At 58.4% G+C, this 486,478-nt stretch overlaps 39 protein-coding genes and 3 long non-coding RNA genes across 72 annotated transcripts; 21 read left to right on the top strand and 21 right to left on the bottom strand.

The window, feature by feature from the left end:
* Window positions 1–3,887: 3,887 nt before the first annotated feature.
* On the bottom strand, window positions 3,888–11,652 carry INSYN1 (inhibitory synaptic factor 1). The gene is made up of 3 exons (XM_084532202.1): window positions 11,495–11,652; window positions 10,574–11,274; window positions 3,888–4,594 (listed from the first exon to the last, which is right to left on the bottom strand). The coding sequence occupies exons 2-3, from the start codon at window positions 10,760–10,762 to the stop codon at window positions 3,920–3,922; spliced, it is 864 nt and encodes a 287-aa protein (XP_084388328.1). The 5' UTR covers window positions 10,763–11,274; window positions 11,495–11,652; the 3' UTR covers window positions 3,888–3,919.
* LOC311442696 lies at window positions 11,449–32,012 on the top strand. 2 transcript variants are annotated; one of them, XR_014696801.1, is made up of 4 exons: window positions 11,449–11,504; window positions 11,663–11,714; window positions 28,072–28,168; window positions 30,036–32,012. It is a non-coding gene; the product is annotated as an uncharacterized lncRNA (long non-coding RNA). The 2 variants fall into 2 exon arrangements; XR_014696802.1 differs by lacking the exons at window positions 11,449–11,504; window positions 11,663–11,714; window positions 28,072–28,168 and adding an exon at window positions 29,274–29,364.
* A 7,819-nt stretch (window positions 32,013–39,831) lies between these two features.
* Window positions 39,832–56,914, top strand: LOC311442671 (uncharacterized protein; the record flags this gene model as incomplete). Its single annotated transcript, XM_084532174.1, has 6 exons — window positions 39,832–39,892; window positions 43,412–43,481; window positions 49,553–49,643; window positions 55,295–55,380; window positions 56,249–56,487; window positions 56,845–56,914. The coding sequence occupies exons 1-6, from the start codon at window positions 39,879–39,881 to the stop codon at window positions 56,912–56,914; spliced, it is 570 nt and encodes a 189-aa protein (XP_084388300.1). The 5' UTR covers window positions 39,832–39,878.
* Window positions 56,915–60,885: 3,971 nt separating this feature from the next.
* Window positions 60,886–67,929, top strand: LOXL1 (lysyl oxidase like 1; the record flags this gene model as incomplete). Its single annotated transcript, XM_084532198.1, has 6 exons — window positions 60,886–61,999; window positions 66,302–66,410; window positions 66,893–67,030; window positions 67,352–67,508; window positions 67,603–67,698; window positions 67,810–67,929. The coding sequence occupies 6 exons, from the start codon at window positions 60,886–60,888 to the stop codon at window positions 67,927–67,929; spliced, it is 1,734 nt and encodes a 577-aa protein (XP_084388324.1).
* Window positions 67,930–70,833: 2,904 nt separating this feature from the next.
* Window positions 70,834–75,646, bottom strand: LOC311442686 (uncharacterized protein). Its single transcript, XM_084532197.1, has 13 exons — window positions 75,611–75,646; window positions 74,046–75,366; window positions 73,883–73,941; window positions 73,623–73,771; window positions 73,185–73,279; window positions 72,972–73,030; window positions 72,709–72,845; window positions 72,510–72,634; window positions 72,251–72,309; window positions 71,844–71,998; window positions 71,662–71,768; window positions 71,277–71,399; window positions 70,834–71,041 (listed from the first exon to the last, which is right to left on the bottom strand). Exons 2-13 carry the CDS (start codon window positions 75,351–75,353, stop codon window positions 70,994–70,996), a joined length of 2,424 nt encoding a protein of 807 aa, XP_084388323.1. The 5' UTR covers window positions 75,354–75,366; window positions 75,611–75,646; the 3' UTR covers window positions 70,834–70,993.
* Window positions 75,647–75,861: 215 nt separating this feature from the next.
* LOC311442685 (uncharacterized protein C15orf39 homolog) lies at window positions 75,862–82,231 on the bottom strand. Its single transcript, XM_084532196.1, has 3 exons — window positions 82,100–82,231; window positions 76,741–80,182; window positions 75,862–76,400 (listed from the first exon to the last, which is right to left on the bottom strand). The coding sequence occupies exon 2, from the start codon at window positions 80,120–80,122 to the stop codon at window positions 77,441–77,443; it is 2,682 nt and encodes an 893-aa protein (XP_084388322.1). The 5' UTR covers window positions 80,123–80,182; window positions 82,100–82,231; the 3' UTR covers window positions 75,862–76,400; window positions 76,741–77,440.
* Window positions 82,232–93,554: 11,323 nt separating this feature from the next.
* PPCDC (phosphopantothenoylcysteine decarboxylase) lies at window positions 93,555–110,162 on the bottom strand. 9 transcript variants are annotated; one of them, XM_084532209.1, is made up of 7 exons: window positions 109,976–110,162; window positions 109,324–109,461; window positions 107,989–108,155; window positions 103,689–103,784; window positions 101,159–101,287; window positions 98,956–99,124; window positions 93,555–94,740 (listed from the first exon to the last, which is right to left on the bottom strand). In XM_084532209.1, exons 2-7 carry the CDS (start codon window positions 109,394–109,396, stop codon window positions 94,655–94,657), a joined length of 720 nt encoding a protein of 239 aa, XP_084388335.1. In that variant the 5' UTR covers window positions 109,397–109,461; window positions 109,976–110,162; the 3' UTR covers window positions 93,555–94,654. The 9 variants fall into 9 exon arrangements, with proteins under 9 accessions (XP_084388335.1, XP_084388338.1, XP_084388337.1 ...); XM_084532212.1 differs by having other exon boundaries at window positions 109,169–109,461; window positions 109,976–110,149; XM_084532211.1 differs by having other exon boundaries at window positions 109,169–109,461; window positions 109,635–110,149.
* A 643-nt stretch (window positions 110,163–110,805) lies between these two features.
* Window positions 110,806–115,387, bottom strand: SCAMP5 (secretory carrier membrane protein 5). The gene is made up of 7 exons (XM_084532218.1): window positions 115,308–115,387; window positions 114,680–114,753; window positions 114,467–114,595; window positions 113,581–113,737; window positions 113,235–113,336; window positions 112,955–113,072; window positions 110,806–112,876 (listed from the first exon to the last, which is right to left on the bottom strand). Exons 2-7 carry the CDS (start codon window positions 114,684–114,686, stop codon window positions 112,682–112,684), a joined length of 708 nt encoding a protein of 235 aa, XP_084388344.1. The 5' UTR covers window positions 114,687–114,753; window positions 115,308–115,387; the 3' UTR covers window positions 110,806–112,681.
* A 2,149-nt stretch (window positions 115,388–117,536) lies between these two features.
* On the top strand, window positions 117,537–119,853 carry RPP25 (ribonuclease P/MRP subunit p25). Its single transcript, XM_084532844.1, has one exon. It carries the CDS (start codon window positions 117,742–117,744, stop codon window positions 118,369–118,371), a length of 630 nt encoding a protein of 209 aa, XP_084388970.1. The 5' UTR covers window positions 117,537–117,741; the 3' UTR covers window positions 118,372–119,853.
* Window positions 119,854–121,626: 1,773 nt separating this feature from the next.
* COX5A (cytochrome c oxidase subunit 5A) lies at window positions 121,627–126,840 on the top strand. The gene is made up of 5 exons (XM_084532221.1): window positions 121,627–121,794; window positions 124,054–124,170; window positions 125,037–125,158; window positions 125,459–125,581; window positions 126,700–126,840. Exons 1-4 carry the CDS (start codon window positions 121,701–121,703, stop codon window positions 125,570–125,572), a joined length of 447 nt encoding a protein of 148 aa, XP_084388347.1. The 5' UTR covers window positions 121,627–121,700; the 3' UTR covers window positions 125,573–125,581; window positions 126,700–126,840.
* FAM219B (family with sequence similarity 219 member B) lies at window positions 126,619–131,347 on the top strand (the record flags this gene model as incomplete). Its single annotated transcript, XM_084532176.1, has 7 exons — window positions 126,619–126,647; window positions 126,825–127,029; window positions 129,378–129,483; window positions 129,571–129,652; window positions 130,312–130,389; window positions 130,695–130,743; window positions 130,847–131,347. 7 exons carry the CDS (start codon window positions 126,619–126,621, stop codon window positions 130,997–130,999), a joined length of 702 nt encoding a protein of 233 aa, XP_084388302.1. The 3' UTR covers window positions 131,000–131,347.
* A 114-nt stretch (window positions 131,348–131,461) lies between these two features.
* Window positions 131,462–135,038, bottom strand: MPI (mannose phosphate isomerase). The gene is made up of 8 exons (XM_084532219.1): window positions 134,729–135,038; window positions 134,450–134,577; window positions 134,088–134,288; window positions 133,840–133,981; window positions 133,543–133,728; window positions 132,729–132,902; window positions 132,438–132,646; window positions 131,462–132,074 (listed from the first exon to the last, which is right to left on the bottom strand). Exons 1-8 carry the CDS (start codon window positions 134,742–134,744, stop codon window positions 131,856–131,858), a joined length of 1,275 nt encoding a protein of 424 aa, XP_084388345.1. The 5' UTR covers window positions 134,745–135,038; the 3' UTR covers window positions 131,462–131,855.
* Window positions 135,039–135,174: 136 nt separating this feature from the next.
* On the top strand, window positions 135,175–140,796 carry SCAMP2 (secretory carrier membrane protein 2). Its single transcript, XM_084532220.1, has 9 exons — window positions 135,175–135,328; window positions 136,015–136,095; window positions 136,666–136,755; window positions 136,893–137,010; window positions 137,427–137,555; window positions 138,083–138,242; window positions 138,539–138,640; window positions 139,232–139,349; window positions 139,477–140,796. The coding sequence occupies exons 1-9, from the start codon at window positions 135,272–135,274 to the stop codon at window positions 139,621–139,623; spliced, it is 1,002 nt and encodes a 333-aa protein (XP_084388346.1). The 5' UTR covers window positions 135,175–135,271; the 3' UTR covers window positions 139,624–140,796.
* Window positions 140,797–141,018: 222 nt separating this feature from the next.
* Window positions 141,019–144,613, top strand: ULK3 (unc-51 like kinase 3). Of its 3 annotated transcripts, none has more exons than XM_084531586.1 (16): window positions 141,019–141,153; window positions 141,255–141,395; window positions 141,513–141,633; window positions 141,746–141,850; window positions 141,936–142,079; window positions 142,319–142,401; window positions 142,491–142,646; window positions 142,737–142,842; window positions 143,016–143,056; window positions 143,147–143,249; window positions 143,357–143,421; window positions 143,534–143,612; window positions 143,681–143,721; window positions 143,803–143,850; window positions 143,929–143,983; window positions 144,070–144,613. In XM_084531586.1, exons 1-16 carry the CDS (start codon window positions 141,052–141,054, stop codon window positions 144,084–144,086), a joined length of 1,407 nt encoding a protein of 468 aa, XP_084387712.1. In that variant the 5' UTR covers window positions 141,019–141,051; the 3' UTR covers window positions 144,087–144,613. The 3 variants fall into 3 exon arrangements, with proteins under 3 accessions (XP_084387712.1, XP_084387713.1, XP_084387714.1); XM_084531587.1 differs by having other exon boundaries at window positions 143,684–143,721; XM_084531588.1 differs by having other exon boundaries at window positions 141,025–141,153; window positions 141,258–141,395.
* A 373-nt stretch (window positions 144,614–144,986) lies between these two features.
* CPLX3 (complexin 3) lies at window positions 144,987–147,647 on the bottom strand. Its single transcript, XM_084532662.1, has 4 exons — window positions 147,620–147,647; window positions 146,835–146,997; window positions 146,442–146,529; window positions 144,987–145,618 (listed from the first exon to the last, which is right to left on the bottom strand). The coding sequence occupies exons 2-4, from the start codon at window positions 146,993–146,995 to the stop codon at window positions 145,394–145,396; spliced, it is 474 nt and encodes a 157-aa protein (XP_084388788.1). The 5' UTR covers window positions 146,996–146,997; window positions 147,620–147,647; the 3' UTR covers window positions 144,987–145,393.
* Window positions 147,648–153,545: 5,898 nt separating this feature from the next.
* CSK (C-terminal Src kinase) lies at window positions 153,546–162,803 on the bottom strand. 2 transcript variants are annotated; one of them, XM_084532223.1, is made up of 13 exons: window positions 162,429–162,803; window positions 158,152–158,229; window positions 157,939–158,052; window positions 157,490–157,602; window positions 157,166–157,385; window positions 156,674–156,767; window positions 156,510–156,575; window positions 156,280–156,379; window positions 156,097–156,187; window positions 155,795–155,868; window positions 154,867–155,062; window positions 154,698–154,784; window positions 153,546–154,591 (listed from the first exon to the last, which is right to left on the bottom strand). In XM_084532223.1, the coding sequence occupies exons 2-13, from the start codon at window positions 158,164–158,166 to the stop codon at window positions 154,409–154,411; spliced, it is 1,353 nt and encodes a 450-aa protein (XP_084388349.1). In that variant the 5' UTR covers window positions 158,167–158,229; window positions 162,429–162,803; the 3' UTR covers window positions 153,546–154,408. The 2 variants fall into 2 exon arrangements, with proteins under 2 accessions (XP_084388349.1, XP_084388348.1); XM_084532222.1 differs by lacking the exon at window positions 162,429–162,803 and adding an exon at window positions 161,371–161,392.
* A 4,563-nt stretch (window positions 162,804–167,366) lies between these two features.
* LOC311442782 (cytochrome P450 1A5-like) lies at window positions 167,367–171,100 on the bottom strand. Its single transcript, XM_084532391.1, has 7 exons — window positions 170,960–171,100; window positions 169,954–170,811; window positions 169,266–169,389; window positions 168,622–168,711; window positions 168,412–168,535; window positions 168,086–168,172; window positions 167,367–167,926 (listed from the first exon to the last, which is right to left on the bottom strand). The coding sequence occupies exons 2-7, from the start codon at window positions 170,809–170,811 to the stop codon at window positions 167,620–167,622; spliced, it is 1,590 nt and encodes a 529-aa protein (XP_084388517.1). The 5' UTR covers window positions 170,960–171,100; the 3' UTR covers window positions 167,367–167,619.
* A 1,973-nt stretch (window positions 171,101–173,073) lies between these two features.
* On the top strand, window positions 173,074–176,793 carry LOC311442683 (cytochrome P450 1A4-like). The gene is made up of 7 exons (XM_084532189.1): window positions 173,074–173,112; window positions 173,263–174,128; window positions 174,576–174,705; window positions 174,910–174,999; window positions 175,078–175,201; window positions 175,322–175,408; window positions 175,943–176,793. The coding sequence occupies exons 2-7, from the start codon at window positions 173,271–173,273 to the stop codon at window positions 176,247–176,249; spliced, it is 1,596 nt and encodes a 531-aa protein (XP_084388315.1). The 5' UTR covers window positions 173,074–173,112; window positions 173,263–173,270; the 3' UTR covers window positions 176,250–176,793.
* A 2,400-nt stretch (window positions 176,794–179,193) lies between these two features.
* On the top strand, window positions 179,194–203,740 carry EDC3 (enhancer of mRNA decapping 3). The gene is made up of 7 exons (XM_084532230.1): window positions 179,194–179,308; window positions 181,138–181,319; window positions 182,732–183,045; window positions 189,602–189,937; window positions 197,552–197,705; window positions 199,164–199,381; window positions 200,481–203,740. Exons 2-7 carry the CDS (start codon window positions 181,156–181,158, stop codon window positions 200,813–200,815), a joined length of 1,521 nt encoding a protein of 506 aa, XP_084388356.1. The 5' UTR covers window positions 179,194–179,308; window positions 181,138–181,155; the 3' UTR covers window positions 200,816–203,740.
* Window positions 185,134–188,265, bottom strand: LOC311442856. The gene is made up of 3 exons (XR_014696911.1): window positions 188,113–188,265; window positions 185,418–185,538; window positions 185,134–185,151 (listed from the first exon to the last, which is right to left on the bottom strand). It is a non-coding gene; the product is annotated as an uncharacterized lncRNA (long non-coding RNA).
* Window positions 203,741–203,970: 230 nt separating the features above from the next.
* CLK3 (CDC like kinase 3) lies at window positions 203,971–212,511 on the bottom strand. The gene is made up of 13 exons (XM_084532231.1): window positions 212,420–212,511; window positions 211,220–211,368; window positions 209,864–210,059; window positions 207,840–207,933; window positions 207,505–207,571; window positions 206,825–206,941; window positions 206,381–206,547; window positions 205,902–205,996; window positions 205,415–205,544; window positions 205,244–205,326; window positions 204,917–204,996; window positions 204,565–204,655; window positions 203,971–204,359 (listed from the first exon to the last, which is right to left on the bottom strand). The coding sequence occupies exons 2-13, from the start codon at window positions 211,366–211,368 to the stop codon at window positions 204,174–204,176; spliced, it is 1,455 nt and encodes a 484-aa protein (XP_084388357.1). The 5' UTR covers window positions 212,420–212,511; the 3' UTR covers window positions 203,971–204,173.
* A 393-nt stretch (window positions 212,512–212,904) lies between these two features.
* On the bottom strand, window positions 212,905–244,577 carry ARID3B (AT-rich interaction domain 3B). Of its 2 annotated transcripts, none has more exons than XM_084532228.1 (9): window positions 244,433–244,577; window positions 242,179–242,845; window positions 234,175–234,246; window positions 232,611–232,683; window positions 221,198–221,381; window positions 219,828–220,087; window positions 219,348–219,605; window positions 216,973–217,071; window positions 212,905–216,126 (listed from the first exon to the last, which is right to left on the bottom strand). In XM_084532228.1, the coding sequence occupies exons 2-9, from the start codon at window positions 242,755–242,757 to the stop codon at window positions 215,969–215,971; spliced, it is 1,683 nt and encodes a 560-aa protein (XP_084388354.1). In that variant the 5' UTR covers window positions 242,758–242,845; window positions 244,433–244,577; the 3' UTR covers window positions 212,905–215,968. The 2 variants fall into 2 exon arrangements, with proteins under 2 accessions (XP_084388354.1, XP_084388353.1); XM_084532227.1 differs by having other exon boundaries at window positions 216,973–217,074.
* Window positions 244,578–244,725: 148 nt separating this feature from the next.
* LOC311442708 (actin, cytoplasmic type 5) lies at window positions 244,726–247,088 on the top strand. Its single transcript, XM_084532233.1, has 2 exons — window positions 244,726–244,776; window positions 245,505–247,088. The coding sequence occupies exon 2, from the start codon at window positions 245,516–245,518 to the stop codon at window positions 246,644–246,646; it is 1,131 nt and encodes a 376-aa protein (XP_084388359.1). The 5' UTR covers window positions 244,726–244,776; window positions 245,505–245,515; the 3' UTR covers window positions 246,647–247,088.
* Window positions 247,089–247,980: 892 nt separating this feature from the next.
* UBL7 (ubiquitin like 7) lies at window positions 247,981–252,404 on the top strand. The gene is made up of 10 exons (XM_084532232.1): window positions 247,981–248,335; window positions 248,713–248,832; window positions 249,235–249,317; window positions 249,435–249,519; window positions 249,910–249,967; window positions 250,172–250,305; window positions 250,681–250,730; window positions 251,126–251,293; window positions 251,445–251,567; window positions 251,875–252,404. Exons 1-10 carry the CDS (start codon window positions 248,152–248,154, stop codon window positions 252,010–252,012), a joined length of 1,143 nt encoding a protein of 380 aa, XP_084388358.1. The 5' UTR covers window positions 247,981–248,151; the 3' UTR covers window positions 252,013–252,404.
* A 138-nt stretch (window positions 252,405–252,542) lies between these two features.
* Window positions 252,543–286,335, top strand: SEMA7A (semaphorin 7A (JohnMiltonHagen blood group)). 3 transcript variants are annotated; one of them, XM_084532226.1, is made up of 17 exons: window positions 252,543–255,353; window positions 256,344–256,386; window positions 257,484–257,604; window positions 259,032–259,122; window positions 275,961–276,094; window positions 276,784–276,834; window positions 277,106–277,201; window positions 277,326–277,410; window positions 277,664–277,774; window positions 278,855–278,994; window positions 279,320–279,498; window positions 279,683–279,791; window positions 280,458–280,656; window positions 282,195–282,310; window positions 282,898–283,049; window positions 283,590–283,657; window positions 284,373–286,335. In XM_084532226.1, exons 4-17 carry the CDS (start codon window positions 259,107–259,109, stop codon window positions 284,720–284,722), a joined length of 1,806 nt encoding a protein of 601 aa, XP_084388352.1. In that variant the 5' UTR covers window positions 252,543–255,353; window positions 256,344–256,386; window positions 257,484–257,604; window positions 259,032–259,106; the 3' UTR covers window positions 284,723–286,335. The 3 variants fall into 3 exon arrangements, with proteins under 3 accessions (XP_084388352.1, XP_084388350.1, XP_084388351.1); XM_084532224.1 differs by lacking the exons at window positions 252,543–255,353; window positions 256,344–256,386; window positions 257,484–257,604 and adding an exon at window positions 263,354–263,796; XM_084532225.1 differs by lacking the exons at window positions 252,543–255,353; window positions 256,344–256,386; window positions 257,484–257,604; window positions 259,032–259,122 and adding an exon at window positions 263,379–263,796 and having other exon boundaries at window positions 284,376–286,335.
* A 3,684-nt stretch (window positions 286,336–290,019) lies between these two features.
* On the top strand, window positions 290,020–293,350 carry CYP11A1 (cytochrome P450 family 11 subfamily A member 1). The gene is made up of 9 exons (XM_084532229.1): window positions 290,020–290,311; window positions 290,486–290,641; window positions 290,799–290,998; window positions 291,283–291,486; window positions 291,607–291,767; window positions 291,839–292,005; window positions 292,176–292,254; window positions 292,429–292,620; window positions 293,054–293,350. Exons 1-9 carry the CDS (start codon window positions 290,037–290,039, stop codon window positions 293,174–293,176), a joined length of 1,557 nt encoding a protein of 518 aa, XP_084388355.1. The 5' UTR covers window positions 290,020–290,036; the 3' UTR covers window positions 293,177–293,350.
* Window positions 292,687–293,066, bottom strand: LOC311442709. Of its 2 annotated transcripts, none has more exons than XR_014696804.1 (2): window positions 292,956–293,066; window positions 292,687–292,894 (listed from the first exon to the last, which is right to left on the bottom strand). It is a non-coding gene; the product is annotated as an uncharacterized lncRNA (long non-coding RNA). The 2 variants fall into 2 exon arrangements; XR_014696805.1 differs by having other exon boundaries at window positions 292,935–293,046.
* On the bottom strand, window positions 293,332–316,634 carry CCDC33 (coiled-coil domain containing 33). Its single transcript, XM_084532177.1, has 15 exons — window positions 316,517–316,634; window positions 316,131–316,448; window positions 315,633–316,057; window positions 314,722–314,895; window positions 302,774–302,933; window positions 302,562–302,581; window positions 296,574–296,818; window positions 296,425–296,458; window positions 294,899–295,094; window positions 294,705–294,793; window positions 294,455–294,586; window positions 294,219–294,282; window positions 293,878–294,074; window positions 293,689–293,805; window positions 293,332–293,458 (listed from the first exon to the last, which is right to left on the bottom strand). Exons 2-15 carry the CDS (start codon window positions 316,429–316,431, stop codon window positions 293,396–293,398), a joined length of 2,217 nt encoding a protein of 738 aa, XP_084388303.1. The 5' UTR covers window positions 316,432–316,448; window positions 316,517–316,634; the 3' UTR covers window positions 293,332–293,395.
* Window positions 316,635–319,334: 2,700 nt separating this feature from the next.
* Window positions 319,335–331,155, top strand: STRA6 (signaling receptor and transporter of retinol STRA6). 3 transcript variants are annotated; one of them, XM_084532806.1, is made up of 18 exons: window positions 319,335–319,421; window positions 322,666–322,797; window positions 324,066–324,144; window positions 324,256–324,341; window positions 324,475–324,614; window positions 324,706–324,872; window positions 324,989–325,114; window positions 325,613–325,680; window positions 325,862–325,938; window positions 326,339–326,400; window positions 326,629–326,809; window positions 327,526–327,601; window positions 327,687–327,820; window positions 328,724–328,841; window positions 328,993–329,094; window positions 329,591–329,754; window positions 329,934–330,071; window positions 330,149–331,155. In XM_084532806.1, exons 2-18 carry the CDS (start codon window positions 322,679–322,681, stop codon window positions 330,325–330,327), a joined length of 2,016 nt encoding a protein of 671 aa, XP_084388932.1. In that variant the 5' UTR covers window positions 319,335–319,421; window positions 322,666–322,678; the 3' UTR covers window positions 330,328–331,155. The 3 variants fall into 3 exon arrangements, with proteins under 3 accessions (XP_084388932.1, XP_084388934.1, XP_084388933.1); XM_084532807.1 differs by lacking the exon at window positions 319,335–319,421 and adding an exon at window positions 322,499–322,536; XM_084532808.1 differs by lacking the exon at window positions 329,934–330,071.
* A 1,067-nt stretch (window positions 331,156–332,222) lies between these two features.
* ISLR (immunoglobulin superfamily containing leucine rich repeat) lies at window positions 332,223–336,393 on the bottom strand. Of its 4 annotated transcripts, none has more exons than XM_084532334.1 (2): window positions 336,200–336,393; window positions 332,223–334,618 (listed from the first exon to the last, which is right to left on the bottom strand). In XM_084532334.1, exon 2 carries the CDS (start codon window positions 334,608–334,610, stop codon window positions 333,360–333,362), a length of 1,251 nt encoding a protein of 416 aa, XP_084388460.1. In that variant the 5' UTR covers window positions 334,611–334,618; window positions 336,200–336,393; the 3' UTR covers window positions 332,223–333,359. The 4 variants fall into 4 exon arrangements, with proteins under 4 accessions (XP_084388460.1, XP_084388458.1, XP_084388457.1 ...); XM_084532332.1 differs by lacking the exon at window positions 336,200–336,393 and adding an exon at window positions 335,779–335,834; XM_084532331.1 differs by lacking the exon at window positions 336,200–336,393 and adding an exon at window positions 335,633–335,704.
* Window positions 336,394–337,769: 1,376 nt separating this feature from the next.
* Window positions 337,770–341,568, bottom strand: LOC311442755 (immunoglobulin superfamily containing leucine-rich repeat protein 2-like). Its single transcript, XM_084532330.1, has 2 exons — window positions 341,268–341,568; window positions 337,770–340,848 (listed from the first exon to the last, which is right to left on the bottom strand). Exon 2 carries the CDS (start codon window positions 340,840–340,842, stop codon window positions 338,749–338,751), a length of 2,094 nt encoding a protein of 697 aa, XP_084388456.1. The 5' UTR covers window positions 340,843–340,848; window positions 341,268–341,568; the 3' UTR covers window positions 337,770–338,748.
* A 5,038-nt stretch (window positions 341,569–346,606) lies between these two features.
* On the bottom strand, window positions 346,607–351,633 carry PML (PML nuclear body scaffold). Of its 3 annotated transcripts, none has more exons than XM_084532235.1 (8): window positions 351,516–351,633; window positions 350,734–350,854; window positions 349,768–350,314; window positions 348,796–349,376; window positions 348,573–348,625; window positions 348,150–348,221; window positions 347,832–348,051; window positions 346,607–347,543 (listed from the first exon to the last, which is right to left on the bottom strand). In XM_084532235.1, exons 2-8 carry the CDS (start codon window positions 350,777–350,779, stop codon window positions 347,461–347,463), a joined length of 1,602 nt encoding a protein of 533 aa, XP_084388361.1. In that variant the 5' UTR covers window positions 350,780–350,854; window positions 351,516–351,633; the 3' UTR covers window positions 346,607–347,460. The 3 variants fall into 3 exon arrangements, with proteins under 3 accessions (XP_084388361.1, XP_084388360.1, XP_084388362.1); XM_084532234.1 differs by lacking the exon at window positions 351,516–351,633 and adding an exon at window positions 351,117–351,257; XM_084532236.1 differs by lacking the exons at window positions 350,734–350,854; window positions 351,516–351,633 and adding an exon at window positions 351,117–351,212.
* Window positions 351,634–351,788: 155 nt separating this feature from the next.
* STOML1 (stomatin like 1) lies at window positions 351,789–355,820 on the top strand. 2 transcript variants are annotated; one of them, XM_084532237.1, is made up of 7 exons: window positions 351,789–351,949; window positions 352,130–352,236; window positions 352,339–352,488; window positions 352,885–353,088; window positions 353,576–353,795; window positions 354,395–354,598; window positions 355,131–355,820. In XM_084532237.1, the coding sequence occupies exons 1-7, from the start codon at window positions 351,802–351,804 to the stop codon at window positions 355,331–355,333; spliced, it is 1,236 nt and encodes a 411-aa protein (XP_084388363.1). In that variant the 5' UTR covers window positions 351,789–351,801; the 3' UTR covers window positions 355,334–355,820. The 2 variants fall into 2 exon arrangements, with proteins under 2 accessions (XP_084388363.1, XP_084388364.1); XM_084532238.1 differs by having other exon boundaries at window positions 354,398–354,598.
* Window positions 355,821–356,572: 752 nt separating this feature from the next.
* On the top strand, window positions 356,573–364,213 carry LOC311442712 (protein PML-like). 4 transcript variants are annotated; one of them, XM_084532239.1, is made up of 8 exons: window positions 356,573–356,716; window positions 357,266–357,765; window positions 358,135–358,715; window positions 360,944–360,981; window positions 361,917–362,148; window positions 362,284–362,345; window positions 362,784–362,922; window positions 363,177–364,213. In XM_084532239.1, exons 1-8 carry the CDS (start codon window positions 356,699–356,701, stop codon window positions 363,935–363,937), a joined length of 2,331 nt encoding a protein of 776 aa, XP_084388365.1. In that variant the 5' UTR covers window positions 356,573–356,698; the 3' UTR covers window positions 363,938–364,213. The 4 variants fall into 4 exon arrangements, with proteins under 4 accessions (XP_084388365.1, XP_084388367.1, XP_084388366.1 ...); XM_084532241.1 differs by having other exon boundaries at window positions 362,287–362,345; XM_084532240.1 differs by having other exon boundaries at window positions 357,269–357,765.
* Window positions 364,214–365,239: 1,026 nt separating this feature from the next.
* On the top strand, window positions 365,240–373,562 carry LOC311442675 (uncharacterized protein). The gene is made up of 18 exons (XM_084532178.1): window positions 365,240–365,642; window positions 366,433–366,551; window positions 366,627–366,730; window positions 366,958–367,135; window positions 367,222–367,342; window positions 367,483–367,574; window positions 367,671–367,813; window positions 367,946–368,035; window positions 368,119–368,231; window positions 371,087–371,476; window positions 371,733–371,851; window positions 371,928–372,031; window positions 372,214–372,391; window positions 372,462–372,582; window positions 372,692–372,783; window positions 373,048–373,184; window positions 373,254–373,343; window positions 373,417–373,562. The coding sequence occupies exons 1-18, from the start codon at window positions 365,259–365,261 to the stop codon at window positions 373,545–373,547; spliced, it is 2,706 nt and encodes a 901-aa protein (XP_084388304.1). The 5' UTR covers window positions 365,240–365,258; the 3' UTR covers window positions 373,548–373,562.
* Window positions 373,563–377,452: 3,890 nt separating this feature from the next.
* On the top strand, window positions 377,453–379,411 carry COMMD4 (COMM domain containing 4). Its single transcript, XM_084532704.1, has 8 exons — window positions 377,453–377,791; window positions 377,902–377,973; window positions 378,064–378,129; window positions 378,302–378,341; window positions 378,439–378,558; window positions 378,812–378,892; window positions 379,053–379,220; window positions 379,308–379,411. The coding sequence occupies exons 1-8, from the start codon at window positions 377,789–377,791 to the stop codon at window positions 379,346–379,348; spliced, it is 591 nt and encodes a 196-aa protein (XP_084388830.1). The 5' UTR covers window positions 377,453–377,788; the 3' UTR covers window positions 379,349–379,411.
* Window positions 379,412–379,727: 316 nt separating this feature from the next.
* On the top strand, window positions 379,728–384,213 carry NEIL1 (nei like DNA glycosylase 1). 2 transcript variants are annotated; one of them, XM_084532703.1, is made up of 9 exons: window positions 379,731–380,251; window positions 380,920–381,039; window positions 381,189–381,267; window positions 382,328–382,427; window positions 382,552–382,676; window positions 382,871–382,898; window positions 383,231–383,292; window positions 383,488–383,707; window positions 383,851–384,213. In XM_084532703.1, exons 1-9 carry the CDS (start codon window positions 379,833–379,835, stop codon window positions 383,868–383,870), a joined length of 1,173 nt encoding a protein of 390 aa, XP_084388829.1. In that variant the 5' UTR covers window positions 379,731–379,832; the 3' UTR covers window positions 383,871–384,213. The 2 variants fall into 2 exon arrangements, 1 of the variants encoding a protein (XP_084388829.1); XR_014696957.1 differs by lacking the exon at window positions 382,871–382,898 and having other exon boundaries at window positions 379,728–380,251.
* Window positions 384,214–384,407: 194 nt separating this feature from the next.
* MAN2C1 (mannosidase alpha class 2C member 1) lies at window positions 384,408–395,420 on the bottom strand. Its single transcript, XM_084532697.1, has 26 exons — window positions 395,149–395,420; window positions 394,928–395,053; window positions 394,622–394,745; window positions 393,811–393,881; window positions 393,433–393,610; window positions 392,799–392,988; window positions 392,364–392,470; window positions 392,047–392,157; window positions 391,748–391,840; window positions 391,343–391,459; window positions 390,756–390,851; window positions 390,306–390,451; window positions 389,738–389,861; window positions 389,128–389,249; window positions 388,551–388,636; window positions 387,846–388,016; window positions 387,672–387,754; window positions 387,497–387,591; window positions 387,278–387,382; window positions 386,928–387,084; window positions 386,450–386,593; window positions 386,225–386,334; window positions 385,544–385,623; window positions 385,312–385,457; window positions 385,010–385,113; window positions 384,408–384,938 (listed from the first exon to the last, which is right to left on the bottom strand). Exons 1-26 carry the CDS (start codon window positions 395,247–395,249, stop codon window positions 384,821–384,823), a joined length of 3,105 nt encoding a protein of 1,034 aa, XP_084388823.1. The 5' UTR covers window positions 395,250–395,420; the 3' UTR covers window positions 384,408–384,820.
* Window positions 395,421–396,931: 1,511 nt separating this feature from the next.
* Window positions 396,932–424,345, bottom strand: SIN3A (SIN3 transcription regulator family member A). 2 transcript variants are annotated; one of them, XM_084532696.1, is made up of 21 exons: window positions 424,313–424,345; window positions 420,307–420,527; window positions 418,811–418,987; window positions 417,552–417,658; window positions 416,784–417,066; window positions 414,623–414,874; window positions 414,160–414,312; window positions 413,682–413,840; window positions 412,660–412,749; window positions 411,206–411,324; window positions 409,290–409,500; window positions 407,388–407,504; window positions 406,431–406,669; window positions 405,221–405,404; window positions 404,220–404,793; window positions 403,631–403,800; window positions 402,100–402,273; window positions 401,071–401,163; window positions 400,652–400,746; window positions 399,953–400,160; window positions 396,932–397,904 (listed from the first exon to the last, which is right to left on the bottom strand). In XM_084532696.1, exons 2-21 carry the CDS (start codon window positions 420,493–420,495, stop codon window positions 397,674–397,676), a joined length of 3,825 nt encoding a protein of 1,274 aa, XP_084388822.1. In that variant the 5' UTR covers window positions 420,496–420,527; window positions 424,313–424,345; the 3' UTR covers window positions 396,932–397,673. The 2 variants fall into 2 exon arrangements, with proteins under 2 accessions (XP_084388822.1, XP_084388821.1); XM_084532695.1 differs by lacking the exon at window positions 424,313–424,345 and adding an exon at window positions 423,373–423,507.
* A 438-nt stretch (window positions 424,346–424,783) lies between these two features.
* On the bottom strand, window positions 424,784–443,256 carry PTPN9 (protein tyrosine phosphatase non-receptor type 9). 2 transcript variants are annotated; one of them, XM_084532699.1, is made up of 19 exons: window positions 443,032–443,256; window positions 442,645–442,792; window positions 441,864–441,968; window positions 441,499–441,595; window positions 440,821–440,918; window positions 440,480–440,557; window positions 439,137–439,217; window positions 430,918–431,061; window positions 430,495–430,584; window positions 430,285–430,409; window positions 429,548–429,653; window positions 429,006–429,116; window positions 428,104–428,432; window positions 427,847–427,940; window positions 427,595–427,664; window positions 427,377–427,455; window positions 426,933–427,083; window positions 426,639–426,846; window positions 424,784–426,556 (listed from the first exon to the last, which is right to left on the bottom strand). In XM_084532699.1, exons 1-19 carry the CDS (start codon window positions 443,169–443,171, stop codon window positions 426,354–426,356), a joined length of 2,457 nt encoding a protein of 818 aa, XP_084388825.1. In that variant the 5' UTR covers window positions 443,172–443,256; the 3' UTR covers window positions 424,784–426,353. The 2 variants fall into 2 exon arrangements, with proteins under 2 accessions (XP_084388825.1, XP_084388824.1); XM_084532698.1 differs by lacking the exons at window positions 439,137–439,217; window positions 440,480–440,557; window positions 440,821–440,918; ... (2 more) ...; window positions 442,645–442,792; window positions 443,032–443,256 and adding an exon at window positions 432,495–434,366.
* A 555-nt stretch (window positions 443,257–443,811) lies between these two features.
* Window positions 443,812–447,759, top strand: SNX33 (sorting nexin 33). Its single transcript, XM_084532702.1, has 2 exons — window positions 443,812–445,600; window positions 447,157–447,759. Exons 1-2 carry the CDS (start codon window positions 444,163–444,165, stop codon window positions 447,408–447,410), a joined length of 1,692 nt encoding a protein of 563 aa, XP_084388828.1. The 5' UTR covers window positions 443,812–444,162; the 3' UTR covers window positions 447,411–447,759.
* Window positions 447,760–451,124: 3,365 nt separating this feature from the next.
* CSPG4 (chondroitin sulfate proteoglycan 4) lies at window positions 451,125–470,792 on the bottom strand. The gene is made up of 10 exons (XM_084532694.1): window positions 470,633–470,792; window positions 461,877–462,040; window positions 457,527–461,096; window positions 456,832–457,311; window positions 456,418–456,594; window positions 454,560–454,758; window positions 454,310–454,441; window positions 454,064–454,218; window positions 453,608–453,791; window positions 451,125–453,213 (listed from the first exon to the last, which is right to left on the bottom strand). Exons 1-10 carry the CDS (start codon window positions 470,718–470,720, stop codon window positions 451,322–451,324), a joined length of 7,041 nt encoding a protein of 2,346 aa, XP_084388820.1. The 5' UTR covers window positions 470,721–470,792; the 3' UTR covers window positions 451,125–451,321.
* Between the last annotated feature and the right edge of the window lie 15,686 nt (window positions 470,793–486,478).

Genomic DNA, 486,478 nt, shown 5'->3' on the forward strand with positions numbered 1-486,478 from the left:
GGACTTTGGCTGTGGACTTGGCTGAACACAAAATCCCTCCTGGCTCAGGTGGCCTTGGGGACACGGCCCCACTTGTCCCCAGGGCTGTGACATCAAAGACAACAGCTTTCATTTTCCCCGATCATCATTATTATTATTTTTCCTTCCAAGAGCCACAACATTTTAATTATTTATTTGGAGCGTGATTAATGTTTTGTCTGACGCTGTTCTGCCAGGGGAGCCCCGGTACATTTTGGCTTAGTGAGAGCTAATTAAGAAGTCCCATCAAGCATGTCATCCCTTGTCTTACAAGCACCTCCAGGGCTGCTCTGGCACTGCTGCCTTTTTGCAGGCCTGGCCAGGTCCTGTGGCCACCATCAGAGCCCTGGGGGGACAGATGGGTCCTGGGGCTCTGCTGAGGGGTCACCAGTAGCTGCTGTCCCCATTTGGGGTATGTTTGTAAAGGGGAATTGGTGCTTTGAGCAATTTGTTCCCAAGGGTGAGTGCAAGAGCCTTGTGTGGGTGCTGGAACTTCATCCAAGCAGCCCCCATCCCGCAGTGGGGACAAGACCCAAAGAGCTGCAGCTACCTATGGGACATGGGGTCTTAGTGACGTTTTTGGCCTCAAATCCTCTATTTCCAGCTGTGTTTGGGGAGGATGCTTTGTGGCATCCGCATGTCCACAATGGGTTATGCAAGGGAAGATGGCAACCACGGCGGTGACATGACACGGGGCCACCAGGGGCACCATCAGCATGGTCCCCGTGCCCTGGCAGGGTGCAGGAGGAAGGGATGACGAGGACGGGGATGGTGGCACATGCACTTGCGTGTGCGTGGGCACCCACTGCCACCCAGTGGTGGGAGAGCACCCAGCCACCATGCAGCAAGAGGCAATTCCTACCACGATAAATAGACGTGTGTTCCCCTTTGGGATACCAAGAGCTGCGTCCAGGTCAAGCCCAGCCACGGCCACCAGAGGACCAGACCTGAATCCTCTTGATCCCAGCCCAGGAAGGATAACGGGCCATGTCTACCTCCACATCCACGTCCCATTGACACTGGCCATGCCCCGTTGATCCTACCCATTTATTCCCACTGAGACTTGGACCTGCTTCATCCTCACCACCTTGCTCGATGCTCTGGGCTTCCTATTGCCACCAGCTGCCCCCCTCGTCCCTTCCTGGGGGTGGTGGGCTGTCTCCTTCCCACCTCCCCAACCCCACCTTCCCTTCTCCCAGGCGAGCAGGCTCTTGAGAGCCAAGCTTGGCTCTCTCATCTCCCTCCCATGGCACCAGGAGGGCTCGGCGATAACAACCCAGGGAGAGAGATAGGAACGATCTGAGGGACGTGGAAGCTGTTGTGAGCAATGCATTTTCCTGCTGCAGGCGTTCTGCAAGGAGATAACCTCTGCCAGGCGGTTATCCAGCTCCAGAGCACGCAGTGGAAGCGTTGCTGGAGATAAGCAGAGCCGGGGAGGATGCGACCCCCCGCTCGCTGCATTGCAGAGCGAAATCAGGCTGGGGAGGACACAGCCATGCTTTTGGGGATGCTCCCGCCCCGCAGCATCCTTTTATTCTCCCCCATTGCGCAGAGTGCCACAGGGCTGGATGGGTGAGGATGAGGAGGGAAGAGCCTCAGCATCCCGAGGTGGAAACAGCTCCCGGCTAGCCCTGCAATCCCAAAGTAGAGCCTGAAGGCGAGCTGACTGCGTGGTTATAAAGAAGAAGCATTGCACGAGGTGCTGGTACATTACTTGCAGTAATTCAGCTGTGGAACAGCAAGGAACAAATAAGACAAGATGCTGTACATTAGCAGAGGCAGGAGGCATAGCCTCTCCCTTGGAAAAACAAAGCATTTGTCTTCCAGCCACAGCCAGCACCCGGCCCCAAGCGATGCGTGGTCCCCAGGGGCCACCGAGGCAAAGAGGGGCCACCAAGGCCGGGGGCCCACGGGCTCCCCCAGCACGAAGGGCTCCTGGGCTTTTACAGGAGATGGAGCAGCCGAGAGCCTCGCAGGGTGTTTGGGATGCAGGCGTTGTCACAGCTCCTGGGGAGCCTGGCTTCATTTGGCTTTTATTTTCCCTGACCTCCTCCCCAGGTAACCCATTTCTGTGCGTTTTCCCCCCAGGATGGCAGAAGCGAGGAACTCGCTTTGCTCACCGGCCCCAACCGGAGGCAGCTGATTCGCATGCAAAGCCGAAATTCTGCTTTAAAACCCATCAAACCGTGCCAAACGCCAGCACGGTACCCGCCGGCGGGCGAGGAAAGGGCAAGAATTAGCAAAGCTGTCGCATCTCATCCCCGGGGCGCGGAGCAGCCGGAGCCGCCGTTCCGGGTCGTGTCCTCGTTTTATTTGCTGATTGTTTCTTTATTGCTTCTGGAGGAAACACGAGCCCTTTGCCCCTTTCTCCGCCGGCTCTCGTGAGATGCTGGGCGCTGTTTGGGGCTTTCCCGATGTTTTTGGGGAGCTGAGAAAGGGATGGGAACAGAGAACGGGGAGGGATGCCCCCATCCTGGCCTTCTCTGGGTGTTTGGGGCTGGTTTGGAGTAATTTTGAGCAGTTGTTGGTGTGGGCAGATGGATGTTAACAGTTAACATTCTATTAATAATAACCCCCATCCTCTCTAACTCTATTAATAATAACCCAAATCCTCCTCTTGAATTTCACCCCCAAACCCACCCAAGCAGGTTTTCCTGCTAAATAATGCCAGCAAAACCCCTCTGTGCTTGTTTCTGGGCATGCAGAGGAGCACGAGGACGTCGCCTGCAGCTTGGGCTGCTCTGATTTTTTTCCCCTGTGCCCCTCCTTGCATCTTTCTCCAGAAGTTATTAAGGAACAAAACTGCCTCTATTAATCACACCTATCCAATGGGGCCTGGCTGTATAAACAGCTCGTAAAAATAAATAACCAGCTGTTGACACGCAGAGTAATGGAGGGAGCAAAGAGGAGTTGTCCCGTCCCATGTCTCCCCGTGGTGGTGGCTGTCCCTTCTCTGGCATGTGGGACAGGGATATCCCAAACCCTGATGTCCCTACTTGTGAAAATAAAATTGTCTTGGGGTCCCAGCCCTGGGGTCACGGGGAGATGCAGAGGAAGCTGATGCTGATGCAGCTGCAGTGGAGAAAAAGTCCTAAAAACTGACACAAAATGCCTAAAAGCCCTTTAAAAAAAAAGGATTTTAACTCCTTTTTCCAGCTAATGGGGGTAGATTCCCATCAGTGGGCAGGTTCTGGGTTGTTAGCATCATAACTTATAAAAGTTGCTGATAAAATATTATCAGAAATACAGCCTCGCCTTGCACCGCATCCCCAGGTGATGCCAGGAGGGTCTCCAAAACCCATCGTTGTCATTCCTGGGGTTAATTCCCCTAAAAACTGTCTGTGGGTTCTCATTTTTTTTGTTTATTTTTTCCTGTCCCATTTTCCCTGCTGATAAAAGGGAAGAGCATCAAGCTATGATTTTGGGTGAATATAGAGCACTTTTTGAGAAAACCTGCGACCAGATTGCACCAGCTCCTTGTACTTCCTAGCAAGTGCCTATGGTAAATGGGGATAAAACACCCCAGGGAGGGATCTTTGCCCTTCCCAGCCCTGCCACCAACCCCTCCAGTGCGCCCACGTCCCCAGGAGAGGCTTCCCTCTCTGGGCACATATATACATAGGATATATATATGTTATGGCTGGCATTTCTCCATGACGAACAGTTTATTGAGCTGCATCTTCCGTCCACAAAACAGTTTAAAATTCCCTGAGCCTCGAACACGACGGGTAGGTAGTTGGACGTTTGCCTTCTCTGCCACCTTTTCATCTCGATTTTATTCGTAGTAGCGATGTATTTAAATATATATTTATATATATATATATATATTTCTGACCCTTCCCAGGCTCCCCACCCACCCCACCCAACCCTCGGCCGCCCCCAACCCGCTCGGGAGCCGGCGTCAGTTTTTCCTTTTGCTTTTCTGCCTGATGTAGGGCAGCACCGTCTGGGTGCTTTTGTCGGCCACAGTCTGCGTGCTGCTGTTCCTCGTCGGCCGCCGGGCTGCCGCCGTCCCCCCGCCGCCACCCCCAGGGGGATGCTTCGAGGTCGCCTTGCGGCCGGGCTCCTCGCCGCAATCCTCGCCCGGGGAGCCTTCATCGGCGCCGTCCCCGTCGTCTTCGTCGTCGTCGTCGCAGCACAGCGCGTGGTACAGCACCTTGTCGCTGAAGCGGACCCGCTCCCGCGTGCCGGCCGGCCGCTGCTGGGGACCCCTGTGGTGGGCACCGAACGCCTCCTCGCTGGAGGAGTCCGGGGTCCCCCCCCGGGGCCCGTTGGCGATGGGGACGCCGCCGTTCATCAGCCGGTAGTCGGGCTGGCGGCACGGCGGCGGCTGCTGCTGCGGCCGGGGGGGCTCGGGCCCGTCCCCTTGGTCGGAGGGGGTGGAGGCGTCGAGGAAGGAGCAGAACTCCCAGCTGTCAGAGAGGATGTCGGCGGCGGCGAAGTCGAGGGGTCCCAGCTCGAAGGCGGCGCCCCCTTTCTCGCTGCTGGAGGTGCTGCTGGCCGTCGCCGTCGTCCAGTCGTCCGGCTCCAGCTCGAACTCGAAGTCGGACGTCAGACGGTCGATCTGGCTCACCACCTGCGGACGGACAGACGGACAGGTGAAGCCCACCCAACCGCACGGCGTTTTCGGGGCACGTGGCACCCCTTAGTCCCTCACACCCGGCCGTGTGGAGCTGTCAGTGAGCACCACCTCCTTTGTCCCTCCCCAGATTTCAGCTCCACAGGTGGGGAAACTGAGGCAGGGCTGTCCCCAGGTCGTGTGATGGATGCTCCCAGGCTTGTTCCTGAATCCACCATCCCTTCCAAGGAGTTTATTATGCCAAGGACCAGCTGGACCGTGGTGGCTTGGGGACAGGGGGGTGTCCCCAACATGCTGCAGGGGACAGACCCTACACGGTGCCGCTGTGGTAAAAGGGCTGGCACCCAAGCATGTCCCTTTCCATGTCATTTCCATGGCTATTTATCAGGATTGCTCTGCTCTCCCCTTCCTTTTCCTTCCCCTGCCCTTCCACATGTCCTTTCTTCGTGGAAAGAAACCATGAGCTTCCCAGAACAAGGATGGGAAGGCAAATAAACGAGCAGCTTCCTGGCACCTTGCAGTCCACGCTGAAACCAAAAATCCACACACCACCAAAAACACACCACAAACCACCAAAAATCTGCTCTGTCTCCACCAGCATCACACCCAGCGCACCTCCTCATCCACCAGGAATAATTAATTGCAATGCTAAACCATCCCCCCATCATTTCTGATCTTGAAGGTCTTTTCAAAGCTCGAGGATTCTGTGATTCTGTGATTTTGCTGCCGTTACCCTGTTTTTTTGAGCACTTTTGGAGGAAAGTGAGTCCTCAGGCTTAGACCCCCCCATCCCATCTTCACTGCAGAGGCTTCCCCCTGACCTTCACCCCATGCCCTTGCTCTGTGCATCCTCACCCCTGTGCTAGATGCCAGCATGCAGCAGTTTAAGGAAAACCCTATAAAATACCATAAATGCACCGTAAACCAGCACCCGGGGCCGTTCTGGAGGACAAAATGCAGCCTGGTGTCCCCAGGGATTTGGCTCAGGGTGACCAGGCTGGATCGGGAAGCCCATGGGAATGGTGAGACCCTGCCTGAGGTCCGACCAGGAAGATGCAGCCTGGGGGCATGTTGGATGTGGTGGCAATGAAATGGCCCCGATTGGCCCCACCTGGACCCCCCATCCCGCCCTGCTCATGGCCCAGGAGCCCACACCAGCTCAATGTGGAGCTGTGCAGGTCCTCACCCTATATGCTGTGGGTACATTGCCTTCTGGATGAACCCCTTGTAGGTTACCCCCCACCCTGCTTCCAAGTTAGACCCCGGCCCTATGTCACAGCCTTGTCCCCCAGAGGGTTTTTGGATCCCCTGAGCGGGGCAGAGCCAAGCGGAGCGCATCCGATCCCCACCAGCAGAAAGCAAGGGGTTTCCCCAGGCTTTCAGCCCTTGCCCAAGACCCCAGACCTCTTTTCTTGCCTCCTTGACCATGCTTTGGCTCTGGAGGATGCTGAGAGCAGGCTGGGACCCCTGGCTGGAGCTGCAGCAGCAAGAAACTGCTTGGATGGATGAGAAAAGGGGATCGCTGCTGTCCCCAAAGTGCCACCAGCTTGCTTTTTATTTCCTTTTTCTTTTTCTTATTTGGGTGAGAAAGGGTGAAAAAAAAGCCTCTGTGACCTCTTCCTTCTCAGTGATGACAAAGAAGAAGGAAAAAGGGCAGGAAAAGAGCTGTCCCTGGGAAACACCCGGCTATTATTATTTTTTAATAAGGCAGAAAATGATCTCACCGAAACCCTTGGCTAAAATGAGATCATCACCTCCGTTTTCCTGGAGGCTGCGAGCACGGCACCAGCTCCAGGGCGAGCGCATCCTCCCCAGCCCAGGGGGTCCCAGCTCCTCCTCATCCTCACCCATCCCCAGGACCCTCGGGGGGCTGCTGGCACCTGGGTGCTGGGAGGAGCCGCGTCCCCGCCACCCCCCCGGGTCCTCGGGGGGATTAGTGTCACACCAGCCACGCTCACTCTATTTTTAGTGGCGCCCTTCCCTGCACTTTCTATTTTAAATGGGCGGTGGGGGGGTGTTAACTACCTCCGTGCAGCTCGCTACCTGCTGAGGATTTAAATGTAAAGCAGGATTTGGTCTTTTCTCCCGCCCCTTCTGCTACATCTGGCTGCCAAAGCCTTTTAGCAGGGTGAGCTGGGATGGGAACCATGGGGAGGGAGGGATGGACCAGATCCCATTGCTCTGCATCAGGTTGTTTTTTTTGGGGAGACCCCCGTGATGGGTGGCCCTGGGGGCCGCAGGTGGCTGAGGGGGTCAGGGTGTCCCCAGTGTGAGCCACAGGGGTGCCAAGAGGGGTACCCTCCTCCTCCCTCACCTGTAGGTCTCACTTTGTGGCAAAAAGCAGTCTTTTTCTTATTTTTTTTTCAGCTAAAATGGATGGAGCTCATCTCCACCCCAAATACCAGGCTTCCACCCCCCCAAAAAAAAGAATCCTCAGCAGCCTGCGTGTTCCCAAACACGACACTTGGGCTAAACATCCACAAGCAAATAAATGGGACAGAGCCAGCCTGCAGGACCAGCGTGGGACCAGCCGCCACCAGGCACCCAACTGGGAGCACTGGTGCTCCCCCCCACCTCCGGGGGCTCGTGTGTGGTCCCTGCACCCAAGGACAGCGCCAGGAGCTCTTCAGCTAAAATCCTGCGTGCCCCCGGCCGGGTGTTCCCCTCCCCAGCTGGATACCTGCCGAGGCAGATGTTGCACATCTGGAGCGCCATTGTTTTGCTTCCTTTTAAATAGTTTGGGTAATCAGCTCGGCTGCAAATCACGCCCTGGCTCGGCGGCTGGCGTTTCGTTTCGGCATTTTGGCCGTGCTGCTTCTCATTCAGGAGGGAATTTCTCGGCGAAGGTGCTGGGGAGGCGGCGGACGGGGCGGGAGGATGAGAGGGGACTTCAAAGGCTCGGTGGGAAGGAGCGGCGCGGTGATGGGTAACGCATCTCCAGGAGAGGGTGGACGGGAGCAGGGCCGGGAGATGCTCGGGATCAAAGTGATCCAGCGGCCCCTGCCTCGCAGCCTTTGAAGCGGAGCGGCGGTGGGATCAAAGCGGGGGGCGGTGGGGAGTTTAGGGTTGGCTTTGGGTCTGGCTGCGTGGCTGTGTCCCCCCTCGCCTCCCTTCCCACTTTTCCGGCCCCAAGCATCAACTCCCAGGGCAAGCCGTGGGGTTTGCTCCCTGTTCCCAAAGCTGTGCCACTGCTCCAAAGCATCCCTGAGGACTTTTACACCATTGCTTTGAAAAGCAATCCCTCTGCCAGGAAAAGGAGCAGTCCCAAAGCCTCCAGCAGCCCCCACGACCCCGCAGCCTGACTTGCCTAGGGATGGGACCTTCCTGCATCTCCCCAAACACTTCTCAGCAAGGGGAAGGTAAATATTGAACAGCAAATAAATGATTAATTGGAGCTTGCTTGCAAGCAAGCGAGGAGGAGCTGGGTTAGGGGGGCCTCTCCCCAAGCTGACATGTATGAACGAGCGAGCCCTGTTGTCTGGTCCAGCGGCCGGAGCATCGCTGGGCCATTTGCTGCATCATCAGCTGCTAAATAGTTCAAAATCATCAACGTGTCGCTAGAATAACGAGCCGCCTTCTCGCCGTGAACTTCCCAAAGCATTGCCAGCTAATCACCTATTGATTACAACATTATGAAGGTATTTGTTAGCGGAAGGATTGCGCTGCAGGTCTTCCTCCCGCAGAGGGAATGCCAGGGGACGTCCTGGTGTCACCTGCTGCTGTGCTGGCACCCGCTGCTGCACCCAGAGGGGAGCGTGGGGGTGACGGGGCACTCGCCATGGGATTTTGGGGCTTGGGGATGGAGAATGTGGGAACTGGGGATGCAGGTAGAGAGGATGAAGGATATGGGTACCAGAGATGGAGGATTTGGGTACAAGAGGTGGGATGAAGGATGCGGGTACCAGGGATGAAGGATATGGATACCAGGGATGGGATGGAGGATGCAGGTACTGGGGATGAAGGATTTGGGTATCAGGAATGAAGGATTTGGGTACCAGGGGTGGAGGATGCGGGTACCAGGGATGGGATGGAGGATGAGGGTACCAAGGGTGGAGGATTTGGGTACCAGGGATGGAGGGTGTGGGTACCAGGGACAGGATGGAGGATTTGGGTACCAGGGGTGGAGGATGCGGATCCTGCTCAGCGGAAGCACCTTCGGTCCCGGCCTCCTGCGTGATTTTTACTTCCAGCGTGCGATTTCAGGCAGAGATTTAATAATCATTTTCCCCGCACATAATACAGCCCTGTCGTGGAGTGCTGGGGAATAATTATATACACAAAAGGGAAGAGGGAGGGAGGGAGAGTGGGAGCACAGAGGCTGGTAAAACAGCATCCTGGGTACAACGGACATCTGGAACGACAGCCTTCAGGTGGGGAACGCTTGGGGGAGCGAGGGGTGAGCAGGGCTGGGGACAGATCTGCCCCATTCTTCACAGAGCACGTCCAGCCCTGTGCCCCAACCACCCGGCAAAGCCCCGCGAGGAGGGGATGGATGCACGGGGAGGAGAGGGTGGGGGTCTCCAAAGCCCCATGGCTCTCCATAGACCTGGTGGTTTGTTGTGCACCCCCGGGGACTCATGGTGTGTCCCCTGCCCTCATTGTCCCAATCTCCTCGGGCTCCTCCTGGCCCTGGCTCATCACTTTGTTGGGTTTCTCAAGGCAACGCCTGCCTGGCCCTGGGGGAACGGGGAACACCAGAGCTCTGCTGGGCGAGCCACGGTGTGCTTTAGCTCCAGCTCATATTGAGTTTTACACCGCTTTTTAGGCACTCAAGCCCTTGCTGTAGGGTCGCGTGGTTCTGCTGGAAGACTTGTTGAGAAGGGTCAATGTTTAAGACCTCTTTGTGGAGAGGATTTTGGGGCCACCAACCTGGCCACATTGCCCCGTGCTGCAAAGGGCCCTCCTGTGGGAGGTCACCTGTGCCTCGGGACATGCTGGCTCCCCCCTAGAGTCACCCCTCAGCCACGACATTTCTCCCCAGAGCCTCTTCCCCTCTTCCCTTCCCCTTCCCCTCTTCCACATGCTGGTCCAGCCTGGCTTGGGCAGCTTCCCGAGGATGCTGCTGAGATACTGGGGGTCTTCCAGCCCCAAGAGGAAGATAAGGACCAAAGAGTTAAGCTCTGGAGCGCTCAGGAAGGATGCTTGGATGCTTGTGGTGGTCTCTCCTGGCCCTAAATCCATGAGCTTTGCAAAAGGGGCACTGAAGTGGCCATGAATTGCCATCAGCCTCCTTTCGAAGGCCTCTTTAAGCTCCTGGAGGAGTGTGAAGTGAGCTCAGGCTAAATGGAAAATAGCTCTGCCTCCTGATTATTATTATTATTACTATTTTTAATCCGTCAGGGATTTGTCAAAAGGGGTTTGGGGCTACCCCGCGGGAGCTGCAGGAACCAGGGGCCTTTCTTTGCTCTGCACGCTGCCTGCTGAAGGGACGAGGGCCCCGATGGGGTGGTGTGGTGGGATGTGGTGTCCCCTGGGGGACAGCCTCCCCTAAAACCCCACAAACCAAATAGAGCAGCCCCAGAAAGGACAGCGGGGCTTTCAGGGGATGCTTTGGGCTGGGAGGCGTCACGTCCCCGAGCATGGCCCATGGGGACATGTCTCTCCCCCATCTCCAGAAACATCCCAACCACGCCAAGAGCACAACTGCCCCATCCCAAAAGCAAGCTGCCCTGCCATGCTCGAGGCCACCACGCAACGAGCAGCCACAGAGACATCCCTGGCTCCCAGCCACGTCCCCGCCACCCAGAGCAGAATCAAACCCCCCAAACCGCTGCCGTGCCTCTGGGCGCGCAGCGAGCCTCAGCATCAAGGTCAAGAGCAATTTTACCAAATCCAGCCTAGTTCCCCCCATTTCTTTGGAGGTGAGGCTGGTAGGGGCAGGGTGCTCGTGCTTCAGGCTGGGCCGGGGAGGGGGGGACAGCGGGGGGCTCCCGGTGCCTGCTCCCACCCCGGGTCCTCTCCCCGTCGCTCTCCTACCTCCCGGAGCTCCTTGGCGACCTCCTTGAGCTCCTGCAAGATGCCTTCCAGCTGCCCGATGACCATTTTCATCCGGCTGCGGATCCTCTCCCTCTCGCCGTCGCTTTTGCCGCTGCTACAGTTGCTGCTGCTGCTGCTGCTGCCGGGGGGGTCACTGGGCTGCCTGTCCCGGCAGCTCCGCGAGTCCATCCTTCCCTACCGGCCTCGGCTCCCGGCCCCAAGGGCTCTGTCCATCCTGCTCCCCCCTAACCCGGTGGCCTGGCGTCCTCGCAGCCCCTCTCGGCCGGGGAGCTTTCACCATCTTAACGCCCCGAAGGAGTCCCTGCTCGCCTCCCCGCCCCGCCACCGAGGCTGTTTTTGGGGGGCTCCGGGCCGCAGCGGGGAGCGCCGGGGCTGCCGGAGGCTGCTCCAGGATCGGGGCGCACCATGCGGGGCCGGGCGGGGTGCCGGGGGGGCTCAGCCAGCGGCCCCGGGGAGGCACGGGGGGACCATGGAGGAGGAGGAAGAGTCCCTTGGATGTCCCAGGAAGCGAAAATCCAGCGGCTGGCGCTTTTCCTGCTCGCCGGGGCCGGGGAGGGCGATGCGGGGCTGGGTGCCCCCCCAGGAGCGATGCTGACCCCCGCGCTGGGCCCTCGCTGGCTCCTCGGTAGGGCGGTGGGGGGGGGCTCCGGGCCGGGTCCGCGTGTCCCCGGGGTCCCCTCCTGCAGGGACAGACGGACGGACAGACAGACAGCGGGAGGGAGCCAGCCCTTGCGGAGACAGAAAGCTTGGCGGGGGGCGGGAGGGAAGGGGGGGGGGGGGGCTCTGCACAACACCACCACCACCCCCTCCTCCCTCCCCCCTCGCTTTGAGACCTGCAGGCTGGGGTCCGGATGGACAGACGGACGGACAGACGGACGGACGGACAGCCCGGGAACTTACCGGCACGGCGGTGAGAGGGCGGCCAGGTCCAGATTGCCCTTTCCCCACTCCTGGCTCCGGTCCAAGCTCTTCCTTCTCCTTTTATTATTATTATTATTAATAATATTATTTTTGTCTTCCTTCCTCCCCCTCCTCCTCCTCCTCTTCCTCCTCTTCCTTCTCCCTCAGGGTTTCTGCGTGGGGTCCTGGGGCCACCTTCCCTCGGCTGCTGTCGGAAGGGGTGAGATGTTACCTGCAGGGCTGGGGGGGGGGGAACACGTCCCTTGGGACCCCTCTGCTTTAAGGGGGGGCAGCCAGAGCCCCTTTTCCCCCAGAGGGTCCAAGCCTCATCTGAAGAATGCGGGGGCACCCCCTTTGCCCCCAAATGCCCCCCACCCTTCCCTCGGGAGGTGGAGAAAGGCAGCGAAGGTGGAGGCGGAGTGGCGGGGAGGGGGGGGGGGCACCCCGTCAGCCTGGGGGGTGCGAGCAGGGTGGGGAGCGACGTGATTGCATCCTCCCAAGCCGGTACCCGCATCCTCCAGCCATGGTACCCGCATCCCTGCTACCAGCATCCGTGGCACCCGCATCCTCCAGCCCTGGTACTCGCAGCCCTGGTACCCAAATCCCTGCTCCTCGCATCCTCCATCCCCGGTCCCCTCATCCTCCATCCTCTCATCCTCCATCCCCTCATTCTCCATCCCCTCATCTTTCATCCCCTCATCCTCCATCCCCTCATCCTCCCTCCTCTCATCCTCCCTCCCCGCATCCTCCATCCCCGTTCCCCCCGGGACCGACCGGCGGCGGCGGTGCCGGTTCAGGGCCGGCCGCCCCCTGGGCTCCGGGGGGGCGGAGGGGGGCGGGCGGCTCCCGGCGCCCCGGGCAGAGCCATGGGGCGGGGGGGGAGCGGCGGTGGGCGCCCGGCCCCGGCCCCGGCCGCAGCCTCCCCGCGGCTCCCGGCTCGGCTCGCCCCGGCGGCTGCTGTGTCAGAGAAAGGGGCCGAGCCTCGGCGGGCGGGGGGGGCTTAAAGGAGCCGGGGAAGCCTTTAAAATGAGGGGAGGGGGGAAACTGAGGCACGGCCGGGGGGGTGTTTGCTGCTTGTGCCCAGCCCGGGTGAGTCGGAGGGGGTTTAGGGTGGGAAAAGTGCCCCACTGCACTCCGTGTCTTGGGGACAGTGTTGGTAGAAATGTATAAAAAATAAAAAAAATGCATGTTCTCGGTGGGAAAGTGTCATCCCAGTGATGGGCTTGGTGGGGTGTGTGTGGGGGCTCATCCATCACCAAGCTCTGCGGGCCCGGCTCCAGCCAAACCCGATCTCTGGGTGGTGCTTTGGGTGCTCTCCTGATGCCCAGGGCAGGTTGGGGTCAGGGTCCAACCCCCCTGAGCTGAAGCCGTGGTTGTCCAGCTGTCTGTCCATCCATCCTGCCTCGAAAGCCGCAGTCAGAGCGCCGGTGAGGCCGAAGGCTCCTGCGTGGTGCCACCATCGTGGTTGCCACCGTCACACTGCTGGCAGGTGCCCCTCGCTGACGTCTGGCTTCCCCGCCGTGACTCACCGGCACAGATGTAATTTCTAATTAAACGGTGCTGCTTCTCAGGGCCGCTCCTTTCCGTCTCTTCTGCATTTTGATTGGAGTGTCGGTCGGTTTTCCACCGGTTTGCCAATTCCCCCTCTTCCTCAAGATCAGCCCGGAGAGATGGGGGATGCAGAAATGCGTGCCGGCAGCGCCGAGCCGGGGAAAGCCTCGGGTCCCAGCCGCTGGGGGAAAACCTGTGGAGAATCTGTTAAGAAACACCAAAAGAGAACAAAAATAATCCCCTAAGAAGCCTCCGCTCCCGGCAATGCTTCAAAAGCTGCTTCTTGCTCTGTCTCCATCACACCTCCCCAGCATCTGGGCCGGCAGGACCTGTTCTGCTGCATCCCTGGGACAAATCCCATCGGATGCTCGCACTGACATGGACTTCATCCTTGTGCCAAAAAACATGGCTTGAAAACTCCTTTCTGCACCAAAACATGTTTGGGAAGCTTAGCACAGGCACTGGGGAGAGCACTGAGCCCCTGGGGTGAAGTCCCAATCCTTGCCCTAGGTGATAATGAGGTTGGGAGGGATTCTGGGGGGAGATGCCCATGGATGATCAAACTACCGTTGTTTTTGAGAAGTGCTGGGTTTACAGACTTGCTCACTTCAGGTGCTGGAAACATGCTCGGGCCACGTGTTGAAGCTGGGCCTGTGCAATTTGGGGTCAACTTCTCTTCTAGCAGGTAAAAATTATTTTCATAAAAAAGGAACATCAGCATGAGCGGTACCCCTAAGATGGATCGCTTGGTTGGGAATGGGACGTGGGAGCATTCCCAGATGCTTTGGAAATGGGAAACTGAGCTAAAGGCCCTATTGCAGTGACTTTTGTATCCCAATGGAAAAAGTATATCCCATCACACAGAGCTGGAAATTCAACATATATTGGACTTGTGTAGGAGGTGGAGCAAGGAGCCAACTGGTGGCCCAAATTAACCCCAAACCGAGGGCTAGGCTCAGCCCAGATGCAGCTCACCTGGGAAGGATGCTATAAAAAGCTTCAAGGCACCCTAACACTTCCCTAAAAGGGGTCTGAGCAAGAGGATTTGAGATTTGGGGCTTTATATTTTAGCAAGGGGTGTTTGTCTTTTTGCAAGCTGCGGTGCTGCTGAGTGGTGGAGTAACCCCAGAAAAGGGATCTCTCCTATGGGACCTGAGCTTTGGGGATTTCTGGCCTCATTTGCAAGTGTGCGGGGCTTGTATTGGAAGATGCAGTGGAGTAGGCAGGGAGCAAAAAGGGCAAATTTCAGTGCTCTTAATGTTTTTTTGCTTCGTTAGCAAAATGGCTGTTAATCACCCCAGCAAGAATAGTGGAGCCTGCTAGGGGCTGGAGCTGATGGATGCCCACCAGTGGTGGAAAGATGAGAAAAATACAAAAATTCCCACTTTTGGCTCTGGTAGAGTGATAGAGATGTTTGTTTGGGAGAAACAGGCTCTGGTGCTGTGTGTGGGGCTGAAAACCCTGGGTGCTGCAGAGCTGCACCACTGCCCTGTCCCTCAGTTTCCCTTGGGTTTTCCCTCAGTTTCCCTTGGGTTTCTGGGTTTTGGTGCCCTGGGAGAGCAGGGGAGGTGCTGGGAAGCTGGTGAGCAGCAGGCTGTGGGTCTGGGTGAATAAAAGGCCTTTTTATATGTTATTATTATATGCATTATGTAGTCAGAGCTCGGCCTCCAAGAGCACCTGTGGGGGTCAGGCACTAAGGTAACTGTTCTGCCATCCTTAGCTACATGCGGCTGTATTTTTTGGGGTGGGTGTTTGTTTGCTGCCACACTTTAATTAAGTGGAAATCTTTATTGATGATGATGAATTTAAAAATTTATATTTGGTCAGAGCAGCTGGTTTTGGGACTGGGGGCTTTCTGGGGCTGTGGCAAAACTTGGTCTTAGAGGAACACTAGAAGTGGTCGAGGGCTGTTGGCAAAGTGGATTTTTCCACCAGCTATTCCAAACCTGCCCAAATAAATACTGAAAACAAAACTAAACCTTTTCCCCAAGCATTGGGATCGGGTTTTCCAGCTTCCCTTGCACTTTCCTTTTCCTTCGAGGGATGCAGCATCAGCAGTGATGCTCTCTGAACAAAATGCTGATTTGCACCAAACCGTGTCTTTTTTCCCCTTCCCTTTGCTTGACATCTCCTGCCAGGACAGCCGTGCTGGAGCAGGGCTGTGCTGGGAGGTGTCCTTGGAGCAGTGGGCTCGGTCCTGTCCTCGGAGGGACCTCTGCGAGGAGAATGCCAAGCAGATGGGCTCGACCTCTGCCAAGGGGACCTTGGGCTAATCTCATTGCTGTGGGTTGCTTGCAGGATTAGGCTGGCTCCTTGGGCTTCATTTACATTTTTAAAAGCTTTGTCGTGACCTTAGCCGTGTTTCTGGCTCTTGTCCTTTCTCTGTGGGCACCAGCTCTGCTTCAAGACGCTCCAGTGTGGCTGGGCTGGGGAGAGGGCTATAAATAGGAAGAACAAAATGAGTGGGGTTAGGGATGTGCTGGCTGTGTTTGGAGACCCTGGGTGACTTGGTTTTGTCTTTCTGGGGGGTTTGCAAGAGCAGTTCCAGCATCCCATGGGGCCATGGCTGGGATGGCTTTGAGCTAAGGGTTTCTTGATGCTCGCCGATAGCTTCCCCCCAGGTTGCATTTGTTTCCTTGCTTGTTGAATAGAGAAGCACAAATAAGTGCAAATCCCCAGGGTGTGGGAAGTGTCTCACTTAAGGTTAAAAAAAAAAAAAAAAAACACACACACACCACACTTTTCTTCCCTTCTAACTCCTTGTAGTATGGCAAGAAACGGGAATCACCTCCCATTGAAATTCTGTGCACTTGAGTGGTTTCTCTCCAAAATGAAACTGCTCCCCCGGGGCAGCCTCTGCAACATGCCACTAGCATTTGCTTTCCTGACCTGGCTTTTAAAAGCAATTACGTGATGAAAAGGGCAGTTCTCAGCCTACGCCTTCTCCTTGGTAATGTTGGAAATATTAAGGATAAAATTGGTTCCTGCTCCTTCCCACCCGCCAGTGTCCATCCCCGTGGTGTCTGAGCCACCCCTTGGCTCCTGAGCAGAGCGCAGCGATCCTCTGGTTAGCCAAAACAGAAATTTCTATCAAAGCTGGTTTCAAACTGGATTTTTCCTTTTATTTAACAGGAATGGAAAAGCAAAATTGCAGGGAGTTTCCGAATGCAAATCTCCTTTCAGTGGCGGTGGCTTGTTGAAATGTTGCAGTGAAACAGCGCTGGCATCCTCCAGGCACAAAGAGCTCTTTGAAACTTGGACAAAAGCATGGAAATTTGGGGGTTGCCAAGCATTCTGTGGTTTTTTGGGCTGATTTTTTTTTCCTGGAAAACTTTGCCTGTCTCTGCTCCAGGGTCCTGCTTAGCAGGGCAGGTGAAAAAAATCCTTTAAGCTTGGTAATCACAGAAGATGTATCTGAGGGTTTTATACCTTGGGGCTGTCTGGGGCCAGTGCTGGGATGTAGAAAAAACATTAGGAACCCCGAATGTTTCTGCTGTTCATTTATTTTGGAGGGGTAGATGGATTCAATCTGCTTTGTGCCTGCAGGCTTCCCAGCGCAGCCTTATATGAGACAACAGAGAAGCTTCCCTGCCACATGGCAGGGATGGCTTTAAAAGCCAGGAATAGCTTTAAAAAGCTCAACCCCACCATTTTTCCTCCTCCCCATGCTGCCAACCTATTCCACGGCATCCCTGGCTGGGGCTGGGGGGGATTTGGTGCGGGTTCCTCGCGGAGAGGCTGAGATTTCTGCAGCGTTGGGTTTCCATGACGACCTCCGCGCAGCATCCTTGGGAGCCAGCACCCCGAGATGCACCTACCTGGGAAATCGGGGGTAAAAATAATAATTAAAAAATATATATATAATGAAAAAATAGCGGAGGGTTTGCTGAGTCACTGCTGGCTTGTATTTATAGGCACTGGCAAACCTCGCTTTGGGATGCTAATAATATATTTTGTTAATCACAAGGACTGTGGCGGAGAGCTGCTCGCCTTCCAATTCCCTGCTGTGGCGGGGCTGGGTTTTGTTAAATAAACAGCCCGTGGATGTGGTGGTTTTTTTTGGGGGGGAAATGAAGTCAAGAATTGCCCCCCACATCTTCTGCGGGGTGGTGGGGAGGAGGATGGGGCTGTCCCCAGGCTGCAGGGTCGTGTACCTCGATTGAGGCGTTGGGTTTGCAGGGGCCTCTGAACCACATGGTGAGAGCTCAGTGGGGACCACAAATACATCCAGGGTGGAAAACCTGCCTTAATGAAGCCAAAATTTGCTCTGGACTTTATCCCTTCAAAGCTAACAAAGGGCTCCTCGCGTGGATTGTCCCATCCCTTGGGTCACCCCGCGGTGTTGTCCCTGATGCCAGCTTTGCTGAACCCGCTGGGAGGTGGCCACCGTGGGAGGGGAGTTCAAATTCCAGCATTAATTCTTTGCAGCAGCTTTTAAGGCACTTTTGCACAAAACATCCTCCAGATGAATATTTTAAATGGACTCTAGCAAGATGCTAATGGGTTTTTCACAGTTGATGATATTAAGGCCGTGTTCCTTCAAACCTTATGGAGCTGACTTTGGAGAGCTCGTGTTTTGCTTTTTTTATTTTTTTTTTTCCTTCTTGCTGCTTTCTTGTAATTCCTCCTCTGGCTACTGCCATGAGCTGTTTGCTTTCCTCCTGGCTAAGGTGGGCATCAGAAGGCTCTGATCCCATCTCATGCCTTGCAGCAGTGGTTTTGGGGTCCTTTCCCTGTCCTTTGCAGGGAAGGGGGCCTTTTCCTTTCATCACCTTGGAATTGCTCCTGCTTTGGCCACACCAGCCTGCTTGCTGCAAGATGGGCTGCTTCTCCTGGGCCAGCCAATCTCTTCCTCCAAGCCCTGTTCTCATTGCAGTGGATGGGATGTAAAATGGGGGGTGGCTTTCCAGGTGTAAAATAGGGCCCCTGCAGTTGTGTTTTTGCTGCACTCGCAAGGTTCAAAGGCACCCAGCACAAGCTCCAGCCCAGGTCTCTTTCTCTGGAGCCTGCTGGGACAGCTTGGACAAAATGCATCTGGCTGCCTCTGAGCTATGGGGAAAATAGGTGTAAATGTAACTTTTTTTTTTTTTTTTTTTTTCCCTGAAATATTCTGTAAGGGCTCTATGTGGATAGGATGTAATGAGAAAGTGCTTATAGCCCCATGCTCGGCTCCTCCAGGCGTGCTTAGAGAAGATCCATCCCTCCTCATGAGCTGCCATGCGCTCGAGGAAAACGTGAAATGTTTGTCTAATCCTTCCCAAGTTAGGAAGATTTAAATTTTCTGGAAGCCTTCTTAGCTTTGTAGATGACTGTGAGATGTCCGTGCCGTGCCTGAAACTTCAGAAGGCATCGCTTTAGTTACGTGAGTTCAAACTTTCCCACTCAAATGTGTTTGCTACAAGGCTTGGATTACCCGCCGCTATCTGCCTTGCTCTCCCTCTCTTTGCTAAGAGCCAAGTGCTTAAGTATAGAAGCAACTGCAATATATATTTTTCTTCCCTTAAAACTTGCAGGGAAAAATAGCCTGGTGTGTTTAAACAGCTTTGCAGGCGTGTGGGCAGGCGCGCGGGAGGGTGCTGTGTGTTTGGGTGAGCCGGGGACGCGGCACTGGAGCGTGTCTGAGCTCTCACTCATGGCACAGCCACACGTGTGTGCGTGCTGCCTTTGGCTGGGGCTGAGCTGCACGGGATGCAAGTGCCTCCTGTGCTGGTACAGGGTCTGTGCCCCGGGGTGGTGGTGCAGGTGCACGTGGAGGGTGCTCTTCCCCCAGTACCCACCTCAGTTTTGCACAGCTAAAGGTTGCACCCTGCTCACCAGGGTGCAAGTCCCACCCTTAAAAAGGGGATATCCTGGTCTCCCTCTGTCTAAAATGGTCGAAACTATTTGGTACTGGGGTGCATCCCCAGCTGGGAGGAGGACTGGAGCTGTTCGTGCCCAGCGGTGAGCTCGGGCTGAGGGATTGCACCACGAAAGCCAATCTGATTTTCTTTTTCTCCTCTTATCTCCTGCTCCCTCTCTGCTGTTACAGAAATTCAGGTGTTGTAAGAAATTGTTTGTGCTCCTGATATAATGCTGCTGGGGAGGGATTACCTGAAATCAGCATCAGTCCTGGAACAAGACTGTCCAGAGATGCTAAATCTGTCACTTTCTTAATGCTGGGTGAATTTTCCAGCCTGGGACAGGCTTTTCCAGCAAATGGACAGCTCTCCTGGGCTTCGAGATGACACCTTTCTTCCTCTGTGAAGCTGAGAGTGACTCAACGTTATTCTTAACTGATGTTAGAAGTCGCTTTTAAGCAGTGTAAGACTTAATCCTAGCAGTGTGAGTTTAGGCAGGCGTGGAGCAGCCTATTTTCTGTGCTTTGTTTTTTTTTTCTCTGTATATACCAGTCCCTCTGTGTCTGCCTTGCATCTCCTTTAGCTCTTTCTTTGCCTTTTCTTTGCTTTACAGTGTGGCTTTCATCATTTCCCTGACCCATGAAGCTTTTTCCCTGCGCTGTACCCTGACGCATGCATCTGCTGCAGGGGCAAAAAGGAGAAAACCTCATATTTTTTTGGGGGTGCAGAAGCTCATTTCCAAAATTTTGGGGGGATGCTGAGGTTTGGCATTGTGGGGTGTTCGGCCACTTGGTTTCCTTGTTTGCAAGGGGAGTAAAATCCACTGCAACACAAACTGTGCCCAAATAAATGCTGTTTCAGGGGAAATAATCTTCTTGTAAACTAGCAAAAACAGCCAGTTGCCCCAAAAAAAGTATTTCTCTGTAAGAACAGGATCATCGAGGCTGGAAAAGACTTTCAAGATTATCGAGTCCATACAGCCAGGAGGATTTGAGCCGGCTTTTTTTTATCAGGGCAAGTTAAATTCTTTGGAAAAATGTCACCTTATGTGACTTTGCGACGTCTGGCCAGGCTGCCGGTGCCAGGGACCAAAGCCAGCCCCGTGGGCGCCTGCTGGGAAATGTCACCGGGGTGTGGTGACCTTGGCTGGTGGCAGCATGGGGCAAAGGCTGGGATGCAAGCACAAAAAAAATAAAAAAGAAAAACTTGATGCAAAAATATCTTTTGGTTTCCTTTTGTCCCAAGGTGCAGGGAAAGCAGGTGGGGTGGAGGGGGGGGATGGGGAAAATGTGGGTTTGTCAAAAATCCAGATGTCCCAGGGGAAGGTGCTTCTGGCCAGGGCTGGGGAGGCTTTAGGTGGTGATTTTGGTTTGTTCCCCTCAGTGAAATTAAAAAGGGATTAATGAGAGCCCAAAGGGTGCTGTGCGATGTGTGGTGGTGCTGGTGAGCAGCAGCTGATGGTCCCCAGGGGGCCAGCACCAGGATGGAAGAACCAAGCTGGGCTTTGTGGGTCACCCCAGAGTGAGATCTTGGCACTTGTGGTCACTTTCCACAACCCCATAAGAACGTGGGGCAGCCCATTAAGACCTCAGGGTGTCTCTAAAGAGACTGAAACGAGTTTTTTTTGTTTTTACAGCTGTTGGGTTATCTGAGCACGGGTCAATTTTTGAGGCTTCAGATGGAGATGTCTTATTGCTCCCCTCTGCCCAAGCACGGCAGCCCTTTTTAATGGGAACATGCAGCAAAATGAGCCGGTAAAGCTCTCGGTGCGGCGGGGCTTTTGATCAGGGAAGCATTAATTATGCTCGAGAGCAAAGGAGAGAGACTAATGAAGGGGAGATCAAAGGCAGCAGTGAGCACGCTGAGCTCAAAACCACGGCTCTTCCTGGGGGTGCTCTGCTGGGAGTCACCCCAACACCAACCCCAAGCTTCCTTATCCTCCTCTGGACCACACGTGCTTCCAAGGAGGATCTGTTGGGTGGGCCCCCATCACCAGGACACAACCCTCGGTTGCTGGCCAGGCTCCTCATTAAGATCAGAGAAGGGGGTTATGAATTATTTAGCTGGGAAAGCACATGGGGCTTTGCAGTGCTCTGCTCACACAGGCTCCAAGGATGTGCAGCCCGTGGGCATCGGGAGATGCCCGGGGACAAGGGGACCCCAGGGACAGAGCTAGTTAAATTTAAGGACAATATTGGCACAAGAATAAATGGTAACTAAGCCCCAGAGCAAGCAGAGGCCTGGTGTATCAGCAGAGCCACCAAAATGATCGGGAGATGCTTCCTGGGTCAGCTTCTCGCTGCCAGCAGGCTGAGCCCTGGGCTCTCCGCAGACACCGGGCATCACCACTGCTAGGTGTCTGCTGCCCCCCTGCCCTTTGGGTCTCTCAGGCTTGAAACCACCTTTTCCACCTCTTCTTGTCCCCCCTTTGCCTTCTGCTTTCCCCTCTCTGCCTTCCACCCATCCCAATGCCCCCATCACACAGCGCCAACCAGCTTTGCCCTCAGCTGGAAGTTTTTCTCTCTACGTGGCTTGTCTCAGGCAGGCAGGGCTCAGGAGTTGTCAGTGCCCCACATTGTTTTAATAACAGTGAGGGGTGCTGATCGGCAAATGCTGTTTCGGGACGCGCAGAATCAGCGGCCCTGCTGTCAGGGAAGGGCTGGGTGGTGGCTGACGGGTCTGGAAGCGTGAGCTGGGCACGAGGATCCACTGCGAAAGCAAAGCAGCTCTGAGTTTTTCTTCTCCCGTGAAAACTTTGTCATTCCTCTGTGCCCCAGGCTTGTATCGGAGACAGAAATGAGTTCCCATACTTTGCTGGAAAAACAGGCTTTTTTTTTTTTTTTTCAGGACCTGGTTAACACATGCCTGGGCTCTTTTCACCGGGTAGTCCCAATGGGATGGCATTTATTTGGGTCCTTCTGTGTGCCTCCCCTTAACCCATGGGGCAAAGGGCTGACCTGATCCTGTGCCCCACAGGGCTGAGGAGGATGGGCTTGCCTTCAGGTGGTCTACTGCTGTTGTTGCTGCTGGGGAGCTTCACCCTGCAAAGCCCTGGGTGGGTTGGTCTCCTCCACCCTTTGTTGAAATGTTGGATTGCTTGTGTCCTGCCTTGTCTTAGTCCATCCATGTTTCATTTTCCAGCCTTTTTTTTCCATGAATGGTGTGAAAGTGTCGCCCTGGCAGCTGAGAACCATCACACCCTCACCTGGTGCTCCTGGGCAGAGGAGCTGGATTTGGGGCTAAACCCACCGAGGGCTCTGACGATGCGCTGGAGGTCCACCACGTATTAGGGGGCAGCAGAAGGGATTTGGGGCTTGGATGCTGGGGAGAAGCTGTGACCAGGAGCACCTTTCCCATCCTCTAGACACCTCTCTGACTCCCTGCTGGGATTGCAGAGCAATCCCCAAACTCAGGGGTTGCACAGCAGTAAGCCGTGAGCATGGAGGAGAGGAGCAGGGGTTTTCTTCTTACCACTGATGGTTTCTAACCCTTCCCTTTGCTTCCCCAGGCTTTAACACTGCTTAAGCAGGAGCAGCAGCACTCAGCTGGGAGCTGCCTTTGGCCTGGCACAGCTGCGTGTGGAGCACAGCACATATGCACAAAATAAAGCAAATACTTGGCTTTTAGGGCTGCATTTGCTTTCATAATCTTCCTCATAGCAGCTCCCTTTGCCATGCCCTGGAGCTGGCAGCCAGCTCTGGACCTGCTGGACTCATTTCTACCCAGCTACTGCTTGTCTTGATGCTTCATACGCTGATGTGTCTGCTTCTGTGTTGAATTGGGCTGAAACTGACCCAAAACGAGAAGCAGCCTGATCTCAGTGAATTGCTTGGCTGTGTGATGATGCTTCAGCCTCGTGCTGTGAACCCCAGCTGAGCAGGAGCAGCTTTCCAGCCAAAGTCAGGGCTGTGCTTTTTGGCCAGGGATGGCAAAGCTGTGGTCAGCACCGAAGCTGTGCAAAGGGGAGTGGGTGAGGAGTCTCCTGTGCAAGACTTCTGGCTGGCACAGCTTGTTTTAAACAAGTTTTGTGGGTGCTGAGTGTTACTGACACCATACCAGGGTGCTGAGCTGTCCTGGGTGAGCTCTGCTCACCTTCATCAGCTTTGGGATTTGTGCCATAACTGCCATGAATAATCCTTTGTTCACTTATAAATGACTTATTGGGATGAATCTGCCACCTATGCCCTGCTTTGGACAGCCTGGGTTCAGCTGGGCCCACAGTGATTTTCTCCTTTAAGCTCTGTGATTTTGGGGTTTGTGCTGGTTTTCTGCTTGGGGAGCTTCATCCTCCAGAGCCTTGGATGCATTGGATCTCCTGCACCTCTTGAGTGGACCATAAGGCATGATGTGCTTCATCAGGTGCTAAACCTCAGGTTCAGAGAGACCACAATTACTTTTTTTCATGCTATTACATAGCCAGCACTGGGGAGAAGTGTTTTGGAAATGTAATTTCTGCATTAGCTCTGGGGCCTACTTGTGGGCTTGCTGTGGATGATCCTGTGGCCCTCCAAGTCCTAATTTACAAGTGTCTCTACGTCCAATTTAGATCTTCACCCAGCTAAATGAGATCTGTCCCCCCTGCATTTATTAGCATGATCCAGGGTGCCTCAGCTCACCGTCCAGCCCAGTGGCTGTCAGCACAGCAAGCCTAATCGATCCTTCTCTTTCGCTGCTGCTTTCAATTTTGTGCCTTGACTTTGAGTAGAAATGCTTTCTTTGTGCCTGGGCTTCCAGACCCGTATGTTTGGAGCGAGCAGCCCTGTGATTTTTGCTTCAATAACCAGCCGAGACAAGAGGGGAGAGTCGGGTCAGGACGGAGCCGTCATCGAGCTGCACGGAGCTGCTGAGCACCTCGGGGTTTAATGAGATTTGTGCAAGATGCCGGCAGGAAAATGCTGCTGGAGGTCAGGTAAAACCTCGCTGGAGAGCCCTTAGTATTGCTGGAGGGATGCGAGATGGAGCAGAGGTGTCCTCACGGTGAGCAGCAACTCTTCCCGGGGGGGTTTTATCCTCCGATCCCATCCCCTGCACGTGGTCCTCACGCTCACCTCTCTCACCCGCTATTAATGACATTTCACAAGGTGATGCTCCGCGCGTGCTGATTAAACAGGATATTGAAGATGAAGATAAAATGTCCTGGAAGGAGGCTGCCGCTCTCTGTTTGGGAAAAATAGCTTTATTTTGCCACAAAAATGATCTGGGAATGGCAAACTGTGGGAGAAACCTGCTGTGATGTGCCTGGCCTTTGCCAAAGAGACAAGGGATGAAGGGGTCATATGCCACCCACCCCTGCTCCTTTCATGAGGACCCCCTGCTTGTGCCAGGGCCTGTTGGATCTGTAGAGACTTCAAGTTTGTCCAAAATTGACCAATTTTAACAAAAGCTACAGTTGTGCAAGCATCCTTTGCTCCCCCTTGCTCCATTTCCAGGGACGAGCTTAGGGCAAATGGCTCTTCTCCAGTTTTGGAATCGGCCCCAAATGCTCATAGCTGAGCAAACCATGCATGAAACCATTTCTCTGGGAAGAAAAACAATTATTTTCCCACCCGAAATACATATCTGTGGATAATGTTAATTGCACGGCTCTGGATAATGCTAATTGCACTCGACCTCTGTGGAAGACATATGTAGATAATAATACCTCGGTCTTCAAACATCTTCTCCAGAAACCTCATGAATATGAGTGAAATGCCTCAATTTTGTCCCTTTAAGCCTCCCTGCTTCATCACGAGGCTGACGAGCGCGGCGGGGGCTGGAGGAGCTGGGCGATGTAGGTCATGCCCCAGTTTTTCTCTGCTGAGCAGCTGTGGGACCTTCCTCCTTCCAACCCCATCCATGCCCAGCCCCAGGCTTGGATGGTCTCTTGGAGCTTCCAGAAGGGATATTTTTCCCCATACCTTGTTGGCCTTGATTTCCCCAGGGGACATCCCTTGGGGGACCCAGGCAGGTCCCTTCCTGCCAGCACTGGAGGGGAATGTATGGCTTGTATATGGTATCTGGCTGCCTCCGACCCGTAAATATAGCTCCAGCGAGAGCATGTCTGCATGTGTGTGACAGTCTGTGCAGCCAGGCTCTATTTTTAGGAGCGCTGGCAAAGGACACACACACACGCACACGGTTCTAATCACAGCTTCTCCCAGGCAAATGTTCTTTCTCTGGTTTTCGAGCCATGCTTATCAATTTCCTCTGCATTGTTTCCTTCCCTTCAGCCGTGCCGTCACAACCCGCAGCCAGCAGGAGGGAGAAAAAGGGGTGTGACGGGGAGGAAAGTTGGCAGCAAGGCACCTGGGTGGGATGTGGGGGCTGTTCCCAGGTGGGGGGATGTGCCCCCGGCTCCGTGGATGTGTGTGTTGGGTGGCCGTGGGCTGGGGGCTCACCTGGAGGAGCTGGGCTGGAAGGTGAGCAATGCCTCCAGCATGCCCGATTGTCCTCTGTGAGGTAGTGGAGGAGTTTATTAAAATTTTCAAGATATTTATCTTTTTTTATTCTTTTTCTTGGTGTGGCTGTCCAGGGAGGGACATCAGAAATGAGTGGTCAATGGTGTGTGTCCAAGTTTTCTTGTGCTCTGTTGGAGAACCCCAAAATTTCACTTCTTAAAAACCCACCTTTCCCTGTCCGTGTTGCTCACTGCTCCTCTTGGAGCAAACATTCCTGATTGAACATTTCCAATAGGAAATATTCCTAAATTAATTCACCCCCATGGCTGGCGAAGTCGCAGGCAGTTGCATTGTGATGACCTCCAACAGTAAGTCGTTGGATGGGGACGCCCGTGCCAGCCCAGAAGCATAAATATTTCCGTAAGCCGTGCACCTTTGCCAGGAAAAGTGTATTTTTCCTCCAGCTGATTTGCAGGCAGTGGCGAGACGAGTTTCCCAGGGTCTCTCCCAGCTTCATTAAGCGGTCAGAAGCAATTAATTTAACCCTTCTCTTCTCCCTGTTGTAAGGACAGGGATTATTAATTGCCCATGGAGGTGGCAAAGATGGATGAGGAGAGTTAAGGCTGGCCGTGAGCTTTCAGTGCAATTTCTGCTTTCTTCAGATAATGAAACTAAAACATTTTGATCACCCCAAATTGAGTAAAAACCCTGGCTCTGAAAAGCCTCAGTGTTTGAACTAAAATGCTCCTTGTCCAGCACGAACAGAGCAAGTAAAAATTCATCATGGGCTAAGCAGGACTGCGACACAGAGCGGGACCAAAACTTCTCAGTGCTGGCTGAAAAATGGACTTTATTTTTATTTCAGTGGCATTTTTGGGATTAAAGATATTATGAAGCAGAACTGTGTTGTCTTAAAATTTTCAGTGAAAGACTATTGAAGCCATCCTACCAGGCATTTGGCGCTATTTGCTTTAACAGGCCTTTAACTTCTGAGCTTCGAATTAAGGCTTGAAGCTGACAGACATTACAATTAAAATACATTACAAAATTTGGAGTAAAATAGCATTTTTAAAGAAAGGATAAACAGGGTGTTTGTCAGGTATTGGGGGCACTAATTTTTATTTTTTTCTAGGGAGAAGGGAGGTGAGGGGCTGGCTCGCCCAAGGCTCTGCAGTGATGCTGCACCAGCATGGAAAAAACACTTCTAATTCCAGGCTTGAAAAGGGGGAAAAAAAAAAAAAGAAAAAAAAAAAAAAAAAAAAAGAAAAACAACAACAAAAAGAAGCATTATGGGAGATTTGGGGAAGAAAATGGCTCTCGGCTGTGGTGCCACCGGAAGGCCCTGTCCCTGCCTGCCCTCCGCTCCTCCAGCTGATGGCAAAGCCTGGAAGAAAATATATTTTTTTAATGGGCTATTTGCTTTCCTTCACCATTCCCCATAAACACGGCTTTTTGTCTCATAGCGAAGATGCACTCTTGCTTTTATAAGCCGTCTTAAGCACCACTTCTTACATCAATGGCTTTAAATGAAAAAAGAAAGCGCTTTTGAATACAAATGTGGCATTTACTTCCTTAATGCCTCTCTTGCGCTAAGCTACCTTCAAACCCATCAGAGACACTTTAATATATTGAACAGAACTCCCCTCATTTTGATGCTAATGCAGCATTTCATGCAGATAATGTGCTTGAATCATGCACTGAAATACATTAAAGGTGAAATCCAGAGCCTGGAAAACCCTCTGGTGTCTCAGTGCTCCCCTCCTTCCCCCGACCTGCATCCACTTTTGGGGTCTAGCCAAGCCTCTCGGTAGGTCCAAGGCCAAGCTTGTCCTACATGACTTTGTTGGTACCTTCTAATCAATCAAAAACCCCAAATCACCTGTTTTGTTTTTTTTCATGCCGTTGCTCTGCAATGGGCTGTTCACTGGTGGGACTCCTTGCTGGGAGGTCCTAAGGCAGCATCATGTGGATGCAGCCTTCATCATTGCTGTGCCAGGACACACTAAAAGCCAGAAATGAATTTTTTCAACCCAAGGAGAGCATTTCTATGCTCTTGTTGTGCTACTTATAACCCTAAACACCTCTTGTCCTCCTTCAGAGGCAGGTATTGATGACCCCACCTGGATGCATTATCACGTTCCTCTTCTCCTAATGCGTGATAGCAGGGACCAGGTGGTAGGAGAGTGGCTGCCTCTTCCATTTGTTGTTCTAATAACTAATTTGTTGTTCTAAAACTAATAATTAAGCTCTGAATCTGGGTCATTAGGAATCGAATCCCCTTGAAATAAAAGCATAAAGCTTCCATTTTGGGTCAGTGGGTGTCGGAGGACTTGACAAGAAGCACCTTGTTAGAAAGGGATTAATTTATTCATGGAAACCTTGCTTTGTTTTGAAGAAATCAAAGCAAGCCATGTCAAAGTTTGGCAATTCTTTCAACTGTGCTTTTCTGTGACTGCAGTGGTGTGGCTGGGGGTTGGAAAAAAAAAAAAAAAAAAAGAAAGAAAAAAGAAAGATTTCTGCTAAAACTGCTGTTATCTGTGTCTGCAGCTCCATGGAGCAACCTCCTTGTCCTGGGTAGGATGCACCAAACTCAGCTCACTTATACCATTACTGGGGTGAGGGCGTTGGGCTCACCCCTGAAGTCTTCAGGGTCTTTTTTTCTCCTTTGTAATTAATGCTGCCACCTCTCTGGTATGAGTTGCGCTGTGGTCTTCTGCTAGCACGGTGTGCGAGTTAAGCTGTCTGGGTATGTTCCTGAAGAATTAAAGATATTACTATTATTGTTTCCCCCTCTCTCTTTACTCACTTACAGGAATCTCACAGAATGGAAGTAACGGATAAGAAACAAAAGCTCAGACCTAATTAATGTCACCGTGCCCTTCCTGGGTGGCTACGTGTGGCTTTTCCTGGTAAGGCTCAGCGCAGCGGCGCGTGGGGCAGCACCGAGCATGGGAAGGGAAAAGCTGCAGATGGGAAACGTGTCTCACCTGTAAAACAGTTAAACCTAATTTCCTCTCCCTCTCCAGCCTCAGAAAAACCCAAACCACAAGAAAATTGGGCTGTAACGCTCTTGGCTCGATGCACCTCTGGTTTGTTTGGAGCAGGAGTGATGTTTTTCTGAGCCAGGTGCTTTATTCTCCTTGCTCTGCCACCTTGCAACGATGTCCCCACATCAAATATTTTACATAAAGCCCTGAAAATATTTCCAAAAAATATGCTCCCTGGGCAAGTGTCTCTGGTGGGAGCAGCCTAGGAGGGCAGGGGAGCCCCATATCTGGACCCAGCCTGCTCAGTTATCACGGCGTGGTCCCACAGCTGGAAAGCTGCTTGCTGAACACACGTGGGCAGGTGGAGGAGGCTTGCTCTGCTCTGGCTAATTGGGTTCATTTCTCTTAATTAACGCTCCTCACTAATGAGCAGCCATCCCTTCAGCAAAGCCCAAGGAGGGGCTGATAAACAGGCAAGGAGGGCTGTTAACTGGATTACGTGCCCCATGGAGCAGGTTGGCTTCTTCCCGTTGGAAAGGAGAGGAAAACGTTGATGCAGAGAGCTTTATCCCTGCTTTTTTTTTCCATTTCCAGGGAGAGGAGTAGTCCCCATCCCATTACCCCATGGGTACTATCATATGCCCATCATGTTGTCCTTCAGGTGATGCCCTGTGTGCAGATGTGCCTGTGTTACCACTGACATCTCAAATTTTGCTCTCCACCACCCCAACTTGGAGCATCCTTTGAGGGTTTTCCAACCATGGGACAATGTCAGCTGGGATCACTGAGCCTTTTGGCACCAGGACAGCTGCCTCAGGACCAGGACACCTTCCCCTGGTACATCACAGGGACCTGGGCTCCCCAGCCAGGCGCCCTCCATCTCTGGGATGTGCCGAGCCCATCTGCCCTGTGCAGATCCTGCGCTCATCACAGCCTCTCCTCACCCCCATCTGCACCACCAGCTGAGCTTATTTCCCCAATTAAACACAACCAGCCCTTGATGAAAAGAAGGAGGGAGGCAGCAAGGAGGGATTTTTATTGGGAAGTCATTTCTTCCTTAATTGAATCACTCCCGTTAAGAGTGGCAAGGAGAAGAGAAACAAAAAGGCGAACAGGAGGTAAAGGCGTTTAATTCGCTCCTGCTTGAGAGCAGCTAATATTAATAAACTTCTGGATGGAGGGATTTGCAAGGGCTTGTTTGAGGGATTAACTCCAAAATGGTGATTAGATTTCCCAGAGTGAACACGCTGATAAACAAGTGAAATGGGGGGACCTGATGTTGTTCCCCCAGGCCATCAGAGCTGCTCTAGGGCATGGGACTTCCATCTTTATCCCAAAATCAAGCAGAGATGATATTCTTGGCCCTTCCTAAGAAGGTTTCAGCTTTGCTTACCATATAGACCCTTCAAACTTGGGGTTGGGTAGAGGTGGGACCATTATAGTGACCACGTGCGCTAAGGAGCAGGATTAGGAAGGCGCTGACCCCAAATCTGTGGGGTGGTCCCACAGTGGGGATGGATGCTCCAACAAACCTGACTGTGGCTGTGTGTGAGGCTTCTTCCATGAGTGCAACGTGGGGGCAATGATGTTACAGGGGAGGAGGGGGGAGCTGGGTCAGCCCCAGCCCCTAGGGAGGAACTTCTGAGACCTTTCGTCTTGCCCTTTTGCTTGCTTTTTGATGAAATGTTTTGTTTTGGGAATCATGACACATTGATCAATTTGAAAAGCAGCTGGTTTGACTTTTGCCTTTTAAAGGTTTTTTCCTTTTTTTTTTTTTTTTTTTTTTCAGTGCAAGCATGGACCTAAACAGAGGATGCAAAGCCCAAAATAGCACGTTCCACACCGGGGCAAGGAAACACACATTGTCCTGAGGCAAAGAAGATCTCTCTGCTTCTACTTAACCCATTTTTTTTTTCTTCATAATTTTTCTGAAGCTTCCCGTGAAAGTTTCTGGCTTGGATCAGCCCATATATCTATCTATTTTTTTCCTGGTGTTTTTGTTTTGCTCCCTGGGAGAAATATCCATTGTTACTTGCTCCTTGAGTGTGGCTAGACCCAGACCTTCACTGGTGCCTTCTCTTCTTCTCGTAGAGCCCAGCCGAAGAATTTCAGTACCACGGGGCTGATTTGGTCAGGCATCTGCATCCCACCATCTGCTTGTCCCCTTAAATGGGCTATTTAAGAGGGGAAGAAAACAAACAAACAAACAAAACAAAACAAAACAAAAAAAGAAAAACATTTATTGGGTTGCCTTTGGCCTTCAGGCACCAAATCTAATCTGCTTCTGATGGATATAATCAGATAAGGAATGCCGTGTGTAGGAGCTCTCCTTTGGTGCCTTCCTGTCCCTGTCTCCTGCTCCCAGCAGCCTGAGCTCGCATATCCAGCCCAGGGTTATGAAAAAGGAAATAAACGGGGGAAAAAAAGAAGTAAAAGCAGAAGAGGAAAAAACAAACAAACAAAAAACTGTTGAGAGCTGGAGGTGCAGGGGATGATGGGGAGGTGAAGGAGGAGATGGGATTTAGTCCTTGCTCTGCCCTGGAGGTTTGGAGCATCGCTGGTATCATTTCCAGACCTTCCCACCAGCCCATCCCCATTCTGGGATGGGAAGCATCCCCAGCTCCTGTGAACGTCCCCGCAACTGTGCCCTCCTCTTGTGCCCAAGGTGTCCCCATTTCAAATGGAAACAAAAAACTGAGTTTCTCTTGTTTTTCCATCTCCTGTAAATTTTTGAGTTTGGGATCTTGTAGGGTTTTGGGTCAGTGAGACAATCCTGTTGGAACAAAATGTTGCACCTTGTTTGGGTACAACCTTGTTAAAACACAATGTTTGGGGGGCAAGGGGATGTGACACCTGTGGCCCCAAGGAAGAGCCAGCCTGCAAGGTCATCACTTTGTATCTCTGCACGCTGAAGACAAGCTCTGTCTGATCCTCAACGTTGCCTGACCCCACAACCCCAAAATGCTTGGGCAAATGCCTTTTAATTGCTAAATGCTCACTTCTCTGCTAATTAACATCCTCACAGGCATTTAGGAATTGATGCTCTTTGTTCATAATTACCAGTAAAAGGTGAATCCCAGCTCCTGAAAGCAAAGTAATTTTCACCTAGGGGTAAAACCTATTTCCTTTCCTTTTTTAATGTCGGTGGGCAGAAAGCACGGATGTTTTATGGACGCAGCTCATGCAGCAGGTGGGGAAACTGAGGCACGAGGCCACGAGATTCAGAGCAGAAATAGAAGCCCTGCTTCCACCCTGACGATCAATATTCCTCATGAAAACCTTGGTGGCAGAGCTGGTGAGCTTTTTCCCTCTGTCAAATTGGTGCCATCACCTCCCATCAGTACAGTGCCATCAGCTCCTTGTGTGGGCTGACCACATCCCACGAGGGACAGGAGATAGGAGAGGGCGTAACTCAACGGTGCTCTCCCAATTGATCTTCAAAAGCACTTTGAAGTTGGGGAAATCAGTGGGGTTTTTATGTTATGTTTTTCTCTTCTTTACCTTTTTTTTTTTTTCCTTGGGTACTAAACTTCCGAACTTTGGTTTTTAATGAGGAAGGAGCTCCGCGGCTCGCATCAAACGATGCTGGCCAGCGGGGCTCTGGAGCAACAGCTGCACAAACGAGCAGGAAGGTTGAAAAGCATGAAAAGAAAGGGAAGAAATTCCTCCGGGTGAGCATGGAGATGCCTTGGGGAAACTCCTGGTGAAACCTTTCCCTTCCTGCATGAGACGTCCTGTCGGGTAGGGGTGCTCCTGGGGAGAAGACACTTGGCCAAAGACAACCTAGCAAAGTGGTGTTGGTTCAGAAACTATACAAAATATTTAAAATGTTTTCTTTTTTTTTTTTTTTTTAAAAAAATCTAGATTTATATTTTGAAATAGCAATGCTGCTAATCAGGAATTTTACTTGGATATAGTTGATGGTAAGCTTCACTGCACCTCCTGCCACGTGTCCTCACCCCGTGGTGACATCCTCAGGATGCTGTGGGGACTTTCCACATCACCAGACCTGGCCAGGGGAAAGAAGGAGCTGCCAGGTCTTATGCCCACTTGGGAGGCTCCTGGTGCTTTTCCATGGCCTTCAAGAAGGAGGATGTCACCTCCCACAGCCCCAACCTTGTTCCCAACACATGTCCACCGGCCTGAGTTCAGGCGACTGTTTCTCTGCAGGTGTTTTGCCGGAGGGAAGGACAGACGGAAGGCTCCCTTGTGCTGTTCGTCCCTTCCTTGCTCCTTAGTTTAATTTTAGCTGTTTCTTTCACCGGGGGCTGAGATACGCCGCTGGTTTGTTTTCCCCTGCAAAAGCACCCAGACAAATATAGACAAGGATCCATTTAAATTACAGGCAGGACAAAACATAGGAGGCTGCTCCTATTTAATAATAGCCACTGTACGGATATTGCTCTCAGGGCTTTGTCATGCAACAGCTTGTTTTATTAAACCCTTCACGCCCTGTGCCAGCTTTATTCAGCTGAGTGGTGCCAGCTTGACAGTCGTCTTGGAGACAAGCATCCTCTTGGGGTCCATGTTTGCGGGGTCAAGCGCTGCTTTTACAGCAGCCACCATCCCCTGGACCACTGCGGCTAAAACCTAATCTGCTTTTGGTCACAGGTTTTGGGCTGGAGCCCCTTGGTTGGCCACCAAGCGTTTTCCAAGCCCATATCCTCCACTGGGACTTTGTGCAGAAAACCAGGTCCAACCTCTGCTGAACCCTTCCCAAAACATAAATCCACCTGCCAACCTTCATGGAGGTTCATGTTTTTCCACCTAGTTGCTTATTCAAGGTGAAGTGCCAATCTCTGGTCACTCCCCAGCTGGGCTGAAGGTGTTCTTCTGGCCAATTTTAATCAAATCTGGGAGAGTTGTTGGTCTGTTTGTCTTGGTGGGACATTCACTGGTTAAAACCATCCTGGAGCTCTGCAGGACCCTCGGTGTGAGCCCTCTCCACATGCCAGCACATCAGAAGGTACCAAAAATGATGCTTTTGAGCCTTTTGGTATAAAAGGCTTGGATGTGGAGCTGTGGGGGGCATGTTGGGTTGGCTGCTGAGCACCCCTGAGTCTCTGCTTTCTTCTGGATGTCCAAGTGGGGCTGGGTGGGCTGCAGAGTGTTCCTAAAGCTTTCCCAAACCAGGGATGCACTGCGTTCTGCTCTCCCTGGGGATCAGGAGAGGAGAATCAGGGAGCGCGTGCACAAGCAGATGTTGGTTTTGCTGGGTGGAAAAAAAGAAAAAAAGGAAAAAGAGAAAAAAAAATCAGTTTTGTTCTGAGCTGAGGTAGGAGAACACTACCACCACCACGTCTTCATCTCGGCGCTTTCTGAGCAAAAACAGCTTTTCATTTGAGAGACTTCAAGGTGTTTTGGAGAAGTCAAAGCACTGCCCGTTCCAGCGTCCTGCTTGGAGCTGTGTCCTTCATCTCAAACAGGCCTTGATCAGAAAACAGATCTGGTTGTGTGCACGTGGGAGTGCTGCTGGGGGATGAAACCCACCTGCACGGAGGTAGCTTAGGGCTTGCTCAAGGGGCAGGGCAGCCAAAATCTTGCTGCCACCCATAAGAGGCTGAATTTTGAGATATTTCCTTGCTATTTACCTGTTCTCTTTGGTCCCCTTCATTTATCCAATTCATCATCATTCAAGAAGTGAGCCCTGTGCCTCAGTTTCCCTAAGGTGCCTGTTGTGATGCCTGCAGGATGCCGGGGCCATATACATATCTCTAATAAGTAGTGCTGAGAAAAAAAAGCATTTAATTTCCCATCCCATGATCAGATTTGACTGCGACATATTTCTCATCTTTATTTCCCCCCCAGATTGCTCCCAGCACCAGCTGGGCTGGGAGCCGCTCTTGCCCCACACCTCTGATATCAAACAGGATTTTTCCCACTGTGGGGAAATCCCCAAACACACCAAAACGCTCGCTTACACAGGAGGGCAAAAAGAGTTGCAAGAAACAAACAGAGCCCAGGTGATTTATTCCATGGATTTCACGCCACACAAAGCACCTGGAAAATAGCTGTGTGGGCTTTCCATATGGGTTGCTATTATTTTCCAGGGTACAGAAAACAGATTGTTGGAAGAACTCCCTGTTCTGTGGCTTGTGCTATTTTTTTTTAATTTTTTTTTTTTTTTTTTAAAGCAGAGCAGCAGTCAGTGCTGTTTCCTCTCTGCTGAACGTTGTTTAGCGATTGCTCCTGGTGCAACTCGAAGCAGGAAAAAGCTCAGGGCTTTTAATTAAAAGCTGCAATCTGCTCTTTCCTCTTGGTGCAAAGTCTCACCTACAACATGGGAACTGCAAAACGATAATACCAATAGCACTCTTCCTCCGTGGGGAAGGACTGAGTTTAAACCATGGGGTTGCCACAAACAGAGGTATTGGGGATCTCAGTCTGGGGATCTCAGAGATGGTTTGAGGAAGCCTTTGGGCACTTTGCTGATTTTTTCAATTCTTTTGGGTGTTATCTCATAAGTTTTAACCCCGGTGTTTGGTCCAATAAATATATAAATAAATAAAAACCACCCCGGTTTTGTTACATACACGCTGTTTTCTCATGTCTGGCTGCCCCACCGGCTGTTTGGCAGCATCCATGCATGGCTAAAGAGGCCGGCTTGCTTCTAAGCACGTCGCCGCGCGTCTCCATCTCCCCGGCTCCCAGCCGCGGGGACAGGGGGAGGCTTTCACGGGAGGGAAACCCACCGTGACGCTGCTATGGGCTCCGATATCTGCCGGGGATGCTCTCAATTAGCTCCTGCTTGATAATCGATGATTTTTTATTCTTTTTTTTTTATATATATATTTGCATTTTTCACTCGGCTGGCTCCTATATTTGGCGCTTGGGAGCGTGTCTGTCTGTGCCTGCCGTCCCTCCATCTGCGCGTCTGGCTCACCAGGGTGGCACCGTGCTTCCCCCAGCAAGAAAAAGCTTTGGGAAATCCTATGGGGTTTTATTCCCCCCTCCACTGACGGTGGAGAGGGAAAAAAAACTTGTAACCCGTACTAACAAGAAGATGCTAATACTGATAACGCTCATTTGTGTGAGCTGCAGTGCTGCGTTTCCATCCCTGTCCTTGGTAAAATGGTAAATGTCCAGGGAGATAAGAGCCAGAAGCTTGGAGCCACCCCTTGAGCCTCCTGAAAAGGTCTGGTGCTACTCTGTGGAAAGAGTTTTGGCTTTGGGGGTGGTTTTGCGCCTCCTTGGGTCCCATTCTGGGGCTTTGCCCAGCAAAGCAGGGGGTGTGTGAAACAGGGGCAGAGCATGGGCATGAGAACAAGGAGGGATGCAGCATATTAAAACGCCAGCCTCCTTCAACTTATTTTTCCCTAAAATCCTTCCCTAATTTTCCCTAAAATTTTCCCTAAAATTTATTTTCCCTGAAAATATCCTGGCAGGATCACAGTAGGAGGGTTGGAGAGGCGAGGGGAGTGCTGCATCCGTCCCACCTCAGCCTTCATCCCTGGACCCCAAAAGATGCTTGGAGCCCCTGGGCCAGGTTTGGCCTGGATCCAAGGTGCCTCAGGGGGGATTTTTGGTGTCCCCCATCCCTTCTGCACGTGACGTTGAATAGCAAAAATAGTTTTGCAGGAGGGGGTGAGCTGATCCATGCATGGCGCAGCATCCTATGCGAAGCGCCCGTGCCAAAATCCGACAGAGGAAGAAGCCCAGGGTGAATTTTGGGGCGGTGGAGCAGGACACGGGCTCCGAGCTATATTTGGGTCCCCAAGCGGTGGAAGCGGGTGGCCGTGGGCTCACGGGGTGGGGGGGGGCTGGCAGCCGCGGCTCCCAGCCCTCAGATGGCGCATTGAAATTCAAATCGCGCCTCTCCACCGCTGAATCTCTTTGTTGCTTCTTCAAATGACTAATTGCCACTTTTTTTTTTTTTTTTTTTTTTTTTTTAATAAGGCAGCATCACGGGGAGGTGCGGGAGTTTTTGTAATAATAATCGTAAAGGGGAGGGGGGAAAGAAGGGGGTGGGGAAAAAGAAAGAGAAGTGCCAGGGATAGTAAATCTCTTCCTCCTTTCCACATACCAGCTGCCGTGCTGCTCTACCGCGGCGGCCAAGACACTTCATCATCCTTGGGGGTTTGCTGGGAGCAGCATATCGCTTGGGTAGACAGGGCGAATCCTGCTACGTTTGCTTTTTATTTGCTTTTTTTATTTATTTTTTTTTAAAGCTCTAAATAGCTGGGGACAGCCCTTTCCCAGTTGCTCTCTGTAGGGGACTCGCGTGTTAAATCAAACACGGTGACATCCCCGTTTGTCCCCCAGCGGGGTGGCCCACGTCCCTGCCCACCACCATGATGCTCCAGGGGTTTAGGGTGTTGCTGCTTGCTCTGACAACCCTTTCCCTTCATGTTGCTTCTTGGCTGTCCCTGAGATGGGAAGAATGGGATGGGTTTGTTGCAGCTGCAAGGATCTCTGGTGGTGCAGGGATGGGGGAGCCCCAGCTCGGGCTCTTGTCTCTTCCCTTTCCAGCCCAGGATGGTGGGGAAGAGGTGGCCAAGAAGGTATCAAGGACAATAAGTGTGATTTCTTCTGCAATCCTGGCTCCCCCTAAATAGGGGAAGGGAGCAGCAGCGCTGCTGGATGAGCTCTATCCCCACGCAAAGAGCCGGGTGCTGATTTTGCCCCACGCAGCATCCTTCCAAGCCGGGGTCGGCCACATCCGTGGCATGGAAAGACTTCTTCTGGCTTTATTTATCTCAGCGCATCTCTTGCTGCTAACTGCTGCCAGCCTGGTGCCAGCTGGCCTGTTTATGATGCCAATAAAAGTCAAACAGAGAGATAAAATTGCACCTGTCATAATTGGGCTTGATTTAGAAGCGGTTGGAGTGAGCTGGAGGGCTCAGGGACGCACCGTTGCTTTGCGATGTCCCTTCCCTGTGTTTTTCCTCCTGGACCTTGAAATGATGCTGGCGATGCCAGCCCCAAAACTGTGGCCATAAGGACGCACGTGAATGATGCTACTGGGCCAGCTTTTGATGGATTCACCTCTTGTTTCCCTCCTTGCCCTGGCCACAAGAAGTGTAGAAATTTTTGGTGCACATTTTGGGATGTTTTTCTGGGTTGCAGGAGCACAGACACTTGTGAGAATAATGAGGCTCCGCGGTGTTTTTAATAGATCAGGTTTTCTCCTCTGCTCCCTGGTTGCCTTTCTCCCTGCTAATTCTCCCATTATCCTCCCTTAATGAACGACTGCTGGCAAATAAAGCCCTGGGCATGCAAAGGATACTCCTGTGGCCCCGAAGCTGTCCTGCAGCTGGTGGGGAGGAGAAGGCAGAGGGATGCTGGAGCCCAGCCTGCCCAGGAGCCCCACCGAGCAGGAGCTGCTTCTTGCTCACTGCCCTTTTCCGAGCTTTAGTCCTATTTTTGGCTGATGCTTCTGCTTGGCTTTTGTTGAAAGAGTGGCAGCCACGGGCTGGTACTCAGCTCCTGATGCTCTAGGTTATCCAGACCTCGTGCTATTTAATCTCCTTTCCCAATCCAATGAATATTAATGGAAAAAGTGGTACCTGGGGTATGAACCCCAGTAGGAACACCCACAACAGCACAGGGATCCAAAATCTTGAGGTCTGTCCTCGATTTGAGGTTTATTTCTCCCATCAGATTGACTCCCCAAGGCAGCATTCCTTTCTCTCCACCTGCTCTCTTTCCCCCTTGCTGCCAAATGAGCACAAAACCAAGGCTGTAGGAGCTCCCTGGTAATCCTAAGAGCTCCCAGCCTGGGTCTGTAAGGAAAATGCCCTGAACTGATGCTCTGGGAGTCTTCCCAAGCATCCCGAGCTGCTTGGGCATCCAAATGCCGGTGTCCTAAAGGGTTCCTCCATCAGGACTCCGACTTTATCCTCCCATCACATATTTCTGCATCATGTCCTGCCTTGCTTTCTGCCCTTGCTGCTGTGGTGGGAGAGCATCATGACCCGTGCTGGCCCAGCCCCTGCCTGATCGGAGACGGCTGTGGGCACGAGGCATTTGATCCTGAGCGATGAAAGCAGGAGGTGCAACGGCAGCAATATCTCTCCTCTCACCCCCCCAGCGCTTTCATATCCTGCTGTAATAATGCACAGGACGAGAGCAGAGATGGGAGCGGTGATGGGAGGGAGCATTGGCAGTGCTCCCTTTGTCTGCTGGTCCTGCTCTATGCCCGTTTTGGTGAAATATCTCATTCTGGAAGCATCACGGCTGAAATTAAGCCGTGTGTGGTTTAGATGTAAATCTGCTGAGGGGTTCTTGCAAAACAGCATCATGTAGGGTACCCCTGAAAGAAGCCCCAAACCCCAACATCTCCCCTTAGGGAACTTCCCCTGTCCCATGGGGAGAGGTGACCTGAGCATCCCTGCAGGCTCTCCTACCACCAGGACCCGACCTTGCCCAAGCGACGCTTAATTAACCACTAACGAGCATCTGAAGCATCTGTAGGATGTTCCTGGCATTTTCCCAGGATGGTTCCCTGCAGCCGGGCTTCAGCCTGGAGAAATCCGTAAGTGACAGGCAGCGAAAGCACGGCTGCATCCAGCAACCGGGTGACTCCAGCAAATAATTGTCCAAAGATTAGCGCCGCGTAATGGGGCCACAACAGCAGACACCGCACATCATTAGAGCTTACCAGGGAGTGTGGGAAGGGAGTCAACAGACCTAGGGCAAATAAACAACGAGCAAAATACACAGCAGATGTCGCGTGCTAGTTGGGCACGGATTGACTTAAGGGCTGTGTGTCAACAGCAGCGAAGCAAGGCACCCTTCCGATGATGAAAACCCCATAAAACAGCTCAATTCCTGAAAATTGCCCCTTTTTCCAAGCAGAAATGGATGGGCTGGCTGTTAGCTGTAAGCTGTGTGTTGTCAGCTGGAACTGCTCTGATTTCTGTCTGGGAGTGATGGGGGAACCCAGGCGTGGTGAAGCTGGCACTGCGATCGTAAAGAACAAACCCATCCAAGTATTAGGTGCTAACATAACTTTTTGGCAAAAAAAAAAAAAAGGCTTTGTATTTTTGCTATTTTAATTTATCCTGGTGCTTCATTAATGCAGAGCCTGGACAAGTGGTATTTTTTTGTTTGTTTGTTTTTTGTTTGTTTGTTTAGAATATTGTGTTTGTTTTACTGCTGCTCCTCCTCTGCACCCCATCCCAGCTGAGGATGCTCCAGGATGAGTTTGGCAAGACAAAGCAAAGCCTCCAGCCCCTGACACCCCAGTGATGGAGGTTTCTGGGCTGGAGCCCTACATAAATATCATTTACAGTGAGGCAGAGTGTAAATAGACGGTGTGAGCCCTGTGCTGGGTGTGCGTTGCTGCAGCTGGGGGATGTTCGCAGGCTGCGCTCCTGCTCTGCAGACACATATATAGGATGTTGTCAACTTTCAGCAATTTATTCCACCTATGCTTTTTTTATTTGTCACTATGGTAACTACAAAGTAAAGATCAAAGCAGCGTGCCATCAGCAGGAAAAGGTATTATTTTTTCCCTTTTTTTGCAGAAATAACTTAAGCATGCTTTTATTTCCTTCCTATTCAGGGGAATTGGTTGCTGCTGGTCGGTTCCGGCAGCTTTTTGGCAACAAAGTTTGGGTCTCCAATTGAGAAATTGTCCTGGAAGAGTTTGCAGCTCAGATAAGCTGAATTTCCTTCAGTTTGAAGATAAATGCAAAGTGAAGGGTGGGTGACCATTGGTTTTGGGGTGCTACAGTGGGTCCTGAGGCAGGAGGAGCTCGGTGGAGCAGCCTGGTCCTTATAATATGAAAAGGGAATAATCCCTCAAATGCTGGTATTGCTCCTAGCTGTGCCCTGGGTATGAGTTTGGGGTCCCCATCCATGCCAAACGGGGATGGGTTTGGGGTCACCACTCATGGATTGAGGTTGAGAGTTTATAAATAGATTAAAAGAAGCCAGAAACCACCCAAATCTTGAACTTTGCTTCATTTTTCTTGCTTCTCCTTACTTGTCACGGAAGCTGGGTGCGAGCCCTGAACGTGAAGGGAAGGACTCTGCTCTTCAGATATAGCTACAGGGTCTTCTCCAAGGGTGTTCAGGATCCAGAAGTCACCCTGCTCTGATTACACCCTTAATTATTTTAATTAATAATAATTACACTCTTCCCTGATAGATGCAGAAATAGAAAGGCAGGTGCAAAAAAGGACGAGGTGCTCAGTGGGATGCTGGTGCAATGGGCTCTGTCCAGCCATCACCACCCACCTGGAGCTGAATTTCTTGTTAGATTTTCTGCTTATTGGTAAATGGAGGGGAGAAAAAATGTTTTTTATACATATGAGTGTATTCAGAAGTACAAAATTCAGGGGTTCTGCTTCATGTGTTTGCAATGCAAGCAGTAACATCTTCTTCTATGGGCTATAAAGCAGCTTTTAAGTGTTTGGGAATCAAATGTGTTTGTTGTTCCCACAGATGAGACAAAACAGATTATCGTGCAGCCAATTAGTATGCATATGCTTAAAAAAAAAAAAAAAAAAAAAAAAAGTGAATGTTTTTGGCTGTCTGGAACAGTCTTGTTGGGCTTTTGAGGACAACCAGTGGACATTGGGTTTTGAAAGGGAATTTAATCTATTTAGGGGTGGGATTATGTGATGTGTTTGCTTGCAGGTGGCGTGGCACAGTGGTCTCAGACTTGCTTTGTCCTTCTCTTTACCTTGCAGCAGCCAAGGTTGCTTGTGCAAGCTTTGCATTACATTGAAGATGGCTTCAGGTTTGTCCTGCAAAACCTCGTTTAGCAATGTAGAGTTAAATTTAGGCTTTTAAGAGAAATTGAAATGTTAAATGTTAAAAAGTTTAAAAAGTTAATAAGTTAAATGTTGCATGAGTGGGAGGTAGCTCCAAGGTCTCTGCCCCAGCCTCCATGAGCTCCTAGCAGCAGATGATGCTTTTGGCCAGCACGTGGACAACCAAAAGACAAATTCCCTCTTGCTGTGGTGTTTCTGGGCAGTTATTAGTTGCTTTATTTCATCCTTCATTAACTGGAGATGCCTTTATTGCTACGACCAAATGCTTTCTAGTGAGAAAGGGCTCTGGGTCTTTGGGCATGAGGTGCCAAGAGCGTGGTGGGAGCATCCCCACCAAGTCCCCACTGTGGGATTGACTTTGTGCTATGAGCCTCACCAGTCATTGCTGGGGGAAGAAGAGGCAGGGCTGTGCACCAGCCCTGTGTCTATACACCTATAGGCACCTCGTGTAGGGATGTATTTCCTCGGGGGTGGTGGGGCTGGGGAGCATGGAAATGCAGCAACAACAAAACATTTTTTCTTCCTCCTTTCTCCTCTCTGTGTTGAGGAGTGGTTGTTTGAAGAGTGAGCAGCAGCGCAGTGAAATCCCCAGTGGGATGTTCGTGGTGCACATGCTCCAGCCCCAAGCGAGCTGGTGGCCCAAGGGAAAGGGAGCTTGTTATTTCACAGCTTCTTACACAGCAGAAGAAAGGAAAACAACATCTGCCAGCCCATCAGCTGCTGGTGTGAAAGGAGATCTTGGAGGTTTTCCATGCCCAGGTGCCCCCTGAGACACGCTGAAGGCAGGACATTGCTCTGAGCACCACCAATTCAGTCCTGAATTCCACAATACCCACTACAGTTGGGATTTCTCCCAAGCTCAGAGAGCAGATTAGTCATCTCCACCACTCATTATTTTTGGAAGTGGAAATCTCTCCCCAGCTGACGCTTTTTGTAGCCTCCTCCATGAGAATGATGCTGGATTAACCCCACGGGAGCCCACCTGCATGGAATGGTCAGAGACAGCTATGAAGGACCCCAGGGCCAAGAGGGGTTTGTCTTGCAGTAGGACTAAAACACCCTTAAGAAAACATAGTTTAAATATAAATACAATGCTGGGCTGGAGGATGGGGGTGGTGATGGCTTTAGAGCTAGGACCAGAAGCCAGGGGTGGAACCCCCATGAGATGCTGCTCCAGGGCTTGTCCCAGCTTCCTAGACGCCACCTGGGGATGCTCCTGGCAGCATTTCAGCTCACTGTGAGCACTGTGACAGCTTCTACAAGGGGTGGTTGTACTGGTAGCACCCAGCTTGCTGCCTCCACCATGGGCATCCCCTTGAGGTGACTTTGCTTTGCTGGCTCCACAGCAGGCACCCCGTCCTGGGGCAGGAGCTGAGCTTCTCCAGCACTCCTCAGTGATCTGGGACTCAAGCAGAGCTGGACAAAGAAATGTTTGTGTCCAGATGTGTTTTGGAAGGAAAGCAAACAAAAAAATACTCATTTATTTGAAGCTCTTTCAGAAGCAGGATGCACAGATGCACGGGTTGGGTTGCTCCCACCCAGCCCTGATTGTCCTGCAGAAGCTGTCAAGATCCATCGAAAGCCAGCAACTATATAAAAGCTTCAGATCTCCATGGTTTTATTGACATGCATCCCCTGGCTGTTTTTTTGTTTGTTTGTTTGTTTGTTTGTTTGTTTGTTTGTTTTTGACTGTTTTTTTTGGCAGGCTTTATGGCCAGACTTCATTTTTTTGTTAGGAGGAACAGCTGGCTGGTGTTTGCACATGTGATCTCCAGGGTGCCCAAGTCTCCAGGGCTGCTCGGAGGAATATTTCTTGTGAAATAGCCAATCTGCTAGGAGCCATGTTCTGCTGATGCTCTGTGCAAGGAAACAGGGGGACCATCGGCTGTGCTGACCGGCGTGGTTACTAGAATGTGGTTATGTTCCTCTTGTCTGGCTGTCCTGGATGTGCATTTTAGGTTTGCAAGTAAAAAGATCAGGATATATTTGGGAAATAAAGCTCCATGATTTGTTTTGTGATTTCCCCCCTCCCCCCTTTCCCTCACTACGGTCTATTTACCTAAGTAAATTTTTATCTATAATGACCTAAGTCATTTTTATCTATTCATCTATTTGCATCACATTTATCTGTCCAGGATATCTTTCAATATATATTTATGTCTGTTCCTTTCTGCATTATCTCTCTTGCCCTTCTGTACCAACCATCAATCTAACTATAAAATCTCTCCTTTCTGTTGTCTTTGAATAAATTTTGGCTTTTGAACTTCCTCTTTCACTTTATATCCGCTGCATGCTGCAACTTTTTCTAAGCTTGGCCGCAGCTCCTCTTGCACAGAATATTTAAGAAAATGTGCCATTAGCGAGGGGTTTGTGCTTCTAAAAATCCACAACCTGGGGACGTGACTTCAGGAAATGTGTTTGTGTTCCCCTTTCTTCTTCACAGCAGCTGCGTCTTCACTGTGGCCATTTCTTCCATCACAGAGCTCCTGTGGGACATCTCTCAGGAAAACAAGGTAAACTCACTGAAATTATTTCCCAAACATAAGTTATTAGCATGAATTTCTCATCAAAAAACAATAACGGGGGATTTATCTTCTTTTTTTTTTGTTTTGTTTTGATGGAAGCCTGGATGCATCAGAGAGCTGGCAACACACATCCACCAGATAATTAGATTGAAAGAAAACCACCCTTCTGAAGACAATGAGATGATAAAAGAGATCAAGGTCCCTGGGAAAACTTAATCCTTCCCTGTTTTCCATTACTTCTCAGGTTATTTCACTCCGTTATTAAGAAATTTGATATGCTGATGAGTAGAAGAGAAAGCTTCTGGAATCGGGGAAAAAAAGTTGGGTTGTTTGAGGACAAGCTATTAACAACTCAGCAGCTGTACAAAGTCCAAAAGTAGAGAGTCCCCCATGAACTAGCACGGGACCCAGGCTGGCTGAACCTTTTTCTGTCCCTGGAGATATCCTACAGCCACTCTCATTACTGGCTGATAAAATTTGGTGTCCCTTGGCTGCCTGGGCCAGTATTCCTGGCCCCTGCCTGGAGAAATGTAATAACTGATTTGTTTAGATGCAGCTGGAGGCAAATGAGAAAACCTGGCCACCTCCAGCACTAAAAAATGCCTCTCTCAAAAAACCTGGGAAATAACAACGAAAAGGAATTGGATGCTTGCAGTTGTCTTTTTTTTTTTGGGTGGGGCGGGGGGGGGGGGGGTGCATGTACTAAATACTAATTGTTTTGTTTCTGAGTGAGGAAGGAAGGTTTGGAAACATGGGGTTGCACTTCCAGGTCTGGAGGCACTGAGGATGGGGTGAAGATCTCCTGTGAGGTAGAGTAATGGGGTCTGGGACACATCCTTTTTGAAGATGTGCTATGTTGTGGTTCCTGGCATCCTGCAGCAGCTAAGGAGGAGAGATATCCAAGCAGATATTTTAAATAAAGAGCATTTTAATCTCTTCATGGCTGTGGGCACAGTGAAAGCACAGAGCTTTGCTGTGGCTGGCAGGAGCCTGTATTTATCTTGTCACCCTCGCCCAGGGTCCCCGGCTGAGTGCTGGCACCACGGTGGGGCTTTCCTCCTTGCCTTGCTCTCTCCTCGACATCAAAACTTGTTTGTAGGCTTTTCCCTTCCAGGGAGTTTGATGGATGAAAATGCAGCGCATTAGCTTGATGCAATAGGAGGTGTTTGGAGACTGCTTTCGTCTCTGGTTGTATCAATAATTAATATGTTGATCCAGAGCAATATTATAAACAGGGTAAATGCTGTCTCTCTCTCTCTCTTTCTCTCTCTTTTTTTTTTTTTTTTTTTTTTTTTTTTTTTTTTTTTAAACAGGAAAAGGAAAAAGAGCAGCTGCTGGTGTTACCACTCAGTGGGGACTTCTTTATCTTCCTGGAGGTCACCATATGGGGACAGCAACATGGGCACACACCTCACTGCAAGCAACATTTGTCCATCACCTTCTCACTGACCTTTTCAATTTCTTATTCATTTTTCAATCTGAATCCCTTCAAGACACCTGTTTGGATTTAGAAATCACACCAAGGCACAATGTGTCCATCAGAAGTGAGGCTGAGGCATCCCTTGCAGCAAGTTTCCAATCTCTGCACGGGCAGCACATGAAGGACACCCTTCCAGAAGCATTTCGTGCCCTATCTCTTTATTGCTGTCTTCAAATATTGATGTTGGAATAGTTTTGAAGGTTGCTTCATCACTGGCTTTGGGTTTATTCTGGAGAACACCACTGCTAACATGATTCACCTGGGGCCAACGATACCTGTGGCATTTGGACTTCTTAAACACGCAGATAGGGCTCGTCTGCAAAGTCGCCTCCGTCTTTCATGATGGTCCTTGAGGTCCCACAGCCCAAATTAAAATATCATCTGCTCTAACTCCAGCACCTCCTAATCCCTCAAATATCTGCCAAATTGCTCTTTGAAATACCTTGGGAGCAGAACTAATTCCGGATGGCATTAGCTTAAATTTGCAATGTCCAGCTGGTGTATTAAAAGCCGCTAGCTTTGAGCCCCATTCATCTAATTTCACTGGCTTTAATAGATGTCTTGCCTTCATGCTGAGAATATTTCTGCTTCTGAGAACATTGCTAACTTTTCATTAAGGGTTTCCAGTGGATAATGTCTCCATTTGAAAGGCTTTATTTAAACCGTATAAATCAATCAGCATCTATGATTTATTTGGCTTTTTGATTCGTACCCTTCTCGGTTAATACACCACATTTAACCCAGTCTGCTCGTCAATGCAGCCTCGGGGGATGAAAGACAACTGCAGGATGAGTTGTTCAGTCCCGATGCAGAAGGTAATCCCAGTGCTAGCTGGGAAAACAAACTTGTAATCCCACCAGTTTTGGGTCAGCTTCCCTGCCCAGAAGCAGTTTTGTCAGAATGTAGACCAGTGTTTTTGTTTTTGTTTTGTTTTGTTTTCACTATTTCCACCTCATTTTGAAGTGAAAGGGACTACAAACGTTCAAGTAAAATCCCCTGGAGGACAAGCAGTCTGAGGAGCAATCCCTTGTCTTCAGCCCAAACTTCCCCCAAGGGACACCTTGCTCCAAATTTTGGGACCTTTACGGTTTGAGCCCCAAAGCTCAAAAGCCCTCAAATCTTTAGGGTTTGAGCCATCCAAGTCTGCCTCCTTATCAAACCCTCTGTGTGAGGTGGGTCTGACCTCACATGTATCCAGCATGCTGGGGCTAAAATGAGCTAACAGGAGGGGAGGAAGCTCAAAAAACAAGAGAGAGAGAAAAAAAAAAAAAATGGAGAAAAAGTCCTGGAGGATCTCTAACCTGATGTGTGTAAAAGAGGAGCTGAGCTGCCATCCACACGCAGCTCTCCTTTGGCTCCATGGGCGAGGGGGAGAGGAAAAGGAGCTGGGCTGGAAGCACGGAGGCTGCCAGACAGGGAAGCAAGCTGCTGGGAAGGAAAGCAGGGGGAGATGCTCACAGATCACGAGCGCCTTTGCAGCGTGCGAAGGAGAGGAAAATGCTCCCGGGCAAGGCAGGACTTCAAAATTGGGTTTTAGCCGAGTGGAGGGGAGAGAGCAGAGCAACTGCACTGGGCATCCTGATTTTAATTTTAATCCCATTCCTCCACTGCCGCATCCTCACCCTGCCCACAGACCCCCCTGCCTCAGTGTGCACGATGTCCAGGGCAGATGCTGCTGCTGCTGCTTTCCTTCATTATTTGCTTTTGTGCTCAGGCAGAGATCTCTGCTTCCCCTGGGGCAGGATATTAACTGGGTTTGATTTCAAGGAACAAATCCCCCCCGTCCTTCGGGTTCGGCTCTTGTACTCGGGCCAGATGATTTCCAGGCTGGCTTCCAGCAGGAAGGGTTGGAGGCCACACGGCAGCTGCTCAGACGGTGGGGCTGGAGCTGCCAGCAATTCTCTGCCATGACCAAAATGATCTTTAATAAATGCATCGGGGATTTCTCAGGCTTTTCCTTTCCCCCTTTCCCTCCGTGCCCTTGGAGCTTGAGCAAACCGTGACACGGTGGGGACAGCGTGGTGGCCAGAGGCGAGCTGTGCTGTGCCTGCACGGGATGGATGAATTTAATGGATTTATTTCCTTCTCTTCTCTCTGGCCCCTTCGCTGCTGTGTCACTGCTGCTTGTGCTTTTCTGGTGCGTGGCTGAGCCAGTTCAACTCACCAAGCTGGCAGAAAATAACTCCTCCCTGCGCTCGGGTGGCTCTGGGGACAGGGAGTCCCTGCAGAGGCAGGGCTTCTCTGGGCATCCTCTTCCAGATTTAATTCGGGATGCGCAGGAAATCTCCCAAAGGAAAACGTTACCAGGAGAGCCTCTGTGTTGTTGCTGCTGCAGGAGATTTCTTGCAAAACGTGCAGTTTTATTTAACTGCAAAATTTGCTAGAAGCATACTAATACCAAAAATAAAAAATAAAAAATTCCCGCTACCATTACAGCAGAAGTGTTATAATGAATCTTTTCAATCTCATTTCATTGTGATCATCAAAACTTTTCATTTAGATGTTATCACTCTGCATTCATCCTGACTTCTCTGCTGTCTCACTTACATATAGGCTTGCATTATATCTTACATTACCCTGCTTAAACATTAGCCAAATGGCATGTTGTACTTATCGAAGGGAAACAACCCGGCAGGGTGGGACTGAAGCATTTGGGTTTTGCATCGAAGCCTTCCCTAAACTTCTCCTCCCTGGAGACATTGCACAATTTTGTCTTCATGGTCCAGGTTGCAATAAAACCCACCAAACATTTGGGATTTCCTACGGGACATAAAAGTGGGGCTAAACTGTGAGATGTGCTTTATTTTGGGGTAGAGGATGCCTTCTCCAGAGAGCTGTTTTGGCAGCAACATGTTGTTCATTCACTCTTAGACCTAAAGAAGGCAATTTAGCACCACACATCGTGTTTTGTAAGCTTCCTTTCTCTGATTCAAGGAGCCTGTTTGGTGTCTCAGGGTCCCTCCCAGCACCACAGCAGCAATTATTTCAAGCTGAGCTTACTCCAATTAATTAGATAGGAAGGGGTGGAGAGAAGGAGGCGTGGGGGCAGCAGGGGCAATGCCAGCAGCAGGGAGGTTCCCACCTGTGGCAGGAGGTTTCACCGTGCTGCTCCATCCTGGGACGATGCCATGAGTTACCCAGGGATAACCCAGCAGGGACGGGTTTCTGGTCCCTGCCTCCCCACCTGCCCCGTCTCAGGGAGAAAAGAGGGGAAAAAAAGAGGAAAAAAGAGGAGCACCTTTCCCCTGGACCTGGGTGCTGCTGTGGGGTGGCCAGGAGATGCCTGAAGTCTGTGCCTGGCTTGTTTTGTCCATCAGGAGCTTCTTTTGAGGGCGTTTTCCTAAAAAAAAAAAAAAAAAAAAGAAAGAAAAAGAAAAATAATAAAAAAAAGCATAAGCCCTCCCAAATCGCTCTGCTAAACCACCTTGTGCACCACCCTGCTGTACACATCTGTGGGAATTAAATGGGTGAGGGATCCTAGATGGGGGCAAAGTGGATGGTGGCAGGATTTGGGGCTCATCCCCGATGTAATGCTGCAGGGGGCTCAATGAGAGCAGTGTCCCCATCACGGTGCTGTGATCTGGAGATACCAGGGCCAGTGATGTATTTTTTGGATGACTCCCCCACCCAGCTGGCTGACCAAAATCACTGAAAATGCATCTGCTCATCGAACCAGGCTTCACTGCACCCAAGGGGAAACCCAAATCTGCTGCCCTGTGGGACACGCTCACAGATGGGAGCTGCCAGAGAGCTCAGCTGGCGTTGGCAGCATTTTTGGGTGAAAACTCCTATTTCCCTTTTTTTTCCAGTACTTCCCACAGTGCCAAGTGATTAGGCATTATGGAAGGGAAAAGGAGCACAAAGCACAAGGGAAACCTGGAGATGTTTAAAGCCCGTCTGGATGCCTACCTGGGCAACCTGCTCTAGGGAACCTGCTTTGGCAAGGAGGTTGGACCCAATGATTTCTTGAGGTCCCTTCCAACCTCTACAATTCTGTGATTCTGTGATTGAGCATGTTAAATGCTTAAGGAGATGCTCCCTGTGCCAAAGGGCTGCACCAGGGGCCACCTTGGTGTGGCGGGATGGGGATCTGATGGCTCTTTTTCCTATGGGGTTTGGTTACAAGGCTTGAGTCTGCACCCACTCAGCTTGGCAATAAACCTTCTTTTCTTTTTCAGAATGAGAGAATAACACCAGTCCAGCAGTAAATAAAGGTTACGATACCCAATATAAACATTCATTGGCATCCTACGCCCACATGTCTGCATGTTGCCTGGTTACAAGTATAAAAGGCTAGTGGCTTATTTATCTAGGAAATCTGTCCTGGGTATAACCTCATGTCTGCATTTAAACCAGAGTAATTCACTCGGAGCAAACAACAGTATAGGTGATCTCAGCATGGTCTGCCTCTTTGGCCCCCATAATTTTCCAGCTCACCCCAAATAAACCTGATTTTAAATGACTGAAGCCTCCAAAGGGACAATGCCGGTGGGTAACCTGCCAATGATTTAATTACAATGGGTGGCTATTTTTTTGCTCATAAACCACGCTGAGGGCAGTTGTTCTTGTCTTTTCCTAGACCCTGGCTGCATTTCTGGACTGGAGCATCCTCTCCCAGCCCCGCTGCTGCCCGCGGTGCCAGCTGGGCTGTCTGCTGGCGGCGATGCGAGGTGAGGCAATGGATTTGAAAAGCCTCTTGTATCTCTGATTCCCCTTTTCCACCCAGTCCTGCTGTTTGTTGGTCCGTGTCTGTGTCTGACTGCATTTTGGTCCATGTGAAACGTGGTGGCCCTCCTCCAGGTCTGCTTGCTTCCCACATTACCTCTGGGCAAGACCCAGCACTGGTCCCTTTTCCCTGTAGTTATCTCCTTGGGGATGCCCAACACAATATCCAGCCTGTCTGTAGGGCCAAAGAGACTTTTTGCCAATGGATGGGGAGCCTAATTCACAACAAACACTAAGATGAGCTTACCTATTTCCCAATAAAAATCCCAATTCTATATTTGCCAGTAAAAACTGGGAACATTTCCCAATGAAACCCAAGCCTGGGCTCTGTAAGAGGTACCGGTGTGCAGCCTCAAGTAATTCAGGGTACTGTGTTTATGTTGGGATTTGAGGGATGTTGAAAGAATCGATCTAAAGTGTTTCCAGGCAGGTGAGGACCCCTGAACTTTGCAGGGTTAACATTAATTTGCTTTTTACTGCCCTGACATAAACAGTCAATATTACCTTGACTTTGTCCAAAAAGCCAATTGGCGCAGTTGTTCATTAGGAAATGGCTCGATAAAAGTGCTTTTTGAACAATTTATTGACCCTATAAAAAAGGAAGTAATACCATGAGCAGATGGAGCAATACCAAAAATGACGTCCCACCTATAAAAGCGTCACACTGCCTCCCTTGGCCAGGAGAGGTGCTGAGCGCTGGTGGAGGTGTGGTGCTGGCTCAGGTTGGGAGCCAAAACGCTGCTGGCTCAGCACCCCAGCACGTGTGCCAGCTGCTCCAAGGTGTGAAATGGGGCATTTGGACCATCTGGTGGGCGGAGGGAGCAGCACTGGGTGCTTCGTGTCTCCTTCAGCCCCTCGGGCTCAGCAGTCCCAGGCTTTCCCATCCCTCATCCAAAGAACACCTCCTCACACCCAATATCCATTTTTAGTCTCTTGTTTCATGGCTTTTGTCAGTTTGTCCCCTTGTCAAGTTAAACACGAGCTGCATGGGTGTTTATCAGACAAGCAGGGCTTTTGTCTGCTCGGAAAACCCCAACGTTGGGAACCTTAAGCCAGAAAAAGCCCTGGCATCAGTCACATCGGATGTGTCAGCGCCTGGCTGGAAAAGCTGCATCTATTTTCACGTGCGTTCAGGAGAGAAAACAGCTATGGCTTGATTGTCCATTCTCTCGGCTCTGCTCCTCTCCTGTTTCAATGAGCTGTGCAAGCACTCGTGGATAAATCTTTGATTTCAAGGAGGCAAGGTCATGCTCCATTTCGTAGCGTGCCGGGAGTAAAACATCGCCCGGGGCACACGTACGCGAACGCGATCACCTAAATTTCCTAGCTGATGTGGTTTGGGAGGGTTGCTTTTATTTCATTTGCTTTATTTTCCTGGCTTGAATGAAGCCAGTGTGGGAGGGAGGAATTTTCTCTGGGCGACTGCTCGGGAAGAGCAGAAACCCTACCTGCCTGCAGCCCTTCTTACCCCAAACCCGGAGCATCCATTAGTGGCCCCCTCTCTGCCTTTGGGGATCTTTGCAGAGAGGATTAAAATGTTCTGAGCTGTCAGCATGTAACAGAAGTGGCTTCAGCGTGCTTCATTTAAACTTGGCTGCTCTTCTCCTCCCTGAGAGGTGCGTCCCTGCCACCTGGTCCGTGCTGGAGTCACGTCTCCTGCTTGCTTCTCCTCACCATCACTGTTGGAGACCTGGCAGGTGAGGTGGGTCTCCATGTCTCCATCCTACCCCTTCCTGGGGGCCTTGGGCACCGAAGCAAGGAGTTAAAACATGTTGTTTCACCCTGATGGGGAGCGTTAATTGATAAGGGAGACGTGTTTGGGTGGTGGCTGCCCGTAGGATTGCTTCCTTCGGCAGTTTCCCATTAATAAGTCGTAGCGAATGTTCTCTGGCACATCAGCCTCAAACAGATAGCTTGTCAGCTGGGAGCTGAGCCCTCCATAGATCTCCTTGATGGAACAGTTTTTAAGAGCAAAACTGGGAGCAGGGAGGGAGCATTTGCAGCCCTCCATCCATAAAAGATGGATGGGTCATGGGAAGATGCTATCGGAGAGGCTAAAAAGGTATTTGGGCAAAGGGGGGCTTCTCCATCCCCACGTCCTTCCCTGCCTCTCAAAGCATCCTGCCTTCAGCCTCTTTTAAACCCATATTGCTTAGCTTTATTGAAAAACTCACCTCCTTTTTTCCCTCTCTCATTTTCACGGGTCCAACCTTGACTCACACGAGCAGGAGACAAGAACTCGGAATTCCCCCATGAATTTTGCATGGAGGTTTTTCTCTGGCTTTTTCGTGGTTTTGGGGAGCCGGGGGACAGGAGAGCGTGACAGCTGAGCTGAGCTCACTGCGGAGAGCACTCACAGGTTGCCTGGTGATCCAAGACGTGCGATTTTAACAAGTCAGGCTCCCGGATCACAGGCCTGAAAGACTGGTCCCAGGTGGGCGTGAGGTGCTTAAAGATGTGGAAATAACCAAAACCTCACCTTCAGAGGCTTCAGCCAGACATAGCATGTTGTCTGCACCTTCCTCGTGGCTCCCAAGTGCTGCATTGAGACATCAGAGCTCCCCGGGGGACAATTTAGGGGGAGTCGAGGGAGATCAGAGGGGTGGAACAGAAGATCAGTATGGGGAAAGCTTAAATACCTGCTGCTCATCAGTACAGGGGAGGGATGATGGATGGGGCTGTGACAGAGGTCCGTAAAAGCCTGGGCAGCAGGGAGTGATTTTTCTTCCTTGCCTCGTGAGAACCAGGAGCCAGGAGATGAGAGAAGCTTTAAAACAAAGACAAGGCTTGTTTGCACAGCCATAATTCAGCTCCGTTGTGCTAGTGGTGTGCAGAATTAGACAAAAGGAGGAAGAAGCTTAACCAACAGTAAAATGTCCCCGAATCAGCCCTTTTCCCCAAGCACCCAGGGAGTGCCAGTCTCTTCTGAATGCTGAGGATGGGGCGTCCCAGCTCCACCCGTGGGGTGCCCCTGGGTGGTGGGAGAGCCGGTTGGGGTTGCTGGCAGCTTTTTTTTTGTCCCCTTTTGCCATCCCACAGTCCCATGCCAGGTGAGGCTTCCACATCACTTCCAGAGGTCTGGGGAATTGAGGCACATCCTTGCATAACAGGCAGTGTCACCTCTCTGGGTAGTCTTGGGGTGCCCGGCTGTGATGGATACGGGGGGGAGTGGCGTGGTGAGCTCTGGAGCCTCTCCTTCCTACGTTAAGTAACTGGAAAATGGAAATTATATTTCACTGAACATTCATTTGGGAGTGGTGCTGTCTCTGAGGTGTCAGCCTCTGTGTCCAGGAGCTCACGGAGGTGTCACAGAGTCCTTCCGTGCCCCCAAGTCCTGCTCCAGTCCCAGATCCCCCTTTCCCTTCCCTTTCCAGATCCCCATCTGCTCGGAAATGCTGGGTGCATCAGGTGTGTGGCTCTCTCTTCCCGAGGCTTCACTCTGCTGAAGGATCTGGGGGGCTGAACCGCTGCTTCCAATGCTCCCCAATTAGACCCCTAACGAGGAGGCAGTGGCACCTCCCAGCTCCTTCTGCAGGCTGGTTTCCCCAGTGGGAAAACTGGGGGAAAAAAAATGGGAAACATCCCCTGTCCATCCCAGAGGCTGGTTTTGTGCTGGGACACTTCCCCCCCCACACACACACACATCTCTGAAATGATGATCAAGACCAAGATTTATACTTTTAATTAAGATTGAGAGGCTGGAACCCCAGGGTGCGCCAGCCTCAGGAAGAAGGACAATTATGAAGCAATTACACAGCCTTGTAATCACATTATGCACGGGATATAGGCTGAGATCTACCAAAGCCAGCATAAATAGGTCATCAGCAAGCCCAGGAGATGACAAACCCCAAAAAGTCCTCAAGGTGCTGCTGTCCAAAGCCTTTTGGGGTTGGGGATGGAGGACCTGAAGCTCTCAGACCCCATCGGATGCTCAGGAGCTGGCTTTGGTGCTTTGTAGGGACTGAGCGTCTCGGGGGCAAAACCTTCTAGGAAAACCCTCCCAGGCAGGAATTCAGTAGGAAAAGTTGGCTCAGGGCTCAGTTTTCGCACTGAAGGAGGTGGGCTGTGGGGTCCGTAGGAGCTGACACCTCTGAGACTTTGCTCCCCCCTTATTTTTCTGGGGAAAAAACAAAAAAAAAGTTCTTGGTGGAATGCCATCCCTCTGCTCTACGCTTATCCTCATTTGGCATCTCTTGCTTGCTGCCTTTTTCCCTTATTCTTTTCTCACAGTTTACAAATTAGTCAGCTTTGCCCGGTGAGGAAGAATTGATTTTATGGTGAAACACTCTTTTTTTTTTTTTTCTCCCCTCTAAAAACAGCTTTTCCTTCCCATGAAAGCAGCCGGGCGAGCTCCGAGACGAGCCCAGACACCCTGTCACACTTGCAGGGAGCTGCGAAAACAGTCTGCTTCCCCCTTGTTGGCTGGGGAGGGAGGAATGTCCCTGCCTGGCCCTAAAAACGGTGCTTGGGAAGCACCTGGGGGGGCCAGGGCTTGCTGCTGGGGACACAGGGGCTGTGCCAGGCTGGGGACGAGGTGACCTGGGGCCATGGGTGTCCTCCCACCTGGGGACCAAAGGGACAAGATGCAAGGTCCCTGAGTGCCTACATCCCCCCAGCTGCTCCAATTTGTGGCAGTTTAATCCCTCTTTCCTCATCCTGAGCTGGTTTTCTCCCTCTTTTCTCATCCACAGCTGGTTTTCTTCCTCCTTTTTCATCCAGAGCTGCCACGTTGTTCGCACTCTACCTGCTACAGCATCGCCTGGAGCCCACAGCGTTGCAGCGATGGGTCGAGTGACCCAGAGTGAGGGAATTATATATAGAAAGGCAGGAGATAGAGATGTCATTAGAGAGAAGCTGGGAGTCGGGAGAGCACCTCCAGGCCTTTTTTTTTTTTTTTTTTTTTTTTTTTTTGTGGATGAAAGGAGCTTACTTCAGTGAATAGCATGATTATATTCAGATTCCCATTTAGGCTGCTCCAAGTTGTACAACAAAAGGAATATTAAATGATACTGCAAAATTTATGTTACAAATCAATGTAACCTGCATAAATCAGCCCAGCCCAGGCAGGAAGGTAGGGCTTGCTTTTCTCGAAGTGGCTGCTTTAGAAATGAGGTGCTGCCTTGGAAATGAAAGGGGCTGCGTCCAGCTGGAGAAGACCTTAGAAGAACACCATGCCTTCAGCCAGCTGCATCTCCTTACTCCCTTATTCTTTTCCAGGACACAAAATGATCTGGTTAGAGGAGCTTTTAGGAGTTTACGCATGTTTTTCAGAGCTAAAACTCTTTGTACATGGAAAATGCCCCCTCTCTTCTGGCTTTAACTGCTTTTCACCTCCCATCCCACCAGAGCTGGGCCCGGCCAGCAGAGATGTCCCAGTTTCCCCAGCTCTGCTCAGCACAAGGCAGCAGATCTGTGCTGTGCTGGAGCTCAACTTCTCCAAAAAGTGGACTTTTAAAAGTATGTTTTGCAGCCTGAACAAGAACAGACCCACAAAACCCAACCTGGCAACACAATCCCTGCCCTGCCACTCACAAATCCCCCTTTCTGCCCTTAAAATCTTTGTCTCTGACTATGGTTTGCTTTTCTCACCTTTCAGAAGCGGAAGGTGGGGAAGTGACTCGCTGCCCCCTGGTTCTGCCTCTCCTTCCAGTGAATGTCCAAATCCTTGGATGTCTTCTGGAGGTGAGTGTTCGTGAACATCCCTGCCACCACCCCGAGCACCCTGCATCCCTTCTGGTCGGTCCCTTGCCCTGCCAGCAGATCCTTGCAGCTCCTGCCCCAGCCCCACTCCCTGCTGAGCTGCTCAGCTTCTCCTGGGGACCTCGCCCATGCTGGCAGGCAGACCCAAAAACCTGCCAATATGTTCAAGGTCCTGCTAAGTTTTGGAGTGGCCCCTGGATATTAATACAGGGTGAGAGCGCATTGTCCCCTTGCCACAAAACCCCCTGGGTTTTGCTACTAAGAGCAAGGAAGAGCTGGCCGAGGGCAGAGTTCAGGCTGTTTTGCTGTTGTTTTATCAGCCTAGGACATCGTGTGTGGCACGGCTTGGTGACAGATGATGGATGTCCCTCTCCATCTTAAGGCACACATTTGTCCCATTCTATCCTTGGGAACTCAGCCTTGCTTTCCTAAATATAATTGCTCCAGAGGAGCCACTCTGTCCTGAGCATCCCCTTCCCATTCTTTCTCCCAGCCCAGGCCTGAATGTGGTTTCCCTTTATTCCTGAGCAAACCCAGAGGACAAAAAAGCCCCGGCACCCTTTTTGTGCCCTAACTTGCCCAAATCCCTTCTCCCTTGAAAGCAGCTGCATTTTTCGGTGGTGCCTTGGAGGTACCCGCCGGGCTCCTGACTTAGGCACAGCCGACCGAGGGATTGTTCTGAAAGGGATTTGTTAGTATTAATTACGCCGCGTCCCTGCTGAGATTTTTAACAAGATTATGCTTCCCGAGCACCGCTGCTCTGCTTCCCCTCCTACTCCTTCCTTTCCATTTCAAAGCACGGTGCGTGCAGCGGGGCTTGTTATTTTATTTTTCTGTTGTTCCCCCGCAGGATGCTGGTGAGGGGGGAGCATGCAGGAGCCTCCCCAGCTGCTCGGGGTCCCCGTGCAATGCTGAGAAGGGGCAGGCGAGCCTCAGCTTGGGACCTCAGCATATCCAGGAGCCACACGTTTGTCCCACCCCATCCTCCTGCCTCCCTTTCAACCCCCAAAACCTGCAGATCCAGAGGCAGACGTGGCTTTTAGCAAAACGAAGCCGGATTTGCGCTTGCACCAGAAATTCCCTGACCTCGTGGGTTTATTTTCCCTGTAGGATTAGCGAGGTTAAGTCAACGAGGGCGATCCGATTTGGGCTTGATGCTATTCTTGGCGGGGTTTAGGTGCCGTGGCACGGGCGGGTGTGTGGATTCCTGGCGTGAGGCAGCTTTTGTGGGATCAGGGGCAGCACAGCGATAATCAGCCTTGTGCCAGCTGGGAGCTAACCCCTGGAAATGGTTTAAGGAGGCCTCTTTGTAGGGTGCCATTGCTTTGGGGGGGGTTGCAGCTTTTTTGGGGTCCCTGTCTTGCTCCCAGTGAAGGGGATGTGATTGTGCATGAAGCACCAGCTTGCTGTGAGGAAGCATTTTTCTCTCTCCCCGCTATAAAACAGAGATGGACATCACCTCAGGGTGCTGCTGGAAGGTGATGGAGGTTTTAGGGCCAACCAGTCGTGTGGATAAAGGTGCTCCATGTCCTCCTCTCCGAGGAGAGCATCCTTGGTCCTCCTGTGCTTTGACGGGGGGGTCAGAAAAGGTGAGGACTTGGGGAGGTGAAAAATGAGGCCCAGAGTTGGACCACAGCTCGGCATCACGGTGGTTTCAGTAGGAGGGATGGAAGCCCTGGGAGATGCCCCTGGGACGATGCAATCCCATTGAGATGGCCCCAAACCCAGGCACGGCTGGGACAAGCACCCGCATTCTCCCCAGCCCCTGCTTCCAAGGCCAACTGGAAGCACTGGGAGCTACTGGGAGGCTTTCAGAAGGGCTCGGAGGTTCCACGCTTGGATTTGTTGTGTGCTCACCCCCCAGAAGACACGGGAAGAAAACACGACCCCTCTCCAACCACCGCTGGCCATCTTCTAGCCACCAGTTTTCCAATTCCTCCTCGATTTTTCCTGCCTTCCCGAATTTTTCCTCCTCTTTTCACCCCAGCGATCATGGGGCCAGCCACCTCCCTTTCCGACGGGTGTCTGTTTATTTTGACCCGAGCAAAAAGGCTCCTTTTAAGAGTAAGTGCTGAGGTCCTCCCGCCGCATTATGTAGCATAAAGCACAGCACCGCTCAGCCAATTACCCTAATGCTGCTTATTTGCTCTTGTTACAGCGAGTAATTGCTCACCCAGAAGCTATTAAATTAGATAAGAGCAGAACAAACAAAACTATTCATTTTATTCACCGTATATTTATACACCTACCACTCCGGAGCAAGCAGCCGCCACGCTCGGGCGCTGTGAGTTTTCCTTGCTAGGGAGGCGAGGGCGAGATGCTCGGCACTGCCTGGGGGGGTTGGGGCTTTCCTCCTGCATTGTCTGGGGGAAAAGTGGGGGCGTGGAGGGGTTGGGTTGTCCTCCTCCAGCCTGCTGCCTTCGGGGCTTCCCACCGTGGGGAAACTGAGGCACGGGGTCAGGATCGCGCCCTGATTGTGGAATAAATCAGAGTTGGAGGGGGGGGGGCAAGTGCTTTTAATTCCCACTGGTGCTCTTCCTCCCCCAGCCCCTATTTAAGCTGGATACCGGGCAGGGTGACCCAGCTCTTAGGGGTGAGCAGGCACTGGTGGCACCACGGGGGATACTGGGGATACTGGGGTGCCCCCAGTTTCCAGCTGGGGGGAGGAGGAGCAGGGTTATTGCCCGAGACGTGCTGTGCCCAGCCCTGGTTCCTGCACCCCATATGTGCTGGGACAGCGAGCTCCACGCCGAGGCTGCCACCTGCCCCCGAACCTCGCATTAAAACTCAGTGTTTTTGGGAGAAAACACCATTTTCTGATTAAACAGATGTCCCTTTTTGTCCGGTTTCACCCATGGCTGGAAGGTGGCGGGATGGTTATTGGGGTGGGCTTGGTCCCTCGGTGGGCTTTGCTCACAGCCGGGTGGTCTCGGTCTCAAAGGGCAGCAGAAATTTAAGTGAGTTAAATTAATTTTTTTCTTAATTAAAAATTAAGAAGTGACGTGCTCATGGCAAACACCGAGCTAAGTGGTGCTGGGAGCTGTGGGGAGGTGGGGAGGAGTCAGTTTGTTATTTGGGGGTACCTAAAGGGGGTGAGAGAGGGTTTCTCATGGGAAGATGTGATGCTTGGGATGCTGCTCCCTGCTGCAAGCCCCCAGAATAAAAACACAACCCAAAATATAATTCCCAAGGGCTACTTTGTTCGGATTTCTTGGACAATTTCTGCGTTTCATTGCTCCCTTTGAAGCCAAAGCTCCCGGTCCTGCTGCCCCATCGGTGGGCGAGATGACCCCAGGTGTCCCCCAGCACCGCTCCGTCCCCCCCACTGCCCCGAGGGCCATCCATCCCCTCCTGGCAGGGACCACCGGGGATATGGGATTTGGGGACTTGTCACCCCAGGGGGTGGCTTCCCATGGGGTTTCAGTGGGGCGCCAGGAGGTGGCTGTCCCCAGCGCTGCCACCCAAGCGTGGGCTGCTGGCACCATCTAGTGGGTGCTGCCCCCTCGCCCCGCTGCCGTGTGCCACCCCCTAGTTTTTGGGACAGATGTGGGGCCACCCCCTGAGCCCTCAGGGGACGTCGAGCCCCCTCGGGGACATGGGGTGGGACCCTGTGGTCCTGGAGAAGGGGGACGGGGACCAGAGTCCCCACTGCCGCAGCGATGTCCTAAGGGTTTGGGGGGTTTGAGGAGGGGGCAGCGAGAACCCAAAAGTGGGGCAGGGGGATATTGGGGTGCTGGGGGACAGCCAAGGGGGGGTAACCCGCATGTCCCTGTCCCCAAGCAGGGCTGGGAGGCCGGGCCAGGCTTTTCCTTCCTGGAGAGCGCCGCTGCCTATTGCATCAACTCCGGCATTTCCAGTCCCTGCGGGAGAAGGGAGGAGCGCGGCAGGGAAAAGGGAAAAGAAAAGAAATGGGGGGGACATGGGGCCGGGGAGGGGGTCTGGGGGTCGCTTCGGTCCCTCCAGCACTGGGGTAGCCCCTCCTTGGGTGGCTGTCCCCATCCGTCCCCGTGCTGGCCTCGGCTCCCGGGTTGTGGGCACGGAAAGGGGGGGAAAAAGGGAAAAAGGAAAAAAATCTCCACGTGGAAACGCACGGCCCTACAGCCGGGACATAAAGCAGCAGGGAAACCAGCCGGGATCCCGCCTCGGTTTCCCCAAGCAGGGGTGAGGCAAGAATCCAGGAAAGTCTCCAAAATGCCACAGTTGGGGAATTCTGGGGGAAAAGTTCCCCTTTTTGGTGCAGCTGGAAGCCGAGAGCCCAAAGCTCGGGGTCTGCCCTTCACCCCGGCATCAGGCCTGCGGTTGGGTCCCTGCAGAAAATGGGGTCGTGTTATATCCCCCACCCCTCTTTTGGGGCCGTTTTGTGGTGTTTTTGTATAACGCTGATGTCCGGGGGAGGTTTTTACCCAAAATATCCGGAGGGTGATAGAAACAAAACCACACTGTTTTTGTTTGCTGTTGTTTTGATCCTGATTGGAAACAATCCCGAAATTCTGGGATTATTTGGGGGGGTTATAGGTTGGGAGGGGTTATAGACTGGGGAGGGGGTGCTTGGGGGTATTTTGGTGGGAGATGTTTGGGGGGGTAATGGGGCATTTGGGAGAGGGGATTTGGAGGGAGGTGTTTGGGGAGTATTTTGGGGGGTATTTGAGGGGATATTTGGGAGGGGTGTTTGGGTGGGAGGATGTTTTGGGGGGTGTTTGGGGGAGGTATTTAAGGGGAGACATTTTGGGGGGTATTTTTGGAGGTGTGTTTGGGGGGTTGATATGTGGGAAGGGGCTATTTGGGGAGGGAATGGGGGGGCAATTGGGAAGGGGCATCTCGAGGGGGGGAATTGGGAGGGAGCATTTGGGGGAGGTGGTTTGGAAGGAGATATTTGGGGGTTTTTTTGAGGGGGTTATTTGGGAGGGGGTGTTTGGGAGGGGGAATTTTGGAGGGAGATATTTGGGAGGAGGTAGTGGGGGGGCGTTTTGAGGGGAGGCGTTTGGAGGGAGACCTTTTGGGGGAGGTACTTGGGGGAGGATATTTTGGAGGGTGGTACTTGGGGGAGGACGTCTTGGGGGAGGTATTTGGGGGAGGATGTCTTGGGGGAGGTATTTGGGGGAGGACATTTTGGAGGAGTTATTCGGGGAGGTACTCGGGGGGGGAGGGGGGGGACTATTTAGGGGAGGACTTTTTTTTGGGGGGGTGGAAAAGGCTAATTGAAGGGGGCATGCCTCTGCCCCCAGACCCTTCCTGAAGCCCCCTCTCCCCACAGCCGAGCCGATCGCAGCTCCCAGCTCGGAGGGGGCTGCTCGGGGGCCCCCCCACTCCCCAAATCCCCCCTCCCCGGCGGCGGGGCGGGGGCGGAGGAGGCGCCTGGCAGCCGGCGGCCGCCCCCCCAGCTCCGGCTGCCCCGCAGCGAGCCGAGCCGAGCCGAGCCGAGCCGGGCCGGGCGGGGATGGGCAGGAGCAGCCGCCCGGGGGCCGGGGGCCGGTAGCGGGGGAGGCGATGGGGGGCCGGGGGGTTTGGTGGGGGCTTTGGGCAGCGCTGGGCTGCGGCTTGTGGCTGCTGGCCGGGGGGCAGGATGCCGTCGGGAGGGCCGGGGAGCCCTGGAGGCAGCTGATCCGCTGGGAGAACAACGGGCGGGTGTACAGCCTGCTCAACACCGGCGCCGAGTACGTGCCTCCGGGGGGAGAGAGGCCCGGGGGGGCCCGGCTGCTGCTGGCCGACGAAGCTCCCGGCCGAGGGGGTCGGAGGCAGGCGCCTCCACCGCCCCGCTTGGGCTCCGAGACGGTGCGGGGCCACACTCGGCACCCCTTCGGCTTCGGGCAGGTGCCCGACAACTGGAGGGACGGGCCGGTGGGCGACAGCGTGGGCTCGCCGCGCTTGAGGCCGGCAGGACGCCAGCGCCAGCCTTCCTCCTCCTCCTCCTCCTCGTCCTCTTCCTCCTCCTCGTCCTCGTCCTCCTCGTCCTTCGCCTACGCGGCCTTCGGGCAGCCGCTGTACCCCCAGCCGCCCTTCCCGCAGCCCCCCTTTGAGCCCTACGAGGCGGCCCCACGGGCATCCTACGACGAGGCGTACGCCTACTACCGCGCCACGGGTGCCGGCGGGGCGGCCGTGGCCTCGGCGGCGGCGGGGGCCAGCGTGGTGTACCCCTTCCAGCCCCGAGCACGCTACGAGGACTACGGGGAGGAGCAGAGCCCCTACCGAGCTCAGGGCTACTACCCCGAGCGGCCCTATGCCCCTCAACCGGCCGACGGCTTGGACCGGAGGTACTCCCACAGCTTGTACCACGACGCCGGGGCCGGCGCGGAGCAGGGCGGCGCGGACTCCTTCGGCCTCGACCAACGCGGCGTGGCCTCCACGGATAACCTCCAAGCGCCCGTCGGCTCGCCGCAGGCGGGCGGGATGGCGTACGGGAGCCAGTACCAGCCCCACGAGCCGCAGCCGCCTTTCGGGGTGGTGATGGAGCCCTACGGGGCCCCCCGCCCTGAGCCCTACGTGCCCTCTCGCCCCGAGCCCTACGTGCCCGCCCGCAGCCCCGAGGTGCCGCAAGCCGTCCCCGACAGCCAGGCGCGGCTCAGCGTGGGGAGCGTCTACAGGCCCAGCCAAGGAGGACGGGGTGAGTTTTGGGGGGTCCTGAGGTGGGACGGTGCCCCCGGTGCCCCCTCGCCCTTGGGGATGGTGGCCCTGAGCTCGTGGCATCGGGGTCTGGTGGTGGGTGCAACCCAGGGGATGCTGACACGGGGGTTGAGGGGCTGGGGATGCTGGAATGTGGTTTGGGGAGGGTGTTTTGGGGTGGGGTGGGGGTGATGTGAAGGGACAGGGGCAGGTCCCGCTGGGGGCCAGCTGTGTCCTGGGTCCTCCTGCAAGCGTGGGGTGGTTGTGTGTTGTGGGATTGGAGATGTGACACTTGTGGGGTGGTTGTGTGCCTTGTCCCGGGTCATCCTGCATCACGGTTGTGTGCCGTGAGATAGCGACGTGATGTGGTTGTGGGGTGGTTGTGTGCCATGTCCCAGGCCCTTCTGTATCCATGGGGTGGATATGTGCCATGGGATTGCTCGCATGATGCACTTGTGGGGTGGTTCTGTGCCATGTCCCAGTTCCTCCTGCATCCGTGGGGTGGATGTGTGCCATGGGATGAGGACGCACAGTGTTTATGGGGTGGGTTTGTGCTGTGTCCCCGCTCATCCTGCCTCCATGGGGTGGCTGCATGCTGTGTGCTCTGTGTGTGGCTTTGTACTGCCTCCCTTGGGACCCCGATGCCCCCACCTGGCTCCATCATCCCCGTCCCTCGAGGGAGGCACCCAGCAGAGGTCACAGCAGGGCTGCCGTGGCTCCGTGCCCTACTGACCCGACATCGGTGCAATCCTGTGGCTTTTGGCTGAGGGTTGCTGAAATTTGAGGCAGGGCTGGAGGGCGCGAGGAGCAGCAGCCTGGGGGATCTGATCCCTGCCTGTCCCTTGGGAAACCCTCCTCGGCTGGAGCCTCCGACCCGGCTGACCCCACAACCCATCCGGCCCCGTCCCTGCTTTCTGGGAAAAGCCCCACAGCCCGGCCCCGTTGCGTGCAAGCGAGGGAGCACAGCGCGAGCAGCCAGCCCGGGTCAGCGGGAGGTCTCACAGGAGAAGTGTGGGAAAGTGATTTTGGGATGGAGTTTGTGCAGAGGGGACCTCTGCCCCCCAGTGCTGGAGGCCGGGGCATGATGGGGATGGTGTCAGGGTCAAAATGGTGTTGGGGCCCTCGGGGTGACTTAGCTGTGCCATGGAGGGACAGCAGGGCCACCCCTCGGGGTCACCTTGTCACCTGCAGAGCCACCCTGGGCAGGTTCCTTAATTGGGAAGGAGGCTTTTGGCAGCGGAGCCAAACATTAATTACGCCCCTAATCTCTTCAAACACGCGTAATCCCGCCCGGCTCCGTGAGGAATGCGCGGCATTCGCCGCCGGCTGGGCTGCCTGGGGGGGTTAATTAAGCAATTAGATCACCCCCGGCTTCCACCTGGTGGGTTGTAAGGGCGTGCGTGAGCCTCCAGCCATCCAAACGTGAGCTTCCATCCAACCAACTGTGAACCTCCAGCCGTCCATCCAAAGTGAGCCTCCAGCCATCCAAAAGTCAGCCTCCAGCCATCCAAAGTGAGCCTCCAGCCACCCAGGACCATGTCCTGGAGCTCCATGGCTCAGGTACTGGTGCCGTGGCAGGGCGCTGTTGGTGCTCTCCCACCCCATGCTCCTGGCTGCAGCCTCCCCGCTCCCCAGGGACCCACCTCCACCTCCACCTCCCCTCCGAGCCTCGATGAGGCCTCCCCCAGTGGGTCCCTTGGCCTGTCCCCTACCTGGTACCGGTTCCTCCCACTCCGGGAGAAAGCGAGGCCGTGCCAGGGCTGGAAAATTCCCACATTGGTCCGAGGGCATGCAAGGCCTCCCGCCTCCTGGAGCTCGTCCCCCTTCAGGACCCCGTTTTGGGCAGGAGGTGTAGAACAAAGCGCCAATTTTATGGGTTTGACCTCACCTCCTCCTGGCCCAGCACCGAGGGCTGGGGAAGTGGAGGCCAGCGGTGTCTGCGTCTATCCGTGTCAGCCTGCAGTACTAAGCACATGTGAACTTTCTAAAATAAAAACAACCCCAACCCTTCTCCTTTTCCTCCTCCTTTTTTCTCCTCCTTCTCCTCCTCCTCCTCCTCCTCCTCCTCCTTTTTTCTCCTGATTCACTACAACACTTTTTTTTTTTTCACTGAAAAAAGCACGTTTGCTTTTTGCCTCTTCCTTAACGCCGTGATTTTTCTACCTGTGGGAAACAATCGAGCCCGAGAAGCAGCCGTCTCTGGGCGAAGCCGAATATTGCAGAGCAGTGAGTCAGCTCCTGCGAAGCTCAAGTTGGCCAAGACATCTGGCTGTCTTTTCAGACAGAAAAGAGGGAAAAATCCCGTTTTCGGTTGATTTTTTTTTTTTTTGCACCGCCTCTTGCTTTTCAGCTTGCTGCTCTGTGTTGATGTTATTTCTTCTTTTTCCTTGAAGGCAGGGTTGGGCTTGGGATGGGAGCTCCTCGCTGAGGATGCTCAGGTCGGGATGTGGCGAGCACCGTGTGGTTTGGGCAGCGGGTCCTGCCTCCACGTGGCTCAGGTGGGCTTTATTTTCCCTGGATCACCGTGTGCGTGCGTGGGTCACTTAAAAACAGCAGGACCTGGCACATTTCTCCCTGCTTCCCTCCGAACTACAAAAAAAAACATCCCCAAGCCGCCACCGTCTCGATAATCCTGCCCATCGCAGCCTCGCTGCGTCCATTTTACAGATGGGCAAACCGAGGTGATGTCGCAGTGGTTTTCGGGGTCCTTCATCCTTTGGGTCGCCTCTCCCAGGTCAGTACCTGCCTCGCCCCTCGCAGGGGGTGCAGGGGGAAGGAGCCAGCCCTGCTCCCTGCATTTGGGCTTGTAAAAGCATTTTTTTTTCGGCTCAGCCCCTCACACCTGCACAAACAGCGTGGCGGGGAGCAGGCTGGCTCGCTGTTATTGTGATTTTCACGGTGCATGAGAAGGAAATCTTCTCTGGCAGCTCCCTGGGCAGGCTGAGAGGCAAGGGGGCGGAGGAGGAAAAACAAACATTTTCTTGCTGTGGTTGTCCCTTTTTTTGGAGGCAGCGGTGGGGGGCTGCCAGGTCCGGGCTTGCAGGAGGTGGAAAAGAGCTCGGTCAGCGGAAAGGAGGAGGATTTGGCACGGGGGGGCTCGGCGTGGAGGGTGGCAGGGGCACCTTCGCACGGTGGCCCATCCGAGCTGAAATGCGGGCTGGGAAGGCGACCCTACAAAAACAGCGGGGCCGGGTGGGGTGAGCATCGCGTGGGGGGGCAACGTCCCCGTTGGTGAAGGAGTCGGGTTTCTCCGGGAGCGTCCAAGAATTTATTATAAACACCAGGGCCGAGGAAGTGTTGTTTTGTGGACGAGGACAAACTCTTCTCCCCACATCTCACCAGCAGGACGGGCACTAAATTCAGGTGCTCACCCCAAAACGCGGCTCGGTGGGGACCTCGTTCTGTGTCTGCTGTGTTGTTTTATGGGATTTTAAGGGGGAAAAGTCCCTGCAGCCCTCTTGCCTTCCCCCTCGCCCCGCAGACCCCCCTGGGCATTACATCAGCAGTGATGACCAAGCAGCGGGGCAGGAAACGAGCTCCAATCGAGTGACGTGATCCCTCGGGGGAGGCCCGGCCGGGAAACAAGGAGGCATTGTTCTTCTTGCCCGTGGAACAAAATAATAAAATAAAACAAAACAAAATAAAATAAAGGGGAAGGCAGGAGGAAAAAATGCAACATGCTGGAAACATCCTTGGTGCAACGGGGGGAGCTGGACTGGCTCTTGTGCTGGGGATGGGGATGGGGATGGGGTTGGGAGTGGGGAAGGGGATGGATATGAAGATGGGAATGATGAGGATGGGATTGGGATGGGGATGGAGATGGGAATGGGGAAGGGGATGGATATGAAGATGGGAATGAAGAGGATGGGATTGGGATGGAGATGGGAATGGTGAGGATGAGATTGAGATGGGGATGGAGATGAAGATGGGAATGGTGAGGGTGAGGATGGGATTGAGATGAGGATGGAGATGGAGACGTGAATAGTGAGGATGAGGATGGAGGGGAGGATGATGAGGATGATGAGGATGGAGGATGAGGATGAGCTGGCCAGCTCACAGGAGGCCAAGCAGAGGTGCAACACCCTTGGGCACAGAGCACAGGACAGGGCTTTGCTTTGCACAAGGTTGCAATGAGGGAAACTGAGGCACAGCATGCCCGGAGACCATCAACCCCCCCAGTCCTTGCACTTTATCCCCTTGCTGGCCATATGGCGACCCTTTGGGGCCAGCACGCTGGTGGAGCTGTTGGGACCTGTGGGTGTTTTGGGTGTGCACCACACAGGAGGCCGTGTGTCCCCCGCAGGTCTCCCCGACTTGGTGCCCGACCCCAACTACGTGCAGGCATCCACCTATGTGCAGCGGGCACACCTCTACTCGCTGCGCTGCGCCGCCGAGGAGAAGTGCCTGGCCAGGTAGGTTGGGGGTCCTGGGGGTGACGGAGTGGAGAGGGAGAGGGGGGTCACGGGTTGGAAATGGTGTGAAGTGGGGGAGGGAGGAGGAGGAGGGAGGGAGGAGAAGGAAGGAGGGTGAAGGAGGAGGATGGGGTGAAGAATGGAAGATGAAGGATGGAGGGTGAAGGATGGAGAGTGGAGGATGCAGAAGGGTGGAGGATGAAGGAAGGAGGGTAGAGAATGGAGGATAAAAGAGGAAGATGGAGCATGGAGGATAGAGGATGAAGGATGAAGGAGGGAAAGGGAAGACAAAGGAGGAAGGACAGAGGGTGAAGGATGGAAGATGAAGTTCGGAGGGTGAAGGATAGAGGATGGAGGAGAAGGACAGAGGATGAAAGAGGAAGATGGAGCGTGGAGGACAGAGGAAGAAGAATGGTGGATGAAGGGTGTAGGAGAGGGAAGGGGAAGGGCATGGCCCCACCGCCAACTTCCACTTTCCCCAGCACCGCCTACACGGCCGAGGCCACCGACTACGACGTGCGGGTGCTCCTGCGGTTCCCACAGCGGGTGAAGAACCAGGGCACGGCCGATTTCCTGCCCAGCCGCCCCCGGCACAGCTGGGAGTGGCACAGCTGCCACCAGTGAGTTGGGGACACCCGCGTGGCCCCCCTGCTTCTGTACCCCCTCTCCTTCCCCCATGGTTTTGTGGCTCATTTCACCTGCTTGCAGCCCCGAGATCTTTTTTTTATTTTTTTTTTTTTGGGGGGGGGGGTTCACCTGGCTTTGCCTCCTTGCTCCAGAAGTCCCCATGGTTGTGTCACCCTTTGGCCACGGGCTGGTGTAAGCATGGGGTCACTGCGGAGCCCCTCACACCCCCAAAACTCACACCTGGGGTGGGGACAGGGCAATTTGGGGGGGATTTTCGGGGGGGTACGGCCACACTTACAGCCTCCCGCCCCCAGGCACTACCACAGCATGGACGAGTTCAGCCACTACGACCTGCTGGATGCCACCACGGGCAGGAAGGTGGCCGAGGGCCACAAGGCCAGCTTCTGCCTGGAGGACACCACCTGCGATTTCGGCAACCTGAAGCGCTACGCCTGCACCTCCCACACCCAGGTTGGGCTCGGGATGCTCCTCGACCGGTCGGGGTCCTCGGGGCTGGTCCCCAAACCCATCTCCCTACCCCTCAAACTCATTTCTCTCCCCGCAGGGCTTGAGCCCAGGGTGCTACGACACCTACAACGCCGACATCGACTGCCAGTGGATCGATATCACGGACGTGCAGCCAGGGAATTACGTCCTAAAGGTGATGCTTTTACTTTTTAGGAGCAAAAATTGTCAATGTGTGGGCTCATTTCTTGGGGTTCTTCTTCCCCTTTTGCTCATTTTTGCACGGTGTTTTTCCACCACCGCTTAGGTCCAAGTGAACCCCAAATACATCGTCCTGGAGTCGGACTTCACCAACAACGTGGTGCGCTGCAACATCCACTACACCGGCCGCTACGTCGCCACGACAAACTGCAAGATCTCCCAGTAAGGAGCTGCCTGTCTGTCTGTCCGTCAGCCCGTCCATCTGTCCCACCAGGCTCTGTCCATCCCTGGGGACGGACGAGTCAGGAGGTGGAGGGTTAATTGTTGTCATGACTTTGGGATGGGTTTGGCAAAGGGTTGGGTTGCGGGTCAGTGCTTTCCTCCGTCACCCTGCTTGGGTGTTTATATTGAATTTTCCCCATTTTCGTGTTATTTAGGAGCAGGAACAGCTGCAATATGCATTTTTCCAAAGGAATCCCTTCACCTTTTTCAGCCCCAAATCGTTGTCTTTCTCCCTGCAGATCTTGAGCCGAGGGGGCTTGAAGGACGGCACCTGCCCCAGCCCCACCACCAGCAGCTCCTCAAGCCCAAAACCACCCCAGAAAACTCACCCCAGCTGTTCCACATGACACGAGGGAAGCGAGAGAGACTCTCTGAAATATTTTGATACTTAACTTCTCCTTAACCTGCGTCGTTTTTCCATTTTCTGATGGAAGCTGATGACAAGTTTTAGCTGGAATAAAGGGAGAGATGCTACCAGGCCGGTAGATCTCACATTTAGCAACAGCGAGCTGGGTCGTTGAACCCTTTCTGCCTTTTTTTGGGGGGTCTCCAGCAACACCACGCTCCCCGTAGGATGAAAGCAGCAAAGATTTGGAGGTGCTTCCCCTGAAATTCGGGCTGCCCACGCAGCCCTCGGGACAACGGGATGCCTGGTTTTTTATTATTATTTTCACCAGCTGTAAAAAAAAAAAAAGCAAAAAAAAACTCACACCAAAAAAAAAAAAAAAGATGGAACCCATTAAAAACCCGTTGCTTTGGGCTTTTTTATTATTATTATTTTTAATCTCTTTCAAGCAGCAGAGCTGAGCTGGGGAGGGTGGTTTGGGCAGGGGGTGCCTTTGAGTGGGTGGGGTGGGCGAGGGGTCCCTTGGGTGTGGGGTCCTGGGGCCAAGGGGGCCCTGCCCTGCCCTGTCCCGTGTTGCCAGGAGCTGGTGGGTGCTGAACGTGCCCAGCAGTGCCTGCAGTGGGGCCACTGCTCCCCACTGGGTCCATCCCCATGCCCCTTTCCCATCCCCGCATCCCGTTCTCACCCCCCCAGTGCCATGTCCTCACCCCCCATTACGTTTTCAGCACCTTTTGTTCCCAGATGTTTAATTTCAGCTCCAGCACTGGGTTTCCAGCCCTACCCCAGCTCCAGGCACTGCACACACCTGATGCTCCGGCTCCTTTCAGCGCTGCCTCCTTACAGCTCGTGCCCTGCAGCTCAGCTCCACGGGGGCTGCTCCAGGTAAGAGGTGCTCCAGCTTCGTGCAGCTCCAGCTGGGCAACGTTTTCATCTCACCCTGCTCCCCAGGATTTATCTACACCCAGATCTTCATTTTCAGCTCAAGCCCTGCAGTTGAACTCCAGGTCTACGTTTTCAATTCAGGCCCTGAGTTTCCAGCTCCAGGCCTTCATTCAGCCCCAGCCTTGCATCTCAGCACACACCAGGTAGGAACTGCTTCAGCTCCTTGTGGTTTTGCCCACCATGCCCTAGGATCCACCTCCAGCTCTGTATTTTCAGCTCATGGCATTTGTTTTCACCTTGTGCTAGCATGCATACACTGCTCCATAACTAGTTTTGGCTGGGTTTCACTACCACCGTGACCATTTTGGCTTAAGCCCCGTGTTTTACCCTGGATCTTTGTTTGCAGCTCATGCCCTGCTGCCAGCTCCAGGTCCCAGGGGTCTGCTCCAGAGGTAAGCAGGTAGGAGATGCTCAGGCTTCTCCCAGCTCCAGCCACCTGATGCTGTTTTGCCTTGTGTTTCACCACCAGCAGGCTGTTTTCAGCTCCTATCCCTGTGTTCCACCCCTGGATCTCTATTCTCAGTGCATCACCTGTGTCTTCAGCTCAGGCCAGTGTATAAATAGTGTCTGATACTTATTTAAATGGGAATTTTGTTCCTTATGCACTGCATTTTACTACCAGGCTGCTGTTTTCAGTTCATGCTTTAGCTTATGCCTGGTGTTTCCACCTTGGGTCTTTATTCTGTTTGTGACCTGTGGTTTCATCTTGTGCTATTGTACGAATATATAAGCCTGTGCCCCGTGTTTCCTCCCTCCAGATCTTCATTTTCAGCTTGTGGCCTGCGTTTCAGCTCCAGCTCTCTATCTGGGCATCAGGAGAGAGGCTCAGCCTCCAACCAGCTGCTGTGAGCAGGTTCTGACAAGGCCATAAACCAATCACTGCTATAACTTGGGTATCAATGTTAATCACCACAGCTGTATACATAAGTATTGCCTGGTTAATTAATTAGGAGCTGCTTTAGCTGTGCACAAGCACTGAATAAAGAATTGAACTAGGAAGTACACTTTGGCTCCCAGGGGGATTGGGTTTTAGTTTTAAAAACTGGTGAAAATAACATTAATAAATGAGATGCCCACACAGCCCTACTTTCTGGGGATCAGGCAGACCAAATTTCAGGAGAACACTTCCAACACTTCCACATCTTTATGGTTTTTATCCTATTGGGAGTGTGGTAGTGCCAGAGACCCCCCCAAAAAAAAAAGAGGGAAAGGGTCTAACAACCCAGCTCTAGTGCTAAACAGGAGACCTTTGGGCCCTGGGGCATCCCTCCCTTTATTCCAGCTAAAGCTCAGCCTCAGCTTCTATGAAAAAAAGGGAAAAACAGCACAGGTTAGAGAGAAGTTAAATATGAGAATATTTCAGAGTTGCTCTTGCTTAGTCTTGGCCCCTCAAGTCCCCAGGGGTAGCAGCAGCAGAGGCAGTGATTGCTGAGCTCTGGAGGTTTGGGGTCATGGTTTGGGCTTCCCAAGCCCTACTTAGCTCTTAAGGCTGGGTGAAGGGCAAGCCCCACAAACCCCGAATCCCACCCAGGAAAGGCAGAAAGAGAGGAGAGGCAGGTGTGGGGTTCTACAAACAGTTTATTAAAGCTTATTTTGTACAAAAAGTTATACCAGAGCATGCGTCCTTCTCAGGGGGCAGCTGGCATCCCGCGGGGAAGGGGGAGCAGGGACAGTGCTGCAGCATCCCTCCTCGCCTCGTTCAGCCCAGCAGCTCCTTCCCTCATGATGCTGAGTCCGTCTGCCAGCACGCAGAAGCCTCCTCTGTGTCCTGAGGGCAAGAGGTGGCTGTGTCCCCCTCCAGGACCTGTAGCAGGGACCCCCTCCCCTTCCTCCAGCCCCAAGGGGGGCTCAGAGCCCCTCCAGATCCCAGCATCACACAGGAGCATCCCCAGCCCAGCCACCAAGACCCCTGAAGTGACTTCAGAGCCCCCGCAGCTACCTGCCTCCAGCTCCCACCAGAAACCACCCCCAGGGACCACCACCCCCCCATAAAGGCCACTCACCTGCTCAGAGGCCACCCAGAACCCTTGGTTCTCCATCTCCAGGGTCTGCGTCCCCACTTCGGGGTCTCTCCTGTCCCACAGGACGGCCACATCGCTCCAGCTGCCCCTCCTGGTCCTCAGGACCTGGGGAGGGGAGCACCAGGCTGCAGCCAGGCCCTGCTCACACTGCAGCCTCCCCCCCCCAAGGATTTTTGGGGTTATTTTGGAGCACCCCAACCCTTGTGCAGGGCTGAGACAGCCGTGACACCTCCGGACCCCTCCCCAGTCCCTCTTTTATCCAGGTGAAGCACCGCAGCCCTCATGCCCACCACCCTCCGAGCTGCCACCTGAGCTCCATGACCCCGCTGAGGGGACAGACGGACGGACAGACGGACAGCACCCTTACCACCAGCAAGATGATGGGCACGGTAACGATGATGAGGACGCACACAACCATGATGGCCACCACAGACTCAGGAAAGCCAGGAGCAGGAGGAGGCTCCAGGGTGTCCTCTGGAGCAGAGCCAGCGGTCAGTGCCCTCCTGGGGGTCATGGAGCCCCCCAGCTCCCACCCCAAAGGGAGCTTACCTCCGACAGCAATGGAATAGGGGTCCACGTGGAAGGCAGAGCCAGCCAAGGCTTCATCTGGCCCCACGGCGAGAGCAAGCGCCTCCAGGACCTCCAGGCTGGTGGGAGCAGGGGGCTGGAAGAGCACGTCCCCATGGCACAGCAGGGAGCCAGGCCTGGGGGGAAGGTTGGGGAGAGCTCCTGCACCAGTCTGTCCCAGCAGGGCCCCATGAGGAGGTGTTGGGATTTCCTTCCCAGCCCCCAGAGACATCCCTTTGGTCCCAAAGACTTAAGATGCCAGCCCCCTAAAACACCAGCCCCTGCCACAAACCCTTCTGGGCTCAAATGCTCAGAGCCCAGGGATGATGTCTGAGACCCCCCCCAGACCCCTAACCCCCCTGCCCGGGCAGTCCCACACTCCCACTCACAGAAATCCTCTTATCACCGCCTGCAGGAAGCTCCTGTGCCCCTGTAGGGCTCTCGCCACCTGGAAGAGAGGATTTGCTCAGCAGTGCCCAGGGGTTTTTATTTCCACCACCCATGGAGGAGACCTCCACCAGCACAGCCTCAGAGCCATCACCCAACAGGGTCCCAGGGGGCTGCTGTGGGCACCCCAACACAGACCCTATTCCTCCAGGGTCCTCAGCCCCTAGGAGACCCCCAACCCCTTCCCCCAGCTGTTCCTACCACTTCTCCCAGGTCTCTGGCGAGCCCCCGGTGCTCCTCAGCAAGCGGGTCCAGGAGGCGCTCACTGAAACGCCTGTTGGTGATGAGGAAGGAGATGGGGTACACCTGCAGGGGCAGCCTGGCTCCTGTAGGGACAGGACACAGGTTTTGGTTTGCAGACACAGCCACGAGCCCCATAACCCGCAGGGACCACCCTTACCCTGCACCGAGAGGGAGCTGAGATCCACGGAGCTGCTGGCCAGCACCCTCAGGGCTTGTAGCACTGCTGCGATGTCGGCGTGGACAGCAGTGTCCAGGTAGAGGTCCCCAGTGACCTCCAGGTCCCCCCCGAGGGGTCTGAGGAGGGAGAAGGGCTCTAAGCAAGGCAGGAGCATCCTCCTGCTGGCAGCCCCCAGCAGCTCGTGGCTTCAGAGCCATGAAAATGGGGCTCAGCAGGGAGATTTGGAGAGGGGCTGCCCGTACCTGAGGTGGCTGACGGTGAAGTTCCTCACGGGGTAGAGGGCACTGAGAGCCCGAATTACCTGCAAGAGGAGGAGGCAGGAGCTCATCCCTCACCGGCAGCTCACCCTCAGACCCCAAGGGACCAGGAGCAGCTCCCTCAATGTACTCCCTCCTCCTGGCCCCGCTGCATCCATCCCAGGGCACCAGCCCCAACGCCCCCAAGGCTCACCATACCTCGCTCACCAGGGGCTCTACCCCATCCTGGCGGAGCTGGAGGGCAGTGAGAGAGATGGGCAGCTTCTCCGGGTCCAGGTTCTCCAAGCTGAAGCCTGGAAGGGGTGAGAAAACCTCTGTCTGTGCCTGTTCCCCCAGCTGCGTGCCCAGCCCTGAGCCCACGCTGGGGGGCAGAGGCACTCAGTGAAGGGCAGGAGCTCTCCTGTCCATGGTGGAAGGGCTCAGGCTGCACCCAAGGCAGCTCAAGGAGGGGAAACCCAGGAGTTTTGGCACCAGCACTGGGCCACGAGGGTCTCCAGCACCCTTAGCACTACATGGTTTTGTGTGGATCAGGAGCAGAGAGGTTACACGAGGGCTAAACCGAGGAGGTTTGGGCTTGGGTCAGTGCACAGGGGAAGTTTGGGGGTGGCTGCCCTGCTGCAGACCCTCCTGGCTTACCTCCAGACCTGACAGAGCGGGGCTCCAGCCACCAGCTGAAGGCATCCCCTGCTCTGCTCGCCTCCGTGAGCAGCGTGCGGATGAGGTGGGAGCTGCTGGGGGCATCCCCCTGGAACAAAACCTCCCCACGCACCAGCACCGAGCCGTTCCTGGAGGGCAGGAGAGGAGCCGCTGGGGCTGACCCACAACTGGGGGCCAGCAGCACGCCTGGGGGGCTCTGTTCCCTCTGGGGCAGCCCCACACGGGCACTTTGCACCCACCTGAACTCGAGGATGTTGGCCTGGAGGAAGCTCTCGTAGGAGGACAGCGCCTGGCCCAGCTGGAAGAGAAGCACGCGGGGATGGGGAGCTCCTGCACGCCACAACCAGCATACCCAGGGCTCCCCGCCCAAAGACCCCCCCGGGGGGCTCTGCTGGCACTCACCATCAGCCTCACTTCGTCCTCCAGCTGCCTGTAGCTCCCTGAGGCCCTGCGGCTCAGAGCCTCGGTGTAGGCGATGCCCAGGAGCCTGAAGCTCAGGGGCAGGCTGTGCACAGGAGGCTGCACCGAGCCGGGAGCGCTCCTCGATGCTGTTTCTGCAGGGAGGGTTCCTCCTGCTGCCACCCAGCTGGTGGCCGTGGGGACATCAGAGGGGTGCCAGGAGGTGACAGAAGGACTGGATGCAGGAGGAGCATCAGGTGTGACTGCTGGTGCTGCTGGGGTCTGTGAGCTCGGGGCAGGGGAAGCCGGTGGGTGGGATGGGGATGGAGAGCTGGTGGTGCTGGGGGGGTGCCTGGGAGCAAGGGGGCTGGAGCTGGGAGGTGGCACAGAGCTCAGAGTGGGGTCTGGAGGCCAGGAGTCCCCTGTAGCTGCTCCATCCTCATGGGGGGCTTCGGTGGCACCAGGGGCTGCCGAGCTGACCCCAGCCTCAGCAGGACCTGAGGAGCTGGGGACCCATGTCCATGTGGGGACAGGAGAGGCTTCGGAGGGTGGTGGCAGAGTGGGGTGGGTGGACAGTGGGGAGGGATCAATTTGTTCCTCAGAGGGGAGAGCAGGTCCCCCGAACCCATCCGAAGGGACCAGCACCTGCGGGTGGCTGACACCACGGGACGTGGCACTGGGAGATGCCGAGGCAGTGCCCAAGGACCAGAGCACCACTGGTGTGACAGCAGGGACAGAAAGCAGAGCAGTGGATGTCCCCTCCGACAGCAGGGCTGGGGATGGCCCCGCAGGGGGCTGCAGGTGAGCAGCAGCAGGGTCCTCACCCACACCACCTATAGGGTGGCAGGGGACAGGGCTCACGGCTTGCTCCTGCCCTCCAGGAACTCCACGCTGGACATCAGAGAAGCCTCTGGACACGGTCACACTGCTGTCCCCCAGCATCACAGCTCCAGTTGGTGTCCCCAGGGCCAGTCCCACAGCTCCCATGCCATGACTGGAGTTTTCTTCACCGCAGAAGCAGCCCAAGGTGCCCTCAGATGCAGGTGGCTCCATGGTGGGGTGGCTGCGTGGGTCCCCGTGTCCCCTCTGGGACAAGCGGCCAGGGGACAGAGCCACCAGGGAGCCCAGGCCATGGGGCAGGACGGTGATGGACAGACAGACGGCCAGCAGCAGGACAGCCCTGCACCGCAGCCCACCACCAGCAGCAGGACACGGGGCTGGGGCCACGTTCCCCTTGCTGCAGGGCATCAGGGACGTGTCACCTGCAGGACGTGGTGGGGCCACCCCACAGCTCCACCAGGGAGAGCCCATGGGGACGGTGTGGCTGTAAGGGGTGCAAAAGGAACCTTAGGGGGGCACCCCAAATTGTCCCCAGGGCAGACCCCAAATCAGGGTCAGCCCCTTACCAAAGCCCCTCTCACACAGCTTCACCCACCCTTACTTCTTCTCCAGCCTCCCTCCTCACCCCACACAGGAGACAAAACCCCAAACACCCCCAAAACCCCCACAGCAAGACCCAAAACTCCCAAACAGCCCCTCAGAAGAGGGTCCACAAACCCAACTCCTACCTCACAGCACCCACCAGGAGGAGGAAGCACCAAGCCCCCACCCAGGCCCTGAGCTTTTATCTCATGTCCCAGCTCAGCTCCAGCTGGTCCCAATTAGCACAGGTGCCCCCCAGCTCCTCATTAAGCCCTTGGCACAGCAGAGGGGCTGTGGGGACTGATCCTACAAGAAACAAACAATGGGGTTTGGGCTGCCTGGGAGATCATTTGGGTCCTCCCCATCCCAGCCACCAAGCAGAGACGGGATCGCAGTGTTGGAAAATGAGCCGAGCCCTTTAATGAGGTGAGGCACCTCCGGGAAGTCTTACAAAACCTTAAATAAAGCAGAGATTCCTTGATCCCTAAAACCAAACTGCTGGCTTGTCAGCAAACGCTGCTTTCCACATTGCCCTATTTGGCTAAGTAAAAGTCATGGGTTTTGTGGTTTGTTTGTTTGTTTGTTTTTTTTCCCCATTTTTTCCCCATTTTCTTAGTTTAAAATAAATATTCCTGTAGTGAAAAAATAATAATAATTAATAAACAATAATCCTCATTTTAACTCGTTCTTCCCCTGCTGGAAACACCTGAGCACGGAGGTTGTAAGGCCCTGGGGCTGGGCATAAGGCTGGCTGCGTGTCCGGGGGATCGGGGGGTCCCTGGGATGCCCCCAGCATTTTTGGGAGTGTTTTTGGCATTAAAAGTCTCCCAAATCTTCCTCGCAGCTTCTCTCCATCCATCCGGGGCTGAAGCTCACACTCCGACAGCTTGGATCCCTGCACCTTGGTCCAGCGCGGTCAGTGGGTGAAGCCGAATTCTGAAATAAAAAGACAAATATAAATTACTATTTTTTTTAGAAGTTATAATACAAATTACTATTATTATATATATATTTTTAGGAGTTATAACATGAAGGTGTCTCCTTGCGAAGGCAATTCCCCTGTAATTTTTACAAAATCAAGAAAAATTGCATTTCCCCTAGCCTTACCGATGCCCTCAGTCTCTCCCTCAGGTCATGGGGGACAGCGGGGTCCCCACCATCCCAACCCCCTCAAGCAGCCCCTCTTGTGGCCCTCCTGGTCCACCCTGAGCATGAAAAACCCCCACAAATGCCCCCAAAGATGACAAATCCCTACAAATACCCACAAAAGACTCACCTACTGGCCAGCCTCCGGCCTCCACCCCGTACGACACAAGGCTCTCGGTGCCGGCCTCCAGCTGCAGCACGAGGACACGAGGGGTGGCGGTGGGATTGTCCCCATCCAGAGACACCCGGAAGGAGCTCGGCTTCCTCGGGAGAAGCTTTGGGGTTCCTCATCTCTGCATGGTCCATGCCACGTGGAGGCAGATTTTGGGAAGCCGGGTGGCCGAGCGCTCGGAGAGCCAACGAGGAGCAGTGGGGAAGGGGCTGGGAGAAGGAAGGTGGTGGTGGGCATGTGTCACCACCCAGTCCCTGTGCAGGATGCTCTTGGGGTTTTTGGGGGGCTTTTTGGTGGAATATCCTTGGCTTTTGGTGGGACATCCTTGATTTTTGGTGCAATATCCTTGTTCTTTGTTGGGACATCCTTGTATTTTTTGGTGGGACATCCTTGGTTTCGGTGGGACACCCTTATTTTTTGGTGGGGTGTCCTTAGTTTTCGGTGGCACATCCTTGGTTTTGGTGGAATAGCCTTGGTTTTGGTGGGACATCCTTGTGTTTTGGTGGGGCATCCTTAGTTTTTGGCAGGACATTTTGACTTTTGGTGGGATGTCCTTGATTTTTGATGGGACATCCTTACTTTTCAGTGGTGCATCCTTGGTTTTTGGTGGGACATCCTTCCACGAGCCCCTTAGGGAAGAGCTTGGGGTGCCACCAAGCTACCTACCGAGCTGCTGCCTGATGGAGTGGTGCCACAGGAGGTTCAGCAGGTCCGGGTAGATGTCGGGGAGCTGCTTGAGAGCCAGGAGCTTCAGCATGCGCGAGGTGCAGCTCTTGAGCTCCAGGTCCCTCAGCAGCTTCTCCTCCGAGAGCGTGGTGGGACGCAGCTCCACCTTGTGCTCCTGCAGCACTTGGTCAACGGAGGCACCGGGCAGCTTGGGGAAGAGCTTCTCCTTCACCACGTGGATGGGGATGAAGATGGCACCCGCCCGCACCACGTGGGGAAAGGGGCACTTGCGAGTGAACATGAAGGTCTCCAGCTGGGACAGCAGCTTGCTGAGCAGCGCAGCCACGTCCTGGAAAGCCAGCCAGATCTCCTTGCCCCTGGGGGGTTTGGGGGGCTCAGGGAGCCTGACCCCATTCTTGGGTTTGGGGGGAGACCTGGGCATCTCCGCCAGCGCCTCCTCCGGCTCCGTCCTCCTCAGCCACTCCTGCAGCAGCTCCGGGGAGGACCCGGCCACCGAGCAGGCGAGGACATCACAGAGGGCGGCGTGCAGGGCAGCAAAGCACGGGTTGCCCAAGCCCTGCCGGGCCGGGGCATCGCAGCAGACGGGCAGGGGGGCTCCGTCCTCCCCCAGCACAGGGGGAGCTTGGGGCACGAGCATGTCCGTCAGCGTCAGGCGGCGGTGGCAGGTCCCCTGCGGGGCCGAGGTGCTGGGTGGTGGGGAGCCAGGGGGGCTGCGAGGCACGGGGCTGGGCTGGGGGGCACGGGGCGGCCCCCAGGACCTGAGGATCTTGTATTTCTTGGACATGAAGGCGGCCGAGCTCTGGAAGTGGCTCCTGTCCCCAGAGACGGCCTCCACCAGCTGGGGTGGCACCGGGGGCTTGGTGTCCTCCCCCACCTCCTCCACCTTCCCCAGCGGCCTCTCTTTGTCCTCCTGGGGCTGCCTGGTGTCCGGGTGGGTGTCCCCTGTTGTCACCAGGCTCTTCTTCAAGCTCAGGTCCAGCGCCACCTCACCACCCTGGAGCCCCTCGTGGCTTTTGGCCGCCGGCTCTGGGGACACGGCCTTTGCCTTGGGCCCCTCGGGGGGCACCTTTTGGTCAGCACCCTCCCCTTCGCTGGGCGTCACCGACACCTTGACAGCACCAGAGTCCCAAATGCCAGCTGCGTTTTGGGGCGAGGTGTCCCCCTGGGTGTGCTCCTTGGGGACGGGGACGTCAGCGGAGGCCTCGGTCCCCTCCAGGTACTCCCGGTAAGGCGCCAGGCTGAAGACGTTGTTGATCACCGGCATCGGTGGTGAGGCGGGGGACATCTCCCCGGACATCTCCCCACTTTTGAGGTCCCTCAGCCTCTCCCGGGGACAGGCGGCCCCAGCAGGCTCCTGGGTTGCGTCCCCAGCCCTACAAGCATCCCGGACCCTACAAGTGTCCCCGACCCTACAAGCGTCCCCAGTGCCTGGGTGGTGCTGGGAGGTAATGGGGCTGCTTTTGGCCACCACGTCCATCCCGTAGCCGGCGTCTCCCTTGGGGAATGTCCCCGCGAGTCCCTCGGGCATCTTCTGCGGGGCACGGACAGGGTGGAAGGCGCTGCCGGGCCTCGCCGCCGGCCTCCCTCCATGGGGCTCCACTGCTCGCCCGGCCCCATGGTGCTCCGTGACACCGAACAAAGCCGCCTCCATGGGGCTGAAGGCAAAACTGGGGCTCGGATGCAGGAACCCGGTGGGCAGCGGGGGCTCGGCAGCCCTCGGCAGCCCCGCTGCCTTTGGTGAGGGCAGAGCGCCGGGCCCAGCTGGCCTCGGCACAAAGGCATCCAAGGGGCCAGGGAAGTAGGTCCTGGGGGTTTGGGGTTTGAGGTAAGCACCGGGAAAAGGGGCAGGCTCCCCGCTGGCCGCGAAGCCGAGGGCTTTGTAGGAGGAGAGGGAGCCCGGAGGCTGGTCTGCACGTGGGGGCTGCGGGTAGGGAGGCTGCGGGAAGGGAGGCTGCGGGTAGGGAGGCTGCGGGTAGCACGCCGGGGGATGCTCCCGGTGCACCGGGCTGCCAGCGGGGGCACGGAGCTTTGGCCAGGGGTCCTGGATCCGGCCGGGGAGCTCAGGGGCCTTGGCCAGGTCGTGCGAGGCAGAGGGGCCTCGGTATTTCTCAAAGGCAGCGTAATAGGGGGAGAAGGCAACCGGGGAGGCCGGGGGCAGCGGCAGGAGGCTGGGCTCAGGGTGGGGACCCCTGCGGGAGGGCTCGCCGTGGGGGGACGCAGCCCCCGGTGCCCTCTGCAGGGTGCTGTCCCCCCCTCCGGAGCCCAACGGGGTGAAGCACAGCGGGGCCGCGTACACCGGCTTGGGGACGGCCACCGGCTTCTTCATCGGGAAGGGGTGGCCCTGGTGGCCGGGCCACTTGTCCCGCGCCATCAGCAGGTCCCACACCAAGGCGTCCGCGCCCTGCTCAGCACCCAGCCTGCCCGGCGGGGGGCTACGGGGCCGGTGGAGGAGGCAGTGCAGGAGTGGGCCCTCGGCGCGCGGGCAGGAGAAGTAGGAGCCCTTGTAGCTGAGGTGGTGTTCGGAGCCGGCCGTGGGCACGGGGCTGGGTTTGCAGAGCACGGGGGGGAAGCCCGGGCCGGGCTCGGCATCCACCCGAGGCAGCTTGTTGAAGACGACGGCGTCCAGAGGCTCCGGGGGACGTTTCGCGGCCATCTATACGTCACGGCCGGCAGCAGGACTGGGGCGTGCGGTGGGCGAGGTCAGCTGGCCTTCCTGCAGGGGCAGAGAGAGCACGGGTCACCCACGGCCACCTCATCCTTCCCCTGAGTTACCAGGACCCCAAGGGACCCCCGTGGTCTCTCCTGGGCCGGGGTGGGCCCCGCAGCAGCAGGCAGCGCGTGCCAGCAGGTGGAGCTGGCAGACCGTCACAGCACTGCCCGGCCTTCCTCATCCTCACCCCAGCACCACCAGCAGCCCCCGAGACACCTCCAGCACCCCCTGAGACCCCTCCAGCATCCCTTTCTGCCCCCCAGAGCACCGCTGGGCACCCCCAGCACCTTCCGAGTCCTGTGAGCATCCCCCACGCCACCCCACACATCCCCAGCTTTACTCAACATCCCTAAAACCCCCCGGAGGGACGAACAGCGGTGGGGTCTGGTGCCCCTTCTCCACCCCCTGTTTATTTTCTCTTTCTGTGGCCAGAGTTAGCAGAGAAACAGAGAAGGAAACGGAGGAAGAGAGCGTGGAGATAAGATAAAAGCCTCGTCCACAAAAGGGGAAATGGCTCAGATAGCTGGGCGAGCTTGCTGGGGTAGATAAAGGGCGCCGAGCGCGGCGGTTTTGCTCTGCTACAAGGGTCTGTCCCCGCTCTGCACGCGGCGGGGAGGAAACGCGTTTCCCCGCTGACATCCCTCGGTCACCACGGGACATTTGGGGTGGGAGGTTTTCGGGAGGAGAAACACAAAAAGGCAGCAGGAAGCGGCCAGGCGGGCGGCTGCCCACGCGCCCCACGGGGAGGACACGGAGCTGGAGATGCCCCCTCCATGCGCAGCGACAGGGCTGGCGGTTGGGACGGTGCTTGGGGTGGACACCGGGCTCAGGAGGAAGCAGGAATTTCACAATTTATGGTGTTCCCACGCTTCGTTTTCCCCTTTCCCCGAAACATGCCCATCTACAGACACCCATTGTGCAACCGACCCCACATCAGGGGGACGCCCCCGCTCTCAGCTGGAGCACGGGGACAGACCCCCAGCACCGCTCCCAAAATCCAACCTCATCCGGGTGTTCAGGCAGGCAAAACACCGTGGATTTAAGGGATATAAACACAGAGGCTCCTTTCTGCCTCCCCCTACGTGAGGCCTGGGAGCAGCCTCCCCTGGGGAGGACCCAGGTAGCGCCAAGGCAGCCTCGATTCCCCCGGCACCGCTTTGGGGCTCTGCTGCCACGTGCTCCGTCCCCGTGTCCCCACGTCCCCTCGCGGGTGGCGGAGGTGACGCCTGGCGGTGCTGGCTGCTGGCAGAGGGGCTTCCCGTGAGCTTCCGTCCGGCTGCGATAGCGGCTCTGGGACCTCGTGTCCCCGCCGAGGAGGAGGAGGAGGAGGAGGTCACCTTCCCGACGTCTCCACCAGCTCCGGATGCGATCGGTGGCCAGGGCGTTTGGGGGAGCGGCCGGGAGGCCACGCACGCCTGCTCCCAGCGTGTCCCCAGAGGAATCCGTGGCTCCCGAGTTTCCCCCGGCTGGGAGGAACCCGTTGGGATTTGTCACCGGCGCCCAGATTTTTGGGGAGCCGGTCCCCAAGCTCGCGCGCGCACCTGCGGGCACGTGTGCGGCACGGCCCCGCTGCGGGGTCACCGCTCCCCAAAGCACCCCAGCGATGTTTCACGGAGCGGGGGGGCGGATTTGAAGAAAGCTGCAGCAGCAGCAGCAGCAGCCGCGCACGGTGCAGGAACCACATGCTCTAAAACCGGCCATAAATGGGGAAAAACCCGAAACCGAAGCTGGAACCCAGCACCGGCGCGCCCGACCCGCGGCGGGGCGCGGAAACCCTCTCCAAAAGGGGGCGCGGGGGGGGCCGCTCCGGCCTATTTTTGCCTCGCTCCCCCCAAAAGCTGCCACCGAAGGGGAGCCGGGAGCGAGCCCCGCGGCCGGCTGGAGGCCGGGCAGGAGGAGGCTGAGGCTCCCCGCACTCACCTCGCGGCGCTGCCTCCCCGGGAGCATCTTACGGAGCCGGGCCGGGGGGGTCGGCGGCGGGGGGGGGCCGGCGGCTGCTTCTGCCCCGCTCGGGCGGCTGCTTGCATTGTGCGGAGGAAGTGGGAGGAGGAGGGCGAGGAGGAGGAGGAGGAGGAGGAGGAGGAGGAGGAGGAGGAGGCTGGGTGCTCGCGGGGGCCGGCCGGAGGAGGGGATGAGGCCGGGCCGGCCTCCCCCACACGTGCACTGAGCTCGTCGGGGCTCTGCCACCACCACCACCACCACCCCCAGTCCCCCAGTTTCACGGGGAGGGATGGGAGGAGGCCGCCGAGCCTCCACTCGCAGCCCTCACCCGCAGCCTCCCTGCCCCAAACAGCCCCCGAGCGATGCCGAACCCCCAGGACCACTGAAACCCAGCGACACCGGTGCTGGGAGAGGAAGGGAGGCACACACAGCCCCTTGGCGAGGCACTAGCAGAGGCTCGGCAGCCTCCCCCAGCCTCTAAAATTGGGGGTCTGGGGCCTCGGTCCAGCAGCGGGCGCAGAACGGTGCCCGGCGGCAAGTCTCAGTGATGGAGGACCTCGTGGAGCAAAGCCAGGTGCCCAAATTGTTGGGCTCCTGACCATTATTTCACCCTGACGGCTTGTTTAATTTGCAGCAGCTCCGGGGAGGCAGCGGTGGAAGGGAGCCAAGTCTTAGGAAACCCTTAGCAGACCTTTTTATTTGGATTTATGGCCAAAAAGAAATGGTTGGCATTAATTTTTCCCATCTAGGGCAGGACAGCAGCTCACCTTCTTGGTGTGACAGATAACCCTTTGCACCTTTGTGCCACTCTTCCTCCTCCTCTTCCTCGCCAGTACCCTCCCCTTGGCATCATCCAAGCCTCAAAACTCTAAGAATTTAAGGAAACTTGCTCTGGACCAATTTATTTTAAGGGATGGGTGTCCAGTATTTCTACACCTACCTGCTGAACTCTGAAAAGCAAATCTCCCCCAAATCTTCCTTTATCGCCCCCAGACTTCATAGTTTTTGGTCTGCTAGGTCAATTGGTTTTACCCCGTAATTTCTGTAATACCGTTTTCCTGCTAAAAAGACATGTCAATGCTGGGACGTGTGGCAAGAGGCTCTCAGGGCAGCCTCCTCTCATTTCCAGGGGGTGTTTTGTTAAAAATGAATTCTAAAACACATTATTTTGCCATATAACTCCCCTCTCGACATGCCTCAGGGTCTTCCATTTTCCCTGCAGCATTTATTTTATTATTATTTATTTATTTTTCTCTACCCATTCCCTAAGCACATACCTGCCTTGTGGTTTGGGTTGGTTTTTCTGGTTTTGTGTTTCTTGGTTTGCTTTTTTTTTTTTTTTTTTCTCTCTCTCTTTTTTTTGCTGCAGATTTCCTTCTCTAGAGCTTCCTGTGTGATTCATCTTTTCACGCGCAGCACCAACCGAAATTTGGGCTGCTGGTGCACCAAAGCGGCGTGCTTACAGTAGATAGGAACTTTAAATATATTTGAATATATAGAATAGGACACGGGCAGTTTGGGGGAAATGGTCTTTGGGGGGTGATGCTGAGCTCGGGTACTGCCCGTGACGCTCGGCCATGGGGTGGGTGATGGGGGCTGAGCACCCATGGGTGCGCCGCTGCCAGCCCCCCCCCCAGCAGCCCAGGAGCAGATCTGCCTGCCCCAGCCCGATTTCGGCCGCGTGTGGTTTTCAAGTTGTCTCTTTGAGGCTTCGCAGCCCCGGCAGTGCCGGCAGCTATCTCTGGGTTCATCTCTTGGGCAACTTTTATCTGCGGTTCGCTGCCTTTGGGCCCCGGCGGCGCTCAGGAAACGTGTTGGCTCCAGATTGGGCTCGTTTCTCCCAGCTGTGGCCAGGATGGGACCCCAGGGACCAAGGAGCAGGGCTGCAAGCCCTGGGGTGACAGGCAGCTGGGATGTCCCTTGGATGCCCCAAAAACTACAGCATCGTGGCACAAGTTGGCACCCAGGGGGACCAGCAGGGACTGATCCTGAACTTTTCTGTCCCTACCAGTGGGGACAGCCCAGTCACCTCCCCAAGGAGGTTTTGCAGCCCCACAGCTATGCACACAGGGATCCTCACTCCTAAAATAAAAAACCAAACCAACGTCCTCTGTGGCTCTGTAGATGGAGCCTTCATCACTTGGCGTTGGGGGCAGCTTCTGACTGGAGCCTCCCGTATCGACATGCTCATAGGGTCTTGGTTCCTCAAGGACCCAGGGAAATCTGGGGACAATTTCTCCAATTTCTGCCCCGCACCCAACTGAACCAACCCAAGGATATCCCCATCCCTCCTGTCCCACCCCTCCGCTCCCACCCATGAGGTGGCTTTAACCCCATCCCAGGGCCTCCAGGCTTGTTAGCAGCTCTCACCCTGGAGACACCCCTGGAGGTAGCCGTGTCCTCCATGAAGCCCTAATTATGGAGCTAATTGGAGCCAGAGAGCTGTGCAGCTGCTCTTAATTCACACTTTGCCCGTTCCCCATGGAGCGAGCCGGGTCTTGCATCATGCAAGCGGGATGGAGAGAATCGGAGCTGCTGCCTCCTGAGGACACGAAGCCCTCAATGAACTCCTCAGGGCCCCATTATTTTGGGGCCAGGAGAGGTTTCCAAGGTCCCAAGGGCCCAATGGGGCAGCTGGTGGTCGCTTTGGGGCATGGCTGGTGGTGGCCACCTCTGGACGAGGCACCGCCGAGCTTCTCCCTTTACACTCCCACTACCCACGGCCACCCCAGGAAGGACGAGACCCAGTAAGACCTCACTGTGGATGCAGATATCATTATCTCCGGGTAATTATCTGCAAATAACGAGATATCCCCCCGGCAACAACAGAGCAGGCACAGACGCCCGAGGGATGCCAAACATGACCATGAGGAGCTCAATTTTGTCTTCACTATTTTTTTTTTTCCGTGGTGATGAGAAGTTTGGAGGCCCAGATCCCGTGTCCCCCTGCTCAGCTTTTCCTCCAAAATCTCACTGTGACACCAAGCACCAGCACCAGGGGTGGACAACCCTCTGTCCACGCAGTTCTGCTGTCTGCTGCGAGGGACAAATGGCTGGTAAGGGGTGAAGCGAGTGGTGGCTTGATTTCTCTGTGGGATTCAGAGGACATGGGGCAGAATACGGCCCCTGGAGCAGCTCCTGGGGCTGAGCACGGCCACCTCAGGCCTGCCTGCCCCATCTCCTCCTTCTTGCCCAGCTGTTCCTGCCTTTGTCCTTCCACCACCTGTAACCTGTGAGATCAGGGAGAGCATCCCCAGGGAACCGATCCGGACAAAAGAGCCAAAATGAGGGGGGAAAATTGTAATAAAGGGACTTATTTCCAGCCATAGAGATGGGTGTGGCCCCAGGGTGGTCATGTTTTAGCTAGCCAGTGCCTGGGGCTGGCCCCGTGCAGGGGCTCGGGGGGTCTCCTGGGTGGGATGTTCCTGGGGGGCTGCACAAAGGAGCCAGGAGGAGATGTCAGGGGAGTTTGCCAGGAGCAGGACCTGCCCCATCCAGGCTGGGCTCCTTGGTGGCTTTCCCTCCTGGGATTTTCTCCTCCCAGCGGCATGGAGCAGCACCTCCTTTGGGTCGCTTTCAGCCTGCCGGCTGCCAGCTCGGTTCGACGGCCCCAGATCTGGCAAAAGGAGAGGCAGGGAGCAGCCACCCCCTATTTACCCTCCCAGGACTCGCCCCTACCCACCCCCGTTGTCTCTTTGCACAGAAGCCTTTCCCCCTCCTTGCGTTACGTTCCTCCAGGGATGGAGACCAAACCACCCGGGGCAATAAACAGATTGTTATTAGCATAGGGTTAAAGGGTTTGGGGTCCTGGGCCGTGTACAGGGGATGAACCTGAAGCCGTTCCTCGCCTTGGGACCCCGCCAAGCTGCCTTGGCCAAGTGTCTCCTTTTCTTCTTTCTTCCCTTCCAGGCTTTTTCCGTGCCTGGGTGTGTTTCCACGCCACCAAGCCGGATGGAAAATTACTGCTCTGCCCTGGCAGGGCCAAGACAAGGCAGAGTTCCCTGCTGGAAACCCCCCTGTGGTCCCACCCCAGCAGCGTGTGGTCACCGCACCCCTCAGGGCCAAGCCTGGTGACACCCACAGCTGTCCCCAAGACTCGGGGACACGCCACAGCCTCGGCCTTGAGCAATCTTCTGGCCCCACAGCCCGGGGAAATGGGGCAGGGCGGAAAGCCCCAGCACCATGGCCCTGCACCCCCGTGCGTGGGGCGGCATGGAGGGACCCCTCAAGGCTCTCCATGGTGGAAGATGCGCCTCAGCCCAAAAAGATGAGGCAGGAAAACCCTTTCTCTGACCATGGGGCAGTCTTTGGTCATGCAAAGCCAACTGGAACATCTTCCACGGGGCACGAGCTCCCCAGACCCGGGAGCTGGCATTGCCAGCCAGAAAGGCCAAGCCCGGGTGTCTGATGCCCATAAAAAGAGCACATCTGCTTGGCAGGCACTGAAAACCCATCAATCACCTCCAAATCTCCTTCTGCCCACGCAGCAATTTTCGGTGCCTGGAAGGAAAAAAAAATAAAAAAAAAGAAACAAGTGAAATTCTTGGTCGTGCCCAACACAATGTTTCAGATTTGGGCCCAACATTTGAGCTGTGGGACCTCCTCTGGCATGATGCTTTGGGGTCGGAGCTCTTCTCCCCTATTCCCCTGTCCCTGAGGTGGTGGCTTTGGGTCTCGCCTGCCAGTTTTCTCCACCAGGAAACCCAAAGGAAGGATGTCTAGAAAATTGGTGGTGGTGGGATCCCATAGACATGGCCACGCTGCTTCTTCCCCTCTTTTGGTGATCTGTTCCCCTTTGGGGGGATCTCAGCTTTCAGGGAGTGCTTTTTTTTCTTTCTCTCTCTTTTTTTTTTTTAATACTGTGGTTGGTGACTATGGAAAGGCAATGAGTTCCCCATGGGGAGGCTTCACCCACCCATGTCCAACCTCGTAGGCGAGCGCCCAGCAAGCAGCAAAGCCTGCGGGGGCTCCATCCCTGGCAGCCCTGGGCTGCAACTGCTGGGGCACGCCAGCAACACGGCTCCCAAGCGTGCCTTTGACGTAAAAACCAGGTGAAAAGCCTTGGAGAGATAAGGCAGAAGCCACTGAAGGGAAAACAGGGCTCCCGCGGGGCACCACACTGCCAACCGGGGCAGGGTCGGCCACGGACCAGATGCTGGCAAAACCCGAGCACGTACCTACAGGGATGCAGGCTCAGGGCCGGATGGAAAAATCAATAGGGTTACGAGGGAGGAAGGAATAAAAATAAGAAAAAAAAATCAAAAAACCACACACCAAAACCTTGCTTTTGGAGGCAGGTGCCAGGAGATGTAAGGAGCCTGGTGCGCATCGGGCCCAAGGATGTGCAAGGCTCAAGAGACACGTCCCGCCGTCTAACGAGGCTGCCTAATTTGCATTTTTGTTTTTTTCCATGGAGGGGGGCAGCCCAAACCCACAAACTTTGTCCCCGAGCAGGTAATTAATGGGCCAGGCTTGGTTTGCTCCACTTTGGGAAGCCCGGCGCAAGGCGCGGCGGGCCCCGGGTTTTCCAGATCTCTCACCAGCGGCCGCTGCCGTGGGTAAATCCCAGCCCCAGGCTCCCCGGTGGCACAAAAAGCAGCACCTCGCCCATCTCCGGCAGCTCTCCAGGAGGCGATTCCCACCCCGGGTGTCCCCGTGATGATGATGGTGGTGATGAAGGCTGACGGTGGCCGTGCCACCTCCGATTCCCCCCAAGGCAGCCTGATCCAGCCCCAGCCCTGACCAACCCCATCCCATGGCTCAAGCTGAGCCCGCGGCACGAAGCAAGAGGGATTTCAATTGTTTCGTTTTGCCTCAACATGAAACTCCACCATGCTGAGCCAGGAAGCTTCCTGATGTATATTTTTTCCCCCAACAGCCTGCAGCAAGAGGGGAAAATTCCCCAGAGCCTTCATCCCTCGTCGTACCCGAGGGCAGCAGCATCTCGGAGGCTTCCTGGTCGGCCGGTCCGACCTCCTGCCTGCTCCAAGCATCTCCTGCTCCTTCCTCAAGCAGGTCAACGGGTGGCCTGGGGCTGGCACGGAGATGCAGCACGCAATGTCCTCTGTGGCCACGTGGACCAGAGGTTGGTGACACCAAGCACGGGATGCTCATAGGGTGGCACCCGGCCTTTGGCATGGCGCAGTGCCCGTCGTCTTCCTCCCCCTGCAAATAAAATACAAAGTGTGGGCGATGTAAGGAGCTTCACCTCCAAGCCAGGAGGGGGAAAAAGGAAGGGTAAGGCAAGGATCTGCTCCCAGGCGTGGCTGTGGAGAGAGGAAGAGGAGAAGGGAGACCCTCGTGGTCAGCGAGGCGGGCAGGGCAGGCGGCTCTCCTGTCCCTGGTTGAGCAACCCGCCCCCGTCCCCAGCTGTTTGCAGAGAGAAAAGGTTGAGAAATGGATTGGTTGCGCAAAGCAGGCGTTAACACGTCTGCAGCCCCAAAAACAACAGAAAGGAGCCCACGTTCCTGCAGAGACACCCATCCGCTCCTCCCAAAATCCCCGCCGATGTCAGCTCCGGGAGCGTGGGCTCCGGAGGAGGACCAGGAACATCCCTGCCCTCCTCGCCTCTGGGCAGGGGCACTGAGCCCGGGCAAGGATCCCTTGGCTCCCAACCATGCTGGAAAGAAAAGGACTATAAGAACACGAGGGTGTTTTGCACCATTCTCCATGAGGATGCTCAGGAGAGGGGTGTCCCAAAGCCCAAGTTTTGGGGTCTCCATCGCCACCGCCTCCGTGGCAGGAGCCGAAATCCAGCCCCAGCACATCCCAGCTTTGCAGGAGCCGAGCGAGCCAGCAAAGCAAACACTGGCAGAGAGCTCCCGAGCCGTGTAAACAAACAACCAATTAAAAGATGAAATAAATCCCCCGGGTACGTAACCTTTCTATTTAAGCACCGGCCAGGGCTGGAGGAGCTCCAGCACATCCGACCCAGCGCTGTCTGTGATCTCCCTGCCCAGCCCCGCGAGCCCGGGGCTCCTCTGGGATGAAAGCGGGCGGCTTTCAGGGAGCGGCTTCACCTTTCTGGCATTTCTTTCCCCCTGAGTTACACCTTTTTTTTTTTTTTTTTTTCTTTTGGTTTAATTCAGAGGGAAGCCCTCAGCCCCTTTCCACAGCCCAGAGGGGCAGCAGGGATGCTTTTAAAGGCGAGGGAGGGAAAGCAGCAGGGAGCCGGTGCTAAAAGCCCCGCACCTGCAAGGATTTCACCACCTGAGCACAGCACCAGGGCCCAGAGCTCCTCTGGGCAGCCATGGGGGCAAAAAACGAGGCTGGAGGCAGGAGGAGGCGCTGGGACAGGGAAGTGAAAGAGGCAGAGATAGCGCTGCCACCCTTCCCACCGCCGCCTGCAGTAATCACAGCCGCTCTCACTTCTCCCTCGCTGCCCCCACGGTTCCTCCGCAGGCGGGTTTTGGTTCCTCTCCGCTCCCCCGCCACCTTCCCTGTTTCGAGGCCGAGCCTTCAAACCGCTTCAGCTTTTATTTCCAGTTTCTAAACCGCAGGGATGCCGCCGGTTCCCATGGCCCGTGCTGCTCCCTGCCCGGTCCCGGCACCCGCGTCCCCTCCGGGAGCTGGGGGCAAGGCAGGGATGGAGATGGCCCAGCCCAGAAGGGTGCCCTGGGGGGAAGGATGGGGATGCTTTGGGCTCAGGATGGGGGTGCTTTGGGAGAAGAATGCATTTTTAAGGAGGACAAAGCTGGGATGTTAATAAGTCGGTGACTTATGCAGACAAGCACATCACCTCCCCCCCTCCCTCCAGCCCCAGGGCATGGATGGGAGCAATTCCTGGCTGCCCTGTGCCCGCAGCCCCCAGCACATGCTGGTAAGCCCAACCATTTTATTTTATTTTATTTTGTTTTTGAGAATCACTGCAACACAACTGGCATCGGAACGAAGCGTGGGCTCTGTTCTGCTTTTGTTAATTTTAGTGCCGACGCATGCAAACGACGGCGGAGAGTCAATATTGACTTTCCACTGAAGCAAGCGCCCGGGTTCATTGACTGCAGGGGTGAAGGCGCTCCAGCAGCTGCACGGGGCTGACGCTCACAGCCCGTGGAGCACCCCAGGAGCCTGGCCACCGAGTGCCACCCGTGCAAAAAGGCTGCTGCTTGCAGCGCTGCGCACGCGGGGTGCAGAGACCCCGGAGCTCAGTCACAGCGGGGAAAATCCCAGCCCCAAGGTGGCTTCCCCGGAGGGAAAGGAGCTGCAGGTGGGAAGCCCCTGAGCAGGGCTGGCAGGGAAGGGCAGGAGAAGGGGCTTCCCGGGGGACACAGCGAGCCCCCGGCTTCATCTGCTGCCCTCTCTGCTTTCAGAGCAAGAGCTGGCAGCCAAAACCTCGCCGCCTTTATAAAGGGGCCGCGCTTGCCAAGGGCCAGGTCAAGGGGCAGGCGCAGCAGGGTCACTGCTCACAAGAGCAGCAGGCGGGGGCCAGGGCTTTCCCTGCTGCCCCCACCTCGGCTTGGCCCTACAGGCTCCTGGCCACCACCACAGGAGCTCCGTGCCCCCGGCCATGTGTCCCCGGGGCACATGGCACCACACGGCATGGCCGGGGCACCCAGGGCACAAGCACTGTGCTGAAGGCTCACGGCTGTCAGGGGCTGGGGTTGCCCCCAGGTCCCTGCTGGGGGCTTTACCAGCAGCCCGGGGGCTCTGCCAGCCACAGAGCAGCTCTGTCCCGGCCGCATTCCTCGGCGTTGACGTGGTTTTCTTTCTTCCCCCAACCTTATCGCGCTCCAGTTTGTGCGTTGTGTTTCTCCAGAGCTGCAAAGCAGCCCGGGGAGCTGTGCAAAGCGAGCTGACTGCATGCCTGGGGGCTGCTGCTGCTCCTCAGGCAGCTCTGAGGCTTCCTGCGGGTTTTCTGCTGGCCGAGCAGAGGTCACCCAGCCCAAACCCTTTGCAAAGCATGAAAAAAAAATGGAGCATTTCCCTAAAACGAGCACGTAAAATCATCAGTCGGTGTCAAATCATCTGGAAAGGATACAAAACAACATCCCACTGATGCAAGGGAAAAGCAGGGTGAGACCAGGCAGGGAGCAGACTGCCTGCTCTCAGTATTTCTCTGTCCCCTCCGTGCAGCTCGGAGCATCTTCTGCCTTCGCTAAGGACCCCGGAGTACCTGCAGAGCAGGGCAGGACCTCTGTGTCTGGCCCGCCTGCACTCCAGCCCCTGCATGACTCCAGACAAGCACAGAAACACTGAGCAGCACGGCCCTGGGGAATTCAAGCTTCTAATTAAGCTCAATTATTCCTGGAAACATTTTTTTTTTTTTTTTTTCGGCTCTCTGCTGAGGCAGCTGGCCAGGGCAAGAGCGCTGCACCTGCAGGTTTTAATTGCGAGGCTGTCATCGTGGAGCAGGGCTATCGGCGCGCCTGGTGCCAAGGAGTCTGCCCAGCCTCACGTCCCTATCGCAGCACACGGGCGGCTTTCTCATCTCTCCCCACCCGAGAGGCCAAAACACTGCTGGAGGCGTTAAGCAAAGCCAGCGGGGCGTAGGACAAGGGCTGGAGGAGGCAGGAGAACATCGCCCCTGCGGCTAGAGCTGTAGCAGCAAGGGTAAGCGACTTGAGGCAGCATGAAGTAGTTGTCGTGCGTCCCACACACGGCAAAATTCGTGCCCTGTCCTCCCTCTGCATGGGACAGGACAGGACCACGCCGTTCCCATCCACCCGGGTGCACCGACCCGAAGCGAGGCGTGCTCCAAAAGGCAGCCTGCCTGCCGCTCGGGGTCAAACCACGGCGGAGATGGGCAGCCCTCGGGGCTTTGTCTCCCCGTCCCCGAGGTGCCACATCCCTCTCCAGCTCCCAAATCTCCCCCCCGGCCCTGGCCCCGCTGCGGTCGGCGCTGAGCTGTGCCGGAAGGCACAGGGCTTCCTGCCGCCCCGCGCTTTCGAAGACACGAGCTCGCCGCGGCCCCGCTCGCTGCAGGCGGCGTCGGACCCGGAGCCTGCACGGCACAGGGACACGGCGAGGGATGTGAAGCAGAGGGAGCTCAGAGCTGTGAAAGGAACGAAGAAACACGGGGGTTTCAGCTCGATAGTCTTTTAATTATTATGATTGTTGTTGTTTTTAAGCAATCTGCCTGATGGGTCACGTTCCTCTGCTCTGCTGAAGGCTCCCAGGACTGAGGTTTGGGCCGCTGCTGACGCACCTCCCAGATCAAGCAGCAGAGGAGGTGCCCGAAGCACGGTGCCAGGAGCCAGGCTATCTGGCCACAAAGCAGCACCAGCACCGCTTCGCTCCTTCTGCTGCTTTTGCAGGGAGGAAAAACTCCCGATCCAGCCTTTTTTCGCCCCGAGGCTGCTGGCACATACCTTGCCATGGGTGGGGACAGCGGTGGCTGCGCCATGGGTGGAAGCAGCGTTGCTTCAGCCCTCCGCCTCCAAAGGGGAACTGAACTGTTTCTGATGTCTGCCCCGGAGCAGAGGCGGTTTGGCAGCCTTTAGCCCTCCCTGCAACGCTATCACGACCTGCCTCCCCCCAGAAGCACCAGCAGTTGCAGAGGATCACGCAGTGGTGAAATTCCAGCTGTTCCTGCAGCCCAGAGGACACAGCCCGGGCACGGTGTCCTTCCCTGTGCATTATTCAGGCAGCCGCCCTGAAGCCTTCCGTCATCCCCTCGGGCTGTGCTCAGACACACCTTTTCACTGCTGCTTTACGCATTTGCAGGACAAAGAAGTAACTCTCTGTGTTCAAGGCTCTCCCGTTTCTTTGCAAGCCACAATTTAAGCCTCTGGGTGAGCCCCAGCGGCAACACTGTCTCCTTATCAGCTTCTTTCTCCCCCTGCAAATCCACAACTGGTGGGTGCTGTGATCACAAGCCCCAGATCTGCGTGCTACCAGCACAAACTGGGTCTAAAAAGGGCAAATTAGGTTATCCCATTTCTGCTGACTTACCAGCATTCATGCTGTGTAGCATATTCTTTATTACATATTCTTTACAGGGGGAGAATGCCTGGAGCAGCAAACCAGCTCCCTAACAGCTGAACGTTTGTACCAAGGACGTGGTGTTTTGACACCGTGTGAGGAACACCGGGGGGTGGCTGCGTTGCCAAACCACAGAGGAGCAGGGAGGATAAGCAACGCTAACTCTGTGACATCCCCACGGCAGAGCCAGAGGACAGCCCGCAGTGTCCAGCGTCAGCTGCAAGCACCAGAACACGCTGCTCTGTGAGGAGGAGGCAGAGACCTCATGGAAATCAAGAAGCTCCAAGCAAAAACCTGCAACGTGTTGGCGGCTTTCGCCATCCCCACATGAGCAAACTGCCCCAGACAGCACCCGTGCGGTCTGGCACAACCCCTGGGAGGCAAAAGCTGGGACCTGTGGCACTGCCACGGCCCTTCTCACGAGCCAGCAGCTCTGCTCACACCAGGCTCCTTCTGCCTTTGTTCCTAGAAGCTCGGACGCCCCGGCTCCTGGTCAGTGGACGAGACAAAACGGGAAAGTTCAGCGGTTTTTATTTGTGGGGAATAGATAAGGAGGGCAAACAGACCCCGATAACCCCTTCCCTCGTGCGCAGCAGTTTGAAGGTTGCCCCCCCAGGCAGGATGCACATTCTGTACCGAAGGCCTTAAATTTGGCTGGGCCTAGTTAAAAATAAACTCTGGCTCAGCAGTACCGAGCCGCTGCGACGTGTTCACCGGCGCCGTTCCCCCCAGGGGCAGGACCACGTTTCCGAGGAAAGGCTGCACTGGGGGAGCCCTGGCTGCTCGGGTCTGCGGGGTCACAGGATTTCCCAATTTCCCCACGCCAGCCTGTTAATGTTCAAGCCAGGGAGCGCTGTCAGAGGTAAGGCGTGACTCCCCTCCCTTGGGAAACACTTCCTGCCTGCAGCACGCAGGGGGGCAGGTGCCAGGCTGGCTCGCCCTCTGATTTCTGCATCCCGAGCTGGTCGGCAGACACAAAAGGGCAAAGGCTGATTTGAGGACTAGGGAGCTCCTCTCCATCATTTTTTTTTCCCCGTCTGTGATAAAAAACAGCACATGTAGGCAACCATGTTAGGCACGGACACCCCCAAAGCAGCTACAAGAGGCAATTCCTCGGGGGCAGAATGAAAAGCTCCCTGGTATTAAGCTCCCGGAGGGGGAATGCTTTTTGGACAGTGACTCCTGCTGGAAAGGTGAAGGCAGCACAGCCACAGACCACACTGGAGAGCGGGCACGTCCCCATACCCAGCTTCCCACCACCAGGCCTGGCACATCGCCCCCCTCCTCTCCAGCTGTCCCAGGGACACACGGGCAGCTCCTTCTGAGCCTCCTCAGAAAGGATCACACGAGAAACACGAGGCCGCGGGGCCTGGGGGAACGTTACTCCCTCGCTGCGAGATACCACAAGTTTTCCCACACGAAAGCAGCGTGAGCTCGGCCTTGGTTTCTCAAAGTCTGCAGCGAGGCACCAGACGTCGGTTTGGCACCAGCTGGGAGCCAACTGCTGCGCCCCTTCGGTTGGGGAGCCCGCTGCAGGGCCGCGCGCCATCTCGGCTGGGTTTCCTGTTGGCTTTATCTTCAGGTCCCCAGGAAGGCAATCGACAGGGCGAGCAGTCAGCTCTGCACCGGCAGGTCCCGCTCCGCGACGACCCTCCGCACGCTCTCGGCGATGGTCCACACCTCTGCCATGGCACCGCGACCTGCAGGGCAGGGCCAGACACACACAGGGTGAAGCCCACGGACAGAGCACGAGGACACACTGCCCCCGCCCCACCTCTGCTCCCCTCCGCACTCGGCAGCCCTGAGGCAACGCAGAGCACACCTCGAGGCCGGGGCAAAGCTTGCTCGGTAGCCCCGTGTGTTTCCTCATGACTCACCCCACAGAAAGCAGCTGTGGGGGCTGCAGGATGGGCTGGGGCCTGCCGGCTGGGCAGGGGTTTTGCGGCAGGGAGGAATGCCATCGGGGAGGAGCCGTCAGGCTGACTGCGCCTGGCTCCTACCTCACAAGTCTAAGCAGGAGCATGAGCTCCTCAGACAGTGAATGGAGGGAGGCAGGAAACCTCAAAAGGCAATTCATGTGACCTTAATGAGTACCTCATGTTCTGAATCATCTCCAAGGACAACTGCGCCTAACCCTCGCGCGGGGAGCTGCTCTCTCCGCTCACACTACCCCAGGAGTAAGCGTGCAAAAAGAGACCAAAAAAAGCACGTGGGTAACAGAACACCCTGCCTCCCCTCCCTCCTCCAGTGCAAACGCTGTGTGTGCTCGGTATTGTTTTGAAATGGTCTGTGACTATTTAAAAAAAGCTTGATTTCATACCATTCCTGTGACTCCACAGTTCGCCCCACATTACAGAGAGCTGCCCTGGATCTGCACTAGCTTGATTCTTGGGAGTAATTCTTGGAGAAGAGCGAGCGCTGAACAGAACAAAATGTAAAAGCTTTTCCTTTTGGGCTGGTTAGCTGCCAGATGAACATCTAATCTACACTGCGCTGTTGCTTCCTTCTGAAAGACTTTTTTTTTTTAAAGCTTAGAATGAAAGCTTTAATGCCAGAGATCCCTAAATCATCTCATCCAACCTCATGCGCTCGCAGAGCTCAGTCTGTTCACTCCTGTCATTTGCTTGAGGCAAGCGCAGGGATACCTCCCCACCAGCACGTGTCTCCATTCAAAAGATGGGAGTTTCTGTTGGTCCTTTGTTCTGCTGGCTAATTGCTCTAATTATTTATAACATGAGCTTTATTTGCTATTAGAAATTAGTTCGGGGAGGTTTTATTCCCCTTTTTTTTTTTTTTCTGGTCCATTTACACAGTGGGGTTAGTGAGTGTACAGATGAGCAGCGCCCAACAGCAGGCTCCAAAGGACAGTAACAACTTGAGGAAAGATGGAGGGGAAGGGGAAAGGCCGTTCAGAACGGCAGAGAGAAGCGCTCTCTGTGGGCAGATCACAGCCTGACTCTAACTTCACCCTCAGTTTTCCAGTAGGGGCCTTGTCTGGGACAGAAGGCGTAACTGGATAGAACTGTGAAGGCTGGGGGTGAAGAGCAATACTTCTGGAAGGGCAAGAAAACTGAGTTTCCCTAAGAAACACTCAGTAAGATCCAATCTCCACTCCCCCTTTTCCAGACCTCTAAATCCCAGGAGGCCTGAAGCACCCTACGGACAAGATGCAGGCAGATTTGGGTGCTTCGCGCCTCTTAATCTCGAGAGGAGCTGTGTCTGACAAGCCCTGCTAAACAAAAGACATTCCCTGACTGCCGCCTCACGGCTTGGCAGAGCTACACCCTTCAAGGCCCGCCTTTGTCCTCCATGACCCACTTCCTCCACGTCTTTGGCAATTCACAGCTGGATCTTTAGGTTTAGCTGAGAAAAAATCTTGCTAAACTGCCTGTCTTACAGCACAGATCGTGCCTACAGGTAAAATTCTTCCAGCGTGCCAAGCTCTAGAAACCCGGCCAAGGATGATGAAGATATTAGCAGATTGGAAGTGTTTTGCAACAGTAAATTGCTGCAGGCCCACAGGCTGCAAAGCTTTCCTCCTTATATCACAGCACACAGCCATCATCAAGGCCAACAGCCAGCAGGTTGCATTTAGCTACCCAGTTAAGGGAGCATTTTAATTGTCAACTCGATTTCATTTGTTATTTTAACTCGTTTTTAGCCAGGCCTTACACCCAAAGCCACTCACTCACCAAGAAGTATCAGGTAGAGGTTGTAATACAGAAACTTGGTGGCAGCCAGGGTCTGGCCCACTTCAGGTGAGACCAGTCACACGAGCGGAGGAAGGCGAACCTCTCACCAGCAAGTCAAACCACAATGTCAACAGACAAAACTGGTGCAAACTGAATCTCTTTTCTTCTGCACCAGATGTGAGCTCTGCTGCCTGCTGTTTGGGTGAAAGCTGGGCAAACCCCTTTGTGGATAAAACCCACAAGACAGAAATTAGCTTGGAAGAAGAGGCTGTAGGGTAAAAGGCCTGAAAAAAGAAGGGGGAGAAAAAAAGTCAGCGGTGGAGACAACTTTGGGTCTTCAGAGAGCTGGAGTGCATTGCTGCTTCACCATAGTTTTCTTACACATTGCCAGGAAAACCCTGGCATGTGCCAACAGGAAAATCTTGCTGCAAATTGACTCAGAAGCACAAGCAGAGCAGAGTCAGATGTGGCTCCTGCTGCCCCAACTGACCTTACCACCCCTCTCCCATGAGCTCCTTCAGGAGTTTGTTCTCACAGCAGCCAGGTTTGCACGGAACGTGAAGCAGCTCCCAAACACCTTCTGGTGTGGTGAGGTAACTCCTGCTCAACGCTGCTCTGCTCTGCCACTCCGAGCTACAAACCGCAGCAGTTCACGTGCTGCTTCTCATGTGGCTCGCACATCCCTGCCGCAGGGGTGGCAGCCCCAGGAAAGGAACAGGGCAGAGCAGCAGAAGGTGGAAACCGCGTTTGCCGTCCAGCTCTAATCCATGCGGGTCCCCTCACACGGCCCTTCTGCACCCCACAGCCCCACCTGTGGAAGGGGGACGCCTCTTTCTGCTTCAGGTGCGTGGCCCCACACAAAAAGCACGTTACCCGTTGGGGAGCAAACATCCGAGTGCCACGGGGACAGAGGTCCCACACAAGTGCTAACAGAGATGAAGGCAAAGCTCCGAGGGACCAAGAGGCTGTGGCAGATGGCCTTTCCACTTCTGCCAAAACGTCTGCGTGGAATGACCTCTTCTGGGCGTTTTCCCTTAACATGATTACAAGTACGCAAGAAATTTGATGTAATCAGGTCTAAAACCCCAGCGGAAACATCACTGTCCAAGACAGTTTAGCTGATGCCTGAGTTACTTGACTACGCTTACCTAACTGTAAATATTTCTTAGTCTTCAGCTCAAGAAAGCTTTCTCTAGAAGCATTGCACCTAACGACTCACACACTAAGAAAGCCAGCCCTAGAATTTAACCGTTAAGAAGATTTTAATATCCTGTCTTCACTGCAGGCTGCCTTTTGAGGCATCCAACAGAGTGGTTAGGATCTTGGTATAATTGGGATTGTAAAATGAAAGGATGAGTGCGTTGCTGTGCAGGCACATTTGCTATTACAGCTGGAACTGGGTGACATTTCACAATTTTTCCAAAAGAAATCTCAATGAAAGAAGAGAATCCATTCATCCAAGTTGCTTGTAAAAAAAAAAAAAAAAAAAAAAAAAAAGCTTCTCAAAACCTCCCAGAAGTCAGAACATCTTCATTTAAACCAGTCTGTAAAACACAGGCGAGACCATTTTACTTGGCAGCGTAAGTTAAGACTCGAAACAGAGTGTGACAACGTTTCCTACCCCCTTCTTTCACTTCACACAAGCCCAATGTCAAAACCCCAAACCAAAACAAGATTGGAAAGCTGATCTAGCTGAAAAGTAACCCAGGCAACAAACAACAACACATGGTAAATGCACGTCCAGCTACACCCTCAGCCACATCTGCAAAGCGCTTATCCTCAGTGGCTGCTCTGAGGGATAAGATATTATCCCCCTGGCAGAGACGAGGAACCGTGGGCTGTTCTCATCATGTCTCAGTCTCAGCAGAGGGCAAGGCTGGGACACCCCAATCCCAGGCTGATAGTGCTCACCACAGAGCCTTCCTGCTGTCTGATCTGCTCTCTCCGAGGATGGGCTTTTCTTTTAAATGTCTATCTAAGAGCTCGTCTGAAAGCCTGGCTTGGGTGGTCTCATGAGACTGCTGGAAGATTAATCAAGAATAGTAGGTGCCAGCTAGCACAGGGCAATGTTTTGCCTTGTTCATACAAACCTTGGCAACGAGCACCTGCTCTCTGCAGTCCAACACCTTGCAGGTCACAGGGCGAAAGAACGGGGCACCTCTGCTCAGGATATTAGGGGCACTCGGGCAGCAAAACAGTCAGATGACACACAACAGAACTGACCTTCGTCTCCACACACGAGTTTCTTCACCACACAGGGGATCTCCGTGTAGCCAAAGGCCTTCAGCTGCTCCACCTGCTGAGCCGTGATGGGATGTTCCCACATGGCTGTGTTCATAGCTGGGCAGAAGAGCAGAGGTTTGCGCAGGTCCCAGGCACGGATGACACAAGTCTGCAAAAGAAGCCAAGAGGTTGGGCTCGGAGTTGTTTTCTTCCCTCATTCTGTCTCACCTCTTTGCTGCACAGAAGCGCTTTCCCAGCCCGGCTATCACGAGAGGGCCAAACGCATCCATCTGTCAGCGCAGCTGGACTAACCCGTGAGCAGGTCCACGGGGCTGCTACTAATTTGTGTTACATTCCAGCAGAGCTCCCCTCTGACAGGCGAGGAGGACAAGGGAGGCTACAAAGAGAAGAGATTCCATCCTACGCCGGATCAGAGCCAAGCAAGACATCCCAGTCGCTGGAGCAAACCACGCTGGAACGTGATGCATGCAGCCAGCCCTTGTGGGAGACCAAGAGAAGCTGAGGGGTGGCCACAGATCGTATCAGCTACAGAGAAATCCCCAGGCAACGCTTCAGATAAGCCAGCTGTGGAGCTGAACAGAAAGAGCTGGCAAGTCAATCTTCTCAAGCAGCACGCCAACTGGATCCCCAACGGCTGACAAGGGAAGCGCTGCCGCTTCCAGCATTCACAAGGAGGATTACACGAAGCTATCTGCGCTGCTGCAGAAGATGCTGGTAGATTACAAACCACCCAGCAGCTCCTGCGTGCTGCAGAGGCTCACATCTGAGGCCGCAATAACATACAGCTTCCAGATAAGCTCCTATCACCTCATCTCCTTCGAAAGATAAGCAGTGGTTGCTCTTAAACAGTGCAGTGCCCTTCAGTGTCCCTAGCCCTGCCAGCTCAGGGATGCAGAGGGAGCCTCCCAGGCAGCTCACACTGCTGCAGGGGCTCTGCTGGGTTCACAGCACTTCGGAGCAGGCTGCCCATCCTTTTTCATGCCCTGTGATCTGAACCCTTTGTGGCACAGGGGAAGTCTGCCAGAATCTGTTCTAACTTGCTAACCAACGCCTCTAGCACTTGCTTGTCTTTACCGGAGCCACCTCTTCCCTTCCCAAAACCATCCAGGACTGGCAGAGGTTCGTGAAGCCGTGTCCCTAACACCCTTCCTGAGCTCTTCCTCTGTTGGCTGCGGTACAAAGGGGGCTCAGCAGGACAAGATGTTGCTTGTCCCTCTTTCAGCTCTTTCTGGCTTCCCCGGATCTCCAGATGCTGCAAGGGCTGTAGCTCTGGGTGTACTGTGCTCATTTGTAGGCACTCTTTCTTACCTAGACAGCTAAGCTAGTCACATACTGCTCCCCAGCCAGAGCTGATGTGCAGCCCTCCATTCTTAAATCTATGGATTTAGGAACAAGGTACCTAAGGGGTGATGCAGCATTTGCACTTCTGCAGCTTCCTGGCAGATCTTCCAGGTGCTTTATACATATAACCTTTCCTGATGATGGCTCAACACAAGGCACTGAAGCTACACAAAAGTTCCTGCTCACTGAACTGAGAAGCATGCTCTCTTTTAATACAGTTTCTGATCAGTCTTTGAGCCAGAGCACCTTTAGTTCCAGAAAAACAAGCCTGAACAAGCAAAAAATGAAATAAAATACCATAGCTGAAACTGGAAGGTACATAAGTGTGCACATGTTTGTATTTCTGTGCTATGCAGTTAGGTGAGGGAGGAGGTGAAGTAGCAGGAAGTAAACAGTTTTATCTGATCTCACAGGTGTCTTTCCAGCTTACATCTAAAAAATGCAGAGAGGAACTCAAGAGTCAGAGAGAGAGAGAGAGAGAGAGAGAGACCGTGATAGAGAGAAAACATGATAGAGAGAGGGTGGAGGTAGAAGGAGAGAAGGATCATCCACTAGAAAAAGCAGGACAGGCACAAAAGAGGGACTGGGAAATAATGGAAGACACCGAGATAGCCCAGGAATGGAAAGGAATACAGGTCAGGGAAGGAAATAACAAGTGTTTGAAAAGGATCGGGGGAAGCACGTTGGCAGAAGAGAGACAAGCATACGAACTGGCAGCAGAACATGCAAATCTTGACGCTGCTGAAGCACAAGAGTTTCCATGAAAGAAAGGTCAGACAGACCAGCGCTGGGAGGGGAGGGAACTGAGGGGCTGCTCTCGGGCAGAGCTGCAGCTACTCACCAGCAGGTTGTCACAGATCCCGGTGGCGAGCTTTGCCAGGGTGTTGGCATCAAGAGGGGCCACCAGCATGAGGTCGGCCCACCGTCTGAGCTCGATGTGCAGGACGGGGTCCGAGCGGCCCTTCCACAGCTGGGGAGGAGACAAGATGCAGTTACTGAACCCTCAAAACAAACAGTGGGCACTGCACCGAGCCCACGGCAGTGGCTGCAGCCTCAGCTTCGCTATCCTCACGTCCAGCAACATCTGACTGCATGGGGGGACTGGGGACTGCAGCCACAGCGCTCCCGTTTCTGACTTCCCACCTCCTCCAGCGAAGGCTGCAGGGCAGCGGCGTTTGGGAAGCACAGCTAATGGGCAGTTTCCCCACGCAGCCAGCAATTTATGCATCCAACAACCTGGCCAGCTCCCAGCAAAAAGCTTTCTCCATCCACATCCCCCAGCTTTGCAGATACCCAGCATAAAAGCTCCCTCAAGATGTAGTGCGTCTGAGAAGCCCGCTGCATCCTATCAGCCAACCAAACCCAGACAGGACCCAACCAGGGGGAATCTCTGCTGGGGAAGCTGCGTGCTGTAGATGCCTCACCCCTTTTTACTGTCTTCTAGGCACTCTGAAGCCATCCACTGGCTTTTAAAGAGGTTCAGACCCCTAACTGACCCCCTTCCCAGTTAGGAAACACACTCAGAGCAAAGTAAAGCCACACAACTGAGCGGGGAGCAGCCTCTAGGAGGGATTAGGTTTGGCCAGCCAGGCACTGCCACCCTCGTGGCTCCCCACAGGCACTTCTATCCTCAGTTAAGCCCAGGGGGGTCCCTGCTCTGTTTAAGAGCACATACAACTGGGACAGCATCAAGAGAAGCAGCAAGCAGCACCGGGTGCTTCATCCCCAGAGAGCGCACAGCCCCACCAGGTGTGTCAGGGCCATGACCTATTCCTTCTCTGAGTCACTGGAAACCACAACAAAAAGGCAGCATCCGGAAAGTTGGTGCTCCCTGACACCTTTCCCAGCTCTTCCACTCACTTTTATTTTTTCTACAAGTGCTGCAGGTTGTAGTTTTATTTTCAGAATAGAGCATCTCCCAGACATGCTGAGCAGGCTTATTTGCTACCCTGGTGTCAGCAGGGCATGCTATAAAGGCTCCAGGTCTCCTTTCCAGTGTGCCAAAGGCCCACGGAGCCTGACTTGCACCTCCACGGCCACACAGGGCTCCTCCTGAACAGCTTTGCCTGGAGCTGCAGCATCCTGGCACCCAACAGACCTCTGCTGATCTTCTAGACCAGCCGGAGAGCTTCCTGGCCATTGCTCCCCTCCACATGAAAGCAACGCTTGCGTGCGAGTGCATCTGCAAGAGAACTGCTAAAGGGGAGATCAGCTCGCGCTCACATCAGTGCTGCAAAGCTGAGAGAAAACATACAGAAAAACAAATGTCGACGTTTATACATCTCTCCATCCCAGAATCTCTCAAAGCACATCAATAAAACCATGTTCAAGAGAAGATAATTCTATGGAGAAGAGACAAAAAGATGCCACTGGCCACTGTTATTAGTGGATCCTGCAGGGCATGCTCATCCATAACAGGTTTGAGGGGAAAAAAATTGTGAAAAAGGTCAAGTTGACAGCATGTTGCTAAAATTTGAGGGACGATGGACTGATCCCTTCCACGTACACACATCAACATGGATGCCTTTTGAGCTACACACACTGCTGCCAGCAAGAGAACATCTCTTACAGCCAGCTGCCCACCACAGGGGCAAGAGGAGGACACTGCAGCAGGCCCTGCTGGCATGAAACTCCCCAAGAGAGGCGGCCCCGCAGGCGGCTCAGACGCAGCACACGCCAGCTTTGGGGCTCTCCCGAGGCACAGGCAGATCTGGAGGACGCAGAGCAAGAAGCTGCAGCACGCAGGCAGCGGTGGCTGAGGTTACCCAGCCGGACAGCGAGCTGAGCTCTGAAGCAGCCTGGGTAGTTTTGTGATTGTCAGTGGTGCTGGCAGATTTAGCATAGGCAGCGAGAAGGAGAATTCAGCTGCTGCCTTCCTGACGAGTATGAGTCATGGCAAGCAGCTGACACCCTCACCACCACTTTGCAGTGGCTTTCTTGACATTTCCTGATGCTCCTCGCAGCGCTGCAGAGAGCTGCTAAGCCCAGGGTGGTGAGAGACCACTTCTACCCACAGTGCCTGCTGCAAGCCTGCTAGGGCGGTACCAAACCCTCTGATGCAGCCACGGCCGCCTCGCTCACCTCTCCGAAAGCCCTGCCCCAGAGCATGCAGCGCGCCAACAAAGAGGTGAGCCTCGGCCAAGAATGTAAGGAATGTGGTCCCTCATGAAGAGAGGCTTCGATTTGCTGTTCAGCACTTGAACAACGGAGTGAAACCTCTGCGAGCCCTGCCTGCTGCTGAAGCAGGACCCGTTGGTCAAAGCAGGAAGCAGAAGGCCCAAGTGCATGATGAAACAACTCGAATCACAAGACACGAGGCTGGAAGGGCCAGGAGAGGAGCCCTTGCCCTCTCCAGAGGTAGCACTACTCACCTGCCATTCGTCTTCATCGCTATAGAGGGGGACAGGAATCTCCCGGGGGTTGTAGAAGTGCTTTGCCCTCTCAGTCGTGACCACCTTCACCTCCACCTAGGCAGAAAGCAAAAAGACAGACCAACAGTTACGCCCTGAGGCCAATCCTGCACAGGAGGGCTCGAGCAGCAAAGATTGAGAAAGATTTGTGGGTCCGCAGAGGACGTTCCCCTGCTGCGTGCACGTGCTTTAACCGCACCTACCCCGAGCCGAAAGGTCAGGCTGCTGGAGGTGCTGACGGGGGCCGAAGCCTCGTTTCATCGCCACCCAGCAGGTGATTAGTCACCGCCTGCCAAACTCGTTCACACGGCCAGTTCACGGCCGGGACAGCAGCAAGCGCGGAACCGAGAGGCAGAACTTCAAAGGGACGGCACGGAGCAGCAAAGCGCAGCGCCACAAAGGTGCCCTTTAATCAGGAAACGCCCGCCGAAGGGAGCAGCAGAGCATCCTGCCTCGGTGGATTCCCTCAGCCACCGCAGAACGGGGTGGCGTGCCCGCACGGCCCTGCGGGATCGCTCTTCCCACACTCGGAGCCAAGAGGAAGCACGGTGCTGAGCTGCCATGAGTCCTGGCAGCTGGGACCCGGCAGCACCAGGGCAGAGCAAGCCCATCCCTGTGGAACAAGGCTCCACAAGAAGCAGCGGCTCAAAGCTCCTCTTGTTTCCCGGGGCGTTTGTGAAGCAGCAGGATGTCGGCTCACCTGTGCCCACCGTGCCTGTTACGAAAGTGATGAAGTCCTGTCTGCCAGGCAGAGCCTTTGCCTTGGAAGAACAAGCATGATTTCTTGGTCTTTGTTACATTTTTCCCTTCAATTCCTCTCTCTGCCTCAATTTCTTCCACCCCTGCCCCTCTCTCTCGACAAGGGAGGCACCACCAAAGGCGGGGAGGTAGCTACAGACTACCAGGCACTATTTCTACAACCACGTTAACCCCCCTTGCTCCAGCCAAGGCAGCAAGCTGGGGCAGTGCCTTGCAGCTGCTGCGCCAATCAAGGAAAGATGCTGGAAACAGTAAAAGCTCTGCGCAGGTACGGTCACAGCACAGGGCTCCTGCAGCTCGCACAAGGAAAAGGAGACTGCATAAAGTGCTTGGGGGTTCTCTCCCAGCTCTTAGCCAAACCTGCCTGCCTTATGGGAAGCCAGCCGAGCCTTCAGGTCCATGGCATGCACTGGGGAAGTCCCAGCATGTCCCTTGGCTGTCTGACACACACAGTTAGGAGGTGCCAAGGTGCCTATGACAGGAGATCCTTTTATTTCCTCCTGCAGGAATCTTAGCAGGTGGAAAAAGTGGAATTTGCCCCAGTTTCTGCACGTCCCACGACCAATTCTGTGCCTCTGACAGGTGCCACAAGTGGCTGCTGATGCACCTCACACCACCGATAACCATAAGGAAATAATTCTTTTCCTCGTTATCACCCCGTTCTGACTGTGGTCTGCACCTCGAGACAGCTCATGGCACCACCCACGCCGTGGTTCAGTTACACCAGCAGCTCCCAGCTCCTGTGAGGTGCCTGCTCCTTTTTGGGCAGTCCTAGCTCAGAACCACAGCTGCATTTCTGGGGCTTTCGAGTGTGAAGATCACGTTCACAGCAATCAACCACGTCACATCTGTATTAGCCTCACCTTGCAGAAAGCTGTTTGGAGCCAAGCAGCGATGCCACCGAAGGTGCTAACGCTGCTTTCTGCCATCCCCTGGCCCTCGAGGAGGTGTTAACCTCGCAGGCTGCAAGATACTATTTATTTGGTGATTTTAAAGAGTTTAAAGGGGTTTGTCTGCACTCTGAAATGATACCAGTAGGCTGCATCTGTGCTAAAAGTTCTCACCAGCAACATTTGTTAGTGCTATTCCTATTTACAGAGAGCCATAGCAATACAAGGATTTGTATCTACCCCATGACATATTTTGTACCTTGCTGCTTCAGTTGTGCCAGTATCCAAAATGTTCTAATCTAGACCAGAAACACCTGGTCAAAAGACTAACGGATGCAAAAAAAAATCCACTTTACTTTTCTTAATTTTTTTAAAGACAGTTTCATAACCATCTCTGGTCTTAAAATAAATAAATAAATAAAAACCTACTTCTTCAAAGCTGAAGCCCAGGACCAGGAAATGGCTGGCTATCAAGAACTGCGTCCAACCCACTACAAGGCAGAGCACAGCAGGGGGCTGTTCGAGGACTCTGCGTGGTGGTAACTCCACCACTCCCCCAGGAAAGCTGCTCTAGCAGTTTAATTATCCTCTCTGATCGAGGTTTTCAGCTGGGGTGGGCTCCTGGATCCCTCGTTCTCTGCAAGTGTTTCAAGTCCCTCCAGCTATGTTGGAAAGAGATCAGTGCTCTCAAGATTGTTTTAGCCTACATAGTTTTTCCTTCTATTTACCTGGCACACCCTCTGTTTGACTGTGGATATCCCTCTGCTTAAGCTCTAAATCTCTCTGGCCCCACTCACAAACTTGCGCAACGTGCTTCAAACCTCCAAGGCCAGATGACATCCAGAAGCTTCAGTAACAATAGCTGTCACCCGAAAGAAGTTTGCTTTCTCCTTTCTTATTAACTAACTGATATCCCATCGATGTGATTCTTTGGCTTTGTTTTCCTGCCAGGCCACCACCCAGATTACTAGGGATCAGGCTGAGACAACGTGTGTGAGTCCAGCACAGCCACAAGTTCCCCAGGCATCCTGACAACGTGCCACGTGCTATCTCCTCACAAAAAAAATAAAAAAATAAAAAAGAGGCAAGGGTAAAAAGCTGTAAAGCATAAGCTGGTGCCCTACGGATTCCCTAGATCTTCAGAGAGCTTAAAAGACAGTAAGACGTAGCCGTGTCAATTATCACCCTCAAGGACACGTTAAAGCTTAATGGGTGCAAAATTGTGCCACCAAGTTGTTGGCTGAGAATCATTTTAGCAGAAACAACAATTTTAAACTGCTCCCATTTCAAACTTCTGGCTGCATCTCTGCTGGTACCAAAGCCTTCCTCCGCCTCTGCCCTGCTTCCCAAAGTTCTGCTCTGTCAGTTAATGCAGCAGGCCTTAAACCTGACGGAGAAATTACGCTGACTTCACCCACCAGGCTTTAGATCAGGCAGCAAAATCACATCAAAACTGAGTAAACAAATAAATTTAACTAACAAAACTGTTATGAGAAGCTCCTGGACAGGCTGAATACTCATTCATCTTTTATTTTTTTTATGCAACACAGCCTAAAACCAGCGGCCACAAGGCCTGCAACAGATGTCACAGAGCACAGAATTTAGGACCAGCCATCTGTGGCTGTTAATTATGCATCAAAAGCCAACAGAGAAGCAATGCCCTCGATTCCTACAACACACCATTTGCATTCTTCCTGCCACCTCCAAAGGGTGTCCCCAGCACCAGTAGCAAGGGAAAAGAGACCACAGCGAAGTGGATCCAAGGCAAGAGGACCAGAGGACGCGTGCCCTGCATCCCTTGCTAAGAGGACGACGGCTGGAGCTGGGTCTGGGCTGGTCACCCACTTCCTCAGCACCATTTGGCTTCACCCCCCTGCTCCAAGCTAGGACCTTTGGCCTCAGTAATTATTTCAGGTCAAAATCATTTCGAAAGGACATTCAGCAGGTACTGTAACCAAGAGCCGTGGATATTTAAGTGCGCACTCTTGCTCCTGCTTCTCTTTCATTCTGCTGCTCCAAAACAGACGCTTCGCTTCTTAAAAGCTCCAGGCTTCTACAGTTTCCCCTACCTTCACTCTAAAGCAAAAGTTACCACACTTCCTTCCCTGACTCTAGTCACTAGTGGCCTCTGCTGGACACCTCTCTTACTCCTGACAACAAACTCGACTTAAAAAATAAATAAAAATGCTCAGACACACGTACTGGCTCGGATCTCCTGTTTCTACTAGATCTGGTTGCCCTTTGCTGATCAGACGGCAGCGTCCCTCTTTGTAAAACCCACGTCTCAGCTACCAAAAATTGCAGGGTCCTAATTAAAAATGTTAACCTCCAAAAAGCATCCACCTGTGTCTGCAGCCAGGGCTGCCCAGGGAAGTATCTAGGAATAGTTGCTGCCCTTTAAACCTAATTTCAAGCTAAAGCTTAAGTATAGAGAAGTAAGAAGTGATATTAAAAGAAATACTGATTTTTAAAAGCAGGAGGAACCTGTCCCAAGTTTCAGACTAAAGGGCTCAAGGCCAGATGGAACTCTTCACTTCAGCAGAAGCCATCCAGTCTCTCCTGGAAACCAAAAAACCAGGATAGCACCAGCTCTACCGATAAGATTTACTCACCCCAGGGATTTTCAGCAATTCAGAGATGAGGAGAGGCAGCTTCAGGGCAGCCACACTGCCAGTCACACCCACCAGGACACGGAATTTTTTCTCTGGCACAGACGAACCCGTTTCTGCAGCTGCCTTTGGTTCTAGAGGTGAGAAGGGCTCCATGGTCCAGTCAAACTCTAGGAGCACAGAAACATAAAAGAATTTTAGCACTGAGACCTGCACAGCAGGTACTCCTGAAGTACTCCCAAAGACACAGGTCTAAGCGTGGGCTATGCAGGACCCAGAGCAACTCGGTCTGATGCTGAGCATTCAGGCCCTGATCCACAAAGCTTTTACGTACTGGCACCCCTTTAAGCACAGGAGTAGCCGGACTCCTCCCATTTTCCTTACGTACAGGTTCTCTGGGATAACAGTAAACAGAATGCCAGAAATTACACAAGCTCAACTGCTGTTGGTAAAGCCAACAGCCCCCAGAACAGAAATATGCCCTCGTGTGGTGGACACGGTACAGATTGCAGGCAAGACATGCAGCCCAGCTGAGTTGTGCTCCCTTCACGCTCTGTGGAGAAGAATAAACGCAGGGAGACATTTCAGAAAGTAAAAATTCGGGGGGGGGGGGGGGGGGGGGAGGGGGCTCAGGCAAGCATTAGAGCTGTACTACCCATCATATTAATGCATATTTACAGTAGCACTAGGAATTACTCTGTGTAGATCGGGCAAAAAAAGACCCAAACTGTGAATAAAACATAAACCAAACCAGCCACCACGTGCAAACGCTGTAGGAATGCGAAAGCCAGAACCGCTCACTCATCCACCACTGCCAGCCAAGGCTACCTACAGGCCTAGAGGTTGTTTTTGAAGGCATGTGTGGCAAGCAGAGATGATTCAGGATGCTCTTCTGCCATCTCTGAGTGTTCTGCCACGCTGATAAGTCACTAACGATAAAATCACTCACAAGTATTCTGTCAAAGAAAAGCATTCTTCTACAGAATCCATATGAATGTCTCTAATAAGTCTTGAAACTAAGAGCGAACTCTCTTACATAAAACATCTGAAAACTGTACGTTAGTGAAGGCATCACAGCGGGATTCAGTCAAACTAACCTCATTACTCAGAGGAAGTTACCTGGAAGCATTTTGGGTAAAAGAGAGGAAGGAAAAAATCTTAACACCAGCTTTATTTTACGCACCAGCTTGGATGTTGGAGTGAGGCAGCTGGGTTCCCTGGAGAGAATTTACCTCTTGGTCATTCCCAGAGCTCACTCAGATCCAAGTTTAGTTTAGGATCCTTCACAGGGCGATTCAGATCACGCTTGGGCAACAGCTACACAGGAGCCTGAGCCACCGAGAGGCACAAGCACCAGGATCCTCGCTAATTGCCTCAGCCTCTCAGCTGAGGCACAAAGGGAGCTGCACATCCTTTCTCCACAGTCCACTGGGAATTCATACGTTGTGCTTGGGCCCCTGGGGTTTGTCAATATAGCTGAAAAAAAAAAAAAAAAAAAAAAAGGGCAAATAAACAAAGAGCTAGGACAGGAGCACAATTTCAGCTTGACCTTCCAGGCGCTGCCTACCACAAGAAATTACAGAACGGGACGCTCAGTGTACGTAGCAGCTAGGGTGGTCTGATACCACAGCGACACTTCATGTGCTTACCTAACAAAAATTAAAGCTATCGCAAGCTGCCCAGAGACGAAAACTCTTATTAAGTAACGATTAATTCACCGAAGCACCCCCAAGCTGAGCTGTAGGACACAGGACATGACGGCTGCTGGCGCTGGAGGCACCGCTCCCTCCTCTCCCCCTCACAGCCCGGGGGGAGCTAAGCGCGAAGGGCGCACAGAGCAGGCGGCCCCTCAGCGACGTTACCGGCTCCTTAGCTCTGAGAACCGCTCCTAACGGCTGCCGAGGCCGAAAACGGCCGGGAGGAGCCCGGCAGCCTACAGGACACAAACGGGGAGCCCGGGGAAAGAGCTCGGGGCCTGGCTGCGGCCTACCTGCGGCCCGGCCCCGCTCCCCGCCCTAGCAACGGGGGCACAACCCGGAAGAGCGCGGGGCACGCTGGGAAATGTAGTCCCGCGGCGCCGCCATGAGGCCCAGCCCGGCGCTCAGCGGGCTCCCAAAAACACAGATTTACCCCCAACAGAGCCTCAGGGCCCCGTGGGGCAACGCCGCACCCCGCTCTGGTCACCCGCACCACGCACACCCCGCTTTCTCCCAGCCCTGGGCGCTATAAGCGTGCATTATTTTCTGGTGGCAGCGCGCAGCCCAGCCCCCGGGGGGTTGTTGTGTCCCTGTCCTGCTGCAGCTGAGGGCTGGCCAGCTGCATTTCCCCACCCCAACACCCTGAGCTATAGGGTGAGCATCGTCCCGTCAGCCCCAGCAGGAGCGCTGGCTCGTGGTGGTGCTTGATGCATGTCCCAGGCAAAGGAGTCGCTGCTAAGGGGTAAAAATTGGCTGCTAGGGGTTAAAATCAAAAGCAGACAGGGAGAAAGTGAGAGCAAGGGCACACGGACAGAGCCCTAGGGTGCAGGGTTACTCCTGGCACCCCACAGGCAGAGCAGAGCTGGGTTAGCGCACAGCCTCCCCCGAATTTCCCCTGGTGCAGCTGCCAAGTCCCAGCTTGTGGCCACCCCTCTTGTTATTAAATAATCAGTGCAGAAGGGGAGACAAGCCACGGCTCATAACCCAATTAACACAGCTGCTAATTAAAAATAACCACCCCGTGAGCCGGTGTGGTGCCACGGCCAGCTTCCAGCAGGGCAAGGCGCGTGTGGGGCCAGTGAGGGGCCCGGCTTGCACAGAGGAGACACACGGGAGAGGAGGGTGAGGTGCTGAAGCAGTGCCTGTTAGTTACAGCGCGGTACAGGTTATCATTTCTGCGGCTCGATATAAACGCGAGAGGTGAAATCACTTCGTTATTTTGCAGACATGGATGACAGAGCACATGATTTGGCATAGTAAGTTTTAGGCTAGCTAGAAATGAATTGCACAATATTTAAACCTGATTAAGTACATAATAGGCTCAGCAACGGATTACTTTTCTCCTTACAGTTTATACATATATATACACGCATACACAGACAGGCATTTTTATCATTAGCTGCATTTTAGTCTTGTCAAGAGACAACTACCTACTGCCAAATGACTGAAGTGATACTCTTAAAAAGGAAACTATTCTTGGTGTGCTTTGCTGGGAAAAAAATAAGAGAGAAATTCCAGTTTGGTGCCAGCCCCGTGGGCAGGTCTCGCATCCGGGCACTGCCAAACTGCTGGGGGGCAGGCAGGGGCACAGCACCTGCAGTGCCAGCATCACTGGGGCACCTGTGGGGCAGGAGGGGTTGGAGCCAGAGGGCTGCATTCCCTTTTGGGTTGCTTTTCTAGGACTTGAAGGAAAAAAATAATGGTTGTTTAAAGTGCATTTAGAGTCTGAAAAGCATCTCTGAGAAGGAGCTTTCCCTCCTCCTGCCTCACAATGTCCATTTGCTCCCATTTACAAACCAGCCCTGAGCCCTGCTGCCTCCCTGCAAGCCCGACCTTCCCAAACTGGGCAGGATTTGGGGGCTGGTGGACCAGGAGGACTCATTCTCACAAAGCATCCTACTAAAGCCAGGCAGCCAAGTTTCACTGCACTGCTTAGGAGTGCGAGCAAGGAGTCACTCCCACCAGCCCAGAGATTCCCTAAAGAGCTGCGAGCCAACAGGGAGTATTATTATTATTTACAGCATCGGCGGGGCTGGTTGTATGTGGGGTGGCAAGATTGCACCAAAAATAGGTCCCACGAGAGACACTCTGCCAGGTTTTGCCAGTTTTAGTTCTGAAATAGAAGCCTTTAGAAAACAGGACCAGGACACGGGACCGGGCTGGTCTCAGCCCCCAGAGAAAACCTGTCCTTGCTCCCCAACACGCACGCACCCATGCACACAGCAGCTCTCACCTGCAGCCACGCCAAAATAATACTGCTCTTCCACAGCAAAATGTAAACTACACAGGTACAACACCACGCACTGAGAGAAGGTGGATGGAGATCCTGAGCCAGGGATTGGATTAGGAATCTCTTGGCTTCCAGCATGTCAACAGCAGGGCTGAAGGGTTCTCTCTCTCCTGATTTAAAAATCAGCTAAAACTTTTTTTTTCTTCTTTTTTTTTTAATGGCTAAATCAGCCACCTGCTAGTTAAAAAGCAGAAGAAAAGAATTCCCAGGATTGCTTGCCCTTGCTGAGACACTGGCAAATGGCTGGATTCTACCAAGTGAAAGGAAACTCACACGTCAGAAACCTGTAGTTCAGCTCTTATTTAGGAGGGAGATGGGTGCTGGTCACTATTTTGTGATCTTTCCCTTTTGGGGGGGGCTTTTGGCTGATGTAGTTCTAACACACACCTATCACCACAGTAATTAAAAAGTTACCACCGTGCACTACTTCACAGGGAAAAGAAGACACAGGAATGTACACGTACTATCACGTACAGCAAGAGTCCTGCAGGGCAGCTCACAGCCTCTTCAGAATGAGGAATAAAAGAGAAATAAAAGAGGAGCTTGAGGTGATGAGGGGGAAAAGGGGAAAAAAAAAGTAGGTTCTGTTACAGAGAACAGGGAAAGATGATGGTTCGCTCTGGCTTTCTGCAACAGCTGCAGGAACTCGACTCAGCCTTCCTCCTCCTTCCCCCCCAGTGCTTTCCTCCCGCAGACGGAGCCCCGCGGCTCACATCTCGTTGGAGTAGGTGTAGTTGGGGGTGGCCGAGTACTGCGTCTCGTGCTGCATCATGGCCCCCTGCGCCGCCCCCATCGCCGCGCTCTGCGCTGCCTGCTGCACGTGCGGGTTCTTCCAGGCGCCCGTGGTCCACTCCTCCTGCGCTTTGCTGAAGCTCCCGCCGCTCCCCCGGTAAAACTTGTGCACCTGGAGCCGAGAAGAGGTTGGAAAGAGGGGAAAAAAACACATGGCCAGCACCCTGCTGCCACCACCCCGCCGTCATACCATAGTGAGGGCGATGAAGGAGAAGACCGCCATCCCCGTGAACAGGATGGTGGGGATCAGCATCACCACGGCCGACCCCACGTTGGTCCCGAAGAAGGAGATCGCCGCAATCCAGCCGCTGCAAGGAGATGGAAGCCGCCACGCTCAGCACCCCCAAGGGGAGAAGCTGCCCACAATGTTAAGACCCTGAGAGGCAGCTTCCCCCTTTTTTCTCCACCCCACCACGCACAAACACCTCCCCTGGGTGCCCAAGCACCCGTGGGAGAAGCGAGGTCCTTACCAGACGCCCCAGCCAGGGATCCCCACGGCCTGGATGATGCTGATCACCAGCTGGGCCATGAAGGTGAAGAAGAAGGCCATGAAGCTGAAGGAGCTGTCTGTCCTGCAAGAGAGGGCTCCGTCAGCTCCTGAGCCTCCTTCCCCGCTGCTCTGCCTACACGGGGCACCCCCAAACAGCCCCAAACAGCCTCATGGTAAAGGTTAGGAAGTACAGCTAGAAGGCTGGCCAGGAAGAGCAGAAATTCCCCAAATATTCAGGCAGTGCCTCAAGCTAAGCACCACGTGGAAGTTTCCAAAAAACAAAAAACACAAACCTTGAGAAGCCAGGCTCAGGTGTGACCACTTACTTGAAAGCTTTGTAAATAGGTCTAAACCAGCAGACATAGGAGCAGGGCGTAAAGAGAATGAGCCAGAGAATTGCCAGTCCCAAATTAACAGCTCCGCCGCCTCCAATCAGCCATGCGAGGCAGCCAACGAGATTCACCGCCAAGGTGATGCTGTTCACTGCAAACACACACACACACACGCAGAGGGAGCAGAGTAGCGTGCACGAGGAGGGCGGCGTGATCCCGAAACCCTACGGCAGCTCCAACCCCCCAGAGCCCCCCGAGGGGACTCATCCTGCCCGCGTTTATGGGCGAGATGGAGGAAAGTGCTCTGGAGACAGAGCTGGCTGGACACACAGCTCCAAAAGCCAGCAGGCGTGAGCTGGGGGGATTTAACACCCCAAAACAGCTTCCCCAAGGAAGCACAACTACTTTTCTTCCCTCCTCCTTTTTGTGGAAAGGTTACAAGAGCCCTCCTGGCATGCAGGGGGATGTTAGAGAGACCGGGGCGAGCTGAAGGGGTTAGAGAAGAGCAGTGGCTCTCAGCACTGAGCACGGCACACGCATGCAGAGAGAAAGAGGCAAGGCTCTCAGAGGAATCCAGCCCACACATCTGGCTTCACGCTGGACGTGGGCATGAGGGTCAGGGCTTCTGGGAGCCCACAAAGGGGTCGCCAGGAGCTTGGGGCCGTGGAGAAAGCCCCTAGCTGCAAAGGAAACCCAAAAGGCTTCGCTAGCAGCAAATCCTCCACCACGATGGTGGGAAATCCAGGGGATGCTGCACCCCTGCCCCATCCCTAAAGGCTTTGGGCAGGAGACACAAAGGCCCAGGGGGCAGGAGGGAGAGCAATATCCTTGTTTTGGGGCCGGGGACCCGCAGCCCGCACGGAGGACAGCCCGCACTCACGCATCCAGAGGTAGTAGAGCCGCTTGGCCATGGTGCGGTGCTGCGGTGGGATCTCCGCGTCGAAGTCCTGGTAGAAACATGGCTTCAGGGGGATGAACTTGGGCAGCGGGGGGAAGTTGTTGGCTTTCTCTGAAAAGAAAAAAAAAACAAAAAATGAGTCAAGAAGGGGCAGAGAGCAGGAATTACCCCAAGTCCCTGCGGAAACCCCCCTACCTGCCATGCTGGCACGCTCTCAGCTGAGAGAACTCCACAGGGAAGCTGGAGAAGAGCTGGGAGCTGTGTGAAAGCTGGAGGAAAGAGAAAAATGAGGGAAAAATAAAGCGGGGTGTGGAGAAAGGCAAAAGAGGACACGGCCCTGCCCGTGGTAGGGGCTGGAACCAGAGGGTCCCCGAGCTCCCTGCCCACAGCCTCATCTCCGGGATAAACCCTGCTCCCTCCGCCCACGCCGACACCCTAATTAACCCCTCATTAATCCTAATTAACCCCTCATTAACGAGGATTTGGACCCGGGGGGGGGGCAACCCACCGGAGGGGGCACCCACGGCGGGGGGAACCCACGGAGGAGGGGGGGTGAGCACAGGACACCCACGCGTGTCCCCCAGACGGGCTGGGGTGGGCCCAGCACCCCCCACACCCCCTCAGCCCCCTCCCCACCCCCGTCATATCGCGACAGTCGCGAGCGGGCCCCCCACGCGCGTCGCCGGCGGGCTCCCCACGCGTGTCGCGACCCCGCGGGCTCCCCCCGGGCTCGCTGGCTGGGGCTACGTGGTAAAAAAAAAATAAAAAAAAAACAAAAACGAGGCCCCGGGCGGGCCCCCCCGTGGCCGTGGCCGCCCCTCACCGTCCCCACGGGCCCGTCGCGGGTGGCGGCGGCCGCCCGGCGCCGCTCCTGCCGCAGCGGCCGCGCTCTCGCGAGATTTCGCCGCCCCACGCACGGCGCCGCCCGCAAGTCTCGCGAGAGCTCGGGAGCTGTCCAGGGTCCCGCTGCCGCCCGGCGGGCCCTGAGAGGAGGGGGCGCGGGGGGGGGGGGCTGTGGGGTCAGGGGGTGCTGTGGGGTTGAACGCAAAAAGTACCGAGAAACACCAAAAAATGTTGAAAACGCCAAAAGACACGGGTGTCCTCTGTCCCCTGGGGGGGGGGGGGGGTGGTGGGAAGAGTCAGGGGACGGCCCGGGGGGGGAGGTGGGTGGTGGGGTCTCCTGCCAACGGGGTGCTGCAGCGAGACAGCGCTTTTGGGGCATTTCTGTAGGGAAATGGTGCTTCTGGTGCCTTCAGGGCATGGGCACAGCATTAGGGTGACGTGGTTGTGCGTCAGTGCTGTTAGCAGGGCGCTGGGAATAGCTCTGGTTCCCCTTGCTCATAAGGGATGGCTGGGCAGCCAGGGGGAAGGGCACAGCCAGCACCCCCAAAACATTGGGGCCAGCCAGAGGGGACAGCCAGCAGCCCAGGCCCAGCAGCACACCCCCACCAAACACAGCATTCATCCCCAAAAACCCCTAAAAGCCAGGTCCAGCAAGAGCTGAGCAGCTCCCGGATCAATCCACGGGCTGAGCTCCCATCCAGGAGGCCCCAGTACCCCCAGAGCTGGCGCCCCACAAACCCCAAACTGTGGGGAAAGCCCCGGGCTGAGCTTAAACAGAGCTCCTGGACCTGTTGGTTGGGGTCCCGGGGGTTTCTTGGTGCCCTGGGGGTGTAATTCCTGTTCTGCCCCATCGTGCTGCAGCTCGGTGGAGGGGCTCACCCCACAGCAGGGGTCCCTGGGTGCGGGGTCAGGGTTTGGGGTCAGAGCGGAGCTGTGCTCCCGAGACCTGAGCCGCCCCGATGTGACACACAGATGGGCACCGACTGTCCCCGTATCACCTGCTCCAACTTTCCGAGCTGCTCCCGCATTCAGCGGCTGAAAGAAAATATAGCCGGGGCAGGCGGAGGGCAGGGCTCGGGTTTCTGCAGCCTCTGCCATCGGCCTCTTCTCCATCTTAACCAATTCCCTGTTTTTTTTACTCAATTCTTTCCCCACCCCCCAGTCCTGCTCCCATTCCTCTCCCACCCCGCTGCTCCCCAGCGTGGAATAACTGCGCTGCTGTCCCCCAGCAGACGCGCTGGCAGGGTAATGAATGGCTTCGGATGGTAATTAGCGGTGGAGCTGCTAATAACGCAGCTCATTTCCATTTGAAGCGTTGCGGAGCGCTGCGAAAAAATGGACTGCGGATGGCAGGACCTGGCCCCAGCCCACAGCTTTCCTTCCAGCCACGTGCACGGCTGCTGAAATCCTTCCTATTTATTTTCCTGGGGTGGGGAGGTAGCATCTTTTGGGGTGTTTTCCCCCAGCAGCTTTAATCCACCCCGGCCAGGCTGAAGGGAGATCTGACATGAGGGTCCCCTTGTCGTTGTGGCCCTGCCTCAGTTTCCCCTCTTGGTGCCAGCTGCTTTCAGGGGAGGATTCTCTCCTTCTCTCTGTCCCCACGGGGCTCCCAGCCCTTTACACTATGGGGTGCCCCATTTGACACCATGAGGTGTCCCCCTGTGCATCTGCAGCCCCTTTTGGCCCCCCGAGGCTGGTGGCCAGGACCAGGGGACGTCGCAGCAGTGGTGCCCCCTCCTACCTGCTTTAGGGGCAGCAGGGATAGGACTTTCAGACCCGTTTATTTATTTATGGCTTTTGCAAGCCCTGCTCGGGGTGAAAACAATCCCGGGTCCTCCGGAGGGCGATAAGATTTGGCCGCAAGGCAATACTTGGGCATCTCTTTCCACTGTGCAATGATCCCTGGGCAGCGAGGTGGAGGCCGGGGGGGACAGGGGACAGGCAAGAGGTGACAGGGGACAACTGCTGACATTATCGGGCAGCTCTCGGTGCCCTTGAGGGAAGGGACCAGGTTCTCTTTAAGGGGGCAGGACTCCGGGAGCATCGCGAAGCCAGGAGAGAGCTTCTCCCTCTGCCTTCGCAGGGATGGAGGCAGCGGCTGGGTGCTGGCACGGGAGGCTGAGCGAGGGGAGGAGGAGGAGGAGGAGGAGGAGGAGGGGAGGGAGAGGGGGAGGATCTGCTAATTACACCGAGCTGCTCTGGGGGCTGCTGAAGTCCACAATGAAGCAAAGAGCGGCAGAAGCCAGCGCCGCAGCGGGAGCGGAGGAGCCCAAGCATCACCGAGAGCCGCAGCCGGTGGGGACAAGCAGGGGCGGCTGGGGGGTCCCGCAGCCACGCAGCCCCCTGGGGACACCCCCAGGCTAAGGCCAGCAGTGGGCTAGGTGCCCGCTGTGCCCACCGGGAAGGGCCGAGCGATGTCAGCCCAAGGAGGGGCGGCCAAGCCCCCAGCCCCAGCCGGGATGGAGAACTTCCGAAAGGTCAGGACGTCGGAGGAGGAGAGCCCCCTGCCCTTCCCCGACCTGCCCCCCGGCGTGGTGGAGATGAAGGTGAAGGAGGGCAGCAAGATCAGGAACCTGATGAGCTTCGCCATGGCCCAGATGGAGCTGAAGGGCAGCCGGCAGATCGTCTTCAGCGGCTGCGGCCGGGCGGTCACCAAGACCATCACCTGCGTGGAGATCATGAAGCGCAAGCTGGGGGGGCTCCACCAGGTCACCAAGGTGCGCTACAAAACCTTGCTGGAGGTCTGGGAGAACCAGGACCCGCCGCCCGGCAGCGCGGCGCAGAACCTGACCGTCCACAAGAACGTGCCCTCCATCTGCATCCTGCTCTCCCGCGACCCCCTGGACCCCAACCAGACGGGCTACCAGCCCCCCGAGCCCAGCCAGCCGGGAGAAGACCCCTCGAGCTCCTCCGCCAAGGGGCAGAAGCGGCCCCTGCCACCTCCCTGCGAGGAGCTGCTGCCCAAAAAGGTGCAGGGAGCCAGCCCCGGCAGCAGCCTGTGGGGCTCGGGGGACAGGGACAGCCAGCTGGAGGGCCACCACTGACCTGCCACCTCCTGCTTACAGGGGGGTTCAGGGGGTGCACCTGGGGGGCTGCTGATCCTGCTGTCCCCAGGGCGGTGGCAATGCCACAAACCACCCTGTCCCCCCTCCCGGTTCCCCGTTTTGGTGACTGCAGGCAAGGAGGCAAGGATGGGGGCTGCCTGCAGGAAAACCTCCCCTCTCCAAACTTTTCCTCTGCCTGGCACCGCGTGCGGGGATGCGGAGCTGCTCACGCCCCCCTGCTAAATAACCCCCTGCCGAAAAGGGCTGCGGACCCCCGGGACTCCCACGGAGCCGGAGCATCCTTTGCTTTTTGCCCAGCCCGGGAAAAGCGGCACTGCTCCACACCGAGAGGCCATCAGGAGAGGCAGCTTTGCCCACAGCCCCCTGGAGTGACACCTTCATTACGAAAACCGCTTCGATTGCGCCCGGAGAGGAGCTGTCAGGTTTATTAATGCTGGGCTCCGCGCCTCGTGGCTCCTGCAATTCATCCCGAATAACACACAAACAAGCGGGTAGGTCGCTTTCTGCCTCTCCTGCCCCTCTGCTTGTCTTCCCTTCCCCTCCAACGTGGCACCGTTTCTATTTTGTGCTTCTCTCTGAAATACCTGAAGCTGATCCATCCCCTCCCAGCACCGCTGCAGCCCGAGAGCCAAGGAAATGAGCCCTGGAGCACTGCTTTTTTTGTTTGTTTGTTATATTTTAATAGCAGCCCCCAAAGAGAAGAAAATGAAATAATCCTTCTCGTATCAGATATTCGGGTCTTCACTCTCCCGGAGCTGTTTGCAGGATCCAGAGCCACGGTGAAAGCCTGATGTCGAGGGACTGGGGCGATGGGGAGCATCGGGCAGCTCATCTCCTGCTGCGTGCTGGACGGACACCGGGACAAGGGGGAGCTTGTGCCTTTGTAGGTTTGGCTGCAGAGCCCTTGCCGAGGGCTGGCTCACGGAGAAAGCCCTTCAGAGCGACCCCCCTGCTTTTTCTAGGGGTAAAAGGAAACTAATCGAGAATAAAAGCTCGTTAGAAATAGCTGGGATATGCCTGTGGGAAAATGGGGGGATCAATTTTGCGACCGCCCATGGCACAGATGGGTGCGGGGAGGGTGGGACTGCCAAGCCAGAATGGGGGGGATCCTGGCCAAACCGTGTCCCCAGGGGACGAGGGATCGGGGCCAGCCTCTCCTGCATGCCCTGGCAGCCACTTGGCCCCCGCCTGCACAGCAGAGCCTGGCAAAGCCTCCCCCAGAGCCCCCATCTGGAAAATCGCTTTGCTTGGCTGGGAGAGGGATTGGAAGGAGAGCAGGGGAGTGAGGAAGAGGAGGAGGAGGAAGCAGGGGGCTGTTTTGTTTGGCAATGACCTTGTTATCTCCCTCAGCAGGCAGCTGCTCCTCCGGGCCAGAGGCTCCCGCTTATCTGCCCTGCTGCAGATTGATTCCTTTCACGGATCTGCCACGGTGTAATTGAACATTAATTACCAATTGTTTCATTTTTTGTCTGTGTTTTTTGTTCGTTTGTTTGTTTTTCCATGCAGGGAGATGGGAGGTGTACGGGGGTGGGGGGACATGAGAAGTGGAGGAGGCTGAACAGACCCCATAGCATCTCCCACCAGTTTCCACCCTAAATGAGGCTAAAGAAGGACTTCCTACTATGCATAAAGAGATGGGGAATCCTGGACATCACAGAGGGTGATGTTCCCCCAAAGCCTCGACCTTGCCCTCACTGATCACAGCCAAGGATTTCTGGTCTCCTAACATGCTGGCCGGCAATGGCAGGACTTTGGGGGCAGATTTATTTAACCTTACCAATGCGATGGCTTCCCCATCAAACCAAGGAGAGGGGCTGGGAAAGCTTTCCTATCAGATGAGCAGAGCCTGTGTCAGTGGGAGATGGAAATAAACCAAGTGCAATTCACCCAGAGCATCCCCAACTGCTTTGTGGCCTGCGTCCTTTGGTATCCAGCTGAGATTCTCTAAGTTCTCAGCATTTTTGCCCCTCGTCACCCTCCAGTGCCACCGCACTGCTTAGTAAACACTGATCGAAGCACAAATGAGGCTGAGAACTAGGAGTCCTTCATCCTGCTGCCATCTCACGTTGCTCCCAGGAAAGAGAGGAGCAAGGAGAGAGGGAAAAAGAAGTCAATTGTTTCACCTTATTATTTCGTTAATGTTCAAAATTATTTTTAATTGATTTTGCACGCAGGCAATTTGCAATCCTGGAGGCAACAGGAGCCTGGGGATTTCAAACGCCTCATGTTGCTGGCTGCGTACCAAGGATTTCCTGCATGAGGAAATAGTTAAAAAAAAAAAAAAAGACTAACTCGAAATATGAAGCATTTATAAATAGCAGGATGGCATCTGGCTCAACGGGGTCCTGAGGGAACATTGTGAGTGAAAACAGTGCGGGGATTGTGTGCTGCGGAGACACAGCCCCAGGTGCCCACAAAGAGTAATTTTGGGGTCATTTTGCAAGCCTGGTGGCTTCAGGGGCAGCGGTAGGGACAGCCCCATGGCAGCAGGGACACAACATGGCTCTGAGATATGCCAAGAAGTGCTGCTGCGGGTGGGAGCCGAGGCAGCAGCGTGGCCCGGCAGCCAGACTGCGTGCTGGGGTGCCTCGGGCACAGTGCTTGAGGGAAGGGATCATCCTGCCCTGCTGGGGCCGCCTCACCCCGAGCACCTCGTGCAGTTTGGGCACCGGGTGTAAGGACATGAAACTACCAGAGCGTCTGAGGGAGGGCTATGAAGATGGTGAAGGGTCTATAGGGGAGGATGTGCAAGGAGTGGCTGAGGTTCCATGGTTTGCTCACCCCAAAGAGGGGAGCGGAGGGGCAGGCGATGAGCTCTGCTCTCTGGGGACAGCGACAGGCCCCGAGGGGACAGCACAGAGCTGGGACAGGGGAGGCTCGGGGTGGGCGTGAGGGCAAAATTCTGCACCCAGAGGTGGGACGGGGACGTGGGCACGGCACACTGGGGACTGTTTGCAGACAGAAGCGCTTCTGAGACACAAGCTTTAACTTTTGGGTGGCGCATGGAGCCAGGAGCCGGCCTCCACAACCCTTCCCACTCAGGACACAGCACACTATTATCCTATACCCTAGCAGGACCCGCTCCCCACCACAAAATGGCGGCGAGCCCCCCCCTTCTCCCTCCCTCCCCCCTCCCCTCTCCCTCCCCCCTCCCCTCTCCCTCCAGCCACGTGACCGCGCGCGGCGTCCCCGCGGCATTTTGTCCCCGCGCAGCCTCCGTCCTCCCCCCCCCCCTTCCCACCGCTTCCCGCCCGCCCTCCATTTCCTCCTCCGAGCGCCCCGGTGCCGCCGGTGCCGCCGCCGCCGCCATGCTGCCCGCCGCCGCCCGCCTCCTCCTCCGCCGCCCCGCCGCCGCCCTCGGGCTCCGCGCCGCCGCCCTCCGCCGCCCCCTCGGCCCCGCGGGTGAGCCCTGGGCCCGCCGCCGCCGCGTCCTTGCCGTGACCCCGGGGCTAGGCCGCGAATGAGGCCCGGTACCGGGAGGGGGGGGGAACGGGAGGGGTTTGAGGGGTTTGGGGGGGGGGTCTGGGGGTGCCCCCGGGCTCGGGGCTGTGGGGTTGGGGAGGTCGGAGGGCAGCGGGGGGGGTGGGTGGGGTGTGGGGTTTTGTGCTGCCTGCTGGGCTCCGGGGGTGGATTTGGGGTTTTGGGGGAAATTCGGGGGGTTTTGGGGGCGTTGGGGGTTGGTTGGCTCGTGGGGTGAAATGGGGTGGAATGGGCATGGGGGTGTGTGTGTGTGGCCCCGTCCTGATCCTCGTGCGGGGTGCTCTGCCTGTCAGCCCCCCCCCATCGGTCTGGGGGGGCTGGGGGTTCTGTAAGCTCAGCTGTCAAATTCTGGGGGGGAAAAAAAACAAAACAAAGCAGGATTTGGGTTGTGTAGTGCTCAATTCTGACAGCAAGCATGAGCTTTAGAGAGAAAAAGGTTGGAAAGGAACACAGCTGTAATTGAAAAATACCCCCTGGAAATCCCAAATTCAGGAATCTTTGTGTTATTATTTTCCCCTTTTTGGAAAACAAACAAACAAACAAAAAAAACCAACAGTCTAACCGTGTCTGTTAAATTGTCCTTTTGCTTAAGACTGAGGTTTGCAGTCAGCACCCCAGAGCTGTGAGCCAGGCAGTCACTGTTACCAGGCATATCCAAGGCTACGTGTGGGTCGCACAGGGAAATGCCGTCAGGCAGTAGTGATGAAGCTCTGGGGTCCTGCTTTTGGGGCTTTTGGGGCTCCTGCAGTAGGGCGATGCCGGCCAGAAGGGGGAGGCCGCTGTCCCAGGGAGCGCTTGGAGCGGTGTCATTGGGGAAGGTCAGCGGGAAGGGGCGAGCGAGGGCGTCAGAGCTCGGCGGCTTCTGCCTGCTTCCTGATAAAACCACCGAAAATGCTTTGGGGCAGGTGTAAACCGGGATTGCGACTCAAAGATTGGGCTGTGATAAATTCGGCTCAAAATCTGGGTTGTGTTCCGGCTGGGCCCTCACTCAATGAGGCTAAAAATACTCCTCGATAGCCCTACAGCTCCTGTTGTGTGTGTTGTAAATTAAAGCACTGCTTTGGGGGATCCTCCAAAAGGAAAAACGCCTGTGGGAAAGGAGGAAAAGTGCAGCCCAGCCCCATCAGCCATGCAAACAATGCAGGCACCGGCACGTGGGGGTTTTTGCTTGATTTTAAAGAACCCTCCTGGCTGGTCAGGGTGAATAGTTCACGCCGGGTTAGGAAAGAGAAAGTGAGCAGCTGTCTGCAGCTTCCTCAGAAGTGGATCTTGGAGCCCTCAAGGTCACAGCCGAGCTCTGCAAACATGGGCAGAGAGAGGCTCCTGGAGGGGCAGAGCAGCTTGCGAAGTACCTGGCTCTGCTTCTAGCCCGGCTGTGGTTCCTCCTGACAAACTGCTGCGACCTTTGTGCCGGAAAAGAACAGAGCAGCCACAAAAAAAAAAAAGGCAGCCAAACTTGGCAGTATTTTTTTCTTCTTCAGGAGCCTGTTGGGAGAAATAACTCTCCAAGGGCTTAGATTGGCGTGCTCATTTTGATTATTTCCCAAAAATGACACTAAAAAACCCTTTATCAGCTCGGAGCTTGTGGTGGAATCACCGACCTGTTAGGAAGGAGGCGCCCAGCAGGGTGGGTGTGTGAGCAGAGAAATCCTCTGGCTGACAGAATGAGCTACCGAGCAACTGCAGGAGTCGGCTGCAGGGGGAAGATGCTGCAGAATAAATCGGGGCGTTCATCGCAGTTGGATAACGTTGTAACTCCTCGGCTGTAGGCTCTTATTTTGGGGGGGGGAAGGCTGCTGAAAAGCTCATTAACCTAAATCACTGAGCTCTGGAAAGAGAGAAAATTCCTCTGCCTTATGGAAACGGGTCCCAGAAGGCATCTGTAGAGGGCTGGCTGCACAGAATTGTTTTTCACTTGCGTTTTCCCTCTCCTTTTAAATAATCCTGCTCCGGCTGCAGGCTCCGGGAGTGCTGTGGAAGTCTGTGCTGGAGGGCAGGGCGCTGTGCCACGAGGCAAACAGCGCTTAGTTAACGAGCTGCGCCCGCCTGGTGCTCAGTACTGGTCCAAATCCAACGCCGCGAGTGAGACGCGTGCTTTTATAGCTGCTGTTCCCTCGGTCAGGGCTAAAGTGCACCGCTCCTGTGTGGGCTCACAGCCTCCTCCTCTCTCCCTGCATCCAGCCGTGCTGCACGCCCGCTGCTACTCCCATGGGTCGCAGGAGTCGGACGAGGAGTTCGACGCTCGCTGGGTGACGTATTTCAACAAGCCAGATATCGACGCCTGGGAGCTAAGGAAAGGTATGTGGAAGGAAAAGGGAGGGGTAACCTGCAGAAAATGCAGTTTTGTTTGGGATCTGGAGCCGTGAGGGCTTGCTGAGCTTGCTGCGGTGGGTGATGACACCTCACTAATACAACAAGGATGTTGGAAGGAACTACAGCATGGAAAATGAGGAGAAAGAGGGTATAAAGCAGTAGGAACACAAGTTTTTTTTAATTCTAGTGCCCCAGAACACGTATTCTCAAAGACCAAGAGAGAGAAGGAGAGAAACACTGGCTCTGAGGAAAGTTTCTGAGCTCAGCTGCTGCCTGATGGGAGACCACACACATTTTTTTTTGGGCTTTGAGCAAGTGGCTTGGCCATAACTTGCTGCAGACTGTTTGGTTGTCTCCACATGTTGCTTGCTGTGCAGCTGCCAGCTGCTATTAACCTATCCTAATTAGGGCTTAAAATAACCGCCAGAGGGATTGTTCCCGTGTGATGTGGATGACCAGGGTTGGGTCCTTCCCCTTGGAGGGAGAGGAAGGGAACAGGCTGCCTGCATTGCGCTAGGAGGAACAAAGTTTTTTGGATTTCTTTATGGTTCTGTAGCAGGCTCCCCACATACGCCGCTTTGGGGAGCGTGGATGTTACTGGCCCACTGGGATTTCACAAAATTAACTTAAAAGCTGGTTATAGGCGTAGCAGTGAGCGACAGTGAGAGGGAGAAGAGCAAAAGAACGCCCTTGGGGTGTGGATGTGTGTTCAAAATAGCAGTGAAAGTGCCAGTCGGATGCTCCTGGTGGTGTTAATTATTACTTCTGTCACGAGCTGCAGCAAAACAATGCTTAGCAGGCTCCTTTTGGTAGCCTGGGCCGAGCTACTCAATGTTTCCCTGTGCTCACAGGTATAAACACGCTGGTGGGCTACGACCTGGTTCCGGAACCAAAAATCATCGATGCAGCTCTGCGGGCGTGCAGACGGTTAAACGACTTCGCCAGCGCGGTCCGCATCCTGGAGGTCGTGAAGGTGAGCGGGGTGCGGGGTGCAGCTGCTGCTTTCTGTGGGGTTTCTCTAGGTTTCCTCTCGGGGCTGCTTCCATCCCAGGGAGCAGGTTGGAAATGACACGCAGGGTGCCCCTCAGCTAGGCGTTAGCTGGTGTTACACAGGGCGTGGTGTCACTGTTAATGCTCTGAAAATCCCCCAGACAGGAGCTTGGTGTTGCTTTGGGGTGTTTTGCAGCCGTGTGGGATCGCTGGGGCACTTTGGTGCTGGATTTGTAGGGTGCTGGACTTTGCTCTCTGACTAACGCCCTTCCTTTTCTTGTAGGACAAGGCAGGACCGCACAAGGAAATCTATCCGTACGTTATCCAGGAACTTAGACCAACTTTGAGTGAACTAGGAATCTCCACTCCAGAGGAACTGGGCCTGGACAAAGCATAAACCATGTTGGTAAGGGGTGCTCTCGCTTCCCAGGCTCCTGGCCTGGGACTCCTGTACCCTAAAACTCCTCTGGCAAAGCCGGAGTGCTCCTCACAGCCTTCCACAAACCCAGTGTGGCAAGGAAGCTCCGGCTCCTGTTGAGGTTTTTGATAGGAAGACATCACCTTAGTGACACTGAAACCTGTCTGAAAAACATTTGGCCTTGGGACATGAGGGGGATGTTCGCAGTTCCCTAGCTGTAACTGGGAAATTTGAGCATTGAAGGAAGAATGGGGTTTTATTGTGAAAATTTATCATGGTTTAAGTGGCCAGACCCACACAGAGCAGTTCCTGCGGGACTGTGCAGCCCTGGGGTGTCCTTTTCCTGAGAAGTTTTTTTAGCAAATGGAAGGATTATTTCATCTGGAAGTGCTCAAGCTTTCATTTTATTGTAGCCAATTTAGAAAATGGGGAGGTGCTCGTTTCTCTCTCATGCTAGCAAATGAGCCCCACTATTGACGGTCACCTAACAACACTGAAGTTCCTTTACCTTGTAGTTAAAATAACATAATTTCTGCTAATTTGCAGGACCCCGTGCTTACAGAGCAAACAGATGAGCTGTGGCACAGCCAGAGTTTAACTGACGTGTGTGCGGGATGCCCACGGATAACGTCAGGAGCAGTGTGTGGCGCTTGGTCCCGATGGCGCTGGCCTCGAGTTCTGGGAGGCCGCTTGTTTTATCACCTTAAAAAGCAGAATTCTGAGCACTGCATAACCTGGGGAAGGATGTAACAAAGGGTTAGGTCTGCGGCATCAGTGCCGGGGTTACAGAGGAGCTGTAGGGATCCTTAACGAGGACCCATCGTTAGGTTTAGCTGAGGCTGTGTGTGTGGCAACCCTGACAGAAATAAAGCCCAAAACAAAACTTCTCATGGAGCTTGAGTTATGTGAAGGCAGCCTCTTAATCCAGGAGACTACCCGTGTCATAGACTGTCATTTTTTTGTCATATTCTGGATTTTTTCCACATTTTTTTAACGTGACCCTTAGGGCCGGGCTCTGCGTCACGATGGCGGGCAGGGAGGTGTTTGGGAGCTGGTGAGGTAACAGGCTGCTTTCTGACGACTTTTCTGCCTTTTTTCCGTTGCAGGTGCGTTCTTTGAGCGTTCTCCTGACGCGGCCTGAGCGCGGGCGGCCGCCGCGGGGCCGCGGTGTTGTGGTTTCACCGAGCTTCAGCGCGCCGCCATGCTGCGGGGCGGGGCGGGCCTAATAAAGGGAAGCTTGGCCTGACCGCTGTGCTGTGGTTATTTGTTACGGGGAGCAGGAACCCTCCTGCGCTAGCTCTGTCCGCGGGGCTGAGGAATTTGGGCAAAAAACAGGCAAAATAGAAACAAAAAAATTAGAAATCAGCCGGCCCCGGAACCTTTGCGCCCCGGAACCTTTGAGCGGGGACGCGGCGGCCACCCGGAGCCTGCCGGAGGTGCGCAGGCCCCGCCCCCGCCCCCGCCCGGCGGCGCAGCCAATGGGAGGCGGCGGGGGCGGGGCCTCGCGGCCATGGCGACGGGCGGCGGCGGCGGGCCCGGGGCTGCGGGCCGGGAGGGGGCGGGGCGGGGCCGGGCGGTGAGGGGGGGGCGAGGGGGGTGGGGGGGGGGTTGGGGCTGTGTGGGGTTAGAGGGGTTATGTGGGATTGTAGGGGGCTGTGTGGGGTTAGAGGGGGTTAGGTGGGGCTGTGGGGCGTTGCGTAGGGCTATGGGGGATTGTAGGGGGCTGTATGGGGTTCTGTGGGGCTGTACGGGGCGGTACAGGGTTATATGGGGCTGTGGGGGGCTATGTGGGGGGATATATGGGGCTGTATGGGGTTCTGTGGGGCTGTATGGGGCGGTACAGGGTTCTATGGGATTGTAGGGGGCTGTGTGGGGGGATATATGGGGCTGTATGGGGTTCTATGGGATTGTAGGGGGGATATATGGGGCTGTATGGGGTTCTATGGGATTGTAGGGGGCTGTGTGGGGGATATATGGGGCTGTATGGGGCGGTACAGGGTTCTATGGGATTGTAGGGGGCTATGGGGGATATATGGAGCTGTATGGGGTTATATGGGATTGTAGGGAGCCGTGTGGGGGGATATATGGGGTTATATGGGGCTGTATGGGGTTGAATGGGGCTGTACAGGCTTGTGTGGGGTTATATGGGGCTGTGTGGGGTTCTATGGGATTGTAGGGGGGATATATGGGGCTGTATGGGGTTCTATGGGATTGTAGGGGGGATATATGGGGCTGTATGGGGTTCTATGGGGCGGTACAGGGTTCTATGGGATTGTAGGGGACTGTGTGGGGGATATATGAGGCTGTATGGGGTTATATGGGGCGGTACAGGGTTCTATGGGATTGTAGGGGGCTATGTGGGGCCGTGTGGGGGGATATATGGGGCTGTATGGGGTTCTATGGGATTGTAGGGGGGATATATGGGGCTGTATGGGGTTCTATGGGATTGTAGGGGGGATATATGGGGCTGTATGGGGTTCTATGGGATTGTAGGGGGGATATATGGGGCTGTATGGGGTTCTATGGGATTGTAGGGGGCTGTGTGGGGGATATATGGGGCTGTATGGGGCGGTACAGGGTTCTATGGGATTGTAGGGGGCTATGGGGGATATATGGAGCTGTATGGGGTTATATGGGATTGTAGGGAGCCGTGTGGGGGGATATATGGGGTTATATGGGGCTGTATGGGGTTGAATGGGGCTGTACAGGCTTGTGTGGGGTTATATGGGGCTGTGTGGGGTTATATGGGGCTGTATGGGGTTGAATGGGGCTGTACAGGCTTGTGTTGGGTTATATGGGGCTGTATGGGGTTCTATGGGATTGTAGGGGGGATATATGGGGCTGTATGGGGTTCTATGGGATTGTAGGGGACTGTGTGGGGGATATATGAGGCTGTATGGGGTTATATGGGGTGGTACAGGATTATATGGGATTGTAGGGGGCTATGTGGGGCCGTGTGGGGGGATATATGGGACTGTATGGGGTTATATGGGATTGTAGGGGGCTGTGTGTGGGGATATATGGGGCTGTATGGGGTTCTATGGGATTGTAGGGGGCTGTGGGGGATATATGGGGCTGTATGGGGCGGTACAGGGTTATATGAGATTGTAGGGGGCTATGGGGGATATATGGAGCTGTATGGGGTTATATGGGATTGTAGGGAGCCGTGTGGGGGGATATATGGGGCTGTGTGGGGCAGTACAGGGTTATATGGGGTTGTATATGGCTGTGTGGGGCTATAGGGAGCTGTGGGGCTGTATGGGACTGTGTGGCTTATACGAGGTGCCATGTGTGAGGATATAGGGGTTTGCATGGGGCTATATGGGGCTGTAGGGGCTTGTGTGGGTCTGTATAGGGCTGTATGGGGTTATATAGGGCTTATGTGGGGCTGAATGGGCATTTCCTGGGCTGTGGGGTTATATGGGGCTGGGGGTTCATGTATGGGGTTCTATGGGGCTGTGTGTGTGTATGGGGCTGTATGGGTTCGTGCGGGGCTGTGTGCACGGGGAGCAGTCTGGGACTGGGCTGTATTTATGGGGCAATGCGGGGCTTTGTGCTCGAGGGGCGGTGTAGGGCCTGAGCCCTATGGGGCTGCGTGCCCGCGGTCATACAGGGCTGCACGGGGCCGGGCAGGGGCTGCTCAGGGCAGAGGCCATACAGAGGCCGAGCGAGCACATGGGGGGGCCATACAACACATACAGGGCGCTATAGGGACCACACAGCACACACAGGGCGCTTTATAGGGTCAGGGCTGCCCCCCAACTCTTCCCCTTTTCCTTTCCAGCCACCCCGAGGCGAGAGCAGGCGGCCGAGCGCTCGGGGCAGCGCCGGGGCGGAGAGGAGGGGACCCTACCTGCTCTGCCGGGCCCCCCCCGGCCACCCCAAGCTCCGTAAGTGGCCTTAGGGGCACCCCGAGCCGGCCCTAAAACCCCAACGGGGCCGCGGGGGGCTTGGGGGTCTCACCCCGCTGCTTGCAGAGCGGCCGCGGGAGCCGGCGAAGGCGGCGCCGCGATGGCACGGGCTGCTGGGGGGGGGCCCGGCACGGGCAGCGCCTAAAAGGTGGGAGCTCACATCCTGATTTTAGGGTTTTTGAACCCAAACTGGGGAGTGTAAGCTGGGTGGGAAGGGCTTGGGGTGAACTGGGAATGGGGGAGGGATGGGGGATGGGGATACTGGGAGGATGAGGAGGATACTGGGGGGATGGGGATACTGGGAGGGCTGGGAGGACAAGGATACTGGGAGGATGAGGAGGATACTGGGAGGACGAGGATGGGGATACTGGGAGGATGGGGATGGGGACACTGGGAGGGCTGGGGGGATGGGGATACTGGGAGGACAAGGATACTGGGAGAATGAGGAGGATACTGGGAGGATGGGGATACTGGGAGGATGAGGACGAGGATACTGGGAAGATGGGGATGGGGATACTGGGAAGATGAGGAGGATACTGGGAGGATGGGGTTGCTGGGAGGATGAGGATGGGGATACTGGGGGGATTAAGATACTGGGATGATGAGGATACTGGGAGGGGAAGGAGGATACTGGGAGGGGGAGGATGAGGGTGCTGAGAAGCTGAGGATGGGATACTGGGAGGACGGTGATGAGGATACTGGGGATACTGGGAGGAAGACGCCGAGGCTGGCTGAGGCCATGGGGGCGCACAGGTTCCCCGTCCCTTTCCCCCCGCGGCCCCACTGTCACCCCGTGTCCCCCAGCAGGCCCGCCAGGTCCCGGGGGGGCTACGTGGCGCTCAGCCAGGTGGCGGAGGACGGGCGGCTGTCCCCCAGCTCGGGCAGGTGAGCGCCCTGCACCCCGCTGTGGGGCACGGGGAGGGCGGGCTGGGGGGGATCGGGGCGAGGAGCACCCTACAGCCCCTCCAAACCTCGCTTCAAAAGCCCCCAAACCCCATTTTGGCCGTCGATTTGACCAAATCGATGAGATTTGGAGAGTTTGGAGGAGGCTCCTGCTGGGCTGGGCAGGCAGCAGCGAGGTGCCCGCGTGCCCTAAAGGCAGCAGCCGCCCTGCCCTCAAATCCTTTGGGGTTTCCGAGCAGCCCCATGCCCGTGGTGCTTACCCTGCCCCTTTTTTTTCCTCCTCGCAGCGACGGGGAACTGGAATCCAGGGGCTCCTCCGGCTACTCCTCCGCCGAGGCAAGTGCAGGTTTGCAAAGCTCCCATCCTGGGGGCTTGGCAGGGCCACTGTGGGGGATTTGCCACCTCGGGGAGGGGGTCCCAGCCCCATTTCCCCCCGCAGGTGAACCAGGAGCTGAGCCGGCAGCTGCTGCGGGACGGCTACCACCTGGACGAGGTCCCCGATGACGAGGACCTGGACCTGATTCCCCCAAAACCCGCCGCCGCCCCCTGCCCCTGGTGCTTTGGGGACTCCCTCTGCTGCGTGCTGCAATAGGGCACGGCACCCCACAGCCCTCGGGGCGCCCGGGGGCACCCCAAAAGCCTCCGTGTCACACGGGGCAGCTCCCTGCTGTGAGCCCCACTGCTGCTCAGGACGGGACCGACGGCCTCCCCATTATGATTTCTCCCCCCCTTGGGGCCATTCCGGTCTCACCAGCTGCCTTAAATCAGGGTCCTGCTGCCCTAAATCAGGGTCCTGCTGCCCTAAATCGGGGTCATGCTGCCCTACAGGGACGGCGGGCACGCAGGGAGGAACCTTATTTAAACACTGCACCCGGAGAGAGAGGCTCTCCCGTTTGGTGTCCTGGCGAGGGAAGCGCTCAATAAAAGGATCTTGCTACTCCAGGCGTCTCCCCGCTCCCATTTCCTTTCCCCACAGGTGGGGAAAATCCAATGGGGAACCCGATTTGGGGCCGGGGGAGGCAGCAGGGACCCCCCCCAGCCCCTCACGCAGCGCTGAGGACAAAGTCACCGCTTTATTGGTAGCACCAGGACCCCACAAACCCCCAGCCCAGCACCCCGTAAGCCCCCCGTGGGACACCCAGCACCACCTGAGGCCGACCCGACGCCTCCTTCCCCCCGGGGGGAGCCTCACGGGGCCAGCAGCAGTCCCGAGGGGAACCCCAAAACCCCGCAGCAGCCCCACACCGCCGCAGGGCGTTAGCAGCACTGATGAGGGCTGTGGAGACGCGAGCCCTCTGCCCAAAAAGTCACCTCGGGAGGCGCGGGGCGGGCGCCCAGCTGCTTTTTTTTCACAGAATCGGGGACGAGCGGCTTTGGGATCGCCGTGTGGGGTGGCTGCCGAGCGCCGGGCCGGGGCTGCTTTGGTTTTTGAGGGCGTTGGGGTGGGCTCAGAGGAGGCAGCAGGCTCGGAAGAGCAGCATCCCGTCGGGCGAGGCGAGGCGCAGGGAGAGGCTCTCGTTGGCGGAGACGAAGAGGACGGAGCCGCGGCGCAGGGACATTTCGGAGGCGGCCGCCGTGGAGGTGGCCACGGCCGTGCCCCGCAGCACCAGCAGGATGCTGGCCGAGTCCAGGGCTGAGACGAGGTACAGCTTGATGGACGACGGGATCTGCAACGGGAGCACCACCCTCATTTCTCTTCCTCCTCCCCTTGCCCGGGACTTCTTGAGGAGCCGAGCAAGGAGGGCTCGGGGTGGAGAGGAGCTGGCGGTGGCACAGCGTCCCCAGCACCCTCCTCCCTGTGCCACCAGCAAACCACGAGGCCAAACTGGGAGGCGGCCCCATCCCCGGGGGTGTTTATGGCCAGGCCGGGTGGGGTTTGCGCCCCTCGAGCCCAGGCTGCCCAAACTGTGTGGGCTGTAGGGTCCCTTCCCACCTGACCCGCTCCACGCCCTACAAAGGACACCCGGGACGCGGCATCCCCGAGCCCAGACGGGTGCTCACGGCCCCAAAAGCACCCCAAGCGGCCTCACCTCGATCCTCATCAGCGTGAAGTCGGGCACGGGGGGGTCGTAGAGGAAAACGCTGGGGTCCAGTGGGCTCTGCACGGCCGGGAAGATCTTGGAGCTGCTGGGGGCCGGCGTGTAGTTGAGCATCTCGCACAGGGTGAGCACGTCGATGAATTTGGGGGTGAGGCCGGCGCGCACCGTGTTGTCCGAGCACGCCATGCACTCCACGCAGTCTGCGGGGACAGGGCCGTCAGCGCCCCCCGCCCCGAGCCGTGCCCCCCTCCCGGCCCCACCCCGAGCCGAGCCCCCCCTCACCTCCCTGCAGGTAGGCGTGGGGCTCGTTGGCCGCCAGGAACAGGGCCTCGCCGGGCTCCAGCCGCACCAGGTTGAGGAAGTAGACGGCGAAGCAGCCGATGTCCCCCGGGAACTGGGCGTGCAGGCGCAGCAGCAGGTCCCCGTTGCTCCCCGACGTGTCCTGCCCATCGGCCGCTGCAGGGGGGGGGTTGTGGGGCTGGGTGGGGGCTCGGCCCGGCCTCCCCACCCTGATCTCCCCATTCTGGCCTTCCCATCCCGGTCTCCCCATCCCAGAGTCCCCATCCTAGTCTCCCCACCCTAATCTCCCCATTCTGGCCTTCCCATCCTGGCCTCCCTACCCTGATCTCCCCATCCCGGTCTCCCCATCTCAGCCTCCCCATTCTGGTCTCCCCATTCTGGCCTTCCCATCCTGGTTTCCCCATCCCAGTCTCCCCATCCTGGTGTCCCTGTCCCAGTCTCCCTGTCCCAACCTCCCCATCCTGGCCTCCTCATCCCGGTCTCCCCATCCTGATCTGCCTGTCCCAGCCTCCCCATCCCAACCTCCCCACCCTGATCTCCCCATTCTAGGCTTCCCATCCCAGTCTCCCCATCCTGGTCGCCCTGTCCTGGCCTCCCCAACCCGGCCTCCCCACTCTGATCTCCCCATTCTGGCTTTCCCATCCTGGTGTCCCTGTCCCAGTCTCCCCATCCCAACCTCCCCACCCTGATCCCCCCATTCTGCCCTCCCCATCCCAGCCCCCAGTGTGGGGCTTTCCCCCTTTCCCAGCCTCCCCTCCCTGCCTGAACGACCCCCAGGAGGTTTTTCCTCCGCCACCTTCTCGGGAAATCCTCTGCACCAGGGTGTTGAGCTGGTCGACGAAGGCTTTCTTCTCGCTCTTCATCAGCCGGGTGAAGCAGACCCGCAGGGCGGCCGAGACCCCGCGGGGGTCGTGGCTGGCGCTGCTCTGCTCCAGCTGCTCCGCCGCCACCTCACCCACCAGCGCCCGCAGCTCGGGGACGGCTGCCCCAAAAGGATGGGGACGGGGCCATCAGTGGGGCCACGGGGGACAGGCTCCGGGCTCCGTCCCTTTTTTTTCCTCCCCCCCATATCCCCTCCTTCCCAAAAGCTCACCCCGCAGGAAGGCGGAGATCTCCTCGACGGGTCGGAAGCCGCACAAGCCCTCGAAGGGGGTGAGCGCGATGGCCATCTCGGGCTTGTGGTTGGCGTCGGGGTAGTGCTGGGGGAACTGGGCGTGCAGCTTGGCCGCCAGCTCCTGCCGAGGGGACAGCGCTGGGGGGCGACGTCCCATAGGGTGGGCACGCGGGGAGCGCCCCCCAAAACCCCACAACCCCATCCCGGCGCCGCCGCGCCGTGCCTACCTTATTGGGGTGCGCCTGGATGGAGAGGGCGCTGCGCACCGACAGCACCTTGAAGAGGAAGGGCAGGCGGCCCTGGAAGGCGTCCTTCACCTTGGCGCCCAGGCAGGCGGGGTTGGCCGAGATCCAGCGCCCCAGCGTCTTCTGCGGGATGCGGTTGTCCCGGATGGCCGCGTCGCCTTTGGGGTGGGCGCCCATCCACAGCTGGGGGGGGGGTTAATGGGATTTGGTGGGGGTTAATGGGATTTGGGGGGGTTAATGGGATTTGGGGGGGTTAATGGGATTTGGGCTGAGTCACCCCGCTGCGGGGTGACCCCGGACGGACGGACGGACGGATGGACAGGTGGAGGGACGGACGGACTCACCTCGGCGTAGGGCAGCTCGGGGTCGATGTGCGCTGTGGGGTCGTCGCTGGCCACCAGCTGGGCCACCTCGCTCTGCAGCCCCAGCTTGCCCCACGAGTAGTTCTGCACCACGCAGGCCAGCGGGAACACTGCGGGACGGCGGCGAGGGGACACCCGTCAGCGGCCGGCCGGCCCCAAACCGACCCCAAACCCGACCCCAACCCTGACCCCAAACCTGACCCCAAACCCGACCCCAACCCTGACCCCGGGGGTCTCCCCGGGGGTGCCCCCGTCTCTCACCGCGGATCTCCGCCATGGCCGTGCCGCCCGGTGCCGCTGCCGGGCGCCTCCCCCCGCCGGGCGGGGCAGCGCCCTACACCCGCCCTATAGCGGCCATAGGGGGCGCGCCGCGGGGGGGCCGGGCGGGGGCTGCGAGCGGGCTGCGGGGCCGGGGGGCGCTGCGGGAGCGCCTCTGGGGGCTGCTCTGGGGGGTGCCGGCCCGTGGGGCGCTCTATGGGGCGCTATAGGGCGCTGTGGGGCGCTATAGGGCCCTATAGGGCGCGCTATGGGGCGCGGCTCCCTTTAGGACCCAGCGCGCCCCAGCTCTGCCAGGCCCCGCCCCCCGCCGCCAGACCACGCCCCCTCCCCGGCGCGCGAAGCCCCGCCCCCGCCCCGCCGTTGTGACGTCACGCCAGGGCAGGGCGCCGCCCCGCCCCGCGCAGGGAGGCGGTCACGTGGGCGGGGAGAGCGGCGCATGCGCCTTGGCGCTCCCGGAAGTGTCGGCGCGGCGGCGGCGGCGGCCGGGGCGGGAGCGCGGAGCGGAGCGGGGCGGGGAGCGCCGCCATGGCGGGCTTCGACACCAACCCGTTCGCGGACCCGGTGGACGTGAACCCCTTCCAGGTGCGCGCCGCGCCCCCTTTTCCCCCCCGCTCCCCGTTCCCCCCCCTCCCATCCCCGCGCCGCCGGGCCGCGGCGCTGAGTGGCAGCCCGCCGGCCAATAGCCGCGCCGCTCCGGCGCGCCGCAGCCAATCAGCGCGCGGGGGCGGGACCCGGAGGGGGGGGTGTGCGCCGCCGGCAGGGTCCGGCGCCCCCCGGGGTCCGGCGCCGTTTGGGTCCCCCCGGGAGCCGCAGCCCGGCCGCTGAGTTCCGGGGCCGCCGCTGCCCCTTGGGGGGCGGGGGTGCGTTTTGGGGGAAAAAAGCGCGAGTTTGGGGCTGCGGGGGGCGGCTCTGGGTGGGCTGCCCGGTTTTAGAAGCGGGGCGGGGCGGTGGGGCGCTCTGCCTCATTAGCAGCGGGGCTAATTGAGGTCCTGCCCTGCAGCCCACCCCACCCCGGGGGGGCTCCCAAAATCCCCGGGATTTGACCCAAAACGGCGCTCCCGGACCCTGCAGCCACGGGGGCGTCCAGGGAGCCTCCTGCCCAGCGCCAGGCCGTTTGGCGGGGCTGCTGCCAGCAAGAAATGGGATAACCCGGCCGGTAGCAGTGACCACGTGGCTGAATTTGGGTTAAAAAAGGGGCCGGGGGGGGCCGGGGGGGGCTGTGAGCCGGTGCCCGCTGCTGATTGTTGTCTCCTTGTTCTGTTCCTCAGGACCCCTCGGTGACGCAGCTCACCAGCACGAGCCAGAGCGGCCTGGATGAATTCAACCCCTTCTCGGAGAGCTCCCAGCTGGTGCGTGTGCCCCCACCGGGCGTCACGGCGGTGCCTGGGGGGCTTTAGGGCACCCTAAAGCGGGGCAGTGTAACGGGGATAAAAGCGAGGCACCGCGGCTGCCTTCCCCGCGGGCACTGCGAGCCCCCAGATGGAGCTCGGGGCTTGTGTGCAGCAGTTCCCCAGGGGCTGGCTCCCGAAAAAGCCAGGTGTGGTGTGAGGGGAAGGGGTCTGGTGGCAGGGCACGCCGTGTTTGTCTGCTCCGAGGGCCGGGAGCCGGGCTGAAACTGCTCATGGATCGCTGCGAGAACTGCAGCCTCGCTTCCTGGCTGCTGGCACGTGTGCTGTGGGGAAAAGGAGAAGAGGAAACAGGGATAAAAATATTTCTTGCGGCTTAAACAGCCGATGGGGATCCCTCCGGGGTTCTCTTGTGCCTGCAGCCCTTGGGCACCGCTTCCCCAGGCATTTGGGAGCAAGCGTGTTCCCGAGAGCACACCGGTGCCCCCAGCTCCTCGTGGCAGTGCTAAAACTCGAGAATCCTCCCCCAAAAGAAGCAGCCCATCAGTCACCGTGTTCCTTTATCCCTCACAGACAAATGCAGCACGGACGACGCCAGCCACGCAGCCCGCCGGCCCCTCGCAGCCTGCCGTCCTGCAGACCTCGGTGGAGCCCACCCCGCAGGTGAGGCACAGCCCCGGGGAGCCCCAGCCAGCTCCTGCTGACTTCTGGGGGGGGGCAGCAGGGGACGGGGGGCTCCTGCTGCACCCACCTGGGCTGGGGAAGGGCTTCTCCACCTTTCTCTCCCCCTCCTCTTTCAGGCTGTGGCCGCGGCGGCGCAGGCCGGGCTGCTGCAGCAGCAGGCAGAGCTCGAGAGGAAGGCGGCCGAGCTGGAGAAGAAGGAGAGGGAGCTGCAGAGCAACGCTGCCAGCATTAATCGTGAGTGGGAGCACAACCAAGGGTGCCTGGGCTGCTCCCTGTGGCAGCACGGCCGCTGGCAGGGGCGGCTTTGCCCTGTCCTGAGGTGTTCTCCTCCTGCCTCGTGCCCCTGGGGCTGTACCTGTCCCCCCACAGCCCACATCGGGGCTGCCCCCGAGGGCTGGGCAGGAAAGGGGCTCAGAGGGGAGCTGCTGGGGGCCGGCCCTGGCTTTTTTTTGGTGAGGTTTTTTGAGGGAAAAATAGAGTTTTGCTCTGGCTGACTGCGATTTCAAGCGGTGGTGGTGGCTGTGGGGGTTTATCACAGGGAGCTCTGCTCCAGCCTCTCCCGAGGCTCCCACAGGAGCCCTCGTGGCTCCTGGCAGGCTGATGAAGCCCCGGCTGTGTGCAGAGCTCTCCTCTGTCCTTCCCTCCTGCAGCGAGGCAGAACAACTGGCCGCCCCTTCCCAGGAGGTGCCCCATCAAGCCCTGCTTCTACCAGGATTTCTCCGCAGACATCCCGGCCGACTACCAGCGGATATGCAAGATGCTGTATTACCTGTGGATGCGTGAGTAATGCCCTCGGCCTCCATAAAAGCTGGCTCTGAGAAGTTCCTGGATCGAATGCTGCCCTTTGTCCCACAGCGAGGGCCGTGGGTGGTGTCGGCCAGGGCCAAGCGGTGCCTCCCTTCCTTGATTTTTTTTTTTTTTTTTAAATGGAGGGGGGTGTAAAGGGCTGAGGGTTTTTGCTTTGGGAATGGCTCATTCACGATGGAGTTTTGGGGAGTTTTGGTCGTTGTTTGAAGGAGGCTGGATGGCCTGAGGCTCTGAGAAGTGCACCTAGGGAGCAGGTGCAGGGCACTCTGAGCTGCGTCCCTCAGCCCTGAAAGGATTTGAGCCGTGTTTGCAAGCAGCAGGGCCGGGTGAGGCCCTCAGGTTAAGCCCAATTGTCCTTCCCGTGGAAGAAAGGCAATCAGATGGCCCCGAAACTGTCACATCTGCAGAGCTTTGTGTCTCAGCGAGGGCCGGGAGGTGCTCGGAGGGCTCTGGGAGATGCCTGAGGGCTTTACAGCTGCTTCTCCTCTCCGTCCCGCAGTGCACTCGGTCACCCTGCTCCTCAACCTGCTCGCCTGCCTGGCGTGGTTCACGGTCCAGACGGAAAGAGGCGTAGACTTCGGTCTCTCCATCCTGTGGTTCGTTTTATTCACTCCTTGTGCCTTCCTCTGCTGGTACCGACCGATCTACAAGGCTTTCAGGCAAGTGCCGTTCCCCTCCGTAACGGGCACGTGGCTCCTGCTGGGGGGAGCTGGGGTTTGTCTGCTCCAGCAGCGTGCTGCCTGGGGGATTTTTCCATCCCTTCGCATCACCGAGTAGATCAAACCCACTCGTTCCTGAGCCCATCTGAAAAAAATCTGATGGAACATGCTCGCCGTGCTCCCTTTTTCGTTGGGAAACCCGAGCCTGGCCACCGGAGTGCGTTTCCTCCTCTCAGAGCAGGGAATCCATCAGGTCAGGTCCCCAGTTTTCACTCCCACTGCCGTCTCTCCTGCAGGTCTGACAGCTCCTTCAGCTTCTTCGTCTTCTTTTTCATCTTCTTCTGCCAAATCGCCATCTACATCATCCAGGCTGTCGGCATTCCTGGCTGGGGAGACAGGTGAGGCTCCTGCACGAGCTGCTGGGGCTGCCAGGAGCTCGGGGCCGTGGCTGCTCTCTTTTTTCCCCTCCTGGTGCAGCCTTCAGGAGCTGCGTGCCGTGGAAGCTGCCTCTATTTTTGCCCGCTGCCTGCAGAGCAGCTCCCAGGCAGAGCTGTCCTGGCGCTCCCTGCCCACACAGCGGCGTTTTGGGTCAGAGCTCCGCTCCCTCGGGCCAGGCAGCGTGGTTATTTCTGGCCGTGGCGCCCGGCATGGCCTCTCTGCTGCTTTTTAACACGCTGGGAGCTGCACAGAGTGTGGGGCGAGCCCAGCTGTCCCCTTGGGTCCCCTCTCTCCTGCACGTGGCTGAGCAGCCGGAGGGGTTCCTTGCTCTGGAGGCACCTTGGTGGCTTTGCCCCATCACTCCCGAGTCCTCCCTGCCCCACAGCCAGTTCCCGGGGAGCTTTTTCTGTCACCTCTCGACGCACCAGCCCCTCTTTCCCCTGCTCGGCTGAGTTTGGAGGTGTTTGGGGGAGCTGCCTGCTTCCTGGCAGCACCGGGGGGGCTCTTGGGGCCGGGGGGGGCCGTGCTCACCCCTCTGCTCTCCCTCGCAGCGGCTGGATCGCGGCGCTGTCCGAGCTGCACGGGAACCTGGCCGTGGCCATCATCATGATGGTGGTGGCGGCGTTCTTCACGCTCTGCGCCGTCCTCTCGCTCTTCCTCCTCAAGCAGGTGAGTTCCTCGCAGGACTCAGGACCCTTGTGGGGCGTCCCTGCGTGGGATTGTGATGCCAGAGGGGGGTGGCGAGGCCGGGGGGCGTCCCGCAGGCTGATATTTTCCCCCCTGCTCCCTTCCCCAGGTGCACTCCCTGTATCGCCGCACGGGAGCCAGCTTCCAAAGGGCGCAGGAGGAGTTTTCCCAAGGCATCCTCACCAACAGGAGCTTCCAGAACGCGGCGGCCGGGGCGGCCTCCTCGGCCGCACACGGAGCTTTCCGGGGGAATTAGCCCCTCGGGGGGGCTGCCCCCGCCTCGCCTCCCCTCCCGCCATCGCCCCCACCTCCCTTTTCTAACGACGCACTTTCCGTGGGCACCACACGAGCTCTGAGACGCCGACTCCAGCTGAGGAGAGGGCTGGTTTAGCTTCAGCTGGCCCAGGTTGATCACGGTTTCTTTTCCCTGGCCCGCTCGGGGGGGGCAGAGGAGGCGGCTCAGCCAGGCGTTCGTCTCCTCCTGCCCCCCCCGGCTAAGGCAGGGGGGCGAGGAGAAGCAGGATTTTTGATTTTACTTTCTCTCTTCTATCAGCCTTTGCTCTGAACAACTTGATTATCTGCTGGTTTTGTTTTTTTGGGGGGGGTTTGTAACTCGCATGTAGCCTGTCGTTGATTTTTAAGGGCGGAAGCTGCCCCGCTGGGCTGCCACAGCCCCACGCTGCGCCCCCACCGCCCGCGGGCACCAGCAGGAACCTGGGGGCTGTGGGGTCGGGGAGGGGGGGAATTTCCCCTCCTTGTCCCCCCATTGCTGCCTCCTGCCAGCCCCGAGGCGTGGACGGATCCCCCTGCAGGGCCAGCTCCCATTTTATTTAATTTTAACGGGGGAAGAACTGGTTTCGTGCCTGGTTTTAGGGGAATGGCAGGACCCCTCCTGCCGGGTGGGTCCTGGGGCCATGCTCCCCCCCCAGCCCCTTTCCACCTGTCCCCAGGTGTTGTAGGGATTTGGGGCTTCCCCTTCCGAGCTCCTCCTTGCCCCCAAATTCTCCAAAATCTGCAGCTTTGAGCTGGAAGCTGCTGGTTGGGATGCGGGAGGTGTGGGTGCGCTGGTGGGTTTGGGGGGGGTTCTGTAAAAACAAGGGGGTGGGCAGCCACGTGGTGAGTGCTTTTTTGGGGGAAAAAAGGGAAGAGCAGGGGGTGCTGGAGAGCCTTGGGGGTTTGATTTCTGCCGTGATGTTGGGGACGGGGAATTCTCCCTGCTGGGAAACTGCTCCCCCTGCTCCCTGGGGGGCTTGGGTTTGTTTCTCCTGGGTAATAAAACCTGATTTTTTTTTTGTAAAAGAAAAAAAAAAAAAAAAAAGTGAACAGCCAGCCCCTTTCTGGTGTACTTTCCCCTTTTTCCTTGTCTGATCTTTCCCCGTTTAAAAAAAAAAAAAAAAAAATCAATAAAGGATGCGTCCCGTGAAACGATCGCGCTTTGAGGAAGAGAAATAATTAAAAAGTGCTTAAAAAAAATAAAAAAGGGGTTAAAAATTTTAAAAAAGGAAAGGAAAGGTTTAAAAAAAAAGAAAAAAAGTGCTTCCACTAAATAAATAAATAAAGAGGGGAGCGGCCGAGCCCGCCCCTTCCTGCCGGGGGCGGCGGCGCCGAGGCGGAGCCGGAACCGGGAGGCGACGGGGACCGGGGGGGGGACACCGGGGGGGGCCCCTGGGGGTCCCGGGTTGGCATGGCCAGGGCCGGCTGTGCCCCTCCGCGCCTCGACGGCTTCGTGCTCACCGAGCGCCTGGGCACCGGCACCTACGCCACGGTGTACAAGGCGTATGGCAAGGTGCGGGGACCCTGGGGTGCTGGGTGGGATACGGGGGGGGGACACCCAACAAGGGGGGGGTCCCCAAGGGGTCAGGGCTCCAGGGTGGCTTCTCCGGGCAGAAGGACACGCGCGAGGTGGTGGCCGTCAAGTGCGTGAGCAAGAGGAGCCTCAACCGGGCGTCGGTGGAGAACCTGCTGACCGAGATCGAGATCCTGAAAACCATCCGGCACCCGCACGTCGTGGAGCTCAAGGACTTCCAGGTGGGGCTGGGGGCGCACCCGGGGGCTCCGCGGGGTCTCGGGGTCCACGCCGTGATCCCCACGGTGCTGGACGCGGCCGGGGTGGCCTCCGGTGAGCCCCCAGTTGCTGTGGTGCAGTGGGACAGCGAGCACATCTACCTGATCATGGAGTTCTGCGCCGGGGGGGACCTGTCCCGCTTCATCCGCACGCGGCGCCTGCTGCCCGAGAAGGTGGCACGCGTCTTCCTCCAGCAGCTGGGTGAGGGCCTCCTCCTCTTCCTCCTCCTCCTCCTCCTCCTCCTCCTCCTCGGGGAGGCGCAGGGCTCTGGGGGCTTTTGGGGACCCGCTGCCCCCCTCGCCCCCCCCTCCAGCCTGCGCCCTCAAGTTCCTCCACGACCACAACATCTCCCACCTGGACCTCAAGCCGCAGAACATCCTGCTGAGCGCCCCGGATAACCCCCAGCTGAAGCTGGCAGGTGGGTCCCCAGGCCCATCTATTCCCCCCAGGGGGGCACACACACCGGGTGCCCCCTCCCCACGCTCTCTCCCCCCCCCCCGCAGATTTTGGCTTCGCGCAGTACATGTCGCCCTGGGACGAGCAGCACGTGCTGCGGGGCTCCCCGCTCTACATGGCCCCCGAGATGGTGTGCCGCCAGCAGTACGACGCCCGCGTGGACCTCTGGTCGGTGGGCGTCATCCTCTACGGTGTGTGTCCCCCCCCAGAACCCCCCGGGGGCTTGGTGTCCCCGTCCCCAAATCGGGGGGCACCCCCGCGGTGACATCCAGCACCCTGCGGGGTCGGCACCCGTGCGCCCTCGGCTCGGTGGCCCCTTGCTGGGACCTGGAGGGGGTGGATTTAGGGTTTATGATTTCGGGTTTAGGGTTTAGGATTTCGGGTTTAGGGTTTAGGATTTAGGGTTTAGGGAGTCCCCCCCTCCTCACAGAGGCGCTTTTCGGGCGCCCCCCCTTCGCCTCGCGGTCGTTCGCCGAGCTGGAGGAGAAGATCCGCAGCGACCGAGCCATCGAGGTGAGCTGCGGGGTGGCACGGCCACCAACCCGGGGGGGGTGGCAGATCAGCCTCACCCCCCCCCCCCACCTTATTACCCCCCTCTCCAGCTGCCCAGCCGGCCCCCGCTGTCCCCGGACTGCCGGGACCTCCTGCAACGCCTCCTGGAGAGGGACCCCCGGCGGCGCATCTCCTTCCAGGACTTCTTCGCCCACCCCTTCGTGGACATGGAGCACGCGCCCGGCCCCGAGAGCTTCCCCAAGGCGGTGAGCGGGGCCGGCTCCGGGGATGGGGGGGGGGCAGCAGTGGGGTGAGGTGGGACCGAGCCCCCGAGAACCCCTCTGCCCCCTCCCCAGAGCGAGCTGGTGGTGGAGGCGGTGAGGAAGGACCAGGAGGGGGATGCGAGCGCCGCGCTCGCGCTCTACTGCAAAGCCCTGGAGTATTTCGTGCCTGCCCTGCGCTGTGAGTGCCCCGGGGGGCTGCGGGGGGGCCGTGGAGGAGCAGGGGGGGCTTCAGTCCAGGCAGAGGGGACGTGGAAGGGGCTGGAGCTCGCCCGGTTTGGGTGCAGGAGCAGTCCCGCTGGTGCTTGGCACCCCCCGGCCCTCGGGGACCCCTGAGCCCTTCTCTGCCCCCAGATGAAAGCGACCCCCGGCGTAAAGAGGCCATCCGGGCAAAGGTGAGCGTGGGGAGCCTGGGGGGCACCCCATCCCATCACCCGTCACCCCAAAGCCCCGGGGGGGCTGCTTCACCCCGTCCCCCCCCCCAGGTGGGGCAGTACATCTCGCGGGCGGAGGAGCTGAAGGCGCTGGTCACCTCTGACAGCAAGAACCTCCTGCAGCAGGGCAGCCCGGCCAGGGAGGTCCTCAAAGGTGGCGTTTTTTTTTTTGGGGGGGGGAAACATCACTGGGAACCAGCCCCCAGGGGGGTCTGGCAGCGAGGAGGAGGGCTGAGGGCACCCCGAAATGTCTCCCCGCAGAGATGGCCAAGGACAAGCCGCGGCTCTGTGCCGCGCTGGAGGTGGCGGCAGCGGCCATGGCCAGGGTGAGTCCCGGATTTTGGGGTGCCGGCACCCCTGGGGCAGCGGGGGGGGGCTGATCCCGGGGAGAGAAGGAGCTCCCGGAGCATCCCTGGAGGTGCTGGGGGTCCCTTGCAGGAGGAGGAGGGCCGAGACGACGGCGACGCCTTGGAGCTCTACCAGCAGAGCCTGGGCGAGCTGCTGCTGCTGCTGGCCGGTGAGTGCCGGGGGGCACCGGGGGGGCTGCACCCTGCACCCCGCTGACGCCCCCTCTGCCCTCTCCAGCAGAGCCTGCGGGGAGGAGGCGGGAGCTGCTCCACGCCGAGGTGAGCCCCCAAAGCTGCCCCTAAATCCCGCTTGCCCCCCTGGGTGCTGCCCTGACGGGCTCCCCTCTGTCCACCCACCAGGTGCAGACCCTGATGGCCCGAGCCGAGTACCTGAAGGAGCAAATCAAGGTACGGCCACCCCGGGGGGGGGTCCGGGGGGCTACAGGGGGGGGTCTGGGGCTGGCACGAGCTCCTCTGCCCGTACAGGTGCAGGAGGCGCAGTCCATGGGCAAGGAGGCGCTGGCGGAGTCCGTCCGGAGCTGTGAGTCCCCAAACCCTGCGGGCACGCTGGGGGCCGTGTCCGCAGCCCCCCGAGTGACCCCGTGTCCCCCTCTGTGTCCCCCCCAGCCTGCACGGTGCAGTGACAGCGGGGACATGGCCCGGCGGTGGTGGCAGGAGGCATCCCTGCCGCGACCGTCTGCTCCCTGCCCGGCCCTGCCCTGCCCGCGGCGGGCGGCTTATTCCACCCCAGTTCCTCCGCACGTCTGGGCGCCCGCTGCTGCTGCGTGCAGGCTCTTGTGTGCACAGCCCGGAAAAAATAATAATAATAAAAAAAAAAGGCACACACACACACAAAAAAAACCATCCTATCTGCGCTGGAGGCGGCGGCACGGGCACCGAGCGCGCTGCTCGCCCGTGCCACGAGCTTCAGGGAAACGCCAGCGCAGAGCCCGGCCCCACGCAGACCCCGGGGGCAGGATCCGGCCCCACGTGTGCTGTGCCCCGTGGGGATGCCCCAAAACCTCGTCCCTTTGGGGCTGTCCCCAGCTGGAGCGGCTCTGTGGCCGCGGGGGGGTCCTGCCCTGCGGGGAGGGGGCCCCGTCTCCAAAGCTGCTGCATTTCAAGGGAATGTAATTTATTGCCTCGAATAAATGCTTTGTTTTTTTTGGGGGGGGGTCTCCAAGTGGCTTATTCCGTGCCGCCGCTTTTGGTGGGGTCGAAGCTGGGGTCGACCTCTCTCTCCGAGGCCGTTCTGTGGGGTTTCTTTTTTCGTTACCCTTGGGAGCAGCGAGTGCATCCCCGGGCTGTAAAGAGCTGCCAAGCCTGCCGCCCCCCCGCGCTGCCATCCATCACGTTCGCCTTCACGCTCTGCCGAAGACGCGGCCGGATCCGGAGCCCCGTCCCCCTCGGCAGGACACGGTCCGCAGCGGGGTCACCCCAAATCTCTGTGGGGCTGGGGGGAGCTGGGCTTTTTGCGCCCCCTCCCAGGTTTTAAGGTGCTGCCCCCCAAGCCCTTGACTCGTCCCACAGCAGCGAGCAGTGCACAGGGAGCTCCCGGCTTTATTCCGGCGGTGCCGCGGCACGGGGACAGCACGGTAGGGGCGGACACTCGGCGGGGCACGGCGCACGATCACATCACGACGGGCACGGAGGCGAGGTTCCCTACACGCAGCTCGCTTTCCCCCCCCCCTTCTCCAGCAGGTCCCAGCATCGGGGACGGAGGGCGCGAGGCCACCCCTTGGCTGCGTCCTCACCGAAACCTCCTCCTTCCCCCCCAAAAACACAACCACAGCACGCACGGGGACACCGGCATGGACGGAGCAGGGGGGGCTGGGGCAGGGGCTCGGGGCTCAGGGGTTCAGACCCGGCTCACGCAGGGGGTGGCGGTGCCGGGGGGGTCCCCGTGGGGACCCCTCGCTGCGAGGGAGAGGGGACGGAGCCGGCGGCCGGGTCACATCACGGCGCATTTCTCGGCCGACTGCTTCAGGTCCTCCAGCGTGGCCGAGGCTTTGTCCTTCAAGGAGTCCAGGTCCAGGTTCTGGATGTTGCTGAGCTGGCCGATGACGGAGTTCTTCTCCTCCTCCTCCTCGTTGTCCTGCTCGATCATCTTGGCCAGCTCCTTGGGCAGCTCCACGTCGCCGCCCACCAGCTGGATCTGGTTGTCGTCCGTCTCGTTCTGGAACAAGAAAAGTCGGGGCGAGGTGGTGGTGGTGGTGGTGGTGGTGGGGACGGGACGTCTCGAGCGTGGGGAGGCAGCAGAAGGATGGGGGCACGGAGCCGAACGAATCCCCGCTCCCCCCCGGGAGAAAATCTCCATCTCTCCTTGCCTGCCTCGCTTCGCTTTGGCAGGAGAAAAATCCCCTGGCTGCTTATTCCCCGGCGCTGCAACGGGTGTAAGAATAAGCGGGGCGCTTTGTGCCAGCGATACCCAAAAAAATGAACCTCTTTTGGCCGAGCTGGCCTTCCCTGCCTAAAATTATCCCGGCTCCATTCAGAGCGTTCCCACCGAGGGGTTCGGGAAGGATCGGGCTGGGCGCAGGGCGCTGGTGGCAGGTCCAAGAGCAGCTGAATGGGCGCTGATTGAATTGTTGGGAGTGAATCGCTGGCGGGGCGGAAGGGCCAAAATAGGAACCCAGCTCGTGGAAGCGAGGGGGTGCCAAAGAAGCCAGGAGCTGGCTCATCCAGCCGGGGGGGCGCAGCGCCGGCTCTGTGCAGGGCTGGGAGCCTGGCACGAGGGCGGCTCTGCCTGGCAGGGCTGGGGGCAAAAAGGAGGAATTGGGGGGCTGGGGGTGCACAGGGGGGGTCCTGCCCTCGGGGTCTGGGGGCTGGTGGTGCGAGGGTGGCTGTAGGGCCAAAGGGAGGGATGTTTTTTTAGGGGAACGGGCTTTAGGCTTTGGGATTTGCAGCCGATGCCCCCCCTGGGTGGTGCCCTCGGTGTGCCCCATCCCGGCCCCGCAGTTTGGGGGGGTCCCTGCGCCTGCCCCCCCCCGCGGCCGTACCTTGGGGAGCCGGTACTTGTCTCGGAAGTGGGACCTGAAGGTGGCCCTCTCCGCCTTGCGCTGGGCAAACTGGGCATCTCTCTCCATCCTGCGAACCGCACGGCGCAGTTACCCCCAGCCGGCGCCCCCATCACCTCAATAACCCCCCCTCCCCAAACCCAGGTACCCCCCATCCTCTCCGCAAAGCCCCGGTCCCCCCGCTTTCCTCCCCCCCCCACCACGGCGCAGCCAGAAAGGAGAAAAAAAATCCCTGAGGAAGCGGATTAAGGGATTAGGGGGGTTCATTAGGCAGCCTCCTGGCTCTGCAGCCCCACCAGTGGCTCCCCCCAGGCACGGGGAGCTCCGGGCCCCCCGTCCTGTCCGTGTGTTGTCCCCCCCCCCCCAGGCACTCACTTCTCCTCCACCAGCTGCCGCTGATACTCCTCGTACTCCTCGCGGGTCATGCCCTGAGCCTCTGCCGGGGACTTTTCGCCCTCGCTCTTCTCCTCGCCGCCCAGGCCACCCGTCAGGTTCTTCAGCTGCCCCCCCACCATGCTCTTCACCATGAACGCCATGGCTGCGGGACCGGGGGGGGGCGAGGAGAGGGGGTACGGGGGTGATGGGGAGCTCAGGGAATCGGGAGATGGGGGTGTGGGGGTAGCGGGGAGAAGGGATGCTGAGGGATCGGGGGGGTGGGATGCTCAGGGGGTCGGGAGATGGGGGTAGCGGGGAGGTGGGGGGCTCGGGGAGCCGGGAGATGCAGGTACTGGGGATACTGGAGAGATGCTGGGGGAACTGGGAGATGCTGGTGCGAGGGAGATGGGGAGCTCGGGGAGCCGGGAGATGAAGGTAAAAGGCTGACTGGGGAGGTGGGATGCTCAGAAAATGAGGAGATGGGGGTAGTGGGGGTACCGGGGGGGTGGGGAGCTCAGGGAACGGGGAGGTGGGATGCTCAGGGGGTCGGGAGATGAGGTTATTGGGGAGACGGGGAGCTCAGGGAACCGGGAGGAGCGGGTACCAGGGGTACCGGGGAGGTGGGATGCTCAGGGAACGGGGGGGGGGATGCGGGAACCGCGAGCGGCGGGGAGGTCGGGGGCTCGGGGAACTCTCGGGGGTCCCGGAGAGCCGGGAGCCGGGGTGCCGAGCTGGAGGGGAGCCCGAGGGAGAGCAGCTCCGGGGTGCCCGGAGAGCCGGCTTACCGCCGCCAGCAGCGAGGTACCGGGGGGCCGGGGGGGGGCCGGCGCTCGGCGGGGCCGCTCCGCTGCGCTCCTCCCCGGGGCTGCCCGGGGAGCGGCGCCGAGGCTCGAGCGGCTCCGGTGTGAGCGCGGCGGGGGCGGCGCCGCCTCCCCCCGGCCCCCTCCCCGACCCCCCCGGCCGAGAGGCGGAGCCGCCGCCCCCCCCGGCCCCCGGTGGAGGAACGAGGAGAGGGGGGGGGCTCCGGGAAACTTCGCCTCGGGAAGGAGCCCCCCGAGCAGCCGGCCCGGGGGTGGATGGAAACTGCTCGTTCCCCCCCCCCGGCACGCTCCCCCCCCGAGAATGTGCTTTTTTGATTCTTTTTTTCTTTATTTCCCCCGTTCCCGGAGGATTTAGCACCCCGCGGAAGGCAGGCGCAGCACGCACGAGTTGCAACTGTTGTTCGCTCCTCGCCGGGAGGATCTGGCGCGCCCCGCAGCTTGCTATTAACGATGTTAATTAATTCTAATAAAAGCTGCTGCTCCCTGCCAGCGCTGCCGTGTGCCAGAGCCTGGCGTCCGTCGGTCACAGCGCAGGGGGCTGAGGAAGGCGCAGGCACCCAGGGGGTTGGGAAATGCCCTCTGCCACCCGGCTCTCATCCCATCCTATCCCAATCCCTATCCCCAACCCCATCCCATCCCCATCCCATCCCCATCTCCATCCCTGTACCTATTCCATCCCTTCCTATCCCAATCCTATCCCAATCCCATCCCAATCCCATCCCATCCCACCCCATCCCCATCCCATCCCATCCCATCCCATCCCATCCCATCCCATCCCATCCCATCCCATCCCATCCCATCCCATCCCATCCCATCCCATCCCATCCCCATCCCCATCCCCATCCCATCCCCATCCCCATCCCCATCCCCATCCTATCCTATCCTATCCTATCCCCATCCCATCCCCATCCCCATCCCATCCCATCCCATCCCATCCCATCCCATCCCATCCCATCCCATCCCATCCCATCCCATCCCATCCCCATCCCCATCCCCATCTCCATCCTATCCCCATCCCCATCCCAATCCCATCCCATCCCCATTTCCCCCCTGGCTGCAGCCCCCCCCAGGCCTGGGGGGGTCGAGCAGTTTCAGGCTCGGCGACGCGCCTCCCTTCCAGATGGCCAGCCTGGCTTCGCGTCCTTTTCTCCCTCTTTTCTTCTCCTCTGGTGAAAATACGAGCGCATATCCCAGCTCTCAATCCCGGCTTGGGGGAAATCATTTCATTTCGGAAACATAAAGACAATCTCCGCAGATTAAAATGATGGAACAGCTGTGAAGAGATAGAATAAAGCGAACGGCGAGGGGGGGATGCGGCCCATGTCCTCCCTTCCCCCCTCGCCCAAGGTAACACCGGGCAAAACTTGGTCTTAGAAGGAAAAAAATAAATAAATTACGGTGTGTGTCCCCCCCAGCTCCATGGTGTCTGGCTGGGGCTGTGCTCAGCTGAAGGTGCAAATTGCTTCTCGCCGCCGCCGGGGACACCCGAGGCAGCGCTTGGCACGAGCCTGCTGTCACCCACAGCACCCCGCCGAGCTGGCAGCGGGACAGCCCCAAAATCACCATTTTTTCCCTTTTCCCCCCAATCTGCAAGGGCAGCCCACGGAAAAAGCCAGCACAGAGCTTTCACACCCGGCTCCGAGGCTCCGAGTGCGCCGTGGAGCTCTGCTCGCAAACCTGCCAAGTTTGGGTAAAACTGGGGGAAAAACGGGGTGAGACGAAGGGTTTTGGCCTCGGGGATGTGCCCCGGTGAATTGGGGCACCTCGACCTGCCGGGAACGGGGGGTGCACGGCCCCGAGCACCCGGCTGAGGGCTGGAACAGCGCCCGCAGCGCGCGTCGGGAGGCAGCGTGAGCTAACAGCAAGAGACTCGGAGTCAGGACCGATTTTTGCAGCTGGGTTGGATGGGTCAGCTGCCGCGTAGCCTCCCTGTCTGCGGAGGGGAGAGGAAACAGCTCGTGACGAGCCGAGCCGAGCCGCCCGGGCGAAGCAGCGAGGTGAAAAGGAGCGCGTGGGCCCCGGCTGCCGGGGGGCTCCCCGGGGACCCTCCTCGGCGGCGTTTCGGGGGGAGGCGAGGGCAGGGGGAGGCGCAGGGGGGCGCAGAGCCCCCGTGGTGCTCGTGGTGCAGCCGCTGGTGCTCAGCAGGAGCTGGAGGTGCCCCGGGGAGCAGAGCCATGAGGTTGCCCTTTGCGGCTCGCCGTGGCCCCAATGCGCCCGTGGCACTTGTGGGCAGGGAGCAAAAGGGCGAGGAAGGGGCATTTCCCCCGAACAACCCCGGGGAAATGACCTCCGGGAGGGCTCCTCTTGGGTGTCCCGCCTGGAGGTGGCACTGAGGGGACAGCGGGGGTCCCGGTGGGGGCTGCCATCCCCCTGCACCCCCTGCTCCCTCTCCCCGAAACGTGTTCCAGCCCGAATGAGTCATCCTTCCTCCCGGGGCTCTAACCTGCCGTAATGAGATGCAAATCCTTGCATGACCTATTATATTAGCTTATGCTATATCACACATCCCTGGGGATTAGGGGGGGGGGGAGACGAGACGCCCCCCCCTCCCCATGGCAGCCAGCCACAAGCACGCGGGTGGGAGCTGAGGCTCGCTGCCCGCCGCTGACACCTGATGTGAGCGGGGTGCTGGGGTTCCCCCTGCCCTAAAAGCCACACGGGGGGGGTGCTCTCAGCTCTGCTTTCCAGGTAAGGAGGGAACCAGCCCCCGCGCCCCACCTGCAGGCTCTCCCCTTGGCCTGGATTTTGGGGGGACCCTGGAGAAGACCAGGAGCTGCCGGGGATCCCTGGAACGGGCGGCTCTTGGGGTGGTGTAGGGGAGTTTGGGGACCTTCCTGCCCCTTTCACCATGCCCCTGCTGATGTTAGAGGGGCGACCTGGCTTCACGTCTCCGCCTGGAGGTGTTGGCCCCCCAAGAGGACACTTATACGGCACTGCCCCTCCAAAAGGTCCCCAGAAGGCCGAGCCTGACTCCGTGCTGCTCTCTGCAAACCCCGTTCACACCCTTAAAGCCCGTCAGGTCCGAGCACGAGGAGGTGGGCTTGGTCCTGGCCAGGGTTGTGAGCGTGGTGGGGGGACGGAGAGGAGGCGTCACCTCTAAATAGAGCAGGAGAAGTCACGCCAGCACCTCCCTGCTGGCTGCCACTTGGTGTGACGGGCACGGGGACAGCAGTGGTGCGCACCAAGGCCGGGCTTTGGAGAGCTGCTGGGAATAAAAAGGTTGTGGTGGCAGCGGGAAGGAGGTCGGTGGGGAGATGGAGGGGTTGGTGAGAGATACCCAGGGGTGATGGAGGGATTTTGGTGGGAGGTGTCGAGGGATGGCCATGGGGACGGTGCCAGGGGTGCCAACGGGCTTGGGCAGGAAACCCCACGGGACTTTGGAGGGGTGATGGAGGGGTCCCCATGGGGACGAGGCTCCCCGGCGGGCAGGGGTTGCCTCCAGGCAGGCAGCGAGGTCAGCGGTGAGCACGGTGCCACAGCCAAACGCAGAGCCTTCCTCCCAGGCTGCCTTAAGGCCGTTAAGGGGAGATGAACGGCCCGCACGTGGCACGCGAGGCATTGGGCTGCCCGGGTGGACGTGGAGCCACGGCTGCCTTCTGCGAGCAGGGAAAGAGCCACCCTGATGGAAAACCTGCACCAGGCCTTCGGGAAAGCTGCTGTCACTGCCTGGGTAAGGAGAAATCTGACGGAAGGAGGTATTAGTGCCGTTATTATTATTCAGTATCAGCCCTTAATGAGATGCATGGGGGCAGGGAGAGTCGGCGCACAGCTCGTTGCCGCTCGTTTGGTGAGATGGAGCCTCCCAGCCGACCTTTTCTGCTCTGTGCCGGGTGGCACTGACCCTGGGCTACGCGGCACATGTCACACCACGCAATGAATTACTGCATTTATTTATTTGCTTCCTTATTTACTTATTTATTTATTTATTTACTTACCTATTTATTTACTCATCTACTTATTTACTTATTTATATACCTATTTATTTACATACCTATTTATTTACTCACTTATTTTCTTATCTCTTTATTTACTTATTTACTCATTTATTTACTTATTTAGTTATTCACTTATTCAGTTGTTTACGTATCTATTTATTTACTCGTTTATGCATTCATTTAGCTTGTGTTTAATTGGATCACGAGCTCTCGGGCGCGCACAGCAGCCCCCCTCCGGGATGCAGTGCTTGTGGCGGTGGATGGAGCCACAGGGGAAGGAGCCACGAGGTCTCCCTCAAGGTACTGCCCGTCTATCGAGCCCAAATACCTTCATATTTCATAAGGACCAGCCCGTGCGCTGCAGCTCCCCCTGCTCCGTGTGCACACATATGTGAGGGGGCACCTGCGCGGTGACACAAATGCGCCCGGACAGACACACGGCGCCGTGGAGCCAGGCACATGGGGACACCACGTGCCGCCGTGCTGCTGGTGGTGCTCAGCCAGCCCCGAGCAAAGGCACGCACATGCACACACACACACAAATTTTCCCCCGGGGATCTTTGCCGAGCTCGCCCCCGGGTCCTGGAGAGCTGGGGAGAAGGAGCAGGGCGAGAGGCGCCCCGCAGCAGGGATGCCTCCGTGCACCCCGATAAAAATATCCCTCGTGCTCAGGTCAATGCGCAGGATGTGCAGATGCTGCCGGGGCTGCGAGGGGTTTGGAGCCTGCCCAGCAAGGAGGCAGCAGCAGCAGGAGCCGTAATTAGGGCTGGGGATTTGCCCTGAGCAGCGCTGAGCCCGCCCAGGCGCGTTGCTCCCCGCTTTTTGGGGCGGACGCGCCGTGCAACCCCTGCAATTAATGTCAGGGTGCCTCTGGGCCAAAAAAAGGGGGAAATAAGGGAAATGGGGAGCGGCGAGCAATGGTTACAGTCAGGACCAAGGGTCTGGTTGCCTTTGAAGCGATTCTCTTTTTTTTTTTCTTTCTTTTTTTTTTTTTTTTCTGTTTTGCTGAGAAGAGGGGGAGGAAGGCTCTGCGCATGGCTGGCTGCCCTGGCTCGGGGGCTCGCGGGCGAGGGTGAGAGCAGAGGGTGAAGAGGAGGGGGAAGAGGAAGAGCCTCACCCGAGGCCACAGCGAGGGGAAGGGGGCAGAGGGCACGCATGGGGCACGCAGAGCATCCGAGGGGCTGATGCACCCGGGGCTGGCTGTGCAGCAACCCCCTTCTTCCCCACCCCAAAGGCTGCCCCTGGGGATGCTGAGCCCCCCGCCCCTGCTCCAGCGTGGGCTGGATGCCCAGGGCAGGCAGGCTGCTCTCCAGGCTGGCTGATGGAAAAGCCCCAAAACACCTCGGGGGAGACATCAGCAGCTGGGACACGGGCTGCTCTCCGCACCCCACCACCTGGCAGGCTCTGGGGGGGGGAAACTACAGCAGGGAAGGGCTGGAGAGAGGGAAAATGGAGCTCCCAGCAGGCCAGATGTTGGGATTTCCCACCTCTTCCTGGCTTTGGGCACGGGGCTGAGGCCATCGGGCAGCAGGAATGGGAGGCAGGGGGACAGGGGACAGCGGGTTTGTCCCCCTTGCTGCGTGCCCCCACGGCATGAGGACGCATCCCGCTCTCTCAGGAGCTGCCTTCTCGCCGGCCGTGGATGACTTTAATCTTCATAAGCCCCCAAAGTAAAGCTGCTTATAGGCGCTGGGAAGAGCCGTGGGTGAAGCCAGGAGAAATGAAACCCTACAAAACCCCGGCCCCATCACATTCCCCCTCGGTGCACCCGGGTACCCCGGCGCTCCCCAAACCCGGGCATCACCACAGCGCCCACCCCGCTCCCCAGGCTGCAGCCCCACAGCGGGGGCACCGTGTGTGTCCCCAAATCCTGCCGGGAACCCCATTTGGGGTCGTACCCAGGACCCCGAGGCTGAGGGGGGTGTCTGGAGACAGAGGGTCGGGCAGGCGGGCCGTGCCGCGTCCGTATGGAATGGTTTTTATTACAGTTTTAATCTCACAGTCGGTAGCATTACATGAGAATAAAGCACTGGACAGGACTGGAAAAAAGGCCTCTGGAGACAGCATGCAAACATTGCAACGAGTTTAAAGCAAAACAACCCAAAAAAGCATCGGGGGGGGGACGCCACCGCGCTCTCCTGGCTGGGCGGCGAGTCCGGCGTCTCCCCGTGAACCATCACTTCTGTCGTCGGGGTTTCCTTTCCTTCGCGCGTGTCCGTTTCATTGGCTTATTTATTTTATTATTATTCTTCTTTATTAACCTTCTCCTCTCGTTCTCAATCTCTCTCCCTTTTTTTTTTTTTTTTTTTTTTTTTTTTCTTCTTTTTAATTACATTAAAAAATAAGATTCGTACTTTAGTAAAACACCCAGCGCTCAGCCGGGCGCCCTGCTTGAAATAATAAAAAAAAACAAAACGAAAAACAAACAAACAAAAAAAAACAGACAACCAAAAAAAAAATAATAAAACAACCCCCCAAAACTGAGACCAAACGAACAAAAAAAATAAAAAATAAAAACCACCCCAAAATCCAAAGAAAAAAAAAGCCTGGGAGACCAAAAATGAACCTGACGGGGGGGAAAAAAAAAAGGGGGGGGGATTTGGAAGTTTGGAAGCGACCGGGAGGCTGGTGCGAGGAGGAAAAACAGGAGGGGGGGACACCAGGCACCCCCGGGCCCCCCTCCCGGCCGCTCCTGCCGCCGTGTGGGTGCCCCCGAAGCCCCCCGGGGTGGGCTGGGGGAGCCGGGGCCGCCCGGCCGGCGGGGGCTCGCCCCCTGGCGCTGCTGGGGGGGGGTGGGGGCCGCCCCCAGAGCCCCCCCTCACAGGTAGAGCTCCTTCTCTTTGATATGCACTAGCTGTTCGCGGAGCTGGTGGAAGGACGGCCGGTGGCCGGGGTCCAGGGTCCAGCACTTCTTCATCACCTCGTAGACGATGGCGGGGCAGCCGTCGGGGGCGTCCATCTTGTAGCCCTTCTCCACGCGGGGCACCACGTCCTTCAGGGGCTGTGGGGACACGGGGGGGACAAGGGGGGGCTCAGGGTGCTGCCCCGACCCCAAAAACAGGGGGAGGAGGAGCTGGGGGGCTGCTCCCCGAAAATCGGGCACTTACGATTCGCGGATAAGGCACTCGCCCGAAGGAGTAGATTTCCCAGAGGAGGATCCCGAAGCTCCACACGTCCGACTTGGTGGAGAATTTCTGGGGAGAAAGGGGGTGGGAGAGGCCCCGTCAGCGGGCAGGGGGGTGTGGGGTGGGGGTGCGGTGCCGTCCCCTCTCCCACCTTTTCTCGAAGCGCCTCGGGCGCCGTCCACTTCACCGGCAGCTTCCCCGTGTCCTGCGTGGACGACGCCTCCTTGGTGAGCCCGAAGTCGCTGACCTTGGCGATGTTGTCCTCCGACACCAGCACGTTCCTCGCCGCCAGGTCCCGGTGCACGAAGTTGTTGGCCTCCAGGTACTCCATGGCCTCGCACACGTCTCTGGCGGGGCCGGGGGAGGGCGTCGGGAGGAGGGACGCGGCCCCAAAAAGGACGCTCTCCCCTCGTCCCTCTTCCCAGCAGTGCGCCCGGGGTGTGGGGTGGGATGGGCAGGAGGAGCCCCGTGGCCCTGTGTCTGTGTTCCCATGTCCCTGTGTCCCCACAGCCCCATGTCTGATGTCCTCGTGTCCCCACGTTACTGTGTCCCCGTATCTGTAGGTCCCCATGTCCCCGTGTCTCCATATCCCTATGTCCCTATGTCTCCGTGTCCCCACAATCCCCATGTCCCCATATCCATACATCTCCACGTCCCTGTGTCCCCATATTTGTATGTCCCCATATCCCCATGTCCCATATCATGTCCCCGTGTCCCCATATCTGTGTGGGGACTCATGTCCCTGTGTCCCCATATCCATATGACCCCATGTACTCACATCTGTATGTCCCCATGTCCCTGTGTCCCCATATCCATATGTCCCCATGTCTCCGTGTCCCCACATCCCCACGTCCCCACGTCCCCTTATCTGTATGTCCCCATATCCCTATGTCTGATGTCCTCGTGTTCCCATGTCTATACATCCCCGTGTCCCCATATCCGTACATCCCCATGTCCCTGTGTCCCCATATCCCCATACTCCCACGTCCCCATATCCCCACGTCCCCATATCCATACATCCCCATGTCCCTGCGTCCCCACGTCCCCCCCCAGCCCCCTGCACCCCCCCTTGCACTCACAAGGAGAACTTGAGCAGGCACTCTGCGCCCAGCACCGACCTCCCGCGTGACCGCAGGTAATCCACTAGGCTGCCCTGGAGGGACAGAGAAGCGACAGTGCCACCCCCCACCCCAAAACGCCCCCCCACCACCCCAAAACAAGCCCCTGGGGATAGGGGCAGGACAGCAGAGCCGGGACACAGCCCTGGAGCTCCTGGGGATGGGGACAGCCCCAGAGCGAGGAGCAGGAGGGTGAAGGAGCAGGGTGGGAGCGTGGGGCTGGGCTCTGTCCCCCCCGGAACCCCCCCGGGGCCCGGCCTCACCTTGGCCATGTACTCGGTGACGATGTAGAGGCCGCTCTTCTCCTCCACGATCACCCCCAGCAGCTGCACCAGGTTGCTGTGGCGGAGCTGCCTGCGTGGGGCAGGGGGGCTCAGGGCAGGGCCGCCCCAAGCCCCGTGTGTCCCCCCCTGGTGTCCCCGTGTCCCCCCCCCAGCCGTACTCACGTCATCACCGACGCCTCCGCCAGGAACGCCTGCGCCGTGGCGTCGTTTTTAATGCACTTGACGGCCACCTTGTTCCCCCGGTAATCGCCCAGCATCACGTCTGCAGGGCGGGAGGGATGAGCATGGGGGGAAAGGGGACAAGCCGTGTGTCCCCCCCCTCCAGCCCCAGCACCCAGACCCCAAAGCATCGCCCCCGTGTGGGGCTGCATCGAGGACAGGGGGCTGCTCACCTCCAAACTCCCCTTTGCCGATGATCTGCAGCAGCTTGAGGTCCTTCATGTTGAGGGCCCAACCACCTTTTTTTTTTGGGGGGGGAAGGAAATTCCTTAATATCCTTTTTTTGGGGGTGTGCAGGGACGGGGACGGGAGCAGGGGAGGGGGCACAGCCACTCACTGCGGGAGAACTCGTCCTGTGCTGCCACCGTGCCCTCCATCACCTTGGGCTTGATGAGGCGTGTGCACAGCCCGTCCGCGTCCGTGGTGTAATGCTGGGGGGGGGACACCGGGCTGTCACCGCGGGGACGTGGCGAGGGGCTGGGGGGGCACTAACGGGGCCGTGCCGGGCTCTGAGGTCCCACCAGGTGGCAGCACGAGGCCGTGAATGGGACCAGCGGGGGCTTGGGGGGGGTCAGTCCCAAAGCAACCCCCTTGGGGTCCCACTTGGGCTCAGGGTGGGGTGTCCCCATCCCTCCTCCTGCCCCCATCTCCCCCCTTAGCCAGTCCCGACGCACCCCATGGGTCCCACTGGGGCTTTGGGAGGGTGTCCCCATCCCTCCTCCTTCCCCCATCTCCCCCCTTAGCCAGTCCCGACTCACCCCACGGGGTCCCACAGGCTTTTGGGGCACGGCCCCACAGCCCCTCCAAGCCGCGCGCCCCCCCCGCTCACCTCCACCAGCTGCATGAGGTTCTCGAAGTAGACCTCCTCGTCGATGCTGAGCTTGCTGGAGGAGTAGATGATGCGGTAGTGCTCCACCTTGCCCTCACAGCTGACGCACAGCGTGTAGTCCCCCGGGTAGTTGGTGCTCTCCCGCACCAGGAACAGCCCCGTCTCGGGGGGGTACAGCAGCCGCTCCGCCTGCTCCCGCGTGATCTTCCCGTGAAACCACCTGCATCGGGACCGGGACAGGCGGGTCGAGGGGTATTCGGGGTATTCGGGATGCCCCCCCCCCGGGCAGCCCCTTTTTTTGCCCCGTTCTTTGTGGGTACTCACGGCATGAGGCTGAGCTTGATGCCGGCCTTCACTCCCTCCCGCTTCTGCACGTAGTTGGCGGGGATGATGCCCTCCTGCCCCACCTTGTTCTTCGCCTTGTACCAGTTGGGGTCCTGCGGGGACAGCGCTGGGGTCACGGCGAGCCCGCGGCCCCTCCGGGGGGGTCACCCTGCCGGTCATCAGCAGCACCCAGCCCCGAATTTCTCTCCATCCTCCCCCACCGAGCCGCCCGAGCCGCTTCCCTTCCGGGGCAGCGTTAACTAACGAGGCCGTGAGTTAATTAACCCAACGCCTGGCCCCGTTCCCAGCCCGTGGGGACAGCGGAGCCACGCGGGGACGCCCAGGCGGGATCCCAACCACAGGCTCCCCGCCCGCGGCACCCGGACACGGGCACGGAGGGGACCCTGCACGACCCCCCCAGGGGGGTTGGGGTCCTGGGGGGGCTTTACCTTGGTGACCGCGACGATGGTGAGGACGTCCCCCTTGCTGAAGGGCAGGTCCTGCTCGGCGGTGCCGTGGAAGTTGTACTTGGCGATGCACTCCGTACCGGACGGCCACACGGCCTGGGGGGGGGGCAAACGGGGTGGGTGTGAGCCCCCTGTTTGGGGGGCGCCCCCCACCCCAAGCCGCAGGGGTGCTGCTCGGCCCTGCGTGGTGCTCACCTGCATCCCTGACATCTTCTCAGGGGGGTCGGGGGCGCGAATCTCACGGGAGGGACACGTCACTCGGTACCATGAGACCTGCGGGGGGAAAGGGGCCGCTGAGAAGCCCTGCGGGGTTGGGTTGGGAATCTCCGCTCCCAGAAGGGGTTTTTGGAGCAGCTTCTGCCCCAAAAAAACCCCAAACCCAACCCCAAAATGCGAAGGAGCAGAAAGCCACGGGAGATGGAGCACAGAGCATCCCTGCAGGACGCTGCGGGGAGAGGAGAGTCCCGTGAGGAGCAGCCCCAGGATAAATCAGAGAGCATCGCACAGCGCCGTTGCTAAAAGGTTTGAGGAAAAAAGAATCAAATCCCATTTCCCGCAGGGTAAAACCCGTCGGCGCCCCGGGCGTGGGTGCAGCCTTGTCCCCCGCGGGGTCCCGGGCCGGGCCGCATCCTGCCCCGCGCGTGGGAGGGGAACAAGCCCGGCTTTATCCTCGCCGGCCGGCGGATGAAGTCAGCGGCCCCAGAATCAAACGGGGCCTTTTTGGGCTGAAACTCGGGGGCCTCTCCCTGGGAGGGGACGGTCACAGCGGCCGGGAGGGTCCCCCGAGCCGTATGGGGTCCTCGGTGGGGGATTCCCCCACATGTCACCGAGCCGGCAGCACCAAAATAACCCCGTGCCGATTCAGCGCCGCGAGCGGCCACCGCTCCCAGCAGCCACCAGCAGCTAAAAATATTTCGGGAAGGAGGAACCGAAAGCGGGGGCAAGGCCCGCGGAGCCGTGAGGAGGAAGAAGATAAGGGGCAGAGCAGCGGGGAGGAAGAGCTGGGGTGCGGACGTGGCCCCATCCGCCACCGCCCTCGCCACGTTTTCGGGGGGTCCGGAGAGGCGCTGAGCACCGTGCCCACCGTGGGAAGGGATTTGGGGTCACCGTGCCCATCACCGTGGCACCGGGCCCCGCACGGCGTGTAGGTTTTCCTCCCGGCCACGCTGCCAGTTTTGGGGCCGTCCCAGCGGCCTGGTGCTGGGTGCACAGAAGCGTCCCGAGATCGAGCTCTTGGGCTGCGTCATTTCCTCGCCACCCCCCCCGAAACCCCCCCGCGCGCTGCTGTTCCTCATCCTGCTGCCCCGAGCCTGCGCCGTGGCGGCCGAGAGCGAGCTCCTGGGGATGCTGCCAAGGGGGAGGTCACCCCTGGGACCCCCCCGTGCGCCCCGTCCCATCCGTCCCACTGCTGGGGGGTGCTGCAGGAGCTGGGGGGGCATCGCGGGGAGCGCTGCGCCCCACAACAGCCCCGCCTTCGCCCGCCATCCACACCCTCGTGCTTCTGCACCTGCTTGAGCTCGGTTTTCGGGCTGATTTTTGGTTAAACCCCGAGGCGGGACGTTTCGGGAAAGGGGCCGGGCACCAACAGTGCGAAACGCAACGCGACAACAGCGGGGAGGGAACCGCCGAGCACACGGCGGGCTGCTGCTCAAGCCCCCTTTACACAAAGCTGCCTTTTTTCGCCCCATTTGCTGCAATTTCAGCTTTTTTTTTTTTTGCCCTCTGCCGAGGAGGAACCACCACTTCCACCGCCCTCGTTCCACTCGCCCTGAAACGACCTCACCAGCAGGAGCCGGACCCAGTCCCCTCTTTGGGGACTTTGGGGTGGGGACGTGTCCGGCCGCACGGGGCTGCACGCCGCAGGGCAGGCCCGATTCCCACGGGAGCCCTGCAGCCGTGCATGGCCGCAGAAGGAATTTCCCATTTCTGGCTTTTTCACCCCCGTTCTCCAGCTGTTGCTCAAGAGCATCCCCCGAGCGTGGTCAGCTGTCCCCAGCGGCTCGCCGCGCGGTGAGCATAACGGAACCGAAGGGAAGAAGGGGGCAGGAAGGAGGCTTTGGCTCAGATTTGGCTCCAGCTGCACAGTACTGCCCCGTGGGAAATGGTTTGGGGGGTTCCCTGCACGGCTCCGGGTGCTTCACGTCCCGGGGATGTGATTTGGTCCCGGCGAGGCTCCTGGTACCCGGCTGCGGATGCTTCTGCAGAGCCCTCGATGCACGTCCCTCGTGTCCCCGCAGGCTGTGAGCACCCATGGGTGCCACCCGAGACGCAGCCAGGGCACCCGAGGAGGTGCCAGGAGCGGGGAGCGGGATCACCCCGACCCCTGCCTTCCTCTTCCACGTCCCAGCGCTCGCCGTCTTCCTCCCTTCCAACCTTCTTAAGCAGCAGGTTCGTTTTTTATCAGCACCCCATTCCTGCTTCAAAGCCAAGGCTGGAGACTTCGTGACACGCACGTGCCCCGAGCGAGGAGCTATGGGGCCGCTCCCAGCCGGCCCCAAAACACCCTGATGCCTCCGTGGGATGGCGAGCAGCTCCAGGTCGGAGCAGGGTTCCTCGGGAACCAGACTTTGTGGCCGGAAGCCTCCTCATGCTGCTGTCTGTTGGAGAAGTCAAGCTTCTTTTTGAGGTGTCATGACGCAAACGGCGCCCGGGGTGCTGGGCTCTGCTCCTCGTTTTTGGGGGATTTGGGGAGCCTGGTTGCCCCATCCCGGATCTGGGCACACCGAGCTGCCCCCTGCCCTGGGCTTGAGCATCCTCGGCGCTGCTTGGCACAAAAAGCTCAGTCTGGGGTTCTTCAGCACCCTGATAATCCAACGGGCTCTCGGCGGCGGCACGAGGCAGGGAAATCTCCGTCCTCACCAAGCACCGGCACTTCTCCTCTCCTTGGGGACGCAGAATGCTCCTCAACTGCTAGGTCTCCCCGCAGGAGCCACACGGGGCTGAAGCCACTGCACCTCCGAGGATCCAAGCACTGCTCCGGCAGCAGGGAGATGCAAAAAGGTGAAAAGCCAGGAAAAAATCCTCCCAGCTGGGGCTTTGTGCTAGGAGAGCTGCTCGCCTCCGCGCGCGATGCTCCTTCCCGCAGCGCCGGAGGAAGCTGCCTTTCCCACAGCCCCGTGACCTCCCGGAGGAGCTGCTGCCGGCCTGTCCCTGTGCTGCGGGGCCGGGACGAGGCCGTTTGGCAGAAAGCTGCAGCGTGGATGTTAAAGGAAGAGTCGCTCGCACGGGGAAGGCTTCCCCGCGCATCCACCCTGCTCGGCAAAATCCCTCCAGCCTCCAGCGCAACGCCTCCCCGCGCTCGACCCGGGCCTCTTCAAACTTCAAAAAAAACACCAGCAGCCCAAAAACAGACAACATCCTCACTCTCTCCAAGAGATCTTATCGACTGTTATTACAAGTAACACCTACGATTACCATAATCGAAAGAAAAACGTTCCTCCTTTATCTCATCAGCGACTTGGCTGCGCTCTTGCAGACGGTTTCGCTGCTCCAACTGCCTGGGCACCGAGCGGCGGGCCCCGAGAGAGGAAAGGGGGTGTTGTTCCTTTTCTATTGCTTTTTTTAAAAGAGAAGAAAAAAAAAAATGAGAGAGAGAGAGAGACACGGTGTTGCTGTCAAACCACAAAAGGCGCCTGGGGGATAGTCAGGGGCAGGTGGAGGCCCTGCGAGCGCTTGAGATGCTGCTCCGAGCCTCCACGGCACGGCGGGGGCTTTCCTGCTCCTTTTCTCCTGCAAAACCGGAGTGGTGCGATCGGATCCAATCATCCCAGAAATTCCTGGTGCCGGGTGGCGGTGGGGGACAGCGGGATGGACGGCACGGGAGGGCGTCCCGCGGGGTTTATCGCGACGCCGCTCGCTGTCGCGAGGCTTCGCGCTGCGTCGCTGCCATCCTTCCACCACCCGAGCCTCTTCTGCTCCCCGTCCTCAAACTCCATCCTCGGCGGGGCGGGATCCTCGGGGACCTCCTCCATCCGTGGAGCCTTGGGGATGCTCTCCGGGATCCGCACCCGTGGGTGCCTGTGCGTCTCCAGCGGGGTCGAAGCGAGGCCGGTGCTGTCCGGACAGAGGCTGGCAGCCTCCTCCTCTGCCTCCTCGGCCCCTGCTGCTCTCGGCGAGCACACCACAGACCGCAGCCGACCCTCCAGCACCTCTCCAAGCCTTCGCACCTGCGGCGCAACACCGGGCACCCACCGTGGCCACCACCGAGCGCCTCCCCAGCACCCCACCGAGCAGACCCTCAGCCTCCTGCCTGCCCCCCTGACCCCCCCTGTGCTCGCAGCCCCCCTCGGCTCCCCGGGGGCCATCCCTCAGCCCCCCCCCGGTCCCCTCCGGTCCCCCCCGGTCCCTCCCGGCCCCTCCCCGCCGCCGCCTGCGGTGATGCCGGGGTGGCCGTGGGGGGGTCGCACGGTGCCCAGCCCACCCCCAGCCCCTCTCCCAGCCCCGGGGGGGGGCTCCCCGCAGCCGGTACTCACCTCCCCGCGGAGGCCCCGAGGGAGGGGTCGAGGCCGGGCAGGGGGCCGGGGCCGGGCAGGGGCTCAGCCCGCCGCCGGGTACTCCATGCGGTGCCGCCGGGGGCCTCCGGGCTCGGGGGAGGGGGGCGGAAGGGGCGGAGGAAGGCGAGCGGCAGCCCGGCGGCTCCCAGCCCCGCCGAGCCCGGCGGGGAGACGACGGGGACGGGGAGGCCGGGACGGGCCGGGACGAGGCGCGCCCCGCTCCGGGGAGGGGGCTCCGGGGGAACCGGGAGGGCTCCGGGGGGCGCCCACGGGGACCGGGAGCCGCGCTCGGGGCCGCGGGGGGGTCCGGCCCGCTCCGGCCCGGGCCTGGCGGGGAGGAAGCGGCGGCCGGAATCGGGGAGCCCGGAGCACGGCGCCTGCGCCGCGCCCGGGGCCGGCCTCCGCCGCCGAGGCCCCGCCGCGCCCCCTGCCGGGCACCGGCACCGCCAGCGCCGGGCCCCGGGGCGGGAGCCCCCGCTGGGAGCCGTGAGGCAGCGCCCCGGGGCTCCTCAGGCTGCCCTCGGTCCCCTCCCGCATCGCCTTGGTGCCCTTCTTACACCGCCTTGGTTCCCTTCACCACCTTCATCGCCTTCATCGCCTTCATCACCTTCATCACCCTGACTCCCCTCATCACCCCCATGCCCTTCTTCGTCACCCCCATTCCCTTCTTCCTCACTGTTATCCCCTTCTCACGTCGCCTTCATCCCCTTCATCACCCTCACTGCCCTCTTACATCTCCTTTGCTCCCTTCTTACGTTGCCTTTCATCCCTCCTCCCCTCACCTCTCCTGTCTTACATTATCTTTACTCCCTTCTCACACATCTTTACTCCCTGCTTACATCGCCTTTGGCCCCTTCTCCATCACCATTGATCCCCTCTTACACTGCCTTTACTCCCTTCTTACATCACCTTTGGTCCCTTCTTCATCACTTTTGGCCCTTTGGCTCCCTTCTCACCCCATCCTCACCCCTCCATCCACCATCTGTGCTCCCCCATACACCATCCCCTGTACTCGGCTCTGGTGAGGCCGCCCCTCGAGTGCTGGGTTCAGTTTTGGGCCCCTGGCTACAAGGACATCGAGGTCTCGGAGTGTGTCCAGAACTGGTGCAGGGCCTGGAGCACAAGGCCTGTGAGGGGCGGCTGAGGGAGCTGAGGGGTTTGGGCTGGGGAAGAGGAGGCTCAGGAGAGCTTTATTGCTCCCTAAAGGAGGCTGTGGGGAGCTGGGGCCGGCCTCTTCTCACAGAGAACCGACATTAAGACCATAGGGGACGGCCTGGATGCGTGCACACGTGGGGGGTGAGAGCAGCCCTGCAGAAAAAGGTTTTGGGGTTCTGCTCGGTGTCAGGCTGGATCCCAGTCAGTGGTGTGCTCTGGCTGCCAAAATCCCAGCCATGCCCTGGGGCTGCGACAGGACCCGAGGGAACGGCACGGAGCAGTGGCAGGGCAGCTTCTGAAAGAAAACAAACCAAAAAGGAAAAAAAAAAAAAAATCAAAGAAAATGGGCCGATTCGCAAGAAAAGATGCTTGTCACTTCCTGCCCCGTGCGGCGAGGCGCCACAGCCATGTAGGGCCAAGCAGGAAGCCTGGGCATGGCGCTCACAGCCCCCTGGGACCCCCCAAATCCCAGCTCTCGTGTCCTCACTGGGGTGGGCACTGGGCTCAGGTGACCCCTGAGGGGGCAGGAGGGGACAGTGGGGACACGCTGGCTCTGGGGACACGGTGCTGGTAGCTCTGCCTGCAGACCAAGGATGATGCCACCGTGCCGTGGGGGATCCCCGTGGATTTTCCTGCGCCGAGCACGATGTCCCCAGGGATGCTGAGCGGGTGCAGGACGGGTCCTGCTCCCCTGCATCGCCTTTTTGCTGCCGGTTCCTGCCCAGCCGCTGAGCAGAGCGGTGCTGGGAGGAAATGAAAGCGGCTGGTGTGGCTGCCTGCACCAGAAAGGCAGCTGCGGATGCAGGCACAGACCCGTGCGGGATCCTCTGCACCCTGCCCAGGGCAGAAGCGCTGCAAGAGGAGCAAGAAACTCACCTGCAGGCTGAGAAAAAAGACACAAAATCCCCAAAGGAAAGCAAGCCCGGCTGGTCCTGCAGCACCCAGAGCTCCAGGGGCGGTGGGGATGTGGGATCCAGACCCTGCCGGGTTCCTCCTCCCCAAATGAGCATCCCCCTAAAAAATAAAACCTCGGGGAGGCAAGGCGCCCCGTGCGCACCAGAGCTGCTGTGACAGATCCACACGAGGGCGTTCACGTCCCAAAGCCAGCGCAGAGGGGACAGAAGTGCTCCGGGAGGGGACGAAAAAGCTTCGGGAGCGATTTAGGATCCCGCACCGCCCTGCCTGGTGCTGTGCCCTGCTGGCATTCAGTCCTGTCCATCGGGGGGCTTCTCCCCCGCTGCTGGCCCCCAAATCCCTCTTTGGGATCTTGCCCTCATTTCAAAGCCTCCCCTCGTGCCCAGGAGGGTTTTAATTAAAGGAGAAAGGGTTGGGGACCCTGTCCCCCAGCCCCTGAGCTGGTTTTGGGGACCTGCGGCATCCCTGTCCCACACCTTTCTCCCCTCCTTTCCTCCCCTCGTGGCTGGGGGCTTTGCCGTGGGGGTTCCCCCCGTGTCGGATTTGGGGTGCGGGGTAGGGGAGGAGAGGCAGGATGGGGGACAGTCCCCGCAGCCCCCCTGTCTCGGGCAGATCTGTGCCATCAGGGGACTGCCACCAGCCTCGGGGACAGGCAGCCAAAGGGAGGTAGCACAAAGGTGGGTGACAGCTGGGGAACGCGCTTAAAGCCCCAGCCAGGTTTCAGCACCATCCCCAACTACTCAGAAGCTGTGGTTTTATTCCCCCTTGGCAGAAATTTGCAAGTTTGGCCGTTTCTTACAGGCACCCAGGAGCTAATCCCCATGGGGAGGTGGTTGCTGCTAACAGCTCCCCTGGGAATGAGCAAACAGCCGAGGGAACGAAGGAGCCAGCTGCAAGAAGATTGGAAATAGGTTGGAAATACGGGATGGGCTTTAACAAGGAGGGTCACTGAGTGTGGGAGCAAGCCCTCCGTCCCCTTCCTCTCCCCCTAAAGCAGGACCTGCAGTTTCCCACTGCAATTTAGCTTCTCCAAGAGTTTCCATCCCCGCTGGAGGTGTCCCTGTGGCTTCCAGGGACCTCCACCGTGGCAGGGGGGAGCGGAGCTGCCATCACTCAGCCTGCTGACTCACTTTAAAACCTCCCATAAAAGCAAGTGATAAAAGCTGCCCCGGCTTATCGCGGTTCCGGTTCCCATAAAGAAATCACAGCACTTGCAGGCTACCTGGGGAGTAAGCGGAGGCTTTAATTGAGGAAGATCATTAGGGAAGAGACGGAGATAGGGGATGTGTGCAATCGGGGCCGTCGTGGCAGTGATCAATGGATCTGCTTATCGGGAGCTGGCGGGGAAGGGGAGAAAGGGGAGCGTGTGTGGGTGCAGCACGGGGCACCTTGTGGGATGGGAGCTGCCACAAACGTGCAAGGAGATGTGTGCATGCTCCCGGCCAAAATGGGGGCTCTGGGGGCTCCCCGTGCCCCTTGGTGTCCCGTGTGGGATGCTGCCATCAAAGGGAGAAAGATGGAGCCCCATAAAACTGTGCATTTCACCTCCATCAGCATGAAGAGGAGGGCTGGGTGGGAAGGCTTCCCAGTTTTCTCCCCTCCAACCCTATCCCTTCCTTCACCATCCTGGCATGGGGGTAACTTTTCTGCTTTTTCTCATTTTTCTCCTTTTTTCCCTCCTTTTTTTTTTTTTTTTTTCCCTGATCTCCTGTGCCAGGCTCTGCAGTCTGTCAGCGGTGACCCTGGGGGAGGCAATCAGAGGAGACCTTCCACCAACAAGGGGCTGTTTCACTCAGTAACGTTAATATTAATCTGCTTATCTGCCCCGGGGCTGTAAACCACTCATCTCCAAAGGGAAAAAAAACCTACCCCTCTGTTCTTTATTTCTCTCTACTGATTGCGGGCCTTATCAGCAGCCACCGCTGGGACTCAGGGCAGTGGAGTCACGCGATGGCTCCAGCCACCGGGGCTCTGGTCCTGCACCAGCACCGGAGTCATGGGTCCAAGTCCACGGGAAGCTCCCCACCCCATGGCGTGACACGCGGCCGGGGTGGCCCTGGTGGTCTTGCAAAGCACCAGGCTGAACACCGAGACGCCCAGCCCCATGTCCATGCTGGATTCGGGATGTCCCATGAGTCTATCGCCTTTACCTACACCCCTGTGGGATGTAGGGGCTGTGCAATTTGGCCAACAGATCTCATGCCTTGTCCTAAACCATCCTTCCACACTTTGCCTGAGCTCAGCCCCGTCCCTCCAGCTGTGGTTTGGATCTCGTGGAAGCACAGAGAGACAAAGAGCTACTCCCTTGCTTGTTTAACGGGTCCGAACACCTCCCTGCTCTTGCTGGAATCTCCCCCGAGCTCTTGGGCAATCGGCTTCCCCATTTCCTTCCCTTTTGTTTTTTCTCCCTTCTTGGAAGTTTTTGTGCAATGCAGGGTTGTGTGCGTGCAATTGCTGGGGCCTGGCATTCGGACCTGGAGGGAACTCTCATCGGCTGGGGTTTGGCATCCTGGCCCATGGGAACAGCTTCAAGAGCTGTGTGTTGCACTCATTCTTGTTCCCATATGGCTGCCTGTTGGCCTTGGTGGGCCTTCTCCTCCAAAATGCTGGTCCCTGAAGAGCTCCTCCAGCCCAGCTCACCTTAACAACCCCTCTCGTTTTACTGAAAAATGAATCTGAGCAGCAGCAGAACCCCTGATATGCGAGGTTTTCTAGCAGATTCTCAAAGAGGCACTAAAGTGCCTTGAGTTAAAGACAAACCTCCCCTGAACGGGGTCTTGGAGTGACACGACAACTCAGTTGGGCAATTAAAAACACACTGTCGACACAAGGAAACAAGTTCAGAGGACTTGGAGAAGTATTAGTGTTTTTCTAAGACGTTCTCCCAAAATCTCCAAGAGGAGCTTTGTGGTGCTAAGCCTAGACGCGATGGAATATCCAACAGCAGAAACGCCAGGAAATGAAAAGGGAGGAAAACAGTGGAAGGCAAACAAGATAAAAGGGGTGCTTCAATGGCTTCAGGTTATTGAGTGGCCCTGCAAGGTTGTGCCAGCCCCGGGGCTGGTACGAGGGCACCCACGGCTGGGGATGAGCCCGCTGCTCAGCTCAGGCTCGCCATGGGGAAGCGCTGCTTGACCTGGAAGTGCTCGCATCGCTTGTGCTTGAGGGACAGTCCGTAGCGCGGCGTCATGTCCACCTTCCTGCCGTCACGGACACTGAACTCCAGCTGCTGCAGCAAGGTGGTCAGGAAGAGGAAGACCTGCCTCCTGGCGATGAACTCCCCGATGCACCTCCTCTTCCCCAGGCCGAAGATCAGCACCTTCTCCCCGTCCTCTTTGTTCACCTCGGTCCCTTCGGCGTTGAGGAAACGCTCCGGGTTGAAAACGTGTGGGTCCTTCCAAAGTTTCCTGGGGTGGAGAAGGTCAGGTGCTGAGATGGAGTCTCCCAGCCATGTATGCAGGGGGGCTCTCCTGGGAGCCAGTTAGGATGTCCCTGGGTTTAGTAGATCCCTTACCCACCCCTTTTTCCCTTAAAGCAGGAGGTTTTCTGCCTCTGCAAGTACTCACTCGTCGTGGTTCACCTGCCACTGGTTGACGAACACGCAACGGCCGTTTGGGATGTAGTACCCATTCAGCACTGTGTCCTTGGTCGTGCTGGGGGGAGAAGAGAGGGCTGTGAGGTTTTGGAAAGCAAAAAGGCTCTTCCACATCCTCACGGACTCAATGTTTGCCCACGCTGCCCTGCACGGGAGCAGTGAGCTCCCTGTGTCCATGATGAAGCCATTATTGTACTAATTGATAGAATTTTCCCTGCTCTGCTGCTGGGCAGGCTGCACCACGGGGCCTCAGGTCCTCCCCCCGGTAAGCCCAGCCTGTCCCCACGCAGCACCTACCTGTGTGGGATGGTGAAGGGCAGGAAGGAAGAGTGCCTGAACATCTCCAGGATGAAGGCTTCCGTGTAGGGCAGCGTGCCTTGGTCCAACAGCCGCGGCCTCCTCTCCCGGCCGATGGTCTGATCTGTGGGAGGAGAGGAGGAGAAGCTGCTTGGGGCCAGCCCTCGCCTCACAGGTCCCAGCCCCAAAGAATCGGGCTTGTCAGCTCACCCAGTTCGGCCTGGATCCTCTTCTGGATGTTGGGGTACGTCACCAGGTACATGAGGCACCAGGACAGGGAGTTTGTCACGCTTTCAAAGCCTGGGTGGAGAGGGGAGATCGTGCAGACCCCATGAGTGTCATGCACAACACGGGTTATGCATGACCCCATACGTGCTATGCTCGCTGCCAGACCGACACGTGGATGGCTAAGAAGGGAGAGGACATCCCAGGCATGCCGTAGGGCTTGGGTTTGTATCCTGTTGGAGGAAAGGAAGCTTTGCTAAAAGGTTCAGTTCTCATTTGTCCAGGATCGCCCTGGGGTCATGCCAGGTTTGTGTAAGATTTCATCTTCTTTGGAAGCGGGGGAGTTTCCACAGAGCTACTTAAGGGTGAATCAGGCAGCAGACATCTCCCTCAACCAGGAAAAGCCACCCTGACCAAGCTACCAACTGTGCCCCTGGCTTGTTCCTGAAGCTTCCTTCCAGACCTAATATCCCACATGGTCTCTGGGGGTGTCCTAAGAAGGTCCAGAGCAGGGAGGTGGGTGCTTGGACCCAAAGTGGCCACCTGGTGCTGGACAATTGGGGTCAGAGCTGTAAGGGGAGGAGCCCGAGGTGACCTGCCATAGCTGAGGGAGCAGCAGAGCAAGATACCTGCTCCGAAGAGGTCGTTGACCAGGTTGACAATCTTCTCATTAGGGATCCGCGCGGCAGTGCTGGCTTCTTTCTTATCCAGGCACTGCTCGATGAGGGAGTCGGTGATGTCTCGGATGTTGTCCTGAGGAAGAGAAAAGAGAAGAGAAGAGAAGAGAAGAGAAGAGAAGAGAAGAGAAGAGAAGAGAAGAGAAGAGAAGAGAAGAGAAGAGAAGAGAAGAGAAGAGAAGAGAAGAGAAGAGAAGAGAAGAGAAGAGAAGAGAAGAGAAGAGAAGAGAAGAGAAGAGAAGAGAAGAGAAGAGAAGAGAAGAGAAGAGAAGCCAGTGGCCAAGCAGAGCATTGTGTTACCAACTGGAGAACATCATCTTTCAACCCCTGTGGTGGTCCCTACTGATTTTGCAGCCAATGGAAATGAGGAGGTGGCTCTGCAGGGCACCTGTGCAAGCAGCCTTGCTGACAGATCAGAATATTGCCCAACCAACTGCTCTTAGCACACAAGGCCACCAAGGAGCATGTGTACTGGCCCGCAACACGAAGAGGTTACAGCTGGACAGGCTGTACTCCTAGATGGAGCAATATCTGCAGGAACACCGATGGCCGTGGCCACTCAGGTGCGGGAGGACAACCAAGTCCCCAACACAGAGTGGGACCCATCTCTGGGGCAGGCGGGGGTCCCCAAAGCTCTCACCTTGTCATAGGTCTCGTAGTGCTCCTTGACAATCGCCTGCAGGAAGCGCACGAACCGCTGGTTGTAATCTTTGAAGAGATCCATGGTGCGGCTGGGCAGGTAGCGCAGCAGCGGGATGAAGTCCGAGGGGTTGCCAGCAGCCACCACCTCCCCGAACTTCTCGCTGTCGTTGACCAGGCTGAGCAGCTCCTGGTCGTTGTGGTCGTAGCGCTTGCCGAAGCACATGGCGCAGATGACGTTGGCCACCGAGACCACCAGGTAGCGGCACGGGTCGAAGCTCTGCTCCTCCTCCATCACCTGCAGGAACTTGGTGACCAGGTAGGCGGCCTCCTTGGAGACGTGCTCCTCCAGGAGGCAGCTGGAGGACGACGTGGGGCTGGCGGCGATGGAGAAAGTCTTCAGGGCGTTCTGGGCCAGCTTGCGGCGCGCTTTCCATACTTCCCCCACCTCGGGGCTGAAGCCCAGGCTCTGCCCATCCGCGATGTGTCGGAAGCTGGGGAGGTCGGGGCGCCCCATGAAGTCCTCCCCTTGCCTCACCAGCGCCTGCCGCAGGGTGTCCAGCCCGCTCAGCACCAGCACGGGCTGGGTGCCGATGGCCACCTCCATCACGTCCCCGTACTTCTGGCTCAGCCGCGTCAGGGCCAGGTGCGGGTCCTTCCTCAGCTCCAGCACGTTGCCCACCACGGGGAGCCCGCGGGGACCCGGGGGGAGCTTCAGCCCCTTGGGCACGCGGCGCCGCAGGGGCTGGGCGAGCAGCAGGAGCAGGCAGAAGGCAGCGGCCACCAGCAGGACCCCGGTGGCCATGACGCTGCTGGGGCTCCCTGCCAGCCCCGTTGCAGCCTCCATCCCCGCTGCCATCTAGAAGGAGATATCGGGAAGCGAGGTGCAGGATTAGCACGGGGAACCCCAAAGAGCTCAGGGAGAGCCATAGCATGAATCCTCCCAGCCAGCTTTAAAACCTTCCACATCCGTGCTCAGAGCCACACACGCACACGCCCCCGCCTACCTGCGGGTCCTCAGGTCACAGAGGGCTGGGATCCCAGCAGAGAGAGGAGAGGGGGTCCCAAACCCCCGGATGGCTTCCTCTCCTCCTGCCTTCTGCTCCACTCAAGGCTTTAAACAAGCAGCCGGGTGCTTATCTGCTGGGTCACGGCGAGGAGGACCCACGGGACAGCTATCCATTAACAGAGGGGGCCGAGCCCCCGGAGCCAGCCCCGCAGCCCAGGGCAGACGTCCCCCAGCTCCAGCACGCCGCCGGGGAGGGGACGAGCAGGGTACTGGTGTCCCACGGTGGCAGGACCTCGCGGCCGGGGCCAGCCTCAGGTTAACGATTGGCCAGGGTTGCGTGAGAAGTCGCTGGCACGCTTCCTGACCACGGCACGCGACCGCCGCCTGGGCTCTGCCCCACGACCCTGTCCCCCCCCTCCAAAAAAAAAAAAAAAAACCCCGGTGGGGGACACGCAGGGTCCCGGCTCAGCCGGAGGGAGCGGGGCTGTTCGTTAGGTGGAGGGAATTTTTTTTTTTTTTCCTCCAAGTTTTCTTCCGTTCTTTGGAAAGCACGGGGGGAATCGTGCCCGGGTAGAAGCTGAGCTAATATTTAATAAAGGGCTTTCAACACCTGGCCCAAGCGGGATCATTAATGGCAGTGAGTAGGCTCATTAACGCTTGGCAGGGACAGTTACAAAACCCAGGCTGCTAAAATTCAGCCCAATAATTGCACACGCTGACGAGAGGCACCGTGCGGACGGCTCACGCGGGAGATGCCTCCCAGCCCTGCGTGGGGAGGACAGGACGCCTGTGGAGACACGGGGGATTCGCTCAAATACGTGGGAAACCCTAAAAAAGAAAAAAATAATAAATAAATAAAAGGTTTTGGGATGGCAAACACCCCAACAGCGTGGTGCGGGCGGTGGGCACGGGGGATGTGGGTGCTGAAAGGGCACGGCTGCAGCAGCCGTGGGCGTGCAAGGTGCGTGTGCACGGCGCTGTGCGGCAGCAGGAACCTATAGAGGTACCTATAGACAGAGAGGTGTGCTGCAGGGGGACGGGACTGCATGCCCTGCGTGTCCTGCATGTACTGCGTGCCCCGCGTGTCCCCTGTCACCGGGACGTCCCCAAGCGTGGTGGCATTGCTGAGCCCCCCCATCCCCTTCTGGGGTCCCATGGGGGGGACACAAGTGGGACCGAGCCCCGTTACCCGCTGCGGGAGGAGGGGAAGGGGACGGAGTGGAGGGGGGGGGGCGATCCTGCCCGGCGCCACCCTGACCCCGGGCCGGGCTCCTGGACGTGGGGCCACCGCCCTGGCCCTTTATAAGCCATTTCCCCCCCCCACACCCATAGCGTGACAACGAGTGACCATCCCAGGTCCGTCCCGGCCCCTTCGCACGCGATGCTGTCCCCTTGTCGTCCCCCCCCCCTCCGCCCCCCGACGTGACCCCAGCCCCCGTTGTCCCCGGGAGCCGGGGCTGGGGGGGGGGACAGAGGGCACGGCGGCTTCTCACGCGAACCTGGACAATTTTTAACCCGCAAGCCCCGGCCGTGACCCCCGCCCCCACCGCCCCCCCCCCTTCCCCACGACGTGGCCCCCCGTGGACCTGCCCCGCATCCCCCACGGGGGTCTTGGGGGGATCGGGCCGGATCCGGGACCCCCCTTTTAGGGCACGTCCAGGGTGGGGGAGCCCCGAGAGGTGCGGGACGGAGCCGGTGCGTACGCCCCCCCCCCCGCGTGTTGGTGGATCCCCGTGGGGCTGCGGCTCCTTTAAGCGGCTCCCCGGTGGCGTGCCAGGGTGCCCAAACCTCCCTCCCGCTTCGCACGCGATGTCCCCTCCTTGTCACCCCCCCCCCCCCCGGGACCTCCGTGTCCCCCCCCCCGGTGTCCCCGCAGCCCCCGGTGCCGCGCACGCCCCCGCCGCCGTGCCGCCCGCCCCGTCGGGGCGGCCCCCGGGGAGCGCTGAGGGGGGATGGAGGGGGGGGTCCCGTAAATCCCGGGGGGGCTGTTCGGGAGTTTGGCCGCTCGGCAGCTTTGATTAGGCTTCGGTCACGTGGGGGGGAGGCGGCCCGGCCAATCAGAGCGGGAGGCGATGCATATAAAGCAGGGCCGGCGGGGCGCACGGTACCTGGCGGCGGGATCGGGCCCCCGAGGGAACGCTGCGCCCCGAGGTGAGCACCGCTGGGAGAGGGACCCCCCCCCGAAAATCCCCGAAAACCCACCCTGACAGCATCCTGCTGAGAGCTAGCGCTTGTAGGGTGCAGGGGGGCTTCTGTCAGGTCCTCGCTGCCCCCTCCCCACTTGCTGCCCTTCTCCCCTAGGATCCTCGATGGCAGCAGGGATGGAGGCTGCGATGGGGCTGGTGGGGAGCGCCGGTGGTGTCTCAGCCACCGAGGTCCTGCTGGCGGCCACCGTCTTCTGCCTGCTCCTGCTGCTCACCCAGCCCCTGCGGCGCCGCGTGCCCAAGGGGCTGAAGCTCCCCCCGGGTCCCCGCGGGCTCCCCGTGGTGGGCAACGTGCTGGAGCTGAGGAAGGACCCGCACCTGGCCCTGACGCGGCTGAGCCAGAAGTACGGGGACGTGATGGAGGTGGCCATCGGCACCCAGCCCGTGCTGGTGCTGAGCGGGCTGGACACCCTGCGGCAGGCGCTGGTGAGGCAAGGGGAGGACTTCATGGGGCGCCCCGACCTCCCCAGCTTCCGACTCATCGCGAACGGGCAGAGCCTGGCCTTCAGCCCTGAGGCAGGGGATGCGTGGAAAGCGCGCCGCAAGCTGGCCCAGAACGCCCTGAAGACTTTCTCCATCGCCGCCAGCCCCACGTCGTCCTCCAGCTGCCTCCTGGAGGAGCACGTCTCCAAGGAGGCCGCCTACCTGGTCACCAAGTTCCTGCAGGTGATGGAGGAGGAGCAGAGCTTCGACCCGTGCCGCTACCTGGTGGTCTCGGTGGCCAACGTCATCTGCGCCATGTGCTTCGGCAAGCGCTACGACCACAACGACCAGGAGCTGCTCAGCCTGGTCAATGACAGCAACGAATTTGGGGAGGTGGCGGCTGCTGGCAACCCCTCGGATTTCATCCCGCTGCTGCGCTACCTGCCCAGCCGCACCATGGATCTCTTTAAGGACATCAACAGGCGCTTCGACGTGTTCATAGAGAAAATTGTCCAGGAGCATTACGCCACCTTTAACAAGGTAAGAGCTTGGATGCTGTTCTGGGGCAAAGCTTTCCCTCACTTTGCTGCTTGTTCTCTTATTGCATTCTTTTTGTCATGGTCCCGTTCATTGAAATCATTAGAAGAGGGCACAGAAGTAGAGTTTTGTGCTTAATGAAATTGAGCTTCTGAGGAAGAAGCCCAAATCCAATTCTGCTGCTTATGGGATGTGGTAGAGCCTCTTGAGCTGCTGACTTTGCTGCAGCTGGTTCCCAGTTCCCTAATGGAGCTGATCCCACCAGCTTGGCTCTGCAGCCTGTCCTCCACCAAACCCCGCTGCCCCTTGCTGGGTGCTGAACCTGGCACCCCCCTGCCTCCAGCATCCCCCTTTGTGCTCGTGAGGGAAGGAAGAGCTGGTGCCTCCTGGAGCTGGGTAACGGGGGGTTTCACCTGCCCTGCTGCCTCTGACCCCTTGGTTCTTCCCCAGGAGCACATCAGGGACATCACAGACTCGCTGATTGGGCACTGCCAGGAGAGAAAGACGGCAGGGGAGGACACCAACCTCCAGCTCTCCAACCAGAGCATCATTGCCATTGTCAACGACCTCTTTGGGGCAGGTGAGGCCATCTCTGTGGGTGCAGCCCCCTCCCCTGGCTGTGCCTGGGGCTTTGGAGCTGATGCTGGGCTCACAGGCAGTCATGGGTACAGGAGGTGGCTTTTGAAGGGAAGCTCTCCCAGGCTGTGTGTTACCATGCAGGGTGCTGGGATTTGTGAATATCCTGCCTTTCGGTAGCTAAATGCCTTTCTTTGTGTCCATCCAGGCTTTGACACCGTGACAACCGCCCTGTCCTGGTGCCTCATGTATGCTGCTTCATACCCTGACATGCAGAAGAGGATCCAGGATGAGCTGGGTGAGCTGACGAGCCCGATTCTTTGGGGCTGGGACCTGTGAGGCAAGGGCTGGCCCCAAGCAGCTTCTCCTCCCACAGATCAGACCATCGGCAGGGAGAGGAGGCCACGGCTGTCGGACCGAGGCACGCTGCCCTACACGGAAGCCTTCATCCTGGAGGTGTTCAGGCACTCTTCCTTCCTGCCCTTCACCATCCCACACAGGTAGGTGCTGACTGGGGTTTTGGAGGTCCCAGCAAACAGCACCTCCAGAACTTGTGCTTGTTTCACCACGAGGCTGTGAGTTTCCTCTGAACCTCTCCCCTCTGCCTGTATTTCTTCCAGGACGACGAAAGCCACTGCTCTGAACGGCTACTACATCCCCAAGGACACCTGCGTGTTCGTCAACCAGTGGCAGGTGAACCACGACGAGTGAGTACACCACGGCGTTCCTGTATGGGGTGCAGTCAGCTGGCTTGGGATGAAGATTGCATGGATCTGTCCTTAAAAGTCTGATCAAGTCCCAGACCGAGTACTTTGGGTCAGAAGCTTTGCTCTGCAACAGGAGCATGGTCTTTCCCCATGTCTGAGCGGCAGTTCCTTGGTTAAGGTGCTGGAAAAATCCCTCAGGTCTCCATCCTTCCTTTGTCAAAGTTCCTGCCTGATTCCTGCGCTCCCATTTCGGCTGGAGGCACAGGACCTCTCTAGATGTTACGTGCTGATTTCAGCCGTCCGTGGTATCTGCGTAGGCAAACACAATCCGGGGCTGAAGTGGAGGCTTCAATGGGCTGAGCTGATAGGGGCAGACAAGCAGCTGGCATTTCGGGTGGGGAACAGGGGCCACAGCAGGCTGCCAGCCTTTCAGGGTGGTGAAATGAGACAACATTGCAACACTCTGCACAAAGAGGGCTCTCTTTTTGCCTGCTGTCCCCAGCAGCTCGCTCAGGTCTCTCCTTTCTGCTGCAGGAAGCTCTGGCAGGACCCCTCCGCCTTCAAGCCCGAGCGGTTTCTCAACACAGCCGGGACCGAGATCAACAGGACGGAGAGCGACAAAGTGCTGACGTTTGGCCTGGGGAGGAGGCGCTGCATCGGCGAGTCCATCGGCCGCTGGGAGGTCTTCCTCTTCCTCACCACCCTGCTGCAGCAGCTGGAGTTCAGCCTGGCCCCCGGCGAGGCGGTGGACCTCACCCCTCAGTACGGGCTGACCATGAAGTACAAGAAGTGCGAGCGCTTCCAGATAAAGAGGCGCCTGCCCTCCAACGGCTCGCTGTGAGGCAGCGAAAAATAAAGGCGATAAATGACTTTTTGGGTCGGGCGCCTCCGCTCGTGCTCCCGGCGTGGAGCTGCTCCTGGTACCACCTTGCTTCACCACAGGCATCCTTGTGCTCAGGCTGAAGAGGAATTTGCACAACGAATCCCTGAGGGTTTGCACCCTGGAGGTGCCCTGAGGACTGGAAATGTGTGATTTAGGTCATGCTGCTCACAGGTCATGGTGTTAGCTGCCCCCAAAGGAGAAGCCTCCTGGGCAGTACCAAATGAACAAGAGCCAGGGATGCAAAGCGATGAGAGGCACAGTAAAATGCTTCTGGACTATGTATTTGCTGCTTCAACTAGTATTTTTCTAACAATAGATTGGTATATTCTGCCTAATAAGAAGAGGAGCAGATCGAGGGCTGCAGGAGATGCATGGAGCAAGTCTTCCTGGCACACGGAGCAGGAATTTGTGCTGCTTTCTGGGGGCTGCATGGAGATGCATCCATCTGCAGAGAGAAATGGCACAGGATTTCTAACCCAATAAATGCTTTTATGAAAATTTCTTCCTCCTTGCTGCTTCTATTCCTCTAGGGGGGTGGATGGGGTGACACAAATCACATCTGTCCTTAAAGATCTAACAGGGCTGTATTGGATTCTTCTGGGGGGAGCTAATTGGGATGCTCACATGAAGGAGAGCTTCCCTGTCCTTGGGGGTACGTGATCCAGGTGAGAAAAGACCTTTGAGGTCATCAAGTCCAACCACCAACCTGACCTGGGTCCTGTCACCAAGCCCTGCCCCTCAGTGCCACATCTGAAGAATGAGGTCCCCTCCTGGTGTGTACAGGGAGGACCAGGGTATTGACAGCAGTGTGTTTCCCTAAAAACCCTCTGCAGTGATCTTCTCCACCCCATAAAGCAGCAAAGGGACCGTGGGTGCTCCTGGTGCCCCCCAGCTGCTCTGAGCTTCTTGGGTGCCTCTTAAAGCGGTGATAAACTCACAGCGGTCACACAAACAATGAGCAGCTTCGTGTGTTTCAGGGATTCTTGTAAATTTTTTAAAAAGTGATCACAGTTGGCATGTGAAGAACTGAATCCAGACCCTGTGTGGGAAGAAAATACTGAACAAAGCAAAAAAAAAATCATGTTTGCCTCACTGCATCCTCTGAGACAAGCCTTCCTCCTGCTGTGACCTGTCTTGTGGAGATCATGGGGGTGAGGTGGAGCTGTCACGGAGATGGAAGAGGTGTCATGCAGGTGTTATAGAAATGGTGGAGGTCTCATGGAGTTGGTGGAGGTGTCATGGAGGTGCTATGGAGATGGTGGAAGCGTCATGGGGATGCTGTGGAGGTGGTGGAGGTGCCATGGAGGTATTATGGGATGGGGGAGGTAGCATGGAGGTATTTTGACACCGTTTCCCACAGCATTCTCCTCAAGAAACTGGCTGCTCTTGGCTTGGACTGGTGTATGCTTCGTTAGGTTAGAAACTGGCTGGATAGCCAGGCCCAAAGAGTCGTGGTGAATGGAGTCAAACCCAGCTGGAGGCCAGTCACTAGTGGTGTTCCCCAGGGCTTGGTGCTGGGGCCGGTCCTCTTTAATATCTTCATCGATGATGTGGACGAGGGCATTGAGGGCACCCTCAGTAAGTTCGCAGATGACACCAAGTTAGGTGCGTGTGTCGATCTGCTCGAGGGTAGGAAGGCTCTGCAGGAGGATCTGGATAGGCTGCACCGATGGGCTGAGGTCAACTGCATGAAGTTCAACAAGGCCAAGTGCCGGGTCCTGCACCTGGGGCGCAACAACCCCAAGCAGAGCTACAGGCTGGGAGAGGAATGGTTGGAAAGCTGCCAGGCAGAGAAGGACCTGGGAGTGATGGTGGACAGTCGGCTGAATATGAGCCAGCAGTGTGCTCAGGTGGCCAAGAAGGCCAACGGCATCTGGGCTTGTATAAGAAGCAGTGTGGCCAGCAGGGCTAGGGAGGTGATCGTCCCCCTGTACTCAGCTCTGGTGAGGCCGCACCTCGAGTACTGTGTTCAGTTTTGGGCCCCTCGCTACAAGAAGGACATCGAGGTGCTTGAGCGGGTGCAGAGAAGGGCGACGAAGCTGGTGAGGGGCCTGGAGAACAAGTCCTACGAGGAGCGGCTGAGGGAGCTGGGCTTGTTCAGCCTGGAGAAGAGGAGGCTCAGGGGTGACCTTATTGCTCTTTACAGATACCTTAAAGGAGGCTGTAGAGAGGTGGGGGTTGGCCTGTTCTCCCACGTGCCTGGTGACAGGACGAGGGGGAATGGGCTTAAGTTGAGCCAGGGGAGTTTTAGGTTAGATGTTAGGAAGAACTTCTTCACTGAAAGGGTTGTGAGACATTGGAACAGGCTGCCCAGGGAAGTGGTGGAGTCACCATCCCTGGAGGTCTTCAAAAGACGTTTAGATGTGGAGCTTAGGGATATGGCTTAGTGGAGGACTTGTTAGTATTAGGTCAGAGGTTGGACTCGATGATCTTGAGGTCTGTTCCAACCTAGAGATTCTGTGATTCTGTGATTCTGTATTATAGGATGGTGGAGGTGCCATGGGGGTGTCACACAGGTATTATGGGATGGCAGTGGCACCATGGAGGTGCCATGGGGGTGTCACACAGGTATTATGGGATGGTGGGGGTGCTTTGGGGGTGTCACACAGATATTATGGGATGGTGGGGGTGCTATGGAGGTGTCACACAGGTATTATGGGATGGCGGGGGTGCCATGGGGGTGTCACACAGGTATTATGGGATGGTGTAGGTGCCATGGAGGCGCCCCTGAGGTACCGCCGAGGCACCTGGAGGTGTGACGTAGCAGCCCCATCCCGCCCCGCCCCGCCCCACCCTGCGCATGCGCCCCTCAGCGCTCGGCGCTGCACCTTGTGCCCGCCGCCCGCGCACTCCGCCCCCTTCCCCGGCGGTGCGCATGCGCCACGCTCTATTCCTCCACGCCTCTCTATGATCTCCCGCCGGCGGCTAGAGCGGCGCGGCGCGGCGGGGCAGGAAGTGACGCAGCGGGCGGGCGGCGCGGAGGCGGAGGGGCGGCGGGCGGCGAGCGGCGGCCGCAGGTGAGGCGGGGCCGGGCCGGGCCGGGGGGGCCGGGAGGGGACCGGGGAGGGGCCGGGCCTGGCACGGAGCCGCCGGGACGCGAGGCCGCGGCGCCGGGACCCGCGCGGGGCCGCTCCGGTGGCGGCCGGGGCCTGAGGGGAGCGGCCGGGGGGGGCCGCGGCCTGGTCCCGGGCCTGGTCCCGGCCTCCCTCGGGCCCCGGCTAGGCCCCTCGCGGCCCGGGCCCGCCCCCTGCGGCTCCCCCAGCCCCTGCGGCCGCCCCTCGGGCCCGTCGGGTCTCGGCCCGCTGCAACCCCGTGCGGAGCCAGCGCTGTGAGGGGCTCGGTTCTGGGGGGTGCGGGGCGGTGACGGGCTGCTGGGGCAGCCTGCGGGGGTTGTGAGACCCTCCCGAAGCACGGGCGTCGCCAACAGCCGCTTGAAAGGGGTTGGGGGGATGCAAGGGGCGTGCGGACAGTAACTCGCGATGTAAAGGTGTTGGGGGGGAGGTTTGGCTTCGCAGGAGGGGTGAACAAACGAACGTTTTCCTATTTCCCACCCGTGCCCGAGTAAATCATCCGCTGCCTGCGTGGCTCCTTCTTTCTCCAAGTGACCAAGCACACGAGCGAGGTGCTGTGAGGCAGTTCCCTTCCTTTGGGTTTGTTTGCAAGCACACAGAGGGAGCTGTTTGTGTATTTGTAAAGGGCCGGGGCCTTCTTTAAAGGGTTCCTCTTGAAGTGGTCCTGTTCTCTGAAAGCTTTGCCTCCTTTTCAAAGAGATGCAAAAGGTGGGAAAGTGAATGAGGTTTTAGCCGTGCTGCAGGTTCTCCAAAATGCATTATCGACGTTCTGCAAGTACTTCTTGTCGGCCATCATCTGGGAGTCCAGGTGGTGTTGTCGTGGGTAAATATAAACACACAGAAATGGGCAAGGGCTGGTCCTGAGGAACACGTGGCTTGGTGACCAGATCCCTGTTGGTTTCTTCTTGAAGCCTTCCTGAAGTCTCCTGAAAGCTGGGGGAAGGGAGCTTTTATTGTTCCTGGTGGCATGCATGTGTCCTAGCTCTCTCTATGTGTTTTTTCTTGCATCTTTATTTTCCGTAAAGCTCAGGACAGAAAGGGCCTGAAGAGACCTGAAATGTTGCCCACAGAAGCGTGCTTTACGTGCTGATTGTCCCAGGTCACGTCCCAGCCTTCCTACCCCTGTGTGCCCCATAACTGAGTGAATTCCCAGCGTGTTCCCTCTTCCCGAGGGTGACGGCACAAGAGGCAGATAACGTGCAGTGGCTGTTCTCTCTCATGAGCCTGTCAGCTCTCCTGTGGTGCCAGCGAGGCTGTCACCTTCCCAGAGCTGTGTCCTTCCTGGAGCTCGGTGCGGGTGCTGGAAAGTAGCATGGCTTTGTTTGGCCATCACATTGTGACAGCAATGCTAATCCTGGCCCTGGACAGCATGAAGACTGCTGTGCTGAGCTCCAGCATTGTTTTCTTACCCCCTCTGCACTGTCTGTGCTCCTTAAGGTGTTGGTTTTAATTTGGAGGTGCTGAGGTCAATGCCCTCGCTGCCAAGCGCTCACAAAAGCTGTTCTGCTCCGCTGTGTGCACATCAAAGCTTTACAGAGGGAAGGGAAAATTCCCTGGTTGAAGCTCCAGAGAAAACATACCCAGGCAAAGCTCAGTGCTCTGTTTGGAAGCTGTTAGCCTTGAAATCCGCTACTGAACTATTTCTTCAGTCATGCAAACAGCGGCAGGGCTTCCAAACGTGCAGGCAGAGCCCTGCGCAGGGCTTTAACGTGTTGCTGAGGGAACAACGGGTTGTTGTTCCCTCACCTTACGGCCAGGCCTGTGCCTCTTTGCAGGATTCGAGTCCCGGGATCATGGCTACGGACTGGCTGGGGAGCATCGTGTCCATCAACTGCGGAGAGAGCCTGGGCGTCTACCAGGGGCGAGTGTCTGCCGTGGACCAGGTCAGCCAGACCATCTCCCTGACCCGGCCCTTCCACAATGGGGTCAAGTGCCTCGTGCCAGAAGTCACCTTCAGGTTAGTGGTGGTATTTCTCCTGCGTTTTCCAGTCTGGGTGGATATTTTGGGTCGTTTTTCCCCAGAAACATGCTCTTTGCCTTAAATTCACCCTCCTGCTACTGAGCAGCTTCAGGTGAGAAGCACCACAGGCGTTTCTCTCAGCTTGTGTGCAGAAGGGTGCTGTTTTTGGTCTCTGCTCTGTGAGAAGTGCTGTGAGGATCCGTGTGAGTGTGTGTGAATGTATTTGTGTGTGTGATTTCTGTGCATTCTGTGTATGTGTGCACTTCTTGGGTAGTTGAGGGATTGGCTTACTCTTCATGCTGTGCCCTCAGCAACTCATGTTATTAAAGTGTCAGGGAAAGCAGAGGGGGGAATCTCACTTAAAATGATGGCCACAACAGGTAGATTACACGCAGTGGTTAAATCCAGAGCCATCTCCTTTCTCTCCCCATGTTCTTTCCTCTGTGCAGACACAGAATGGTTTGGGACCAGGGCGCTGGGTCAGTGTGGTGCTGTCTTGGCTCTCCTGAGTCCCTTCCCACCAGCTCCTGCTAACGCTGCGCTCAAAAAAAAAAGAATAAATAAGAGTCATTTGTCACTGGACACCTTCCTGTTACCTCTGCAACTTTCATATTACGACAGCGAAGTGCCTGAGTCCCCGATTTTAAAAATAGGACCAAGTGCTGACTGCAGGGAATCCTTTTTTTCCTATAAAACTCTGATTTTTGAAGAGAGTGGGAAGGACAATTCTTTCAGGTCTCTTGCTAACTTCCAGGCTGTTAGTTTTATATCCCAGTTGGACACAAACTTTAAAAGGTTAAATTGAACACCCCAACTTCTGGTTCCTGTCTTGCAGTTGGTGCAGATGGAGGAGAGGAGGTCTTCGTGACCACTTCTTTGTTTCACTTTGGCTCGTGCTCAGTGCTGTTTTTTTTTTTTTTTTTTTTTATCCTATGTCTTGAGAAACAGCGAGCACACCCTTGTCTGAGCACGAATAGCACTCATTTAAGGAGCGCTTTATGTAGGAAGGGATTAAAAGTAGTAGCACCCTCCAGGCTGAGGTTAATTATAATAGCTAGAAACTGCTGAATTAACGCAGGCTTTCTCAAAGAGCTGTGCTGGCTGCTTCAATTTTCTGCTTGACCAATCCCTGCTTCAGCTAGGGACAGAACCTACGCCAAATCCAGGTGCAGTTTAGAAATACTCGAGATTTTATTTAAAGTTTATGTAATTTCAGGTGAATATTTCGATGCCTGGCATGTAGCCTGTGGTTGAGTATTAAAATGTTTTTTCCCTTTTGTTTTATTGACTATGACATCCAAAAACCTCTGGTTAATGTTGCACGATTTTCTTTCAAGGCTGTTTCTTTAAAAGTACCCCGAACACCAAGTTCCTGAATGTCTGTTTTTCTATTCCTTTTGTTATTTTAGGGCAGGTGACATCACTGAGCTGAAGATTCTGGAGATCCCAGGCCCGGAGGACAGCAGGCCATGCGGGGAGCTGCAGCAGACAGAACTGGGCATCCCGGGGGTCGGCTGCCAGGTGGGGCCCAGCCAGAACGGCACCGGCAAGATGTTAAAGAAGCCCATGTGCAGCAGCGCCCCGCAGAACATCCCCAGGAGGACGGACGTGAAGAGCCAGGACATCATCATCTCCCCCCAGCAGCAGTGCTCCAAGAGCTACATGGATCGCCACGTGGAAACCCTGACTCAGTCCAAAGGCTTTCGGCGCAGGCACAATTCCTGTGAGTATGTGTTCTGTGTTCTGCAGCTCTCCTCTTCGCCTGGGTCGCTGCTGCAGCGTGTGCCCCAGTTCAGCTAAAACATCTCAAACGGGTCTGGAAACTTAGGTTTGTTTCCTTTTGTACGTGCGTTGCCACCTGAAGGGCTGGATTTTACCAGTATAGATCTTCCGAGGGTCTTGCACGTGCCTGACGTTGTACAGGGAGGTGATGTAACCTCTGCCAGAACCTGGTACGAGCATACAGACAGCGGCACTAAAAGGTGCAGCACCTGCCTTACAAACAGAGGTGTGGGTACTGCACAACAAGCCCAGTACAGCGATCCAAAACGCTTTGTTGGGTGAGTGTCATCAGCTGAAGCAGGCTGTTGGGTCTGATCTGTCGTTGCTGGCTTGCTGTGGTTGTTTTTATTTTTTATGTTGTTTACAAAAGACATTCTGTTTCTGTAAGCTTGCAGCTACCTTACCGAAAGGCCAGCAGGGAACATTGTGCAGAGCTGCTTCTCTGCTGTCCCCGTTGCCGTTGCACTGCTGCTAAGAGTTCTTTGGAGGCAGATGCTCTCCACCCTTCCTTGCTGCTGTTTCCAGGTGAAACACCTTTCCTGCTGGACACAGAAGTCAGTGCTGCTCAGCTGAGTAGCGAGAGCAGGGAGCTTTAACTCAGGTGTGCAGCGAGCCTGGTTTGCAGGCTGGGAGGGCTGCAGCAGAACTCACAGTGCTGTCATTTGTCAGTAAAGGCCGGTGTTACTTAGGCTGCACGCAGGCATGGTGCTCGCTGTTTCAGAAGTGTGTCTGTCCAAACTAACCTGCAGAATCGTACAGGTAAGAGGGAACCACGTATGTGACTTCGTTTATTTGGTTCAGGAGCATTTTGGATCTGATGTTGGTTGCGGTGTGGGAATTTGACGAGCTTTCCAGGGCTAACCTGAGTTGAAACTCTTTTCCCCTCTCAAGGGCTGTTGAAGGAAAACCTCAGAACTTCGAAATGCTGCAGACTGTTCTGTGTGTCTCTTGTGAATGAGGTAGAATAAAGAGGAATGTTCACAAAAACTCTCCTGTTGCTTAACCTACTGGTGTGAGGTTAAGAGGTTGGGCTGAAAAGAAGAGGGAACCCACTACAGGAGGCGACAGGGAAAAGGTGTATGGGCACGGGGTGGAAAGGAGGCAGCTGTTCATCAGTGGGACTGCAGTTCTGCCGTGTCGCTGCTGTGTAATTCTTTACCCATCCCTGTTTCAGTCTGTTGGAGAGCAGCCCCACTTGAGCGTGCAAAGAGCAACATGCTGGTGTTTTCTTTGCTGCAGCGTTTCTCAGAGAAGTGTGGTTGACGCCTGTTTGTAAAAAAGTCAATTCTTCAACCATTTCTTTGTCAAAGTGAATTTTCAAATCTAATTAGCGGAGATCTCACCCCGCGCATTAATCTGCTTCATCAGCATCAAAGGCTGCGAAATGTAGAACTGAATAGTGCTAGTTCATACGAGTTCCTCATTCCTCTTGTGCTTCCCGATTGAAAACGGCCCAGTTGCCAGCCTGTTTTTCTCTACAAGGAACTAGAAACAACTGATGATGTTGCAAAGCTTTTCTATTTAAAGCCTGCACAACCATGACCTATCACAACAGCCCCCTACGAGTCATTACAAACGGTATTTGCTGTGCTGCGTTGGTTAAAAAAAACACAAATTAACGCGCTCTAGTGAGGATGATGTAAAGATAGGATCAGCACATCTCAAAGCGAGGCATCCGTTATTTTTATTTCTGATCATAAATCTCCAGCCAGCCCTCACGCTGTGCCAAGGCTGGCTGTGCTCGCTTTTTTTTGCCCTCGGAGCCCCCTGGGCTGCAATTACTGAAACATCAGGATACATCTAGTGTAGTTCATGACTCAAATGTTGAAGCATCAGGATATATCAAGCGTATTTCCATGATTTAATTCTTTCCCTTGCCTTTTTTTTTTGTTTTGTCTTGAAAAGAAATGAAAGCAAGGTGAGCAGGGCCAATTAAACAGCAAGATCAAAGGCTGCGCCTTATCTGGAGAACTTCCTGGGCCTCTGGAAGTCTTCCTCCCCCACCAACAGCTCTCATTTTCTGAAACAGTTGCAGCTCTTCTGATTTCTGTTAATTTAAATCAGTTTACAAGGTTGAGCAGCCTTTTGTTTTAAGTTTTCAGAAGGACAAATTCTTAAGTTTCTTATTCCCTTCTGTTTTAAAGTGATGGCCAAGCAGGGTTGGTAGGAGGAGGAAGGCCAGAAAGGTGGGGGGGGTGGGGTGAAGGCATGTTTTGAGGAAAAAACTTTTCAAACTACACTGCCAGCTACCTGGTTATCTGAAGTAACCCCTGCTTTGCTTTCTTCTTGCTGGGCAGAGCCCAGCTGGATTACCTCGTGTAGCACTGTTCAGGCAGCACCTGGTAGGTGTGGGGTGAGCAGCGAGCCTTTCAAACCCCTTCAGCACACCAACAGCTCGCAGCAGTTTTACAGAAGCCTGACAGCAGGTCAAAGCCTGTAAGAGAAAATCTGAAACAGGTTGAGCAAGGTGCGGACCGTAAATGAGGTAGAAAATTGAACCCTTGCTCTCTGCAGTGTGCGTGGAGAGCAAGGCGAGCGATGCCTGAAAGGCTCCAGCGTGGAACAGAAGAGGTGGCGGCTGCAGGGATCGAGGCAAGGCCGGGCTGTGATGTCAGCCTGACCCGAAGCTGTGCGGTGCCTGGGCTGGAAGCTAACCTCTCGATGCCCTTTAGCGTGCTAAGTCAGGGACAAAGTTCCCCCTCGGAGCACTTGTGTGACAGAAATCAATAAACAACAAATAGCAGCCCAGATTACACAACAATGGGTTGTGTGCCCTGCTGGCACGGGGCTCGTTCATGCCAGGGCTGGCGGTAAAAGCTCCTGCAGGGATCTCACAGGAAGGCAGCCAACTCGCTAGAGACTTTACATTTGCTTGTGTGCTATACGTGAGGTTTTTTTTTCCAATGAAAAAAAAATATTTGGGAAGTATTGTTTAGAGGGAGGCACTTTTCTGTGCAGTGCTGAGCTGCCAGCTTGATGGGGAGCCGTGTGCTGTTCTCCTTAGCAAGCCGTGCACAGATGGAGGAGCCGGGCTGGGAGCTCTGGGTTTCGGTAGCCCTGGAAGGCAGTGATCCTCCTGCTGGCCTTCTCTCTCATATTCTTTGAGTTTTCCCCTGCTCCACGGGGTAACGCAGCCCCTCGGGTGGGTCAGCAGGATGGTGGGGTTGGCACCCGCCGCATTAGCGAGCTGCGCGGGACAGTGCCAGCACGTCTCGATTTGATGAGGTCTGCTCTTGGCTCGCAGTCGTTGTGTCTGCAGGGAGCCCGGGAGCTTTCCAGCCATTGTTCCTGCAGCTTTCCTAACGCGCTGTTTGGTTCTGTCAGCATTGGCATGCTGCTCGCATCAGCTGCTTCTCTCCCCTGGGCCCATCGCATGGTGATGCTGCCGGCCCCACGTTTTGTTCCGCAGGTCAGCTGAGGGGAGAGCGGAGTTGTTTGCAGAAGAACCTGGCAGGCGGTGTAGAACTCTTGTTGGGGAACAGGAACGGAGTTGCCAAAACATTGGAGAGCTGCACAAGAGGCAGGCTTGTTCCCATTGTGCTCAGAGCAGGCTCCAGCTTCTTCATCTCAACTTTGAGTCCCTCGCCTGTTGCTTCGCCTGGCAGTCAGGGAAGTGTTTGGAGGGCTCGGCCAGCTGTGTAGCTCTGGGCTTTTGTTTCTCGTGCCGCTGTTAGCAGTGTTAGCTGTGTGTGGTGCTGGCCGCCAGCTCCAGCCCAAGCTGTGTGCAACTTCGGAGCACTTGGTGTGCCCCCTTTGGTTTGGGAATCAATGGGGCTACTGAAAAGCTTTCCCTTTCTCAAAGCTGTACGCGTAAAGGCCTGGTCGCAGCTTCTGGGCTGAAATCATCCTTGCCAGGAGGCCTCACCCTTTCCCTCCCCCAAGCTGTGTTGAGTTGCTAGAAATCCTTGAATTCTCTCCTTCTTGACAAAAGGTGCGTTGCAGCAGTCTGTTCTCACCCAGCTGTTTATAAAATCCCCAAAGTCCCGAGCAGCTTGAGAATCACTGCGTCTGAAAGCGAGCTGCCTGCTATAATTAGTAATAATTTCAAATAATTATAAATAGGCTCCAGAAATAGAGTTCTGACAAAGTGTGGTGACGCTGACCGCATGACGCCGCGGCGCTGGTTTCGGTTGCCCCAGCGTGCACAGCAGAAACGTTTCCGACTGGCCCTCGTGCTGAGAGCAGCAGCTTTGAAGCGGCTTTGTGCTACGGCCGGTGGGGTTCTGGCACAGGGAGGTTAGCCTAAATCCTGCAGGCTGCAGGGAAGTGGTCGCTGGAAAGGGATTTGCTTTGTTTCTTTACAGGGAAGAAGGGCTCCGCGAAGCCTTTGGAAGGTTTGGGGTCTTGTCACCCTCATTTCGAGGTGTGAAGAACTGGCTTCTGACTTGCCTGCGTTCTCAGTTGTTGCAGGACTCGTGAATTGCTGTGTGGTTGGAGACTGGAGCTGCTTGAGAGTGTTGAGGTCTGTTTTGTTCAGCTCAGGTTCTCAAGGCACTCTGCTGGCTGTTTCAGAGAGCATCCCTGCTGTGGGGGCTGGGAAAGCTTTTGGGTGAGTCACCTCAGCAGCAGAAACAAGTGACGGGCTGCCTAAAATAGGGGCAAAACTAACCAAGAGGGAAAATCCTTCCTGAGACAAAGCTTTCCTAACAGAATAAAAGCAGTGAGGTGTTCCACGCTGCACCAGGACTTTCCAGGGATAGGTTAGACGTGGTGTTAGCTTTGAGAAAGGGAAAGCTCATGGTGAGCTCTGGCAAATTTGTTTTACTGTGACAAAGTCCTCAGTAAGCACCTGAGAGACCCAGGTGAGGCCACCTTCCAGGAAGGGGTTCCCTGCTCTGGGCTGCAGAGCCTCTGCTGGGTAGGGAAAGTGGAGGGAACTGCTTTTTATGGATTCTTCTCTGGAGGATTTGGGTAGTTGTAAATGTTCTAAGCTAACTGCTGCAATTTAAGTGGTGTAATTGAGCTACTGAGTAACTTTGTGGTGGAGAAATGAGTTCTGCTCGTTAACTTGGCCAAAATCGGCACGTTGGCCTCGAACAGACCGGTTCCTGGCCTGGTTCTGAAATGGGTGAGTGCTCCTGCAGGAGCTGGGGCCAGGCTCCTCTGCTGTCCAGGCGACGTGCTCTTCTGTTGCTGGAGCACAGGACTTCACGCCTGGGAAATGGGGGAAGTGAGAGATGAGATTTGGTGGGAGAGAAAGCAGTCTGCCAAGACCAAGCTGGACCTGTCTGTGCTTTTGAGGCTAACAGGTAACTTTGTGGGACACCACGAAGCTTTGGCATATTGCAGGTCTTCTGGGGTTGGTTTCTAAATATCCTCAGATGACTTGAAGTTCTTCTTGTGCCCTTTCATTGATTGCCAATAACATGTAAAACAAAAAAAGGTGCGTTTTCAGCCAGAGCTGTGTGCAGGGTGATGGACGAGAGGCACGTGTCATCTTGGTGACTTGGTGGTGATTTGCTTGTGTGTCAGCGAACAGGTTCTGTCCGCAAGCTCATCTGTATAAATAACATTCAGGGGGGTAAAATCTCTCCTAAAACGTGAGAAATACGTTAGGGAAGCAAACACTTCTGGTGTGGTAACAGTTACTCCATCTGTTGGGCAGTGGAGGTGATAACTAATTGCTGAAATGGGCCTGAAATCTTTCCTAGTGTGGGCAGGTTTAACGATGGGTATAACTAACAGGTTAACGTCGTCTGGTCTTGACTGCATGTGGGTGACCTGCAGAATAATGTAAGAAATGAATAACGGGGTACGTCAGCCTTGTGACTGCGTTTGGGTTTGTACCAGCCCTCGGAGTGAGACTTCTTCGTCTTCATGTGAGGGAAATCCGGCTGGCATGGTAACTGATTGGAAATAATTCCCCTTAAACGTGTGATACGATGAATAAGTAGAAAAATGCAATATGGGAAAGGGAAAGGGCTTCATCTTGGCTTAGAGAAATACACACCTAGTGATGGCGAACGAGAGAGAAATACTTTCAGGGGCTTAAGTTCTCCATCAGTAGGTGGCTTACCTGTTTCAGAAGAAAACACCCACGGTAGCCTCTGAAATTTAGGGAAATTCCATGACAGTCTTGGGCCACATGCCTGCACAAACACGAGCCCAGTGCAGCAGGAATAGTGCAGCCCTAGCCCAGGGCTTGCTCAATACCTCAACACTACCATAATGCTCTCTTACGTTAAATGAGCAGAAATGTTTATTTTGCTACTGGGGTCGAGCTTGTTTTTCCTGCCCTTGCCAGAGGAAAGTCCCTGAAATCTCTTTCCCGGTGCCTCGCGTTGGGTTTTCTGTTGGTGTTACTCACGCCTAGATAAGCTAAAGACGAGGCCTGCGGGTTCTTTGGGAAGCAACAATCCCTCGAGTCAATAGACATCAAACGTGAGCTTTCCTCTTACAAAATTTCTTGAGAAAGCAAGCAAGAAACATGGCTTTGTCCACTGATTACACTTTTTTTTCCATTTGTGTATTTTCAACTTGCCTGTATTTTTGTTTAGGGTCGTCCAGCAGCCGCCACCCCAACCAGGTGACCCCGAAGAAGAGCGGCCTGAAAAACGGGCAGATGAAGAGCAAAGACGATGAGTGCTTCGGGGATGACATCGATGAAATCCCAGACACGGATTTCGATTTTGAGGGGAACCTGGCCCTTTTCGACAAGGCAGCTGTGTTTGAAGAGATTGAGACTTACGAGAGGCGGAGTGGCACCCGCTCCCGGGGCACCCCAAGCGAGAAGCCGGCTCGCTACCGGCACGACGAGAACATCCTGGAGTCGGAGCCCATCGTCTACAGACGGATTGTCGTACCCCAGAACGCGAACAAAGAGTTCTGCACTGGTATGCCAGATCCCTTACTGATAAGGATGCACACTCTGCAGCTCTGTTGGGGCACGTGTGGTGGATTGTTTTTCCCCCGGGGGTGTCTGTCAGCTTAACGGGGTACGAGCAGGGGCATCCACGTGTGTAAGGTCGGATCTGAGCCTTGCATCTCCATACAACCTTTATTTGCCATATTTCTGAGGCCAAAAATACTCAGATAGGGCAACGAGGTAAGTTGTTTGCAGGGAGGGACGAAGCTGGAGGTTGCATTAAAAAGAACAGAAACCGAAGTGGAACCACTTGAATCCGTGCTTTGATTTCAGTGGCGTGACGAGCGTGCGTGGGCTTGACTGCTGGCTGCTGGGAAGGAGGGCTCTTCTTGGGGCTCCAGCGTACGGGAGCGTGTCGTAATTCCTGCTCTTTTGGTAGAAGGCAGGGGACTTCAGGTGTTCCTGGTGCTGCTTGGGCAGCAGGTAGAGACCTCTGTGTGGTTGTAAGGAACTTTAAATGTCGTTGGTATGAAAAGAAATGGTTCTGGCTCTTCCCGTCCGTATTTCCAACCACTCGTGTACTCGTGTGGTGCCCTGCCCTCAGCTTGCATCCCTTGTAGCACTTGCAAAACATAGCAGTAAAGGAGGTTCAGCATCCCAGCAACGTTTCTTTTCCACGTCAGAATAAAATCAAATTTCAGGTCTCTTTGTAGAGAGAGACTGAAGTGCTGCACCCTGGTGGTCTGCGTGCTGGGCACGAGGGTAAGCAGGTCCTTGGTCTGTCATTCCTTCTGCTCTGTCATTCTTCTCTCAGAAACTCCAGCGGGGTGTGAAGCACTTGGTGGAAGGAAGCTGATTTACAGTGATTGGCTGCTGTGCAATTAAAAAATGTCAGTTCTTAATGGTTCTGCTGTACTGCGGTATCTTGGCTTTCCACTTGTGTCCTCTGTTGCCCTGCTGATCTGTTCTGATCCAGGTAAAAATGTCCTGGGTCAGTCTGAACTCGTCCGACTCGGTGTTCTGATTCCAGCAGCTACTTAAGGACAAGTGAAAGACGGGAGGAAGCATGTGGTGAGACTTTCCCCTGAGCGCTCTCTTTGACGACTTTAAGACTTCCTGAAGCAGAAGTGGTATTTTAGTATTAAGAGCTTTTGATGACTTTTTTTTTTTCTTCTGCTTAATTTAACCTATTCCTCTTTGAGCCTGTGCGATCTCTGTGTTGCTGCAGCATCCTGCGGCACGAAGCTCCCGCAGCTGACTGCGTACTGTGTGAATAAGTGCTTCTTCCTTTTTGTGCGAGCTTTTCTTGGTGGTAAACTGGCTACTTGTCAATTCATCTCCCAGCTGGCATGTTCCAGAGGAGCCAGGGCCTCTGTGTGGGTCTGAAACAAAAGCTACCCGAGTGTTAGCTGCCAGTTTGAGAAGTACAGCTGATGCAGGATTCTAGAAGCACGGTTCCTGGAGGAGAAGTGTTGTGCAACAACCAGTAAGCACCAGCACATAACTCAGGGGATGGAAATGGAATTGTTGGCTAATCTGTGTTGTCCTTTCCTATGGGAGCTCCTGGCTCCCTGTTTGCAGCCCGCTGAAAGGGCTGCTCTTGGCTTGTTTTGCTCTTGGCAAGCCCACCCAGGGAGGTGGCAAACCCCTCTCCTTTGTAGTTGTGGGGTCTCGCCAGGCTCATTAACTCCTGAGGGGTGCTGAGACTCCCAGATGGGTTCTAGATTGGTTTGGAGGAGAAGCTGTCGTGTTAGGGGCACTGCCAACTGCTGCTCCCTGCCTCCCATGCCCAGCAGGGCACGGCCCCAGTCCTGCGAGCGGTGCTAGAAGGGTCCCACCGCTGCGTATCGGTGTTCCCACAGAGGGCGGCTTCCTTTGTGTCAGCAGAGGAAGTTTGCTTCTGCTTCGGAAATGCTTCGGGCCGTCTAGCAAAAGCTCTTGTAAACAGCTGTAACTGGCCTGCTGCTGCCAGCCTTCAGCCTGCTGTAGCCAGAAGGACAGAGGGATGGTCAGTGTGCTTGGGCAGTCAGGGGCTGTCACTCAAAAAGCCCAGATCTCTTTGTTTAGCAGCTGGAAGGAGGATGCTGAGCTACAGGCAGGCTGCCTCTCTCAGCAACCCAGAGAGCAGCAGCTGCAGAAATGAGCTGAGAGTGCCAACAGCCCTGAATGCCGTTATTCTGGGTATATTTGTCACAGGATTTCTTCTTATTATTCTGAATTCTCTTTGTGGAGTTGTTTTTAGACTCCTATAGGGATCTCTGGAAGAAAAAAAAAAACAACAAAAAAAACACAAAACAAAACACATTTTGTTAGCTATAGGGGAAATAAGTACTTTATATTTCTTCCCTAGGCCAGTCTTGAAGATGAGTGTCTTAAAAGAGCTCCGGCCGACAGACTAATCGTTCTGTCTGCTGTAATCCCACAGAGTGATGCTGCTTGGTGACTGACAGCCAGCTAACATCCAGCTCTCGTCACCGTGGGAGAGGAGAAAGGTCTGTGGGATCCTCGCATGCTCTTGTATGCTGTGTTTCCATGGAGCTCGGAAGTAAGCAGACCCGTGCAGCAGGAAAACCAGCAGAGTGCTGGTGCCCGTCCTCCAAAAGCTGAATCTGCAGGGCTCCCAGTCTGCGTGGTGGCTGCCGGCTGAAAGAAGCCGAGCCGTGTGGGATGTAAGCAAAGCTTGACAGGCACTCGAGTCCCTCAAGATGCTTCTCTGAGAGCTAATTTTGTGGTGCCAGGCACTCAAGTGTGCGTGCTAGTATGTTCGGAAGTAGAGCAGTAAGTCGTTGGGTCTGCTGAGGCTTTTGGCTCAAATTCAGCACTGGAGGTTGGATGAAAGCAGCTTGGGTTTGTGTTTCCTTGGGTCCCTTTGCGATTTTTCTTTCTTACCCTCCCAGAAGTTATCACGGTCATCCCCGACAGCCTGCAGGTCAGTTGTCCTCGGTGACAAGAACTTGGGAAAGGCAGTTTTTCTTCCCTCCTTTGTCTGCTGTCTTTACAGTATTTTGTGCCTGAAATGATCCTGGAAATGCTGAGGGCTGCTTGGTCCTTCAGCGTATCCCCTCTTCGCAGGCCGTGTGCCGTCCTCCGTGGCATGAAACTTGTGTCTGGCCCAGACAAAACATGGTCAGACTGTACAGGGCAAGAGGGCAGCTTCCCGTGCTGCTGCCCGCTTTCCTGGCGAGGAAAGGATGAGTTGTGCAGGGAGAATGGCAAGAATGGGCACGGGAGGGCCGATGTGGATTCCTCTTTCAGCACAGCCCTGGCTTCACCAGCATGCTGGAGGCTACCTCGGTGTTCCCACGGTGTGAAACGCTTTGGGGTTTGCCCTGCTGGCTTGAGAAGGTGATGCTGGGATGGACAGGAAGAGGGGAAATAGTGCTGGGTGTCTGCCCAGGGGTCTGGAGCCATGGGGAGGGGATTATGGTGGAGAGAGTGGGAATGAAGGTGGGGATCTGCTCCCAGTGTAAATGAGAGCTGGGAGCTTGGCAGTTCTCTGGTGGTGACCGACTCGTGCCCATTCCTGGGGGCTCCACGTGTGCCTTGTTCCCTGGTATTTCACTGCTCTGTCCTCTCTGGGGCTGGGGCCTGTTGATCTGTCTCTCTGTTTACCATTAAGCTGCATTGAAAAGGGGAAGTGCAACTGTTTAACAAACATCTGCCTCCCTGGCAAGGCCGGTTGGTGATGCTTTTGTGAGGGGTGAGCTGTCTTTTCTGCTCCTGGAGCCGTCTAGCTAGAGACCTGAAACATGGGCAGGTGGGGGCCTCTCTGTCCTGCTGGGTACCAGTGCTGACACAGCTGTGTTCAGACAGTGCTTTGGGGTCAGGTCTGCCAGCAGTAGCCACAACACCAACGTTCTGTGGGGGTGTGAGCTCAGAGGAGTTCCTGGCAGGATGGAGTGCCTCGGTTCACCATCAGTGGCTCCGTAATCTCAGGCATATCGGGCTCTCCAAACTTCCCTTTTGCATTTCTCTCTTCTTCCCTCCTAACTGTGTTTAATCACTGCTAGCACATGCCACGTGCGTACCGGGGGTTCTGGTTCATGATGATTAAACTGAATCAAAATCTCCCTTTTCAACCCAGTTTGATAGGCGACATCCTCGCACCCCACAAGACCCCGTCTCCCTGCTTTCGCACAGGTGCACGCAGTGGGCTTGCGCCCGAAGCCTGGCTTGGCGAGCAGTGGATGTTGCTGAAGCAGCACCTTCAGGGGCATGCCGGGCTGAGGAGAGGATGGCCGTGTGCCAGGTGGATGAGGTATTCCTTCCTTTCCCTGCAGTGCTGCTGAGGCTTTGTGCAAAGCGGGTTTTCTTCCAGATACCGCCGGTGGTGTGGGATGTGAGCTGTTGCCATCGCAGTGCCTCTTCTGGAAAGTAAGCAGGATTTGTTTCCAGCTCAGCTGCAGGAGAAATTTGAGCTATCTGTGTGTCAAGTTCAAGCTCAAATATCAGGCCAAGAGTTGATATTTGTTTCTCTGTGCTTTCCCTACCCACACTTCAGGCCTGTCCTTCAAGAAACTCCTTTTCCACGTGGTAAGGAGATGGAGGAAGAAAATGTGTGCGTTGGGGCAGATCGGTGCAGAGGGGCCGGGCTCCGGAGCTGGGGCTGGTCCTGTCCTGCTTGGTGACAGAGGCAGCGTGGCTTTTCTTGTGCCACGTCCTCTTCTCTCAGCTTTTAGCTCTTCAGGCTGTGGATGACTGGCTCAGGGACTGCATATCGTGAATGTGGGTAGTGTTTTGGGATCTCTGAGTAGGGTGCAGGTGAAGTTAACTTCACCCAACCACGGGACAAAACAAAGCAGTTGTGGGGCAAAGCTGCTGCTCAGCCCACGTGGATTGTGCGTTGATGCTGGGAGAGGTTACGTTGGGATGGCAGCCAGAGCTTCCACAGAATGTGTCCTAATTAACAATAATGACAATTAAAAAAAATCAGTCTAGCCCTTAAGGTTGTGGGGGAGATGATTCCCGTTTGGAGCAACGTGTGGGGCAATTAGCTGTGTTTTCCCGAGACCGCAGGCAGGTGGCTCCAGCCTCGCAGCCAGCACAGGGCAGCAAACAGCCCAGGGATATCCCGTCTGCCCCAAATGCACGCAGGCTGTACCCACCTCGTGTCGCTGCTGCATGGTCCTGCGGCCACGGGGGTGGTTTTCCTCCAGCCTCTGTGCGTGTAGCGTGGCACGGGGGAGCTCGAGCAGGTGACTTGTTTGTGCTCAGGGCACAGCGTGCCCCGTAAGCCGAGTGCACTTCGTGTGTAATCAGGCCCCAGCAATACCCTGCGTGTCACAAAACTGTTCAGTCTTTATCTTTTTTTTCCCAGGCAGCTGTAAAATACATTTATTTAATATTAAAAGGCCCGAGCTAATTTATTTTATTGCCTCCATTACCAAACAATAAAGACGCGCTGTCCAACCCAAACATAATTAAAGTTGGCAGGGGTTCAGTTCTGTTGCAGCCGTGTTATTGTTTGTGGCTTTACACGTCGCCTCCTGGATTGCTTTCTGCCCGAGTTTGTTTAACTCCCTCGGCCTGGCTCCGATAAGCCCGTCTGACTGGTCGGCCCTTGCGTGAGCGCGGAGAAGGGAAGTTCTCTTGGCATCGGAGCCTGCTCTGGAGAGGGAGCAATTAGGACAAAGTGTAGCACACTAAATACAAGTCCCTCCCGTGCCAGTAAGCCCCTCTGCATTAACCCACTGGGCACTGGGTTTCCTCCGGCCGGTGGGAGCTGTGAAACCTCGTGGTGCCGGGCGAGGAGGAGCTGGAGATGGTGGCTCTGCACCAGGTAGGTAAGGACCAAAAGTTGGCTCTTCCACCGCCTCGTGCAAAGGTCGAGCAGGGAATTGGTTGAGCAGCCCCCCTCTGCGGGTCCCTCGCTTCGTGTCAGCAGAGGATGCGCCTCGCCAAGCTCGCGGGCGACACCCTGACCTCAGGTGGCTGGTTCCGAGCCCTCCCTCTGGCTTGAGAAACACAGCCCGGGGAAGGAGCAAAAATGTGAATGGGAACGAGCCCGAGCTGAGCCTTGCGTGACTCCGGAGGCTAAGAGGGTGTGTGAACGGCGGGCAGGTGCGTGACTGGTGTGACAGGCTTAGGATTATTAGTGGCTTATGACTCCAAACGTTCGGCGGCTGCTATCAGGAGCCTGAAATGACTTTGATAATGTGCATGCTTGCATGTGTGCTGCATGTAATAAAAGATTATTAGCAGAGGTAGCTTAATCGGCTGTTAGCATGCGAGGTCAAGTGTTTGAACACGTTTGGTCCCTCCGTGGCTGCGGAGCCCTCGGCTGGTGAGCTCGGAGGCGAAAGCCGGAGGGATTCAGCGGAGCAGCCAGGCTGGATGTGCTGATACCTCGCAGGAGTACCTGCCACGTGCTCCAAAAACCTCAGAGTGCACAGACCCTGCCGTTACCGCGGCGGCTCGGCTTAGTGGTTTGTGACCAGCACCCCGAGGAAGCGTGGCAGTACGAATGAGAATCCCTTGCGATTAGCAGTGCGCCTTGCCTTGCCTTTCTCATTTGAATGTGGCAACTGCTCGTTACCGCTGGTTCTCATGCTCTTTTTCTGCAAAGGAGCCCGAGCCTGTGAGTAACTGTTAGGTTTCCTCTCAGCGGATGTGCGCTGTGGCTGTTCCCCTTTGAACCCCTATCGCTGCAGAGCATTTTCACCGGCCCTTTATTATTGCTGTGACTCTGCTCAGCTCTTCTCTCTGAAACGTGAGCGAGGAAGTCTTGCAAAGAATTTCCAGCGGAGCTGAAGCTGCTTTCTGCCTTCGCTTCTGTAAACAACCGGCTCTGTAACGCGGTCCTGGGCACCAAAAATGCCAGTAAGGTCCCAGTCAGTGCTGGTTTATAGGGCGAGCAGCTGGTGATGCTCTGCCGTTTGCCTGAGCTGCAGCAGAAGTCTGAGTCCTGAACCCTTTTCCACCCCTTGTGCCTGTCCCCCTGCACCTTTCCTGCCCGTCCCATGGAGCAGGAGCTACCAGCCTGTTTCCCAGTACGTCCAGAGCCCTCGCTCAGCTGGACGCTGCTGGGGTTGCTTGTTGGGCTCAGAGCAGTGCTCGTGAGTGACCTGGGCAGGCACTCACGTTGGATTAAAGAGGTGGTGTCTGTGGCTGAAGGTATTCAGGGGTGTCTTGCTGGCTGCAGCAGCAGCAATTTTCTCACTCAACACTTAGCTTTTGCACTCTTTTCTCCATGTAATTGGAAATAGTACTCAAGGTTCCTTGTCCTCTGCTACTGAGCACGCCACCAAGCAATTGCTCTGGCTCCCCTCTGAGCAGGCTGCTTTCTTGGGGCAGGGAATCCTCTGTGTTTATTTCCAGGTGAGTTTACTGCAGGGTTGATTTGTGAAATCAATGCCAGACTGACCTGCCTGGAGAAGGAGCATGTAAAGAATTGGCCAGAAATGCAGAAGAATTGTATCCTCCTGCAGGGGCTGCTCTCAGTGCTTGAGAAAACCTCCCTTGTCTGTTTGTCTGTCTGCCTCCTCAGCCGTGTGCTGGAGCAGTTCCTGGCTCGCAGACCAGGATCCAGGATCGCTGAAGCCTTTTCCAGGTGCTGCCATATGAAATCTCACCAGGCTGCACCGTCCTGGGAAACGTCTCTGATCATGTCTTTGTCTTCCTCCCTCCCCTCTCTGAATCCTAGACTCCGGGCTGGTGGTTCCGAGCGTGTCCTACGAGCTTCACAAAAAGCTGCTGTCGGTGGCCGAGAAGCACGGGCTGACTCTGGAGCGCAGGCTGGAGATGACGGGAGTGTGCGCGAGCCAGATGGCGCTCAGCCTCCTCGGGGGGCCCAACAGGTAAAGCTCTTCCCTCGAGCTCCCCCGGGATTTGCCCTCTCTAAGCAGAGCTCGCTGCTCTGACCTTGCTCCTCCAAGTGGGGGCAACGTAAAAGAGACTCAGAGGTTACGTGGGAGGTGAGTGTGGTGTGGCTGCCACCCGTGCCTTGTGCTGGCCCTGCAGCTGGAGGCAGCTGTCTGCCGTCTGCTTCCTTGAAAGAAAAACCTCACCCAGATGCCTGCAGACCTGTGGTACCTCACACATCAGCTCATGTCCCAGGGATCACGCAAACAAGTATGAGGCTCAGGCTCCTGAACTGGGAGGAAGCCTTGCAGGTTTTTGTGTTCTCATTCCCCATTTTTTAATATTCAACCTCTCTAGGAAGGAACTGGTTGATTTTGCTATCTTGGATGGGTGATTGGATGGTTAAGGGCTTCCCTTTGTCTCCTTTGTCCTGGAAATAGAAGTCTCTTGGGCCAAAGATGAAGCAGAGCTGCTGTTTTCTCTCTCCATTTCATGAGCATTTTTTCAGGGAACTTAGTTTTGCACCAATGTAACCCACAGCTGCTGAAACCCTTTCAGAATTTCAGTGAGCTGGCCCTTTTTTGCAAACAACTCAACTTTTCCTTTGTCTAATGGCATCAACAAAACAAAAGTTGGCCAGTGAGAGCGAGCCGTTCAGCTCTTCACAATGCTGAGCTGGCTTTTAGGCGTCTGCGAACATCCTGTCCTTTTGGGGTGCCTGGTTTGGGGGCAGGCTTGGAGTGTGCTTGCTGCTCTTTGCACGAGTGATGTGCCGACTCTGAAAAAGGTCTGTTCTGGGCCTGCACTTACAGGTTTGTTGGTGTGGGCAGGCACTCACACGTCTTCTTGTGCTGCTGGTAGGTGCTCTGCATGATTTGTTCTTAAAACAGAAGGTAAACCTGAGCGGTCTGTCTCCTGGTCACGCAGTAGCACGGTACTTGCAGCCCAGGACACAAGTGCTGGATTTAAAGCAGTAAGGGCTGAGCTACCAGGCAGCACTGACCCTCTCAGATGCGAAATCTGAGTGCAGAACTGCTCAGCCCTCGTGCTGGCTTTGGAGCGCTGCCTGTTTTTCACACTGCATCGAACTACTGCAGTTCTTACAACATCCTTCAAAATCAGAGGGGCAGAAGGGGGAAAAGAAACCTCCTGAAAGTGAAAAGGCACCGATTTGAAGCTTGCTATGTGACTAGTGAAAACACATCATCAAACAGGGAACAAGCTGGCTGTGTGAGGAGCCAGGCGAGGCTGGGACTGCTCTGCTGCGGGTGCAGAGAGGTCTCGGAGGGAACCTGCAGGCAGAACAGCTCTCTGCTGTCAGCACTACAAAAGGATGTGGGTTCCTTCTTCAGAGGTGACGGAAGGCTTGTAAAGCACCTGTTGATTTGCATCTCGCAGGACGAAGGCGGGAGATCCTTGGCTTTTACTGACGTTTCCCTTCGGTCTCCCCTCAGGCTGAACCCGAAGAACGTGCACCAGCGGCCCACGGTGGCCCTGCTGTGCGGCCCCCACGTCAAGGGGGCGCAGGGCATCAGCTGCGGGCGGCACCTCTCCAATCACGACGTCCACGTCATCCTCTTCCTGCCCAACTTCGTCAAGATGCTGGAGTCCATCACCAACGAGCTGAACCTCTTCAGCAAGACACAAGGCCAGCAGGTCTCCAGCGTCAAAGGTAAGCGAGGGGCAGAGCTGCTCGTCAGCCCTGCGCCGAGCCGGTGGCACCATCTAGCGGCCCCGCAGGGCAGCAGAGCCTCGAGAGGTCCGACAGTGGAGCAGTTGTGCTGCTGCAGATGTTTCCGGTCTGAAGGAACACAAGAGCTGCTGTCTGGGGCTGAGTCAGACCAGCCATTCTCCCAGGATAAGGCTCGCCTTGTTCAGCACGTCGAAGCAGCAAGTAGATGAGCATCCAACTGCTGTTTCGCACCAAGCATGCATCCTCGCTGAGCTGTCAGGGTGCTGGTTTGGAATCCACCACACAGTGCGGCGATGCTCTGCCTTCTGTGAGCCGGCTGGCTTCTGCTTGGCGCTCCGTCAGCATTATTTTCAGACCTAGCTCTTTTAAAATTATTTCCAAACCTTGCTCTTTTAAATTTTGGGGGAGAAACAAGCCTGGGAATTAGGGCATGATTTGTGCTGCAGCAGGGTGGGGGGCTGTGCAGTGCTGGTGGAGCCGTGTGCCCGTTATAATAAAATAGTCCTTGCTCTGAGTGCTTCATGAAGAGAGTGCAGCAGGTGAGTGCAGCAAGACCAACAGGTCTCGGTGGGGCAGGCAACACCTGCAGCTCCCACTTTGCCATTCCGTAGCAAAGCTAATCAGTGTGCTCCAGAGCAATACATGTTTTTTTCCAATCATGCAGGCTAGAAAACAGCTTTTTTTTTAGTGGAGAAAGTCATCCCCTGCTTCCCTGGGCTGCCCGGGCTGGAGAAGCCGGCTCAGCAGTGCCATCTGGGGCAGGTCTGCTGAACTGCTGGCCGCTCAGTGAGGTTTTGTTTGGTATCTGGAAGGCTGTGGATGTTCTCCAGCAAGTTCAGGAGCTTTTAAATATTGATGTCGGTGTCTCCTGCAGAAGGACAGTAATAACAGCCTGGGAGGCCAGACTGCTTGCAGCAAGCCTGTGGGTGTTGGAGGCAAAAAGGAGAAGTCTCTGCTGGCAGCAGGGGAGGAAAAGGGAAGGAAAAAGGAAAGAGAAGGAAAAGAAGGGAAAGCCCCGAGCCTTGGATCGTGTTTTCAGGCTGGTCCTCGGTGCTCACAGTGCTTGTGTTTCTTTCAGATCTCCCTGATACCCCTGTTGACCTAGTGATCAACTGCCTGGATTGTCACGAAAATGCCTTTCTGAGAGATCAGCCTTGGTACAAAGCAGTCGTGGACTGGGCCAACCAGAACCGGGCACCCGTCCTCAGCATAGACCCTCCCATCAGCGAAATGGAGCAGGGCATCGATGCCAAGTGGTCGCTGGCCTTGGGGCTGCCCCTGCCGCTGGGCGAGAGGGCAGGGCGCGTGTACCTCTGTGACATTGGCATTCCCCAGAAGGTCTTTCAGGAGGTGGGGATAAACTACCACTCGCCCTTCGGCAGCAAATTCGTCATCCCCCTGCACTCCACTTAGAGCCCGTCCAGCCCCGCGGATCTGAAGGGAGAGAAGAGAGCAGGATGTCTGTCAAATAAAGCTGTCTGGTGGATCCCGGCTAGTAAACTCGTGACGCCTTAAGGATGTGAAGTTCTGGAGAGTTTTCCTTCCAGAAGAAAAGTTGTGTATTTAAAAAAAAAAAAAAAAAAAAGTCATAAAGTGAAAGCAAAAAAGAAGAAAGCAAACCTTCCTGCAGAGCTGTCTTCATTCTCTTGTGCCATTGTGTGAAGGGACACGCAGGAAGGTGGTGCCTGTCCCTGGCCAAGGCAGCCAGCGCTGCCCCAGCCTGGCCGGGGGGCTGTCGGAGGGGCTGTTTGAGAGGGTCTGCTACAAGCAGCGGGTGGCTCGGAGGCTTGAGACTGATTTCCCAGCCCTTCAAGGTGTCCTGCTGGGAACAGCAGCCCTTGGTTGTGTAGAAATAACCTTTTGTTGCAGTCGTACCGGGAGGGAGGAGTTGGTTTTGCTCGGTTCTTTTGGATCCCCCCCCCTCTGTTTTTTTGTTCACAAAGGCAGCTGCAGCTCGCTGGCTCTCCTGGCCCTCCGCTCCTCAAGGAGAGAGCTCCCTCTTCAGAAAGCTTGTGCCAGGAGCCAGAAGCTCTCAGGTAGCACATGCTCCAGGAACACCCGTGTCCTCAGCTAGGTTTTACTCCTGCCCTCTGGCTTTTTCTTTGTTTGGGGAGCGAGGTGTGGTTTGGAAAATAATTATTCTTTTTTTTTTTCTTTCTGGCACAGTGGTTGTGTGAATCGGGGGAGGCGCAGGGAAGCATCGCTCTGCCTGTTCCCTGCTGTGGGTGATGTTCGGGTGAGCTCCCTGTTCGTGCTCTCCGTGCACCCGCAGCTGGCCCTGGGGTGACACAGGAGGTGCCGTGAGCTGAGCTGCGTCTGCCTGCTCCCGGTGCCGTGGGCACAGACGGGAGGCGAAGCTCTGCCACCCTCCTGGGCCCTTTCCTCTCCCCAAAGCTTCTGCTGGTCCTGAACCTGCCCCAGAGCCTGTTCTGGCAGCTTCCAGAGCTTCAGAGGGTGCCTTTCCTCCGGGGCAGCTGGCTTCCAGCGGGGGCTGGAGCACGGGGACAGCTGCCCTGTGCGGGGGAACGGCAGCGCAGTCAGGGCTGGGCTCGTTTGGGTGGCGGGCAGCTGCAAGTCCACAGGTCGGGCACCTGCATTTATTTGCCTTTTATCTGCCTTAGAACACAGGCTGAGTGTCGGAGGAGGAAGGAGACTGCCCCGGTGGAGCAGGAATTTGCCTGGGAGTGCAGGTGTGACCCTGGGTATGGGGGGGGAGAGAGAGAGAGAGAGAGAGAGGGAGAGCTGCTTTCTAAGAGCACAGGAGCAGGAGGTGCCAAAGTGGCAGAACTTGAGCAAGGTGGGCAGGGATCTTACAGGGCTGAGGTGGAAAAGGGAAGGGTTTGGGCACTGGGAGTGAGGCCGAGCAGCAGAGGGCTGTGACTGCGGGAAGGACAAACCCCAGCACGCCCCAAGCAGGGTCTGCTGCAGCTGGGTGTGTGTAAGGCCGTGGCCCTATGGGGTTGAGCCCAGGGTGCTCAGAGAGCTGGCTGGTGTCGCTGGGAGACCTCGCCAGTATTTTTTTTCAAAGGTCTTGAGAATCTGGAGAGCTCCCAGTCGACCAGAGGCTGGCAAAGGTCAGCACTGGTGAGAAGGAAGGCCCTGGTAATTACAGGGCTGTCAGGGTCACTGCAGTCAGTGCCTGGTCACATTAGGGAAAAGGTTATTCTGGAGCTAGTGAAAAATGCTTGAAAGACAATTTTACTCCCTTTTAGGGCCAGTTCTCTGTGATGCTTTTATAAATAACCTGGGCATGCATGAAGTGCCCCATCAGCTGCAGCTTCCCCTGCCACATCTACCTCAGCAGGACCCAGGCTCTGCCCCTCTCGGTGTCCGGACCCCTGTTCCTAAAGCTTTTTCTGACAAAATGCTCAGCCGTGGGGCTGGCTGGGTGATGTACAGGTGCAAGGCTTCTCTCTACCTTTTTGTTTCCTCAGCTCATCTTTAACCAGGCGGAGGAGCAGCATCTGGGTGTAAAAGGTGGGCAGCAGCTGCAGCCTGGTGCTTTAGTACAGTGTTAGTCCTAATCCCTGCATTAATCCCTGCATTTTTCACTTTCCTTACTCAAGATGCTGGGTAGGAGACCCTGCTGCTTAAATCCCTGCTTTTCTTGGCTCCTTGGGGTTTGGCTGCTGAACTGCAGATTGTACCCGTGGGGCAGTAACAGTGTATAAAATATCCAAGGCTTAATCCCAGGGGCCTTGTCTGAAGCTGCATGAGCCAGGTACTGCCACCCGTGCAGGTTTGGTGGCTGGGCCCAGCGCTGTTCTCACTGCGGGGTGGTTTGAGGGAGCACCGGAGCCCTGTGCGTGGGCAGCCATGCAGCAGGAGGGCCCCCACCTTTAAGAAAAAAAAAAAAAGGAAGAGGTAGAAGGGGAGGGCACGAGCCCTGATGTAAGGAAAGAGCTTCTCAATCCCTACCTGGGTGGGGTGTGGGGCACAGCAGGGAGCCTTTACACTGCGCTCCCCTGCTGAAGGTGAGAGATGGGGGTGTTGGGCTGGGCTTCTTCTCAGCAGGTTACTGGAGGAAGGACGCAGGGGCCTTGCCCACACGAAATGCATCTTAGTTACAGGGGTTACTCTTCTGGAACACCCCGCAGCACCCCGAGGGGCTGGGTCCCCTGGTTCCCCCTTCCCTCACCACACTTTTTAACTCTGTTTGAGGTCGTTTCTGTCCCTGCACAGGCCCTGCCCGTGAGTGCTGCTCTGCTCAGTGCCACGTGAAGATCACTGCCCGGCCTCACCGCTCGGTGTTCCACGTGTGACCCCTGTTTGTAATGACTGACTCCTGCCTCTGCGGGGGGCTGCCCTGAAATAAAGTGCAACTATTCATGTGTGCTACTCCCGTGCAGCTCTTCATTTGTCTGACCCCACAGGCACAGCAAGCCTGCCTGCTGCTCCATGCTGCTCCGAGGCACAAGGGCAGGGACCAGGGAATTCAGTTTTTGCCCTCCCCTGAAGCAAAGTATCCTGCTGCCTCCTTTCCTGTCTATTTTTCAACAGCTCCACCTTCTGCACAGAAAAGAGAGAGCTGGGAGCAAGCGAGCCCTCCACCCTGCCTACCAGGGAAGTATGAAACAATAAGAAACACTTTATTTTAACTTTACAACATATAAATAGACAAATCTGTGCTTTCCAACGGAGCTGTTCTTCCCCTCCCCTGCCCAGGGTTCGTGTCACAGTGTCCCTCTGAACTCCGAGGGGGTGGAGCTGAGCTGCAGAGGTCAGGCTGAGCCTGTCTGTCCCAACCCGGCCCCTGCCACCTCCCCGGCTGTCATCTGCTCAGGTCCCGGCTGGCGCTGCGCCCGCACAGCATCCGCTCCTCCGCAGAGAGACCCGCAAAGAAGGGATGCAGGAGGGCTTCCGAAAACGTGATCCTCTGGGAAGGGTCGAACTCGAGCATCCTTCTCATCAAGTCAAAGAGCTGCGCGTGCTCCAGCGAGTCGTGCAGCATGTATGTCTGAAACAGAAGGGCGGGCGAGATGGGTGTAGGCTCCAGTACAACAGGGAGCACGCAGCAGCCCCCAGTTCTGTGACGTACAGCAAGGCTGTGGCTGTCACCTCACCCCCAGCAGAGATGATTCCCTTCCTGACCCCTGTGGCTCTCAGGAAGGGAGCCTCAGAGCACAGCCAGCACCCGCTCAGAGCTGCCCTCTGCCACCTACCCGCAGGGGCTTGCAGTTCTCTTGCACGTATCTCCCATCAGATGTGTTCTCGTCCCATACCAGGTTCCCGTTGTGGAAGTATTTCTGCTTCCTGGGGAGGAGGAAAGGTGCTCAGGGGGCTGCCCCAGGGAGCTCACCCCCACCACAAGGAAGAGCAGCAGCCCGTGAGACTCGACGACAATTAACAGTAAGAACAGAAGACAATTAACAGGCTCAGAACCCCAACTTCCAGCGAGTTCCCTGTGGTTATAGAGGTGGTTAGCCTGGGTGTGCAAACACAACTGGCACCCTGACTCGTTAGCCACCACAACCACTTAACCTGGGTGCTGGCGGTGCAGTTGCAGGCTCTCACCGAGTTCTGTGGATCATGTGAGAGGGAAGGGGCCCAAGGATTTTCTCCATCATGACCAGATGCTCACGGTTCTCGTGGGTCTGCGAAGGAAAAGAGCAGCAGCGCATTGCTTCAGAGCTTGGAGAGCTGCTGACAACAGCCTGTCACTTGGACAGGTAGAGAGGATGAGAGAGAGGCCAGGAGTGGTGCAGGTCCTGTCCAGCTCTGCTTCCTCTCCTGCTTTTTCTATCCTTTCATTTCCCCTCCCTGTACCTAATTGTAGCCTTTTTTTTGACAGTAAGAACTCTCAGTTTGGCCAAAGAACACGATGCCTTTTGCAAATCATACCTGGAAGAGCGTGAAGCCCCGGTAGTACTCGAACAAGATGCAGCCGGTACTCCAGACATCACAGGGCTGTGCCCAGCCCAGCTCTGCAGAGAGAACAAAGCTAGCCCCGTGCTCGCAGCAGCTCCCACCACGCCTCCTTCCAGCCGCCCCCTGCCACCCCGCGCTGCTCACCGAGAATCACTTCGGGGGGGCGGTAGTGCCGGGTGGCCACGATGGTGGTGTGGTGCTCGTGGTCGAAGGTGGCGCTTCCAAAATCAGCCACGCGGATGCTCGTGTTCCGGATGGATTTCTCCTCGCAGCTCTGCGAGCAAAGGAGAAGGCCTCGGAGCTTTTAGCAGCTGGTTCAGGCTCTGACGGGAGCCCTCTGTCCCCAGAAGCGCCCCATCCATGCTGTTAATCAGAAGGATCCCAAGTGGGAAGCTCTGAGCTGTTGACATCCCGTGGCCGTGTTAAGGGCAGCAGCTGAACTGCGGCTGGAGCCACTGAAGCAGAGCCTTAAGGCTCTTAAAAAACAGGGGGGAAAGAAGGGGCCCAGCTCCCAGGTTGTTCTTGCTGAACAGGCTTGTGAGGGATGCCCAGAAGAGGGAAGATCCACCTTCTGCAGCGAGGGGGCAGGCGGCCGTTCCTGCTTCTGTCACCTCCCTCAGCCATAACCCACCTTTTTCTCGTTGTACAGAGTGTCGAAGTCAGAGTTGACAAACAAGATGTTTTCTGGCTTGAGGTCAGTGTGAGTCAGCTGGTTGTCGTGTAGAACTGCACAGGGGGAAGAGGAGAGGGAAAAAAACACGTCAGAGCCAGGCACCGGAGCACCAGGTCCATGTACTGGACACCCTGACGCAAGCTGACTCCTTGCTTCCATCCCAGCCCATTCTGGAGAGGCAAAGCCTAGCAGTGACTATGCATTTCTGACAGAGAAGGCACAAAAGAGCTCACAAGCCTCTCCTCCTTTCCTTTCACAAGGAAAAGAAAGCAAATCCAAAGACTACTCCACAGAAATCATCGTATCTTATCTTAGAAGCTTCAGAAAAGGAAGCTAGGACATTCAGGTCCTACTAGAGGTTGAAACAACCCAAAAAAGGACACAGTGAAGAACAAGCAGCTGCTGGCAACCCCAAAGGCTGGCCCCAGGTCACTCACATCTCAAGGCGTGGCAGAGCTGGTAGGCCATGTGCCGGATCTGAGGGAGAGGGTAGGGCTGGAAGTTGTTCTCTTTCAGGAACTCAAAAGTGTTCTTGCCGAGAAGCTCGAAGGCGATGCACATGTGGCCGTGGAAGTTGAACCAGTCTGACATCAGGACGCACAAGCTAGGCAAAGAGAACGGCACGAGGATTAACCGAGTTCAGAGGCTTGACAGAAGTCATTCTCCCAGTTTTTGGTGAACAAAAGCCCTGAGCCGGCTGACCTGGAAGCACAGCAATCCCTCCACTGATGCTGCAGACAAACCTCCCGCCCACTTTGCTCACCCAGCGAGCAGCAGGTACATCCAGTCCTCAGCTCTGGGCGGCTTTGGACCTCATTCAGGCAGGCTGAACGTCTCTGAGGACGCGGCACTGGCTGCCTGGGAGCTTCGCAGCAACTCACAATTTGTTCTCCTTGTCCTTCTCCTTGATCTTCTTCAGGACGTTAATTTCCAGCCTGGCTGCTTCTCGGTACTTCCCAACATTTTTTATGATTTTCAGTGCCACCTGGGATTTGCCTCTGCGAGGGGAGAGACAAAGGAGTCAGAGAAGAAGCCGCTGTCACCGGCACACACACCCCACAGGGCACTGCAGGAGCCTGCAGGATGATGAGGAGATTCCCAAGGGTACATTCAGACCACGTCCCCACTGGCTTCCCTTAGCTCAGCCGTGCAGCGCTGCGAGCAGGTGTGTGGCAATCTAATAAATAAAAGCAGGCGGAGGAAGGAGACGGCCTCCAGCAAGCTCAGGATGAGGGAGTGGTAGTGCAGGGAAAACAAAAACGAGGTCTGGGTAGGAGATCAGCTGTTCTGCCCTTGTCCCAGCCTTGGCAAGCAATTAAATACCGCGGGGATTTGAAGTGCTCAAGCCACGTCCCAACCCGGCAGCCCTCCAGCAGGTCAGGAGAAGAGAGGAAGGGACAGGGGTCGGGTGTAACCACAGGAGAGGAGCAGAAAAAGAAGCACCCTGGCAGATTTAGAGGCCATCTCCCTGTCCGGCTGGCCTGTCCTGAAGCCCTCAGCCGCTGAGTGAGCACAGATCCTGCCACGACAGAGGGGAGACGGGGAAGGGAGGGCTGCCCACCTGGCGTGGTCGACGCACTCCACCACTTTGCCGAAAGTGCCTTCGCCGAGGCTGCCGACGATCTCGTCTAGGAGAGAGAAGAGGAGCGGGCGTGAGCCTCGGGGGCCGGGCGAGAGCCGGGGTCCTGCAAATCTCCCAGCAATAACACGTCAAAACAGAAACGTCTCTGGCTGCTACGCTCTTTAAAGCTCACGCCTCTATTGTCTGCCTCAGGCAATTTACTGGCGAGTCCGTTATAACAAACGCTAGAGACCCCTCCGGTACGGGGGGGGGAGAGATCTCGGCTAACACGGGGGGAGGAAGTAGAGGTAAAGTTTTACGCAAGGTGGCTGTACATCGCTCGTGAAGCCAATCGCCGGTCCTGCACACCAGGTGGCCTTCCTTGTCATCTTCCACGCTCCTGCTGCGCTTACTGCTCTGCTGGCTTCTCTGCACACACCGCCCCCCGGCACGGCGTGCGGCCCAGCGCGCGCAGCGGGCAGTCCCCGGTGGCAGATTGTGGTGTCAGTCAAAGGTGGAGAGGCGGCGGCGCGGCGGCGGGCGGGTTTTCCAGATGCCAGCATTTCATAAGGCACACGGCATATATAACGATAGGGATAGTGCAAGGGACACGTCAAGACACAAACCGACTTCAACACAAAAGTAATCAACAGCTACAGGCACGTAAAGAACACCCTCCGTCAGCTGCGGCGCCTGCTGCCACCAAACGCCCCCCTCTTTGCTGCAGGGCAGCAGCTGGGGGGCTCTGGGGGGTGCCCCAGGGGAGCAGCGACCTCAGCAGCACCCAAGGGTGCCCTGGGAGGTGCAGGAAGGAGGGCTCGGCCAGAGGAACGCCCTCTTCTCCGCTGGGGAACCTGAGCTGGCAGCTCGGAGGAGCCGTCCAGCAGCCGGAGCAGCAGCTCTGCCCCTCGGCTAACGGGTGCCCAGCTCCTGGTCCACTGAGAGGGGACCCGGCGCTGCTCCTCCTCCTCCTCGGGGGCAGGCTGAAGCCTGCAAGAGCCTGAGGGACGCTTCGAGTGAGTCCCCAGGGAGCATTTCGCTCCCTTTCAAGCTTCCACTAAAAGACACGAGCTCACGGTCACCCCTGCTACTGCAAAACCAGCCCGGCGGGCCCGCAAGGACCGGGGTCCACAGATTGACTGCGTGGTGTTTCCTATTTAGCCCTAAAAATGGTCACAGTCTCTACAGCGAAAGAAATGCAAACAAAGCTCTACGTTTCCACGCCTGGCTTTCTATCAGGCTTCTCTTCTGCGCCCCTCGTCCCCCACCTGGTCCAAAATAAGGAGCTGCGAGCCCCGCAAGGTGAGCTGAGCCAGAAGGAGGCGCAGGGGAGAGCTGCGAGCCCTGCAAGGAGCCCGCTCAGGCCACCCAAACCCCGCACATCGCCTCACCGCACGTGCACACGCAAACCACAGCACAGCATTTGAGCCAGAACCCTGCCTCTGAGACCTACACGAAAACATCAGTGGGGGAGGAAGGAAAGCGAGGAGAGCAGCAGGCTGACAGAGCCCCCGTGCCATGCAGGAGTCCTCGGGAACACTGCGAGGATCGGGATGTGGTCACTGTGCTGTGACAATATCTGAAGGGGAGCAGCTGACAAAACTGGCAGCGACAAGAACTTCCCCTGCTGCAGGGCAGCAGCGAGGCAGAGACGCTCGGGCCCACACCTCGCAGCGCCCCCAGGCTGCTCCAGGCCCGGGGAGAAGCCCCCCTGCCCTGCCCCGAGCGTTCCCTGGCAGTCCTCGGACCGTCTCTGGCAGGGAACGCCATGAATCCGTACAGCCGGGTGGGAAAGCTGCACAGCACCAGGCACAGAGGACACAGGTGGGTTTTTGGGAGGTGGAAGCCGAGTGCAGGGGGCCAGGACTGGCAACCACAGGGCTCACGGCTCACACACGGCTCGCTGAGGCTGACAGATGCCACGTGGGACGGGGCACAGACCACCCAGCACCCGCCAGCAGCGCTCCGAACCCTTGCTGCCTGCCAGACCCCCCCCAGCAGCACCAGCACGCGGAGGCGAGGCCCTCACCACGCGGAGACCTGCACGGGGACGGGGACACCGCAGCCTGGCTGTCCCCGTGCCACCCGTGTGCCACCCGGAGCCTTGGCTCACCCCAAAGCCATGAAGAACGCGGCTCCATTTCCCCACCTACCGCAGCTTTTGGGGGCTGGCCCACCAAAATCACCAGCCACCGCCTCTCCCAGCGCCCCAGCACACAAGTTTGGGACCGCACGCCCCCCGTAACGAGGTGTACACGAGGAGGGGGCAGAGGTACTCACCCGGAGCGCTCCGAGCTGCAAGGAGGGGAGAAGGGTTAGGGCCCCAAGCGCCCCCGCGCTCGTTCCGGCTGCTACTCACCGAGGAGGCGCTGCTACAAGACCTGGTCCTGCGCTTTCTGCAGCGGTGCTGGTGCTGCCTGGCGCGGTGCTGCTCTCGGCCCCGCGGGCGGGGCGGGCAGCAGTCGTCCCCCCAGGACGGGCTGCGCTCCTCGAACCTGCAGGCGTCGCTGCCCCGCCTGTCCCGGTACCTCCTGCGCGGCGGCGTCCTGTCCCGGCTGCGGCACAAGCGACACGTCAACGTGCGGAGCTGCACCAGGATGGCAAATCCCCCCCCGCTGCCAGCCCCCACGGGGGCTGTCTCCTCACAGCCAAGTCGCTCAGGGAAACAGCAAAGCTTTGCCAGAGGGAAAATCGCACGGTGCTCCCACCTTTCGAGGAGCCGGGGGGAAAGGAGGTGCCTGCTTCGAGCTGCCCGCCTCACGGAGCCTCCCCCTGCACCCACAGGGGCTCTCCCAGCACCGTTTCTCCCCCCCCAGGAAGGCCTCTTGGTTGTTTTTTTAAGGAGCGAGGAGCCGAGCCAGCAGCAGTGCCCAAAACATCGCCCCAGCAGGGATGGGAGCCCCCAGACACCCGGCCTTGGGTGTCCGCGTGCCTCCGGTGATGGCTCCAATGAGCCAGGAGGAGAATTCGGCCCCTGCCCTCCAGATAAACCCTGCGGCCCCCACAGCGAGCCCTGCTGCCGAAGGAGCAGCCTCCTTTACGGCAGAAAACGTCACAACGCAGAAGAAAACCACAGCACGCTGGTGCCAAACCCACAGAACGTGACCAAAGCAGCGTTTCGGGCACGTGTCCAGCCAGGCTGGACCAAGGCCTCGTCACAGCCGCCTCCCTCTGCAAAAAGCAGCTTTTGGGGTTTGTTTCCCCTCCGCTTTGGCCACGCCTGGCTTTCTTGCTGACAGCCCAACAGGACGCAGACGCGCACAGGGTGATTTCAGCTTGGGTCAGGAACCAAATCTCACCTTGCCTGCTAAATTATCCACAATGGAAAAAAAAAAAAAAACCAAACACTAAAACCCCAAGCCCACCTCTTTGAAGCCTCAGTCTGAACTTTTAAGGTAGAGAGGACTCAGAAATAACAGCCCGAAGGACTGGAGGGTACCGAGGGACCCCCAGGAGGCTCACAGCCTGAGGATGGAAGGGCAGACAGGTTCTCACCCGGCAGCTGTCTGCTTTCACCCAAATCCCACCTCCGCAATCCGTTAATTAAAAAAATGGGGAAAGCCAATTGTGGGCACAATTCCTTTGCTTCGTTAAACCAAAGCCAGACCCCGAACGATTAAGGCATCCCCTCCCAGCTGTAACTGCTCTGGGGTGAGGACGAGCGCCGAGATCCTGCCCCCCAGTCCCTGGGGGAAGCCCCCCCTGCAGCCCTCACCTTCTGGATCGCGACCTCCTGGCCGGGTCCCTGCGGGGCGGGCAGCGCAGCCTGCCCTCGGGGGCCCTGCTCCGGGACCGCCGCCGCTTCCACCGCTGGCCCCAGCAGGGCTCCTGCTCCGGGGACCGGTACCGCCTGCAGTGGTGCATCTGCGGGCACACACACAGCCTGCTCAGCTCCCGGCCCCTTACACCAGCCCCGAGCCCCCTCAGGGTGGCCCCGATACCCTCAGGGTACCCCCAGAGCCCCTTAAGCCATATCCAGACCCCTTTAGGGCGCTCAAAGGCTCCTTTAGTGCACCCCCTGACCCCCTTAGGGCGCCCAAACGTTCCTTTAGGACGCCCAAAGGCTCCCTTCAGCCATCCCCAGACCCCTTCAGGCCTCCCCCAGACTCCCCTGGGGTGCCCCTAAAACCCCTCAGGCCTCCCCCTGAGCCTCTTTAGGGTGCCCCCAGACCCAGTCAGGCCTCCCCCAGAGCCTTTTGGGGTACCTGCAGAGCTCTTAAACCTCCCCCAGACCCCTACAGGGTGCCCCATGACCCCCATAGGGTGCTCCCAGGCCCCTTTAAGACACCCAAAGCCCCTTTAGGTCACCCCCCGGACCATAAAACCACCCCAGACCCCTTCACAGTACCCCCAGACCCCCTTAGGCCCCACCAGAGCCTTCTGGGGCATCTGCAGGACCCTAAAACCACCCCCAGACCCCCTTAGGGTGCCCAGAGGCTTCTTTAGGCCACTCAAAGGCCCCCTTAAGCCACCCCCTGACCCCTCCAGGCCTCCCCCAGAGCCTTTGGGGGCACCCCCAGCCCCCCTTAGCGTGCCCCATGACCCCCTTAGGCCACCCCCAGCCCCCTTAAACTGCCCCCAGACCCCCTTAAGCCACCCCCTGACCCCTCCAAGCCTCCCTCAGAGCCTCTGGGGGCACTCCCAGACCCCCTTAGCGTGCCCCATGACCCTCTTAGGCCACCCCCAGACCCCCTTAGGCCACCCCCAGCCCCCCCACACCTCCCCCAGCCCCCTCAGGGCGCCCCCTGACCCCTTCAGGCCTCCCCCAGGGCCTTCTGAGGCGCCCCCAGACCCCTCAAACCGTCCCTGGACCCCTTTAGGGCGCCCCATGACCCCCTGAGGCTGCCCCCCGGCCCCTTTAGGACCCCTCCAGCCCCCCTGGGACCCCCCCAGGCCGCCCCCGCCCCCTGCTCACCTCCGCCGGGCCCCGCAGCGCCCCCGGGTGCGGCCCGGCCCGGCCCGGCCCCCCTCAGCCGCCCTCCGCTCACTTCCGCTTCCGGTGGGGCCGCTCTAGCCGCCCGTCTCGTTGGTCCGGAGGTTAACCCCTTGCGCGCCGCGGGGCAGGCGAAGGGCCCTGCCCAGCCCCCAACACGGGGCAGGGACCGCGGAGCCCCTCGGGCTTCGTGCCTCTGAGCTGCCCAAGGGGAGCAGCGAGGCCTTGGAAATTTGGGGCTAAAAGGGCTGGAAACCAGCTCCCGCCCGACATCAGAACCACCGCAGCTTGCTCCGAGAGTTTTAGGTTAAAAGGTTGAAGTTTAGGTTAAAGCGGCTGCAGCTGAATGGGGCTCAACCAGTGCCCTGCTCACACCCAGCCCCATGCGGGAACCGTCCCAGGGCACGAGGCACGGCCACACGGCCACCATGGTCCCCCCCCCGAGGCCCCAAATGACGCTGGCAGGGTCCCGGTGTGAAGAGGTAGAAGTTTATTGGAATATAAACATTCAGAGAACGTGTAAGATAGAAAAAACCCAACAACAACATATACAGACACTTGTTGGAAGGAGACGTTGAGGTATTTATCCACCGCCTAGGCTATCACATTTCTTTTTTTTTTAATTATTTTTTTTATTTTTTTTTTCTTAATTTTCTTTCTTTTAAATAGGTAAGAAAACGAGTAGCAAGGCTGCTGCAGCTGTTTGGTGAGCACAATCCGGTCTGACTCCGCAGAGGGACGCGGTGTGAACGCCCCCGCGTAGCCCCCCCGGCCCCTTCCCCCGGCCCCGAGCCTCTGCCCTCGCCTCCCCGCAGCAGGCTGGAGGGCGAGCAGCTTGGTTTTCATCCCCACCCGCTCCCTTAGCAGCTGGGGGCTTTTTCTTTGACTTTTTTTTTCTTCTAAATTTCTTTTTTTTTTTTTTTTTTTAATTTTTTGGCTGCTCGCTGTGAAACCTTCGCTGGTCCGGAGCTCGAAGAGAAGCAGACGCACTGCCGGGCAGGAACGGTCCCGAGCCCGCAGTGCCAAAACCCCTGAGTACTAATTACAATCCAACACGCGCTCGAGTGAAATGAATCGCAGCCGGCCTCCCCCCCGGCCCCCCGCTCCTCCACCCCCTCGCTGCTGCTGGTTTCTCTGCCCCTGTCCCCGCGGCCTGGCAGCTCAGTAGGAGACCCGGGGCTCGGCGTCGAGCCGGGCGCCGGGATCAAAGCCAGGCCAGGGGAAGGGTTCCTCTTCACAGTCTGAGTGGTCCTCGTCAGCGCGGGGCGACGGAGGACCGGGTATGGTTGCAGCTTATTTTACTGAGGTATCTGTTACGCATCCCGACTTGTTGCTTTCCCTGAATCGGATACAAAACAATCTGTTAGTCCCTGTCTATTTCCAGTCTAGTTGTGTAAAGCTTATAAACATTAATACTCTAGTAGTGTCGAAGCCGTTTAGCAGTTCAGTGATTCGAGTGCCTTTCTGTGCAAGAAAACACAATGTTAGCATGTGATACATAAGCAAAAACACCCATTACTAACCTCTGCTCCCCAGGACCAGAGAAGAAAGCATAAGGAAAAGCCAAAAGTCCCCCAGTCCCACTCTTAGGAAACAGCCCCCAAACCCACCCCCCATCTCCAAAAAAAAAAACCTAACCAAAAGAAAATTAAAAAAAAAAAAAAGGAAAAAATAAAAACAGAAACAGTCTGAATGAGTCGGAGTCTGGAAAATCCTCTGAGTGGAGACAATGAAATGCCTCGGAGGTGCGCGGCCAAGGAGCAGCTCTGCCTCCCCACTGAACGCAGGCGGAGGTGGGACATCGTGGAGCAGAACCATCCCAGGACATGCGCCTTCCTGTCGCTCCCTCCCGGTGCAGGTAACTCGAGTCACATAAACTGACAGCCAGGGAGCGGGGCCGCTGCGAGCAGGAGCTGCTGCCTGTGGTCGTGCAGCCTCGCCCAAGGGATGGGGCCACCCCTGCACCAGGGCTCTGAACAAGGAGAACCTCCCTGCTGCGCTGCGCAGCTCTGCCAAGGGCAAGCACAGATCATAAGGGATGGAGAAATCCAACAGGGCCTCTGGAGACAGCCTCCTGTCCGAGGCGAAGGATGGGTCCTCTAACTCAGCTGTCGCCCTTGCTCTCTGTTCCTACCTCTACCTGTCCTGTCGTGCGCATGTCCTGGGATGGTGGTGCTCGGCGTGTCTCCTGGCTAGCCTAAAGGATGGGGAAGCCGCTGCTCCTTCGCTCAGCTTTGTGTTTTTTTTTTTTTCTGTCTTTGGTGCTACAATTAAAAATAAAAAAAAAATTAAACACAACGTCAGCAAAACCACATATATATATATATATAAAAAATCAAGCGATAAGATATGCCAATACTTCCTGAAGAGGTTAAAAAAAAAAACAAACAACCCAAAACAAACAAACAAAAAAAAACACCCAACAACAAGTACATATCTGAGGTATTTCATCTGCTCAAAAAACCTGACTCGGGCCCGGAGGATGGAAAGGACGTCACCAGGGCAGGAGGGAGGGTGCTGGGATCTGACCTCCAGGTGGGGGAGGACGTGTGCGGGGCGGCAGGACGAGAGGGGACACAGCGAGGCCACGCCAGCAGGGGCTGAGCTCGCGGAGCCACCGGGTCTCGTGTCAAATGGGGCAGAGGATCAAACCCAAGAGAAAACAAGTTCAGGGGAAATGTCAGCGGGATGAGTTCGCCAAGGGCAGAGAGACAAGGTCGGGGGCATTTGGAACTTGGCTGAAAGCCTGAAAAAGGCAACGACAGTAGGGAACGGGCCAGCACCAGCCAGGAGAACGAAGCAGCTGAACGAGAGGGGGCTTTTCTGTGTCTGGGGGTCCTTCCCCTGTGGCCAAGACCTCCGAGAGGGGGAAAGGAGGTTCCTCAAGTCTCTCGGGACTCTGCAAGCAAGAACTGTGGGCCCGAGGGGAGGACCAGAGCACGGCAGAGCCTGAAGAAAAGCGAGGCAGCTCGCCTGCTCGGCAGCTGCAAGCCCGGCAGGAGAGGGGCAAGGCAGCCTGCCGGCCGTTCGGATTGTCAACACACGGGGTTGGTTTGTGGGAAGAGCCCGCGTGGCTGCTGGCTCAAGGAGAACCCTGCTGCCCTGCCCGGCCTTGGCCCCGGCCCCTTCCACCTGCCTTGGTGACGTCTCTGCCATCTCTGGGCCCGCCGCTCCTAGAGACGATCCCTGATTGAAAAACGCCAGGGGTGCCCCCTCTCCACGTCCCACCCCCAGCGGGAACACGGCCAACCCCGGGAGGAAAAGGAAGAGGAGGAGGAGGAGGAGGAAGAAAATGGAAGAGAAAGGGAGGAAGAAAGGGGAGAAGGGAGGAAAAGGCTGGACAAACGGACGATGAAGAACAACTCGCTGGCGCGGAAAGGTTTCAGCATCATCATCTTGCCGTCGGCCAGCCGCAAAGCAGGTTCCTTGAGATGAGGTAACGTGTGCGACTCCTGCCCGGCGCGCTCCCCGCCGCGAGCAGAGAGGGAGAGCTGCCGGGGGCCAGTGTGAGACAGCGAGCGCGGCCGGCCGTCAGAGAGACCAGCTGGTGGAGGGCTCGGCGCCGGGCGTTCCCCGCGATGAGGTAGGGCTGGCAGAGCAGTGGGAGCTGCTGCTGCTGCTGCTGCAGGAGCTCTGCGTGCTGGAGCCCGCGATGAGATGGACGACTGGCTTCTGGGCAAAGAGCACTCCTGCAAGGCACGGAGAGGGAAGGAGAAGGGTTACGGGGTGACACGGCTCAGGAGGATACGGGGGAGAGCAACCCCAAAGGGTTCACCCTAACAGAAGGGGGCCCTGTGCAAGGCCAGCAGGCTTCGAGGCAGATCAGAGCATCAGTGATGGCAAGGATACAAGAGGGGGTGCTCTGGGACCTGCTCTGTCAGCCCCTGCCGTGGGATCTTTTGCATGCAGAAGACTGGAAGATCCCAAACACCACTGGAAAGAGCAGCATCAGGTCTCCCACTGTGGGCTTTGTCATTTAAATGTGACCTGCACAAGTCAAATGGCTTGAGCTGAGTACAGCAACAACTCTTGCCTCCCTACAGCGTGTGAGGAGAAGCTGGGTTAAGCTCCTCCTGATTAGGAGAAGGGGCACATAGCTCCTTCCTGCCAACACTTAACATAGAAGTTCCCTCTCTGGAGAAGCTGGATTTCTCACCAGGTTCCCTCCTCCCTGCCACAGCAAAATGCCATGTGCGGACTGCCAGCAAAGTGCTTCCCCGGGGACAGCTCCAGAGTAGAGATCACGGCAGAAACACGAATGCCATTACAGCAACAGCTCCTTGCACAAACAGAAAATCACCGAGAACCGGCATTCAGGAGCATCTGAGACTGAAAAAATAGCAACCACCCCCAGCCCCAGGAGGAAGGAGCACTCATCTTGACCAAAAAGAAAACAAATCAGCTCCTGCTGAGCTTTCTGAGCCAGACAAGCTGTGAGCTGTGCTTTGGCAGATGACCAGCCCCCAGCAGCACGCCACCCTCCGCACAGCCCGCTCGGCATCCCCACACGTCCCCGGGGGGCGGCTCCTCCTCACCAGCATAAATCGTGCCGTTAATCTCCACCGACATGTTGATGCTCCCAATGCCGTTAGGTGACAGGTTCAGCGCTGCCGCCGCCGCCGAGTCCGGTTTATCTTCTTCCCAGGAAAGAAAAGACAAAGTTAGAGAGGAGTGACACCATCTCCTGTGCTACCCGGAGCTGATCGGGTACCTACACAGCCCTCCTTTTGGCTCTTATCTGATAAAGAAAAAAAAAAAAACACTGTCAGTCCTCTTACAAAGGTGTTTAAGTGCCCAGGCGTGAGCTGCACATGGGCTGGGATCCCACTGAAGCCCCTGACTCGGGCCAAACGAACAACCCCTCCACAGAAGCAGCTACCAGCACCCGAGACGTGTTTACCCGCCCGGATTGTGGCCAGGTTCGCAGCAGAGCTGGGGCTCAGGTTGCTGCTGCCACTCGTGGCGTGCCGAGCTCAGGCTGCAGCAGCTCCAGCGGCCGCTGGAGGGGGACTGCCTGAAGCATGACAGGCTCAAACCCAGGACGAGCACGCTCGGCTGCCCCTGGTGCGTGTGAAATCTGTTTTCTCTGTCCCTTCCACACGGACAGCCCTTTCTAAGGCATCCCGGGCAGTTCTGGAAGTGGCAGTGCCGAGCTGGGATCCATTCTGCTCTGATGCCTAAGGGGAGCTGAACATCAAACCCTCCTGGATGTTTCTGAACCCTCCAACCAAAACAGCCTGAGCGTGAGCCTGGGATTGCTCCTCACGCTCATGAATTCAGCCTTAGTTTGCACAGTGCCATGGTTACCGGCCCCCCGGTGTTGGTTTTGGGGCATTATGCTATTAAAACAGGGAGAGACGATGGAGACAGTCTGCCCAGGCTCTGGCACTGCATGCAAAGTGCGTGCTTGAAGCTCCCTTCCAGTCTGCTGGGACAGCAAGGCCGCTGTCCCTGTGAAGAATGCAAGGGGCTTTGTTAACATTTAACCCAAACGGTCCTAGCAAGCTGGAGTGAGCTCGTGCGGTGCTTTTCAAAAGTGCCTCCCAAAGCACCTCCCATAGCACAGCATTATTTTTATTTTGCAATCGGGAAATCAGAGTCTGAAAGACAGCACAGACTTGCCCAGTCCCCTGAGGAAGGTGGGAATAGCATCACTGACTCCTGCTGAGGGCTCAGTCCTCTGCCTGTTACTGATCGTGGAGACTAAAACTGATCCTAGCCTTTTGATTTGGAAGTTCAGCATGAAGCGGAAAAAAATGAAGTGAGATGAGGGAATGAACGTTACTTGAGAAAACTTGTATTCCTCTTTCCTCACTTTTTTAATGTGAAAGTGAAGGTGAGGTGGATGCGCAGCTGTCAGGACTTGCAATTTGAGGTCTCGATCCCATTTAACTGGGCGGCAGGAGCATATATCTCTCGCAAGTATCTCCATGAAGCACATCACTGCTAGCAAAAGCCTCAAGAACAACTTTTCCCCTTCTAAGCAGTGCCAAACCTGCCCGGCCTTGTGCCTACATGCAAATGGACACTTAATGGGGCTCCGAGACCTTTAATTTGAATGGATCAAAAGGTTCAGAGGAAGCAGCTGTTGGGACTGAACCTTCTGAGCCTTCGCTGTGCAGCCCTGGGACAGGTAGGGAGCCGTGGCATTTATCAGCTTTTGAAGCCACTCCGCAACAGTATTGATTCTGACAACGTGACCTTTACGGGGTGACTCCCCTTTCCCAAAGCATTTCAGGAGGGCATTTCCCTGGCCATGAATGCTGCTTCTCTCTGACCTCCTAACCCAGCCCTGCCAGGAGTTCTCTGCCTGCAGGGCTGCAGCAGATGCTGGCAGGAACCACCTGACTCGCTAAAAGCTCTGGGATGTGTAGGGCCCCCCGCAGATACACAGGGCTTTGTAGCCTCCTCAGCACACCTGCCAAGGGGATTCCTAAAAGCCGGGCATCTCTCTCCCCCAACTGCCACTTGTACAGACGGAGCTGTCACCTCCAGGATCAATTAACAGGGTTCCTGATGAGAAAAGGACGGGAATTCACTCCCTGCAGCACGACCCTGGATGAGGGCAGGGCTGGGGAAAGCACTCTGCTGGAGGGGCTGAGCACCTGGCACAGGACCAGGCTTCCCCTCCAGAAGTCATCTTAGTGACCACATAAACTTCCTGAACATGCTTAGGGCGGATCTGCATCCAGGCTGGGCTATGCATCACCCAAAAAAGAATAACAAGTGCAGCCGTAAACTCTAACAAAACATTTCTCCGATTTAGCTTGGCGGTTCCTGTGCTCCGTTTTAGGAACTTCGTGACACTGACCTCTGCCCAGCGCCCAGAGGTGGCCAAAAGGTGTTTGACACCCTGGGCTGGGAGCAGCAGCCTGCAAAGACCCTTTGTGCACCTCGAGACGCAGCTTACCCTTGCCATTGATTTTGATTTTCATGGGGATTTGCCGCGCCATGCTGAAGAGGTTGCGCTGCAGAGCCTGCTGGACGAGCCGCTGCTCCTCCTCCGTCATCCGCGAGACCTTCTTCTCCGGCGGCTCCCCGGACTCCAGCCGCTCCCTCAGCTGCTCCAGGGTGGCCGTTCTCGCTGCCACCGTCGCCTGCTGGCTCGCCAAGGTCACTGGCACAGCGATGCGATTTGGCATAGACACGGTCAAGGGCACTCCGTCGCCTGGAGAAGGACAGAGTCACTCAGTCTCTCCCGCAGCCCTTCCTAAAGCAGGCACGCAAAGGCTCGGCTGCAGGCAGAATATTCCGCGTATCCTCCCCCACCCGAGCCCCGTTACTCTCCAATCCCACACAGTTTGGGTGGGCAAAACTGCAACTCAGTGCAATAACTGCGTTTCTCTGCCCGGGACACAGCCACCCTCTCCGCCGCGGGCGCAAAGCCGACCTTTTCTGACAGCTGCTGCTGGAGACACGCGAGGATTGCTGGTCCCGCTGCCGGGCGCGACGCCGATGATCGGAAAGCGGATCTTTGGGGGAGACAGGAGGGAAGGAGGCCCCGTGGCGGTGGGCGAGTAGCTGAACAAGGAGGAGCTGTAGCTGGGCCGCCTGCCTTCCCGCCTGTTGCCGTCGATCGCAGCCTGAAGCTCGGCGGGAGAGCTGAGGGACTTCTTCTCGCACTCGTAGGCGTACAGGTACTTCATATACCTGGGAGAAGGGCGAGCAGAGAGACTCAGGCAGGTTTCTCGACAGAGCACGAAATGACAGGCTGCAGCACCCACTGTGTCACCCAGGAAGGCTTTCAGACTGAGGTCCCTGCAGATTTGGAGTCTTTGCATCTCACAACTGCTGCTGCGCTTGGTGTCGTGTTATATGGTTTGGGTGTGAGGCACAGCTCTCATGAAGAAAGCACATGGCTGCATACCACTGCAGCTAAAATTTTAACAAATAAGATCTCAAACCACAACACTTACCAGCAAGGAGGGTGACCTAGGATTTACCTTGTCCAATTTGTACTGGGCAGCACCAAACCTATCGCTTTCTCTGAATTCTGCCACACAAACTCGCAGCAAGCAGCCTGTTTGTACCAAAGGCTGGAGGAACAGCACGGAGCTTCCTTCCCCAGGACCCCACAGCTCTAAAATCTAACAGCTAACAGCTCTCTAGAGAGTTACCAGCTCTAAGAACTGAGTTTCATTTTAACTGGGGTGTGCATTCCCAGAGTCCAGCCTTGCATGCTCTAGTCACCTGAAAAAGCGCTGCTTTGCCTCATTGCTTAAACTCTGCAGTAGGTTTAATTTACCAACCTCGTCTCATCCTACTTTTTCTTCCTTTTGGCTTGCCTAATCAACGCGAGGTACTGCAGGCCAGAAAAGCAATCCTCACAGCAGGCAGGCACTAAATGCAAGTTTCCACAGCTTAGCAGTGCTGACATGAAATGATCGAGCTCATACTTGATGCCTACACATCAGCAGCCCCCCTGCCCGCTCACGGTGCCAAGGGGGACAGAGCAAGAGACCCTCCTGCCCCGAGGAGTTCAAGTCCCAGGGCACAAGGTGGTGGTGTGTAAGTGCTGGGGTTGTAGGGAGGGAAGAGGAGAGCGTTCAGGAAGGATCACTGCTCAGCAAAACAAGAGAAGGGATAGAAAGGGAAAACTGCAAGCTGTGGGTGCGAGAGGAGGGATAAATAAAGCAATTCATCAGCTCCTCCCTAGCCACAGAATAGGACTCAGTCTCATTTTTAACACCTCAGTCCCTATTTTGTGCTCCCCAGATCCTGCTCTGCTCCTATCCATGCTTTTAGGCTCTCTAGACTCACTGGGTTCGAAGCGTGAACGCGGCACTGGTGATGGAGGTGGGCAGGTTAAGGCCTTTGGTGATCTCCCGCCAGATCTTCTTGTTGATGATTTCCACCAGCCCTCCTTTCTCGGTCACCAGTTTGTAGAGCATGTAGAGGTCCAGGATCTGCTTTGCCATGATGGGGATCCGATTGATGGGAGTTCCTGCAGGGAAACAGCAGGGAAGAAAACATGGAGGGAGAGAGAAAATGAGGCCGAGAAGGCTGGCGGGCTGGGGCTATCGATCTTCCTTCTAATAGGAAAGTCAGGCAACTCTATTTGTAGCCTGACTTGAGGCCCCTCTACGGGCGAGTAAATGAGCCAGAGAAGTGTAGCTACATGGCACGTCCTTTTCATGAAAAATCCTTTCCTGTAGGCAAAAGCAATTATCAGACAAATAATAACCTGCAGCTAAGAGCAACTCCTCGAATAGGAGAGGGGAAGTGGGGACTATTCAATCCTAGGGGTGAGGGAGCAGCAGAGAGGAATCATTTTTTATGAGCTCCCAGGGCAATCTCAGATAAAATCTGGATTGCTTGTGCTCAGGAAGGGGCCGAGCAGCCCGGCGGCTCGAGCTGCTCACGCGCTGGAACTCTGCTCCCTCGCTCCCCAGGATTTGCTTGGGAAGAGCGAACAAAAAGGGGACGTGACACTCGGCAGCATCTCCCCCCTCCACGCACATTTACCTCCATCCTCCCTCACGAGCAGGCGCTCAGTTCTGGATTCTGCTCTTACAAAGCATTTCCAAAAGCTTCTGAAGCTCCCAAAAGATGCCCTGCTGCGGGTACGTGTCCCTTGGTGGGATGTCACCCGGGAGCAGTAACTTGTTGCAGGGTGGGGATGGTGCAGGTGAAAAAATGAAGGGTGTAACGGGGCATCGTCGAGCCAGGCACTGCACTGACTGCGTCCCCATCGGTTTTAACCTGATAGGGCCCTTTTGGCTGCGCCTTTCAGCCCTCCAGGGTCTGAAAAGGTCAAACCGATGAGATTTCGGCAAGGAGAGGAGAGGGAAAAAAGATGCTGATGCAGCAAGCCTTTTATTTTGCATAGGAAATACTGTCCTGGATCAAAGAGCGGTCCATCGGAGGTCAGTATCCTGTCGACCACAATGCCCAGCACCAGCCGGTGCAGGAAAGCCGGTGAAACGCCGTAATGGACAATTATGGGATACCCAACCCACAGGGGAGGCTCCTGCCACTGCTCATCAGCCAGCGAGCCGGTTAATGCCCCGGAGCAGAGCAGTTTATGGCCCTTATAAATGGGTTTTATTCTGGTTAGTGAAAAGAAGCTCAGCGAGCTCTGCAGATGTCCTCATTATACATGTAAGTGTAATTTTTTTCCCCCCCCTTCCTTTTTGAAGCCTATTACGCATTAGCTCACGGCACCAATTCCCACAGGTTAACGAGATGCCGGATAAAAGCAGCAAACTTCTTCAGCTTTGAAAGGGCAGCCTTCAATTTCCCCCAGTCACCAACCCTTAAACGTAAACAGCAACCCGGTCAGGCTCACCCCACGCGCCCCGTTACTTTCTCTCTCTCTCGTATCCTTTTTTCCTTCCCTGGCCATGAAGCTGCCATTCCCAAGCTGCCATCCACCAGCGCATCAGATCCTCTTCCTGCATTTCCCATGCGACAGCTCCCCGCGGGAGCAGAGGCTCCTGCTTGTTGGATGCCTTCTGGCTCCAGCCAGAGCCAGTCTGCCCATGTAGACACAACCCTCGCTTCACTTCGTTTCTCCCCGGCACCATTTTGTCTCGGCGCGTCGCGAGGAGGGCGAGGAGTGCGGCAGCAGCAGCGTTTCAGGCTGGGAGCGATCATGTTACCAGCCCCAAGTTATCATCCATCAGCCAAGCTGCAGCAACCAGTCACACCCAGCCTGCTCCCAGTGCATAAGCAGGGGAAGATTTGTCTCAAAGGACCCCAGACAGAGCTCGGACTTGCTCTTCCCACCCCCAGAACCTCCCTTCAGCAGCAGTTCAGCGTTTGTGCCCCAGCAGCGAGGGAAGCCAGAACATCACAACAAGGAAATCACCAAGAAAACGATTTGGGGCAAAGCCTGGGCGCTGCCGGGGCAGGATTGAGACCTTTTCCTCCAGCAACCCCACTGCTACCCACTTGTCCCAGTCCCATTTAGCGAAGGGCATGAGCTGGTCCAGGTGAAACTTCAGTCCAGCGACCAGATGGGGAGTGAAAGGGGTCATGTGTAAGGCTCCTCAACCCACTAACGTGGAAGCAAAATTAAATACCTCCTTTTTAAAATGCTCCACTTATCCTCATCAGTTTTAGCTTTCTTCTAGACCTCCCCACCTCAGCAGCTGAAAACGTAAATTTACCCAAAAGCTCCGGTGACAGACGTTACCTACACGGGTGGGAAGTAAGGGCTTCACCAGCTCCTGAGAGCCTGCTCACAGCTGGAGGGGAAGCAGCTCCCAGAGCTGACCTCACGTTACCACCCTGTTGACACCCTGCCTTCCTGCAGTTTTCTTTTAAACAGACCCCACGGCCTGAAGTGCCCCAGAATTTAATCGGCAGCTTCATAACCCAATCTAAAACCTTTTTTTTTTTTTTAATTCTCTAGTTTCTTGGAGCAGGCTGAAGAATTTTACAGCAGGGACACGACTTCCATCCTCACGCATGGGCACGCACTCGTTTTCCTTCTGGGCTTTCCCTTAGGTGGAGACCACTCCAAGGAACACCCTCGGGCACGGGACGAGCGAGCCAAGCGTGATTTGCATCCTGCACCCCGTGAATTCCCCGTATTCCTCACCGCCTTGGCCCATTTCATAGCAGCTGCCTGCGAGCAGAGCTGGGAAGCAAGGACGAGCTGCTCGTGGAGCCCCCTCCTCCCCCAGCCCAGCTCCGAGGCGATAAAGTCTTTATTGGAAACCCCCAGCGCTCCAACAGGAAGGGCTGAAAAACGAGTGCCATGGGACGGCTGGATGCTGAAGGCGAGCGGATCCTTTCACAGGCGGCTGCGAGGCTTGTCAGGGGCCGTGATGGATTACTGTCATCTGGCAGCATCAGGATTAATGATCCCGAGGTCAGAGGGGAGAATTCCAGAGGGAAAGGTCAGCAGCCGGGGGCACAGCGTAAGACTTGTTGCCTTTTGATGGCAAACTCATTTTACTGTACTTTCAAGCTTGGGTTTTGCCAGCTCACAGAAATGCTCCGCGTAGCACGGCTGCAAAGAGCCGGAAGCCTTGCTCGGCTCCAGAAGAGGCTGGGGAGGACGGGTGGCTCCTCTCCTCGGAGTTTTCCTGGGAAGCAACTCGTGGTCCTCTCAGCCAAACCCCAGCTAGGCCAGCGTGGGCATCCCTGCAGGGCAGCAGCCAGGGCGGGGGGACACCGGAGGCTGCGCCCCCTGGAAAAAGGGGTGTGTGGTTGATATGCGTGGGAGACCTCGGGAAGAGAAGCTGTAGGACAAGCATAAATGTTCCCCCTTTCTGCTGTGTTAACTGCCGGGCTCCGAGCAGGGGACGCAGCAAAGAGCCGAGAGTGGGAACACAGCCCCAGGGCAAGAGGCTGCTGACTCCAGCCAACCTGCCTCCCCCTGTGCTTACCACAGGGGCTGGGAACAGGACAAAAAGCCCCAAAACAGCACTGGAAGGAAAAGGACTCAGCCCCCAGCCCATACCATAGGGGAAGGGAAAGACAGCTGCAGCTACAATTCAGATTTCTGGCATAAAGAGGTTCCCTGGAGGAAGCCTGACTGTAGCTATAAACATCTCCGTCCTTCAAGGGAAAACAGCAGCCCCTTCTGCCAAGCTGTTTCACCCCTTTCAAAAGCTTCTTCTGTTTCAGGCAGACACAACAGAAGCCTAAAGGGCTTATATGGAGGGGCTTGAATGTCCCCTGTGTCGGAGAGGCTGACGGGGAAGCTGATGCTCGCTCTTTAAGAAGAGAGGGAGGAAGATGTGAGCCCCGGATAATCCCTGAGTGACTGTTTTGACATCTTTTGGCAACGAAGCATTATCTGAGGAAGGGGTGCTGAGCACTCAGCACACGCAGGCTCTGCTCCCCTGCTCCCCTCTGATGACAGCCAGCACCCAGTGCTGGGGCTCAGCCTCCCCTTGTGTTCGACGGGACCCTGTTTTGGACCAAAGTCTTCCTCGCCCACCCAGGCACGCTGCCCAAGGTGTTTTTTTCCGTGCTCTTCATCCTGACACAGCCAGGCTTCAGATTTATACCCAGATCTGAAGAGGCAGACTGACGTTAAACAAAGACAACTGCCCCCCTAAGACTGTAACAGGATCACGGAAGATGAGTTCCCTCCGGTTCGCAGGGATTTCCTCGGCTTTACGAGCCCTCCGTGACAGAGATCCCCTGCCAAGAGACTCACTCCTCTCCTCGGGCTGAGCAAAAACCCACTGCAGGGAGTTCCCCATCACCAAGCAGCCTAAGCCACAACTTGTCCTGCACGCAAGAGACAAAGAGCAGTTAATTATACCCAGCCCCAAGCAGTATTTTTTTCAGTTGCCTCCCAGTTTGTTGTTTTTTTTTTTTCCTACCCAATTTACTTTCAGAAGTATCCATTTTCAGGTAAAGAACAAAGCAGGCACGACTCCCAAAGGCTTACCCCACAGAATAACATTTGGAGTGTGATACAGCACATTCTGGAGTGAAAAAGTGCACGGGCAGAGAGGGGGCATTTAGGTGATACCCTGCACAAGGGAAGAGCTGCTCCTTCCCGTCTCCTGCAAGCACTCAGAAGAAACAAGAGACACCAGACGCCAAAAGGAAGAGGCTTTCCTTTTAGTCTGTGTTGATTTACAAGAATAGAATAGTTTTGAACCCAAGCTTGAAGAAATCTTGGTGTTCCTTCAGGAGACAGCACAATGACTTGGTGTGAACATCTCCCCACGCTCGAGCAGGTAAAACCCATTTCGACAGAAACCCAGCCCGCAGGGAGCATTCGGCCACCCCAGCTCCTCTGCCTGCAGGTTTTACTTCTTGCTTTGAGCCCATCCTAAGGGCTAAGTCAGCGTTCAAATAAAAGGAAAGGTAGGCACAGAAGGGAAACAAGCTCTCCTCTCCTCGGTGCCCCAGCTGATCTAATCTCTCCTCGCATTCGTGGCATCTCCACAGCGGGCATTCGCGCCTCCCAGTGGGAATGTCACCACCTGATCCGCGAGCCTGCAGACCATTAGACACTCCTCTCAAAGCGGGAGCCAGGCTGGAGGGTAATTAATCACCCTCTATTTGACAGGAGGCCCGCTTCTTATCGGCACCCCTCAAAACCCCATCAGTTTCGGCTTCCCTCGGCGGTAAGCGAGGCTGACAGCAGCCCCTTATCAGATTTCGGCTGCCGAACCGGAGGCAGCCTAACAGGCAGCCAGTAATACTGGATGAGGCTCCAGCTGCCTTAACCTCACCTCATGGGGTGCTCCTCTGTCCCCCAAAACCGAGACCCCACGGAGATGGGTGCTCTCGCACCAAGCTCGACCCCAGCCGTGCCCAATATCCTCACCCTAACAGATTTCTTCCCCCGATGTGGGACAGCCGTGGTGGGGGGGTTTCCAGGCGTACGACCTTCAAACCGAGTGGATAAACTCCTCTAGGCAGAGGTGAGTTCCAAATACAGGAGGAAATGCAGAGAAATGGGGGCAGCTGGGGAGAATAAAGGGGGTCAGGCTGCGCCAAGTTAAAACCCGGAGCATCTTCACGCCCAACTGTTCCACCTTCCATCCAGCTGGGTATCTGCGGGGTCATCTCTTCAGTGCTGAGCTACCTCCGCTGGTCAAGTGCTCGAGTTCATCAATCATTGGGAAAACACGCTGTCAGGTTTAGGGGGGGAGGCTAAAACACCCATAACAAAGCGCCCATATACAGAAGAGCTCTGGGAGTCCAGGATTTGAGACCCAGACACCAGTTTTTTGGGGAAACGTGTTACAGTTTGACATCTCAATCTTCAGGGGAAGGGAGGAACGACACCTTTGACTCCGTCACTCAACTCTGTATGCCCAGGAGTGCCTGGGATTCAGGGATCCCCCACTGGCAATCCTACAGCAAGCCTGGGATCACATTAATAAGCTACAGAAAGATTCATGCAAAGCCAATCACACCAAATTATTTTATCTATCCTGTCCAATACAGAATAAAACAGCCAAGCTGCTCAAGCATTCTTCATGGTGGTTAAACTTAAAACAAATCTGTAATCCACATAAACTCCTGATACTATTTTCCCATTCACAACCACAGTTTCCACTAAGAGTTTGAGTTTTCCATGTAGCTAAAACAATATTTAAACATTTCAGCTGCTAAAAACCCATGGATGTTCAGCACTGGAACTGAGAAGTTACTGATGCTGGGTATTTTCCCAGAAAAGATTTTGTAGATCTTTCCAAACGGAAAGCTGGGGGCCTTATCCCAATCAAGGAGAAAGTTCTCACATCTCCACGTGTGGAATGAATGCTCAGTACATTAAAAAAAAAAAAAAAGCAGGAGGAGGGGAAAATTTGCTTCAGATGGGAAAAAAACTGCTTTTTTACAACTTGGAAGTTACCCCAAATTTGGCCCAGGTAAACTCCCCCCACATAACTTCCATGTCTGGTGGAGACTTTCAGGCACCTGCAAGGCACTCCCTGCAACAGTCTTCTGGATGCTACCGAGGAATTTAAACGGGAACATCAGTTCCCCCTAAAACTCGAGGAAGTAAAGGCTTGTTAAGCAGGGCGAGGAGGCAGAGATGTAGCCGTGCACAAACGGAGGGCGTTAATGGGGACAGGAACTTTGCCTGTTTGCTTTGGAGCATCCAGACCAGAGCTCTGCTGAGGGGTGGCTCAGGCAGGAGATGCTCCAGCTGGGCTTGGTGCAGTGCCTCAAGTGAGAATTTTCCACTGCAGAACACCGGCTGCTATTTGGGGAAGCATTTGCTGCAGCTCAGCGTTAGGCAGCCGGCACAAACAGAGGATGCTGAGAATTTATGTCTATTGATGTCTCATTTACAGAGCTGCACTGCTTAATTCAGATTCAGAATATCTCCAGAGGATGAAAGGAAGAAAGCGGCAGAATTGAATCACTGGGACGGAGAGAATTCCCTGGACAAACATTTCATAAACACCACTTGGCCTAAAGATAAAAGAACCCATCAGTAAATGCTTTTGTCAATACCCTGGATTTGTTGCATTTCCACATCTAAAATGTGCAGGGCATACAACAGCAGGAAAACATTAAAACCACGCGGTCAGGCTGACAAAGCCCCTTCTATGTATATACACATAAAAAACCAGAATGGTCAAGCCATCTGGGAAAACCAAGGTCATGCAGAAACCTTGAACAAAATTAGTAGAGCTGTACAATCGGAGACGTTTTATGAGCTCCTCACAAAGGCGGTACTTAAAATGAACAAAACAGCTTCCCATGAAAGGGAGCCCTTCCTAATACGCCATAGCACGCAGTTAGATCTCTTCCCCATCAAACCTTTTCTCAAGAGGAGTTTCTTGCACGAACGCTGCTGATACCAGGGGTGGAAGTCCTGCTGCTCCAGCTCTGTCCTGGCCAGTGGAACGTGCTCAGCTCGGTGATAGCTTGGCTGCTACAAGGAAGAATCACACCACTGACAGTCCTTCACTGTTAGGGGACTAAACAGGCTAGCTGTGCTGCCCAGAGCACACTACTGGGTTAATATTGATGTTTTTCTGCTATTTGTCTTACTTACGCCTTTTATCCCACAAAGACACAGCCAAAATTTAGCTTCAGGGTATGGCCTCAGGGTAAGAAAGGTCTGAAAAGTGGAAGATGCCCTGAAGATGAAGTGCTCGTCTCGAGCACTGAGAGCTGAGCACACCAAGTCACCCAGCTGGCTGCTCGGTGTTTGTGTTATTGAACCCGCTGCTCCACAAACCACGAGCACTCCTCCGGGAGGGCTGCGATACGGAAAAAAGGAGTTTCAGAGGCACCACAAACATCTACCGTGCCAAGGAATCCACGCCCACAGCGTGAGAAGCTCATTTTGCACAGGTTCACGACACGTCCCTCGCCACAGACGTTCCCAGAGTTAATTCCTGCGTTAATGTTTTAGCCTTGGCACTCGAAAACCCTCTTTCCCCGTTCATTTCGGATACACGAGTGCTGCAAAATGATCGGCGATGCAGGAGGAGGAGCTCAGAGAGGAAAGAGCCTTTGGCTTGAGCTGAGCAAGGGAGCGGGGATGCAGCAACCCAGCGTGGTCCCCGTGGAGCTGCAGCAGGTCGGTCGTGGCGTGGGACGGGTCCCCAGGGGGCCGCACACCCAGCCCTGGTGTCCCCTCCTCGCCCCATCTGCCCCTTCAATCACCGCCAGGGTGGGGCCCATTCGCCCAACCCCACACGGGGAATAAAAAGCCCAACAAAGGAAGAGTTACAGCCTCCCTCTCATCTCCCCCTTCCATCATTATTGCCACCGAAGGGCCATTTTATCGCTTGCAGCTGTGGTCGTTCAGCGACAACCTGCTGTGCTCAGAGGCAGATGAGACCTGCACATTTGATCTGCATTAAGCCTGTTTCATGGCTTCACATTTCTAGGTACATTCCAAACGGCAGCACCAACAGCCAAATCTTTTCATCCCTCCTCTTACTCAGGAGCTCCTGAAATCTGCGTTTCTCTCTCGCATCAGGCTTTTTGGTTCAGCATCAGCTAGCAGCCCGTGCTTTCCACCAGCCCCGAGCAAGGGCCAGCGCTCCGGATGCTCCCTGATGGCAGCAAAATCCCCACCTTTCCTCCAGCAGCGTTTATTAGCGGGGCTGCCTTCCATTCCCTTCAGACACAAGGTGCAAATGAAGCAGCTCTTCACACCTAGAAGCTAAGAAGCACAGCACTTGGCTCTCAGGTGCAATGAGGCCTCAGCTTTACCCAGCTTTGGAGGACCCTTCAGAGCAAGGCAGCTGCTCAGCCTCGGTTGTTTGAGGTTGCTTTTTAGGGATGTAAAGTGAGAGGAGCAGAAGTTGAAGTCTGAATGGCACCCTGTGATCGCTTTGCTGTAGAGGCCCCCAGATTTTGGGACACACCAGAATATGGCACGCAGTGGGCAAGCCCGTCTGCTCCCTACAGAAACACAGTGCAGCTGCAGAGGGCGGTGGGGAGAGGAGACGTGGCAAATAAATGCACAATACAGCCCCTGAGAGCAGGGCAAAAGATTTACTTTGCGGTAAGGCACAGCAGCTCCCACCAGAGCCAGAAGGTGCCTCTCACTTCAACACACACCTCTCAGTTTTCCTATCAACCTAAAGCAGCTCACCTCCTTGTTCCTGTTGCTTTTGGGGGTGGCCAGAATACAAAATAAGCCCCAAACTGCCCCACTCCCTGCGATCTAGCCAGTTTCCCCAAGCAGGGCCAAACGTTTCCAGACCCTCTGGCAGAAAGCTGGCAGCTCACTCCGCCTCTCCCCCACGGGTGGTGGGGCTCTTCGATTTCATTTCCAGCCTTCTCGCGGGCAAGAAAACAAGGGAGCCTCCAGAAAACAAATACACTTGGAAATGCCCAGATGATTAAAAGCTGAACTCCTACAGCAGCCAGCTGGTGACCAGCTCAGCCCCTGCACCAGGAAGGTGTCAATTATAAATAATTAAAAGGTAATAGGAAGGAGACACTAAAGTATTAAGCAGATTTCTCCCTGGGTATCTGGAGGTTTCTATTGCTGCCAATCACACCCTTCAGATTGTCCAGGATGTCAGTCATCCCAGCCCTTGCATCAATATGTGAGCTCAGGTTAACATTTGCAAGTCAGCTAATTAAGCCTGGTTATGCCTCTGCACATGAAAGCCGAAAATATCAGCAACACCCAGCTCCAGGCTTTAACCGACTTGGAAGCGGAACCTCAAGCTCCTGGATTAAAATTCACCAGGCCAGCTGTTAGCTCCAGCCACGCCAGGGAGAAAGACATGCAGAGGAAGAAGACTTGGGATAATTGTGCCTGGATTTCCCATTTTGAATAGCTGAGCGGGTCTGGTGGTCTAGTCACGCACAGAAGGGGACGCATCCCAAAGATTCAAGGCTCAAATACCAGCTGGAAACGAGACTCCAGCTCCAATCCTGCCAGCAGGTAATCTTCAAATAGACGAGACTGATCCTGCATCTTTACACTTTATGAGATTCTCAGGGCACAGCACTGCTGGTGGCACTAGGGCTGCCCCCCTCCAATTGCACAGGAGCTGGCTCGTTTGGTCCAGCACGCTGCGTGCTGTGCCAGCAGGGAGCAAAGGGCCCCTTTTATGTCTGCTCTTCACACTTACCTTCACAACTCAGCACTTTTGGGAAACAATCAAAAGGCCCATTGCACAATTTAGTGCTTTTTGTCAGAAGAAATCTCTGTTAGACAAGTCAGACTGGCCTGGCATGCTCGGAGAGGTAAAGGAAAAGAGCACCACAAAGGATTTACCAGAAACACTCAGAGGCAGGTGACTAATCAGCTCCCTCCATGGGCACGTCCACCAAGGTCAGTGCTAACAAAGCACCCTGTAGGAAGCCCCAGATGTGAAAGCCCCTCGCTGAGCTCCTGGCAAAGCTCAGCGCTGCCCCTTCACACTGGCAGTGCCGCAGCCGTTCAGTGCCTTGACACACACACTCAGAGCCCCTGGGTGTTTCAACCAACAGAAGGTTCTGAACCATCAATAAAGCTTGAAATAAAACCACGACATGAAACAGTGCCGTTGATTGCAGCTTCACATCCTTTGTTTCATATGAAACCACACCTTTTACTTTTTTATTTTATAACACTTTGTAATGAGGGAACTCAACTTTGGTATCTAGGGGCTGGAAAGACTCAGGGTATCTCAGCCGAGCTGCTTCACACATGCAGCACCATCCCTGTAACCAGGAGAGACACAAGTTGCTGACACCGTAGGCAGGAACGTGAGAACTGTTTTGAACTGTTTGCTCCCGCACTCAGTTACACGGGGTTACTACGTGGAAAGCTGACACGCTGTGAATCTGAAGGAAAACCTGGCTTTATCTATTTTTCCAGGCCCCAGCTTGTGAACTCTGTACGGCGTGTGACGGCATTCACACTTGGCTTCCACATGCCACGGAAGCAGAACAGGAGATGTGTGATCATGCCACCTGAGCAGCTTATTCTGGAGGGGAGACCAGAAAATCCCCCACGGTACTCAGCCTCGTTTCAAAAACCCTGGGGGAACCAGGTCGCTCAGGCTCTTGGTGCATGGACACTTTCAGTACTAGGTGGGAGTGTGGGAACAGAAATACCTCCTGTGACATTAGCTTACAGGGCACAAGAGTTCTGTCCTGCTGAGCTCCTTATTTCCCAAGGTAAATATCTCGACACTTACCCTGCCCTTCCATCTGATCTGCAAGTTCAAGAGCTGGATTTGTTCTTTCAAATGCAGGGGGGAAGGAGTCAGCCTGCTGGGGCAACCCCCCGGCCCCGTTTTCCCTTCACCAGTTCCAACAAAAGCTCACTCACCCCTCTTCTGCATGAAGATGAAGAGGTCGTCCAGGAACTCCTTCCGTTCAGGGTCGCTATCCAGTTCATAAAGCTGGAAGGGGAAAATAAAAATAAAGGCACAGTCCACAAGGGAACAGATGAAGTAACAGTATTAGCCTGCTCCAGCAAATCATCTGGGGTTTGTACTGGGGGAAAGAAAGGCAAGGAGGCAAAATGAGGATGGACTTCTGAGCTCTTCAGTGGACAGTGATAGTTTGAGGACCCTCTTTATGGCTTGCTGCCTTGCTGAGCCCCTCAGGAACTTGTCCAGGGGCCGTGCAGACTGGCACCTGGAAGGGAACAGGGTTTAACTCGGGTAGTGGAAGCTCTGCTGCAGAGCAGGGTTTGAAACCAGCTGAAAGCAAAGGGGAGAGAAGCTGTATGTATGAAGACAAGCTGGGAAGAGATGAGACAACCAACAGGAACGCAACAGTGGTTAGGGCAGGTTAGTGGTCTGTACCTTTGGGGCACTGCGTGGGAAACTTCTCTGCAGCTTCTCCTAGCCTCGTAACTCCCCTCTTCAGGGATTGTCACCTAAGTGACAAACCAAGTCCCTTGGAAGGGGGAGGTGAAAGAACAGAGCTTCCCTGTAACTAATGCCTGGCAGGACAGGCTGCTCTGAAAGAAGCCAGAAAAGCCTCAATAGGAACAATCAGCCTGGAAACATTTTGTTGCTGAAATTGTTTTACCAAAAGTCTTCAAAATGCAACCAGTTCCATAGGAAGCTTATTCCAAAGGAGAGGTGCAGCACATCGCTGTTACCTGCTGATTTTCCAGAAGGGACGGGCACAAGCATCACCTCTTGCACAGAAAATGTAATTTTCACCTGTCAAGAACCCTGTGAGGCCACAATGTGACAGGGCTGCAGTCAGTCCCACCGAGATACGGGAGGATATGGAACAAGACAGAAGACAATGCTGCATGTAAAGCAGATTTTAATTCCTTCTTGCTTGCATTGAGGAAGATTCGCATACCTCCATGCAACCTTTTACTGGCTGTAGTTACTCTTGGGAAACAGATCAACAGAAAAGCAAAAGATTCACTGGGAGAAAAATGTAGTTCAGAGTGCCTACAGGTGCTGCTAACTGCTCAGTACTCATCTAGCCCAAAAGAAGAGGGGCTTTGGGGTGCTTTTCCTGGGCAGCTCTGTGCTTGCTCACACACCGAGCCCTGGGAAGAAAACACGCCGCTGTGTTTGTGAAGCAATTAGCTGCGCCCTTTCAGAAAGGCAGCTCGGTTCAAAATGAATTCCTCTAGCTGATGTGACACATTGCTGCCACTTTCAGATCTATTACCACAGTGCGAATGGGGCTCCAGAAACAAAACACTCTTCTCCCAGCCAGAGAAAGTATTGCCCAAGGTTTTAAGCGTGAGAAGGCCGGTTACAAGGCTTAGCTCCGGCTCCGTTCCACAGACCACAGGCAAACCAGCCAACTTTGAGCCCTCAAAACAGCGAGGGCTCAGTAGTCGTCTTCTGCCACAGCTCAGGGGAAGAAAACCCCAAAGCCAGTCCCTCCCCCCCAATCCCTGTGACCGCACTGACCTTGGCAAAGTCTCGTGAAATTTCTCTTCCTCGGCAGCCGTCACCTTCATCGCTCCAGGTCACGCTGCCGTTCTAGGGGGAGAGAGGAACGAGAGGCTGAAAGAGGTGCCAAGGAAAGGCTTTGGGGACAACTCCAGAAAGCTTGCAGACACACATTTATAGGCACAACACCGCGCAAAGGCAGGGAATGGCTTAGACCAAAGAAACTAGAAAGAGCTTTGACCAGCGTACGTGCTAAAAGCCCCCGCTGGAAGGTGGGGGTGCTACCCAGCTGTCCCCTGCTCACACAGAGCTCTCCTTTCTGTCCTTTTAGCCAGACGAAGGACCTGCTCCCTGCTCACCTGGAAATTCCCTTCTGCCCTCCCCTGGCTTGCCTGCAAAGCCAAAACCCGAGTATGCCAAAGGGAAAGAGGGAGATGCTACAAGGGGAACGCTCCTCTCCGCCCCAGCACCTCTACTTCTGCAAGCTGCCGAATCCGGCTGTTCCACAGAGAAATGGAAACCCAGCTCTGTTGGATAAAGATTCATTCTTCTTAGGCATTAAAAGGCTTCCTCTGGTTAGGCTTGCTGTGGTTGGTAGCTCAGCATCATCCCGCAACCAGCACCAGGGCTGGAAACCAGCAGAGGCAGCCCCTGGCTGCGTGGCAGGACTGAGAGCAGCAGACCGACCCTGCCAGCTGCCCGAGCATCTTTAAACCACAAACTTTACCTAGGATGTGCTCCAGAGCCCCGCGAGGATGGAGCGCAGCCACCTCCACCTGGCACAGCGCCTCAGCCCACCCTCTGCCCCCACAGACACGCAGCAGGCAGGAGAGAGCTGAAGCAAGCGAGAGGCCCCGGCACGAAAATGCGGGTGAATTAGAGAGGTGGTCCAATACCCGAAACCTCCGAGTCATCTGGTTGTGACACGTCCATTGAATTAGAAAGATGAATAGCTCTTGTCAAGGCCAGCCAAAGCCACATTTCCCCCTTTAAAACCACTGCAGTGAGCCGCCCTAATGCCTGCTGATTTAGTTTGAGCCAGTAATTCCTGCTGGAAAGTCAATTATCCGGCGAGTCCCATCAACTGAGAGATATTTAATGGGGGATTATTGCCACTTCTGTTATGTCAGCTGTTTATTACAGCAGATCAATTCCCAGCCCTCGCTAGGAAGAGATCTGAAGGCCGGTTTTGTTCGCAGGAGGATTCACGGGGGTGTCCTTTGCTAGCAGAGATTAAAAACATGGGTGTTTTGCTTTTTTTCTTTGCCAATTATGGTAACATCCAGCTGCTCCTAAAACCCCACTGACTTAACTCAGATCAACAAACCTGGGCGAAGAGTCAGAGCAGGAAACAAGCTCTTCAGAGGGCAGCAGTTATTTTATATCCCTGAATTTACCCAACCCAAGGCAAAATGGCTTTCAGAGGGTTGAGCTGCCTTCCTCCCAAGTTTGTGCTTGGCTATAAATCCCCAGGGCAACCCTGCTCACGGTGTTAGAGCCTAAAGAGGGTGCTCCAGAAGCCAAACAGTTATTTTCATTGGGAACTCAGGTCATGCTGAGAGCTTATTCCACTACATTTGAGGATGAGAGAAGAGAAGGGAGCTTCGAGAAGACAATTCTCCACTGCCAGCAGGTTTGAACTTGATAAAATTTTGGCACATGGGATTAGAGCCTCTTCAGGAGCTATTTTGTTGTTTTCTTTGAAGAAAAGGTGGTTAGAATAAGGCACAAGGTGAAGGGTCGATGCACAAAGTAAGCAGAACATACGTACCTCCATCGGGAGGTGTTTGGGAGCACAGATGTAGTTCTCCCCCCACTCTAGCTAGTGAAAAGGAGCTTAAAGCTGGCCGTGTTTTGCCATATGTCCAGAAAATTGGCTGTCACCTGGCGTGACATGGAGTGATCCGAGGTGAGGGACTGCAGGTGGCATCAGCAGCTGAGGACGAGCATCTTCAGTCCTCCCGCTACTTTTATTACAGGCTGGAAATGGTTCCTGGCAGTGGCAGTGGTTGGAACAGCGACCTGAGCACAACTGGAGCAGGGCAACCCACGAAGAGCCCCCTGAAGGTGCCGCGGGTGCTGCACTCGGAGCACAAAATACATTTTGCACAGCGACAGAGCCCGGAGGAAGCGTGGGTATCAAACTTCCTCTCCGTTCCTCCTAGAAAAACAAAGTTGCCCTGTGCTGAGAAGCCTTCTGCACGAGCAGCAGGAACCTGAGAAATCAATATATCCTCACAAGTCATTAAAAGACCTTTGTATAAGGCAGGCAGCAGGAGCAGGAAGGAAAAAACACCGCGCGGAGAGGCAGCTCGCTCTCTGGGGAGAGCCCTGCCTCTCCCTCCACCGCCCGGCGTCGAGGGAATTTGTGGTGCTTGACAAACAGCCGTTCCCACTGCTCCCAGTCACCACAGGAATGGGTTTACCCCGAGTTCCTTGCAGAAAAAAGGCAGGAGGAGCAGCTGGGCGCTGCTCGGGCAGGGAGCAGCCCGTGCCCAGGCGCACCTCGGGGGCCACCGGAGTGCTCCCCGCGAGGCTGCGGCCCTGCCTTCAGCAGCAATTATATCTGCGGCTATTTTAGGATTACTCCCCAACCACCTGGAATATCTTATTAGAGGGAAGCTCAGATGTCCAGAGCAATTTTGGTTTCCAATCCCGTGTTTGAAAGCCAGAGTTAACCCCTTCCTCCAACGCAGGAGTTACCCAGCAGGCGGGGAGGAGAGCGCCAAACACTCTCCTGCTTCGTCCAGTTCACCCTTTCGAGGACAAAAACCTTACAAACAAGCAGCCTGAACTCCTGCCTGCAGGACATCCCTCCCTCAGATGCTGCAACAAGACACCGTGCTCTGTAAAAGCAAAATATTAAGGGACAAAATCTGAAGGAAATACTAAGGGACAGAGCAAAATGGCTCAGCTGGTGTGGTCTACCAAGGTTTCACCAGACTACAAAACCATTCCAAAGGTAAACCCTAACCTGCTGAGCAGGAAAAAGAAAAGAAATCCTCCTGGCTTGAAACTCAGAAATCAGTCTGCGCCCCTCCACTGCAGACCTGCAGCCTAGATGTGGATTTCAGGCCAGAAAGCTGCCGAAATCTCCACGTAGAGACCTGGCAAAGTGTGGTGGTGGAGAAGCGAGCCCCTCCCTCACCCCCTGGGTTAACCGAAAGCAGCGAGTCAATGAAAAGGTACAGGGGCAGCAATTTCAGGATTATCAGGGAATCCACAGAAATTCCTTTTGTGGGTAGAGTTAAGCCTTAGGAAGTGAAACAGATGCTATTATAAAGCAAACTGTTGTAGTACAAAACACTGATAAGATCAGGACTACTGCCCTGAGCTGCAAGTTCTCAAGCGTGGAGCACCGAGTTATAATTACTGCGGACACAGCCCGCCTGGTAAAGCCCTGCTGGAATTGGAATAAACCCTTCCCACTCCGCCTAATAACAGAGCTCAATTCAGGATCTCCAGCTTCAAAGCTGGTTGCTGAAAACATTTTAGTGATGTCAGGAATGGCGGGGAGGATGGGAAAGGAAAGGGAAGAAAGGACCCGAGTTAACAGATTAATTACCCGTTTTTATAAAGTTTCTTTTGTGCTCCCTCAACCTAGCGACTGCAGCCCCGACACAATTACTTGCAAAACAGGAATCTATTTCCTCACCCGAAAGGAAAAGTCGGACTCTTTGTGAAGGGCTCCTATTCACAAACACTCGGAGTTAACCACAACCCAAGTGACAAGGAGGCGCGTTCGGCGTTAACATGGCTATGGGAAGAGAAATTCTCACCGCCACCCGAGAGGTCCTCAGATCCACCCTGAAGTGAGAAAGCAGAAGCAGAAGAATGCAACACGTTGGAGCTCTTGCCACCTACCATCTCCGCTGTCAGCTAAATATCGACAAATTGGCACCACGAAGACAAGCTGCGACTGTTCCCGAGGATAAATTTAGTGCCTGAATGAACCCAAAAATGAGCCGCATCTTCCCCAGGATATAAATGAGCTCCTTACCCCATGGCTCTACTGCCAGATACAGCCCAGCTGCTGCTACGCAGCGAAGCCCCGATGAATCCTGTGCACTTGTCCCATGAGACGAGGATCTGGGGGAATGCCCCGATTCAAGCCGTGTGTGGGCTGCAGCCTTGCCCTGGGCAGGCAGCAGCAGAGCGGGTTCGGGATGCCCCCACCTGCTGATTTAGGCAACTCTGTACCCCTGCCAGCCTCTCCCTTTTGGGTGGCATCAGCAGCAACTAACTGCAGGACTTCCAGCCAGGGAGAAGGCAGATGGGCACGTGAGACTTCTTTTCGAGGCTGCCTACAGACAGACACCTTCCCTGTTGCTTTCTGCCCGCAGGTCCCTTTTCCTTCCGAGCACAAACCGCGGGTTCTGCAGTGCAGCACTGAAAGCCAGGGACATCTTCAGTCCCTGGGAGCGTGCAACCACGCACACTCAGGGCTGGAAACCTGGCTCTTGTGGTCATTACCACAATGGTTTATTGGTTCTCCTCTCCCCCCTGTTCTTTGGTTATTTTGGTGTCTTTTCTAAGCCAAGCCCCAGCCACTGATGCTGCTCTTCAAGCTGCAGATCCATACAAACCCCAGTTCAGTTGCTACAGCAGAAGCAGGCTACCCCAGGGACAAAGACTTTGCCAAAACAAACCTACACCACGAATTAAGGAGAAGCAGCCATCGGCCACTTCAAACCCACAACCTGCTCCTGCAGAACAAAGCTGTTAATACATGAGAAACCAAATGTCGGCTGTCACCTGGCAATGGGGAACCCTCCTTCCACTACAACGTTAAAGAACGGTGACCCACGGGAATTCAAATTGAATCAGCCCTTGAACTGGGCCCTGGATCTCTGAAATAAGCAGGAGGCAAGAAACGAGCTCCCCGAGATGCAGCTTTTTTGTTCCTGGGACCTTCACCCCCCGCGGATTAATGAGTGTCTCCCGAGCAATACCTGGATACGTGCGGCACTCGAGGCACATACTTCAGGTTATGGAATCTCAGCCACTCGTGCCTAGAGCAAAAGCCAAGTAATTATTTTAAGCTGACTTCTCTTAATCAACAGCGTGACCTCTGTAAAAGTTTAGGTCAGGATTTTCAGGAGTGACTGGTGATTTCGGAGGCTCTAACATGAGACAAGCCTAGAAAAAAACAGCGCAGGAGCTAGGCTGAAATCAGATGCGTGCTTTGCTGAGACTTTACCTCGCTGCGTTTAGGAGGGCAGGAGATATCAGCTGGTGCCTCAAAACCCTGCCTTTGTTTCTACATTCCGCGAAGGAATGCACAAACTAACTGCCTGCTGGAAGAGCAGCCTCACAAAACGGCTCATGCTGCACCAGCCCGGGTGGGAAAAAGGAGTTTGGGCAGGCAGCAAAGAGACAGGAGCCGGGGTGCTGCCCCTCCTGCCTCTCCCCGGTAACCTAAACCACTGCCAAGCTGTGTGAGGGACCGCAGGACGAGAACCCACAGACCACCAGCTGCCAGTTTTCACCTGGGGAATTCAAAGCTGCTTTTTCTTCGGGGAGAGGCGGGCGGCCCCAGCGCCCTTGCGAGGAGGGACGTGGGAGCGGCGCTGGATTCGGGCAGGGGTTGTGGGCCGAGCTGAGCACACCCCCTGCTCGGCTTTCGGCCCGCCGCCGAGCAAGTCCACTCCCTCCCTCGGTGTTTTGTGCTGCCGGGATTCCCACCGCCCCTGGGTCAGAAGCTGAGCCAGCTCTTTTGTCTGCCGGCTTGTCGTACAATTATTTACTTGGCTGGCCGGCAGTGAATGGAGCCGGGCTTCGCCTCCCCGGGAGCCTCCCTCCACCTTCCTGCCACCTCCACGCCGTGTGCCTCCCGGGCAGCCGCAGCCTGACGCGTTCAAGATGTGCTCCTCTGCGAGGACGTCGCTTTTGGGGGAACGAGTCACGCTCAAGGAAGGAACAGGAGTGACTTTCTCCCCTCTGCGAGCAGCAGCCATTACGCATACCACAAATACTCCCCGGGCAGACCTAGCTGGGAGCAGCGTAAACTCGCAGGTTATTTGCCTCCAGCCTCAACGGCAGTTTAAAAAAAACACAAGGGGAGGAACCGTTTGGGAAATCAGCCGCAGAACGCAGCCCCTTCTGCATCTCACCCAGATTTTCCTGCCCCAAATCAACCGTTTCACAGGAAAACAAAAGGAAAAGCCGGGTACCTCTGAGGTACACACCTCAAATGGAACACCTGAAGCTGGGCAGCGTGCTGCAGCTCGGAGCACAGGATTTTACAGGGGCAGGTTGCAGCCGCAGGCACGTTTTGGTGCCCCTCTGCAGTCCCGGCAGCAAACTGCCCCCCTGCCTGGGTATTCCCACCTCCTCGCAGCTCCCCGGCTCCGGTCCCGCAGTTAAATTTTTACTCCCTGGTATGCAGGCTGCGCTGGTGAACGCAAACAAGCTGAGCTGCAATATTTACCCTACTCAAGGTGAATATACCTCACCTGCAGCATGAATATGAGCCTCGACAGGGCCTTTGGAGCGCGCCGCAGCACCCCAACGACCCCGCTCACCTGCGGGACTGGCACGGGGACACCTTGGGGCACAGCAGGCGCCCCTCCAGCCCAGCACTCCACCTTCAGGGCCAGGAACAGATCGACCTTGGGGCAGCACGAGAGCCTGCCCGCTTCCTGCCATCCTCTCGCACCCTTTCCCACCCCTGGAGCTGCTGCGGCGGGGCTGGTGCTCCTCCAGGACTTTGACATCCACAAGTTTCACCAGCTCCTTTCTTTACCTGTTGTACTGAAAGGGATCCATTTGACACGGCAAGGATTAGGTTTTGCTTCCCAGAGCTTTGTGCACCTCGCCTTCCCCACCACACTGGCCTGAAGTCAGAGTAGTTTAGGCTGCAGCCACCACGCAAACACTCGATGGCTGCAGAAATGCCACGGATCTGGGCCGAAGCAGCTGCCTCAGCGCCAGTTCATGGCACATCAGGTGGAAAACAGCTCGGACAGCGCTGCTCTGCCACAACACACTTGGAGCTGCCCTCCCAAGCCATTTCGTTGTGACTCACAGACTCTCTCAAGATAGGCAAGAACTGCCACGAAGCACGGTGCCATCCCTGGTGGCACCCGCCAGGCTAGGAGCACAAACAGCCGAAGCCTCGGTGTATTTTTGAGGCTGAGCCCCTGAAACCAGAGTCCTGCCCAGCATTCCCCAGCCCAAAAGAGGAAGTTTTTGTCAGCCATTACAATCCAGCAAATCCTGAAGGAGTTTCTGTAGTGATTGTGCCCCAACTGACACAGCCACCCTTCCTTTCCCTACAGCAGCTCCTCATTTGGGGCAGCTCTTCTGGAGAAGCCAGCATGGAGAAACCACAGGGCAGGAGCCTGCAGCGGGCTCTGAGCAGGCTGGGAGAAGTAGTAAGGCTTGTGGAGGTTTAACAGTTCCCCCTCAAACCACTGCCCATGAAAGTGTAAAGCAAATAATCCCGTGTGTGCGACCAGCAGCAGACTTTTCACCGTTTATCAGCTGCCGCTGCGCAGCTCGGGCCTTTTTACCCCATCGTGTTTGCAAGAGGGGAGGAGGGAAAGAAAACAGATCTGGTTTTGTCCGTACAAGGCTTCTGAGCTCAGACAAAAAACGATCTGAAAACCTAACCCCGCTCACACTCGGGCTAACACCTGTAGGAGAGGACAGCTAAAGCCCACTCTTCATTTTGTTCTTTTAATTGAAGCCACGCAGCCCCTCAGCCCCATTTCTGAACAGCTACAGATGCTGGAAACATCCCCAAAAGGCTGTGCAGGCCAGCTCTGCACCAACACAGCCCACAAGCGCTGTACTGCCCGAAACACCTGCTTATAGCAGAAAGAAATCACCGATCCTCTGGCATTGAGCTATGAAACCTGCACCTGCAAAGCGAGCTGAGCTGCAGGCCTCAGAGAAAAAACAAGGGGAACGCAGTGGGGAAGCACAGCTCTGCTCCTGCCCAGCTCCTGCCCCCTTCCCGCAGCAGCCGGGCTGCAGACACAGCCCTGGGAGGGAGGAGGGACCGAGGGCAGCACTCACCTGCTTGAGCTGCTCGTCCAACCTCCAGCGCGCGGCCGGGGAGCCGGAGTAGGGCTGCTTGGCAGTGTCTTTACCCTGTTCTTCTCTGCCCTGCTGTGCCCGCGGGTGCCCCGCGGCCGGAGGAGGGTTGGAGGTCGAGGCCACTCTTTGGTTGTGCTGGGCGGCTTTGGGAGCGTGGAAGTATTTCAGAGCGGAGCACGGCTCCTTCCCAGTCACATCGGCGCCGTCCTCCAGATCTCCGCCTTCCAACCCGCCTTCCTCCTCCTCCTCGTCTTCCTCCTCTTCCTCGTCCTCCTCCTCCTCCTCCTCTTCCGGCTCTGAATTCATGCTGCTCTCGTCGAAAGCCCGCGCGGCCCCGGCGCCGGCCGGGCCTCTGCCCAGGGAAGCCCCGCTGGAGCCGCCCGAAGGCCGGCCGGCCGTGGCTGCCAGCACTGCCTGCTGCACCGCCAGCTGCTGCGTGTAGAGCAGCTGGGCCTCCCGCAGCTGCCTCTGCTGCCGCTCCCTGGAATCCATCTGCAGAGGGCTTTGCTGCTTCTGCTGCTGCTTCTGCAGCTGCTCGACCACGGCTTCCAGCTTCATCCCGCCCGGAGCATGGCTGGGAAGAGAGGGGGGCGCCGGGGCTGCAGCGGGCAGGGTTCGAGCCCCGGCCTTGGGAGACGGGCGGAATCTGAAAGAGAGGCAAATATTTGTCCGTATGAATATAAACCGCTTTCATCTTTTCCCCAGGAAGAGGATAAATAGAGTGCAAAGCCAATACTCTTTCCTGTGCAGGAGACCGTGAAACAATCAGCTCCGTGTTTAACAGCCCCGGGCTCAAACTTGCATTCAATTTTCGGCCCGTTTAATTGTATCTGCGAGCCGAACACATTTGCTAGAACCTCAGCTTCGTGTGCCCTGCGGACAGGACAGCAGCTGAAATGCCTTTGTCCGCCGGCCCAGCCGCTCGTTTTCCCCCGCAATCCTCCCGTGCCTGCTCAGCAATCGCTCCTGAAACACTGGCTTTAGCGTTTGGGGCTCGCTCCTTCTGAAAACACTGCCTTAAAAGGAGACGGCCAGGCCCTGATCTCACCATATTTCTATTAAGAAACGTGCAAGGCTTTATCGTGGGCCGCTCCTCTCCCGGGTGTTTAATGCTTTCGTTGTTTCACCCCTTTCTTTGCGCTTCCAGCACCAAACACTATTTTTAGCTGTTGTTTTTTTTTCCCCAAGGTGAGGAAAGGCAGCCCAAAACCCCCAGCAGGGCACGGGGCAGCTCCTGCCTCTGCTCCCCCTTTGATTTTCTTGGGGAAAACGCCCTGGAAACCCCATTCTGAGCCAGCACCAGGCTTCTTTTGGGGCAAAACCCCCCAGAAAAGACACAGAGCTCCGATGGCTGCACTTCTGCTCGCCATCAGCCTCTGCCGGACTCCTCGTCCTGCTGGCAGGGAGGGCCCCGCCGAGCTTTGCAACGCAAGGAGCCGCTGAATCAGGTCTCCCCGCTGCCCCCCGGAACAAAATCCTGCCTCCTGGGGGAAACAAAGGGCGGGCGAACCTCCGGCAAGCCGAGGCACCTCCCGGCCGCCTCCCGCCCCAAGCGGGGCCGGGTCAGAGCCGGGCGGCCCCCAGCAGGCTGAACCCACAGGGACCCTCCGAAAGCCAGCACCCCGGGGGAGGCGGCTCCAGGGTGGCCTCGAGGGGAACTGAGGGGTCTCGGAAGCTCGTGTGAGGGAATAGGGAGGGAAACAGGGCAATAAAGGGGGAAATGGGGCAATAAAGGGGGAAATAAAGGGGGAAATGGGGTGATCAGCGGCCCGATCGCCTCGGGCAGCTCACGGTGAGCTCCCTGCGGGGCCACGCCGGGTTTTGGGGGACCCCCGAGAGCCCCCCGAGGAGGCGAGCTCCGAACACGGAGGCGTCGCAGCCTCACGACATGTCGCGATAGCGGGGGGGAGGGCGACGGCGAGGGGGCTGGCGGGGCAGCGAGCCCGCTGCGGGCTTCACCGCCCGGTTCAGGGCCTGGCACCGTCCCGGTGACCCCCCCGGGTTCCAAATTTGGGGTGAATTTCCACCCATTCAACCCCCCCGGCGCGTCCCAACGCCGAACAAAGCTCCAACAGCCCCCAGACCCCGCGGGCCCAGCCCCGAGCCCACCGGGGGGGGGCCTCACACCCTCCCCCGGGGCTCCCCCAACCCCGGTCCCGGCGCCTCCCCCGCCCCCCGGCGCTGCCTCCCCGCGGCCCCCAGCCTCCCCCCCGGGCTCCCCGGGCTCCGTTACCTGTGCCTCGGCCCGGCCGTGCCGCCTGCGGCCCCCCTCGCGCTGCCGCCCGGGCCCCGCCCGCCGCCGCCACCGCCCCCCCGGCCCCGGGCCCGCCCCGCCTCAGCCCCACCGGAAACGGGGCTGCGGGGGAGGGGGGGCGGTGCCCGGCCCCGGAAGCGAGGCGGGAGCTTCCGGGTGCGGCCCCGGCAACGGCGGAGCCCGGAAGGGGCGGGAGGGATGGTGAGGGAAAGGCGGTTCGGCCAATGGGATGGCGAGGATGGAGCGGCTTCCGGTTCCGGGGGAATAAAAGGAGGGGAGCGGGGCGGGGCCCGGCAGTCGGAGGCGAGGCGGCGGCGGCGCAGGTGGGGGTGGGGAGTGCGGCGGTGTGGGGGGTACCGGGGGATCCTGGGGAAATAGGGGGCAGGGGGCGGCCCTGGAGGGTTTTGGGGGATGTGGGGAGCGGAAGGGCAGCCCTGAGGGGGGTTTTTGGGGGGTAGGGTGAGGGGGGCAGCCCTCAGAGGCCTTTTTGGGGGGAGGGTTTGTGCCCCCCGGGGGTTTTGGGAGGGTGGGGGGGTGTCCTGGGGGTCTTTTTGGGGTGGGGGGAAAGAGGGGGTGTTATTGAGGGGTTTTGGGGTGGAGGGAGATGGGGTGCCCTGAGGGTTTTCTTTGTGGGGAGGAGGGTGGCCCTCAGGAGGCCTGGGGTGGGGATGGGGAGAGAAATTTTCCTTGTTTTTCTTTTTTTTTTTTTGAGGGGTGTCCTTGAGGCCCTTTTTTTGGTAAGGGAAACGGGGATGTCCCTAAGGTTTTTGGGGGGACCGGGGCAGAAGAGGGCCTCCCTGGGGAGATTTTTTTTTGGGGGGAGGGGGAGGGGGTTGGATGTTGTGGGTGGCCTGGCTCCTCGGGGTGTGCATGCTGTGGGGTTTAGGTTACCCTGCTGCCTTTCTGGCACCCCCAGGACCTGTCTTGGAGTCTCCTCAATGCCCTTCTCGCTCCCTGACCATTTCCAGTGCCCTGACCCCTCTGGTCCTTCATCACACAAGGGCAGGGCCCTTGCAGAGGTGCTCTGTGACCCCTCCTCCTTGTCCCCCAGGTGCATTCAGCATGGCAGACGAGGAGATCGCTGCCCTCGTGGTGGACAATGGCTCAGGCATGTGCAAGGCGGGCTTCGCGGGGGACGATGCTCCCCGGGCTGTGTTCCCCTCCATCGTGGGGCGCCCCCGGCACCAGGGCGTGATGGTGGGCATGGGGCAGAAGGACAGCTACGTGGGTGACGAGGCGCAGAGCAAGAGGGGCATCCTCACCCTGAAGTACCCCATCGAGCACGGCATCGTCACCAACTGGGACGACATGGAGAAGATCTGGCACCACACCTTCTACAACGAGCTGCGCGTGGCCCCGGAGGAGCACCCGGTGCTGCTCACCGAGGCGCCCCTCAACCCTAAAGCGAACCGGGAGAAGATGACCCAGATCATGTTTGAGACCTTCAACACCCCGGCCATGTACGTGGCCATCCAGGCCGTGCTGTCTCTCTACGCCTCCGGCCGCACCACCGGCATCGTGATGGACTCCGGCGATGGCGTCACCCACACCGTGCCCATCTACGAGGGCTACGCGCTGCCCCACGCCATCCTGCGCCTCGACCTGGCCGGCCGCGACCTCACGGACTACCTGATGAAGATCCTGACGGAGCGCGGCTACAGCTTCACCACCACGGCCGAGAGGGAGATTGTGCGGGACATCAAGGAGAAGCTGTGCTACGTCGCCCTGGACTTCGAGCAGGAGATGGCCACGGCCGCCTCGTCCTCCTCGCTGGAGAAGAGCTACGAGCTGCCCGATGGGCAGGTGATCACCATCGGCAACGAGCGGTTCCGCTGCCCCGAGGCCATCTTCCAGCCCTCCTTCCTGGGCATGGAGTCCTGCGGCATCCACGAGACCACCTTCAACTCCATCATGAAGTGCGACGTGGACATCCGCAAGGACCTGTACGCCAACACCGTGCTGTCGGGCGGCACCACCATGTACCCGGGCATCGCCGACAGGATGCAGAAGGAGATCACGGCCCTGGCGCCCAGCACCATGAAGATCAAAATCATCGCCCCGCCGGAGCGCAAGTACTCCGTCTGGATCGGCGGCTCCATCCTGGCCTCCCTCTCCACCTTCCAGCAGATGTGGATCAGCAAGCAGGAGTACGACGAGTCCGGCCCCTCCATCGTCCACCGCAAGTGCTTCTAGAGGGGCTGCTGGCAGCCACCCGGGGCGCCCCCACACCCCTTGCAGGGAAGAAGTTGCTGCAGGTCTTCGGGGAGCTCTCCCTTCGCTTCGGACCACTCTTGTTTGACTGTTGGTGTCCTAATCCGGTGAGGTACCGAGTAGTAACGAGCAGTGAGCGTTTTAACGGCCCTGCCATGATTCGGCCAGTTTGTGACTAGAGGTTTGGTTTTGTTTTTAGCAGAGGAAGCGCAGTGACCCCTCAGGCTGAGGTTCAGGGGCTGGCGGCTCCTCCTGGTAGCTGTGCAGAGGCTCTGAAGGTAGAGGGAGGGTTGTTCACATTTCCTGTGTAACACTAATAGGATGACACTAAAGTAGGCTCGTCACCTTTAGGTTTGTCCACCTTTAGGTTTGTCATAACTGACTTATTTGTAGGAAAACAAATAAAACATTAGTCTTAAAACTACGCGGTGGTATTTCTTGCCTTCTTTAGGGAGGGGCTGGGTCTCCTTGCTCCAGGTGCTGGGTAAGGCCAGGCTTTGCACTTGAGCTGAACCCTGCGTGTCTGCAACTCCGAAAGCAGAACTGGGAGCGCTGCTGTGCAGAGCATGCTGTGTCGCTGTCTGAGGCACGAGCCATTTAAAGAACTGTTAGGAAGGAAAACTTGCCTGGTATGTGGCTCTTGCAGCCTTTCTGGACTTTCATGGTAACTTGGCTTTTTTTAGAACATAAACAGCCCTTCCTGTCAGAAAAGCAAGCAGGCTGGCACAGGTTTTGGGGGCAGAGGAGCAGCTTCTCCTTTTTTGGGATCCCGTGAGGAGATGGAGCAGCAGATGCTCCTGAAGCTCCCTGAGCCTGGGGAACTCAGCTCCTTTTGCTGTGGGAGGGTTGAGCTGCCCTACAGAAACTGCTCAGCAAGAAGAGCCGGGGGAAGGACGGGAACATTTAATTCGGTGCTGCTGACACAGGTAGCCCGTGCACATGGGGAGGGGAGCAGCGGGGATGCCTCCCCACAGGCTCCCAGCCCCCAGGACAGCTGCCCTCCTGCCGAGCCTTGCTGGGAGCGAGGGGCTGCTCCTGCCGTGCCTCAGGCCCTGCTGCCAGCCCCCCGTTTCCATGCAGCCCCCCCTTTACCCTGCAATTCCCCCCCGCCGGGAGGCGCCGCGGGGCCACCTCCTCCCACCGCGACCCGGGCGGCAAAAGAGTTCTGTAACCCCCCCCTCCCGCTTTTAAATCCCCAGCCGGCCTCCCATTGGCTCTCCCTTCCACCTCCCCTCCAGGCTGACCAATCAGCGGAGTCTCCCTTAGCGTACTACACTTCCCAGGGCTCCCCCGCGGCGGGGCGGGAGCGGTATTTCCGTTTCCGGCGCTGTGTTGCCGGAAGAGAAGCGGCGGCGGCGTGTGAGGGGAGCTCCGGGGCCGCGCTTGGCCGGGACCCCCCGGGACCCCCCCCCAGAACCCCCCCGGGGAGCTCCGAAGCGGTTCTGGAGGCGTTCGGCGGCCTCGCTCCGCGGTTGCCGTCCCCCGGCATGGCGCTGCCCGAGTGGCACATCGCCGTGAAGCTGGCGGACCAGCCGCTGGCCCCCAAGTCCATCCTGCGCCTGCCCGAGACGGAGCTGGGCGAGTGCCCGCTGGGCGGCTGCAGCATCTCCTGCCTCAAGCAGCTCATCACCGGCCGGCTGCAGGAGTCCGTGCCCGACCCCGAGCTCATCGGTACCCGCCGGGGGGTTTGTGTGAGCGGGCAGGTTGCGTGGTGCTCCAGGGGGGTCCAGAGGCTCTGCTGCGGCTGTCTGAGCGCATTGTGGGGTCGGTGTGCTTGTTAAGGAGACTTTTGGCGTAGTTTACTGACCAGCGTGTCTGTTGGAGAGAGCTCAGCCCTTCTAAAGGAGGCAGCGAAGACGTATCTGTGAATATCAGCTGGGATTTCCTCTCGTTTTTCCTGTCATGATGAAGCAGCTCAGCGGGCAGGGTGTTATCCCCGTGGGCAGGGCAATGTCCCCGCACAGTTCTTGGTTCTTAAGGGCTCTGAGCCCTTTGTGAGCACGTTGTAGGTGTTTGTCTTGTCTTGACGTGTTTTTCTCTTCCTCTAGATCTGATCTACTGCGGCCGTAAGCTGAGGGATGACCAGACGCTTGATTTTTATGGCATCCAGTCGGGCTCCACTGTTCACGTGCTGCGCAAGTCCTGGCCCGAGCCCGACCAGAAGCCAGGTGAGGAGGAGGAGGTGTGTGAGGAAGAGCCCAGCTCCTCTTGGGGATTTGCTTTTGGGAGGCTGGTGCAGGATTTGGGGGCGGAACCGACCTGTTTGTGCACTCCACCTGTCACAGCAGCAAATGGGGTAGAGTTAGGGAATGAATCATGTCACGGGGCGAGCAAACATCGCTGCCTTACGTGGGTGTGCTCGGTTTTAGGGTGTTGCCAGAGAATCAGGAATGAAATGTCTCGTTACTCTAGGTTGAGGGGAAAACCAGGCTCGCGTGTGCCTAATTGTAGAATAAATTGTGTTAATTTAGGGCCGTTACCTTAATACGCTTCCTCCTGTGCACGTAGGAAGGTACATATCTATGTTTTTGCATGCCTGGGAGCTGGGAGTGCTGTCTTTCCTCTCTCAGAGCCCGTGGATAAGGTGGCAGCAGTTCGGGAGTTCCGGGTGCTTCACACTGCCCTGCACAGCAGCCCTGCCTACAGAGATGCGGTGAGCGAGGCTGCACAATTTGTCTGGCTGCCTTTTGTCTGTCTTCCTCGCTGAAGAAAGGCTCTGAGTGGGGCCTTGTTGCGTGCTGCTGCTGATCCCTTCTGATTTCTCTGGCAGGTCTTCAAAATGCTGGGGAACAAGGAGTCGCTGGATCAGATCATTGTGGCTACTCCTGGCCTCAGCAGTGACCCGGTTGCTTTGGGTGAGTCCAGATGTCACCCAGAGGGTCTGAAGGAAGCCAGATAAAGATGGCTTCAGTATAAAACAAACACTTTAATTTAAGCACTAAAATAAACTATTAAAGATTGTTTAATTCCTGACGTATGGGATGGGGTCGCAACTTCTTGCAGCCAGCTGGGTGCCAGGGTTGATCCTGCTGGGGAAGCCCCATCCCGGGGGTGTGGCTGTGATTCAGCCTCTCTCTAGGAAGGCACAAAAGGTTTCAGAGAACAATAATAGAGTGCTTACTGTGTTTTTTTGTGACTCACTCGCTTCCTGAAAAACAATTCGTTTGTTTTCTTCCCATGATTTAACCGGCTCCTGTGGATTTGTATCCTGTCTCCTACTGGTCACGTCTCCTGGTCCCTCCCAGGAGTGCTGCAGGACAAGGATCTCTTCTCAGTGTTTGCAGACCCCAACATGCTGGACACGTAAGCTGGCGCAGTGACTGGGCCGTGCCTTTGTTGTGCTCCTGTTTAGTACTTTTCCCACCCAAATGGGGAGCATTTTGCTTGCTGGGCAGCCACAGTCAGCATCTGAAGTGGTGTTGGCTTTATTAATTTCTTTGCTAGTATCAAGCTGCTGCTTTCTCAGCCCCCTCATGCACGTGATTTATTTTCCCCCCCTTCCTCCAGGCTAATCCCAGCTCACCCTGCCCTGGTGAACGCCATCGTGCTGGTGCTGCACTCGGTGGCAGGCAGCACCCCGCTCCCCGCCCCGGAGACGTCCTCCCGAGGCATGTCCTCCGGCTCCTACCGCGACATGCCAGGTGCGTGCAGCCTGCGGGCCTCATCTGCAGGGAAATCCCTGCTGGGGCTGACGCAGAGCCTTCCCCGGGCTGGAGGCAAAAGAAGTTTGGGCTCTTGAGCGAGGAGGAGTGTGTGTTGTGGTTTGCTGGGTTGTGTCGACAGAGGCTGATCTCAGCCAGGGCAACCTCAGAGGCTCTCCTGGCCACACAACGTGTAATCTCTGTGGGTAGCAGCGTGCTGTGGGCTCTGTTTTGCACAAATTAGGGGCTTAACCCGTGCCTTAGCTGGGGCTGAGCCTGGTTGTGTGGCCAAGGCCTCTGTGGGATTCTCATCCGGTGCCCAGTTCCTGCCAGCACCTAGTTCTCTGCATCTGGTGATTCTTCCTTCTCTTGCAGGTGGCTTTCTGTTTGAAGGTCTCTCTGATGACGAAGATGACTTTCACCAGGTAATTGGCAGGCCAGGTCAGGTGGGGCAGCTGTTTTGGGCTTGCTTTATGGGTTTAACAGGTAGCTCTTAAAGACTTTAAAGGTTTTCTCTCTTATCTCAAGAACAGCACGAGTTCCTCTGCCTCACGGGGGTGTTGTGAAGATAAATAAGATAAATGTCTTTTGTTTTTAAGCTGATGGATGAAATATTAAAAGGCTTATAGCCAGTTCAGCAGCTTTAGAATAGTTGGGTTTGGAAAAAAACACGGCTGATCACTAGGTGTGCTTCTTTTAACAAGTTCCACGTTTGAATTTTGAATACAGTAGAGAAGAGATCCCTGGGAATAAGCACACGAGCTATGGACCTTAGTGGGACATGGGCACTGACACCAGAGGTGCTTTTCTCTCCTTGCAGAGCACGAGATCGACGCCGTCCAGCAGCACTTCTGGCTCCCGCCCGGCTTCCCTCGGCTACTCGGGGGCTGCAGGGCCCCGGCCCATCACCCAGAGCGAGCTGGCGACCGCGCTGGCACTGGCCAGCACCCCGGAGAGCAGCTCCCACACGCCTACCCCTGGCACCCAGGTACAGCAGCTGGGGGTGTCCTGCACTGCAGAGATGGTTCCTGACTGAGAGCGAGCCCTGCTCAGCTCCGGGAGCCCTCTCAGTCTGGGGTCTCCTCCTGATGGGCTGGGGGAGCGCCCCCCTGACCCCTGCACACCTCATCTCCTCCTAGGGTCACTCCTCTGGGACCTCCCCGATGTCATCCAGCGTCCAGTCGGGGACACCCATCACCAACGACCTCTTCAGCCAGGCCTTGCAGCACGCCCTGCAGGCCTCGGGGCAGCCCAGCCTGCAGGTCAGTGGCTCAGCCTCTTCTTCTGGGGTCCCGTGAAAGCTCCACGTGGCGTTGGGTGCTGCGGGGTGGAGGTGGTTGTTCCAGCTGCCTTCTGTGGCAGGACAGCGAGCTGGAAGGGGAGAAGAGCTTGGAGGAGGCGCAGCAGAGCAATGTTAAAGGGCTGGGTGGGACAGGAGGCTGGGGGCTTTGGGGTATGCACTTGTGAGTCAGAGAGGTGGGAGAATCCGGCGTGGCAGTGGGGAAGGCTGTCATGTTACTGCTTGGCCTCTCGCACCTACCCTTGGCTTCTTTTGTTTCCTGTCCGTAGAGCCAGTGGCAACCCCAGCTGCAGCAGCTGCGAGACATGGGCATACACGATGATGAGCTGAGCCTCCGCGCCCTGCAGGCCACTGGAGGGGACATCCAGGCTGCCCTGGAGCTCATCTTTGCTGGCGGGGCTCCCTAGCTTTGGGCAGGACCGGTGTGTGGCACCGTGACGTTCCTCACCCTGGGACTCGGCCCCACAGCTCAGCTGGGAGCTGCTGGGGCTCGGCTCCTGTCCTCACATGTGGGCTGTGCGACCCTGGCTGAGAGCACCGAGGCTGTTTCCTTCAGCTCCACTGGTAACCTCCCTCTGGTCTCCCCCTTCTCCCCGTTCTGCTCGCCAGAGATGAGACCTCAGAGCTCTGCTCAGCACGCAGGGGCAGCTCTCGTGTGCTGGGGGATGCTCTGGTCTAGCGACACCCCCCCTCTGCCTGCTGTTTGATCCCTGCCTGCCTGGCGTGCCTCGGTCTCGTCTCGTTCTGTCCTAGTGGTTCCCCTGTGTCTGACTGCATTAAAGGGACTGTATTCACCTGCCTCGTGTTTTGGGTTGTCATCCATCCCGGGGGGGTGTGCTTGTTGCAGCCTGGCTGCAGAATGGATCTGCCTGTTGTAGGGCGGCTGTGTCGGCAGAGGGCACTCCCCTTACAGAGCAAAACGCCTCCTCAGTCCCTTAGTTCCTAAGAGAACGCTGTGCTGGGCATGAGGCTTACCTGCCGGCCCTCCTCCTGCGAATTAAGCCTGTAAAAACTAATTGTGCTACAGGCACTCTGAGAGAAGTGCCACAAAGGAGCATCGCATCTCCTTTTCGGCACAAACCTCTGTTCCCAGCTCTCTGGTGGTGGCTGGGACAGTCCTGCACGGCGCTGTGGTGCAGGAGTTCACGGCCACCAGCAGGTGACAGCAGGAACGTGACCAGCAGAGGGTTGAGGCAGGTGCTGCCTGGGAGAGGTGCGTTGTTTCTGACACCCCGGGTTACTCTGCGGGGCTGCAGCTGGTGTTTCCAAAGTGGCTTCTAATCCCTGGTGCCCCGTTCGAGGCACCCAGGACCTGCACTGCAAAGGCAATCAAACGACCTTGCCTGTAATTAGCTAATGGGAACTGAGATGCCGGAGCCAGAGGCAGACCTGGCTTGGCTCTGCTTGTACCATCAAGGTTAATAAGGCATGGAAATGGGAACTGGCCTGCCCCAAATGCTGCAATATGGCAAGAGGGAGGCTGAAAGCAGAAAACGATCCATTACCTTCCGGCCACCTGCGTGGCTCTAATTTCCAAGTGCTGTCATTGTTTGCTGATAGTGTCAGCTATCACCCAGCCATGCTGGATCGTTCTCTCCAGGACAGCTTATCGACTGATAGATGTAATCCCGGCTAGAGGATTAAACCTCCCAAGAGGGAGGGACTGGCTTTGTTTTTCAACGTGCAGGCGATAAGATCTGATGGCTATCGTAAGGTCAGGTGGCTTTCCTGCCTCGATACACCCTTCCTGGACACGGCTCTCACCACCTGCCTCGGGAACCCACTCCAGAGGACGGCCGTGACTTCACGTGGATGAGAACAGATGAACTGGTTCCCATCCCTGGTGCCTTCACGCTTTGCTTTGCTGGAATGGGTGGCATATGCCCGGCATCCTCCCGCCCTTTCCCGCTGTGAGATGAGCCCTGCTGTCGGCCCCGAATCCTCCCGAGGCGAGCTGGGGATTAGCTGTATCGCAGCTGTCGCGGCGGTGCTGGAGCTGAGTGTCCTGAACACCCCAGACCCATGCAGGAGTTGCTTTGGGACCGGGGCTGGCTTGTTTGCTAGGCTGTGCCCTGTCAGTTCTCAGCGCAGACTGGGAACAGCTCGGGGCTGTTGGTGTCCCCACTTTATTCCTTTATCTTCCCTTGCTATTATGATTTGATCTCTTTGACCAAGGCTTTGTATAAAGCAGCTTCTTTCCATTCTATGGGCTGTTCCTGCTTTCCCCCGTGTTCCCAGATAGCTGAGAATCGCCTGGAGGTTTTGCATAAAGAGGATTTCTATTTCTTTCGCGAATCATGTTACTTGGCTTGGAGCACCACATCAGACGCGTTCTCTGCCTGAAACGGCTACATAGCAGAGAACTTGGCACTGATGTCGTTCGCACCCGACTGATGCGTGTGCTGCGCTTCCCTCATCTTGCCTGTCCCTGCCTAGAATAGAAATGTTCGGCAGCCAGGCGCATTTAGAGAGGCTCTGCCTGGCCCCTGCGGGGCTGCTGATGGAGGGGGAAGGACTTTGATGCGGGAGGCTCTTGGAAGAGGCGAGCAGGAGCTGCGAGTGCCTCATCCCCAGCTCCCCGGCAGCCAGGTGAGTGCTGCCTCCTCGCCTGCTCTGATTGCTGAGCGCCTCCTGCCCCCCAGCCCCGAGCTGAAAGCTGTGCTGCGTGCAGGGGAAGCTCAGCCTCGGCCCGGGGGGAGGCTGCAGGAGGCGGCGTGAGGTCTGTCTGAGCCTGTCCCGGCCCCTCCAGCTGCTGGAGCCCTAAGCTGGGTATGAGGCAGAACTGGAAGGACTGGGAGATGCTGATTCTTGCTGAGAAAGCAGCTTGAGCGAGGCACCAACTTGCTGCAGCTCAACAGATTGTGCTCTTTACGAGCAAGTTGCAGCGAGCTGCCTCCCACCTGCCTGCTCCCTGCGGTCCTCCCTTGGGGTCCCTGCTCCTGTCCCAGCACCCGTCACAGCCTCAGCACTCAGCCTAACGGTGCAGCCGGTCCCGTTGGGGCTCAGCTTGGCCGTGTTCCCCCTCTGCTGCCCCATTTCCCCGCACCTCAGCCATCAGCCAGCGCCCGTGGCCTGAGCGTCTCAGCGGCTGTGCGGTGGGAGCAGCTGCAAGGTGTTTGCTGAAAGCATTTGGCTGACCCTGCGGGAGGGGTGGAGGTCAGGCCGCAGTTCCCCGACGTAAGTGCTTTCATTAGGGACTTTCTGCTTCTGACATCAAAGAGAAATTTTTGGTTCTGTTCCCACCTAACCTCACAGTGGAACTGCCGAGGGAAGCAGCAGCAGCGGGTGTTTTCAGCAGTAATGGCAGCAGCTGGTCCTACTCCTGGGTTCTGGTAATCTCATTATTTGTTCCACTGTCTGACCATCAATGCTGGCGTGTCACGGACACCTGCAGGGGCTGGCAGCTTGGCTGGGACGTCGGCTCTTCACCAGATGAGCCCTTCTCTTCTACTTTAGCCACCTTGATGGCTTTTTGCCCGTCCGCCTTGTTTCTTTTTGCCAAAGGCAGTCCTGGGCTGGCTGTCTCCGCGAGGAGCAGAGCGGTGCTGTGGGAGGGTGATTCTGCAGCAAGAGAGTAGAGCTGACGAAGCAGAATCTCCCAGGCTTCACATCCATGACTGCTTCTGCTGTACCCCAGCCTGTGACTGCCCACCCTCATCTTCCTGTGCTTTCACAATGACTCTGGAGCCTTCCCCTGTGTGAAAATAACCAGCGAGATCTCTACCAGGAGCAGACACTGACATTTAAGGTATTAAGTCTCTTAGGTGCGAGCATGCTTGGGTGGTTTGTTGGATCACATCTGAAACCTCCAAAATTCCGAGCTCCTCATTTCAAGCTCCTCAGCCTCAGTTTCTGGCTTCATGTGACTAGGCTGAGAAAGATTTCCCCTCACCCTCCCATATGCCTCTGTGATATTTTGGAGTGAATGTTTCTTCTGTGCTCCCCCAGCCAGCCAGGCTCAGAGTGTCCCCTGCTAGCAGGACTCATACAGGGATACGCTGCTAAAGGAGCCCGATAACCAAACCCGTGCTGAGGGAAGGCAGCCAAGCACCTTAAAACAGCATCACCAGCTCGGCCTACAAAAAAATGTGGGGTCAGATCTTGCCCAAACTGCTCCCAGAGCTCTCGTGTCCTTGGGAAACGCTGTGGTCTTAGGTTTGGGTTCACTGCTTGCCCCGGTCTCCTGACTTGGTGGTGCTGCCTGCCTGAATATCCCCGCTCGCCATGGGTGTCTGCTGAGCTGGGGAACGCCATCCTCTGCTCCCCACATCCTGATGCAGTGTGGGGTGCACACCTCGGCCCCCCTGCTCCACTCTGACACGCCATTGCTGGAGGGGACATTTCTCCAGCGCTGCTTTGCCCAGGGTGCAGCATCTTGTGCAGACTTTGCCAGGGAGGGAATAACCTTGGGCAGCCAGGCAGGAAACATCCATGTCGTGAGAGGCAGCAGCAAACTTCTGTCAAGGCCTTTGTCTCAGGGCTGGCTTTATTTGCAAAGGGCTTGGTGGTTTCCTGGCTTGTTTCGTCTTTGTTCTTCTGAGGGAATGCTGAAGAATCGGGAAATACAGAGTTGTTTTTGGTTTCTCTTCTTGTTAGCTTTGTGCTGCTTGGTGAGCTCGACAGTCTCACCGAGGAGGCCAAGACAAAGGGAAGAGGGGCGGCAGGAATTGCTGACGGCCACGAGCTATGGGACTTCCTTGGCAATAATGAAATCTTGGTTTCATTCTTCCTCACGCAGGCTTTCCGGGAAAGAGCTGGTGGGACTGCTGCGCAGGAGTCAGGTAGGAGTCAGGATGGGCGATGTGACCCAGCAGCACGTGTCCTGTGAGCAGGTGGGACTCAGCCCCTTTCAAGGCACAAGACAACGTTCTTTAGGCACGGCAGGAGGGGACCTCTGTGGCTGTAATCATCCAAGCGTCTTTTTAGGGAACTGTGCTTGGTGCAGCTCAAGTCCCCGTGATGCTTACCGGGGAACAGCACAGTAAAATGTTTGAGTGTAAAAGGCCACTGGTTCTATTTTAGCTCGGTGGAAGCAGAAGTACGCTGAAAACATCACACCATGAAACATATTTCCTAATATTTACTTCTGTAATTATAAATATTCTAATTTATGGATGGAAAAGTTTACAAATAGCCCTTGCGTGTCATGTGTGCAGTTCTAGTTCTGCTTTGGGAGGTCGATTGTAATTAGATTATGGTAAACAACAAGTGAAGTTCAAAGGGAAGAAGATAAACATTCCCTCAGCCATCCTTGGACGCCAAGGTGCTGACCGAGCTACTGGCTTTGAAATTGAAGCTTCCTGGCTCGTCTGTTTGAACTGAACCTGGAAACTTAAAAAGCAAACAAACAAAACCTTTAGCAGTACTGATAATAATCCAAAAAAGAATCCCTGTTAGGGGGAGCCCAGGGATTTGGGGGAGTGTTTCTGTCCATACGGTCTTTCTGGCTGACTTCTGGGAGTTGCAGGCTGTCAGCAAGCAGAGCAGTTGTCCTGAAGTAATTTTGAGACATCTTTTTCCTGAAGCAAACATCCTCCTGATTTAAAAGCACGATCCACTCGGTTCTGCAGGGCGCATTAGCTCAGCTATTGAGTTTGAGGAAGAAGCTGGAGAGCTATGGAATTCCTCTCCGGGGGTGATAAAAGCATCAAATGGGTTGTGCAGGAGCAGAGCCAGAATTCCCTGACTTCCAGCAATGGCCAGTAACACAAGCTGCAAAAAAAAATAACACTTGAGAGCAGAGTGAGCAAAGAAAGGCCCACCTCTAGTAGATTTTCCAGCATCCACTGGTCCCAGGCTCAGAGGCTTTTAGAGCCAGAAATGGGAGTGTAAATAATTAACAGGCCCCACTGAACTCTTCTTTTCTCTTTGAATGCAGAAGCTGGTAGCTCCCGTGTCACCCTGCACGAAGGAGTCCTGCAGTTTAGCTGCAGATTGTGTGAAGATCTGACCCAAGAGAGCACTCAGCAAGTTGAAGGAGGAGATGAGGAGCCACAAAGGTAACTGCTTGTATGGCTGACTCAAGGGGTGGTGGTGCTGTGGCAGTGCTAAAACTCTGAGGTTTGATTTCTGGCTGCCTGGAAACAGCCTGGAATTGTGGGCACCGGAGCGGCAACAGGTGATAAGGAGAGCTGGGCACTTGAGGAGAAAATTGCCATTAAATCTGTAAAGGAGATACTGTTGCTAATGACAGCGGAGCTCTGTAATCCCTCAGCAATGCTCAGCGTGCTACCTTGACATCCCGCAGAGCAGCCTTCAAACCCTTTGCTTCTGTGTTAATTGGGCTGTTTGCCTACAACCCAGTTCCAGGGAAGAGGAGGACGCTGGCCGTCCTGTCCCCGGAGGATTCCTCGTTGGGGCGCAGCTCCCTCTGATTAAATGTTTCCAGAATGCTTCCCAAAGGATCTTCGTTATGCATAATTTGATCATTGCGTGGATCCTGCCAGCTGGTGTCTGGCTGGGCACTCGGATGTCCGTTTATTCTTCCTCCACCTCATTTTCTTACTCTTCTCTTCCTTCCTTCCCAAAGGCTGTGACTTGGTCACTTGGGGCTTCCTCCAGTTGCTTTCCCAAACGAGCCGTGTGGGAACACTGTGGAGCTGTAACAGCCAGGAAGCAGATGATGGTCACGCGTCCTACGCAAGGCAGGGCAGATGGGAAGCAGGGAGACAGGGGAGCTCTTCCCTTTGACAACCTTTGACAGGTCACAGGGAAAACAAGTCAAAAAGGTCGAGCTCATGGTGAGATGCTGAGCTGTTCCCACTCTCCTGCTGGAAGAGATGGTGGATCTGGAGAGAGAAACCAGAGCATCTGTGGTGCCGAGCCTTTGTGCGACCAGACAGGCTCTGAGTTTAGAGCCAAAGACAGTGCTGAACTGCTGACTGCCTTCTGCATCGTTTGGCCCAGGGTCCTCGAGCAGAGGCCAAGATAGGAAGGAGGATCGGGGGAGGTAGAACATCTCAGACATCTCTCAGTTCCTGGCAAGACAGAAATAAGTGCTTAAACGTACTTGAACACCAGGTCCACTTAATATCCTTAAATTAGTTTTCTTTCCTGAGCAGCCTCCGCATCCTGCGTGTCTGGCCAGCTTGTCAGAGACTCTTGGTGTTTTTTTTCCCCAGCAGCGCTTTGAAGTGACTTCTTGGGGGCCAGGTGATCTGCACTGATTTCCCAAAGAAAAACAGAGACTAAAACCCCAGCCCGTGTTATGGCAGGGGCTGGGAGAGCAGTTTGTGGAGCAGGAACCTTAACTTGGGTATAACTAAGAGGACTCGGGGTCTAATAGGGCTGATAAAAGGCTCTGCTAAACTCGTGTATGGGGCGGTGGGTGCCAGACCCTTAGGACAGACCCTTTCAAAGCAGAATTGGGAACTGGAATTGCTAAGGGGTCTGTTTGCCAAGTGCTGAAACACAGCCATTCCTGCAGGAGAGCACAACGCAATGCTGCCCTGAAATCCAGGCTCTTCCAGGAAGCAGAGGAGCGCAGCGTCCAAAAAAAGAAATGCCAGGAGCTGCAGGTAAGCCAAATAGTCTGCCCTGCAGGGCCCTTGCAGGAAGACAGAGCTGGCACGCTGCGCAACGTTAATACATCAATATGCAGCTCTCGTGGTGGAATTGCAGCAGATCAATCTCACCAAAGCAACTTGTTTGTTCTTTTTGTTTTAATTCCCTTCCAAATGGGAAGGACCGTGCACTGCATCAAAGGAGGTGATTCTCCTGCTGTATTCGGCGTTGGTGCAGCCTCACCTTAAATATTGTGTGCAGTTCTGGGCTCCACGATGAAAAGGATGGAAGCATCCTTTTCAAAAGGACCGTCCTGCCAAGGTGGTCCTTGGAAGCATCCAGAGGAGGGCCACAAAACTGGTAAAAGGTGAGGTGGTGCCAGCCTTGGACAATGCCCTCACAGATCTGCTTTAATTTTGGTTAGCCTGACGTGCTCAGGCAGTTGCTCTCTGAAAGTCCCTTCCAACTGAACTGTTCAGAGTTCTATTAACTGCCTAAAACCACTTCTGAGGGGCACGCACAACCTTGGCAATCTGAGCAGGAGACGTGTTTCTTGCTGTTCTGCTTCCTGCCTCGTCAGCAGCTCGCCGAGCTGCTCGTCAACAGCACTGCTTGTTAGAGCATTGGGCATCGCGTTGTGACACATCTGCCAGACAAATAGCTGCCTTTTAGTGACAAGGCCGAGCTGTGCTTTGGGGTCACGTAGAGCTGAGTTAATTTGTGCCCGTTCCTGAGGCAGGACCCCCGCGAGCTGCTGGGTCAGTGAACAGAGTCGTGAAGCGCTGGCCTGGGATGAGGCACTGGGATTTTTTCAGCGAGGGGACCCATGCTGCAGAAGGGAGAGCACCGAAGAAGGGACAAGGCAGCTGGGTTTGTGGTGCTCTCCGAGGAGATAAGCATGAGACCGCTCTGCCGCAGGCTTCCTTTGGCAAGTGAAGGAGTAAATTTATCAGAGAAAAGCTGCCCAGGGGCACGTGGTTCCTCCACTGGCTGATTTTAAAGCCCTGAGGGTGGCACGTGGGGACTTCTCATCCCTTCGGTGACCCTTCCTAGGGTGGGGATATACCAACCGGTCCAGTCCAGCTTCAGGAGGTGGAGCAGAGCTTGCATCAAAACAGGGTGCCAGAGAGATTGAAGCGAGGGCTGCAGCTTTGGAAGGCAGTGGTTGAGGTTGCCCCGCTGGTGACCGCTGAGGCTGTGTGGAAGGAATGTGAGTTGGAGGGTGGTTTGTATGTTTTGAAATCAGAATGTGGCAGCTTACTGGTAAGCGATCCACTTTACTGCTTTTCCATCTTGATTTATGCAAGAACTACAAGTCCTGTAGGTCAGTGCCAAAAGAAACAGCGAGTGGAATTTCACTTTTTTCCTCTTCAAATTCTTCTAAGTCTACCTGCTCCCAAAGGTGAAGTGCAAGGGGTAAAACGTAGCAGCTCTGGTCTGCCAGGGCTCTGTAATGCTCATTTATAATCATGTCCTGGCCTCGTGGGGCATCAGCCCATCCAGCAGCAGGGTCTCTGTGCCAGCACGTGCAGACTAGCAGTCCTGATCTCATCCAGGGAGGGAGTGTGGAAACACCTGCGTGCATCAGCAGTGACCGTCCTGGTGAATGTCCCCAGCCCTTTGTGCCCCGTTCGGAAAGCTGCTCCTCTGGCCTTTTCTGAAGCTATCACAGCCAGAGATCGAGCTACGCCTGTTAGCTTTCTGGAAGAGAAGGCACAGCAGAGAGAAGATCTCACCTGGTTTTCACGGCGATAAGCAGCTCTACGAGCTTGGCTGCTCCTCCATCCAGCCTCAGGCACTCAGCGTTGCTCCGTGCTGCTTCGTATCTCTCTCGGGGCAGCCCTGCCTTCGGGTGGCTTATAGGTGGGTTATTTTCTCCATGCGTGGCACAGCGTGAGGCTGCTCCCTCCAGCCTCCAGATCTCATCTGTATGCTGTAACGTCCTGTGCAGGCTGGGTGTTTGTGCATGTGAGTCAGGCTCACCCCAGCTGATCGCAACTGTGCTGCTGCACCGGGGGTGCTTGCAGGGAGGAGGAGGAGGAGGAGGAGGAGGGATCCTAAAGAGAGCTGCAGCTGCTGGGGGGGAGCAATAAATCATTGGGGTGAACGCTCGCTTTTAATGGGGACTGTTGATTTAAGGAGAGATGTAATCAGCGTGTTGGGTGGGATGCTTGTGTATGCCTACGTGTTCCACTGCATTTTTTTTCCCTTTGCTGGCGAGCTGACCCATAGAGATGGCTTAGCAGCTTTGTGTTTAACGACGTGTGATCTCCTGCAACCCAAGGGCTGAGGACAAGCACCCGACTGTGCTGACGGCTGGGGCTGCCTGCTGTGCGCTGGAACTGGCCTGGCCTACCCCAAGACCTTTCTCCCGGGGATTTGTCAGCCTTCCCCTATCTCCAGGCGTGGAGCCCTGACAGTTACGATCCAGCACAGCGATCCCACGTAACAGGAGCCTGCAGCAAGCTGTCTGCTGAGTCTTCTGCTCGGCGTGGGTGCTGCAGCATCAGTCTGAATCCAGGGCCACAGCGCGGTCGTGCTCATGGGGTGGCTCAGCCGGTGGCACGGGAGATGGAGTGAACGTTTCCAAACTCGGGGGGGAGTTGGAAGCTGGATTTTATACACAGGAGCATTGTCTTTAGCTGTAGGTGGGGGGAAAAAAAAACAACAAAAAAAACCTGTAAGCTAACCATGCAGGGTACCAAGCTTTGTTAGTCAGAAGCAAGGCAAAGGGCAAAGCAAAGGATTTACAGCTCTAATAAGGCAGAAACTCGCCCAGTTCATCTCTGAGCAGAACCCCTCTGTGTCACCACGTGGTGACTTTGTTGAGAGTGGGAGTTCAACGCCAGCCTCCCGGCCCACCAGCTGTGTCGGGCCGCGAAAGACAAAGCAGATAATGTATGCGACTTTAATAGGGTAGCCTAAATTTGGGGTAGGTACAACATGCCAGCTCCCTGCGTTTATTAAGGAGCCAGCATGGGTTGTACGGCTTTGGCTGGTGGTTCATGAATGGTGCCCTGATGTTTCTTTTTCACTCCTGACTGTGTGAAAGAGCCTTAATGGATTACACATTTTTCAGCAAGCCTTCTCTGACCTTTACTGCACGAAGGCAAGTGTGAAGGGGGGTTAGCACCTCTGGGGGCCCCGGGGTGGGTAAAGAAATACCCGCTTCTGGGGCAGAGTGGGCGGTTGCTTCGATGCGAGCAGCCGTGCAGAATGGTTCAAGGCTGGGAATCACCATGTCCAAAAGCGAAAAACCAGAGATGATCTGTGTGTTATTACGCCGTAATTACCCAAGCAGATATTTGGTTAAAGAGAGCTGAAACCCCATGCTTAAGCTTGGAGGGAAATTCCTCAGGGTCCTTACAAATTCACAAGCAGCTGACTCATTAATTTTTTTTTGCTTCCTTCAGAATGCCCCCTCGCCCTGCCGCTGTTCATCTCCGTCAGGTGCGGGGCGGCCCTGGGTCTAGCTTCAATACGGACTTTGAAGAGCACAGCTGCATCTCTCAGCCCTGCGAGTTCCCCACGGGGCTCTCCTATTCTGGTCACGTCCGACCTTGCTTTCCTTGTGCGTAATTCCCTGCTCTTCTCATTAACAACCCTCGCAGCGCTCCACAAAGGCTGTCAGCCCTTGCTGGCCTCCTGATGGCGAGAGGAGGTCTGGCAGAGCACAGTGACTTCCCTCAGCCCTGCGGCAGGCTGGCCCCACGACCAGGTGTGCCTGGCATCTCCTCCTTTCGGAAAAGGGGAGCGCAACAGAAGTCGGGGCAGGGTCCTAGGGAAGGGAATATGTACTCACCGCGGCTCGTAGGAGGATTTCATACACTCAGTCACACCCACACTCTCATCCAAACATGTGTAAGCTCCGGGATGTGAGTTTGACTGGTTTAGCAAGGATCACTGACACCAAGGAACGCTGTCGTCGTGTCTGGTATTTGTGTCAGGAAGAATACCAGACTCTTGATGACAGATTTTAGGGTCATCTTGTGTGTTATTAGGACTGAGGCTTTGTTATTATCTTCTCATAGCGCTAGCAGCAAGAAGGCTGATGCGTGAGATCAGCTCTGTCCATGAGCTGTCCCTGCTGCAATGCCAGAGCAGGGCTGTGCTGGCTCCACGTGTCCCCTGAGTACAGGAGCAGCACCCTTCGTTAGCAGTGGCTGCACCCTTGGGGGCTGCTGTTGCTTCTTGTGCTTTCTCATACAGGTATTTTCATTCTTACTTCATTTATACCAACTTCAGTGTTCCTGCTATGAGCCTCTTCGCTTTCTGAGTTTACTGTGGGCCGTGTGCCAGCTGCAGCTTTTTCAAGAGGGCGATCGAAGCCGTCAGACCCCCACCTTTCCCTCCCAGAAGCGGGGCTGAAAGACAGGAGGACCAAAAACTCCAGCAGAGCCTGAAGATACCACGGGCTGAGGATCCAGCCTAAGCTGAGTTGCTTAAAAAAGAAATCGAAAGGGCTCAGCCACGCCTCCGCCTACAATTCATTGGTTCTCCTTCTCCATTGTATAAGGCAACCGATGCGGCTGTCAGCTTCACAAGCTCAGGATCTCAGCTCGCTGAAGCGCTGAAAATGGGCAGCAGGTCCCTGGTGGCCCTCCTGGCGGCCCTGTGTGCCTGCCGGCTGGGGGTGCGTGCGGCGGGGCGCTCCAAGGTGAACCCCAGGATCATCACGGCTCCCCAAGGTGAGTCCTGCCCCAGACGCAGCGCCGGCGTGCGCAGCTGCCGGCTGCTCCCCGTGCTGGTTTGTCCCCTCTTTGGAGGGCAGTCGGGCTTTTCTGCATTGCTTTTGTCTCCTCGGGGGGACTTGGGGCTCTCACTGAATCGCCCGTGATCTCTGGAGGGGCTTCTGGTGTCCTTGATAGCTTTTGGTGAATTTCTACAGCTGCCTCGCTGCCAAATCCTTTCCTTTTTGTATTCTAAAAGCGTTTTCCTACAGGCTGGATATGTTAAAGGCTGTCAAAAAGCCCACGTCCTGAAACGGGCAGAGTAAGCGTTTCCTCTAACTCACGGGGAGAAATGGAGAAGTGTATTTGCATGAAAGTTCCATTTCTAATTAATCTGGCTTGCTTAACCTGCTAGCTAGCCGCACGTGAGTTCGGTAACTAAATATTTACAGGGGGTGTCTGTTCTCAGGGGCAAATATATCCAACGGCAGTGACACAGGAGGACGGGGCTCTAATGCTAGCAGAACTGAACAAAGAGCTGCTCTGGAGGAGGGGGCTTACGCGGAGAGCGCAGCCCGAGATTCATGCGTTGAAAGGAGCAGGGTAGAGCTTGCTGGTTTTATCACGAGTCTTCCCAGCTCTTTGAGGAATACCCTCCAGGGAGGCTTTAACAAAAGACCCCGTCTTGTCCCCGGTGGTTATGGTGTTTGTCTAACCCTGGGGCTGAGCTGAGCTGCAGATCTCATGCTGCTCTGCAGTACAACAGCTCCTCTGTGCGCAGAGAACTTCAGAGGACGCGGATTTTCTGTGGTTTCTTCTGGACCATCTGTTATTCTTCTGCCGGGCTCGTTTCTGCCTGGGATGAGGGGCCAGGAGCAGAGGGAAAGGCCGGGGGTGTGCGAGCAGAGGTGGCATCTAGCTGTCAAACCTCACACTGGAAGGGAGAGCGGCTAAAGGTTGCCATTAGTAACGCCTCATTAATTTCATCCCCGGGTAAATGAAGCGGGTACAAAAGAAACTGGTACAGAAGTGGAGCCGGAGGATGGGGTCACACGTTTCTCGGCAGGAACTTCCCCTGCCCCACTTAAGGGAAGGGAAAAGTTGCGTTGCTGCTGGGTGCTGAGGTTGGAAACGCCTGTTCTGGGGTAAAAGTGGGCTTGGGGGGGGGGGGGCGGAAGCGGGCTCGAGGGGTTCCTTCCCACCTGCTCTGTGCCGCTCTTGGCGTGCACGCGTCACACGCTCATTTGGCCTTTCCGAGCATCTGTGTCAGATGGTGGCTTCCCTGACATTAAACGCAGCGAGGAGCTGGCGCCGAGGAACACCGAAGCCAATTAGCGCTGGGATGCTTCCCTCAGAAGGGATCAGCTTGTGCTTTTCTCTGTGCTTTCTTTTTTTTTTTTTTTTTTCTGTGAAAAAGCTAAAGTGGGACACGACTTCAATTAGGGAGCTCGCAGGGGCAGCTGCGCAGCACGCTTGCTGAGAGTCACTCATGGGGCTCGTGTAACGGGTCGCGTTGTGCTCGGCATCACCTCTGCCCTTTGGGGAGCAGCTCTGCCCGGGGTGAGGCTGGAGTGTGGGAGGAGAAGTGGGACAGAGGGACCATGATGGAGCCCTCTTCAACTTCCCCAGTGCTCCAAACCCGGTGAAAGGCAAGCACAACGCCTTCAGGGTGGGTGACCTGCAGGTCAGCGTGCTGGGGCTGGGGCTGGTGCCGCTGTAGGGTTTGGTTTGCAGGTCGAGCCCTGGCACCGGGTGGCGCAGGGCAGCCGTTGGGCTCCTTGTGGCTCGCCCTGGCTGTGCTGGGGCTGTGTGCTCCGAGCAGTGCAGTGCTGGCCTCGGCCCTGGGCTCTGCAGGAGCTGGCAGCTCTTTAAGTAATTAAATTTCTTACATGCCATGGCCCAGCGCTAGCACCAGGTACGGAGGACGGAGAAATTCCCTCCTGGCACTGGCCTGAGCCCAGCCCTTTCCAGGAGGGGAGGGTAAGTGTGCAGCATCCCTCCCCGGGCTGCTGCTCTGGGGGAAGAGAAGGAAAATGGCACTGGGAGAAGCTGCAGCTGCCCTTTCCTCTCTCAGCCCCTGTCCTGCTCCCCTTGTCGTCACCCTGCCGGGTCTGGGGAGATCCCCGGCCCCGCTGCAGGCAGCCCAAACCCCTCTCTGCCGTTTCACCCCGCGGTCCTTCATTGTCTGATCGCCGTGGAGGAACTAGGTGAGGTGACATTGTGTGCTGTCAGCAGAAAGAAAAGGCTGCTGGCTTCGGTGGCACAAGCCAGAGCTCCGCTCTGAAGACAAAGAAACCGAGTTGGCCTGCCTCGGGGTCGGGAACGGCCCGGCCTTAAGTGATTCTGCAGTCCTGGGGACGGGGACATGCAGCACTGGGTGCCTGGAACAAAGTGTTCTGCAGCTCTGCCTTTATCTCTCCTGGAGTGCTCTGCACATAAACCCAGCCCCGAGGCTCGGACAGGGCGCCTGCTCTGCCTTTATTCTCCACTCCTGACTCTGTAAGGCAGCGCAGGATGGGGCGAGGCAGGGGCACGTTTTCCCAACCAGCAGCGTTTAGCCCCGAAGGCGGTGGGGAAGGAGCTCTGGAGCTCTGGCAGCAGCCAGCGCAGGTGGCTGGCTCCCATATAACGCTGGTTAAGCAGTTCTTTGAAAGCACGTCTGACTCTGCAGGATTTCTTCCTCTTGGGGAGAAGGCAGAGCAAAGGGCTGAGGTCAGCTCCTGACCAGGGGTCATGTCTGAAGTGCTTCAGATCCCTTTTTCTGCTGGGGAGTTTGTCACCTTCCCCTTCGCACCTCACCCGGCACGCATGGGCAGGGGTCTGCGGTGCCACGTCCCCGATCCGCTGAGATCTGCGGGGTGGGGGCGAGTGGAGCCTTAGCAGCCTGTGCTGGTACAGAGGCAGGTGTATCAGGCGAGAACGCGGTGTGCAAGGTTACATTTCCTTCTGTTTGTCCTCCCCTTCTTTCCCTAACCAAACACCGGCCAGCTGGGCTTTGTTTGGGGAGGTGCACGCAGCTCCCACGCCGAGCTCCTGCTCACCAGCCCTGGTAGCAGAGCTGAGCAGAGCTCTCCGGGTGCCAAACCCTGCGTGGAGCGGGGAGGTGGCCCCCCAGGCTGCTGCCTGCTGACCGGAAAGTCACCGAGCATCGGGAGAGCCGAGGAGCGCAGCGAGGAGCCCGAGGGCAGGGGCAGCCAGCTCCTCTCACCGGGGGTTCGTGCGGCACGGGAATTGTTTTTAGCCACCACCACTCTTCAGCCTGCCGTGTCCTGGCTTACCCCTGCGTGCGTAGACCTGAGACAAGCTCGCGGCCTTTCCCTGGCTCCCTGCTGCAGTCACACCTTGGGGTGGGATGGAGGCTGATCGACAGACGAGGCTAACGGGGCTTTCAGGGCTGGAGGGGACTGGTTTTGAGCTGTTCCATAGCTTGCAGGAGAGAAACCGGTGTCGCAGGGCAAGAGGAAGATCATACACTTGACCCTTGGCTGCCTCAACCGAGTTGAGGAGGCTGGGGCCGGTTCAGGAGGACTCAAATTAGAGTTCCTGGAAAAACCCCACGCTGCCCCTAGTCCAGAGGCTGTGCCAAGCCTCAGCTCAGTGGGCTGGGAGGAACGCTGCCAGCAGCGAGTGCCCCTGCCTCCAGGAGCTCTTCCAGGAGCTCTTCGTGCCTCCTCGTGCCTGCAGCTAGCGAAGGAAGGTACAAGCTGATGGGGGACGGAGGTAAGAGGAGAGGTGGCAGTGCCACCACCAGCTTCTGCTCCGTGGTGCCACCGTTTTCGGAGGTGCCACGGTCCCAAGAGTGTGAAACATCTTGTAGGGTACTTCTACACCAAGCTCTCGCAGCATCAACATTTCCAGGAGAAAGCTTCTCACTTTCCCAGCAGTGCTATTTTCTGCAGCTGGCTCGTTTTCACAGGGTGGGAGATGCCGGTATCATAAAATGTTGGTTGAAAATAATTTCTTGCTCTTCTGTGCAGATTGGAAAAAAAAAAGACAAACCGAGTGAGTGAATCACAGCCACCTCCTGTTACCAGAACGTGACACAAAACCAGCAGATACGGGCAAACTAATAAAAAAAAAAAAAAAAAAAAGTTGTGGCTGCCTCACTGCAATGCTCGGGGCTGGGCCAGGGCCAGAGCCGCAGCTGTGCCAGCCCTCAGGCACGGCCAGGGGCAGAGCTGGGGAAAACGGGGCTGGTAACCCTTCACAGGTGATATAGTCCAGCTCCGTGTCCTAAGGCAGTCCGAACTAAATATAAACTTCAAGGCACGATGCTTTTTAAAGAAGCAGGAAGGCTGGGATTGGAGCTGCAAGGAGGAAATTGCGCATTGTGCAGCTCAGCTCAGCTCAGCTCCGTCCTGCTGAGCCGCAGCCTCTGGAGCGGAGCTATTCCTGGGTGCCCCAGAAATAGGACTTGTTTCTCCTGTTCCTCATCTTCCCCTTCTGCCTTGCTGTGCCAGCTCCACCCGGCGTGCCCGTGTCCGGTGTGTGCGGGGAGGCAGGAGGAATGCTGGCAGGCTCACAAACACCTCCTGCAATCTCCGAGAGTTTCAGAGCAGCTCCGGGATGGAGCAAGAGGTACTCCGTGCCCCTAATAAACCTCATCCAGCCCTTAGCAGAGCTCTGGTTCTCTACTGCTCTAACCACCCAGCCCCAAACCCGAAGCCAGTTGTCTTGGCAGCCCCCAGCAGCTCCGACTCTGCTTAGACTGGAGGGAATTGTTTGCCTGCGTTGGCCGCGGAGAGGAGCAGGTGCCACGGGCTGGAGGAGCCGTGGGAGTTTCCGTGCTGAATACGGGGATGTTTGCAGGCAGACACAACAGCCGGGGGGTTGCTCACACTGGGAAAGGGTTGGAAAGTCTGGCCAGGGCTGGGATGCCTGGCCAGCTTTTACGAGCTAGCAGTGGTTTGCTTTCCAAATCTGACTAACGCAGCCAAAAATGGACAGGGAAGAGGGGATGTGGTGTGTGCTGGGGACAGTGGGATGGGGATGCTTGAAGGTTTGCGTAGCCTTCCCAGCACGAAGCCAGAAGGGATGGGAAGCCTGCGGCAGGGATGCAATGAGCGTGGCAGGGCCCTGCTGGCTCAAGTCCCTTTGCTGCGTGTGTTATCTCATCTGCTTCGTGGAGGGAACTGGAACTAGCTCCTTGCTCCGGAGCCACGCATCTCTCCCTGCTCCGTGAAGCTGGTGCCCTGCAGGGGCTGGGGCATGCAGCAGAGGGCTGGCAGCCCAAAGGATGCTCAGATGCTGCAGGCTGTGCTGCTGTCAGCGGGGAGATGGCTGCTGGTTAAGATAATAGGGAAAGAGGCTTTTGCACGGGGGTTGTGCGCAGAGGTGCTCGCGGCGGTTTTCATCCTGGAAGGCTTTTTATGAGAAGCCGCCCTCTGGAAGTTGCTGTGCCTGCTAGGAGGGGCAGCCGCGCTCCGCAGATAGCTCTCCTGCTAAAAACATCCTTTTGTCCTGGGTTTTCCAGGGGCCGTACGACCAAACACCGTAATCACAGGCCGAGGCTCCCCCGGCTTCCAGCGGAACACGGCGCAGCTCGGGTCTGTCATTACGGAGAGCCTCTTCTGGAAAGGAACAAACCCTGGCTCTAAATTTAGCAGCCCCGGTCGGTGGGGTGCAGCCTGCAGCTCGCTCGGGGCTGGCAGGGGAAGCGTACCTGCGAGATGGCAGCCCTGGCTGCGAGCTGCCCCCTGGGGCACCCGGGAATCAGCTCTGCTCTGGGCTTGGCTTGCAGAGGCACGGTGCTGCATGATTTTGGGAGGGGGGACGTGCAGAAGGGGCCGGGGCATGTTGGTAGCGTGTTAGCCTGCCTCCTTCCTGCTGCCTGAGCGTGGAAAGCACCGCAGTGCCTGTCACACAGTCATTTTGCGTTTAATTAGGAGAAAGCTGCCTTTCCTGGAGCGCCAAACACTGGCTCGAGGCTTCAGAGGGCTGCGCGGTGCTGCCTGCGCTCGCAAAATCCCGGCTGATGGCTTTGAATTCAAGGCTCGTTTCTTCTGGCCGCAGGTTAGGGGGCTTTTCTCATTGTTGCTCGCTGAGGGGGCGTTTGGGACCGACGCCTGCTCTGGCTGCAGGTTGGCAGCCCCTCGCAGAGGAAATAAAGGCTGTGCAGCTCACAGAAAGCCTTTGGAGCAGGCGTGCCCGTGCCCAGCAGCTGCATTACCAAGCGGAGAGGTTTTTCCCTTTCTTCCTGCCCTGGCTCACCCCTGTGCTGAATAGCGCTGCCAGGCTGCTGCAGAGCTTACCAGAAAGAGTAGAAATCATTAATCTGCCCGAACGCTTCGTGCCTTTGATGCTGCTTTAAGAAAGCACGTTTGCCTGGCTTGGCTGTGCTCTCCGAGCTCGAGCCTTTCCTCCCGCGTTAGCGCAGCCCTTCTGGGCACGTCGGGCCACGCAGGGGCTGGGAGCTTGAGCAGGAACAAAGCACTCGACATATCCCCGATAACACCGGCTGAATTGTTTCCTCTGCTCCGGAGCATTTTGCTTTTCATGGCACGAACATCCTGCGATTGCAGGGGCTGCAGGAGCGGCCGGGGAGGAAGCCAAAGAGCAGGCAAGCAGCGGGGTTCGGAGGGAACCTGGCTTGGCTCGGGGCGGCCAAGTCCCTCTGCAGAGAGGAGGGAAGACGGCGGGAGGTTTCTTGGCAGGTGATTAAACGGGGCTCGCCTCCAAGCTGTCTTGGGGGCGAGACAGGCTGAGAAATAGCAAGCAGCTGAACTGCGCCGCTCGCCTGCTGCAGACTTAAAAGAAGAAAGAGGAGCGAAAGGCGTGAAGGCAGGCAGGTGTGGTTTTGAGTACCGTGGGCTTCCCAGCTGCGCGTCCCCCCTCTGTGCTTTTGCACCTCCTGTGGTGGCAGCAGCAGCTTTCTGCAAGCGCTGAGCCCTTTGTGCGTCCCCTCGATGCTCTTCTGCCTGCAGCAGGCTGCTTCTGCTGCCCGGTGCTGGGCTCCGTGCTTTTCCACGTGAAGGGATGGTCACGGGTGGAAAATAAAGACAGCAGCCCCAGCGCTCGCTCTCAGCTCAGGAGAGCTTTCGGTCCAGCTTTCAGGAACCAAACCACAACAGTTCCTGCCGGATGGAGGCCACGGGCACGTCACCATCAGGGCTTTTACAACCCAGGCTGACGAGAAAGCACGTTGCTTCCGCGGGGAGCCCATTTACGCTATCCTTTTGGACACACCCTTGTTTTCTAGGGTGCAGGAAGTGCATCCCTGGGAATGTGGCTGCAGCAAGGCAGCGTGCTGACCCCATCTGGCCAGGACCCTTCCCTGGCCCCACGTCATGGGGTCACAAAATGCCTCAGAGATGACTGATGGCCCCAGGATGGTTTGTCTGACCTGCTTTCCTGGTCCCTGCCGTTCCCAGAGCAGCTGGCCACAACCTCATGGACTCCAGCTGTACCAAAATGCTTGTGCTGGTGTTTTTTTTCCTGCCCACGGACTGGAGAGATGGGGGCAGGCTGCCCACAGCCCTGCTGTGTAAGGCTCTCGTGGTGGGCAGGCAGGCAGCAGCTGCCAGGCGTGGGGCATGAGTGGGGCTCCCCCCGTCACGGGGAGCTGTGTGGTCGCCGAGAGGGCTCGGAGGAGCAGGAAACACATGTGTCTGCATCTGTTTTTTTTTTTGTTGTTGTTGTTTAAAAAGACATTTTTAGCACACCGGCTGCCTTGTTTCCATCACTGCTGCCCCACGGCTCTGGAGTGGTTTAGCCCGTGCCATGGGAGACTTGAGGGATGAGGCAGGGAGATTCAGCACCCTAAAAACACCTCTGGGGAGAGGAGAGACCGGGAGGGGAAAGCAGGCAGCACAACCCCCTTCTGGGGTGCTCTGGAGGGAGGCGAGCTCGGAGGGGTCAGGGGTAGGAGCCTCGAGGGCTGGCTCAGTTCTGCTCCTTTCGGTCTGGTCCCTTCGAGAAGTGGCTGCTGTCACCTCCAGGCCAGGTTTTACCTGAGCAGTGTGAAGGAAGTGGTTTTACCTATTTCTCAGAACTAACCCCCCCCCCCAGGGAAAAGGTTATCGCTTTCGGCACCTTGAGCTGGCTGGGGGCGAGCTGGCGACCTCGTGATTCACAGCCCTCCAATTCCCCTGCAGCAGGTCAGAACAAAAACCCCAGGGCGCCCCTCCTGGGTTGTCTCATCTAGAGAAAAAGCATTTCTCCAAAACCAGTACTTTTTGCAGAAAAGTCCCAGAAAGAGCGCTCCCAAGGGGAAGGTGAGCCAGCTCTTGAATCACCTCCCCTGCCCAGCTGGCCGTGACGACAGGAACTGGTTTCCTTGTGTCACGATCCCATGTGATTTCACGGAGCAAGGGAAGCCTCATGGTGAAACTGGAAGCGTGGCGTGGTGTCGGGGCTGGGTGAGGAAGGCGCTGAGGCTGGGATCTCCTCCCTGCCTTTAAAGGACAGCTGCCGACAGCCCGTGCCGTGCCGTCTGTCGTGCATCCGCTGAGCCTGGGTGGCCCCGATACTCCCAAAAGAGAGGCGATAAGCGGAGCTCTCCACATTCCTGGGGTTGCTCAGCCCTGACTCACAGCGGCACAGGTGTAAGTGCCCAGCCGTGAGTCAGCACCGAGGGGAGGCTTCTCCTCCTGCCTCCCAGCCAAGCTCAGCCCGTGCGGCAAGGATGGATGACGGCGGAGACGGTGACGTGCCACGGGGAAGGTCGTATCCCCTCCCGCCAGCTCAGGAAGGAACACACAAAGCCGGGGAGGCGAGGGGGAAAGGAAGGAGCCAGCAAAGGATGGGCGCTGTGATTCAGGCAGGCCCTATGGGCAGCAGGGCAGGTGGCGGTGTCACCGGCGTCACGCCGGCAGGGTTGGGTTCATGATGGTGTTGGCACAAGTCCTAGTGCCGCTTAGCAATCGGGTTTGGAAACCTCTGTGTGCCCCGAAAGGGCTCAAATCCTCCTGTGGCTGCCTGGATGGGAGCTTTTCCAGATGGGGCTGCACAGATGCTCCCCAGTCCCCGTGGTGCAGAGCAAGGGCAGTCCCAGGGAGCAGGTGAGCTCCCTGCTCTGCCTGATTTTCCCTCTTCATTTACCCAGGCAGAGTCCCCAGCTGACAAGAGTTATCAGCAGTGAAGGATTTCTCAGGGACATTGCTCTCGGCTGCATCAGCGCCGTGCCCGAGAGGCGGAAGGTCCCCATCTCTTCTTTTTTTATCCTAATCTTTATTTCAGTTCTTCCTTTTAAAACGCTGGCGTCAGAGCGGATCCAAACAACCCCGTCCATTTTAGGGCAGCATCAGGGACTCGTCACCCTACAAGGACTCGCCTGCTGCCCGTGGCCCTGATGAGCATCGGGGGGCCGCAGAGGGGCTGGCAGGATTCCCCTTCAGCCAGGAGGACAGCGGAGCTTTGCAGCTGACTCAGCCCCCGAGCTGGGGATGGAGCTGCTCTGATGAATTTGTCTGTAACGAGCCCGCACTCCCATGCTGTTTCCCTGGCTGGAGCATCTGCAGACAGCTGCTTTGAGGAGGAGGCTGCGAGCAGCTTCTCCTGCATCCAGGGCACTGCCCAGGCTCTTGGCTCCCGGATCCGCAGCAAAGCAGAGCCCTTTGGCTGTCCTTAAAGCACTGATCCCCTGAGCCATGCCTGAGGTCAGCCTGTGCCGTCCTCGGCCCCACTAGAAGCAGAATTTATCTGTGCCACTCTGTTTAGGGTGGGCCTCCCTGCCCTTGTCTGCAGCATCTCTTGTCCTTCATCTCCTCCATTACCTCACCCTCCAGGCATCCTCCGAGATGCACTAGGCTCCCTCCCTCCCTCTCTCGTTTAATATTATTATTATTCTTCAATCTGCTCCGGCGTTCCTCATCTCGCCGGCAAAGCACAAAGCTGCTCTTTCTCCTATTCATCCCTCCGGCCCCGGGTTAGCATTTCAATTGACAATTGTGCCATTGATTTGTGTGCTGACAGTGGGGTTTGCATTAAATGCCAGGCGGAGAGACTCGACCGGGTTAGCAGGGCCCTGGAAATCTGCCCGCCCCCTGTTTTCCGAAGCTTGGGGTCGTCCCCTTCTCTGGGAATGTAGCCTGGGCACTGCGCCGTGCCCTCAGCCTTTAGATGCCCTCATCCTCATCTTCCCCATGGCTCTTGGAGCCTTTCCTACCCCAAAACCATGGCATGGGACGGCAGGGCTGCCCCCACGGACCTGCTGGATGTGAAGGGGATCGAACCCGTCGCCAAAGCCCGGCTGTTGAAGGCAGAGCAGGGGCTGAAGGCCAGCTTCACAGGCCAGCCAGCACCCTGACCCAGAGGCAGGGGCACCCTGCTCCCGCTCACGGAAACACCTTTAGAAGTCTCCCTTCCAGATCAGGGTAAATCAAAGCTGGAAACGCCTCTGGGCCCTGGCTAGCAGCGGTGTTTATCCTCAGCTCAGTGATTCAGAGCAGTCCCCGGGGAGCAGCAGGATAAATAATGTGTTGGCGCCAACCGAATTATTGTTTTGGGCTTGTTTGTTTCTGGCTGCTTGAAGAGAAGTGTGTCCTTGCTAGGAAGCAGGTTGGCACAGCTCTCGGAGCCGACCGAACGGGGCTTATGAAAGAGGAGCTGCGAGGGAAAAGCCCCAAAACGAAACCGAGGGTAGCACGATCGCAGCGCCAGGTGCGTGCAGGAGGGCGAGAAGTGGGCAATGGCCACGGATCGAGGGCTGGAGGCTTGAAAAGAAGAGCAAAAGCGTGCTGAAGTCCAGCCAAACCTGCCTGTGGTGTGTTGGCCATGGGTTGTGCTGGCTGGGGAAGCTTTCCTGCAAGCGCCCCACGCGTTAGCCAAGAGCTACAGCCCGGGGGGTGTCCCAGCCAGCCACCCCGAGGAGCTCCCCTGCACCACTGGTGTGCTGAATTGGGGGAAAAAGACCTAAATAATCAGGCATTCGGGAGGCTGAGAGACCTCTAATACTGCTGGTTTTTGTTTTTTTTTTTGTGTGTTTTTTTTTTTTTCTAACTTTGGGCTCTGTGGGGTGTTGGCAGGACCCCTGTGCAGCGCGCTCCAGGCAGGGAGGAAGCATTGGGCTGTGCGGCGATCATCCTCTGCCCCTGCCAAGTGGCCCTATAAATAGAGGGACGCGTGCCACTGATTAATTGCCTGTCTGTGCAGCCAGCCAGCTCCCGAGGCAAACGCAACCTTTGTCTGTCTGCTGGGAACAGCAGCGCTTGGCAGGAGAGGCCCTCTTCTTGGGAAAGAGGGAGAGGAGGCAGATGTGGAAAGGGAGAGCCAGTGAGGTCAGTCCTGATCCGAGGTTTTTCCCTCTTGGTGATTGCTGCGAACTGCAGCTAGGAACAGGGCAGCCTCCAGCTTGCGGCACATGCTGCCGTGGTGCTGAGCCCTGCAGGGCTGCCGCAAGCTTCAGAGGAGGCAGCACCATCCCGGAGGGGCTGCAGGACCTCTGCCTCCCACCGGGAGAGAGCAAAGAGCCCAGGGGAGGATGCTCGAGGCTGTGCTGGCTGACCGTGAGCTGCTGCAGCCTCCCACACCTGAGCTGGCGATGCAGAGGGGAGAGGAGGACGATGCAGGGAACAGGAGCTGGGAAGGCTAGAAGGTGAAAGAGGAAGGGGAGGTGGGGAGGACGAGCTGCCCTTCCTCCCAGCTGGGCTCGGGACGCTTCCCGTTTGCAGCAAGCGGTTGTGACACGGGGCCTGGCTCTTGCAGCTCACCTCCGGGGCGTGCAGCTCAGCTTTACCTGCTTCCTTCCCCTGCACCATCGGGGCTTTGACCCCGGGGGTTGTGTTCCCCGGGGGGCTGGTGGCTCCAAACCTTGTCAGTCCCACCTCAGCCTCCGGGACAGGAGCGCGTGCACGTAGCACCACTTTCACCTCGGGGCTGGGGGGCAGGAGACGCACCTGGCTGCCGGGGAGCTGGGGATGAGGCACTCGCAGCTCCTGCTCGCCTCTTCCAAGAGCCTCGCGCATCAAAGTCCTTCCCCCTCCATCAGCAGCCCCGCAGGAGCCAGGCAGAGCCTTGCTGTTGCAGAGCTGTGCTCTCCATGGGGCTGGCAGGATGAGGGCACAGCTCCGAGCCCGAGCGCTGCCTGGCGCTGTCCCAGCCGCCCCGCAGAGCCCCGTGTCCTTGTTCTTCTCCTCGCTCGCCCCAAGGACGCGGAAAGGGAGCCCAGCAGCCTGCGTTGGCTGCGGCTGCTCTGCAGCAGGCTGCGCTTGTGCTGATGAAAATCTTCTCTCTGCTCCTCCCAGGCACGAGGGAGTATGCCTTTCCGAGGAGCGAGAAGTATCCTGTCTTTTACCACGAGGAGAACACCTCGGCCATCTACGTTGGGGGAGAGGGGAGGCTTTACTACCACGACTTCGCGACCTCCGAGAGCTACATGGTAAGGGTGCTCTGCCTGCAAGCCTGGCCCCAGGGCTCCGTCACCAAGTGCTCAGCATCCTTCCTGCAGCCTTTGTGGGCAGCAAAATCAGGACTGGAAGGGTCCGGTCTGTGCCCGGCCTGCCCCACCTGCCCACACCATCGCTGCGTTCAGTGCCTGCAGCGCAGGGGAAGTGTCCTGTGCCCATCGTGGGTGGGTCCTTCCCAGGCTGTGGTCCTCCTGAGGTCTTTGCTGCTAGGATTTCTCAGGTGGGGCACCCTTTCTTTAGCATGGGAAGGGATGCTCGGACTCGTGGCACTGGGGAGGAGCTGGGTTCCCCTCCTTTGCCACTGTCACTGCCCAGGCTGCTTTTTCTCAAAAGCAGCAAGTTCTGGATCAGCTGGGCACCAAGTTGAAACAGCAGGAAAGCCCCAGGGGCAGTTAGCTTTCACATGACCCATTCTTCTCCTTCTCAAACAACCCAATTGCTGCAGTTTGTGCCCGGAAACTTCCCTTCTCATGCCCAGGAACAGCGGGGGTTCGTGTGTCCCAACCCTTGGACCCCCCAGACTGGGGGGTTTGATGGCCTTCTCACTGACATGCTGGCTTTGCTTTGTGCTGAAAGAGCAACTAACACATGAGACGCAGCCCCCGTTAGCTGTCTTGGAGAGGGAAGCAATTAAAGCTTCTTTCTTCCTCTTTTATTCCAGGAAGACTTCCCCGTGGAAAATGGAGGACAGTGCTTGAAACCTGGGAGTCCGGTAGGTCCTGCCCATGGGGGAACAGCGTGTGAGGCCTGGGGGGCTTGTGCTGCTGGGGAAGGGACTCCGTAAGCTCCTCACGTGCTTCCTCTGGCTGAAGAGCTCCAGTGGAGGGCGGGTGGGATGGTGTCGGTACCCTCCTTTGGGTTTAACACCTATGGAAAAAATATGAAGCCACATAGCAGGGTGCTTGGTAGTGCTGCAGGCTCGGAGCTGCAGGGCTGTGCTGTGCCATCAGCAGCTGCTCACGGGCCTCTTCTTTCTCCTGCAGGAGGACAACAAAAATTTCATCACCTTAGTGGCGAAGCACGGAGATGGGATGTTGGTGTGTGGGACCGGCGCCTGCGCTCCCACCTGCTGGAACTTGGTACGCTGGGGTTCCAAGCTTGCTTGGCTGGGGGAGAATACAGGCACCTGGCTCTCCTGCCCTGTCCTGGAGTGATTGTGCTTCTTATCTCACCTTATCTAAGGCCCTTTCTGTCCTTCCCCAGACGCAGAGGCAGAAGAGCTCTCCGCAGGACGGCAGAGGTCTTGCTCCTTTCACCCCTGACGCGAATTCCCTTGTCGTCGTTGACTGTAAGTCTGACTGCTCGCGTGCCGTGCAATTAGGGTGGGCTCTCCGTAGCGAAAAGGGGCACCTGGGAACCCTGAGGCTGCCCCGAGGGCTGCATTTCCCCTGCTTTTGCCTCATCGAGATGCTCGTCCTTCTGTGAGCCCCCTCAGCCCGTCTGCGTGCCCACGCGCTTCTTGGCTCTTTGCTTTCCTTTCCCAAACCCTCCTGCCCCCGCTGGAAACCAGCCTGCTGCAAACGAGCCTTCCTGTCCCGCAGATCCTGACATCTACTCCACCATCAAGAAGAGCCAGCAGAACGGCAAGATACCCCGATTCCGGCGGGTCAGGGGGGGTGGAGAGCTCTACACAAGCGACACGGTGATGCAGAGTGAGTACAGGAGCGTGGGATCCACTGCTTTGCCCTTCCCAGCAGAGAATTTGGGCTGATCGGGTCCTTTCTGGTGAGGAGGAACCCAGTGGCTGCCCCCAGCTCTGTTGCTGCCAGCTGGGGGAACTTCACCTCCTTGCTTCGGGGCCAAAGCAACTGGCACACGAGTTCCTCTTGTTCAGGGCGGGGAGATGGGGAAATGGAGAGAAGTGGGTGGCGAGTCCCGTGGCAGAGGCTGGTTGTGTAAAGGTGCCCATCAGCTGCTGGTGGAAAGAGGAAGAAGGGCTTCCAGGCGGGGCAGGGACTCTTTCCAAATCCCCAGTCGGCCGTGACTGCAGGGCAGGAGCCTGTTGGTCTGCACGTGGGGTGGGTAGGAACAGAGGGAAGGGACCCACCTCCACTTCCACGGCCTTACTGCTTCCCCCAAGCCTCCCCGGGGAACGGGAGATTGTTGAACCCCTGGCCAGACAGAAATCAAACCCAAACAACACCGGGGCAAAACAGGATTTGGGCATGCAGAGCACTGGCAGGGCAAGCCAGGCAGCAGCAAACAAACCCGCTGCACCCAGAGCCACGGGGCTGATCCCACGATGACAGAGAACTCCCTGCCGTGGGGCTTCTGGCTAACGATGCCCGGAGGGACCCTGCTGTTGCTGGGGATGCCCTTTGTGGCAGCGATGTATTAATAGGAAAAGCATCACTGGGTTTTCCACGCCGAACACAAACACCGGGGCAGCTCTCTCCACCGAGGGAGTCTTCCTGCGTGCTTATAGCTCTGCTGTGCAAAAGGGAGAAGGGGTTTGCTTTGCTGCTAAGCAGCCGAGGCCTCGCTGGGCTCTGGGGACTTGGCCTTCAAGGAAATGGATGCCTGGGGGAGGGAGGGGAAGGAGAACCTGCTGGGAAGGTGGTGTATGAAGTAGTGGGAAGGTGGTGCATGGTCTTCCATGTGCTGTGATCGGTCGTGTAGAGAAAAAGGGCTTGGGCATGCCCTTTACCCACCGGAGGCTTTCAGATGAGCTTGTGTTCCTGGAGTGTGTGTGCTCAGGACAAGGTTTTCTGACGGCTCGCTTCCCTCTTCAGACCCTCAGTTTGTCAAAGCCACCACATTAAAGCACGAAGAGAGTCACCAGGACAAGATTTACTACTTCTTCCGTGAAGACAACCCCGACAAGAGCCTCGAGGCACCCAGGAACATCTCCCGAGTGGCCCAGCTGTGTAAGGTACCGTGGGAGCAGCGTATGGCGGGGAGGTGAGAGTGTCACGGGGTGCTAAATGACCCTGCCAGCTCATCTGGTGTTACCAGCGTGTGAGTTGGCCCCACGGGCTCCCTGTACCCATGTCCTTTGGCCTCCCAATGTGCCTGTAGGGGAGACAAAGCCCTGCCCTGTCTCGCTGGGCTGTTAGAGAGGTGCACAAGCGTTGCAGTGCCCAGTGTCAGCTCTATCTCTGGAGAATCCCCCAGTTATCCACCCAAGATGCTGGACGGAGAGGGCTTTGTGCTGTTCTCTGCCAACCCCTGACTCCCTGCTCCTTCTCCCCCCACAGGAAGACAAAGGGGGAACCAGTTCGCTCTCCGCTTCCAAGTGGACCACCTTCCTGAAGGCCAGCTTGATTTGTGTCGACCCCGCCACCAAGGGCAACTTCAACTGGCTGCAAGATGTCTTCTTTGTCCCGGCGAGCAACTGGAGGGACTCCAAAGTCTACGGGCTCTTCACAAACACCTGGTGAGGGGCTTTGCAGGATGAGGGGATGCTGGAAGTCCTTGCTTTCAGCCCTGTGTTCTCTCTGGCAGGCACATGGCTGGAAAATTGTCAGAATGGACATGGGGCAGCAAAGTTTCAACACGTGCAGCCATGCCCCAGGTGATGGCCAGTGCCTCCCTGACCTTTTCTGCCTTATTGCTCCCAGGGGAAGCTCTGCTGTGTGTGTCTACTCCTTCGGGGACATTGACGATGTGTTTCGGACCTCCAAACTCAAAGGCTACAACGGTCCCAACCCAGAGATCAAGCCTGGGCAGGTGAGTGGGGGATGAAAGATGCCCACGTAATGAGGAGAGCTGCTCCCTGCTCTGCCGCTGCTGCTGCTGGAGTAGCTGGGGCAGGTGAGGGTCCCAGCCAGGCGGGCGCCAGGTTTGGACGGGCTGTAGGCACTGCGGGAAGGATCTGAGCTTTGTTGCTGGAAACACGAGGAGGCTGGATAGGGTCCAACACCTTTGTAGAAAGAAAAGGGAGAGAGGCCCTCATGTGCCATGGCAAACAGGTCTGAGTGCTTCTGCGCGAGGCTGGAGGACAATGTCCTGCATTGTGCTCGCCAACACAAGGCGTTTGTCCACCCCTATCTAGCCCAGCCCTTAATTTTTTGATACGCAGCTGACCTGGCAGGAAATAGCAGCGTGGGGAGAGGCTGCTGTGGGCTGCTGGGGGATGGCAGGGTCTGAATCCCACAAGCTGCAACTTTTGCAGCAGGGGAAGGGCTATGGGACCGCCAGGTTTGTGGCTAAGGTGTTTGCCCTGTGCTTTCCCACCTGCTTTGTGATCCCGTGCACCTGATGGGGCAGGGCAGGCAGCAGGCTCTGTGCTGGGGTGGGAGGCCCTGTGCCCTGTCCTTTTCCCTTCTGCCCCCAAATGTCACCCCCGGGGATCTGCCTGCCTCTGACGGTGCCTCTTGTTCCCTCCCGGTGCAGTGCGTTTCCTCGGGGCAGCACACCCCCAGCGAGACCTTCAAGATAGCCGACAGCCACCCGGAGGTGGAGGACCGGGTGGAGCCCCTCGCCCCCAGCAGGAGCCCCCTGTTCCACAACAAGCACCGCTACCAGAAGATCGGGGTGCACAAGGTCTCTGTGAGGGATGGACAGCAATACACCGTGCTCTATCTGGCAACAGGTACTGGGAGCCTTTGGGATCCCCTGGCTGCTTTCCCCTTGGGGCAGGGAGCCAAGGGAGCTTGAGAGCAGAATCCCAACGCCTGGGATTTACCCTGCTGGGTGGCATATAGGTCTCAGGCTGAGTGTTTTTAGGGCAGACGAGGGGTAGCAAGGCCCTCCCCAGGTGCAGTTTTTACAGTTTTACGCTGCCAAGCAGAGATCCTTTGACAAAGGGCCCCGTGCTGTCACCTCCTGTCCCTGCTCGCTCTAGTGCAGCGGTGCAGAGTTCCTGTGGCTCCGGCTGGAGGCACGGCCAGCTCATCACAGCCACCGGGGTCCCCACGGTGCTGGGCCAAGCCCGAGGTTCCCCTGCAGGCAAACAGGATGGCAGAGCAAAAGCTCCATCCTCTGTGCGAAGCTGGAGAGCTGAGTCAGGGCCGCCTGGCTTCTCAAGTGGTCTAAAAAGGTGTCTGAAAGGTCCCTAGCGCAGTGCTCCCCTCTCTTGCCCGTCTTGCTGCCCAGGCTGGCACCCTAGAGCTCGGCTCATCCCTTTTCTGCACCTGCATTCTGTTCCTTGGCGTTTCTGAGAGGACTTTCCCCAGCTTTTGTTTCCCAGTCTGTGATTAAAAAACACAGACGAGTCTCTGTAGGTGGCCTGGGTTGGGCTAGGGCCCACCCATGCTCGTATTGTTACCATGCTCCAGGCGTCAGCTCAGTGCCTGCAATGCCTTCCAGATCCCTGCAAGGGAGCTTGTTCCATGCTGCAGGGCTTGGCAGGCAGCTTCCCACCCACGCTGGGGTGGGTGTGAAGGCAAGGGCCAGCACCTGGGGCGAGAGGGGGGTCCTATTCCCTGCCTGGCCCCTCCTGGGGTCACCTCTTTCTGTTCAGTGGGGAAGGGGTCAGCTATTTGGGAAGAGAAAAGCAGGTAAAAACTAAAAGAGGGTAAGTGGTGAGGATGCCCAAGCCCTCTTCTGCCAGGATCAGTCTTCCCACACCTCTAACAGATAAACCGACTTTCTTAAATCACCAGTTTGTGAAGTCATTTCACCGGGGAGGGAAGTCGGTTTACTTAAAATCCAGAAAGGCAGAAGTCCCGGTCTCAGCTTCAGGCAAGTGGTGAGCCAGAGCAGGGCAGCGATCAGATCGGAGATAAGTGAGAGAGCAGTTGGTTTGCCTTCTCCCAGGCCATTGTGGTGCGGCTGAACACAGCCAGCATGGCCAAGTCCCAGGGGGTGACAGGGGAAATTGGTTCCTCATGGCTTTCGGCTGGGAGGATGGCAAGGCTCTGCCGTGGGAAGCACTATTGTTTGTAGGATGATTTCCCAGAAGCAGAGAAAAAAACAGCCCCTTCTGAGAAAGGTTCCAGGCTCCTCTGGGGCGCTGGCTTCAGGAATACAGCCTCGCCTGGCTCTGCAGAACGGGCCTCGTCTGCCACAGCGGGGGCTGAGGTCCCAGAGCTGGTTCCCTGCCCGCTTTCCCCCCCTGAGGCCGCAGCCCCCTCTCCTCGCCTTTCCGCTCAGCCTCCTTCACCGGGGTTCTCCCGTCTTTCTTTGCAGACAAGGGATCCATCCACAAGGTGGTGGAGCTGCCGGAGGGGGTGCAGAACATCATGGAGATCCAGGTCTTCTCCAGGAAGGAGCCCATCCAGTCCATGATCCTGGACCACGAGAGGGTGGGTCTCTGCCTGGCCAGGCTCCGGCGTTAAACATGGCAGTGGAGGCAGGCACGGACAGCTTGATGCCAGCCCCGAGACCTGGAAGCAGCCTCTGGCTGGGTTTGGGGGGGATCCTAGCAGCCAGGCTGACGTCCCCAGGGCTGGATAACCGTTCAGACCTGTGGGCAGAGGAGCTGCTCAGGCACCACCTCTTCTGGGGGCGAGGGGAGGCTGTTTGCTGCCTGGGTCAAATCCCAGCCCGGTGTTCGGCTCCCCCTGTGGTTCCCCTCTCGTTTTCTGGCCCCCCTGGCAGCCGAGCTGTCAGACAGTGCTGCTGCTCCGTCCCGGAGGCGACAACTGATGCAGCAAACTTATTTATACCTCGGGCTGCTGGGGGGAGGATGGCTGCTTGCCCTCCCACGACATGGAGCAAGCTCCGTGCGGCTGCGCTGCCTGGAGAGCGAGCAGCCCTGCTGGTGGGATCCAACCCGGTGCCACAGCGACTGAAGCTGTGGGAACATTTCCTCCGAGAGGTGCTAGACGCTCCTACGGCGGTGCCGGGGCAGGGTGCTGCCTCGCTCAGCCCCTCTGCTTCTTTCCCGCAGGCGATGCTGTACGTGGGCTCAGCGAGCAGGGTGGTGGAGGTGCCCATGGCCATGTGCGGGCTGTACCGCAACAACTGCGAGAGCTGCCTGCTGGCCAGGGACCCGTACTGCGGCTGGGCCGGCGGGCGCTGCCAGGCCGTCCATCAGAACCCGTACGTGGCTCTTGTATCTCCTTTATCTCAAGAAGTGCCTAGCCCGTTCCCCTTACTGGCCCCATTCCCCTTCCTGATCCCGTTCCCCTTCCTGCGGCTGGTTTTGGGGCCGTTTTGCCATCAGAGGCAGGTCCCGTCGTGTCCCGGCAGTACCAGCACACACCTCTGATCTGGCCCTCCTGCACCACCCCTGCTCCGTGGGAGGAGGTGTCAGTGGGTTCCCTACAACCCGAGCACCCGGCTCCTCTCCTGCTGCTCGAAATGCACGCGGCTCCATCGCACCACAGGTTCTGCCCCGTTACGCTCGCCCTCAGAGATGAAAATTAAGATTGTGGTGGTCGGTGGTGGTGAGGTGAGGCTGCTGGGTCTCATGTTTGTCATCCACCAACCTCCTGAGCACAGGGGTGGTGTTTTTCCCCACCCAGCTCGGTGTTTAAACTTTCTGACCCACCACGTGCCTTAAGGGCCATCCCTTCCGTAGCCCCAGAGCGCGGCTTCCCTGCTGTTACTGCGTTGTTAACGCTTGTTCCTCTCTGCCAGGGAGGTGCACCAGAACCTGGACCTGAACCCGTGGCAAGGAAAGTGCCAGAAGGGCGAAGTTATGGAAGGTATGTAAAAGGTTTGTCCATGGTGTGTCTGAGACAGGCTGACTGGTTCCCAAATGTTTGTACGGGTTGGACAGGCTGTTACAGCCCACTGCTGGTGAGCTCATGGTGACTGCACCGCAGCCGGGACACCGAGCGTGTCTCAGCTTGGAGCTAACCACTGGGTGATGTGTTTGTTAGCTAAAAACCAAACAAACAGTGTGGGTCAGGCCTTCAGGATTCAATCCCACGAGCTTGAAGCCTCTGGTGGCCAAGCTTGGGCCCTCAGGCTGAGGCTGAGACAGGCACGACCTAAATGACCCTACCCAGCCTGCAACTGCAGGGAGCAGCAGACGTGATGAAACATTTAACCTCCTACCCTAAAGCGAGCAGTCTGGCTGCTGTGCAAACATAGCAAGCTCACAAACAGCCCTTCGTGTCCAAGGAGCTGTCAGCACATCTGGAGACATCTACACTGCCATAAACCATCTTGCTTGGCCTCATTTCTCCTCTGTGGCAAGGCTTGGCGCTGCCGTGGGGGGAGGTCTCGTGAGCTCACGCTCTGGGGGTGCTGATGCCCAGGGAGAAGAGTCCCGAGGACTTCAGGTGTGGTTCACGCCCTGCTGTTATCATTAATTGGCCATGTAACGTGTCCCCATTGACCCACATGTTCTTCCCTCCGGACTTGTGTGGTTCCCGGAGGCGCCGGTCTCATCAAACCCTTCTCCCTCTCTTCCAGCAGACACCTACCAGAACATCACCGTCGTCCCTTTCTCTCGCTACTACCTCAACTGCCCCGTGGAGTCCCACTACGCCACCTACAACTGGTACCACAACAACAGCCTCATCAAGACCTGCAACAACACCCACCCCCAGATGGACTGCTTCTACTTCATCCAGAACGTGAGCCACGCTCACTACGGCCACTACCTCTGCGAATCGGAGGAGGACGGCTTCAAGCAGGCGCTGGTGCGGGAGCGCCTGGTGAACCAGCTCCGCTTCATGTCGCAGAAGGGCCGCGCCACCACCACGCTTGGCTCCTGGCTGCAGCTGCTCCTGGCGGCGCTGCTGGTGGAGCTCTTGCACTGACCAGGACGGGGAAGGGTTCCCACCTTCCCGGCTGCTGCTGCTCTCCCCGCACTTCCCGTCCTGCCCCGAGGCGAGGTCCCGTTCTCGTAGGCGCTCCTCGGACGTGAATCTTTGTCCCCAGGGGGGCCCTGCCGCTGCGGGCAGCAGCCCCTCATCTTCGGCCTTGATGGAAGAGAGAGTGGGAGGAAGAGGCAGCTACAGGGCCAGGCGGAGCAGGGGATGGGGGGGGGGAAGGGAAGGGGCACCCAGTCGCACGGGGGACGCTCGCTGTGCCAGAAGCGTGAGCGGGGTGGCTTCAGCCTGCCCCCGAGCGCATCCTGAGCGTGCACTGGGCGCAGACTTTGTTCAGGGGACTATGCAGATGTGCATGCACTGATCCTCAGGGCGCGACGGCTCCTCTCTTCGGGAACCTGCATGTGATGAAGAGGAGGAGTCAGCCCTTGGCCTTTCGGACTGTTTGATCTGTGCTTCCCTCCAAGTGGGGACTAATGCCTCCAGGTTTTTCGCGGCTAACGCCTGCCCGAGCTGGCAAGCAGCTGGATTTGCTCCCAGTGACACTCGCCAGTCCCCTCCTGCTCTGGAAGGGTTTTGTCCTTTCTCTGGCAGGCGGCTGTGCCCTGGGGGGCCATCGGGGCTCGCACTGGGAACCTGCGCGGAAGGGCAGGCACGGAGTCAGCGTTTTGCATGGAAAAGGCTTGGAGGATGACTAGCTTTGGGGTGTGGGGAAGGGACAGACCAAAGGGTCCTCGCTTTCCCGGAGCCTGAAAGGAGAGGTGGAAGCGGAGCCCCAGCCAAACCCGGGAGGCCCTGGGAAGACATTTAAACGCACAACTCTGCCGCAGGCAGCTAAGGGCATTGAGCTAAGCAGCAGGCAGCCCTGCTCCCGGAGCTCCCTCCTCGCCAGGGACTGGGCTCCCTCAGGGAAAGAGGAGCCAGGCTGCAGATCTCAGGGCGCTGCAGGCAGGCAGGGGGGCTGCAGCCATTTCCACCCGCCGGGAGCTGCATGAGGAGCCAGGGGAGGGTGGGAGATCCCTTCCCCTGGGCTCTGAGGCCTCTGAGCAAGACTAAACTGTGAAAAACGGGATGCTCTCCCTGCGCCCGCGCGCACGGGGTGATCCCGCACCTTGTCCGAGCCTTCCCCAGCCCTCTTGAGTTCTGAAAACCCCCGGCCTCGGGCTGTGCAAGGCAGGGGCATCGTGTCCAATGCTTCTGCTGCCTCCTCAGAGGCTCTGGGTGGGAAGAGCACTGGGCGGGCTGTGCCCAGCCGAGCCCTGGGGTTTTTTGGCAAGGGGGAGAGATGCCACGAGCGTCTCATGACTATGGACAACAGGCCAGAGCTTCCTACTGCACTACATTTCCACGAAACCTCCCCGAGTCTAGGGCAGAGCTTCTTACATCTCTTCTCAAAGCACTTTAACTTTGTGAACTAACAAATATCTATTTATTATCGATGACTCATTACCATACTTCTATAGTTTTTTTAAAAGAGAAAGTGGGTTCGAGTTAGAGAAAAGAGGAAGAAAAAAAAAAAAAAGAACAGCTACCAAAAAACCCTTTCAGACCTGTCGACCAAAGTGAGAATGAGATCAGTGAAATAAAGAATGGAAAAAAAGCGTGTGGGTGCCGTGCTTCTTGCTGGGAATTGAGGGGTGCTCGGTGCTGGGGTCCCCCCCCCGTCCCCACACCGCTTCCCACCGGGGGTTCACGCAGAGAGCGTCCTCTCCACGGCACTTTGAACCCTCCAGGTTTCCTGTTGATATTTCGTGTGCTGCTTTTTTTGTGGCCCTTCCTGTTCCCGATGGGTCAGACCTCGCTGCCCTCCCCTCCCCTCTGGCAGGGTGTTCGCCCCCCGTGTGAACGCCCCGCTCCTCTCCGGCTTTCGCATTTGCGCGGGGGAATCGCAGGCACGAGAAGGAAGCGGGCGCTGAGCTCTCCCCGTGGGGGCTGTGAGGATAAAAATACCCAGTGCTCGTGGGCGCCGAGCCGTGCCGCTGCCTTCAGCTGGCGGCTGGGGCGGGAGCGCCTGGCTTTGACTTGGAAATTTTATTTTTCCTGGTCAAAGAGCCACAGCCGCCTGCTTTCGGGGCTTCAAAGGGTCACAGAATTATTTTAGAGCCGTGCCTGGCTGCATTTCCTCGTGGTGCTCAGCCCCGAGCCCCTTCCTGCAGGTGGCGGTGGAAAACGTTTGGGAATTATCTGGGTTTGCGGGAGCTCCTCTTGCGCCTCCCTCCCTGGCTGCTCGGAGTTGTAAATCAGGGGGAGATTCAGCTGCTGAGACCCAGCCGGGTTTGGCAGCCGAACGTGAAAGACTCCCCTGCCCTATTTCTTCCTGAGCGTGGGGTTTGGCAGCGAACTTGGCGGCGGTGCCGTATGCGGTGCCTTGACGTAGAGACGGAGAAAGGAGCCCGAGAGGCGGCGTTTGCAGCCGGAGCTAAAACGAGAAGTGTGAAGGCAGAAGGAAGGCAGGATGGCCGAGAACAGGGACGTGGGGCTGTGGGAACGCAGCTCGGGCTCTCTGGGCTCCACCATCCTGCCCCTTCCCCAGCCCACCCCTTTCCCAGTGTTAACGGGACAAAAGAGAGTGCCGTTTGTTATTTTTACTTAGAATATAGCGTCAAGTGTTTTTATTCTTAGTTGTTTCCCCCCCCCAACCGCCGGCTGTTTCCGACGGATACAATGAGCTGAAAACCATGGGGCTGCTGAGCAAACACGCGTGCGTGGTCACGGCGGCCTTCGGGGCTGCTGGAGGGAAAAGGCAGGCGTGGAAAGGGGAAAAACCAGGAGCTCGGCACCTCGCCCCGACAATGGCCCCATTGTTCCAGCAGCTATTTTTGGGGAGGCTTCTTTGAATGCGGGTGGGCGTGCGCAGGAAGGCCAGGTACGGCGCGGGCTCTGCAGCTCCCCACCAGCTTCCTCTCGGGCTAGAAAAGGAGGGGATGAATGCAACGAGTGGGTGCCGTCAGCCTGGAACAAAAGGCTTGTAGGGTTTTGCCTTGCCCGGGCTTTGTGGGGCTGCCGGAGGGAGCCGGCGCCTGCTGCGGTGTCGGCATCCGGAGGCTGCGGGGATTATTTGTGCCGCTGACCTTGCGTGCAGCCTTGGAGGCTGCTCTGCACGGAGGGTTTGCCGGAGAGGACAATAGACCCAGGAAATCCTGCAGATGCAAGGATTTGGGAGAAACCTTCCCATTTCTGCCCCTGATCGCTCGCCCTGTGCGTGCGCACGGCCAGGAGCGCACGGTGTGACCCACAGGGTCTGCACCCAGAGCGTGCCCTTCGCAGCCGAAAGCTTTCTCTTTCTAAACAAAGCAGGCTGAAAATCACCTCCTCCAGCCCCTAATTGAAGCTCTGGGGTTTTCTGGGCAGGAGTTTTGCTGGTGAAACTTTCCCAACCACTAAACAAAGCTGAAATGAATGGACTTGTCACCGGCTCGGCTCGGGGGAAGACCGCACAGAGAAATCACTGCAGGAAGAAAAAACCCGCTGGAAAACACACGGGAAATGCGGTCTCCATCCCCACATGTGGCTATGGGCTGGGAGTTTGGTGTAGGGAAGCAATTTAGCTGGCCATACACCTTTCCTGTGATAAATCATGGCATTCCCAGCACTGGGCACTCCGGGCTTACGGGCAGTGACGGGGATTTTCTAGGCAGGCCGGGCTTCCTGGGCTGTGCAGGGGCGAGGGAGGGTTTCGCCCCCCTAACCCCAAAACCCAGGTGGTTTTCAGCACCTCCTGCTGCTCAAGGTGTGATTTCGGGTAGTGGGTGCAAAGGGCTGGCTGTCAGCTCGCTTGGGAGAGGATGGAGCGAGGAAAGCCCCACAGGGGAAGAGTGACAGTGTGACGCCCACGTTGGGCTGAACGCAGCCCCCGGGGGAGGCACGGGGACAAAACCCCACTGCAGGCACCCTCCTTGACGTGGGGCAGGCACCAAAGAGCGGGGCCCTGTGACGTTCAGCAGCCCCATGAGCAAACGCGGTCACAGCCACGTCCCCGCTTTTTCCGAGTACCTCTCCAAAACCATTTCCTGCCCCCCATTTGGTTGGGGACCCCCAACCGCAGCAGTTCCTGGGCCCGGAAACACCAACCTTATATGTATATATATATATATTTATATTTATTTTATTTTTTTTCCAGGAGTTTCATCCCCAGCAGCACTCAGGGATGAACTCCCTGAAAAAGGCACCCCCGAATTTTGGAGATGTGCTGGAGAGGCGCGGGATCCCAGTGGGGAACGTGACCCCTTGGGGACATGGGGACCACCTTGGAGCTCCTGCCAGGGGTCCTCCAGCAAAACTGAGCCAAATTGCCCAAATTCTCCCAAACGGCCTGTCCCGGAGGACGAGCTGCGGGGACGGGCGGGCTGGTGGCAGTGGATGGGGCAGGCGCGCCACCAGGTGCCCGTCGCGGGGCTCGCAGCCAGCTCAGCCTCGGATACTCCCTGGGAAAGTTTGCTCCCTAAATAATACAAAAAGGGGTTGCTCCTCGAAGAAAAAAAAATAAAATATTAAAATTAAACTAAGGGCTTGCTACTAAAAATAAAGGGGGTTTGCTCCCACGGTGCCCGGGGAGCCCTTCGTGCCCCCCAGCCTGCGGTTCCCCGGGGGCTGTGGCACCGTTAATCCAGCTCGGAGGGGCTGGAGCTCATCCCGTGGGCAGCTTTGGTTGAGACCTCGGGAACTTTCTCACTTCAGGAGTTCCTGTAGTTGCACAAGGCTTTAGGGCTTGGCCGTGCCCTCAGCGTGAATCCTGGATTCCTGAGGGGGCCGTGGAGTGGGGCTGGTGCCCACGCAAGCAGCTGAAGGCTGCCGGATGATTTCCTTCATGCTGCCTGCAAGCTGCCTGCCTGCTCCCAGCCCTGGTCACCTCCAGCACCCCAAGGATCCCTCAGGATTCCCCCTTTGAGCTTCCCCCAAGGAACACCTCAAGGGGATGCCCATGATTGCGCACTCCAAGCTCCAGCAGCACCTACAGCAATTTTATCATTTATTTTGCAGGGGAAACCAAACCAAACCAAACCAAACCAACCAACACTTTGATGCCGGGGAGCTCACTTTAATTTCAGAATAGTTTGCAGTAGGGTTGCAGGGGCCACCAGCCAGCACTCCCTGCATTGCTCTGGGGAGCTTTGCAGCACCTCCAGGGCAGGACCGTGCTCCCCAGGTGCTGCCCCCAAAGCAAGCCCCCACCATCCCGGCCCTTTTGGGGCATCTCGCCAGCTCCCGGCCCCGTGACGCAGCAGGAGGCGTCTCCTCGCCTTGAGCCTCAGCTGGGTGGGATAAGAGCGAGGTCACCCTCGCCACCCCCTCGCCTGCTCCCATGCTCGCCCGGGCTGTACCCAAACCGGGCGGCTTGCGGCCCCGCAGCCACCCCGGGGGCTGCCGCCGGGCTGGGGGGGTCCCCATCCCCGGGGGGGTCCCTGTCCCATCGCACGGCCCCCCAGCCCCTGCCCTGGCGGCTCGTCCCTTCGAGCAGGTGCCGGGGGAGCGGCGGGGCGGCTGGCTCAACCTCTACCACTTCTGGCAGGAGGGCGGCTTGCACAACGTGCACAACATCATGGCACGCAAGTTCCAGCGCTTCGGGCCCATCTACAGGTGAGGATCCCGCCCCGATCCCGCTGCTCCAGGCCGGGACAGGAGGGTGTTAATGGGGTGCATTCACCCTGACGCTATGGGGATGGGCAGGAGTGGGGCGTTCACCCAGGGAAGGGCTTTGGGTGGTTTTGGGGTGAAACCCTGCTGTCTCCTTACCCCCCCCTGTGGTGGCAGGGAGAAGCTGGGTGTCTACGAGAGCATCAACATCATCAGCCCCCGGGACGCGGCCACGCTCTTCAGGTCGGAGGGGATGATGCCCGAGCGCTTCAGCGTGCCCCCCTGGGTGGCTTACCGCGACTACCGCAACAAGCCCTACGGCGTGCTCCTCAAGTGAGCCCCCAAAACCATGCCCCGGGGTCCCACCACCCCCCGAGCCATCCCTGGAGCTCGAGGTGGCGGGGAGCTGCCGCAGCAGGAGGGAGCTGGGGGTGTCGGATGGGGGCTCTCCCCTGCCCAGTGCCGCTTGTGACCCCACCGTGTCCCGCAGGACGGGGGAGGCTTGGCGCTCGGACCGCCTGACCCTGAACAAGGAGGTGCTGTCGCCGCGGGTGGTGGAGGGCTTCGTGCCCCTGCTGAGCCAGGTGGGCGAAGACTTCGTCCGGCGGGCACGGGCACAGGTCCAGAAGAGCGGCCGGGAGCGCTGGACGGCCGACTTCAGCCACGAGCTCTTCCGCTTCGCTCTGGAGTGTGAGCCCCCCCCAGATCTCTCCAAAACGCACAGGGGATGGGTGGTGCAATGTGTCCTGCCCTGCTGTATCCTCAGAGCACTTCTTCCCCAAAGAATTACATTCTTAGGGCTGGCCTCTTTCCCGCTCGGCAGCAAACCAGCAGGCAGCAGCATTTTACCAGCACCCACACTGCCGGGGTCCCCATAGCCACGGGGAGGCTGCGTTTGGCCACAGCGGAGGGTGGAGGGGCTGCGTTTGGGTCTCCCCCCGTGCTGGGTGGGCTCACGGGTGCCGTGCTTGCAGCCGTGTGCCACGTGCTGTACGGGGAGCGGCTGGGGCTGCTGCAGGACTTCGTGGACCCCGAGGCGCAGCGCTTCATCGACGCCGTGACGCTGATGTTCCACACCACCTCGCCCATGCTCTACCTGCCGCCCGCCCTGCTCCGCGGCCTCAACGCCAGGACGTGGCGGGACCACGTCCACGCCTGGGATGCCATCTTCACCCAGGGTGAGCTCTCCTCCTCCCCGGCGGCTCCCGAAGCCACCGGCACAGGGCAGGGACGTCCTCAGGTGCCACCTCTGGTGGTGGCTCCGGCACCACCCAGCACCATGCCCCTCTTTGTCCCAGCCGACAAATGCATCCAAAACGTCTACCGGGATCTGCGGCTGCAGCGCAAGGGCAGCAGGGAGTACGGGGGCATCCTCTCCAGCCTCCTCCTGCAGGACAAGCTGCCCCTGGACGACATCAAGGCCAGCGTCACCGAGATGATGGCGGGCGGCGTGGACACGGTCAGGGGCAGGGCGCGGGGTGGCGGGGACGGGGCGGCGGCGGTGCTGAGCCCCGCTGTGCCCCACTGCAGACCTCGGTGACGCTGCAGTGGGCCATGTTCGAGCTGGCGCGGTCCCCGGGCACCCAGGAGCAGCTGCGGGCGGAGGTGCTGGCCGCCAAGCACCAGGCGGCGGGGGACAGGGTGAAGATGCTGAAGAGCACCCCGCTGCTCAAGGCGGCCATCAAGGAGACGCTCAGGTAGCCACGGGGCACGGGGATGCAGCCAGCCCCTTCTCCTCCCCAAATCTCTGGGGGAAGCCAGGGTGATGCTGGCGGGACGGGCATCCCATAGGGTGCTATGCACAGAGGAGGGAGGCAGCTGTCCCCGAAAGCAGGTGTGTGTCCCCCCCCTTTTTCCTGTCCCGCAGGCTGCACCCCGTGGCGGTGACGCTGCAGCGGTACACGGTGCAGGAGGTCGTCCTGCAGGACTACCGCATCCCCCCCAAGGTGAGTCCTTGGCCATGGGGTGGGAAGGGGAATGGGACCAAAATGAAGCTTTCCTCCCCCCATCTGCTCATCCCCGAGCTCCGAGCACAGCTGGGAGCCCGCTGTGGGGTGCAGAAGGGGCACAGGGTTGGGTTTAGCGTGGGCAGCTCCCCATGGGGCTGCTCCTTCCCCCAGACGCTGGTGCAGGTCGGTCTCTACGCCATGGGCCGGGACCCCGAGGTCTTCCCCAAGCCAGAGCAGTTCAGCCCCGAGCGCTGGCTGCTGCCGGGCTCCAAGCACTTCAAGGGGCTGAGCTTCGGGTTCGGGCCAAGGCAGTGCCTGGGGCGCCGCATCGCCGAGCTGGAGATGCAGCTCTTCCTCATGCACGTGAGCCTCGGGGCTGGGGGCGGTTTTGGAGGGTGTAGAATCATAAAATCTACATTGGGAAACAACTTTCCATCTAGGTTGGAAAAGTCTTTCCATCTAGGTGGGAAAAGACCTTCAAGATTCCCCCAAAATCACCAAGTCCAACCATTAACAATAAGTCCCATCACTAAACCTCGTCCCTTAGTGCCAAACCCCATCCCATAGTGCCCCAACCCATCCCTTAGTGCCCCAACTCCATCCCTTAGGGCCAAACCCCATCCCCTAGTGCCAAACCCTGTCACTTAGTGCCAAACCCCATCCCTTAGTGCCCCAACCCCGTCCCTTACTGCCCCAACCCTGCCCCTTAGTTTCTCCCTGTAGGGGACCGGGCAGGATGCTCTGGGCATCCCCGTCCCCGCCGCCTCCCTCCTTCTCTTCCTTCCTCCCACCCCAGATCCTGGAGAACTTCAAGATCGAGACCAAGCGGGCGGTGGAAGTCGGGACCAAGTTCGACCTCATCCTCCTGCCCGACAAACCCATCTACCTGACGCTCCGGCCCCTGCAGCGCCCGGTGTGAGCGGGGCACCTGGTGGCCCCTCTCCGGTCCCAGCCTGGGGACGCCTCCAGCACCTCCAGCCCTGGCTCCAGCCCCACGGGACAAGGGGGGAAAGCTGCCCCCCTCCCCGTTTTGCTTTGCCTCCCTTTTGCTCTGTAATTTCTAAAAGCAGCAGCTCTTTGCCATGAGCATGAATTTCGCATCTCCGAGTGTCTCCGGCGTCCTGCCCCCGAGGACCCCCTAGGGCAGGGGGTCCAGGGTCCGGGGTCTCCGTGGGGGGAAGGTGGAGCCTGGGGGGTGTTTCTGGTGGGAGAAGCGAACACATCTTGGGGGTCTGCCACCCCCCTGGGGTGCTTTAGGGAGAGGGGTGCAGCCGTGACGGGGAGGGCAGCAATACGGGGGTGCTGGTGACCCTTGGGGCCACGCTCCCACCTCCCTCCTGCCCCAATCCTTCAGGGAAACCGAGGCATCCCCCCCAGTGTGGGGCTGGGTGGTGAGCCCCACGGGTGCCCCTGTGTCCCCAGGGTGCTCACCGAGGTGGGGATGTGGGGAGAGCGGGGGGCCGAGCCCCCGAAGCCGTGCTCCTGCTCCAGCAGCCGCGTGCCCAGCTCCTGCTTCTCCCGTCCCCACCTCCTCGCCGCCTCCTCCAGCTGCAATGCACCGAAATTAGGCTGCTCCCCCCTTATCCCCCCCAAATCAGGGGGTGCCGGGGTGCTGCCCACCTGCCTCTCCATCACACGCCCGCGGGCTTGTGCCTCCTCCAGCCTGGCCAGCAGCAACAGCTTCTCCGTGCCACCGAAGATGTCCCGGGTGCCGCGGGAGGCACGGGGGGCTATGGGGGGCGATGGGGGGCGCGGGGGCCTCGCCAGCTCCTCCCGCAGCCTGCGGTTCTCAGCCAGCAGCAGGGCGTGCAGGTCCCCTGCGTGGGGACAGGGGGGACCCCCTGGGACGTGCCCTCCATCCCCCGTGCAAGAGGATGGGGCTGGAGGGCTCTGGCCCCGTGGTTCCTGTGGGGTGGAAGCAGCAGCAGGGGGGGGGCCACCCTGATCCCACTCACACCTACCTGCTGGTTTCTCGCTGCTCATGGAGAGCCTGTCCTGCAGCACCCGCTCCATCACCTTGATCACCTGCGGGAGCAGCAGGGATGTCCCCGTGTCCCCAAGGCGGAGGACAGCTCGTGGTGGGGTGGCGGTGGCCCTCACATCCCCTCTGTTGCCATCGGTTTGGCACCGGGTGGCTCTGAAGAGCCCAGAGGGGCTGCGCCCGGCCGTCCCTGCCCCCCAGCCCACCCCCACTCACCTTCTCCTGCTGCCTCACCATCTCCTCCAGGCCCTTCGCCCTGGCCGCCTGCTCCTGGCACCTCCTGAGGGCGGCTTGCTGCTGCCGGTGGGCTCGCTGGAGCAGCACCAGCTCCTTCTCCCGGTCATTTTTCTGAGGGGAAAAAAGGGAAAAAAAAAAAAAACGAGGGCCTCCGTGCCATGCTGGGGGTGGTGGGGACCAACGCCCCCACCCCATCCCCATCCCCGTGCGTGCCCGCGGGTGCCGGTACCCGGATCAGCTCGTTCTGCAGCCACTGCACGCGGTCCTTCAGCCGCCGCATCTCCATCGTGCCCGCCACCAGCTCGCCCTTCAGGGTGGCTGCCAGAGCCCCAGGCCACATCCTCAGCTTGCGGGACGTGACCAGTGGACAGCGGGGTCCCCCGCAGAGGGGCATCCCCTTTTCCGCCCTCCCTGACCACGCACCCAGGCGGTCCAGGACCTCCTCCCTGGTCATCACGTCCACGTCCAGGTCGGTGAGCAGCGCGCCGCCCGGCTCCTCGTGCCCGGCCAGCCGGTGCCGTAGGTGCCCGTTCTCCACCTCCAGGCTGGTGACGTGCCGGCGCAGGGACAGGAGGTCACCTGCCATCCTCTTCAGCGCCAGGCGGTACCTGCTCGCCTCCTGCCAGCCCGGAGCACAGCCGGTGGCACCCCAGCACCAGCAGCACCCTGCCACCAGCACGGGCTTCCCCCAGCACCCAGCTCCACGGAGCTGAGCTGAGGAGGTTTGTCCTGGGGGTCAGAGCCACCTCAGAGGGGCTCAGAAACATCCAGGCTTTCCCCTCGTGTAATGAACCATCCATCTATCCATCCTCTCCATCTATCCATCCATCGATACATCCTTCTCTCCATCCATCCCTCCACCCATCCATCCATCCATCCATCCATCCATCCATCCATCCATCCATCCATCCATCCATCCCTCCATCCCTCCATCCCTCCATCCCTCCATCCCTCCATCCCTCTGTCCTTCTCCATCCATCCCTCCACCCACCTCCACCCCTCTCTTCTCCCTCCCTCCCCCCATCCTCCCACCCTTTCCTTCCCCACCTCTCCCCCTCCCCCTTCTCCACACTTCCCTTCCCCAACTCCCCCCCCCTCCCCAGCCCTCCTGCAGCCCCCACCTCAGCTCCCCTCCTCCTCCTGCCACCCCCATGGGGAAAGGACTCCCCCCGAGCCCTGGGGTGCGGCAGTGCCAGAGCTGGGCTGAACCTCCAGGGGGGGGACACGGCCCCATCCGTGGGGGACACGCTGCCACCAGGGTTTATTTTAATGGACGGGGGTGCCTGGGCTTCCCCACGGAGCGGGCACTGGATGCAGAGCTGGGTTTTCCCCTTCCCCCTCCCCGGCCTCTTCCCGGGAGGACAAGGACGAGGACGAGGACGATGCAGCCGCAGCAGTGGGGGCAAGGGCACCCGCACAGCCCTGTTACGGGGGGGGAACCCTCCCAAGGTCGGCGCTGCCTCTGGATGGACAGACAGCCGGGCACGGCTTGGGGCTGCTGAGCACCCCGAGCATTTCAGTCCTGCCTCAGCCCTGCCCGGTGTTTGCACATCCTTGAAACAGGGGGAGGAAGATTTGATACGGGTGGGTGCGAAGGTTTTTGGTGTTTTTTTTTTTTTTTGGGGGGGTGGGGAGGACATATGGCCATGTGATGCCGAAAAGGGATCTTACATGCCATGGGTGCCGAAAGGGAAATCACTGGTGGAGGGTTTGTATCTCTGGAGGCAGGGAGGGCAGCTGAGCCTCCTGAATCCCTGCCAGAGCCCAGCCTTGGGGCCGGCCTTCGGGGGGGTCCCGCAGCACTGCGTGGCCTTGGGGGGGATGGATGCTGCCGGGGGGGAGGAGGAGGAGGGCGAGGAGCGGCTCCACGCTTTGCTTGCAGCAGATCTGGGGAGAAACCCCCAAGGATCCTGTCCCCTTGGGGCCACCTCTGCCCGCGGCGCACTCACCTGCTGCTGGAGCTCCCTGGGGATGGCCCGGGACCTGCGGGGCAGAGAGCAGAGGGACCCCCATGGGTGGCGTGGGGAGAAAGGGGACAAGGAGGAGACCACCCCAGGGGACACCTGTGGAAACGGGGGTGTCCCCGAGCCCCCCGTACCTCTGTGGCATCCCGGGCAGGATGCTGCTCACGGCGTCAGCCGGCGGCAGGGCCACGGCGTCCCGGCGGGGCTGCGAGGGGACACCAGAGCCAGGGGTCGGTGGCTGCACCGCGGAGCCACCCACGTGTGGTGACAAAGGCAGGGGTGGCGGTGACCCTGTCCGGGTGCTGTCCCCATCCTGGGGACCTGGGGGTGCCCCCGAGGGGCTTGGAGCAGCCGGAGCAGAGCCCTGCAGCATCCTCTGCTGTCACCACAACACAAACCTGCTCTTAGCAACCCGGGCTGGGCTCCCTCCCACCGCAGGGCAGCAGAAATCATGGTTTTGCCCTCAAAACCTCTGGCTCTGCTGCTGCCCGAGCGGGGCAGAGCTGCCCCGTTCCCCTGACAGCCCCCCAAAGCCACCAAAGTCCTCATCCCCAGCCCACCCCTGCCTTATCTCCCACTCCCAGGCAGCCTGGTGGCGGGTCCCGCAGCAGCTCCTCGCTGGTGGCACCTCATTTCCATGCCTTGGATCTCCGCTCGTGGCTTTCAAACGCTCCATTAACTTCTGAGCCCCCGCGGCCGCTCAGATCCACGGGCTGGGCGACGCCGGCTCGGAGCTGGTGCGGAGCAGAGGTGCCCAAAGCCGCAGGGAAATGCCCTGCTCCCACCCCGCTTTCATCCCCGGGGAGGGCGTGAAGCCGTGCTCCCCACCTCGTCCCCCCTTTTGGGGTCCCCACACGTCATCCCCAGCCGTGGGGACACCCAGCGAGGGCCCCGAGCACCCCACCTGCTGCGGCCCCCCGCACCCGTGTCCCCCCCGGTCGCTGTTAGGGAACAAAGAGCCCGGTGTCGGTCGATGGAGCCCCCAGCGCTCGTCCCGGGATATGAATTTTTCATCACGGAGCCGGTAGGAAGCAGGCAATTATCCTCCCCATCAATAATGCACGGGGACGGGGACCAGACACCCAGCCCCAGCCTCCTGCCTCGGAGCGCCTCCCCACCCTGCCAACACCCATTTTCCCCTATTTTCACCCCAAAAACCTCTGCTTGTCCCAGCGCCACCCCAGCGATGGGGACAGGGGCGCAGGAGGGAAGAGGCTGCCCAAAATGCTCCCCAAAATGAAGCTGGGACCTGCGGGGAGGGCAGAGTTAAGGGTATCTGCGCTCCTCTTCCCCTATACCGCTTCCGAACATCCCCACATACATCTCTCCTTCCTGCAGGGCTCCGGGATGAAAGGCTGCGCAGCCACATCTGAAACCGCAGCAGCTTTGAAACTCCTGCTGATTTTTATTTTATTTTATTTTATTTTTTATTTTTTTTCCCCATCATTTACAATCCTCTGAAGCTTTCCCTGCCTGGCGAGCCGTTCCACACGCGGCTCCGCAGCCTTTCATCCGCCCCGACGAGACGCCCCCCTCCTTCCCCTATTTGCTTAGGCCAAGTTTTGTGATTTTTTTTTTTTTTTATTTACTTAACAAATTGCTAGGAGACACTTTGATGTCTCTCATCTGCTGGCATCGATTCAGCCGATCGCGTCCGTCGCTCCCTCTCCCCCGTGCCCGGGGGGGCTGCAGGCTGAGGCTGCTCCGGCTCGTCCCGTTGTGAGCTCCGAGGTGTCTGAAGCCCTGGCAGCAGCCTCCCGCCCCCCCACCCCAATAAATACCTCCCTGGACAAGTGCTAAGCCCAATTCCGTCATTGTCCCCGCGATGGGATAAGCGCAGATTTGCTTATCAGAGCAAAATTGCTGCAGCGGCTTAGGAAGATCAGAGGGGGGAAAAATCCCCCATTTCCCTTCTTTTTGGTGTCGGAAGCTCCTGGAGCCCCCAGGAGGGGGTCGCTGCCTGCCCCTGCGTGCCGAGCCCTGCCTCAGTTTCCCCACAGCCCTGGGATGCTTGTGGGGGCCTTTTGGTGGCTGCATCTGATTAAACCCGGGCTGACCTCCCTTCCCACGCACCGGGCTGGGGGGGGGACATCGGGCAGAGCATCGCTATTCAATTTGGGAGTTAATTGGATTGCATCGCAGGGCGTTTCATCTGAGCTGAGCCCCATTTAACAGAGACGTCGGCTCCACGCTCCCGCCTGCTCTGGCCAGATAAGGCTGGGGGGAGCAGCGAGCCCCCCCCCGGCCTGCCCGCGAGCGGCTGTGCTTTCATCCCTCCCCCCAAAAAATAAAGTAATGCCCAGCCAGGAGGAGCACGGAGGCTCCCCCAGCAGCTGGGGGTGGCAGGAGGGGCACACCGTGCCTTCAAAGCTTCCCAAAGCCGGGGCCCGAGGGACAGACCCCAAAACCCAAACCCTAAACCCAAATCCCAAACCCCAAAGCCGAGGCTCCCCATCCCTCTGGGCCGGGCGTTGCAGAGCCCTGCCCTCAGCCTCGCTGCTGCCGCTTGTTCCAACATCGACTGCCTTTGCCGACAGAGCTCAGCAGGGAGCATCAATCCATCAACACCCCCAGCCCGGAGCCGTTCTGCTGTTTATTTTATTTATTTTTTTAATTATTTTTTATTTTTTTCCCCCGGTTCTCTGCCGTTCACCGAGAGGCCGCTGGGTGGCACTCGGGGTGCGGCTGCACAAGGAGGAGCCGGCGTGGGGGGGGGACCAGGGCAGCATCCTCAAATCCTTCCCCCTTGCAGCATCCTCACCCCTCGCAGCATCCTTTCACCTTGCAGCATCCTCCCCTCTTGCAGCATCCTCCCTCTTTTTAGCATCCTCCTGCTTTGTAGCATCCCTGCCCCTTGCAGCATCCTCACCCTTGGCATCTTCTTCACCCCCTGCAGCACCCTGACCCCTCTCAGCACCCTGACCCCTCTCAGCACCCTCTCCCCTCTCGGCACCCCAGCAGGGGCCGCAGAAATTGCAGAGCTCCGGGGCACAGGAGGGAGCACAGCAAACCCGGCCAACTAAGCAAATGTTGGGAGAGGTGGGAGAAAACTCCCCCTAATCGTTACGTGCTGCCCGTAAATTATTCATCGGCTGGGAAGAGAGGCACAAATCTATCCAGCGCGAGGGCAGGAGGCTAGGAAAACACTGCCCTGCTTTGTAAACCCTGAGCCGTGCACGGGGCTCTGCTGCCTGCACGGGACCGTGGGCCTCTCCGGGACGCGCCTCGCTTTGCTTTCCTCTCCCCCGCTTTTAATGAAGGCATTAACGCCAAAACCCACAGCGAGAGCCCCGAAAGCAGGCTGTGCTGCTCGGGTTTGATCACCGGCAGCCGAGGCAGGGAAGTGACAGGGCTGTGATCAGCGGGGACCGCGCCGTCGGGGCTGTCATGTCCCCGCCACCCACGGCACGCACGCACCATTAGTAGGGTGTCAGCCCCCATCGGCGGCGCTGTCAGGAGATGGGTGCGAGCCCCGCAGCGCTTTGGAGCCTCCAATTCCCCCCCCCCCTGCACTCCTCACCCCCTTTATGTCGGCTTTGCTCGAGCCTCCGCACGCTGCCTGGGCTTTATGGCAGCTCCCCATCAGGCTGGGCGCGAAGCAGCCGTCGCAGGCACGGGAAGGGAAGCAATAAAGCTCAGTGGGTCGGAGGAAAAAAATAAATAGCTTTGCTTTCTTTTTACCTTCTATTTCTTCTTTATTGCTAATTTTTCGTCCCACTGCTCAACCTCAATTGCAGCGTCCCCATCCCCTGCAGCACCCCCATCCCCTACAACACCCCATCCCCTGCAGCACCCTCGCCCCTTGCAGAAAGCGAGGACGAGAGGATGGTGCCGACCCCAGGCCAGGAGTTTTGGCTTCCACCTGCTACAAGCAGGGTACCCGCACCCCGATTTGCCCCGAGCATCGCCCCCTGGCCCCAGCACCTTTGCTCTGTGCCCAGCCATCGTGCGCCCCGCGCCTCCCCCTCCCCGCTATTTAATAAGCAGAGTCGAGGTTTAACGACCTGTTATTTTTAAAGCCAGCTGGCTGGAGTACAGGAAGATATTAGCACGGTGAGGGCTGGTTTTGCATTCGCCCCACAGCTCCATTTATCAATACAAAGGGCTTGGAGGAGGAGAACAGCTGCTTTTTTTTTTTTTTTTTGCTTTTTCTTTTTTTTTTTTCTTTTTTTTTTTTTTTCCCTCCACAGCCGAAAAGTAGGAGATGGAGGTGCCTGGGGTCTAAAACCTAATGCAGCAGTAATAGGGGAGAATTTGCTAAATGGATTCGGGATGGAGCGATTAGATCGGATCTGGGGCGGGCATGCAGCTGCCACGGGGCTCATCCTGCGAGAGGAGGGAGCTGGGCTGAGCCCTTCCTTTGCATGCCCCCAGCCCCTCTCCAAGGGCTGGGGAGGTGCCGTGCTCCTGGGGCTTTGCAAGGAGAGCTTTGGGCTGAGCAGAGGAGGATGCCTGCTGCATGCCACGCACTGACTCCCTGCAGAAAACCCCAGGAGGGGTGGGAATCACCAGGTCCTGCTGGCGCAGAGGGATGCTAAAAGTCACTCTGCGGCCAGCTCTGCTCCCGTCTCCGGTGGAGCCTGGGGCAGCAGAGCATCTCCGAGCCAGACGCTGCTGGCAGCCCTAATGTGATTTCCCTGCCCTCATTTCCCGCGCCCTGCTCCCGCCAGCCTGGCTTTTATGGACTGGCCTCTAATCTGGTTAGGGGGGAAGTCGCAGCTAATGGAAGAAGCGATGGAGCCCGCGCTGCCCTCGGCAGGGCGGGTTTGGGGACGGGGTCACGGCTGCGTCCCCCGGCAAGGGGCAGGTCGGGGTGGCTGGGAGCTGGCATCTGGTGGCATCCTGGCGACCGTGACCCCCCCAGATTGCTCTTCCCAGCCTGGTGCTGTCTCTGAGATGAGCAATCAGGCTCTGAATGGATGCAGCGGCACGAGCAGCGGCGCAGCACTCCCCATCCTTCTCCACACCTGCCCTCGGCCCCACAAAAGCTCCATCCAGCATCAAAAGCACAGAGCACCAAAGACGCCCCAAAAGGGACAGAATCATGCAAAATGCAACAGTTTATGCTCTGCCTGCAATTACCGGGGCCGGCGTCCAGCTGCTGCCCAGCCCTCGCTCGCCGGAGCCGGAGAGGGAGCGCACGTGCTCCTAATTCAATTAGCGCTGCCCTGAACGCTCCCCGGGGGCCGGCGGGCGGAAAGCAACCAATTCCCCTTAACGAAGACATTTGCTGCCTCCGCGTGCCTTTCCCCATCCCGCTCATTAGGGCGCAAGAAGGGGAGCGAGTGGGCGCAGGTGACTGACGGCTGTCGCTCAAAGCCCTGCCGGCGATCACGCCCGCAGAAGTCGAGGGGAGCTGTTGGCAAATGAAATGCAACGCCCCCCCCCAAATTATAAATAAATATATAGATTTTTTTAGGGTCTGGTGGCTGGGCTGGCACAGGAACAATTTACACCACGGCGCCGTGACAATTTACGCCAGGCACCGATCTGCTTCTGTTTTTAAATGGCAGCAATTACATAAATTAAGGCTGGTTAAGCAGCGGCGCATCCAGCCTGTTGATTTTGCTTCGCCTGGAAAAAAACAGCGCTAGCTTTTCCTTTTTCCTTCCCTCCCCTTTTTTTATTCCCCCCCCCACCGACATTTGTAGCATTGTGTAGGACCAGTCTGTGCCCCAAGGGTCCCGAGTGCAGATTTAACGCCCTGAGCGAGGTGAGGCTGTGCCAAAAGGAGGCACAAGCCTTCGCTGATTCATGCCCAGCTAATAAGCAGGGGTGGTTAATAAATAGGGGTGATTAATAAATAGGGGTGGTTAATAAATAGGGGTGATTAATAAATAGGGGTGATTAATAAGCAGGGGTCATTGACAAACATGGGTGATTAATTAATCCACCAGGGATGAGGAGATCTCCGACACGCGTCCTCCGATCCTTGGCGGATGCTGCGCGTTGCTGGGGACCCGCTGCACACACCAGGGCTGAGTCCTGCTCGTGTTCGTCACCGCTCTGCGCTGGCTTCTGTGTGGTCAAGCTCGTCTGTGCTGGGCATGGCAACAAATTCGGGATGGAAAAAGAAAAAAGGCAGGGAAAACAAGAGCCCGGCGTTGCGCCACAAGCCGTACGGAGCTGGCTTCATTTTCCACTGCAAGAGTTTTCCACCAACAGACATTAATTTGCGAAAATGCGAGCGTTTTGCTGAAGCCTTTGATTTCTTTGTCTCTGATCAAAGTCTTTTGTTCTCATTTGCGCTCCAAAGAGGGAGCGGGGAGAAGGCAGCGGCGCCGGGCGCGCGCCTCGCCGCCTCATCCCTCGGGTGGGTGCGAGCATCCAAAACCCAGCTCAGGGCGGCCCCGGGAGCATCCCCGGGATGTGCGCTGGGATGTGCAGATGGCCCGGGGTTTATTTAGCTCCTGCTTGGTATAAAAAGCCCAGGCAATCTGGATTTCAGCTCTCCGAGCCCACGGCTCTCCTGCTTTTTGTTTCCTCTCCCGGCTCTTACATGTATTAAGGAAGGTTTGGGGGGGGTGGGGGGGGGGCAGAAGGGAGAGGATGGGGAAGAGGAGAGAAAAAAAAAAATTACAGCTCCCAGATCAAAACAATAATCAGCTAAATGAATTCCGCAGCATTTTCCCGCATGACTGCGAGTGATAATTTAGTGCAGCAGCCAGCTGGAAGCAAAAGGATTAATTCTGCACTTAGTGACACCCATGTGAATAATTCATCAGACGCAGACCCCTTTCTGCTGACCCCCCCCGGGCAATCGCTCCGAAGGCCCCCCCTGGCCCGCAGCATTGCTCCCCGGGGAGGGGGCAATGAAATCACCAGAGCTGTCCCAAATTAACTTTATGGATATTATTATTTTTTTTTGCGAAGGGGAGGGTTTGGGGCTGGCTGCGGCAATTCGATTGATCGGTCGGGGCCGAGGGCAAGTGGGGTTTCCCCCTCCTTCCCCAGCCAAAGATGAAAAGCTGCCAAATTCCCTCCCCGCTGTGACACCCCTGGGGACCGCAAATGGTGAAGGATGAGGCCAGCGGGAAATCCGTCACCGCCTCGAACCAGCCCGTCCCTTCACCACCCGCTGCGGGGAACACTTGTGATGAACACAGGGAGCTTGGGGAGGGCTGGAAACTCCATCAGCCCGTCACCGCCCGCTCCTTCATCCTCGCAGAGCCGTGCCAAGGGGTTCCCTAAATCCTCTTCATGGGGTTGGGTCCGTGCGTGGCACTGGGATGCTCTGGGATGGCTACAGGCGCGGTGCCAGAGCGTCAGAGCCGAGGCACTGATGTGGGCAGACGGCTTGTCACAGCCACCGCCCCTGCCAGGAGCTGCCCGCATGGGTGGTGAGGATGAGGAGCGAGGAGCAGCCTTCATCCTCCCTGGCGAGGCCCTCAAAGGTTTGGCACGAGCGGAGGCGGCCGAGGAGGGCGGACAAAGCTTTGTGGCTCGGCTAACACGTGGCTGGTGGCCAGCTGGGCAGGGAAGGGTTAAGCAGATGGGGACGCTCCCCCCTTGGCTTCTCCCGACCCCCCCAAATACAAGGTGTCAGGCTGCTGAAGGTGAACTCATTGTCTGCAGACGCTGATGGGAAGGGACAGGCGCGGTGACATGCTGGGCGGCCGGGAGTGCCGAGCGCCATTAGCTTGCACGGGGAAACCATTAACCTACGGGGCTCTCGAGCCCAGATCCAGCCTGGGATGAAGATCCCATCCCACATGGGTGTGGGAAGGAGGGGGAAGAGGAGGGAGAAGGCTGATGGCTGGGTTTAATCGCCCCATGCCAGCAGAGCCAGTGCTTGGCACCCGCTCGCCCCGCTGCCGGCACCTCCGAGCCCCCCAAACTCCATCTCTGCTCCCAAATCCCGCACAGGAACGAGCCAGGCGGGGCAACAACACAACAATTATTGTAATGAGTGAAACGCACGAGTGGGTTTTATGGGAATCTGCAGCCTCGCGGGCGTCTTGGCACTGGGCCGGCCTCCCCTAAGTGATATTTTATTTATGGGCTCCCCGGACGTGTTGATGCCGCACGTTTCGCTCCAGACGCAGGCAAAACACCACGCACGGGCTGCAGACAGGGAGACAGAAAAGCCCGTGTGCCCCGTGGACGTTCCTAAATGCCCAGGCTCCATCCATCGCTCCCCGGTTGCCCTGGCAACTGCTTTTTGGGAGATGTGCGGGGCCACCCTGTGGCACCCAGCCTGGTGTGCGATGGGGAGCAGAGGGTCCCCGCCTTGGCCCATCAAGTGCCACCTGATAATTAAAGCTCGCCGTCCCCCCGAGCCTTCGTGGGGAAGATCAGCCTAACAAAGCCGCCTGCTCCAGCAGTTAAATATTTCATTGCCCCCCAGCTCTGGGGAGGGAAGGGGGGAAGGAGGGAATTGGTTTCTGCCAGGCAGGGCAAGACGGAGGCTGGGTTTTGGGGAGCTTTGAGGGACTTTGCTTGGTCTCAGCTCCACCAGGAAAGTCCATGGGAGGTGCTGGGGCTCTCGAGGAGCCCCCAGGACCATGGCAAGGGAGAATCTGGCCCCGGGAACACCGCCCTGCCCCATGGCCCCGAGGCTCAGGGACATCTCCAGCCCTCGGCTGGAAGCAAGGAGGCAGCCGACTGCTCTGCCCCCACCGCTCGCTCCACAAGTTGACAAGCACAAGAGGAGCCTTTTATCAAAAAAAAAGGAGCTGATGGAAGGCAAAACCGCCCTCTCTTTATGCTGCCATCAAGGCCTTCCCTTCCCCCAGCTTAATGCGAGGCACGAGCCTTAACTCCTGCTTGGCCAACCCGGGGATGCTGCGGGGCGCACGCGAAGCCCCGTCCCCAAATCCAAGCTGTGGCCACAGGCAGAGGCTCACCCTCATGGATGGCAGAGCTGCTCCGGGAGCCACAGCACTGGTCCCAACATCTGGGAACATCTGGGGGAGCCCAGGGTCTCCCTGTTGTCCCCACATCCCTGCTGGTGAAGAAGGATGTCGGGGTTTGGGATGCTCAGCCCTGATGCCATCCCGTGGGATGCCACGGAGGACCTACGGGCACGAGGATGTGCAGGTGGCCTCCAGCTCACCCCTGTACTGGTCTTACTGGGAGGGAAGGGGAGGTGCAGCAGGCTGGGTGGGGAGGAAGAGGGGCTGTGCATCGGGGCGCCCACCCCAAATCCCAGCTGGCGGGCTCCTTTGGGAGGAATGAGCACCGCCCCCCGGCAATGCTCGAGGGGCGGCACGAGGCGCGAGCAGCCCGATCCCACCGAGCCCCCCGTGCCCTGGCTTGCTTTGTAAGCAGCCCCTTTTATCCAAAAGGCTATTCCAGACTCCAGAGGCTAATTATCCGGCAGTATTGATGAAGGGACGGGGAGGAGGCTGCTGGGAAAGGAGAGGGGAGATTGAATGTTAACGACCGCCGTCATTAAAGCCAGCACATAACGAGGCTGAGCAATAATTACAGCAGCACTGGGGGCTGCAGCCCTGGGTCATTTTCATTTGTGCTGCTTATGGCCTACGTGCCATGGGGGCACGTCTTCCCCATCAAGGCTGCTCTGGGGCAATTCCTCATGCTTTTAGCACTGGCACGGCTTTTAGGGGGCCTCGGTGCTGCCCTAGGAGCCCTAAGACCCGAGTCCTGCTGCCTGGTGACACGTGGTGCCCCCAAACCCTCTCCACGGAGCAGCAGCAGGCTGTGACATGGTGTCAGAGAAGGTGACACAAACGCCCTGCTGATGGGACATGGTGATGACAAGGTGTCTGGCGGTGGCTCCTCTGGGCAGATGTCCTGGAGGGAAGGGAGGCCACGTGGCTCTCGGGAGAGGTCAGCTTTGGAAGCTGACCCAAATGGGAATGCCCCAAGAGCCTCAGTCATCCCCATCACAACCCTCACGCCTCTTCTCTCTCCTGTCCAGAAGCAGCTTAGCTTGAAGATCCCAAGGGATACGAGGAAGCAGGGCATGGTCCCACCACCCCAAAGCCACCAGAGCACATGGACAGCCCAAACCTGCGCCCCTGGGAGCAGGAGCCCCTGGACTTGGTGTTGAGGAGATGGCAGAGGTTCTTCAGGGAGCGTAAGCAGGGTGGGAGGATGCTCCATGCTCACAAGACCCCTTGTGTTGCTGGAGACATGGCCCCACACCTGCCCCATGGCTGCAAGGGACATGTTCTGTGTCCCCCGTGCTTCTGGTGCTGTCCCTTTCCCTTCTGGGGTGGCTGAAGCCCACCCGTGGGACGTGGAGCTGAGCCGGGCACCTCGGGCAGGTGGGATTAGCACTGGGCTGGAGGAGAAGTGGCTCTCCAGTAACGAGCTCTGTGGGGGATCGCTCAGCCCGCAACGTGCTCGGGGTCCCAATAAAGCCAGACCCGGGCTGGCAATGGGAGGAGGAAGAGGAGGAGGAGGAGGAGGGTGAGAACCGCCCGCTCCAGGCCCCCTTCATTATAGACTTGCCTAAGGATGAGAGCATTGAAGAGCTGTGAAGTGGAGGGGGAGAAAAAAGGAAAAAAAAGCAACAAAAAGCAGCACGGCAGCGTGCAGCACGCGGGGATGTGCTTCGGGACGGAAAGAATGGGCTGGGGGCAGCGGGCAGGCTGCAGAGAGGGAGCTTCGGAGGCTGCTCCCCGCCCCAGCGCCAGGCTGGGCGCATTCAGCGGCGACCTTGAGGCTCCTCTCCCCCCGCAGAAAGCAGCAGCACGAGGGCTTTTCACCCCACGGCCCGCCTTGACGGGAAGGAGAAGCCTTCCCCAGCTTTGTGCTGCTAATTGCACGCGCACCTGCCTCCCGCAAGCCAAGGTCACCCAGCGTCACTGCGGGCCGGCAGCGATTTATTCGCGTGCGCACGTGGGCGAGAGGGACTCGGAGCATCCCTGCGAGCACCCCGGGGATGGAGCCAACCCCACCGAGGGCTGGTGCCAGCGGGATCGCTCCCATCCTGCTCCTGAATCACTGGGAAGTGATGCTGGGGGTCCGGGCGGGCTCGGGGTGGTCCCCACCTCCCAGCAGCTCCCCTCCTGCTCCTTCCCGTCCGGAAAAACCCACCTCTGAGCGGTGGCACGCCGCTCTCCTTGGGAAGCAGGCACCCTGCAAAACAATAACCGATTCCCTTCTGCCTTGCGTCCCTCACTATGGTTACTAAAAGGCCCCTCATGTGTCCTGCATCCTGAATGCCCCCTCCCCTCCATCACTCCCCCGTTTCCATGGCGATGCGGTGATGGAGCGGCACCAGAACGCGCGGGGAGATGCAGCCACCACGCGCCACCCTCGCGCTGCCGTTTAGGATATTGATGTTTAAAGCTCCCGAGATTATCTGGGGGTAATTGGTTTATGGAAATGGAGACAAGTCCTGCCGCGGAGTTCCTCGGGGCGGGTGGAGGGGAGAGATGGGGCGCCCGAGGGGCTGCGCTGCTCAGGGTCTCTACCTCGGAAGACACCCGGACAGCAACAGTTTGCTTGGGGAGCTCTGAGAGCTCTCTGCAGACTTTCTCAGCCCTGGCTGCTGCTTTCCCCATGTGGACGAGCCCAGGTCCTAGCCCTGCGTCCCCACGGGGTGCTTGCAGGGGCATTGCCATGGGGAGGTGGCGCAGAACACCAGAGTTGTGCCTGCGGCTGTCTCCTGCCCCTCGCCCTGCTCTGCTCCTGCAAGGTGCCTCCTGCCCCGGCACGAGCGGGGCCGCCTCTCCCCCACACCACCAAAGCCCGGCCAGCTAATTGAGTCCCCCGGCACATGCATAATGCAGTGCTGCTTGCCCGGGCATCTTGTTTTATTTATTAAAACGCTCTTTTATTTATTATGATATCATCCTGAAGCCCGCGCGGCACGGCCCGATGGCTGCTTTGACGTCTTCTCAGCCTTTTGGCGTTCTGCACGCTGCTTCCCAGAGCCCCGTGCGTTGTTTAATGCCTCAGCCAGAGGCCCCTGCACCCAGAGGCCCCTGCACCCAGCATCCCTCAGAGGAGCCGCACTTCACTACGGAGTTTTCCCTTGGAAAGCCCAGGATTTGGGATCCCAGCCCAATCCCCGGCAGAGGGGAGAAGCCAGGCGCTCTCCCCCCCCCCTTCCCCATCTCATTAATTCGCACCAGCTGATGTGATAAGGCGCAGAGGGGCTGCAAGCTGCTCCTCGTGGCGGGGGGACCGTCCCTGCGCCCATCACACCCCGTGCATGTGAGAGACGGTGCCGGCCCCCCCTTGTCCCCCCTCCCCGCCACCATCCATCGCTTGTAAGGCACGCCAACGTTCACCTCCGCCCCGCGGGCTGCTCACAGCCTCTGCGTGCAAATCCCCGGTGACGCGTGGCTGTGCCTCCCGAGTCCTTAATGAGGGGCTGCCTCCTCCTCAGCCTTCCCCGTGTCCCCCCCCTGCTGCGACCACCCCGCTGCAGGGGCTCGGGGCTGGTGGCGGTGGCACAGGATGGATGGGGTCTGTCCGGAGCAAAGGGGGGAGCGACCTCCTGGGGACCCCGGGGGGCTGCAGAGCTCCTTGCTGGGGTAGCAATAACCTTTTTATCCTATAAATATAACCTATAACCTTTTTTTTTCCCTACAAATTTGCTCTTTTTGCTCATCAGATCTGCTGGGACAGCTCTTTTTGCTCATCCCTGCCCCAGAGCTCCGCAGCCTGACCCCTTCCCAAGGCGTTTCCTAAAAGCGCCACTTGAAAGGAAGGAATGGGGGCTGCAGAAGTGCATAAATATCATTATAAAGGAAATGAGGGATTTTTTTTTCCCCATCCCGAGGATGGCCAAATGGCAGGAGAGAGCTGGGAGCGCGGTGGCAGGGTGAGGCAGCAGTGAGGATGAAGGCTGGCGGCACGTTTCCAGCCCAGTATCTCCCAGTGCGAGCATCACAGGGATCCTGGGAACAGGGGAGCATTGCTGGATAACCCCAAATACCCCCAGACCCAAGGCAGAGCGATGGAAATGACCTCCTGGCGTTGCCTTTAACTGCCCAGCACCCTCCCAGCACAATGGGTGCGGGACAGCATCAGCCCCTGAGGCTGCAGGGCCAAAACCAGAGAGAAAACGAGGGGGAAAATTGGGATCCGACCTCCTTCTTGTGCCCTAATCTGCTTCTCGTGCCCTAATTCACACCAGCCACGATGTGAATCAGGCAAGGCTTGGCGTCCCACAGCACACAGCTCCAGGTCGGTGTTTTCTGGGCCATGTTCCCAGGTTTTCCCGTTCCCTTTCCCCTCCCAGGCAGCAGCAGCAGGTTTCGTGGCGCACATCCCCGCTGCCGCCGCTCGTGTTTACATCTCCCTGAAAAAAAACGAGAATATTTTACCGCCAGCATCGGCCGCGGGGCGACAATTAGCAGTGGGTTTTCATAGTAAATTCACAAACGGCAAAGCGACGGAAAACCCAGCGCGAGAACAAAAGGTTTCCAAAATAGCAGGCGTGAACCTTGCCAGGCTTCGCAAACAGCTGGCAGGCAAAACCCCAAACCCTCGCACCCAAACCCCTCGGCGGAGCTGTGATTAGCCACCCCAAAAACCCACCGCCACCGCTCTCAGGCACTCAGGATCCCAGGAACTCAGCACCCCAGGGTGTCCTGCTCCTTTTTCAGCTCTCCTGATGGGGAGCAAATCGTGTCCTGGCCAGCCCAGCGCGCTCATGCTGCGGTTTGCAACCTGTGGCTCTGGGAACCGGAGAATAAAAGTCCCCAAGGGGCTTGGAAAGAGGATTAAGGGGCTGATGCGTTACACGGGAGGCTGCAGATTGGAGGAGATGCAGTGTGTGCCTGCGATGTGATGCTCCTGTGGGGTCCCAGCCTTGTTCCCCTGTTAAACAGTGGCCCAGTCTGGCCGGGAGCTCTGCTGGCGATTTATGAGCGGCTGTTGGGAAGGCGGCAGCTTTATCCGCCTCCGGAGACTCCATAAAATGATAGTGGGCTCCGCTGGTGAAGATGGACTGGGGCTGGTGTGAGTTTTCCTCCCTGATGGCTCCCCAGGCTCCGTTCAAGCCTCTGCGTGCCAGCAAGCCGTGAGGCAAAGCGCCGTTTGCTTTACCCCAGCCGCGCGGGTGATTTCACGGGGTTTGGGCTCTGCAATCGGGGTCTGGGCTGCAGGGCCACGGCACCACAAAGCCACCGCTTTGTGACCTCGGTCCCCCGTCCCCCTGGCCCGGAGGGATGCAGAGGAGCAGATTTGGGCTCGGTGACCGTGGTGCCACCCGTCCCCGGGAGAGGTTCTGCCCTTCCTCGCTTCCTGCAGCCCCCCGCGCCGCAGCTAATCACATCTGGGGCTGGGAAATCTCATTTGAGGCTCTATTAATGCAGCGCTGGCATGGCACAGGCCCCGGCCTGTCTCCGCTGTGCAAAGCGAGGAAAGCAATCCAGTCAGGGAAAGGCAGTGCCCGGAACGAGCTCGGGGGAGCCGGCCAAACGCAATTTTCCCCGGGAGAAAGATGAGAACAGCATCTTCTTCCTCCCCCCCAAAAGGAGGGCATCCCCAGCCCCACAGAGGCACCGGCAGAGGAAGGAAAGCCGAGCCAAAGGAAGCCAGCTCTGTTTTATTCATGGCTTGGTGCCGCTTTCCAAGCACGGTGTCGCCTCCAGGGGACCCTGAGGGTGCTCATTAGAGATCACACGGCGGGTTTGGGGCACCCCCTTTCCGAGGACAATTCCTGCCCCAGGCTGGGCGTCCCTCGGGGTGAAAATGTGCCGAATTCATTTCGGTTCCATTTATGCAGTAAAACTCCCAATTCACCTGTCAAATAATTAAATGGGCTGGCAGCCCAGCTCTCCCGTCGCCTGCTCCATTAGGGGAGTTTTGCACTTTCTATATTTGTCAGCGGCACGCGTGCAATTTCCTTCCCCCCGCCTCTTAAAACGGAGCAATTTTCTCTTTTTAACCCCATTTGCTTTTCTCATAAAGGCAGCTATCTGACACTTAAAGGGACATGATTACTGAAATTGCAGGAATTAAAGCTCGCTCCTGCGAGTCGATCCGAGGCGCTCCCTCCAAGCACCCGAAGAGTTTGCGCTTTGAGCTGAGCGAATCAAGAGCCCATCTTCTCCACCTGAGCCCCCGCCTTCGATTTCTTTGCTCCATTTTAGCTAAGAAAACGTGAATTGCTGCTCTTCACCAGCTCATTTCTATCAGATGCCAGACCTCATCCCATCCCCACGAGCATGAGCAGGATGCTTAGACCAAGAACTGCATCCCAACAGCCTCAGCACCCCAGTGTGTCCCTTCCTTACCATTTAGGAATGTTTTTCATCAGTGAAAAAAGACCTCTGCCATGCTCTGAGGCCAATTTTGGGTAGGGGTGCCAGTCCCCAGCACCCTGCAGTGCTCCCAGAGCAGGAGATGCTGCCCCAGCCTCAATCCCTGCAACACCCCGAGCTCGGGAAAAACAATTTATTTGCCTTCACTGGGAGAAACCATCACACGGATGGGACTAAAGCACCGCCTGCCATTTGCAGAGGGTGAAGGCGAGGTGAGGAGGGTGGCTCGCTGCGGTGTCACCACGGTCTCGTGTCCCCTCCCAGCCCCCTGCCAGGAGCGGGATGCCGAGCTGCTGGAGGAGCCCTGCAAAGCCCCCAAGGAGCCCGTCACGGGCTGACAGCCTCTGAAAGGCCAACAAATTGCTCGCCGGCGCGGCGTTATTCATCACCCTGCCGGCAAAGTTTGTTTTTTCAGCCTCATTGGCTTTCCAGTGAATGGAGGCAGCTCACGGCCCTTCTCCCCCCCGGCCCGGCGCTGGGACGACCCTCGCTGTCACCGCGATGAGTGGCAGGAGGTGGCCAGGGCACAGACAGGAGACTCACGCCATCCATCACCCGCTAACAGAGAGCTCAGCCCCGGCGAGGCGACGACACCAGCTTTTATCCGGCAGGAAGGCTTTTATATCCACATGCTCATCCAGTGAGACCGGGCACGTGCGCTTCCGAAACGCGGCAATTGTAGCCCAAAAGCAGCTCCCAGCCCATCCCCAGGGTCGTTGCACAGCCAGAGGGCTCAGCCAGGCTCGTGGACGTGTCCGTGCCTAACACCCATGTTTTTATCCCATTTTGCAGACCCCTTAAAGCTGCCCTTGCATGGGGTGGATGCGGAGTGCTCGCTCTGGGAAGCATCCGACCTTCACGCGCTGCGCCCTGCCCAGGCATTGCAGCCCCTGGCCAACAGGAGTGGCGAAGCTGGAGCACGAGCCGTGCAGAAAGCCCTTTGTTGGGGGGAGAAGAGTTCCCCGTGCCCTGACAGCAACAGATTGCTGCAGCCTGGCTGCCAGCTGCTCCGGGGAGGCTGGAAACAAACCACCAGCCACGGGCTTGCACCCAGCTCCGGCTGCCAAGGAGCCCTCCGAAAGCTGGCTGCCTCCCGCAGCGCACGCGTGGACCTGTGGCAGGGAGGCAGGATGGTTCCCCCAGCACGGGACCAGCTCCTGCTCCCCCCGGGGTCTGCTGCAAAGCCCTGGGGAGCCTGGCCCCATCCTGGCTGGCTGGGGATGGCATCCCTGGGGATGCTGCTGTTGGGTCATCCTTGCCCGCCCAGGATGCTGAGAGCTCGCCCGTGACACGTTATCAGTTTGCTGGGTGCCGTGCCCGAGCCCGGGGACAATTAGGGAGCCATCTGACCCTGCGACGTGCTCGAGGTGTTTGAACAGGCAGCACAGCCTCCTGCTTCGTGCGTGCCGGGGCATACATTAGCCGCAGGTTGCGGGGAGATGAGCAAATCGTTATCGCCGTGCCGTGGCCTTTCGGGAGGAGCTCAGCACCCATCCATCACCCCAGCATCCTGCAGATGAGATGCTCGGCACAGTGTGGAGGAGCAGATCTCCCACCGGGGCAAGCCCATGTGTCCTTGGCATTTAGGAAAGCAAACGGGATTGAGGCAACAGCCCAGTGCCCTGCTTGCACCCTCTGCCCTCCATCCGGCCTCCGGAGGTGCTGCCAGCTGCCCGAGCAGCACCCACAAACCCTATATCCATCACAGCCACCAGCCTGGTCCCACTTGTGTTCAACCCCCTGAGACCTCCCCCCCACATGGAGCAGGATTTTTTAGGACTCGGGGTCCAGCAGCAGCCCTGCAGTGGGGTCCCTGCACCCCAAGACCTGCAGGTTCCTCTCCATGACAAGGACCCAGCAATGCCCCCTCCTTGCACCCCCTGACTCCTTTCTGCCCAAACCACTCAGCCCTGTCCATGGGTTTCTCCTCGGCTAGGGCCCTTGGGGGCAGGCGGGGCATTAAAGATGTCTCAGGGGGAAACTGAGGCACGAGACGAGGTTGCTGCCCCACCTCTGGAACGAGCAGAGAACTCCAGGATCCTGTCCGTCCCCTGCCAGGCGTTAACGCACTCCTGCCTCCCAGCTTTCAGTTTTTAAATAAACCCCATCCCCGCAAATACTTCCAGGCTGACATCAGCAGCAGGTGATTTATCACCGCTGGAGCTCGGAGCTCGCTGCATTCCCCCCGGGGGCCCAGGAGCCAGGGGGGAAATTGCCTTTGCTGATGCCTCGCGCCCCTGCCCTGCCCCAGCCCACTCCCACCCCTATCGATCTCCGCTGCCTTTTCACCACTCAGCAGAATTTCCGTCTAGATATTTGCTGAGCAAAGTCAATCGAGCCTCACTAATTATCATTTCTGGTAGGTTTGTGATTAAACGGGGCCTGGAAAATTCAAGGAGAGCCCCAAGGCGGTGCAGGGCGAGGGGCTGTAACGCACGGGGAGGTGTCCCCGGGACAGCCTCGGAATGGGGAGCAGGGGGCTGGAAAGCAAACGGAGCCCCAGGGATCAGAGGAACAGAGCCCGTCTGTGGTCCTGAGCCTTCCCACGAAATGTTTTCACAGGTGTGAGACACCGAGAGCGGGCGAGGCAGCGGCCTCAGCACCGGGGTGGTGCGGAAACGGAGCCCCTCGGGGAGGGTTTGCCTTTCCTCCTTTATTTGCACAGCTTTGGGCACGGTGACGTGGGCGAGGTGCAGCCGCCGGGTTTGTTAATCCTGACAGTTTGCCCTGCAGCTTTGGGTTTGAGCTGGAAGACGAAGCAGCTTGGATTTATCAGCCCCAGCTGCCAGCAGGTGGTAGTTTGAAGGGCTTCGGTGCCCGGGTGACACCAGCCCACGGGGGCTGCGTCTTCTTGCTAAAAACGTCAAGTTTGGTGCCCCGTTCTCCCATCCCCATGCTGAGGCTGGGGTCCTCGTGCCCACGAGTGGAGCTGGGGACGGGACACCCAGGGATGCACGAGCACGCAAAGCTCTGCTAGGAAGCTCTCGGTGACCAGAAGGTGTCCAAAGAGCGCCCGCAGCCCCAGCTACCCACCCCACCAGGTCACCACAGGCACCAGGACAGCATCTCCTCCGGCTCCTGCACTAACCTGCGCTGCCCACGGGGTCGGATCCGGGCTGGATCCTGGCGAGGAGACGTGGAAACTGCCGCAGCTGAGCGGTGGCACCGAGGAAGAGGAGGAGGAAGAGGAGGAGGGATGCTCGCCTGCTGAGTCACCCGGGAGCTCCGGGGAGGAGCTGAGCGCAGGGTCAGCCTGCGGCATCTGCGGACGAGGAGTGGGGTTGGGAGGGGAGCAGCACCCCCACCTTGTGTCCCCCCATCTAACCCGTGGGCTCAGGACCTCACCCTTCAGGAGCAAAGCTTTTGCTAGACATTAAAAAGCTCTAGGAACAGCCACGGTCACCCCGGAGCCAACACTTTCACATTAGCAGATTATCCCCATGCCTCCCCATGGCCCAAACTACCTTATAAAAAACAATAGTGTTAAAAAAATAACTTTATGCAATAAATTCCTCCTATTCACAAGCTTTCCTGGAGCTCCCAGCTGTGTCTAATGGGGACCAGGTGCTCGCAGACCTTAAAAAGAGCAGGGTAGGGCAGAGGTAGGGTGCTGCTGGTGGGTGCTGCTTCTATAGGAGCTGCTGGGGAGGCTGTTGGGGGGGGCTGCCCAGGCAGGTGAGGACTTAGGGTGGGTTTTGGGGTAGTTCTGGAGGGCCTGATCAGGCGGGTGAGGAGGGTTTGGGGTGGGTTATGGGGCTGTGCTGGAGGTGAGAGCCCTGCTGTAGGTTTTGTGCTGGGCAGGAGATGCTCAGCACGGCGCTGGGTGGGAAATAGGGTGCTGTGGGCTGGGCTGGGCAATATCCCCTAAAGAGCCTGCTCCTGTAGGTCTGGGCACTGCCTGGCTGCAGGACTGGGGGATTGGCTTTTGGGGGGCTGCCACCAACCCCCCACCCAAATGGGACCCCCCCCAGGTCCCCAAATTGCCCCCAGCTCCCCTACCTCGGTGGGCAGCGAGTGGTAAGCGGACTCGGGTGTGCGGAGGGGGACTTCAGGGGACGGCACGGCTGGGGGCGTGGGTGCTGGGGCTGCGTCCCCCTCTTGCTGCCCCCTCTCCTGGCCGTGGGGTGACAGCGGTGGGGACCTCGTGGCAGGCGGCCGGTGCTCGTGCAGGGCAGCAACAAAGGCCAGGCGGCCGCAGTGCATGGCCGGCTGCTCGCTGCCCACCCGCAGCAGAGCCGCCACCGTGCTGCAGCGGTACCAGTCCTCATCCCGCCCGGCCGGGGGCTTCGTGCGAGGCTGGGGGGGCCGGGGGTAGATGGCGAAGAAGGCTTCGCCCACCTTCCTCTTCCTCGCTGGGCTCCTGGGCGAGTGCAGGGCTTCGATGCGCAGCCGCACGTCGTGGTTCCTGTCGTTCTTGCAGAAACCTGCGGGGTCAAACCTCGCTTAGCGGGGGGACACCTCCGCCATCAGCCCGTCCCCGCCGCACCCAGTCATCACCTCTGGGCAGCATGAAGGTGAATTTCCTCCGCTGGAAGGAGCACACCTCATCCAGGTGGCTCTGCTCCACCGTGTCGGTGGTGCCGGTGCTGGCGGGGACGGCGTTGCCTCCGCCGACGCGCAGCAGGACGCCGGCTGTGGGGCCGTGCAGCAGCGGGTTCTCCACGCTGAGCCGCAGGGTGTAGCGGCCCCGCCGGTTGAATTGAGCCCCCAGCACCTCGAACTCGAAGTCCAGGGTCTTCTCCTCGGCTTTCAGCCCCCAGCGCTGCAGGCTGGGGGGGATGCGGGGCTCCCCAGCCATGGGGTCTCACCTCCTGACTGCAGAGACCTGGAGTGAGCGTTGGGGATTGTATGAGAGCCAAGCAGGCTCTGCTGGCATTTCTCACCTCTTTCCAGCTGGAAAGTGCCTGGGGGGGGGCTGGGTATGTGTAGGCTTCACATCTCCGCCAGCAGCTTTCAAAGGCAGGGAAAAAAAGGAAAGAAATCCCTGAGCTTGGAGCTGAGCCTCAGTGCTGTGGGGAGGTGCTGGGAGCTCCCCTCTCCTGCCCTGTGCTGGGACAGAGGGCTCTGAGCTCGGTTTGTTTGCGGGGAAACCAGGTAACTGCAGGAGGAGCAGTGGCTGCCTTCCAGGGTGGTGCTGAGGACACAACAGAGCTGCTCCTGGATGTGGCTCCCCATGGGGTTGGGTCAGCCAAGGGGATGGGATGAGCATGGGGGATGCTTGGGGTCACAGCCGGGCTGCAGAAGGCCCCTTGGGGCTGGAAGATGCCCCCAAATGGGGCAGGACCTGTGTGCAAGTGGAGCTGAGCCCCCTGCCTGCTCAACCCGCTGTGGGGCTAGCTGAGCATCCAGGGGTCGGAGGCACTGGGGGTATTTTGGGGCTGAGCTTAAAGGGGGGTTGTGCAGGGGGCTGGAACGGCTCTGTCTGATCCAGCCAGGGAGCCCCCTGCCCTGTCACTTCGCATTCCCCAGTCGCTGTTGAAAATAGCACGTTCCCACAGCTTTGGGGATGTTTCCAGTGAAACACGAGCCGGGGCCGGGCTAGCAGATGGCCCTTCTCCGAAACAGCTCCGTACAAAAAGCTGCATTCCAGCCCCTTGGTGCTGGTGCGAGCCTGAAACAACAAGGTTATCCTCGGGGGCAGAGGGATAAAGCACATCTGAGGCCCTGGGGTATGGGATTTTGCCATTTTCTGGTATGGGAAAGCAGCCCAGGCACCTGCGGGTGCCCCTTGTTTGGGTTCCCAAAATGGAGCCAGGGCCTGTCCTAGCACCACCACCTCCGTGAGTCCCTTTGGAGATCCCTCCCCAGTCTCTATTTCTGGGTTTTTCCTTCTCATTTAGGGGGAAAAATAAATCAGGTTGGAGCCTGGGCTTGGGGTGCTGACCCCTAGCACAACCTCGCCTCCTTCTGACCTCCTGCTGCAGGCAGCGTCCTGGGGAGGTCAGGGCGAGGACAGGGAAATGGGGCAGAAATGGGGGTTTTCAGGCACTGAATTGGGATTAAACAGGAGAAAAAGGGTGCTGTGAAAGGTGCCCCTGCCTGTCAGGAAGGTGGTACTGGTGTTCTGGGGGTGCTCAAGGCTGCTGGATGGCTTCTGTGCTGGGAGCATCACTGCTTCAAAGGGTGTGGGAGGATTGGTGGCTGAAATTAAGTGAGCAAAAATTGCATTTATCCCCCGCTGGGGCTTCTGGGCTGGTGTGCTTTTCTTTGGGGGTCCCACGCGTCCTTCCACCCCCCTGTCCTTTCTCTTGGGCTCCTTTGAAATGGAAGAAAATGGGCAGAAACTGGCAATTTGGCTGTTCTCCGGCAGCTCCCACCCAAGCCAGGGGGGACTGGTGAGAGCGAGGTGGTGCCACGCAGGGACACCCCGAGTCGGGTGCTGTATGATGCTGCTCTCAGCTGCTTTCCCCAAAAAATGGAGTCCTCCCAGGCTGCTGATCTGCAGTGACACCGTGGTGCTCACCTGTGCACCCCTCTGGGGCAGGGACACGGCTTTCCTTTGCCTTGCCTTAAACCCTGCCAGGCTCTGGTGCGTGGAAATGAGGCATTGCAGCCTGCTTCGCCTCCCTCCCACCCTTGTGCAAACACATTAGAGCCACCTCTAACGACGGGCTCATCAAAGAGCAATTTTCCTGTAATTTAAGCCCAGGCGCAGTTTATTCAGGCAGCAGCTCCCAGCTGTGCCAGAGGTGCACGTGCAGCCTCCACCATGCTAAAGCAGCACCTCGTAATGACAGACCGCGGCCCTGCTTTCGGATAAGCTTCCAGCATCACGTCCCCTTCCTTGGTGCCCCAAAACTAAATATGAGATCCCCCAGATCTCCTGGGAAGGATGTTGGTTCACGGACACCTTTCCCTTTGGCTGCAGCTCAGTTAAGAACCTCCCTGGGGAGGAAGGGGGGGGTACCTGTGGGTCCCTGTTCAGCCTTGCCACGAGGTTTTGGCTAAAAATTAAGCTAAATCTTCCACGCTGATTAATTTTCCCTTTGCTCGCTGTCACGTGTGGAGCGTGGGGGTGTGTGCAGGGATTATCGAGGTGTTGTAACCTGCCGTCTCGTGGGCTCGGGGGGCCCTGGTGCAGGTGGGAGGCACAGCTTGGACAAGAGGAGGAAGGGATTTCCCCAAATCCTGCTCTTTCCCCCCCAAAACGGGGAGGGTCGGGGCCCCTGCTTTGCAGTGTTGGGGTGGGGAAGGATGTAGCAAAAGCCCGTTTTCAGCAGGAGTTCTGGGACGGCCACCCCATGCTGGTGGCACCTGGGGGGGGCTTTATGTCCCCAGGCTGCCTCTGCCTTCCCCTTTCCACCCCAGCTGCCTTAAAACCTCCCCCAGCGAAGGGCTACGTGGCCAGGATCTGGCCCTTGGGTGTACCCAGGAGGAAGCCTGGAGCCAGCCGAGATGTTTGCAGCATCTTGGGTGGGCCAGCACGGCGCGGGGGCCACCCAGCCCCTCTCCGGTCCCCGTCCCCCCTCCCCAGCTGTCAGCACAGGGGCGGAGGGAGCAGCTCGGAGACCGGGACGAGGAGTGGGGGAAAAGACAGGGGCTGGCTCCAGCTGCCTCCCTCCCTGGGCAATCAAAGGGGAGAGCGCAGCACGGGGTTGGTTGCTTTTCATTTCCTAAACCCCAGGGTGGCCCCGAGCCAAGGCCTCCTCGCCATGGAGGGGATAAAGTTCCCGGCGCCTCCGCCGCCGCCAGCCTCCGCCGGTGCGCTGAACTTTGCCTGGCGGCGCGCATGGCCGCGTCCACGCCGGGCTGATGCTCTGAGCTTTTCCTCCAGCCCTTTGGGAGAAGGTAACTTTTTTATTATTGTGATTTTGTGGACGTGTTTTGATTCGTCTCGCAAAGTTTGTGTGGCGGGGGGGTATCGGTCGTGTGTGCAAGTTTCTAGCACGCTTGTTGGAGAGGGTGCAGGAGCCCCAGGCACCCTACGGGGAATATTCACCCCCCCATCAGCAGGGTTTGCAGCACGGGGGGTGTTTGGGGGAAGTTTTTAGCCCAGCCCTGCGAACTTGTGGCTTCTCCCCTCCGCTGGCTCCTTGCTCGCGGAGCGCAGCACACCTGCTGCACCGCGAGGCTTTGGAAGCAAAGAGGGGTGGCAGCCTAAAACAACCCCCCCACGCCTCCCCAAGCCTGGTTTGCTTTGTTTTTAAGCTGCTACAGCTTCTAAAAATGCAAAAAGGTGCTTCTGCCTCATTGGCTTTACGTCCCTGGGGATAGAAGGGCTGCTCGGAGCTGGGGGGCTCGCTGGGCTGGTGGAGGCCAGCGGGCTGGGGTCTGGGAGGTGGAGGCTCTGCCGGATCTCTGTGCCGAAAGTTGGGATGGAAAAACCTCCTCCATGCCCCCCTCCCCATGCTGATTCACCCCCTCCGACCTCTCCCTGCCCCAGACGGGGGCTTTCCCGGGAGGCTGAGGATGTGGGTTGAGGTGCGGCGAGGTCACCGCATCCCCGCAGGCTTCCCGCACAGGGTCACGGCCCCAGGGCCCAGTGTCCTCATTGCCTCTGGGGGTGCCCCAAGCCCCCCGCTTCTCGGATGGAGAGAGCGAGCGGGGGCTTCCCGGAGGCTCCAGCCTCCATCCGGATGGGCTGGGGACGCCGGGGCCTCCCCGGCGCTGAGGTTTGGGCAAGCGGGGAGATCTTTGCTCTGGGGAAAGCGCCGCGTTTCCAGAAAGAGGATTAAAGTCTTGGAGCAGCTCTGGGCGGGCTGAGCAGCGCGGGCAGCTGCTAAATCCCCCTCCGGGACCGAGCGAGGCCAGTCCCCGTCCCGTGTCCTCCGCGGCCACAGCTCCGCGAGGACGCACAGCTCCCCGCTGCCAGCGCGGCTCCCAACGGGCAATTGAATTAGAGGAGATCTCGCTTAAACAGCTCTCCCCCGGCCCAAGCACTCCCTGAACAATTGTGAAACGAGATCTTTATCATTTTTATTAAAAGCTGTACACAAGGCATCACCATTATCCCGGATAGGAGGAGGGGATGTGGACGGGGAGGGGGGGGGGGATTCCCTTATGGCTCCCCCCAAGTCTAATTCATAGTGGTGGGATGAAAAAGCTCCCCAGAGGGTGATGGATGGTGGGAAATGAGGAATATGAAGGAGCTTTATTGGAGCCATCAATCTCGGGCGACGCCACCGCGATCAAAGGCCCAGCCTGTTCCAGCAGGGGTGAGGCGGAGGAGCAAAGGGATCAGGTTTCGGGGAAACGTGGGGCACCGAGGGGCTGCGGGGCTGGTGGGCACCCGGGGGGCTTGGGCACACCGACCTCTCCTTGGGGACATCCCCCTCTCCTCGGGGACACTGCTGGCTGGTGGGCAGCGAGGAGGGGGCTTCCCCTCGCTGCGGGAGAGCATCCCGTGAAGATGGAGCAGCTCTCGGAGGGGTAACTGGGATGCCTGCTCTTGAGCCACCTGGGTCTTGGTGAGGATTTGCTGGCACACGGGGCCGACACAACACCCAGGAAGCTTTCCAGCTCGGCTTTGTGATTTATTTTTGCTGCCCTGCGTGGATTCAGGCTGTGGCTTGCCCGGCGGGTGCCGTGTGGCTTCCCTTCCTGCTCCTCTCTGTCACTACCGATGCGACCTCAGGCAGCCGAAACGTGGGGCAGGGGGCACCAGAGAGGTGGTGTCTGCTGGATGGGGTGGAGGGGGGTCCTGTGGGGTGATGCCACCAGGCTGGGGAGATCTCCGAGCCCCCCCGGTCACCCTGCTCCAGGTGACCGCATAGGCAGGTGAGAGGGGCACGGGCAGTCCCCTGGTGGCTGTGGGATAACATCTGGAGGCTGCGGGACCGCTGCCCTGACCCTGCAGGAGGGGAAAGGGGCTTTTGGGTCTCGTAAGAGGCGTGTGTGTGCGCTTTACGGGCTCCTTCTACTTTACGGAGTGCTACATTCCTGGGAGGTGAGGTCAGAGCCGCTTCCCTGCGCAGACAAAACCAGGGGATGGCCGGGGAGGTTTGGGGTCCTGAGCCCCCAGCAGGGAGCAGGATGCTCGCTCTGGGCTTGTCCTACACCTGCTGGGTCTGGAGCCGGAGAGGACATCACCCGCAGGGCACCAGCCCACGAGGTGTCTGGAGATGGGGCCGCCTGCCTTTCCCTGATTTTTGGGACCCCTTTGAAGCTGATGAGCCGCATCCAGCGCGGTCCTTAGCAAGCTCCAGCTGTATAAACAGCAGCCCTGAGCAAAGCGCCTGGTGGGGTCATCCACCTCCTCCCCATCCCCTTGGAGCCAGCAGGCAGGGGTTGGGGAGTGGTCCCAGGGGGGTTTGGGGATGTCCCCAAGGTGGCCCCGGGCTGGTGCATGGGGGCAGCGCTGAATGTTGTGTTTGGGGAGGAAGGGAAGGCTTCTCAGGAGGGTGTCACTCGGTCCCACCGATGCTTTGCAGGTGGGGATGTCCCTCAGCTCCTTCAGGGAGCTCTCAGCCCCAGCAACGGGGTCGGGGTGACTCCTGCAGCTTCTAGATGTGCCTCGGTGTCCCCACTGGGCTCTGTCTGTGATGGGGATGAGGCAAAACAGAAAAACAGGGCTGTGGGACAGCAAGGGAGGGTGTGGGGCTGCCCGGGCCAAAGTAATCAAAACAAAGAAAAAAAAGAAAAAAAGAAAATAGCAGAGGGAAGGAGGAAGGAAAGCTTGTTGGAACTGGCACCGGGACAAGCCGTGCCTTTTATCGCTGCGGGGACGATCGGCCCCGTTGCGGCGAGGGGAAGGTGCTGAGCCTCCCTCCCGGGGCAGCACCTCCCCAGCCTGGTGGCAGGGAGGGACGCCGGGGACACGGCCGCTCGCCCAGCTCCCTCCTGCTTCGCCCGTGCCTCCAAATCCTGACCCTTGTGCTGGTTTCGCAGCCCTTCACGTAACCGCTGTGAAACAACCCAAACAAAGGCTCCCATTCTATCAGCGGGGCGGCAGCGGCCGCCCAAGGTGGGGATGGGGTGGGAGTGACCCGAGAAGATAAATCTCTTGGCTCCTTGCCTCCAGCCCTGCATTTCCAAGGGGACTCCCCCTAAAAAAAACACCCTTTTTCCCTCTGCCTCCCCCTTCCCCGTGCAGCAGGAGGACGTCAATGGCAGCCAACGGCTCCGGGGGGGCGCACGGCTCGCCGCTGGACGATGGCTTTGGGGACGACCTGGTTTCCGACTGGTACATCTACGAGACTGCAGAGCCGGCCGTGCCACAGGACAAGTAAGCAGCCGGTGGCAGTGCCATGCGTCCCCTCGACCCCGGGGGGTGCCAGCATCCTGCTCTGGCGAGCCCCAGACCTGCTGCTGGGGCCCCTCTCGCCCCAGCTGACGGACACAACTCATTGCGCGGGTGGTTCTGCCATCCCGGAGCACGGGGTGGGGTTGGTAGGTGGTGTGTAAATCTGCAGGGGTGGTGGTTTCATAAAGCCTGCTCCCCGTCTGTCCCGCTCCACTCTTCAGCTGAGCGTCCTCCCCAGAGCCGTGGAGGCACAATTTACCTGAGGAGAGCCCCGAAGCAGGTGGCAGGGCCCCATCCTGGGTGTCCCGAGGCCATCCCTCAGCACCTATTGTCCCCTGTTGACTGAGCGAGGCTTTTACCCTGCTCGGCTGGCCGATATCTGATCCTGAGGACACCCGGCGGGACCAGCCCAGCCCTATCCAAAGGGTTGTTCCAGGTCCTTAATCTCCTGCTTTGTGAAACGCCCTTGGAGATTGCCTCGCCCAGCCCAACTGAAGCTCTGGGGGTAAAACTGGATGGAAGAACCCCTCCAAAAACCCTTCGGGGTGTTTGCTCTTTCCTTCGTGTGTCCTCTTCCAGCTGTGGTGGTGAGGGGGAGGGAAGCAGTGCCCGGGGTTCTCCATCTGATGGCTGCGCATCCCGTCCAGACCCCAAACGCTCAGGATTTAATTCTGAAGTCCTGGTGACACCAGAACTGTGCTGGAGCTGCCTCCCCTCCTCAATGCTGTGGGTGGGCGCCTGGGCCTCGGGAGCTGGGATATTTTGGGACAGCAGGAACTGTCTGGTCTACCCAAGGACAGTGGTTAGAGCAGAAAGGCAGAAGGCACCGAGCTCTGCTGGTGGCAGCCTGGCCTCAGGAACCTCCCCTGGCAGCCTGGCGATAGTGCTGGGCTGAAAAAGTCCTACTGGGGGCTTCGTCCCTCCCTGCTGGTCCCCGTTCGACCCCGACATCTGCATGGGGTCCTGGAGCTCATCCAGCCCCTGCAGGAGCAGCTCAGGCTGCTCTGAGCTGCTATCTCTTGAGCTCAGTCCTAAAATCCTAAATCCACCTCCCCAGGGTGACTTCAGCCCCAGCTACCAGGGGTTGTGTGGCCCTGCTCTTTGGAGCTTTGCTTCTCCAAAATACCAGACCTAAATTGCTGCTGCCACCCCTGTGTGCGCAGAGCATCACCCCCACACCTTAACTTTTTACCTTTTCAGGACAAAATACAACCCCAGATCACTTTTAAAATTTGTTTTCCCCTCTCTAGCGCATTTCCCAGCGCAATCCCAGACTGTGACCCCACCATCTCCCCCAGGCTGTACCACGCCTGCATGGCGCCCATCTCCGTAAGTACCCCCGAAGCCCATTTGCTGTCCCCAGCTCCGTCTGCGTGCATCTTCCTCTAAAGGGCCGTCCTGCTTAGCTAAAAAAAAACACCATTCCCCTTCTTCTGGCAGCTGGCCGTGCTGCTGGGCTTGTCCTTGCTGGTGAAACGCCGGCGTCTCCGCCGGGGCTGCTGGAACGGTGTCCCTGGGCTGCTCAGGTATCGTGTCCCTACATCCCCATCACCCTGCCCGGCTGGCATGGGACTATCCAGCCCTAGGGTGGCAGGGATGGGGTGTTGCAGCGTGCATCAAGGGGGTGCCAGGCTCATTTTGTGCCCCCCGGCCCCACAGCCCGGCCAACTTTCTGGAGGAGGAGGGCAACCGCGGGCTGGTGGCCGCGGTGTTTGGCATCCTCTTCTCATCCCTGTGCATCCTGGTGCTGGACCGTGACCCTCTGCCGCTCGTCCCCAACTCGTCCCAGCACAGCCGGGGTAAGGCCAGCGCCGCGGGGGAGCCCCCGGGCGGGCTGTTCGCTCTGGGCCCTACTGAGAGCACGCGTCGCCTTCGTTCCCTCCGCTCTAGAGTACTGGAAGATCCTGGCTTTGCTCTACTACCCCGCCTTCTACTGCCCCTTGGCTGCCTGCGCCACGGTGGGGCACAGGGCCGGCTACCTCGTGGGCTGCCTGCTGTCCTGGTGCCACTGCGTGGTGCACATCTGGCAGAAGGTGGACTGCCCCCAGTCGCCGAAGGTATGCGCCCCACCACGGGGCAGGCTGCTGGGACCCGAGGTGGCCGTCCTGGCGCCCTGGAGAGGTGGCACCGAGGTGTCCCCGGGCCGGTGTGTGACAGCGCCGCGTGTCCCCAGATATACAGGTACTACTCCACGCTCTCCTACGTCCCCATCATCCTCTGCCTCGTGGTCTTAAGCCTCTGGTACCCAGCCCTGCTGATCAGGAGCTTCACAGGGCATGAGGAGACCTTGGATAAGGAGGTAACAAAAATGCATGGGGTGACCGGGGGTGGTGGGAGCCTGGGGGAACCCCTCCATGACCCCGTGTGGTTTCAGGGCTGCTTCGTGGCTCTCCTGCCCTGCAGCCTGGCTCTGAGTATCGGGGTGCTCCCAGTGCTCCCAGTTTGGCTCCCAGCAGCCTGGTGGCCCTCTGACGGCAGCGGGGCACACAGGGGTTGCGGCTCTGTTTATCTTGCTGGATTTGAAGAGGGGAAAATCCATCTTTGGAGTAAACTCCTTAGTACAAGAGGCTTACGGCATCAATGCGTCCCATTCAGGCCGGACTGGGGTCGCCTTGTTTTCCTGGCAGGCAGCAATAATCCCCAGCCCTTTTGGAAACGTCGGGCTTTGTTGGGTGAAGGAGAGGAGAAAACCTTCAGAACTGAGCCGCCGGCCCCAGCGTGGACTGAAATAACCCCGGGAGCTCATTTTGGGCTGCCCGGTGGGAACTGGGCAGCTTTTACAGCTGCTTTACTTCAGGTTTCAGGGCGAGGCTACTACAAGAAGTACCTACGGGCTGTCCTGTCCAAGCGGCCGAGGAAGGGGAGGTAAGGGCAGCAGCTTCTCGCTGGGAGCCTGGGGACGGCACAGCCTCCTGACCCTGTTCAAATAAAGAAAAGAAAAACCACATACATCGTGCTCCTGCAGCTCTGCACGACCAGAGCGCAGCCCTGCCCGCGGTCTGGGGCCACCCAAGCCACGTTTGTCACCTTCTCCTTCCTCCTCCAGCCCCAGCAAGCTAGAAGAGAGCCTCCTGCACCGGGTCCGGGCGTATCTGTGCTCCTACATCTATGCTCCCGAGGAAGGTGGGATGCGCTCTTTGCTGTAGCAGCCGCTCTGCAAACAGTCTGCCTCCCCCGGGGGACAGCAAATGCCTTCCTTGGCTCCGTCCCCAAAGCATCTGTGCCGCGGCAGCTGCCGCCCGGCGCCTCGGCTTGCACAAACTGTTGCAGGCTCGTGGTGGGGAGGAGGAGCTGGGGACCCTCAGGGGGCACGGGTGGGCTGGGCAGGGACGGAGCGGGGAGCCTGGGGCTCCTTGCTGCAGGGGCACGAGGTTTTGTGGGCCTGTAGGAAGAGCCACGGGAAGGAACCCATCCTCTAACGCCCTGCAGGCACGGGGGGCAGCCCGGGGGAAATCCCCACCTGAAGGGGGGGCTCGGGCTGGGCTGGGTGGCCCCCATTTACCCCTCTGCTTCTGCCTCGCAGGTTTCCAGCTCCCGCTGAAGCTCGTCCTGTCCCTAACCACCTCAGTCGTCGCTGTCTACCAGGTGACCGGGGTGGCCCAGCGGCACGCGGTGCCCCGTGGCCACGTCCTCGTGGGGCGAGGGACACGTTGCCACGCTCCTTCGGGGCACCGTGGCTTTGGGGCTGGTATTAGCGTGCCTCGAGGTATTACTCGAGCTGAGCCTCGCTCCCCGGCCGTGTGCTCGCGGGGCTCAGCCCGCCATGAGGCTTTAGGCTAACCTGGTGGCTCACGTGGCACCGCTGCCCCGCAGGTGGCCCTGCTGCTCCTGGTGGCCTTCGTCCCCACCATCCAGATCGTGCGGGCGGGGATGACGAAGGACGTGGTGGTGCTGCTGGTGCAGTTCGGGCTGGTGCCCTCGGAGAACCCGGGCATGCCGGGTGACATGGAGAAGGAGCTCAGCACCGTCAAGCACTACCTGTGGTCGCTGGAAGGTGCGTGGCCACCTCCACGGGGGGTTTGGGGAGGGCTTCTGAATTTAGGGGGTCTCTAGCCCAAGCTGCCCGCGGAAGCAGGTGGTGATGGAGCAGGTTATTGTGTTGAAGGAGCACGGGGACCACGAAGGAGGGGGCGCAGCCCAGCTGCCCCTGCCCCAGCCTGGGCTGTGCAGACGTGGAAGGCGGGTGCACGGACCTGGTGCCGTGCCAGGGCTCCCCAAGCAGCTGCTGCCTGCCAAAACCGCCGCGCTGCAGATGCTGCTCCTCGGGCAGGCTTTGATATGTGCTGGAATCGAGCAGATGGCCCCTCGTCCCCCCGCTGCCGAGCGGGCACCCGATAATTGAAAGCCCTGGGCAGGGGGCAGGGGGCTGGCAGGGTGCCTCCGCCAGGGCTTTTTTGTGGCTTTCCGGAGTCACCGAGCCCCTCTCCTCCTCCCCACCTCTGCTTTCCTGACGTCCCCATCTCTCCTGGCAGATGCCCTGCTCCCGTCTTGCTTTCCCCTTGCTCCCCAGCTTCTGAGCATCCTGCCAGGCTCAGACACCCTTGCCCTCCAAGGGTGTCCTTGTATTGCCAAGAGGCTGAGGAGGGAAACTGAGGCACAGTGCCCTGCTGGGGGGACGCAGCACCATAACCTGACCCCACCTGATGCCCCCTGGGTGGTGCCCGAGACCCCTTTTGGGGTAACACCGGCCCCCTGGCCGCCTCCCCGCAGTGTGCTACGTGTGCTCGCTGGTGCTCTGCTGCCTGCTGACCATGGCCATGCTGCTGAGGACGCTGGTGATGCACAGGTAGGGCGCCGCGCTCCCCAAATCGCCCTCTTTGTGTCCTCATCCTCATCCCCACCGCCCAGCCCCGCTGCTCTCTGCCCTCCAGGAGCAACCTGAAGGCGCTGTACCAAGGGGCCGTGCTCGATGTCTTCTACAAAGCCCACATCCTCCGCCCTTCCCGACAAGCCATCGTCTGCTGGATGAGCTTCGCCAGCTTCCAGACGGCTTTTGCCTGCCTGGGTAAATGTTTTGGGGGGGCTGTGGGGCAGGAGGAGGTGCTGGAGCCCCATTTCCCACAGGTTACCCCGCGTTTAAGCAGCCCCAACCTCCCCCCCTTTTTTTTTTGTCCCATTTTGCAAAGCTCCAGGGCTTTTGTTCGTGGTTCCCCCAACGCAATCTGTCCTTCGGCTGGGAGGGCCAGGCTGAGCACCAAATGGTGGGGAGAAACAGGGGGGGCTCGGGGAGTGGGGGGAGGGAGGGAGAGCCGTCCTGGCTCGCACCCAAATATTTTGATCCGCGAAGCTGTCACGGCATCTCGCGCGAGGGGCTGTCTGTCTCCTCCAGTCCCAGGCACCGCATCCCAACATCTGATGTAGGGGTGGGCACGGGGTGTGAAATGGGGCAGAAACCCCATCCATCTGCATCCAGCGTGGTTTGGGCACACCCCAAAACCTCTTTGGGGCTTGGGCGCACCCCAAAACCCCCGGGAGCATCCCTGACTGGGCTGCCCACATCCTATGGCAGCACCATGAACGTGACTCGAGCTCGGAACCCAATTTCCAGGGCACGAAATCCCAGCGCTGGGGGTGCAGCACAGCCTCTCTCCTGCTCAGCACCGCTGCTCCCGGCGTGATCTCTGATTAGAAATCGCAGCTCGGGGCTGGTTTAGTGATGAGGCAGCCCCGGAGGCGGCTCCTCTCGGCGGGGGTGAGGCAGGGTGCGATGAGCAAGGCCGAACCCATCATTAGACCCCGCTCAGAGCATTGTGCAGGGAGCGGGGGAGGCAGGCGAGGAGCCTGCTTATTATGGGATTAAAACGACAGGCGTGCTCTGAAACGGGCGCGGGGCTGGAAGCAGGAACAAGGAGCACTTCTCCTTCCTCCCTCCCCCGTGACGCCTTCTTTCCCTGCGTCTCCCTCCCAGGGCTCCTCATCCAGCAAGTGATTTTCTTCATCTGCTCGGCTGCCTTCACCTTCCTCGTCGTCATCCCGCTGCAGTCGGGCACCAACACGCACCTCTTCAGGCTGGTGCGGAACATGTGGTGAGCACCCCGGGGGTGCCACAATGAGCTTTGTGGTGCTTGGATAAAGGGCTACCTTTTATTTTGCTGCCCCTCGGGCTCCTCCTGCTCGGCTGGAGGTGTCGGGAGCCTCGTTTCCCGGCCCCCAAGCTCCCCATTCTCTCCCGGCCAGGCCCTTCTGGCTGACCCTGGTCGGTGCCGTCCTGGCGCAGAACCTGGCGGCTCACTCCCAGTTCCTGGAGCACCATCCCCTGCGCAAAGAGCTGACCAACAGGTAGGGGGGCCCGGGGTCTCCCGGGGTCCAGGGCGGCTGCTCTCAGGTTTGCACGCACCCCTTGTGGGGTTAGTTCAACCTCTGCAGGGCTCCTCCAGGGTCTTGAAGCAGCTTTGTGCTCACAGAAGGGGTTCTTTGGAGGTTATGGCTGGGGGCCGTGGCCAGCTTGCAGCCCTGATGGGATCTGGGCCCTGTTCCACCCCCATGGGAGCTGTGTCCCCCGCCCCGAGCCCCCAGCCTCGTGCTGTGACCCCTGCTGAAGCCTCTGAGGGGAAGCAGAGACCCTGCGTGTGCTGGAGGCCAACCTCAACAGCCTGGAAGCAGGAGGGCGTTCACACCTCTCCACGGGATGGAGACATCTCAAACGGGGACAGGGCCTGCCAGGGAGGGAGGGAAGGCTGGGAGGCTTATTTTGGCAGGTTCCCCCCTTAGGGAAGGGCTGTGTTTCCCATCCCGGGGCGTTCTGCTCCTGATTTTCCTCCTCCTCCACCCGCAGGCGAGCTCTCTACATCGTCACCTACCTGCTCTTCCCCATCAACGTCCTGGTGGGGGTCCTGGCGGGGGTCTGGAGGATGCTCATCTCCGCGCTCTACAACGCCGTGCACTTCTGCCAGCTGGACATCAGCCTGCTCAACCGCGGCGTGGAGACCTTCGACCCAGGTCCGGCACCACGGGGACCCTTCTCCCACCCCCGGGGAGCGCAGCGGGGGCTCCTCCATCACCCGGAGCCGCTGGGACCCGGGGTGGCTTCGTGTCCTTGTGCCCAGAGATGTGCTGGGGACGCGTTGCCAGGCAGTGCTGGCCCCTGACCCCTCTTTCCTTCGGGCTGCGTCCCCCAGGCTACCACGCGTACTGCCACTACCTGAAAACGGAGGTGAGCCAGTCGCACCCGCTGATGCGAGCCTTCTGCCTGCTGCTCCTCCAGCCGCCCAGGCCACGGGGCACCCCGCAGCCCCGAGCGGGGGACGTGGAGGAAGGTGGGTCCCCCGCTGCCCCCCCAACCAGCCCCATCCCTGCCTGGGGGCCCCCTCCCCAACCCGCCGTCTCCTTCCAGGCATCCAGCTGATGCAGAGCATGAAGGCGCCGTCGGTCGGAGGCCGGCTGAGGCAGAGCCGGGCGCGCTGGTGGCTGGCTTACACCCTGCTCAACAACCCCTCGCTGCTGGCCTGCCGAAAAAACGCCCTCTGTGATCCCACGGCCAACGGTGCCCAGCTCAGCCCCCCCAAGCCCTGACCTCCCCCCCGGAGAAGCCCCCTGCCTCGCTGTCCCTCCCGTCCCTTCCTCGTCTCCCCGTGCCTCTCCTCCTGGGCTGGGAGGAGCTGGGCCCCCCCCGTCCCTCCCCAGCAGTGACAGCACTGCTTTTTAGCTCTAGGTCTGTGCAGAGGTGATGAGACAGTCAGGGCACGTGGGGCACTTCCCCGCCTGACGGGGGAGCAGAGGGGTTGATGATCCAAGCTGAACCCTTCGGGCATCTCCAAAGCCCCTTAGGGGTCACTTCTGAGCCGAACCCACACCTCCTCCTCCCCATCTCGGGGCACAGAGTGACCGCGAGGAGCCACCCCCACCTCAGTGCCCTCTGCAGAAGGTCCCCACCACCCCTCCAAAGCTTCTCCCGTCCAGCTCTGAGCCTCTTTTCCCCGGTTTTGTGAAGGCTGAAACCCCTTTCTGCTCCCTTTGGGGCTGGAAGGTCGCAGAGCTTCTTGTTTGGGGCTCCCATCGCCCGGCGTGCTCTCCTCAGGCTGTTTCCCCCTCCTCTACCCCCTTGTCCTGCTCAAGGGGGATCCCCAAGGGAGGTATGTGTCCCCCCAAGCTGGGAGCAAGCCCCTAGAGCAGTCTGATGCCCCCCTCAACCGTGCCGAGCTGGGGAAGGAGAATAAATCGTGTATCTCCTCACTCTGCTCGCTGTCTGCTGGCTCTCCGGGTCCTTCCCAAGGGTGAGGGGAGGGCAGAGCTGGGGACACATGGCCAGGAGGGCCACCAGGGCTGTCCCCACTGTGTTGGCTGGGGTTACACGGAGCTGAGGCTTTGTGGTTAGGTTTTGGGGGGCTCAGCAGGACCGGATCTCTGTGCCCCTCTGTCCTCGGAATACCCAAAGCAGAGCAAGAGGCTTGCTCCTCAAAACAGCTGCGGCACAACCGAGGGGACGTGGGGACAGGGACGGCGTGGCCAGGAGATGTGCATCCCTGGAGCAGCCTCCGGACTCCCGGGGCTTTGAGGAAGGCTTTGGTAATCCCTGAAATCTTCCACAGCTCCAGGCCAGGGGTGGAGCAGGGTTTCTGCGTGTGTTTACGCAGCCTGCAGCTCCCCGGAGCTGTCTTGGCAGGGACGGAGGAGAGAGATGACAGGAGGTGGCTTCGTTCTCCTTTGTTTGTTTTCTTTTCAGTCCTTTGGCATAACCGGGGTGCCCTGGGGGTGTGCTGAGCTCTTCGTGGTGGTTTCTTGCCTCTGTGAGCTCCTGGCCTCGCACGCAGCCTCGGTACAGCTGTGGATGCTGGGGTCTGGCTGTGTCCCCACGTGTCCCCAGGGCCACCATCCCCTCTAGGTGCCACCTGCCTGAGCCCCTGCGAGGCGGGTCAGGGAGCTGGGCTGGCTGAAAAAAGCAGAATTTGCCTTTATAAGCACGAGGAACAGCAGTGGCACGCTGCCACGGGCCTGGAGGAGAGCAGAGAGGGGTGGTGGCAGCCCAGGCTGGCACCGTTTGGTGGCCTCCAGCCCTTGGCCACCTCGGGGATGTGGAGAGGGCCCGATTGGAGAAGTTGAGTCCTATGAAATGAAACCGAAACTCCCCGCCGAGCCCTTGTCCTCCCAGCGCTGGGGTTGGAGTGGTGCTGGTTTGTTTTTTTATTGTCTGTAATGGGAAAAATCTGCGGCTGCTCGTTAGCATCAAAAGCCGGCGGCCGGGGGCTGCTCCCAGGCTGTGCTCCCTGTTCCAGCCGCCATAAAAGAACCCAAATCCGGGGCTGCAGAGCCTGCGCAGAGGCCTCGGGCTCTGGCACAGCTGCTTTTCAGCTGCTCGGTGTCCCTGCCTTCCCCTCCCTGCCCCGGCGGGCGATTCGGGGCACCCCGTGAACCCGTTCTCCCTCCCAGGGCCACGGGGCTGGGTGGGCGCAGAGGCAGCAGGCAGGGGCTGGCTTATAAAAGGCATTTATTGTGCTTGGTACTCGGCTGGCCATACAGCTTTGGTTATAGGGCTGCGGGAGGCTGCACAGCTCCCGCAGGCGAGCGCTTAGCAGAAGGCACGAGGAAGGACAGCCGTGGGGTGGGGAGGGGAGAGGGAGGTGCTCAGCGGGTCCCCGGCACCCTGGGGTGCTGGGCATGGTGTGTACATCCCGACAGGGCTGCTAGAGCACTTTCAGGGGAGTTTTCTTTTTCCTTTGGGTCTCTTTGGTCTCAGTTTCCCCCCTGCTTTCGAAGCCTTGGAGCTGGAGCAGCGCAGCCCGGTGGGTCCAGCCCAGCCGGGTGGTTTGGACCGTGGGCTTCAGCGGTGAAAGGGAGGGGGGAAAGCATCTGCATCCCAGCTGGGGGAGGCACAGAGAGGGGACAGGGCCTGATCCTGCCACGCAAGGAGGGCATGGGCACCTCGGGTGCTCCCTTCCCCAGCCAGGTTCCTGCAGGGGTGCAGGCAGTGGATGGCAATGCTTCTCCCCAAACGGCCTCATTCGCACCCTTGACCTGGCACAACGTGCCCCACACCTCTCCTACCATATTTATCCTGCTCAGAGGCATCTCACTGGCTCTGCCCCTAAAGCCACATGCTCTGTGGCCCAGGGACCCTGTACCACGGCTCCCTGCTTGCTCAGCCCAGCCCTACAGCCCCTAGTGCTCTACGGGAGGCTGGTGGCAGGAAGGGTGCTCCTGGCTGACACCCAGCACCTGGACGGGGTGGGGACGTGGCCTTTGCGCCCCCTGCCCACCCCAGGGGCTGCGGGTGGAGGAGGGCTGGTGGGGAGGGGCTCTGAGGCTGGGGGGTTGCTCCCTGGGGGGTGGGCTTCACCCCTGCAGCCCCGTTTTGGTCTCAGAGGGGAGCTGGTGGCAGACATGGGTGCCTGGAAAGCAGCAGCATGGTGCTGAGCTGCCCCACGTCACATTTCCCCCGAGCCCATTTGAAGCTCTCAAGCCCCCATCGAGGAGGGGATGGCTCCAGGCCCCCTTGGACTCCCAGCCGCCCGCAGTTCCCAGAAGCTCAGCAAACGCGTGGCACTACGTGAAGATAAATGATACAGAAAGAGGGGGGAGCCCCCCGGGCACCGTTTCCTTCTCCCCCTTTACCAGCTCAGCGCGATGCCCAAAGCCAGCAGGAGGGTCCCCAGCCAGATGTGGGGCACGGCACCTCCAGCCTTGCTCTTGGACTCCCTTGGCATGTGGTACACGATCACCAGCTTTTCCCCAGCCCCAGATGGATCCATTTCATCGCCCTTGTAGCAGCTCTGGCCCCCGAGCTGGCTGGCCTGGGGGTCATCCTGCAGCAGGTCTTCGGCTGGATTCTCTGACCCAGCCAAAGCCACGTTGACCGAGACCTCCCGCGTGCCCACATCGTTGACGGCGAGGCAGGTGTAGATGCCCTCATCCTCCTTGCTGAACCTGGGGATGGCCATGGTGCCGTTCTTGAAGACCAAGAAGCGCTCCTGGCTCTGCTTGGCGTTCCCATCCCGCGCCACGGTGGGGCCGTTGATCTCGACGCCGCGGCTGGAGGTCTGGATCTTCCAGCGGATCTCCGGCGGGGGGCTGCCCGCCACGCTGCAGTGCAGCGTCAGGGTGAGGCCGTCGTACGTGACGGAGTTGTCCAGGTTGGAGAGGTAGGTGAGCTGCACGGACGGGGCGACGCAGTGGTGCTCGGGGATGTCCGTCACCGCCCGTCCCTTCAGCCTGCCCGGAGCCACGCACAGCGTGGCTCCCCCCTTGGTGATGGAGACGGAGGTGCTCTCGGTCCACCTCTTCAGCCAGAAGACCTTGCAGGAGCAGTTGAAGGGGTTGTTGAAGATCTGCAGCTGGGACAGGGAGGGCAGCTTGTCGAAGGTGCCCTCGGCCAGCGTGGTGAGCTGGTTGTCGTTCAGCCACAGCGAGCGCAGGTCCTTCAGGGCGTGGAAGGCATCCCGGGGCAGCCCGGCCAGCCGGTTGTTGTTCATCTTCAGGATCTGCAAGCCGCTGAGGTTGCGGAGGTCCTGCCAGGGGAAATCCGTAATCTTGTTGTGGCTCAGGTCCAGGTTCTTCAGCTGCGCCAGGAGCGCGAAAGCCCCCGGCTCCACGGCGCCGATCTGGTTGTAGCCCAGCCACAGCGACTGCACCTCGGGGACCTCGGCGAAGGCGCCCCGCCGCAGCCAGCCAATCCTGTTGGCCGACAGGGTGAGGATGGAGACGTTGGGGGACAGCCCCCGGGGCACCTCCAGCAGCTCCTTGTAGGCGCACTCGGCCAGCAGCCGCCCGTTCTTCTTGGCGGAGCAGGAGCAGGCGCTGGGGCAGGCCAGGCTGTGCCCCAGCAGCGCGGCGATGCCCAGGCAGCACAGCAGCGGCCTCATCCTTCCTCCTGGGGACAGAGACAGGGGGCGTGAAGGGGGGGCCTGGCTTGCTAGGGCCAGTCGGGCTGGGGCTCTGCTGCTCCTCGCCAAGCACTAACAGGAAACAGCCCTGTGGCGGCTTGCCGGTGCGGTAGCGAGGAATGGGTGAAATATTCCCGAATCTGAGCAAGGTATGGCTGTGCCGAGAGCTTTCGGCTACCCCCGGGATCCCCAAACGCTTCCTCCCCGCACCAGCTCCTCACCAAGATGTCCCCCCCTGCCCCGGGACGCCGCTTCCTTATTCTGGGAATCCTGCATCCCTCCTGGGCTTGGACGCGACGTACAAGCTCCGGGTTCAGAGTTCACTCCATCTCTCCCTCTCCGGAGCACTTCAGCCCTTTTCCCCCCCCCCAGCCTCAGCCCTTCTCCCCCCAAAGCACCAGACTTTCGGGCTTCTCGGCACACATCCAGCCCCCAAACCAACCCCCGGCCTCCACGTTTTTTTCCATGGAGAGAAGAAAAACAGCTTCCCGACTGCTTTTTCTCAGCAGAGCGCGGGGTCCTGAGCTGCTGGAAGGTTTTACGACGCTTTCGGCTGCCAAGGGCAGAGCTAACTCCTCGCTCGCCTTGCCGGGGGCTGCGTGCAGGCTGCCCCCCCCCTCGGAAAGGTTACAGCCCGGCTCTGCGGGGAGCTGGCAGCGGGACCCCCTTTGTTTCCCCAGCCCTGGCACTTCCAGCGGGAGGGGAAAGGGGTTGGCGGCACCAAAACCCTGCGCAACAGCCCGGGGGGGGGGGGCGACTTGCAAAAACCGGGCTGGGGTGGCTGCAGCGGGGGCGGGTGGGGGGGTGGGAAGCGTCCGGGGGTTGGGGCCGGGTCCTGGATCCCTTTGGGGCGCTCCCGGCACCCCCCAAGTCCCTCCCCTACACCCGATGCTACGGGGCTGGCGCATACCAGAGCCGTGCACAACGACCCCCCCGTGCCTCCCCGGTCCCCCCGGCCCCCCAAATTCCCCCGGTCCCTCAAGCCCCCCCGGCCCCATCACCGGCCCCGTGGGCTTCCCGGGGACGGGGTCGCCCCTCGCTTTCCCTCCGCGGCTCCGGTGCTGGCGGCTGCGGCTCCCTCGGCCCCCCCTCGGCTTCTCCTCCCCCTCCCGGTCCCCCGGGCCCTTTTGTTTTCCATGGCACCGACCCGCTCCAGCTCTCGCCTTCCCGAGGATCGCAGGGAAAAAAAAAATAAAAAAAAAAACAGAGAGAAAAAAACCGCAACCAGCCGGCCCCTCCTCCCCCCCGCAGCCCGGGCCCGTGTCCGTCCCCCCCTGCCCCATGCCGGGGGGGCTGTCCCGCAGCCCCCGGCCCCAGAGGGCTGAGGGTGCAAGAGCATCCCCCCCCCCGGGGTTAAAAACTAGAGGGAATGTGGTGCAAGATCTCAGGGGGTTGGGGGCGTCCCGGGACTTTTCCCTCCGCCCCTGCCCCAAAAAGATGGGCTGAGCACAGGGAGGCTCGGAGCTGCTGCTCGCGGCTCTTCCCCCCTTTTGTTGTGCTGTGGGATAAGAGATCCCCTCATCCTACTGTTGTGGGGCCAAGGGCACGGTGCCAGCGGTGTCCCCTACCCGTCCACCCCCGTGGGCTGCGACGATGGGGCGAGGCGAGCGCCCGGTCGCGGTCACCCGTGGGCACGTCCCGCTCCACGCTTGGCCGGAGCAGAAGGGTTCACGCTTTAGGAGGGGGCAAGCCGCCCTGCTGTGCCCCCCCCCCCCTTAACCCTTTCTGCCCAGCAAAAGCCTGGAGAAACGACCCCGGGACTTGGAGAGGGGGGAGCAGGATGCTGAGCCCCCTCCCCGCGCCCTAATTGTGCCCGTGGGCACCTGGCGCTAATTAGCGCCCTCCCGAAAAGGAGCGGGGGGGGGAGCAATCCAGCACCGGGAGGTGCTCATCACCGCCGGATCCCCTGCAGACACGCCGGGCGGGGACATCTATTACCCTCTAATTAAAGGGAGGCAGCAATGATTGTTCTTTTTTATTCCTTGCGTGTTCCTGGGCATGAAACTCAATTAAAGTGTATCCGCAGAAGGGGATTTGTCTGCGGTGACGGGGGGGGGGAAGTGTTTTCGCACGTGTTTTTCAAAGCTGCAGCAAACACCTGGGCTGCCGCGGCGGAGCCTCGAGCCGGCAGGATTTGGGGGATGCGGGGGGGCACCCCTCCGCCCGCCCCCCTCCTTGCTTTGTCCGCCTTCTCCCCGCTCCCTCCCCGTGCCGTAGGAGAAAGATGCGGAGCCAGGAGCTGAAATAGAAAGCCGCGCTCCGGAGGATGGAGAAGGGAGAGGCTGGGGGCGGCGGGATGGGCTGCGGATGGGGCTGGAGGGGTGGGCGCTCCGCCGGCATCGGGGCTGCGGGGTTAAGGGGTCGCCCCCCTATTCCCCCCCCCTCCACGTGCATCTCCCTGGTCTTTTTCGTACGGGCGAGGCTGGCTGCAAGCGGAGCTCCAGATAAGAAAAGCAATCAAAGGCGGCCTTAAATCTTCGCCCTGTAAGCGTGGGCTTAAATCACCCGTGGGGCGAGAGCCCCCATAAATCCGGGAGCGCTGGGCGCCGGGCTGCGCTCCTCTACCCGGTGCCGTGCCCTCCCCAGCGTGCGGGGGGAAAAACACGGGCTCTGCGGGCATCTGTGGATCCGCACATTTGTTGAGCGTGTGTGGTGGTGTGTGCCGAAATATAGAATGCCTGTAAAAATAACAGGAGAGCGTCCTGCGTGGTTCGGCTACCTATTTGTATGGAGGCTGCGTGTAGATGTGTGCACAGCGTTGTCTTTGCGTTTCGATGCGTTGTGCGCGTAGGGAGAGCTTTGCAATATTTTTCTGCACATTGATGCTTTGGGGTACGTTTATATGGTGCGCACAGACTGCCTGCACCCGGCGTGCGTGCGGGGGTAAGGTTATTTGTGGGGGTGCGCGGCACGGACGGATAAAGGAGCGTACGCGGCGGGGGTGTGTGTATATATATGTGTATATATATATAGCGGGTGGATCTGCACACAGGGCGCCTGGGAATTGTAGCTACGTGCACGCAGGAATCTGTTCGCGCAGATACATTTTCACCCCTCCCCGGCTCCCCTCGGCCGAGTGGGGGGCACTGGGGGGGGTCCCGGCTGCAGCCCCCCACCCCCTGACCAAGCACGGACGCGTTTCCACTTTCAATCCCTTTTATTGACTCTTTCACAGACAGAAGGGCGCAGAAAGGCACCCGCGGATCTCGCCAGCCCCGGGGGCTCCCTGGGGGGGGCGGCAGCGGTCCCTCACCCCACCCCCCTCCTGGGGGGGAGGGGGGATAAGACCCCACGAGCGGCCCCCCGCCGGCAGCACGGGCGCGCCTACGGCACAGACACTTGCTACAACGCTACTCTACCCAACACACATCGAGGGGCACCGGGGAGGGGGGGCCGGGGGGCTTCTTGGGGGGGTCGGGGGTGTCCCCCCTCGCAGTCCCGGGGCCGGGGGGGGGGCTCGGAGCTGTCCGGAGCCGCCGGGTGCTGAACGGAGCCGCCCCGGGCATGCGGCGGGGTCGGCACCGGGGAGCCCCCGGAGGGAAGCGGGAGGAAACCGGGGGGGACAGGGGGGCTCTGGGGTGGACCGGGGGGGGCCGAGGGGACCGGGGAGAGGGGTGCGGAGCGGCGGGGACCCGCTGGGGCTGAGCCAACGCACGGCGGAGCCGCTCCTCTCCGCGAAATGGTTTTGGGGGCTATCGGGCGTTTGCTTTCAGCCGTTTTTTTTTTTTTTCTTTTTTTTTTTTTTTCGCTTGTTCGCTTGTTTTTCGTTCTTTTCCTTCGAGGGGACACAAAATAAGGGGAAGGAGGGAGGCAGAGGCGGGAGGGGGCCGGGGAATCGTTGCGCTGCGGCGGCGAGGAGCGCCGAGCTGCAGCCAAACGAAATCGGGGGAGCGGCACCCTGCCCGCGGCCGGAGCCCCCGGCACCGAGCCCCTGCCCCAGGGAGCCACCGCCCGGCGGAGGAGGAAGAGGAGGAGGAAGGACACGCCACCAGCACCCAGGGTTTTCCCCTCTCTCCTCGCTCCTTCCTCGGAGGAGAAGCAGCGGGGCCGGGAGGGGTTGGGGAGGGGGATGCTGGGGGCGATGGGGACCCGGGGAGGGGAGGGGATGGGGGGGGACTCAGCGGGGGCGCTGCCGGTAATTCCCGTTGATCTCCTGGGAGATGGTGACGGCCTCGGCGCCCAGCGGCAGCTTGTCGCTGTACTCGGAGCGCACCTCGAACTCCTCGCCGTTGGCTTTGGATTGCGACTCCGCCATGGAGCTGGCGGCCACGCTCTCCTCCCGCTCCAGCTCCACGGCCCCTTCGGCCTCTCTCCTCCTCCTCCGCCTGCCTCCTTCGTCGTCATCGTCCTCCTCTTCATCCTCCTCCTCCGCGTCGCCTTCGCCCACCTCGCTGGGGTTGTAGTTCTTCTCGGACTCCAGGTAGGAGGTGCGGGGGTCGAAGTCGGCGGCCATGTGCTTCTCCATCTGGTCCGGGTTCTGGGCTTTCATGATCAGCTTGTAGGTCTTCCCGTGGTACTTGGAGAGCAGGTGGCACCAGGTGGCCCCCATCAGCGGCAGGGTGGCCAGCACCAGCAAGAAGATGCTCACGACCACGATGATGATGAGCGAGGGGATCTCCTTCTTGGTGGTGAAGACCACTTGGACTTGGCAGTCCTCGCCCAGGTAGGTGAGGCACACAGAGTAGTTGGTGCCGGGGTTCAAGCCCTGGAACCAGTACGAGTTCACCCCTTCCTCAATCTTGGACCACTGCACCAAGGCGTGGCCCTGGCTGCTCTCCTGGCACAGGTAGAGCATCCTGAGGTGGACCTTCTCGGGCTGCAGGTAGGTGGGTGTCAGCTGCACCCGGGCGTCGCGCTCCGACACGTCCAAGGCGATGACGCCCAGGTCGAAGGTGTGCTGCTTGAAGTCGCCGCTCTGGTTGAAGGCATGGTTGGAAATGTACCTGCTGGTCTGCGTGGAGCCACACTTCTTCTCAAAGGGAGGATGCTGGAAAGGGACTTGCCCGTCTCCCGTGGGCTCCATCCCAGCCGCCAAGGATGGTTGGCTCTGCCGGGTGGGGCTGAGGGGTTTGCTCCTCTCGTCTGGTGTAAGCACACTGTTCTTTGCTCCCTTGGCCCCCAGCTTCTTGTCACCCAGCTGTGCTTTGCCCCCTGCCGGGTCCCTCCCGGGCTGCAGCGGGTACTTCTGGCTGCCGGCCACAGCCACATTGACTGAGGTCTGGTTGCTCCCCATCTCGTTGCTGGCCAGGCAGGTGTAGGTGCCTTCCTCCCGCTTGCTCAGGTGAGGGATCACCAACGTGCCGTTCTTGAAGACCAAGAAGCGCTCGGGGTCCTGCTTGGGGAGGTCCTTCCCCGCGCTCTCCTTCGGGTTCCCGCTGAGCTCCAGCGTCTGGCTGGAGGTGCGGATCTTCCAGCTCACTTCGGGCGGCGGGGTGCCCGTCACGGCACAGTGCAGCGTCAGGGTGAAGCCGTCAAAGAGCTCCGTGGTGTCCAGGTTGGGGTGATAGGTGAGCTGCACGGATGGCGGGGTGCACTGCACGTCCGGGATCTTCCCCACCGGCACCCCTCGGAGCTGCTCCGGGAGGTTGCAAGTGATGGAGTCCTTCTCCGGGATGGAGATGAGCGTGCTGTCCATCCACTTCTTCAGCCACTGGAGCCTGCAGGAGCAGTCGAAGGGGTTGTTGTAGATCTGCAGGTGGGAGAGGGAGCTGAGCGAGTCAAAGATGCCCTCGGCCAGGGCGCTGAACTTGTTGTTGTTGATGCGCAGGGAGCGGAGGTCCTTGAGGGTGTGGAAAGCCCCCCGGGGCACCACGGCCATGTGGTTATTGTTCATCTTGAGCAGCTGGAGGGCGCTGAGGTTGTAGAGGTCCTGCCAGGGGAAGTCCACGATCTGGTTGTGGCTGATGTCGAGGTTTTTCAGCTGCACCAGGATGGCGAAGGTGCCGGGCTCGATGGCGCGGATCTCGTTGTGCGCCAGCCAGAGGGACGTCACCTGGGTCACCTCCACGAAGGAGCGCCGCTGCAGCGAGCTGATCTTGTTGGCCGACAGGCTGAGGGTGGTCACGTTGGAGGGCAGCCCGGTGGGCACCACCTGCAGCTCCTTGTAGGCGCAGTCGGCGAACTGGTGGGCGTACTTATCCACACAGGCGCAGGGCTCCGGGCACGCCCGGGCCATGCCCAGCAGGGCCACCAGCCACAGCGCCGGGGCCATCTCGCCCTGCCGAGGGACACAGGGGCTCGGTGGGTGCCCAGCCCGCTCCCCGCCGCCGCCGCCCCGGCCCCTGCCCCATTGTCTGTGCCCGGCCCCCCCCTCGCAGCCTCCCCCCTCGCTCCTTCTCCTCCCAGCTTTCTGCTCCTTCTTCCCGCAAACCTCGTTTCCTTCCCCCTCTCTTTCTTTCTTTCCTTTTTTTTTTTTTTTTTTTTTTTTTTTGTAATTTCTGCCTTTTCTGTTATTCCTTTCTATTTTTTTCCTCTCCTTTCCCCCACCCTCCTCCTCTTCACTTTTCTCCCTCCCTTCTCCCTCTCCCCCTACTTTTCCCCCTCCCAATTCTCCCTCCTCCCCGCGTCCCCCTCCACCCCCCAGACCCCTTGCCGGCTTCTCCCCGTCCCCCCCCAGCCCCAAACCCCGCACCTTACCCGCTCCTAAGTGCCGGTGAGCAAGGCGCAGCGCTTCTCCCCTCGCCTGCCGCTCCTCAGCATCCTCCTCCCCAGCCCCGGCCCCGTGGCACGGAGGCGCCCAGAGGCGGCGGTGAGGGGCGCGGCGGAGATTTTGGGGGGCGTGGGTTACGGGATGAGGATGGGGGGGATCTCGGGGGGGAGGGGGGTGGGACACACACCGCCCGCACCCCCGCACCTCGCCGGGCTTGAGCTGCGCACCGGAGCGGGGCCGGGCGGGCACTGGGGCTGCGGAGCCGAGAGAGGAGGGAGGAATTAGCATTTCTGCCAGCCTCCCCCTCCGCAAGGCCGCCCCCTCCCTCCTCGCCACCCCTTTCCCATCCCACCACCCACCCACCGCCGCCTCGCCAGCCCCCAGAGCCCCTTCCCCGGGGGCGGCGAGCGGCGCCCCCCGAAAATCCCGCAAAGAAACGCGCAGAAACGCCCTCCCCGCCGAGCAGCGAGCCGAGCCCCCCCCACAACCCAACCGCACACGGAGGCAGCCGGGATGCGGACCCCCACCCCCGGCTCCCCCCTTTGCCGTCGGGGTCCCCCCCTCCCAGCCCCCCCCGTCGGGACACGGCACGGAGCGGGGGCGCCTCGGCCCTTCGGGGACCGCTCCTGCACGGGCTCCGGTGCTGGGGGGCCGGGGGGATTTTCCCATCCTGGCCGCCCCCCCTAAGGGGCTGTCAGCCCCCCCAGCCCGTCCCATGGCGGGCGGTTCCCTCCTGCAGCCGGGCGAGTGGGTGGGGAGAGCGTGAAACCTGCAGGTGGGCAGCTCCCCCCCGACGTGGGGGTCTCTTCTCCCGGCCCTGCCCCTCCGTGAGAAACACGATAAATAATTGATTTTGTTAGTGGGATCGATTCCTGCCTCCCTCCATCCCTCCCTCCATCCTCCATCCCTCCCTCTCCGCCTCTCCAGGGGCTCTGCTGGGGGTTCCTGGTCCCGGATGGCTCAGTCCAGTCCTCCCAGTGCCCCCTGGATCTTGGGGTCCAGGCTGCCCCTCTGTAGGGTCTTGCCACCCCCCCCCCAGCTTGCTCACAAGCAAAATCCTGGTCCTCTCTCCCTTGAGCTCAGCACCGTGGGTCTGCCAAAGCCATGGGGATGGGGATGTTCCCCTGGGGGGAGCAGAGGCGGTGGATGGAGGGGCACAGGGGAACCAAGCCTGACCCTCAGGCACCGCTGCCCTCACAGGGCTCCAGACCCCCAAAGTGCCAGCCCCATGTGTCCCATCACAGCAGTCTTGCCTCAGTCCCATCGACACCCCCACCTAGCTTCGCTGGAAGAGATGCTCCCCACTACTCGTTTTCCTTACTGCTACGCAGGAGGACCCCAAAATCTGCTTTCAGAAAGAGAAACGCAGCTTGTGCCATACGCACGGCGGCTCCTGGGGCTGACGGTGGGGTTGGTGTCACCGCAGCCGGCCGGATTTGGGGGCAGCGAGGGAGCCGAGCCGCTGGCCGAGGGGAAGGGCTGGGTTTGAGTGGCGGTGAGCTCAACATCTTCAGCATCTGTGAGCTCAACATCTTCAGCATCTTGGGCTGTGGCGGGGCCGAGACGTGACTCACCGCCTTCCCATCCCCGCCGCTGGCTGTTAGCCCAAGCATGCCCTCACCCTCACCGTGACACTCTCCCCGGCACTAGCAAGCTGCAGCTCGGGGAATTACGGCATCGCAGGGTTTTACAGGCATTTTTTCCCGTTCTGCTCACTCGCTCAACGCCCACGGGCTGTCAGCTGCTCCCGAGCCCTGTGGAGGGGAGTCCTGCAGCCGGCGGGGCAGCACCCCGGGGGGCTCAGCACCTCCAGAAGGGACGGATGCAAACCCGTGTCCCACCCCGTGCTGTGGGGCTGTGGGACGGATCCTCAATGGGTAGGGGTTCAGGGCTGCAAGGCTGGAACGCTGCTTTCAGGAGCAGGAAAGTAGGTTAAAATGCCACAAGGACGCGGCCAGCACAAAGACGCCGCTTGCTTTCTGGCTCGGCTGCTCGCTGTTGTGCCTTGCTGAGCCCTCCCCGAGATGCCTTCATTCATCATGCACGAGGAAGAAACCCAGGTGTCCTAGATCTGGTGGCAGCGCTTCTCCTGGCCGCTTTTCGGGAGCATCGGAGGCTGTGCGTTGTGCTAGAAATGGGTCAGAGGACAGGCTGCGTGTGACGGGGTGCATGGTGCATCCCTCCTCCTGCTGCCGTGGACCAAACCTTCCCCAGGACCCTGCGGAGGGCATCACAGCCTCGAGCACGTGGCGTGGGTTCCACCCTCACCAGGCTCAGCGTGGGGGGGGTTGTGAGGCCAGTTGTGCCTCTGCTTCCCATGGGCAGAGCCACGGGAGTAAGAGCAGCGCTTTGTGGCAGCCTCCTGGGGAGAGGGAAAGGTCCAAGAGAGGACAGCAGAGGATGGAGACGGGGATGGGCGCATGGATGGGGGCATGGATGGATGGAGAAGTGCATGGATGGGTCCATGGATGGATGGGTGACTGAGCAGGCTGCAGAGCCATCAGCCTGCCCACACCACACCTCAGCCCCAGGCATCCTAATTTTTTGCAGCCCCTAAATGTGCAGAAGCTCAGCTGAGGGCCAGACCCTCTGCTGGTGCTGCCCCTGGCTGGAGGACCCCCTGAGGTCAGTGGGGACTTACTGGTTTCCACCCCTGGATGTCCACCTGCAGCCTGGAAGCACCTGGGGGAGCAGCCCTCTCCACCACGCTGGGTAGGGGGCTTGGATCTTTAAGGAGGAGAGAAGCAAGCCTCCAGGTAGGGCCTCCTGGGTTCTCCAGCTTCATCCCATCTCCTCCAAGACCAGGTGAGTGCATCAGGTCGCGGCGCCAGGAGCATCCTGGGGACAGGGCCTGGCTGGAGGTTGTGGGGTTCTTTCCTCAGCTTTCCTCCAAATATTTAACAATCCTCACTGCCCAATCCTTGCTCTCGACCCTGGGATCCAAACCTGCTTGGATGTTAGCAAATAGCTGTTTTTATTAGGAATATAACCCAGCTAACCATGCTCAGGCTCACCGGGGCACATCCTCCCCTGCCTCGCATCTCCCCCCACCCAGGCCATCCAACCTGAGTGATCCTGCAGGCTGTAATCAAATGCAGAGCAACTGGCCCTTTGGCTCTAATTAGTTTTGCATGAGTGTTGGGGGAAGAAATCCATTTTCATAAACAGAAAGGATTTATGCTGCTCCTTCTTGCCTTTTTTTTTTTTTTTTTTTTTTTTTCCCTGCCAGTCCCAAAGCACTTTGCTAAGGGCTAGCAGGGAGTCATTTTATGAATGGTTTAGATTGAGCAATGCATTATTAATAACAGCCAATCAGGCAAGCAGCGTATTATATATCATTTCAGGAGGTTCGCTTAATTCTGGGGAGTTATTTATTACTCTTCAGGAAAAAAAAAAATAAAAATCTTTCTTCTTAGTACTTTGGCCTTGAAGGGGGATCTGGGTGGGAGGCCCAGGAGGGGTTTGGGATCTCCACATCAGGATGTTTCTACCCCTGCAGGAAGGGTTTTTGCTGTCGTCTCTTCACCCTGGGTCTGCCAGTGCCTGAAGTCCGTCTCTTCTGGGTGCCAGCTTGTAAAGAAAGCACCTCTGCAAAAAAAAAGGCTAAGTTGGGGAATGGCTCAGAAATTTGGGAACGTATCGTGAGGAGCTTATCCCCACACCCTGCTGGGGTCTCTGCGGCCCCCAGGGCTGCCGTGGGGAGGCTGCTGCTGCTGTTAGTGACTCCCCCAGCCCGCACAGACCTGGCCGTGCACAGAAAGCCCTGCTGGAGGAGGGAGCCCCCTCCCTACTGGGGTACCCCAGCTGCAGCCCCTTCCTCCAGGGCCGGGCTTGCCGCGACCAACACCGCCGGAGCCCTTTCCTCGCCGCCTGGATGGGGTTTATGGCAGCTCAGGGCAACGAGACGGCTAATCTGGCCCCCGCAGCCCGCTGACTTCGCTATTGTTTTACAGGACTTTGATGAGGCCAAGTGACAGCAAACAGATGGGGCCAGCGCCCCTTGTAGCCAAGCGCCTGCTCCCCGCGCACAACCCCGGATTAGACCGCGGAGAATCCCCGGGGCACGGGAGGTGCCAGCTCCTCAGCAGGAGCCTGAGGGGGCTCCGGGAGGGTTGCCGAGGGGTGGTGAGATGGTGCACGCGTGGGTGCCTGCACACGCTTGTGCAAAAAGCAGTGATCGGGGTGTGCGTGTGGCTATCCAAAGGGGACACCTGGCGGTGGCTGTGGCGCACTGCGTGTCGCGCACGGGCTGGGTGACACCGCTGGAGAGCCCTGCGTGTCCCCAGTACCCCTAGGGGAAAAGGAAAAGGAAGGGCAGAGACAGCTCGCTGTCCGGCATCCTTTATTTCACGAGGATTTTAGTGGCTCTGATGGAGTGGCTCGTCCCCCCTGGGGCTGCCCCAGAGCCCTGAGCGCTTTTATGGTGGGGGCAAAGAGGGGACGGGGCTTGCAGGAGCAGTTGAACACACAAGATGTTGGAGATGGTGGCACCAAGGTGCTGGAGCAGCTCGGTGCGGGGGCTGCAGGAGGTCCTCATTGCCCCCGGGTGCCTGCGCCCAGGGCAGCTCAGCTCCCCCCCGCTGTCCTCAGGCCTCCTCCAGCTCCTTCACCTATTTCCCCTTCCTGGGATGGGGTGGGGGGACCCACACTGAGAGCCCAAAACCCAGGAGCAGGTGAGAAAGAGCAGAGCCCCAACTGCTGCTGGTCCTGAGCATGGGGGGGAGCCAGGCGATGGCCAGAGGGACACAGCTGGGGGCTCGTCCCTTCCTGCGAGCCTCGTGTGGGTGCAGCTGGTGCCTAAATTTGGGGTGTCAGTGTGGCTGAGACACTTTGTGGTGCCAAAGGACCTAAAGGTCTGCTTGGCCTCTGGGGGAAAAGGGGACTGAACGGGCCCAGGAGGAGGCTTGGTGGCTCCAGGCTCAAATCCCAGCCCTGCACGAGGTGGACACCCCCGGTGCCAGGTTCCCCACGGGAAGGGCGACGCACTCAGGAGGCTCCAACCTTGATTTTGTTCCCTTTCCCCCAGGGACAGTCCTGTGCCACGCACGTGGCTCCCTGCACGCTGCCTCTCTGCCCCCTCACTGGGGTAATTTCCAAAATATCCCCACCTGGAGCACTGGAGACATGGCCAGGTGAACATATACGAGCATGGGAGCAAATCCAAGTGCTCCCAGCGGGGGGAGATGGGTCTCCGAGCAGCAGGGTGTGGGGATGGGGTCCAGGGAGGGATTTTTTGCCCCACTTTTTTTCCCCTGTTAAAGGTGAATTAGAAAAGCAAGGAAAAAAGCTAAGGGAAATGAATCAGGAAGTCAGCAGCAGGCTGGGATTTGGTCTGGAAACAGCTTTATTGAAGAATAATAAGAGTTTCTGCACGATTAACTCATACAAAAGAAAAAATAAAAAAGGCTGGGAACCCCTCATTCAGCCAGCTCTGCAAACCCACCCCTGGCCCCAAATCCATTTCCAAAGGGCCCCCCTGCCAATGCTGGTGGTGGGGAGATCCTGGCAGGGATCCCATGGCCCATCTAACAACCCCTGCATGGGGGAGGGGGTGCTACATTCAACTTAAAAACATGATTTTTGTATAAAAATGGGTTTTGTGCTGCGGATGACCTTCCCAGGGAAGCCTGCGCTAATCCCCTCGGCACGGGGCGGCGAAGGGGCTACGGCACAAATCTCCTAGGGAAAGCAGCATTACGGGAGTGGGGGTCTGGGCAGCTCTCCCTGCAGTGGGGTGAGGGTTGTGTTGTCTGAAGCTTAGGGGGAAAAAAAATAAATGAGTTGCTACCCTCCATCCCCATCCTCCATCCCCACCCTCCATCCCCATATCTGCCCCTCCTGGGGACTCCGTGACCCCTGGTGAAGAACTGCTGGGGGTGATATCAAGGATGGTTTCAGGCTCCCAAATCATTTAATCCTTTAATTCTTTCCTGGGGAAGAGTCCAAGCCAGACAGCTGTCCCTCTGCCCAGAGCTGGTTTGCCACGGGAAGGAAGAGGCCATCGGGATGCCCCGTAGGGTCAATTTGGGGATGTTGCCACGTGGGACCCGACCTCCAAGCGAATCCAAGTGGGCTTTGCTGCCTCCCAGAGCGGGGAGGTGACCCTGGCTGCTTCAGAGGGGATGAGGAGAGGCGGTCTGGTCCTTAGCGTGGGCAGGAGGACGCGGGGACGGTGGTGGCTCAGCAGGGAGGCAGGTCCGGCGTCACGCTCACCACCGTGTCCTCCTCGCTGTCCTCCGAGCTGATGATGATGCTGTTGTCTTCTGCAGGAGGAACGGGATGGGGCTGAAGCTTTGGGGGGGTGAATCCAGGCAGCCAGAGCTCCTAATTAGTCTAATTACTTGCCCGTGCCATGCCCCGGGCTTGGTTTTTGGATGTTGAAGGCAGGACACGGGGCTGTGCCCATCCCCACCCCATGGGGTTCTGCTTCCCCTTCTCTGCCCCAGTGGGGTTTGGCCAAGGCCCTGAGTACACCGGGGTGCCCAGAGGCTGAGAAAAAAGAGGGAAACCCCCATAAATTTGGGGTGGGGGACTCCATCCCTGCTTCCCACCTGCATCATCAGTGCAGCTCCTGCCAGCCTTGGGGACGCTGCTGCAGTTGTGGCTGGTTGCGGAGGTGCTGGGCTCCCCTCTGCTGTCCCGCTGGGTTGAACTGGGCTCACTGGGGTCCGCCGTGGCGTTGTGCTCCAGCTTCAGCATCTTGGGTGACACCTGGCTGCCCCTTTCCACCTGGGGCCGCCAGCGCTTGCACCGTGCGGTGGCAGCGGGGAGCTGCAGGGGACAGAGCAGGGGGGATGCGGGGTGCCGGGGTGGCCCCACTGGGTCCCCAGAGGGTCCTATTCCCCCGGGGTGCTCCTCACTATGCTCACCTGCATGTCCCCGAGGCTGATGGTGAAGGTGGGCACGATGCCTGGGCTCCCACGCTGGGCGGGCTCCTCTTGCTGCAAAGAGAGCGAGGAGCAGTGGTTAGGGGGCCTGGGGGGCACACAGCTCTCTGCGGGACTGGGGTGGGCCTGAGTGGGGGGGGGGAAACTGAGGCACAGCGTGGCCAAGGCTTGTGCTGGAGCTGCTTGTTTGCAGGGTCAGGGACAGGCACTGCTGGCTGGGGACAGGGGAGTGACTGTGACAGTGACAAAGCAGCTTCATGGGGGAAATCCCTGTGTTTTTTTTTCTTGTTGGCTAAGAAATGGGGGATATAGGATGGGGAAGGCTTGCAAAGGTAGAGGTGGCAAGCCCTGGCTGACGCAGAAGCCCTCCCCAGGTGGCTCTGGGATGAGCCATGGCTGTCTCACCTGGTCGTTCTCCAGGGCCACCTCCACCACGGGGACAGCCTGGGAAGAGGTACCTGCAACAGAGCGAGCAGCGCTGCGGCACGGCCCCTGCAGCACCAGCCCAGAGGCCGCAGCTCTGCCCCCCAACCTTCCCTGTGGGACGGCCGAGCGCCCTGCAAGAGTGCCTTTGGGCAGAGAGGCGGGCGACAACCGTCTGCTTCCATCCCTGGCACTAAATCCTCACCTGCGTGCCCCTCGACGCGCTCGGCCAGCGCCTGCAGCCTGGCGCGGCACTCGGCGAAGTCCCCGTGCTGCGCTCGGCCCCCGGCCGCCGCCGGCCGCAGCCGCTGCAGCTCCCGCAGCGCCTCCCTGACGAAGGGCTGCATGTCCATCACCTCCTGCTCCGTGGCGTACAGCCTCATCTTCTCCACCAGCCGCTCGCCCGCCTCCATCCGCCGCAGCACGCCCTCCACGCGCCGCAGCTCCCCCGCCAGCTCCCGCCGGCCCTGCTCCCGCCGCCGCTCCACCAGCCCCAGCAGCTCGTCCTCCTCGCGCCGCACCAGCCGCACCAGCTGCTCCACGCGCTGCCGGATCAGCTCCCGCGTCTCGCCGCTCGCCGCCTCCAGCCGGGCGGCCTCCTCCTGCAGCGCCGCGCGCGACGCCTCGAAGCCGCCCCGCCGGCGCGCCAGCTCCCGCCCGGCGGCCGCCAGCTCCTCCTGCCGCCGCTGGATCTCGGCGCGGATGTCGCAGTAGAAAGGCGAGTGCTGGGCGTCCAGCAGGGCGCACGAGCAGCACAGCGGCTTCTCGCACTTCTTGCAGTAGATGCTGCCAGGGGAGGGAGCGAGCTTCAGCCGGGGGTGCTCAGCGGGGTTTTAGCCAGAGGGGAAACTGAGGCACGAGGTGGGGGATGCTTTGGGCACCCCACGCCGCACCCTGCTGCGGCTCTGGGGTGTTACAACGGACCCAAAGGCTCTCCAAAGGTTGCCCGCAGAAGCTGGGTGTGCCCCATCACCGGAAAGTCGGAGGGGGCTTTGGGCAGCCTGCTCCAGGAGGTGGCACACCGGGGTGAGCCTTGGGGTCCCTCCCAATCTCTCCAGGGACTGGGTGAGCTTTCGGGTCCCCCCCAAGCCCCAAGCGTGGTCCCAGCCCTGCAGCCTGGTGCAGCCCCGAGCCCCCCGGCTTGGGGACAGCCCCGGGGACACGTCCCCACGCTGACCTGGTGATGTGGCCCTGCTCGGTGTGGCCGTGACTGGAGCAGAAGAGGGTGCAGGACTTCTTGGTGCCCTCCAGGAAGCGATGCGCCGACTCGGCCCGCAGCTCCTCCACCTTCCTGGCCTCGTGGCTCCTCTTCTTGAAGAACCACTGGTGGTCCTCAAAGCAGCCGGGGCACAGGAACTCCTCGCACTCGGAGCACCAGACGGCCGCCGGCTCCCTGCGGCAGCGGCTGCAGCTCAGCACCCCGCCGACGATCCTGCGGTAGACGCGCAGCCTGGCCTGCAGGCTGGCGAACAGCACGTTGTCCACCTCGGGGATGCCGTTGGCCTGCGGGATGGCCTCCTGGCACACGGGGCACTGCCCCACCGGCTTGTTCTCGCTCAGGCAGCCCAGGCACAGGCTGTGCAGGCAGGTGAGGAGCTTCAGGCTGGGCGATTCCTGCCGGCAGCCCTCGCAGAGGACGAACTGGAAATCCTCCTCTTCCTCTTGTGGCCGGGGGGGTGCCGGCTCCATGGGGGCAGAAGGCTCCGTGGAGGCAGCGGGGCCGACTGCAAGGGGAGAGGAGCAGGGGGGGTCAGGCAGGAATTTGGAGATGGGAAGATCCGATCATGTGCTCAGAGCCATTTTTCTTTCACTTTTGCTTCTCCAGTTTTTGGAAATCGGAGGGGAATTGGCGGTGGGGGGGTGGGTTGAACCTCTTTGTGCCAACCAGCCCTGTCCCTAAAAGTCCCCTACAGCCCTCCCCAGCCCACCAGTGAGCCCCATAATAAAGCAGGGTGCTCCCCCCTGTATTCCCCCCCACCCTTTACCCCTTTTCCCACCCCACGGAGCCGTCTAGCACCCCGGTTGTGCCCCCCCCTTTCCCCCCAGTGCCTGCAGCTCCCTTTGCATGGGGGGTCCCCACTGTGCCCCCCCAGCCCTTTGGCCCCCTGCAAAGCAGCGAGGACCCCTCCAGACACCCACTTACCATCGGGGGTCCCGGAGGGCCGGGGGGTTTCGGTGCTGCCGGGCATGCGGGTGGCGCGGGGGGGCCGGCTGAGGGCTCAAACTTTCGTTTCTCCGGGCAGCCGGGGGAGGAGGAGGAGGAGCTGGGGGAGGAAGGAAGGATGGCGGGAGGGGGGCACGGTGCCAAGGGGCAGGCTGCTGGGGGAGACAGTGGGGTCATGCATGGGGTCCCCCCTATCCCACCCACACATGGCCACACGCCCCCACCAACCCCCCAGCCCCGCACCGCACTTTGGGGTGCTGGTTTTGGGGGAAATGCCGGGTGTAGGGGGGGTGTTGTTACGGGGGGTGCAGGTTTGGGGGACGCTGGTACCCAGGGGGTGCTGTTATGGGGGATGTTGGTACCTGGGGGATGCCGGCACTATGGGATCGGAGGGCTCAGCTGCTTTGTAGGATCCCTGCGCCTGTCTGGCTGCTGCCGCCTTTAGGGCTGCACCCCCGGCCCCAATTCAGCCAGGGGGGCTTAAAAGCGCCCCCGTCGCTCTCAGCGCCTCTCTCCGCGGGGTCCCCACCTCCCTTTGCCGGCTGCCGAGCTGGAGGAGCGGCGTTTGGGCGGCATGGGAAGGCCGCGCCGGAGCAGGAGCTGCTGGGAAAAATCCCTCTGCTCCGTTTTTATAGGGTCAGGGCTCCCTGCGGGGCCGGGGGACCCTCTGCAGCCCCCCGAGGCGTGAGCTCGGTGGAGGACCCGCTCCTCCCCGCGGCTGCCGGAGCAGATCCCGAGCAGGGCCCCCCGGAAAAGCTCACCCAGCCCGGAGCCTTTCGGTGCGGTGCCGTCAGCAGCCACATGACGTGCGGACCAGGAAGCGCCGGCAGCTCCCTCCTTCCTCGCCGCCAGCATCCTCATCCTCGCCGCGGCCTGGGGGTCGCCGGGAAGATGGCAAGTCCCTGGCCCCCAGCCCAGCTGGGGCCCCGGCTAGGAAAACACGGTGAAAATTGCTTTATTTGAGCAGGCGCCCTCCGGCGCGGCAGCAGGGCTGGTGTTTGGGGTTTCTGGTTTGTTTTTCTCGCTGCCTCTCCGCCCCGCTGCGCGATGTTCAGCCGCTCGGGGTACCAGGCTCTGCCCCTGGGGGACTTCGACCGCTTCCAGCAGTCCAGCATCGGGCTCTACGGTGCTCAGAAGGGCTTCTTCTCCTTTGGGGCCAAGCAGGACCCCCTGGCACCGGTTGGGAATGGTGCAGGTGAGCTTAGAGGGGAGGTGCTGCCTTCCCGTATATTGGGGTTTCTCTGTAGGGTGTCGCTCTGGCTGGCTGCCCTCACGCTGCTGCCTCCCCTGGGGCATGGGGAGAGGCACGGTTGGGGCGTGCTGGTGGGGAAGGGGGTGTGGGAGTGGGTGCACATCCCCTGCTGCCCCCCCCCAGAGTCCTCCCAGGGCTGGCTGTCCTGGATCTGCCACGGCATCATCACCTCCCTGGTCTTCCTGCTGATGGTCGTCACCTTCCCCATCTCGGGCTGGTTCTCCTTGAAGGTAAGGAGCGTGGCAGCGACCCATCCCCTGCGGGGTGCACAACTAGCTCCCGGCACGGCCCGGGGTTGTCCTTTTGCCCTGGCCCACGTTTTCCCTTCCCAGATCGTGCCCACCTACGAGCGAATGATCATTTTCCGCCTGGGCCGCATCCGGGCGCCGCAGGGACCCGGCGTGGTCCTGCTGCTGCCCTTCATCGACCACTGGCAGCGCGTGGACCTGAGGACCAGGGCCTTCAACGTGCCCCCCTGCAAGGTGAGCTGCCCTCCAGACACCCCCGAGCCCCCCGGAGTGGCTGGGTTTTCACGTCGTGCTGCCCACAGCGTTCGTTTTCTCCACCCTCATGGGGGGAATCGTGGGGATCCGCACCCAGGATCCCCCTGCCTGGGGCTGGAAAGCTCCCCTTGACCTTGCACGCCTTGTTCAACGCACGTTGAACATCTCCAAGACATCAACCCCTATTCTGACGTCTCCTGATAACAGCTGGAAGCTGGCTTTGATATTCAGATCAGCCCAAATATCACCGTTTGGGTTGGGTTTGTTCCTTACCACCCTCCTATTAAAGGGATCTAGAGCCGGTTCCTGGCTCTCGGGCTCTCGGGCTGGGCTATGGGGTGAGGAAGGGGAGAGATCCTGAGTCCCTTCTCCCAGCTGACCTCCAGGGACGGGGCGGTGATCTCCATGGGTGCCGACGTCCAGTTCCGCGTGTGGGACCCGGTGCTGTCCGTGCTGGTGGTGAAGGACCTCGTGGCGGCCACGCGCATGACGGCGCAGAACGCCATGACCAAGGCGCTGGGCAAGAAGAGCCTGCGGGAGATCCACGCCGAGAGGCTGCGCATCGGGGAGCAGCTGCTGGTGAGGGCAGCCTGTGGGTTTTATGGGGTCGGAACGCGTGGGGTGCCAATGGGAAAGGATTTGGGGGAAGGAAGCAGGGTGGAAGGGCAGTGTCTGCTGCCCTCCATGGGCCAGGGCGAGAGCTTTTGGGTTAAACATCTACAGAATAGGATCTAAAAGGGGGTTGGAGTGATACGGTGGCAACTTTGGGGTCTCTGGGGTGGTCTGGTGGAGCCCTGTGCCAGCCCGTGGTGACCAGGGGAGCAGCCTGGGAGGGAGCCATGGAAAGAGAACCCACCAGAGCCGTCCTCGTCCCAGCTCCTTGGGGCCAGGAGAGCCCCTGGAGGAGCAGGGCTGCGTGTGAGAGCAGCCAGACTGCAGGAGGTGGCCTGGCAAGCCTGGTCCACCACCCCGAGCCCAAAACCAGGGGTAGCAGGAGCACAAAGGAGCCGCGGGATGCTGCCGTAGCTGGTCTCCCCGCTCCCTTCCCTTCTTCCCGACTCTGCAGCTGGACATCAACGACATGACCAAGTCCTGGGGCCTGGAGGTGGACCGCGTGGAGCTGACCATGGAGGCTGTGCTGCAGCCCCCCCGTGAGACCCCCACGGGACCTCCGGCTGCCGTGCCCCCAGTGCCCGGGCTGGACGGCACCGCGCAGCAGCTGGCTGCCCACCTCCTCGGCACCACCCTGGCGCTGGCCAGCAGCGTGCCCAGTGCCCCGGAGGCAGGTGAGGAGGACAGGAGCTCCTCTTTTTTCCTTGGGGTGTCCCCGCTGCGTGCCCCGTTGTGATGAGAAGGGGCTGGGGAGAGGAGGAGAGGGTCTGCGGGAGCTGGGATGGGGTGCGGGGAGCCTGGAGGGAACAGAGGGCAAGCTGGGGGAGCGATGGGGAGATTTTGTCTCCGTGTGCTTTGAGTCATAGGGCGAAGACAGGCAGGAGGTATGAGGATAGGCATGTCTCTTCAGGCCCCTTCTTATTCCTAATACTGAAAAGCTGTAGCCCACAGTTGCTGATGGACTGCCTGTGCCATTTCTTTGGGTGTTTCGGCTCTGGGAGGAGCAGCACGAGTAGGGAAACTGGAACCAACGGGGGCGGGAGGAGGAGGCAGCACGCTGACCCATTTCTCGGAAACCCCACACCGATCTGTGCCCGGGAAAAGCCTTTTGGGAACATTTCCCACCCACTCGGTGGGAAATGGAATGCGCAAAAGGCTGTTCTCCTCCTCCCGCTGAGCTGGAAATCCTCCGGATAAATGGGTTTCTCTGCTCCCTGGGGACCAGCAAAGCTCGCCACCCAGAACTTCCCCTCCTGTGCCCCTCTGCCCCCAGCAGACAGCGTGGAGACGGTGAGCGAGGTGGAGCCTGCCGGCGCTCCCCACCTCGCCCGGAGGACGCCGAGCGCGGACGAGCTGCTGGCAGCGGTGGAGCCCGTCCTCTGCGAGGCCCTGGTGGGCCAGGTGGGAGCGTCCTTCCAGGTGGACATCGCCCTGCCCGGCGGCGCCCGCAGCTCCTACTTCATCGACCTCTCCTCAGGTCGCCGCTCCTTGGGGTCGTGCGGTGCATTTGGGAGGGTTTCTGGAGCCTCCCCGAGGGGGTTCGTGCTCCTTGGAAGTGCGAAGTGGCCTCTGGTTTGGGTTAAACATGTGGGTTTTCCTTCAGAAAGAGAGCACCGGTGGAAAACCGGCAGCCAGGTCTCCTCGTGGCTGGCCGAGTGGGATGGATCAGGGGCTGGTGGCTCTTGTCTGCCACCGGCCCCAAGGGGGACACGTGTGGGGAGCACCACAGCCGCACTGGCATCCCCTCATCCATCCCCCACGGGCACTACCGGTGGTTTTTCTGGTGGCCACGGCCAAAGCAGGACAGGGCTGGGAGGCCGACCGCTGGAACGGGACATCAGTGGAGCAGTGCAGGAGAAATTTGTCTTCAGCAATGACTGCTGCCTCCAAATCCCCCCTGCCAGCCCCTTGTCTGCCACGTGGCCCAGACTCAGTCCCTGTGAAATGATGGGGAAAATGCCAGCAGGCAAGGCTGGATCCCAAACCTCTCCGCTTCTTCCCCCCTGCAGGCAGCGGGCGAGCTGGCCGCGGCGTCCCCCAGGGCAGCCCCGACGTCGTCCTGGAGCTGTCGGAGAAGGACCTGCAGGACCTGGTCCTGGGCGAGCTGCGCCCCCTGAGCGCCTACATGAGCGGGCGGCTGAAGGTGAGGGGCGACCTGCACCTCGCCCTGAAGCTGGAGGAGCTCTTCAAGGCAATGAAGCAACGCAGATAGAGCGTGGTGGCGCGCGCGTGTCTTGGTTGGGGCGGAAAGCAGGACCCCAAAGTTTTGGGGGAGTGCCCTGGAGGCCCTGCTGCCCTCCCCGGGGAGCTGGCAGGAGGCAGGAGAAGACCCGAGCAGGGAAACTGAGGCAGCAAAAGCTTCACCCGCTCAGTGAGCTCCGCTGCCAGCCCTTATCCTTGTTCTCACCCCACGCTGCTGGGCAGGAACCAGTCGGTGCCCCAGCTCGGGGACGTTGCAGCCGGGTTTGGGGCTGAGTTTGGGGGCGTTTTGGGGAATGCCCAGCCTGGAGGCAGCCAGGCCCTGTGTTAAGTGACCGCGCTAATTGTGCTTCGACGTGCTTCTTTGCATGCGTGCCGTGAGGTCTGTCCGCAGGGGGGTGTGTGCACTGTATATAGGCGTACACAGATATCTATTTATTTTGTAAGCTTCCTTTCTATCACCTCCGGGCGGACAATAAAGCTGGTCTGGGGGCAGCTGATGAATTCTGCGGGCAGGATTTGGGCCAGCTGTGCTCCTCAGCCCACCCTGCTGCACCCCGCGGTGCCTCAGTTTCCCCAGGGGAGCTGATGCCCGTGGATGGTGCTGCGTGGGGGTGCCGCGGGCTCCATCTCACCACGCAAACACCCCAAGCCCTACCAAGAGTCTCTCCAGGGATGCTCAGCTCCCCTCCAGCACCCAACATTTCGGACTCCGGGCAGCCTCAGCCAGCCCCAGAGCAATTTGCAGGACCAACAGGACGAGGCTGACTGGTGACATCAAAAACTGAGACATTTCACACCAAACCACCTGCTAAATCTCTTCCTCAAAGCTTGGGGCTGGGTGGCACCAAGCAGAGCAGGGGGCTCCCCGTCCAGCTAAAGGCTCGATTGGCCTCATTCTTCCTTCCTTGGGCTACATTTTGGGGACCTGGCGGGCAAATATCCCCTCTTTGGGGGTCATCCCCTCTTCGGAGGTTGTTCCCTGTTGGTGGTGGTCCCCTCCTTGGTGGTGTCCCCACCTTGGTGGCAGTCCCATAGCTGCCAGCGGCTGCTCCCAGCACATCGCTGGATGTTGGATGGGGCGGATGGGAAGCAGGGCACAGCGCCCCCCGGGACAAAGAGGGCCATGGAGATGCTCTGCAGAGCTCCACGTCCCCTCCAGGCCCCCTGTCCCCCAGGAAAAGCCCCTTTGGTGGCAGAGCCCTTCCTGCCAGCCATCAGCAGAGGGCTCTGCGCTGCCGGCCTGCCCACCTCGAAGGTGGAGCCTGGTTCCAGCGCAGGAGAAATCGAAAGTGGGCTGAAGGAGCAGAAAGAAGGAGCAGAAGGAGCAGAAGCCAAAGGGAGGCTCGGTGGCGAGCTGGGGGTCCCTCACTCCACCATGGCCAGCCCTGACCAAGTGAGCCCCTGGGCAACGTCGGGATGCTGCAGGGGATGGGGAGGAAGGGAGGATGCTGGAGGCCACGGGGTGGAGAGGCTAACGAGGAGAGGGAGGACGTCAGCCTCTGCTGGGAGGCCAGGATGGGAGACAGAAGGGCTGGGAAGGGGGCAAGAGGGGAGCTGGGCTGGGGGGAAGGAGGCTGGGGAGGGGGATGCTGGGGGTGGTGGGAAGTGCTGTGCCCTGGCAGGATCCAGGATGTTTCATTGTGTGCCTCCACGGACCTGTTTTGGGGGCTGGAGGCTGGGTTTGGGGGCTGGAGGCTGGGTTTGGGGGTGGGAGGCTGCGTTTGGGGGCTGGAGGCTGCGTTTGGGGGCTGGAGGCTGGGTTTCCTGCTCCCCACCCCATCTCTCCTCCTCCCCGTGGGGTCCCCTTGCACACAAACCTCGCGGCACGGCCAGAGGGAAGCGGGAAGCACCACGCTCCTCCTTCCTCCAGCTGTGGTTTGTGAAGTTGGCAGAGCGCTCAGTGGCCTTCCCTCTTCCCTCTTCCTCCCTCCCCAAGCAGCAGCAGCAGCAGCAGCAGCAGCAGGAGGAAGAGGAGGATTTCGAGTTTGTCCTCTGCGAGGGCTGCCGGCAGGAATCGCCCAGCCTGAAGCTCCTCACCTGCCTGCACAGCCTGTGCCTGGGCTGCCTGAGCGAGAACAAGCCGGTGGGGCAGTGCCCCGTGTGCCAGGAGGCCATCCCGCAGGCCAACGGCATCCCCGAGGTGGACAACGTGCTGTTCGCCAGCCTGCAGGCCAGGCTGCGCGTCTACCGCAGGATCGTCGGCGGGGCCGAGCTGCTCTGCGACAACTGCAGGAAGGAGGGCGAGTACTGGTGCTCCGAGTGCGAGGAGTTCCTCTGCACCACCTGCTTCGAGGCCCACCAGCGCTACCTCAAGCGGGAGAGCCACGAGGCCAGGAAGGTGACGGACATCAGGGCGGGGGCGCTGAAGGATTTCCTCGAGGGCGCCAAGAGGACCAGCAGCTTGGCCTGCTCCAACCCCACCCACAAGAACCAGACCCTAAGGTAGGTCTGGCGTGCTTGGGTTCATGTCACCAAGCTCGTTGGTGGCTCTCCGCTGTCCCCGTTGGAACGGGTCCCCGAGATGGGTGGGAGGGTGAGCTCTGGAGACCGGGGGGAGGTTTGGTGGGGAAGGTGGTGATGGGACAGGGGACGAGGCTGCTGGAGCACAGGAGGAAGGCAGCTGGTTTGGGCAGGAGGAAAGGGTGTGGGTGGTGGTGCTGGACCAGCTTGGGGGCGTTTTGGGGGTAAGGAGTCCCCCAGATGTCTATGGGCATGATGTTCAAACACCCTCATGGAGCAGTTCTTGCAAAGTCCCTTCTTCACCCTGGTCCGTGCCCTAACCCCCCGCTCCACCTGCGCTTGGCCCCGCAGCATCTACTGCAAGAAGTGCGAGAAGCTGGTGTGCTGCATCTGCGCCCTGCTGGACACGCAGCACGCCGGGCAGCACTGCGACATCGGCGCCGAGATCCAGCGGCGGCAGGAGGAGCTGGCGGCCGCCGGGCGGGAGCTGGCGCGCCGGCGGGGCGGCTTCGAGGCGTCGCGCGCGGCGCTGCAGGAGGAGGCCGCCCGGCTGGAGGCGGCGAGCGGCGAGACGCGGGAGCTGATCCGGCAGCGCGTGGAGCAGCTGGTGCGGCTGGTGCGGCGCGAGGAGGACGAGCTGCTGGGGCTGGTGGAGCGGCGGCGGGAGCAGGGCCGGCGGGAGCTGGCGGGGGAGCTGCGGCGCGTGGAGGGCGTGCTGCGGCGGATGGAGGCGGGCGAGCGGCTGGTGGAGAAGATGAGGCTGTACGCCACGGAGCAGGAGGTGATGGACATGCAGCCCTTCGTCAGGGAGGCGCTGCGGGAGCTGCAGCGGCTGCGGCCGGCGGCGGCCGGGGGCCGAGCGCAGCACGGGGACTTCGCCGAGTGCCGCGCCAGGCTGCAGGCGCTGGCCGAGCGCGTCGAGGGGCACGCAGGTGAGGACGTGCGGAGGCCGGGGGGAGGTTGGAAGCGGGGCCGGAGGTCAAAACCCTGCAGGAGGCAGTGTTCTCCTTGGGTTTCAAGTCTCCTTCTGCGACCTGACGGACTCTTGCTCTTGGGGCGTGCTGCCGTCCCCTGGATGCAGTTGTAGCGGGAGGGCTGGGACCGGGCTGTGCCATGGGCTAAGGGAGGTTTGTGGCACCTGGATGTGTGGCACACGGAGCAGAGGCTCACAGGGAGGCTGGCATGGGGAGGACTGGGTCACCTTGGCACCCTCATGGGGCTGTGGCACGTGCAGGTGTCCCGTCTGTCCCCAGGTCCTGTCGGCCTCCACCCCGCTTGGCCTTGCTCAACGTGGGCTGCTCAGGGCGACCTGGGGCAGTGAGTCCCCCTCTGTTTGCTGCCTTGGGATGGCATATCTGACCGGGAGGGTGAAGGGCTTCCAGGGACACCTGGGCTGGCCACAGGTGGGTTTTCCCAGGTGTTCCCCAAGTTCTCCAGGCGGGATGTGGTGCTTTGGGAACGGCAGAGGCCATTGCATCCATGGTGTGTGCAGAGATGGAGCCAGGAGCGGTCAGGAGGCGTCAGCATCCCTCCTGCAAATGGGGGGAGAGCAAGCGACGTTTGTGGGGTTTTCCGCTCCATCCCCTTGCTGCTGTCAGGGCTGATGCCATTCAGACCTGGGCTGTGTCCTCCTTGGCAAGCCGTGGGCTTCCACAGCTGAGCTCCCCAGGGCTGGAGCTTGCGGTTTCCTGGGGATGAGCTGCCTCCCGCACTGCTCCTTGCATCTCCCCCCACGGTAGGCAGCACCCCTCCAGCTCCCCTCACCAGAGCAGCCTGGCAGCACCTCCTGACGCCCCTCTCCTGCTCCCTTCAGCCCCGGTCCCCACAGCAGGTACCTCTGCTCCCCGTTGGGACACCCCATCTGAAGATGAGAGCACCCCAAGCCTCAGCCTCCTGCCTCAGCCTCCTGGGGAGATGCGTCCCGGCCGGGGAGGGGACACGTCCCTCGAGCAGAGGGATGAAGAAGCGGAGGAAGGCTCAGCATCACCTCGTGGGACCCGTGGGGACACCGCACCTCTCCCCAGGACCCCCCAGGCCTCCCCGCAGGAAGATTTCGGCTCCTGGGCCAGGTCACACACGCAGCAGGTCGCCGAGCTCCTGCGGGTCGCCTCCTGCTTGCTGCGGGCTCACTGCAGGTCCAACAAGCACCTGGCAGCCCTGTCCCGGGGCGTGCAGTCCATGTCCCACTCCCTGGGTGCCCTCGCCTCCACCGTGGGGACAATTCTGCAGCCGTGCTGCAGCCCCCTGGCCGTGCCCACCCCCTCGCAGGGCTCCCAAAACCTGGACTGGCCGACGCTCCCCTCCGACCTGCTGGAGCTGTTCCCCTCCAGCGCCCTGCAGGGGGATGAGACCGCCCCAGGTCCTGCAGCATCTCCCCCTGCCCGTGAGCCCCCCTCCAGCCCCCCGAGGTCTGTGTCCCCCAGGGAGCGCCCCCGTAGGGGCAAGCGTGGCTGGAAGCCCAGCAGCAGCCCCGGGAAGAGGAGGAAGAAGAAGTGACATCGCTGTCGTGGCACCATGATGATGCTCCGAGCAAGGAGGGGTGCACGGAGCCTCGTCTGCAAGAGGGAGCTGCGGGCAAGATGCCTGCGCTGGTCTGCGGCTGCTTGGAAGCCCCACTGCGTGTCCCCCCAGGGACCAAGCTCTTTGCTGTGCCAATAAAGTCCTCCTGGGCTGAACTTTTGTCTCTTGCTGGTGTTGCAGCCTGGAGGGACCCTCCTGAGCCCAGGGGCTTGGGGCTACCCAAACCGTGCCCCGCTTCTCCATCAGGGGTTTGAGTAGGACCACGGCAGCTTTCTGCCAAAGCCACAGGAGCCTCGGGGACACCGGGCTGGGGTCGGCGGGGTGGCATGCCCCCAGCTGCCAAATCGTGTTAACTTCTCCCTGCATGATGCTACTGACAGCCTTTTTCCCTTCCCAGCATGTGCAGGCACCTCCACGAGCTGCAAACCCAGGGGGGAAAGGGTTTAATGGCAGGGTGGGCAGCAGGGCGAGCAGGCAGTGCTCCAACCCAGCCTGCAGCCTCGCTGCTTGAACTTGGCCTCTGCAGCATCTCCCGGTGGGGTTTGTGGTTACCCACAGCTCCAGCGTCCCCGTGGCCACCTGCACCTTCTGCACCTCCAGCCCTGCTCGCTCTCAACCCGCTGTGTTTTTGTTCTTTCAGAAGCTGCCCCTGCTCCAGCCATGGAAGACTCCCACCAGGTGAGGCTTTCTGCTCGTGTTGTGCCGGGATTTCATCTGGGGCTACCTTTGCTCAAGCATTTGGCTGCTGCTTCCCCGCCTGCTTTGCTTTGAAAGGGGAGCTGGGCTGCAGAGCCACCCTGGTGCGAGCTCTCTGCTGGTTTCCAGTCCCACCCCCGGACTGGGACTGGTCTAGCATCACCACGCACAGCCCAGAGGGGTCCTGCCCTGGGGATTTGGGGAGGGGCTTGGGCAGGGGAGCATGGTGCCAGTGATGGGGACGTGGTGCTGGGCACAGCAGAACCTGTCTGGGCAAGACGAAAGTTTGCTTTGGGCAACACGCGGGGCTGGGAAACCAGCTGGAGCACGGCACCATCAGCCATAAATTGCCTCTGAGGCACCAACGGCCATTAATTACACTTCCAGGAAGAAGCTTCTTCCCTGTGCCATGCCAGCTCTCCAGCTCACGCCCCTTGCCACCACTGCCTGCTCTCCATCTCCCGAAATAGGAATCCTCTGCTCTGCTTCATCTCGCCCCCTCCCCAAGCCCTTCCGAAGCCCAGGACCCCCCTCCCCATACACACACGTCTCCAAGCACCAATCTGCCACCCTCCCACCTCCTGCTCATTGCTCCCACCTCCGTCCTTCTTTTGGTCCCCACATGGAGCCATCACATTCCCAGGCTGGTATAAGGGGCAGATGTTTGCTCACCCAAGCAAGGTGCGTGGTGGGACCTGCACTCACACCACATCTCACCTGCCTTGGGGTCATTTCCTTGGGATCGTTACCTTGGGGTCATTACCTTGGGATCGTTACCTCGGGTTCAAACGAATGGCCAGAGGTGGCAAGGCTTGGGGATCCTCAGTCCTTCCCTCAGACCTCTGCATTGACCAAGGACCAAAATATCCACCCTGAGCACGCGGGGACGCTCACCGGGCTCTGCTTTGCCCACGTAGGCCCCCTCTACCTCCACTCCTGCCAAGAGGAAGACAGACAAGAACACCAACACGCTGCCATCCCCAGTGAAGGTGATGAAGGTTGAAGAGGACGACGACGGATGGAACATGCTGGAGGAGCCGCAGAGGCCGAGCTGCGAGGAGCAGCCTGGGACCAGCTTTTTGAGACTCGCCATGGACGACAACCTGCTGGAAGGCATGCTGGGTGCCAACGGGGGGCTCTGCGGCTTGGGTAAGCGGTGTGCCTGAGGCTCGTGGTGTCCTGAGCAATGAAGCCACGGGTGGAATTTTCCACCGTGGTGTATTTTTTATCTGTGGCTTGAGGGGGAATCTGTCGGAACTCACGGGCATGTCTTTCCTACCCCAGCAGATAGCAATAATCCCAGCTTGGAAAGCGCTGAAGAGGACAGCGTGGATGAGGACTCCAAGGTGAGTGCAGCTCTCCGTGCTCAGCCGTGTGTTGCTCGCTGTCTAAGCCACGGAGGCTGCACCACTTGGTGCTTCCAGACCCCCAGGGCCGTCCCAACAGCCCCTGGCAAGAAACTCTTCACTCCCGAGCACCAAAATACCTCTCTCAAAACCCTTCAGCTCTTTGGTAGCCCCAGCTTTTCTGCCACCTTTGAGCAGAAAGCCAGTTAGGATGGGTCCAAGCAGGCCACCCCCCATGGACACGTCACGTTGGTCTGGGGTGCTGGAGGAGGCAAGGCTTCATGGCCAGCTGGAGGGGCTTCTTACACCCCAAGGGCTCCAGCAGGCAGTTTGAATTCATTTCGGGGCTGTGGTAACCTCCAGGACACTTCAGCGCCCAGAGCTGCAACCCCAGTTCTTCTTGAGACATTTGATAAGAGCCAATTTTTGCTCCTCCAGGACTCCAGCCTGCTGGAAGGTCTCGGTAACATGCTTGATGACAGCACCAGCGAAGAGCACCTGGGCTTCCCCATCCGCCTCCAGAACACAATGGACACGAGACAAGGGTCCCTGGTCTTCTTTGACGTCAAGATTTTGAGTAAGATCCTAACTGGGGATGCCTTAAGCCCCTCTCCTTAGTCCACTCTCCAAGAGCTGTAGGAGCCCTCACATTCGTGGTGTGGGGCTGATCCAGAAGCTGAGGGTGGAGGTGGACAAAAGGATGGATCCCTCATCCCCCCGCTGCCGTCAGGGCTGTTAGAGCAGCCCAGTCTGTTTTATTTCCCCATCGAGTAAGACTAATTCTGCTTATCCTTCGTTTCTCCTCACTCTCTTCCCTTGTTTCTTCTCCAGAAAACGAGATCATCCAGATGGCAGTGGTCGACGGGGAGCAGATACTGCCAGTCCTCATCCAGCCGGTGAAATGTTTGCCCAGCCTGATGGCCAAAAACAGCGTCTGCGAGGTCGGCCTGAGGAGTCTGCTTGGCCACCTCCACGCCGTCCACAAGCCCATCCTGGGTGGGTTCAGGTTCTGCTCGCTGCCCCTTCCCACCTTCCTGGAGGCTCTGACGGTCCTGGGCAAGAGAGAGGAGTTCAGCTCCGCCGTGTACGGCTTCCTGGACGTCCTGCCCCTGATAAAGGAGAAGGTCCCCGAGAGGGACAACTACAGGCTGAAGAACTTGGCCAGCACCTACCTGTGGCGGGACCTCAGTGACCACAGCGCCATGGAGAACGCCAGGGCCGCGAAGGACCTGTGCGAGGTGCTGGACATCGACCTGCTGAAGAAACCCAGGCTGGTCCTCAGCCACGCCAGCCTGGAGTGCTGGGCCTCCCTCCAGCCCCTGCTGGAGGAGAAGCTCCTCAACAAGGCGTCAGCCCAAAGGCTGGCCGCCTGCAACGTCGGCCTCTCCGAGCTGTGGTCCTGCCACCGGCACGACCCCGGGCAAGGTCTCCAGAAGCTGCGTGCTCTGGTCAACGCTCACCGGCACGGCTCCGAAAAGAAAATCCACAACCTGAGCAAGGTGCAGGTCTACTTCCAGCGCCAGCAGGATGAAAGCCACGAGGCCCCGGCGGGCAGCGATGTGCCGAAAGATGTAAAAAACAAGGAAAACTGAAAAGGAAAACTGAAAAGTGAAAGTTGGCGCTGCCCTGTGGCCTGGCATCCCGGCTCATCCGCAGCGAGCCCTGCAGGCTCACATCCCTGGTTTTACCTCCAATGTTTCCTTGTCTGGTGGCTCTGGTCCTGGCCCCGCTCCCGACACCTCGCCGTGCCTCCGTGTCCCCTCTGGGCTCACCAGACTGCCGGGGGAGCTTTCCAAACACTTTCTTGGGGATGGGTGCTGCTGCCCGGAGCGTCCGGCTGCAGATGAAATAAATCGTTTCTCTATTTTGGTGTGTGTCACAAATAGTTTGTCTCTGCTCCCCAATCCCTCAGCGCCCCCCGGTGAGCACCGAGGGTCCCCTGGGACCAGGAGCAAAGCCCCGAGCTGCCCCCAGCGCCCTGCTGCGCGGAGCCACCCTCGTCCCCCTCCTCGATTTATGGCCTCCAGCACGAGGACCTGGCCTCCTCCCCCTCGGGGATGCCTCATTTCCCATAAAAGCGTTATTATTCCTAATAACGATTTTTCTACTCGGTGTTCGGGTACCGCTCATCCCAGCCCCGGTCCGGCCCGGGAAGCGGGATGGGTCTGTTCAGGGAGGGGTTTAAACAAGCGTTTTCCTCCCTTTTGCTAAAATCCCGCAGGGAATGCTGCTCGGAGGGAGGATGCCACCGTGTGGAGGCTCGTCCCGCAGCAGCACGGCCGTGGTTTGGGCTGGGGGGTGGGCTATGGGCTCCACGATCCCCCCCGGGTCCTGGAGGCTGTCCAATGCCCCAATTGGAATTGAAATTCCCCCAAGAAATGCAGGATTTTTTGTTCTTTTCCTTTTATTATTCCACCTGATTCGAGATGAAATGTCCTCTTCTTCTTCCTGCCCTCAAATCACCTTTTCTTGGGTAAAGAGCCAGCCGTGAATCCCTCCTGCCCTGGAGATCCCCAATGGCCCTTGACATGAGCAGCTCCTCAGGGATCACTGCAGGGCTGAAGGAGCTGGGACAGGGACAAGTTTGGGGACCTGAAGGGAGGGAAGATGCCACCTCCGTCCCACCCCACAGCCCCCCACAGCACAAAGACCCCATTCTCTGGAGGAGGGACCCATCTCTTGGTAGGGCTGGTTATTACCAGACAAGGCACAAAAACCTCCAGCTGGCTAAAATCCAACACCTCTTCTTTGGCAAGGGACCCAGCAGCTCGTTAGCTAATTAGCACCCACCAGGATGGGCTCCCCAGGGATCCAGCTGCTCTCACCTGCTGCCAATCGCCCTTGACAGGAGGCGAGGGCTACAAAAGCCCCCGTGGCAGCTGGTGCTCCTTGTGCTGGGCTCTGGTGGGCAGGATGAGGCCGGGGAGCAGCCTGGGGTTTGCTCTTTTCTGCTGGCTGCTGGGGGAGGCGGCTGCTTACAACCCCTGGGGCTTCCTGAGAGGGGAGGCAGAGCTATGGGGGGCTCCTGCCGTGGGGCAGCCCCCTAACTTCTCCCCGTGGGCATGGGTGGATGTCTCCCAGCTCCAGGCTGCTGCTCCCCTGCACCCTGTGGCTGTGCAGTGCCAGGAGGCTCAGGTGGTGCTCACGGTGCACCGGGACCTCTTCGGCACTGGGCGCCTGGTCCGGGCTGGGGACCTGACTTTGGGCACAGCTGCCTGCCCACCTACGGCCCAAAATGCTGCTGAGAACGTGGTGACCTTCGTGGCTGGGCTGCACGAGTGCGGCAGCACCCTCAGGGTAAGGACGGGGGCTGGATCTCTTAGCGTGGTGCTGTGCACAGGGAAGGGATGCTGAGCGTTTGGGCATCCCCCTAGGGGCTTCAGGATGGCTTTTCTCCTCCATCTCACAGAGTTGATGGCAGCCCTAGAAAAGGCAGCAGCTGCCAGCCCTGTAAATGCCTGCTGGTAAAGCCTGGTGGTTTTGTTAGCCAAGGGCAGGCTCCCTGCTGCCGTGATGCTCTGCTGTTTGCTGGTGGGCTGGAGCTGATGTGATGCTTGGTGGAGCGTGTCCCGCTTTGGCAGAGTGGTGTGGTTGGGCTTTAAAAGCTTAAAAGCCTTTCCCAGGAGCTGGACATCTCATTCTGGTTTTAGGGGTGGCAGAAGCTGTGCTGTCTGGGCTGGGGGCCAGCTTTGGCCCATCAGCAGGGACGGGCACGGACCAGGCAGAGGTTGGGTTTCTCCTGACAGATCTCCAAATCCTCCCATGTGTGCTGTGCTCACCTCCTCCAGGGTGCTGCCAATGCAGCCCAGGAGCCCCAGCAGCTGGTGCTGAGCTCAGGAGTGTTGCTAGAGCGTGGCACGATGCTGCTCCAGAGGAAACTGCCTTTGGTCCCTTTCCTCCAGAGGGGTTTGGGGCCACCAGGGTGAGAAGCTTTCACTAAAGCCCCCGGGGGACAGACCCTCCTTCTGGGCACATGGAAATGAGAAGAAAAAAACACCAAGGAGCCAGGCTTCAATGTGCTGCTCCGCTCCTTTAACTGAAGGAAAAGGGCTCTTAACGGTGGATAACGCATCTCATCTCTCCCCAGGTGACCCCCGATGCTCTAATCTACAGCACAACCTTGAATTACAGCCCGGTCCATGCAGGCAACCCCGTCATCGTCCGCACCAGCCCTGCTGTGGTTCCCATTGTGTGCCACTACCCCAGGTGAGTTGATGTGGATGAACACCTCCCAAACCCTGCTGCCACGGAGCCTTCTAACCAGAGCATCCCTCTCCCCAGGAGGACCAACGTGAGCAGCAGTGCCATCAAGCCCACCTGGGCACCTTTCCGCTCCACCGTGGCCTCGGAGCAGAAGCTGCTCTTCTCCCTGCGCCTGATGAGCGGTGGGTTTGGGGACAGGGTCTCCTTGGGCAGGGTCCTTTGGGGTGGCTGGGCTTCAACTGGGTGGCACAGCTGGTGCTGGTTTCACCCCGGGGTGTGCAGGTGGGACATGGATGTGGTGCTTTTGGGGCTTTGGCATGATGTGGGCAGCCACCAGGGCTCCCTCAGGAGGGGAGAAGCACCGGGAGCCCCCCAGCTCCCTGTTGATGACAGCCTGCTCTGCTTCCAGATGACTGGAGTGCCGAGAGAGCCTCGGCTGTGTTCCAGCTGGGAGAGGTGCTGCACTTCCAAGCCGGGGTCGATGCAGAGAACCATGCGCCCCTGCGGCTCTTTGTGGACAGCTGCGTGGCCACCCCGGCCCCGGAGAGGGGCTCCTCTCCCCAGTACGCCTTCATCGACTTCAGCGGGTACGAGCTGGCCGTGCCTCGGGTAGGGGCGCCTTTCCTCCTGGATTTCAGCGAGGAGAAACCCTTGGCCTTGCCTTTTTGCCTAGGTGCCTGGTGGATGGGCAGCTGGATGATGCCACCTCGGCTTTTGTATCCCCGCGGCCCCGTCCAGACGTGCTCCAGTTCGCAGTGGATGCGTTCAAGTTCGCAGCAGACTCCAGCAGCCTGGTAAATCCTCCCCAAAGGGAACCCCCTGGTTTGAAACCACTTTCCCAAGTTGTTACTTATGGACCCCCTGGGGTGGCGGTGCTCCTTTTGGGGACCCCTCTAACAGCGCTGACCCCTTCTGCTCTGCTTTCCCCCCCCAGGTCTACATCACCTGCCACCTGAAGGCCTCCCTGGCTGACCGTGCTCCTGATGCCCTGAACAAGGCTTGCTCCTTCGACAAAGTCAGCAGCCTGTGAGTACCTGGGGGGCTCGGGGCCTCTCCCTGAGACCCCAAAGCATGTGAGGGGTCCCTGATGAAGGGCGGGCTGGTCACCGGGCTCTCTTGCAGCTGGGTGCCTGTGGAAGGCCCCCGGGACGTGTGCTCCTGCTGTGGGGCTCGGCGCTGCCCCTCGGGGGGGCTCTCCAGGAGGCTCCAGGCTCCCTCCCGCTGGCAAGGAGGACGCTCCCGGAGGGACCTCTCCTCCCAGCCCGGTAGGTTTATGGGGTTTTGCATCTGGTGCAGCTGGGACAGCTCGCTCTGAGCTGGGTGGTGGGAGCTAAATGTCCCTGGGGGAGCGAAGTGTCTGGAGGAGCTCATCAGAGCCCTGGTGTCCTCCCTTCTAGATCCTGTGGTGGAAGAAGAGGACGTCGTGCTTGGCCCCCTGCTCATCCACAGCTGGCAGCATCCCACCAGGGGCAGGATGCCCTCAGGAGGTAGGGTGAGGGCAGGGATTTGGGGCAGGCCGTGGCAGGTCCCAGCTCTGCCCCTATAACGCCTCCCTGCTTCTCCTCCCCAGCTGCAGGAGGTCACCTGGGGCTGGTCCTGGGGCTGGCTGCGATTTTTGGCTTGGTCGTCCTGGTCCTGGCTGCTCTGGGAGCTCTGACTGCCTGCCGCCAGCCCAGCAATCCTGTCTGAGACGCTGTCAGCTTTTATGGCCTGTCTAATAAAGAGAAGTAAACCTGAAAGGCTGGGGGACTTCCTGGGGTGGGGGTAGAGAAGGATGTTGGAGGGTGAGCTAAGCAAATCCCCGTGTTCACCCATAAAACACCAGTTTTAACCCATTAGCTGGGCTGCTTTGCCTCTCAGCCTGTCCAGGTCTCCTTTCCCTGCCCTCAGCAGGGCTCTGTGGAGCCTTAGGGACCCTCTGGAGCACCCAACAGGGAACTGGTGTGAAAAATCAGCATGCACCCTGCCCTTCTTCATGGAAGCAGGGGCATTTAGCCTTAAAAATGCTCCTGTGGTGCATTGGTAATTCCTCACTCACGGTGAAATTAAGCCAAAGCCAGGCAGAGCTGAGGCCTCAGTCAAATTTGGAGCACGTGTGTGGGAGGTGAGTTAAACCTGGGGGGTTTGGGTGATTTTCTTCGTGTCCTGCACTAAAACCGCAGTGCTCTGAGTGCAAACTGGCTGCATGGAAAAAGCAAATCTGGAGAAGCAACCCCAGCAGGGAGGAGGCAGTGACCACAAGGAAGCAAGGCTCCGCTGGTGCAGGGAGCTGAGGGCAAGGAGGGGAGCCCTGCGGGTGGGTCGGGCTCTGCCCGGGACAGGGGGAGGCAGGAATTCCACTCCCTGCCCCAAGGACTGTTTGCACGTTTTCCCCAAGGCTTGTTACATATTTCTGTGTGCAAACAGTCCTTGGGGCAGGGAGTGGAATTTCTGCCCCCGCTCCCCCCCAGAAAGGGGTTTGGGGTTGGCATCTGGTCCTCCCTCTGCTGCCCTGCATGGGCAGGGCGCCCCAGAAGTTTTTTGTTTTTTGGTTTTTTTTTTTTTTTTTTCCCCAAATTCCTTTTCAATTTTCAATATCCTACCTTGGTGGCACTAAGCCCCGTACAGCTGTCTGCCAGAGCAAAGCAGGGGCCACAGCGATGTGGCAGGAGCTGGGGCTCGCTCACAGCATGGGATTTTGGGGGCTCTGAAGGCTGGCAGCATCCATCCACCTCCAAGAAGGAAGAAAAATGTTGGCCAAATCAGCTTTATAATGAGATTTGGGATGGGGGAATGCTCTGTGGCTTGCACCCATGAGCAGTTGTCCCCCTTAACAGCTCCTGTCCCCTCCTGAGCCCTGTCCCCAGCTGACTTTAAGAGAAAAGTTCTGTGCTCTAAGTGAAAATGAGACATGCTTGCAAGCTTCCTTTGCACAATGGGGGAAAAATGCTGCTGTGGGGTTGCTCTGGGACTTTCTGTGCTCGCCCCCTTTCCTGGCCGTGCTGGGATGGGGCCAGCATCCTCTTCCGCTCAGCACAGAGGGGAGAAGGGCACGGGGACAGGCGGTGAGGGCTCGGCTGGGAGCAGAAATTCCCTTTTCCAGAGCCAAACACCTCCCAGCTTGGGGTCTTTCCACCCCAGATGGCTGCCCCCAAGCCCTCCCAGGGGGGATCCAGCCCTGGGCTCGAGCCCTGGCACCCCCAGACCCCCGACCTCCCGAGCCAAGGACCCGGCCGTGCTGCTGCCCTCGTGCTGAGGCTCCCCCGGGGGGGCCACCCGCTTATTTACTGATTCAGCATCGCCCGCTGCCCTTATCTTTCGTCAGCGTGAGCGCCTTTGCCAAATATTCTGCCAGAGCTGGAGGCTCCCTGCTAGAATCCCTGGCATTTCTACGCAAGCAGCAGTCTCAAGGTATTTTAAACACACAGGAGAAGCCCTGGCCGGCTCCGCAGGGAAAGGAGCCAGCAGGAAAGGCAGAAGGGTTAGGATTTTGGCAGGATGATGTGGGCACGTCACACAGCTTTTGGGGAGCGTTGCAGCAGGTACGAGCCATCCCCAGCTCCAAAATCAGTGGGGTTTCTGCTAGCAGCGTGCTGGCTGACACCTGGCCCAAAACCTTGTTTCCATTTCCTTTAAATTTCCCAGCAAATGGTCAAGCTGCTCCCGTTCAGACATCCACACCATCCTGCTGCCCCATGCGTGAGGCTGCCTGGGGACATCCCAAAAGGTGCAGAAGGATTTGGGGTGTGCAGCAGAGCACCCTGGGTCTGCTGTGCTATGGCAGGATGGGGGGAAAGGAGATAAAGGCACTCAAATGAAGGGGCTGAAGGTGTGTGGGGTTTAGCTCTAAACAGCTGTCCCCCGCCCTGAGTGCCAGCCCCGGGTATTTCCCAGCTCCAGAGCTGGGTGCTGGGAAGGGAGTGAGGGGTGGGAGCCTCGCCTTGCTCCCTGCACCCCGTCCCATTTCCTTGCTGGCAGCCAAACACACACAGCCTGAGGAGAGGTGATAACACGGGGCCACATCTCACAGCACAGCCCTGCCCCAACCTCGTGGCCAGCAGCAATGAGGCCGAAATGGGGATTAACGGGTGCTGGCTGAGCCCTGCCACACTCATGCCACCAGTGACGGAGCTCCAGCAGCTGCTGCTCGAGCATCCCAGGGGGGGCTGCAAAAAGCCCCTGCGTGGGCTGGGGGCTCTGGGAGCAGCAGCATCCACCCCAGGGGGCTGGCGGGGCTGCTCCTCGAGGAGGGGGCGGCGAGAAGCGGCCTGGTCTGGGCCCCCCCTGGCTCCCCCTGCTCCTGTCACCTCCCCGGGGGCCTTGAAAAGCCCCTTATCGCCCGGCGCGTAACCTAAACAAGCCACGTTGTACCCGTCTCCTCGTCTCCGGCTTCTGCTGAGTTTTCTAAACAATTCCCCCAAAGAGGCTGACGAGGATATTTTCTCTCGCCTTGGGCAGCCCGGGACGGGGGGCTCAGCACCCCGGAAATGACTCTGCCTCCCCGTCCCCCCTGGGCGGACGGCTCCGGGGGCTCGGGGATATAAAGCATCGCGGCACAGCCCGGGATCCCTGAGCTGGGCGTGCTGCAAGCAGGCGGGATGCGACGCGGCGGCGGCTTGGCGCTGGGGCTGCTCTGCTGGCTGGTGGCCGAGGTGGCCTCCTACACGCCCTGGGACTTCTCCTGGGGGGCGCGGGGGGACCCCTCCGCCTGGTCCTGGGGGGCCGAGTCCCACTCGCGGGCCGTGCCCGGCTCGCAGCCGGTGACGGTGCAGTGCCAGGAGGCGCAGCTGGTGGTGACGGTGCACAGGGACCTCTTCGGCACCGGGCGCCTCATCAACGCGGCCGACCTGACGCTGGGCCCGGCGGCGTGCAAGCACTCCTCGCTCAACGCCGCCCACAACACCGTCACCTTCGCCGCCGGCCTCCACGAGTGCGGCAGCGTCGTGCAGGTGAGACCCGCTCCCATCCCCATCCTGCATGAGTGGCAAGAGTGAGGGGGTGTCGCTCCCAAAAAGGAGTTTTTTTCACCCGAAGCTGCTTTGCGCTTCTATCCGGACAACCCCCGATAGCGCTAAGTCCCCAGCTCAGCATTTTACCCTTTTATTTGTGTTTTCTGGTGGGAAAAGGATGGTTCTGGGGTGCGTGGGGGGTGGTGGGGAGGTCTTGGTGGTCTCGCTGCCAGCTCTGCAGCCTTTCCCCACCCAGGTGACGCCGGACGCCCTCATCTACCGCACGCTCATCAACTACGACCCCAGCCCTGCCAGCAACCCCCTCATCATCCGCACCAACCCGGCCGTCATCCCCATCGAGTGCCACTACCCCAGGTAAGGGATCTGCGTCCTCACCGCCCCACTGAGGCCCCCCGGTCTGCGACTGCGTCCTGACACCGTCCCTTGGCAGGAGGGAGAACGTGAGCAGCAACGCCATCCGGCCCACATGGGCTCCCTTCAGCTCCACCTTGTCGGCCGAAGAGAGGCTGGTGTTCTCCCTGCGCCTCATGAACGGTAGGTGGGATGTACCAGAGGGTACTCACCACCCAGTACAGCAAAGCCCTGGTCCCAGTTGCCCAACTGGGGCAGCCAACGTGCCCAAATCCAGCATGGGTGCTGCTCCCTGGGGCGTCACCTCCGCGGTCCCACCTCTGTCCCCCTGGGGACACCCCGATTGTCACCGCTCTGCCTTGCAGAGGACTGGAGCGCGGAGAGACCCTTCACCGGCTTCCAGCTGGGCGACATCCTCAACATCCAGGCGGAGGTCAGCACCGAGAGCCACGTGCCCCTGCGGCTCTTCGTGGACAGCTGCGTGGCCGCCCTGAGCCCCGACGGCGACTCCTCGCCCCACTACTCCATCATCGACTTCAACGGGTGAGCCCCGGCTGAGCGCTGTGCTTCGGGGGGCCCTTTGGGACGCTGACACCCCCCGCCCTGTGTCTAGGTGCCTGGTGGACGGGAGGCTGGATGACACCAGCTCTGCCTTCATAACCCCCCGGCCGCAGGAGGACATGCTGCGGTTCAGGATCGACGTGTTCAGGTTCGCGGGGGACACCAGGAACCTGGTAAGGCTGCGTGTGTGTGTCCCCAAAGCCCAGCCTGAGCCAGGCGGTGTCCTTGTGGGCACAGTGGCCCCAGAGAGAGGTGCTCAGCTCTTCCCCTGCCTCCCCCCAGATCTACATCACCTGCCACCTGAAGGTGACGCCGGCAGACCAAGCCCCAGACCCCCAGAACAAGGCTTGCTCCTTCAATAAAGCCAGAAACACGTGAGTAGCTGCGGCACGGACCCCAGGGCGTTTTTATGGACCCAAACAGGGTCAGCATCCAAGCACAGGACACCAATCCTCTGTGGGTTTGGCTGGGATGGACGAGGAGGCACCAGGTGCTGGGACATCAAACCCAAGCTCCACCACTGTGGTGGCCCTGGATTTGGCCATGCTCTGGGGGTTCCTCTGGGCACAAAAGCTCCAGAGAGGGCTGGGTGCTGGGGGTCCCCACTTGCCAGTGACGGTGCTCCTGCCCTGCTCCAGCTGGGTGCCGGTGGAAGGCACCCGGGACATCTGCAGCTGCTGTGAGACGGGCAACTGCGAGCCCCCCGCACTCTCCCGGAGGCTCAACCCCCTGGAGCGATGGCCCGGCCGCCGCTTCCGTCGGGATGCACCTGAGGGTAAGGCCCTGGTGCGGGTAGGGAGGTGTGGGCCGGGGTGAGCCCAGCTCATGCTGCCACCCTGCCCAGGGAAAGAGATTGAAGCCGACGTGGTCATCGGCCCCGTGCTGCTCTCGGCGGACCCAGGAGCCATCGGAGAGCAGCGGGAGGGAGGGGACGGTAAGTGCCAACCAGCCAGGGCCCCGCAGTTCTGCCCGGTGCCGTGCTCTGACGCCTTCCTTGCGTTTTGCAGGTGCAGCGGTGGTGGTGACCGGCGCAGGGATGGGGCTGGTGTGCGTGGCCGTGGCCGTGGCGCTGGCTGGGGTCGTCGTGGCCGTGGGCATCGCGCGGAGGGGCTGTGCCCGCGGTTCTGCCGGGGCGTGAGCGCGGGGCGAGCCCTGAATAAAGCCTGCAAAAAGGACGAGCTGTGCCCCTGCTGCTCCCTGCGACGCCGCTCCGGGGGGGACGGGGGGCTGCCTTGGCTCCATCGGGGCTGGGGGCGGCACCAGGAGCGGAGCCCTGTCCCGCCGAGTGGGGCCCCGGCAGGGGCTGCAGCCCCCGGGGCTCGGTGCCCGCCCTGGGGCTCCTGGGAGCGGCGCTGGGGCCGGGGCCGGGGGGTCCCTGGGTGGTCCCGGGGTGGCCCCGGCCGGGTCTCGGCTCCCCGGGGACGCCGCAGCCGCGCGGGAGGCTCCGGCCAGAGGGGGCGGGGCTGGGTCTTGGCCCCGCCCCTCGGATCCAGGTCCCGCCCCTCTCGCCGCTTTCCCGCCGCGCCCGACTTCCCGCCCTCAGTCCTCACTCAGGTCCGCCCCTCACTCCTTTTCCCTCCCTTTCCCAGCAGCCTCGTGGGCGGGGCAGGGCGGGGAGCGCTGCGCCGGGATTGGGCGCACCTCGGGGCGTCCAGGATCGCGATTGGCTGCGGTGCGGAGCCGGGCGGGGCCAGGGCGTTAAGAGCGCGCGGAGGTGGCGGCGCTGCCTGGGCTCAGAGCGCGGCTCAGTTTAGGGCTGAGTGTCGGGGGGGCGGCGCCCTCTCGGGGCTGAGCGCGGTGGTGTCGGGGGCGGGAAGCCAGCTGGGGGCTGCTGCATCTCCCGAAAAGCCCAAGTGCTGCTTTTGTCAGAGCGTGACAGCAGAGGCTGAGTCCTTTGATTCTGAGACCCCCAAAAGGGCAGAGTGCTGTTGTTTGGGGCTGGGAAACTGACCAAGGTGGCAGGGGGTGTGGGGAGGAGAGCAGGGCCCACGGGCCCTCACCAGAGGCAGGGATCCAGTCACAGGTGTCCTAGAAGTGCAGGAGGATAGTGTGTATCAGGCTGAAGTTGATATACAAGACAGTGGAAGGAGAAAGCTGAAAAGAAAAGGAAAAAACCCTTTTTGCCCATAGATTCAATGCTGGTACACAGCCACGAGGCCACACTTCAAGTGCTGTGTTCAGCTTTGGGCCCCTCACTACCAGAAGGACACCAAGGCCCTGGAGCATGTCCAGAGAAGGGCTATGAAGCTGGTGAAGGGCCTGGGACACAAGTCCTGTGAGGGGCAGCTGAGGAAACTGGGGGTGCTTAGTCTGGAGAAAAAGAGGCTCAGAGGAGACCTCATTGCTTTCTGAAAGTGCCTGAAAGGAAGGTGAGGGGAGCTGGGGGTCAGCCTCTTCTCACAGGTAGCTTGTGATAGGGCCAGAGGGAATGGCCTCAAGTTGTGCCTGGGAAGGTTCAGGTTGGAAATGAGGAGACATTTCTGCTCAGAAAGAGCAGTCAGGCATTGGGAGGGGCTGCCCAGGGAGGTGGTGGAGTCACTGTCCCTGGGGGTGTTCAAGGAGAGGTTGGATGTGGTGCTTAGAGACAGGTTTCAGTGGGTGATGGTGGTGGTAGGGGGGTGGTTGGACCAGATAACCCTGGAGGTCTTTTCCAACCTTTAATATTCTATGATTCTAATTAATTAAGTAACTGATCAATAGCGGCAGTGTACAATATGACAGTTAATATCGATATCCAAGTTCTGACTGATTGATTTATGGCCTTGTCAAATCCAGCTGTCATCAGCCAGCGCTGAAAGGACAGCCCGGCGGCGTCCCGAGGGGCGCGGGGCAGGGGCCGAGGGAGGGTGGTCCGAGCTGCCCGGCCGTGCCAGACCTCCTGCCCTCAGTCTTCACTCAGGTCCGCTCCCACGGGGCCCTTCCGCCGTGCTGGGGGTACCCGGACCCGGGTGCTGCCGGCCCCTGCCGTTGCGTCGCGGCCCCCGGCTGCTGCCACAGCCCTGCCCCTCGCACCGTGGTGACAGCTTCAGCCCCGTCCCCGCGCCGCAGCTCTGCGTTGCAGGGGAGGGCTTCTCTAGATATTCCCAGAGCTGGCTGACGGCCGCCTTTTCATCCCCGAATCCACATCTTCAACTCTTGCTGCCTGTTTAATCCCGGATCTGTATTTTCAGCTCACGCACCGTGCTTCGTTTTCAGCCCTGTCTCAGCTCGGCACGCTCCATGCACCTGATGCTCCTCTGGCTTCTCACAGCTCCGGCTCGTCACAGCTCGTGCCCTGCCCCCGGCCCTCCCGACCGCCTGCTGCGGCTCCCGCTTCCGACACCGGCCCCGCGGCCTCGGGGGAGCCCCGGGACCGGGGCTGGCGGCGCGCGGACGGCTTTGGCGAGGCCCCGCCCCCATCAGCACGGCCCTGCCCCTCCCTCGCCGCCTTCCCGCCGTGCCCGACCTCCCGCCCTCAGTCCCCACTCAGGTCCGACCCTCACCGCTCCGCCCCTTCCCCCCCTCCCCCGCAGCGTCGTGGGCGGGGCAGAACGCAGAGCTCTGCGCCAGGATTGGGCGCACCCCGAGACGCCCGAGGTCAGGATTGGTTGCAGGGCCGCGGCCAGGGGGTTAAGAGCGCGCGGGGCGGAACTCGCAGCTCAGTTCAGGGCTGAGCGTCGGGGGCGGAGCCAGTCGGGCCCTGGCGGCGCCCTCTCAGGGCTGGGAAGGGGAGGTCTCGGCGGCTGCTGAATCTCCCGAAAAGTCCAAGTGCTGCTTTTGTCAGAGCTTGAGAGCCGAGGCTGAGTCCCGCATTTCTGAGACCCGTAAAAGGGCTGAGTACATAGCTTGCCACACCTCCCAATTAATTAATTTACCAGTCAATGCTTACACAGTGTACAACTATGACAGTTAATAGCGGTACTCGAGCTATGACAGCAATTGATTTATGGCCTTGTCAAAACCAGCTGAAATCAGCCAGAGCTGACAGGAGCTGGTTGAAGGCTGAGCATCTCTGCTCCTGAATGGCCAGCAGCTAGTGCTAAGATGGAGAGCTGGGGCTGAAAAGAGCTGGAGTGTTGATCATCTGGAGCTGAAACACAGGACACAAAGTGAAAATAAAGATCCAATGGGGAAGGAAGAAACAGAAGGCACAGGCTTATATATTTATACAATGGCATGAGGTGAAATCACAGATCACAAAATGAGAATAATGATCCAAGGTGGAAACACCAGGCACAAGCTAAAAACAGACTATGTGAAGCAAAGACAGCATGCTGGTGGTGAAACACAGTGCATGACAGACAAAGCCCTAATTAAACAAGTATCAGTGAATATTTATACTGTGGCATAAGATGAAAATACAGGTCACACACTGAGAACAGAGATCCAGAGGTGAAACAGTGCTCAAGCTGAAATGGTTGTGTTGGCAGTGAAACCCAGTGCATGGGCAAGGAAACCTCTCTCTTAATAAATCAATCCGTTTATAGAGTGATATGACCCAGAAACAAAGGGTACAAACTCAAAATAAGGATCTAGGGAGAAAAAGTGTAGCACAACCCAAACACCACGAGAGGAAAAAATAAAAATAAAAGAAAAATGAAATCAGCCTCTGTTGTGAAGCTCTGACGAAAGCAGCACTTGGGCTTTTCAGAAGACACAGCAGCCCCCGCCCCCGAGCCCCCCCAACCGGGTTTCAGCCCCTGAGACCGCCGCGCTCAGCCTCCCCTTCCCAGCCCCACGAGGGAGCCTCCCCCCTAAGCGCAACTCTGAACCGCAGCAGCGCTGCCGCCCCGCGCGCTCTTAAGCCTCTGGCCCAGCCCGGCTCCGCGCTGCAGCCAATCGCCACGCTCGGTGACTCGAGGTGCTCCAATCCGGGCGCAGCGCTCCGCGCTCTGCTCCGCCCACAAGACTATGGGGCGGGGGGGGGGAGGGGGGGAAAATGGAGTAGTGATGGGCGGACCTGAGTGGGGACTGAGGGCGGGAGGTCGGGCGCGGCGGGAATGCGGTGAGGGAAGGGCGGGAGCCGAGGGGCGGGGCCGGGAATCGAGGGGCGGGGGCAATCCCCAGCCCCGCCCCCTCTGGCCGGAGCCCCCCGCGCGGCTGCGGCGCCCCCGGGCAGCCGGGACCCGGCCGGGGCCACCCCGGGACCACCCCGGGACCCCCCGGCCCCGGCCCCAGGAGCCCCAGGGCGGGCACCGAGCCCCGGGGGCTGCAGCCCGGGCCGGGGCCCCACTCGGCAGGACAGGGCTCCGCTCCCGGTGCCGCCCCCAGCCCCGAGGCTGGGACTCGCCGTCCCCTCCCTCCCTCCGCCCTCTCCCGGTTCCTCCCCCGATCGCAGCGCGGGGCCGGAGCGGTTCCGGGTCGCGGAGGCGTAGCCGGAGGGAGGCGCCCGGCGGAGCCATGGTGGGGCCGGGGCCGGGCGGCGGGGAGCGGGGCGGGCGGGCCGGGAGCCGCGCTTCCCCCGGGGGGGCTCGGGGCCGCGGCGGGGCTCTCACCGCCCCTTTCCTCCGCAGCGGTTCCGGTTCTGCGGGGACCTGGACTGCCCCGACTGGGTGCTGGCCGAGATCAGCGTCCTGGCCAAAATCGTTAAGTATCCGCGCCCCCCCCCTCTCCGCCCCGTTGCTGGGCTCGGCTGCCGCTTTGGGGGCGCTGACCCGTCCTTGTCCCCCCCCCAGTCCTCCGTGAAGCTGAAGCTGATCTGCGCCCAGGTGCTGCGGGAGCTGCTGGGAGAGGCCATCGACGTGAGTGCTCAGCTGCCCTGGGGATGTGGGGATCCACTGTGACCCCACCGGGAACCACAGAAGCTCTCCAAGCCTCTGCCTTAGTTATGATTTTACAGCATAGAGTTATAGTGCTAATGGAATTAAAGCATTGCTTTATCATGTAACTAGTGCCTGCTCTCGTCTCCCACAGTATGAGAAGATCCTGAAGCTGACGTCGGATGCCAAGTTGGGTGAGTCCTGCTCCTCTGCTGCTGCTGAGGGCCCCGCTCTCTCCACCTCCCACAGGGGTTCTGGCTGCCATCGGGCTGAATCCTCTCCTCCCTACAGAGTCTGGCGATGTGAAGGCCACGATTGCCGTCCTTGACTTCATTTTCTCCAGCGCAGCCAAGCACAACGTGGATGGCGAGTCCCTGTCCAGCGAGCTGCAGCAGCTGGGGCTGCCCAAAGGTGGGACACGGGGTGGGAATTGGGGTGGCCCTACAGCTGAGCCAACAGCACTGAGCACTGCAGCGAACAGTGCAGGATGGGGCTGTCCTTGTCCTTTCTGTGCCACATCGCCTTCATGCTGTCTGCCCCTGGGGTCTCTTCCAGGTGTTTGGGCCCTGTCCTGTTGCCGCACGCCTGGGATTTGGCTGCAGCAGGGCTGGAGCTGGCATCAGTGGGTGCTTTTTGTGTGTGTGTTGTCTCTTTTCTTGGGCAGAACACGCCACAGGGTTGTGCCGGTCCTACGAGGAGAAGCAGAGCTCCCTGCAGGAGAGCCTCAGGGCCTGCAGCCTGCGACGTGAGTGCAGCTTCTGGTGACCCCAGTGCCTCTGCCCCACGATTTTAGGGGCAGGGGAGAGAGGCCGCGCAGGGTCCCTCCCTCTTGAGGACGCGTTTGGGTGACTTTTTGACAGTTGGGTGATTCTGGGGGAGGCTGTGACCCTGCCCTCCCGTTGCAGTGAGCCAGCTGGACTCGGTGTCGTGGCGGGTGGACTACACGCTGAGCTCCAGCGAGCTGCGGGACGTGGGCGAGCCCCTGGTGCACCTGCTGCTCCGCCTGCGGGGTGGCACGGCGGCGGCCGTCCCCGTGGCCGTGTCCGCGGACAAGTTCCGGGTGCTGCTGGCAGGTAGGCCCGGGGGCTGCGGGAGGGGGCTGCGGGCAGGGCCCCTGCCTCACGCCACGGCCCCACCGCCCCCGCTCCTTCTCCCCGCAGAGCTGAAGCAGGCCCAGGCGCTGATGCAGACCCTCCTGTGAGCCCGGGGATGATTCCGCCGCCGCCTTCCCACCCACCGAGCCCCCAATAAAGGGTGGAGCCGAGCCCGAGCTGTGCCCGCCCCTTGTGCCCGGGGAGGCCGCGGGACCCCCAGGCCTCACAGCCCCGTCGCCATGGCAACGTGCGGCCACAGGGACTACAACTCCCGGCGTGCCGCGGGGCGGCGCGCGGCCAATGGGGGGCGAGCGGCGCGCGTCGCTAGGCAACGGGGCGGGAGGGCGGGAAGCCGCGCCCTGCGCGACGTGCAGCCGGTGGGGGGGCGTGTTGCTAGGCAACGGGGAGGGGAGCCCCGCCCTTTGGGGGCGCGTTGCTAGGCAACGGGGGAGGAGCCCCGCCCCTCGGGGCGCGTTGCTAGGCAACGGATGGAGCCCCGCCCTTCCGGGGGCGTGTCGCTAGGCAACGCCTCAGGAGCGCGGCCCAGTCGGGGCCCGGTCGCGGCGCTGCGGCCGTGTCGCGAGTGTCGCGATGCCCGAGGGCCCGGAGCTGGCCCTGGCCGGGCGCTACATCAACGAGGCGTGCGGCGGGCTGGTGTTCAGCGGCGGGGCCGAGCGCTCGGCCGTGGGCCGCGGCCCGGAGGTGCCGTTCCGCAGCGAGGCCTACCGCCTGGGCGCCGCCGCCCGCGGCAAGGAGCTGAGGCTGCGCCTGGAGCCGCTGGGCCCCGGCAGCCCGCAGGCCCTCGTCTTCCGCTTCGGCATGTCCGGGGGGTTCCGGCTGCGCCCCGCCGCCTCGCCGCCCCGCCACGCTCACCTGCGCTTCCTCACCCGCGAGAGCCCCCCGCGCGCCCTCTGCTTCGTCGACGCTCGCCGCTTCGGCTCCTGGCGCCTGGGCGACGCCTGGCAGCCCGGCCGCGGGCCCTGCGTGCTGTCCGAGTACCAGGCCTTCAGGTGGGGGGGAAGGGGGTGAGGGGAGGGGGCCGGGGAGGGGGTGGGGTGGTGTCTGTGCCTCTCACGAGCAGCGTCAGGGTGTCTCGAGGTGCTGCCGTGGCTGTGCAGCGCTTGCCGCTTCCATACCTGACACGGCAGCAGCAGGGAGCCCTTCCGGTGGCTTCTCCCTGCACCTTCTGGCAGCTCACAAGGCTCCGCTCACTGCCTCAGTCCCCAGCTCTGAAGCCCCAGGCTGAAGGAGCAGCAGTGCGCAGGGTTGAGCTGAATCCACTCCCTGCTAGAGCACTTCCCTTGTGTGGGGGGACACGGGGCGCCTGTGCTGGGGTTCATCTTCCCTGGGCTCACAAGAGCAGTCAGGCATTGGGACGGGTTACTCAGGGAAGTGGTGGGGTCACCGTTCCTGGGGGTGTTCAAGGCAAGGTTGGACGTGGTGCTTAGAGACGTGGGTTAGTGGGTGACACTGGTGGTTGGGGGGGTGGTTGGACCAGATGAGCCTGGAGAGCTTTTCCGACCTCAGTGGTTCTGGGATTCTTCTTTTTGCTGCTTTGCCCGTTACTCGAGGACAGTTCTGGCTGCTTTGTGGAGGCTGCGTGCAGGTTTTCTGCCCTTGGTGGCAGTAACACGGCTGTGTCCCAGTGCACCAGCCTGATACTCGTGCTCTGTCGCAGGGAGAATGTGCTGAAGAACCTGGATGACAAAGCTTTTGACAAGCCCATCTGTGAGGCCCTCTTGAACCAGAAGTACTTCAATGGGATCGGCAACTACCTCCGTGCTGAGATCCTGTACAGGTGAGGTGCATTTCATAATAAGGCTTTTTGCTGAGCTGAAACCACACCGTGTCCAGCCTCTTCCAAGGCCAAACCTGAGTGCCTTTGCCTACCGTGCTAAGCTGTGTCAGAAACGAGAGGTCAGGCTTGTGACGGGTGGACTCTCTCAGGTTGAAGATCCCTCCCTTTGAAAAGGCTCGGACGGTGCTGGAATCCCTGAAGCAGCAGGAGCAGGAGAGGAGGAAAAAGGTGGGGAATAGGTGGGAACAGGCGGTGCTTTCACAGCTCGGCATTGCTCTGGTCTGCCAGGCTCAGTCCTGGGAGCCTCTTGCCTTCTGTGCAGGGAGCCACACTGAGCTGAGAAACATCACTGAGGGGTTTGGGCTCAGCAGCGTGGCCAAAAAGGGGCTCAGGCTGCTTCTAGACCCTGGCTCAGCTGGGTGTGAAACTCTGGTCCTGCTTTGTGCTCAGCGGGGCGCGAAGCTCTGCTTCAGCTCTGCTGACATGACCCAGGGTTCGGGCTGGTTTCAGTTCACGGTTGGCTCCCCGCTCTGATGGGGCAGAACCCCTGCAGCATTCACACAGCCCTCCTCTGCCCGCACCGCTGTCAGGAGGTGTTTGCTTTTGGGGGACAGCCTGGACAGGTCTGGGGGGGGGTGCTCACTGCAGTCACTGAACCTTTTCTGCTGCCTGACAACCCCTGAGCCCTTTCCCATCCTGGCAGCTGGCGTTTTCCCTTCACAACTACACTTCTTGCTGCATGGGAGCTCTCCCAGCCAGCTTGGTGTTGTCTCCTGCCACAAACCCCCGTGTCTGAGCACGCCTGCCCCTCCAGTGGAGCGGCAAATGTGCGCAGCCCTTCTGTAACCTCACCTGGCCGTGCCACCGAGCTGTGGCAGCTCCCTGGCCACGTGCCTCCGTGCTGTGCTCACGCTCAGCTGCACCCATGCCTTCAGGGAGCATCTTGTGTGTTTGGTTGAGAGAGGGTAAAGAGGAAGGGGTAAGAAAAACAAACAGAAGCTTAAAACATCGGGGGGAGGCTGCAGTAGAGCCTAATCTCATGGCTTTAGGGTAGAGGGGGGTGGCTGCTTTAAGAAAGCCTGAAAACAAAACAAACAAAAAAAAAACACGTCCTGAGGGTTGGTTTCACAAATTGCTGGTGCTCCTGTGTGCTGCCCCAATTTCCTGTCCTGGTGGGGTTTGGCAGCTCCTCCTCAGGGGGCGAGGGGACATGGGGATTCGGGGGGTGAAGAGACCCGCAGTGAGGCTGAGGTAGCTGCCAGGTGACTTCCCTTCTCTGCCCCTGCAGAACTCTTCCCTGCCGCTGAGTAAGAAGCTGAAGCTGAAGCGGGATAACCCAGATCTCCTGGAGCTGTGCCACACGGTGCCCATGGAGGTCGTGGCAGCGGGTGAGGCTGCAGGGCTGGGAGCTGGGGGACGGGGATGGCTGGCAGGGCCTGGGCTGGGCGCTGGCAGGGCAGAGCTCCCTCCCCAGCTCTGTTTCTCTGCCCCTTTTCCTCTCTCCCTTCCCAGAGAAAAACCTCCTTGACCCAGACCACGCAGACAACCACACCGCCTTCAAGAACTGGCTGCAGTGTTACGGGGTGCCTGGCATGAGCTCCCTGCGCGACCACAATGGCAGGACCATATGGTTCCAGGTGGGCTGGGGGTCTCTGCCTGGGGCTGGGCGCCCCTACCACCCCCTCAGGGGGACGCCAGCTCGGCTGCTGCTTCTTGTGACCCCCCGCGTGGTGCTGTGTCACCGGGAAGCTCCCTTTCCAGCAGCCCGCTGTGCTGGAGGTGCCCAGGGAGCGATGGCAGCCCAGTCACTGCTCTGTCCCCTTCCTTGCAGGGTGAGCCCGGCCCCATGGCTCCCAAAGGTGAGTGCCCTCTGCTCCCCGCGGGACCTGCTCCTGCTCCAGGAGGGCTGGAGGAGGAAGAGAACCACTCACAGGCCCTGCTGGGGAGGCAACTGCTGCAGTTGTTGGGGCACTCAGGCCTGTGGCACCGGGGGATGCAGCCTGCCGTGCCCCTGGCTTCCTCTCAGCACCCACTGGGTGCTTTTCCAGGCCTGCAGCCACGTCCTGTCCTCACCTGAGGGTGGTGGGAGGGGAGAGGGAGCCCCCCTGAGTCCTTCCTACAGCCCCCATTGCCTGAACGGTCACGGCCTCCTCCCCCCTCACCCCAACCCCAACCACATCTTCCCGTGCAGGTCAGAAGTCCCGCAAGAAGCGTGCTGGCCCGAAGGCAGACCCTGACGCTCCAACCACTGAGGTAGGGATGCTTTGGGGCTGGCGTGGCTCCTGCTGGGACCAGAGCTTGTCCCGGGTCCTCAGGCTGCTCCCACAGGCACCGCGGGGCTTGTCCCAGGAGTTCCCAGGCTGCCAGCAGGCCGGGTGGTGCAGGAACCCTCCTGTTCCTCCAACACGTGCACCTTGCTGCTGCTAAGCCCTGGCTCTGTCCGCCCAGGTCACCACACGCACCTCCAAACGGCGCTCCAGGCATGCAGAGAACCCCACGACGTCAGCTGTGAAGAAGGAGGAAGAGGAGGAGGAGGAAGCAGTGCCTGACCCGCCACGGAGGGGCCGTGCCTGTGCGAGGAGGGCAGCAGCTGCCGCTCCAGCCTCCCCCAAGCCCGAGGCTCCAGTCAAAGCGACAAGACGCCGGGCGTCTGCACGCAAGGGCGCAGGTGAGGCGGTGATTCCCTGAGTTCTGGACTAGCACAAGCGTGTGAGCAGCGTGCCACAGCGACCGAGGGCAGGAGAGGAGCCAGCAGGGCTCTGTGGCACCAACCCTTCCCCTCCCCTTCTTGTTTCCCTCCCCACCTTCCAGGTGCAGCCCCCGCAGTGTGAGCACCACAAGCTGCCTTCCTCCCAGCTCCTCCTCCTCTAGCATGGCACTGCCTGGGCCCCAGGGCCGCCTTCAGGCACGACTGTTGCAGCCTCAGGGCTGGGGGCAGGCTGCGTGCCTCCCCTGACGGTTTTTAGTTTTTAATCATGTTCTCTAAAGCCTCACTGCTCTGGCTTGGGTGTGGGGAGCAGTTCTTCAGGACCACAGACTTTGGGTGCTGTGTTGGTGCTGTGTCACTCTGACTCTTCTTCTCCCTAACTGTATTTCCTCATCCTTTTCTGACTGCTCCCTGGATCCCTGAGCCAGCCCTTTTTAGCTGCTTAATAAAAGTATTTTGTGTAGAAATCACCGTGCCTGTGTTTTTTGGGCTGGTACCAGCCCCTCCCTGCAATGGGCTGGAGCAGGCTCTCTCCCCACTCTACCCCCAACCCCAAAAACAGGTAAGTGCTGCCTCCCCCACCCCACAGTGTGAGCCCAGGGAGGGAAACACTACAGGAGAAGTGAAGGCAGCTGGAAATAAGGTAAGAGGTTAAAACATATTTTTACATAATTCTTTTATTTGTGGAGAAGAACACCTGTAGTGTTTTTACACTTGCTCCCGCCTTGCAGCTGGGTGCTGCTTTGGTCTGGTAAGGACAAAGGCTGCGACACGCAGCCAGCACGGAAAGCTGCTGCTCCCCAAACCCCCTGGTTAGGCAGGGGGCAGATTTACTGCTCCTTCCATGAGGAAATGGAGCTGTTTTCCTGAGCTGTGTGGGGGTGGCAAGGGGGGAAGACTGCTCTTCCCTGGAACTGCTCTTGGGAAATCTCATGGGACTGTGGACAGTAAAAACGCCCGGTCCTTGTTCGTCCCCAACCCAGGGAGAGGGCTCCCAGCAGCCTTGGGCTGTGAGTTGAGCTCCCAGCATTGGCCCAGGTTGCTGTGGCACCAAAAAAAATGGGACTGAGGACCTCACTGCTTCAGAACCAGGAGGACAGAGAGCACCTGGAAGGGGGTGAAGGAAAGCCTCATGCCCTGCTGCTCCAGCACCAGGTGCTTCTTGGCAAGCGGCCGCTCCAGGAGGTCACAGCTGGGGAAGAAAGCAGCTGGTGAAGCTACAGCCACGGATCCGCCCGCGCCCAGCCCTGCAGCAGGACTTACAGCACTGCCTCCTGAACGGGGAGGGAGCTCCGCAGCCAGGTGACAGCCGTACTGCCGTGCGCCTCGTACAGCCGCAGCACCAGCGCGTCGGGCCTGTCCTCAGCCTTCGGGGACACAGCATGGAGAGAAACTCAGCCCCAGGGGATGGGAACCTTGGGGGACAGCCAGACGCAGGCGGTCACGGCTGAGCTGCTCTGACACGCCAACAAGGGGGTTCCCGACCATGCTGAACAAGTGCAGCTTAACCAGGTTGGGTAACAAAGCGTCCCCTCCGCCTCCCCGCTCCGTCCCAGGGGACTCGCCTGCTTGACAGTCTCCAGAACGACGGCAGGTGAGCTCACGGAAAAGGCACTCCAGGCTGGGCACTGGGCATGGCCGGCTGGGACCGCGTGGAGGGGGAAATTCAGGTTGTAAGCACATTGGATCACACCCGCATCCTGGAAGGAACCTGCAGCACCAGAACCTCGGGTCAGCCTCCATGGACACGCAGACGGGGCAGCCTGTGCTCACCCCGAGGCTCGCTGGGGCACTCACCCTGGTGAGGCAGCACAGCGTACGTGAACCGGTGCTGCGTGATATCGGCCGTGGCGTCGGGGGACTTGGGTGCTCTCAGCCTGAGGGAAGAGAGATGGGTGAGATGGGCATCGCCCAGTCCTCTTCTTCTGCCACACAGCCTGCAGCACCACGACAAGACAGCTGCCTCCCCCCTCTATGCTACTCTGAGACCAGGCCCAGAGGTGGAAGCTGATTTCTGCTGATTTCTGGCAATGGACTGTGGACAAGGTGTCCCAGAAACTAAAACCAACCTCTGAGGGTTGGTTTCCCATGGTTTTCATGGTTTCCCATGAAACTCACAGCTCGAGCTGAAACACAGAGTTTCTCTGAGGTTTGCATGCGTATGGAACGTCACCATTCCTTCCCCCTCCTTTAAGCCTCCCTTCCTGGGGCATGTTTTGGCCAGCAACGGAAAAATTAATTGCTGCAAACCTGATCTGATCTCTATGAAATTATCTATGAGCATAAGGAATTACATTCTCTTAGTCAACTTGAATTAAGTCAGCCAAAAGGTTTTAGAAGACGGCCACTTTGGCTAATCCCAAACTATTTCCTTGCTTACTACGATCGTTCAGGCCCAGGTGCTGCCCTGATTTGAAAGGGACACCTCAGAAGTCGAAGCGATCACTGCAGCTCCACCACCGCCCCGGCCCCACTCACAACGAGAGGCTGAGGACGTTCCCGCGTGCTGACGCCCCGTACTTGCTGTCATTCAGCACTGCCACCCCAAAGCCGTGCTCGGAGAGGTCCATCCACTTGTGAGCCCACACCTGCAGGAGGCACCACGGGACGGATCTGCCACACCAAGCTGCTGCCTGGGAGGAAGAGCAGCCCCCTGCGGGAGGTGCAGCCCGGCCCTGGGAGCAGATAAACCTCTCCTCTCACCTCGAATCGGGCCCAGTCCCACGATGTGTTCCAGTGCGTTGGCCGCTGCACGTGCCCAAACTGGATCTCGTAGGTGGCGTTCGTGCTCCGGACCTGCACGGGGAACTCCACCTTCAGGAACTTGTGGGATTCCTTCCAGTCGACCTAAATGTCATAGCAGAAGGGCATGGTCAGAGGGGTCTGGCAGGCAGAGACCGCACTCATCCGCCCCCAGCGCACAGCAGCCAGCTCCCAACCAGGCCCAAGAACTGTACAACAGCCCTGGAGCCTGAAAATGGGTGAAGTGGAATCTGAAAATGGGTGAAGCGATGCTCTCTATGCCATTCTGTCCCTCAGGGGACCTAATGCAGGGTCCTCACAGGCAATAGGAGGCTCCAGAGGAGGAAGTGAGGGGAAACATAACTCTGAAGCACGGTTCAGCTTCCCGGGGCCCTGCCTGCACACCACACGTCCCTAATGCAGCAGCTGCTGGCCTTACCTCGGTCACGAAGCGGACATACGGGCACGCGGCATCCAGGATGATCTCCTGGGTTAAGGTGCTGCTTTTCCCGACCTGCAGAGAGAACCTTGCACTTGCCCGCAGGTCCCCTGCCAGGATGATTTCCAGAGGCTTCAGCATCGTTGTCACTGGCTTCCTAGAGAAAGAGGTAAAGGCAGAGCTGGTCCCCGCAAGGAAGATCCAGGATCCCAAATCAGGCACTGGCTTCTCCAGAGCGAATGCCCAGAAACAGGAGAGCTGTTGAGGTTTTGTTACAGCTAAGACTGACGGGGAAGCAAGAAATTCAAAGCAAAGTGAGAATCCAAGTGCTGCATGCCCTGCTCCTCTACCTGGTTTCCAGGTGGTAATCCATCACGTCCCAGGCATCCCAGTACAGGGGAACGTCATCAAAGAGAGCAAACTGGTTGGCACAGCAGCCATCTGCAACTGCCTCCCTGGAGCAGAGAAACACCACCTTAAAATCTGGCAGTTGTGAAGGGTTTACACAGAGAAAAAGGCCCAAGGGAAGTTTGAGGAACCTGGTTCCATGCACCAGGTGAGGGACAGACCTCTCAGAGTCTGCCAGACGAAGAGAAATCAGGCGGCCCATCGCATCCAGGCGGACCACAATCACCCCGTTCTCCATGGTGACAGAGCCATCCTCCTGGGGGAAAAGGACAAGCAGAGCCGTGACTCCACGGGGCAAGGTGGACACCAAGGCCCCAGTTGTAAGTGTAAGCTCACCCGCTCCGTCACTGTCACAGGCTGCAGGGGTGGCAACGGCTCCCTCACTATCGTGTAGCCCATGCTGGGGGCTGTCACCAGAGCTGGAAAGGAAAGAGGCTCTGCTTCAACATCCTCAGACCCGTGCCCTTTTAAGAAGCTCAGCTACAAAAGCTCCCCCCGTGTTAGACAAACCTAAAACCTCTGCTCCGGTTGGCCCAGTCCTGGAGATCACCTCGGTCCGTTCCCAGGGCAAAGTGTTCAGCACAAGGGTGCCCTCGGCATGCCCGGACTCGGGCTGCAGCAGGTCCCCGCATAAGGACTGCACAGCTTCCTCCTGCAGCTGAGCACCAGCCCTGCGGATCTCTGAGGGAAACAAAAAAAAAAAAAATTAAAAATAACTTTTAAAAAGGCCTGAATTCAGCCCAGGCAGGTAGTTCCTCCTATCTGGTGCTCCTGTGCAATGTACACATACTTTGGCTACTTCCAAGCTACAATTACTAATTGTTCTTAATATTAATTAATATTATCTATTAAGCAATTAAAGTTTACAATTATTAACTTTGTTATTACAAGGCTACAAGGAGCTCTGCCAGTTCAGCTGGAAAATTGCTGAGCTGTAATAAAAGATGTTGTATCTGCTCCTGGGCATGAAGGAGCTGATTTCAGTTCCCACCTTTGCTGGGGTCTCTCCTGGCATGCAAGCAGCATGCAAAAAACTCAGTAATCAGCGCATTTTGGTAATTCCCCAGCCAAATTAGCACAATTACTGACACATAACTGTCCTGCACAGGTTCAGCCTACGGTGCCAGGCAATCCAAGACTGAAACTTCTGCACCAGGCAAAAAGCAGTGTGGTCTAGGAGGTTTAAGCATCCTCCTTGCCCAAATCCCTGCTCACCTGCGTAGTATTGCAGGGCATCCTCAACCACAAGCTGGATACAGCTGCCTGGCAGCACGTCGTGGAACTGGTTGAGCAGCAGCAACCTAATACAGAAAAGAATGATATGAAAAGGCTCTGTGGAGAGCAGCAGGCTTGCTGGAGCTTACCAAGCCCTGCTTGCAAGATGGACAAACCTAGTAACTGTTCCCTGTGCCCCCACTAGGAAGTAATTGGGAGAACAAGATTTTTTGCATAGCACCCTTTAAATCCCTTTATGTTAGGACTTGTCAGCTGTCATCTTAGCAAACCACAGCCATGGGGAGTATGAGCTATTTTTTTTAATCCCTTAGGGCTAGCAGATATATTGCTGCACAAGCTCAGACGAGCCAAAACTGGCCAAGGATAGGCTTGGGTTGGAAATGAAGTTTCCAGCCAGGAGAGCAGGAAGAGCTTGGATCTCCCAGTGGCTTTGGAGTGAGGGTTTGAGGATTTCAGTGGAAGAAGCCCGGCGCTGTGACCCTTTCCAGGTGGAGCCCCAATCAGTGGCTGGAGGAGCAGTGTGTGTGCAGCCGTCGGTGCTCGCGTGTGCCCCCACCTCCAGAGCCGCTGCAGCTGGCTGCCAGGGTACTGGAAGGATCTGTCCTGTGCCAGAGCCAAGGCACTGAGAACTTCCACGTCGTGGAGGATTTGCTCACACTCCCGATTCCCCTTCTTTATCTAGTGCCAACCAAGAAGAGAAGGAAGATCCTTAGGAAGTCTGGAGCTCCGAGCGGATCGCTGACACCAGCAGCAAAATGCCCAGCTCTCCACACAAGGAGGCTGGTGACTTGGAGGTGTCCTGAGCTGCCGGCACCAGGGGAATTTTTTCCACAGGTCACCCTGGCTTTCAGCCCCACAACTCCCAGCACAAAGCACAGCTTAACGCCAGGCCAGGCTCCCCCTGTCTGTTCCCCCCTTATTCCTCTTCACCCCACCTCTGCAATGATCAGGGCCCTGCTAAAGCACAGGACAAGGCAGTTATTGACCAAGGTGGCCCTGGCTTCCTTCTCCCTCTTGGAAAAAAGTCTGCTTAAAGACTAACAATCAGCTTTGGCTTGGGGAGGCCTGGCTACGATGTGGCTCCCACAGTGAAGACCTAAAGGGAACCCTGGAGCTGCCTGCAGAGGGGCAGAGAGAACCGCGAGCAGCCTGCGTCCCGCAGTCACCTGGGCCTGGGTGGTGTACGTGCCGTTGTGCAGCTCGAGGAAGAGCTCCCCCACCCACGTGCACAGCTGCGACGACTCCTTCTCCAGGACAGAGAAAAGCCGGTCGGGAGTGGACATCTGGACCCTGGGGGAGGGAGGTACAGACAGCGACGGGTCAGGAGGGAAGCGCACAAGCAGCTAGTGCTGTATCCTCACCAGGAAAGGTGACAGGCACAGAAGTGAGGCACCAGAAACCCCAACGGATCTCAAAGGGATGGCTCGTGGATGGCTGAGGACAGAGGTGTAAACCACCACAGCACAGTGGAAGCAAAGGAAACCTTCAGCTCAGAAATCCCCCCAAAATGCAAACTGCAGCAGGGCCAGCAGAGTGGTGAGTGGCCCTGTTGAAGGGCAGCAGCTGGCCAACACTCTGCCTTGTTGCCAGATGAGTTTTCCCCAAACCAGGCTCGGCAGAGCTTTGAGCCGCATTTTGTGGACACAGCTGCTTTGGCAGAAGCAGTGGGACCCTCTGGAGGCTGTGATGAGAGCTCTGTGCCTGCAGAAGGCGAGGGGAAGGGAGCTCTCTGACCTCGGCAGCCCGTCTGTGTCACGCATCCTCTTCATCCTGTCCAGCATCTTCTGCGTGGGGCCCCCTCCTCCGTCTCCAAAGCCGAAGAGCACAGCACTGTGGTTCACGCGTCCTTTATCCTTGTTGTTCTTCACTGTTTTCAGCATCTAGAAGGAATTTTGCACAGCTACACTCCCCCGGTACCCAGCCCCAGCTCCCATAGCTCCACACAAGAGAGCTGTGCCAGCCTTTGAGGTGCAAAGTCTGGCCGTGGCCCTCTTCCCCACCCCAAACCACAGGAATCAGGCACGGACACATCTCAGAGGCAGGCACCTGACTGCCAGGCACCCTAAAATCCTTTGTCCAGCATCCCCACTCCCTTCCCAGGCAGTGCCCTCCCCCAGGAGCCTCAGATCTGGTCCCATGAGGCTGGAATTGGGCTTCACGTGCAGATTTGGCAGCCCCGCTCACCTCCTCCACTCGCCCAAGCATCCCATAGGAGTCACCAGGGGGGAAATGGGTCAGCACTCGGGAACCATCGATGCCTTCCCAGAAAAAGGTGTGATGCTGCAGAGGAAACAAAGACAAGCACGGTGTCTCTACCAGCCTCCCTGTCCCACAGCGTTAAAACACAGCCCATCATCCCCAGGAGTTCCCAAAAAGAAATCTGTGCTCATGCCAGAGCCAGTGAGCCATTAACCAGCCCCTCGCTCAGCGTCTCAAGTCTCCCAAACTGATCTCCCCCACAAAGGTGCGTACAGAGAGCATGTTTCAACCACCTCAAGGCAGAACTCGTACGCTAGAAGCCCACACAGACAGGTCACAGCTTCCTGTCTGGGGGGTTATTAGGAGCAAAAGAACACCCCGAGGCAGCAGTTATGGGCAGCCAAGCTGGGATCACTGCGTCCCCCCTCCCCTAACGCCCAGCAGGACACTGCAACCACCATAAACCGGTCCCAGCTTTGAGTTTTTGGGAGAACAGCCTGCGTCTGCTGAGCTGAACAACTGGCTGTGGAAGAAAGGGGCGAAGTCTGCAGACAGACCCCGGCACAGCTCACCGGGAAGGCGTTCACCAGGTTCCAGCTGAGCTTCTGCGTGAGGAACCGCCCGATCCCACAGCCACGCATCAGCTGGGGCAGCTGGGCCGAGTACCCAAACGTGTCCGGGAGCCAGAACTGGGAGCAGAGGAAGAGAAACATGTGAGACACACACACCACAGCCTGAGCTCGGCCGGGGTGTCCCGGCAGGAAGGCCCCAAGCCCCTCTTGCACAAGGGACACCGAGTCCTAACCCTGTGCTAACTGGCAGGACGCGCTGGGGACTGGGTATTCACTCATCACAGCTTTAGCTGCCAAAAGCAGAGCTACGTGAGGCACCCAGAGGTGCTCTCTGAAGGCAAACCGTCAAGAAACCCCCGAGCACAGCAAGGGGTGGAAGGAGACAGCGTGCAGAAGAGCAGGTACCTCCGAGCAGATCCGGCCGAACTGCTCCTGGAAGAACCGCTGGCCCTGGAGGAACTGCCGCACCATGGCCTCCCCGCTGGGCAGGTTCCCGTCCTGGGGGCAGAGCACATCAGGTACCGAGCCAGGCACGGGGAGAGGGCTCCTGGGTGCAGCCCCACTCCCACCCTGTCACCCTGCCCGGGGAGGATCTGGACAGGGTGCTACAAAAGGGCAGCAAAGGCCCTGCTGTGCCCCGTCCCAGCGCCAGGCCCCACAGGGATGGCACAGGAAGGGCTCAGTGAGCTCCCCACGCTTCTCACCATTTCCACCCAGGTGCCGCCGACAGGAATGAACCGTCCCTTTGCCACGTAGTCCTGAATCTGGGCATAGAGCCCCGGGTACCAGCTCTGCACCCACTCGAACTGCTGCGCCTGCCAGAGCACAGAGGACAGTCTCGGCTCCCACCGCGCCTCCGCACAGGGTGCTGCCGGTCACCTCTGCTCTTGTCTGGAGTCACGCTGCAGAAGCAGCACGCCGCAAGCAGAAGAAAAGCTCCTCAGAGAGCTTGGCAACAACCCCCGACACTGCCCAGAGCAACCCCCTCCTGACCCAGACGTTTCGGAGGGAGAGGACTCACCTGGGAGCAGACGAAGGTGAACTCGGGGTTGCTCTCCATCAGGCGGATAACCGTGACCCAGCTCCGAGCACATTTGCGGATGGTCTCCTCGTACGGCCACAGCCAGGCTGCAGGGACAGACACAGCCCCAGCGCAGTTATTGCTCGGCACAAATACCCACCTAAAGGCTCCTCTGGGAACGGGGCTGTGCTGCCCTTCAAGGATCAGGCAGGGAAACGCTGAGACCGAAGCCCCCTGCAGGGACTGAAAACTGAAGGCTGAAGTCCGACAGGCAGGAGAGGGTGGTCTGTAACTTAGCCCTCAGCAGCAGGGGCACAGCAAGCCAGACGTGCCCAGTCCAACCGGCTGTGTGGCAGCACAGAGCCCCTTCCCTCATGGCTCGCTGCCTGGAGCTCGGGGGCAGCCAGCAGGGAGGGCACGCCGTGCTGCTCTCACCGGAGTCGATGTGGCAGTGCCCCATGGCGTGGATGGTGTGCTGGCTCTCGCCGTTCTTCTGGTTGAAGACGGCCGCCGCCAGGCTGCGGGCAGCAGGGAAGGTGGCCGGGTCGGTAACGTCGCACACGTTCACCATCTGGTTGGCGGCGTACAGCGCCTGGAAGCTCCGCTGGTTTTCCTCCCCGAGGAGCTGGGGTTGGGAGGAGGACAGCTTGACTCTGAGCTGAGGACAGCTTTCTGCACCCACGCTCGCCCCGGGGAGAACCTCCTGCCTCCTTCCAGCACCTGACACTGCCAGCGGTGCCAGGCACACACCATGTCCCCAGACACAGCCTGACATCTGTGCACGTGTCCTCCTAAAGCCAGGTTACACGTACACCAATTACAGGGTGCTCTGGTCAAACAGATCCTGTTTTGGAACAGGAGATGGGTGAAACAACCACCTGTGGCTTCTGCCCGTTTGGTTTTCTTCTGCTCTAGACAACATCAATTATGCTCAAGCAGGCGGAGCAAATACTTGTTCCTCCAGAGCCTCCCAGTGGGAGGACAGGTCTTGGAACAGCAGCAGCAGCAGGGGATAAAATGAAGGAGTTGTAGAAGGAGGTGGTAAAGATGACAGAACGGGTGCACAGACCTTGGCCATGTCCAGCAGTATCTCCAGATCCACCAGCAGCTCGTAGACATCCCTGTTGAAGACGACGAGCTCAGCCTTGCTCACGGTGAACCTCCTGTCAGGGTCCGGAGGCGCGATCATGGTGCCCTTGCCAGCCCCGAAGAGCCCATTGCAGGCCAGCTCCACGTAGAGCGTCACGCTGCGGACACGGGGACACAGCCATCAGGGCACAGACCACGAGCACGCAGCTGGGGAAACCTGGTCCCAACCCACAGCAGGACCCCAACCCCAACTCCTGGCAGACCCACTGGACGCCCCGATGGAGGTTTGGGGGTCTCGTGGCTGCCAGAAGTCCAAGATCCCCCAGCAGAAGGGGGTGCAGCCAGGCTGACCGCTCACCTGTGGGGCTCTGACTCCTTCAGGCAGCTTGTCAGGATGTAGCTGGTCTTCTCACCTTCCTTCGTCAGCCCCTGCAGGGGAAGGCAGCACGTTCAGCCCACAAGCCCACAACAGCGGGCTTGACAGAGCAGCTGGACACACAGGGTCTGGTCCCGTGTTCTGTAGGGCCCTGCTTCCCCACAGAACAACCGGTAAGGAAACTGCAGGACTGAAGCTGACCTGCGCTAGTCCTGACAAGAGCCCGACCTGTTACTCTTGTCGGCACTGGAGACGTACATCTCACACCCAGAGCTCGCCTACCTGTCTTGCAAGATATCTGATAATGCCTAAGCGAGGGATTTCCCGTTGGGACTACTTTGCAGACCAGAATTTTAACTCCTGCCGAGGAGTCAGCTCCTAGGAAACGCTCAAACACACCAGCAGCTTGACTTTTGGGAATAAACTTCAGAAACAGCTCCCAGACCCTCTGTGGCCCACCACAAAGCACAGCAGGTGAACCTTGAGCCTCACCCTGTCTCCCACGCCCTGTCCCAGCTCCTACACAAACACTGCCCCCCTCACCTGTTTGCTTTTTATCTATTTTACAGAGTAAAGCCGAACAGCCCTACAACTACACATCCTCTTTATGCTGTTCCTCACGATCGCCCCGTCCAGGCCTCCAGCTGTTCTTGTCCACACCTTATTCCCCTGCCATAACACCTGCAGACATCACTCCAAAGAGCACGTAACGACCAGGAGGGGGTTTCTGCTGTCCCGTCAGAGGGGTGAGGGGGGTGACTGCTCCGCACAGCCCTGATCTGCGCCTCCTTACCTGCACGGGCTGGCCGTCTCGCCACACCATGCCTTCCCCATCGCTCTCCCAGACGAAGTGCACCTCCCGCCCTGCCCACTCCGGGGGGATGCTCAGCTCCACCTTGAACCAGCAGGTCTCCCACCTGGAAATAGAGCACGGAGCCCCCTCACCTCGCTGAGGGGAGCCGCTCGTCCCCAGATGAAGCACAGTGGGGACACCGCACGCGTTTGGCCTGTCAGTGTGACAACGCTGCCTGGCCCAAGGCTTAACCACCTTTGTTTTAAGCAGCACCGGCACGGGCCCGTGCTGTTTTGCAGTACTCACGGAGGCCCGAAGGAGTCCCCGAGGGCGGCGGGCTGGAAGCGCTGCCCCACGGCCCGGCTGTAGGGGAGGCGCAGCGGGCTCTGGAAGCAGGAGAGCGCCGCGGGCGGGCAGCGGGCGCCGAGCAGCCTGCGGGGACACGGCCGGGGCACGGTACAGGGGCCGGGGCAGGCACCCCCGGCACCCCCCCGGAGCCCCCCGCAGCCCCCCGGGCCGGCTCGCACCTGCCCCGCAGGTTGCAGTCGGTGAAGTACACGGCGGACACGAATTTCTCCACACGCTCCAGCGCCGTCCGCCGGTGCTTCAACATGGCGCCCGCCGCCATGCCGGGCACCCCCCGACACCGCGCCTGCGCCCTCCTCCTCCTCCTCCTCCTCTCGGTTGTAATTAAGCAATTAAGCGGCTGTAATTAACCGGGAGGGGGCGGCGAGGCCCGCAGCCTCGCCTCCAGGCCCTTAAGGGTCCCCCCTCTGAAGGAGGAAGGGGCAGAGCCCTGCTGGTTTAATGGACAGGCAGGCTCGCACAGACACAACAGAAACACTAAATAAAAAATAAACCCTTTTTCTTTTTTTTTTCTTCTTTTTCCTTTCTTTCCTTTTTTTTTCTTTCAGTTATGGTACAGACTGGGTGGGGCCTTCCCACCAGGCCTGAAACCGTGCAGGTGCAGGCCGCTGGGGCAGCCCCGGCGCTGCACCCATTTTACAGCTGGGGAAGGGAAAGGGCCCCAGAGCCCCCTGCTCGCCTCCAGCCCACCTCCAGCATACACAGGGGGAAAAAAGGGGGGGATTAAGTGTGTAGGATGCTAAACCAAATACTTTAGAAGGGAAGGAGGCGGGTAATTTGTTGCTAGCAAGCACTGCGTGGTCACCCTGGGCTCTCCCCCCCCATGCTCTTTCCTCTCTTTTTCCCCTCTCTCCGCAGGTGGCTCCCTGCCAGATCTGTCTTCTGCACAGTGCCTGCAGATGAGTTCAACCCCTCGGGGCCCTGCACAGACCCCTCAGCTCTGCAGCCCCAAAGGGTGCCCCCAGGGCTGCTCCCCTCTCGGCACACAGCCGCTGCCCCAGCTCTGCCCGCCCGCTCCAAAAAGCCCTGGCAGAGGTTGAAGCAGCAGCAAAACCCCACTCCAAAACACCAGGGGCAAATCTAGTGTGCTTAGAGCCTGGTTTGTGCAAGGAGAACTGCCTCCTGTGAGGTGGATAGATAGTGCAGTTGTCTGGTGTGGCTTACAAAGTCCATGCCAACTTTGTTTTAAAAGCAAAATCTTTCCTCCCATACGTGGATTTCACTAGTGAAATGCACTGACACCCACTCCACCCCTTGGCCTTCTCTTGCATGCGTACACAAATGCACACATGGAGCAGCTCTGTCAAAGGCTGGTTTGGTACTTAGGATGTTTTCTTCAATACTGAGAGGGAAAAATACACCAGCACAATCAACCCCAGCTACATAGCTCAGCAACGCTTCCCAAAATCGAAGGTCCTTGGAGCTGGAAGACTTAAGTGGATAAAAATTATCCACCGGGAGAAAAAAATAAATAAATAAATAAACTAAAAGTTATATAATATATATTTATATATCTCAACAGACTGCTCATACCTTAGTTGCATTAACCGCAAAACACACGCGCTGCTTCTGCTTCCTCCTCTGGGATTGTGGAGCTGATCGCCAAGCGGTTGGACGTGCCCCCTCTTCCCCACCCCAAGCGCACGCTGCACGGCGCCTTTCAGGCCAGGGACAGGGCTGCGGGTGAGCGAGCGTCTTCCTCCAGTAAGAACAAAGACATCGTTTTTATTTACAAAAAAAGGAGAAAAAAGTTTCCACACAAAAGCACTACAATGATAACTCCCTTTGGTAAAAAGTGTAATAAATGTCTTCGTAGGTCTGTCTGTCGGTACTAATTCTCAAGCCACCTGGTACTATGGTACACAAGAAGCTAGTACAGTTATGCTAGCACATCAAGCATACTTCCTTTAATAAAAAAAAAAAAAAGAAAAAAAAAAACAAAAATTGACAATTTGTACATTTATTTACAAAAAAGGAGGGGAACATGTTAAAATTGTGTTGTTCTCTGTTGTGTGTGTGTACGTACATGTGTGTGAAAAGCTGGTGCATGGCACTAGGAGAGACTAGTAAACAAGCAGGTACAAAAAACAGTTCCACTGGCACTAGAAAGGACAGACCGATCTGCACTGGTTGAGTCCAGCATGGGAGGGAGGAGAGAGCCAAGTGAGAGGGACCAAGGGGCCGCTCCGTGAGGCCGGAGTGCCCGGGGACCCCCCGCGGGAGCCCAGCCTGCTTGCCGAGGAGAATCCAGTCCGCGACGGGCACCTCTGGGCTTCGGGACACATCCAGGCAAGGAAATCTGAAGACCACCGAGGCGTCAGGGTGGTGCAGAGCCTCCTCCGCTTCTCTTCCCTCGCCGCTCAGGCCGCCGGGGAGTTAAGCCCCACCGCTGCTGGTGCGTACGAGCTCGTTGTGTCTCTCTGGGACTGCTCGGCTCAGAGGAGGGTCCGTCCCTCCGGGGCGCATGCTGAAGTCAAGGGGCCGGCGGCCAGGGGTCCCAGCAGGCGCTGGTGGAGAGCCACGATCCTACAGAGAAATCCCGCTGGTGACAGCTTGTACCAGCCACGCACTAGTCAGGTGGCCATGTTACGGAGATACACAGTGAGGGGAGAAAGGCATCTTCCTCGTTTCCTTGATGCGCACGCACACACACACATCTCCCGGGAGCTTCCCTGGCCCAGGGCGTTTACGGTGTCTTGAATATCGTGCCGTATTTGACACGGTACTTGTTAATGCTCACAAAGTGCAGGGTCTCTGTGTCACAGGAGGTGGTGCAGGGCACCAAGCCCTCCAACCCTTCGCCCATGAGCCACTTGCTCGTCTCGGCTGCCATCTCGCGGGTGACGTGCTCCTTGGTCCATTTGTCCACCCAGGCCTGGAACCGCTGGTGCAGCCGCTTGCTCACTCGTTCGTGGGACTGCAGAAACAGAAGAGGTGTTACGAGGAGGCAGCTCCAGCCCTCGGGCTGCAGCATAACACAGCTCTCGGCAGAGGAACCAGGCTGCAAGTCAACACAACCGCGGGGTGCAGCGCCCGAGGGAGTTGGGAACACAGACACCGACCCTTGCTAACGGCAGGGGAAGATGAAGATGCTGCCCCCGTCGCCCCCCCAGCAGCAAATACACAAGCAGAGGCTGGGAGAAGCAGAGCCCTGCACGCCATGGGCCAGCTCAACAGGCATTGTACGTGCTGGCAACACGATTGCTACGGAAAATGAAGAACGCTTGAGAGGCGCTGGCTTAACAAAAGCAGCACGCTAGGAAGAAGTGCGCGTGTTCTTGAGTCACAGCATCTGTTTAGGGAATGTCAAATCCAGGACAGATGGTTTAAAACCCTGGCTTAAAAACCGTGACTACGATTGTAATTTAAACCAGTAAATATAATGAAACCCTCAAGATTAAAACTGATGTATTTTATTATTTTCCTTCTCCTCCCGAAGGACTGCCCCTCTCTGAGTGTTAACCATTAAGGCCAACAAGTTCGTAGCTAACACGTAGCTTCTGCAGCTCCTTCAGCAGTCCTCTGGGAGGCTTTGCTTCATGTCATATTCTTAAAAGTTCATGAATTTGACTCATGTTGGGATTCTCTGTGATGGCACATAGCATCTTGAGAGAGAACTTCTCAAACTTTGGGCAAATTGAATGGGATAGATAAAAATCCTCAATAGCACTGTTTTGAAGACTCACTACTGAAACGGAACTCTTATCTGATGTGGATACAAGATTACCAAAACTACAAAGAACTAAATAAAACCATTACTTGTATTACATCAGCAAGAAATGGGTGAGAGCAGCTGTTTTGTAAGTCTAACTAAATGACCAGCCGAGCTGCGGAGGGATGATTTACCGGGCAGGAAGCAGCGCACACCTCTCCCACTCCCTCATCTCCTAGTGAATTTTCTCAGTGGTCAGTAGTTTGCTCAGAAAAAAAAACAAATTAATAAACTGAAAACAAACTTCTGCAGCTACAGAAGAGACTACTGCTGACAGCCTCTCAGGCACCTCTGCTTCTGGCTGCTTAAGCCAGCAACTTTTGCCGGGATCTGGCATTTTTTGCTTTCTTTGACATTCTAAGCAACGGGATTCTGCTTAACATTTTGTTTTCCGTGGATTATAATGAAATTCAAGTGAGGTACTTTAAACTCCAAGACTAAATAGCCATGCTGGAACTGGAGCTCGCTGCTAAAGCTCCCCATTTTTCTCCTTTGGAAAGGAATATTCCCAAGGGACGACAAAAGTGTCAGGGAATTCTGAGCACCAAATCACTTTTCTCCACCCAAATTGTTCCTTGGGACCAGGACTTTGAAGCCCTGGAAGGGCACCCCTGGGGATTTCCTGCAGCCGGGACCTCCCTGTGCCCATCCTTGCCACAAAAGCAGCACGGTGGACCTGCTGCCGTGTGTCTGTGGGGCTCTGCCGTGCGGAGCGACCTGAGGGCTCCCGCTCCCAGTGACTGTGGGGACAGGAAAGGCCGAGAGATGGTGCCCAGGGGGATGCACTGGGGCAGAAGGCGTTTGATGCTCTGCACCCTGATCGATTCCTCTCTGGGGAAGCCCTGGAAGAGCAAACACTCTCAGAAGCCACCACGACAGCATGCAGAGGACGGGTCTTCCCTAAAGCAGGGGGACTGCTGCCCAGGGGAAATGCCTCCTGGAAGAAATCTGAGAGCTAACAGCCGAAACCACTGCCCTACCGTAACAAAGCTCTCTGGAGAAAAGGGAGGAGAGGTGGGAGGATGGTGAGGGCAAAAGGCAGAAGACAAGATTACATCTTAGGAACGTTCAGAAGATCTTTAGTGTCTCGGGAGGATGTAATAGCACACCATCCTCCCGGCAGCACAAAGATTGCTGTACGTTTCCGACTGGGACCCCGAGGACATTTCATCTGACTCTCCCCAACTGACTTTGGGAGCAAGAGGTACCGGGAAACACCAGCTGCCCGCCCCAGGTCTTCCGCCCCCTCCTACCTGCTGAGCTCGCAGCAGAGCGGTCCTCCTGTACATGTAATCCTCCGATTTGATCACGTACACCATCTTATAGGAGTTCAGTTTGAATTTACACTCCAGCTTGTCCAAGCTCTCCACGTTCTCCATGGACTTCTTACTGTTTCCCTCCTTCCCTTCCTTCTCCTGCTGCTCCCGACCACGCTGACACTTACGGATCCGCCTCAGATTCCTGCAAACCAGAGAACCCCTCTTGGGATTAGTGCTCACCCTCCAGTGCTGCTAAGGCCGGGGGGAGCTGGTGGATCTGTGCTGGCCCCTCAAGAACCCGAGCTCAGATTAAGTTCCTTCAGGCTCAGATTCCTGCGACAGGTCACTGGGTTTCTGTCTTGCTGAAACCACAGCTACAGCATGCTCAGCTCCCTGCTCAAACAGCCCTGAGGTGGCACCCACTGGTTTTAGCTGGAGGGGTCCCAGGAGCCGAGGCGGGACTGCCACCAAGCAGGCTGGCGAGTCCCCAGCCCTCTCAGTCACTGGAGAGCAGGAGCCTGGGGTGGACCCACAGGCTTTTAGGACGAGCAGCAGCACAGTGCCTCTGCGCCACGCTGCCAGGGTCACGGCTGCTGTAGGGGCATTAAAACAGAGGCGAGACCGCACTGCGAGAGCACGGCGCTCTGCTTTTCCCGGCAAGACACGCAGCAGGCAGGGCTCCCAGCCGCTCACCTTGGCAGGAAGACGGGTTTCTGGGCCAGGTGCTCCCGGAGCTCGGGGGAGGTAGAATCGGAGTTGACGTACCGCTCCACGTAGTCCGACCAGCGCTGGAAGCGAGCACACAACAAGGTCAGCCACAGCGCACCCACCAGACAGCGTGGGGTGGCCGAGGAGGGTAAGCTGGAAGCTACACGGACAAACATCTTGGAAGGTTCCTTGAATGTCAACCCCCCAAAAGCTTCTCTACATGGTTTTAAGGCTCCTCGAATACAAAACAAACCAAGAGGGATTTGCCTGTTCACACCAACTAAAACTCTACAGGGTTTTGACATCTCTACCTTCTGCTAGCAGACCACAACAAGACAGCTGGACACCCTTGTTCGGCACACCTCTGACTGCCACAATCAGCTCCCTGGACGAGCTGCTCTTACCTCTGCTTCTACTGGGTCATCCGAGTTCTCCTCTTCCGTGTCCAGCAGCTCAATGGTTAACTGAACTTGGCCTCTGCTCTGAATGAACATCAGCTACAAAGCAAAAGGCAGAAGGGATTCAGTAGGAGGTTTCAAACAGGAAAAAAAAAATCCTCCACTTCTCACCGGGGCAAAGGAAGAATGAAGCAAGTTTGCATATTGTAAGGCAAAAAGCTGCGCTTCCTGCATTGCCGACAGCAAGGGAAAACACTGGCAAATTGCACAGTCTTTGAGGAACATGATTAAAGCTTTGTAATAAATCTTTTTGGGTTGATTTTGGAGGGGTACGGGTCCTTCTTGAGCCCCCAGCTTAATTCTGAGGGCAAGGGAAGAGAGATTATACACACAGGCTTTTCTCCCAAGTATTTTACTAGCTCAAAAAGGGCCTGACCGCTTCCTGCATCTTGGGTGAAGCAGGATGGATTTGATTAGCACCGTGCCCCAGCTTTATTCAGCAGCGCACAGAGTCAGCAATGATTTAATGCCCAGTCAGTCCTAGCAGATCTCTCCACGGTCTGCAAAGGTTGAGACAAGACAAATGGGAAGGTCTGAGCTAACAAATTAAAACCGGTGACAGCAAATCAGCCAGCACGATACAATCTGAAGACGCTGTGAAGCACACGGGGTGTTCACTGCTGGTCCCAGAAACGTGCTCCTTCTCAAAGGCCCATTTCTGAGGGGCCCTTGCTGAAGCGTTAACACCCCATGTGCCATTCCACTCTGCCTGCCCGGACTGATGCAGGTTCTGCCACAGAGCAGCAGTAAGATCAGCTCCAAGCACACTGGAAATGTCACCAAAGAGCTGCTTCTGGGCACCAAAAGCTTGGGAACACACCACCAAAACGTTCATTTCAAGTTTCAGAGCTACAGAAAGCCTAGGACACTGTGGTGCTTAGACAATGCTCTGTTTTCAAAGGACCAGCAGCTTCTTACAAAGCATCCCCTTCACTGCTTGCTGCTTTTACGCCGAGGCTCACAGCCCAGCCTTACCTTGAAGCAGTTCTCCTCTGACATGAGCTGCTCAGCTCTGCGCTGGTAGGTGGCCTCCAGAAGGGTACGAGAGGACTGCGAGGCGAGAAGGCCTCCCGTGGCTCCGTTGCTGTTCTCCGACAGGTAGAGGTCCGTGACCTGCACACAGATCTCGTCGCTCACTATGTGCTGGAGCTGCGAAAAGGAGAAACACGGGGTGTTCGTGAGTGAAAAAAAAAGCCAAAAAAGAAGAAATAGCCTTTGTGGTTGGGGCCTCCGTTTGTAAAAGGTATTTCTCTTCGCCTAAGGCACTCGGGAGAACTTGCTGTAACATGCAGAACCTGGATGACCTACCAAAACCCCGAGCACAGAAGCCAGCTGGAAAAGTAAGAAAGCCTCTAAACCCCCCTTGTGTAAGTGGCACCCAGCAGGTTTTGACTTTAAAGAAAAGCAGCATGCACGGCTGAACGTGCATCTTCACTTGCCTGCGTTATGGGTTTTAAAAATAAAAGTTACCGTGGATGAGGAGCTCACTGGAGTCTGCTGCATGCCCATCAGCATAGAACAGAAAGAAACAAAGACATAACCAGGTGTTTCAGCCCTTGAATTAAAAAATAGGGGAAAAAAAAGGCTGAAAGTGCACGAGTTTAAGGCTACATTTTAGTAACTTCTTCCAGTTGCAGATAATCTCTGTGGCAATGTAAAAACATCACCACTATCTTTATTAAAAAAAAAACAAAAAACACGTGGCTGGCAAATTGTAACTGCTCAGAGGAAAAAGCTACGGGCAGGGAACACCAATCAGCAGCAGGGTGGAAAGGGCTGGTGCCCCATGGGGCTGTCCACAGCAAGGGTTTGCTTCTGCCTCCGAGGAGAGGAGTGGGAGATTTCAGATGGAATCCTTATTTTGTACGAGTTTAAAATATGAAGTCGCTCAACTGTCTTTTCAATTCAGCGAATCTCTGGGCTGAAATAAAGAACTTCTGAAAAGCTGCTCTATTCTCCTGGAAGAGTAAAGGCCTCTCCAGCAATTCCACGTCCAGCCTCTTGCATCTGGTTTTGTTCTTTCCACTACAAAAAGGCACACCGAGAATTTTTCCCTTGGTCGCACATTCTTCCTATATGCCCAACAAAAGGACTGGAGTTTATCCACCACACTGAGCTACTCAAACAGCCAGATAAAAGAGACAAAGCTTTTTAGAAAAGGCATGCACTGCTCCTACAACACTGAAAAAAAATATTTAAACATTATTCAATTCTTTTTCAAAGCACGATTAGCTCAGGAAATACTTTGAAGTTGAATACTGATATCACTAAAGCTCCTGGAAAACAAAGGGAGAACTCCACACGCACACAAAAGCTCATCTTGATGATTTAAATACAGCAGGAGTTACCTTTCATCACCTCTCCTTACATCAGCCTCTGAGCTGGGTTAAAAAATAGCCACAGTTCTGCTGCTTACTTGTGACCTGGTGGTTTTAGGCAAGCAGCACCACATGCACACACGCTTCAGGCAGCCCCCAGCCGCCCCCCAGCCCTCGCGGGCAGTCACCTGTCGAACGATGCTCTGAATCAGCTTGTCCATGGTGAAGGCGATGTAGGCGTGGATGGTGAACATCTCGCGCAGGGAGTCCTCGTACTGCGACGAGTCCATGTTCCCGTCCAGCAGATTGCGCACCATGTCCAGGAAGGCCGGGTAGTAATCCTCCACGTCGATGTCCACTGCACCGAGAGAGCAGGGGATGAACATGCGGCCCCCAGGAAGGGTCCTTCCCACCAACAGCCCTGCCACTAGGAGCAAACGGGCCGAGGGTTTTGGTCCTCAGACCGCTCTGCCCACTTCAGCTGGAGAGCTGCTGGAATTTCCCTTTACAGACAGCTTTTGATCAGGGAACTCAAGGGTGTTGAAGACACACCGGTGTAAAATGAAAGCTGGCATGAAACAGCTGCTGTGTATTACTGTTCTGCTACAAATCCCAGCTGCCCCACACCTTCCCTTCTCCTCCCTCAACTCCCTGCTGCCCCATGATAGCAGAAATGAGATGTCTTCAAGCATCACCACTGCCTGAAGACACCAAGCAAGCGCTGCCAACAGGCTACAAAGAGAAGCCAACCCCAACCTCACACCCCAGGACACTCACTGGGCTCCTTCAGCCGCAGCTGGATGGCAGGGCTGTCGCTCTTGTCTCGCTTTATGCCCAGCACTTCCCTCTCCCACTCCCTTTCCCGCGTCTCCTCTTCGATCTGCCGCTCGGCCTGGGTGCAGATCCTCAGCAGCCGCAAGCACAGGATCTGATGCAGCCGCATGAAAATGTACCAGTTGCTGTTCACGTAGAAGAGGTTGTAGACCTCATCCATGCCCCGCAGCTTCTGGGCCGTTGTGTTGTTGAACATCAGCTTGGTTTTGGGAGGGCTGCCCCCAACACCGTTGTGCTTTTTCGCAGCTCCAGTAGCTTCGTCCACGTCCATTTCTTCCTCTTCCTCCTCTTCCACGTCGGAGAGTTCACCTCGCTGAGCGAATAGCAGGTCTGGAATGAAGTGGTACATAATCTGCTTGATTTTGTACTTGTCCTCTTTCTGGATGCCTGTCTGCCGCTTCACATGGTGGATGATGAGCGAGGCGGCGTCCTCCAGGATCTGCTTGTCTTCATAGGCTAACGATAGGTGCGGGCCTGTGGGTACGCCGGCGTTGTCTTCCGAGGCCTGCTCTTGCCTCTACAAACGAGAAACACAGGGCACAGTTAGTCCCAGGAACACCTCTCCCTGCCCACCAACCTCTCAGGAAGCTCTCCCAGCACTGCTGCACCCCCTTGGAAGGGAGGAAGCGACCAGACCTGCCGCCCACTCGAAGCAGGAGGTTCTTTGCAACAGATGCCACAAGTTCGTAAACATTTCTCCTGTTTATGCACATTTCCCATCCCGCTTCTGTCCAGAACCAGAGTCCACCTGCTGCCGACAGCATTAACAAACCCTCCCCCAAACACAAACATCTCCACGTATCCAAACACAGAGCGCAGCCCCTTTCCAGGTGAGCATCCCGCTTCTCCAACCTCCCCAGCATCGAGTGCTGGGGAAAGGAACTGAAACCACACACAAAGACCATACAGGCTTGAGGGAAGGAAGCCATTGGTGACATTCTTACCTCATCATAGATGCTTTCAATCTCATTGAGGAGACTTTTTGACCTCAGGACCTTGGTATCGTTCTGCTTGAAGTTGATGCCCTGGTGGTCCAAGGATTTCAGGTAATATTTCTCGTTCTGCTCCCGCCAGACTTTATTAAACCCTCGCTGGGCTTCTCGCCACTCTTCCTCTTTCATCTTTAACCTTGAATCAAGAAAACAAGGGTGAGATAAGAGAGATAAAGGTCCCACTCTGAGCACGTAGAGGAAACCTAAGCCCTAGGAAATGTGCATAAACATAAAACTCTTTTCTGTGGGATGGTTTTCAGGAGGAGTACGCTACACATGCTCTCCTGAATAAACCCCTTTGCACACCTGAGCTTCCAGGGAGCAGACTCCAATACCTCCACTCAATACCTCAAGCAGAGCACCCGATGCAGCCAGCTGTCCTACACAGCCGTGGTGGCTCAAGACCTGTCCCCAAGAAGAATGTCCTCGCAGCAGGGTAGGCAAACTGTGACCTTGCAGGCACCAGCAACAAAGCAGCTTCCCTCAGCTGTCAGAGCCCTGAGACACAGCAGCCAGCCCCCAGAGACAGTAAGCATCTGGGGAAGATGATCTCCTTTTAACTGGTTTTACAGTTGCTGTGTTCTCAGGGAGCACTTTGCTGTTTACACGCCAAGAGGGCAAGCAGAACACGTTGCTTTATTAGACATGTACACAGCCATCTGCTTACACACTTCCTCGCACGTCCCCAAGGAGCTGCAGCATCCACTCCCTTCTCGTGACCAGGGGGTTGACAAGAGAAAACCAACAGGGAATCTGAGCACGGTACAGGCACCGCAATCTGAGCCCAGGGTCACGTGCAGCAGCGGGATTTGGAAAGGGATCAGATTTAGCTGTGAACAATGCACGTGGCACAGAGCTTCCTCACCTTACACAAGGTGCTGATGCTGCTGCGCACAGCTTGGGGAGGAAACAAGGTTTAAGGGGAGACGAGGAAAGCTGAGCTGGTGACATCTGTGTTTCAGGAGGTTAATTCCCTGTTTCTGGGTGATAGTTAGGACATACAGCAACGGACCAGAACATAAAATGCATTTCTCAAGTCCCATCGTTGTGCAGGTTAAACCCATTAGGGGCGGAAATTAGCCACGTTTAGCTCTGGATCGCCTATCGTGCATTAATTGTCCTGTGGTAATTACCCCCCCGAAGGGCTGTGTCAGTGCAGTACCTTTTCAGCACGATGGGAACAGCAACAGAGGGGTTCTTCCGAAGCCCATCGATGATGTCGGCTGCTTTGTCAGCATATATCCTCTGGAGAGCCTTGCGGTGGATCACCTCCGAGGTGCCGCCCAGGGTGTTGTCCAGTCGGAATTTGGCCTGCTCCTCGGCAGACAAGCGTGACAGCTTCTTCTGGATTGCCTCAAGGACGCGGATTGTTGCCAGGTTGGTCTCCAAGACAACATCCAGCTGAAGGGAACGGTGCGTTAGGCAGAGGTGAGCAGACAAAACGTGGTACTTTACAGAGAGCAACGCAGAAGGGACAAGAAACCAGAAGCCACGCGTCTTTAATGAGGTGTACTCAGGCTGTGGTTTCCACATTTGGCTGTGCTAAAATAATCCAGATGTATTTTATCTGCTGCCTCGATAATACTGCATCAGAACTTAAAGGCTACCGGAACGATACTATTAGGGAATTACATTTTCCATAAGGGAACAGAACACAATTGACAGTTCCTCTACAAAAGGACGTGACAAATGTGAGCACATCCAGGTAATTGCCAAGCTAACTCCCGTTTCGAGGCAGGATGTCAATCACTTAACATCCTGAACGGATTGCTTTTCAGATTATTACAGGGGAAAGCGTCGTCTTGTGCTCTACGTGGGCACTAAGGACAAAATAAGGTGCATCGATTATACACCAGCCATTGAACAATTCCATCTGGAGCACCAGGAACAGAGCTCGGTGCAAAGAGCCCCTTGAGGGGCAGGGATAGCTTGGAGTGGGATGTGGGTACACAGCTGCTGCCTCTTGCTCTATGAGAATGCGAGCTTTTATGCAGAAAACGGGTGACAAAATAAAAACAGATCGTACCCGGCGGTACTGAGGATGTAACTGCATTAAGATCATTCATTGTTTACAGAGCCCCGAGGTTTCCAAGGCAGGGATGAGGGAAAACCCCCTTACCTCAAAGCGCTCATCCTCACACCTGTAGATGTGCTCTTCGTATTGCGTCTTCTTGGAGCTCACAAACGTGGAGTCTTCAGACCAGGAAGGGAAGGAGACCCAGGTGTCGTTCAAAACCTTCGAGTGAGAGAGGGAAAGACAAACGTCAGGCAGGCTTCCGAGGGGGGTGGCACAAGGCTGAGAGATATTCGGCTGCTGATGGAGATCTGACATTGTCTCCCTTCCACAGCCCAGTCAGTGCTCACAGGGCAACCCCAAACAGCCAGGGCTGAAACGTCGCTGCCGTCTGGAAAATTCATCAGGTGGAGCTGCGAGAAAAAACTTGTGAGGGAGGAAAAAAAGCGAGGGGAAAGGAGCTTTTCCGTTCCTTCGGGTGAGCCAGCTGGCTGCGGCTCACTAGTCACACATCTGATTCATCACCGACAGCACTGGGTGGTCATCACGTTAAGCACGACTGTTAGGACACGGTTTCTACCTCCAACGAAGGCTAATTAGGGATATAAATCCATACCCCAGCAACGCTTTTCCTGACAAAGATGCTGAGCACCTGCAGTTTTCACCGCCTCCAAAGCGGGAGCAGAACATTCAAAAGAAGCCTCCGAGAGGCCAAAGGCAACGAAAGGAGGATTTTGGCAGGCAACCTTCAAAGTCAAGCCCGATTTTCATAAACCTGAAGGCTTAAGAACTGAGTCATTAGATTCTCACAGAAAGAAAAGTTTGTAACTGCATCACACACGAGACACTTTTGGGAGACAAGTCAGGACTTAGATTAAAAGCCTTGCAGTTATTTCTTGCCCGGGTGGTGCCCCCCAACCACCCCGCCACCGTTTCAGCTAACCACGTATCCCTGCTGAGTGCTCGATTTGGCCACCCGCACTCGCTCGCTCACCCCATGACACTGCCTTTGACAGCAGTGAAGGACTGGGATCAGCCAGCACCATTCCCACTCCGACCACAATCCCAACACCTGACAGGGCTCCACGAGTCCCTCTGATGCTGCAGCACCACGTCGGGAGGCCAGCTTCGCCTCTTCAGCACCAATGCTACCTGCAGGGAGCCCGTTTCTTGCAGCAGCACCCCTTTGCTCAACACAGGTCCTCTTAGCATTTCAGGGGGAAAGAAAGAGGCACGCGAGGGATATGCAGGAGAACCTGTCTGCAGAAAACGTGACTTTCTTTTAAGCTTGGACTAGAGACAACTCTGAAAGCAGGCGAAACGGGAATTTGGTTAGAAGGGCAGCAACGTTCTTAATTTACATACTCCTTTGTAAGGGATCCCTGGGATCACATGAAGACAATACAGAAAACTTGTCCTGACATTTCCTTTCCTAAGTCAGTAATCTGAATGTTCTTCTCACACACATACTACATAAAACATCGTACACATCTAACGCTCCTGTATTTTACTTCAGTATTTAAACCCCACAAACATTTTTTTTCCAGCTGCTCCCCAGTGCTTCGTGCAACTCTTTCACAAGCACCACTGGAGAAGAGCAGAGGGCATCAGAGCCACGTGGGCATCGCAGCTCCCTGCCAGCTGTGGGCACAACCCATTCCTAGACTGAAGCCTCACCTTGTGAAATCGCTTCTGGATACAATCCACACGTTTGCAAGAAAGCAGAGTGCTCCCTCGCCACCAGGAGCACCTCAGGGTGCGCTCACCCTGGGCCTCAACATGTTTTGCAGAGAGCCCGAGCCAGGACGGTGTGCCCGTGCACGTGTGAGAAGCAGCCAGCACCATGCACGGATGCGCCCTGAAATCTCAAAACCCTCCCAAGTGCCAGGATACAAAGCAAATTCCCCCCATCCTGGCCTTCAGGTCCCCTCAGCCTCTCTCCATCCCTCCGAGGAGGCCGGGAACAGCCTTCCTCTGCCGTGTGTTCCCCATCTGAGCACACCTTACCTCTTTACACAGTGGCGTCCGCCCCGTGCACTTGGGTTGCTGGTAGCTCTTGGGCAAGGCGCGGTAGCTGGAGCCCAGTCTTTTGCAGGAGGCATAGTCTATCTCCATGGCAATCCCCTCCGTGGCCCGTTCCTTCGGATACGTCTCCATGTGAACAGACTCTTTATACCCCAAAAAGTTTTTAAACCAAGTGAACAACTCTGGGAATTTCCTGAAAATAAAATGAATGAAGTGAAAAAGCAGCAGAGTAGAGATCAGGCAGCGCTGAGCTGTGACACTGAGGCTACAGCTGCTTGCTACGTGCACACAGTGCCCAAGAAGCCCCTCTGATTTATCAGCCTGCTGCAAGAGGACCCTCTCCCTTCAATCTCACTCCCACGGAGCCTGATAAAATGGGAACCAAGTACCTGTTTGCTGATCGGGTTGTGGACTGCACCTGGGCCAACCAAAACACCTCAGCAGCAAACCCAAGCCCAGGTCCCTAGGTGTCTGCCAGTGTTCCTAACCTTAAAACAGAGCTCTACTTCCCAAGCTGGAAAGCAGCAAGAAAAAAAAAGTGTTTTCTGAACTTATTAGCCTAAAATAGTGCACCTGTTCAGCTCCGCTTATCTCACACAGAGCTCCAGTAATAGGAGGAGCTGAACCTGTTACTGAAGCTAATTGAATCACCGCTCATTTACTGCTTCTTCGTTACGTGACAGCTGCTAATGTCCGACTCTGGAAGAAGAGAATTGCATTGCTCCATTCCCAGCGCATTCATCCTTACAGCTGGGAGCACAGATGGTGGATGGGAGAAATGCAGATTTCTTTGGTTGGAGACTTCACCTTTCCTAGCCAGAGCCAGCATCCCCCTGATACCTAATTCCAGGAGGAGTGCAAGCTCCTCGGGGCCGCTTCTTTGCACAGCAGCCAGCCTAACGGGGTCCCAAACCCCACATACATTGCTATTGCCTTCTCCTGCAGAACTGGGAGCTCAATTCACAGTAAAAAGGAGCATTTATCTTGCTGCCTGAAGTTGACAAGAGGATAATTATTGCAGGGGTTTTAGGTGATTAATACAGACTTGTTCCGTGCAGCACGGGCACTTGCGGAAGTTATAATTTCTATTTAAACTGTAGTATTGATTATCAGTTTTGGCTTCAGGACAGAACTCAGCTGCCTTTTGCTTTTTTGTAATTTTAATGGGTTTGTATGAACACTTCTTTCAGGGGGCATTTCCTATGTAATTAGACTGTCGATTTTTTTCTCGAGTGAAATAATCCATGACTCTAGAGCAAGACACCTCAGCAACATGCTGAGGAGTAATTCTGTTCGCTCTTCTGAAAAAGGAAAAGACAAAAAGCAGGACCAGTTCTGCACCTGAACACTGCTTGCCATTGCTGGGAATCTCCAAAAAAACTCTCCGGCCGCTTCTTGGACAAGGAAGGGAAGAGGGAGTGTGAAGTCAGAAGGAAAACCGAAGCAGGGCGCTTATTGTTCTGCTCCAGTAAAGGAAAAAAGTCTGAAAACGTAAAGCACGTGGCACTTGCACAGAAAGAACTATCGAGGGGCTTCCAGGAGCTACCAGCATCTTCCTGCCCCCACAGCAGTGCACGGCACCTGACAGTGGACATTCCCGGCGCTCAGGCTGGGCTGGAGGAAACAGGAGATCTCGGCTGCACAGCAGCAACTCGTGCAGTCACTCCGTGGGTGGGCAATTTAAGCCGTGGCAGGCCACGCAGATAAAAGTCGAGCCAAGCAACGGCGGAGGAAGTGGGCAGCGTGGGGGGCTTCACTTGGACAGCTCAAGAAACCGCTGCCTGGCTCCCCCTGTGCCACACGACCACAAAAGTCGGCATTTCTTCCCTGGCTCTGCAACAGGAACAGACTGATGGGATCGAACCTCTCCTCTCCAGGAAGAAGCAGGCTCCACTTACCCCAGAAAGGGAGAGACGAGCTGCACAAGCTCTGCCCGGGAGATCACCTCCTGGTTGAAAATCACCAGGCAGCGGAGGAAGTTTTCGTATGCTTCTGTGCTGCGCAGAGCTTTGCGGACCTGGGGGAAAGAGAAGAGGAAAAGTGGTTGGTCTCGAGGTGAGATCAAGTTGTCTAGCATTGTCTGGGAGACCTGGATTCAACGCTGTGCTGTCCACCTACGTATGGGGATTGCACACACAACGAGAAAGCAAAACTATTAGGAGGGAGCTTGCCTAGCTCCATGGAGCCAGAGGAGCAAAGCAAGCGGTCTCCTTGCTGGGCGTGCCTTGCACCACCAGCACCCTACACGCAGGAGCATTACCTTGAAGAAGGGAGTTGTCAGCAAAGAATGAAACCCCAACCACTGGATTATCACAGGTTATCACAGCCAAGCCAGGTTCTGTAACCCTTAGCTCCTCAGCTTGAGAAAACCCAGCGATTAATTCCGACACCATTACCCTTCCCACGAGAACAGTTAGCATCCACGCATCAAACAGATCTATCATCATTAAGGGATTCGTCATTACAGCTACAACTCTGCAGCAGGGATTTCTGCATTTACTCATGTTAACACCTACACATCCTCCGAGCAATGGAGTGGTTCCCAGTCACCGTTAGCTGGTCTACAGCATGCTGCAGAACGTAGCACGCCATCGGGGAGCAAGCAAGGCTTTCATCAACACATGAAAATTGCTTGAAAGGCTTGTTTGCTTTCACTACACGCTCCCTTCTGAGCCATAAAGAAATGTACGGACATCTTAGGGAAAACACCAAGGTACCACTTGGAAACTTCCCACACATTCTTCTTCTGTCGTGCGTGGTACACCAGCAACAGGTGACAACGGTGCAATGCATTAGATGCATCTCTCAGGGGAAAAAAAAGGGGGGAAAAGGTGACGTTGACATGAATCAGCTGCGTTGTAAACTGAGCTCCCAGCCTGCAGGCATCTGGCTGTGGAGGGGCATGGCAAACAGCGCTACCATGGCAGGATAAACAAGGCATATCATCAGCTGGGTGGGGATTTCAGAAAGGTGAAAACATTTCATAAGGTGTGTTTCAGAAAGGATTCGCATTCCTGCAAATTTTCAGGAGCATTGGTAGGCGTAGCCCCCAGCCAGGCCTTCCTCCCAAAGAGCATCATCAGCAGGTGAAGAGCTGGAGAATGACCTTTGGGGAAAAAGACACAGATATTTGTGTAGGGAATCAGCGTGGTTTGGGTTGGAAGGGACCTTAAAAGATCACCTAACTCCAGCCCCCCCTGCAGGTCTGACTTAGCTCAGGTCATCTGAGGTCAAGCCGACCGATGTTGTCATTGTGGTGTGGAGATCACAAACTTCCCTGTGATAAAGCTCAGGATGTATACACACGAGGAACATAAATCAGTGCCACGAGGTTGCTGTCTCCAAATCTCACCTTCTCAAAGAACAGAGATTCTGTCCCCACGCCATGCTTGCTGGCTTCTGCCAAAGACTGGTCTTTTAAACCAAGCAGCTTCGGCTTCTTCTGTTAAAAAAAAAAAAAAAAAAGGAAAAAAAAAAAAAAAGAAAAAAAGCTGTTCAGCAGAGGAAGTTGCCTTATTTTGACCATGCATCACACAAGGGGTTTCAGCCTTCTGAGCTCGCCGCGTGCTCACAAATAAAAAAGATGACTTTTCCAGAAGGAAACTTGTCTGAAAGTGAGCCCCATATGTAAATATATTAATCTTTAATCAGTATCATACAATTCCCAATATTTTTAATATGAGGTTGCATCCTTTTCTCTAATGGGCTGCTATAAACAGCTATTGTTTCAATTTTTTATCTAGTTTGCAGAATTACCAAAACAGACCTGTTTCATCTTTTTGTTTGTTTGTTTGTTTTGTTTGCTTTTTGTTTTTTAACCACCACTCATTCAGTTCTTGTTATACCTCCCTAAAATCAATGTATTTCTCTTGCATTCCACTGCAAGATCCTCTGTTTTCTCCATTGGGGCACCACACTCCACATCCTCAGAAAGGCTGAAAGCTGCCTCCAAAACACGTTCTATTTTGCTGTGTTTTATTTGAAAAGGAGGAGAAAGACTGGAAGGGGAGGTAAACCACTGGATTTAAATGATACAGCTACACAGGCTAATGCTTTTCTTCACCAGGCAAGAGCCACCACCTTCAAATAAAGCATTGTGCCTAATGCAGAGCCACGAAACCACCCGGCCATCAGACTGTTCCTCTTACACTGCAAAGCCCTGTTCTCTCAAAGTGTGAGTAACATGAAAGGGGTAAACTCAGCTATGAAAATAATCACCTCTGTGTTACAAGGTTTATTATAAGACAAACCAACATGATTCTGCTCTAAGTTCTGCTCTGACAAAGACACAGGCACACCTCTGTCTTTCCCTCAGCTGATTCCCAGCAGCTCTAGGACCAGCACCACACATTCACGACGAGCACGTGCTCTTACCTTGACCGGAGGGGTTGTTCCAGTTCCTGAGTGCCGTCGGATCTGACAGCCGTTCTGGTTGGGTCTCTGCTGCTTGTTGTTGAGCTGGGGCTTCTTCACGGTGCCACCGTGATCATTTCTCACCGATTCCACTTTCTCTGCAGTTGTCTTACTTAACAGCTAAGAAACAAAAGCCACAAGAGAATTAGAGCTGAGTTCCACCTAACAGGGCCAAAAAAAGTACGCCTGCTCCTCCTAGCTCTAGGTAAGTCATGTATTTTACTGCAGTTATGGCAGTCTCGGGACCTTTTTAGGCAAAGGAATTGCATTTATTGACCCAAGACAGAGTCAATCACCCTGACCCCAATCCCACACTCAGAAAAAGACCCCTCCACAAAAACTTGCTAGAAACAAACCAGGAAAGCACATTTTTCTGAACACTGGCTATGTGAAGAAAGTTTTCCACTAGGTCTTCCAGCTTGTCTCCGGGCAGACTCACCACAGAGCTGTTGGCATCAGGCAGGAACTGCCCGAACTCTGAGAGCAGATCCTCCTGGTTTTTGAAGAGGCGAGCCACCTGCGCGTACACCTCCTGCTCCGTCAGAGCGGGCGTGTAGTTGCCTCCTGCCTCCTTGGCGTTCCGCTGCTCCTTCTGTCGGAGGAAAGAGGAGACGTGTCAGAGGGAAGGACATCTCAACTATGTAAGTAGCAAAGAGAAATAGCCCTCAATGATGAGGAGAATGAAACAGCAAGGGTCTCAGCTCCTTAAGCAAAGAGTTGTATTAAATACTAGGCCATGGACTAGCAGGACATCGATGAAGGAAGTCATTTATTTACTTTTAACATAATCTGAAACTCATTCAGCTTGGAAAAATTCCTCAAGATCAAGCACAGTTGGCTCCCCACAGCAAAGAAAGAGAAATAACCTTCCTCATACTCCAACAGGCATTGCCAAAACTCACCTGGTAGGTGTGGAGGATCTCCAGGAAGGCTTTGTAGATGTCTGGCTGTCCCTGGAACCGATTCTTGATCTTGTTGACATAATTGATGGCATGATTAAACTCAACGGGCTGATTGTTCTGCAGGGATGGTGTGGTTCCCAGAGAGATTGTCACAGGTGTATGAGGTTGGACCGGCGGCGAGCGTGGCGATGCATACGGTGGAATCGGGGGAGTCTGCTGGCTGGCAGGGGTATGTGCCTGCAGTTGGGATGGCTAAGAGGAGAAGGAGTCATTAAGAGGAGAAGGAGCCATTTCAGACAGGAGCGGATTCTTGACGCTTTGAATAAAGGAACTTTTCTTGTATCTATGTGCCGTAACCAGAGGAAGCAGCCAGCACATAAGCCTACCTGATGCCCACAGGGATTCTGAGCCACAGCATCACGCAGACAGCAGTGGTACAGAATTCCCTGCTACTACATCCAGTCAGTCTCTACCCATATACTAGCCCCGGAGGACTTTTGCTGCGCTTCCTTTGAAGATTGTTTTTGATTTTTCCCCACCCCAAACACTTAGGTATGGCTCGCTGCAGCACTACAAGTTATTTCACCTCTAGTTAAGAATGCTGAGATGCATAAAGTAAGGCGACAGCAAGGGAAAACTGCATTTTTCCCACTATTGACACAAAGAGCACACAGGTCAGACTCTCAGAGTAATCCCCTTGCATACCCTAACCAACACCTACCCACCCTGCTTACCTACAACAGTACCTGCCTGCTAAGGAAACCTCATCGAGATCCAGCACCTCCCTCGGGTTCATTTTAAAGTTCCACCAACATCAGCTCAACATTTTCTAGGATGACGACCCAGGGAGAAAACCACGGAGCCCACAGCGATGAGAGACTGCCAGCTCTCACCAAGCCCAGGTGTTACCTGCGTGCTTTGGAGTAAGGCCTTGAAAGCTGGCTCAGGTAAGCTAATTCTGGCATGTCTCGGCTTTTAAGTTTTCAGCTTTGCAAGTCTTCCGGCATGTTTTTGTTGGCCATTTCTGAACAGGAGGTTGCAAGTCCCACCAATGTTCACCTAGAGATTATCTTCTTGCCATATTGTAAATCCTGCTGCTCGCTAACTACGTATTCCTCCCCCCACACTCCCCATCCCTTCTCTTCTCTTTTCCAGCCATTCATTAGCTAATTGTACAGTTTAGAGACCAACCACTGAAACTTTTGGGGATTCATTCCCTCCCTAAGGCACTCAAATCTTTGCACTTTTTCAGGCTGAAATAGGAGATTTTATCTAGACTAAGCTCCTTCGATGCCTCTTACATTATTCTATTTTGTTTTCAGTCACATAAAATACATCTGTTGGACAGCAGCATCTGGAATGCATCTACAGCACAGCGTCAGATTCCCTTTGTTATTGAAAGGTCTCAGTTTCAGGCACATAAACCGATAATTAAAGACAACATCATGGTCATCTTGCCTGACCCCTTGCACTTCAGCTTTGCCAACAAACCCTGCACCCATGCAAACGATGGCTGCGCTAGAATGCCCTTTCTGTTTGTTTTTGTTTTACAACAGATGTCCAGTCCGAAAACAAGACTTCACGCAATGCACAATCTACCGCATCGCTCAGCAAGCTCTCCTAAAAACTTCATTACCCCCAACGTTTGAAACCACACACAAGCTTTCACACCAAGAGCAACGTCATTATCACGGCCTCGGCTTTACTAGGGATTTCTTAGGATTTCAGTTATTCTGAGACAATATACACAAAAGCAGGCAGTTCATCACGTGCCCAGAGCTTTAATTAAGAAGCCCTTCCTGCAAATTCGACTGCATTCTTGGGGCCTTCTTCCCAGGGCTGCTGGATCACTCCTTAGGTACTGCCCATGCATTTTACCAGATGTTCTGAGCACCTCTGCGTTCCCATTTAAAGTCACGAGGCTTTTCCAAACCTTCAAGCTGGCTTATCTGCGTTATTGCCATATCAGCTAGTACACACCTCAAAGTTTGAACAGGTGAAGCCAACCCACCTGCAGAAGGACAGCACAAGCAGGGCTCAGGAATATTAGCAAAAAGCAGCCTAACACCTCCTTTTTCGTTCCCCAGCTCCACACCACCATCAGCTGGAGGCAGCAGGTTCCCCACACGTGAACACAGGCCGTATAAAGTCTCTCTCTCACCTTACTGATTTTGGCAGGCGGTGGCTGCGGCGCGGGCTGTGCTGGTGTTGGGGTTGATTGCGCTGAAGGCTGCGACTGATGCTGCGGCTGGGGCTGCGGCTGGGGCTGCAAGCCGTGAGTGGGGATCTGGTGAACCTGCCCCGGTGTCGTCACGTTCACCATATCGTTCGTCTGCACCTCGATCTTGTAACCAGGTGGCAAGAAGGTGTTGAAGCCCATGATCAAGTCTGGGTGACCCTTGAAGAGCTGTGATACACGGCTGATCACTCCCGGAGTGTCAATGCTGCAAGAGGAGCAAGAACAAAATGTCACAATCCTCTAATTCCCTTTCGGTGGTAAACCAAACCCTCTGCATGATAATTCTCCATTAGAATTTCTATCTTATCATCTGTAAGCTATGGAACAAAGCAAATCTCATTCCTATAAACGTATTACCGAGCTTAAGAATGACACAGGAGTTATTTTATTAGCCCAGACAGCATTTTGTATGAATGAGGTCTATCCCCAGGCCTGACCATTGCTAACGGGCAGACCACCAGGCAGCCAGATGAGTCAGCCACGAAGGCCAAACATGGGAACTGCTGCTCTAAGCCAAGATTTAGTACAAAAGAAGAAATGAATCTCACTTTCAGAAGAGAAAGTACTCAACTGTTTTACACTGTTAGGGAGATGTGTTACCCTGCAAATGGAAGGACGAGGTTAGCTCCTGCTGCGTGCTCCCATGCCCACACACACACCTGGACGGCAAAGCAGAATGTGGAGCATTACCTTTGAGATTTGAATTCCTTCATAATATCCAAGAAGTCATTGTAGACCTGTGGCTGGCTACCAAACTGCAGCTTCACCTGGTCAAGGTAAGACAATGCATCCTCCACCTGGAGACAGAACAGACAGGTTACATTAGCAGAGATTTTATTTCACCTCCGTTGTTCTGGAAAACACGTACTTGAAGATACAGCTGTCAGCACTGAGCCCGGGCAGGGAATTCAGGAGCAAAAGACCACGAGCCTGGCTGGTGTATTACCAGCCCCATTTCAATAGGAGATGCTCACTCCCTGTTCCCGGCTCACAAGACAGAACTGTACCAAAAAGAAAGGAAAAAAAGAAAAAAAAAAAAGAAAGAAACAAAGATCAGCAGAATTAGTCAGGAAAAATATACTCCAGAATTACCATCTCACCATAACTGAAGTAACTGCTAGGATAAACAGAACTGAGTATTTTTCCTGCATTCAGATGTGGAAATTATTATGGAAGCCTAAGAATAAGCAGAAAGTCGAAATGACATACTCAGCGTAGTAGATGTCTGCCAGGTACGCGCTTGTACTTTTTCCAGACATTTCAGTTCGACACAGAAGGATTTTGAAAATGGCAACTGTGGGCGGTAAATTGTTTTACACCTCCAACAGCAAGAAGTTTATGAAGCGTTCATGTACCAACATCCAATTTTCAGGCACAGCCCCTGCCTGAAGTGAGAGCCCTGGGTACCCAGCAGCTCCAGCAGCCAGGCCACATGCTCGTCAGCTGCAAGAGCTACGCACAGACCCTCCCTTCACTCTGAAATTAAACACAGCACGGGAAAAGAGGCTGGCACCTACGGTCCCACTCTTGCCTCAGTGGAGGATCTGCCGTCAATGTCACTGGGAGGGAGAAGCCCAGGTTGTAAAACCACTTTCAGAGGTCTCTAGGAACAAAGTCTCCTGCTCAGGGAAAGGAAAGGGCTTCTTGCCCTACAAAGTGGTGGTTCCCAGCAAACCTGGAAGAGGCTACTTGGAAGAGACGAAGAACTGGGCATCACTTCATGCACGTGCCTACTGCTAGAGCCGAATCAACGGAACTACACAAATGGGTTATTTCTGGTGGAGCTTTGTCCATTTTTCAAGGATTTTACAGCACACAATCCACCACCAGAGCTTCCCTTCCTCCCCCGTTACTCCCACAGGAGCCATGCGGTCAGAAAAGCGCCAAACAAACATTTTGGCAACGTCACCCGCGCCCTCTCCTAACAGAGGAGCAACGCTCGGCCTCACCTTGAGCCTCTGGAACTGCTGCTGCCCCTGCACGGGCACGGCCGGCGGCGTCGGGTGAGTGTGGCTTTGCACCACCTGGCTGCCGTGCGGCTGCACCGGCGTGCTGTGGTGGTGCCCGCTGTGCACCGCCGCGATGGCCGGCCCGTGGCTGCCCGAGCTCTGCGGCACAGCCGACACCTGGGGAGACAAAAATGCCATCAGGGGAAGCACAGCACCACCATCGGTCTTCCCAGGCGGAGGTGGAGAAGCTGAGTTGAACTCCATGCCACACACGTTAGGGGCGCCTCACCAGCCTGGAACGCTCCCTGGTTGTCTCATGGCTAGCACTAACGTAAGAAAACTGCAAAAGGAGAGGGAAACGGGGTTTTTAGACAGTCAAGGTTCTGTCTTTTCCCTAAAAAAAAAAAAATTGCTGGCACATTCAGGGATTGGAATGAATGTATCTCTACGAGCTGCCACGCTCCTGCCGTTCGGTTTGGGCAAGCTGAGGCTGTCTGGTCCCAGCAAACTCGGGGCAGTTTCAGGCCTCCTTTAAACATGAAACCAGAATTTTGAGAAAGCACTAAAAACCCTTTAAAGTAATAAAAAAAAGAGCAATTACTGTTCATTTTGCACAAACAGACTTTGTTTTCTACTCAAGCATCTTTCGGATGGGCTGTACTTTTCTGTTTTAACCCCTCATTAAACAATTTGTTTGCTGGTCCATTCAAGTCCCGTTTAAAGGGACTGCCAGCAATAAACTCATCCTCTCTCCAGGCCCTGCAAGCATCTGCCTGCAGGCTCTTCAGCTTTGCGGCTGCTACTTTCTGCACAAATATCCCCTCTGCAGTAATAAGGAAGAAACTATGCGTAAAATTAGGCACTAGGCAGGGAGCACGGCCAACCAGCAGCATGAGCATGGAAGATGCGACGTGCCAAAACAAGCCAGAGGTGAGCAAGTCTACCCCTAGTCTGTCACTGAGAGGCACCTCCAGTGCATCCTTGAAGGATTTTCTCTTCCAGATGATATTCCCTTGCTAAGGGGGCAGCAGACAGCTTCTCAGAGGGAAGGGAGCCACCTGATGATCCCAGGTTTTCTTTAACAGTTCCATTTTCCTGAAAATCTGCGATCTAAATGGCAGCCTGTTTGGGTTAAGATCACCCACGACATCACAAGCTTGGGACAGAGCAACACGAGGTTTGTTGAGAACAAACCTTCTCCTTGCAAACGAAAAATGGAGCCAAAGTCTGGTGCAGACTTGCCTCTAGGATCACGATCTGAATCACTGAAGAACAGTGTTCAAAAAAAGCCACATCACACCCCATTTCAGGTTCGGAGCCACCCGAACAACCACGCTGATTGTCTTCAAGTCTTCAACTGAAGTTAGAGCTTAAAAGGAGAGCTTTGGGAAGCCAAAGCCTCGTCTCAAACCCAGAACCCTGCCATGCAAAACCACGGGGCTGGGCGGTCGGAGAGCAGGACCACCAGCAGGCTGCCGAGCGCTGGGCACACGCACCTGGTAGCTGGGGGTTACGGAGTACTGGATCCCCGTGGCAGACTGCATGGTCTCCGAAACCGCCTCATACACTGGCGGGGCCGGGGCGAGCACGCGGTGCTGGTGCTGGAAAGCCTCGGTGCTGCTGGTGATACGTCTCTGCTGCGACGCGTACACGGGTGACTCCTGCTCGTCCAAGCGCCGCTTCATTCTGAACTCATGCTCGGGGAGCGCTACAGAACCTGGGGAAAGCAGAGCAATTAGCCCAGGGCATCGACTCCTCGCGCCCTGCCGGCACCAGGAATGCCAAGTTCACCAGGGGAAGTTCGGGGCCGGTCGTTTGTGTGGCTGAGATCTCGGGACAGGGAAAAGGAATTAGGATTCGTCTTCCTGCAATGAGCATGCAGTTATGTTTCTCACAAAAGCACAGCCTTCCCGGCAGAAAAGCAGCGCTGCCTTCACGTTAACGATTTCTGTCCCACGTGAAGGACGTGGCTGGGTGAGAGTCAGGTGTGAGAGGTGCCGTAAAACCACGGGAAGGGGAAAAAAGGAGGAGGTGAGACGCAGCAAGCCTGCTACGGCTTTGAAACCACTTCCAGAGCCCCAGTGCCAAGCTGGACATGCACACGAGAGGCGGGCAGCCCCCCCAAAGCCTGCCGTGCCTCCAACAGGGGGGCTTCAGATCCCGTGTGCCACACAGCCCAAAACCAAGGCACACAAAGCAGAGCCGTGCCAGCACACAACAGCTCGGGTGAGATCTGCCCTCTTCAGTCTCTAATTCCGTGGGGCTCCTCCGAAGCCCCTCTCCAGCCCCCCGGACGCAGCACAGTTACCCACAGGCTGCTCTCATGGCCAGGAGGGACTTCCCCAAGCCAGGGTGAGCCCCCCCTGCCCAAATCCATCGCTGACCAAACGCAGCAAGGCACCCGGGGAGGGGAGATGCCAAAAATACACACGGCAGCCAGCAGTGCAGAGGGTCGGGACGGATCCACGTGCTGGAGAACGCGGGCTCTGCGCGACGGAGCCCTTCGTCCCCTCTGGGTCCCTCTCCCCTCCCCGCCAGGCTCCCCTCTCACTTGTGGGGGGGACAGGACGAGAGGGAAGATTGCCTCACTGCTTTTTCAGGTTGCTTTTTCAAGTTCAGCCTCATACCGGGTCCCCAGAGCTCCAGGAGGGCAGAGGAGCGCCTGCAGGGGCTGAGGACCGCTGTCCTGCTGGGACACTACCTGCTCCTACCCCCCAGCCTCCAAACGCACCTCCAGCTGCCCCCCAGGGATGGGATGGGGCCGGGATTCTGCATGACAATGCCCGGGTAAAGGCTCGGGCGCAGCGAGGCTCCGGCCGCCACCTGAGGCTGGAGGAGAAAAGCTTTTTCTCCGGAGCCAGCGAGCATGAGGCTCGTGGCCACGGGATCTGGGCAACTCGGCGCACCAGCAAGCAGCCACAGGCAGGAAAATCCCACTCTCTGCACTGGGGTGAGGACACCCAGCGCCTGCTGCGAGTTCCCCTGGGGTCCTCGAGGCAGGAGAGCCACCCTGAGCCCCACTGGGGCACAGCCTGCTGAGCAGGACCACGCCTGCTGCCCCGGCGTTAAGACCCTAAAACCATCCCGACACCCATCCCGGGGATTCAGTCCCACCTTACACCTCCCGTTTAACCTTTCCCTGGGTTTTTCACCCCAAAGCAAGCACGCAGCACTCAGCAGAGCTGCACCTTCGCGGGGCGGGGGGCACAGGGAGAGGGTTTTGGGGTGGGTGACTGCAGGGATCCCGCTCCCAGAGGCCTTTATGGGACGGGGGAATGTTCCCGCTGGCTCTGAGGGCACCGATCTAACGGCACGGTGTCTCAAAACTCCTGAAATGGGGTTAAAAACTTCCTGGGGAGGGCCGGCAGCCTGGCACAGCAGGTCCCGATCCCTCCTGGCTCAAAATCATCGATTATCGGGCAGTTTGGGGTCGTTTTAGCAGCCCAAACATCCGCTTTTCTTTGGGGGAAGGACGAGGGACGTCCCTTTGCCACAGTTACACCCCTTACGCGTTATTTTCCCAGCCTACAAAACCCCACTGCGAACCCGGGCCCCAAAAGCCCCCCCTGGGCTCAGCAGCCCCCTTTTCAACCCCTACCAACCCCACAACCTTGGGCGACCCCAAAAACCGAGAAAGCGGGGTCAAAACCACAGCACGAGCCCCGCAGGGTGTGGGATAAGGCCACGCAGAGAGACCCCATAAAAAGGCTGCCGGCTGGCTGTTAAAAAGGGTAAAAAATGGGTACGAGGAGCAGGATTTAGGGGATTCCTACAGAGAGGTGGGGGAATGGGGGCCCAATGGGGCAGCGAGGTCCCGCTGTGGGGCTGGGGGATCGGGGGGGACCCATAAGGGATGGGGGAGGGATCCGGGGGGGGAATGGGCGGGTTTGGGGTGGGGCTTGGGGTGGGAGGGGTTTGGGGTGGGGAAGGATTTAGGGGGGAATAGGGTGGGGGGGGCTGGCGGGGAGGGGTTTGGGGGGGGAGAGTTTAGGGAAGGATTTGGGGGGGGGGGGGTGGGAGGGGTTGGGGAAGGGGTGAGGGGGGGGGATTTGGGGACGGTTGTGGGAGGGGTCAGAGGGTTTTGGGGAGGGGGGGGGGAGAGCCCGGGGTGGGTTTTAGGCTGGGGGGGGGGGGGAAAGGGGCTGGATGGGTTTGGAAGGGGGGGGGTTGGGGCGGGGGGAGGGGTTCTGGGGGCGGCTTTTAGGGTGCGGGGGGGGGCGGCGGGGGCGGGGCGGGGGTGGGGGAGGGGCCGCGGGGAGGGTTCGGGGCTGTTGGGGGGGGGGGGAGGTGGGGGCGGGGCGGGGCCGGGTGCCGGGGGGGGGGTTCCGGGGCGGCTGTTGCGGGGCTGGGGAGGGCGGGGGGGGGGCGGGCACCTCCCGGCTGGCCCAGCGGCCTCCGCACGCCCCGCCCGCCGCCGCCATGCCCCCCCCACCCCCCTTCCTCCTCCTCCTCCTCCTCCTCACCCCCCCCAGGCCTAACCCCGCCCCCTCCGGCTCCCCACAAGGCCCTGCCCGCCCCCCCCCTCCTTTAGGCCCCCCCCCCGTGCCCGCTCCCGGCCTCACCTCAAAGCGGGGCCCGGCGGGGGCTGGGAGGGGGGGGGGGGCCCTGAGCCGGCCCCCGCGGCGCTGCGGGGGGAAGGAGAGGAGGAGGTGGAGGGGGAGGGAGGAGGAGGGGGGGGGGAAGATGGAGGCAGCGCCTGGCGGCCGCGGAGCGCTGCCCGCTCCTCTGTTCCCCGGGAAATCCCGCCCCCCCCGCCCCGCGCGCGGGGAGGAGGGGTTAAGGGGAGGGGGGGAGAGGCGCGGGGATAGGCGGAGCGCGCCGCCCGTCAAGCATCCGGCCAATCAGCGCACCCCGCCCGCCCCCTCCGCCCGCCCCCATTGGCCGCGCGGCCGCCAGGAAGGGGCTGCGGGGAGGGAAGGGGGGGGGAGGGGGGAGCGAGAAAATGTCCGGCTAGGCCTCGCGCCACGCCCCCCCGCCCGCCCCCGCCGCACGCCCATTGGCCCGGCCCGCCCGGCGCCCACCAATCGGCGGGGGAGCCCAGCGCGGGCGTCACGGCGCCAAGCCCCGCCCCCCTGAAGGCAGCAGGCCCCGCCCCCCCCCACACTCCCCCCCCTCCCGCTCCCCGGGGAGCCCTTTTGTGGAATGTTTACATCGCCCACCCCGCGCGCGCGCGCGCGCTCCCGCCCGCCGCGCGCACGTGCTGTCCCCCCCCCCCCCCCCCCCCCCCTCCCCTCCCCACCGGGGCCGCGCGCGCGCGCGCGAGGGGAGAGGGAGGGGGAGCGCGGGGGGAGCGCAGCCGCCGACCAATAGCAGCGCGGGGGGGGCGTGGCCGGCGCGCGGCGCGCGCTCCCCCCCTCCCCCTCTCCTCCCCGCGCGCGCAGCGGCGGTTGGCGGGGCGGGAAGCGCGCGCTCACCCCCCGCAACCTCCCCCCCCCTCCCGCCTTCCCCCCCCCCTCCCCTCAGCCCAACGGCCGCTCCCGCGGGCCGGCGGCGGTTACGTACGCGGGGCGCGCGGGCGAGGCGGCCTCAATGGGCGGGGAGAACTCCCCCCGCCGCTGATTGGCCCCGCGCCGCCGCTCGTCACGGCAGGGGGCGTGGCCGGGCCTAGAGGGCGTGGCTTGCCCCGATGGGCGTGGTTTGTGCATAAGGGGCGTGGCCCCCGCTGTCTCAGCTCCGCCCCCCCGCCGCGCCTGCAGGGCGGCCAGGTCAACCCGTGCGTTTGATGGGCTCCCCGACCCCCCCCACCGACCCCTTAAATAATGGGGTTTTTGTGGGGCCCCCTCACGCTCCCCGCCACCCCTCGCACCCCCAGCCCTCCCTCTCGTGCTGCCACAGCCTGGCGAAGCCTTAAACTCCCCCAAACTCCCAGCCCAGAGCCCCCCGGGGCTGGTTTTATCCCCAAAATAAAGAAAGGGCAGGGACCCCTTTTAGGAGCCCTCAGAAAAGTTGCAAGAAGTCCAAGCGCAGCCCGAGCAGAGCAGCAGCACCTCTTTATTCAGCACCCCCAGCAGCGGGCGGTGCCGGCACCTAGGCCGCAGGGCTCGCCGGGCCCCCTCGCAGCAGGCGTTTTGACAAAAACCACGGGAAAACTCCCCAAATCCTCCACACGCTGCCAGAGAAAGGACACGAGCACGTGCCCAGCTCCGTGCCTTAAGGCCCTCGTGTGGTGCATGGGGCACTAATAGGACCAAGCACACCCCATGGGCTAGGCCCCAGCGCACCCCATTACCTGGGACATGGGGCACCCCATTGCCGCCCCCCATGCCCAGGAGAGCTGCCCGCAGCCCCGTTACCTCCTGCATCCTCCCCCCTTTGGGCATCCCCACCTTCAGACCCCCACAGCCACCCAGGATCCCCCCGTCTGGCTCTCCCGGGCACCCCACACGGAGCACAGCCCGGGGATGGGGCCCTGCGAGGCACCAGCACCCCCATCAGCGGGGTGGGGAGGAAGGCTCCGCGCTCATCGTCACCCCCGAGGCGCCCTCAGCTCCCTCCCCCGCTCCTCTCCTGCCCCCCAGCACCTCCACGCAGAGAGGCGAGAGGACGGGATGCTCGTGGTGTATTTCGGTGGTGGTACAAATCAGAACAAACCAACAGGAAAAAAAAAAAAAAAAAAGAACAAAACCCCCCCCAAAAATAACGACAAAAAAAAAAAAAAACCTTTCTCTGATTAAGAGCAAAATAGGAACATTTACAAATCCATCTGGCTCCTGCTTGGATCAAGTTAATGTTAAATACAAAAAAAAAAAAAAAAGGAAAAAAAAATCTCCTCCTCCTCCTCCCCCCGAGATTATAAAAAAATAAGAATATACACATTCCGAGAGCTTATTACAGTATAAAGTTACGGGTGCCCGCCGAGGGCTGAGCGTCCTCCCGGGGTGATCCTCCCCTGAGTCACCGCGGGGCTGGGCCGTGCCGGTGACATCCCAGCCGGGCAAGCCGGTTGTCCCCACGTCCCCACGCCCCCAAATCCTCGTACCTAGCGTCTGTGCCCCGAGGGATGGGGCACGGCTCCGGGATCCCCCCCCCAGGGGGCTCCGGTGGCGTCCTGGGGCTGCGGGAGGGGAGGCACAGGGGGATGCTGCTGAGCCCCCCGGGGGGGAAACGAGGGGCAGGAGGGGGAAAGCAGGGCTGGGGGGGGCTCACTGCTGCGGGGAGAGGGCACCGGGACCCCCGGGGGGCTGTGCACGTAGGTAGATATCTGTGAAACAGCCGAAACGGAGCGCGGGGGGGTGTATTACACACGCACGGACAGACAGACACACGGACAGGTGGGGCTGAAGGAGGCCCCGCTCCCTAAGCCCCCCTCCTCCCCCGCTGGAAACACCCCCCCGGGGCTTCCCCACGGAGTTTCTGGTGGTCCCACCAAGAAATAAAAACTAAAAAGGGAAAAAAAAAAAAAAAAAAGAAAAAAAAAAAAAAGCACCTCCCCAAACCCCGTCCCACCTCGTCTCGCCCCGGTGCGGTGGCGGTAAGGCACAGTCCGAGCGCCGGGCCACGGGGGTCCTGCTGCCCGGGGGGGGATTTAGGGGTGGGGGGGGTCTCAGCGTCCCGGCGAGCCCTTTTCGGGCAGCAGCCCCCGGCGCCGGGCGTGCTCCAGGACGGCGGTGTAGCAGAAGTAATACTGCTCGGGCGTCTGGATGCTGAAGGCTCGCTGCGTCCGCATGCGCAGCACCGTCTGCTGGATGTCCAGCGTGCCCACGTCCTGCAGCTGGGACAGGCAGATGTCCAGCGCGCAGAAAGTACCTGGGGACGGCACCCACGTCACCTCCCCGGCCACCACGCCGTGCCCCCCGTGGCCCCTGCCCTCCGTTCCCCCCCCCCTTACCCGTCCGGCCGATGCCGGCGCTGCAGTGCACCACGAGCGGGGGGCCCCCCGGGTGCCCCTTGAAGCGCGGCCCCAAAGCGCTGACGGCCACCCGCTGCTGCTGCTTCACCGCCCCCAAAAAGTCGATGAGGGTGGCGGCCGAGGAGGGGACGCCGTAATCCGGCCAGCTCAGGTACTGGAAGTGGGACAGCAGCCGCCGCTCCTTGCCCTGGGGGCGAGCAAGGGGGGGGGTTGGGGTTAGCGCCCAGCCCCATGCTGCGGTGTGGGGGGTGGCGGGGGGCGGGGGGCACGCACCTCGGAGCTGTGGATCTCCAGGATGGTTTTCTTGTAGTGGCCGAGGTTCTCCACGCCCAGGTTGGTGACGGTCAGGGCCCCGAAGGACATGTGGGAGTCCTTCTCCAGGGGCCAGTACTGGCCGCACTTCCTCCTGCCGCCCTCCTCCAGCCTGGGGAGGGGAGAGGTGACAATGGGACACTCCCCTGGCCCCGTTCTGGGGACCCCAGGGGGTCAAAAGCTCTCTGCCCGGTGCTCCGTGGTGGGGACGGCCCCAAATCCAGCCCCGGGGCTGCTCGGGGAAGGGCAGGCACACCGGGATGCTGCTGGCTCTTCCCCGCGCAGTGGCATTTCGGGGGTGTCCCCTCCACCTGGGGTGCAAAGCGCTGCCCCCCGGCTGTGACAGCAGCTGGTCCCACACCAAACCCGCTCGTGGTGCCAGGAAAACGGGGCCGTGCCACTCACCGGGTCGTCATCACGATGACCAGGACGTTCTGCTCCCACACCATGCGCCAGAAGTCCCCGTAGGTGTTCTCCAGGGGCCCTGTGGGGATGGCCCCGCGCATCAGGACGGGGGGCTGGGGTGACCCCACACCCCCAGGGACAGCCACAGGCGCCCACCAGAGGAAGATGGACCCCCGTGGAGAAGCCCAGACCCCAAATAACCCCGCGGCACCCCTCACCCTGCGTCCCGATGTAGGTGTTGCGCTGCTTGTAGCCGTCCATGAAGCTGGCGTTGATGTAGTCGGTGAGCTGCGGGGAGAAACACCCGGGGTGGGGCGCACGAAGCCTCTCCAACCCCATAAAAACACCCACTGGGGTGAGGGGGGCACGGGGACGGGAAGAGGGGCACGGGGTTGGGGTCGCTGGGTGTTTGGGGAGGCAGTGAAGGGGACAGGGATGGGGATGGGGCCGGGACCCCGCTGCTGGCTCACCTCGGGGCGGCTGTAGGGCTTGGCCAGCTTGACGCGGGTCTGGTCCAGGCAGGGCACGTCCCCGTAGCGGTTCTTCTCCTGGTTGTAGGGCGCCCTGCGGGGCAGGGGAAGAGCCCAGAGGGCAGCAGGGGAATGGCAGCGGGGCTCTGCTGCCATCGCCTGGCCGCAGCCTCGGGAAGCGGCGTCCCCAGCACGGCCCCGTCCCCGCCGTGCCCCCGCGGCCCCCCGGGGACCCCGACCCCTCCGTCCCCACTCACAAGGAGCAGGCGAAGGTCCCGGCGGGGCTCCTGCGCCGGATCTCCTCGTACTCCTCGTAGATGCCGCGCTTCTGCTTGCGGCCGACGTGCTCCAGCAGCTCGGGCAGGGTGACCGAGCGGGGGCCGGGGACGTGCACGGAGCCGTTGTCCTTGGGGGCCACCAGCGGCACCAGGATGAGCTCGTCCAGGGGGTCGGGGTGCCCGTTCTGCTGCGGCAGGAAGCGGCAGTTCCAGCTCAGGGGGTCCAGCTTGAGGCAGCCCCCCAGGGTCTCGGGCAGGCACTCTCGGGGCAGGTGCTCCTTCAGCTCCGACATCTTCACCATCTGCACCTGCGGGACGGGCGGGGATGGCCGCAGCCTCGCACACAGCCCGGCCATGCAGCCAGCGGGGCTCTCCCCCCACCCCCGTTCCCCATCTTTGAGCCCAGCTCCTCCCAAAAGCAAGGGGCAGAGCCCAGCCATGAGGGCGCAGGGCTGGGATCGGCGGCGCCGCTGATGCTTGGGGGATTTTGGGGTATGGGCACTCTTTAGGTGAGGGAATTTCAGCTCCCCTTTCGCTCCCGCGGGCTCAGAAGACATTTTCTCTCCCTTTCAGCATTTCTGTCTCCACCTGCTGCTGGCAGCATCGCTGCAGAGGCCGGAGCCGCAGGTGATTTCGGGAGGGGAGCAGGGGTAGGAGATGGGATCGGAAGGCAGCAGCGGGCTGCAGGAGCCTGGGTGTCCCCGAATCGCACCCAGCAGGATGGGGCCGGCAGCCCCACAACCCCATCCCCTTCAGGAACAGCATCGAAACACACGGGGCGAAGCCTCCGGGGGGAAAACGGGAGGAAAGCGGGCACAGACGGGGCACGGGACCCCTAAAGAAGGCAGGGGGTGGGCTGTGACCCCCCGGGACACGCTCACCCTCTCGCGCAGCTTCTCCTTGAGCAGCAGGCTGATGATGGAGTAGGGCACGCGGAACCACATGGGCGCTCCCACGATGAAAACCTTCTTCAGCCGCGCCGGGAAGGCTCCCTGCGGGCGGCAAAAACGCACCGCGACGGGGTCGGCTCCGTGGCGTGGCACCAAACGCCCCCCACCCGCGGCGTGTCCCCACCGAGGGGACAACCAGAGGGTCCCCGAGGCAGCCCACAGCCCTCTGCGGCAGGGGTTTGGGCGCTGCTGCTTGCTGGTGGCTCTTTTTTTTTTTTCTTTTATTCCGGGGAAGGGAGGAGGCACGAAATGCCAGCGCGATTAAAAAAATAATTTGCATCTGTTTCTGCGCAAGCCTTGCCAGCAGCTGCAGGAGGAATCCAGCGCGTGGGGACAGCTGATCCCCTCCTGCCCTCCAGCCCCGGCCACCCGCACCCCAAATATCCCCCCGGGGGGCACAGGCAGGGCCAGCGACAGCATGGGGGGGGGAAATTGGCACGGAAAGTGCCCGGCGTCCCGCATGGAGCCGCTACCTTGAGCAGGTTGAGGATCTTCTTGCTGAGGTCCAGCTCGAAGTTGGTGTACTGCGAGCCGGCCATGTCGTAGATGAACACCAGCCCGTTCCTCTGCGTCTCAAAACTGGGCAGGGGGGGAAAAAAGAGCAGCATCAGCCAGCATCAGCCAGCATCAGCCACGCCACCCTCACCGCCCACCAGCTCCATGGTGAACCCCCCGCAGCCACCGCCCACCCAAAGCCCCCGTTAACGCCCGCTCCCACTTCCCCACCTCCACCGGGATGCCTTAAAAAAAGAGGAGAAAGGGAATTCCACGCAGCCAGCCCTCGTCTCCTCGAGATGGGGACGGGAAGCCCGGAGGCAGCCAGCTCGGCTGCAGCATCGCGCTCCCTCGGGATGCGGCGCGGGGCTCTCAGAGCCGGGGCTTTCCGAGGGCTGGAGATCCCCAGCGCTCACACACACACACAGCACGGGCTCTGAGAAGCCCACCGGTCTTTGCCATGCCAGGACAGCTTTTAAACACCTCGAAACAGGCTGTCAGCACAAACCCGGGGGTATTTTATAACCCAGAGGAGGCGCTTTAACCGCATTAAGCCGCTATAAAAGACGAGGAGGAGAAGCTGATGGAAACCAGCTGAGCAGCAGCATCTCCCCCCCCCAAAAAAAAAAAAAGGAAAAAAAAGAAAAAAACGGGGTTGGTGCATGGGGAACGGAGCCCCCCCGGTGTTGTTGCCCCTCGCCCAGCCCCTGCTCACCTCTCCACGGCTCTGTCCAGCAGGTAGAAGAGCGCCTGGAGCACCACATGCTGCACGCTCCTGCTGGGGTGGTGCAGCTTGGCGGTGAAGAGGGCGATGGAAGCCCCCGAGGGGTCCCGCACGCTCTGCCGGGGAGAGAAAGCGGGGTCGGGGGGGTGCCAGCGGGCAGCTCGGGGCCGGGGGGGGGATCTCCAGGCAGCGCCCACCCACCAGGATGGTGAACTTGCCGCTGAGCAGCTCCGAGCGCAGCGGCTCCTCGTGGGGCTTCAGCTTCACGATGCCCTCCTTCAGCCGCGTCTCCTGCGGGGGAGATTTCATTTCATTTTAATTTTTATTTTTATCAGCAAGGGGATGGCTGGGAAGGTAAAGCGGGAAGCAGCCGGGCACATCTTTAAGGGAAACCCCGATGCGGGGAGGGGCAGCGCCCTAAAAACCAGGTGGGAAAGGTCCCCACGGAGATGTTCTGCGGCCCCCATGCACGCACACCCCGGGGGCTGCCCACCCTCCCACCACCCCACAACATCAGGAGGAGACACAGGACCACCAGACACATCCCCTTGGGGATTTTGCAGGGCTGGGAAGGGTTTTCCAGGTGGGTAACAGCGGCGCAGGGGGCACAGGACCCGCACGTACCCGGTAGGAGTGGAAGAGCTCGATGGCCCGCAGGACGTCGAACTTGCGGGCCATGAGGAACTTGACGGCCACGTTCCAGGAGAGCGGGGACACATTGTACTGGCCCGTCCACTTGTTGATCTCCTCCAGGAACTGCTTGGTGGCCTGCGGGAGACAGGGGAGGTGTGCAGGGGGGGCTGCCCGGCCAGCGGGGAGGCGCTGAGCGCCCCTCGGGGGGAAGGTGGCCACGAGCGGGTCCCCACGCCCGGAGCATCCCGAGAGAAAACCCCAAATGGCTGTGCTGAAAGAGCACCGGGAGCAGGAGAGATTGGGATTCATGGGGCTGATTTATGATGTGCCAGCACCAGCTGCGCCCCAAAACGTGACACACTCAGAGAGCTGCTGCTCCCCGTCCCCTTGGGAAAAACCAAGCAGGAAACGGTCCGATGGAAAAAAACCCCAAACGCTGCTCTGCGGCACGACCACGGCCCCGAGCACCCCGGGGCGTCTCCCCTCACCCCCTGCGCACACCCAGAGGGGACACAGAGGATGGGGAAGGTCCCCAAAACGTCCCCAAAAGCAGCAGAGCTCGGCCTTAAAGCGGGAAGGTGCCTGCGAGGCGCTGCGGCTCCACGGAGAACGGCACGGGGAGAGCGGCGACATCCTCCCGCCGTGACGCAGGGCCGGCGGAGGAAGCCAGGACGTCACGGGGGGGCCCGGGGCGTGGGAAGCGCCCGAGGAGTGTGGGGGGCACTGGGGGGGCCGGGGGGAGCAGGGGCACGACCCCACTCCGGCTCGCCCCGGTGGTGGCGGGGCTGGGCTCGGGAAAGGGTTTGGGGTGGGGGAAATGGGGAGGGGGGGAGGGTTTGGGGAGGGTTTTGGGGTGTGGGGGGGGATTGGGGGGTGTGGGGCTGGATGCAGGATGGGGGATGGAGATGGGGGGAGATGGGGGGTGGAGATGGGGTCAGGGGGGAATGGGGATGGTGGGGGGTGGAGATGGGGAGTTAAGGGGATGGGGGGATGGAGATGGGGGTTCTGAGGGATGTGGGGCTGGGGGGATGCAGCTGGGGGTCCTGGGGGGTGTGGGGGATGCAGATGGGGAGTTAAGGGGATGGGGGGGTGGAGACGGGGGTCCTGGGGGCGTGGGGCTGGGGGGATGCAGATAGGGAGGTAAGGGGATGGGGGGGGTGGAGATGGGGGTCCTGGGGGATGTGGGGCCGGGGGGAGGCAGCTGGGGGTCCTGGGGGATGTGGGATGCAGCTGGGGGGTTGCGGGGATGGGGGGGGCATGGGGCCGGCTGGATGGGAGGCACAGAGCCGGGGGGGGAACGAGGGCTGCGAGGCCGGGGGGCTGCGCAGATTTGGGGAGCAGGGGGCTGGGCGTCTGGGGGCGCGCAGCAGGGGGGGGGCAGGGGGACATCCGGATGGATGGGGACGGGGAGGGGGGCAGCATATAGGGCGGATAGAAAGGGGGGTCCGGGGGGGGCGCAGGGATGCGGGGCCGGACGGAAACCCACGGCGGCCGGGGGGGGGGGACCCCAAAAAAAAAAAAAAAAAAAAAGGAGAAAAGGGGAAAAAGGGGGGTGGGGGGGGACCTACCTGCTCCTCCTCGGCGCTCAGCTCCGCGGCCATGCTGCCGGGCCGGGCCGGGCCGAGCCGGGCTGAGCCGGGCTAAGCGGCGGGGCGGCCGCCGGAGCCCATCCCCGGGGAGCCCGCGGGGCTGCGGGCACCCCCCCGGCCCCTCCCGGCCTCCGGGCGAGGCCGCACGCTCCGAGAGGGAGGCAGGGGAGGCTCCGCCCCGGGGTGGCCGAGGGAGGGAGGGAGGGAGGGAGGGGATGGGGGGGGGGAGGAAAAAAAAAGGGGAAAAGTGGGGGAGAAAAGGGGAAAAAAAAGGGGAAAAAAGGAACGGGGAGGAGGGGGGGGAAGGCAGGGAGCGGGGAGGAAGAATGGGAATGGAGAGGAAAGGGGGAAGGGAAAGGGGGAAGGGAAAGGGGGAAGGGGAAAAAGGAAGGAGTGAAGAAAAAGGAGTGAAAAGGAAGGGATGGAAAAGAAGGAGTGGAAAATAAATACAAATATAAAAATAGAGATTTTTTTTTTTAAAAAAAAAAAAAAAAGGTTAAAAAAAAAAAAAGCAAACCCGAAGAAATCCTCCCAAGCCCCGGGAAGTTTGGCTCGGCCCCGGGGAAGCTGGGCCGGGCTCCGCTCCCCGCCCCGCTCTGCCCCGGCGGGGGCGGCGGCAGGAAGCGGCCCCGGCCCCGGCCCCGGCCCCGCGGGGAGCGGCCCCCCCCGTGCCCTCCGCCAGCCCGGGGGGCCCCCGGGCGCGCCCCCCGCAGCCTCCCCGGGGCTCCCCGGCAGCGGCATCCCCGGCCCCCGGGGCTCCCCGAGCCTGCCCCGCAGGCAGCGATCCCGGCCCTGCCTTCGCTCTCCTCCCTCCTCGGCCCCCCCCCGGGCACCTTCCCGGTCCCGCTGCCTCCCCGAGGCTCCCGGCCCCGCCGCCCGGGCCAGGGGGACATTTTGTTGGGCGGCGGAGCGCGGAGCTGGCGCCCTGCCCGCAGCCCGAGAGCCTGCACCTCGCTCGCAGAAAATGGAAGAAAGGGCAGAGGGAAGCGGCCGGGCCCGCAGCCGGAGCCCACGGAGCTCTCAGGAGCTCCCCGCTCGCTCGGCCCGACCCCAAATTTGGAGCCTGGCTCGGTGAGCAGCGATGCTGCCTGATGCCCATGGGCAGGGATCGCACCCAGCGAACGCAGGAGCCGCAGCGACCAACTGCGCTGGCACCGGGAAGCTTCCGTGTGCCACCCTCTCTCCAAACACAGGCGTTTGTTTCCAGCGGGAATCGCAAGGCAAATATTTATCCCTCCGGCCCAGCTCGTGCTTTTAAAAGGGAAACTATGCGGCATCAGCTGGAGCGGGCGGAAAGCGCCGGCTGCTTCCCTCCAGCTCGCCGCCATCGATCAGGGCTGGAGGCAGCGGCCCCTCTCAGCCGCGGTTCATCTCCGGCTCCCTCCCTTTCCCTTCGCTGGAGGACCTTGAGAGCTGGCTGAAGGGCAGCAGGGAGCCTGAAACCCGAGCTGCGGCTCTTCCAGCTCCTTCCTCCCCGAGGGATGCGCAGGCCGAGCAGCCAGGTGCCCAGCTCGGGAGGTAGAGCTGGGCTGGATGCGCCCAGACCCCGCTGCCCTCCCGGCGCTCCCAGGGCCTCTCTCCGCACCGCTTTGGGGACCAGGCAGCCCAGCTGCTCGTCCTGTCCCCCTGCAGCAGTCGCTTTGCAGGCTAAAAACACAACCCGCTGCTCAAAAAGGGCCGTGGACACGTCTGAGAAACAAAAAAGGGGTCCCAGAGCTGGGGGGCTGTTTCCTCTCCTCCCGTGGAGGGGGAGCAGGGGGCGGCCCCGTCCCCCTGCCGCGCTGACAGCTCCTGTGGCTGTAATCGATAGCAGCGGCACGGTCAGATGATCGCGAGCAGCCAACGTGCTTGGCACAGAAACGAGCATTTTCTGGGAAAAATGGGGGGGTGAGGGCAGGAGGCGAGTGCCCCCGCTATCTGTGTGCAGCCTCCCTGCCGGCGCTATCTCCTGCTGGGCATGGGCCCTCCTCGGGGGCTGCAGGGAGGCGTTCGCACGAGGATACCCAATCCCATGGGTTTTGCCCATTTTCCTCTCCCCCTCCACATTTAGAGTGGCCCTGCTCTGGCTTTTGTCATCTCCCCTTCGAAAACAAGCTGGGGACAGCAAGGGTGACGGTGAACCAGCCCCAGGGACACGCAGGAGAGTGGGCTTGGGCAGGTAGGGGCTGGAGCAGCTCGCTGCGCTGAGAATTAAAGCCCTTCAGAATTAAAATCCATTCAGTGGGTTTGCAACCAGCTTTGTAATCCCCCTTTGGGAGGCACAGCGTGTCTCGGCCCTGAGGTAGCAGGGAGACGCTGAAGAATTCGCATTTCTGATAAGCCTTTTTTATTTGGCACCATCGGTTTTGAGAGCGAACTCATTCCTTCCTCCCTCTGCCGAGAAAAGCCCGGCGTCCAGGCTGGGGCTCACGCAGCACGGAGCCATGCTGAGAGGCAGGGCCAGCTGTGATGCAAGGGGAGCGAGCTTCTCAGCAACTCGTGGGCGTGGAAAGCCCTGCCTGCAGCTGTACGGCCGGCCCGCTGCAGATTTGCGTTACTAGAAGCAGGCTGACCACAAAACTTTCATTGAGAAGGCCCGGGCAAGCAGCTGGGGCAGCAGGCTGCAGCGCCCCGCGGGCACGGCTGCCAGCAGGACCCCCGCCCCAGCAGCAGGATCCCAGAGCCTCGGACAGAAGCAGGGGCTGAGCTGGGAGCCCCGAAGCTCGGGCCAGGTTTTATTTCACAGCAGGTGACTGCCCGAGCAGAGAAGCAGACGATCCTATGGAAACCCTCGCTTCTGCGAGGCCAAAAAGTGGCTCTCAGGGCACCGCCGTGCCCTTTACACGAAGCCATCCTATAACGATTACCTTCGCTGCCCCCCAAGGGAGCAAGAAACCTTTTAGAAACCTTTTCCTTCCTCCTCCCCCAGCAGCCTAATTCTCCATCCTCACTGCTTCCTCCTGGCCCCCGGGAGAGCCCGCTGGCTGTGGGGTAGACAAATGTTCCAACTCGTAGTGCCCGTCCCCAGCAGCGCTCGGCTGCCCCTCTGCCAGCTTTTTACTCTTCTTGCTCTCGATGATCTGCTGGAGCTGACGCCCAGCGTAGTCGGGCTTGGCCGTGAGCGCCGTGGGGGGCACGGCCAGCCCCAGGATCTCGGGCAGCATGTAGGGCCGGAGCCAGCCCACCAGCGGCGTGCTGCCGGGCGTGTAGTGGGTTTGCTTGTGGTAGAAGAGAAGGCCGTCGACCTGCAGGAAGGAGAGAGAGCGGGTGAAAAGCCCGAGCTGGAGGCTTTTACAGGTCAACCAGAGCGCCAGACGGCGGCACCGCTCCTCGCTCGCCGGCCAAAGCCACCAGCTGGATCGTTTTATCGCAATAAATAGCGGAAGGGAAAGGGGAAACCCGCAGAGCTGCTGCCCTGGAAGATCAGCGCAGGTCCAGCGCGTGCCAGAAGGCTTTAAGGCATCAAAGGCAAACGTTTCGAGGCTGACGGCGGCACGGAGCAGTGCTTTTCCCCTGGTTGCCGTGATCCCATTCCACAGAAAAGCCACCCCGATTCCGAAGGAGGCAGCGCACAAAAAGGCCATTTTACTGGATGAGGCTTATTTTAAATAATACATTGGGAGAGTAATTAGCGGGAGCGCGTGACGCCAAGGAGCCCCGCTTCCTAGTGGCACTGCTACAGCTCTTCCAGCTTGCTTATGCAAAACAAACTCTTAATGCTTCCCGAGAGAGAACTCCTCCAGCGATCAATGACAGCTACGGGCACTCAGGCCTCCAAAGGCTGAGACCCAAACCCTCGTGGCTGGCGTTTTCCCCACACCCAAGCCTCCTCAGCCCCGCTTTCCCCGGGTTTCCCAGGGGTGCACTCGGCAAGGTTCGATCCTGCTGCAAGACCAGCTGGCTCGGGAGGTGCTGCTGCTTTTAGCTCAGCCTCGTGAGCTCTCAGAGGCCATTTCCCTACGAGTACGAGTGGCTGAGTGGGCACAAGCGGGCAAAGAAAAGAGCCCACCACGTTCAGCTCTGTCAGGATGGGGCTGCAGCAGCCCCAAGTGCTCCCCGGCCCCTCCTGGAGCCCACAGCCCCCAGAAAAGGGGCACCCGTACCAGCAGTGAGCCGAGGCACGGAGGGACCGTGCAGATCGAGGTGAGTTTGGTGCCTGTGAGCCTGGCCAGGCAAAGTGCAGGCACGTGTCCACCTCTGCGCCCGGGCACCGGCTTCCAGCAGAGCGGGTGTTGCTCCCCACGTCACTAAGGCTGTCATTTTTGGTCACTGTTAAGAGCTTGCAAAATGATCCCAGAAAAGGGGGGATTCCCGTGCTAGGAACGCACGAAAGCAGAACAGTAAACAGCTTGTGCAAGCCCCCGGATATCTGAGTGCAGAGCTTCTCTCCCCCCCTCTCCCTGCTTCCTGGGAAGATGCACGGAGAGGAGCCAGGTCATGCAGCACCACACCACCGCGCTCTCCCGGGAGGATGCACGGCCCTCTGCGAGCAGCGGGGATTCTCCAGCACCCGCAGGAATCTTTTAGCGACATCAGCGCCTGGAAACGCTTCTGCCTTCCAGACCGCTCCACACAGCTTCCCCAAACGGAGGAATTCGGAGCCTGGTAGAGGGTTAGGTCACATTCCTCCTCCCCGTGATTTCTGCTAAGTTACTGTAACTCCCATCTTCCTTTCGGTTTATTTAATTTGTTGGCTGTGCCCTTTATCCTGAGTCACTACTCCGACACCAGCCACATCAAGATAAGGGCTGAGAGTGGCTCCGTACGACTGAACCTTTTGAGAAACTGGCCGGGAAGGATTTCACATTCCCAAGCCATGCTTTCCAGATGTTAGGTGCTCAGTAGCATGCCTCCTCCTCCACATCGGGTTTTCTGAGAGACTTTGGCTCCCCCTGCCTTCCTAGAAACTCGCATGCTGTTTTACTCAGATCCGTGGGTAGCTCCTGAAATCCCCTCCAAAAAACACTCAAAACTCAGTGCCAGCTGACTGATCCAAAGTCCACCGAATTCAATAGAAAAAAAAATAATAAGCGAACTCCTGCTCTGAAGATAGCAAACTAGGAGCCAGGTCCTAACTCCGAGGTTACAGATTAACTCTGAGGACCCGAATTTGAAAGCACAGACCAAGTCTGTCGCCACCGCACCCATAATAGCCTGCTAATAGGCTGAATAACTACGGCCACGCCATGCCCAATAGGCAGAGAAAAGCCTCCCCTGCTTTCACAAACCTATTTAGCGTGATTCATCACAGGATGCTGGGCCCAGGCGCAAGGAGATATCTATTACACTGCCCAGCCTACAGCGAGGCTGCATTTGTGCCTTCTGCAAAGACAGCAGGAGAAAGGGGATGCCTGCTGCTGCTGAGGCAGTCAGTTGAGCACGTTGAAAAGTTTTTCCTGCAGGTTTTCTTCAGTTCCCACTCCCCTACCTGTGTTCACAGCAGTTTCTGACTTCCTTTGGCGACCGTCCTGGCCTTAACGAGCAGAAGGCAAAGTCAGCCCTCACAGCCCAACAAGCATTCCCCCAAGAAGTTTAAACCTGCACTTGTTAATCGCTAACTTGGGCCGTGCAAGCACAAGAGACGCAGTCCCAGCGTGGCTTTTGGCTTCGTAGGACAAGCAACCCCTGTGGAGGCTGCTCCTGAGCTAGGAGTAAGGCTGAGCGCTCTGCAGGAACTGCTGCAGCAACTGGAAGAGCTCCTGGCTCCCAGGTGTTTGTCACGGCCCCTGCATCCCCCATCCTTCTCTGCTTTGGTGCCAGGTCAGCCACCAAAAGCTTCTAAGACATTATGCTGGGGCCTGCAACTCGCCACCACACAGTTGAGCTGCTCAGCATGCCAGTGCCTGCCCTGCCCTTCCTCACGGGGCAGCAGAGGGGCTGAGCAGCACTGCCAGCCGCTCTTACAGGGGAATGAGCACCTCTGAGAGCCAGCCAGGAACAGCAGGAGCCAAAGGCAGGAAGCTGCTGGCTCTGGACAGAAGCGAGCAGCAGATCTCACGCTATTCCCTCTGCCAGATCCGGTGGCAGCAGCAGCACAGACCCCTGGGGCCACATCCCAGAAGGACTCAGGTGCCCTCAGAAGCTGCCATGAGCTCAAACACACCCCTTTCCTCCCCACGAGAGGCAGCACAGCTGAGTGTCCTGCACACAGGCAGATGGGAGCAGCTCAAGGGAGGAAACACAGAGTCTGCAGCAGATTTCAGAGAATGACACCAGCCTGCCTGCCTCGCAGACCTCCTGAGAGCTGCCAGCATGCAGCCCGGTACGCTGCACAGATCCTCAGGGCCCACCTGGAGCAGTACACGGAGCCAGCTCTGGCCCTGAGAAGTTCAGCTCTGTCATAATTCCACGTGAATGTGAGTTATGCTACTTCTGGAGGCAATCTCCATCAACTCAGCTCTTCCCAGGGAGGGTAAGGACGGTCCAAACGCAGGGAACACTGCGCTTTAACCCTCCCTAACCAGCCTGGCTGGACGCAGCCTGTGCTTGGTGACAGCCACCCGCACACAAAGCCTTCCCCAGACACTTCCCTGAGCAGCACAGCAGCTCAGCAGGCTTCCCGCAGGCCTGGGGAGAGCTGCCAGGAGGACGGGATGCGCTCTGGCAGGCACGCAGCCAGGCTGTCCCCCTGCGTGTTCTCACCTCGAACGGGTAGTCCGTGGCCAGCACCGTGCACAGGCTCTCCGGGGTGCAGGGATAATTCTGCAGGCCCACAAATTTGTACTGAAATGGTAAAAGAAGAGGGTTAGAGGAGAGAAAACCGCACAGCCTAAGATAGAACAATTCAGTGAACCAAGCGCTGGCGTGGAGGTGGCTGAGGAGGAAGCGTTTCCCCTGGTTCAAGACCTAACAGGAACGACAGGATGAAGGAACCAGACAGGTCTCAGGCCTCGCTCCAGTAACAGCAAGCAACCTCTGAGAGACAACCCGGGATCATCACGACCCCCGGTGTGCCCAGAAGGATCTATTTCAGGTATTTTGCATCTATCATCCCTGCTCCAAACACCCCCCCAAGGCATTTTGTTGGGGGTGCAGATGGCAGAGGCCCAGCACGCGGCTCCTGCGTGCCCCTGCTACCTTTCCCCGAGCATCCGAGGCTGCAGGAAGGGCTTTTCAGGGGAGCTGACCCTGAGATGCTCTCTTAACCAAAATAGAAAGTGATGACCTCTGGGCAGGATGCAAAGCAGACAGATGTCTGCGCCCGGCTGCTGGCTCAGCCAAGCAAACCTTTCCACCCAGGAAATGGAAGCTGAAACGACCCCCCCCCTCGTCAGGGAGCTGTCTTCTGGATATTCTTGTTGGAGTCAGAACAGGATGTTCTCCGAACACGGATACCTCTGAGCTGGCACAGGAGCATTTCTCCCCATTAATGAAAGATCTGCTCCACCCAGAGGCTGCCTTGCTCGGCTCTGCCAGCCAGGCTGCCAAATCCCCTCGTGTCTGTCCCCAAAAATCACCTTCCATGCCACCGCGGGTGCCAGGGCTGGCCCCTACACACACACATACAAGTCTTCAGGGACTCCAGGTGGCAACGCAACGCCCACCCCTACAACTTCAGCGACTGGCTTGAGCTCCTGCTAAAGCTTTGTGATCCTTTATCCCTGCCTCGTAAGCCTGGACTACCAAAGAATAATTCCCTTTGTAGGCAGGCTGCAGACCGACACCGTCCCTCTAGAAACCACACTGGTTTTCCATTCCACTGCAAGCAAAAGCTGAAAGAGGCGTGGACGTTAGCCGATATCCTGCAGCCTGATCTCCCTCGGCACTTTGGCTGGAAAGAAAAACCCACATTCATTTACAACGCTCCGCGGCTCTATTTACATCCTGAACATGTCAGCCCATTCCGTCACAAGTACGCTTTGAAGCCTGATCTGGAAGGGGAAAAAAAAAAAAATGCTTTTGCCTGCAAACAAAAGTGCTGAAGCCTGCTGAACAGGAGAGCTTACCCCCCAGCCTCCTCCTCCTGCCAGTACAAAAGAACTTACTGGATTAATCCTGCTTTTCTCTCCCAGCCCTTCCTCCTCTTGGATCTTTGAGAAGAGCCAGAAGAATCTGAAGTCAGTCTGAGGAAAGAGACAGCCCTTAATTACTATCCGCCACACATCCGCACCTGCAGGGCCACAGCTCTCACAGATTTACAACGAGCACCCTCCCCTTGCATACTTCCCTCAAAACACCCCCAAAATTTGCCCCGTTACGCCAGCAGCCGCCAGCCCACGAGCTGTAGAGGTGCTGCTGGTTCGCTCCAGCACTCCCCACGCTGCGTGCTGAGCTCCAGCTGAAATCCAGCTTGGGGAATTGGGAGCAAAAGGGAGAAATTCAGTACCTGGCAGTCATACACAGGGTGTCCCCTCCAGCACATCACGTCGAGGATGTAGTACGTCTGCTGCGCCTCGCTGTAGATGCAGTCCAAGATGCAGTACACTGCGCACAGACACCAGGAGGTCCGGGCGCTGCCCAAGCCCCCCAGCAAGCGCCAGATCAAATCCCTCCTGCACTGAGCCCCGGCGCAGACCCGGAGGTGCAGCGGGAAGCCCTCCTTGTACACGTGGCCACAAAAAGTTTTTAGCTCAAAGGATCTACAAAGGTACCACGCAGAGGCACAGCAAGCAAAAGCATCTGTCAGGCAAAGGCGCTTTATCCATCTCTATCCCCACCCCAGTGCAAGCCAAGCCCTGGTAAAAGGTATTAACGAGAGCAGGCTGTAAGCAGCTCTGCTGCTCAACGTAACGAGAACACTGAGGTTTAAGCAATTAACCAGGCAGCTAATTAGAAGAAATGGTCTTATTTAGCATAAAGGCATTGGAGATCGTCCACATCTAGGTATCTCCAGAGAAACACGGACAGCCTGAAGCTGACTAACCCCTGGCACCAGAAACGGGAGCAATTTGGGGGCCCCGGGGAGCAGCACTGAGCCACCATGCCTGTGGGTACGTGCACACGCACGGAGAAGACGGAGGCTGTCCTCTGCCTGCCCCAAAACCCTCCTCAGATCACTCGTTACCTTTCTCACTCATTGAATTGTGCCGGTTTCCCCCTGGGAGCAGCGAGGGGAACCTGCTGACACAGAAGCCGCTCTTGGTGTAAGCTGCTGTGGAGCCCTGAGAGGAAAAGGGAGACAGAACAACGTCAGAGCTGGGCTCAGCACCCTCCTGCCACAGTGGGAACACCCCCGGGGTGCTGGAACACAGCTCGCCCCCAACCCGCCCGCCCAAGGAGAGGTGCTGGGTGCTCAGCACGGATCCCAGAGCCCAAATGTTTGCAGTTCTCAGGGGGTTCATGCTCTGGGGAGCTCGACACACGGGGCAGCCTTAGGCTGGCTGGCACAGGAAGGGTGCAGGACAGGACACCCCTTACTCTGTTACGTACCCGGGAGGCCACGACCAGTGCCCGCTTCCCGACGGGACACACCACAGCAAGCCACTCCTGCTCCAGGTCCACGGGGACGTCGATCAGCCACTCAGACAGCATCAGCTGCAGGGAAACACGGAAAAGCAGCTGGTAACAACGCCCCTGCAGCCATGGGAAACACACGGCTCAAGGACAAAGCAGGAAGGTTTTGGCTCTGTTCTACAGCTCCTCCAGGTGCTTCATGGACAACTTGTGTTGCTCACCGGGCCAAATTACAGCACCCAGCTCCCTCTGACTAACCTGTGCAGCAGGCTCTTCCCCTAAGTCTTTCTCCTGACTAAGCTTCCGAGCACAGTGCGGGGCTCGCAGCCCTCACCTGGGCATCCCGGTCCTTGTGCCAGCCTCACTTCAGCCTTTCATTTCATTCATTTAGTTTTAAACAGGTGGTGGACCTCAGGGATGCATAACGTTAGGGATAAAGAGCACAGCTGAGTTCTCTCCAGGCCCCTCAGCACGTTTGGTGGCACCAGCACAAAACCTGCATGCCTTTTAGAGAAAACGTGGCACTGAAGCTGAGGAGCCCCCTCTGCCAAGGTTTCCCTTCCTTCCTGGTGCCCTAAGGGTGATGAGAAGCAGAAATCTTTAACGGAGCGCTGCGCAGTGGTGCATAAACGCCTTTAGCAGGGCTAAAACCCCCCAGAGCCTGCATGCAGCCCAGCTCAGCCTGCCCTCTGCCCGTGTAAGCAGCAGGAAGGCTGAGCCACTGAGCACCCAGAGCTCGCCTGAGGCGGCCACACACCTGGTTGGCGTAGCGCTTGGGCAACTTCCTCTCCACCTCCATCTCCTCCTCATCCTCCTCCTCTTCATCCTCCTCCTCGTCACTCTCCACCCCAACCCAGTCATTCTCTGCCAGCCTCCTGGCATGGTTCACGTAGTCCAGCCGCCTCCTGGAGGGGGAAGGAGAAGGAATAAAGGCACAGGGCGACACAGACACCCCTGCCCCACCCCCCTCAGGCCTCCCCCACGCCCCTCAGGCCTCCCCCCTCCCCCCCTCAGGCCTCCCCCCTCCCCCCCTCAGGCCTCCCCCCCCCCCTCAGGCCTCCCCCACAGCCGGGCCCCGCAGCCTGCAGGCCTCTGTCCCTGCGGCCTCCCTCGCTCCCCCCGCGCCCCCCCCATCGGCTCTCACTCTCTCTGGAGGCGGAGGAGGCGCTGCCGGCGCTCGGCCTGCCCCAGCCCCCCCCCGGAGCGGCCCTTGTAGGCGCCGAGCCTCGGGTGCGGCCCCGCGGGCTCGGCCAAGGCCTGCAGGGCCGCGCTCAGCTCCTCCATAGCAACGCCCGCGCGCACTTCCGCCCACCGAGACGCCGCGCCTAGAGCGTCGCCGCCCCCGTCACAGCGCCCCCTGCCCGCTCGGAGGACCCCACCCCCGCCGCTCCCCCGGAGGGGAGGGGAGCGCTGGAAGGGTGGGGGGGGGGCGGATTTGGGGGTCCCGTGCGGCGGAGGGGGGGGGGAACCGGGATGGGGACGGTGCGGGGAGGGAGGGGGGAGGCCGGCCCGGTGCCCCCCCCCCGGGGCGGGTGCTGCCTGCAGAGGGCGGCGGAGGGCGGCGCGGGGAGCCCGGCGGGGCCGTGCGTCACCGGGGGGGGGCGGCGGGGCCAGCCCGGCACCGGCACCGGGGAGCGGCACCGGCACCGGGACCCGCACCGGGACCCCGCACCCGCACCGGGACCCGCCGCCCGCTCCGTCCCGCTGCAGGTTTGCGGGAACGGAGAGAGCCGGGGGTGGGGTGGGAGGGGGGGGCGGCTGGGAAAAGAGGGGGGGGCAAGCAAAAAAACACAAGAAAACCAAAAAAAACAAACCAAGGGAAAGGAAAAAAACAACCAAACTGAGCAAAACAAGGCGAAACAACCCCAAAAAAGGCTGGCGGAAAGCCCCCCCGGGCTGCCTGCGGAGGGGGAGGCAGCTGGGGGGGGAGTAAGGGGGGAGAGGGGCTGAGTGGTGCTGAGCGGTGCTGAGCGGTGCTGAACCGTGCCGAGCTGTGCCAAGTGGTCCCGAGCTGTGCCGAGTGGTCCCGAGCCGTGCCGAGCCGTGCCGAGTGGTGCTGAGCCCCCCCGGTGGATGCTAAGCCCGGCGGCCGCCCCCCCGGGGGCTGGTGGCCAGCAGCGGGGCGCCGTGCCTCCAGCGGGGCGTCGAGCCCTGAAGCGGCTCCCGCTCGCTTTCCGCCACCTTTCCCCCCAAAACCGGCCTCGGCTCTTCGGGGACTCCGCTTGAGGCCGTCCTCCGCCGCCTTCCCCCCCCCTCCAACCTCCCGGCCCCGGCCATGGCGCTGCGCGCCCGAGCGCTCTACAACTTCCAGAGCGAGAACAGGGAGGAGATCAGCATCCAGGAGAACGAGGAGCTCGTCATCTTCAGCGAGGACTCTCTGGACGGCTGGCTGCAGGGCACCAACAGCCGCGGCGAGACCGGCCTCTTCCCGGCCTCCTACGTGGAAATCCTCCGCTCCCGAGCGGGCTCCGGCTACACCGAGAGCCCCGGCAGCCCCGCCGGCTCCCCCGGGCACGGCTCGGCCTTCTACGCCTCGCCGCCGAGCGTCTCCTACCAGGGCAGCTTCGAGGATGACGACGATGATGACTGGGATGACTGGGACGACGCCTGCACGGTGGTGGAGGAGCCCCGCGGCCCCCTGGGTGCCAACGGGCACCCCTCGGCCGGGCTGCAGCCCCCGGCGCCGCCCTACTACGGCCACCAGCCCGCCGGCTACCGGGCCAAGCCGTCGCTGGAGAGGCAGGACAGCTTGAGCTCCTCCAAGAGGGGCAGCGTGGTGGGCAGGAACCTCAACCGCTTCTCCTGCTTCGTCCGCTCGGGGGTGGAAGCCTTCATCCTGGGCGACGTGCCCCTGATGTCCAAGATCGCCGAGGCGTACAGCATCGAGATGGGGGCGCGGGGCCCCCAGTGGAGGGCCAACCCCCACCCCTTCATCTGCTCGGTGGAGGACCCCACCAAGCAGACCAAGTTCAAGGGCATCAAGAGCTACATCTCCTACAAGCTGACCCCCAGCAACATCAACTCGCCCGTCTACCGGCGCTACAAGCACTTCGACTGGCTCTACAACCGCCTGCTGCACAAGTTCACCGTCATCTCCGTGCCCCACCTGCCCGAGAAGCAGGCCACCGGGCGCTTCGAGGAGGACTTCATCGAGAAGCGCAAGCGGCGCCTGATCCTCTGGATGGACCATATGACCAGCCACCCCGTCCTCTCGCAGTACGAGGGCTTCCAGCACTTCCTCTGCTGCCGCGACGAGAAGCAGTGGAAGCTGGGCAAGCGGCGGGCGGAGAAGGATGAGATGGTGGGCGCCAGCTTCCTGCTCACCATCCAGATCCCCACCGAGCACCAGGACCTGCAGGACGTGGAGGACCGGGTGGACGCCTTCAAGGCCTTCAGCAAGAAGATGGACGACAGCGTCCTGCAGCTCACCAACGTGGCCTCGGAGCTGGTGCGCAAGCACGTGGGGGGCTTCAGGAAGGAGTTCCAGAAGTTGGGCAACGCCTTCCAGGCCATCAGCCACTCCTTCCACATGGACCCCCCCTACAGCTCCGACGCCCTCAACAACGCCATCTCCCACACGGGCAAGACGTACGAGACCGTGGGGGAGATGTTCGCCGAGCAGCCCAAGAACGACCTGTTCCTCATGCTGGACACTCTCTCTTTGTACCAGGGGCTCCTCTCCAACTTCCCGGACATCATCCACCTCCAGAAAGGTACGGGGGCTCTCCCGGGGGTGGCTTCTTCTCCCTTAGGGCCGGGGATGTCTTGCATGATGGCCCCATGCGTGGAGTGGGACCTGGGGTGCAGCCCTGTGCTGTGCGGGGACGGGAATGGGGTTTGGGATGAAGGTGGGGATGAGGATGCATGGGGATGGAGACGGGAATGGGGCTGGGGATGATGGTTAGGATGGGGACGAGGATGACGATGGGGATGGCGATGAGGATGGGGATGATGATTAGGACGGGGATGAGGATGAGAATGGGCATGACACTGAAGATAAGCATGATGATGAAGATAAGGATGACAAGGAGGATGGGGATGACGTTGAGGATGGGAATGACGATGACAATTAGGATGGGGATGATGATGAGGCTGGGCATCGGGACCATCACACGTGGCAGCACTTCCCAACCCCTGGAGGTGCTGCTGGCTCCAGGCTCAGTTTTTGGACCTCCTGGGGACAACCAGGGTCAAAGTCTTTGCGAGTACACCCCTGCACATCAGAGAAGAGGACGGCTGGGCCCAGCACCCGGCTGCCCAGGGCACTCAGCACCCCATGCGGGGTGGCTGCGGAGGGCAGGGGATAAATCCCTGCCGGCGGTGTCCCCGTGCCCTGTCCGGGTGTGACGCACAGCCGGGCTGGGTGTGGGAGCGGGGCCGAAGTCCACGCACCCCTCCCAGGACACAGCAGGGAGGGGACATCCGCACTGGCCGGTGGCTTTGGGGCCGGGGGCTTTTCCCCGGAGCCCCCGCGTGGCTCCGTGTCCCCGGGGGCCAGCCGGAGGAGCAGCCCTGGCCGCTTCCCTGCGCTCCTCTCCTCACTTTGTTTACCAGCGCGGGCTGGATCCCGTCCGGAAGCGAGGCCGCGTGGGCAGAGCGGAAGGCAGGATTTGGCCTCCAACCTTTGCTTCCTCCGGGCTCCTCCTCCTCCTCCTCCTCCTCCTCCTCCTCTGGGGGCAGTGGCAGCTCCCCGACCCCGGGTCCCCGCTGCCGGCAGGGAGAGGGAACGAATTCCCAGCGTCCGCTGGAGGCCAGATCCTGTTTGCAGGCAAACAGCCTCTGTGCTAAGGAGGGGGAGGAATGCAGGGCCAGAGCCAGGCGGGATTCTTTCGAAACCGAGCTATAAAAATAAAAGGAAGGAGGGGGAAATCTGGTGTCGGAGCATCAGCTGTGGCTCCGGCACTCTCCGTCCCCGGGATGCTGCAGTCAGCAATGTCCTGCCTGGCTCTCCAGCTCCCACCAGGGCTGCCCCATGCCGTTATCAGCCCAAACTGCACTTTGTAGCAAAGTTTCTTTCGGGAGCTCGCCCCAGCTGCCAGCTCCGAGGCCGGGCTGTTATCAGCTGGCAGCAGCACCCGTGCAAGGGTTGGGTGCGCTGGTGAACCACCCGAGCACGCCGCTCACCCCAAGGAGAGCTGCTCCTGGTGGGAAGCAGCTCGGGGCTCTCGGGAGCTGGGGCCGGAGGGGCCGGGGGACCCCAAAGGCATCCCCGATCCCTTTAGGGGATTTTGGGGTCCCCACCAGCTCTCACTCTGCCCTGCCTCGCCAGGCGCCTTCGCGAAGGTGAAGGAGAGCCAGCGGATGAGCGACGAGGGCCGCATGGACCAGGAGGAGGCGGACGGGATCCGCAAGCGCTGCCGCGTGGTGGGCTTCGCCCTGCAGGCCGAGATGAACCACTTCCACGAGCGGCGCGTGGCCGACTTCAAGAGGATGATGCAGTCCTACCTGAAGCAGCAGATCATCTTCTACCAGCGCGTCAGCCAGCAGCTGGAGAAGACGCTGCGCATGTACGACAACCTCTAACGCCCCCCCCGACGTGCCTGCTTGCTGCCCCTCCGAAACCACGCAGTTTTCTCTCCGCGGCCTTGCAGAGCTTCTCTGTTCAGGGGGGCTGAGGACGAGTGGGAACTCATGACGCTAGTGACCAAATACCTTCGGGGTCTTCCCCCAGGCGGGCTGCGGTGCCGTGCCACCGCGCAGCGGGTCCAGGGGGGATGCGGGTGTTTCCCACGAGACACACGGACAGCGACGTGGCGGTGCTGGTAGCTCTGCCCACCCGTTTTTAGCTTTTCCAAAAAAAAAAAAAAACAAACAAAAAACACTAAACCCGTCCTCCCAGAGGAGAGAGGTGGGCGCATCCCGGCTCGCTGGGAGGAGAAATCAAAGCGGTCGACATTTTGCACACTGAGAGTTTTTCAGAGGGGAAAGGTCTTTATTTGGAAGAGAAATTTTTGTTTTGTTTTGGGGTCATGAGATATTTTCAATATTTTCCATTTTTCGCAACCGTTTCTGCAGCATTTTTACCAATTTTTAAATAGACACAGAAGCGAACGGAAATCTCTTTTCTCAAGCACTGCTGTTGACTAGAAAAAGGGATATATATATAAAAAAAAAAAAAAACACCAAAAAAAAAAAAAACCACAAACCAGCCCACAGCGTTTTCAATAAAACCGTCGGTAGAAACCTTCCCCCCATCCCTGGGAGGTTTTGGGGGAAGCGGAGCCGCTCCAGGAGGGGCTCCGTGGAGGGGGCACGGCGCTGAGCATCCCTCCCGCGCATCCCCCGGCGCGGGGCTGGCAGGAGGAGGGGAAGTGGCTGGGATAAATCACGCCGAGGGAAGTCGGGGCCGGCCTGGCCCCGCTCCAGGGTTAAAATTAGCCCCAGCACACGGGCCGGCGGGGCAGCGCGGGGAGAACAGCGGCACTGGGGGGGCAGTGGGAGCCCCCCTGTCCCAGCCCATGGGGATGGGCACGCTGTGGTGCAGACGTGCTGCCTCCTGCATCCCCGCCTGGGGCTGCCCCAGTTTGTCCTGTCCCCATCCCACCCTGGGTAATCCCATCTCCATCCTGTCCTGTCCCGTTCCCATCCCCATCCTGCCTTCTCCCCAGCCTTCCCTGGTCCCATCTGTCCCCATTCCCATCCTACTTTGGCCCCATCCCCACCCTACTCCATCCCCATCCTTCCCTGTCTCCACCTTATCCTATTACCCCCAGTCTCCATCCTACCTTGGCTCTGTCCCACCCCATCCCCATCCCCGGTCCCAGTCCCCTCCGGGGAGGCCAGCGTGGCCCCAGACCTGTCCCCTTCCATCCCCACGAGGCAGCCAGGGGACTGAGAGCCGACTGCAGCTCAGGGACACCGCAGCCTGCAGGAGGTCGGATGTGGGGCAGGCAGCAGCCGTGGGGACAGCCCGCCTGCATCCTGCCCCGCTCAGCCTCGCAGGGCGCGGTGCGGGCGGGCGGCGATGCCCCGGTGCCCGCGGGCACGGCGGCGGATGCGGAACAAGCCCGGCCGGTCGGCAAGGATGGGTTTTGGCAGCGTGCAGGGAGCAAGACCGGGCAGCACGCGGCGTGCTCCTCGTCACCGCCGCGTTCCTCAAATACTTGGGGATGTGACCCCGGCGCGGCACCAGCAGCCCACGGCGCTCCTCCGGGCGGGGAGCAAGAGCCGGTGCCAGCGCTCGGCGCTCTCCTGCAGCCAGCCCGAGGTGTTGTCGGGGATGGCAGCACCTCGGCCACGGTGCCATTGACCGTATTTAATGGCAAAGAGGGTTGGCCAGCACTCCCTGCCCCCCCGGTGCTGGTGGTCCCCTCCGAAGGGGCGGCGGGGCTCATCCTGGGGTGCATCCCCGGGGTTTCAGTGTCTTTGGGCGGGTTGTTTTTGCAGGAGCTCGTCCCTCCGTCACTGCCTGCCTGCCTGCCTGCGAGCTGCTGGGTGTGGAGGCGCGGGTCAGGCTGGATCTGTCTTGAATTTCAATGCGCAGCCGGGGTGGAGCGCTGCCGCAGCTGCCCGGGGGAGGCTTTGTGCACCCGGGGCTGGTGGCCAGGTCCCCGTCTCACCATCCTTCGCGTGCCAGGGCCTGGGGAGCTCCCGTCCTGCAGGCTGCGGGCACGGGCTGCCAAAATGCGGCACGGAGGGCTCCGGGCACCCTGGGGTGCTGGGTTCGGCTCTGAAGGGTGCCGTGCCCTGGGAGCGGGGATGGAGCCCGGCCAGGAATGGAGCCTCCCCTTCCTGAAAGCCCTGCGCCTGCATGGGAGGTTCCCAGAGCCACCCGAGCCAATCTGCCCTGGGTGGTGTTGAAAGAAACCTGTTTGGCTTGGTGGCTTTTTGCCTTTCAATAGGTGTCTGAAATCCAGCCCGTGCAACCCGGCTGCGACCCATCTCCTCGCCCTGCCCCGCTGCCCCAGCTCCTGCCCCCGGGGGTCCCACGGGGGGCAGCTGGGAGCTCCCTGGTGCCCGGCAGAGCCCGGTGGGCACCCACAGCCAGGATCCTCGGCCCCGGGCGGGCTGCTCGGGGTGCAGGAGGTGGCACGGTGGCCAAGGGACAGCGGCTCTCAGCCCCGTGGTGGCCCTGTGCTCGGTGGTGCTCTGTGGGGGATTTGCTGCCAGCACAGCCTGGCCCCACAGAAGTGCAGCTCAGTGCTGGCGTCTCCCCGGTTGCTGCCTGTCCTCTGCTGACCCCAGGAAGCGGATATTTCCCGGCAGCGGGGAGTAAAACCACCAGCCTTAAAAACAACCCACTTTGCTCCTCAAAGTAGGCCACGTCCCTTCCATCGAGTCTCCTTGGGGCGCGCTGCTCCGGCGAGGAGATGGGGGCTGCTGCGAGCAGCCAGGAGGGGCACGGAGCAGGAGGGGGCGCAGGGAGGGCCGGCGGGGATTTTGGGGAGCAGCAGGCAGGGGTCAGGGCTGGGGCAGGCGGGGACGGAGCTGTGACGGCTGCAGGACGGCAAATATCAGGTCGTAAATGCAGCTGGGCAAAGGGCTGGTCCTACAAACGTCCTGGATTCACAGCCCCTGGGTGATTTTGGGGGATGGAGGGGGATTTGGGACATCCCGGGGACTTTCGGCCTCGCCGCGGCGTGCTGCGAGCAGGAGGTGCCCCGCCAGGAGGCTCTCGGCTGCAGCCCCGCGGGGTGTTTTTGTTGGGCCCCATCCTGAGCCCAGCGCTCAGTTTTTCCTCGGATAATTTCTATTTAAGCGTTCGGGCCGTCAGCCTGGGGAAAAGTTGAGCCGGAGCCCGGGGCTCGGCCCGCCACCTCCAAATGTTGCTCTGCAGCTCGCCGGGCTTGGCAAGGAGCGGCGCTGGGAGGGAGGAGGCTGGGGCAGACCGATTTTGGGATGCCCCTCGGGAAAAGGCACTTTATTCCCTGCGCTTCTGCCGCGCTGGAGCACACAGTGGGAAAACGCGTCGGGTCCCGTGCCCTGCTCTTCTCTCCGGCCACCGAGCCTTTTTTCCAAGTGGGTGGGGATCCCTTGGAGTCCCTCGGCGTTGGCCACGGGGTTTTTCCGAGCCTCTGCTCCAGTGCCTCAGCCCGCCTAGCCCTGGGGGATTTGGGCAGCTTCATCCCAAGCCTGACTCAGTGCAAGCCGCTCGTCATCCTCCCTCTCGCGCCCAGAGCTGCTCTCCTGTTCCGGGCCCTCCCCACTCCCCCCCAGCACCCTTGGGTGTCCCAGGAGAGCACCCCAGGGCCGTGCTGGCCTTTTTACCCCCCCTCCCCTCTTGCAGTGCCCCCCTGCCCAAAGTTGTCCGGAGATTTGGGGCTCCTGGGTGAGCCACACCGGCAGCCCCCCCGTCCCCAGGGTCCTCCTGCGCCCGCGCGGTGCCAGCTCCCGGGGAGGAGGAGGAGGAGAGCCGGGAGGAGGCGGCGGTGGTGCTGATGCTCCGAGGAGGTCTGGGGGGGTCTGGCTGCTCGTGCCCCCCACGCCTGAGCCCCTCACACCCAGTACTGGTTGTTTTTCAAGGCGGGGTTGGATGTCCGGCAGTACTGGAGGAGCTCGGGGTCCGGTGGCACCCCAGGACCCATGCCCTGGGGCGGGGGACCCGCGCCCTTGCCCTCCAGGGAGTTGACAGTCGTTAGGGGGATGCCTTGGCTGGGGTCCGTCCTCCGGAAGGTCTCCTGCTCCGGCACGGCCCCGTTCTTCGCCTTGGAGGACGGGGCGCCCTGCACGTGGTGCTTGCCCGTCTTGTTGCGCTTGTGCAGGTAGAAGAGCAGCGGCAGGATGAGGGCCAGCAGCAGGAGGATGAGGCAGATGGGGATGATGATGCTGAACATGTTGGCCTCGATGAAGCTGAGGAAGGTGCCCCCCTCCACGGGGCTGGGGCTGGCGGTGGCCCCGGGGCCCGGCCAGGCGCTGGGGGGCACCATGCCCACCTCGCTGGCGTTGGGGCTGCTCCGCGCCGTGCCCTGCGGCCACGGCACCGGGGACGACGGTGCTGGCGGGGCCATGAGTAGGGTGACCCCATAGGCTTTCGAGGCGTTGTAGGGCTCGGTGATGTACTCCAGGGCTGCCAGCGCTGGTGGCACACCGGCAGCCGCCACCTCGAAGAGGAAGCTGTCACTCTGCGGGTGCTGCTGGGTGTCCCCGGCATCCAGCACCTCCAGCCCCACCAGCCCCTGCTCCAGCTCCCTCTGGCTGAAGGTCTCGATCGGGGTCGGGGGTTGCCCTGGGTCCCCCGAGACCCTGACGAGCCGGCTGCTGCGGGGCGACCTGCGGATCCTGAAGACCGGCACGCTCCTGGTGCGGTTGGCCAGCTCGCTGGCGTCGAGGGTGCGGGTGTCCAGGAGGGCCGTGGTGCCCCGCGGCCACACGCTGCCCGGCCGAGCCGTCACCAGGGCGCGGACGGTGACGTTCACTTCCCCGCTCCTGTTCGCTCCCCGCGATGTGGCGAGGAACTGGAAGCTGTCCTGGGGAGAGGTGAGCTGGGTGAAGGTAAAAGTCACCTCCCCGCGCTCCAGCTGCGCCTGCGAGAAGCCCCGCGCCGGCTTTTGGTTGAGCAGCACCTGGCCAAACCTGGGGTCCCTGGTGATCCTGTACAGGGCATCGCCCTCCCCCGGGAGGTGCCGGGGGGTCAGGGTGGCCCTGTTCAGCTCCTGGGGCACCTCCAGCAGCACCGGGCTCGCTGCGGGCAGCACCACGACTTCCAGCGAGGTCAGGGTGGCCGGGTGGTGGCCGTCGGACAGGCTCAGGGCTAAGGACTCGGGGGCGCTGCTGCTGGTGGTGGTGACGAACACCACGTGGCCAGCGTTGATGTCCGCTTGGGTGAAGCGCTCGATGGCCACCTGAGGGTCGTGCGCGTTGGCCAGGTGGCCAGCGAAGGGCCTCTGGAGCAGGGTGTAGACCGCGTCCTCTGGGGAGCCCTGCAGCTCGGCCACGTCCAGGTAGTCGTGGGACAAGGTCACGGTGGAGCCGTGCAGGACCTGCAGCGCTCGGCGCCGCTTCACCACCCGCGGTGGCTGCCCAGCGCCGCCGCTCACCGTGATGTTGAAAGCTTCGGAGACGAGCACCCCGTGGCGGGGAGGATGGAGGGACTGCTGCGCACGGGGACGGAGCCAAGCCTGGAACTGGAAGCGGTCTTCGGAGGCAGCGTCCCCGCCGTGGGTGTAGGCCAGGCGGCCGGCGGCCAGGTCCGACTGCAGGAAGAAGGGCTGCGGCTGCCCCAGCGCCACGCCGGCCACTGAGAGCTGCCCGCGGAGAGGTGGCTCCGTCACCAGGAAGACGACGTCGTGCGCGGCCCTCTCGGGGATGGAGACTTGGCTCAGAAGGTTGGAGGCGTCCAGCAGCGAGGTGCTGATCTCTGCCCGCTCCCCCCTGGCGAGCCGGAGGCCTGGGAGAAGGAGGGAAAACCCAAAGCGGCGTCAGAAACGGAGGGATGCGAAGAAAATAGGAAATAGGAATAGGAGGAAAATAGGATTGATGAGGCTGGCAAAACAACGGGGGGAAGGCGTTGTGTGGATAGGGCCAGCAAAGGCTGGACGTGGCTTGTCAGATGTCGGTGTGGTACCAGAGCTCATGCTTGGAGGGAGCACGGGAAGTTGTACATTCTGCTTTTCCTGCAGACAAACAGCCTCCTCTGACATTTGCACAATCCCCCCTCCCTGCCCCAGTGAGAGGATTGTGCAAACCTCAGGAGAACTTGTTTGTCCCTTGCTTCTCCTCCAGCCACACTCCGCACCACCCCCTGGGCTGATTTTTCCCTTTTTTTTTTTTTTTTTTTTTACCTGCATTTCTCCACAACTGAGTCGAGCGCTGGGGGCAATTCGCCTCGAACGAGATCAGCACGAGCAGGACGAAGGAGTCGGAGATGGAGGTCGGAGCTACCACGCGGAAGCGGATGGCGTCCTGGGCGAGCCAGAAGGGCTCCTGGGGCATCTCGTGCTGGTAGAAGATCGCCCCGCCATCCACCTAGGAGGGGAGAAAGCTCGCTCATTTCTGCTTCATGGCAACATAACCCCAGCGGGTGATGCCACGATGCCACGACCCATCTCCTTTCTGGCTGCCGTGGTGCCACTGTCACTGCTGGTGCCAGTGCTGGAGCCGGCGTGGGCACCGTGGGGGCTTGGTTTGGCTCCCCCAAGGAGGCACCTTTCTGCCAGGAGCTTTCCGCCCAGCAATTGGGGTGGGACCCCCGAGCTGTGGGGCTGCTGGAGGGTCTCGTGGAGGGGGCGAGACCTCACCTGGGCTTGGGTGAAGTTCCTGACTTCGTCCCCGCGGGCGGTGCGCAGCCGGCCGAGGCGCGGGGCTTGCTCGATGCTGTAGTAGAGGGCCGTGGGGCTGGCGGGGCTGCTGCTCACCGCCTGCAGGTTCTCGCTGGTGAGGGGCTGCAGAGCACCTGGAAAACACGCCGGGGGGGACATCAACCCTGCCCCTTTGCCCCCACAGCAGCCTGGCTGCCGGGCCCCCAGGCGCTGCCCCCTACCCACCTGGGCAGAGGGTGAGGCTCTGCTTCCTGGCCAGGCTGAGCTCCTCGCCCTGCGCCCTGACGAGGAAGAAGTGCCCGGGGGACAGGTTCTCGCCGTCCCACAGGTCAAAGGCGAAGCCTCCATCCAGGGGCCCTGCAGAAAGCGTGGAGCTGGGGCACGGGGCAGCCCCCTCACCTGGCACGAGGGGGAGCTCGGTGCCACAGGGCTTGGGGACGGGTTGGTGCCAGGGGACGCCTCGTCCTGGCCCTACCTTGGTGCACAAAGAGGACGAGGCCGCTGTCGATCTGCGCCTGGGTGAAGCGCCGCACCTCCACGTCGGGCGCTGGCCTCAGCACCACCTTGCCATTGACCGGGGGCTGGATGGAGAAGGTGACCTCCGCCGCCGGGCTGTCCTCGTCCTCGGCACGCAGGGTCTGGGGGCCGATGGTGGCCGTGGCGCCGCTCCGCAGCTGGGGGACGGGGAGAGGCTGTAACCCCCCGGGACACCCCGGCCATCCCCAGCCCGTCCCCGAGTGCTGGTGCCTTGCACCAGGAGGCACGTCTGCGCCGCACAAGGGCTCCTTGTGCATCTGCTGGGCGAAGCACCCGTGCCCTGGCCTCCTCCCAAGCCCTGCATCACCCCGTGCCCGTGTTTCCCAGCACGTACAGGGGGCGTGCTGCCCACGCCGCCCCACAGCCGGCCGTGCCACCCATGCCCAGGGACGCTGCCACCATGATCCCACAGCACCTGCCTTCCCCAAGGGGCTTTTCAGTCCCTGGGGCTCCTGCTGGGCTTGCAGGGGGATGAAGGTGAGCAGGAGGCAGCACTATGCCCCGTTCCTAATCCCCTGCCCCATCCCTGCCCCGCAGACCCCAGGATTAGGATTATTCCTGGGATGTCAGGTCCTGCGCGCCCTCCCCAGAGCCAGCTGCGTCGGGTTAGTGTAGCTCTTTTCCTCGCTCTCCAGCTGGCCGATCCCCAAACATTTCTTGAGTGGGTGTGGGTGCCGGCTGTGAAATCAAATCCATCAGCAGCCCCCGCGGGACTGGGGGAGAGAGGCCGGGAAGCGCGGCTTTGGGGAGGTGGGATGGGGGAAGCGCTGCGCGGGGGCAGCCGAGCTGAGCGGGGCCAAGCACTCCAAGCCCCACATCCGCTCTGAATGATTAAAGCTGGGCTCCTGCCCTCCTTTTCTGGCTTATTATGTCTGCTCACACTCCGTGTCACCTCTGCGCTCCGGGAGAGCTGGCGTGGAGGCAGCGAAACGGTGCCGTCAGCACGGCGGCACGGCACAGAGGGCAGCAGAAGCCTCCCTTGGTGGCACCCAGCCACCCTCCCGGCAGCAGGGACCGCAGCCCGCGGGGCCTGATCCTGCCCGTGTGGACTCTGCACCCTGCTGCTGGCGTGCGTGCAGCAGGGGAAGCTTTGTGCAATCTCCGTGCCGGGCCCGGGCTGACCTTTAAACGCTGAAGTCATCTCTCCGGGAGCACAAACACACACGGCCCCTCCTGCACGCTGCTTGCTTTGTCCTGCGCAGGACAAACCCGTGCTTCTGGGTGTATTTTTGTATTGTTATTATTATTTTTTTTCCCTGTCTTTTGATGGTTTTATAGTGGTTGGGAGGGAAGGCAGAGCTTCCCCGAGTGACCGTGCTGCTGGGCTGGCTGCAAGGTAGAGGAGAGGTTAACCTGACCCTGCAGGGATTTGGGCACAGCTGGGGCACATCGGGGCTCAGTGCCCTTAAAAAAAGGGATTTGCTGGTGGGGGGCTGCCTTTGCTGGGCTGATGGGGGGGGGGGGCGGGCTTTGGGGTCGAGGGCAGCGTGGGCAGACCATGGGCTGGCTGCAGATGGGGACCCCAAACTTTGCAGGGCAGCCCCGCTCCGTCCCGTAGCCTTCCTTTGGGGTGTCCCTGCTGGGGTGGGAGGGGGGGGGGCTTTCCTGAGAACCCCCCCTGCACCCCGCCGGCTGAGCCAGCCGCCAGCAGCAGCCGCAGCGGGGCGATGCTCCCACCTTGTGGACAGCTTCAGCATGGCCGGGGGAGGAGGAAGAGGAGGAGGAGGAGGCGGAGAAGCCCTTCCAAGGCCGGCCGCAGCCCCTGTTCAGCGGTTCCCCCCCCCGCGGCCCCTTACCTGCAGCCCGGCGTTGATGCGCAGCCGGGGCCCCGCCGTGCGCCGGGGCGCGATGGCCACGAAGACGGTGCGGGGCTGGCTCTGCCGGCCGCTGTCGGAGGCGTTGGCCAGCAGGGTGAAGCTGTCGGCCCGAGCCCGGGGCACGTCCTGCCTGTATCGGACCTCCTGGTTCTCCACCTGCGGGGCAGGGGCTGGCTGAAGGGCGCGGGGGGGGGACAGCCCTTGGGCACGGCCCCGGCACCACGATGGGGAGAGGGGCTGGCACCGGGGCTCTGCCCGCATCCCCTCCCCATAGCCCTCAGCTTGGGGTTTCCCCCCACCACAGCACACCCGGACGGGGTGAACCTGCCCCCCTAAAACCCCTCCATCCCAGGGGCAGCCCCCTGCAGCCTCCCGGTGGCCCCAGCCCCGTACCTCGCTCCAGGTGAAGCTCTGCAGCCCCCCCTCCTCGGGCCGCTTGGTGTTCAGGAGGGTGCCGTAGCGGGGGGGCTCCAGCACCCTGAACTCCACGCCACGAGCCACGAAGTAGTCGCTGGGGACGTTGAGGACAGCCGTGGAGAGGACGGCAGAGCCTCCTCCCGGCACCGTGAGGTTGCCGACGTCCAGGGGGACGGTGGCAGGGAGCACGCTGAGGCTCACTGCCACCCCTTCCAGGGGGTCTGCCCCCCCGGCCGTGACGTCCACGACGAAGTGGTCCCGCTCCTCCTCCGGCTTGGAGTGCAGGTAGAGGACTTGGCCGCTGTTGATGTCCTCCTGGGTGAAGGACTGCACGGGGTCGAGGCTGGGCGGCTCGTCCGAGTCCCGGCCGTGCTGGACCATCACCAGGAAGCCGGAGGCCGGGGGGCTGCTCACCAGGTAGACGATGTCCTGGGGGGGGATCTCTTCGTGGGCCACCTGCGAGCGCGGGGGAGGCACAGTGTGAGTGGGGGGCCGACATTTGCCAAGGTCGTGGCAAAGCCAGACCTGGGCTCTGCCCCATGGGCAAAGCCTGACACGGGCACAAGTCCTCTGGTCACTGCAGGTGGGTGTTAAATAGCCCCCCACACACAGTCTGGTGGCCGGGGAGGGGATGTGGGTTTTGGGGAACAAGCAGAGAGGGGGATACTCACCAGTAAGTGCTCCTGCTTGATCTCGGCTGCCTCCCCCTGGAAGACATGTATCTCCTTGTTGTTGACCATGCGCAGGGGGCTTGGGTGGGTGTCCAGGAAGATGGTGATGGCCAACGTGTCCTCCACTGCCACCTCGTTTGCTTCCACGGTGAACTGGAGCTCATCCCGGGCGTTCCTGCTCCCGTTGTGGCGGTAGGAGACCTCTCCTGCCAGCAGGTCCCTCTGCGAGAAGGCCATGACCGGCTGCCCCCCCCTGAGCACGGCCCCCCACCGCGGCGGGGCGGTGATCAGGAACCGTATCTCCTCGTCCGACCTGATGTCCATGTTGGTCTCCAGGCTGAGGACGGAGGCGTCGATGCTCCCCTGGCTCCCCTGGGGGATGGCGAGGCCGGTGTTGTTGACTATCTTGATGTAGGGCTCTGACGCCTGCACTTCCAGCAGGGCCGTGGTTTGGTGGAGGCCGTCTGAGACCTGCAGCTGGATCCAGCCCCGGTCGGCCCCGGAATGGACGAAGAGGATCTTCTTCTTCCTCAGGTCGTCCTGGGTGAACCGATAGAGCTGGTGGCTCCTGTCGTCGACGGACACGATGCTGCCAAACAAGATGTCCCTCCTGGCCAGCACCAGCTGCGCGTCGGAGAAGCCCGAGTCCTTGTCGGTGAAGGCGATGTCGTCCGTCGTCAGCAGGTGCTGCCCGTTGCGCACCACGTTGAACACCTTGCTCACCGCCCGGACGGGGGTATGGTCGTTGACGGGCTGGATGGAGACCCTGAAAACCCCTCTCACCTCCTCCGCCTCGGGCTCGGTGCTGCCCTCGCCCTGCCTGGTGGCTACGAAGGGGATGTCGTCCTCCAGCGTCTCGGAGTCGTCGTGCTGGTACAGCAGCCGGCGGTGCAGGATGTCGTCGTTGGTGAACTCCGTGATCTCCTCGCTGGACGCCCTGCCGAGGGACGCTGCCCACGCCAGCCTCCCGTGGGCCGGCCCCTCAATCACTTCGTAGAGGTAGTCCATGCTGTTCAGGCTCTGCACGAACAGGTGGTCCTTGGAGATGACAGCCTGCCCCCCCTCCGGCACCGTCAGCAGGACGTTGGTCAGGTTGGGCGCGTCGGGGTCCCCCCCGATGCTGATGGGGTAGGTGTAGACGGGAGAGTGCTGCTCGCCGGCGCGCACGTGGAACTGGAAGGCGTCCTCGGCTTGCTGGGAGTTCCTGACGGTCGCGCTGTAGCTCAGGCGGTTTCTCTGCAGGTCCTCCTGGGTGAACGCGAAGCCCTCGGTCAGCCTGCTGCCCAGCAGCTCCAGGTTGCCCTTCCTGGGGGCCTGGATGATCACATAGCGGAAAGGGACCGGGGCGGAGTTTGGGTCTTCCAGCATCGCCTCCAGCTCCTTGCTGGTGATGTTTTTGTGCCGCTTGTTCTTCATCTGGAGGGGGACCATGGTCTTCATCTTAATGGTGGCTCTTTTAATGCTTATGAGAAAAGTGTTGTTTGGCAAGACCTTCTGGCCCACCTGGACGTCGAATCGGAGCTTCTCCACGACATCCTCCAGCCGGTGCTCTGGATCCGTGCAGAAATACTGGATGCGCCCTTGCTCCAGGTCTTGCTGCTGGAAGGACTCGACTCGTTTCCACTCCCCTCCCGTGCTCCCCTGCTTCTGCAGCTCGCCGTACCTGAGGGGCTGCGTGAGGCTGTACAGGATGGGCACCCGTTGTTTCCCGGCGTTTGTCTCGGCGGACAGGTTGGCCGTGGAAATGCGCGCCGCCCCCCCTTGGGAGACGGAGAGCCCGGTGTTGTTGCGCAGGCGGATCTCGGGCTCTATGGCCAGGATCCTCAGCGTGGCAACGGGGCTCGGGACGGAGCCGTCGCTCACCTGGAAGGTGAGCTGCAAGTCTGTCCCGCTCTGGTGCACGTAGACCACGTTGCCTGCTTCCAGCTCCCTGCAGGAGAACTCCTCGATGGGCACGCCGGGCTGGAAGTCGTACTCCACGTAGCCCTCGTCCAGCTGCTGGGTGCCGTGCAGCTGGAACTCGAGGTCATCGCAGGAGGTGTCGTCGTCCAGCACCTGCAGGGTGTCCGTGCTCAGGTGCCGGCGCGTGTGCGACAGGATGGTCATCTGGTTCCCGTGGGGGAAGATCACCTGCGGGGCGTCGTTGGTGGGGCTGACCATGACGGGCAGCACGTACTTCTGCCCCTGCCGCAGGCACTCGGGGACGCCCTGCTGGGCGGCCACCGTCACCTCCAGCACCAGCTGGTCCATGGGCGCTTCGGAGCCGTCGTGGGCGTACCACACTTTCCGATTCATGATGTCCAGCAGGGTGAACTTCTTCCTGCTCCTGGACCCGGGGACGTCCAGCTCCAGCTGGCCGTGCCGAGGGTCGCCGGCGAGGGTAAAGAGGATCTGGGACGGGCGGATGTTTGCGAGGCTCAAGTCGACCGTCGGCTGGACGTGTTTCCACTCCAGATAGGCCGTGCCCCCTTCCGACAGGACGAGGGGGCTGACGTGCAGCAGCCTGCTGATGTTGGCCAGGGCGGGTGGGAAGCTGCTGTCCGGCCGGCACGCTTCCACCACCGGCCAGGCGTCCGGCGGAGGGGAGGTGGGTGCCTCGTCCTGCTCGTACGCCTCCTCGTAGTCCTCGTAGTCGTGGTCTGACCTCCCACAGCCGGCCGCGATGTTCTTCGTCAGCACGGCGTCCTGCAGGCTCTTCCTCTGCAGGTTTATCCGCAGGTCCTCCAAGCAGCCGACAAAGGACGTGTTGCTCATGGTGCCCGCCGAGGTGAAGGCAAGGCGGTGCGCTCTCAGCCCCTGCAGGGCCTTTTCGTTCAGCCCTCCGATGAAGAGGTTTCCCTGAAGGTCCAGGTAGTTGTTGATGCCCCGGTTGGACGTGGAGGAGGCGTAGTAGTCGATCAGGATCTCGAGCTTGTGGGTGCCCGTGTAGACCTTGACGTAGTGCTGCTGCTTGTCGCTGATGAAGACGTTGTTGTGCAGGACGATGACGCCATTCCCCTTGTTGACAAAGCCCCTCAGGCGCCCGTTGGAGACCTCCAGGTAGAAGAAGTCATCCTCCGTGCCCGCGTGGTAGATGAGGGGCGCGTGGGTGACGTCCGTGGTGACCACAAACTCGATGGTCCCTTCCTCCCTCGCGTCCCACGTGGGGAACGCCACGTACGACTGTGGCCCCAGGAACCCGAAGGGGTCCTCGGGCTCGGCAGAGAACTGCGTGCTGCAGCCTTCCTGCACCTCGTGGAAGACCTTGGGGCTGCCACCGGAGGACGGTGGGGAGAGGACATCCAGGCCGTTGAACGTCACCGAGTGGAGGCAGCCTCTGAAGGGTGAGCTGGCCCCGGCGAGGTAGGGCAGGTTGAGGCCGCCGGTGCCGCCGGCATAGAGGCCGTACTGGATGTCCAGCTCCCGGACGGGCCCCGGGATGTCCACGGAGCTGTTGAAGAGGCCGTCGATGGTCAGCGTCATCCTGCCGTCCTCCACCAGCAGCTCCACGTCGTGCACCGCCAGGTTGTCCAGCTGCAGCTCTGCTGGTGACTGCAGCGTCACCTCCTCCGAGCCCAGCCGCAGCCTGGCCTTGGGGGAAGGAAAGCGAGCGGGGTCAGCACTGGGGCTCGTGCACAGCACCCTCCTGACAAAGCGTGGGCCCATCCCTGGGGGTTTAGGAGCGCTGTGGTCCCTCTGCTCACTGCCACGTGCCCTGCCCTGCTCTGCCCCTGCATGCTCCTCCATCTCCCAGCCCCTTCCCCACCGCCTGCGCTGCTCCCAGCCCCGCCAGCTGTCAGCCTGGGGACTGGCAGGGGAAATAGCAGGCTTGCCTGTGTCCACTCTAATCCAGAAACCAGAAACGGGGTGGGCACCGTCATCACGAGCGGCAGCCCAGAGCCTCCCTAAGTAGAGGGTTGGCCAGCGGGCCCCGAGACACGCGCCCTGCCTCAGGGAGCTCTGGTCAGCTGCTTGCTCGCGCTCAGATGTGGTCCGTGGCCCAGCCCAGCGGCTCCCGGGGAAGCAGGGATGCGTTCCTCTTTTTTTCCTTTGTGGTGGGCGCCAGCCCCGTAACCACAAGAGGAAATTCTGTTCTTCTGTCCTGCTCCCTTCCCACGCCCCAGCTGCACTCAGCCTGCGGTAGGATGGGGGCGTTGGGTGGAGACCTCTCATTTCTCTGGTCCGCTTGGCCCATCCCTTCCCCAGCCCCTCGCACTCCAGGGTGTTCAGTGCCATGTCCGAGCACGCAATGAGCACGGGGTGCTGGCATCAGGGTGTCCAAGACGCTTCCCATGGCCCAGCTTCCCTACCTGGGGGCCGGTTCCCTGTCTTTAATACCCCCGGAGGGACTCGGGGAGCTGAGGTACCAACCTGCAGGGTGCCAGCTCGCAGCTGCAGCAGGAGGTGGTCGGGCTGCCCGGCGGCCAGGAAGAGCAGCCCACTGTCCTGGCTGGTGTAGAGCTGGAGCCGCAGCCGCACCGTGCGCGAGGCGTCTGCCAGCGGCATCTCCACGTAGCTGTCCCCAAAAAAAGAGGCTGCGGAGGGGTGAAAGGAGAGGGTCAGGCAGGGAAAGGCACCCTCAGCCCTGGCCGTGTGGGTGCTGTGAGCCTGCAGCCCCCTTCCCAGGCCCCTTCCCGGAGTCCTTCCCTCGCTGGGCTGCGCGTTTGGGAGCTGCATCCTCCAGCGCCGGCCACGCGATGGGGCCCGAAGGCTGCAGCCTCCAGCCTCCCCCTGCACACGTGCAGGGAGGTGTGCTGTTAGCCCGAGGAGCCCTGTCCATTTTGGACACCCCCTCGGGAGGAATGAGAAACCTTGCCATGCAAATCCTCTCCCTGCTCAGCACCATTCTCAAACAGCTCCCCGTAGCATCAAACCACTGCTGAGGTTCGCCCCGGAGGCAGCGGCTCGGACAGATCTGGAGGAATAAATGCGTGCAGAGCGTGTGTGCAATCCATATGTGGACGTGGGAGCGTGCTGGGCTGGGGCCGCCGCTGGAAGGCGTTCAGCACCCAGCGTACGCGCGCCCTCAGCGGACTCAGCGCAATGGCATGTGGCCGCGGGACCAGGGACTGTGTCACAGGGCGCTGGCAGGAGGACAAGCAGGAGGTAACCACAGCGTGGCACTGCTTAGTTTCACAGCGGCGCTGCTTGCTCACTGCCTGAATGCGTGTGTGTGTGTGCGCTGCACCCGCGTGCGGAGCACATGCTGCGTGTGGCCCCGCGGCGCTCCCTGCACTGCGCGCCTGCGGGATGAGGCATTAACTCTGTCAAGACCCGTAGGATGTAAAAGTCTGGGGAGGATGCGCTGGGAGGGGGGGAATGCGCGTTTTCAGGCCACGCTCTGGGAGGTTTAGGTGACTTTTTGTGCTTTTTGGCCAGGCTGTGCCCTGTGGAGGGATGCTCTCTGTGGAGGGGGCTCTCCCTGGAGCGTCTCCAGCCTGAGCGCTTTGGGGACGGCCGAGTGGCCTCAGGACATGCAGCCCTCCTTGCCCAGATGCCACATCCCAGCTCTGAGAGCAGAGGAAGGGCATCAGCTTTCTGCTGGGGTCCAGGAGAGCAGTGAGGGTGTTGCAAGGAGCCTTACCCCACCCGCACTGGGCAGGGAGGGAATGGCAGCATGGAAATATCCAACGCCCGCATTAACGGCCAGCCGCTCGCTCAGGGTTGCCAGCACGTCTTACTCAAGCCTGCTCATTTCCTGGTCCTTGTGCATGCCCTTGGCAAGTGTCACTTTGGCTTCCTCATCCTCCTCTCCGGAGCCAGTGACTCCTGGAGCCTTGCTGTCCTCTCCCAACCTGCTCCCTCCTGCTGCTGGTCTCTGCAAAACCAGCCCAGTGGCCCTTCTGGCACCACACTGCATGCAGCACATTGCAAAAAGGCTTTTCCCTCTCCCTGCACAGGCATGGGATGCAGGCACGCACGCCCGCGTTGCATTTGGGCCCCAGGAGACCTCGCCTGCACATTCCGTGCTGGCTCCCACCGAGCTTTCCCCCATGTGCGTGCACGGCTCCAGCTCCCACCGAGCCTTTGCTTTTGTGGCTTCCCCTAGCCCAACAAACGTGGCTTTCAGATGTTGCTGAAAAACAGCGCAAGGCTGCCAAAAGTGACGATGCCCAGGGGAGAGATGCCGCTTGCAGGGAAGGGGACCCTTGTCCCATTGCAGGAGGCTCTGGGGTTTTTCTCCGGCTGCAGAGCAATGCGAGTTACTGCTGTTTGTCTCCAAACCTTGTTGCAGCACCCCTCTGCCCCACAGCCTGGCCAGGAGGTGCTCGAAGGCAGCTCTCACATCTTGCAGCAGGCTGTCAGGACCGGGGCTTAAAGCTGAGGGTGACAAACGTGCCGTTTTGTCCCCAGAAGGGGATGTCCCGGCTGGCTCTTGCACCCCACGTGGAGAGAAGCAAATCCTCGCATCCGGGGGCGAGCCCCTGGCCGCCCCGCTCCCCCCGGCTAAAAATAATTCCCGTTCCCAGCTGCAGGGTCCCGCAGGAAATCACTGCCCTGCGCCTCGCCAGCCCCGTAGAAAGGCTGCTGCAGAGGCGATGGGGCCCCCGTCACAGTTTCCGAGCAGCCGGCCAGCAGCCAGCAGATTATAGGCTGCACTGTCTTTTTATTTCTTTTTTTTCTTTTCTTTTTTTTTTTTTTTCATTGAAAATAACAAGGAGGAAAGCCAAAAGCCAGGCTCTGAGCAAACCCCGGGCGTGCTCTGCTCCTCCAAGGCCAGGCGAACAAGTGAGGGCTCTGTGCACGTCGGGCGCCCGCCCCAGCCGCCGGCCACGCGCCGGGTCTGGGATGCCCTGGCCTGCTTCCCCCTGCCTCGTCCCCTTTCCATCGAAAACACAGCTGCTTGGGCCTCTCCGGCTGTTTTCTAGCGCCTGGGGGACAGCGCTGGGACAAGCAGGGCCTGTGGCAGGGGGGCACACATCCTTCCCTTGTGCCCGGGGTGCTGGGGACCCTTGCGTCCCCGCCGGGAAGGATGCTGAGGACGAGTGGAGGAAAACCTGCCCGGAGGAAGGCAGGCTGGCTGCTCAACAAGGCTTCATTCAGGCTGCCCGAGCAGGAAGGGGCCGTGCGCCCGCCTGTGTTTGCAGGGAGGGGACTGGAATTCGTTAAAGCAACCTTTTAATTGCACCCCCAGCTCCGGGGCGGGGGCCGGGGGCGCCTCGTGCGCGCACGCCCCACCTGAAAGGCTCTCTGTGTCCTCAGCCCTTCCCTGCCCCGGCCTTCCTGGGGTGGAAAACCAGGTGTGGAGCGAGGGCTCCTTGTCCCCACCGACAGCCCGCTGCTTGTGCTTCTCCCCGAACAAGCGGCCCCTGTGTGCCGGGGCCGGCGAGCCCCTCGCTGGCAGCCGCTGCTCCGGGACGCCCCAGCCTGGCGCATTCCTCCTCCGCGGCGTCAGCGGGCTCCCAGGCGCTCGGGGCCGGGGTTTTGGTGACTTTATAAGGCAGCGGGCTCGCCCAGCCCTCCTGCCTCCGCCGTGGGTGGCCCCCGGCTTCGTCCTCCCCGGGAGCTGCGGGATGGGGCTGGGGACAAGAGGGGGCTCGGCGGGAGGAAGAGGTCCCCGCCTGCCCCGTGCCTCCGATGGGTTTTTTGGAGAAAGGCTGCATTATGCTCCACATTCCCTTCGTTTTACGGCGTGGTTTTATTTATGGCCGGGGAAGGAAATGAGCAGCCTGCGAGGCGGGCTAAGGCAAACACAGCCAGTGCGCAGAGGCCCCGGGGTTTGGCTGGGGCTCGGCTGGGAGCAGGGGGGCCCCAAAGCCCCCTCTGGGGATGTGGGGGGGCCGGGGGCTGCTGGCTGCAGGGCTGAGGAGAGACCCCAGATGGGTACAGCGGGGAAATCCCCGTGCCATGGGGTTGGGCAGCACGGGAGCTGGCCCTGAGCATCCGAGCTGGATAGGGACCTCGGGGATGTCCTGAAGCAAGTTTTTGGGGCAGCCAGAGGAGCAGCTGCCTCATTTCCCCCCCCCGCTGGCACCGGTGGGAGCCCGTGGCATGGAGGAAGGCTTCTCCTCCTCACCCCTGCTCCTGCATTTTCTCCTGCAGGCTGTGAGCACGGCTCCCACGGCCTCGTGCCAGGGCTGTGCGCGCTTCCCAAACCCCGCCGCAGCCGGACCAGGGAGCGGGGCTCTGCTCCTCGCTCCCGCTCTCACTTTCCAGGCGCAGCAGGGATTGCTGGAAAGCAGAGAGAGCAGAGCCGCCTCTGATAACGCTGCTTGGCTGCGGAGGAGCCTCACCACCCCCTCTTTTTGGCCGCGGGAGGAGACCCCCAGGGAAGAGGCGCCGTGCTCTCCCCTGCACGTCCTGCTCGCCCCACAGCACCCGCCCCTACCTCCGCGAGAGCCTCCGCCTGTGTTTGTTGCTGCAGTTCCTTCCCAGCTGCTCTCCCTCTCTGCTTCCCCACTCTCCTGCCCTGGCTCCCGCACAAAAATGCCTTTCTGCAGCCCACGGACTTCGGGGTCAGGCGCAGCCGTGGCCCCCACTTGGTTTGCGCGGCCCCGGCAGGAGGAAGGCGGCGCAGCGCTTTGCTGTGAAATGGGTCCAGAAGCCTTGGCCGCAGCCTCGCTGCTCAGGCCCTCGCTTCCCCAGCATAATTTTGCCGTGATTCAAGCAGCCCAAGTGCTGCTGGCATTCCTTGCACTGCCCTACCCTGCATGGAGCCACTGAGGGGAGGGCACGGCGCTGGCATCTGCCTCTGTCACGCCGCCAGGGTGCTGGGAACCCCCCAAAAATTGCCAGGGTGCTCTGCCAGCACTGCCCCTCTGGGGACATGTGTGCAGCTGGAGGAGCACACCCTGCACACGTGTTAGACATCCCGGTGGCTGGGGCGCAGCGTGACATCGGGGGTCACACCTGGGGGTGAGCATCTGTGCGGCCGGCACACGGGGAGGGGGCTGCCCGCCCCTGCTGCACCCCCAGACTGGAGCAGAGAGGCCGGGATGGGGAGGCTTTAGTTCTGTGTGCTAACGGATCCGGAGGGATGCAGGGAGGCAGCCCGAGCTGGAAGAGGTGCTTGGAGCTTTTGCTCTGGGAGGAGAACAGGGGGGGAGAAAGTGGGAGGATTTGGGGAGGCCGGCGGCTAAATGGGGCTTTTGTGACGGCCCCGGCGGCGTGACTCAGGCTCGCTGCGTCTCCCGCTGCCAGGAGAAGTTGGCCTGGAAATTTTGTATCAGCCCCAGAGGACGTGGTTTCCAAACCATCCCAAGACGGGTTTTGTTCTTTCTTTCTTCCCCTCTCCTCGCTCTCTCGAGCTGCCTCTCGCCTTCTGGCTGCCAACTTTTCCCAACTCCACCCTGCTCGCGGCGAGCTCGGTGCCGGGGCTCCAGCTGCCCGGCTGGTCCCTTTATCTGGGAGCGGGGACACGGCCCCATATCTGGGCACGGGGACACGGCCCCGCACCCTGACCTGCCCCCGGGGGCAGCGGAGCCGGGCGCCCCTTTTGGAGAGGCTCCCGAGCATCCTCCCGGGGCGGGCTGGATGTTACCGGAGCGATGCGCGGCTGCAAACAAACAGCCCGGCCGCCGCTGGAGAGCTTCCCGGCAGCCGCTTCCCAGCCTGGCGTGGGATGGATCGGCCTCGGAGCGCCAGGACAACGGGGATGCACCAGCCAAATTCGGGGCTGGGGGGGGGGAGAGGTGCTCCAGAGGAGCAAACATGCGGGCACACAGGGGGGAGATGCCAAAGCTGTGCCAGCAGTGACCTGCCGGGTTTAATTTCCCCATCCAGCGCACCCAGGAAAGGGATTTGGGGTGGTCTGGCTGGAGCAGAGCAGCTGAAATCCTTCCTTTCCCCTTTCTCATGCTGTCAGGGGCCCCCTCCCCACTCTGCCCTCCCACCCCAGCCCGGGATTTCTCAGCCCCACGCCTTTCCCATCTCTGAGAAACAAGCCGAGGGCTGGTGTTTATAGAGAAAATAAACGCCTGCCCGCCCGCCCTCTATTTATAGCTGGGAGCACGTACGTGGGGAGAGGGCTGGTGGCGCGGGGAGGCGTGAGCGGGTCCCCCCGGGGCAGGAGGCTGTTCTCAGCCGCAGCTACCTCTGGCCAAAACTTGGCTCTGGCAGCCTCGTGCGCCCCGCTTCCCAGAGGAAATGACCCCCAGGACCCATGGGCTTCTGTGGGATGGGGCGCGACATCTCTGGTATCCCAAGGCAGATGTCTATGTGGGAAGAGCTCTGCTCCGAAAATGTGGGGGGAATTGGGCTGATTTTCCCCCAAACCAAAAATAACAAAAGAGAGAGGTTTTGGCCAAAGAGATGGGATGAGGCAGAATAACTTTTGCTCGCAGTTTCCCCTTCAAACCGTTGGCCGGCTGTGGGAGGTGCGCATGGCACCGTGCGGCCGGGAGGAAAAAACAACCTCCAGAAAAACAAGATTTGGGCAAAAGCAGCATGGGACGTTCCCGGTGCCCATCCCTCCCTGACTCACGGCCCATAAAGGCTCCTTTAATAGCCCGTGAGTCACGGCAGCGCGCGGGCCCTCGGCGCGGTGGCACTGGATGAATGTGGCTTTCATTTCCCTGGGACTGGCGGGCACGTGCTGGGCCGGCCACCTTGAGGCCGGGCGGTTTTCCCCGTGGCTTTCTCTGCTGTTTTTAGCACTGCCCGCCCTTCCCCAGCGTGCTTGCTGTTTGCTACCGGCTGTCTGTCCGGCTGTCAGGCAGCCAAGAGCAACCGCTGAGCGCGGCGCGGTTCCCCGCGGCACCGTGCCGTGCGCCCAAGGGCGCGGAGCCCTCGGACACCCCTCGTGGATGCTCCCGTTTCAGTGCTGCTCCCTGCACAAGCTGCTTGGTGTCTGGGGGTGTTGGGGCCGTGTTTGGTAAGCACAGGCCCGGCCAAAAATCCACCTGTGTGAAAGCAACTTGGTAGGTAGTGGTTTTTTGTTTTTTTTTTTGAGGCTGCTTTCTTCTGGGCTTCCTTTTTCTTTGGGGGCTGCATGTTAACCGAAAGCCTCTGTCCTCGTGCAAACCTTCCAGGAGCAGCGCAGAGGAACATCTGCTTCGGGAGGAGGGAAGCTCTCCCGCTGCTCCTGGTCTGAGCTCTCCCCTTCTCTTCGCCCTGTCCCAGCCACGGCGATGGGCACGGTGGCGATGGGAAGGTTCTGGGGCACGGTGGGGATGAGAAGGATTTGGGGCATGGTTCGGGGACGAGGAGCCTCTCGTTCCACATCTCCAGGCAGTGTGCAGACACAGGGCAGTCTTGGGCACGTGGGCACGGCTCCAACCCGCGCCGAGGAGCTTTCCCAGTGGAAAGCTGGGGGTTGAGGAAAGCCATGAGCCTGCTGACGCCAGGGGAGTCCCGAAAAGGAGCGAAGCGGAGCCTGGTGCCTGCAGGCGCATGGGAAGGGCTGCGCCGTGGCCAAGCTGTGCCTGGGGCCTAATTTAGACACACATCCTCCACCAAAGCCCATGAGGCCGTGTTCCTGGGCAGCCTGCAACCTGACGTTAGTTCCTCCGCGCTGAGGTTAACCCCGAGCTGCGATCTTGGAGGAATGCGCTTATTATACATTTGCCTGCAGCCCTCCGCTGCTAAATATGAGTGAGACAAGAATATTCCTCCCCGATTCCCACGATACCAGTTTGCATTCCCCCCCTGTCAGACTTTTTCCTGTCCGTTCCCATCAGCTGGAAACTTTTCCAGCCGCCCGGAGCCGTGACCTCAAGGCACGCGGTGCCCTCGCTGCGCGTTGGAGCAAGGAGAGGCCGGGTCTCCGAGCACGGGGGTGACATCCGCGGGAGGCAGGCAGGTGACAGAGCGGGCCCAGGGATGGACACGGGCTGCATTTTGCCCTTCCTCCAGCGTCCCTCCTGGGAAGCTCCCGGCCCCACCGAGTCCCCAGCACGAGGATTTGGGGGACTCGTTTTTTGGTGGCCTTGCTGGGGTCTGGGTGCTTTTTCCTCTCTAAGCACTTTGCCAAAGTTTCACGCTCCGATGGCAGGAGGAGAAACTTTCTGGTGTTTTTCCTTTTTGACATACAGCTGATGGGCACAGGCTGCCCATTTCGGGCTGGGCACGGCAGGAAATTGGTGCAAAACCTCTTCCCCTTCTCAGCCCCAAGGGCCTGTGCTAGCGGATGTCCTCTGCTCCCTGCAGCCGCGCCCTGGCCTCGGGTGGTATTTGGGGGCAAACCTCTGGGTTTTGGCAGCGCCAAATAAAGCCATGCCTGTGCCTCGTCCATGCTCAAGCCTGGCAGTGGCCTCCCAGTGATTTTGGGATGCCACAGGGGTGTCTGCACCCCCAGAGGGTGCCAGGGCAGCCCCTGCTGCTCTCCCGCGCACAGGAGCAGGCAGGAGCCCTGAGGGGTGGAAGCCCTGTCCAGGACCTAAAGGTCAGCACTGGAAGGAAGAAGAGCACTCTGTTCATTAACAAAGGGATTTTTTCCACTCAGCTTGCCAGGCATCCTAATATTTTGGTGCATGAAGGAAAGAAGGAACAAGCCTGGAGGGAGAGGAGCGAGTCCTGGGAGGCCACCTGCTCCCCGGGGAGGGAACGGGGACGGCAGGGCGAGGTGCCCCAGGGCTGCCCTCTGCTTTTGGGCACATTGGAAGGACTCATCCCCGGGGTGGCGGAACCCCTCAATAGTCCCTGCTGTCCCTCGTGCCCCCCAACACCAGCAGCCCCCCAGCGACTGCTCCCACTGTGCTGTGTGGTGCCCAGAGCCATGCGCTCAGACCCTGTGGCACAAGGCAAGCCCCGTGCCCCACGCTGGGGTCTGCGCCCACCCCGGCGCACAGGACGGACAGACAGACAGCCGGAGCAGAGCCAGGAGGTGAAGCACGCTCTGGTGAAGCTGCTCAGCTCCCTCCTCACCCACCGGCAGCACCACTGCCACGCACGGGCCCCATCCCACCCAGCACCCTTGGGAAAGCAGCCGGCGGGACACGGGCACGCAGCTCCCCAGGAGCAGCCCTGCCGAGCAGTCCCAGCAGCTCATCCTCCGGCGGGACAGGCTGCAAACACCCTGCCCAAAACCAGGCAGCTCCTCGGCCTCCAGGAGGGCACCCAGGGGTGCTCACACTGGGTCCCCTTCCCTCCCAGCCCAACCAGCCCCGCGCTCTGCCCTGCGCCTCCACCGCCGAGCGTCCCCCTGTCCCTCGCCGCTCCGGCAGCAGGGTGGTGGGACGGGGGCTTACCTCCGCCCGGGGGTCCTGCACGAAGAGGACGGTGCTGGCAGGCCAGCAGCAGCAGCAGCAGCGTGGCAGGGCCGCCTCGGGTGCCCATGGTGCCTCCCGGCCGGAGCAGCCTCCAGCAGCGCCCGCTTCCAGCCGAGGGCTGCCGCTACTACTATATTTAATAAAGTGCAGTGAGGGAGGGACCTGCGGCTTCTCCCGCCTGTCAGAAAGGAGGAATTCACTCGGATTACAAATTTTCCTCTTAAAGGGGTAGTGGCCTCCCGCTCCCCGACCCACCCTGCTCTCAAAGCGCCCTTGTTCACGCTGGGGCGACGCACGGGGAGGAGCGGCGGTGCCTGTCCCGAGGGTGCCCAGGCAGCGGGGCGCAGCGGGGTGCTCCTGGGTGCTCCCTGCCCACTGCAACGCCTCCTGCCCACCGCTGCCCGCAGGAGGGGCTCTCCGAGGGTCCTCCAGTGGGGTTAGGGGCATCGGGGTGACGCTCAGCTCGTGGGATGCAGGGCAGAATGGCTCAGGAAAAGAGCTTCGTTGTTTCTCCCTGGGCATCCACCTTCCCCGGGGCCATGCGATGGTGCACAGATTTGGGAGAGCTCGGACCCATTTGGTGACAGCATGTCCCCACCCTGCGAGTCCTCACCCTGCTCTGGCTCACCTCGGAGCCCCTCTCTCCACCTCCCCAAACCCACTCCTGGCTTCCCACTGAGCCCTTGTGCAGCACAAGTCTCCTTCCTCTCGGACGTCTATATTTCAGGTCCCTTTCCCCCCGAGACACCTTTTGCTGATGGATTACGCATGCCTCGTTCCCTGCTGGTTTATTTCTAACCTCTTTAGGGCCTGTGGTGTGACTTTGCTGTCTTTGGCAGCATTTGCAACACCTTCCGGCTCCGAGTCTTCTCCAGACGTAATTAATGTGTTGTTTACTCTTGCTTTCAGATCATTAATAAAGACATTAAATAAACCTGGGATGTGCCATTCTCTCACTGACTATTTATGAATAATTGTCAGGGGCTCGGTAAGTTCATTAGCTAATTCTATTTAGTCTGTGGGTTACATATTAGGCAGACTTGCTGATTTGTACAGATTCAATTTTGCCAAGCATTCCCCTTCCTGCCTTTTATCTCCGGCTCTGCCAGGAGCTCTGCCTCGCTTCGCTCCCTCCAGTCCCCAGCTTTCCCCCTCAGGTTTTGGGACTGATGGAGGGACGACGTGCTCAGGGCTCGTCCATCTCCATCGGTACTCATGGCAGCTCCAGGGTGCATCCCTCCAAGCCTCCCTTCTCCCCTTCCCCAGCCAGCATCAGGCCGAGGCGATGGCACAGCCGGGGCAGGGTGGCTCTGGGGAAGCGGCACCCAGCGGGGTCGGGGCCCTGGGGAACCCAACCCACGCGATGTTTGGGCAGGGCAGGGGCACCCAGCGGGGTCCCAGCTCCTGTCCTTGCCACAGAGCCCCGAGCTCGCACCGTGCAGGGCTGTAGCAGGGAATAAAGCCCTGCTGAGCCAGCTGTGGGGGGGAGAGCAGCGAGCGGTGCTTGGAGCGCGCCGCCGGCCCTTGGCCGGGGTGTCCCATCCGGTGCTGGCAGCAGGGAGCGCATTCAGCAATGCTGCTGGGACTTAGCTGCTCAGCAGCTGCCTTCCCAAGCGCTCTCACGATTTAATAGGAACCAAACCACCGTGTTTGGGTCCAACCTGGCCGAAAGGATGTCAGGACGGGGGCTGCTGGAGGGGCCTGGAGCTCTGCGTGGTGCCAGCTGCGGGCACCTCCCCGCCATGCAGCACGGCCACAGTCCCATTTGCCCAGGAGCAGGACATCAGTGAGGGTTTCTTTGACCCAGGCCAGGAATATTTCTGCTACCTGCTCAGAGAGAAAGCGATGGGCAGCTTGCAACATCTGGGCAGCTGTGCAAGGGTTTGGGTGGGGGGCTCCCCCGGGGACTGGGGCGCACCTTGCTCCGTGAGGCTGGCGGCTCCCATCGCAGGGTGAGGGAGGCTGGTGAGGAAAAAGGTGCTGTGGGGATTTGAGGGCTGTGGGTTTGGAAGCTGTGTCGGTCAGAAACAGCTCCCCAGAAAGCTTCAGGGCCCGGAGAGCACCCTGAGGTGCTAATTGCCCTGATCAACCCCACCTGGGGTCTCAGCCTTGCGTGTATTTAAGCTCAGGTGCCTTCAGCCTTTGCTTCTCTTCACTAGGGGCAGGTGTGCTGTGGCTCTGGGCTGTATCCTGCCCATCTCAGGTGCCGTGCAGTGGGGTCCTGCCCCCAGGGGAGGTGCCTGGGCTGGGGAGCGGTGCCTGCTACTGGCTTTTGAGCCTTGTCCTGCCCTCCCTTGCCCTTGGAGGGCCAGGATGGGGCTCAGGAGTTGCTGGCAGCACGGTGAGCAAACACCTCCTGGCTGTGGTTTGGCACTGCCTTGGGATGTTCCCCCATGTGTCTGCTGCCATGGGGGCTTGTTTTGAAGCCCCAAAAAGGCACTGAGCTGGAGTGACCCCCAGCAGCTGTGATGGGGCAGAAAGCCTCCTGATTTCCTTGTGCTTTGGGCATGGGGTTTGGTGTGAGATGGGCTTCACCTGCACTGCTGGGGCTGGGAGTGCTGTGGCTGTGCCTCCCTTCAACTAAAACACTTTGCTCTTCCCTGAGCACCAAACACATCACTCCCAGCACTAAAAAGGAAATCGATAAAGCCCATTTCTTTTTAGCCTGGATTTAGGGTGCTTTGGAAGAGGAGCTGAGCTGTGCTGTGGTGCCAGCAGGCTCAGGGAGGTGCCCACATTTCCACCCTGGGTGAATGCTGAGCCGTATATTCCTGGGGAGCTGCTCCAGGTGGAGAAGCCTCTCCTTGCCCCAAACACCAGCCAGCCCCCAGCCTCCTAAAGCCCTTCCCAAGGGTCTTGGGGGGGGGGCTCTGGGCCGGGGGGAGCCGCTGCTCGGGGGCAGCGAGGAAGAGGAGGGTGCCGGTGCCGTCCCCATGGCGCGCCCAGGAGGTGGCACCAGCGCACCGCGGCTGCGGGGACAGGAGCTGGGGACCCCCCGGCCGAGGTGGGCAGGGGGCTGCTGCAGGCGGGGGGTGTCCCTGCGGCTTGTCCCGGGGGGAGGTGACCCCTCCTGGCCTGGCTTTGTTGGGGGGGGGGGTCTCCCTTCTGCAGCACCCATCCTCCTTTGGGAGGATGAGGAAGGGAAAGGTGTAGGGAGGTGGTGGCACAGATGTTTCTGGGCTCCGAGAGACCCTTCCCCACGCTGCATTCGTTCAGCACATCAAGCAAACCCAGCAGGGAAGCAGCACTTGGGATTCCCACTTCTGGGTCCGGGTGGCTGTAAATTCCCCCAAAATTAATGGGGCAGAGTAGCTGGGATTTCTCATGCGCTGGGGCTAAAAATCCCCAGCTTTTAACCGAAAGCTAATATTCTCTTTCCAGCTGTTAATTCTGGGAGCTGGGGTATAAATTAAACCTCCAGGCTTGCCATAATGATCACAAGAGCAGGACAAATGGTGTTTTTCTTCCCTAGCCCAGGAGGGGCAGCTCCTGCCTGAGGGACCCTTGTTGTGTCCTACCCCCAGAGCAGTGCTCAGCATCCCGCTGAGAGGCACAGCACCTCTGCACCCTTGGATTTGCCCTGTTTGGCCAAAATTTGGTGCCTGATGGGGAAGCTTCCCAAGGCAAAGTGCGGTTCTTGTGGTGCTGTCTCCCCGTTGTGATTTATGTGGGTTACCCCTGGGCTCTGTGTGCAGGACCCGGTGCCTTGCGTGGGGCGTCGAGGAGGGAGAGGGCCCTGGGTCAGCAGCTGCCAGCTGGAAAAATGACAGAATTCAGCCAGGGGAAAAATGCTATTTTGTGAGCCAGCGTCACAAACAGACGGAGTAAGAGGCGAATTAAACCGATAAAAGCGCCTTGGCGGTGTCCCCTTTAAGCATCATATATTTTTATCTTGCTCTGGTTTTATTTGCCGGAAAGGGAAACGTAAAGGCAGCAACATTCAATTAAACCTGCCCGTCAGCGGGGGGCTCTGTGCCGGGCTGTGCAGGGGGCTGGAGCCGAGCACGGTGCCAGGGGTGGCACACAGGGTGGCACGGGGGGCTCTGCGCCTCGCCTGCCCCCATCCCATGGCACACAATGGGGTCTGGGAGGCTGTGCTAATTGCCATAGTAACGAGAGCCTCGCTCCTGGTGGCATCTCCGTCCTCTGGTGGGCTCCTCGAGGATGTGCTCATGTCTCCAGCCTCTTCCCATCAGCTCCTCGGTGCTCCCTGTGCCACCGACCCACCCGCTGGGTACCTGGAGTGAGGCTTCTGCCTTATTCCCCAGCAGGCATTCAGCAGCTGAGCCAGTGCCGGGGGGGGTACTGGGGTCTGCTCACCCCTGAGGAGCTCCCCCAGGCAGGGTGGGCTGTGAGCATGGCACGCGGGGCTGTTGGCACCATGGGGTGTGCCTGGGGGCTCCCCAGAAGCAGTGCCACCATCGGGGTGGTGCTGGAGGCACATCACACTTCTCAGTTCTTCCTCAGGTCATCGTTATTCTTATTCCACACTTGTTAAAAGGGCTGGGTGCATTCCTGAAGCGTTTCTTGTGTTGCCAGGATGTGTGGGGTGAGGGGATGGGGGCTGCTCTCGGAGTGCGTGGCTCCCACCAGTGCCCCTGTAAGTGCCACAGGTGCTTGGGGGAGAGTGGTGGGAGGGGAATTGGTCTTGGGGGAAGCTTGAAAGATTTCTTTGGTTGGGAAATGTGAGGAAAGACCAAAATGACTGGAGATGCAAGGTGGCCTGTGCTCTCTGGTGGGCCGGGGCCACCATCCTGCCCCTCCTCACCCCCCTCCTGCCCTCTCTTGCTCCCTGCTCCTGGCGTTTTGCAGCTGGTGATGTGGGACCTGTGAGGCGAACACCATCCCAGGGAAGCCAGGGATGCCAGTTTAGTTTCTGGGGAGGGGACAGAAAGATTCCTGACATGCTGCAGGCTCCTTCTCCCTCAGATTCCCTGCACGTGTTGGCAGGGCAGCCCTCCCTTCCCCTGCCTGGCAGGCTGCTGGATCGATGCGAGTGGCAGCTTTAATCGGTGGCCTCCCCGGAGGGCAGCACGGGGCGAGGAAAGCCCTGCTCCTGCTGCTTATGGGGGCAGCCTCCCCTCCTGGCCTCGCTGCCTCTGCCCTCCTCGTTCCTGGGGTCTGCTTTGAATCCGGCCTCGGTGCTGTTTTTGGGGAAGGTCTCCCCGGGGCAGCTGCAGGGGGGTGAGGATGCTGCAAGGGATTTCTGTGCCCTCGCCAAGGAGGCTCCAGCTGCGCAGCCAGCGAGAAGGGGATCCGAAATTGGATTTCACTGCTCACTTGGAATGGGCTCCGGTCGGGGGGGATTATTGGGGATTTAAAGCTAACGTATGTGAAATGATAATGACACCATCCCCCAGCCACAGAGCCGTGTGCTGTGCTGGTAAATAAATTAAAAAAATTGAGGAATTGGGCAATTAACATCCCAGCCCCAATAGCGCATCACTGGAGGCTGGCAGGGGGATGGAAGTTCGTGGGATTGCTGCATGGCTATTTTCTCCAAAACAGATGGGCATGTGCTGGCCAGGGTGGCAGAATGGAGGAAGTGTTGTGGGTCTGGGCATCATGTTTAAAAAAAAAAAAAAAAAAAAAAGCTGCCTTTTTGGGGAGGTGAGGGGGAACTGAAGTAGTGAGGGGGGCACTAGGGCTGCCTGCGGCTCCCCGGGCTGGTTTTTGGGATGCAGCAAGGTCTGGGGCTCCCCACGGAGGTTCTGTCCCTTGGTTCCCCTGTGCTCTGGCTGATTTTGGGGACATCTCGGTGGGGCCAGGTGCCAGCAGATGGCACTCCAGAATGCACAGCACAGCCCAGCGCCTTGCAGCAGCCGCCCGAAATGGCTGCCTGGTGCAGCTGGCAGCAGCTCGGGGCTGGGGCTGGCTGCTCCCCATGGGACCTCCTGCCTCAAACCTCCAGCAGCTCCTCTCCAGGTGCTTCCCCAGCCTCTGCATGGCCCCGGGGTGCTGGGTGCAAGGATGCAGGGCTGCAGGTCCTCTCCTGACCCGGGCACAGCAGGAGCAGCAGCGCATAGAGGTACTTCTTTTCCACCCCCTGGGTGGGGGGCTCACCCCTCCGCCTTCAATGCCAAGTCTGGTCCCATCTCCAGAAACTCCAAATTGCTTCTCAGCCACCTTCCCAAATGGCTCAGAAGCATGGGAAGAGCTGGAAGACCCCCTGAGCAGAGCCAAATCCCAAAGATCACAGGGCAGAGGGGGCTGTGAACCCCCCAGGCATCACCCTGCAGCTGAGGCTGGATGCAGGTGGGGCTGACTTCCAGGGTCTAAGAGATGATAACTCCCAGCCATCATGCTTATTTTAGCCTGGGAAGCCGTGGATGTAATGCCCCAAATGCTGGCAGCCGCGCTGCGGGATGGGGCCACGGGGACCCTGCTGCGTTCAGAGGGCAGCGGTGCCTGCATGGGGGGCGTCTCATGGCGAGCTCGGGGGGCTTAGAGATCCTAAAGAGAGCATCCAAGCTGCCCCACAGCTGAGAGACCGAGAGCTCTGCTCCAAATAAATGAGCTGGCGGCAGATAGAGGCGAGGCTAAAATTAAAGCAGGTCAGGTACGGCCGGCGTGCGGGGCTGGGAGGCAGGGCTTCAAAGCGCGCTCGCTCCGAGAGGGAGAAAAACCTTCCTGCGTATGCAAAGGACATTTGCAGAGCTCTAATCCTTTGATTAGAACAGATCTGAAGAGAAACCGTGCTGCTGCTTGAAGAGAGGAAAAAAAGCATAACTGCTCTAAACTGATGGAAACTGAGCTGCTAATCAGCAGAGAATAATGATCAATTTATTGGATGCGATACATCTAATGATGAAATACCAACTGTCTTTCCTAATTCCTGTGACTAATAGAGAAGGACACAGTAAAAAAGTATCAGTGAGAGCAAGCTGGTGCGATGAGGGCTGGAAGAAATACTAGGCAGGGCAGCGAGCACTCAGGTATGCGCAAAAGGACGAGGAGCAGAGAATGAGGTGCTGAGGGCTGGGTTTGTGCCCGTGCTCTGTGTCAGGGAGTCAAGGATGTCCCTGCAAGGCCACCCATGGCTGGCACCATGCAGTGGCCGTAGCTCGATGCTGCTCAGCACTGCGGTGCTGCTATCCCCCACAGCCAGTTGGGATTCCTGCCCTAAATGTAAAGCTTTGGTGCTGCGTGGGGCGAGCTTTGCCCCTTCATCTTCCTCAGGGCTGGTCAGGGAGGAAGGCTGATGCTCGAGTTGGATGCAGACCCCCTCCCAAGGCACGGAGGGGTGAATAAAACCTGCGAGGGGCCACAGGATCCAGGGCCTCCCGGCCAGGCAGCCAGCTGCAGGACAGCTGTCAGGCTGCGGCTCGAGGGCTGGCTCCGGCACAACCCGAGCGCATGGGAACGCCGGGCTCGTGTAAATAGTGACTTCCAGGTACGGGAAGTATGCATAAATAAACCCGACGGGGCTCGACTGCTGCTCCCGGACAGCAAACACCTGCAGACCATGAGCTTGCTGTGACGCATACTTGGAAAAAAAAATGTTAGGATCATCTGGCGGTGCTCACCTCCGGCCCCACGGGTGGGGAAGCCACCAGGACCGGGGCTGTGCCGAGGGGCTCTGCTTGCCCCATCCAGCTTCACCCCAGCGGATCCATTCCTTCGTGCTTAAAGCTCCTGCCCCGCCAGCACCACGCTGGAAATGCGTTGCCAGCCTCATTTCTGTGCTGCCAACGGGCTTGTGGCTGTAGTGCTGTTTGTATAAGGGATGGTGCACGCCAGCAATTATTTCTGTATAAATAGGAGCGTTAATGCTGCTGCCTGCCCCTGATCTGCTCAGGGATGCAACACGGTGGGAAGTGACAGTGGGAGGAAGATCTGACAGCAAAAGGCGGCTGCACCCCTCTGCCCCAACCAACAGCTCCAGGGATGCTCCTGGGGTTGTTTCCTTAAACATCCAAATGGGCTCCATCTGGCCCTAATTATTGAAATGAGCTGGCCGGGTGATCAATATAGGCGGGTGAAGGTGGCCAGGACCAGTGCTGGTGCTGCTGCAGTGCTGGGGGTGAGCTCTGCCTGCCTTTTTTATTGCTAATATACTCCTAATTGTGCTCTGCTCCGAGGCAGTGCTAATAAAGCAAGGCATAAAAAGCAGGAGGCTTCGGAGAGTCAATCAAGGGCTTGGCGACGTGCTTGGCAATTCGCTCCGGTGCCAGCCACTGCAGCAGGGGGAGAGTCCTGTACTCCTGGGGGTGCTGCAGGAGCTGTGTCCCATGGCATCTCCAGCAGCCACATTGCTCTTCCGGGGGCTGCTTTTTGCCCTGGTGCCACCTGTGCCCACCCCTGGTCCTGCCACCGGGTGAATGCCACCAGTGTCATCCCCCAGGGATGTTTGGTCTCAGGTCCTGTCACCCCAACCTCAGATAAAATGGTATTAAAGGAGAAAATGGGAGGGGACGGAGAGAGATGGGCACCCTCTGGGTTCTTTGCTGTGCCTGCCTGTCCCTTACTAGGGCTTGTGGAGCCTGTGGCCTCACTGTGTGCCTGGCACAGCTTGGGGACACAGGAGGTGACAGGTATGGTGACAGTGCCTGGCACTCTGGGGAAGCCTTGCCCAGGTTGGACTTCCCAAATGCTTCAGCCCCGAGCATGGGGAGGCTGAGATGGGGCTGAGGGGAGCCCATTCCTGCTCCCTCTCCTCCCAGGCTCCTGTTTTCGTCCTGCGTTACGGCACGGAAATGGCTGGTTCACAGCCCGGCTTTACGCTGCCAGGGAGCAACTTAACTGCGCTCTCTGAGCTGCATTTCTTTTTGATGATTTCAAAGATTTATTAAGTTTTCCCTGGGAGAAGGAGGCGAAAAGAGAAAAACCACCAGCGAATAAGAGTGAGGGAATAAACTGAAAATGTACGTGCGGGGCTCGGCGGCTCTGCTGGAGCCTTGGCTCGCCTCTGGCTGGAGCAAGGCTGCAGCAAAAGCATCCTCAGCTGGGCTCGGCTGTGTCCCAGGGCCAGCAGGTCAGCGTGAGCAGGGAGCAATTAAAGGTTCACTGCTCGTTAATAACCTCGGTGCTGGGGAGCGTCCCTCCAGAGCTCTTGGCTGGAGGGAGAGCGCCATCAGTGCTGGGCGAGCAGGAACCCGGGGAGCTTCCTGGGCAGCTCGTGAGCACCAGCCACCGTCCAGTTCGCCTCGCGAGTTCTTCCTGATTAATTAATTAGGCTGCTTCTATTAATTTGCTCCCAAAGACGGTCGTTGGGGGAATGAGGTCACAGCTGGCAGGGACGCTGCGGCAGGATGCGGGGTTTTCTGCTGAGTGAATTGGCGGCGTTTAATTTCACGAGAGTCCAGAAAACGGGAATTATTCAAAAGCAGCCGAGGCCTGGAGCTCAGCTGGGGCCGTGGGGGGGAGAGGCAGGGCCAGAGGTGAGCCAGCTGTGGGCAAACCACAATTTTTCTCTGCGCCCTGTCCCCTGGTGCTGTGTGGACACCAGGAGCAGGCGGCACCTTCCTGGCACAGCTCCCCGTAGGCAATTACCAAGCGTTGTCCCCAAATTCTGGGGAAATGTTCACCTACCCGCCATCCACATGCGTGAACTGGTGGCTTGGTGATGGCAGAGGGGAGGTCTCTGCTCAGGGAGGGGGCTCTGTCACCTCGCTTCCCCCAAAAAAACGCATTTTGGTGTTATTTCCCGAAGCGTGAGGCTGCACAACCCCTTGCTGCCCCACCACGAAGCCCTGGTGCACAGCCCGGGGGCAGCGTGGCGAGGGCAGCGCTCTGCTCCCCCCACTGAACGCCGTGCCCAGCCACAGGGGCTGTCAGGAAAAATTAATTTTTTAATTAAAACCTTCTTTTTTTTTTTTTTTTTTAGTGTTGGTGGTGCTTTAAAGTCTGGGTCTGGAGTAATTATTAGTAGCTCCAGGGAGGCTGTGCTTCAAGAAAAAAAAACAGTCAGTGCTCCTGCAAAGGGATTTCTCTGATTTGTGGCAGCGTGCAGGTCCTGGGGATGGGTTTGGGGGGTGGAGGGGGCGAGCACCTTGCAGGATGTGGCCCCAGGCTGGGCTGGAGCACAGCAGCACCACCTCACCCAGCTGCTCCTCTGATGGGTTCTGCAGGCAAACCCTACCCTTTGTGCCCAGTTAAAAACTGTGCCTTGGAGAGTGGGAGGTAATATAAATATTTCCCACGTCATAATAGGATTTTTTCCCCCTTCTCGTGGTGCTGTCGTTATGATATCGATTTGGCATCCAGGTGCTGGGCACAGCTGGATGGCAGGAAAACCCCAACCCCAGCCAGAGCCCCTTCTCCTCTGCCTCTGCCCTTCCCCTGCGATGCTCCACCCCGGCAGGACCATTTACAAACCGCCACCGTGGGGAGCGTTATTAACAGCTCGGCTCCTCCAAGATGCAATTAATTGTTCGCCTGCCTCCAAATCAGTTGAAGCAGCTCCTGAGCTGCCATGTAAATAAAGCCTTCCCGACTCGCCTCCCTTCTTCCCCTCTCTCGCACGCCCTAATCCCTGGTAGCCGTAAAACCGAGTGGTTTTTAACCAGCAGTTATTGTAAATTATTGCAGCTCCAGCGCCTGCCCGAGATTGCTGCTGAGTTACACGAGCCGGGATTTTAGCCCATCCTTTTGGTGCTGGGAACCATCGCTATTTGCTCCTTTGCCATATTTTTAGGCCGGTTTTGCCTCGTTGCTAAATCCCTCTCGTTGTGCCATGCCTTCCCCCAGCTCCGTCTCCCTTTCACCTCTTTTCCATGCCAGAAATCCTTCCCTAAACCATCCCCCAACTTGGGTACCCGCTCCAGTGCCTCTTGGAGCCTTTTTTTTTTTTTTTTTTTTTTTTTTTATATAACATCTCTTTGGAAGGCTTCATTTCTTGTGCCCTCGAGAGCAAATACCCAGACAATTGCAGGGAGAGGTGGAAAAAATAAAAATAAAAATCCCATTTCCCATCGCTGCTGCCCTGTGCACTTCGGGAAGGCCAGGCCAAACCTTTGCATGGATTAATTGCTAATAAGGTAGTTAATAATGCCAGTGAGTGAATGCTCTGTGTCTGCATGAGATGTAGGAGAGGTGGAGGCACAGGATGGCCTCCTGCTGCCCCTGTCTCCCCCTCGGCTTCTGAATCGGGCTCGGTGCCTCCTCCGAGGGTGCTGTGGGTGCTGCCAGCAGGTACCAGCATCCTCCTCCTCCTCCTTCCCCGCTTCTGGGAGGCTGCCTGATTGCCAGGCTCCCTCATTAGTATGATATCTCCTGGAAAATTGGTAAACAGAAGCGGGTGAATGAGGCGCTGATTGCAATCAGCGGGGGCTGAGAGCGCTGGAGAGCCCGCGGCTGCTTCCCCGGGGCGGCTGCTGGCAAGGGGCCGGATCCGCTCCCTGGAGGGACCCCGGCTGGGAGCCCCCGCCTCGGGTTCGCTCCCACTCGCTGATCAGCTCGGTTCCTAACGAGATGCTGTCCTCTGTCCTACAGTCCTGGGCTGAGGGTCCCCAAGGACCCCCACAAGGGCTGAGGGTGATGGGGAGCTCGTCCTGGTGCTGCTGCTGCGCTCCTTGCTGGGCACCCTGGTGCCACCGGGAGTGTCCCCACCATCACCCCAAGGATGCCCCCAGGGCCATGCTGCCCACGGGGTGACACAGCAGCCGTGGGGCTCCCGGAGTGTACCACCCCTCCCAGAAACATGACCGTGGAGGATGAGGCCAGCAATTAGCCGAGGGGACCTGCGGGCTGGGGCTCAGGCTTGAAAAGCATCCCTGTGGGAGGAGGCAGTGCTGCCGTGCACCCGTTGGCTGACCTTACAGGGCTCCATCTGTGGAGCTGGCTGTTATTTTTCGTTAACTCTTTTAATTTAAAATCCCATTAGGCTCCGTGGCACGGCCTCTGGTATCTTTATTTCAGGAATCACCAAAAACTCGGGCTGTGAATAATTCACTGGGAGCCTGCAGCTGGTTCACGGCCGGTTCCCCGCACTCAGTGATTCACGTTCCCCAAGGAGCCAATGTGCTTTCTGTGTCTGGGTGCTCAGGGTCCCCAACCACCCACACAAAGAGGAATTTAGGGCCAAGCATGCTTGTTTAAAGAAATACCAACTTCCAAGTGGGGTTTGGGTCACTAATTTTAGGGTTAGGGCTTTAAGGTTTTTAGGGTTAGGGTTTTAAGGTAAGGTTGTAAGGTTTTTAGGGTTAGGCTTTTAAGGTTTTTATTTTTATTTTTATTTTTATTTTTTTTTAATCCAGCTGCTTCCAAACAACCCACCCAAGCTGTGTGGAAAGGCACATGAGAGCTCCTGCCTGTGCACAGGGAGGCTGAGGCTGGCTGTGAGGCTGGAGGAGCCCCCCAGGAGTTACAGGGGTGCTATGGGGGTGTCCGAGGGGCACTGCGGTCCTGTCCTCTTCCAGGAACTGGGAACTCGCAGGGGTGCCAGCACGCCTGGCAGGAGCAGTGCCATGAGATGGGACATGGGGACAAGAAGGACCCCAGCCCCCAAAGCTGGTGGGTCAGCAGCTTCTTGTGTAGCTGTGAGCGGGGAGGGAAGCAGCTTGTTGGGGGGAGCTCCCCAAAGGGGCTCCGGGCAGGATCCTGCCCCATGGACCAGGACATGGACCCCTGGGGGTCTGCTCCCCATGTGTCCCCCTCCTTGCTACCAGTGGTGTTATTCCCAGGCACATCTCCTGCCCTACCTGCATGCAGTCGGTTTCCCTGCTCCGAAATAAAACCTGACTGCAGCCCCTGCTCGGTGCGCAGCGCTGGGAGAAGCCGGGCGCGCTCTTTCTTCTCCTGACAAGCCTTGCGAGGCGAGATGGCAGGAGAGACAGATGAATAGGATGCAAAAGCGGAGCAGCGAAATAAACACGAGATAAAGGGAGCGTGGGAGAGGGAGGAGGATGCGACACAGCCGGGGCTGGGTGGCGGCAGGGCTGGGGTGGAGGCGAAGAGGCGCAGCAGCCGTGCTCCCGCCCGGGAGAGCATCTTCCCTCCGTGGGCACTCACATTTTCTGCCCGAGGACTGGGTGTACGAGGCTGGGAGCTTTAACCTGTGCCCGCCTCCAGCTGTCAAAGGCTGTAAATATCTCAGAGGCGCTTCAGGCTTGGAAACCGTGGAGGTGCTTTAAACGCAGCCCCGAGCCAAACCAACCTATTGTAGGGCTCATAAATATCCCCTTTGTGTTCCTTCTCTGTCAGAAGGCAGCGATAAAGGAGAGCGAGAGGCAAACCCAGGCCGGCCTCAGCCTCCACGCCAGGAGCTGGGCGCTGGGCTCAGCATGGCACACGTGGGGCTGGGCCCAGGCTCCCCAGGCGTTGGGAGCAGGAGTTTTGATTTTATTTTTATTTTTATTTATTTTTATTTTTATTTTATTTATTATTTCCCCAGCGAGTGCTGTTAAATGGGGCATGCAATGGGGAAGTGGGTAGTCGCTGGCACAGTGCGCACCCTGGGACGCTCAGCTGCGGGGACAGCGGGGGAAATTCCTCTGCTCACCTTTACTCTGCTCTGGAAGTCAGGTTTAGGGAAGGGCAATGTCAAAACCTGCCTTTTTTCATATAAACTGAGACATCCCGTGCTGCCTGCCTGCTCCAGGTGGACAGGGCGAAGGCTGCTTTCCGTCAAGGAGCCTTGGCAATGCTGACAGAGGAAGGCAAGGCTCCTCGTGGGCTCTGCCCAGCTCCACATCTCGGGGCGTGCAAGTTCCCTGCTCCTTGTCCATCCTTCCCACACTCGCTGCTTGGGGCTGGGAGAGGCACCAGGAGGTCAGCCCTCGGATTTTGGTGGTTAACAAGCCTTCCTGCAGCTGGAGGGGAGAGGAGGAAAGCAGGGGAAAAAACATAAAGAAACATTTTTCTTCTAACATTTTTCTTTTTCAGCGTGAGCCCTTCCGGGAGGAGGTCTTTAAAATTAATAATGTTCTTTCTTTTTCTCTCTCTATTCCCAAGACTCATGGTTTAAATTAATGAAATGTCAAACACTATTAATTTCCGATCATGTGTTGGCGATAACGAAGGGACTGGTTTCCAGCCAGTTTACAACTCCGATCTGTTCCCCCCCTTCTCCGCTCTCTTTTGCTCTGATTAAAACTCCCTTTATTAGATTTGCTCTAATCAGAGTTCCCTCTGATTTCCATCTTCCGTGGGCCAAGGCTGGGGAAAGCCTTTTTGTTTTACACGGCCCTTCAAGCCTTCCAGTAACTTGTCTCCAGTGCCTGCTGTGGTGGCAGCCCCTGCTTCTCCAGGAGCCATCGCCAGGCGTGATGGATGCTGCATTTCTTCCCTGCTTCTCTCCCTTTTTACGCTCAGGAAATGGTGGTGGTGAAGAGTTTGGAAAGCCACATCACAACCCTCAGGCCCAAGCCCTGGGGACGTGAAGCAGGGACAGGAGGGGCAGCTTTGGGGCTGCCACCCAGCCCTGGGGATGCAGGGGGCACCGTGCCCGAGCCCCCTGGGGAATTGGGTATGGGAAAGCCTTCCCAGCTCCCTGCCCAGCCGTCCCGCTGGCTGTCACATCTCCTGTGTGCAATTCCCCGACCTAGCTGTGTAGTAAGTTCAGTCAAAACCTGCCTCCTCCTCCTGTATATTAATTTACTTTGTATTACATTTAGATTTTCGCTGGCTTCTCCCTGCCCGTCCCCATCCTTTGGCTCCCATTCCTGCTCCCCAGCTGCTCTGGGGCAATGAGGAAGCCCCAAATGCACAGGATGGAGGCATATGGGGGGGGGGAGGAACCCTGCCAGCACCTCCTGGCTCTCATGGATGTCCCAGGGGCCGCATCCAGCCCGTGCAGAGGGGTCAGGGGATGGATGCTTGATGCTCCATGCCAGGGGAGCGGTGCCGGCAGCAGCTGCTGCAGGAACATCCCCCTCCCTCCCTCCCCTCCTGCTAATGAACGTAGGTGAAACTTGCTGTGCTATGACTTTAATCAGCAAAGAAAACTGCAAAGCATTTTTTTTTTTTGCCTTTTTTTTTTTTTTTTTTTCTCCCACCTGCTGAATTCAGCACCGAATGTGAATGAGGTGGCGCTCGGGCTTGGCCGGGCGCCCGCTTCCCCGGCTCTGATGCAGAGAGCACATCCCCTGCACGCCGAGCCTCCCGGGCCAACCCGCGGCGAGCCTGGGTCAGCCCCGTGCATTTCACACCGTGCCCGAGGATCCTGGCAGCTTTAGAGGCTGCTCATCGCTCGCTAAGCCCACCCGAGCCCTGTGCGCCCTTGCGCTTGCCTCGCCTGCGGGCACGTCCCTGCCGTTTGGCACCGAGGGGCAGCCCGGGGACGGGGTGCTGGGCTTGGTGTCCCGCAGCCCCATGTGCAGGGGACGCGGGGTGGCAGCCCCGGGTTCAGGCTGGGCTGTCCGTCAGCGTGGCTGCAGCAATTTGCAGCTCCATTAGCGCTCGGAGCTGGCAGAGCGGCCCCACAATGTGCCCGTTTGATAAGAGGCAAGTTCCACCGAATAATGAGCAGTAATTGGATTTCAGGGTTAACCAGCTCGCAGCAAAAATAGAAAAAGAAAGGAGAAGCCATTGGATATTTCTGTTCTGGCTCATCAGACACTGGAGGTTTATCTCTGCTGAGAATAGCACAGGAGAGGTAAAGTTATTAGTGACCACCAGAGCATGGTGATGCCATCGCCCCCCCGGGTTCGGTGCGATGAGTCCGTGCGTCCTCTGCCAGCCTCGGGGCAGAGAGGGGAGCACGGGGCCCGGAGCACCACGGAGGTGAAAGCTCCAGAGGTGGCGAGGGTGCTGGTGGCCACGCAGGGCACCCGGCGATGCGCCCAGCCGTTGGTGAGATGAATTCACGCTGGAGCTGGTGCAGGGAAGAGCTGTTAGCATGGCCGGGATGGAGAGGTTGTTTTATAAGCTGAGACTGGAAGCACT

The sequence above is a fragment of the Aythya ferina genome, assembly GCF_964211825.1.
Source record: "Aythya ferina genome assembly, chromosome: 11".
In the NCBI taxonomy this organism is placed as follows: Eukaryota; Metazoa; Chordata; class Aves; order Anseriformes; family Anatidae; genus Aythya; species Aythya ferina.

What these genes read in the sequence shown, in the direction of transcription:
- UBL7 (XM_084532232.1), top strand. Translation starts at nt 248,152, where the DNA reads ATGGCGCTGCCCGAGTGGCACATCGCCGTGAAGCTGGCGGACCAGCCG. An exon ending in GCCCGACCCCGAGCTCATCG is followed by an intron (nt 248,336 to 248,712) that starts GTACCCGCCGGG and finishes CTCTTCCTCTAG; the next exon opens with ATCTGATCTACTGCGGCCGT. An exon ending in GCCCTGCCTACAGAGATGCG is followed by an intron (nt 249,318 to 249,434) that starts GTGAGCGAGGCT and finishes TTTCTCTGGCAG; the next exon opens with GTCTTCAAAATGCTGGGGAA.
- STRA6 (XM_084532806.1), top strand. Translation starts at nt 322,679, where the DNA reads ATGGCAGCCAACGGCTCCGGGGGGGCGCACGGCTCGCCGCTGGACGAT. An exon ending in CCTGCATGGCGCCCATCTCC is followed by an intron (nt 324,145 to 324,255) that starts GTAAGTACCCCC and finishes TTCTTCTGGCAG; the next exon opens with CTGGCCGTGCTGCTGGGCTT. An exon ending in ACTGCCCCCAGTCGCCGAAG is followed by an intron (nt 324,873 to 324,988) that starts GTATGCGCCCCA and finishes GCGTGTCCCCAG; the next exon opens with ATATACAGGTACTACTCCAC.
- CSPG4 (XM_084532694.1), bottom strand. Translation starts at nt 470,720, where the DNA reads ATGGGCACCCGAGGCGGCCCTGCCACGCTGCTGCTGCTGCTGCTGGCC. An exon ending in GGAACTTCACCCAAGCCCAG is followed by an intron (nt 453,792 to 454,063) that starts GTGAGGTCTCGC and finishes CTCCCCTCCTAG; the next exon opens with GTGGATGGCGGGGCGATCTT. An exon ending in TCAGTTGTGGAGAAATGCAG is followed by an intron (nt 453,214 to 453,607) that starts GTAAAAAAAAAA and finishes TCCTTCTCCCAG; the next exon opens with GCCTCCGGCTCGCCAGGGGG.
- PTPN9 (XM_084532699.1), bottom strand. Translation starts at nt 443,171, where the DNA reads ATGGAGGAGCTGAGCGCGGCCCTGCAGGCCTTGGCCGAGCCCGCGGGG. An exon ending in CCAAGCGCTACGCCAACCAG is followed by an intron (nt 441,969 to 442,644) that starts GTGTGTGGCCGC and finishes GTTTCCCTGCAG; the next exon opens with CTGATGCTGTCTGAGTGGCT. An exon ending in TGGAGATCCACAGCTCCGAG is followed by an intron (nt 426,847 to 426,932) that starts GTGCGTGCCCCC and finishes GCTCGCCCCCAG; the next exon opens with GGCAAGGAGCGGCGGCTGCT.
- LOC311442685 (XM_084532196.1), bottom strand. Translation starts at nt 80,122, where the DNA reads ATGGCCGCGAAACGTCCCCCGGAGCCTCTGGACGCCGTCGTCTTCAAC.
- EDC3 (XM_084532230.1), top strand. Translation starts at nt 181,156, where the DNA reads ATGGCTACGGACTGGCTGGGGAGCATCGTGTCCATCAACTGCGGAGAG. An exon ending in TCGGCGCAGGCACAATTCCT is followed by an intron (nt 183,046 to 189,601) that starts GTGAGTATGTGT and finishes ATTTTTGTTTAG; the next exon opens with GGTCGTCCAGCAGCCGCCAC. An exon ending in GAACAAAGAGTTCTGCACTG is followed by an intron (nt 189,938 to 197,551) that starts GTATGCCAGATC and finishes TCTGAATCCTAG; the next exon opens with ACTCCGGGCTGGTGGTTCCG.
- COMMD4 (XM_084532704.1), top strand. An exon ending in GCAGCTGGGGCTGCCCAAAG is followed by an intron (nt 378,559 to 378,811) that starts GTGGGACACGGG and finishes TTTCTTGGGCAG; the next exon opens with AACACGCCACAGGGTTGTGC. An exon ending in GTTCCGGGTGCTGCTGGCAG is followed by an intron (nt 379,221 to 379,307) that starts GTAGGCCCGGGG and finishes TTCTCCCCGCAG; the next exon opens with AGCTGAAGCAGGCCCAGGCG.
- PML (XM_084532235.1), bottom strand. Translation starts at nt 350,779, where the DNA reads ATGCCCGGCAGCACCGAAACCCCCCGGCCCTCCGGGACCCCCGATG. An exon ending in TGGCCCTGGAGAACGACCAG is followed by an intron (nt 348,222 to 348,572) that starts GTGAGACAGCCA and finishes CTCTCTTTGCAG; the next exon opens with CAAGAGGAGCCCGCCCAGCG. An exon ending in TCAGCCTCGGGGACATGCAG is followed by an intron (nt 348,052 to 348,149) that starts GTGAGCATAGTG and finishes TGTCCCCTGCAG; the next exon opens with CTCCCCGCTGCCACCGCACG.
- STOML1 (XM_084532237.1), top strand. Translation starts at nt 351,802, where the DNA reads ATGTTCAGCCGCTCGGGGTACCAGGCTCTGCCCCTGGGGGACTTCGAC. An exon ending in ACCGGTTGGGAATGGTGCAG is followed by an intron (nt 351,950 to 352,129) that starts GTGAGCTTAGAG and finishes GCCCCCCCCCAG; the next exon opens with AGTCCTCCCAGGGCTGGCTG. An exon ending in CGGGCTGGTTCTCCTTGAAG is followed by an intron (nt 352,237 to 352,338) that starts GTAAGGAGCGTG and finishes TTCCCTTCCCAG; the next exon opens with ATCGTGCCCACCTACGAGCG.
- LOC311442712 (XM_084532239.1), top strand. An exon ending in GCGCGTCGAGGGGCACGCAG is followed by an intron (nt 358,716 to 360,943) that starts GTGAGGACGTGC and finishes TTGTTCTTTCAG; the next exon opens with AAGCTGCCCCTGCTCCAGCC. An exon ending in GCGTGGATGAGGACTCCAAG is followed by an intron (nt 362,346 to 362,783) that starts GTGAGTGCAGCT and finishes TTGCTCCTCCAG; the next exon opens with GACTCCAGCCTGCTGGAAGG.
- CLK3 (XM_084532231.1), bottom strand. Translation starts at nt 211,368, where the DNA reads ATGCACCACTGCAGGCGGTACCGGTCCCCGGAGCAGGAGCCCTGCTGG. An exon ending in CCCCCCCGAAGTGATTCTCG is followed by an intron (nt 205,327 to 205,414) that starts GTGAGCAGCGCG and finishes TTCTCTCTGCAG; the next exon opens with AGCTGGGCTGGGCACAGCCC. An exon ending in GGGGCTTCACGCTCTTCCAG is followed by an intron (nt 204,997 to 205,243) that starts GTATGATTTGCA and finishes TTTCCTTCGCAG; the next exon opens with ACCCACGAGAACCGTGAGCA.
- SCAMP5 (XM_084532218.1), bottom strand. An exon ending in CCTATTTACAAAGCTTTCAA is followed by an intron (nt 113,337 to 113,580) that starts GTAAGTGGTCAC and finishes CCTCTCTTGCAG; the next exon opens with GACAGACAGCTCCTTCAGCT. An exon ending in CCTTCATCGCCCTCACTATG is followed by an intron (nt 112,877 to 112,954) that starts GTATGACGGCGG and finishes TCTCGGCTCCAG; the next exon opens with GTGCACAAGTTTTACCGGGG.
- SCAMP2 (XM_084532220.1), top strand. Translation starts at nt 135,272, where the DNA reads ATGGCGGGCTTCGACACCAACCCGTTCGCGGACCCGGTGGACGTGAAC. An exon ending in TGGACGTGAACCCCTTCCAG is followed by an intron (nt 135,329 to 136,014) that starts GTGCGCGCCGCG and finishes TCTGTTCCTCAG; the next exon opens with GACCCCTCGGTGACGCAGCT. An exon ending in TCTCGGAGAGCTCCCAGCTG is followed by an intron (nt 136,096 to 136,665) that starts GTGCGTGTGCCC and finishes TATCCCTCACAG; the next exon opens with ACAAATGCAGCACGGACGAC.
- COX5A (XM_084532221.1), top strand. Translation starts at nt 121,701, where the DNA reads ATGCTGCCCGCCGCCGCCCGCCTCCTCCTCCGCCGCCCCGCCGCCGCC. An exon ending in CCGCCCCCTCGGCCCCGCGG is followed by an intron (nt 121,795 to 124,053) that starts GTGAGCCCTGGG and finishes CCCTGCATCCAG; the next exon opens with CCGTGCTGCACGCCCGCTGC. An exon ending in GCATCCTGGAGGTCGTGAAG is followed by an intron (nt 125,159 to 125,458) that starts GTGAGCGGGGTG and finishes CTTTTCTTGTAG; the next exon opens with GACAAGGCAGGACCGCACAA.
- CCDC33 (XM_084532177.1), bottom strand. Translation starts at nt 316,431, where the DNA reads ATGGCTGGGGAGCCCCGCATCCCCCCCAGCCTGCAGCGCTGGGGGCTG. An exon ending in CCGGGGCCGCCCTGAGCTGG is followed by an intron (nt 302,582 to 302,773) that starts GTTTTGGATGCT and finishes AAACTCTTGCAG; the next exon opens with TGGAAAATGAAGCCAGCTCC. An exon ending in GGCGTGTGATGGAGAGGCAG is followed by an intron (nt 293,806 to 293,877) that starts GTGGGCAGCACC and finishes GGTGCATTGCAG; the next exon opens with CTGGAGGAGGCGGCGAGGAG.
- MAN2C1 (XM_084532697.1), bottom strand. Translation starts at nt 395,249, where the DNA reads ATGGCGGCGGGCGCCATGTTGAAGCACCGGCGGACGGCGCTGGAGCGT. An exon ending in GACTGCAACCTGCGGGGCAG is followed by an intron (nt 395,054 to 395,148) that starts GTGCGAGCCGGC and finishes GTGTCCCCGCAG; the next exon opens with GCTGCTCGGCGCCCGCTGCC. An exon ending in CGTACACCACCCAGGCCCAG is followed by an intron (nt 389,250 to 389,737) that starts GTGACTGCGGGA and finishes GGTTGGCACTAG; the next exon opens with ATAAAGAAGGGGAATCGGGA.
- PPCDC (XM_084532209.1), bottom strand. Translation starts at nt 109,396, where the DNA reads ATGTGCAGCTCCCTTTGTGCCTCAGCTGAGAGGCTGAGGCAATTAGCG. An exon ending in GCGATGAAGACGAATGGCAG is followed by an intron (nt 101,288 to 103,688) that starts GTGAGTAGTGCT and finishes TCTCCTCCCCAG; the next exon opens with CTGTGGAAGGGCCGCTCGGA. An exon ending in ACTCGTGTGTGGAGACGAAG is followed by an intron (nt 94,741 to 98,955) that starts GTCAGTTCTGTT and finishes CCTGCCCTGCAG; the next exon opens with GTCGCGGTGCCATGGCAGAG.
- SIN3A (XM_084532696.1), bottom strand. Translation starts at nt 420,495, where the DNA reads ATGAAGCGGCGCTTGGACGAGCAGGAGTCACCCGTGTACGCGTCGCAG. An exon ending in GTTCCCATCGTGCTGAAAAG is followed by an intron (nt 405,405 to 406,430) that starts GTACTGCACTGA and finishes TCTTGATTCAAG; the next exon opens with GTTAAAGATGAAAGAGGAAG. An exon ending in ATGACCCAGTAGAAGCAGAG is followed by an intron (nt 400,747 to 401,070) that starts GTAAGAGCAGCT and finishes GCTCGCTTCCAG; the next exon opens with CGCTGGTCGGACTACGTGGA.
- LOC311442686 (XM_084532197.1), bottom strand. Translation starts at nt 75,353, where the DNA reads ATGGGCTCTCCCTGGTGGAGCTGTGGGGTGGCCCCACCACGTCCTGCA. An exon ending in TTCACCGTCAGCCACCTCAG is followed by an intron (nt 72,846 to 72,971) that starts GTACGGGCAGCC and finishes CTCCCTCCTCAG; the next exon opens with ACCCCTCGGGGGGGACCTGG. An exon ending in CTATTCCATTGCTGTCGGAG is followed by an intron (nt 71,769 to 71,843) that starts GTAAGCTCCCTT and finishes GCTCTGCTCCAG; the next exon opens with AGGACACCCTGGAGCCTCCT.
- CSK (XM_084532222.1), bottom strand. An exon ending in CCATCGTCGCGGTCACCAAG is followed by an intron (nt 157,603 to 157,938) that starts GTAAAGCCCCCC and finishes CTGTCCCCGCAG; the next exon opens with GACCCCAACTGGTACAAGGC. An exon ending in GAGTGCCTTATCCGCGAATC is followed by an intron (nt 154,592 to 154,697) that starts GTAAGTGCCCGA and finishes GTGTCCCCACAG; the next exon opens with CCCCTGAAGGACGTGGTGCC.
- INSYN1 (XM_084532202.1), bottom strand. Translation starts at nt 10,762, where the DNA reads ATGGACTCGCGGAGCTGCCGGGACAGGCAGCCCAGTGACCCCCCCGGC. An exon ending in TCGCCAAGGAGCTCCGGGAG is followed by an intron (nt 4,595 to 10,573) that starts GTAGGAGAGCGA and finishes GTCCGTCCGCAG; the next exon opens with GTGGTGAGCCAGATCGACCG.
- MPI (XM_084532219.1), bottom strand. An exon ending in CCACGCCTACCTGCAGGGAG is followed by an intron (nt 132,647 to 132,728) that starts GTGAGGGGGGGC and finishes CTGTCCCCGCAG; the next exon opens with ACTGCGTGGAGTGCATGGCG. An exon ending in TCACGCTGATGAGGATCGAG is followed by an intron (nt 132,075 to 132,437) that starts GTGAGGCCGCTT and finishes CTCCCGTTGCAG; the next exon opens with ATCCCGTCGTCCATCAAGCT.
- LOC311442683 (XM_084532189.1), top strand. Translation starts at nt 173,271, where the DNA reads ATGGCAGCAGGGATGGAGGCTGCGATGGGGCTGGTGGGGAGCGCCGGT. An exon ending in GAGGATCCAGGATGAGCTGG is followed by an intron (nt 175,000 to 175,077) that starts GTGAGCTGACGA and finishes CTCCTCCCACAG; the next exon opens with ATCAGACCATCGGCAGGGAG. An exon ending in CCCTTCACCATCCCACACAG is followed by an intron (nt 175,202 to 175,321) that starts GTAGGTGCTGAC and finishes TATTTCTTCCAG; the next exon opens with GACGACGAAAGCCACTGCTC.
- LOC311442782 (XM_084532391.1), bottom strand. Translation starts at nt 170,811, where the DNA reads ATGGCAGCGGGGATGGAGGCTGCAACGGGGCTGGCAGGGAGCCCCAGC. An exon ending in CAACGACCTCTTCGGAGCAG is followed by an intron (nt 168,712 to 169,265) that starts GTATCTTGCTCT and finishes CTCTCCACCCAG; the next exon opens with GCTTTGAAAGCGTGACAAAC. An exon ending in CCCTTCACCATCCCACACAG is followed by an intron (nt 168,173 to 168,411) that starts GTAGGTGCTGCG and finishes TTCTCCCCCCAG; the next exon opens with CACGACCAAGGACACAGTGC.
- ISLR (XM_084532334.1), bottom strand. Translation starts at nt 334,610, where the DNA reads ATGAGGCCGCTGCTGTGCTGCCTGGGCATCGCCGCGCTGCTGGGGCAC.
- LOC311442675 (XM_084532178.1), top strand. Translation starts at nt 365,259, where the DNA reads ATGAGGCCGGGGAGCAGCCTGGGGTTTGCTCTTTTCTGCTGGCTGCTG. An exon ending in GCCGCCAGCCCAGCAATCCT is followed by an intron (nt 368,232 to 371,086) that starts GTCTGAGACGCT and finishes ATCGCGGCACAG; the next exon opens with CCCGGGATCCCTGAGCTGGG. An exon ending in CTCCCTGCGCCTCATGAACG is followed by an intron (nt 372,032 to 372,213) that starts GTAGGTGGGATG and finishes TCTGCCTTGCAG; the next exon opens with AGGACTGGAGCGCGGAGAGA.
- CYP11A1 (XM_084532229.1), top strand. Translation starts at nt 290,037, where the DNA reads ATGCTCGCCCGGGCTGTACCCAAACCGGGCGGCTTGCGGCCCCGCAGC. An exon ending in CCCTACGGCGTGCTCCTCAA is followed by an intron (nt 290,642 to 290,798) that starts GTGAGCCCCCAA and finishes CGTGTCCCGCAG; the next exon opens with GACGGGGGAGGCTTGGCGCT. An exon ending in CTTCCGCTTCGCTCTGGAGT is followed by an intron (nt 290,999 to 291,282) that starts GTGAGCCCCCCC and finishes CCGTGCTTGCAG; the next exon opens with CCGTGTGCCACGTGCTGTAC.
- ULK3 (XM_084531586.1), top strand. Translation starts at nt 141,052, where the DNA reads ATGGCCAGGGCCGGCTGTGCCCCTCCGCGCCTCGACGGCTTCGTGCTC. An exon ending in GGCCAGGGAGGTCCTCAAAG is followed by an intron (nt 143,250 to 143,356) that starts GTGGCGTTTTTT and finishes GTCTCCCCGCAG; the next exon opens with AGATGGCCAAGGACAAGCCG. An exon ending in GCTGCTGCTGCTGCTGGCCG is followed by an intron (nt 143,613 to 143,680) that starts GTGAGTGCCGGG and finishes TGCCCTCTCCAG; the next exon opens with CAGAGCCTGCGGGGAGGAGG.
- ARID3B (XM_084532227.1), bottom strand. Translation starts at nt 242,757, where the DNA reads ATGAAGCTGGAAGCCGTGGTCGAGCAGCTGCAGAAGCAGCAGCAGAAG. An exon ending in TGGACGAGCAGCTCAAGCAG is followed by an intron (nt 234,247 to 242,178) that starts GTGAGTGCTGCC and finishes CTCTCCCCCTAG; the next exon opens with AACGGCAGCGTGACCTGGAG. An exon ending in AATCAAAATCAATGGCAAGG is followed by an intron (nt 217,075 to 219,347) that starts GTAAGCTGCGTC and finishes TTTCCTGGGAAG; the next exon opens with AAGATAAACCGGACTCGGCG.
- LOC311442708 (XM_084532233.1), top strand. Translation starts at nt 245,516, where the DNA reads ATGGCAGACGAGGAGATCGCTGCCCTCGTGGTGGACAATGGCTCAGGC.
- NEIL1 (XM_084532703.1), top strand. Translation starts at nt 379,833, where the DNA reads ATGCCCGAGGGCCCGGAGCTGGCCCTGGCCGGGCGCTACATCAACGAG. An exon ending in AGCAGGAGAGGAGGAAAAAG is followed by an intron (nt 381,268 to 382,327) that starts GTGGGGAATAGG and finishes CTGCCCCTGCAG; the next exon opens with AACTCTTCCCTGCCGCTGAG. An exon ending in GTCTGCACGCAAGGGCGCAG is followed by an intron (nt 383,708 to 383,850) that starts GTGAGGCGGTGA and finishes CCCACCTTCCAG; the next exon opens with GTGCAGCCCCCGCAGTGTGA.
- LOC311442755 (XM_084532330.1), bottom strand. Translation starts at nt 340,842, where the DNA reads ATGGCCCCGGCGCTGTGGCTGGTGGCCCTGCTGGGCATGGCCCGGGCG.
- SNX33 (XM_084532702.1), top strand. Translation starts at nt 444,163, where the DNA reads ATGGCGCTGCGCGCCCGAGCGCTCTACAACTTCCAGAGCGAGAACAGG. An exon ending in CATCATCCACCTCCAGAAAG is followed by an intron (nt 445,601 to 447,156) that starts GTACGGGGGCTC and finishes CTGCCTCGCCAG; the next exon opens with GCGCCTTCGCGAAGGTGAAG.
- SEMA7A (XM_084532224.1), top strand. Translation starts at nt 263,685, where the DNA reads ATGGGCAGCAGGTCCCTGGTGGCCCTCCTGGCGGCCCTGTGTGCCTGC. An exon ending in CAGAGATCAAGCCTGGGCAG is followed by an intron (nt 279,792 to 280,457) that starts GTGAGTGGGGGA and finishes CTCCCGGTGCAG; the next exon opens with TGCGTTTCCTCGGGGCAGCA. An exon ending in CAGGCCGTCCATCAGAACCC is followed by an intron (nt 283,050 to 283,589) that starts GTACGTGGCTCT and finishes CCTCTCTGCCAG; the next exon opens with GGAGGTGCACCAGAACCTGG.
- RPP25 (XM_084532844.1), top strand. Translation starts at nt 117,742, where the DNA reads ATGTCAGCCCAAGGAGGGGCGGCCAAGCCCCCAGCCCCAGCCGGGATG.
- CPLX3 (XM_084532662.1), bottom strand. Translation starts at nt 146,995, where the DNA reads ATGGCGTTCATGGTGAAGAGCATGGTGGGGGGGCAGCTGAAGAACCTG. An exon ending in CGGCAGCTGGTGGAGGAGAA is followed by an intron (nt 146,530 to 146,834) that starts GTGAGTGCCTGG and finishes TGCGGTTCGCAG; the next exon opens with GATGGAGAGAGATGCCCAGT. An exon ending in ACAAGTACCGGCTCCCCAAG is followed by an intron (nt 145,619 to 146,441) that starts GTACGGCCGCGG and finishes TTCTTGTTCCAG; the next exon opens with AACGAGACGGACGACAACCA.